This window comes from Podarcis melisellensis, assembly GCF_964234715.1.
Source record: "Podarcis melisellensis genome assembly, chromosome: 10".
NCBI classification, from domain to species: Eukaryota; Metazoa; Chordata; class Lepidosauria; order Squamata; family Lacertidae; genus Podarcis; species Podarcis melisellensis.
Genome location: NC_138542.1, coordinates 37,553,992 through 38,130,707, shown reverse-complemented (window position 1 = coordinate 38,130,707; position 576,716 = coordinate 37,553,992). Strand labels below are relative to the sequence as shown.

The 576,716-nt window shown below is 41.4% G+C and overlaps 4 protein-coding genes and 1 long non-coding RNA gene across 11 annotated transcripts; 3 read left to right on the top strand and 2 right to left on the bottom strand.

The window, feature by feature from the left end:
* Positions 1 to 231,039: 231,039 nt before the first annotated feature.
* Positions 231,040 to 261,117, bottom strand: ALX1 (ALX homeobox 1). 2 transcript variants are annotated; one of them, XM_081928532.1, is made up of 5 exons: positions 260,815 to 261,117; positions 254,484 to 254,788; positions 244,805 to 244,933; positions 232,471 to 232,527; positions 231,040 to 231,690 (listed from the first exon to the last, which is right to left on the bottom strand). In XM_081928532.1, exons 1-5 carry the CDS (start codon positions 261,035 to 261,037, stop codon positions 231,370 to 231,372), a joined length of 1,035 nt encoding a protein of 344 aa, XP_081784658.1. In that variant the 5' UTR covers positions 261,038 to 261,117; the 3' UTR covers positions 231,040 to 231,369. The 2 variants fall into 2 exon arrangements, with proteins under 2 accessions (XP_081784658.1, XP_081784659.1); XM_081928533.1 differs by lacking the exon at positions 232,471 to 232,527.
* A 3,266-nt stretch (positions 261,118 to 264,383) lies between these two features.
* On the top strand, positions 264,384 to 267,209 carry LOC309378503. The gene is made up of 3 exons (XR_014172117.1): positions 264,384 to 265,123; positions 265,537 to 265,667; positions 267,176 to 267,209. It is a non-coding gene; the product is annotated as an uncharacterized lncRNA (long non-coding RNA).
* A 16,298-nt stretch (positions 267,210 to 283,507) lies between these two features.
* Positions 283,508 to 387,510, bottom strand: LRRIQ1 (leucine rich repeats and IQ motif containing 1). 4 transcript variants are annotated; one of them, XM_081926569.1, is made up of 27 exons: positions 387,413 to 387,508; positions 386,183 to 386,328; positions 385,549 to 385,660; positions 384,873 to 384,967; positions 383,281 to 383,407; positions 382,699 to 382,928; positions 381,357 to 381,431; positions 379,267 to 380,745; positions 378,519 to 378,671; positions 377,292 to 377,442; positions 371,459 to 371,652; positions 370,160 to 370,287; positions 365,461 to 365,534; positions 358,758 to 358,851; positions 351,430 to 351,612; positions 346,963 to 347,430; positions 343,034 to 343,235; positions 340,053 to 340,172; positions 330,791 to 330,880; positions 328,182 to 328,303; positions 327,527 to 327,622; positions 326,694 to 326,773; positions 321,947 to 322,048; positions 300,991 to 301,114; positions 297,815 to 297,875; positions 293,257 to 293,377; positions 283,508 to 283,823 (listed from the first exon to the last, which is right to left on the bottom strand). In XM_081926569.1, the coding sequence occupies exons 2-27, from the start codon at positions 386,318 to 386,320 to the stop codon at positions 283,690 to 283,692; spliced, it is 4,953 nt and encodes a 1,650-aa protein (XP_081782695.1). In that variant the 5' UTR covers positions 386,321 to 386,328; positions 387,413 to 387,508; the 3' UTR covers positions 283,508 to 283,689. The 4 variants fall into 4 exon arrangements, 3 of the variants coding, with proteins under 3 accessions (XP_081782695.1, XP_081782696.1, XP_081782697.1); XM_081926570.1 differs by lacking the exon at positions 387,413 to 387,508 and adding an exon at positions 386,541 to 386,635; XM_081926571.1 differs by lacking the exons at positions 383,281 to 383,407; positions 384,873 to 384,967; positions 385,549 to 385,660; positions 386,183 to 386,328; positions 387,413 to 387,508 and having other exon boundaries at positions 382,718 to 382,858.
* Positions 315,727 to 409,086, top strand: TSPAN19 (tetraspanin 19). The gene is made up of 9 exons (XM_081926611.1): positions 315,727 to 315,738; positions 390,922 to 391,010; positions 391,109 to 391,181; positions 393,921 to 394,051; positions 396,359 to 396,433; positions 406,273 to 406,383; positions 406,886 to 407,029; positions 407,888 to 407,971; positions 408,737 to 409,086. Exons 2-9 carry the CDS (start codon positions 390,933 to 390,935, stop codon positions 408,806 to 408,808), a joined length of 768 nt encoding a protein of 255 aa, XP_081782737.1. The 5' UTR covers positions 315,727 to 315,738; positions 390,922 to 390,932; the 3' UTR covers positions 408,809 to 409,086.
* A 25,547-nt stretch (positions 409,087 to 434,633) lies between these two features.
* SLC6A15 (solute carrier family 6 member 15) lies at positions 434,634 to 476,170 on the top strand. Of its 3 annotated transcripts, none has more exons than XM_081926585.1 (12): positions 434,634 to 434,922; positions 451,934 to 452,412; positions 456,594 to 456,751; positions 458,234 to 458,360; positions 463,335 to 463,516; positions 466,959 to 467,069; positions 471,011 to 471,252; positions 471,364 to 471,553; positions 471,808 to 472,000; positions 473,292 to 473,451; positions 473,583 to 473,745; positions 474,737 to 476,170. In XM_081926585.1, exons 2-12 carry the CDS (start codon positions 452,124 to 452,126, stop codon positions 475,106 to 475,108), a joined length of 2,187 nt encoding a protein of 728 aa, XP_081782711.1. In that variant the 5' UTR covers positions 434,634 to 434,922; positions 451,934 to 452,123; the 3' UTR covers positions 475,109 to 476,170. The 3 variants fall into 3 exon arrangements, with proteins under 3 accessions (XP_081782711.1, XP_081782712.1, XP_081782713.1); XM_081926586.1 differs by lacking the exon at positions 434,634 to 434,922 and adding an exon at positions 435,499 to 435,680; XM_081926587.1 differs by lacking the exon at positions 434,634 to 434,922 and adding an exon at positions 436,352 to 436,570.
* The last annotated feature ends 100,546 nt before the right edge of the window (positions 476,171 to 576,716 follow it).

Genomic DNA, 576,716 nt, shown 5'->3' with positions numbered 1-576,716 from the left:
AGATTTCGAGACTACCACTCTTAACCACTACACCACATTAGTCCCTTTCAAACAACATACAGTGGTACCTCGGGTTACATACACTTCAGGTTACATACGCTTCAGGTTACAGACTCCGCTAACCCAGAAATAGTGCTTCAGGTTAAGAACTTTGCTTCAGGATGAGGACATAAATCGTGCTCTGGTGGCGCGGCAGCAGCAGGAGGCCCCATTAGCTAAAGTCGTGCTTCAAGTTAAGAACAGTTTTAGGTTAAGTACAGACCTCTGGAACGAATTAAGTACTTAACCCGAGGTACCACTGTATAAAAAGGCCAGCTGACCTATGGTGAAAATGTGAGGGTTCAAGTTCAGTAACATGATGTCCATGTATCATGAGCGAAGTCTCACATATGTTAGGACTGCAATCCTAATCAATGAGACTTACGGTACTTCCAAGTAAGTATGTACTTGGTGAGGTTTACTTCTGAGCAGTCATGTACAGGAAATCATCATCATCATCATCATCATCATCCTGTCAACAGATTCAATTGTACACAAACATAGATAAAAACTTGCTTCTTGATCTGCAAGAATGTGGTTAAGATATCTTAAGAGCCTGTGGGATAGCTCAGTCAGTAGAATATGAGACTCTTAATCTCTGGGCCAGGGGTTCAAGCCCCACATTGGGCAAAAACGTTCTTGCATTGCAGAGGGCTGGACTAGATGACCCTTGGTTTCCTTCCAACTCCACAGTTATATGATTCTATGAAGAGGTGTCAAAATGTAAACAGAAATGTGGACTGGTTTTAAAAATGAACAAACAAACAGCTTTCCAGTTTCTATAGCTATATTGACACAGATCAGGAATAGGTGATCCAAACTGAGCTGTCAATTGGAAGAAAACAGAAGATGAATACATCACAGTTGGAATTTAGCATGAATAAACTACTGGTATTTGAGAGGGAAGGTGCATACAAACACACCAGAAACTCTCCTGCATTCATTTAAACAGCCTTGTTGTGTTTTTGTTAGATACTAAAATATTCAGACCAGGAAATTCCCTCTGCTCTCCTTTGTCACAAATAACTGCATACATGTGTTGTGCTATGTTGATCATGGACCAGATGCATGGAACACAACAGCAGATGGAAGGCTTCTATTTCATTTCTGTGCTTTTTAGGCATGAATATTGTATTACAGATAGTTGTTGCTGATTCACTCATAGTGGCAGCTCCTGCCCTGCCACTGAAGGCCATGCTATTAACCGCCAGAGCTCTTCCATTCTGATGCTATCTAGTGGTGTTTTGGCTTAGAACCTATTTTGGATTAAATGACCGCCTAGGGCATTTCAACAAACAAGATGATGTTAATTTAGCATGAGGCTAATGAAAAGTACATGAGATTAGTCTCCGTTTTTTAAGCATATATAGACATGTGGACTGGTTTGAAAAATGAACAAACAAGTGGATTGTGCTATTTGCCGTACTTCTTGGAAGCAATTTGAGAATAAATCCTTTCTGCCATTTTCAGTGCTGCTGTTACATAAACCTGTATCCTGAATGGTGTAGTGATGGTTGGATCCAGACTTTGCTCCTGCTCTCAGGGTTGCAGGCTTCCAAAATAATGTGAGAGGTAGCACTGGGGTCTACAAAGCATGGGGAGATTGAAAAACATTCCCTCCCCCAATCTGCTGGATCCAAAGCTTTGTATGGTGGAAAGAGCCTTTCTGCCCAGGGAAGGGGGAACCTGGCTTCAATCTACCACCAATATTCCCCTTTCCTTTTATTTGTATGAGTGTGATGCCAACCTCACACTGCCCAATAAATCTGAATATTCCATAAGACATTAACTTTACCAGAACCACATTTTGACCAATAACATTTTCCATTCCCCATTTGATCATCCATGTAGCTTTTAATCGTTGGACGAGTCAAAAGATTACACCTTGATCAAGTCCATGACAATGGATGTGGCACCAAATGCAGTAGTCACTGGTTGACACAACCTGCCTTCAACAAAGACAATATTTCTGCATTGGCAGGGCTTTAGACTAGATGGCCTTTGAGATACCAACAGACTCTGAGGGTCTTTGATTCTATTTCCAAAAGTAGCTCTTCTGATATCTGCGTCTCCTTTATGTTTACACTGCAGGACATACTACAGAGCAAAAACCTTATCTTTAAAAATATTATTTCTAAAATCACATATTGACTTCAAATGTATGAATATATTTTTTAAATATTTTAGTTAGAAATGCATTCAAGTTATATAAATAATGATAAACTCTTGATGATGTATTTATAAGAGATGCTTTACAAAACAGCCATATAGTTGGAGGTAGAATTGAACTGGAAAAGTGTTTCAGAAAAGACAGCAAGCAAAATAACTCAGGGTATGGCGTTAGAACATAATAAAGTTCCTTATGCATCCGACTAAAGGCTTATCCTAGTGCAGCATCCAGTGGCCAGCCAGATGCCTCTGGCTATACCACTAGCAGTACATGAATACAATAGTCCTCTCTTATGGTTGTCCCACATTAACTGGTTTACAAAGGTTGAAAGCAGCTGCCATGACAAGTGGCCAGTGGCAGATCCTTTTCAAGTGACCTAAGTAGTCATGACCTAAGTGACCTAGTAGCTATCACCACATTTTTTGCTGGTGAATTCTATAGTTTAGTTAAACTATAGGATGAACAGGATGCATGTGTGCTAAAGGCGTATGTATGGGCATCAGGTATCTTGCTGGTTTTCAAGGGGATGACTCTATACACTTTAGACAAGAATAAGAGTACATCGTTAAAGTGTACAGAGTCACCCCCTTGAAAACCTGCAAGATACCTGATGCCCATACATGCGCCTTTAGCACACATGCATCCTGCTCACCCTTTAATTTGTGGGAAGCAGTCAGTTTATTATTGCCTCGTATAGTTTTATTATTGTCTCATATAGTTTTAAAACTGCAAACTAAATTTAGACGGGGGGGGGGTGGTTCTGCTATGCAGAAACTACCAATTGAGAAGCTATGAGTACTTTTATTGCAATGATACTCAGGATCACATACAGCAGGGCCAGCTTCCCAGGCTTTCCAGAAAAATTTTTGAGCACAAAGATCATTCTTGTAGCACTATTTGCATCTAGCTGGAACATGCTGCCTTCATGGTACACTATGTGAGGGTAAGGAAGAAGTGGTAAAACAGTTGCTGTGCTCAGTTTGTGTCTAGGGAGTAAAACAAGCAGTAGTCCTGTTTTGCAACAGCTTATGCAAGGGTTTATACAATGTGGCAATAGGCAAGTTCAATAGCAGTGTTGATTTTTCCACCTGTGGAAGTGCAAGCAGAGAAACTGATCTCAATTCTGGGCCACTTTTTGCACACACATCACTTGATGCAGCACAATGTGTAAAGTGGTGAAACGACGATACAGAAATCCCCTTTGGATCCAACCCTTTGAGTCTCAGAGAGCCGTATCCTTTGAACTACTTGGTAGCTGCACAGAACACCCAAGATCGTAACCCTATCTGTTGCTAAATTACATGGAAATGGAACTTGGATATAAAAGTTAGGAGTTCAATAGAAAATAGCCCAGGGTCCCATATTCGTGAATGAAAATCAAACTCACGTACATGAGCCCTCCAGTGTGACATTATTCCCCTCTTTTCTTCCAAGCGATTTCAAAGCCGGATTGTAAACTGAACAAAAGAGCCCATTCTTTATTGAAGTAATCAGATGTCATCTCTGCATTACAGTGAATTACAATAATAGGGGCTTTATCATAAGCACCTCTAGTAGGGGATTTTAAATTTATAGTGCATCAGTATATCATGTTTCTCAAACTGAAGCATTACATTAGTTAGCTGATCATTAATAGGGCATAAAATGAATAAAAATTGGATCCAAATCAAAGGGATTACTTTTGTTTATTCACTAAAAGGTGTTTTATGATAACATCTCAACTCAGTAAGTTTTCAGACTCTGAGACAAACCTATATACCTTCAAGCAACTTTTTGTCGACCCCCCCTTTCATCTGATGTTAAATCTTTATTTATGTGTATTTGTGCTTTGTAATCATAAATTATTATAGGGCCCAAGTACAAGATAATGTATAGTCTGTTATAAAGATCAGGAAAACTCCTTTAAGCACATCCAGAACCCCCTAGCTGCAAAACACTTAACATAGATACAGACATAATTTTATTTGTAAACTGACTTCCCACAGCTCAAACCACGCTCAAGGCGGCTTACAACATGAATAAAATATATAACTACCTAACAAAAGTAGTCATGAACAATAAATAAAACATCAAAAATACACAACCGAACTGAACAATTTCCACATAAATCACCATAAGATCTTTAATAAAGATAGGAAAAACCAACAGCAACAACCCCTCCCCCAACAAAACACTCCAACCCAACAGCCTGTTCAGCAGCCCCTGCTTTTTTAGCTGGAGTCAGTCTGGGCCCTACCCTCCCAGGTCGGGTGGGGGAAAGCCTGCAAAACAGGGAGCAGGTCTTCCAGGACTCACAGTCAAAATAGCCTTAAGCATTTATTATTAATCATGTGTTCTAGTCTCAGTAATATCAGAAATACATTATTCATGGCACATGAGGATGAGTTTAAAGGTGTGGTTAAAGATGACAGAATCATTAACAAAATCAAGGCTTTATTTCAAATGCTGTTTGTTATAAACATGTGGGGCACTGTCCCTGCTGAACGAGCACACCAATCCATGAGTGCTTTACCGTTCAACATGAAATAATATGTGGGTTATCTATTCAGTATTTACACCTCACTAAATAGCCAGGATGACAGTATATTTTCTTCATTCTAAGAAAGCATATAATGTCTACTCAGGTGTAAGTCCTACTGAATCCAGTGGAGCTTACTTCCAGGTTGTAGCATGTTTTAGTAAATCATCTTTTGATTGGTAAGATACAGAATTTCATATTATCCACTCCATTTGGTTAATATTAACTAATTTAATCGAACATTTCATTTTGAGCAAATAACTAACTCATGCCAATACCAATATTAATATTTATTATTTGTTAAGCTTTTTGTGCATCACACACAAAAATACATGGTACTATTGTGATTCCAAAGCACAGACAAGGTTTCATCACAGAAATGGCTGTGAACATGCTTCTGTTCCTTTATATACTTTATTGGCATAATTTAAAAACCTTCAATTAGATGTAAACTTCCTTCAATCATTGCCTGAATCTCTGGCCCTATATCTTCAAGTCACTCAGATTTTTCAGATTCTAAACTTGTCTCTGGTACTTAATCTGTCCATCAAGTTTCAGCTTGAAAGTTTCTGCATATAAATTGCGATTTTTTATAATGGAAAGTGAAGAAACACACCTTAGCTATAGCTTGGGCATGCCCAATATAACTGCTACTTTATGACTAAGGTTTTATAGCACAAGTGTATTTTTGTGGTAGCAGTTTTGGGAACCAGTGGCCACCAGATGTTGCTGGACTCCAACTCCCATTGACCCAAGCCAGCTTGGCCAATAGTAAGAGAAATATCCAGCAATATCTGGAGGTCTCATGTTGCCCATAGCTGCTCTTTAAGTACTTTGTTGGTTTCAGACAACCATTCATTCCATGTTTAATCTCTGGAATGGTATACTGAAATCTTTACTGGTACAGGTATCACCGATAGCAATACAGGTGAAGTCTGTTGATGCAGTTGTCACATATAGTAATGCAGTTGAAGTTTGGAACTGGGAATTGAAACTAGCAATCTAATTACAAGCTGAGACCACATGTCTCTGAAGATTATGGTTGACTGATATTGCACTTTCAGCAGACCTTTTCTACTAAAGCATACCTGCCAAGGGTGATCAGGGCTGCACTTTTAGCTTTCATTAGGCCATGAAGCAGCTAGATATTATGGGTCCTTACAGATGCCAAGAACTTACTCAAGTGTTCTGGAATTTAACCAAGGCTGCTGCAGCAACCCTCATTATTCTGCTTTACTGAGGTCAGTCCTCTGTTTGAATGATTCCATTTCATATCTTGTTTGTGATGGAGAATAACGAGGGGATGGAGGTCAGTGCACAGGAACCAGACCAGCAGGACCCATCCCCAGAGCCAGAGGGGGCCCTGTCTCATAGAACACAGCAGGCTCTGAGGCATAGGGAGCAGTGGGAGGGGCACTCCACGAGGCTGAAGCAGACAAGGGCGCACAGCCCAGCTCACTAGCTGGCCAGGTGGGGTTGCTAGCTCTGGGAAGAGTTGTGTGGTTCTTCAGCTGAAGTAGGCTTGGGACAGGTGATGGTCCCATGTCTCATCAAGCCCAGATGCTGCAATCAGCATGCAAAGTACCAAAGGACAGCAGAGCAGAAGTGCTTTGTCTCCTCAACTGTTCATGTTGATGGTCCTTAGCTTGGATGTTGCAGGATCTCTGTGGCACTGTGCTTCAGTTTGGATTTTGGACTTGTGGATTGGCCCTGGACTGGGGACCTGACATACTGACTTGCTGCCAGGAAGCCAAGAGTTCAGGACATACTATTTCCCATAATATCATGCATTTGTGCATTCTGTTTTCATTATGTCAGCACTCAAATGCAACCTTTACCATAGTATGTGCATTTTGGTACACATTACCTGGCTGGAGAATTGCATTACAAATTTCGGAGAAGTACAAATATCAAAGGTTGGTTCTGTTTCAGTTCGTATATTGTTTCAGAAAGTGCAAATTAAGTAGGTTTGAATTTCTCTCCCAATCCCTTGCTGCTATCAGGTAACTTTTAAACAAAGGAAAGGGAGCAACAGAATGATGAGCTTGGAAGGGGTGTATTGGCATGAGAATGTTGGAATGAGGATTTCATATTCCTGATGACATCTTTGGGAGCTCGATGAGACCTTAGATTTTGAATTGGCCTGTGTGTAAAACAACTTAATTTGGGCTTAATTAAGATTCACTTGTTTTAGGTGAGCCCATTCCTAATTTGCTATAGAGAGTTAACTTAATCTTGTCAAAGAGAGTTAAGCTAAAAATATGTTTGCATTAATTCTGAATGATCTAAGCAACATAAGTCCCCTGCTACCTGCAACCTTTCATATGTTCAGCTTGAAAATTTGCTTTGAATTTTATATATTCCTTTTGATCAGTTGCAAACTATTGGCACATGGTGACTTCATGTTTTCAGAAATCCTAACTTACCACATAATAACTGTGATTAGTTTTGTGTGAAACAATTCAAACTCCTTCCAGGGCGTTAATTGGTACAACCTTATGATAGATTTGCCCATCCAAACTTTTGTCATAGTTAGTCATTACCTTGTCATTTTCTCACTAAGTATGTGCACATTTCTGAGGCTGCTTTGTGATTGCTGACAATCTGACAGGAGTCTGAACTTCAGTGATTTACACTGTCAAAACTGAAACAAAGTAAAGTAAACTTGGTTACTGCAGTCAAAGAAAGCTCAAGGGGAAATGCTTGTTTTCTTCTTCTGGCCTTCAGACTTTCTTCACAGGGACCTTCCAAACTAAACTTTCAACTGGTGGTTTCCAGGTCCAAGAATTGGGTATACAGCCTCTTCTTGGAGTTGCACTCCCCTGAAGGAGCAGGTTCAGACTGGGGATACTCCTGGATCCAAGACCAACACTTTAGGCTTGTGTAGCAAAGAATAGCTACTAGTTCAGGCTGGTGTGTCGGCTCCAGCTGCTCCTGTATCTGAATAGCCATGCCATTATGCTGCATGCTGTTGTAACCACACATCTAGATTACTGTGATGCACTCTCTATAGGACTTCCCTTGAAAACAGTCTAGGTGAGGTGAGAGGATTGAAGATGCTTCCCTCTCTCCTGGATCTAAGCACAATGGCAATGGCATTTATTATTATGTTTGGCTCATGTCAGAACAGAGACCCACACAATGTCTTCCTCTTCTGACATCTACTTTAGGAATTTATTCAATACAGACAGCTCAGCTGAGTTTCTCCCCTGATGCTCATGAAAGAAAGTTCAAAGCTTAGGCCTAGACATTGCTGCTGACGTATGGACTACTGCAGAAGCTAAGGGGGGGCAGGATCCTCTTCCGTACAAATGCACTTTGTGATGGTGGCTATGACATTTGAAAGCCATTTATATCTGAAAGCTACTCTTTGCACAGATAATCTCAAAGCTAGCACCAGCTGCCCCAAGGCACTATGCTATGCTGCCATTGAGAATGTCAGTGTTATGTGAAGGGAAAGAGCTTTCAAACATGACCATGTAAAGTCACTGCAATGAATTAGAAATATTTTCTATCAGACACATGTGACCGTTGATGCCTTATATGCCTCCTGATATCTATTTTATATTGCTGTTTTATTGGTTTTAGGCAGTATGCTTAAAAAAGAGAGCACTGTACACTGCTTAAAGTTTTTTAAAACATCAAACAGTTTATAATTTTTTTTAAGTAAATGAATAGAAATAAATAAAACTGAATCTGGCCTAACAGCGCAATCCTTAGTGTGACTTAGAAGTAAGTGGTGCTTTTTCTCTGGTGGTAATTAACGGTACACAGTACCGGCACTTTTTACTCCTCAAATCATGCACACAAAGTCTCTCTCTCACTCTTCCTCTCTCTCTCTCTCTCTCTCTCTCTCTCTCTCTCTCTCTGTGTGTGTGTGTGTCTGTGTCAGTGTCAGTATCAGTGTCTGTGTGTGTCAGCCCCAACTCCACAGCTGCACTAATTTCCTGTGTCTAGCAATAGCCAATGACCCTGCTCTGAAGAGTGACCATCAAGGTGAAAGAAGAGCAGGTTAGGGTGTGTGAAATAAGGAGTGAGAGGCACAGAGACAGCAAGCCATCTAGGGCAGTGAGGGGATGTTTAGAAACACTTTGGCATTCTTATGTTTGGGGAGAGAAAGGGCTGGAGGGAGTTGAGAAAGGAAGTGGCGAGGCTGGGGAACGAGAAGGAGGTTTAGAACTGGGAGAGAGAAAGAGGGTGTTTGCTTTTTAAGCCAACTGAGGGAAAGAGTAGGTGAGGAGGAGAAATACTGGCATTTAAATTAGTGTTGAGAAAAGGTGAGTACCAGAACTGGTTTTTTCCCTAGAAAAAAAGCTCTGGGAGTAAGATGCCTGAGAGTTCAATTGGGCTTACTGGGTAAGTGAATAAATGGTTATTTTGCTAGTTGAGTGGGCACAGTTTGCCATCCAAATTCCCCTCTAAACAAAGCAAGGCATCCTGGGAAATTGAAAAATGCCTTCACTAGAGTGCTAAGAATTTGAGGAGCTCTAGTAAGATGTGCCTTTATACACTGGAGATCATAAACGCATTACCATTGCCTAGGAGTAGTGTGTATATTCCAATTTATGAGGTATCCCTAAAAATGGCCAACCCAGGGCTAATTAAATCTGGGAGAACAAGATTGGATTGAGCTATACCCCTACCATTTGTGGTTCCTGCATCACACTTGCAAGCCCCACTGTCCCCGCCCCAATAACTACAAACATGTGACCAAATAGAAACATTGGACAGCTATTTCTTTTGACACACTTACTCATTTTCCCAACCACTATGGTTGAGAACTGGTGTAGCTCAGTGGCAAAGAGTCTGAGTTCTGAATCAGCAAGCCCCTGACTTTCCTAGGTGGCCCTAGGAAAACCACATTTGCAGTATGGAGGACAATGACTTGTGAGTTACATTAGAGCAGTTAATTTGTGGTCCTCCAGATATTATTGGACTCCGGCTCCCAACAGCCTCCTCCAGCATGGCCTATAGTCTGTGATGACGTGATTTTTAGTCCAACAACATCTGGAGGGCCACAAGTTCACCACCCCTGCCTTAGAGAGTGGTTGTAAGGATTACAGCTAAGTAATGCATGTGAAGTTTTTTTGACAGCTGAATATGCTGGTCAGATATAAAGTAATTTTTTTATCCCAATATTCTCTGTGTCTGTGTCTATCTATTGCTTCATTAGCCCTGATGTTTCTCCGTGTGGTTCTGTTAACTAAACACATGACCATGGTGTGTGGGGGGGTATTAGAAAATCCCAAACCTTACATTATCCAGGTGAAAGAAAGGAAAAACTATTAGAAAGAATTAAAACTTTTCTTGCTGTAACTTAAATGAAGACTGCGCTTTTTATGTCAGCAGGATTACCTGCACATCTTCAGGATAACTATCACTGTGGCCAAATGATCTTGGGGGCCATTTCCAGGGGAATATAAATGGTTTTATGTAAAATAACCAGTGGGTGTATTGCTGTGTGGCTGCCTTCATCCTGGCTTAAAAGAATTAGACATGCTGAGTAATTGGTGTAGTTCAGCATGATTTCCATGTTCTAGGCTGGTAGACTACTGACATAATCAGGGCATATTTTAACGGCTGGAAATCTATCTGAGCTAGAGGAGCCATCTTCAAAATACGTAAGCTAGTTTTCTGTAGCTGGCAGAATGACTTAAGTGTGTGTAGCAAGGAATGATTACAGGGTTTCATCTTTTAAACAGGAAAAGAAAAGTTGTACTCTATCTGCAAAACAAACTTTTTAAAGGAGCTTATGAGCAACTTAGTAGTGTTGTTCAGGGGTGACTGTAATAAATTAGTGCAAACTCTCAACAGGATCCGGCATGACTCATCCCATAAACATAAAATTTCTCTTTTTAATATATTGCAATTCATTAGTCACTGGGAAAACTTAAATAACTAGCTGAGATTTCATAAAGATTTACAACCTAGGTGTCAGAGTCATATTGCTCCCACAGAAGGCAAGACGGAAAAGAGAATGGGTGCCAACAGGGAAGTTCTATCTCCCTGTTTGTTTCATAAAAATGGTTAGTGTCACGTGAATGCAGATATCACCATTCATTTAAGTGTGATTCATAAGCTTTGTTGAAAGCATAGCACAAACCAGGTAGTCATTGGGTAGCTTACCAATCATGAAGTGTGTAAATGGTCTGACAGATTGCATTTAAAGTACAATTGCTTCAGATGACCAGTTTGACCTGGTAAAAGAAATGATGGAGCTATTGAAAAATGATTTTTCACTCCATTTTAGCAAATTTTGATGAAAGGACAGATGAGAGTGAATTACAGTTCTCCTTTTCCTTTTTAGTGTGTCCTTCCCCAAGGATGGATTTGTACAAGGGACATGGGCAAATTCCACATGTCAGTATAAACAGGGTACAGCAGCCACAAAAGCCACATATTCATAGTGATTAGAAGCAGCCCATCTGTTTCAGATGTGTTCTGAGTTGTTCAAATTCAATTTGGGGTGTGTGTATCTAAATCTGATCTGTTAAATTAGAAGCACTGTTTTGCCTCAGATGATGGTGATAATAATAATAATTGATGGTGATGGTGCATCTTTTTTCCTTTTCACATAAATAGTTTACATTTTTAAGCAATGGAGCCTCTCCAGAGACGATTAAGCATAGCAAATTTCAATCGGATTCATCCAAGTATTTTCATGAAGGGAACAACAACAACAAAAGAATAGAAGTTGCTAACTTGTTTTCTGGCAGAAATGGATGCAAATTACAGTCCTGACCACCTCTTCTGACCAGTGGTGGCTTGTGCCTATTGTGGCTGGTAGGCCAGAAATCAGGGAGGCCAACAGTAGGTGGAGCCAGACCCAATGACAGGCAGAGCCAAACAATTCTGGTGTCATCAGCTGGACAATGTGTATGAAATATACTCAGAGTCGCAAAGTGATTTCATGCTCTTTATTCAGCTCATAGTGGTGAGGAGGAATGGAAGTCCACTCAAAGTATCTGCTTTATATACATTATTTACACAATGGGCTGCACGTGATTGGCTAATTCCGGACTTCTCCTGTAGGCCAATCAGGTTGTGGATTCACTTCTATCTGGAGCTGGATTGGGTGGCTCCTGCCGACCAATCATACTGCTGCATTGTTCTAGGACCAATCAGACTGCTGCATTCTGAAACCTATTGTTCTAGGACCAATCAGACTGCTGCAGTTTGGATCCTATTCAACTCAGTACATAACAGGTAAGTAATAGAATGGGGGGGGGGGCTGCCTTCCTGCCAGCAAGCTAAGACTAGCAGGGAAGTGCCCCATTCACCCTGATGGACCAGCCTCCACTACATCTGAGGGCATGAATTGTGCCATATTACAGAAATATAGATATTTCTGGAGATCTCCTACAAAGGCAGCCTTTACCATTTGCAGGTGAGAAAACAGAAGCCACTTTTCCCTCAAGGTTTCCTTTTGGGGGACGGGCATGTAGTTGGAAAACTGAGCAGATGAGGGAAGGTAAGAAAACTTCCAAAATTTCTTAGGGCTATTATATTTTGTGAAATATACATTCCTGGTCCTGCTTCCTGGAAGTACCGGTACCCTATGTGAAGAAGAAAGAGGCTATAGTTTTAACTGTTTGGCAAAAGAATGAATGGGAAGAAGCCACCCTTGTCTAACTTAGTGGCTTGTGCCCTGCTTGCACAGCCAAAACTCAATATTTTTTTACTTCAACTTCTTTTCTAGAGATCATTGTGTAGGAAATATAATTCACTCTGATTAAAAGCTAGAGCACCTCATCAAAATGAGAGATCCATCTCCCCCACTTCTTCTCTACACCCCTCACCTTTCCATAGCTTGCTTTCATTTCTCCAGAAAAGAGAAAGGGAAAGCTGTGCATTTAACTTTTGGCAGGGAGTGGGGGGTTGACTAGAGGCAGCAGAGATACTTACAAGGTTGAAAACTGATCTGCCTTGACATGCCTTGTTAATATCGCAATCCAAGTCATGCGTGAGGTCATGACATGAATCAGCCCCATTTGCCTCATTATGTGGAGTACAGGCTCATAATATAAATTATATAAGGAATGTGTGCAAGGCTAGATCTTCATTCTGACCTGGCATCTTTTATCTCTGTGTCTTTTTCAGAATCACTCATCCACATAAGTACTTTCTGTTATATACAAAGCTGATCCTAACTTTCTCTACAACTCCACAAATTCTTCCCGGACAACTCTGAGTAGTAATTTTCAGTTCACAGAGGCTATCAACTCTTTAAATTCTGAATGCTACTAAATAAGGGGATTAGAGTGGATATCACCACTATAGGGATTAGGAGTGATATTTACACTATTTTCTAATTTTAGGACAGAGTGGGCCAATCCACTGGTTTAATTGTGTATTATTCATGTCCTAAAAGTGTCTCTCCAAGCTTTCAGGCAGGGCTATTCTCCTGAGGTATTTTTCACTGCAAAAGATTGAGTTTAGGATATGGTACATGCAAAGCATATGCTGCACCCTAAGTATATCTTCTCACCTTGTGAGACTGCCTGAAGTACCTGGCTAGTGGCATTGTTGGAAAGCAGCATGCTGAGCCAAGTGGATCACTTGTCTTGCGGCACTATGGGCATTCCTATGCTAGTTATGGGAAACATGTGGCCCTTCAGCTGTTGTTGGACTGACCATTGGCTGAAGCTCATGAGAGTTGGAATCCAACTATATATGAAAGGCCACAAGTTTCCCATCACTGTCGTATGTTTATGTTCCGTGTGTGTGTGTGTGTGTGTGTGTGTGTGTGTGATATATAAGTAGTGGTTGTGCCATGTCTAAGCTGTGTCTCTCAAAACCCACCTGGGGCCTTCCACATGCTGCATTACTCACAGCCAACCAAACCTGTACAAGAACTTTTCAACCCTGACACTCCAGAAAGAAACGCCAACACAACACAGCATGGGGCGGATCCGACATTAAAAACAGAGCGTAAGAGAGGCAGGTCCACAGGAAGGTAGGGGTGGATACTAATTATTAAGTGCCAGCTCTTCCAGGAGCACAGGAGCTGAGCTGCAAGCACAATATAGGCTGGTGGGAACAAACAGTGGAGGTGGCAGAGCAACGGACCACTTACAACCAGGACACCTTCACAACACTAGTTGATCCTCAGGGTCCTTTCCAATTCTACAGTTCTATGATTCTATGGACATCTATCTGAAGATACACCAACAGCTGTAGAAGCCGATGGGAAGGGACTTCTCTGTGAACCAGTCCTTACAGTCCCAATCTAGGAAGCTGTGTGTGTGCGTGTGAGAGAGAGAGGGGGGGTTTGATCTCTAAAGTTAGGACTTCAAAAGAATGGCAAAAACCCAAGGCTTCTTGCCCCATGTTCTTTCTCTTTCATTCAATTAGATATCCTAATGCCTCATAAATGCAGCAGAGAACACAGGGGAAGGCAAACATCACTGATACATGACTGAATCTGTTATTCCCACAATGAGCTGGCAGGGGAATACCACTGGGCTCTTTCCCATTTATGTGGCTCAAGCTATGGATACCATGTTTTGTTTTGGAATAAATTATTTGTAGGATTTTGCCATATTTGCTCATGTTTTTATTTACCAAATTTAAACGATATCATTAAGATGATGAATGAGTATCTAAAATACTCAAGAGTTGATGACAATGGTGGTGATGATTAAAAGGAGTGCTTTGTTGTGTTGCTGTAAAATAGGACTGGGGAATCTGAGGCCCCTCAGATGTTATTGGACTCCAGCTCCCATCATCTGTGATCATTGGCCATCGAAACTGGGGCTGATGGGAGTTGGAATCCAACAATACCTAGAAGTCTATAGGATCCCATTCCCTGTGGTAAATATATTAATATTGATTATTTATCATGCAGTTACCTAATGGGTCTAAGGGATAGACTAGATGAAATGTTGAAGATTCATGGTAAGCTATGCATTTCTCCAAATTTCCTTTAAACACAGCTGCAGAAGGGTGGGCAAATTGCATCAAGACTATAACACTCAGGGAGGGGTATAACCCATTTTCCCTGAACCATTCCCCCAAAGTAAATCTCACTTAAGCAGATGACTGTAGGCATCTGGAAGAAGAGTGTGAATTGAGATAAAAGCTACCGTACTTGAAAAGAAAACACAAAATCTGGTCGATACAGCACACAGAAGAATTCCCAACTGTATTGTTTCCTTGCTCAGCATGTAATAATTATAAGTTTCCTGCAAAAGACAGGTGTCCAATTATATGTCACAATTCAGAAACAAGCTATTAATTAGACAAAATGCCCCGCAAACCAGACACATCATGAGCAATTGAGATACAGCTTTCACAATGCAAGACATAGGCCACTGTCTAAAAGTGCTGGGATGTTTGGGTTTTCAATGCATTGTTCTCTTTTCAGGTGAGCTAGAGTCTAAATCTCCATCTGCGTGTTCTTCTTTTGATCTCATAGAATAAAGAGAGCTGCTTCAGGGGATCGTGTTGTAAGAACAAAGGGAAGTGAAGGACAAAGACTGTCTTAGGTACACAGTGGACAATACTGATGTGATGTACTTTATATCAAACAGTGACATCAGTTCAGAAGTACTGCCTGATGTGGCTACAAAGATGAATCGGGTCAGGAGTATAAGAAATATTGCTTACTCTTTCCCTATAATTCTTGCCAAGAAGTTCAGATTTTGTTTTAGGGACTTTTCTTAGTTTCCTGCAAATTAGACATGGTCAAAATGCTATCTTCGATGAATCTGTTACATAAAATTCAATCCATTAAGTCCTGCTCCAAGAGCACCCTGTTTTTGTTTCTTTTCTCTTTTGGGGGTGGGGTGGGGAGGTCTTTCTCTTATGTTCCACTGCCAACATATTCTTTGTTCATACTTTCTTCAAATCTCAGATTTTTGCCAAGTATTGTGGGTGATACAACAGTAGTGAATAAGCCTTAGCACTCGTGCCTTAACATAATAGATGAATGATGGGGTGAACTTAGATATGATTAATAACAGATGGTTCTTATTTGATAGATGGACTAGAGACCTAAGGTAGGAAATGTCATATATATGAGCTCAATGCTGTCTACACTAATTAAAATAAACTCTCCAAAGTTTTGGACCTGAATTTTTCCCAGCTCTATGTGGATTTCCCAGAGATAGAACCTTTTTCTTCTTCTTCAATGCTATGTGCACTCTCATATCACTGAATTGCAGCCCATAGTTAGATGAGGAAGAGTAAGAAACCAATACATAGTCAGATTGCTCAGTGATGTCAAACTACTGGATCCTATCCATATAGGGGAAATATTGTATTCTTTCCAGAAAATATATTCAGAACCAGGATGTAAAAGCAACTCTTGGTGAGAAGGCATTGTCTTGTTATGGTGGACAACTTCCTAGTATGTGTCATTCACACTTTCATCAGCTAGAATCTGCTCATTTGGGCACAAAGCCATTGGAGTGAAGGAAATTCCAGTTAGGTCAGAGTTTGATAGTTCATATCTGCAGCATAATCAACAGTCATAAAATGTGTGTGTCAGACCTGTTCTGGGTTCCCTAAATAGGATTCCCACGTTAAAGTGCATTATGACAGTTATGCTGTGCCAAATGTCAAAGAAAGAAACAAATTAGTTAGTTAATTAGTTAGTTAGTTCTGTTTGCTTGTTTGTTTGTTTGATTCATATATTGCCTTTCATCCAAAGATCATAGGGTGGTTTACAAAATAAGAACACAAAATGCATAATATAATGATAAATAATGATAACCCCCCCCCCCTGCACTTTTTTGAGATTTAGCCCTCGCACAAGACATTTAGGAAGCGGAACCACACACGACTGAATGTTAGTTGCAGTGGGAATATGCTCATTACCAGGTCGGATGGATTCTAGATACAGTGGAAAATTTGAAGCCATATTCATTCCAGCAAGTGTTCAGGTTAAAAGTGCTTCAACTTTGACTGAATTGTGGCCCTTTTTAATTGTCCTTGTTTGTACTTTAACTATCATTAAAAACCAGGGATTTTTTTCCCCAGCCAGAATTCATTGGAACTCTGCTTCGGTATCTCTTAGGTGGGCACAATTGCCATTTTAAGAGAACGAGGGAGGTGTTCATGGTGAGTTCTGGTGCCTCTTTTATAGAAAAATAGCACTGATAAAAACAATCCAGAATACCTTCTTATTCCAGTACTAAGTGTCAAGCAGCAGTTGCAGAGGAGAACGGACCAAGAGTCTGGAAAACAAACCATATCAAGAACAGTTGAAGTTTAGCCTGGAAAAAAGGAGATATGATAGCCATCTTCCAATATCTTAAGGGCTGCCACATGGAGGATGGAGCAAGCTTGTTTTCTTCTGCTCTGGGGGGTGGGATCCATATCAATGGCTTCAAGTTACAAGAAAGGAGATTCCCACTAAACATTAGGAAGAACTTTCTGACAGTAAGAGCTGTTAGACAGTGGAACAGACTCCCTCGGGTTGTGGTGGAGACTTCTTCTTTGGAGATTTTAAAGCAGAGGTTGGATGGCCATGGATGCTTTAGTTTTAATTTCCAACACTTCAGTTCTACAATTCCATAAGCAGACAAGGTAATGAATAATAATCATATTTATTTATTACTTGTGCCCTGCTCATCTGACTGGGTTGCCCTCAGTGCAAATAAATGTTGATTATGGAATTTATATATATCCTGGATGTTTGAAAAATGTGAAATATGTTTTGGTTACCCCACCAGCCATTTTGTTAACTGACACATTTATAGATATCATAAAAAATACATACATTCATGGAAAGATGAGACATAATTGTGGTAGATGTCAAAAAGTGCTATAATAGTATTTGTATCAGATTGCAGAAGTAATGGAATTACAATATTTGGTTTAAATTTTGTCTGAATTTCAGTAGCTGTTCTCAGTTTCCATTCCTCAGTTCAAATAAGGCAGATGAAATTTATCAGACATCTGAAAAGTTAGTAAATTTGCATCTTGCAAAGATAGCATAAATTCTGCCAAGTGTTTTGACACAAAAGGGAGGTTGCTCCAGTTCTAATTGTATTTAATTGGTACTCCCACAAAGTCAGGCCTTATCTAAGATCCCTTGATGAAAAGGACAACGATAGTTGCTATTATAGCTGTAATTAGTCTGTGTGAATTTAAAATTTCATGCAAACTAATAGTGAATATATGAAGCCAGACAGAAAATAAGATTTATATGGCAAAGATTCTGAGTGCCCAAACCAATTGATCCATCAAACAATACAAATTATACATCTCATGGGTGCTTTCTTTGCAGATTTGGCAGATAATATTTTTTCAATAAATGATTCATATGTTTTAGATCCCTCCCCCATGATAACATTGCTATCAATTAAAACTTAAAACAAGGTGGGAATAGTCTAGGGAATTCCAACAGGCTTCACATAGCAACATGTTGAAAGAGAAACATGATTTCTCCCTCCCTCCCCCATACACACAGACACACACGCACTCTTAAGGTTATTCAGTTAAATTGACTGACAGGCAATCCAGGGCAGACAAAAGAAAATAATTCTTCCTGCAATGTGACATTGATTTCTGGGATTTTCTACCAGAGGGTGGTGATGGCCACAAGCTTAGAAAACTTTAGACAAATTCATGGAAAACAGGTCTATTGCTAGGTGTTAGCCAATATATCTAAATTAATGGAAGCAATTACGTTCCTGAATATCTGTTGCTGTGGGTTAATAGCAGGAGAGGGCTATTGTGTTCTGCCTTCACTGTCTAGCTCCAAGGTTGGAAGAGTGATGCTTCTGAATGCCAGTTGCTGGAAACCATTGGAGGGCAAAGCACTCTTGTCCTTGAGTTTCTCACAAGCATCTGGATGTCCACTGTGAGAACAGGATGCAAACCAGGTAGGCAATTGGCCTGATCCATCAGACTCTTCTTAAGTTATTATATGCCTATGCCCTGTTTATTAGCATCCCATAGGTATCTGGTTGGCCACTATGGGGAAAAGGATGCTGTAGTAAATGGACTTTTGGAGTGGTCCAGCAGAACACCTCTTATCCTAAGTGAGAATCGTGGGAAACAGCATTATGATCATTTTAGAAAAGTTTACTTTTCTAAAATATCCCATTTTTTTGTTTTAAATGGTTGCAGAAATCTCTAAAGCATATGTAGTGGTAGCAGAAAGAGAGCTGGTATACCACTCATTTGGCAGCAGGTGATCTTTATGGTCTATGCTTCCTATCAAGCATGAACTAGCACAATAACCTGTCAGGTCAATGGTGGAAGATTTGACGTCAGTTTGTGGATTACTATGCTTGGTTACTAAGCATCTATCTTTTCATGGCAGACAGGTGCTTCCTGTGCTTCCTCATTTCTCTTTATGTATTTGTTAACATATTTAATAGGGGGAAATGTTTTTTATATATATATTTTAAGAGGTACCATCAAGACATCAGGAACAGGAACGTTTTGGACACTTTTACATTCCAGTCTTTATAAAGTAGGGTTGATCACATTGACTGATTAATTGGTGTGTGATTGAGCTCAGCTCCTAAATGATTGACCATTAAAATGGTTGGTTTTTAGACTTCAAACAGAGCTTATATTGTTCACCTCATGGAGGGATTGACCTGGAGGCAAAGTCTACTCCAGCTTTGCCATCACCCAGAATTCATCACTGTTGTTGTTTGTTAAATTTCTACACTGCCCTTCCAGGTCACAAACACACAAAAATACATAATATAATAATAAACAAAAACAATAACCCCACCTCAGTTTTGTTTGTTTAATTAGTCAAAGACCTGAGAGAAGAGGGATGTTTTTGTCAGACCCTTACAAATATGTATGAAGGTACGGGGGGAGCATTCCACAAGCAGGAGACCACTGCAGAAAAGGTCCATTTCCTGCAAGAGTGTCTAGATCTGGTCTGCAACCACCCTCTCAAGAACCTTGTCCAGGAAAGGGACACTGCCAACTGGTTGGTAATTACTTAGGGGGTTTTTCTTGAGGATTGGTTTTACCACTGCCACCTTCAAGCAGATCTCCCAGAAACAGTAGGCCTGTTATCTGGTCTACTTAGTTTTCTTTGGACCATTAACTTTGCAACCCTCCTTAAGAAATATTCATGGCTTCCCATGGTCCTTAGATGTTTATCGAAATAAACATGTGTATCCCTCAAACTACAAGCATAGAATGTACTCTTTTTATGCTGCTTGTGTGTGTGTGTGTGTGTGTGTGTGTGTGTGTGTGATTTGAAGTTTAGCTTGAAACTTTAGGTATGGGGAATTATGATTGCATAGGAAATGTTTTAAAATTTAATTTCATAATTAAGAGTAATTTCTCTGAAGCAAGAACACAGTCCAGTCCATGACCGGTATCATGTGATTGTACAGGTTAGCATCTGCTGAGGGCCCACAGCCCAAGGTGCTCCTCCTTTTCTCTGTTGCAATCTGCTTGTCCATCCACCAGTCCCTCTGACTCAGAAAATGGTGGTGGTGGGAAAGAGAAGCAGCAGATGTCACTGCCTGCTTGCTCATTGACTCTTTGCCTGGCAAGCAAGCAAATGGTGGTGGTGATACGTAAAAGGAACAGCAGAAGCTGATTAAAATGATGATGAAGCAATACAGGCTCATTGAAGGGAAGGGCACCCAGGGAGGCTGTCGTGCCCAAGGACCATCCAAAACAGCACACCCAGCCAAGTACAAATGTTTGTACATCTCACTCATTTCACTTGGGACAGATTGCAGCACCTGCCAAAGATTTTCAATAGATTCTATTTTTTTCAGCATGGAGATGTCGTGCGCCAATATACTCCAGCAGCTAGAATCTCTGTTGACCATAGCCATCATATTATGTATGTACATAATGCAATTTAATCTCTGAATGTACCTGGCTTTCTTTATCCTCCTATACCTTGTTATAAAGCATGCCAGCTACAACAAACACAGTAAAGTAATCCAGGAGCCAGTCCTAATGTGCCACTGGAAAAAATCCGTCAGTAGTTGTCAATATCCATAATGAGAGGATTAGGGAGTAATGCCGAGATAATTGGAGAATCATGTCTGGGAAATTCAATTGGGGTAAATATAAAAGAGATGGGCAAGAGATGAAAAACGGTTGTGGAACCGCAAATATTAATTAGCCCTTGTGCAGGAGATATCCTAAGAACTATGAGTCAGGCATCTGGTAATAAAAGAAATTACTCTGAGCAAGGCTAAGTATTTGCACTAATATTTTTCTCAGCAGCATTGAGGCACTGCTCTCAAGTCATAACATGAAAGGGTGTGTATCAATTCTAGAGAAATGAAGGCAGAAGGGGGGGAGCAATGCATCCATCTTAACCCACCACCATCACTGACCAAAACTTTGTAGGGCTTGCTCTCAGTGGGTTTGTTAAAGGCCACACACACACACACACACACACACACACTGAGTGCTTGAATTTCTAGCTATAGAGATTTGTGGTTCTTGGAGCTTCTGCTAATATGTCCGGTGTGACTAGCTGGTTACAGAGTGGCATGGCCCTTGTGAAAGGCACTGGAAAAGATGTCATTGAACTGTGTCTGTCACTGATGGTTGGCTTGGAAGGAAGTCAATATGCAGAACAGCAACTGAGGGTTATTGTTGGGCACAACCAATTATTCATTTGGATTATTTTATCCTCAGAGTGACTTACCAAAAAACAAGCAAACAGATAAAACCTGGATGGTTGCTGCTTTCTTCAGCCGCCAACAGGGAGGAGAGGATGGTCCTAGCTATGTCAATAGCTGGTCTGGGTATCTTGCCTCTTCCTCTGTTGAAGCCAAGTGAATATACATTCTGCTATGCAGAGGAGGAGTAATGTGGAATTTCTGTCAAACCCGTTCTTAGAGAGGCTAGTGTCACATACGCAAGACCCCAAAACTGGTACAAATCAATTAAAGAGGAACCTAAAGGCTGAATGTTAAAGCGAAAAACAACTCCATATAAGGAGAGCTATGATGCATATAGTGATAATGGGCTGAGTAAATTGAATTTCAAGGCCGTGGTTGAATGAGAGGTGGTGAGGTGCAGGAATAGTGTTGGAATAGTGTTTGTGTGCTCTCGCAGACTCTTTGAACTTTGTCCTGCAATGTATTACTGAATAAAGTTTGACTGATTGGGACTTTGTGGTGAGCCTCTGTTCTTGAACCTTCAAGGGGAATTTCTGCTACAGGGGGAAACCTCCACCTAGTATTAGACACCAATTCCCACCAGTTTCAGCCAGTATAGGCAATGGTTACAGGTTATGGGAGCTGAAGACCGGCAATTTCCAGTGGCTCGCATATTCCCTCTCTCTTTTGTTCACTTGTTCTACCTTCTCAACCCATCTTTAGCCTTTGCTCACTACTCTCCCTCCCATTTGTTGTGATCTTCACATACACAGCCATAAAGCCTCCATGTACTTTATACCTTTGCAAGATAAAGCATTTCACCTGAGAATGGATTTGGTCTCCTTTCTTCTTGTGTGATTTTTCTCTCTGCCACTTTTGTTTAGGAACTTGCCTTCCAGAAGAAAAGATTCTCCCTTCCATCTATCTATATTTAGCATGCCATCTCTCTGCTCCCCACTACATGTAACTATACCAAAAGTAGCCATTAAGATGGGTTAGAAAGGTGTTCAGAACCTGCTTTAAGGTCACAAAGGGGTGAACACCTTTTCTCTCTTCATGCTGGGAACTTGAATCAAGATAGTGAAAATTTAGTGTCTCATCAGAGAAAACTATTTCACTTCCCACTTTCCCTTGAGACAACTTGAGAATTACTTGAAAAGCGACATGAGAAACATCTATCTATCACCATTCGCCAATGTAATATTAATTTCTGTTGCATGAGTCACAATCCTTTGGGCATTATCCTAAATGCGCAAAGCACTGCAATAAATTTTCCCGGCTTAGCCAGAGATATGCAGATGGTGTTTTTCCTCACAGAAAGACATAATTTGACTCATTTATGTGCAAAGCAAATATGGAGTCTAAAGCCTAATTGTAAGTTACATTTGGGTACATAGGAGGATTGATTTTGGAGAAAGCTACATCTCCCAGTTTTTAATTGTACTAAACTTCTGTCCTACTATTTATCTTCTTTGGTTCTGTATGTTTTAAACCACAAGTATGATTTTCTGCTTTTTACTCTTCAAGTATAAAACTTTTAAAGAAGGCTCCTCTTATGTGTTTTAAACCCTTTAAAGCCCTTTTTAATTGACACCTTCAAAAGTCCTTTGCAAGAACTCAAGTATCTTCTCTCTTCCTGTTTAAAGTGCTGCTATTTTTTACGGCACTCCTACAAGCTCCAATTCTTTTCCTGCAACATTCATTATATTGATCTGTCAAAGATGCTAAAGATGCTACCATTTCAGGAGCCACATGAGGGCAATGGCACTTCCCACTATTTGATAATTGGCCGGGATAAAGTGCTTTATCACTCTCAGCTTCCTTTTTGACTGGGGGAAAGTTTGCTGGAGTCTTGGATGTCTGGTAACCTTACAAGGATATTCTACATAGTGCTGCCAACTTTTTCTCCATACATTTCTACAGGAATGGACTTGATGTTATGAAATACGGTCACCTCCTGGGAGTAGGGAAGGGTGAATATTTCAATTTTCCCTATTTTTCAAATGTTAAGTTCAGTTCCCCATTTTTCCACGTCAGATTGTTGCCTTTTTAAAATGTCCTTGTGCAAATTCATAAGGATTTTGTGTCAATATCTTCTAATATTTACATTATAATTTTGCAATTTTGCCTCATATGCACATTTTTGCCATGCAATCTTAACTTCTAATGCAGGGGTCAGCAATTTTTTTCAGCAGGGGGCCGGACCACTGTCCCTCAGACCTTGTTGGGGGCCGGATTATATTTTGGAGAGAGAAAAATGAACAAATTCCTATGCCCCACAAATAACCCAGAGATGTATTTGAAATAAAAGCACACATTCTACTCATGTGAAAACACGCTGATTCCTGGACCAACCGCAAGCTGGATTGAGAAGGCAATTTTGCCGGCTCCGGCTCCTGGGCCTTAGGTTGCCTACCCATGTTCTAATGCATTTATAGGCACACGTCCCGTTACTATATGAATTTTCATTGATTAGACAACTGCATTTCAAAATTCAGGGAAGTGAAAATTTTGATAGATGACTGTGTTTTGTTACATTGTTTTGGAACTTGCAAGTTATTTTTTTTTTTATAAATATTTATTGGAGTTTTTAATAAAAGAAATACAAAAATAATAAACAGCGTTACTTTGTTTTTGCAAAATTTCATAACATCTTTAGACTTCCTCACATCCCCCGCTCCCACTTACATCATTAATAAGTTTTTGTCAAGCAAATTATCATCTTATTTTCAATTTTATAACCACTTATTTAAATACAATAAAATAATTCTCCTACAAATTTTGTTTCTCTTAATCTCTCTTATCATCAAATTCTGATCCATTTTAGTGATGGCCAATTATTTATAACCAAGCATCCTTCTTAACATTCCACTAAATCACAATGTTTCTGTAGATAAATCTTGAATTTCTTCCAATCTTCTTCGATCCTTTCTTCTCCCAGGTCTCGGATTCTGCCAGTCATCTCCGCCAGTTGCATATAGTCCATCAGTTGCATCTGCCATTCTTCCAGTGTGGGTAGATCTTGAGTTTTCCAGTTCTTAGCGAGTAGTATCCTTGCTGCTGTTGTTGCATACATGAAAAATGTTCTATCCTTCTTTAGCACCTTCTGGTCGACAATGCCCAGAAGAAAGGCCTCTGGTTTCTTGGTGAAGGTATACTTAAATACCTTTTTCAACTCATTATATATCATTTCTCAGAAGGCCTTCACTTTAGGGCAGGTCCACCAGAGGTGAAAGAATGTTCCTTCATTTTCTTTACATTTCCAACATTTATTATCAGACAAATGGTATATCTTGGCAAGTTTAACTGGGGTCATGTACCATCTGTATATCATTTTCATTACATTTTCTTTCAAAGCATTACATGCAGTAAAGTTCAACCCAGTGGTCCACAACCTTTCCCAGTCTTCAAACATAATGTTATGCCCAATATCCTGTGCCCATTTTATCATAGCCGACTTAACCATTTCGTCTTGTGTATTCCATTTCAACAGCAAGTTATACATTCTTGAAAGTACCTTAGTCTTAGGTTCTAACAATTCTGTTTCCAACTTCGATTTCTCCACCTGGAACCCTAGCTTTTTATCACTTTTAAAAATTTCTTTAATCTGAGCGTAGTGTAACCAGTCTCGCACTTTATCCTTCATTTTCTCCATACTCTGCAATTTCCAGTTATCTCCGTCTTTTTCTAACAGTTCCCAATATTTTGGCCAATAGGCTTCCATATTGGGTCTTTTTCGGGCCTTAGCTTCCAAAGGTGAGAGCCACCTTGGAGTTTTATTCTCCAATAAGTCTTTATATTTTGTCCAGACATTAAACACTGCTTTTCTGACAATATGGTTCTTAAAGGCCTTATTGATCTTAACCTTATCATACCACAAGTATGCATGCCAACCAAAAGCATTGTTATAACCTTCCAGATCTAACACGTCAGTGTCTTCGAGAAGTAGCCAATCTTTTAGCCAGCAGAAAGCTGCGGCTTCATAGTACAACCTTAAGTCTGGCAGGGCGAAGCCCCCTCTTTCTTTCGCATCTGTTAATATCTTAAACTTAATTCTGGGCTTTTTGCCCTGCCAGACAAATTTGGAAATATCTCTCTGCCACCTCCGGAAACACTCCGTTTTGTCCACAATTTGCAATGTTTGGAACAGAAACAACATCTTTGGCAATACATTCATCTTAATAGCAGCAATTCGGCCCAACAAAGAAAGCTTCAATTTTGCCCAACTATCCAAGTCTCTCTTAATTTCAGACCAGCATTTTTCATAATTGTCCTTAAATAGACTCAGATTTTTGGCTGTTATGTTGACCCCTAGGTACTTTACCTTTTTCACCAATGATAATTCTGTTTCTCTCTGAAACCGTTCTGACTCTGTATCTGTCATATTTTTCCCTAACACCTTCGTTTTTTGTTTATTTAGCTTAAATCCCGCCACCTGACCAAAATCATGTATCAGTTGTAATACTCTTTTCGTACTAGATTCTGGCTCCTGCAGTGTCAAAACTAGGTCATCTGCAAAAGCTTTAAGTTTATATTGTTTCGCTCCGACCTGAATCCCCTGCACCAACCAGTCACCTCTGATCAAGTTCAGGAGCACCTCCAAAACTGAAATAAATAACAGAGGGGAAATCGGGCAGCCTTGTCGTGTTCCTTTTTCGATTTTAAATTCTTCCGTTACCACATTGCTGACTATCAATTTAGCTTTTTGTTCTGAATATATTGCATCAATCCCATTTTCAAAACCCCGCCCCGCTCCCATTTCTTTTAAATTTCCCTTCATGAATTTCCAAGAGATGTTGTCGAAGGCCTTCTCCGCGTCTATAAAAATCAGCACTGCTTTAGTGTTTATGTCTGTTTGCAAAAGTTCCAAAATGTCAATAATGTTCCTTGTGTTTGCAAACATGTGTCTACCTGGGAGAAAGCCGGCCTGGTCTTTATGAATTACTTCATTTAAAACTCTTTTAAGTCTGCCTGCTAAAACATCAGCAAATATTTTGTAATCCACATTTAAAAGGGAGATGGGGCGATAGTTCTTAAGTTGTGTTTTTTCAGTTTCTAATTTTGGTATCAACGTGATAAAAGCTTCCTTCCACGATTCCGGCGCCTTCTTTCCCTCCAGGATTTCATTGCTGACCTCCATCAAAGGTTGAATCAAATAGTCACTCATTGTCTTATAGTACTTGGAGGTCAAGCCATCTGGCCCTGGAGATTTGCCCAGTTTCATGTTCTGAATGGCATGTTCAATTTCTTGTCGTGTGGAACTTGCAAGTTAGATACATTTGCCTTTCAATGTGGATGGAATCAATTTTTCCCCCAGGTGCAGTAGGTTTGGTGAGTTTCCCAGAAGGTCCATCAGAATCAGAAAAGAACACCCCTCCACTCAGTTATTTCTCCAACCTCTGCCCCTTTTCCTCCAGCTGGATACACCTTCCGAGTTCATACCCAAGGCTCACCTAGGAAGGAGGGAGTTCTTTCATCACCACCTTTCACTGGGAAGCTACAGCAGAAGGTTCCCTTGCATGCTTTACATGCTGGAGGGATCCTTTCCTACATGAGTTAGAAAATCCTCACCTGCCATACTTCTGTTTTGGTTCATTAGTTTGTTGTTGGTTGCAGTTGTTATATTTTAATGAACAACAATTGTAACATTCCCGTTTGGACTCTTGGGTTGTCTTTGGGGTGTGGGGGAACAATAAAACCTGCATGCTTTCCAGATTCTGTGAGTCATGTCTGTATTTTAATAAGCATTCAAATTGGGATTGCGAAATTGCAGTGAATTGATTACGCCTTGGCTCTTGCAAGGCACTCTAATCTTAATACAAAGGGGGTTCTCCTTTCCCCACCCTGTTGTATCTTCTTGCTCTCTTCTCATTGTGTCCTTCCAGACAGCAGCCTCTTTCCTCCAGGGCCAGCTCCAGCAACGACCATCATTAACGTCTACAAGTGTGATGCTTCCGTCAATAGGAATATCAGTCTTCATTTTGTGTTCAGCAATGACAAGCACTTCCAATGAAAGAGCCTGAGGTGAGGAACAGCAACACCCCCCAAAAAAGCACATGAATAATTTAAAACCCAAATGCTAGACTGTCTGCCAAAGCCTACACATCTGCCAAAAACCTATGGTTCAACCTTAAGCACTTAGCACTTCCTTATCAAGATAAAATTTAAAAATATCTTCTGCATGGCTGTCAAGTGTGTTCCTGTACCTTATCCAAAACTCTTCCAAAAACAACACCTCAGAACTGCTTTGTTCACATGTAACAAGTTTCCAAAGGTGCAAAATAGACTTACATTCCCCCACATAATATAGCTTCAGTTCTTAATATATTATTTGTTAATTTATCAAAATAGATAGCCCCAAAGGGCCAGACTGAAATTGCAGAGAGTACATAAGGATTACATCCCATTCATTTACCCAGTTCTGTTTAGGGGCAGAAAGGAGATTCCATCTAAACATCAGTAAGAACTTTCTGACAATAAGAGCTGTTTGGCCGTGGAATGGACCCCCTCAGGAGGCTGTGGACTCTCACTTCAGTGGAAGTTTTAAGATGACCAGCTTGGAGGGCTGCTTGATCTGGTGTCCTTGGAGCCTGGCATTAGCCCCTGCTGAATGCTGAACAATTATGGTGGGCTGCACTGGTCGGGTGATAAACATCCAAGATTCCTTTTGAAGGGAGATTGGAATATATATATATATTTACAGGGGACTGGTCTCTAGCAGATAAATCAGAAGGTTAGAAATATTCTGTAGGTATGGTGGCAGTGTGAAGTGGCTCTCCCAGTCCTTCAATTTCATCAGTTCTTTGTTCAGAAGGCTCTGTTGATTCAAGGTAGTTTCACTGTTGATTGAAGCGCTATTTGGTTAAATGACTGGATTGATTCATGGCATGGGACAATCGACTGCAAGACCTTAGTGATGGCACCAGGCAGTTCATTAGGCTTTGTGACACTGACTGGATATTCACTGCTGTGGTTTCTGCAAGTAGTACTTGCAGAAGCCAAATTCATAGGTGAAGTGTAAACTGATCCAGGTTTCAGGAAATCCATTTTAGTATGAGATTATAGTTTAAGGGTGCAATCCACACCCTGTTGACACATGTATCAACTTAACAGTGTTCAGTAAATTAGTTCTTGTTCTATTTATGTTCAGGATAGGAATACGACAATAAAATTAAAAACATAACAAATTAATAGCTGGCCACCAGAGCTTTTCCATGTAATAATAATACTGTTAACATCAGGACTCCCAGGGTTGGAACTGTAGGAGGCCTCCTGTGACAAGTTTACCAGGCAACCTGAGGATCAAAGACAGAAACTGTCTCTTCCAGAGTCTAGATCACCATATGGACTTCACATCACAGTTTAGAAGAATTGGTGTAGGCTAAAGAGAGTACTGTTTTCTAAAAAAATGAAGCAAAAGAGGCAAAACTCTGTTGTCCATCCGATTTCCATTTTGCTAGTACCTAAGTACCTAAGATAGTGGGACGCGGGTGGCACTGTGGGTTAAACCACAGAGCCTAGGACTTGCTGATCAGAAGGTTGGTGGTTCGAATCCCCATGAAGGGATGAGCTCCTGTTGCTTAGTCCCTGCTCCTGCCAACCTAGCAGTTCGAAAGCATGTCAAAGTGCAAGTAGATAAATAGGTACCGCTCTGGCGGGAAGGTAAACGGTGTTTCCGTGCGCTGCTCTGGTTTGCCAGAAGCGGCTTAATCATGCTGGCCACAAGACCTGGAAGCTGAACGCCGGCTCCCTCGGCCAATAAAGCAAGATGAGCGCCGCAACCCCAGAGTCGGTCACGACTAGACCTAATGGTCCCTTTACCTTTAAGTACCTAAGAAGGGATTGTGTGGAACTTTGTGTAAGCAAGCTTAGCCATTCTGTTTTGGTAATTCCTTGGCATTGTTCCAAAAACAGCCTGACATTACTGGGTCTTTTTTAAAAAATGCCCTATGTTTGCCCTCTATTCCTTCTTCGAAGTGAAATATTAATCGATCAGCAAACATAACAATAATAGTGCCCATGAAAGCTGAGATAGAGGCAATGAAGCCTCAATCTCCACTTGTACACAGCTGCAAAGCCGGAAGATAACACAAAAGAAACCTGAATAGGCAGGTGATACGATACCATACACTGCTCAGAAACCCATGAAACTCACCATCGGAAGGATTTAAAGAAAGCAATCATAACTGCATGCAAAGAGTCGTGCATGGTTTGTAAGGCTCTTGATTAACCAAACCATTTTCAAAAGAGTGGTTTGCAGGCACATGTATCTTGAGTTTGTTTTCAATGCACTTCTAAGTAACCCTTCACAAGTAGATTTTCCAAAATGTTGCCTTCAATTGAAATGCTTTTCAAGTAAACCATTTCTTTCTCCAACATAGCTCAGTAGTGGTCTACTTATTCTGCTCAATTTCCATTCCATCGTTAGGCAGAAGACTGGGAGACTGGGTTTCCTCAGCTGAAGGATTGTGTTTCGGTCTAGTTAACTCAGTTGTGGCAAGTTGGAACTATGAAAGATTGTTTTTTATGTATTAACACAACAGGAGACAGACTTCAGGGGTGTCTTCACACCACTGCCAAAGTGATTTCTGAAATGCATATTGTACTTCCCACAACACAGCCCTCAAATCTCCAACAAACAAACAAAAACATGACTTTTGTGTGGGGCATGATAATATATATATCAAATTAGATGTGATCGTGACCTTAGGGGTTTTCTCCCTCCCAAATAAAAGGATGTGTGTTTCCTTTGTCCGCCAGCCCTGTTGCTCAGTTGGTAAGAGACTGGGAAAAGCCCAAATTCCACTTTTTTCTTATTTATTATGATAATAAATAGATTGGTTGCATTTACATCCTACCCTTTTCTCCAAGGAGCTCGAGGTGGCATACATAGACCTCTCCCTTCTCATTTAATTCACACAACAACCCTGTGAGGTAGGTTAGGCTGAGGGGTGGTGACTGTTCCACGGTCACCCAGTGAGCTTCATGGCCAACTGAGGATTTGAACTCCATTCTCCCTGGTCCTAGTCTGACACTGGATAACACTGGCTCTGAACAACATTCCAGCACAGAACATTGTGTAAGGGAAACAACAATTATGGAAGGGTGAGGATCATTTCTACCCTCCATAGTTGGAGAGCTCTGCACACACAATCTTTGAACCCAACCCATAGTCAATATGATCATGATGCCATTATGAAAATGTTAGAAAAACAGAGGGGTCTATGTTAGGTTAAGGCTGTGCACCAGATTCTAACAAATCTCATACCAAACCAGACTGATTGGGGATTCTGCTTTGGCCAAATTAGGTGGAAACAGCCCCAGATTACCTTAGGTCAGGCCGGGCCACCTGGAGTCATCCAGGACTGCCAGACGGCAGGGTATTGGATTGGAGGGAGGAGAGGCAGTCAGACAGTGTCAGTGCACCCTAGGGAAGTAGCAGCAAGCAGGGTCAAACCCTCCTGCCCACAGGTTGGTTGAGGAGGGACACATTGCCTCTTTCTTCCCACACCTGAGTCATATGTTTTGTTGTTGTTTAGTCGTGTCTGACTCTTCATGACCCCATGGACCAGAGCACGCCAGGCACTCCTCCTGTCTTCCACTGCCTCCCACAGTTTGGTCAGACTCATGCTGGTAGCTTCGAGAACACTGTCCAACCATCTCGTCCTCTGTCGTCCCCTTCTCCTTGTGCTCTCCATCTTTCCCAGCATCAGGGTCTTTTCCAGGGAGTCTTCTCTTCTCATGAGGTGGCCAAAGTATTGGAGCCTCAGCTTCACGATCTGTCCTTCCAGTGAGCACTCAGGGCTGATTTCCTTAAGAATGGAGAGGTTTGATCTTACAGTCCATGGGACTCTCAAGAGTCTCCTCCAGCACCATATGTTTAGTTAACCCTAAATAAACATTAGCCCCTCCCCAAAAATTGATTCAGGGGTGTATCCAATTCCCATATTAAAGCTGATCTCAGACCCTAGATCGGGGGGGGGGGGTCATGCACAGCCCTATATTGGGTATTGAATACCTACCATTCCAAGTCACACTGAATTTGCCTCTTTGCCTCGCCTGCACTTTGAAGAATCACAAACTCTGTACAACCCTGCAAGAAAGAACCTGAGCAATTGTGCAATACCACCTACCGGGATCTTTGTGAAAAGGAAATAAATATTACTTTTCGAGCGTTCCAGTCCACACCTGTCTGGGCCTGAACACACGCCAAGAAAGCCTCGGTTGTCAATGGGATAAAAGACTGCTGATGGCAACACAAAGAAATCGGATGCTGTCCAAGCCTGTGAGTGACAGAACGAAGTGAGGAAGTATCGGGAAAGGTGTTAATTCTCCAGTTTCTTTTTCAGGAGTAAGATTTATTCTGTTCTACAGTTTCCCCCTCCATCTTCAATAATTAGTAGCCTTGACTGTTGGCACACATACTTTGGTGTTTTGCTTTTTTCAAGAATGTGTATTTATGATGGGATTGTTAAAGTTCATTGGCTCCTATAATGAATGAAACAGGAAAGAGGTTATATATGAAAACCACACAGCTGAACTGTTTAAGATGAAAAAGCATTTCCTTAATATTTTAAGAAGTTCTTCCAGATATGTGCCATTACAAGTTTATTGTGTAGCTGGAAAATAATTACTGTAACCTGAATAGGTATGCAATACCTCTCACCATAGTGGGGGGAGATTGAGACTTAGGTGGTCTGTGTGCCTACTCACTTTGTAGTCCAGGTGGGCATCAATTGATATCACCCAGTTGCTTTTCCTTCTTGTAATTCTTTCTCTTTAAACTGAACATACACTGGACAGCCCTTCACACAGTGGACTCCTTCAAACAGAAAGCTCTCATCTGAAACCCTTCAAATACAAGACTGCCCTTCATATAGTAGGACACTTGACTACCCTAGCAAGCAGTATAAAAGCAGTATGTGGGAAAACCGACCTCATATAACCAACATGCTTAAGTTTAATTAACACATTAAGAGGTTAAAACCATACTGTAGGTTGACCTGCCAGGCTTTGCTATGTCCACTTCCCTTCACCTTGGGAGGGACCGGGCAATCAAGCCTACCTGAAAGCTCAATGTGTAAAGAGGTTTGAGCTGGACAGAGGTTTTTCTTTCTTCCTTTCTCTTCACACTAGAACTCATTGATATCTAATGAAGCTGACTGCTGGAAGATTAAGGACAGATAAAAGAAAGTGCTTCTTCACACAGCAGTTAGTCTACAGGAGCGCCTGCCCTGGTATGCCCTGCAGAGGACCTTAAGGACCTAAACAACCATAGTTTAGAGGTCCTGGGCCCTAAAGAAGTCAGACTATCCTCCACCAAGGCCAGAGCCTTTTCAGTGATGGCTCTTACCTGGTGGAATGCTCTGTCCCATGAGACTAGGGCCCTTCAGGATTTAACCTCCTTCTGTCGGACCTGTAAGACAGAGCTATTCTGCCTGGCTTTTAATTTGAATTCAGCCTGATCTTTTATTTCCCTCCCCTCCCCTCCCCTCCCCTTTTATGAAGATCACCCGCTCTGAGACCCCACAGCTAATTCTCCTCTGGCCTCCTCGCTGGCCCAAGTAGGGCCAGCTAGCCCTGGGAACTATCTAACGCTTATTTCCCCTGAATTTATTTTTGAATTTTATTGTTATTCATGTTTTTATACTGTATTTTATGCTGCTTTATAAATGTTTTAAATTTGTTGTTAGCTGGTTTTTGAAATGGGAAGGGTGGGGTATTATTATTATTATTATTATTATTATTATTATAGTTAAACTATGGAACTTGCTCCTACAGGAAGAAGTGATGGCCACCAACCTAGATAGCTTTAAAAGAGGATTACTGAAATCCATGGAGAGGGCAATTGATGGCTACTAGCCAGGATATATATATGCTGCCTCTACAGCCATGTGGATAATAGATCAACATGTCACTGTACAATCAAAGGGTATCTTTGGAGTCCAGAAAAGACAATGGTGATTAGCAGAAACTTCTGAATGCACGTTGGTAACTGAAATGTATGTTCTTAAAGAATTATGAGAACAGTGACATAAACTGAAAAGGCAAATACTTTCTTCCGATCAAGGCTGTGTGTTAGAAGGAGAAATAGGGAGCTGGTGATGTCAGAAAACCACACCATGGAATTTATTCAAAACCCAAGCTTTTATTTCAACTGTTGTTTGTTTTGAATACCAGTCTTTTCTCCTCTCATGGCTAAAAATGGCATCAATTGCATGGTTTGCTAGAGTTCATTTAAACAGTTTTGAAAGTTCACTGTAACCTTTCAAACTAATGCTCTCTGCTGCCAAATGTAAACGTCTCTGCCAGAAAGTATGTATGCAACACAATCTGTAAATTCACTTTCTGAAATCTGCAAAATTACTTTTGAAAGCCTATAGTTCTCTATCAGAATGGAAAAGTGCCTAATTGTGCCATAGTCTTGTCAGTGTCCGTGCCAGAATAATAGTCTTATCACAAAGTGTATTTGAATTGGCGAATGGTGAGATATTTCAAATGGAGAGGTGCTCAAATTGCAAACTTGCCTGCTCAAAAAGTATGGGCACCATCCAACCAACTTATTCCATCAATACAAGGAGTTTTGCTTGTGCAGTGGAACTCCCTCTTCCCCCTGCACACCCACTAAATTTGTTCTGGAAGTTTCCCCAACCCTCCAAAGCAGATCTGAGGGGGGGGGGAGGGTGTGCACAGGAAGATGAGAGGAAGAAGCTCCAAATTAGTTGGATATCACCCTAAGGTCGCATTCAAGTTAGGTCCAGACCATTTCAAGCTGAGCCAGACTCAGCATTTGGTGTATACCCTGCCCATTACTACATAGCTATACAAACCCCCAGCCACATTCCTTTTATTATTTATTATTCCTTTTATTAAAAGGAATGGGTAGTAGGCTACAGGAAGAGCTCATGAACAGAGAACAGTTCCCACAAGGCCTTTCCTTAGCTATCCTTGTCCATCTAGTCCAGCTCTGCACAAGAAATCCAGAGCGTGAGCATCCTCAAATAGATCTTCTGCTTGAAGACTTTCAGCAAGGGGATCCCAACACCTCTCTAATAATCGGGTCAATTGTTGAATGGCTTTACAAGCAATAATTCTGTCCTAATGTTCAGCTGAAATCGCCCCTCCTGATTCTTCATTAAAATCCTTGCAGACCAGTTGGATACAAAACAATGAAGGAAAGTGATCGTCAATGCTACATAGTTAACTTTTCTGCAAAGAATACACTTCACAATTGTGTCTCTTAGCATATTTCATTTCAGTTTATCTTCTCTAATTCTGGCATAAAATTTTGTGCATTTCATCCTTTTGGAATTATACCGGTTGTTGTTGGTTGGCTAGATTTATGCATTCTGCTTGAACCAAAGATTGCAGGAGTTGGGAGTCATTGCATGCTTTTACACACACACACACACACACACACACACACACACACACCATTAACTACAGCTGTTACTTCTCTATGTCACAGGTAATCATTGCCGAAAAAGCCCTCGAAGAGATCATGTAGTTCTTATAACTGAATCAAGATAATCCATTTTCTTATAGCTGCTGTGCAGGGTGACCACTTACGCGTTGCCCAAAAATAAGTTAATCGAGGGGGGGGGAGGAGACAAAAGTGGAAATGGAAAAAAATGTGCATATGGTAATTTCTATATATAGATGTGAATTTAGAAATAATTATAGTGATTTAAACAGGAAAAAAATCTCACCAGTAATACTGTGACCACGTAACTTGTGTGCCTATTCTGTGTGCTGCACAGGTGCTAAGTGTTGGTGGGCAAACTTCAAGGCCGCTGCTAACTTTCCCTCCTTATGGTTCTTTTTCTTTAAACCGGGCAGTCCTTCAAATACAGCCTTGTCCTCTGCCAAGTAGGCCACCTTCCTGCAGGAGACTGGCTAATGCATAATGGATTGGCAATATCTGAGCTCTCTGTTGTCTTCTGAAACAAAAGGCAATTGATAGTACATAATGAGATCAGTGTGTGGTTTGTCTGCACATTATTTCTTTTTCGCACTTTGGGGTTGAAAAATGGTTCATTTATATAAATACACATATGGTAGCATATAATAATGTCAGTATGAATGCATTTTGCTTTTGCAAACCAGCATGGGGGCCTCTTGGTGCTGGGAATTAGTTGTAGCTTGGGAAATGTCCCCCTGGAAGGAAGCATGTGAAGTGAAGAAATAGCATATTATCTTGAGTGTATAATTTCAGAATTAATCTGATTTTGTTGCATTTGGGGCTTTTTGGAGTGCATTCTAGTAGGTTGCTATGGAAATAAAATGCTAAACTTGCAAATCAAAATGTGCATACATTAAAACAATGTGGAGAAGCAAGTTTAAATTGGGCCTCTTTTATTGATACTGCATAATGTGCTTTTAAAAGTTACTGAAGAAACAAAGTAATTCCTCTCTAACTCTTTTTACAAGTTTTATATTCAGAAGAAGAAACTCAGAATTTTTATTCTTACAATATAGTACAAAACCTTTTTATATAGGATTAATCTTTACCATGCAGCTGTCATATATAGACACAGACCTACCATGATTGACCAGACCAAAGCCAGGGTGTCTCCTCCTCAAAGTCCCAAGGATATAAGGTCCACAAACCTTATGGGCCCTCCATAAGGTCTCAGAGCTAGAAATATAAATCCTTAGATTTACTTGGAAAGTAGTCTCACTGATTACAGTCACAGTCACAGTCACAGTCACACACACACACACACACATTTCGCTGCAAGAAGATGTTCACATATTTCATGGAGTCTGTGCTATAAAGCAGAAATCATCTCTTTGGGGAAAAGAGACATTTGCAATATAATGATGAACAAAAATTGAAACTGATATGGCACTTAACATGTTGCACAACAGTTATTTTTACAGTGTTACATAAGGCATAAGAAATATACGGTATTTTATGCATTTTTACAACTTATATATACAATATTCATTATTATCTCTTATCCTCGGACTTCCAGTCCATCTCTCCATGGCATTCTGGGTAGTCTTTTGCCAGCTGCATAATCTATTCTTCCACCCATTTTCATCTCACATCTTCCTTTATTTAATGTTATCTGCTGCTCATATGTTCATTCCTACTTGTAGATTAAACTGGCTATTATACCCTCTGATATACTCTTCAAAGCACTTCCACTCATATATTTCCCATGACTCATCCTTATTTCTTAGTTTCGCTGTCATAGTTAATAATTCGGTGTATTATATCAATTTATTCTGCCATATTACTTTCATGGGTATCTCCTTTTCTTTCCATTATTTTGCATATACCACTCTAGCTGTGGTAGTTGCGAATACAAAGGGGTTGAGTTCCTTTTTCGGAATATCATCACTTGTTATCCCTAATAGAAAGGCCTCAGGTCTTTTGGGAAATGTGATCCTAAGAATCTTTTTTAATTCTGTATGAATCATTTCCCAGGATCCTCTAGCATATTTATATGACCACCACATATAGGTTAGGGTTCCCTCTACCTAGTGGCACTTCCAGCATAGATTTGACCCCTTTCTGTACATTTTTGCCAGTTTTCTGGGTGTTAAGTACCACTGGTACATCATCTTTGGTAAATTTTCCTTGATAAGGTAGCACGCAGAGAAGTTCATAGATTTCCCCCATAGTTTCCCCCACGCTGACATTTCTATATTATAACCAATATCTATAGCCCATTTAATCATTGTCGCATTTACCATTTCGTCTTTAGTCTCCCACTCCAGTAATAGTTTATAAATCTTTGAAATTAGTTTTTCATCCTTTCCTATTACAATTTTTTCAAATTCTGAACTCGTTTCCCCAAATCCCTTTTCTTTATCTTTTAAATAACTCATTCACCTGAAAGTACTGAAACCAATCTATAGTATAATCTGATACCTCCTTTATAGAGTTTAAAGAGAGAAGGATCCATCTGAAAAAGAGAGAGAAGGTGTAAGAAAGACAATTCAGAAGAGATTTTCCCTTCCTCTCCCCTCCACATCACCAGTCGTGTTCTGTTTCTTAAAAAAAAATGAGGAAGTTTAGCTTCCTCGCTTGACCTTTCAATCAAATCTTCTTTTTGCTGAAAAGTCTTGTGAGGCAAATATGATCCGATGTCATCCTTTATGTGTCAATACTGGATTCCGTAAAGCCTCTAAGATGTCAAAGCAACCACTCTACTTCTCTCCTACCAGTAAATAACAGCCAATAAACCTAAAACATTGGAAAAGCACTGACTAAAATAAAGCAAACATACAAAGATGAATATATTCTATTTTATGCCTTTTGCTGCAAGAGCACAAACTGTCTGAAATATTTTTATAAGCCACTGGAAGGGAACAGAATACATACATAAGTGGGACAGCTTTGGCGAGTTCACCTCAAAACCTTGCCCAGTGGAAATTATATTTGTGCAAATGCAACAGATATACCAAAATCATAAAGAAATCTTAAAACATCTCAGAATGGGCTCCATCTTGTTTTCATTTTAGTAAATTGATGCCATCTGTCTGTCTCGATAGACAATGGAGTGTGCTTCTGGGGATGAAGTCAAACCGCTGTGATCTTCCTGGGGCACAAGCCTGGGCAATGTGTATGGAGGTCCTGGGCTATCCAGACGACAAGGCCCCTCTCTCAGCCTCATTGATGGGGTCCAAAGGAAAACAGAGCTTTCTACATTTTGTCAGAACAAGATGCTACTGTCATGAATGTCCAGTTTCAATCTGGCTAGAGGATGTCTTAGCGAGGGTGCAATCTGCACATGACTCTATTCCACTTCTGCTTCAATTCTTTTGTACAATGCAAAAATGAAAAAGGCAGAAATCACCCTTGTTTCAACATCACATCTTCAGTCATGGGGACAACACGGTCTGTGCTAGCTAGCAATGTAGGAGAAAGTGATTCTTCCAAATTCACTGTTCCAGATCAAGGACCAAAAACACAGCTCTGCTTTGATAGTCACACTTCTCTGAATGTTGCAATAAGTTCTCCAATGAAGGAATGCCTACAAAAATGTATGTATTAGTGAAAATGTGCCACTCACAGATGTGTATATTAGTGAAAATAACCTACCCAGACCCTAAGATCATCTTCTGAGGCCTTCTTTTGTGTGTTGCTTCCTTGACAGGTCCGGACGGTGGCAATACAAGAACAGGCCTTCTCTGCAGTGGCTCCCTGTCTGTGGATGGGGTTTAGTAGCCACTGATAGTTTTATTGGGGGAGGGATTGATTGAAATAATAAGAGTGGCAAAAGAGTGAACATAAATGTGCATATTGGTAGAAATGCCGATGAATATTCATGCAAATTCCAAGTCATTGTCAATAGGAACTAAGAAAGTAGAGCAAACAGTTTCTTGTGCTTTGTGTACTTTTGGGTGGGTAGTGTAATGGTTCTAGGGGTTGCTCGTGCGTAAATCGTCGCCACACCTGGCTGGGCTACCTGGGTGAACCCTTTCTGTCTGGACAGCCACTCACCTGTGGCTGTCTCAATCGCTGGCAGAATCCGTCAGTGGGCGTTTCTTGAACTTCTTCCAGCAAAGAAGTTCTTTGACGCCAAGTCTCTTCCTACTCTCCCTGAACGGAAGTCTTCTGCGAAAGGAGGGTGTGGGCAGCGGAGGCACCGTGCTCTCTCCGCTGGTCTCCGGTGAAGAGTCCTGGAGCCTCCTCTCTGATTCCCCCATCTGCCCCCCTTCTCCACTGGTGCTACGCTGATTTCCTTCCCCAGCAGATGGGCTGCCTCTCTCCCTACTGGGACCCTCTCTGGCATCCCTCTGGAGCCTTCCCTCCGCCTCTGGCTCTGATGGCAGTTCCCTGACAGGTAGTTACTGGAACCTTTCACAGGTGCAATAGGAGGCAGAGGTGGGCACATTGGTGACAACTGAGATAAGGCCAGCTTAATGACTTACAAATGATCTTCTGGCTGACTGCATGAGTCATCCAAAGCAATTCCTAAAAGAGAGTGACAGAAGCTTTGAGAGGAATCTACTCTTATCCCCAAAGGGCTAGAGGATGAAGGGGAGTCAAGCTCTACTTGGGACATCACGACAGAGGAATCAGACATTAGCATCTGCCAATGATGCAGCAAGGTGGCTCAGCCCAGAGGTGTAAATGGGAGCATTGATTTTCTGCCAAGCTGGATTTACTAAGAGAGATACATCCCCTAGCATAATGGGGGGAAAGGGCACTTCTGATATGACTACTTTGTTTTGCTGTTATGGTCTCCTTGGACACAGCATTCTTAAAGAGAAAGGAAGCTTGAAGTTTTGGCTTCTTCCACATTCGGCCACTCCACAATGCCATGGGCTCCCATCCCCAAGCTAATCAACATTAGGCCAAGTAGGTTGCAGGCAGGAACAGGGAAAGAGCCAGTGGGGTGTAGTTGTTACAGCATGAGTAGCTGATGTGGGGCCCTTCCAATGGTTCTAGACTACAATTTCCATCATCTCTGATGAATGGTGAGACTATCTGCAAGGCTCTGAGGAATTTTTATCAGGGGGTACAAAGTTTCTTTGGAGTAAATATTCATGGGCAAGCCCCACATGGGGGGCATGTTGGTGACATCCAAGCAGGTAGGAGGGCATTCTCCACAATATTGGCCCTATTGACCACATCTTCCTATCTCCCAAGACACCTCCTCAGTGCAGTCTGGGACACTATCAGTAGATTGATTGTCAGACATAATGGGATCACTTGCTCATTATAAACTCCCTCACCCTGGCAGTTGTATTCATGCCATCAAGCCACGGTCTGTTTTAACTCTGTCACAGAAAAAATAGAAAGTCAGCTTACACTGCGTGAGACTCATTCGTTCATCTAGCCCTGTTATGTCAACAAAGATTGGCAGTGGCCTTCCAGGGTTTCAGGCAGTTATCTTTCCCTGATCTCCCTGGAGATGCTAGGGCTTGAACCTAGGACATTTTGCATGCAAAGCATGTGTCCTACCACTGAGCTACAGCTTTCCCCCATGTGTTGTTTCTTGTCCTTCCCCTCCTCAACCCTTTCTATTATTTGATACAAGCACCAACCATGAAAGTTGTAAAGCAACATCCCCAGGAAGCTGCAATTGAAGATTGGCCAGATATTGCAAGACTGACTTAAGATCAGGCATAAAGCTTTGGTTCACACAAAATATGTGCAAATATACTTGGTGGGGAAGCATCTTGGATAGCCTGGATGGCTAATCAAGGGGAAGGTAGGACAGTGCAATTGATTACTTTTGTGCTCCTTTGTCAGCTAATGTAGAAAAGCAGCAAATCCAAAGTAGAACTCTCTTTCAAGCTCCACTTGCAACTCAGTCCGTGGTCCTATGCGAGTTTACTTGGAAGTAAACTTCACCAATCATACCAAGGACTGCAGTCTTAGTTCCAGAGTCTAAACACATTTTCTCAGAATCAAGAACCAGTAATTGCAAACTCAACTGGATTTACATCATTGGTTAGGGATCTACATACTTTCCCAGGAGTAAGCCTTACTGCATGCAGTGGTACGTCTAAATAGGCAAATATAGAATTGCACTGTGGATCACTGAGTACCGGTAACTAATCTGAGACTAAAAGTTTATAGTAGATGCATGAGATGACTGCCATGCGATAGTCTCTGTATTTTTGCTTGATTTTAAATCTTAGTATAAAATGAGGAGCAGAAGGTGGCTGTTTTATCCAGATGGAAGACATTTCAGTGACAAGTGGGAGTATTTATATCAGCCTGAAATCAGTCTGTCTCTTCCTTTTCGGGTTAGTGATTCTCTTCCTTTGGTTTATATAATAATGTTTCTTTTAAAAACAATTCTACAAAGGAGAGCCTGGAAACCAACTGAGAAAACTAAATTTTAACTCATGTCCACCGATACCAAATGTTCATTCTGTTACTTAAATGCTTGATGGTCCTTTTTTCATCAGCAGAAACAAAAGTACAAATGAAAAAGACCCCAGGTAATGAGAATTGAAGCGTATGTCAAAGGTGTAGAAAATCAAATTAAATGTCAAACGAAAAGCAACTGGGTTTGGATGAAAAGAGATGATGAACCTGAACTAAACAGATGACCCTAAAATGTGGAATTTTTTTAACCTTAGAAAGGAGAAGGATTTTCTGAAAAATTGGATCAATCAGGTCTATATTTCAAATATATAGTGGGGTCTTTTCAAGCATAGTGGAATAGGAATCTATAAGAACCCCAATAATTAATTTATGCACAGTTAGGTTGGCCATGAGACTGGGGGCTTCATGCTTTTCTCCCAGAGTGCATAAAATCAAGTGTGTGGGGAGCCTCTTTATGCTGGCACAATGTAGCAGCAGATGTTGTGCCATCCCAAGGTCCATTTTAAGTGCCAGCCTGTCACTTGGGTCTTTCCTCTGCCTCAACACAGCATTCCCATGTGGTGGCATTTATATTGGGGTGTGTGGGTCAAGGGTAGGACATCCTTTACTGAGCATTGGTACAATGCACAACCTCTTTTACTTAAGAGAAAATGTTTAGGAAATTGTTCTAGCTCTTTTAGTAAGGATATATTGTGGGGGGAAGTTTAGCTCTCTTAATGCTCACTGGAAGGACATTTCCTGAAGCTGAGGCTCCAATACTTTGGCCACGTCATGAGAAGAGAAGACTCCCTGGAAAAGACCCTGATGTTGGGAAAGATGGAGGGCACAAGGAGAAGGGGACGACAGAGGACGAGATGGTTTGACAGTGTTCTCGAAGCCACTAACATGAGTTTGATCAAACTGCAGGAGGCAGTGGAAGACAGGAGTGCCTGGTGTGCTCTGGTCCATGGAGTCACGAAGAGTCGGACATGACTAAACAACAAAACAACAACAACAACAAAGTGCCTTTGAGCAATTCACAGGGATGCAGGTGGTGCTGTGGTCTAAACCACTGAACCTCTTCGGCTTGCTGATCGGAAGGTCAGTGGTTCGAATCCACATGACGGGGTGAACTCTGTCCCAGCTCCTGGCAACCTAACAGTTTGAAAGTATGTCAGTGCAAGAAAATAAATAGGTACCGCTCCGGGGGGAAGGTAAACGGCATTTCTGTGCGCTCTGGTTTCCGTCATGGTGTTCCGTTGTACCAGAAGCGGTTTAGTCATGCTGGCCACATGACCCAGAAAGCTGTTTGCGGACAAACACTGGCTCCCTCGTCATGAATGCGAGATGAGAACTGCAACCCCATAGTTGCCTTTGACTGGACATAACCACCCAGGGGTCCTTTTTACCTTGGAACATCCTAGTGTCTAAAGAATGCTCCATGTGATAGCTCCCCTTTACCAGAACCCTTTGAAAATGTCTCATGTGGAAGGATGCAGAATATGACAATGCCGAGGGTCAGGTGAAACTATTTCCCCTTGCCCTGGTTACTGAAGAAAACTCTCCAGCCAGTCCTGCTTTGCTCCATTAGCAACGACAGCAGGGATTAGGAACCTGTGGACCTTCATATGTCACTGAACTCCAGCTCCCACCATCCCTGACCATAGACCATGCTGGCTGGGGTTGATGGGAATTGAAGTCCGGGAACAGCTGGAAGATCATCTTGGATCTACAGGCATATTTTTAGTAGAAAAACACATAGAAGCTTTGGAGTACACCCTCCCTCCCCAACACACTGGGATGGTACAAGGGAAAGGGATTAAACTCCCTCGCCTCTTCCACACTGTGGCCCCAATCAGCATATCTACTTTCCTCCTGCAGCTACTCTTTGCAAAAACTTTAAAGTGATGGAGAAGTATTCAAGCACCTCTGTGAAAGCATTAAGTTTGGCTCTAAGGGAATATGTACAAACCTGACAGCATAAAATCTGCATCTAAGGTCTTGTGGAATGGATGTCCCTATTTTCATCAGAGGAATGCTGGAGGGTATGATACAGAGTGCTTCCAGACACCTGATTATTATGGGATTGGTGCTGCGTATGCATGGAATTTTTTGCAAAGTTGGGTTGCTTGGTTTTTTTGATAGTTTTCGCATCACATCATCAGCATCAAAACGCCTGCCTGCAATTTTCTCTGTTTAATCAGGAATTCGCCTTTTTGTGGAAAATGTGATGCTAAGAACAAGAAAAACTGCTTCCATGTACTTGTTTGTGATGTCTGAATTATCTGTTTGCTGTATTAAGACCCCATCTGGAAGCATCCCTATGCTAATTTCTTCTCAGTAAATTAGGTATATTAGGAACAGCAGGATGCATTCTGACTATTCAGTGGAAATGAAAGCTTCCACAGATGATTTTTAGACATACAACAGTGTCACTTATTTGTGCCAGTTGTCAGATTCCAACTGACCTGCTGACTTCAATTAGTCAATTGAATCTGATTAGTTTTGCATAGCTACGCTCCTTTTCCACTTTGTGCACACACTTCAGCTGATGCAAGCAAAGCCAGAGATCATTTAAATGAAATATTCACTTTGTTTTAAGTACAGTATATGGTTCTGGATCATTCTGTTCTATGAGAACTGGGCTTATTATTTAAATACTAGTATGGGAAACTTGACATGATTTCTTAGGTTTGTTCAATGAAATTGCCATAAACCTCAGCTCCAAAGAGAGCTTGGATAAACCGAGGCAATTGTATTTAAGATTATGTATATAGGCATCAAGGTACCCTTTGCAGCAAAAGAAGAAAATAAAGTCGTGGCTTTACAACTTCAAGCAGTTATACATATCCACATGCGCATCCATACACATATGTGTTGAAATAAGCTAAGAATCATTTGTTAATATATTGATTGTGTGATTTCACTATAGTGGACTAAGAATGAATTTGTTTATTCTTCAGGAAATGAAGAAATGTCTTGGGGAGAAATAGATTGGTTAACTGGGCATAATGCTAAATCAAACTGGAGAAAGCCTGCTGTCATATAGTCTGGAGTCATTTTAAAGCAGTGGTTGGAGGGCCACCTGTCCTGGATGCTTTAGTTGAGATTCCTGCATTGCAGGGGGTTGGACTAGATGCCTTGGGGTCCCTTAAAACCAAGCAATATATAAATTTTATGAAATCAATAAATACAGAGAACATCTGAGTCATCCTCAATTGGGAATAAAATACTAGCTATCCAGCCAACCAGCAGCATTCCTGTTGAGTTTATTGTTATAAACAAAGTGGCCAAGACCGGAGCCCACTAGAATGGGTCAAAATGGGCGGGGGGGGGGGGAATCAAGCAACGAAACATGTCCCTCCCTGGGACTTTGCCTGGAGAAAGAATCTTCACAAGGGATTTTACTTCTGTTTCAGTAACAGGTGGCTAATTCTGGTAACATATCAAAAATCAGGGGTGCCAAATTGAATAAAATATTGTGGGGACCCAGGTAAGCCCCTCCCCACATAATCGATCACATGATGCAGTGCACACACACTATTTGAATGGGAATGCCCATCAACTTTGTGGGGGCCTAGCCCCCTCAAATATTTTATTTGGGTGGACGAAGCCCCCATGGCCCCTAGGAATTGGCACCTATGTCAAAAGTTGTCCCTTTTACTGTTCCATGTAACACAACAGGCACTGTTTGGACCTTCTGAAGAGTACCACAGAATATATTTGAAAACATTCCATTCAACAGGGCCAGCCTAAGAAACTTTGGCACCTGAGTCAAACCACAAAACGGCACCACCATCTCTGCCAGGGAAGCAAGGGTGAGTGAAGCTGCACATCAGAAACAAAGGGGGTGGATAAAGATCTACATCAGTATTGCTACCCCTGTGGACTCTGCTGCCAGAGGCTGTTGCCTCACCTTGTCTCCTGAATGGGCTGGTCCTGGAATTTGCCAATGTTAAAGGTTCCGGAACTATTTTTTAATTTTCATTAACTAAAATATCTCTCCATAATTTATTATAATCTTTTCTTTTTCTTCCTTAATAGGATATTGTACATACTTCTTTGGGCCAAAAACCCTTAGTTTGCTCATCTGATTTTTATTTCTCTTTAAGGATCTAGCTGCTTTTACAGGGGCTGTTTACTTCTCCTACATTTTATTATCAAATAATGATCGAGAAATATATTCAAATTTCTGGTGGTGATGTTTTAGCAAAAGCACATAAATTTTTCAGTAAAAATTACTAAGAAGATTAGCCTCATCATTTAAACATTTACCTTTTAACTGGCTCCTGCTGAAGGAATTTTTTTAATCTAAATGATTTTGGAAACTTTATCAAAGCTGTAGTGCTTAAAATGGATATGTTTTAACTTACACTTTCATTGCTGTGGCTCCATGGTAGAGCATCTTTTTTTTTGCATGCAGAAGGTCCCAGATTCAAATTCTGGCTGGGCAAGTGTCCTGGTATGAAACATTGGTTAGCCACTGTCAGTCAGTGTAATACTGAGCTATGTGGACCAATGGTCTGACTCCATATAAGGCAACTTCCTGCATTCCTAATGCTTGTTTTGTGATTTATATTGTAACAGCCATTGACTGCAAACAATGCAAATCTGACTAAACTGTATTTAGTACAGCATATTTGGGGAACACTTAAATTTCTTCCCAAGAGCGGGATGGGGGGTGGGGGGAGCTTAGAAAACCCAGGCCCATTCCTATTTGTGATGGTAGCCAAGTGTGGTAGCCAAACCTCCATAATTCAATACCTGGCTTTTAATCTCTTAGAAGATCTTGTCTTCTCATTTCCTGAATAGACTAGCAAACCTTTCAAGTTTGCATAATCATTAAGAACATTTCAAGCCTCATAAGCGAAAGGAAACACTAAAAGCAGCTGGTGTTTTCAGAAGTAGTTTAGCGTCTATTTTTCTGAGCCATACAGGCTTTTCCTGGGACATCATTTCCAGAAGGTTAACCTACAGTAAAATGTATTGATTCTGTTTTATTTTCCTCATTACCATGTGTGAACTGTGTGCTTGTGCAGCATTTTGCAAAGTGCATCCATATCCTTCTCTCTCTTCCTTATTTGTCCCTGAGGTCCACTTCCCTTCTTCCCCTTTATATAATAACTGCAATGCATCAGCTTTATTTATTTATTTCTAAAAAAATATTTATATACCACTGTATCATAAAAAATATATCACAGAGACTTACAACACTATAAAAACAAAAAACAAAAAGAACAATAAAATCATAAGTTAAGAACATGTTAAAGGCAAACACAAAGGCGGCTGAGCTGAGCACAGACCTGTTGGTCTTCCTGCCTTACAAATCTGAATGTTCTTCAGAATAAGATACAAATAAACCCTCTTTCTTCCCCAAGCCTTCTTGAGATTTTATATTTCTGAGAGCCTCTGCATTCAAATGCTACAAATCTGTCCTCTGTGCATAGTTGTCAACTTACAGATTTGAAAATAAGGGACCAGCAGCCTCGAAAATAAGGGATCAGCAGCCAAAATAAGGGATTTTCCGGGCACAGGTATGTTCAACTTCTGAGCCTATCTGAGCCAAAGGCAGAAAGCCCAGCCAGCAGCCAAACGAAGTTTCATCAATAAGGGAGAGCAGCGGGACATGGCACTGGGATAAGGGACTGTCCCGCCAAATAAGGGACGTTTGACAGCTATGCCTCTGTGATGGATGGACCATCCTCCATAAATTTCAAAGCCCCTTTTTAAAGCCATCCAAGTTTATGGCCACCAAAACATATTCAGATATAAATTACATAGTGTGCAATGTGAAGAAGTACCTCCTTTTCTCTAATCTGAATCAATACCGACTCCTCTTTCTATAAGGTGAAAATAGAATCTTGTTCTTGCTGCAGCTACAGGTCCTTCACCTAATGGTCTTTTTGACAAGGACTTGCTGTCATTATTTTCTGTGGGTTTGTGCCAAATGGAAACGACTTACGGTAATTAAAGCTTTCCCTTACAGCAACCACCCAGTCAGAACATGCTGTGTGCATGCCTTTTCACAGATTGTTCTCCGTGTCCCTTTATCATGACGCCAGACAACCTCTCCAGCCTCCTTAGTCTCATGGTGTTGTGTTCCAGGATGATGGTCATAATTCTTATTTACTCAGCCTGAATGATAGCAAGATAGCATACACCGAAACCTCTGCTACAGAAAGGTGGAATGCTATCTGTCTGCCCTTGAGACTCCTGAGATCCACATCCTTTGGAGGAATATCTCTTACTTAACCATGCTTTGAACCCTCCTTTAGTCATTTTGGAATGTGCCATCCAACACTGATGAAGAGTTTTGCTGGCCTGGACTGAGCATAAAGAAGCATGTGCGAATGTGAAGAAGCTACTCCATTAAATAAAATGTAAAAATTACATTATTATTTTTTGCCTAACCCTCTTTTGCCTCTGAACTTACTCAAATTGACACGTGACTCCTAGAAGGTTGCCCAGAAGAAAATGTGGCACTTCAGGTAAAAATGTTTCCCTTTCTTTTTTTTTATAATAATTTTTATTAATTTTCCAATTTTTACATCAAAACCACACCAAACAAAACACACAACAACAGACACAAACAAAACATAAATTTTGCTTTCTTAACCTCATTTTCATAAGCCTCTTTTCTCGGACTTCCCCATACCTTCCCCTTTTTGCATCCTAGTTTTCCAGTTTTTCAGCAACCCTTTTAATCAATCAAAATTTAACTTATTCTCATTTCAATTTCACTTTAAATCAAAAAAGAAAAAAGAAGATAAATATAGCTGTAATTATACATCCTCCTCTCCCTTAACACTTTAACACTCCTCAAATTTGTAGCAATTCTTAAGATATGCTTTAAATTTCTTCCAGTCCTCCTCCACAGTCTCGTTCTCTTGGTCGCGGATTCTGCCGGTCATTTCTGCCAGTCCCATGTAGTCAATCACTTTCGCCTGCCACTCTTCCAGCGTGGGTAGCTCTTGTGTCTTCCAATGCCCCTTCCGATGATCAGGAGGAGGGGGGGTTGCGGGCTCCCGACCCCGCCTACACCCCCGCGGGGCTGGCTCCAGCCTCGCGGGACGCGGGGATTCCCTTAATTAGCATAGCCCCGGAGCACCAGCCAATCGGCTGGTGACGGGGGCGGGCCTTCAAGAGGCCACTTAAGGTTGGGGGCAGCCCTTGGCTCGCCCCTTTTCTTCTTTGCAGCCAGCGAGGTTTCGTCGCTCCTCCGCTCGCTGCCGTACTTTGCTTGCTGATCATCGCGTCAGGGATTTCCATCCCCCACAGCCGTCTGAGAGCCGTCTGAGCGCCCGGTTCAGCGATCACGAGCGGGCGCTTCGGCAGACGCCTCCCGGCATCTCCGCTTTCTAGCCTCCCTGTAGGATCGTCGTGCGTGAGCTGCTGCAGCGCTCACGGAAGGTTTTATCAGCGATTTGAGCCAAAGAGGGGGAGGGAGCAGGGGGAGCCCCGGGAGCTCTAGCGGCCCCTGAGTGGGAGGGCCTACGGGTGCGGGAAGTTTGCTCCTTCGCCCCCACTGTTCTTGCCGCCTCTGTAACCTGCTTCCTTGCCTTACCATTGTGATCAGAGCTCTCTGTACTTCGGCTTCCTCGTCTTCTCTTCCCTTCACTTAGTATCGCATCCTGTGGGGGGTCTTTACCTCAGCTTATTCTGAGCAGCCCAATTTTAGCGGCATTTAAACCCGCGCGTGCGCTGTGGTAGATACTTCGTTAGCGTTTCCGGCGTCCTGGTTGCCGTGGTAATCGGTTGTGCCGGCCGCCATTTTGTGAGCACCACGTGGCCATCCCAGCGGCCATTTTAGGTGGGGCAATCCTAGTTGGGAATACACTGAGCTTCAGTGCACCTTCCTTTGCTATTTTGCCTGGAAGTTTTGAATTATCTGCTGGGCTTAATTGATTTGTTTCCTTTTATTGCTTCCTTTTTTATTTCCTTTTGATCCTTTTACTTTTCAGTACCAGCTCTGTACTTTAGCCTTGTTCAGTCTCTCAGATCCGGTTCATATTGCCCTTTAAATTTGGTGGATCTTAGCATTTGCTGCTGTTCGTTCTGAGGCTTTTCAGCCTGCCAATTTTCACGGCTATTTACAGTTTTTTATTTGATTCTCTTACGCATTTCTTGTGCCAGTCTATTGTTGCTTAGCTCTCAGCTGCCCAGCGTTTACTGAATTTAGCATTGCTTGCAGCTGGGGATTGACATTTCTGTTATTTTATTAGATTTATTCAGATCTTTTGTGCCAGTCAGTGCATTTGTTGGCTCTCAGCGACTCAGCATTTACTGCATTTAGCATAGCTTGCAGTTGGGGATTGTGACTTCTTTCTATAGTAACTGTAAACCTTACGCCTTTTAGCTTTTTATAACAGCATCATTATACGTTATACCTTATAATAGTAGCTATTTTGATAAAATAAAAAACAATAAGAGTAAAAAATAAAAATAAAAAATAAAAATAAAAAAAATAAAATAAAATAAAATAAAATAAAATATATTAAAAATAAATAAATAAATAAATAAATAGATAAATAAATAAATACTAAATAAAGGGATCAAGCTTACATTTGATTAAATAAATAAAATTTTAGCAATAAGAATATATTCGTGAGTTTGTTGGATCAAGACAAGGCGAGCAGGGTTATAGGTTAGCAGGTTGGTTAATTAAAGCAAGTTTCTTGTCAAAAGTGGAAGCTCAGCGACGGTAGATTTGGGTGCGCTGAACCACGTGTCAGCAGTTGGCACGCCTGTATAAATTAGCATCCCTTCGGCAATCTAGTCGGCTACCTTGTCATGGAGGGCAACGCCAATCCCCTTGCACCTCCGCCTGGTAACATTTTGGTGCCAACGGGTCCTTGTAATCCACAGGCCGTAGCCCAGCTCTTTACTGCTCTACAATATTTCTATTCCCAGTGCAGGAATCCTATAACTCCTTCGCCAAACATTGTAGAGGTGTCACAGGATTGCATACCTGATACCCCTCCTAGTCTACAGGGTCAGGATGGCCCCTCCACTAGTGCTGCTAGCTCCAATCAGCAGGCTGCTAGCGCCAATCAGCAGGCGGCCAGTAGGCCCTGGACACGTTTGCAAACTGCGCGTGCACAAAGATCAAAATCAGGTACGCAGAAGGGCAAGGCACCCGCGCAAAAGGCAAGGGCCAATTCACAGAAGGCCAGGCCTCCTGCGGCCTCTAACGCTGCACCACGGCAGGAGGTAATCGATGTTCCTAGCCTTTTTCAGGACAACCCGGGGCCACAAAGCTCCTCGGAGGGGACGTCATCTGATGAGGAGCTGCCTGCGCAGCAGGCAGCCACGGCTGTCGATGACCCGGCTCCAGGTGTCGGTGCCTCACGGGGCGGTAAGCGAAAGGCGAAGAAGAAGCATCGCTCCAAGAAGAACAAGAAGAAGGACACTTCTGACTCCGAGGATGAGACAGGTACGTCTTCTTCTGACGGGGACAGTGATGCTCCGATGGAGACCTACTGGGGGGAAGGCGAGGACACGGGAGCCCCCCTGTGGATCCATGAAAGGAGGGCCAATTCACACCGGAAGGCCTTCAATGGCACTCTGGATTGGAAGGATGGGGCTCTAGTCCAGGACGTTAAAGTTGCAACCCACTGTGCCACTGACTTTATTCTGGGTAATCACCTCTCTAAGAGGAAGAGGAACAAGATATTGAATGGCGATTACGTTGACATGTTTTCGCTGGTTCCTCCGGCTCAGGTCAAGGGAAAAGGGGAGAAAAGAAAATACTACGGGAAAAAGAGGTATAGAACCCCCAGGGTTGAGCGATCTTTTGAGAACTGGCTTAACGGGTATCAAGTTTTTATGGCAGTAGTTTCGGGATGTTATCCCAAACGAGGTATGCACCTCGCATCTTACCTGGCGCACATCAGGAGAGCGCGGGAGCTGGCTGGAGACGAGGCCGCCTTCGCGTATGATGAGGAATTTCGGAGGAATGCCTCGCAATTGTCTTCAACGCGTTGGGATCAAAAGGACAATAACTGTTGGTTAGAGCATGTGGGGCCTAATATCGAGAAGAAGACCTCTGAGCAGGCTAAAACTGGTAAGGTGGAACCTCAACGCCGTAGACAGTGCTGGGACTTCAACAGGGGTACCTGTCAGCGCGCCGCCTGTAAGTACCTGCACGAATGCGATAAGTGCCTAGGCGGCCACCCCGCCATTAACTGCTACAAAGGGAAGCAGCAGCCCTTTCGTGGAGGCAGGGGTCACCTCACCCGGGGTAATCGAGGTCCCCCTGCCGGACCTACAGGTTCCGCCCAAGGGCAAACTGGAGCTCGGTACTAACGCTTCCCTCAGTCTGGCCTACTCCCCGGTTAAATTACAGCCCCTCAGATCACTCTTGAAGTTGTACCCAAATAGACAAGCTGCCCATCTTTTGGAGGAGGGGTTTTCACAAGGTTTCAGAATCCCTGTTGCTTTTGCCCCCAATGCCGGTTGTCCACCTAACCAAAAATCAGTCCTGGAAAGACCCGATATTGCTTCAAAGAAAATTCAAAAGGAGATTGCCGCCGGGAGGGTCGCCGGCCCATTCGTGATACCCCCCATTGATAAATTACATATTTCCCCTCTCGGTATCGTCCCAAAGAAGGCCCCCGGGGAGTTTCGAATGATTCATAACTTGTCCTATCCCAAGGGAGCCTCGGTCAACGACGCCATTCCTCAGGAAATGTGCACGGTAAAGTACGCTTCTTTCGACCAGGCTGTCAGGATGGTAAGGAGTTTTGGTAGGGGTGCCTTTATGGCAAAGTGCGACATTGAGTCAGCATTTCGCCTACTGCCTGTTCACCCAGATGACTATCGTTGGTTGGGTTTCCAATTCCAAGGAGCTTATTTTATAGATAAAGCGATGCCCATGGGGTGTTCTATCGCCTGTGCTGCTTTTGAGACCTTTAGCACGTTCCTGGAATGGGCTCTAAAATTCAGGACGGGCACCGAGGGGGTGAGTCACTATCTCGATGATTTTATTTTGGCCGCGGGGAGCGCGGAAGAGTGCAAAACCCTGCTCCGGGCTTTCGAGTCCTTAGCTGGAGACCTGGGGGTCCCTTTGGCCAACGAGAAGACCGAGGGCCCAGTCACGACCATGACTTACCTGGGTATCGAGCTTGACACTCTTGCCCAAACTTCGCGCCTTCCAGCCGGAAAGTTGGCGGCCTTAAGGGAGGTTATTGGCCAAATGCTGCCTTTAAAGAAGGTCACCCTGAGGCAGATCCAATCCCTCCTGGGCCACCTTAACTTCGCATGCCGAGTAGTTTCCCCTGGCCGCCCCTTTTGCGGCCGTCTGGCTAAATTGTCTGCGGGTTTACGTTCACCACACCATAGGGTACGCCTTTCTAAGGCTGTGAAAGCGGACCTTCAGGTCTGGTTGCAATTTTTAGATGGTTTCAACGGAGTATCATTGTGGCAGGATTTCCTGGCCCTGCAGTCTGATTTCCAGGTTCATTCGGACGCAGCTGGGTCCTTAGGTTTCGGCGTATTCTTCAGGGGTCAGTGGTGTGCCCAGAGATGGCCTGCCGCATGGCAAGGTAAACCAATCCTGCGCGATTTGACATTTCTGGAGTTCTTCCCTATCGTAGTCGCTATCCACTTATGGGAGGCCCAGTTCAGAAACCGCAGGGTGTGCTTCTGGACGGATAACTTAGCAGTTGTTTCGGTATTGAATAAGCAGTCGGCTCACTCTCCTAGAGTGGCGTCCCTGTTGCGTTACTTCGTCCTTACTTGCCTGCGCTTGAACCTCCACGCTTCAGCTAAGTTTGTCCCGGGGATAGATAATAACATCGCGGATGCTTTATCTCGTTTCCAGATGGAACGCTTTCGCTTATTAGCGCCGGATGCGCAGCTGCAGCCGCAACCGTTTCCGGAGCACCTCTGGAGTATTGGCAACGAGAAGCAATAAAGGGAGTATTATCCGCGCTGGCACCTTCTACTCTAAGGTCATATAATAAAGCCTGGCTAGATTTTACATCCTTCCGCAGAAAAAAGGAGCGCTTCAAGCCGGGCAGGCCGCCATCCAAATCGGAAGTCATAGAATACATGGTTCACCTACGCGATTTAGGCCGGGCCCCCAAAACCCTTAATATCCATTCGGCAGCAATATCCTTCTTTTCGAAAGCATTGTTTTCCGTTGACCCCTGCTCTCACTTCGTTGTACGTAAAATGCTCGAAGGTTGGCGGAGGTCTACGCCTTGCAACCTAGACACCCGGAGGCCCATTACCCTGGACATACTCGCACGTATCCGCATTAAGCTGAGGACCCTTTGTTGGTCTAGATATGAAGCCAGATTATTCTCGGCAGCATTCTCCTTCGCATTCTTCGGTGCCCTGCGCATAGGCGAGGTGGTCTGTGTGGGCCGCGCGTCCAATAGGGGTTTGCTGTTGGAAGATGTAACGGTGGCCAGCTCGCACGTAATATTAAAGATCCGTAGTTCCAAGACTGATCAGCTCGGCAAGGGAGCTCTGGTCCGCCTCCAGGCAACTCAGATGGACGGCCCTTGCCCGGTTAAGGATGCCAGGAAATATCTGTGTGTAAGACCGAAGTCGAGTGGCCCCTTTTTCTTACACGCTGACGGTTCCCCTCTGTCAAAGCATCAGTTCACGAGGGTTATGCGCAAAGCGATCACAGCTATTGGGCTACCGCATGAGGAGTATGCCGCCCACTCCTTTCGCATTGGGGCCGCTACCACCGCCGCCCATATGGGCTTACCGGCGGAGAGGATTATGGATCTGGGTCGGTGGAAATCCAACGCCTATAAGGGTTACATCCGGAAGCATTGTTAATACCCCTTTCGTTTACTCCCCTGCCTACCCTCCCCTCCTGACCCTTCCTTCTCTTATTCTCTCTTTCTAGGAACAAATGTGGTTAGTCTGTGGATTATCGGCCACAGCATCGTGCATTGGGCGAAGCGACGCGCGGACCGTAGGCGTGGGGATGCTGACCTCCAACTGCCGGGCAATGTCAAAGTGTCATGGATCTCTAGGCGTGGCATGCGCTGGGTGGAATTCTTCCCAGCCATATCCAGGAGAATTGCAATGGAGGGGTCCCCTGACGCCTTGGTCATTCAACTGGGCGAGAATGACCTTGTTCACAGGAAAGGGGTTGATTTATTGTGGAGCATTGTCAATGACCTGGAGTCATTGAGGGCCGCCCACGGGGAAATCACAATAATTTGGTCATCATTGCTGGAAAGGCGGGTTTGGCGGGATGCGAAAAAGCCCGCGGCCGTGGACAAGGCCAGGAGGATCGTGGAGCGTACGGTCGCGCGCAGAGTGAATTCTTGGGGTGGTCGGGTCATCACGCACCCCGAAATTCAGCATAACAGGGATATGCTTTACCGTTGGGATGGCGTGCATCTATCCGATGCTGGCAATGACATTTGGTTGGCGGATATATTTCAGGGAATTAGGGATTGGTTACAGGTCTGAGGGTATTGGCGGCGAGCCGGGTTATCCGGCTCCTGTGGCGGTAGGCATTGGCCGGGGTATTGTTATGCAAATGAGGTTGGGGGGGAGGAACGCCATCACCTCCCCCAAAGCTTGAAGGGTAGTTCGTTAAAGGACTCCGAGGGGCGACGCCTCGTCCGAAACCTACGGAGGCTAGGGCCTAAAGCGCGCCCCCGAGCGGTAACCCCTCGGGGAGCGCCTAGGGATATGCATCTCAGGATAGCTCCCCCTGTGGTGTTTAACCCTTCCCGGTTAGACCGGATAGTCGGTTAGGGGCCAATGCCTAAATGCCAATACCTCTCTTACCTGTAATCAATAAAGTTGTGGCCATTTTTCGCCCATTAACCCAAATATTCGTGTCCCGTGTCTTTATTTGTCTCACCTGTGGGGGGGGAGGGTATAGCCGCGCAATGCCCCTTCCGATGATCAGGAGGAGGGGGGGTTGCGGGCTCCCGACCCCGCCTACACCCCCGCGGGGCTGGCTCCAGCCTCGCGGGACGCGGGGATTCCCTTAATTAGCATAGCCCCGGAGCACCAGCCAATCGGCTGGTGACGGGGGCGGGCCTTCAAGAGGCCACTTAAGGTTGGGGGCAGCCCTTGGCTCGCCCCTTTTCTTCTTTGCAGCCAGCGAGGTTTCCCGCCCACCCACCCTTAGGTTTCACCATCGACTTTGCTATGGGCTTCGGCTGGTCGCCGCAAGGGGCCTGGTAGGAGTTTTTCCATTTGGCTAATTGGCTGGTATGGAAGCCACTTGGTTTTTTCGCCTACCTCGTAGCAAATCGTCACAACTCCCTAGGTTTGGCGGTAGGCATTGGCCGGGGTATTGTTATGCAAATGAGGTTGGGGGGGAGGAACGCCATCACCTCCCCCAAAGCTTGAAGGGTAGTTCGTTAAAGGACTCCGAGGGGCGACGCCTCGTCCGAAACCTACGGAGGCTAGGGCCTAAAGCGCGCCCCCGAGCGGTAACCCCTCGGGGAGCGCCTAGGGATATGCATCTCAGGATAGCTCCCCCTGTGGTGTTTAACCCTTCCCGGTTAGACCGGATAGTCGGTTAGGGGCCAATGCCTAAATGCCAATACCTCTCTTACCTGTAATCAATAAAGTTGTGGCCATTTTTCGCCCATTAACCCAAATATTCGTGTCCCGTGTCTTTATTTGTCTCACCTGTGGGGGGGGAGGGTATAGCCGCGCAATACTTTGCTAGGAGAATCCTTGCTGCCGTTGTGGCGTACATAAAAAAGATCTTATCCCTCCTTGACACCAATTGGCCGACCATGCCCAAGAGAAAAGCCTCTGGTTTCTTATGAAAAGTACATTTGAGTACTTTCTTAATTTCATTATAGATCATTTCCCAGAAGGTCTTAATCTTTGGGCAGGTCCACCAGAGGTGAAAGAAGGTACCTTCGGTCTCATTACATTTCCAGCATTTGTTATTGGGCAAATGATAAATCTTCGCAAGCTTGACTGGGGTCATGTACCATCTGTAAATCATTTTCATAATGTTTTCTCTTAAGGCATTACAAGCCGTAAATTTAATACCTGTGGTCCACAACTGTTCCCAGTCAGCAAACATAATATCATGGCCTAAATCCTGTGCCCATCTAATCATAGCTGATTTAACTGTCTCATCAATTGTATTCCACTTCAACAGCAAGTTATACATTCTTGATAAATTCTTAGTATTGGGTTCTAACAGTTCAGTTTCTAATTTCGATTTTTCCACCTGGAATCCGAGTTTCCTGTCTTGTTTAAAAGTCTCCATTATTTGAAAATAATGGAGCCAATCTTGTACCTTGGACTTTATTTTCTCAAAACTCTGTAATTTAAATTCACCACTTTCAAATTCTAAAATCTCGGAATATTTTGGCCAATTGGTTGTCATATTAAGTTTCTTCACCTCTTTGTCCTCCATTGGTGATAGCCACCTGGGGGTTTTATTTTCCAACAGATCTTTGTACCGAGTCCAAACATTATATAGTGCTTTCTGAAGAAGTGTGCATGCACACGAAAGCTCATACCAAGAACTAACTTAGTTGGTCTTTAAGGTGCTACTGGAAGGAATTTTTTTTTTGTTTTGTACTGAAAAAATTGTTCAAAGTGTCTTGGCAGCTTGCTGTCAAAGATTTAGAGGATCTATTTTTGTGCAAACACATTTCTATTATATGGACCCTGAGCAATGAAAACACAATTTTGATTAGATTGTCCCATCATCTTTTATGTAACTCTTCCATATCTTTTTCTTAGTGGGAGTGCTGTGAAAAACCTGCAGCCAACCTTCAGGATTTCAGCTTATCTTGTAACACTTCTTCCAGGATATTGTCCATATTCTGAAGTAAATTCCACAATGTTGGTCAGACCCCACCCAGAGTCCTGTGTACAGTTCTGAGCACCACAGTTTAAGAAGGCTATTGATAAGCTGGAACATGCGTGGAGGAAAGTGACCAAGATGATAAAGGGTTTGGAAACCAAGCCTTGCGATGAATGGTTGAGGGAGCTGGGTGTGTTTAGCTGGGGGAAAGGCAGACTTGGGAGATAAGATGGTGGTCATCTTCAAATATCTGAAGGGCTGTCATATAGGAAATGGATCAAGCTTGTTTCTGTTGCTCCAGAGGGTAGGACCCAATTTGAATTGATTCAAATTAAAAGAAAGGAGATTCCGGGGAAAAAAGTTTCTTGTGGTAAGAGCTGTTTGGATGTGGAACGGACTACCACAGAAGTTGGCAGAATCTCCCTGACTGAAGGTATGACCCCTGGGATCCCTTACAACCCAACATTACTGTGATTATGCATTCAACAGGATTTGCTCTCTAATAGGTATTTTTAGGTTTGCCATTCAAGTTTCTTTTGTCTTTGGTCACTCAGTGAGTGAAGATTTGAACCCTGGTCTCTGAGGTCCAACACTCTACCCACTACATCACATGAACACACAACAAAACACCTGTGTACACAACACATGCACCATTTACATGATATCAGCTATCAAAACAGCCACTGGACAAACACTTAGGGCTTAATGTGATGTAGCAACACGGAAGAATCAACTAAGTCAATGTTTTCCTCTAGAAAACTAGCTTTTGTGTCATTTCTCCAGCAAAGTCGTGTGGGGTTTAAGTGGCTACATCTTTAGCAGCAGAACTATTTTCTCTTGATTAATGGCATACGTTTTCAATGGCATCTGCCTGCTTTAATCCCAGGAGATCCACTACAGTTCAGCATCACTGACTACTGACATTTACAGTTCCTTGGAGACTGATATTTCTAATAAAATCAAAATCAAGGCAAAATAGGTAATTATAATGTTTACACATCCAGAGTGTTTGACCTCAATAACACACTAAACAGAAAACTGGCAGTTTCAGATAAAATTAGCAAACGTATATTGGGAAACAAATGATGCCCCCATTAATCTACCTTGGTAACAAAGTGTCCTTACTTACCAACCATGCAGACTTTTATTTGTATCTTTTAAAATTACAATTGAAACTTATAGTCATTAAAAAAGCTTAATTCTTTATAGCTGCTTTCTGAAACACTAACACTTCAAGAGAGGACTGTCTGGTTCTGCAAACTGGACTTTGAATTGATGTGGAATGCCCTCCCATCAGATGTCAAGGAAATAAACAACTATCTGACTTTTATAAGACATCTAAAGTTTTTAATGTTTGATGTTTTATCCTGTTTTTAATATTTTGGGGGGAGCTGCTGAGAGCGGCTAGGGAAACCCAGCCAGATGGGCAGGGTATAAATGATAAAATGTTGTTGTTGTTGTTGGGCTTAATTCAAATCTCAGGTCTACAATGGCACTCGAGTTTCAGCTACTGAGATGTCAACATCACACCAAATTATTATGTCTATCCTACTTTCAAGACAAAACACAACACTGATGAAATATTGGCAATATTATATATATATATATATATATATATATATATATATATATATATATATATATATATATATATGCTTTCGTAGATTTTCACGGGTACAGGAATGCAGGTTTTGGTGTCCTCGGGTGTCTTCCCGTGTAAAAGTTGGGGTGTCTAGGCGACGTTTTGACGAGGTCTCACTCGTCATCTTCAGGCTGGTGCTTTCGGCTTCTTGTTACTGGAACAGAGCAGGATCTCAGTGTTTGAGTTCCTATAAATACTGTTGAGGGGGTGTGGTGTATAGCCTCCAATGTTCTGGGCAGAGAGGAAGTTCCCAGGCTAGTGTGCCTTTTCTTCTTTTGTTCCTTAATTACTTGAGGGATATCTTGAGTGATTTCTTGAGTGATATCCTGAGTACCACTTAGGTGGGTCATTAGGTGTGGATTAGTTGCTAAAGTCTTTGTGTCTTGACCTCTTGAACTTTGTGAAGAGTTTTTCTGAGAAGATGGCTGTACTGCACTTAGTTGTGCTCTGGCTTGGCTTCGTGTATAGGGGCGAGCTGTGGTTTTGTGGCCTGTGTCAGCCAGATCTGTGTAGGGATTGCAGGGGGGTGCAGCATCCGGAGGTGCCACCATGGTTTGGCTACTGGATGGTGTCTGTAATTTATCTGTGGAGAGGGTCTGGGTTTGGGTCTGGTGTGGTTGGTTGGTGATGGCGTTCTGTGTGCCTCTGGATCTGGTGTCAGTTTTTGTGGGGAGGGCTAATTTCCAGATGTCTGGCAAGCGGGATGTGTCGTCACGCTTGTTCATGTTGTGAGGGTGTTTCTCTATCTCGATGGCTTCCATGATTATTCTCTTGTGGTGATGTTCCATGTTAAAGAGCAATTTGGAATCTGCAAAATTAATTTCGTGTCCTGTTTCTTTCATGTGTTGGAAAAGAGAGGAAGTTTTTTCTTCTTTTTTGACGGCATTCTTGTGTTCTGCGATACGTGCATTTATTCGTCTGTTTGTTTGTCCAATGTACGTGGCTGGGCAGACTTTGCAGGGTATTTCATAGACCCCTTGGTTTTCCAACTGGATTTTATCCTTGGGGTTTCTGAGGATATTGGCTATTTTTTGGTTGGTGCAAAAGGCTGTTTTGATATTGTGTTTATGGAGGATTTTGCTAATTTTATCTGTAGTGCCCTTGATATAAGGAAGGAGGGCCATGCCATTGTTTTCTTCTGTGTCTTGGTTTTTGGGGGGTGTTTCTTTTTGGATTAGCTTCGTAACCCTGTTTTGCTGGTATCCATTGGCAATTAACACATTTGAGAGATTCTGTAACTCAGTTGTCAAGTGGTCTTTGTCAGCCAGGCGTTTGGTTCTGGAGATGAGAGTCTTGGCTACGGAGTTTATTTGTGCAGGGTGGTGGTGTGATTGTGCATGTAAGTAGCGGTTGGTGTGTGTTTTTTTCCGGTAGATAGTGTGTCCTAGGGAGCCATCAGGTTTTTTGTAGATTAGGACGTCAAGGAAGGGAAGTTGGTTGTTGGCTTCTATTTCCATAGTGAATTGTATTTTGGGGTGTAGGCTGTTGAGATGTGTGAGGAAGCTATCCAGTTTTTCCTTCCCGTGTGGCCAAATTACAAAGGTGTCGTCAACATATCTGAGCCAAAGTTTGGGTTTGTGTTCTGACTTGTCTAAAGCATTGGTTTCAAAGTGTTCCATGTACAGGTTTGCGATGACCGGTGCAATCCCTACACAGATCTGGCTGACACAGGCCACAAAACCACAGCTCGCCCCTATACACGAAGCCAAGCCAGAGCACAACTAAGTGCAGTACAGCCATCTTCTCAGAAAAACTCTTCACAAAGTTCAAGAGGTCAAGACACAAAGACTTTAGCAACTAATCCACACCTAATGACCCACCTAAGTGGTACTCAGGATATCACTCAAGAAATCACTCAAGATATCCCTCAAGTAATTAAGGAACAAAAGAAGAAAAGGCACACTAGCCTGGGAACTTCCTCTCTGCCCAGAACATTGGAGGCTATACACCACACCCCCTCAACAGTATTTATAGGAACTCAAACACTGAGATCCTGCTCTGTTCCAGTAACAAGAAGCCGAAAGCACCAGCCTGAAGATGACGAGTGAGACCTCGTCGAAACGTCGCCTAGACACCCCAACTTTTACACGGGAAGACACCCGAGGACACCAAAACCTGCATATATATATATATATATATATATATATATATATATATATATATATATATATAGTTTCTAGCCTTATGCATTTTGCAGTAATATCGTCGGCCAGGTTTATTCACCCTAAGGTATGCTATTGTTAAAGATAACCGTGGTCTTTTTAAGACCAAGACCTTTCATTTCAAGGTTCTGCAAAAAATAAATAAATAAATAAATAAATAAAATAATTATAGGAATGCTCTAAGCAGGATAAATGATCATGTCTCACTTTTAAGAAGGATAATGCATTGTACTTTGCTTCAACAAGAACTACATGTGGTGCTATGGACTTTGTCAACACTACTCCTTTTCGTCATTGGTGTCTTTCAACACTCCGTGCTTAAATGAAGGAGGGAGATCTGACATTGCTCAGCTAAAATATACACAGCTGTTCCTTTTACTCTTTGAAGAACTGTCCTTTCTGGGTTCAACCAATAATGCAAACTGTGCCCAACAACTAACTACCCTGCTGTAATGGAAGGTGTAGTGATAGGGGAAAATGGAAGTAGGAACCCATTTCTGTACTTACTGTTGCACACAGAGAAGCAATTAAAGGTAACACAGCCAGGGAAAAATGTGTATAGTGGTAGGGATCTTTGATATGTAACTTTTCTGATTTTTTAAGAATTGCCTTAGATTGGGACGCTAACCCCACCTGTAAATCTGTTTAACATTACACAAAGCAAGTGTTTCAGAAAGGATAGGCTCTAAGCTCATTTTAAACCCTTATAGGTATACTGACAATGCCACCTTTTCATGGCTCTGTGTACTTGCTGCCATGCCTACGGTGGTCATATTTTTTCATGCCACATCTACTGCATCTTTAACAGTTTGTTAATATCTATCTACGTGGCAGGGCAAAATGTATATGCAGGACGATGCAAAAAGCTACTGTTGCTTGATTCTAATTAGGATGCTACTGATAAAAGCAAAGCAGTCTTACCACCTGGCAGCTTAAACTCTTGTGTACCAAAGCTAATAGAAAGATTCTATCTATCAATCCATTCATCAGAGTTGGATTTAGGAGACCACGATCAGTTTACCCACACTGGGCACTGTGTTGAGATGGTGCTGCAGGGGGCCACAATAATGGCAAACAATGGCACTGCACAGTGCACTGCTGAAACTGAAAGTCCAAAGTCTGACACTGTATTCATTCATAGCTTTGGGACCCAACACAACTTCACAGCAACCCGCTTAAAACACCATCAAAGCCACAACATTCTTGCAAAACAAAGTTCTGAAGTGGTCAACTCCACCAAAACATTAAAAGGAAAATAACAAAGCACAGTGGTCATCCAATGGCCTGCTGGGCAGTGCTAATATAAGGTCTTAGAGCTCTAGTTTCGCTAGGGATTACTCCTCCTCACTGTAAAGTGAACAAGTCTGAGAAAGTAGTGTGTCAAAGACAACAAAGGTGGAGCCAAGCGGAATTCCTTGTCTCCTGTCTCTGCTCTTCCTCCTCCTCCTTAATATAGTCAAAGTTAAGTCTCATCCTATTCTTCTGGAAACATTCCCAGCAGCAGTGATATCATGTCAGGGATTGGCAGGGCAGGTCTCTGAAGAGTGTGTTGTGGAGGCAGGGGACAAGAAAGTGACCCAGGAGAGAGGACCAGTGATTATGGGGTGTGACATCACCTGCAAGGTAGGAGCCGGGAGGAGGAGGGCAGTCCAAGGTGGAGGAAGGTGAGCAGAATGTGGTCCTTAGCATCTTCAAACAGGGCTAGGACAGACTCTGAAACTCTGGGAAGCCAGTGCTTTTCAGGGTAGACAATACTGAGCAAGATGTGCAATGGTCTGTCTCAGTATAAGGAAACTTCCTATGTGCCTATGGATAACATACAGTGCCATCCTACACATCTATGAAAGTAAGTACTATTGAATTAAGTAGGGGTTGTTCCCAGGTAAGTGTTTATAGGATTGTAGCCTTAAGGAGTATTTTCTTAAAAGAGGACAAAAGTCAGAAGAGCTTTTTTAACGGTTGAAATGAGGTAATGAAAAGAAACTTTAATTTTGGGTCTCGCTGTCGCCGTCTACTTTGACATATGCTTTGAAAAAGGCAATACCTGCAATTCATTCTGCCTTCCCTGCCCCTTGTGATAAACAAACTGTACTTTATTCCATGTGTGCCTGGAAACCTTCCCAGTCTGCAAATTCTACAGTGGAATATTTTAATTTGAACAAGACAGCCACATGGCACCACTCGCTCAATCAAACTGTGATAAGGAGATTACACATAAAGCAAATTTAAGGCAGAACCCTTCAAGTGTAACCAAGCAAGAAAAATTCTGGGGGTAATGCCATTTTTATACCTTTTGGATGAAAATGCATTTGAAAAAGAAAACACTATAGTTAATTATTCATTCCCCCACCACACCTCCAGACAAATGTTTGGTATTCATTGACTTAAAAAGTAGCACAAAGCCAGAAGACAGCCTTGGTTTTCTAAGGAGATCTATTTGCCAAATGAATGGCTCAGGCTGTCTTTGTGCCTGGCAGGCAGGCAGGCAGGCAAGCAGGCAGGCAAGCAGGCAGACAGGCAGGACAGACTAAAAAAACAACAAAATCGTGTAATGTAATCATGTATCATACCAAAGGGATTGTATGTAGCAGTTCTGGGCAATTACCAGAGACACTTAGATTTGTGGCAATTTCCTGAGGCAGTTGTGTTAGTCTCTTGCTTCAAAAATAACAAGAAATCTTGCGGCACTTTAAAGGTGAACAAAAGTATTACTAGGGCTGTACACCAGATTTGCCCAAAGCACAGATCAATAAGACCAATTAGGGGGAGGATTTGGGTTTGGGCTAACTCTGGTCAAGCCCTGGATTGGGTCAGGCCACCTGGAGCAAGCCAAAGTGTCAGAGGGTAGAGTGTCAGAAGGGAAGAATGCAGTTGTCTGCTTTGACACTGTGTTCCCTTCAGGGAAAGCATTGGGGAAGCAGATGACAGCAGGACTGAATCCTATAGGAATCCTGCAGGTGCTTGTGAAACAGCACGCAGCAGGACTGGATCCAGCAGATCCCATTAGGATTGAATCCTCTCTCTAGAACAGCAGATGATTTAATCTTGCTGGCTGCAGAATTCACAAATGTCTTCTCCACAGAGAAAGCTTTGGGAAGCAAACTAGCAGGCAGAGGAGTCAGTCCTGTGGGCTGTAGGGTGGTCCCTGGGAAGCAGCACCCAGCAGGATCGAACCCTTCTGCTCTCAGTTGGTGGGGTGAAGTGGGGTGGGATAGAAGGGAGATGAAGCATCTCCTTCTTTACCCACCCCATTCCAACCATATGCTTTGTTAGGCTTTAAAAACCCAAAATAACCATCAGCCCTGCCCCTGAATTGATTCCAGACAGATTGGCCTTAGTGGGTTGGAGCTGATCTGGGCTCCCACATTGGGTTGGGGAAAGATGTGCTCAGCCCTCTTTATTATGGCCTAGTCTTTCATGTTCCCTCTGACTATATCAACATGAAATCCAGATCTATTAAGCACCAGAGACTGTTTTAATGCTTACTTCTGCAGGTAGCAGACTGTGCCTATGTTTTAGTACTGGGCCCTAGGCAACCATGACTGACAGAGTTATTTTCAGGACAAATCCCTGACCCCATCTTCCAGCTTTGGTGGAGCTATTGGCTCACTAGGTGGGTGAGGTCATGCCTTGGAATGCTTCACAACTCAGGGACACACTGCCTACAATATTGGTGGGTTACCACCCGGTACAACACCTTGAAGGTTCTAGACTTGACCGTTCTTAGCATAGGGCTGCACTCAATGTTACTCTTACTCAAAGCAAATCCATTTAAATCAATGTACTGAAGTTGGCCATATGCATCATTTTCAATCGATCTACACGGAGTAAGACTAGCATTGGATACAACCCACATTAACCTTTATCTATCATATTTCATTACCTGAAGAGGAGTAAAGAAGGATTGAACTTGATGATGACCTTTTATTGCACTAGTGTAATGTTGTTTGGGGAAGATAAGCAAGCAGGGAGGCTCCCAGGCAGCGGAGTAGCATGAGGAGGGCTACAGGGGTGGTTGCCCCGGGTGTAAAATTCTTAGGGACACAAAATTTCATCACCTGGTGCTGCCTCAATACAGCTGTGCACTTCCATTGCTGGGCTCTGTTGAAAACAGCTTCTCCATGCAAACCAGGAAGTGACCTCTCCAGATAATGGAATGACTCTTCTCAAGGGCAGAGCAAGGTGAGTGTGGTGGGGGTTGTGCGCCCTGGGTATCATCTCCTGGGGGGTGACATTTGGCATGCCACCCACCCGTGACTCCCACATAACCCAAGCTGTCAGGTGATGGGGGGGAGCTGTGCCACTTTGCTGGCTGCCTTCCCCCCTTCCCACTTCGTTTTGACAGCCCCCAGCTCCTGGGCTGCTGGAGGAGTCAGGCAGGAGGGAGAGGACAGGAAGGAGGCAGGCGAGCAAACAAGCAGAGGGTGTAGGGAAGGAGAGAAGCTCCCTAAAAACAGGACCCAAACCCTGTAACCCCCCCCCAAAAAAAAAACCCTCATCAACTTTGGCCAACCTTCCCCTGGCAATGACAATGGATAGATCACAGCCAGTCTTTTTATACTATGAATAGATCGCAGTCTCTTGGGAGTCCAACTAAATTTCAATGTGGGGGGGAGGGGTTGACAATACATTTTCTGCACCGGGTACCACCTGACCTTGCTACGCCACTGACTCTTCTTTTCTTATATCTGCTGCTGTAATCACCTGGGTGACACAGACGCCATTAGGCAGTTGAATGCACATGTGTACTCCATCCATTTCCCTCCCATCCAACCCCTCTGTGCAGCCCGGGGCACTGGCAACCCACACTATGCCACTGCTCCCAGGGTGGTTGTAGCAAAGGTAAGTGGTGAGTTTTCTCTACAGTTCTAATGTGTCATAATGTAAAGTTGCTGCTTTATTTTGTCTCAATGACCAGACTTTCTCTGTGGCTAGAATGGGGAACCTTTCCCCCTCTAGATGCTGTAGGACCACAACCCCTATATGACCATTGTTCATGATGGATAGGGTTGGTGGGGATCGAAGTCCAATAATACCCACATAGGTTATTCATCCTTGCTGTATGAAATCTGCAGGATCTGATCTGTGTATTAATCCATTTCCTATCATGCTGGACCATACAATGGCAAAGAGTAGTAATTGAACAGGTTTAATTACAATGTAGATATTGTAAGTCTTCTGATGCTGAAATTTCACAATGTCCAATTCTATCAGATTTATTTTCCATGGGGGGAAGAAACACAATGCTTGGCCGGATGCACAAACCTTGCATGAGTTAAGCAAGGAACAGGAGAAACAGAATCTTAAGGCACACCTGAATGTGCATCCAAGTGTAGATTTCTGTCAATGTTGCATTACTCTCAGTGTGATATACATTCCACTGAGCACATTTAAAATCATTAAGCTTGAACAGAGCTGGATGTGGGGATGTGAGCAAAGACCTATGTGCTCCATGAACATTAGAACAGCAATATTTTTGAAACTGTGGCTGGCCCTGGCTGTGCCAGCAGATTCAGTTTTGTGGTTGTCCCCTTCTCAAATTGCACACATCAAAGGAAGCTATAAAACTGGGGTTGACATTTTGGTTTAACCAGCAAAGATCTGCATGCATTTGTGCTAGTCCACTGCTATGATGTGTATAAGTTTGTGAAACTGCTTTTTCAGGTGGAAAAAAGCATCTCCACAAGCACAGAGGTTGTTTGGAAAAAGAAAGTATATCCAAGACATTGCACACTCTCTCTGTGGATCTGAGAGCATGGGGAAGCAAAGCAGAAGGGGGGGGCATTTTCTTAAATATCCTCTGGGGGGAGTGAAATTATTCAATAGATGGGGAAGTATGGAAAATAAAATGCTCAGAATATGGTCTGGTAGTCACAGTAACCATTCCCTATTCTCTATTACCAATGTTGGATCACACAGTGACTTGGGTGCTACACATTATACAGAAGTGGCATATTTTGTGGACATGACTAGGTTTAAAAATAAAGAGTTGCAGAGGAAGCAAGACAGAAGAGATTTTGACATGCTGATAGTGGAAATAAGGTGAGGAATTTGAAGTCTCTTTGTTTGCAGATGGGTGGAGAAATGACTAGATAAATACCTAGATAGAGTTCATGGATTGATAGCTATATTTTCCATTGTTCAGTGCTATTTGTGAGAAGGGGTGGTGGTACTCAACATGAAGTTGTTACAGTAAGTGCCACAATTTTATATGTTACTGCATATGTTACTCATAATTATACAGAGGCAAACTCTGGTAAAATGGCACCCTGTGTGAGACCAAAATTTAATGCCCCAACGCAGTGGCATAGCGTGGGTTGTCAGCACCCGGGGCAAGGCAAGTAATTTGTGCTCCCTAACCCGTGGATTTGTGCCCCCAACCCGTGGATTTGTGCCCCCTAATCCTAACCTCCAGATGTTGCGCCCGGTGCGGCCGGCCCCCCCTGCATCCCCCACGCTACGCCACTGCCCCAACCCCTGCCTTCCCAAAGCTGGGTAAGCAAGGTGCTGGGCTTTGGGAAGGTTGTGTGAGGGTTCTGGCAGGGTCCTAGAGCCCTCCCATCTCCTTCCCAAAGCTGAGCAGGTGCTTACTAGGCTTTCGGAAAGAGCAGGGCCATCTTAAGCATATCCGACACCGTGGTGCAAAAATCCCTCCAGTGACACCCCCCCCCAGCAACTCCAAAACAAGGAAGGGGGGTGGAAAATGTCCTCTGCCTCCCCCACCACCCCAATCCCTGGTGTGGTGGCGGTGATCAAGCAGGAAAACGTGCTGGAGGACATGCTCTTTGGCATCGGGGCGCCTGAGAAGGCAGCCTGGGAAGGCTGCATGCCGCCTTTCGCCAGGAAGCAGGAGGAGGACAACGACCGGGAGCAGGGCCATCTTTAGCAGATGCAGAGACTTGGGAGGGAAGCTGCGTGCAGCTTCTATCCTAAGCCTCTACGGGGATCTCTCTCCTCCTGCGGAGTCTTGCAAAGGAAGCTGCACGCCCGCATGCCATATAGTTGGCAGGGCGCAGCTGGCTGGTGTGCTGGGAAACGGGAGGCTGCCGGCAAAGCCGTGCAACTCCCCCACTCACTAGGGCGCCCCTGAGAGGCTGGCACCCTGGTGCAACGAACCACTAACACCAATGGGGAAAACGGCTCTGGGAAAGAAGCAGGAAGCCACCCCCTTAGTGTGGCGCCCTGTGCTGGGGAACCAGTCATAGTGCCCTGAATCCACATCTGTATTTATGAAATATTACTATTGAGCTAAATATTAACAGAATGATTGTACTGGGTCTATTTTATTTGTGGCAATTCTTCTCTCCGCACCTTTCCCCCTGCCTGCCACCCAATCTTCGATTTAATAAAATTTCTGTTCTCTCTTCTGTCTTTTTACTATAAAGCACTGACTCTGAATTGTTTTGTGGATTCCAGCCCCTACCCCCCCACACACACACCACCTTTCAGTTACTGTAGTGCCTGCTTAAGCCTCCTTTGTTCTTTGTTTTTCTCCAGCCAGTCTCTTTAAGGGTTGTTATTTTGTGTGGGTTCAATTTAATGAATACAAATGCTGCCTGCCTCCGCTTCGGCAGCAGTACGAGGATGAGTGCAGTCATAAAGGGTAATAAGTGAGTTTTTCCACAAAGCGAAAAGAAAATGTAAGTGGCTTCTGGCATAATGAAGAAAGTTATACCGTTTGAAGTGGATATTGCAGCACTGGAAACAGTGTCAAAGGAGTGTGACTGAAGTGCATTTGCCAGATGAAGTCTGCTTCATAGACTTGAGACAGAAAAATACCCTCGCTTATAATCTGCTTAGACTCAGATTTTGAAAAGGTTGTTTTAGAAATGGAGTTCATGTAAGGTGATGCGTTTGTGCTGATAGCCTAGTTGCCTGACATATGTGGTTGTTTGAACTCATAAGAAGAAAAGAGACTGCTTGAGCTAAACCAGGAAATGTCCATAGTGGAAATCATAACAGCAACCATAATGAAGGTGGGTGGGTGAGGGGGGACACAAAATGTTAAGGACGTGGACAGCATTATAATCAATGTAAATTGGCAGACCAAAAGTCAAAATAGGCTCAGGTGAGACACTGTTCTTGAATTTCAGTCTGAACATGATAGTAGGAATGGATAGATTATGTCTATTTCCAGTTCATGTTAGCTTCTTTTGTGTTCACAGGTGTGTCCTATTTCCACATCAATCTGAATTAGCTATTTAAACAGCATGATTCTGTACATCCATGCATTTAGTATGCATTTTAACCTAAAACACATATTTTGAAACATATTTTGGTATTTGTCAAGACAAGAACTGTCTCACAAAAATTTGAGAAGTGTGAAATCAAAGGTCAATTTCATTTCAATTCATATGTTAAACTATGAAGGTCTGGATTAGGTCTGTTTGTTAAAAATGCAGACTGAATGAAATCCTAAGGCATCCCTATGTGTTACATTAAGAAATGAAATCTCCTGCAAGAGTTTATCCAGTTTCAATTCCTCTAAGTTTCTTAGGTGTATGAATGGAAGAGGGCTGCTGTGCTCACCTCCTGTTTGTGGCCTTCACATTGACTTGTGGTCCATCACAGTGAGGAGAGGCTGCTGTTCTACAAAAGGCCCATGACCTGTCTCACTTATCTGCCAGACTTACAAACCACTACTATACATAGTAAAACGTTTTGATAAAACACCGCTAAAAATCTACAAAACTGTTTTAAAAACACAAATTAAAAATTAGCAATAAAACACACATTTTAAAAGTTTGAATGAAAATGCAGATCACTAAATTATATATCTGGGTTGGCTTCCTGAAACATGTTGTGGATCAGCCCTGATTAAGCAAACAGCTGCAAAGAAGATTGCTGTATTTTTTAATCAGAGATCTCTTCTTCACAAATGGTACTGGAATGCAAAAAAGCAGCAGAGCACTCTGTGCAGCATCTGAACCTTAAGCATGTGCCATTTACAGTTGCAGGTCAGATCATTAGCAGCTTGGCTTTCAGCAATAGAAGCTACCTCCAGATGGACCATATCACCTGCTCCTCTTCAGAAAGGGAATGGCATACTGTTTCAGTCTGAATTACAGATGCCGGTTTTTCACAAGGCTGTCTCTCTATTTGCCTAAAAGAACAACGTAACAAGGCTAACAAAGCTTTCTTTGTATCTGGTGTTATATTTCCCTGGGAAAAGAAACTGAATCTAAAAATAATGCTTTCCACTTTGAATTGGCTCTCAGCTCACACAGGAGTCAGAACTAAAGCTGGAAAAAAACCAACTTGAGGTGATGGGGGAAGAGGACCAAAAAATAAATCTAAAAAATGCACTAATATGAGGGATAGTTTTGCTTTATTAACATTGACCAGAAGGAAAGCACTGTTGATTCCCTGATGGATGAAAAATGTTTTTCTGTATACAGAAAGCTTTTTTGTTTTAATGGTTGCTCTTTGAATCTTGACAATAATGAAAATTTGTTCGGGGAAATGAGCGTATTTGATATGCTAATTTAATCTATTAGTATTCAGGTTTATAACTTATAATGAGATAACTGGGCATTTTTAACCTTGATAAGTGTTTGGTTGCTGCAAGCTCCTTTTTTTTTTGGATAAATGATGATGTGTTGATGTTGAAGCCTGTGAATTTATTTAAATTACTGAGGCTTTTCATTGAAAACTCAGGTGGAGGCTTTGAGCCAGCATTTGAGGACTGACAACAGCAGATGTAGGAAGCTTTTACTGTGGGAATGTATGTCAGCAGAATGTTTAGTTGAACTTGGCTGGATTTTTTTTTAAAAAAATGCTCCAGTGATAAAAGGGAATTGGCTGACCCACAGCCAAATAAACATTGATTAGGCTTATGATATCAACAGGGGTGTCAACTTGAATGAAATATTGCAGGGGCCCAGGTAAGCCCTGCCCCACATAATCACATGACATGTGCACAAACATCATTTGAATGGAAATGCCCATCAACTTTGTGGGGGCCCAGCTGCCTCAAATATTTAATTACAAGGGCCAGAGTTGGTTCCTATGGATATCAATGAGTTTCAAGACATTTAGATGTCAAGACAATCACTGAATACTGAGGGATGACTCAATATTTGGCACAGATGTTTACTTCTATTAACAACAGTCAGGAAAATGCCCACCTGATTAGGAATTCTTGGTTTATGTCCTATTAGTAATGAGATCCCCAAATACCTGTTCTGTGTTTCTAAAAAAATGGTCTCTATTCCTTGCTGAATAGAATCACTTTGAAGTGGAAGCAGAGCAGCTAGTAACATTTATATTATGTATTTAAGAAGTAAAGGACTTCTACATGGTTAAGTCCAGTCACGGACGACTCTGGGGTTGCAGCGCTCATCTCGCTTTACTGGCCAAGGGAGCTGACATTTGTCCACAAAAAGCTTCTGGATCACATGGCCAGCATGACTAAGCCACTTGTGGCGAACCAGAGCAGCGCATGGAAATGTTGTTTACCTTCCCGCTGGAGTGGTACCTATTTATCTACTTGCACTTTGATGTGCTTTTGAACTGCTAGGTTGACAGGAGCAGGGACCGAGCAACGGGAGCTCACTCCGTCGTGGGGATTCAAACCACCAACCTTCTGGACTTCCGGAGGCGGCGCAAAACGGCAATGGCGGTCCTCTTTACCCAGTGAAGAGGGGCTCCGCGAAAAAGGGTCGTCCGCTACGGCAAAGCGGAGACCCATTAAGATAAACTGCAGGCAGAGCGAGCCTGCGGCCGTGGGACTCGGCGGGTGCCAGAAGCCCCCCCAGAAGCGAGGAAGGGACCTCGTAAGAGGCTCCGGAACGTGAAAGGGGGAGCGGCGCTGTGAGTTCATCGCTCTTTTCGCGGAAGTGAAGCCGCGCTGCTGCTGCTGATGAGCGTCGACCTTTCTTCTTGAAAAGTATCGGAATTGGCTGCAATTTACCCGTGAGTAAGGGGAACTAAAGAATGACTTAAATTTATTTAATTCGGCTGAAAACGGGAGGCGAGTAACAGGAAGTCCGTCTCCCGACCCTGCTAATCAGAGCAAAGCAAAGAATTTGATGTGGGCTGAAGCGCTTAAAAAGAGATTTTGAAAATAGTATGAAGGGGCATCAATAGACTGTGTTTTTAGAAATTAAAAGGAATGAAGGATTAAATCATTTGGTTTATTTTGCTACGGAACCTTCCCCCTACTGCGGAGTGACGTGGAGTTAAAGGGGACAACCGAGCTGTCGGGCTGCCAGTGTTGCAAAGGAGAACTGTCAGGCTGCTGAAACTTCTTCTGAAGTATAAATTGTTGCATGGATGGATACATTATCGCTTTAATATTGATACTGGAACCTTTCTGTCACCTTGTGGCACTATTTTGAAACAGAACTATCTGGAAACCTCCTTTTTGAACTTGGGGATTATAAAAGTTGATAGGAACTTTGATGGCGGAAAAGAAACTTTCCTTCTCATGAAACACCCCCCCTGGTGGATTTGCAGAGATATAGAGGCCTGGGAACTGTATTATATCGAGATTCTTTGTGGTTTAATTGTTTACATTCTGGACTTGCCTTTCTCATGGACTGAAAGACTACTTGACCTTGAACAGAGGCAGCTGGGGAATGAGCGGCCCAGGGAAAACAAGAGCAGCCAAAGCTAAGGAAGCTAAGGAAGCTAAAGAAAAAGATAAGAGACCTGGGCAGCTTGTTCAAACAACGTTAACACATCAACGTAGATCCTCTGTACCAACTGTGCTGACGGCACAGGAGGGAGAAGTTGAAACGCTTGCTACAGAAGAAATGGCAACTGGAGGAACTGATCCAGTCTTGAAACAAATCTTGGAACAATTGGCACTTTTGAATAAGAAGGTGGACGATCAGTCATCTAAAATTGATAGAGCTACATCGACTATCAGTAAGTTATCAGATCAGGTTTCCCAGCATACTCAGGCCATTGAGAAATTGCAAGGAGCTACGGCTGAGAACTATAAATTAGCTGCGGAAGCCAATCAAAAAGCTGAGCAAGCGTGCAAAAAGGTTGAGGAGATCAAAGGGGAAGTAAGACCTCTGAAAAGACAGGTAGGAGAACAGCAAGCCTACCTGTCAATGGTGGAACTGAAAAGTAAGGAATGCAATCTTAGGCTGAGGGCCGTCCCAGAACTGGAGCAGGGCAACCTAGAGGAATTTTTGACGCAGTTATTTTCTAAATTTTGGGGGGTTGAGGAAGACAAAGACTTCAAAATTGTGACGGCCTTCAGATTGGGAAGATCGGCTAAGAAAGACAAGTCCAGAGACTGTTTGGTTTGCTTGAGAACAAGAGAGGAAAGAGACAAGATACTAGGCCAACATTTTAAAAAATCTCTGGAAGTTGAAGGCAAAAGAGCAGAAATTTATAGAGACATTCCCAAATATCTGTTAGACCTTAGAGCCTCATATACAGACTTGGCCAAACTGTTAAGGTACAACGCAATTCCTTACAGGTGGGAATTCCCTCAAGGTTTATCATTCACCTATAAAGGAAAGAAGGTAAGAATTAAAACACTAGAGGACCAGCAGAAGTTCCTGTACGACAACGAGGAGGACCTCCAAAAGAGAGCCGCAGATTCTTGGCCTCCACCACCGGGATTACCACCAGGACACGTACCATCTGGAGGCGGACCGGCACCACATCCTTCGGGAACGGAGGATAACATAGATACCCAACTGTGATACTCAAGTACTAGACCAGGATGTCTCTACAGCTTCTTAGTTGGAACATAAATGGCGGGAACTCTCCAGAAAAAAGGAGAAAAGTATTTCATATTTTGAAAAAAGAACAATTGGACATTATCTGCTTGCAAGAAACACATGTGACAAGACTCCACAGAAAAGTGTTAATTAATAAAAGGTTAGGCCAAGAATTTATTTCATCGGACAAAGTTAAGAAAAGAGGAGTGGTGATATATGCAAAGGAGAACTTGTCACCAAAATTTGTATTTAAAGATGAACAGGGCAGAATTTTGGCGGTTGAAATTCAGACACAAGGAGAAAAGTTTTTAATTTTAGGAATCTACGCCCCAAATGAAGGGAAATCGGAATTTTTCAAGAGGCTGCATGAGACTATGCTGGACTATTTGGATTACAACAACATTATCATGTTGGGAGATATGAACGGAGTCGTCTCAGTGAATATGGATAAGTCGCAAAGTGCTAACATAACGAAAGACGGCAGACTACCAAAAACTTTTTTTGAAATGACTGACAATTTGGACTTGACTGATATATGGAGGATCAAGAACCCTCTAGGGAAAGAAGGAACTTTCTTTTCTGAGGCCCATATGACATGGACGCGAATCGACCAAATATGGATAACTAGAGGACTGGCACCCAAGACTAGAAAAGTGGAAATCTGCCCAAAAACCTGCTCCGACCACAATGCTTTGAGAATGGAACTGAGATTAAACACAACCGGATCTTTCAGATGGAAAATGAATGACGCTTTGTTAAGAGATCAGGGGATTGTTAAGAAGGCCCAAAAAGTTTTAAAGGATTATTTTGAAATAAATTTAAAGACAACTGTGGAAAAAAGAACAATCTGGGACGCAAGTAAAGCAGTTATGAGAGGGTTTCTAATACAGCAGAACACGATCAAAAAAAGGCTCTGGAATGAAAAGAAGGAGAAGATTTTGGAGAAAATAAGAGAAGGAGAGAAAAAACTGAGATCCAGGCCTAAATCGAAGGAAGTGTTGAGAGAAGTGAAGTTTTTCCAGGCACAATATTCGAAATTGATAAATCAAGAGGTGGAATGGAAAATTAAACAAATGAAACAAAGATCCTTTGAATCAGCTAATAAGTGTGGGAAGCTGTTGGCTTGGCAGTTGAAAAAGAGACAAAAGCTTAATACAGTTACAAATCTAGAGATTGAAGGGAGAATGGTTCAGAAACCTGAGGAAATTAGAAAGTGTTTCCAGAGATATTTCAGAGAACTTTATTCACAAAGGCCACAAAAAGATTCGGAGGTGGATCAATTTCTTATAACTAATGGATTACAAAGAATACCTCAGGAAATGAGAGCAACCCTGAACTGTAACATTACGCTCCAAGAAATTGAATGCGCCATTCAGAATCTTCAACTAGGCAAGTCTCCAGGACCAGATGGACTCACTTCCAAATACTATAAGGTATTGAAGGACTCTTTGATACAACCACTGTTGGAAGTTTGCAACCAGATTATGGAGGGGAGGAAGGCACCGGAAACGTGGAAAGAAGCTTTCATCACGTTGATACCAAAATTAGAAACTGAAAAAACTCAACTTAAAAACTACCGTCCTATCTCACTCCTAAATGTGGATTACAAAATCTTTGCAGACATTTTGGCAAGTAGGTTTAAGAAAGTATTAAATGAAGTGATTCATAAGGACCAAGCAGGCTTTCTCCCTGGTAGGCATTTATTTGACAACACAAGAAACATCATTGATATTCTGGAATTTTTACAGACAAATTCAAATACAAGAGCGGTGTTGATCTTTATTGATGCGGAGAAAGCCTTTGACAACATTTCTTGGATGTTTATGAAGAAAAATTTGGAAAGGATGGGAGTAGGGCGGGGGTTTGAAAATGGAATAGAAGCAATTTATTCAGAACAAAAAGCTAAACTGATAGTGAACAACGTGGTGACAGAGGAGTTCAAAATTGAAAAAGGGACACGACAGGGGTGCCCTCTGTCTCCTCTGTTGTTTATCTCAGTCCTGGAGGTGCTATTGAACAAGATTAGAAATGACCGGTTGGCACAGGGAATTGTGGTCGGAGAGAAACAATATAAACTGAAAGCATTTGCAGATGACTTGGTATTAACACTACAGGAGCCAGCCTCTAGCACTAAAAGAGCGTTAGAATTAATTTCTGACTTTGGTCGGGTGGCGGGATTTAAGCTGAATAAACAAAAAACTAAAGTTCTAGCAAAAAATTTGACAACTATTGAAATAGAGGAGTTCAGAAAAGAAACGGAACTAAATGTGGTTAAAAAAGTAAAGTATTTAGGGGTGCACTTGACCTCCAAAAATTTGAATTTGTTTAAGGACAATTATGAGAAATGTTGGTCAGAGATCAAAAGAGATTTGGAAACATGGTCAAGACTGAAACTTTCCTTGTTGGGTAGAATAGCTGCTATTAAGATGAATGTATTGCCGAAAATGCTATTTCTGTTTCAGGCCCTCCAGATCGTGGACAAGGTGGAATGTTTTGGAAAATGGCAGAGGGATATTTCTAAATTTGTCTGGCAGGGCAAAAAGCCCCGAATTAAGTTTAAAATACTAACGGATGCGAAAGAAAGAGGGGGGTTTGCCCTGCCGGACTTGAGGTTATATTATGAATCTGCAGCCCTCTGCTGGTTGAAAGATTGGATTTTATTGGAGAACACCGATGTCCTCGACCTGGAAGGATTTGATAATGCTTTTGGGTGGCATGCATATTTGTGGTATGACAAGGTTAAAGTTCATAGATCATTCAAAAACCATATTGTCAGAAGGGCAATTTTTATGGTCTGGTCAAAATATAAAGACTTATTGGAGAGTAAAACTCCGAGGTGGCTCTCACCGATGGAGGCCAAAGCACGGAAAAGACTCAATATGGAGGCCCACTGGCCTAAATATTGGGAAATAATTGAAAAAATTGGAGATAATTGGAGGTTGCAGAGTATGGAAAAGTTAAAAAACAAGGTGCGAGATTGGTTACATTATGCTCAAATTCAGGAAGTTTTTAAAGCGGACAAAAAAGTGGGTTTCCAGGAGGAAAAGTCGAAATTAGAGACAGAGCTGCTTGAGCCAAAATCTAAGTTAATTTCGAGAATGTACAACTTGTTGCTCAAATGGAATACACAGGATGAGATTGTTAAATCCTCCATGATAAAGTGGGCACAGGATTTGGGGCACAACATTATGTTTGAAGACTGGGAAAGGTTATGGAACACCGGAATGAAATTTACGGCATGTAGTGCCCTGAAGGAAAATATTATGAAAATGACATACCGGTGGTACATGACCCCAGTCAAGCTTGCAAAGATATATCACCTGTCTGACAACAAATGTTGGAAATGTAAAGAGGAGGAAGGGACATTCTTACACCTCTGGTGGATCTGCCCAAAGGTGAAGGCCTTCTGGGAGATGATACATAATGAACTAAAAAAGGTGCTTAGATTTACCTTACCCAAGAAACCGGAGGCCTTCCTCCTGGGCATGGTGGACCAGAGGGTGGTAAAGAAAGATAGAATTTTCTTTATGTACGCTACTACAGCAGCAAGGATCTTGATGGCAAAGCACTGGAAGACACAAAATCTACCCACATTGGAAGAATGGCAGACGCAGCTGATGGACTATATGGAACTGGCTGAAATGACTGGCAGAATCCGAGACTCGGGAGAAGAAGAAACGGAGGACGTTTGGGAAAAGTTCAAGGATTATTTGAAAAAGCATTATAAGTTGTATGAATGTTAAAAAATGCTCCTTTTTAGGAAATTACAGCTTCAGCATCGGTTAATTTTTTGAACTGGAAAATAAGGAACAACAAGACAGAAGTGGTGTAATGAAATAATTTTATTGTGTTGAAACTAAAATAATGGATTTGGACTGAAATGTTTAGAGACCAGATATCACGATAAAATGGAAGATATATTATTATGTTTAAAATAAGTTAACAATTTGCTGAGGTTTTAAATTTACAGAGAATGCAGTGTTCGGAAGATGGGGGGAGTCCACTAGATTTATGGAAATAAGTGTTTGGAAGTTGGATTTTGTATACTATAAACTTAATAAAAATTATATTAAAAAAAAAAACAAACCACCAACCTTCTGATTGGCAAGCGCTAGGCTCTGTGGTTTGGACCACAGCGCCACCCATGTCCCTTATATTGTGTACAATGGTACCTCGGGTTACCTCTGGGTGCAGCCTCTTATCTCTGAAATGAATACAGTGGTACCTCAGGTTAAGAACTTAATTCGTTCTGGAGGTCTGTTCTTAACCTGAAACTGTTCTTAACCTGTAGCACCACTTTAGCTAATGGGGCCTCCTGCTGCCGCTGTACCGCCAGAGCACAATTTCTATTCTCATCCTGAAGCAAAGTTCTTAGCCCGAGGTACTATTTCTGGGTTAGCGGAGTCTGTAACCTGAAGCGTATGTAACCTGAAGCGTATGTAACCCGAGGTACCACTGTATTCATAAAGTTTTAAAGTGGTAAACCACCTTGTGACTGTTTACAAAAGGGCAGTATAGAAATCCCTGAAGACATAAATAAATTTGCAAGTTTTAAAATTAGGAGGTGTTCCTTTTTAAAAAGGAAGATGAAACGACTGTAATAGGGTCCCCTCCCTCTATGTGTTAAAATACACATACACTAGTCTTGACTAAAATACACTAGTCTTGACTTTTTTCATGGCTTATGTCTATGGATCATGGCATTAGAACAGCTGGAATGAATTTAATATAAAATATACCTTTCCTTAAGTTAAGGTTATGTCTTCTTTATTTGAAAACCGATCTCCCAAGTCACCATAATAAACCAGAAGTAACAAACAACAGTTCAGAGGATTTGGAGAGGTATTGTTCACTCGTTAAGCATGAAGTTAGAGTCAAAGTATGCTTAAACCCTAGGTTTGCAATGGTTAGCTCACAGCTCCAATGGGACTCGCTTTTCTCCTCAAAGATCTCAAGGATAAACCATACACTTCACTGGACCATGATCAATAGAGTGAGTGAGAGATTCTGTTGCCTGAGTGACATTAGGATTTTGAAGGGGAGAGCTTAATTCTTGCAGAAGCCACGGGTCTCAAATCCCTGACTTCGTGTTCTGCTTGCTCCAAGATCAAGTATACCCCTCCTCTCCCTTGTTTTGTTTCTTTTCGTTTGTGTTCTGTGGCACATCGCTCTGCTCACTCTAAGCTTCTGGGAAGTGAGAGTATCTTTTCCTCTATAGGATTAAGGTTTGTGTATGTACTGAATGATTATTTGCTGCCAATATGCAACTTTGCTATCCAAAGTAGCGCCCACATAATCTGACTCTCCCATTTCTGTGTAACAAAGCAATCTTTTTCTACTTCTTGGTGTGACATGTTATTTATGTCTTGACTCCATGCAAAAGCTTCCATGCCTTTTGGTGGTGTACGTTGAGACCCAACAAGGTGAACATGTATGTGGGTTCAGACATTTCACTACTCTAGGACTGCATGTGATGTGAGGTTTTGTTGCTGTTGTTAGAACTCCTGGTGTCTTTTTCTACTATGAGAAGCTGCTGTGGGGAACCAGTGTGCTGTAGTGGTTTCAGCATTAGACTAGGATCTGGGAGACCAGGGTTCAAATCCCCACTTGGCCATGAAGCTCACTGGGAGACTGTGGATCAGCAATTACCTCTCTGCCTAACCTACCTCACAATAAAACATTGCAGGGATAAAATGTGAAAGGGGGAAATGTGTGCACAACCTTGAGTTTCTTGAATATAGATGCAATAATGAATGGGATATAAATATCAAAATAATAACAAAGAAATGGAGCACATGCAGCCATTTGGATCAGGGGTGAAGTGGAAGGAGTGGCGGGTTCTCATCCTCAGCTCCAAACCACAACCCTGAACCAAATCACCATCCCAAGCCCCTTTTGTTTTTGCTATAGAAAAAAAAATTAAGGCTGTCAGTCATTCCAAAAGCAGAACTTTCATATCACATGTTCTTTGGCTTTATGTGATCATGACTCAAGTCTTGGAATTTACTTTGTGGAGTGAATAAACCCTGACTATTTATTCCATGTCCCCTGGTTTATGAAACTGACTGTAACTGCCTTGAGAAAGCCCCCAGGAAGATGGTTCATCTGGCAGAACCTTCTCTTCTCAGTCATCTGAGGGAAGGAAGGACAAATGAAAAAAAGCTTTGGAGCTATGTGATTTTCCTCTGTCAGTTGTCTGAGTTGAAAACATGAGAGAAGCAACAAGGGTTGTGGAAAACCAAGCATTGCGTTGTTAAGCCACTATTAAGAAACAATAAAAGGATGGGGGCATCTCTCCTGATAGTTCAATCCCTGATTGACAGAGCCTTGTAGTTATTGAAGCCGAAGGGGTTAGTCTTGTGTTGTTGCAAACTTCAGCCTAACAGAATGAGCAACCCCCATCTCTGCAATAAAGTTCATAGTTCAGCTGGGAAAACCAAACAATTTTTCTCCCTTGCAAAGTAGCTCATTTTATTCCAAGATCAATTAGAAGCCATTTTCCCCCTCCCCCAACAAATAGTTCTCATTTTACTAGGAATCATCACTAAGAGAATCCAAATAAAGAAAGTTGGAAAAGTGGCTGGAATTGTACAACCCAGTTTGTTGTGCACTTCTTAGAAACTGTGTTTCCTTTGCTGACAATCCAGACTTAATTAGGTGGCATTTTAACCTGGGTAGGGGGTTAACTCGTGAGTTAAAAGGAAAAGAGAATTTTTGAGAACCTGCTCTAATAGGGGGTTATAAATCCATCCAGTGGTTAGAACGTCAAACTATGCTTCCAATTGAAGATCCCTTGATTTCTAAATATCGGCAATGAAAGGCTTCTCTTTGGAAGCCTGCACAGGTTATTTTAATATAGTCACTCTTATGTAAACACAGAACATTTATCCTTTCAGCAGATACTTCTTCTGAGTATAACATGGTAGTATCCAAACTCCAAGGAAACATAACCGGTTTCAATATTTATCACCTTTCAAGCCTTTCTCAAAATGTGTTCTTGGCTGCACAGGGAGAGTTTTGTTGTTGTTTATACAATCCTGAGGATTTTTCTACATTCCTGTTCAATGCTCATCATGAGACTTGAATAAGAGAGTAATTCCAAGAGGCAGGACTGCCCCAAGACATATTGTTATCTGAGGGGGAAAGGAAAAATAAAACCCATTGCACATACAGAAGCCAATTGGGCTGCAACATTGTTGTTAACATAGGAGCCTGAAGGGTCAGGCCAGTGGCCCATCTATGCACTGAGAGCCAGTGTGGTGTAGTGGTTAAGAGCAGTAGTCTCGTAATCTGGGGAACCGGGTTCGCGTCTCCGCTCCTCCACATGCAGCTGCTGGGTGACCTTGGGCTAGTCACACTTCTTTGAAGTCTCTCAGCCCCACTCACCTCACAGAGTGTTTGTTGTGGGGGAGGAAGGGAAAGGAGAATGTTAGCTGCTTCACTCCTGAAGGGGAGTGAAAGGCGGGATATCAAATCCAAACTCTTCTTCTTCTTCTATGCTAACATCACAGTTCTTACACTGGCCAACCAGATGCCCATGGAAAGCCTGCAAGCAGGACCTGATCCCAGCAGCACTCCCCCCTCCTGCAGTTTCTAGCAAGTGGAGTTCAGAATTCAAAAGCTTTACTGCCTTTGACAATAGAATAACCTTATCCTTTGAATTCAGCCTGATCTTTTATTTCCCTTCTCTTCCTTCCCCCTCCCCTATTATGAAGATCACTCGCTCTGAGACCCCACAGCTAATTCTCCCCTGGCCTCCTCACTGGCCCAAGTAGGACCAATTCAGCCAGCTAGGCCTGGGGATTATCCAATTGATTTTTGAACAAAAGAAGAAAAGGCACACTAGCCTGGGAACTTCCTCTCTGCCCAGAACATTGGAGGCTATACACCACACCCCCTCAACAGTATTTATAGGAACTCAAACACTGAGATCCTGCTCTGTTCCAGTAACAAGAAGCCGAAAGCACCAGCCTGAAGATGACGAGTGAGACCTCGTCGAAACGTCGCCTAGACACCCCAACTTTTACACGGGAAGACACCCGAGGACACCAAAACCTGCATATATATATATATATATATATATATATATATATATATATATATATTCTCATTTTCCTGCTCATATTGAAATACTGCCCCTCAATGAGGCCAAACTTAGATTCACAATATGTTTAGGTTATTATGATATTTATTTCCCACCTTTCCTCCAAGGAGCTCAAGGAGGTTACATGACTTCCCCTCTCCCCATTTTATCCTCACAACAACTTTGTGGGGAAAGTTAGACTGTGAGACTGGCTGGTCCAAGGTCTTGTCAGCTTCATGGCTGTGTAGGGATTTGAACCCTGGCCTCCCGGGTCCTTGCCTGACATGCTAATGACAGGAAAGCATCCTCCACCATACCTGGCAGCAGCAGGCTAGCTTAAGAGGTTCAAAGGAGGGCAAATCCTCCAAGCACTTGTCACCATGCCCTGCTTCCACCACCTGAGGCAAATGCCTCACCTTGATTAATAGTAGGGCCGGCTATGCCAAGACAGGATTAAGTCCAGGGTATTGTCAGGAATGCTCTCCTTTTCAACTGTGTAATTTGCCACCTTAATAAATAGTTATCAACCTAGTCAAAAGACAATAATAACCTTGTTTACTTTTTTTAAGGGTTATTAACATTGGCAGTACATCTGAGATTTATATTTTACAGACAATTTCTTCCTTTGTTTCCATCTTCCTCAAGAGAGAAAGCTGTCCTGGCCAGCTCTTTTGTTTTGCTTGACAAATAGAGGTGGTAGTTGTGTGGTTGCATAATAAGGATGTTGGAAGGAATGTTGCAGAGGAAACAATGTACCTTGGCTTATCTAATTGTGTAGATCAACATTTTCCCCTGAAGTGTTTCACTTTAGGCTATTGTTAGGCTCATCCAAGGAACTGGTATTTCTGCTCAACTTCTAAGAGCACCCAATGCTTGCTTTTGCCACACCTTAATGGTAACATTTCTTAACTAAAGTTTACTAGTAATCACTTAGCATTCTTTGGTCTCTAGGGAATCAAATACATCCTTCTCACTGCCCTATTCTTTTTTGAGCTTTCTTTTTCCTTGGGATACATTAGAAGGTTCTGATTTGTAGCACTGTTTCAATGTCCATAACCATCAGTTGGTGTGGGAGCTGAAGTCAGAGCTGGAGATGAGCAAGTATCTACATGAGCTAGATGCTAAGAAACTCAGTAGGAAACTGTTAGCCCACCAAGAGATCAAAGCACACTGAGAGACTTATACTCTTGCCCCCAACTCCTCCTGTATCTGGTCACCTGCTGGGCCCATTGCTTGAAGTCAATGAGACACATAGGTATAGATCAAATGGGCACTCCTATGCTAGCTAAGGGGTTCTGAGCAGGTCTTCTGCCACCTTTGCCTTTTGAGGCCCAGGTGATGAAGAGAGAGAATCAGCAACCAAGAGGAAGAGGTCAGATGAGTCCATGAGTTGAGGCACTTCAGACAGCCTTGAGACTTTTATTGGTCCTTCCAGGTCCTAAGCTAGAGTTCTCTGCAGGGTCCAGTACCTCAAATGAGGGTTCCTCAGGGTCTGGGTCAGGTGGGGTCCTGACATTCAGCACTTCCACTCTTTGTGAGTTTTCTGTCAGGCCAACAAGCAGAGGTTGTATAATTCAATGTTAGCTTTGAACTGTAACTATGCCCCCATCATGAGAAAATGTTCTGTTCCAACAACTGAAAATGTGTTTGCATATTTTGGAGATTTCAAACAATGGCATAAGTAACTATGTAATTTCTAGGTGATTGATGTTACCTTTGTGGTGCTGATTAATGAGAAACTTAAAACAACTTTATCTGTGTGAAGGACCATGTCTTTATTTGCTTTATGATAAGAACAGAGGAAGACTCCAGCTGGGTCATATGTAAGGTCTATCTGGTCCATCATTCTTTGGGAAGTCCACATAATAGCTCTCCCTAGCAAATGATATGAATGGCACATTGCCTCTGATTAATTAGCTATCATAACTCACAACCACTGATAGACTTGTCCTCCATGAATTAGTCTTAATGCACTTTTGAAAATATGTTAGTGGTGATAACCACATCCTGAGGCAGGGCACCCCACAGATTAAAAAGTACTTTCTTTTGAATCTACTGTCCATAAGTTTTACGCATTGGCCCATAGCCCTAGTGTTTTCTGTCCTGTTCTATATTTGTGTAATTAGTTTAATGCTTCTACTAAAAAACAGAGCTTTTATTGTGTCTTCATAGAAATGGGTTCTATTTTGTTTGGCATCGCTTTTTATAGGCAGATGTTTTTTGCCTTCTTTTGAGGTGGATATTTTGGGGGGGAAATAATTTAAATATACAATAAGTTAAATATCCATAATATCAAATTCTTTTAATGTGTTGCTCCTATCAGTGTTCTACAGAGGACACCTTTCTCAAGATAAATATAGCACTGTGTGTTAGAAGTATGACATTGCTTGTTTATTGCCTAGTATTCTAATGAATGGTTCCTAAGCTTTGCAGGAAAGGTGTGGCTAAACCATCTTTTTCAGTAACGAGAGCAATTTTTATTTTTAATGGATGGCAATTTTCACAAATGTGCTTATTCCTTCCTTGTTAAAGAGCCAGAACACAGTTCCAAACAGTAAACATCCTTTTATTATGTATCTTCATGGAATGCATTTCACTGAGATTGAGTATTATTTTCACACTTTGTAAATGTCATATTTTAAGTCCTCAGAAGTGAACCTAATGCTGCTAATTATGGGAATCATTTAAATTAATAATATTACTTGCCTGCTACTTGAAAAGAATTTTGTGCTTTGTATTAGTCATGATCCCACTTGAAAAAAGTGCTCCCTCGTTCCAACTTTAAGAGTTTGTTTACCATTTTTTCAAGGAGTTGCTCATTAATGAGTTGTTATAACTGCATTTAAACTGCAGGCTTAGATGCCATTTTAAAAATCCTTGCAATCTTATGGTTTTCTTCACAGGTGGTCCCCTTTGATCACTACTCAATTACAAGTGTTTTGCTAAGGGTGAGGTTTACACTGAAATAGGAATAATTCAAAGAATAAGCACCCGTAACACTGTGTGAAAGCTCGGGATGAAAGTATATGTGTCCCTACTCAAAAGAGATTGATCTGCAGACAATGAGTACAGTATAACCTTAAAAGAACAATTTTATGAGGATGAGGGAGGGATATTTTGCAGCAGATAGACCACCAGATCCAAATTCTGTTGGGTTGGACTCACAACAGAAGGGAGAAAGATGCATGTGTAGGGAATTTCCCTTTTTCCTCCCATTCTGCAGCAGCTGTTTATTTTAAATTATGTTGCAAGGGCACGGTTACACAAAATTTGTGGTGGTGTCATTCTCCCTTGCCCCTTTTTGCTGTGTGTCAGGAGAATAGAGGGCTTGAGAGTCAGTCATGTACGTCAACACAACAATGCAGTTAGCCACCTCTCTGTGCATGCTGGTGGGCAGGGCACTAATTGTTTGACAGTGTGGAGGCACTGGGGATGTGGGATGAGGTGTCTGTGGATTTCTGGCCAACTCTTGTTAGATCCTGCAGGATCTTAAAGAGCCTTAAATAGGCTGCAAGAGGGTGTTGGCTCTCACAAGAGCCCTGACAGGGCCATTTTGCCCCACAAACTTCCCACTCACCTGCCCTCAAAGCAAGTGTTTCATTGGTCTCTTGGGTCACTGTGGGTTGACAGGACCAGAAAGGAATTTTACTTTGAATCTCAGTTGGCCCATTTTGTGGTTTGTTTTTTTTTTGTTTTGTTTTGTTTTGCCTTTCACTCAGGGAATTGGGTCATTCTCTGTTAGGCATCCCTGGACAAATTTGTCATGACTTGGTGCAGAATGGCGTGTGCAGGATTAAATATAGAGAGGAACACTTATAAGAGGCCTGGGAAGAGAATGCACAAGGCACATCCCTAGCTTGTGAAGGGTTTGGCATTGTATCAGCCAACCAGAATTTCTGTGGGAAGCCTACAAACAGGACTGGAGTGCAATAGCCCTCTCTCACTATTGTTCCATAACAAATGGTATTCAGAGGCATGGTGTGTCCAGTCCTATTCCATGACTAGCAGCCACTGACGGTCTTATCCTTCTCAAATTTGTCCAGTCTCATTTAAGAGGATTGCCATCTCTACCTGAGGTCATAAATCCCACAGACTATACACTGTGTAGAGAAATACTACCTATTGCTTGTCCTGAAACTCATTGAATGGCATTATGAGAATAAGATCTGATCAAATCCAAGGAAGTTACATTTCTTTTCTTTCAGTTATAACTGTAGTTTCAGCATAATAATATGTGCTAATGATAACTATTTGTTTGTTTATTTGTTTGTTATTCTTATTATGATCATGCTGCACCAAGAGGCAGAAGGTGCTATGCAACATCTTTTAAAAAATATCTTATTTGTATCCATGTTCTAGGGGTAAGGTAAAGGTAAAGGGACCCCTGACCATTAGATCCAGTCGTGGCCGACTCTGGGGTTGCGGTGCTCATCTCGCTTTATTGGCCAAGGGAGCTGGTCATGTGGCCAGCGTGACTAAGCTGCTTTTGGCAAACCAGAGCAGCACACGGAAATGCCATTTACCTTCCCGCTGGAGCGGTACCTATTTATCTACTTGCACTTTGATGTGCTTTCGAACTGCTAGGTTGGCAGAAGCAGGGACCGAGCAATGGGAGCTCACCCTGTCGCAGGGATTCGAACCGCCGACCTTCTGATGGGCAAGTCCTAGGCCCTGTGGTTTAACCCACAGCGCCACCCGCATCCCCATGTTCTAGGGGTAGTCTGGACCAAATCCATTAGTTCTGTAAATTTTAAAACCAGGACTTTGAATTAGGCCCAGAAATGGCCAAAGTGAGCTGGAGGGGAGATGTTTCCTGTGCTTTACTGGTGCAGTTCATTCAGAGGTCAGAGCATCAGCTCTGCTTGGCTGTTGTTATGGGTCCTTCTGATTGTGCTTTGCACCTGTCTAGCAGGGATTCTCCTCTTTGTTTTTCATGCTGTGCTAGGTGGAAGATCTGTACTCCTCTATAATTACAGGATCATATCTTGGCCACACCTTAGGGTTACAGAGAGCTACACAAGGATATGGGAGCATTGCTGACTATGCAATGGCCTTGCCAGGACCTGTATTAGAGAGCTAAATTATTACATACTGAAAATGCTTCACAGTTCTAATACTGAAAACAGCAAAGTAACTTTTCCAACACCCCCAGCTTAACTCAGTGGTTTAGCTGAGTGAGGGATGCTAACATGTTAACTATAATCTCAAAAGTTATATGGACATTTCCTAATACCTGTAGGCAAGTTTCATCACACACCATTCATATTTTCTAGTTTCCTGATGTACTTGCAATAAATGTGCTTATTCTCTGAGGAATCTGTTCATGGTAACAGCTGCCTCCGGGATTCAGACTAATGCTTCTTTCCTGCATAACAATTTGATTTTCATCAAATACTGAAGGCAAGCCTATCATCATCACTCTTACGTAGTTGAATTTTGATTGAGAGATACTATCCTACACATGTTCAGATTCAAATTCCCCTTTCAAAATTTGTCCTAGTAGATTCTGAGAATGTTACAAAATATCAGGGGGTGGGGAGAACACCCACATTCAATACCTAGGCTACCCATCTGTGCCATACTTTTAATTTTACCCCCCTTTTTGAATATACAGCATTTGTGAACAGCAGCAAGGATTGGTTGAATCGCAGTCTAAGTCAGCTTTAGAGGTTTGTTCAAGAAAATGAATGAGAGACTTGAATCAGCCTAGATCAGACTTATTCAAATATAATCTGGAACTGTTCATGACCCTGCCATAGGCAAAATACTGAGTTTTTCCTATGAATATTGATCAGGGCACAGGTTTAACAAACATCTTTTTAAAAAATCCACAAAGAAGCCAAACATTTAAAAACCCTTTGAATGTGATAGTTTATTACCATATCCAAATTAAATCTGGGACAAAAAAAGTCTGTCTAGACGTCATGAAGTATTTATCTCAAAATGTTTTGCAGTGGAGCTAATATGGTTAAATTATGGGATAGGTACATATTTTAAAGGTACTATTTGTGGTGGTTCCCTAAATCAACATCAGGTCTCCTGGTGTTCAGAGAATCACGTCTCCATCAGTGCTGATTGGTTGGTGAGGCCCACCCCTTGGGCAGGGACCCACCCAGTGCCAACGGCACGGGAATGCAATAGTGGCGAGTGCGCCTGTCTCCAACCCTTGGCCAGGTCGTGCAGGGCCCAGGGCCCGGCCACAACGCCACCCACCAGAAAACGTAACCGGACTTCACATAGCCTACTGCTGATTTTGCATGCATAGGTCTGTGTCCATCCCATTTGGTTTGATCTTTATTTTGACACGCTCCCCTATTACATAGCATGCTACTTTTTCATTGATTGACTTGTTGCAACTTCACTTAAATGGCTGCACTGAATGCTTCTGTTCTAAGATCACAATGCTCCAAAACAACCCTTGTGAAATTCAATGCAGTTGTATAATAAAGATTAAAGAGATCTGAATAAATTAAGCTTTGGGAGGAAAAGCTGTAATTTGGTAGGGTTGTAAATATATCTTCTGCAATGCACAGGGATTTAATTAGATATGTGTCTGTTTGTGTAAACATTGTGTTCAGGGCTTCACTTAAAGGAAAGAGACAGAGTTAATTTGGCTTTCATCTTCCTTTCGTATGTATGATTTATGTGTCTGTGTCTAATTAGGTGCTATTGCTCTGTAGTATTTTTAACATGGAATAACAGTATGATTTTTATGAAGGGGAGAAATAAATATTCCCAAAGTTATAGGTTTCAAAAACCCCATTGTTGTCTTCTGGATCACAGTAACTGGATCGTAAAAGCCATTCGTAATTGAGGTCATGGAATGTGTCAGCCTGCAAGGCATTTTATAGGTGTAACTCACAACTAGAAGCATGGGCGTGTGATATTGGATGCATAAACTGTTTAGGCCTAGCAAATATGTCACTGGCTTTTATTATCACTTTCTTTTCATGCAAAATGAGAGTTTTGTTCTTAAAGAGTGAGGAATTTATTTAATCAGAGGCTAATGATACTCCTGATCTTGACATCACAAGTCTCTTATTTCTTAGAGTTGATGTCATCATTGATTTAAAATTCTATTTCTGCATTTTACTTCATTCCCTTTTAACTTTGAGTTCTGGGGTTATTCTTCTGCCTCGCTGTGCACAGTTTCTGAAGTCTTTATATTTCTGCCATCACAAACTTATTCTTCCAAAGGTTCAGTGTCACTCTGCACAGGTGTTTGTGGTGGTTTGTGAGGATGTGAAAGGCAAAGTTCCACCTTCCATCTTGATACTCTTCCCCTCCCCCCATCCCTCTCTTAGTATCTGTGTCACCCACTCACAGCCTGCCCATGCATAGCGTGTGAGAGCCTTTTTCACCAAGAGGGTTTCCATTAAAAAATCATATGTAGTAGTGTTCTGGTCTCTAATATGGTGCCCACTGACACTACAGGGACCTCAGATGGTTGCATCAGCACCTACTAGGGTCCCACACCCTTTCCCAGTCATTGTTTTTTAATTGGGGGCATGGTTTTGAGGAGGGTACCTGTTTTGTTGCTTTTTTTGTCTGTGTGTTTTTTTGGGGGTTGTGGTACATGTTTTGTCTGTGTGGTATTTTTTTTTTAAGGACATTCTAAGAACGTAAGGCAAGCCTGCTGGATCTAGCTGAAGGCCCATCTATGCCAGCTTAATTCTCTCACGGTGGTCAATCAGATGTCTATGGGAATCTCATAATCAGGGCCTGAGTTCAATAGAAATCCCCACACTTGTGATTTCCAGCAACTGGCATTCAGAGGCATACTATCTCCAAAAGTTGACCATCTCAACATCACCAACTTTTCTTCTTCTTTTCTGGTATTCACCATGCTTCCTTGGTATCCAAATGTTCTCCCAGATTCAAAAAGGTTGAGGACCCTTGCAGTACTGTAACGCATTTGCGAGACCTTTCAACAATTCAACTTTGGCCTAACTGAACCTTAATTAATATTAGATGAAGTTACAAAACAACAATAATTCTTTATGGTATACATCTTTCTCATATATCCTCCTTAATGATTAGTGTTGATAAACTGGAAAGGAAGCCCCTGGGGAGGAAGAGTTAAAGGTTTAATGTTTTATTATGTTTTTATATATTTTGGAAGCTGCCCAGAGCAGCTGGGGCAACCTAGTTAGATGGATGGGGTATAATTAATTAATTAATTAATTAGTTTGTTTGTTTGGATGTCCCTATTTTCATCAGAAATATATGAAGGGTATAACATTGTTCCAAGTCTGACCACTGGTCCATCTAGCCTATACTGACTGGCAGTGGCTTTCCAGGTTTTCAGCAAGAAGTCTTTCCAGGTCATACCTGGGGATTCCAGAAACAACCTGAAACCTTTTGTATGCACTCAGCTCCTCCTTCTAATTTAGATCTTTTCCAAGTGCAACAATTGTTTGCAGGTAACAAACTTTGATCAAATTTGTGTCTTCCGTAATCAAGAGCTTTCTGCTTCCCTGGTATTTCAGAAACTAGAGCAAGGGTGGAGAACCTATGGATCTGCAGGTGTTGCTGAACAATAATTCCTAACACCCCTGACTATTGGCCATGCAGGCAAGAGATGATGAGAGCTGTAGTCCAGCAACACATTCCAGGAGGCCAGAAGTTTATCACTTTCCCACTTTGCAAATTTTGAAATGTGATTCTCCTGCCAAGTAATGTGTACAAAAATGCATATACGAGGGTAGTGCCTGTATATAAATGCATATACTACTGAAAATAACATACATAAAATGCATTATATCTGGACAATTGCTTTGCAAAAATGCACCTGTTAAGCATTTGCACTAAAATGCAGGTGAATTTTCATGAGCATTCCTTTAAAGAAAAATCATCATGACAAACTGCCATAGAAATGTAGAGAACAGAAGTTAAGGTTGGAAAACTGAGAACCTAAGAGAAACCAACGCTGACAGATTGGCCCCTCTCTACAGATTATGCACCATCCTTTCCATTTGGTTTTCATGTAGCTTGTCAGGAAGTAGAAAGGTGCTGCATGTAGCAATAAATTGCTTGCTACATTCTGTGTATCTGTTTTCCAGGTTTACATTTTCTGTCTTGTTCAATGAAACATTGCACACTTTAATATAATCACGTTGTGTTTGGGAAGCTTTACTTAGGCCTCCAAATACTTTTTTTTAAAAAAGCAATCTATTTTAAAAGTATATTATGATGCACTTCACGCCTCTCTATGAAGTGAGAAATTCGAGGAACAGCACTGCTGGGTTTAGTGTCATTTGAATAAGACAGAACTGGAACATTTAGAACGTTGTTTTAAAAAATAGGTGCGTTAGTCGCAAACTAGAATATAAGTGGAGACAAAGAGTGGCTTCTGCAAGGCAGCAAATCTGATATCATATGCAGAAGTGGTCAACATGGTCAGGGATTATGTGAATTATTGTCCAGCAACATTTGCAGGGCACAGCACTAGCTAGCCTGGTCATATCTGATCGTGCACCCCACGTTGCTTCAGATAACTCACGGTTTTCTTTCTATTTCTTCCCCTTCTCCTTCTGCTTCAACTGCTGTGTCTCATGAAGACACAGTGGTACCTTGGGTTACAAATGCTTCGGGTTACAAACTCCACTAACCCAGAAGTAGTTGCTCCGGTTTGCGACCCTTGCCCAGGATGAGAACAGAAATTGTGTGCCAGCGGCACAGTGGCAGTGGGAGGCCCCATTAGCAAAAGCATGCCTCAGGTTAAGAACAGTTTCGGGTTAAGAACAGACCTCTGGAATGAATTAAGTTTGTAACCCAAGGTACTACTGTACTCTATAATACTATTATTCTAATTCTGTTGAGAGCTGCATTGCTATGCACAATTACATGGTAGAATAGTCTAAAGAACACAATAGGACTTACTTCTAAGTAAACATCCGTAGGACTGAACTGTAAAGTCTGTACAGCAGAGATCACCAACCCTTTGCCCTCAGGTGCCAGTGTACTCACCAGAAGTTCTGTGGTGGTGGTCTCAGTAATTATCCCCACAAAAATCCACAATGCATGAAATGTGAGGAGGGATGTCCACACCAACATGTGGTCCGGTCTCTTTTTCCTACTCTTTTAGATTTGGAAGCCATTTTGTGTTATGCCACACCTCCACACAGCTGCCATTCTGCATTATGCCACACACATCACAGTAGCCAATTTGTGTCTGGCACCCATGGCACTTTTTTAAAATTCCACATGTATTGATAGACGTGCATGTGCATAATGAATGCAAGCAGGAATCAGATTATATCCTACAGAAACATCTTTCATTAGGTTAAAACAATCAAAAGATTAGTTCTACCTACTTGTTATACTGTAGCACCGAGAGATATGTGTGATGGCTTTGTTTTTAATGGTCTAATGGTCTTGTGAAAAATTTAAAGCATTTAAAACTTTCCAGAAATGGAAAGTTAACTGAAGAAGAAAGAAATCAGCCTCACTGGCTGTCAGCTAACAAAATATATAGCTTGGGGGTTATAAGGCCAAGAGCTGAGGTATGTATTTTAATTATCACTTCTTATAAAAAGGACCAGTCTTTGCTAGTAAAATATGCAAACTAAATGCATAAACAATATCCATAAATTATTATGGTTTGGAATTTAATTATCAGCTCTTTACTTGGCATGTGTAATAGCTTAGTCATAGACACTTGAAACACTTGATCATTTGAAATTTGCTGGAACAGCTTCCTACCTAATTTAGACAGCAATTCCTTCATGGCATTGACTGGAATTAACAAATGCATAATCAGCTCTTGGTGACATACAAATTTCACCCAGTATAATAGATGTTTGATTATGCAATTTCACTGAGATTGCTTTTAAGGGATAAGGTCCTGAAGGCTAAGATGAGGCAAGTGCAGACATGTCCCTTCACTTATAACTAGGCACATCTGCCATGTTGTCAGCCTGGTCATGCCCTGATTGTTCAAGACGTTCCTCACCGCTGAGAAAGAGAAGAGAAAGTTAAACACGATGAGGCCTTGCATGACTCGTATTGAACTTTGACTCCCGGTAATGTTTTGTTTGCTTTGCAGGGGGGGGGGGGAGAGATGGAGACAATGTTTCATTTCAAATGAGGCAACAGATTATTAAAACATTAGCACATTGGTCCAACAAGTGGATGCACACATGCATAAAGGGGTTACATGAACAAAGCTTTCTTCAAAGAAAAGAAAAGTGATCACTCCCAGAGGTTTGCTTAGTTTGCACTACAAACCAGGTTGTAGTTCCAGCTCTCTGGATCAAGCAGCAGCTGAAATTAAACAGGTGTCTAATGTCATTATAAAGTACCTGTTGAAGACATTTTTTGTTCATCAAGGTTTTTCTTGCTGGGTGACACCATTATTTATGGAATCTGGATTGCATGTTTGAAGACATAGTATGATTGTTTTCAAGAATTTCTACAATATGGTTTAGTTTGTTTAGCTTTTTAGAAAATAGGTTTTGGGCTTTATCCTGCTTCTATCTTTTTCACTGATTCAACGGCCTTGGTTGTGAAGTTTGATGTCTCCCCACAAGGATACAGTAGATATGCCAGGACCTTCTGTGATTCTTTCAAAAAAACAGGGCTCTAAGACCAACTGCTTCATGAGAAGATTTCCAGGGGCAAAAAAGGAGGCAGGTGAAACCACCTCAACACCTACCCCAGCTGAACTGTCTGCTCACCACCCACCACTACTACTACTACTACTACTTCTTCTTCTTCTTCTTCTTCTTCTTCTTCTTCTTCTTCGTACGCTGCCCATCTGACTTACAGCATGCATTCAGTTCTCTTTTTCCATTCTGCCAGAGGCATGGCCTTTAGAAAATATACCAGTGTTTTTTAAAAGGAGGAACACTTTGGTTAAATTACTAAATTTGCACCGAAGTGGAGAAGAAGAAACATCTAAAAGAACATTTATTCCCTCTGCGCATCATCTTCCCTGTGCTTTATACATTTAAAGAACAGAACAGCCAAGAGATTTTCTTTTCTGCAGACACAAAAATCAGCTCTGAGGGTTTAAAAAATGTCCCCTCCTCCTCTTATTTTCATGCTTTCTGGCAAGAGATTGCCTTTCAGGGAGAGCAGGAAATGCGGTCATTGCTTTTTTGCTATTGTGTCCTTAGCTTGGAATGTTCTGAACAGCTGCCTCCCGGAGTCAGTGCAAAGTGACCTATGGTTCCCTTGCCCTTGAAACAATGGGCAGAGAAAACAGACCTTTGCCAAAATGTAGCAGATAACACAGAAGGGAAAATGGCAAGGAACTGCCTTTGGCCAGGATGATTTCCCTCCCTAGATTCATCAGACAAGAGGTGGCTGACATTTCCCATTAGATTTGCCATAAAGTTTATGGAAAATGACATCAGAGAATCTGGGCACAGGTTTAGAGCATCCAGATGTGATTGATACCAATCAAGGAAGCTTCACATATATCCAGGCGCAATTATTACAACAGTCTCAGGAAAGCAGCATGCAGAGGGTGAATTAAATGTCACGTTCAAAAACAAGGAGAGGATTTTTCTCATTCCGATGAGTTGGTGCATTATAGAACAGGAATGTTCCTTAGCAACAATGAGTAATATCTAACAACTGGGCTGATCTATTTAAGTTTTAAAGGCAGTGCCATGATTTTATATGCCAAAGCAGTTTGATGACATTGCTAAAGATGCCAGAGAAGTTTGTCCAGCTCAAGCTTCACCCTAGGAACAAGCTTGGGAGGGGGAGAGGATCAGTAGCGCCCAATTCAAAGGAGAGAGATGTATTATGTGTATGTTTCTGGGCACAATTCAAAGTGTTAGTGCTGACCTTTAAAGCCCTAAACGGCCCAGTATACCTGAAGGAGCGTCTCCACCCCCATCGTTCAGCATGGACACTGAAGTCCAGTGCCAAGGGCCTTCTGGCGGTTCCCTCACTGTGAGAAGTGAAGTTACAGGGAACCAGGCAGAGGGCCTTCTCGGTAGTGGCACCTGCCCTGTGGAACACTCTCCCATCAGATGTCAAAGAAATAAACAACTATCTGACTTTCAGAAGACATCTGAAGGCAGCCCTGTTTAGGGAAGTTTTTAATATTTGATGAATTATTGTATTTTAATATTTTGCTAGAAGCTGCCCAGAGTGGCTGGGGAAAACCAACCAGATAGGCAGGGTATAAATATATTATTATTATTATTATTATTATTATTATTATTAACCTCAGACTTCTTCTCCAGCTCAAATCTAAGGTAGAATATATTGCTAGACTTACCAGTGAAAACTGGGACTGGGTGACCAGTCTCTTGTACCTCAACCATCTCCCAGATTTCCTGCAACAACTCTTCAAAACAGCCAGTCCCCTAGCAAATCAACATATATTTTTCCCCAGTAGGAGGTGCTTAACCTAGGAGGTTATTTGCCTAAGACTGCAACTGCCTACCATAGTGTTAGCCACTAACAATACAGCTATTATTGAGTGTGGTAAATCTAGGAGGGTGGATTTGCTCTAAATGGTTAAGAACTTATAACATGTCAGATATTATGTGGATTTATTTCAAACTTTAATGGAGAGGGAATTGATAGTTTGTTGTTGAATCTCATTGCAATTCAGTAAGAAATTATGAGTGTGCACTCTGCTTTTGAATTATGGTGCTGGAGGAGACTCTTGAGAGTCCCATGGACTGCAAGAAGATCAAACCTCTCCATACTGAAGGAAATCAAACCTGAGTGCTCACTGGAAGGACAGATTGTGAAGCTGAGGCTCCAGTACTTTGGCCACCTCATGAGAAGAGAAGACTCCCTGGAGAAGACCCTGATGTTGGGAAAGATGGAGGGCACAAGGAGAAGGGGGCGACAGAGGACGAGATGGTTGGATAGTGTTTTCGAGGCTACCAGCATGAGTTTGACCAAACTGCGGGAGGCAGTAGAGGACAGAGGTGCCTGGCGTTCTCTGGTCCATGGGGTCACGAAGAGTCGGACACGACTAAACGACTAAACAACAACAACAACTCTGAGCATCTGTTGAGTGGAGAGTTTGCCCATTTGAGTGTGACATCCCTGTTCCGATTACAAAATTCTTGTAAATATCTACTGTCTTTTTATACTTTCATTATTCTTTAATAATATAATGCTGCTCCTCTGAGCTGTTTGTACTGCACCATCTGCCTCACCATGCAATTCTCTGGAAATTTGCAAAAATGATTAATAAGGAATGGAATTAAAAAGAACAGCAGTATTTTATTTAGACAGATCCCATGAGACCACAGGAAACCTCGCAGCTCTTTGTCAACACATCTGCTTAATTATTTCATCATTCGTTACTATGACTTCAATATATGCAGACTACCCTGTCATCAATGATTATAACAAACCAGATGAATCAGCCATGAATTGGAAATATTCTGGGTTCTGCTAGGACCCATGGGCCCAGATCTATAGCCACTTTAGTCCTTTCTCTTCAACACTAAATGTATTTGTTTTATAAAGAATAGTGACAATTCCTGTTATATTTGACAGTCTTCATCTTATTATAGTCATTAGAAGATCAATTAGCTATTTCTTCACACATAATGAAAACCCATTTGAAGCTAATTGCAAATGATATACTGTATACAACAACTTTCCTAGACATGCATCATAACGAAATGTGTTCTATAAAACTTTAGAAGTATGCTGACCACAATCTCAAAAAATGAACTTTGATTGTGTTTCTTTGTGTTGAAAACTGACCAAAAACAGCCTTAGTTTTATCTTAAAACTAACAAGCCACTTAATAAAGAAACATCTTTTTTGAGAGCACATTGTCCCTTTCTGATGTTAGCCTGACAATCTAATAAAGTATTATTTATTTGTTTGCCGTATTTATAAACTGGCATTCATCATAAGGAGCTCAGTACAACAAACATACAGACATCATAACACAAACAGTGTAGTTCCCTTTCTTGAATGGCTCAAACCCACATAATTTACATTTTGTCTTTGCACCACTGCATATAGCCCCTCACTGTATCCCTGGTGTCCTCCCATTCTCTTACATGGAAAGGACATTTCCCTTTCCTCTCTGCTTCTTTGTAGAACTAATCAATCATGCTGTTAGTCCAGGTTAGTTGGCACCTTTGCTTATGTGGCTATATCCAAATATTTTTCTTGCAAAGTGGAGTCTCTGTTCTCTTGCTTCCCCCCCCCCCTCGCCCTCTCCTTTTATCAGTATGCAAAGCATTGTCCACATGTAATCACGTGGCATAACTATGGGCCCAAGATCTTGGAAAGTGGTTTCTTTTCCCCTGTCCTGTGTGACACATGCAGACTTATGTGAATGGATACAAGTGTTGACAGAATATTTGGTTCCTGGCCCTTGCTTAGCAATTTGATAATTTACTTTTAAGTCTCTCTCTTTCTAACTTCCCTTGCGACTTTATAAAGTCACGAACCCTTCCTGCTTTTTCTGGAGTTTAATTTTAGAGATATCTGATGTGCGACCGGTCAACTGCCTTCCTTTCATGATGCCCTCTCTGGCTCTTTCTCTGCACTTTAGACTCCATTTCATGTTACTTCTCTCTCTGTTCCTGCACATCACTGAGCTAACAAAATGGCTATAGCTCACAACTTGATTCTCTCCTAAAAATCTTTTACTTTTAGCCTTGACAGAGGCCTGCCTCAGGTCCTGGCGAGAGCTTGCAGAGGCCTTGTTTCCTCGCTCGCTCTTTTCCATTCCCCTGCTGCAATACTCCTAATTGGGGCTCAGTTGTTGGTTTTCTTCTGTCACCTCTCTTCTTCTGTCAACACTTCTCTCCCCACACCACTTTTGCTTCTCTTTTCTTCATGCCATGCCCCTTTGCTTGTTTTCACCAGTTTACCTCTGAATAGCAGTTGAAAGGTTGATCCTCCTAAATCTTCACCTGGCTTGCTCCCATCCTTTCTGTCTGACGCTGATCCTTGGGCTCACTTATTTTCTTGAAAGCTCTCTTCCAGCATGTACAGTTAATGAATTCAGTATCCATGCTGATATGGCCTCTGACTCACCTGCTATATCCTTTCTCCACTTTTCTTTTAGAGTTATTTGGTTCAGTTTGGTTATTGATTCCACACTATCCCTTTTCTCTGGAATCCTTATCTTTTGTTCACACACTGTTTATAGGGAGTCTACAAGACATGGTTGTGAAATCAGTGTATTAGAGGGCTCCTTGTGTTGTCTTCATGTGTGTGTTTTTTCAGATCTGGCTTGTGACAACAACAGCAACAGTAAAAGGTAAAGGACCCCTGGACGGTTAAGCCCAGTCAAGGCAACTATGGGGTTGTGGCACTCATCTCACTTTTACGCTGAGGGAGCTACCGTTTGTCCACAAACAGATTTCCAGGTCATGTGGCCAACATGACTAAACCGCTTCTGGTGCAATGGAACACTGTGACAGAAACCAGAACTCACAGAACTGCCGTTTACCTTCCCACCACAGTGGTACCTATTTATCTACTTGCACTGGGGTGCTTTTAAAATGCTAGGTTGACAGGAGCAGGAACAGAGAAATGGGAGCTCACCACCTCACAGTGATTCAAACAACTGACCTTCTAATCAGCAAGCCCAAGAGGTTTAGACCACAGCGCTACCCGCGTCCCACAGCTATAACATGCTACTGTAACAATAGCCAATTGCTATTAGGGCTTTCAATGTAGACTGAATGTAAAGATTCCTATTTGCATATTCAGTCCATTTCATTGATTCACCAATCAGGGAAGCTACTTATGGAGTCAGCTTTTGTTGCCCATGCTTTGATACAGAACAATCTTAGCTGAGATTAAGGTTTCAATTTTATACAAATTTACCTGGGAGGAAGCCCATTTGTACACTGTGGGAATTACCTCCAAGTAAACATGCATCAGTTTGCCTAGCCCAGTTGCAGTGTGCATGCAAGAGCAATGTGGCAGCACATCACAGGGGGAAGATAGTGTTGTCCCGGAACCCCATGACAGTGACTTCATACCCTGCTCTCACTGTCTACAGAATGCAGGATGGCAGCCTTTGCCTTTGCCTAGATATATTTTTTTCAATTCTAACCTTCCCATACAAATGATATGTCACTTGGGCTCTTTCCCATTTGCAAGCTATCATGACTCTGTTTGCTGAACTGCTGCATGTGCCAATCTTATAAAAGACATTTAATGCCTGTGGCTTTTTCTATGCAGATGTTCATACTTCTTTAAGGAGAGGCTTTTGTTCTCCTCTATATAAAAGATCAGCAATTACTCCACCCTAATTTTGCTTTTTATTAATCAGTGTGTGTGTGTGTGTGTGTTTTCTTTTTGCCTTTTGTGTCAATGTTTTGAAGGAATAAATTTAGATATTTGAGTGTAAATTTTATGAATTGCTGTGACACAGAGAGCTGGCACACATGATTGCGCTGTTTGTGGTGGCTGTTTCTTGGTTGTGCTTCAGTCATCTGCCCTCTCTGGGTAAACAGGGCACTTGACTCATTTGTCTCATGCAGAAGATGAGATTGTACATGCCGCAGCTCAGCCCACACAGAGGAGATTTGCTGTGGTATGCAAAATCTCAGGCTTCTGCTCATGACAAACAAGTTAGACACCCACTTGGCACGAACAGGCAGTTGCTACAGGTGCAGAATAGGATTGCCACCCATTCATGACTTTTATGGATTGTTTGTAGTTCAGAAACTGTGCCTTTAATAAGTAGAACAAGTGTTTCCCACAAACATTTGTTTATTTTATTTTGAAAAATACCTATAGGCGTGCAAGGAAAATGTAACTATCAAAATGCACTGTACAATTTGTTTATGATTTTTGATCCATAATTGATTATCCACAGCTGATTATGTGTCCATTGAAAACAACTGTATTTGAGGTGGGGCAAGGCAACTGAGAAGTTCTAACGGCTGTGTGGATCCAGAATGCCTCACCCAGATACAAAATTGTTCATTTGATTAGATATGCATGTGCAAACCCATTCTAGATGCCTTAGTAATTAATATCTCATTTACAGAGAGTGTCAGTGCTTTTTTTCTAAAAAAAAAATTAAATGTTTAGGGGTACTCTCATTTTCCTACTTATATTGAAATACTGCCCCTCAATGGGGCAGACTTAGATTCATAAAGTTTTAGGGGTATGTGTCCCTCTGCGTCCCCCCAGAAAAAAAGCACTAGAGAGTGTGAATGATCAAAGGGTTTCTAACATCTTTTGTTACCACTGGGAACAGGAAGTGACAATAAGAGAACAACCGACTAAAGGAGGGATTTCCTGATGGAGATAAGATTTTTATTTTTTACTTTTTACTGGGTACAGGCACTTATCAAATACCTTCATGAAACAAGGTTTTCTGGTTTGTTTTTTAATTTATGGTTTTGGCAGGGGCCCCCTTTAAAAAGTTATTTATTATAGATGAACTTGCTGAATTTTCTTGCCTCGCAAAATACACAGCTCTGCCCATCATTAATTATTGTGGTTAGCCTGACTCTGAACTCATTTGGTGCATTTCCTTATTGTAAGTGATTAATTGATTTGACAATATATTCCTCTTCATCTGAGTAATACCAGGGCAGTTCACAAACCACAGCAGGAGAAAATACAAAGTAAAACATGAAAACCATCATAAAATTGCACCCACCATAGCCAGCAATAAAAATTGCTTCAAACTGCGATAAGCAAGGTGGGCCTTACATAAGCATTAAAAACTCATCACAGTTGCTGACTCCCTTATTTCAAACAGCGGCATAATGAAGGGAGTCTCCACTGATGATCTAAAATTTAACAAATGAGTTGTTTTTCATATGCTCAGAAATTGTAGTTATAAGAGCCTTAAACTTTTACATCCCTCCTTTTAAGCCTGGGACTCATCTACGTTGGCAAAGAAAAAGCGCTTCATATGTGTTGTTTATGCATTCTACTACTGTGACACCAGGTGGCACTGTGGAGTTCTGTTTTTGCTAACCCGATTTCTCATACAAAGATTGCAACGCATTTAACTGAAATACTTCTTTGGTGTGTCGAGATCCAGCCCTGGATTGAAGTTGGTGAGAACCTGACCTGTACCAGGAGAGTCAGATTCCTCTTTATCAGGAAGGAAAGGACACTTCAGAGATGCTGCCAGCAGCTTAAGCAGGCGGGGGGAGGCCCTAACCCAAGGAAGTGGTACTGCTGTTTTCTGGCTCTGAGAATTCCCCTCTATAAAATCCTGGGAGACCTGAACATCACAGGCGTAGTGTGGGCAGGGCTGGGGAGGCCATCACCCCAGATGAAGTTTTTTTGAGGGTGCATTCCTCATGACGTCCTGCCAGCCCTGCATTATGAGCTGTTGCATCCTTCTTACATCATCCTCTGGCTGGAGGGCAGCTTGAGAAGGACGCAACCGTCATGCGTCAGCCCTGTGCCGCTTTTGCAAGTCTCACAAAGCATCACAGGGCTTGCAGGGCACCCTGAGTGCAGTGGGAATGTTCAGGGAGGCAGGATGGGATATATTGTTTAATAATATCCTTCTTCACTTGCGTTAGCAAGTCCCTTTACTTAGCAGAGTGCACTCCCCTTTTAAACACACAGCGGTTAGCTTGTTGCAAGCTTGTTTAAGCTTCTCAATATAGGATTCCTGGTATTCCCTTTTTCTCCCCCTTAAAAGGAATAGACACAACCTTGTGTAAAATATATAAAAGAAGTTTACTCACACATTCAGTTCACAGGCGGATCCCTGAAGGCAGACTTATGTTACAAAGTATATACACATGGAACTACACCATATAGGGGTTAGTCCCAGTGACTGCAGACTGGCAGTCACTGCTGCTCACACAGCGAAAGCAAGATGGAGAAGAGAGGGGTGTGCTGCCTGCCTTGCCCTTTTGTCACCTGGGCAGGTAAGGTCACGCCCACCTCTAGTCACATGCAGAGGAAGTTTGTCCCAGCCCAGGAGGAAACAGGAAGTTCCGACTGGCTGGATCAAACATCCTCCTTCATGTTGTTACGGAAAAATCTAGGTGTGAGGCTGCTCAGTCACCCAGCTCGTCGGGCAGAGCCTGCGGGTCCCTGCGGAATAAAGGAAGGAGTCCAGCCACCAACCGGAGCAAACAGCTGTAGACCAAAGTTTATTGTGCAACAGGTTCAAAGAGGAATTTTGAACCCTGAGGATGGGGTGACATGGACTTTTAAAAGTTTCTATCTTATTCCAGCATACAGTTCATTAAGCATTATCACTACATCATTGTTACATCATTGCTACATCAGAAAAGGGGAGGGTTATACATGATTAACATAGGAGGAATGTGTTGGAGCAACAGGCGGATACAGGATATGTATTGGGAAGTACATTCTAAGCACCTAAACCAAAGAGACAATAGAACTTTAGTTTGCATAGTCTGCCACCTGGGCAAGTCTGGAGGAGTGCCTTTGCCCAGCGATTGACACCTATGAGTACCTTCCTTTGAGTATGTGACTTCCCGCTTGAGAGATTATGGCGGGTACCAAGTGGTTTCCAAGTCCTTGGCCAATGAAGCAAATTGGCGGTGGAATGAAGGAAACTGGCAAAGGAGTTGATTTTATATGATTTTTAAAGCTAGGTAACTTCATTGAGCTGTCAAGTCGAAAGGATATCTTTATGCATAATATCTGTAACATTTAGCAACTTTAAAGATGTGCCCCCCCTGTAATTTCCATAACAATGTCCGGTCTAGAAATGTTGTACTTGACTGCTATCTATGTGTCACACCCCACAAGTCCACACTTCAAATGGCTGGGCTCCCAACTGGCATGGCTGGGCAGGCGATGCAGTGCAGCCCCGCTTAGCTCCACTGGGCAGGGTCCAGCAGCACGCCCCACTCCCAAGCAGCTCCCATGACGAGCCCCCACATGTGCCTGCCCTGGGTGCCATCAAGAAATGTTCTGCTGCTGCTGAACATCCCTTCTTTTGTTGCAGTGTGGGGTTACTTGAGAAAGCTGGGTTCATTTTAATAGATCAGTACTTTGTTGCAAAAGTGGTATTAATGAGTGCCTGGAACTACTGCTATAAAAGGGCTCGGTTTACTCCTTGCTGGAGCCACTCTATTTCCCAGTGCCTTGAGGCCAGCCCTAGCCTTGTTCCACCTTGCCTTGTTTCAAGCCTGAACTGAACCACCCCACACCCTTGGTGAGCCTTGCCCCACCACAGAGCACGACAGAGTCATGTGAACTATTTTTCAAGCAAAACTGTTACAGAAAACCTGACCAAAATGGTGCCACTCTTATCAACAGGAACCTTTAAAATCTTGTATCCGTCATGCGTTTCCCTGTTAATCGACCAATGCCATCCAGTGCAACAGTGTTTTGCAGTGGCTTGAAACTGCTTGTGTTTACTCACTTTTGCTTCCACTCCAGTAACTTTGTAGCTTTAGTGGAGTGAGTTTATTGCTTGTTTAAAGGCTATAGCATGGAAACATAACCTCAGTAATGAGGGCTCTTATCCTGCGTCCTCTTTACAAGAAGGCTTTTTATAACCTGATAAAAATGCAGATGCCACCTGATGATATTTACCCAACGTCTCCCTTTGCTGGAAAGTTGGCCTAGGCCTTTGAATGGTCAGGAAAACAAGCATTCAGGTAAACACAAACGGTGAGTGCTGTGGTTAAACTCCCATTTTAAGTGACATTTAAGAATGTTTGCTTGAGGTAACTGAGGGGGAAATAATGTGATAGGATAGAAGGCATTTGATTTAGTATTTACTCACCAGAGCTTTTAAGAAGCAATGCTATATATAATGTGATAGCAACCAGTGAGCAGGTGTAAGATTGTTTTCATTAAGTTTATCAGCTGTCCAGACCACTGACTGGACTTAATACATAGAGATCCCTGGTCTTCTTGCTATCATATGCAAAATTGGCCCTGTAAGAATTGAAACAACAACAACAATTTATTATTTATACCCCACCCATTTGGCTGGGTTTCCCTAGTCACTCTGGGCGGCTTCCAACAAAAGATTAAAAATACATTAAAAACTTCCCTAAACAGGGCTGCCTTCAGATATCTCCTAAACATCAGATAGTTGTTTATTTCTTTGACATCTGATGGGAGGGCGTTCCACAGGGTGGGGGCCCCTACCGAGAAGACCCTCTGCCTGGTTCCCTGTAACTTGGCTTCTTGTAGTGAGGGAGCTGCCAGAAGTCCCTCAGCGCTGGACCTGTGTCTGGAAGAACGATGGGGATGAAGACACTCCTTCAGGTATACTGGGCCGAGGCCATTTAGGGCTTTAAAGGTCAGCACCAACACTTTGAATGGTGCTCAGAAAAAATACTGGGAGCCAATGAAGGTCTTTCAAGACTGGTGTTATGTGGTCTTGACGGCCACTCCCATATGCCACATGGATCTCCTGAAGAGAAAACACAAATCTGCCTATGTGGTCCCTCTGGTCCCTCTACATATTTACAATAAGCTTCAACAAAGGGAGCTTTATATATCTGTGGAGACGCCATGTGTTATGACAAGATCTGTTGATCTAGAATTCCCATCCCAGTGTGGGGAGCCTTTACAGATTTGCTGTAAACATTGCAAGGTGCCAGAAAAATCATACAGCTTTGTGTGGCAAAGCTAAATGCTTACCCCCATTCTACCCATGTTTTCTCTTCAGGTAGTAAGGTGGTCTGGAAAGGCCTACTGTCTACTTAGGTCACGGGTGGTGTCAGAATGTGCTGTCCTGTGCTACAACCTTCTCATTCTCAGAACCTGCCAGAATGTGGCCAGCTCTGGTTTCACTTAGGAAATGCCCCAGTCAAAAGCCAGGGTTTTTAAATTAAATTAAAATAGGGGCCACTATTCAGCCCTTCATAAATTCCTCAAGAAGGCCCATAAATGTCAGTTGACCTATGAAATGCAATACATTCTGGATTCTGGTTGGGACAGAGCTTTGTCTCATCGCTGTTAGAAACTAACTGGAATTTTAAAATATATTTTTAAAAAGATTCTCATTAGTAGAATTAGCTTTTCACCAATTTATTCATACAGCAAAATTTTATTTTAAAGTATTTGTATCTTGCTTCAAATTATTCATACCTCAATTTTGAATGGCCATGTTTCATTGGCATTCAGATTTGTTATTTGCCTTACCTTAATTAGGTTAGTACACGTACTGAAATGTGTGAAGTCTTTTATTATAGTCTGAATATATTTGAAGGTGAAGCAATTCAACTTGCATATGGCACAAAATTTATACTAAAACACCTTTCCCTTTAATTTTTAAAATGTTTCTAAGCTTGTAACTGACAATGTGCCGCAGGGAGCAAAAGACTTACGCTGGTATTTGTAAGGTGATGTCAGAAAGAAGGCTTGAAAATGAGCCTTTGCTCTGATGGGGTTTGCTTTTCATGTGGTGCGTGAATTTTCTGGAGGCAGTTTCAAACAAACTCAACAAGTTAAAACTGAGGTGGTGCAGGTTCTTCTATATGGGGCCTGGACCACAATACTGAATATCAGATCTGACACCTAAAATACAACCAAAGAGTGTAGATGTTTGCACCAAGCGGGAGTTCTCAAAAGAAAATTCTACCAAATGTCACAGAACAGAGTTGTTGAGGCATATGTAAAGGTTTTGTGTTAAGAATACTCAGTCTGCATTTCTGATTTTCTAGCATGTGAGGGGCATATCTACCTTCCCCTTCACTAATAATTATAATGACATTGAAGTTAAGAATTTAGGCCTACTATGGGGCCCTCCACTGTGAAACTTGGAGTGCACATGCACTCACAGAGGCCTTCCTTGGTGCCAGCAGAAGGTCTCTTCCCCTGCTGAAACTAGCTTGGAAAGAATGAGAGTTCTTGTCCAAAAAGATTTGGAGGGCACTAGGATAGGGATCGTGTTCTCGAAGCCACAAACATGAGTCTGACCAAACTGCGGGAGGCAGTGGAAGACAGAAGTGCCTGGCGTGCTCTAGTCCATGGGGTCACGAAGAGTCGGACACGACTAAACGACTAAACAGCAACAAAGGATAGGGATCAGGGGCGAACAAAGGCTAATCAACACCTGGGGGGGCAAGCTGCCAGCTGCACATGTGCTGCGCCGCTACGTGCAACGCATGCATGGCATCGCTATGTAGGGGGCATGTGCGGCATCACTATGTACAGCACATGCATGTGACACCGCGCATGCATGTAGCAGTTTGCTGGCAGCGCCACCCGAGCGCCGTGTGGATGGTAGCGGGATCCTCTGCTCACAGCTGCAGCCGCAAATGGAGGATCCTCCACATGCGGCGGTGGCGGTGCAATGGCTGCTCATGCCGCAGTGCCCGGGGGCAGTGGGGTGAGCACTCCACGGGGTGCCTTCTTGTCACCCACCCCAGACATTGCACCCAGAGCGCACCGCACCCCCCCCCCACTTGAGACACCACTGATAGGGATGGCTAGATGTGAGGCAAGGTCCTCCCTTTAAGATTGCAATGAGAATCCTGAGCTTGAGAAAAGAAGATACACCACATATGTGTGATAGTACACAGCAGTGATTTTATTTATTTATTTATTTATACATACATACAGTACATACATACAGGCCCGGTTGCTTGTCTTAGAGAAATGCTATCTCTGGGCGCAGCCTCTTATCTCTGAAATGAATACAGTGGTACCTCGGGTTAAGAACTTAATTCGTTCTGGAGGTCTGTTCTTAACCTGAAACTGTTCTTAACCTGAAGCACCACTTTAGCTAATGGGGCCTCCTGCCGCTGCTGTGCCGCCGCCGCACAATTTCTGTTCTCATCCTGAAGCAAAGTTCTTAACCCAAGGTACTATTTCTAGTTAGCGGAGTCTGTAACCTGAAGCATCTGTAACCCGAGGTACCACTGTACTTAACTTCTCTGTCTACAGATTCACTGAAGCAATGAATAATTTTTTTTACACCATACGGGATGAGGAGATTTTTGTAGGCTACATAATCATAAAAAAACCTTAAAAAAATGCCTTCTTTACCTTTTCGTCATTTGCAGAGAAAACTAAACTCCACGAGCAAAGCAATTGTGTGTTTCTTCCCTTCCACCGACTAAATTAAACCATGACTTTCTCCATACGAAAGATACACTGGCTGTTTTAGCGCAGCAATTACAGTTGTCGTCACCTGTGTCACAGGGGTCACAGAGATAACTGAGGACAAAACACAAACTTACTGACTTATCCAGGCCCATGTATTCATGAAAAGAAATAAAATGCATGGCTAGTATGTTAAATAAATCTGATGAGGCAATGTATGCATACGCCTTCCTTTTATTTTAAAGTCTTACTGGCATAAGGTCTTGAGAATGTGAAGAGCATATGATCCATACTGGTAACATGTCACAATGGCTCAGGTTTTTTTTAAAAAAATTGAGCCCTCTTTCATTATGGCCTTCTTTACTCTCTTTTCCATCTTAATCAGTCCGCATATTTGTTAACAGAATCTTGCATTGTTTACTGGGAGCTGTTGCTGTTGTTAACTGGACTTTGGCTGGATCTAGACACATCAGGAAAATGTGTTGCAATCCTCATAATGGGAAATCAGGTTGTTGAAAGACTGAACTCTACAGCGCCATCTGGTGTCACAGTGTTATAACACATTTAAAACACTTTTTTTCTTTTTACTAATGTAGCTGAATGCCCTTCCTGAATGCCGTAAGACTTCCTTACGTTGCTTATCAGTGCCTTGTGTCTCTCAACAATCAGCAGCATGAAAAACTGTGCATGTGCACAACACAAATTTCTCTGTGGCCCCTACCGCATAGCCACTGCCACCCAATGTCTGCTTTCAGGTAATAATCACTACTCACTCCAACATGAAGATCTAGAAAAATAGAATTGTAGAGTTGTAGAGTTGGAAGGGACCCTGAGGGCCATCTAATTTAATCAGAGGCAATAGCAAATCAAGAAGTAATCTGACATATTTTTTCTGAATCTGATAAAAAAAAATTAATTTCAGCTCGTGGGAAAACAAAAGCAATATGCAGGAACACATGCAGCTGTGCAAACCTCAAGCTAAAGTTTGTGTTCAAACATTGTTTAGTTTTTTAAAGATATGAATATGAATTAATATGCAGCCTGACAGGTGTCTGATCACAGGATTGCGGCTCCCTGTAAATATGATCAAACATAACCACTATGGCAAAGCCAACTCAGAGACCTGGAGATTCCAGGTCTGTGATACCTAGATCAATTGAAACAGAGCCTGTTTGTTTTCTCAGTCCATGTTTGCTCCATGGGGGAAGCAGCTGAATAGATCAGATAGCCCACTTTGTCTGGACATTTAGATTTACTGTCCTTCTGAAGATTACATGTTTGCTTGCTTTAGTAAACTATGAATGTCTATCTCATGTTCATCACACACAAAAAATTCACTCTCAGTTCTAACAGTGTTGATTTTACTGCAATCCTTTATTCACTGGATTTCAATAAGCCTTTGAAGCAGGAGTTGCCAAACGATGGTGCTTTTCAGATTTTCTTGGACTATAATTGCCATCATTCCTGACCATTGTGCATGCTGGCTGGGGCTGATGGGAGCTGGAGTCCAACAACATCAGGAGGGTCACCGCTTCCTCACCACTTGGCTAAGTTGGGGAAAGGAAGTTGGAAATTGCTTGTTTCTCCTTATGCAACAAAGTCCCTGGCAGAAGGGATCACGCCTATGTGTTGTCTTCTACTGCTGTAGATTTTAACCAAGAGTGGTTCATATGCATGGTTTTTCTGAAAGAGTCAGAGTTCTCTAGCACAGATAGAGAGCCTCTCCTACCCACCTCCCCAGATTTTTGATTTTGATATTTGTAGAAAAGCATTGGAAGTTTCAAATGCTGGGCAAGTGTGAATCACCATGCTCCCAGCTCCCAATTGTCTGAGCTATCAAAAACACAGGAATCAAAAGTGGGAAAATGGGGGGGGGGGTAATTATAGTGGGATGTGCATATGACTTTCAATAAGAACTATAGCAGCTTTATCATGCACCTTTCAGTCTCTAGTGCTCAAACATACACCCAAAAAGTTTGGAGCTCAGCTGCCTCTACCTTATAAAAGGCCTGTTCAGGAATGTGGAATATGTTGTTGTTGTTGTTGTTGTTGTTGTTGTTGTTTTATTGATATTCTGCCCATCTGGCTGGTTTCCCCAGCTACTCTGGGTAGCTTTCAGCAGACTATTAAAATATAATAAAACATCAAACATTAATGTCTTCTAAAAGTGGTGTGGTTTTTTTTATCTCCTTGACATCTGATGGGAGGGCGCCACAGCAGAGAAGGCCCTTTGGACAGGGACCCCAATTTCTGGGCATCCCTGTCCAATCAACAACTTAATCACAACCACCACTGAGTCAGCTTGGTTTGCATGAGTCTGTAATAAAGGCTGGCGCTCTCTCTCTCTCTCTCTCTCTCTCTCTCTCTCTCTCTCTCTGTGTGTGTGTGTGTGTGTGTGATATTCTACCTATCATCTCATGCAGCCTCCATTCCAGTATGTATGGGGAATACATACATTCCAGTATGCATTAGCTCAGTGACAGAGCATCTTCATTGCACACAGAAAGTTCCAGGTTTGATCCTCAGCATCTCCAGCCAGGCAGGGCTGGGAGACATGCCTGCCTGAAGCCCTATTCAGTGTTGACTATGTTCAGTGGTTTGACGTATATAAAGCAGCTTCCTCTGCTTTTAAGCTTTCACCGAAGCACTTCAAAGCACTATGCAGTTGCCTGCCTTCTTCCTTCTGTATTCTGTTTTCCTCGGATGATGTGCAAGTGGCCCCTTTTATGCTTGTACTTTGTTTCTTTTTGCCATTCTTCACTATGACTAATATCCTTTATGGTACCTTTATAGTGTTCATGTTTGGGCTGTGCTTTCCCACTGTAGTGTATATTGTCTACAGCTGTGTCATGACTGGCTGCTAGCAATACTCCAAGCTGCATGAGCAATGGGAGTGGAATGGCTCTCCCAGGCTGCTGCGGCACTTTTACTCTGGTGAAAAGAGATATTGGCTAGAGCACGACTTAATTCTCTTTCATAAACTGATTCATTGAGGCAGAAATGTATATAATGGTTCGTAGAAACAAAAGTTTTGCAGCTGAATAGCACCACTTTTGGGTAAGAGTGAATAACATCCTCATTCCAGCCAAGGAGGAGTGAGACATCTGCCTTGGGCAGCAGAGCCAGAGGGCAGAAGGTTTGAGGGAAGATGCTATCCCCAGTAGCAAAGTAAGATTCAAATGACATTTCAGTTAGCTTCTATATATGTGATTTGGGGTGGGGTGGGGAGGTAAATGTCATTTACCTCAGGCACCAAAATGTATTTGGCTTGCTCTGTTTCCACCTGCTCCAGATGTTCTTAAGGCAGCTTTCGAGTGATGGATATGCAGCTGTTCATTGACTCATCTATACAGAAAAAATATAACGTTTTAAATGTGTTACAAAGTGCAATATACAAATGTGACACAAGATGGCGGCAGTGAGCTATGCAAAATTCAATGTATTTTTTTCAAAACTTTTTTTTAAAGCATTTTCACAACGTTTTTTATACGTGTGTAGATTCTACCCATGTTGCCATGCAGGAAAGGTTTTTGCCTACCTAAATCCCCATATCTTCCTAAATATCGAAGGCATAAAAGCCCTCACTATACCAAAAGGCTGGCCACAACATTACAGCAACCAAACAGATTTCTGGTTGCTCATTGAAATGTGTGATGTGTCTTCTTATCCAAGCAAAACTTTCTGTGTTCAGTTGATGACAGGAAGATAGGCATTTTCCTCCCCACATGGCTTGAATTTGGTAAAAGACTGATCCACTTGTGCATGCCGACTTCCAATTATTAACCGCCCACTTAGGCTGTTTTTCATGACTTCCAGTGTTTCGTAACTGAATATTTTTTTCTGTCTCATTGCTTCTGTAAGTTGATGGTGGGTAGCTGCATTTGGAAGGATGAGAAATGTAACAGTAGCTCTAGGAATTAGTTTATTTTCCAGGAAAGGGATATGCTTCAAAAACATTTTGATATTCTGTTTTATGTTTTCACCACCTCCATTTCTGGGTCATTGTGCACAGGAACTGGAAATGTTGGCTCTCTTCACCCACAAACTTTAATTAGTTACTAAACAAATTCATTGCATGCTTCTTGCACTGCCAGATACTTATGATGAAAAGTAGAGCCACTTTAGGTAGGGAATTCGTATCAATCTGCCTTCTAATGAAGGTGATGGAGAAGAAAGAGAATATTGAATGCCTATTGCTCTTTGATATTTTGTAAGGAGGAAAGAAATTATTAGCGATCTCTTGGGTCTTTGGAAAAGCTTAAAACTCAGTGTCACCTTGAGGTTTGGAACAAATGCAGGATCACAATTTGAATAACAACAAGTCAGAAAGCTAGTAGACGACACTAGCTTTCTGCAGTTGCCTGCTAGCTCTTTCATAACCTCGTGGAACTGCAGTGATGGTTGACCCCGAGGGCCAAACTAAACCTATTTAATTGCTTTTGGGTATGGGGGGGCGGCATTCATAAATGCATTCATAACACCACAGTGTTGCTAGTCTGAAATGAAATAGTTGGGGGTGGAAAAAAATAGAGGATGTATGTATTTGCTCCCAATTATCTGACGGGTTTTACAATCATGATTTTGAGGGATGAATTGGCAACCATTGCAAATGTAAGCTGGCCACATGGCTGGGTAAATTTAATAAATCTCCTTTCAGCCAACATGCAAAAGAGAATGAAGAGACTCAGCTGTTTCCTTTCATTCTGGTTTTGAGCTCTTCTCAACCACCATTGAAACTACAGTGGTACCTCGCGTTAAGTACTTAATTCGTTCCGGAAGTCTGTTCTTAACCTGAAACTGTTCTTAACCTGAAGCACCACTTTAGCCAATGGGGCCTCCTGCTGTCACTGCGCCGCCGAAGCACGATTTCTGTTCTTATCCTGAAGCAAAGTTCTTAACCTGAAGCACTATTTCTGAGTTAGCAGCGTCTGTAACCTGAAGCGTATGTAACCTGAAGCGTATGTAACCCGAGGTACCACTGCATTCAGAAACCAACTGGATTCACTGAACTCAAATTCAACTCAGTTCTGAGTAGATTAGCATAGGATTGTTATTACTGGAGGATTCTCATTTGATGTGACAATAAATATTGCAATTGAGTTATTGCGTAACATAATGACAAGTGGGGGCTTGATTAAAATCAGTGTGGTTTGATTGATTTAAAATATGAGTGAAGCACATGGAATAACCTTCAAATTAATACTGAGGAGTATCTGAAGTTGTATCTTGGGTGTTGACATAAATACAGGTATCAGCATTACATGTGAAGGATTGTCATTTACATAGTTACCTAACCTAGTCTATTTTTATAGTTCTTTTTTAAATACTTATTTAACACTTTACATTTCTGCCACAATTAAGTGGATGATGAAAAATGTTTTAGTAACTTCGGTGACTGCTTGATGTGTCAAGACTAATATAAATAAAAAGATGTTACCTAAAAGCTACCAACTACTGAGAAAAATCAGAGAGCATTTGGTAATTGCGTTGTTAAAATGGTGTTGTTAAATTAGTGACCTGTTTCTGTGTAGGCTGCTCTATCTGCTTGAATCCATGATTCCTCTCTTGAGCAGCTCTGTATAAAACAAAGTGCTGTGTTCCCAAATTAATTATAACGAGGAATGTCAAAATGGCTGGAATATTTTCCCCTGTTCGCCAAAGTGAATGGAATTTTAAGACACAAGTCCCTACAGAGTGGATTAAGCCTACCTGATCGTGAATAAAATAGTTGGGGTGGAAGGCGTTGGAGGGGGAGATAAAAGCAATTCATGTTTTAGCTCTTGCTTTTTCTTACCTTAAGTAAGAGGTGACTTGGCTTTGGTTTTCTTAAAGCAAGGCAATTCAGGTGTTTGTTTTTTTAAAAAAACTTAAATTAAGGTTTTAACTTAAAAATATATATCCTGGTTTAGCACATAATAAAACAAAAAACAATCCAAAGATCAGCTGTGGTCCACAGACAACATTTTAGACTGCTTCATTTTCTGCAAATGGACCTAGAGATATACAGTCATACCTTGGAAGCCAAACATTTTGGCTCCTGAACATCGCAAACCTGGAAGTGAATGTTCTGGTATGCAAATGTTCTTTGGAACCCAAACGTCTGGCACAGCTTCCACAGCTTCTGATTGGAGCTTCCTGCAGCCAACCAGAAGCTGTCCCTTGGTTTCCAAATGTTTTGGAAGTCAAACGGACTTCCGGAACGGATTTCTGAGGTACGACTGTATAGGGTTATAGGAACACATGGATAGATCAAGAAGGTGACCTGGATCTAACCCAGGAGGATATTGGAATTGCACTTTGACTTAGGAGAGAAAGATTTCTGAATCACCCCAAATCACCTCATTATTCACCCCCTACATAAAGCTAATATGCACCTCTAACAACTGCAGAAGCATATTAAATTGTGTTTTGTAACACAGTGGCACCTCAGGTTACAGATGCTTCAGGTTACAGACTCTGTTAACCCAGAAATAGTACCTCGAGTTAAGAATTTTGCTTCAGGATGAGAACAGAAATCGCACAGCGGCAGCACGGCAGCAGTGGGAGGCCCCACTAGCTAAAGTGGTACCTCAGGTTAAGAACAGTTTCAGGTTAAGAACGGACCTCCAGAACGAATTAAGTTCTTAACCAGAGGTACCACTGTATAGCTCCTTCCAATAGCAAATTCAGGCAGTTATTGTTGCCAAACTAGAGCCACTGTATTAACATGCTTGGGGGAACCTGAGGTTTGCAGAACTACAATCAACTTTAAAAAGGAAAAGGAAGCTAAGGGACACCCTGCTCCCCAAATGAATCTTGACCATTCTTAGTAGCCATAGGGCATTGTATATTCAGTTGGAAAAGTAAACAGGAAGCCAGGACCAGGGTTGAAATGCTGACTGTACCTAACAGTCAGGGGTCCCTTTACCTTTATACCTTTATACCAAAAGGAATTACTGTGAAAATAAGAAATGGGGGGGGGGGATTTTGTCTTCACTTAAGGCACCATATTACCAAAAAATAAATAAATACTAGGGAGTTATCAAAGAGGCCTCGAATATCTGAATGTCTCTGTTGGTTGGGATGGGGAAATGGGATGGAATAATCAACCCATTGGGATAATATTGCAGGTCTGAGTAAGGGAATCTGTGGCCTACAATACTCATCATCCCTAGACATTGACCATGCTTGTTGGAGTTGATGGAGATTGGAGCCCAATACTATATTAAGACCACATGCCATCTTTGTTGTAGACTGTGTGCCTCATTCCTTTTGTTAAGTATGGGTGTGTGGGATACTCATCTTCTCTCTTTCACTTTAAAAAAATCTCAAAGATGCTGACAGAGACCCTGGAGAGCTGCTTCCAGTTAGAATATGCATTACTGGCCTTGATGGACAAATGCTTTGATCTGGGATAATGCAGGTTTCTGTATTCCACATGGAGTTGAAGGTTTGCTATTTTGAAGTACTCTTGACCCTAGCTAGGCTAGGGTCACAGCCAGCTAAGTAATTCATTTGTTGCACTCAGATATTGGATCCTGCCTTGGAGAAGCTCCTTACAGTAAAATCCAATAATGCCAGCTTTAACGGACCACTTCTAAATGACCTACCATTGTGCAAGGACTACCAATAATGTAGCTAAGCATTAAATTAAGAATGCAGTTGTACTTCCAATGAAGTAATGAAGATGAACAGCTATATGTTACATACTATTTTCACCCAAGCACCATGAAGGGCACCACACTTCCCTCCAGTTCTAGCCAATGTAGTAAGAGTAGTAAGTGTTTTAAATTGAGACCTGGATGATCAAATCCCCACTCAGCCACAAAACTCACTGAATGACCTTGGGTCAGCCATGGTCTTCTGCCCAGCTTACCTCATAGGAGTTTGGTGAGGAAAAGAATGGGGAAGAGGGACTGTGTGCATTGTGTTGAGCACCTTGGAAGAAAAACTGAATTCGTATACTTGCAACAGATAAATATCAAATATCCTGTAGAACTTCTCAGCCTCTTCTATGAAAGGGAGGGGATGAAAGAATTTGTACAGATGACCCTTAGCTATTCCATATGCATCTGATACAGTTAGTAGTTTCCTTCAGTGTAACTCCTCATTAGGCACATCAGCCTGTCTGTAAATGAAGTTTAAGGACTTGTGCATGTATTACAGCTGTCCATGTTTATTCATAAGTGTTCAGAGGTCTGATGAGCTAGTAGTAAGGCAATGAAAGAGGTTTTTTTTGGGGGGAAGGGATAACGTCAGGAAATCTGTCCATGTTTTATGTGTGTTCCAATTCACCAAGGTCTAGAGTAGTTCCATTCCAGATCTTACACAAAGCTCTGGAGAGCAGGCAGCTAAGGACAGCTAAGGACAGTGTTCCCACCCACCCCACCACTAATGTTTGTTTTAGAACAAACTCAATGAAATGCTTTAGTCACCATCATTCATGCAAAAACTATGCCTTACAACCATCCACAGGCAAATCGAATGAGTGCAAGAACCACAGTGAATTAAGGACTAGTGGCAGCTGTTGTATAACAGCACCTTGTAGAGGATTGTAAAACTGGACTCCACAGGGTAGTTCTTATATTGTGATGGCCCTAATATAGCCGTGCTTTTGAAAATTGTTCCGTATCATTAATTTTACATTGGGAAGATTCACCTGATGGGAACATTCTTTCCTATATCCCCAAATCAAGGATAATCTTCTTTGATGTCTTCTACCATAAAAGCAGAGTTTTATCATTGCTAAGGACTCTATTAACTGATAGAATAAATGTTACCTGCAGTCTAAACCTAAGCATGCTTACTAATGTGTCAGTTTCACTGAGTAATTCTGATTCCTGAGTAAATGTGCTTAGGGCTACATACTTGTAGAGAGAATAAATGTATTTGAAAAGTGCTCTGTGGGTTTCAGGCTGTATTTCTGTTTAATTACCTGCATTTCTCCAAACTTTCTTACGTCTTGCAGGCTTATTCCTGATACCATGCTGTGCTTTTGTCTGGAGAACAATCATGGGGAAAATATGTTAGGAAACTTCTACAATCCTTAACAGTAGACATGGCTGTAAATGGACCAGGGGAAAGGCCCACAGAACCAATACTTTGATAGACTTTTTTTTCTAACAAAGCTGTTCTGCACAAACACAGCTTCTGAGAAATGTTTGATGATTATAAAGAAACATCACTGAACAATGTAGTAAGTTAACACAGTATTGCTTAAAGGCCTGAAACCTTACACTTCTTAACTATCAGACAAGAGAGAAAGGGAGAAGTTCAAATACTCCTTCTTCTAACAAAAACATGGATTCTTTCCTAAAGGTTTCCCCCCTGCCAACAGAGTTAGAACTGTGTGATATCTTTTAGAATCTGCAGAAGAAACATAAGTATAAAGCTGAGTTACATTGAAATTGGGACTTTTTAGGGCTATGGCATCTTAAAGGAACTTTAGTCTTCGTTTCCTATGTGGCTTGGCTATTTGTTGCACATTTATCTTGCCTTTCTCTGAGGAGTTCAAGGTAATGTGCATAATTATGTCATTTTTTTAAGGGTGTATGAGTTGTTAGGGGAGGGGTAGTACCTCTGATAGGGGACATGTCATGCTCCTTTGGGGTAGTTTTTCATGAGTCTGCTAATTGGTAGATTCTGTTGTTGAGAATTACAGCATCTACTCATGTCTGCTTATGGATCACCTCCTGTGAGCTCTTTGGCATCTCCTAAATTGTTGGAGGGATCGTTGCAACTTTCAGAAAGCTAAACCCACAGCTGCTGTTTAAAAATGGTTATTGAGTGTTGTTTTGTTGTTTTAATAGATGCTCAGAATTTAGAGAGATCTGGAATGAGGAATTGGAATTTGAATCAACCCAAACAATGGAAAATTGCTTTAGAATCTATATAGAATGTTTCTCTAGATTTCAGATTGAGACTGATCCAGCAAAAAAGAAGAAGAAAAGAAATATATTTTGGATGTATCAGACTCCACTGTGCCTTTAGAGGAAGACACTGCCTGATACAGACAAATGCTGGAGGTGTACAACTCAAAATGCATCCTAGAGATATAATATATGATGTGGGCATTTCTGAAGTTTTTTGGTCTGAAGTTGCCATCTCTATTGGTTTTGTACATTTAAATTACATTCCTGTTTTATGAGAATTAATGGAAGGAAAACAAAAGTGGATTTTTGTGACCCTTATGATGACTAAGAGACTTATACTTCAAGCCTGGAAGGATAAACACTCGCTGTCTACAATTGTCTAGGGACCTTACCATGCTTGCTACATTTGAACATACTTTCCGTAAATGTCAATCTTGTGTGGATACCTAATTGGACATCTGGAGGGCCTATATTGGCTTACGTGTTTCATTTCAGATGGAAGTACTAGTGTTTATTGTATTCTTACAATGAGCTGATAAGTGTCTGTTGTCACTGTGGGCTGTTTATTTCCTTTTTTAAAAAAAAATCGTTCTTTGCTTGTTGTCTCCCCCCCCCCCTCCTTTTTGTTGAATTTGATATTTTTCTTAAAAGGAATGAAAAATGCATTGCAATGACCGCTCCCCACTTAAAACGGGCGGCACCCTTTGCGTGGACGCGTGCAGCCCCTAGATCTGGAGCGGCTCCAACAGCATAGGCTTGGCTTTGCCTTCCCTCAGGTGGGATACCTGGAGGTCTCCGCCTACCTCAGTCAGTTGTCCAATCCCACCTGGGGGAAGAGTTGCCAAGGACACCAGGCCAGGTAGGGGAGGGATTACCTGCCCACACAAAGGAGGGAGGAGCATATTAAGTGAAATTGTATATTAGGAAAAATATGCAATAAAAAGCTGGTTAATTTTCATGAGTATTAAAAGAAATCTCAAACCTATGTGCTAAATGGAACTTAAGAGTGTAAAAATGAGAAACTGAGAGAAACTAAAAATGGCAAATTTGTCTGTCTCTACCCAAAACATTCTATGTCAGGAACAGCCAACATGATACCTTCTAGTTGTTGTTGGAATACAACTCTAATCATTCCTGCCCCTTGCCCATGTGCTAACTGGGGCTGACAGAAGTCGTAGTCAGAGGCAGATTTATGGAAGCACGACTGATTCAGTCACACTGGGCATGGAGACTCAAGGACACTGCAACTATGATATAGAATAGAAGGCAAAAAGTGAGGGGTATTAACTTCATCGCCACTGAAATTTGAGACCCCAAATCTGCCACTGTTGTAGTGGGAGAGTCATGACCCCTCCATCTTCTGTCTTGAAGTGCCTGCAATTCTAAAACAGATAGTGATTGACATTCTACCAAGTGAAAAGAAAGGTTCTTCCTCAATGGAGGGAAATCTGAGCTGTGCAGACCAAAATATGCTAAGATCGCAACCACATTTCAAGTTGCACCAAAGCTTTAATGAAAACTCATTTGGCTCTGCCACAAGGGCAACCAAGAATCATAGACTTGTAGAGTTGGAAGAGACCCCAAGGGTCAAGTTGGTATATGGAATATGGAATAAAACTAAACTAGAAATGTAAATAAACGCACAAAGACCATTCAGCTGTTTGGCTAAAGATGATTAAGCTCATGGGGATAAAGAAGGCCAGGTGCTGAATGGAATGCTTGGAATTTAAGCTCATGAATAAATCAGTGTTCCCTTGATACCAATTCAAGATAGCCAGCGGTTTAAGGCTGATAATATTCAAACACATGCTGGCATTTTCCTACGGTGCTTCCAAAGACAAATTGCTTGTGTTTAGTCACTGTGTTAAATGCCAGGTCTTGACAAAGGAACTTAAAAGGGGCAACATCAAACGAGGCATTATAATAATCATTCTAATGCTATTTGTTCATGGTGAGACTGTCATGTGACTGTCATTGTTTCTGCAGGTACAACAAGGTCCTAAGCAGGATTGGGCTATATCTGGTTTTCAACATCATAATATATCGTCAGCTAAACATTGCAATATATTGATATATCCCAATGTCTGAAATAAGGATGGAACTATGTAGAGGTGAATAGTAGGGCTGGGTGATACCTATTTTTCAACATTGTGATATATCACCAGCTAAACATTATGGTATGCCAATATATCACAATGTCAGAAAAAAGGATGGAGCTATACAGAGGCATTGGCCGGCTTTCCCACGTTGTGATTTTTGCATAGCGCACGCACGCGCGCGCACACACACACACACACCATGATTTGTGATATATTGCCAGGCCAAAATTTATGAAACTTATATCATGATATGGACTTCAAACCAGTTTGGGATGATATATCGTCCCACCCTACTCTTAAGCAAACTGGATCAGGATCCTACTGGAAGACAGGAGATGTGTAGCCCTCCCCCTTCAACACTCATACTGAAATGGCTGGGCTGGGGGTGGAGCGCATGCAGTCATCCCCACTGCCCTCCCCCCTTCTTTCATTACTTGTACCAGGATTATAGTGCATGAATAGGGCTTATATTTTGCGTAGTTAAATATCACTTCATACTTAAGCAATAAAATGGTTAGTTCATAGGATCACAGGAAACGATTTTATACCAAGTCAGACCCGTTGATCTTGCTCAATATTGGTGATACTGGCTGGCAGCAATGTACTAGGATCTTAGATGGGAGTTTTTTAGCTTTGCCCAGAAACACCAGGGTTGATACTTTTGCATTCAAAGCATGTGCTCTACCATTGAGCCCTTCTCTCTCTCTCTCTCTCTCTCTCTCTCTCTCTGCGCGCACACACACACACACACACACGGGAAAAACTTGAAAACTGAAAGGGCTGTGCAACTCTGGCTGTCCAGGAGATGCCTTCATATAGAAGGTTGGGCACTCCCCAAACTCTGACCTCTGTTACTACTGAAAATCCTTGCATCTTTCACCTTTCCACCCCTACACATTTCACTTTTGGCCAAATGTAACCACAGCTTCAATTAGGTGTGACAACAGGCACAGATAGCTTGGATCATAGCTGTCAACTTTTCCATTTTCTTGCGAGGAATCTTATTCGGAATAAGGGAATTTACCTTAAAAAAAGGGAAACGTTGATGGCTATGGCTTGGAGTGTGTTGAAAAGCAACACACACACATACATCCCACAACCACACACAAAAGATAAGTATGCTATTGAAACAAGCCACTGACTCCAACCCCGGCGCCTATGAAAAGAAAGGGGCTTATTATGAGTGATAATAAAAGTGCATAAAGGGTATTAATGGCAGCAACAGTTTCCTAATCTTCACTGAATTTCCCTAGCAACCTATAAAGTGGCTGCTAAATATTGTGCTTCATGTTTGTTTTTTCCTTAGGCAAATTATTCACAGAGCTATTTTGTGGGGTTATCAAGTAAGAGCAAGCAGAGAGGTAATCTAAATGTGGAAACAATAAGTGTCCACACCCCACAACTGCTGGCTGAAGCATACGCGAGCAAAGGCTGCATTTCTATAAGTAGGCCTGGTATTTAACCCTGACAGCATAATCTTAAATAAGTTTCCATATGTACAATGAAGCTTGCTCCCCCAAAAAATGTCCAGAGGAAAGCCCCCAGCCTTAGTATTGGTTTTGCCACTTGTTCTGTATAATATACAATAGGTAGGGATTCTCAGAACAGATATCCTATTTTTCATGTTATATCCCCATTACATATTGAACCCATAGAAATGGATCCAGTTATTTCTCGCCACCTGTGAAATGCTCCAGTGAAGCATTTCACCTGTAACCCCCTGTAACCATCATTAGCTTTCTTTCACCTCCAGGTAAAAACCTATCTCGTTCCCAGGCATTTGATAGATTATGATGCTTTTGCTTTGCATTGCTTTTGCTTCTATTTTGCTGGCTCTGTTTTATGTATTATTGTGCGGCTTCTATGTGCTATTCTTATAATATATTGTGCTTTTTATGTTATGGCTTACGTAAATTGCTTGGAAATTTCTTATGTGGCAAGTGGCCTGTAAATTGACATCATCATCATCATCTCAAGCTGCAACCTGTGGGAATAGCTGCAGTTCTGAAACTGCTGCGGAAGTTCACAAAGTGCAGTTCATTTGTTTATCTATTGGGTTTCTTACCCACCCTTCACCATAAGGTCCCAGGGCATCTTACAACAATACATACAATTATAAAAACAAGCAAATCATAAGCACGCATGTTTTTGGAGATGTATTAAGTACCTTATTTATATGAGCCAGAAGTGATGCAAGACTTTTATATCTGGACTGGCTTTTGGTATCAGGGTTTAAACCACTGCTCAGAGAGTAGGTTTGCCATGAAACTGATGGGGTTTCTTTGCATGTTACATATCTAGGCTGTTCAGATTAAACTGGCCAAATGTGCCCCAAATCCCATTCCCATTTTATAGGGCTGAAAGATGGCGACACACCTAGGGCAGGGCAATTCATCTCTGGCTGAGTTAGTATTCTACAACAGTCAGTGAAATATATATTTAAAGTGCCTGTCACAAACTCTTCTTATTCACCATGCAACTAACGGCTTTCAGATAGCTGGCTTGAAAGCCTAATGGGGATTAAATCTGTATTATTCTCCTCTGGGTGTCTATGCATTGTGTTAAGAGGAGGAAATGATTTCCATTTGATGCAAATTATTTCTGAATTTCAGTTCCTTGAATAGTAACTTAAAAGAGCCAGAGAAACTATTGCAAAAAGCAGATATCTAACATTTTTCAAGCTTAATGAGCTCAGAAACCATTCTGTTCCTTCAAATGTATTACGTGAATAGTTACACCTGATAGAACGAAATGCTGCTAGATTTACAGTTCTCATGGCGATGCTTTTACCTTGTTATTTTAAAGAAGTGAACATTTTTAAAAGATGCATTTTCTTTCCCATTACAGTTCTAAGCAGACATTGTAACATTATCCTCAAGAACATCAATGCTATTTCACTTGGCAGGGACGGCTCTATTTATAAACCTTCTGTCTTCATGTTCACTGGCAAGTCTACCTACTGATCTAGTCAGTCAAAAGTGCCTTGTTTGTTGTGACAAATACCATAGGCATGTCACGCTGTGTGATCTTGCCAGAACTTGCAAGTTATGTAAGAAGAATCCATATATGAAGGGACATTTTTTTTATAAAAAAGGTACACCAGGTGTTACAGTATATATCTGTGCCACAAGCCAAGACAGATTTATGTACACTTAAAATCAATGGGATTAGATCTGTATTGAGATTCTGGCTGCTGGCCAGTGTATTGAAAGAGGATAAGTATTTGAATTGGAGTCGTTCAAAAGGCAGGATCCCCTATTCAAATCAATCAATCACATTCCCATCCAGTATTGGATATGTGATAAGGCTCACTCTGTGCACCACTGACCAAGCAAAGGCCAGGACATGGCAAAAGTTGTTGAGCTTGTTTTAGGAAGACCCCAAAATTGTTGAGCCACGATTTTTCAGTTGACTTCCTAAGATCCAGGACAAAGCACCCCCAATGTCAATACCAGATGTATGGCAGCCCTACAAAGGGGATACAACCAGTAACAGGTTGGTTTACAAGTAGTTGGGTGAGCCATCTTGCTTGCTTCTTTATCTTCAGAAGCTGAAATAATTTCTCTTTTTAAAATTAAAAAGAAAAGGGGGAACCCCCATGCTTTAGCAAACAACAACAACAGCCTTCACCCATCACATACAAGGTTTCACATACAAGGTCTGAATTACAAAAATATAGTTTCAAAATCTGTAAGCAAAATCTCATGGAAAAGGATTGGTTACAAATTGTATCCAGAAACAAATAAAATAGAATAAGCCAAGTATAAACATAAGACTATATCTGCAAATTAATATATTGGAATTAGACCAAACAGGCAAATTTTGAAGGTTTTTTAAGGTCTTCTAGTACAACCAGGGCAAGTAAGGTAAGTCAAAAAGGATTCAAATGAATCAGACCTGATTAAGCACCTACTATTTTTTCTTTCTTGCGTTAGATTTTCTTGCAGTGCAGGATTCCAAGTTTATACCATCATTCATCCAGTATAAAACAGAACTATAGTTCCAGTGCTGGGGTATTTCTGTTTTGGCTGCTGCAGAAAGGAGCAGGATCAAAAGCTTATTTGATATACAATATAACTCCTGTGGGAAGATAGAAAGTAAGGACTTGGTGGAATTATTTGGCATACTATTGAATAGACTTCATATATGGGAGGCAGGGGTGGGATTATCAAAAAGGCGTGTACTAAAAAGCAAGACCACCACATACGGTAAAAGGTGCCTACCCCTCTGACCATCCATCCAACATACATTAGAAAGATCAGCAGTCATTCTAGTAAGTTTGACAAGGGTAAAATGCCAGCATTTCATCATGGAGTCTTTAACTCTAGCAGACAACTCTAATTGGAGGCTTTTGCCACAACACTTGTCAAGGTTCATGTTTTATTGTCATACCAATATCGGCTTCCCACACTGCTTTCAAACTCACATTATAAGCCATTACCCAAGATAGGAGGCCTCTATAAATAATAGAAGACACCTCTTCTGAGCGTGCCTAAAACCCACAATTTCTGTTACGATCAAGCAAAATGTAATTTCAGCTGAAAGTCACCCCTAAGCTGCTTTTCTCCCAAAGGGGGAAAAAATGCACAGTTACCCACAGAGGTTCTCAGGCAGGTAGGAAAGCAGACTGGGTTAAAGTGATGGAAGGGAAGGGGATAAGCAGACCTCTCCCTACTTTAAGTTCACTATTACTAACAATGTTCTTCCTGCTGTTGCTATTGTTATTGTTTTGGTTTGGTATGGGGGAACTGTTTTCGGTTTTGCATATGTTAATAGTTTGTGACTTGTTTTGTTTGCATAAATCATCTGGAACTATTGTTCTTGTGTAGTATGCCCTCTTTCCAATTATGGCACAATACTGTCAAAATTGCCTAGACTGATCTGTAGGAAGGGCGGAGAGAGCTGACAGATAAATTATTTTCCTTTTTGGCACAGGATTGGATTAGTCTTTTTTCAGCTCTGTGACTCTGCTAGTTTATATATCCTTTAGGACCAACAATGGGGTAAACTGACTCAGTTGCTACCGAAACTCTGCACGCCACAAGAACTAAGCACTGGTATTCTAGAAATCATAAAAAGGCATTTAAAACATTATGTTATAAATAATAAAAATTGGATTTTCAGCATGCATTACCATCTTAATTGCAGAGTTGTACCCAACACCTAATAAGAAGCAGGAGGAGGAATTCCATAATACTCTCAAAGCAATACTGCAAGTCGCTTTTATACCATATGGAAAACAAAAGCAAATATAGTTTGCATTCATAATGAGATAAATTTCTATCTAGGGTGCATTTCAAGACATACCATTAAAGACTATTTTCCTTCAGAGCTCAGAATCATACATATTTCACCATTTTTTGTATTTTTGTATAGAATTTTTGTATCTCATATTAGCCACCACACATTAAAGAAAGTGTGGGATGTGCTTGTGGCAGCAGCGGCTGCCACCCATGCCTTCGCTGTACCTGGGCCCACGATGCCTTGCTTTCAAATAGCACAGGCAAAGAAAGAGTCTTGTGACGTTGTTTTGACACCAGGTGACTGACAGGTCTGCAGCCCCATCCTCATGTCGAACTTTGTCTGTGGGTTGTTAAGGAAGATAAAGATCTAGCCTACTGGCCAGATCCAGATTTGAGGTAGGGATAGCGAAGGAAATCATAAGTGGTTGATTGAGTTAGGTGAAACATTTAATCTTTTCCACACCTTGGAGGATAAAATAAGTTTGAAGAGTTGTGGGTTCAGATGATTATCTTTTGCCCAGTGCAATAAATAAATGAGCAGTTGATTTGTTACTTGTGCGTTGAACTGGATTCAGAACTTTGGTGGTATTTTATTTTCCCAGCCATAGGAAACATATGTTTCATCACTGAGAAAATGCAATGCTAACCTCAGCTAGCATTCCTCTTCTGAAAGTTGTATTCCTCCTGTGACTTCTGGTTATAGTCACTGCTCTTCTCCTCTTTTGTTTTGATCATGCTTGAGGTTTGATCATGAACTAGAAATAAGATTGGAAGAGAACTTCCTGCATGGCCCTTCTGCGTATAGCTTGGGTTCCTGATTCTTGTGGAGTTGTTTTCAGCCACTTAACCATTTCTAGCATACCCAGGATGCATTGTGTCAGTTACCTTGAAGGAAGGGCCTAATCAGTGTGAGATCCTAGCTTGGAGCATGGCCTTTGGTCCCTTTCTGATTCCATGAGGTTATGACCCAGCTGAAATATGAGAAACATGAAAATTGGGTGGGGGGGGGGAGAGACAAAGAATGCCACAGATATTGCCACAATTGAATCCAATTTCCCAGTTACCATAATCATATTAAAGGCTATGTCTGCCTAAAAGGTACACACTCACATAAGGACATAAAAAGAGTCAGGCCAAAGGCTCATTTATCCCAGCATCCTCTTCTTACAGTGGCCAACCTGCTAGTTATGGGAAGCTTGCAAGCAAGACCTGAGTGCAACAACACTTGTGATTCACAGCAACTTATTCAGAGATATGGTGCCTCTGGCAATGGAGGCAGAACCTGGCCATCATAGCTACTAGGTACTGATAGGCGTATCCTGTATGAATTTATTTAACCCACCTAAGTCGGTGGCCATCACTCCTTCACCTCACTCACCAGTCAATGTTACCTGTCAGTCATAAATGCACATGCATAACAATGTGGAGAGAAATTTGTATACTGCAAAATAAACGTATTGTCTGTTTCTAGGTGTAGCTGAAGTGAGGCTACAAAAGCCATAAACACAACAAATGTGGGAAAGCATTTGCTTTTATTAATGCAGCCATGATTATTTTGTTTGTGAACCTAAAGGGCAAATACATTTCCTCAAAGTAATTTATCTCCGGTGAGGCATCAATAGGTATACATATGCATGAGACCCCATTGAGAGAAGGGCATTTATGAAAGCAAATGTTTATGTAGTAAGGCTTTCCACCGGCATGCACCTGAAATTAGGAGGAAAACTGGCTCACATTTAATATTTCTCCTGTTATCATTATCCTATTGACAAATTTATCCCAAAGCTTTACTAATAGCATGTGATATATATATATATATATATATATATATATATATATATATGCTTTCGTAGATTTTCACGGGTACAGGAATGCAGGTTTTGGTGTCCTCGGGTGTCTTCCCGTGTAAAAGTTGGGGTGTCTAGGCGACGTTTCGACGAGGTCTCACTCGTCATCTTCAGGCTGGTGCTTTCGGCTTCTTGTTACTGGAACAGAGCAGGATCTCAGTGTTTGAGTTCCTATAAATACTGTTGAGGGGGTGTGGTGTATAGCCTCCAATGTTCTGGGCAGAGAGGAAGTTCCCAGGCTAGTGTGCCTTTTCTTCTTTTGTTCCTTAATTACTTGAGGGATATCTTGAGTGATTTCTTGAGTGATATCCTGAGTACCACTTAGGTGGGTCATTAGGTGTGGATTAGTTGCTAAAGTCTTTGTGTCTTGACCTCTTGAACTTTGTGAAGAGTTTTTCTGAGAAGATGGCTGTACTGCACTTAGTTGTGCTCTGGCTTGGCTTCGTGTATAGGGGCGAGCTGTGGTTTTGTGGCCTGTGTCAGCCAGATCTGTGTAGGGATTGCAGGGGGGTGCAGCATCCGGAGGTGCCACCATGGTTTGGCTACTGGATGGTGTCTGTAATTTATCTGTGGAGAGGGTCTGGGTTTGGGTCTGGTGTGGTTGATTGGTGATGGCGTTCTGTGTGCCTCTGGATCTGGTGTCAGTTTTTGTGGGGAGGGCTAATTTCCAGATGTCTGGCAAGCGGGATGTGTCGTCACGCTTGTTCATGTTGTGAGGGTGTTTCTCTATCTCGATGGCTTCCATGATTATTCTCTTGTGGTGATGTTCCATGTTAAAGAGCAATTTGGAATCTGCAAAATTAATTTCGTGTCCTGTTTCTTTCATGTGTTGGAAAAGAGAGGAAGTTTTTTCTTCTTTTTTGACGGCATTCTTGTGTTCTGCGATACGTGCATTTATTCGTCTGTTTGTTTGTCCAATGTACGTGGCTGGGCAGACTTTGCAGGGTATTTCATAGACCCCTTGGTTTTCCAACTGGATTTTATCCTTGGGGTTTCTGAGGATATTGGCTATTTTTTGGTTGGTGCAAAAGGCTGTTTTGATATTGTGTTTATGGAGGATTTTGCTAATTTTATCTGTAGTGCCCTTGATATAAGGAAGGAGGGCCATGCCATTGTTTTCTTCTGTGTCTTGGTTTTTGGGGGGTGTTTCTTTTTGGATTAGCTTCGTAACCCTGTTTTGCTGGTATCCATTGGCAATTAACACATTTGAGAGATTCTGTAACTCAGTTGTCAAGTGGTCTTTGTCAGCCAGACGTTTGGTTCTGGAGATGAGAGTCTTGGCTACGGAGTTTATTTGTGCAGGGTGGTGGTGTGATTGTGCATGTAAGTAGCGGTTGGTGTGTGTTTTTTTCCGGTAGATAGTGTGTCCTAGGGAGCCATCAGGTTTTTTGTAGATTAGGACGTCAAGGAAGGGAAGTTGGTTGTTGGCTTCTATTTCCATAGTGAATTGTATTTTGGGGTGTAGGCTGTTGAGATGTGTGAGGAAGCTATCCAGTTTTTCCTTCCCGTGTGGCCAAATTACAAAGGTGTCGTCAACATATCTGAGCCAAAGTTTGGGTTTGTGTTCTGACTTGTCTAAAGCATTGGTTTCAAAGTGTTCCATGTACAGGTTTGCGATGACCGGTGAGAAAAATCATCCAGATGCCCCAAACTCTACGGCCTCCCCAAGATACACAAAGAAGGAACACCACTCAGACCAATAGTCAGCTCCATAGGCTCACCTCTACAAAATCTCGCTAAATTTCTCGCCAAGCAACTTCAGCCCTATGCAGAATCCATCTCTTCACACGTTCCAAACTCCTTCCAGTTCATAGAAACAATAAAGAAGCAAAACCTACATCCTAATGACCTACTTGTGAGCTTCGATGTTGTATCTCTCTTCACACAAGTGCCCATTAATGAAGCCTTGACAGCCATTCAAAACAAATACAATCCCCCCGAATACATCTTGGACCTGACCAACCACTGCCTAACCAACACGTACTTCATCCACAATGGACAAAGATACAAACAGATAGAAGGAGCACCTATGGGATCACCCCTCTCACCGGTCATCGCAAACCTGTACATGGAACACTTTGAAACCAATGCTTTAGACAAGTCAGAACACAAACCCAAACTTTGGCTCAGATATGTTGACGACACCTTTGTAATTTGGCCACACGGGAAGGAAAAACTGGATAGCTTCCTCACACATCTCAACAGCCTACACCCCAAAATACAATTCACTATGGAAATAGAAGCCAACAACCAACTTCCCTTCCTTGACGTCCTAATCTACAAAAAACCTGATGGCTCCCTAGGACACACTATCTACCGGAAAAAAACACACACCAACCGCTACTTACATGCACAATCACACCACCACCCTGCACAAATAAACTCCGTAGCCAAGACTCTCATCTCCAGAACCAAACGTCTGGCTGACAAAGACCACTTGACAACTGAGTTACAGAATCTCTCAAATGTGTTAATTGCCAATGGATACCAGCAAAACAGGGTTACGAAGCTAATCCAAAAAGAAACACCCCCCAAAAACCAAGACACAGAAGAAAACAATGGCATGGCCCTCCTTCCTTATATCAAGGGCACTACAGATAAAATTAGCAAAATCCTCCATAAACACAATATCAAAACAGCCTTTTGCACCAACCAAAAAATAGCCAATATCCTCAGAAACCCCAAGGATAAAATCCAGTTGGAAAACCAAGGGGTCTATGAAATACCCTGCAAAGTCTGCCCAGCCACGTACATTGGACAAACAAACAGACGAATAAATGCACGTATCGCAGAACACAAGAATGCCGTCAAAAAAGAAGAAAAAACTTCCTCTCTTTTCCAACACATGAAAGAAACAGGACACGAAATTAATTTTGCAGATTCCAAATTGCTCTTTAACATGGAACATCACCACAAGAGAATAATCATGGAAGCCATCGAGATAGAGAAACACCCTCACAACATGAACAAGCGTGACGACACATCCCGCTTGCCAGACATCTGGAAATTAGCCCTCCCCACAAAAACTGACACCAGATCCAGAGGCACACAGAACGCCATCACCAATCAACCACACCAGACCCAAACCCAGACCCTCTCCACAGATAAATTACAGACACCATCCAGTAGCCAAACCATGGTGGCACCTCCGGATGCTGCACCCCCCTGCAATCCCTACACAGATCTGGCTGACACAGGCCACAAAACCACAGCTCGCCCCTATACACGAAGCCAAGCCAGAGCACAACTAAGTGCAGTACAGCCATCTTCTCAGAAAAACTCTTCACAAAGTTCAAGAGGTCAAGACACAAAGACTTTAGCAACTAATCCACACCTAATGACCCACCTAAGTGGTACTCAGGATATCACTCAAGAAATCACTCAAGATATCCCTCAAGTAATTAAGGAACAAAAGAAGAAAAGGCACACTAGCCTGGGAACTTCCTCTCTGCCCAGAACATTGGAGGCTATACACCACACCCCCTCAACAGTATTTATAGGAACTCAAACACTGAGATCCTGCTCTGTTCCAGTAACAAGAAGCCGAAAGCACCAGCCTGAAGATGACGAGTGAGACCTCGTCGAAACGTCGCCTAGACACCCCAACTTTTACACGGGAAGACACCCGAGGACACCAAAACCTGCATATATATATATATATATATATATATATATATATATATATATATATATATAATAATAATAATAATAATAATAATAATTTATTATTTGTACCCCACCCATCTGGTTGGGTTTCCCCAGCCACTCTGGGCGGCTTCCAACAAAGATAAAAGATACACACACACACACACATACATACATATATATATATATATATATATATATATATATATTCATACAATGACATAGCTTCTAAAGAGCTGTCATGTCCTCCCTAGGAAGCTGAATATTATAATGAAGAAGACAGGGAGACAGGGAAATAATTCTGTTTATATGAAGAACTTCAATTATATGGCTGCAGTTATTACACTGAATTTAATCTCTCAAAGAGGAAAAGAAAATGGTTCGACATGCACCAGAGGAGAAATTCAGCAATATAGCCAAAGACATTCCTCAGAAAGAAGACAGTTTCAAAAGCTTTCTAGATCCCACTTTGTGGTGCTTTTAGTTTTCCCTCCACACTGTAACTCAGTCCATACATCTGTGGATGCAATATGTTCGCTTTTGAGAATGTGCACACAGGACACTGGAAGACTCATCTGGGGCAGTGATTTACCTGAACCAGTATGCTTACACAGAAACGGTTGTATGCAGCCACTGAAATGGTGTGGGGGGTTTTAAAACCCCAAAGCAGCATATATTTAATTCATTATTAATTTTCTTATTTACTAGATCAGCCAGCCAGCAAGTAATTAATGTTTTCTGGGTAATATACAGGATATAATAAAACCATAACACTATAAAATACAAACACTCAATATGAAACAGAGAGAAAACCTAGTGAGAGCATATAATCACAGCCTTAAAAACATTCCAGGAATAAAACAGGGGCAAGTAGAAGTAAACTTATAAATCAATAAACTGTAGCAATTCCAAAAAGCTGGGATTTGGCATTGTTATAATGAGGTTTTTATTGGATTATTGTAATTGAAAACTAATAAAAAAAATTCAAAAAGTTGTACTAGTCCCTCAGGTCCTAGTCAAACACTCTAACCACAATTCCACACTTGCGTATAAAACCTCTGACAGCATAATATCAGGGTCACAGTGGGAAGTTATCTGAGCACATCTTTGAGCTAAAATTCCCCCAATCATTCATGCTCCAGAAGGGCTTATTCCCCAAACATGGAAAAATAGTATTCAGGTGTGTTTAGAGACATGCCATGAGCAAGCATACTAACGTAATCCTTGGACTGTGACCTCCCCTAGAGAGGAACAGGAATTGTCTTAACGTGGTTGGGAAGGTTCACATCACTATATGAAAATGAAAACTCTAGCTAATTGAAACTGCTAATATTAATTTTATGCACCATCCATAGCCAGAAATGTAAGAAGGGGAACAGATTTCCCAGAAATGCTAAAGCTTTATTAATTTACCAATAACATTACAGGATTATCTGGAGTAAAATTTAATTTAGTCTTCAGTAATGGTATATTTTTTCGTCAGGGGGTTGAAATTAGATGAGTTGACTACATCTGTTCTCTAAAGCTAGAATAAACAAATATTGGTCTGGACATTAGCATAAATGTACCTCCCTTAACTGAAACAAATGGCTTCCTCCATTCTCATTGGATTAGTTCAGCTGCAAGAGCTAACTACACTAATAGTAGGGATTGAATCTGTTAATTTCAGTTTTTCTCAGTTTCATAATATTAGAAGACTACTCATGAAATGCAAAACGCTCATGATCATGTTATCCACGCTTTACTTGTCAGATCAGCTAAAAATAGAATTCCTTAACCATGAATGGGCCTTAGCCCATCTGAGGTAAAGAGGTTGCTATTCTGTTATTCTGTTCTTCCTTACCAGTGTCTGACTGACTTGCTTTCTGTCTTTTTAAAATTGAAATTGAAAGTTACTTTGAAAGTTAATCCAGAATATAGCCCATTGTGTGTGAAAAATTGTCATCAAAATCAAGGAAATGGGGAGGTGTGCTTTATATTACAGTTTTAGGTATGCAACTAAGATGTATGTAGTGAAGCACCAATCCAGGTCAGAAGGGTAAGGCAATGGTTTGTGTGCCAGCATCCAAAAAAATCCATGTCTGTCACCAGGAGACTGATCTGCATGGTGTCTGGGTTTGAGTGATTATTTATGGTGTTGGGCCAGAGAGACAGAACAAGGGTATTGCTAGTGTACCATCCATGTCATAGCTCTCCAACCTCCATAACTGAGTTTATCCCCAGAATTCCCTGCTCCTGCTCACTCTTGCTGCCAGCTCGCCAGCTCTTTTTCAGTCATGCAAGGAGCAAAGTTGCACCTTCTGACCAGTGGTGTATATTGGCCACAGGACAAGTGAATAGGCAGTTGTGACAGTTATATTGAGGTTGCCACACCCGAGGGGACCTTGACAAGGCAATCTAAAATCTGCTTTGGCCAAATGCAGGTATTCTTTTGCTGCTATTCTCCTGTCTCCTACAGCTGCCTGAAATTTAAATGATTATTTCCATGGCGTCTTCAGGATGGCATTCAATGTTCACTACAACCAATTCTGAGAGGTGGGAAATGTGTTTTTTCCAAGTTTTTAATGGCAACAGTTATGACTAACAGTGTCATCCTAATTTGTGATTGGGCACGGTTCTCGCAGACAGATGGACATTGGGATAATGAATGCCACCACTCTCATCGAGAAGGGCTAAATGATTTTCTGTGGTATTATATCAGAGAAAGCCCATTTTTAATTCACTGATCAAATGGATCAGATGTGGCATGTTTTGCAGCCGATTCTTTTCAGTGCATGATTTGCAAGTAACAAAAATATCGCACTGCTCACTTTTTGAGTTTGCACAGGAGGAAACTGGGGTGGTAAAGGGGAAAGATATGGTGGACATGGATAGGGGTAAAAATCCTGGTACAACAGTCATATAAATGGCAAGCAATAAAAAGGCATCCACGTAGTTCAAAGAGTGGACGGCAGAAGAAAATGTTTAGTGGAGGGCTTTTCCATTGGGGTGAATGGGGCACTGCCCTACCAAGCTCAGTCTGCCCTCAGCCAGCCGACACCTGCCTGCCATCTTAATAACAACCAGCCAGAGAGTGGCTCTGCCTGCCCTTGGTTCTTCTGACTCCATCTCTGACTGGTTTCCCAGGTGTCTACTCTATCAGTCTCGACAGGCACCAGGCACTACTCTGCTTTGTACAGAAAATCTAAACATACTTTTAATAAGATATGTTGGGTTTTTGAAGTGATATACACACAGAGTGTAATTTTTAAGTATCACATCTGGTGCCTTTGGGTAGAGGGTTCTATTTATAAGCGCTGCAAATAGTTTTCTATACAGGTCAAAACATAGGCTGAAAACATTAAGGAAGGAAGACTATGCATGATTTACCTGGTTGTTGTTGTTTTCCACAAACGCCAACTGTTTCTCATCAGGCACATGCTATGCATATGCTCCCCGTTGCATTTTACTGAGGCACAAGATGGTCAGCGTCCAAAATATAAAGCACAGAACTTCTGTGAGTACAGTCAGCTGTGGCACTGAGTTGATCTCTGGAAGGGTGTTAGTTAAGTTGTTTCTGGAGGGAGCTGCATACATGGCTCCCCCCTAGTGAGATGCTCTCCCCAGGGAAGCTCACCTGGAACCTTTGTTACATATCTTTTAAGTGTCAGGCGAAAACATCCCTTTTCTCCCAGGCCTTTGGCTAATTAAACAATCCATGGCCTTTAAAACTGAGAGTGGGGTATTATCTTTGTTTCTTACTATGGTGTGCATTCTTGTATTGTAAACTTCCTTTTGATCCTCGGATGAAAGGCAGTATTGAAATTTAATTAATTAATATTTATAACACCCCAAGTTTTCCCATCACAGAGCTACAATTCCCATCACCCTAAAAACCTGCAGACCCCAGGATTATTTGAGAGCAAAGGACTGTACTTCAGGTGTGTGGTGTGTATAAAGCCTGGGGCTATGCAGCGCAAAAATCCCTACTTCCACCCAGTTGCCAGGCATCTATGCTGTGTGGCTCCATCCAATACTCTGTCTCTGCCACTAGTCCAGTAAGATATCCATTTCCTTTCCTTTCCCATAGTCACTCCTCAGTGGTTGCACTTCATGTCTATGGCTTTCTTCCCTTGAGTCTACCTATAGTTTGTAAATTCACATTGGCTTAGATCTATGGAAGGGCCAATCTCCTCCTTCCCACTGCACTCCCCTGTATCTCCTGAAAAGGCACTTGAGAAGCCAATGAGATTGGGGCAGGGAAACTGGTAGAAGGACCCTGAATGAACAGACAGGTCCCATTCAACATGTCTTTGTCCAGTTTCAGCCAATTTCACATACCACACTAGTTTTGCATTGGAGGGGGGGTTGATTCATGTGGCAGAGGAAGTTTTCTTGCATAAGCATATTTCTTCCGATGGTTCTCAGCATCTGAGCCATTATAAACAGTTTTGAAACTGGAGCAAACAGTTCAGCCAATTACTTAAAAACCTCTGCTTCATAATTCATAGGTTATTCATAGCATATTAAACCAAGCATTAAACAAGGCCAGTCTCTGAATAATGATACAGCCACACAATTTAACACAGGTCATTTTATATTATTTTCAGCTACATTCATAAATATATCCATATGCTTCTGTAAAAATCAGTGGCAGGAAGAATTTCAGAATTTTCTTTAAAAAATGTAAACATGGAATAATTGCTAGACTTGTGAATTCTTGTCATAACTGTAGTATATATAAATTGCATAAATATTTTAGTGTCAAAGTGGTTTTGGAAGCAAGGAAGAACTGCAAATCTAAGTTAGGACATCTGGTCCTGTGGGATGTGTTAAAAGACAGATGAAACAAAAATCTGAATTAATTAACAGAACATTTTTGCTTCTTCAACTTGAGTCTCTTGACTAAATTAGAAGCAATCATTCTGGAGGGAAAGAGATAATTCTCATTTGATGTTTCTTCATCAATTTTCTTCCTTTCTGTGGAAGAAATTAAAGCACTAGATACAAAATCCATTAACCTACTATATAAAGAGTTTGCCCTTAAGACATGTATGAATTCTTATGTATGGGGCACACTCAGTAGATACAACCGAACTTCTGACATTTTGAAAGATGGCCATAGGGCTGAATTTGCCAAAACTAATAAGGAAATGAAAAGATGTAATTAACTAAGAATGACTAAATTCTACCAGGTCTTTTGAACATACTGGTCATCAAAAGATAACTGAGATGGTTTGTGGGATATAAGATGTAAATGTCCTTCAAGAAGAACAGGACGTTTGCTTCACCACCACCAATGATGACAAAAAACAAGGCTGCGGTCCAAGTCTCCCTTATCCCAGGCTTTGAGAGGGAGGGTTGGACTGAGTGCAGCTGGCCACCTGCTCACTTCAGTCAACCTCCTGTCGGCTGCCAAATGGCTGGCTGGGTGGAAGCACTCTCACTGCTAGTGCTTCCTTCACTGCCACCATGAGTGGATAGGCTGAAGATGTGACAGTGGATGTGCAGAAACTCAATCAAGGAAGCTGTGTGCTTTGACTTGTTCTGTAGTTCAAACTGGTACCCAAAACCCCTCAGGATGCTGCTAGCATTAGCGTCACCTATTGCTTCTAAAGGGTTAATGGAAAAGCTATTTCGCTTTGAGGGAATCAGTGTGATGCCAAACTTGCTAATTTAATTTTTCTCACCCATCCAGGGAGAAGGCAACACTGCAAAGAGTGCGTAATCACCTGAATGTAAGTGTTAATCCTATTAGCCTACTTCAAATGAAAGTAGCTTAATAAGCTACTATAATGTCAGTGATATATATATATATTTAATAATAAAAAAATCTTTCTACATTAGCATAAATGTATTTAGCAGATGTCTCCAGACAATACAGCTCATTTGAAAAAGATAACATCATTTTCCTCCTCTTTTAATTTAATCTTATCCCAAAATGTGGCCTGCATATTATTTCTAGCATAGGCTAACCTACCCCAAAAAAGTACAGACTATGAAGTGAAAATTGTTGCCCACTCAGAAGAAAATACTGCATTCTGGACAAGAAGGGTATTTTGCTCATAAATAATATTTGAATTATTTTCTGTACCCCTCTTCCCACTTTAACCTCCTTGAATTCAAGATCTATTGACTTAGTAGTTTAGAACTAGGAGATACAGTACTGTTGATTATATGGAGCTGTTAGATTATAGCAAATTTATTAATGGTGAACTATCATTTCATTAACAATTATATATAGAACAAATTTCAGATACTTAATCCTACTCTCTGCCTTTGGAAGTCTTATAAGACCGTAAGCAACATAATGACAGAGGAGTTTCTAGCACCCCCCTTCATGGATCACTGCCTTGCCGTGGCGAAGGGGCTTGAAGAACTCAGAGAAGCTATGAACTATGCCGAGCAGGGCACCCAAGATGAACAGGTCATAGTGGAGAGTTTTGACCAAACGTGATCCACCTGGAGGAGGAACCGGCAAGCCACTCCAGTATCCCTGCCAAGAAAACTCCATGGACAAAGACAACAGGCATATAAAAGTTATGACGCTGGAAGATGAGCCCCTCAGGTCGGAAGGCGTCCAACATGCTACTGGGGAAGAGCGGAGGGCAAGTACAAGTAGATCCAGAGCTGATGAAGCGGCTGGGCCAAAGCCGAAAGGACGCTCAGTTGCGGATATGCCTGGAAGCGAAAGGAAAGTCCAATGCTGTAAAGAAAAATATTGCATAGGAACCTGGAATGTAAGAACCATGAACCTGGGTAAGTTGGAGGTGGTCAAAAATGAGATGGCAAGAATAAATATTGACATCCTGGGCATCAGTGAACTAAAATGGACGGGAATGGGTGAATTCAGTTCGGATGACCATCATATCTACTACTGTGGGCAAGAAACCCGTAAAAGAAATGGAGTGGCCCTCATAGTCAACAAAAGAGTGGCGAAGGCTGTACTGGGATGCAATCTCAAAAATGATAGAATGATCTCGATACGAATCCAAGGCAGACCTTTTAACATCACAGTAATCCAAGTTTATGCACCAACTACTGGTGCTGAAGAAACTGAAATTGACCAATTCTATGAAGACTTACAACACCTTATAGAAGTGACACCAAAGAAGGATGTTCTTCTCATCATAGGGGATTGGAATGCTAAAGTAGGGAGTCAAGAGATAAAAGGAACAACTGGCAAGTTTGGCCTTGGAGATCAAAACGAAGCAGGGCAAAGGCTAATAGAGTTCTGTCAAGAGAACAAGCTGGTCATCACAAACACGCTTTTCCAACAACACAAGAGACGACTCTACACATGGACATCACCAGATGGGCAGCATCGAAATCAGATTGATTATATTCTCTGCAGCCAAAGATGGAGAAGCTCTATACAGTCAGCAAAAACAAGACCTGGAGCTGACTGTGGCTCAGATCATCAGCTTCTTATAGCAAAATTCAAGCTTAAACTGAAGAAAGTAGGAAAAATCACTGGGCCGGTAAGATACAATCTAAGTCAAATCCCTTATGAATACACAGTGGAAGTGAGGAACAGGTTTAAGGATTTAGATTTGGTGGACAGAGTGCCTGAAGAACTATGGATGGAGGCTCGTAACATTATACAGGAGGCAGCAACGAAAACCATCCCAATGAAAAGGAAATGCAAGAAAGCAAAGTGGCTGTCCAATGAGGCCTTACAAATAGCGGGGGAGAGAAGGCAAGCAAAATGTGAGGGAGATGGTGAAAGATACAGGAAATTGAATGCAGATTTCCAAAGAATAGCAAGGAGAGACAAGAAGACCTTCTTAAACGAGCAATGCAAAGAAATAGAGGAAAGCAATAGAATGGGAAGAACCAGAGATCTGTTCAAGAAAATTGGAGGTATGAAAGGAACATTTCGTACAAAGATTTCCATAATAAAGGACAAAAGTGGAAAGGACCTAACAGAAGCAGAAGACATCAAGAAGAGGTGGCAAGAATACACAGAGGAATTATACCAGAAAGAAATGGATGTCCCGTATACCCCAGGTAGTGTGGTTGCTGACCTTGAGCCAGACATCCTGGAGAGTGAAGTCAAATGGGCCTTAGAAAGCACTGCAAATAACAAGGCCAGTGGAAGTGACGGTATTCCAGCTGAACTATTTAAAATTTTAAAAGATGATGCTGTTAAGGTGCTACACTCAATATGCCAGCAAGTTTGGAAAACTCAGCAGTGGCCAGAAGATTGGAGAAGATCAGTCTACATCCCAATCCCAAAGAAGGGCAGTGCCAAAGAATGCTCCAACTACCGTACAATTGCACTCATTTCACACGCTGGCAAGGTTATGCTTAAAATTCTACAAGGAAGGCTCAAGCAGTATGTGGACCGAGAACTCCCAGAAGTGCAAGCTGGATTTAGAAGAGGCAGAGGAACCAGAGACCAAATTGCAAACATGCGCTGGATTATGGAGAAAGCTAGAGAGTTCCAGAAAGACATCTACTTCTGCTTCATTGACTATGCAAAAGCCTTTGACTGTGTCGACCACGGCAAACTATGGCAAGTTCTTAAAGAAATGGGAGTGCCAGATCACCTCATCTGTCTCCTGAGAAATCTCTATGTGGGACAAGAAGCTACAGTTAGAACTGGATATGGAACAACTGATTGGTTCAAAATTGGGAAAGGAGTACGACAAGGCTGTATTTTGTCTCCCTGCTTATTTAACTTATATGCAGAATTCATCATGCGAAAGGCTGGGCTGGATGAATCCCTAGCCGGAATTAAGATTGCCGGAAGAAATATCAACAACCTCAGATATGCAGATGACACAACCTTGATGGCAGAAAGTGAGGAGGAATTAAAGAACCTTTTAATGAGGGTGAAAGAGGAGAGCGCAAAATATGGTCTGAAGCTCAACATCAAAAAAACGAAGATCATGGCCACTGGTCCCATCACCTCCTGGCAAATAGAAGGGGAAGAAATGGAGGTAGTGAGAGATTTTACTTTCTTGGGCTCAATGATCACTGCAGATGGTGACAGCAGCCACGAAATTAAAAGACGCCTGCTTCTTGGGAGAAGGGCAATGACAGGCCTAGACAGCATCTTGAGAAGTAGAGACATCACCTTGCCAACAAAGGTTCGTATAGTTAAAGCTATGGTTTTCCCAGTAGTGATGTATGGAAGTGAGAGCTGGACCATAAAGAAGGCTGATCGCCGAAGAATTGATGCTTTTGAATTATGGTGCTGGAGGAGACTCTTGAGAGTCCCATGGACTGCAAGAAGATCAAACCTCTCCATACTGAAGGAAATCAACCCTGAGTGCTCACTGGAAGGACAGATTGTGAAGCTGAGGCTCCAGTACTTTGGCCACCTCATGAGAAGAGAAGACTCCCTGGAGAAGACCCTGATGTTGGGAAAGATGGAGGGCACAAGGAGAAGGGGGCGACAGAGGACGAGATGGTTGGATAGTGTTTTCGAGGCTACCAGCATGAGTTTGACCAAACTGCGGGAGGCAGTAGAGGACAGAGGTGCCTGGCGTTCTCTGGTCCATGGGGTCACGAAGAGTCGGACACGACTAAACGACTAAACAACAACAACAAGTTTCTAGCACCAAAGTGAAACTGTCAAGCTCTTTTGTTACTTTTTGCTGTTGGGTGTCACTAATGTAATCATGTTATATTTATAGTTGTTGTAGCCCCGTCCCAAGTCCCATTGCTGAGCAACAGAGTGAAGAGCTGGGTGGAATGTGAGGCCAAACAGACAGGAAACAAGAGTCTCTGAGATACGCTTGCCTCAAAGCCGAATCCACATGCAAAGTCAAGTCCATTCCAAGGATTGGACAAACAGCAATCCACATAGTCAGGCAATCCAGGGATCACAGGAACCAAGCAGACACAAAGCTAAAGATCCAGACAGGTAGCAGGAAGTAGCACAGTAAGACCAGGAACCACAAGTATTGTTTCCAGTGTCTAACTGCTGCCAAAAGCCCTGTTTAAGAAGGCTGGAGCCTGCTTGAACACTAACCAGCTGCAGGTGGAGTTACCAGCTGCAGGTGGAAGCTGACTCCTGACCCAGGACACTGGCACTGAAATTATGATTTTTGTATGCTATACTTGCTATTGTGCTGTTTTATTATGTTATCATGTTATTGTTTTTGCACTGTTTTATTTTGAAATGTGTTCCTATTTTCTTTCTGGAAGCCACTTTGAGCATTTTTTTGATGGAAAAGTAGCATACAAATACAATGAGGAAGGAAGGAAGGAAGGAAGGAAGGAAGGAAGGAAGGAAGGAAGGAAGGAAGGAAGGAAGGAAGGAAGGTAAAAGTGAGAAGGTGGGGAGGTCAGCACACTGGTAAGACACTGGAGAAATCCATCTGGTGCTCTCATCCATATTGGACTCCCTTCTCTTGTTTCTGACCATGAGATCTCAGTAGTTCCTTAAACTTTTTAAAATCAGCCTTCTTAAAGTCCAGAGTGCATGTCTGACAACACTCAGCTTTCCTTTGCCTCTGTATCATGAAACTGAAGATGACATGATCGCTTCCCCCCAATGTTGCCAGTACTTCCACTTTGTCAATCAGTTCCCCCCTGTTGGTGAGGACCAGGTCCAAGATAGATGGTCCCCTTGTTGCTTCTTCCATCTTCTGGGAAATGAAATTGTCAGCGAAACAATTTAGGAATTTGTTGGACCTTACATTTTTGGCAGAGTTTGGGCTCCAACAAATATTGCCGTAGCTGAAGGATCTCATGACTACTATACCTCTCCTTTTTGAATGTTTGTTAATATGTTGTAGGAAGACATCATCTAATTCTTCAGTATGGCTTGGGGATCTACCAGACCCCTATAGAAGGTCACTATTGTTTCCCTCTCTTAAAAATTATACCCTCAATCTGCTTTCCATGCTCCAGGTCATAGATCTCTTCACAAGTGTTAACATCCTTTACATACAGTATAATGCTACTCCTCCCTTCCTGTTTAGTCTTTTTGAATAGGTTATACCTCTCAGTTTCTATATCCTAATCATGAGTCTTACCCCACCAGGTTTCAGTAATGACCTATCAGGTCATATTTACCATCTTGTATTAAGAGCACAAATTCATTCTCAGCCATTCCCCCTGAACCCCAGGATTGTTTAATGGAAATCATCATGTGATGTGATGTCATGTTGTGAGTTCCTCTGTCCTCTCTAGTACTGTCCCAAAACTTGTCTTCCAGTTTCTAGGAAGTTTTATTGGCAAGTTACACTGAATCCCGCAGGTGGAGAGAGGATAAGAAAAAAGCCACTTCTGATTCTGTTAAGTCTTGGGATTTTCAGACCTCAGCTGTGACAGGGAGATTTGCAAGTTTGGCACCTTATGTTGCAACAGGAGTGGGAAAAGAAGGACAAGTCACTCACCCTTCTTCTGTTCTGTCAGCTGTGTCATGTATAAACTGCCCATTAGAAGAACCGTGAGAAGAAAATATAGCCACCTCAATCATTAGCCATTGACACTTCTTTGAGTGAGACAGCTGTCTGTTTGAGCACATTCTAATAATTTTTCCTTCCAGCAGTAGAATATTTTTATCTTTGCAAAAATAAGGGAAAGGAAATGAAAAGCTGCCAAGGAAGGAATAAAGGGAGACCTTTCCGTAAGAACATAAGAAGAGCCTGCTGGATTAGGCCAATGATCCATCTAGTCCAACATTCCTGTTCTCATAGTAGTCAACCAGATGCTTGTGTGAAATTCACAAGCAGGATTCAACCACAAGAGCACTTTCGCTTCCTGTGGTTTATAGCAATTGGTATTATGAAGGAACACTAGCATTGTTGGGTCATTTTGTAAGAGACTTGAAAATGCTCACAAAACAAAAGAAGAAGAAGAAGAAGAAGAAGAAGAAGAAGAAGAAGAAGAAGAAGAAGAAGAAGAAGATTAAAGCTAGCATCTTACCATAAGTTAAGTTTCTATATTAACATGCTGGGGTACATCAGTAGAACATTTGATAATGATTAGCATCATCAGCATCTCAGCAATACCTTTCTGACATTTTTTCTAGGCCAAGCCAGACTTTCTCCATGAAAGGAAATAAATGAACATAAATAAATGAACATAGGGGAGCATCCCAGTCTCCCTGGATATTCAGCAACATGCTTGGAAGTTGTCGTATATTAGTTTAAAAAAAAATCAAAGGGAGACCTCTGTGGCGATCACACAGGGTCCCTAGACGTTTCACCGTCTATTGATCCCTGTGCCACCACTTTATTTTCTTGCTGCCACCACCCAGGCCCTACCTGGTACAATACTGAGTCCAGTCAGGGTTAAATTGGAACATAAACTTTTGTTTATTTATTGCAGTTTAACAAGCGTGTGGTTTCATAAACAGTATCGGTCCATTACAATCATGGGGTGCCTATCCAGACCTATAACCTCCGCTACCTGCTCTCACTCATTAAACCACCTCTCAGATATTTACTTGTCTTCCTGGTTCCTAACTGTTCCTGACTCAGCTTATTTCGCTACACTAACTCAACCTACCCACAGACTCTATCCCAATTTACTCCCACTCCAGCCAACCACCCAACTTCCAACGAACTCCCCCCTTCGCCCCTCCCTCCCTTTGATTCCACCCCCCTGGGTTCTGATTGGGTAACCTGTTTAACTATTTCACCTCCAGCACTCTCATATGTTAACATCACAGACTCCAATGTTGTTGAAACTGGAGTTGGTGACAGAAAGCAACTGTCTCACTTTTAATTGTTTGTGGTTAATTTTGCTGTGCAATTGACAGAGATTCTCACCAATTCTGAATAGATCTTTTATTATATTTTATTATATCTCCTTTGCATTTGTACTTTTTAAAGTAAGAGGACATGCCAATCTCTTGCATTGCTGCTATGGCCTCACTATAATAAAACCTTACACCAATCGCAGACTTGGGGCTCTCAAATTTCAGTGGTGCCCTGCGCAACACTAAAATTTGGCATTCCCCACCTCTCACACTCCATTCTTGGTTGTGGTGCCCCCTGCAGCTGAACTGCTCATACTACCATAAAACCACCTCTGCATTACACCTACCAGCTTACCTGCAGTGGTGTCCAAACTTTTTTCAAAGAGGGCCAGATTTGATGAAGTGAAGGGTCATAAGGGCCGACCAATGTTGTTGACCTTTTTTTTGGAATGAAGTTGCTGAGATTTATTTTTTTTTAGGATTTTCGCCCAGGAAATAAACTGCCACAGGGGCCAGATTAGGCTCCTGAAATGGACTTTGGACATGCCTATGCATATACAACTCAGGGAACTTCAAGTAATCTGAAAAAAATGAGCTATGGATCAGAAGAAACTTAGTCCTTACAGTGCCATCAGAGTAACTAACATACCCACAATTTCTCAGGGACCCATAAATGGCCATGTCATCCAAATATATCTACTAGATAGTCTCAGAACTTGAGTTACCCATTGAAAATGTAATGTGCCATTTCCTGGCATCAAGACATTCCGGCACTCCCTAAACCATATTCAGGAACATGGATATTTCCTCAGAGCACATCATGCTGAGTGAAGCCTTTTGATATCTTTCCTGGCTTTCATCCATACACTAGCCGGAGGGAAAACATTCCTTGATGTTCCATGGAACTGCACTGTTGTGGTTACAGGCACTAATTTTTTCTAGTGATGACTTGTTGACTTCTATAGCAACAAAGCACCTTCCTAGGACTTGGAGAAGGCAGAAATAGGAGGCTGCCACCAAACCAATGTCCATGTTTGTTTACTTAAGCATTTCCAGTCTCTGATGCACATGGCACCCAAGGCAACATACAAAGGAAAACAGGAATACTATATTAAGAGACAAAACAGAATGGGGAGAAGTGAGTGGAAGGAAACACTCTCTAAGTTAAATTAACTTCAGGCTTTACAGGACAGTATTGGTGTAAGGGAGCCATGTTGATGGCAGCAGTAAGTTGTATCTGACTTGTCCCTGTGAAGAGAATGAAGTGATCTGCACTGATTGCAGATGCTGAGCTCTCTTCAAAGACAGCATTGTATTGCACATTGCAACAGTCTCAATGGAAGGTTCTATAGTAGTCTTCCCCATTCAATACAACTCCCATCATCCTTGACCATTAGCTATGTTGGCTTTGGGATCTGGACTCCAACATCTGATGGAATGTTTTAAAACAGTGTTTCCCAACCTTTGGTCTCCAGCTGTTTTTCGACTACAACTCCCATCATCCCTAGCTAGCAAGACCAAAGGTTAGGAATGTTTGGAATTGTAGTCCAAAAACAGCTGGAGACCAAAGGTTGGGAAACACTGCATAGCTGACTGAGTCCAATCCCTATCTCAGATGAACAGATGAAACTGGTTTACCAGCTGAGATAGTAAAGGGCACTCCATATTGTATTCAGTATAATTTAATTATGAAGGCTGTTGGGATTTTCATCGAGACTTAGGATTTTACATGTAGTCATCTAGTATGAAATGATATCCTCATATAGTTTAATTAGGAAATCAGGTCTCTGTGGTGTAAGTAACAGTAGACACCAAGACACTCACTGCCTGTAGAAATTTTTTTTTATCTGCTTTCAAATAAGAATTCTGCTTCTCAAAATTCTTCACTTAACTCCCCAGTGAATCAGCAAGATGCATACTTGTCCCATTATGTTTGCAAGCAATTCAGTTGCCTGTAAGAACTACCACTGTGGGGGGTTGGGTGTGGCAGTGAGTCTATAAAAATGCATATGAATCTATAGAGTGCAAATAATCGACAGTGTCTCTACTGTAATGTAAATGACTGCAATGCAATGGGCACTACTTCATTTTGTCTCACTTACATCACTGTCAAACTTCTGAAAAATACAGTTTAGGAAAGAACTAGACAGAGTGGACGACTTTCAAAGAGTTAGCTCCATCTAGCGGTATCATGGCACATATTTTTTAGTTATGCTTTCTGTTTATTGATAGGGTTAGGAAATATTCTCTGGGAAACCTTAAAGGAAGAAGAGAGGATTAGTTGATTTTTATAGAAATGGTAAAAGTCTAGAACAACGCTCCAGTTCAAAGCTTTGTCATTAGCCAATTGTATCAGCTGCATCTCCTGTACCTTCTGTAAGCTTCTGAAACAATGAGACCAATATTAGCCAATGTTTTGGCTAATTTTAAGACTTCCTTTGCAAAATTAGCTTTCGCAATGGGGAAGATAATTCTGCTGACATCTATTGTATGGGTTACTCAGTATATAATCAGAGGTTTTTAAAGATTAGATGGCCATCTGTCAAGGATTCTTTAGTTGTTATTCCAGAATTGTAGGAGGTTGGACTAGATAAGCCTTGGAGTACTTTCCAACACTGTGATTCTATGATTCTAATGCCAGCTTGATAAATATAATTGTGGATTAAAAAATAATAATGCCACAACAACATTAAAACAGGGTTGGGGAAGTTTTTGAGCCTGGGGGCCACATTTAGCCTTCTGAGGAGGGCCACTTGTCATTGGTGGGTGTGGCCAGAGACACAAAGTGGGCAGAGCAACATACACAGCTCTTACCTTTGTACAGTAAGCTACATTCCAGCCATGCAAAAATCAAAGTTTTCTTTATGCATGTGTCCTCATCCTCTATCCAGACAAGCAAGAGGCGTCATGACTGTTCAAGAGAAAGGCATCATGTCAGGAACAGCATCCAGACAAAAGCACTTGAGGAGGGTGTGAAGCAAGACCAAGAAGTGGTACAGCCTGGGAAGAGTCCAGAGGGACAGGTGGAGAAGCCTGGAAGGCTACAAATGGCCCCCAGGCCTTCAAGGTCACTTCAGCAGCCTCTCATTTTTATTGGAGCAGCAGTGATGATGCTTTCTAGCCCTTTCCTTCAGGGTTGGTTAACCAATGTAAATTACTCTCTGATGCTACTATTAGATCTGTTACAGGTTGTCAGGCTTCGAAGAATCGGATCCCTCCCCCGGTGGCAGTAATAAGCAGATCAAACAAAAGGATTGTTCTTACCAGGTAAGTTCTTTAATAATCACAGCAAGGGACAAAGGAATGCATATCTCTCTAAAAAATGGTGTTGCTCCCAGTAAAGGTTCAGCCCCACTTTCCCCATTAATCTACATCACTCCTATGCCAGGTAATCTGAGCGTGTTGCCATTGCACTTCCTGTTCTATCACTTTCCAAGCCCTTCTAGTCTTTGGCGAAGGGAAGTCAGGGAAGCTGTCCAAGGAGACTGACTCTGCCAGCTGTCTCTCTCCTGGTGTTTTCTCTTCTAGCTGTTCCTCACCCTGTATTTCCCAGCTTTCCCCCTATTGGCTATGCCCCTCTGCAAACCACTGTTCTAAATCAATACTGTCCTCCTGCCCTTGGGAAGGTTCAGAAAAAAGTCCAGTCCCTGACACAGGTATAAACACATGCATGTTACCAGTGCCTTTATTCCACTGCAAGTCTATTCAAATCAGGCTTAAACACCCCACTTTCTAGTGTTTTAGCCCAATTATGTCACATCTGTGCTAGCCAGTATTTCTCAAGAGATGTATTCCACTGAGAGTCATCAAGTGATAAGAGATCATGCAGCAGACATCTGACCCCTCATTTACTCAGACCAAGCAAATAACTGTTAATGAAGTCTGTTTGCAGAATGTGTCTGCTTTCTTCAGCAATGTCAATTTTAAAGATTACTCTTTTCTAGCCAATTACTGCTTTATTGTTCAGTATTGCTTTTGCCCTAAAATAATTAACAATAGAGTAAATCAGTTTATCCCATACTATTTGTTTATCCCATCGAACACTAAGCCATTATTTCTTAGAATATTACAAGTCCGAGTAATTGCTTCTCATTCTATTTGCACATAAAGTTTATAAGGTAGAGTAAACATTAGCTAATGGGTTGTGTTCAGGAGGCAATCATATAGAAGGGAATAGGAAAGGAAATATCTAATAAAGTTGAATCGCTTAAAACCCAATCTAATTAATGTCCCCATTAATTATCTGAAAGGGCAAATAAATGGAATATCAATTAGACGTGCAAAATCTGAAAGGGCAAATAAATGGAATATCAATTAGACGTGCAAAAGATGCTAGATTAGAGGTGGAGAAAGAACAATTAAGAGCAAACTGTCACAAGTGACAAACAAAAGAACAGAAAGAAGCATAATTAATGCTTGCAATTAAGTCAACAGAAAATTATCTTAGATTTAACGGAGAACAAATTTGGTGAAGAGCAATATTGGAAGATTAGGAATATCACATTACAATCACATTAGCGAGAACAAATTCAAAAATAAGAAACTGCATGTAGAGCACATATTTTGTAAGAAGTTAGCATGCTACAGGCAGCAGGCTGTCCAGTGATAGGCCAGTGGCAGTGGGGGTTAACTTTACGGTGGGGGAGACACTCTATTCCTTCTGGGATGCCATTAGGGGACAAGGACTGCACCTCCATGAAAGTGGCAGATAGGTGGTGGAAAGGACCTGAGTGAGATCTTTCAGAGTGCGGGAAGCGAAAAGGAAATCTCCCAGGTGAAAGCTGGGAGGGTCTGTCATTTATGTGAAGATAGGGGTTAACAGCTAGTTTTGCACAGAGAAAAGTATATGCATTTGTTACACTGTTTCTGAACCTTAGCTATGCTGCTGCTGAACTCCCTCTCCCTTTTTTGCAGGAGGTTGTTATGAGATAATAATAATAATAATTTATTATTTGTACCTCGCCCATCTGGCTGGGTTTCCCCAGCCACTCTGGGCGGCTTCCACAAAGACCAAAAATACACTAAGATGTCACACATTAAAAACTTCCCTGAACAGGACTGCCTTAAGATGTCTTCTGAATGTCAGGTAGTTGTTTATAATATATAATTGCACCTGTGATAAATAGGTAATAATTTATGTTATGGGGCTATATTTTACAGGGGTTGTAGAATTTATCTCTTCTGCTTCTTTCTCTCCTAGATTTCTCCGCTAGCGGGAAGGCGGCGCGAGGTGGGGGGTGAGGAGAGAAGGCTGAAAGATTCTCTGGATCCAAAGGTCCGGCTAGGATCACAAGCTCTGTTCTCTCCCCCGCCTCTTCCTCCCCAAGAGACAGTCAGTTCTACGCATTCATTATTATTTACAATTTTTATTATTTCTAAAAACCAGCCATCCAGCATAGCCACCCCAAATATTCCCAGTAAAAAAACAGAACATCACTGACGGTCTTTGAGCTGGTGTAGAAAGGTGATGCTTGGGTAGGGAGCTCACTCTCAGGCAGGTGTGCAGAGGCTTTGCAGCCCTGGGTTGGCGGTGGACGGGCTCCCTAAATAAAGACCGGCCATGAAAATGTGATTACCTTCTTGGCAGTGCCCAGTTTGCTTTTTAATTATTTCCAAGAAGGGAGGCAGCTCCTGGGCATCCCCATCTTCACAAACACTACCCACCCATCAGGGGTGCCAATTGCAGGGGGATGGGGGCTCCGGCGGCACTTGCCAATGTGGGGAGTCACAGGGGCCCAGGGGGGGCGCGTCAAATGTCGCCCCCTCTCCAGGATGGTGCCCAGGACGGCCCGCTCCCTCTGCCCCTCCCTTCCTCTGCCACTGGCCATAGCTTCCTATAGAGCACTGTTTGGAGAAGGAGACCCAGCAAAGGCCACATTCACACCATACATTTTAAGCACCATGATACCACTTTAAGCAGACACAGTTTCCCCCAAAGAATCCAGGGAACTGTAGTTTGTTACAGGTGCTGAGAGTTGTTAAGAGACCCCTATTCTTCTCACAAAGTATTAAAAAAATCCCAGAGTGGTTTAACAATCAATCCTTCCTCTGGGAATTGTAACTCTGAAAGGAAAGTAGGAGTCTTCTACAAACTCTAAGCACCCTTAATAATTTACAGTTCCCAAAATTATTTAAGGAAGCCATGACTGGTAAAAGTGATATTATAGTGTTTTTAATATATGCTATGAATGTGGCTGAAGACTCATCTTTTTTCTTCTTTGGCCATTGTGAACACTTCCATAGGCGAAAATACCTGCCACCCAGATTTAGAGTAATTATTTTGTTGTTTAGTCGTTTAGTTGTCTCCGACTCTTCGTGACCCCATGGACCAGAGCACGCCAGGCACTCCTGTCTTCCACTGCCTCCCTCAGTTTGGTCAGACTCATGTTTGTAGCTTCGAGAACACTGTCCAACCATCTCGTCCTCTGTTGTCCCCTTCTCCTTGTGCCCTCCATATTTCCCAACATTAGGGTCTTTTCCAGGGAGTCTTCTCTTCTCATGAGGTGGCCAAAGTATTGGAGCCTCAGCTTCACGATCTGTCCTTCCAGTGAGCAGAGTAATTATATTAAGAGCCTTATGGTATATACATTTTAATGGGCATTGCTAATTACACCTAAAATGATACTTTGGGGAAAGCTCACTTTTAATATAATAGCTATGTATGAAGCCCATAGAGCAGCCTTGATCAAACTGGTACCCCTTAGACATTATGCACATCTGGAGGGCACCGGGTTTTGCTGTGGCTGTCAGGAGCTGCAGTCTGGAGAATGCTGGATTGGCAAAGGGTGCCACAAAGGGTGTATGTATTCCACTTAAATCGGTGTGAGGTACTTTTGTGAATGAAATGTGCAAACAACCCTAGTACAGAATGGAATCCTAATGAACTGAGAGGCTATGCTTTATTGAGCAGACTGCTCCTGGTTACAGTTCAAAGTTTCTTTTCAAATGGCAATTGCCAAGATGAAAGGCTCATAATTAACTCTATTTTACCTCCCTCTCCCCCCCCCAAACAAAACCCCCAACCCTCAGTTAGTTTCTTTTATAGGTTTATGATTTAATTAATGCCTAAGACAACAACTTACTTGATGCATGACTTGCCTTCATAAGCAAGTTTAGATTATTAACTTCTTCTTTTTCCCCAGAGGGACAACCCTGTTGGTGAAAGGGCGATTCACTACACGATATCCTTCTGTCCAAACCTGCTCCTCAATGTCGTGTTCTGTGATCCAGCCGTGTGGTTTTCCTTATAACAACAGCTGAGTTTCCCCCAGCCCATTGGTTCAGTCTCTTTCTCTAATTGTAGCTCCTTGCAACTGTGCTCCCTCCAGTCAGATTTACTTAGCTCAGATAAGCTCAGAGTTTCTCATATTTGCGGATCAGGGGTAATTTTATGCAACATGCTCTTTTTAAAAAATATTGTCAAGTACCTTCATATAATTCTGCATTCCCCTCCCCCTTATGAGGCAGGGATGCTATTTTAGAAGGAAACTGGTGGGATCTACAACTAAATGTCCCTGTGTTACGTGCACCTGTTCAGGATCCCATCCACCCTGTCATACCCTTTTCCAGGACATTCCATTCCATTAGGCCTCTTGCCATGTTTTGCCCTCCCTGCAACATGCAGTAAGCATTCTGTTAAGTTGTGGGTGAACATATCAGACGACACAGCGATTCTTCAAACAGCTCTTGTTTATTCACAGGCCAGAACAGAACTGAACTGAAGGGCTCAGCCAGCCTGCTTATATAGAGCTCCAGTACAACGTAACTGTAACAACTTTCTGTAACTATCCAATCACCGAAAGTCACTTTTGATCCCTTATTTGCATATGTGGACATGAGTAAAAACTATCTACAGTATCCCCCTGCTGGCCCAGGGTGAGAACTTCAGTATATAACACATTCCATGACTACTGAGCATGCTCAGCCCTTATCATGCTATTAAGTGGGGGAATGGAGTCCTTCAGTAGTGTTTTTTCTCCTATATATATCCCTCCTTCTGAAACATTGGGTATCCCTCCCCATATGACTCTGGAGTTATTACTTAAATTGAATGCAGATTCTCCACCCCCAAGCCTATTATAGGGCTTTAGCTTCTTTTGAATGTATTTAAATTACTGCAGAAAGCATCACCCTAGTCAACTTATGTAGAAGAAAGTGGGTTTTCTAAAAGGAAAAAAACTAGCATTTTTATTTCTTACTCGGGATGGGTTCTGTGAAGAAAATGCTGAATTTGGTGCATGTGGTTCCCCCCCCCCCCCACGAAGAAGAGAAATAATCACTTCTTCATTTCTTGTTGTTGAAAGAAAATTCTCATTCGTATGTGACAGGTAAAGGTGAAAAACTCAGTGCCTTTTTTCATGCAAAAATCTGCATTATGAACACTGGTGCTACATTGTCTGTAATGTGAACAGTACATAATGAGCCATCACTAATAATTTCACTGGAGACAGAGACTGCTGAGGAATGCCAGACTTGATGAAAACCACTCACTTTAATTGCCACAGTGGCTCAGGGACATGGAATAAATTGAGTATTCTTTATATAACCCAGTATCTCCTTTATTTAGAGGCATATTCTAAACAGATTGTGACCCATTAATATTAGCTAACAAGGATGTTCATAGGTTATAAAATAAACATCTTTATTTCTCCAGTAACTACCTGCCTATAAATTAAATTTGTATTCTTAATTGAAAAAATATTTCATTCTCAAACTCATCAAATAAAGAGAGGACTCCTTCGTTTGCATGCTGTACCTTGTATTGAGGCTATTTTCTTGGATGCCTCTTTCCTACAGCCACAGAATTAGAAACTAAATTGTTTCCAGAAATTGCTGGTGAATGGAAACTCATTGGCGTGTAATAAATAAATCACTATCATTATTCCAGTTGGTTACCTGAGGGCAAAAGATCTAAGAGCTAAAAGTTGATAACAGAAGTATGCTTCTGTTTAGGAGAGATAGAAAAGTCTGGATCTGTCTCTTCAGGAAAAAAACAAACCATGGTGTGGTACAATTTTGCAACTATCTTTTAAGAATGCCACATCTATTGGAGTAGCTCGCTAATAGCCTAAGATTGTAATCCTGTATTCATTGAACTTAGTGGGGCACTGAGCAGGTATGCATAAGATTGTTTATATATAGGAATACCAGGAAGTAAGCCTCAGTGAACTCAACGTGGGTTACTTCAGAGAAAGGATTGCTGGGGGTGGTAGAATACAGTCTTACCTCTCTGCATTGGAAATTATGTGTGGTTTCACCACCAGCTTTTATGTGCACCCTTGCTCTGCTGCTCTTAAGAGCAGCTTGCTGTCCAGCAATTAATAGGTGATCGTGCTTATTTCCATGCCAGCGAAAGCTTCAGCAGCTAATTTGTGAGTACTGAATTTCTGTTAAAAAGAGCAGACAATGCCAGGTCTTTTATTCTACTCACTTGCCACCCTACAGCAAACATTGTTGATTGATTGCTTTACTGAGTCTATATATCCTGTATCTTCAACTCTAAGAGTTCTTAGGGAGACCAACAATAAAGTAAAATCAAATACAATATGAATGTATTTTTTAAAATGTAAGCAATAATGAAATAAACAGCAGCAGCTGAACTGCTCAAAAGTTGCAAAACCTGAGTGATCAGAAAGGGTCACTAAAAAGATTGTGGCAATATTATACAAATGTGCACCCATTTTATTCAATCCCTCATTTCTTTCTATCCCTTTTGGAGCTGCGAAAATCTTCAACTGTTTCTTCTTTAGTTTAGAAAAGTAAAGGGGGACGACGACAAAATAGACGAGCATAAAATTGGGCACAGTGTGGCTATAGGTCCCCCCCCCACTCTCATGATATTAGAAGCTGGGACCATCCAATGAAGCTGAATATTGGAAGGTTCAAGACAGACAGAAGAAAATACGTTGTCACACAGCACATAGTTAAACTATGGAAGTCTTTCCCACAAAATATAGTGATTGCCACCAACTTGGATGGTTTTAAAAGAGGGTTGGACAAATTCATGGAGTCTAAGGCTACCAATGGCTGCTGGCCACGATGGCGATGAGAACTCTGCTCAACTGCTGGAAAAGTGTGCATCTGAGGACTAATTTCTTAGAATCACAAGTGGGGATTCACTCAAGTCCTTCTTACAGGCTTTACATAGGCACCTGGTTGGCCACTGTGAACAGAATCCTGAACTAGATGGGCCACTGGCCTGATCTAGCAGGGCTGTTGTGTTTCGGACGGGATGCATGAAGAGCCTTGAGGGACCCACACTCAAGTCTTACTAAGAATAGGTCTCATTACTAAGGTTGTAGGAGAAACTGAACTGAGTTTTTCATTTAAAAGCAAACCTACCAGATTTCTACTTTCTGAAATGCGAGGAGAAACACAGACATGCTTCGAAAGTTTCATTTCTCCGAATTTTGCAAGAAATGTGTACAAAAATTCAGACTGGAGCATAGTATGCATAGAAATGCATATGGTAATGAAAAAAAACATGCAAAGATGCATTATATGAGAGGGAAATACCTTGCAAAAAAATGTGTATATTGGGCAAAATTGCAGACAACGGGGGGGGGGGGAGAGAGAGATTTGTACTAAAATGTTTTTTAAAAAAAAAAATTGCAAATGGATGTGGAAATGCAGAGACCTGAACTTAAGATAGGAAATAAAAGAAACTATGAGAAATTAAAATTGACTGATTGCACCATCCCTATTCATCACACAGTTATCAACATCTTTAGCAGCTGTATGCATTTAGCATTTGTTAAACCAGCTAGCAAACTATCAGATTACTGCACAATTTACTGAAGCTGTGGTGTTTATTTTTTTAAAAAACCAACAACTCTCTATTGAAAATGTAGTGATAAACTTATTGTAGCAAAGTACATACTGAAATGAAAAGGGGAAAAACCCATAAGTGAATGGAAGCTTCTGACATTACTTGCTTTCAGAACGTGAGTGTACATGCCTGCCTCTTAAGCAGCGTTCAAGCACCACATAAGAAAGATCATGGTTTCTGGTCATTTTGCCAAAAAAAAAACCCTAAAACCCCAATCTCCACTGGCAGATAAATGCAGGAATGCTGTAAAACACACGTGATATATTTTAATTAGACTAGAATGTTTATATTCTTATTTCAATTAGTCTGCAATGTTTACATTTTTCCTTTATCCCGCTCTGTGTTAAAATGATTTAATGACATGTCAACATTATTATTTTTTAAAGCTGGATAAGAGACAGTATTATTGCATACACTAGTTAGGCTGAAGCAGTTGAGTTTAAGAGTATTTTCTGCACTGGGGCTGATTTGGCTTAAATCCACAGAGTCAACTTTGACTGGTTGGTGGACCAGGCTGTTAGGAACCTGTATTATTAAGGAAGGCAAGCAAAAGGCATTTTGGTTTTGCTGAAAGCTTGGAAAACCTTTATCATTTCATTACTCCCTTCAGCTCTACAACATGAAGGAACAAAAATCTCCTTTGATTTTGGCAAGATTTAAGGCCACCTCCTGGTTCCCAACCAAAGTACATCTGTGTATTATTAAGACTGTGCCCAGTAATTTAGTTCTGGCACTGCTTATGTAGGTATGTTTGAATCTCAAAGCATATACAGTGGCTGGAGATTACGTTGGAGACAAAGTTTCTTTCCAAATCATTATTTGTATATATTAGTCATTTTTTCCTTTATAGGTCAGGAGACTACAATAGCGTCTCATATTTATGTGTTTGTAGTTTCTATTGGAATCACTTATTTATGACTGGCCAACTGTTTGAAATAATCAAACAGGCTGCGCTGAAGGTGTTTCCTCAAATATATTACCAGCACTTCCTTTTTAATTAAACCTTCTGCAGATCTTTCTGCCATTTTTGAGCATTCCTCATGAAAGGAATATCCATATTTCCAAATTTAATGTAATATATTCTTTCAGTAATTTAAGATCAATAACACACACACACATTGTGTGTATTATTTGTGTTCATGGTGTTGTCATGGTGGTTATATATACAATCATGCTTCCAGTACCATATGCACCTGCAAAGGTTTTGAGATGGCTGTGCATCTACACTTGAAATACCTGCATGTCCTGTAGTCTCTTGCTAAAATCCTACAACTTTTCACCTACAAATGTTCCAGTGAAATGCTGTCTGGGTTGTGCAATATAACTCCAACACTAATGCACTATTATTGCATCAATGGCATGGTGCAGAATACAAGACCCTCGGCCTCATGTTCACCCTTCCTTCCTTCCTTCCTTCCTTCCTTCCTTCCTTCCTTCCTTCCTTCCTTCCTATTCTAAGATTCTTAAGAGAGAAAATGTGTGGGAGTGGTGATCTTAAGAGAGAAGTAGAAAGTGAGACAGTGATTCTACCGCTCCTCACTATCTTCATGCAACCCTGAGAATTCCCCCCAACCCTGTTGTAGTTCAAGGATTTGGCCTCTTTCAGCCTATCCTCTCCTTGTCCTGTAGTCTTTCTCTAAGTTAAATTTAATTGTAAGCTTATTGTGGGAGGGATCTGCTTTTTTCCTTATGTGACTAGACAAAGCATCATACACATTGCTAGCAGAATATAAACAGCCATTATCAATTGGTAGTTTGGTAACTGGCAAATATATCAGAACAAAATGCAGGCAAGGTGCTTGGAATCACAAGTGGGGAGAGCCCTGTTGCACTCAGGTTCTGCTTGTGGGCTTCCCAGAGGTAAACATTGGCCACTGTGAGAAAAGAATACTGGACTAGACAGGCCAGGGCTCTTCTTATGTTCTTTTGATGGGTCACGTAAGGTTTCCATATGTCCTCTTTTTCGAGGACACATCCTCTTTTTCATGGGCATGTAAAAGGAGAGTCGTCATAGTGATCCATAGTTAAAAGTAGAAGTAGGCAAATGTGTCCTTTTTTGCTCTTCAAAATATAGTAACCATAGGTGGGTGGGTGGAGAATTAAAATCTCAGTTACAATGAGAAGATTGGAATAATCTGTGATAAAAAAATAACAGATGAATCCTGAAAATTAATCATCATTGAGCTAGTTCAAACATGCATGCCTATCACTTGCTAACTGCAGTGTTGCATTTCTTTAAAAAATAACTTTTTTAGTCTTTATTAGACTCTTTCCCTTGTGCTTCCAGCAATGTCCCCCTTCCCTTCAGCACAGTCTCTGCCATTTCAAATCCACCATAGAAATTCCTCTCATTAAAAAAAACCCTGTATTTTTTAAAAAATGAGCCTTATAAACTTCCAGCTGCAGGACACACAACAAAGAAATAAATAAGCAGGGAAATCCAACTGGGGGGGGGGGAGGTGAAATGAAAGAAAAATGGAGCGGGGAGACAGAATAAAGAGGGAAAAGAGGAAAAGAGAAAACAGATGATCCTCAATAAAGCTTCATTTCTATTCTGCCAAGATTTGCACAAAGCTTCCATATATTTCCTTATACTTTACCTCCCTAGGACAGTCCTCTCTTTTATGGTCCAAATCTGGCATAAAGAGACAGAGCCATATGAAGGGAAAGAAGCAGGGACCTCAGATGTGTCCATCAACAGTTAACAACTGCTAACAGACACACAGGTTACTTGGTCATAGTCTTCCCTATTATGGTGAGATGTGTTACATTTCTATTTAAATTATAGTAATTATTTCTAAATCTGCAACTATACCTGCGAATTGGCACATGCAAATGTAATGGCAACCTGCAACCTCTTTGGTGATGCGCGTCTCCCTTTTGGGCAATGCATATGTGGCCATCCAGCCTTAATTTGTAAGCAGTGAGGCAGTCGACCTGTCATGGAAACTTAGGCTGCAGTCATTTGCTCTCTTGCTTAGAACTCAATTGCACTGGAGCACTTTCAAACAGGTCTCCCTGCTTCAACAATGCTCTCCAGGTGTGTGAATTCTGATGAGGACTCAAAGCTCATTTGGCAAAATGTTGCAGCATCAAGGGCTCCAACCAGCCAGACATGTCCTTTTTTAGGACACTCCTTTCCATTTGTCCTACCCTTAGTTTTCATTTTTCCTCCTAGCTGACACTTACAGAGTGGAGAAAATAAATATTGTTATGTGCAGTGCTTTTTTTCTGGGGGGACGCAGGGGGACGCATACCCCTAAACATTTTGTGAATCTTTGTACTTTTGTCCATTTACTGTATTTATTTTTCTCGATTTGAACTATAAAATGGTGATTTTCTTGAGTCAAAATGAGAGCAGCCCTAAACATTTTTTTTGGGGGGGGAGCACTGCTTATGTTTATCTTATCTTGTTTTATATAAATTGGAGAGAGAGAGAATAAATAAAGAAATGTTAACCAAAAATGACTTAAATGTGCATAGCCCTTTTACTTTCATTTTATGTGGCAAGTCAGAAGCACAGAATACTAGCATGCTTAGTGGTTACACAGTATGCAGATTACCCACCCCAAGTTGCCTGGACCATAGATTTCTAGTGCAAACCTATGCATTCATATTCAGAAGTAAGCATCACTGAATTCAGTGGGACTTACTACAAGGTATATATATAGGACTGCAACCTTAGTTACTATTTTGGAAATGTGATGAGTCTAGAGGCAGAGAATCGCTAAAGACCCAGCTTGTCTATGCAGAGAATGTCAAAAACCAGGAAGGGGCAAGTTCATTTGCCAAACACTAGATATCCCAATCTTTCAACAGCAAAATGTAGGTTAGGTTGGGCGGGGGGGAATACTAAATGTAGAAAGATGTGAAAGAGCTTAAACATGGGAATCACCTTTCCTGAGAAAGGATAAGCACGGAGAAGTGGAAAGCTAGCTGTTCACCCTAACATACTTGTACATCTTCATGAACAAGCTAGAGTCTGCATGAGACAACCAATCTCAATTCTCTTGGACTGTCAGGAGAAACCAAGACCAGAGTCCCCCTTACCTAAATACCACCTGTTGTTGCTCTTCAACTATGGGATGTCCTCATTCACCACAACCTTTGAGATGTTCAGCTTGCTTCCCCACCCTTTTGAAATTTTTCTTTTTAAAAAAGTTTTGTTGAACTGTCCCAATCTAACCGAAAAAAACAATGACAAATGATTCCTCTTAGAAATACACTAGCCTCACCTCAGAGAATACATGATTACTTCTGAAGAAAAGGAGAAACGTGGTACAGATAAATGATTGTATTGCTGTTTTACCTGCTCTCTCATTTTATTGTATTGGGAATATTGTGTTTTCAGCTGTAGGTTATTGTACCCTGCTGTGAATGAAAGAATTGAATGAATGATACATCTTTACAAGGTTTGGGGAGCCCTGGAGAGGATGCCATTCTAGCCCCCTTCATCCCATATGGGTGGATCTCCTTGGCAGTTATGGTTCTGATGGGCATCTTTACTTTCCTAAAACACAATGCTCCAGAAATTCATTGTTCCAGCTCTATATGGGTGAAAATTATAGCTTCTGACTGAGGTGCCCTCTGGTGGCCATTTTTGCATGTGGCACAAGTCATGTTTCCTTTATTCACAATGTATCAGAACTCCAGGCATATTGCATTTGAGAGAAATACTGTAACGAAGCTGTTAAGCACACTGAGGGGATCAGAACAAGGGAACATTTACCTGACCATGTCTTGCAGTGACACTAGACCTGACTTTCATTACAGAGTCATTGGAAGGGATGATAAATATAGAAAGCTCTTTGAAAACTTTAGTACAGAGGTAGCTAACATGGTTCCCGCCATATGTTGATGACTTTTTTTCAGTTAGAACTTGCCGGAACTCATTTCTGGCCCCTCTCAGGTGGGTGCCATTGCCATTCTAAGAGAATAAGGGAGGTGTTCCTGGTGAATTCCAGCACCTCTTTTTCTAGAAAAATAGCACTGTTGGGTTACATTGATCATCATCCCTGATCATTTGCTATATTGGCTGAAGCTGACAGGAGTTCTTGTCCAATAACATCTGGAGGGCCACATGTTGGTGCCCCTACTCAAGTGCTAGAACTTGTTGTTGTTGCTGTTGTTGTCGTTGTTGTTGTCATCCCAATGGCGAGAAGCACATAAACATTGTCACCTCACCAGAGTGAGGGACATAATTTGGAGCTGGATGTAAGTGGACTGCAAGGCTCACTATAAGTGCATCTGATCCCTACAGAATTCTGACATGCCCCATTCATTCTATGGTTTATAGTTTATGTTCTTTTTTAAAAAAAATAGTTTAATGCATTGGACAAGTTTTCATGTATCACTCAGCTTTCTGCCAAGTGTGGTCCTGGGTTTATCCTGTTTGTTGCTCCCTCCATTTTTAGAGACCATTAAGTCATTTGGGAGAGCTACCTTTGGCAAGGCAAGGAGCTGAGGTCTTATCCAAACAGCCAACAATCATAGCTGGCTCGCCACTTACCTATTAATGCTCCACGTTTCATCATCCTGATAGGCAGCGAAGGAGCTGTACTCAGAATGGAGTTTCCATAGCAAAAGCCCAAACAGCAATGTCACCACAGGACGCATTATTACCAAACGCTCAAGGAACACTCCATCAGATATGACATGGTGAACATTTACGAATGCCCCTGTAGGAAAAAAGGGCTGCATTTAAAATAAAAGTGACCACTTCAAGGCTAAAGGAAAGCCAACCCTTCTATCTTCAGATCTTGCATACTGATCACCTTCATTTCTGGCCTATTTATTTATTTGTCATGGGCAAACCTTTCTGATGTGGAGGGTTCAGTCTTTCACTGGCGCTTTGCCATAACCAAGTTGGAGCCATAAAGCTTCAGCCATATACGTGGCTCCTTGGCCTGTTATTCTTTTATTTTATTTTTGCAGAGAAACAAGAGCGAATTCAATTTTAACAACAGTAACCCTTACATTAACTTTCAGCTACTTTTGTTGATCTTTTCCCCTCTTGTTTATCTCTTGCTCTCTTTTTTTTTACAATGCCATTCCACAATGCAGCCTCTGTTATGGTTGGGTGGAAACTATGAGAGACCTGGTGAATGCGCTGATGCCAAGAAAGTAGTTTCCTTGACAACCGAAATGAAGCAACAAATAACAAGAATGCAGCCCTCAACTTGGTTCACTGATCTGTCTAACTCTTGGTGCCTACTGAGAGCTCAGAAATGACTTTGCAATGTGTCCCTACAAGGATAAGTTGGCCAGTGCTTCCCATCAGAAAAGAACAGTGAGGAGCTACTGAGGCCCAGACATAATAGTTCTTATTTTACAAGGAAGTACAGTGGTACCTTGGTTCTCAAACTCAAGCCATCCTGGAAGTCCCTTCGACTTCCAAAACATTTGAAAACCAAGGCACATCTTCTGATTGGCTAATTGGCCCTGGAAACAATGCCAACAGCCGAAACGGACATTTACACTTGCTTCTGGGTTTGCAGTGTTTGGGAGCCAATTTGTTCATCAGCTAAGCCATTCAGGAACCAAGGTACCACTGTACGTTGTGAATGGGAAGAAATATGCTGCCGTACAATGGTGCATCCATGTATTCAAACTGACTGTGTGAGATGGAAAGGCAATCATCCTGGCATAAATATGGAGCAAGTATGTATGTGGAAAAATGTGAAGGTTTGTTTCAAAAGAAAATTGATCTGTCATCCATATCACATATACAGTGGTACCTCTGGATGCGATCGCAACCAGCGTGCGCGGGTCACGATTTGCTGCTTCTGCACATGCGCATGACATCATTTCGACTATCTGCATATGCATGAGCAGTGAAACCCAGAAGTAACATGCTCCATTACTTCTGGGTCACCACAGCGCGCAACCCGCAAATACTTATCCCGAAGCTACTTCAACCCAAGGTATGACTGGTATAGTACAAGATCACCATTATATATCATCATACAATCACATATACAGTGGTACCTTGGGTTACATACACTTCAGGTTACATACGCTTCAGGTTACAGACTCTGCTAACCCAGAAATCGTACCTCAGGTTAAGAACTTTGCTTCAGGATAAGAACAGAAATCATGCTCTGGCGGCATGGCAGCAGCAAGAGGCCCCATTAGCTAAAGTGGTGCTTCAGGTTAAGAACAGTTTCAGGTTAAGAACAGACCTCCAGAACGAATTAACCTGAGGTACCACTGTATAGTGATGAAGTGTGAGGAGAGGTCAGTCTGAGGGGTCATCTCTGGTGTGTTGGCAGTCCAGCTGGAAGGTGAGCTACTTGGAAGGTGAGCAACACTGTTCAACTTGGCAGAGCATAACAGGAGGGCAAGTGATGTACTGAATGTGGTACCCAGCCACCAAGAAAGGGAAGGGAACAGGTTCTTGTGAGTGAGCATGAAATGATGGAGGAGGAGGAGGAGGAAAGAGGAGAGACCCAGGTAGTAAACAGGAAGAAACAGAAAGTAACGAGATGAGAAAAAGACACAGAGCAACACAGGGGAAAGGGGGAGGGGGCATTATCACTTGTGATGAATTAAGAGAGGAGAAATTACAACTGAATAAAGGGGGATAGCAAGCATTACTAAAGAACAAGGAAAAAGAGAAAGGAAGTCTGTAAAGTCTGGGGCAGCCTACACCAGCTATTCATTCAACTGTGTCTTGTTTTGGTCATTTTATTTGCAATTCCCCACCAGATGGTGCTCTTCTCACACATGCAAAATAAAAATAAGGAATGGAAATTAGACTGGGGGGAATCAATGAAGCTAACATGTTATAATTTACATATTGGAGCTTAGCCAGATACAAGGAAGCATTAAACCATTTAAAGATGCTTAGTTTTGCAGAATTTATCCTAATCAGAAACCAAATTTTTTTTATCCGGGACCTCGGCTTATGCATTATAGCAGCAAATAGTGGTCAAGATTTATATAAGATTTGCTGTGGATTGGCCAGTATATTACCAGTTGGATAGTAGATGGGGCTGATTCATAAGCTTCTTCGATAACACCGGAATTGAAGGAACCATTCTCTCTCCCTCCCCCTTTCCCGCCAGCTTTTTGCTATTGGAGACTGTGTTAATCTTTGGGGTGAAGCAGAACTTGCAGTGTTTAGTCCCAAAGCTTCTCATTGCTCTCATTAAATGTACTTTTCCACCGTTAAGTATACAAAGCTGTCATTTCCCCATTAGCCAAGGTAAGATAGGGATCTGAACAACATGAGCCAAAAACAACTTGACTTTCTTTGAGTACCAGAGTCAACAGAATTTGAAAAATGACTCCATTCTATACAGATGGGACTTTGAGGGGAGGAGATTGTGTTCAGGGCATCACAGATGTGGTGCAGTCTACAGAACTGCAAGAGGACCAGGGGGGACTCAGACTTATTAGGCATCAAAAGGGCCTCTTTAAATGTTACATTCCAGTACTCATGTTTTGAAAATTTCAGCTGCTGATTAAATTGGTTTCCATTCTATAAGTGTGTGGGAGAATGAACTCAGAGTATATAAATGACACCATGTCAGTCCAATGAACTATCCAAAGAATGTATGTTTGTATATACATGCAAATATATCTATGTTCAAATAAATAAACTATGTGTGCAAGTGTGCACATATATAACACACCTAGGGCTGCATTCTACATAAGTCCAACTCAGGGTGTGGGACCCAAAGAAATTAAGAAACATTACTAAATTAATTTCAATGGGTCTATTCTGAGTAAAATTTAGTTGAATACAACACATAATAATTGTGTTGTGATTTTATGTTTATCACTGTTCACTATTATTGAGGGGCCTTTATATTTGTTAGCTAAAGTAGTGCAACATTCATTGTGGTTTAGGGGATGCAAGTCTTGGATAAGGTTCTGGGAGACCAGGGTTCAAATATTCATTCAGACAGTCACTGTCTTTGAGCCTAACCAACCTCACAGGATTGTTGTGAGGATAAAATAAGATGAAATTGTGTATGCCACCTTGAGCTCCTTGGAGGAAAGGTAGGAAATAAGTGAAAATATTGGTGAGTTTTAATTTTGCAAGGAACTGCAAACCAGAAATGTGCCTGGCAAAATTGCAAAAAGCAACATGCCTACACAGTATTTTTATTTATCTGCTGTGGGCTGTATAAAATTATGAATCAATCTGTGCTCTTCTCTCTCTCTCTCTCTCTCTCTCTCTCTCTCTCTCTGTGTGTGTGTGTGTGTGTGTTTCTTTCTCTGAATCACTTAGAATGCAATTGCTGTTCACATTGATATAGAGGACTTTGAGTAGCCTGTCAGTGAAGTCTTCTGCTGCCCTCCAGTGGTACCATTCCTAATATATTCTTGCTCACCTGTTTTGATAATGAAAGACAGTAGATCACACCATATATTGGCAATTGTCTGAATTTCAAAATGCCTGCAATCAGGATCAAGGGTATGTATACTGTGAAAAGATTTACAAGTCCCGTGCTGACTTCCATTTAAACCAAGACAATTTAAAGTCCTAATTTGTGTCTGCCAGCTTGCACATTGATCTCCTTAGTCACTCTTTCTCAGATGTGGGGAATGGATGCTGCTGAACTACAACTCCCATCATCCTTGATAATTGGCTGTGCTGGTTGGGACTGATAGGAGGTAGAATCCAACAACATCTGAATGGCCACAGGTTCCCCACTCCTGCTCTAGTTCATCCTGTTTTATTTTTGTCTTAAAGTCAACACAGGACTTATTCAGGTGCAAACCATCATTAGTGCATAGTAACAAGACAGTTCCTTCGCTGAGCACCTGTACATGACATTGATTTAAGAGGCTTTGCAGCAAGCCTACCCAACCTTTCAGCATTGCCTATTGAGCATCAATGGTTCAAAATATGTTGTTGGCTACCTGCAATAGATGACATCACCTTGGAGGGTTTGCACCAAAGACCCCAGAGTTTTTTCTACTGCTGTAATAGTAAAGGTTAGTGGGACACGGGTAGCGCTGTGGGTAAAACCTCAGCGCCTAGGACTTGCCGATAGTATGGTCGGTGGTTCGAATCCCCGCAGTGGGGTGAGCTCCCGTCCTTCAGTCCCAGCCCCTGCTCACCTAGCAGTTCGAAAGCACTCTTAAGTGCAAGTAGATAAAAAGGTACCGCTTTATAGCAGGAAGGTAAACAGCGTTTCCGTGTGCTGCGCTGGTGCTGGCTTGCCAGAGCAGCTTCATCACGCTGGCCACGTGACCCGGAAGTGTCTCCAGACAGCGTTGGCCCCCGGCCTCTTAAGTGAGATGGGTGCACAACCCTAGAGTTGGGCACGACTGGCCCGTATGGGCAGGGGTACCTTTACCTTTTTACCTTTAATAGTAAAGGTAAAGGGACCCCCGACCATTAGGTCCAGTCACCGTACAGCTTCCGGGTCATGTGGCCAAAATGACTAAGCCACTTCTGGCAAACCAGTGCAGTGCACAGAAACGCCATTTACCTTCACACTGGAGTGATACCTATTTATCTACTTGCACTTTGACGTGCTTTGGAACTGCTAGGTTGGCAGGAGCAGGGACCGAGCAACGGGAGGTCATGTCATCACGGGGATTCAAACTGCCGACCTTCTGATCATCAAGCCCTGGGCTCTGTGGTTTTGCTATTTTATTTCCTATTTTAATGGTGTATTTCCTAAGACATATCACTGTGTTGTAATCTTTCATTAGTATTAAATGTTACAAAGTCACAAGTAGTCTTTTGAGGTCTTTGAGAATTCACTATCCGGCTGGATTTGAGACAAAACAGTGGGCAGCAAGTTAGAAAGGGTTGTGCAAACCCAGTTGGTGCAAGACACTTGGTGCAAGACAGATTGCAAGGTGTACCAGGGGCTACCATGATGAAAAGACATTTTTGAAACTCTAATACCTAGTAGCTGCACAGTTCTATCTCTAGCCTTGATTGAAACACCCAAGTCCATTGTAAAGCGAGGCCCACCAATGCAGCAAAGTCTGGTAGTATTGCTAGATATGGCCAAAGATTAACTCTATGTGGTACACTAGTAGCAAAGTCCAGCATCTTAAAAAGCAGAGACATCACCTTGCCAGCAAAGGTACGTATAGTAAAAGCTATGGTTTTCCCAGTAGTGATGTATGGAAGTGAGAGCTGGACCATAAAGAAGGCTGATCGCCGAAGAATTGATGCTTTAGATTTATGGTGCTGGAGGAGACTCTTGAGAGTCCCATGGACTGCAAAAAGATCAAACCTATCCATTCTTAAGGAAATCAGCCCTGAGTGCTCACTGGAAGGACAGATCCTGAAGCTGAGGCTCCAATACTTTGGCCCCCTCATGAGAAGTGAAGACTCCCCGGAAAAGACCCTGATGGTGGGAAAGATGGAGGGCACAAGGAGAAGGGGACGACAGAGGATGAGATGGCTGGACAGTGTTCTCGAAGCTACCAGCATGAGTTTGACCAAACTGCAGGAGGCAGTGGAAGACAGGCGTGCCTGGTGTGCTCTGGTCCATGGGGTCACGAAGCGTCAGACACGACTAAATGACGAAACAACAACAACAAAGCAGCAAAGTCAATGGCCAAATTGAGAAGTGCAGACTAGTGGCTAGAGTGCATTGTAACCTCCCTTCAGTTAAGTCCCTTCTTGTCCTAAAAGACAGGCATTCTTCATGCCACCACAAGCATTAGCAGGATGGGGTCAGTACAGGTATGAGGTCAGCATGCTTGTTGACCAGCCTCTGCCAATATCCATGCTGGTTGGGGCTGGAGGCAGTTGCAGACCAAAACATCTGGAAAGCCCTGGGTAAATGCTGACTGGAAATGCTGACATAGTGTGAGGCAAGAGGTTAGTCAGCACAAGAGACAAGACCACCTAAATCTTCTGCAGGCTGTAGCTGCTTTCCTAGAAAATACATTCAGCGTACAAATATGGAGAAATTGTAAGATTTAAGAGACGAGGGGCCAGGGTCAAGTTGAAGACCTTTGGTGCAAGGATTAGATTTCTCCGAGCATTTTGTCTGTGCAGCTATGCAGATGTTAAAGCAAAGCAGCTGAGGCCAGTTCTCTGTCAGTCCTCCTGAATGGACCTTGGGGGATAAGATTATGTTACCTTCATAATGTGAACCTTACAAAGTTCATTCACCTCAAGTACGAATGGCAGCCAATTATAGGGTTATAATTGCTGCAGAGGGGATTTGGAATTAGCCTTGGATGAACTGGCTCAAATGATGTATAAAATGTATATGGGAGCATGTGACTCTGAGCAGGGGCTAAATGGAGATGTATTAAGCCTCTGAATATACATAGTTTTAACCAGACTGCTAATTGAATGGAGATAAAATTGCCTGGAAATTCAGCCAGTTTTCAGAGCTGTGAGGAGTGTTTTGGGGATTTCTTTCTTTTCAAGAAGCAGCAGGAATCTGCTCATAGTTTGACCAGGAAGACCAGAGCTGGCTATGATACTGCTATGACAACTCTGATGAAGTGACTATAATTTAGCCTCAACTTTCAACATGAAAGGTTAGAGTCATAATCCTTAAACTGCTAGATTGCTGTAAGGATCGGGGAGACAGAATTGTAAAGTATCTTTCCCACTGAAAGATCTGAAAGGTGTATTCCAGTTTTTAAAAAGCAACCAAAATAAACCGTTTCCCTTCTTTGTAAAATTATTTGATGGTATACCTGTATCTGACATCACTCGTTTCCTCACTCTCCCAAATACCACAATATTTTGATGTTTCACATTCCTGTGCACTTCTGTGCTTCCTGACTCCTGCTTTTCTGGAGATCTGTCTAGTGCAGATATATTTATTTGCAGATATATTTTATTAGAGAGCTGCTGAAAGGGGCTGTATATCTAGGCTGCGTCTATCATCCACAGCTGCTTTGTAAGACACTACTGGGTCAAAGACAAATAACCAAGTCAGATTAATGGACTGAACGACAAGAGTAATGCTGTGCATATTATAGCATCTTGCAGTGTGTGAATTGGCCCTAAAAAACGCATGTAGATTTTTCAATCTTTTGGGGGTAAAAATATACCCTATTCAGATGTCTGGAGTTGTAACAATAAGTGGGAAGCAAAGGTAGGTGTATCAAAGATGGCGAAATAGTTATGATCAAATAAAAGAATATGTTTATGATTGGCTCCACCACCAACAGGTAAACCAGATGCTTAGCAAGGATATTAAAGAAAGAGGCTATGCAGACAAAGATTCTAAATTTCAGACGGAGGTAATAAACAATAAAGTGAAAAATATATCTAAGATGTATAGAATGCTGTTAGACTGGAATTTAGCCGATGAGGAAGTCAAATCAGTGATGATCCGCTGGACAAAAGATATAGGCCATAGTATACAATTTGAGGACTGGGAAAAGTTATGGAAGGACGGGTTGAACTTTACAGCGTGTACGGTGATAAAAGAAAACGTTATGAAGATGTTCTATAGGTGGCATCTGACACCTATGAAACTTTCAAAAATGTACAAGGTGGATAACAAGTGTTGGAGGTGCAGAGAGGCAGAGGGCTCCTTCTACCATATGTGGTGGGAATGCCGAAAAATAAAACAGTTTTGGGAGAAGGTATATACGGAATCGAAAAAGATATTAAAGTACACGTTTATAAAGAAACCGGAAACCTTCCTATTAGGGATACTACGACAAGAGATAAAAAAGGAAGATTGTAGATTGGTATACTATGCGCTTGCGGCAGCAAGGGTTGTAATAGCTCAGAGGTGGAAACAGCAGGAAACCCCAACAGTGGAGGAGTGGAGAGCTAAACTATCGGAATATGCAGAGCTCGATAAACTAACGGGGAAAATTAGATATATAAAAGACCAAGTGTTCACTAAGGATTGGGGAAAGTACGTGGATTATCTGGAATGTATAAGTGAAGGGCAAATAACGCTAAAGGGATTTAAAGAGGTACTGTGATAGATTATAGGATATTGTGTAAGGAAAATAGAGAACAAAATTAGGTACAATGGCAATATAAACGATGAAACGTGTAACCTTATCTATTGCTTCGAACGATTTGCGGCCAAGCTGAAGGAAGTCCTGAAAGACATAGCCACGAATAGGAGAGTTAAGAAAATAATAAGAAAATAATAATTTTGTGTATTTTTGTATTTTTGTATTTTTTATTTATTTTTACTGTATGATGTTTTTCTTTTATTCTTTTTTGTGTATCTTTTTCTTTACCTGTGTGTTAACCTTTGTTTTTCTTTACGGAATAACAATAAAAATCCAAATTGAAAAAAAAAAAGATGGCGAAATAGTTTCACTATTAGGACAGCTATTAACTTTGAATCAAACGAAATGTATTGACAGAACAGGCTGTCCTATAGATATGTTTCATTTTACTGACAGATAGTGGTGATGATGGCACCAATAAATATATTATTATTTTCTTTCATTTAAGAATCAGTTCCCATAATGCACCCTGAAGAAATTTACAGTATAAGAACATATATTTTAAAATTGCATACACAAAAACATTTTTTGAAAAAAAATATAAATATAAAAACAATTTAGTCACATATGCATAAAATCACATCAAACAAAAAAAAAACAGGTAATAACAGGGAAACAAGTTTCAGAAGAATACTTGAAATAATAGTAACAATATATCAATTATAATTAAAGGGATAAAGCACTTAATGTCAAATACAAGCTTCTAAGTGGTTCACGTTGTATAAAAATCAGTTACACAAGCATGTAAATATATAAATACCCATAGAATAGAAATGATGACAGCACACATTAAAACAATAATTAAAACAATGCATGTATTAAAACAAGAGCCTCAAGATAAAAGCAATGAAATTCCTTGAAAATAGGTGCTGTTGCCTAGTTATGTGCACCTAAAGGGCTTCTGCTGTTGTCATATAGCAAAAGTAACCCCTTTGTGTCTTATGGCAAAAAAACAGCATGTGATATGGCATGGGCTTCTGCTTTTCAGAGAAATTTAGTGACAACTCCCTTGGATGTGTCTAACATTGTAGTTTTTTTAACACTAGGCAAAATATATTGTTTCATACCACCCCAGTCTCTGAGATTCCAAGGGTTCCATGTGTTTACCCATGGTTTGATTTTATTGGAATCAGGCACAGTGATGTCTTTATCATATATGGTTTACCTACACATATATACAACCTGAGCCTACAATGATGGGGCTCAGAGCAGTAAGACCCCAGAAGATCTTGCTTCTCCCATAGTCAAAGACTTGGAGTCCAGCAGAACTCAAGCTGGGCTCTATATCTCCAGTTGCTGCTGCTGCTGCTTCCAGCTTACACACACACATGCACACACACACACACACACACACACACACACACAGCTGCACCCATTGTCTTTCTCACTACCACCCGGGGGGGGCACCCATCTGCTTTCTGGCACAGAGCAGCTTCCTTTGTTATACTAATGACCATGCTTAGGAGGTAACTAAGGCCCTTGCCATTAGATTTTTAACCTTGCTGGACCCAGGACCCAGGCATCATACAGGCTAACCCCCAAACTCACAATATTATGCATGGAAATCTCTGTGTTGAGCTGGTGTGAGACATACACAAGTTTTTGATTCAGTGTTTCTCTTTCTCAGCTACCTGACCAGCTTCTCCCTTCTGTGTTCCAATGGTGGAACATCGGCTTTTGCATCCAGAAGTTTCCAGTTTCAATCCCCAGCATCTCCTGGTAGGAAAATCTGAAGACCTGCTTCCGGTCCATGGAGAACATACTGAGCTAACTAGACCAATAGTCTGATAAGGCAGGTTCTGGCAATCCTTTTCGTCAAGTCAGTTATTTCCATTGTAGATCTGCAGGCAGGCATTGTTGTTGATCTTTGTTAGTGGTAGAGGACAACATGGCTGTGCTGCTCACCCAGACACCCTCCAGATGAGTTGCAGCTGCATACTGGGGATAGAGAGGAGAATGGAAGTAGGAAGCAATGAGGACAGAGGTCAGGTGAGTGGTGCAGGCCTGCCATGCCTTCTGCCACTGTTTCTTGGCAGAGACTGCCTGCTGATTCAGAAGTTGCAAAAGCTGCTGGAAAAGTTTCCATGTGGCAGCAGGGTGGATAATTTTAGAAAGACTCGCCAATATCAGCTTGCTGGTGTAGATATTCTTCTCCGATAAGGGCAATCCAGGTTGCAAATGGGTTTTGATAAATATGCACCTTTTGGAAAGAATCTTCTTCTTTAAATACCATTCACAGGATTTTATTAATGGTTGGGTTGCGTTTTAGTGGCCTAATGACACATTTCCATTAGATAGCCTGACCTTTCTTAAGGTGCAGTATTTAGATCTTGAATCACTACAGTCATTCACAAAAGTTTTACATTTTTTTATTTCCAGCATCTAAATCAAATGAAAAGGCTACACTGGCCAGGCTGTAAATTTTCTCACACAAACAAATGTCTCCCTTTCATTTTTGATCTTGTATGAACATCATTCTCAATATACATACCCCAGGCTAAAAGATGTTCCTGATTACGGATTGTAAAAAAATGCCTGTAACATCTTTCAGAACGATAATGTGTTCCACTGGATTTCTGACTCAGTTTTTGCATTCTTTAGGATCCATCAGAGGGCATATTATCACTTATTAATTATTCCCTGTTGTTTTCCTTAACTGAATTAAAGCATCCCTGTTTCTCTTGCAAAAAGTCATGATCATTACTTTATGCTGACACCTAGTGGGGGAGGAGGGAGAGACACTGGCGTGTAAATATTTCACCATTATAAATCTGAAATGTAACATACTAAAGCTATGCAAGGCTTTTATTACAAAACATGAAGCTGCCTAGTATCAAGTTTCATTACTAACCCCAAATGTAAGACAGGTTCACTGAATGGCTTGCAAAAAGTTCACTAATCCTCGAAATAAGCTGGGGTCACACTTCAAATAAGCTACTTCCTGTCCCAAACCATTCAGAAATAAAGGTTATGTTTGAAACAATGTTACCTTAGCATTGACCTAAGGGAAAAACTGGTATTATTATTATTATTATTATTATTATTATTATTATTATTATTATTAATTGTTTCTTGAATTTGTATACTGCCCTATACCCATAGATCTCAGGGCAGCTCACAACACAAAATGACAATATAAAAAACCCCCACAAAATACATAATAAAAATAAAAGCAAAGGCAACTCAATAATCTCCTCCTCCGCGACACATTTTAAAAGGGCATTTGATGTCAATCGGCCAAAAGCCTTGTTAAAGGGGAACATTTTCATTTGGCACCTAAAGGTTTATAATGAAGGCGCCAGCCAAACCTCCCTGGGGAGAGCATTCATTCCACAAATGGGAAGCCACTGCAGAAAAGGTAGGTTTTTCTGAGTTCCTTTGTGAAGATTTGTCAATATCAGAAGACCATATTTGTCATGAAGGTGTCTCTTTTCTTCCACACACTGAACTTAAGAACTAAGAAGCTAAAACTACATCTGTACTCCTAGAGGACCATTTTTAATATAATGGTTCACAGATAGGTTTGTGTCACAGAGAAATTTCCAATATTCCTTCCTACTGCAACCGCAATGCAAAGAGTTGTGCTACTGCTGGGAACCAAAAGGCCCCGTAATGGGTGCCTGTAGTCTAACCTTTCCTAAGAGGGCCCCCTTACTACACATACACAATATATGGCATATATGGGAATATCTAGTCCCTCGAGTGGAGTGCTAACATTAGTTGGGACTGCATCAGCCAGAAGTCTTAGCTTCAACTCATAAGAACCCCAATCTAAGAGTAGATATTCAAGATTTTGGCTGTTGTTGTTGCATATCCATGACATCTCTGTCAAAAGACAAACATGCATTTCCTCCTGGAGAGAAGGGAGTCTGCTCCAGATGTGCCAACAGCACAGGTATCTCTTTGTGGGGGAAAGAGGCAAGGGAGCACAATTCAATCTGGTTTCCTCTCCGAGATTTGTTTCACGTTTCTAAAAGACATACATGGTTCTCCTTGTAACATGACTCCAGACATAGGGCAGTGAAGCTTTGGACCAGAATCCTGGTCAATCTTCTTGGATAATGGTGGGCAGAGCAATCCAAACAAGAGGAAGCCTGTAAATTATGACAGGGAAAATTATGCCAGTGCAATTTGTTGTTGTTGTTTAGTTGTTTAGTCGTGTCCGACTCTTCATGGCCTCATGGACCAGAGCACACCAGGCACTCCTGTCTTCCACTGCCTCCCGCAGTTTGGTCAAACTCATGCTGGTAGCTTCCAGAACACTATCCAACCATCTCGCCCTCTGTCGTCCCCTTCTCCTTGTGCCCTCAATCTTTTCCAGGGTCTTTTCCAGGGAGTCTTCTCTTCTCATGAGGTGGCCAAAGTATTGGAGTCTCAGCTTCAGGATCTGTCCTTCCAGTGGGCACTCAGGGCTGATTTCCTTAAGAATGGATAGGTTTGATCTTCTTGCAGTCCATGGGACTCTCAAGAGTCTCCTCCAGCACCATAATTCAAAAGCATCAGTTCTTCGGCGATCAGCCTTCTTTATGGTCCAGCTCTCACTTCCATACATCACTACTGGGAAAACCATAGCTTTTACTATACGGACCTTTGCTGGCAAGGTGATGTCTCTGCTTTTTAAGATGCTGTCTAGGTTTGTCATTGCTTTTCTCCCAATTTACCCCATTCCAAATCCTGTTCAGGAGCAGGGCTACTGCCAACTGAGCTGGCCCAAGCCTGACAGAGGGAAAACAAATCTTGAAAATAGAGTTGAACTTACTATATCCTTTTTGCTGTGTGACTTCCTTGGGATGCACAGTCATGTGACCAAGCTGAATTGAGTTTGGAATGCAATTAAGTCTCCCCTTGCTCCATCCCACCCACACCTCTTCCCCAGAATGCCCCTTCTTCAGAAACTTCCCTGGGATGCACTGCAGCTGAGCTAGAATGGAGGACTTACACTGGTATATCACCAACTGAGCCAGGATGCTATTCCAAACTGCACTCCCAAGCAGCTCTGAGAGACAGACTCACAACAATGGGAGGAAATCACAGCCATTCATTCTCATTCATTTTATCAGCCTTCAGTAGAGGTGCTGGTCCATTCCAGACCAACTTGGGCAAAAGGTGATGCTCTTGAAAGTCAAACTTCCTGGACACTGAACAGGAAGCAGAAGATTTCATGGAAAGGCATTCCCAAGCTCTCCTAATTTCCACTATAATTTCAAGATTTTTAAAAGGCAAACCAGATAGCATGAATATATATATACCTGCATTTTCATATTTAATATTGCAACATAAAATTGAATCCCTCCCATTTTTTTCTTCTTTTACAGCAGTAGCATCTAAACCATGAGTAGCTAACATGGTGCCCTCCAGATTTTTTGGACCACAATTCCCATCATACTTAATGAGCATGGCAAATGATGAGGGAGGATGGGAACAGTAGTCTGAAAATCTGGGAGGCACCATATTGGCTACCCCTTATATAAAGGATAACACTCAATTTGGGCTTTCCTGAATGCTGTTAATAGGATTTCAGATCTCCATGCCTTTTGACATTATTCTTTGGCATCACCCCTCCCCCGCTCCCTAGCCTTGCGTTATTTCTCACAATGCAGAGGACTCAAGTATTTTAAGTCACTGGCGGCTCACTCCTCACTTCCATCACCAAAATAAACGCACATAAAATAATAGACTGGTGGTTGAAGGTTTAACAATTATGACAAGCAACCAGGATACAATACTTATCATCTCACTCAACCTCAGACGTTATCAGTCGGCAGGAGAAATTTAATCCTGAACATAAATTGCATTTCCTAAAAAAACATAATCTTGCCTTAAGACACCAAACTCACTGATTAGAGGGAATGTCTGTGTTTACACATTTGTAGAACGCATGCTGACTGTATTAGTGTCCTAGGAAACAAATCGGGCACAGCACACAGGCCGGCTGGAAGCACAAAGCTAAAGGAGAGAAAGAATTCTCTCTTTTTTTACTTTTCTTTTTTTGAAATCAGACCCTCCGATCTCTAAATCCTTTCAAATTCCTGAAGCACATTAGCTTTACTACTGCACGATTTTCGCGGTAGTATTTCCCCTAATGAAATCTGACTAGAAGTTTAAATGAGTTTAATGCATGAAATGTATAAATAAAATGTGGCCTTGATTAAATTTAGACTTGATACATAACTTAAATGGGTAGCACAAGAGCAGCTTCGGTATCATGTATCCGGCTTATTTTTGACCATGCTCTGTTAAAAGGAGCGCAAGCTTTTACATTCCACATACCTTCCAACAGGAAGACAATATAACGGAGAAGGTTCCCTCAGACACAAAGTGCTATCACTCTGCTCACAATCAGGTAGATGCTCTCTGTTATTTTCTAATGCTAGGGGAAAGAATATCGGATTCTAAATACATATATCAAACCTTTTTTAAAACCGTGGCTGGAGATACTTGATGCTTGGTCTCACCAACACCATCATTCAGGTACTAAGAGAGCAAGGGTGGTTTCACTGCAACTTTCCTGATATTACCTCACTAATGTATCAGACCCCTGACCTAGAGAGACCATTTCTAGGTTTGCAGGCATCTCAGTTTCCATGTCCATTAAATTATTGGCCTCATTCCAAATGTGGCAACTTGGAAAGAAGGATTTGTGATCCTGACAATGAGGAGTACCAAAAGGAAAGATATTTTGTTCCCCATATTATCTCAAGATGATGAAACAGATCGCCCATGCTTGAGAACAGTTCTTGAAACCAAACATAAAATCCATCGCCACCAGAATGAAGATGCGAAAGAGATGTTCATTTGTTTGTGATTTAAAATTGCCTGTGTATTTGTTGGGATGTATTTGTGGAAGGGAAATACCTAACTGTCGGCCATCTTTAGTCTTGTAGAAGTCGACATGGGAACGAGTATCTGGTGACCTTTATTGTTCTACAGTTAGTGGCCCTCCTTAAAAAAAAAAAATCAAACTCCTGAGCAAAATAGCAATGGCACTCAGACATAGTTATAACTTTCAAATATATATCCTGAATGTTTTGTCTGAAATGGAACTCCAGGTCATTTGCAAGTTCTCATTTACTGAAGTACCACAGAAGGCAGCTCATGCATTAGAAAAAAAAAAGCTGTCCCTTTCATGGGGAAAAAAAGAGAGAGAAGCAACCACTTTATTCATTATAGTGGGGCATTTAAACTGGTTCTTTTCATTGTTCGGTGAGGTTCAGCCAAAATCAGTGAGTCAGTAAAGGTAAAGGTAAAGGTACCCCTGCCCGTACGGGCCAGTCTTGCCAGACTCTGGGGTTGTGCGCCCATCTCACTCAAGAGGCCAGGGGCCAGCGCTGTCCGAAGACACTTCCGGGTCACGTGGCCAGCGTGACATCGCTGCTCTGGCGAGCCAGAGCTGCACACGGAAACGCCGTTTACCTTCCCGCTAGAAAGCGGTCCCTATTTATCTACTTGCACCCGAGGGTGCTTTCGAACTGCTAGGTTGGCAGGCGCTGGGACCGAGCAGCGGGAGCGCACCCCGCCGCGGGGATTCGAACCACCGACCTTTCGATCGGCAAGCCCTAGGCGCTGAGGCTTTAACCCACAGCGCTACCCGCGTCCCCAGTGAGTCAGTGCACATGGTCATATTCATCATTTGGTAGCTACATCACATATTGACCCTTTCAGGGATCTGCAATGGTCGCCAACTTCAAGGTGTTACTATTGAAATGTAAAGCCCTTAACCAACTTGGGACCAGCTTTCTGCAAGATCACCTTGCTCATCTATGTGCACCTGATAGGGTGCAACCTCAACAGGGTCAGTTCTGTAGACTGAAGCAAACTGACCCTGTTGAGGTTGCCACATAATATATGTTATGCAGTTGTAACAAATTGATCTTTAGTGTGGCAGCACTTACACTATGGGTCTCCCTGCCTATTGACATCAGGAAGTCACCTTTGCTGCATTATGTTTGGTGCCTTCTTAAAAGAAGAAGAAGAAGAAGAGTTTGGATTTGATATCCCGCTTTATCACTACCCTAAGGAGTCTCAAAGCAGCTCACAATCTCCTTTCCCTTCCTCCCCCACAACAAACACTCTGTGAGGTGAGTGAGGCTGAGAGACTTCAGAGAAGTGTGACTAGCCCAAGGTCACCCAGCAGCTGCATGTGGAGGAGCGGAGACGCGAACCCGGTTCACCAGATTACAAGCCTACCGCTCTTACCCACTACACCACATTGGCTCTCCAAATTTTTGTTCAGGCAAGCCTATCCAAACATGCAGATGTTGATGCATTTTAATCTCTCTTTTTTTACTGTTCATCTGAATTATTATAAAACATTTAAATTGTTTTTAACTGTTTTTACTGATAGCTTTCGATAATTTCAATATTTCTTATCAACCACTTAGAAGTTTTATTACAATTAAGTGGTACAGTGGTACCTCAGGTTAAGTACTTAATTTGTTTCAGAGGTCCGTTCTTAACCTGAAACTGTTCTTAACCTGAAGCACTACTTTAGCTAATGGGGCCTCCTGCTGCCGCTCCACCGCCAGAGCACGATTTCTGTTCTCATCCTGAAACAAAGTTCTTAACCTGAGGTACTATTTCTGGGTTAGCGGAGTCTGTAACCTGAAGCATATGTAACCTGAAGTGTATGTAATCTGAGGTACCACTGTATATCATTTTTGTTAAATAAATTTTGAAAATTGTATTTCATTTTAATATCTGCTCCGCCTTTCCTTCAAGGAGCTCAAAGTAGCACTTATGGGTCTCCTTTTCCCCATGTTATCTTCACAAAAAGCCCATGAATTAAGTTGGCAGAGAGACAGTGACTAGCCTAATGGCACACAATGAGTTTCATGGTTGTTTGGTAATTTTAACTCTGGTCTCTTAGGTCCTGCATAAGATCACTAAATTTTATTCCACATTCTGGGGGGCGGGCAGATGTAGAAATGAACAATATTTTCCCACAGGTCTAGAAAAATTCCCTTGTTAACAACCCTTTGTGGTACCTTTAAGACTAACCAATTTAGGTATGAGAGGACAGAGTTTTGCTGTGATGTGACCTAGAAGAAAAGGCGGCAGGCTAGAAAGACAGAGAGATAGAAGGCCAGGGCTGATTTTTTGAATCCAGGGCTGTGACCATGGAGTCTTAGTGCTGTAAACCCCTCCATCATAGGCTCAGGTTATATATGTGTGTAAATAAACCATATATCCTAAGGACGCTACAGTCTCCACTCACTCTGACCCATTCTCAAAAGGAAACATGAAGCCTGCATAAGAACCTCAAATCTTGGAATCTCCCACTGCTCAGAGACTAGGGTGGTGTGCAACATTATGGTTATTATGGCATGAATCCACACTAGACATTGTGATAGCAGGGACTCATTCTCAACCAAGATAAGACACTTGGGTCCTAAGTAGTAATAAAGCTACAGGGTTTAAGTGTACACACTTCCTTTGCAAAAGAGGAGGATAGGGAGGGAACCAGAACAGGTGGGAAAGACACAACTTTTCTCCCAGAGGAGAAGCAATAAAAAAGGGAATTGACAGTGATAGATCAGTCAGTAGAGCATGAGATTCTACATCTCAGGCTCATATATTTGAGCCCCAAACTGAGCAAAAGATTCCTGCATCTCAGTGGGTTGGAGTGGGTGATCATTGTGGTCCCTTCCAACTCTATAAGTCTATTATTCTACTTAGCCCTTGCATGGCCCGTAGACATGATATCCCTTTAAAATCTTCCATATTTCCCATCAGCAATCAAAGCTCTTCCTATGGTGATTTATATGACACCAGGCTGTGGAAGTAGCTGTTTAATGATGTTCAACCATGTCAGTGATCTCTAAGGTTCTCCACCTTTTAAAAAAATCATACCAAAATTCTGCCACTTCTAAAACACTGAAGACTGTAAAATTGGATTTGAAAATGCAACATTAAATCCCCTAAAATCTGATCCTTCTGTCAGGACCTGGAATAAATTAAAGTGATGTACGTTATTTTTAAAGAAAGAGGGGGAAAATATGGGAAGCGGTTTTCAAAGCCTGAAGGCAGAGGACAAAACAAGTTAAGCAGGTGATACAAACCATCTTATTTTCATTCCTATAATGATTTTGCTGCTTCCATATGGGGGCTTGGGCTGGAAATAATTCATAGAATGCAAACTGAAACAAAAAAAGTAAAACAGCTTGAATCATACCCTTCTGAAAATATCAGCTAAGTTTTAATAACCAAAATACTGCTAAGAATTTCCTGGAATTCGGAGCAGATTGAAACCTGCCGCAGCACAGTGGCAGGGCATTTGCCTTTCATGAAGAAGGTCCCAGCATCAATCCATGGTGTCTCCATGGAGACTTCTGCCTCAGACCCCAGAAAGCCACTGTCAATCATTGTAGACAACACTGAGCTGGATGGACCCATGGTCTGACTGAATCGGACAAGTAATGGATGGTAGGGTGGAAATGTGCTACCCACCAGATCTCCAGTTGGTCACAATACACAGTTACATATAAACATGTTAAAAGGTAAAGGTAAAGGACCCTTGACAGTTAAGTCCAATCACAGATGACTCTGGGGTTGCAGCGCTCATCTCGCTTTACAGGCCGAGGGAGCTGGTGTTTGTCCACAGACAGTTTTTCCAGGTCATGTGGCCAGCATGACTAAGCCACTTCTGGCGCAACAGAACACCGAAACCAGAGCAGCACATGGAAGCGCTGTTTACCTTCCCACCAGAGAGGTACCTTTTTATCTACTTGCACTTTTGGGCGTGCTTTCGAACTGCTAGGTTGGCAGGAGCTGGGACCTAGCAATGGGAGCTCACCCCGTCACGGGGATTCGAACCGCCGACCTGATCTGCAAGCCCAAGAGGCTCATTGGTTTTGACCACAGTGCCACCCGTGTACCTAAAACATGTTACAGTAATGCAAAGTTACACACACAAACATATCTGCACTAATATATATAGTTTAGATAGAAACTTTATTTGTATTAGCCACTAGCCATAACAATAAGATAAAATATACCACTTCATGAGAAGAGAAGATTCCCTGGAAAATACCCTGGTGTTGGGAAAGATGGAGGGCACAAGGAGAAGGGGATGACAGAGGACGAGATGGTTGGACAGTGTTCTCGAAGCTACCAGCATGAGTTTGACTAAACTGTGGGAGGCAGTAGAAGACAGAAGTGCCTGGCGTACTCTGGTTCATGGGGTCACAAAGAATCGGACACGACTAAATGACTAAACAACAACAAGACATAAATAGTTAGCTATATGAAATACATTCTGGAGGTTTGCATTTCCCAGAGGGTCCACAGGATGGGATCCAGGCCCGTTGCCCCAGAACTCACAGATATTTCTTCACTTTCTGTCATCGCCTCCTCCTCTAGCTGCTTTCTCATTCAGTCCAGCTTTCTAAGCCTAAACTGACTGCTATGTTTTAGAGTGCTCCGTCTCCACGCCGGGTTTACATGCTTGCTGTCATCAAGGTATATCTGGGCATCTGCATAGAATCGTGAATGGGCTTTTTGTGCCTGCTTGGCCTGTCAAATTCTCAACCAGGACCTTCTGTTGTACATCCCTTCCTTCCATGGAAAGTACAATGCCAAAGTACAGGCTTGATCGGAGTTCAATGCATCTTTCTTCTCAATGGCTTTGCATAATTTTGTCATCTGGAAGGAACCAAAACCTAGACCCCAAATGGGCATGGAAGCTGCTTTCTACCATTGCCTGAACCCCACCCCTCCCAAATTTCTAAACCAGCACAGCACAGAACTCTGGTTAACAGCTAATAGTTGTAGCAGGGAATGGTTACTGCAGTAAACACTGTAGAAATATGCCTACATTTCATATACATTCCAGGAGAAACTTCCCAGACTGATTTGCCATGCTGTCATGTGTCACATCCCATTACCTTTGTGACTTCGTGTTATGATACATCAAGGATGTGACTAACATTAACCACATGTAATGTTGCACAGTACCATCTTGTCTGCCAAGGAAATTTAGAGCAGCATGTCTTTCAAAAAGCAGGGTTTCCATTAGAATTATTGGTTTCCGTGCTCGTGTGTGAGCGAGAGATTAACTCATCAGTTAAACTCAGTTTTCAAGTCACGTGCTTGAATACAAAACCCGCAGCCCTTACCCTACTAATTAACAGAGCACAAAGGAAAATCTGGGAGCCAGCCTTCTTTCTGTTCCATATAGTATAGTACAAAATTGGGTGGTTGGGTTTTTGTTTTTCTTTTGTTTCAAACAGGGCTGCATAGACCTTGGCACCCAACCACTGCACTCTCAATGTTTGGAAATGCTTTCCAGGGACAAAGAATGCACTAATTAGAAATCAGGATCCCAGGTAGATGAAATGCAGAACCATACAGTAATTTGTGTTTGTGATCAATTTAATAGCTGCACTCTGGAGAAGATTGGTGATCTGGGGAGCAGCCACTGGGGTACAGGAAAGGGCTCTGAATTTACGGTACAACAGTTCCTGCTCCTCACCTACACGGAGGGTGGCAGTGTTGACCAATTGTAATTGGATTTTTAAATTCTAACTTTTTTAAACAGTTGTAGCCTGGCCTGAGTGACCTTAGGGTGAAGGGTAGATGGTTAATAATCATAATCATCATGATCATAATAACTGTGGGTATATTTTGATAAACTTTTTAAATTGTAAATGACTTAGAAGTCATTTTGGGGAATAAGCAGCATATAATAATATAATGATGGTGATAAAATCTTGAGATAGTTGCATATGAATGCATGTAGAGAATGAAGCATTGTTTGCCATCATTTTATCCTGAAGTTATGATCATCTTGTACTGATGGATTCATGTGAGTAGGAGTGTTGCATAGAAGCTGGAGAAGGCTTTAAAAGGCAATCTGACCACACTTAGCGAGGGGCCAACTTGGCTCCATTGCATGCCATTGAGGGGTCATGTTGTCCATCTCAGTCAGCAAAATGTTTTGGGGTGTCCGTGACTCAATGTGAGACAAAACTACAATAACTTGTTCAAAGGGGGGGGGGTTCATATAATCTTGTTTGCATTGGGTATGCATATTCCTGCTCCTCTATTTTGCACCCTGAACTCAGGAAGTGTTCCAGTAAGCGAGACAAAAGGGTTTGTTGTGAGCTATCTTTTTACTAGATCTTTCCAGTGAGATAAATTGCTAATCTCAGCAATATTATTATTAGCAGTCTGGATTGAGGCTCTGTGTTCCATTTAATATGTTCCTGATGCAACGTAGCATCCTGAATTGTCGCTTTCCCTTTGAAAAATAATAATTAGCAAACAATTGCTGTTATTTGGGTGCATAAATTTATGGCAGAAGTTTGCCTCTGAAGTGCATGGAAAGTCTTTTCTGATTAAAACTTCATAAGGTTCCATGCTGTGCACTATTGTTTTGCCTTTTGTGCTTAAGGTGTCAAAAGGGATGGAATAACAGAGGAGCAGAACTACAATTTTGTAAAATCATATGCTCCACATTAGAGTTTTAAGGTGTGGAAAGAATTAAGAATAGGGCTGAATAAGTTAGGAAGCACAATGGCACCACACACACAAACACACACCAAGTTCTTAACTGTGCAATCACTGAAATGTTTATAATACATCGGATGAGCTTCCATGTGCAGCTCTAACCACTTAGTGATGGCAGTGTCAAGTGATGATTTGCATGTGTAGAACAGCATCACAGATAACAAGCAACAGGCAGGACCTTCTGATCACAACACCTTCTCCACTTTTGTTTCCAGTAACGGAGACAGTTCACACATTCAACTGCAGCATAATATGAGTGATGAGATGTCAGGTATCACTGTATCATTGAGTGATGCACATGTAATATTTTTTTCAACAGATAGTTCCCACCTACATGTTGATCACTTGATAAAGGCCATGTCAAGTGTTATCCTACATGAAAATAGCTGTTTACTTGGCTGTTTTCCTATGTCGTGAAGGCTGAAATTTCAATTCAGTGGAGCAGGGTCAATATATTAACTGATATGCATGAAATTTAAGATATAGCTATATAATCCCTGGGGACGCGGGTGGCGCTGTGGGTTAAAGCCTCAGCGCCTAGGGCTTGCCGATCGAAAGGTCGGCGGTTCGAATCCCCGCGGCGGGGTGCGCTCCCGCTGCTCGGTCCCAGCGCCTGCCAACCTAGCAGTTCGAAAGCACCCCCGGGTGCAAGTAGATAAATAGGGACCGCTTTCTAGCGGGAAGGTAAACGGCGTTTCCGTGTGCAGCTCTGGCTCGCCAGAGCAGCGATGTCACGCTGGCCACGTGACCCGGAAGTGTCTCCGGACAGCGCTGGCCCCTGGCCTCTTAAGTGAGATGGGTGCACAACCCCAGAGTCTGTCAAGACTGGCCCGTACGGGCAGGGGTACCTTTACCTTTACCTTATATAATCCCTAGTGTAGTAAGTGTAGTAAGATAAGACCTTCGGAGCAGGCTTTTTTTAAAAAAAGTTTTTTATGAACCACCCTATTGGATATATGATCATGTATGATTTAGCTGAGATTCCTGCTTTGCAGAAGATTGGAGTAGATAACCATCAGTGTCCCTTCCAACTATACAATTCTATTCTTCTAAGATTCTAGGTAACCCATCTTTCCATGGAAAATGAAATCACAACACAAATTCATTCTTTTGATAAATGCCAGCATTATTCTTAGCCGTGAATGTGTATTTCATCCTGCCACTCATATTATTGCATTTCTAGGGAATTTACAAGAGAAATTCATCATGACAGAGATTATTTATGGCACAGTTGGTGACAGTGTTTTGTAAGTAGGTCCCATTGTGACCAATGCAGCTTACTCACACTTATTGGTCACTTTTTCCCCTATTTTACAAAAGGCAAGCTCAAAACTACATAACCACTGGCTGAATTTAATAGGCCTTCAGAGTGAATTAGGTGTTATAACCAAAACAGTCCTGATACAGAAGAAATACAAAGCAAACGTTATGAATATCAAATAAAGCCATATTTTATCATTTTATCATATTTATTGGCCTATCGTATTAGTAACAAATGGCTGCCGCAAATGGAGGCAAAATCTGTAGGTTTATGTGCACACCATGATTTATAAGTCAATTTCTTAGAAATGAGAGTAACATTACTTTGTTGAAGAAAATATTTAAAGAAATTCCCAAGGACTCCTGTGATAAGCCCTGTGATATGGTCAAACGAGCAGCTCCTAATAGAAATATTATAAATGGTTTATGTGTTAAGGTCTATATTTGATCATAAAAAGTTGATAGAAGACACAGTTGGGGCTTAAAGTAATCAGTATACCTATTTTTTCCCCCAGAAATTTCATTCCTGACCTCTTCTCAAAATTTGTACACAATGTAGTCTCTTGTAAATGTACTTTATTTTCCAATGTAATGGCTGTGAACCCTTTTATTTTTGGTACAGTTTTTTGTACAGTTTTTTCCATCTCCCTTTTTATTTATTTTATTTCATATTTATGACTGGATTGTTATTTTAACTTCATATTAAAGGCTTGGAAATGTTTTCTTAAAACAAAAGCAAAATGAATTCAGTTAGGATTGCTCTGTTAATCATCCCCTCCCCCTTATTACCTTTGTCTTCTTCATCTTTTAAAGGAGGGGAAAATTTTCCCCAAACCTTAGTAATTGAAAGCAGGAACTATTTCTAACCAAGAAGGGACAAATTAAGAAGTCAAATGAAGTGAGGGAAAAACCACACACACACAAAATAAGTCTATGGCTTGTGCCTTCTATTGACACAATAAACGTTCTTGCAGATACAAAACTGACACCTTTGGTGTTATATTTCACAAGTTATCAGTTAAAGACAAATAAAGGATTTGTAACACTGGGAAGCCCTGTCAGTCAGCTGTAATTAGCTCATTGCATAGCAAAAAATAATCCCTCTTTTTAAAAAAAACAAAAAAACTATTTTTGTACCTCCCTTCACTGCAGTGTACAGTGAAACAAAGTACAATACAGCACAATACATAATATTTCCTATAGAAATAAAGAGATGTCTTTTTGTCAAGGGTTTTCACCAGTACTAGAACATCCCAAGAGTCATGCAATGCAATGAATGTATTTCCCTTATCTCACATATGAGTTAAGCATATATGGCTGCTCAAACTGAACAATCAAAACAACTTGACTGTGGTTAGTAGTTCAAAGTTCAGCATCTTCTGGGTTATTCTGCCACCAGGTGTAACCTTTTCTAGAAAGAGTCAGGCAGCAAAAGAAAATACCTGCATTTCGTCATCAGATGATGGGTAGGGTAGATTGCAAAGTAAGGAAAAGAAATCCAGAAGACTCAAGATGCCCATTTCAGTCTCCTTTTTCATGGAGACTCTGTAATGTGAGTGCAGGGTGGCCATTTAGGCATCACCAAAATGACAGGAAATGGAAGAGGACACAAATTTGATCCTGTTAAAGTTACCCTGATACCTTGCTGCATACTAGCAAAAGTAGTGAGGATCAGAAATAGAGACCTTAGGAAGAAATCTTCCAGGCTGTTTTTCTTTGTCTCCTTCCTTCTGAGGGCCCTGCTTTCCAGCTTCTTCTTAGCAAGAAAGAGTAATGATCCCAAGTGCACATTTGCAGACTCCTTAAGGCATGAGCCTAAGTATAATATTTTGTGTCAGTCCTGCCTCCATTTTTATGTTAAGTTGAAAGTGTGTCTGGTATACATTTGTAATGAATATTATCACTGCCTGCAGTATTAATCTCCTCTGTATATCCTGCATAAAGACCTTTCCTGAATTGCCTTTTTTTTAAAATTCTGCTGAAAAAATAAGCAGTAATTTGAAGTCTAATAAAACGGCAACCGTAATCCACACACATAGGTCCCCCCACCCCCAATGTGGAACATGATTCTGCTCTGGCATCACTTATTTGTGCCTCATTAAGATGCACACCAACAGCAAGCAAAAATATGAGTTTGAAATTTGTTTCTCTCCCAGATTTCCCAGTGGTGGTGAATATTCTTTCCTCGCTTGCATTGTAACGGCTTTGAGTATTACTCAGCCTCCTTGGAAAGTAGAGCTTGCATATGACTTTTCACACCAGGAAAAAAATAACCCAAACCAACTCATAGTTGAATATTTGTTTTTAATCCAAGCCATATTTCATCTGCTGCCCTATTCTCCAGAATTTCATAATATCCATATGGTCCATTGCAGTGTTCACATTTATTAAAATGTGGAGCTGAGTTGTGGTTTTATATTCTGTTCTCTCTTAATTGTCAATATTTTACTGGCTGTGACAATAGATGGATAAAAGCCTGTTTGCCCTGCATGAGGGCCTGAAGTGACAATGTAAACTAGGGCATAGAAGAACGTGGCATATCTAAGGAAGGGTTCGTACAAACTTGAATGCCCATTGCCAAACAGTGTTCAGCTTGTGATTCGATAAAATACACTAGGAACAAATGGGCATTGTCTGTATTAGGTTTTGGAAGGGCCTTGGGCAAGACGCCTCCTGCAGTGTGGGGCCCCCTTCCTCCTTGCTGCCATTGGCTGCTCCCCATCCCTGTGGCTTGCTTGCCTGCCAAAGAGAAAGCTGGCTAGCAAGAGAGTGTTCAGGCAGTAGCTGCCACCATTGTTCATCCTCTCTGGAGCAGAAGGGAAGGGTGTGCAAGTGGCAATAACAAGAAGCACCAGGAGCCAGAGGATTTCAGCAATGAGCCTCCAATATGCCCAGCCGTGTCAACCTCTGACAAACCTAAAAAAAGATCAAGCTTCCTTTTCCTAGTGTTTATGAGATGATGCTTTGGAGAAATTCCTCCCGTGGGAGGAGGACATTCTGTGTATGCTCTTTGAGCTCAGTCTTCTACATTTGTGGTGCTGTGGTTGGAGTGTTGGACTAGGCCCTGAGGAAGCAGGGTTCAAATCCCCACTCAGCCATGGTGATTTTGGGCCTGTCACTGTCTCTCAGTAACAACACTTGTACACATGTCAATATTTGGCGGGAAGCTCTAGGTGCATCCGATATCAACAGAAAGTTTACCAGATTGAATGATAAAGGGTGTTCCATAAATGATGCTTGGTGAATTGACTTTACTTTGTGTGGGTTTTTTATTATTACAGTTGGTGTTTTCTTCTTTTTTAAAAACTCACTGTAATCATATAAACGAGTAGTTCCCAAATAGCTAATTGCTGAGAATCCCATTTTCCAAAGCCAAACCACAGACCCCCTATTTTTGAAAAGTTTGATAACTCTATGGTAATTACCTCTGCAAAGCAATTTTTTCAACAACATGTGGGGTAGCCTCTAATAAGCAAAGGATTTTAGGTATACAGTGGTACCTCGGGTTACATATGCTTCAGGTTACATACGTTTCAGGTTACAGACTCCGCTAACCCAGAAATAGTACCTTGGGTTAAGAACTTTGCTTCAGGATGAGAACAGAAATCGTGCTCCGGCGGCGTGGCAGCAGGAGGCCCCATTAGCTAAAGTGGTGCTTCAGGTTAAGAACAGTTTCAGGTTAAGAAAGGACCCCTGGAACGAATTAAGTACTTAACAAGAGGTACCACTGTACTAAAAAAACAAACAAAGGCTGAGTGATATTTTCAACATTGGGATATACCCAGTGCTTTTTTTCTTTAAAAAAATGTTTAAGGGTACTCTCGTTTTCCTACTCATATTGAAATACTGCCCCTCAATGAGGCCAAACTTAGATTCACAAAATGTTTAGGGGTATGTGCACCCCTGTGTCCCTGTCACCCCCCCAAAAAAAAACAACACTGGGTATATCAGCAGGTAAACATTGTGATATTCCTATATATCACAATGTCTGAAATTCGAAATCAGGTGTGGGGATGAGGGAAAGGAGAGGAAGCAGAGTCACCTTCACCACATGGTTTGAGTGGGAGGGGACGGGGATAGGGGTTGCATCAAGCCACTGTCAGCAGCACAGCCAGTGGTGGCAGCCAGTGAAGAAGCACATATACTATGGCTGCTGCTGCTTTCCTGCTGACTGAGAAAAGCTGCTCTGCTTCAGTGCCTGGGGAAGATAGTCCCATGTTGCCTTGAAGTGAGGGCGATCAGCTGCCCTGTTTTCCCTCAGCGTGAGGCAATGCTGCAACATTATTGGCTGCCTTGGTCTCTCTCAGCAGCGTTATCGGCTGGGCTCATTGTGCGATATCAACGGTGCCTTGAAATTGTCTGCGCTGCTCTCCCTCGCATGAGGAGCCATATATTGCTGTGTATTGCTCAGTCAAAATCGTTATTGCGGTGTGATTTCAAAACCAATTTTGGCCAAATCGCACAGCGCTAAAACAGACCATAAAATGTGTGATATTACCATGCAAAAATGACAAAAAAATTAGTTGGAGAGGATGCAAGGGAGGGGGCTGTGGACCCCCCTGGGTCCGTTCCCCAGGGATCCCCAGACCCCTAATTGGGAACCACTGACATAAACATTTTCCACACAGTTTTAAGCCTCTCCCTCCTCCATTCCTCCCACTTACCTGGGAATTGTTTCTGCACAGCCATGCATACAATAGCATTGCAATTATTTTATAACCAATCAGCTTTGCTGAGCATGTTAGGAGCATGCTTCCCCCACTTAGGTACATGTATCCCATTTTTTTTAACCCTCTGCATTTACTCATTTAGGTGGTAGACTTTTCATTTCGCCTCTACCATTCTCTATTAAGAACATTGCCCCAGAAAGAAGCTCCTTGTTTGCATATATAAACTTGCTGTCAAGTGACCTAGTTTATTTTTATCCCAAGTTGAGATTTTGTTCCAACTCAGAAGATAGATTTCCAAGGACTTTTAATTAGAACTGGAGTGGGGGTGGGGGGGATATGCTGATGGTGTAATTGATTTTGTAGTTAGGCTCTGTTTAATTTAACTTCCTGGCTTTGTCACATCATTTTACTTCTTTTGAAGCAACGAAGGCAATGTAGTTTTTCTTCCGTAACAGGGTGATTCGTAGTAATAGAGTGAGTGAGATGGGTCTTGGACTGTTCTTTCCTCAGTCCTGTCTGTCTTCACATCATCACATTTCCTGGAAGAAGAATTGGCTGAAAAATGGCTCTAAGCCCAGCTTACGCTATTTCAGTGAAGAACTTGAAAGTGACATTATAGTATCAGGCAGCTGCACTCCCCTCCTTTTTTTTTCTTTCAGCCAGATGCAAAAGGCAATGATATGAAACTGAAAGAAACCACAACTCAGTCGTCTGCCTTCCACTTAATTTTTCATACAAATTTAAGGTCAGGTTGTGGCCCAGCAACCCATGAGGTGTGTGTAACATTAGAAGGCCTGTAGCAGGTCTTGGGAAGGGTGGGGGGAAAGGAGAGAGAGAGAGAGAGAGAGAGAGAGAGAGAGAGAGAGAGAGAGAGAGAGAGAGAGAGAGAGAACACTAAGTGTGACTTTTCATTAATTTAGTAGCATCCAGAGTTGCATCACTAAAATCTGTCCAATTTATCTAGACTCATTAATGACTTGCTTAAGGGGTTAAAAGCACAGCACTTGATCTTGTTGTCTTCAGGACAACATTACCAGCACTTAGAAATGGGAGACTCTGACAATTTTAGTTCTCTCAGTTTCTCATGTGTTTTTTTTCCAGCCTTTAATTCTATTCTCCACATTTTTGCAGCAATCTGTGGATTGTTGTGGGGTTTTTTTTAAAAAGGGGGGGTCCATGAAAATCCTCCAGCATGTCAGTGCACATTTCTCTTAATATACATATTTTTGCCTGCAATTTCCCCTAAAATAAATAATTTTGTGTGTTATTTTCATGTATATCTGCAGTTTTATGGGTGCATTATTTGGTTGGAGTATATGCAATATGCTTTTGTAGATGTTACTTGACTGGAGAAAGGCATTGCAAAATTCGGAGAAGTGCAAATTTCAAAGGTGTGTGCATTTTGGCTTGTGTATTGTTTTGGAAATGGTCAGTTAGGCAAATTCACTTTAAAATGCTTACTGAATTGAAATTCTCCTCCATCCCCACCTGCAACCCAATTAAGAATTTTAGAAAATTCACATTTCCTTTTTTATTATTATCAATCATTGTCATTCAGGAAGGACAATAAGAAAAGTCCCCCCAAACACAGTCAAATATAAGGCGTGTGCATGTGATAATTAAGACTCCTCAATACCGGAATGTTTTCTTGGTGACTATACAGTATCTGTTCTTTTTACTAGTCATATTGTAGAAAAGAGGTGAAGTTTCATTGAAAGGAACATATTGAAAACGTGTGCGTCCCACTTTGTCACATCTGTGTCAAGCCCCCCAAAAGGCAATTGTTTTTACTTTCCTTTTAATCTTGCAAAGAAATTTAAAAGTAGAAGAACTGACCCCATGTTCAAAGTCATTGTCAGAGACAATGAAGTCATAGGCTTCTGGTTTTAATAATGTCTTGCAAAACACTCAACATCATTAATCATATTCAGAGAATAAATGACACACAGATTTTCTAGCTTCAAGTCCTTGTGAACAGCATTTCAGAGTCTTGAACATTCATGGAGACACCTTCCCTGCAATGCTGCTCAGAAGGAAAGCTGTGAAGGAAAGTTTTTTTAAAAATATATACGGTAATCATTCATTTCCATTAAAAACCTGCATATTCTGAGTGAAAGACTTTAAACCTCCAGAATCCTATCAGTATTTTCTACACTGAAACTGCAATATATTTCCTTCAGAACAGCTCAGAAAAGAGGAGCACTCAAAAAAGTATGATGTGGATTGTGAAATGTTGCAGTAATTTTGCTTGATTTAATGACCACTTTCATTCATCAAATTAAAATAAACTGCTGATCCATCAGGTGAGCAAGTAGAATGCAGACAGTCATGTCTGTGGTCATATCTCTCTGATGTATATATGAGCGGCGATAGCTGGTGATTTGCCTCATTCCCACAAAGCTCAGCAATTTCCTGTAGACACAGGGGCATCGATTGACAAAATCTATGGTTTGCCCTGAAAATTTCCACTGAGGGAGTGTTTCTGTACAGGAAAAGCACCTCTGAAATCAAAATGATTGTGGCAACCTGGCTCCCCATGCAAATATAAACTCATTGTATCACACATATCTCTTTAAATGTGTGTCTTTAATTTATTGATTTTATGCAAAACAGTGCAATAAACATTAAGATACTACTAGCTAAAGCAGAACAAAACTGGCCTCGCATTAATCATTGTACATCAATATAATTTAGGAATAAATGCAAGTGGTTGGGCTAGCACAGTGGCGTAGCGTGGGTTGTCAGCACCCGGGGCAAGGCAAGTAATTTGTGCCCCCTAACCCATGGATTTGCGCCCCCTAACCCTAACCCCCAGATGTTGCGCCCAGTGCGGCCGGGCCCCCCTGCACCCCCCCCCACGCTACGCCACTGGGCTAGCAACATTTGCAGAAAGAGTATCATCTTATGTCTCCTCCACAGGACCCAAGTTTAATACTGGACAATTGCACATCCTCAATAGAAGTGTTAATAAAAGATAAAAATGTGGCCATGCTGTATCAAACACAACAGATTTGGCTTGATCCACAGCCCTGCACAAATAATGAATTAGCCTTTCCATCTGAGCTCAGTGCCAAGTACACCTATACCAATTCCCAGCTTCCTGCTATGGTTGACTAAGCTGCCACTGAGGGGGGGGGGATTGAGGTCTTTATGGAGCAATTTAGGCCATGTGAAAAGAGATGGAAGAGCTAGAGAACCAAATTTTGGCACTGTTTGGTTGTTAGTTTGAGAAATTTTACAGTTTTACAAACTTTGTGCGGGATTTTGACTTAGTAATTTTTGAATTTGGCCTGGCATTTGGTGCTGTTTAGATATAAGTTTGAGTATAATTAAGTTTTTAATAAATCAGTGCTCATCTTCTAAGCAGAGCTTACAAAGTCCAGGAAGCTTTGATGCTGGGGTGTTGAGATTTTGTGCTCGACCACAAATCTCATTCTCTCTCATGTTTTAAACCTCTCTGCTCACGTTGTGTATTTGGCAAAGCACAGTCCGAGTGTCACCATCTTTATTTGCCCAGAGACTTAAATTGTCATTGGCATATGCCTTCTTGGGCTGCTTTGGAAGGGCAGGATATAAATTTAATAAATAAATATGCAAGTTTGTGTCATAGGCCTATGTCCTGAGTCTTTTTGTCCCTGTTGGACACTTCTTTAAAACTTAGGGTTAGGTTTAGGCTTGCAAGACCTATTTTAGGGTTTTTTTAAATTCATATACTGGGATCTAACAATCTGAGCCAGGCGCAGAAAACATATATGGAGAATGAGAGAATTCTTGAGCCCAGGAATTCATTCTAAGTACCAGAAATGAACTGAGCTCACAGTCCTTTCACATAAAAATATATTTCTGATTACCATCTCCCCCATCCCAGATTCTTCATTTCAGCAATATAATGATTGTGGGTGTAAGGAGTCATTTTGTTGCTTCCCTTGCTAAAAAAAAAAATGGGAGTCAGAAATCCTTGCAAATCACTTGAACTACCAGTCGTTCCTGATTTACCTTCTGCCTATCCCTGCTTTAACCAACCATAAAAGCAAGTCACATTATGTGCTTTTTTTATTGCGATCCCTGGTGGAAATTATGCTGTGGTATCCCATAGCACATCTGGAACAGGGAAGCTTTTCCCCCTCATTTCAAGGGGCAAGCTCCACAATCATATTTCAAACAGTACTGCTTAAGAAGATCAGGTCATTTTTCATCCAATACCAAATGCAAGATACTTTCCATAATTGTCATGATCATCCCCAAGAATACCTTAGAACAGCCTTTGCCAACCTGGCACCTTGCAATACAGCTGGGGCTGATGAGATCTGTAGCCTGAAACATCTGGAAGTTGCCAGATGTTGAAGGTTGCTTTAGAAAATATACAAGGGGAAGCCTAGCTCAGCAATCGAGCAGAATATATATGCTTTGCCTGTAGGAAAGTCTAGGTTCCATCTACCACATTTGCAGTGGGAAAGATCAGGTAGTAAGAAAAAGCCTCTGAGAACTGCTGTCAGTCAGTGAAGACCGGGACTGGTCAATGTGGTGCAGTTCACAGGCTGTTGGACTACAACATTCATCACCCTTGAACATTAGCCATAATAACAATGGATGCTAGGAATCCAGCTGTTGGACCAACAACATCTGACTACCCCTGATGAAGACAACACTGGGATGAATGGACTGTTGACCCTTGTATAAGGCTGATTTCTATATGTAAACTTGTATATAAGCTTAGAGACCAAGCTCTCATTGCTAGAATACAGTCTGTGACAATTTTATAATAAACACAAACTTCCCATCTAGTAAACAATAACGTGTATAAGGAAGGTGTTAGGCAAATGTACAGGAAAGTGTTGTGATGTCATCTAACCTCCCCATGAACAAATCAGAATTAATGCTCAATAAACAGGTCATCTGGAAGTTGAAGACCCAGTGAAATCAATGGTCACAACTAACTTGTCCATTGATTTCAACAGGTCTGCTCTGAGTATGTCTCAATCACACACCCTCCAAGAATTCTGGAAACTGTAGTTTGCCTCTCAGAGAGCTCCAGTTCCCAGCACCCTTAACAAACTATCATTCCTAGGATTCATGTGGGGGCTGCTTTTAATGTATGGTGTGTATGCAGCCTCAGAAGGATATAATCCGCTCTCCAAAAGCACAATTCTCTCATTTTGAGATTTTGAAAAATCCTAAATTATTTTCAAAAATATATAAATAAATAGTCTCCTTCAATTTGCTGTGTGAGCAAATCTGGGCTTAGGTGTCAGTCTAGCGCTGGTTGCCTCAGTACGGCACGGCAAGATGTGAGGTTTGCCATGATGTTGCCTTCAAAAGCATTCATGCAACTGTTTGAAATTTAAGTGGCAGTAATATTCATCACATATGTAATGAATAAGTTAATATACATCAAACCTCGTTCTTTCCTTAAAACATGTGGGCCCTTTAAATACACCCCCACTTATCTGAAGACAGGACTGAATCAAGATTAAATTTTATTTGCCAATTATGCCCATACTTCAAGCCAAAAAGAAGGGGGGGGTGCTTGAGTTGGACTCAACAATAAAATTAGAAGTCAAAATTCCTTTAAATACCCTCAGTGCTTAACTTTATTTATAGCAGACGACAAGAGTATATGTTTTCAATGTTACAGTGGTGTTTGCTGCCTTTTTGAGGTTAGTTGCATTTCCACATTTTCACAGATAAAGGAAACCATGATTTTTAAACAACCTGCAGCTTTGTTTATTGGATTCAAATATGGCTTGGTTAATTTTCTTCTTCTTCCATTGCTGCTTTCACTATAAACATTTTAACACCAGTTACTGATTTCTCTGTTACCTGCACCATATAAATTGGCAAATCCTATTTGAGAGCTGAAGCATTTAGCAATGCAGAGCAAAACATCTGTCTTTAGAAAAACTGTAAATTAGTTTTATAAAGAGGCAATTCAGCAGAACTAATACAAATGATTTCACGCTTTTTCCGTGAGCAGCTGGCTTTTCATTCCTGTGCACAATGAATTAGCAACCTCTGGAATCTGTTTCACGAGAATAATTCTGCAAATCTAAAAGAGATGGCGGTGGAATATGAAGGTGTTTGGTGCATAAGATGGCATGCCCATATCAGCGGAGAGTGTTTATTATTATAACTCAGTTGAACTATGTAAAGCAATAGGATGTCTGCACTCATGGAAAATATTTCCAACAGCTGGATCCTAAGACTTACTGTACAAGGAACACAATGCTTAGGGAATAATGGCTACCCTTGGGCAAAATGTCACAACCAGAGCCAGGGCTGTGTTTTCCCCTGCAAAGGGCATAGAATATGATATTAGCTATAGAATTCAGCATCCCAGGAATTTGACTTTCTTTTTAAAATGAAATGAAAAAAGTTTGTAATCCCTATGGTTTTGAAGATATCCTTAAAACCTCTGAAATCAGAGGTTCCATGGAATTAAATTTCCATGCTTAGAAACAGAGCCAGCTCAAGACATTTCACTGCCTGAGGCAAAGAAAAAATAATCCCTGCTCCTTTTCATATTTAGGAGCTAAATCTTACTTCAGCACTGGTGTAATGGCAGCATTCTCCACTGCACCTGATGCCAGCAAGCTGGTTTAGGGGGTGGCAGGAAAGGCAGTGGGGCACTTATATTAGGGTTACCAGACATCCCCGTTTCCCGGGGACAGTCCCCGGATTTGTGAATAATTCCCCGGACAAATTACATCCCCGGAATTTCCCCAGATTTCATCTAATGTTCCCGGGAAATGCAGCAGTGGCAGTCTCAGCAGCCCAGAGCAGTTGGCTATGGCTGGCTTCAGGAGCTGCTCGGAAGTACCCATATGATGGTGGTGCAGAGGCTCTAAGATGCAGCTTCCGGGCTGCCTCCACCTTCCCTGACCCCAGCAACTAAGCTGTGAAGAGAGGCTTCATGCTGCCTATTGGAGCAGCCTCCCAACTCCTACTTGCATGCAAGGGATCTCTCAGTTAGGCAATGGGAAGCCTCCCTTCCCAGCTGAGGGATTGGGATTGGGGCTGTTCCGATGGGAAAGGAGGCATCGTGCTGCCCAAACCTCACTGCCACCGCCACTCTCAGCCCTCCTTCTCCGCCTTCCATGCCTGACCCACCGCGCACCGCTTCTCCACCACCACCAAAGAACCAACAACTCAGGGGCTGCCCAGGCTCATAGAGAAAGGATATAGAAGCCTCAGAGGAAGGGGAAACATGGCAGTTGAGGACAAGGCAGCTGCCGCCCCTCTGCCAGTGCCATCGCTGCAGCATCAACATCCCGAACGTGTAGTGATTAATTAATTAATTAATGTGTCCCCGGATTCATTGAAAAAAGTCTGGTAACCTTAACTTATATGCCCCTCGAGCATCTGCCATCTGAGGAGGCAATGCCACTTTGCCTAATGGTAGGGCCAGTCCTGGTTAGACAGCAGACCTGTGCTGCCTTAGTGCCAACAAAGTATGATGTGTGGATGCATGTTACGTATCTCTTTTTAAATTGGTTGGCCACTGTGAGAAGAGGATGCTAGACTAGATGGGCCACTGGCCTGATCCAGCAGACTCTTCTTATGTTCTTAATTGCTAATTGAGAAAAATCTGCAAACATTTAACATCGGCAGGTTTTCTAAATTAGCCATTCAGATTAAGCCTTTCCAATAGCTCTGTTTGGTCCCTAGCTTTGCAGTGCAGAAGTTGACTGGTGTTGCTGCGGGTCTCTGTTTTTCCAAGAGATCAGCTGCCAATTAGATGTATGCTAATGAGAATTTCAAAACTGGATTAAAGGCATTAGCACGTCCTTTCACAAGTGGGAAGCCGTGCTGAGTGCTCAGTGGCAATCCTGGAATGAAAGGAGGTGTCAAAATATTTGTCGGGTGACTACCTGGGCTCAGCAGGCCATCATATTCTTCCTGGCTTTCCATTAAGATTAGTTGCAATTACAGGAGGAAACTATCATTGCCCTTAATTCACTAAGAAAACACTAAGGAGTGTCTTCTAATTCATTTCAGGCAAAAGTTAAACACCACCTGGGAGGGATCTAATATACCACCTCCAGGCCTGGATAGACTTCATGCTCCTGTGGGATGTGGTTCAAGCATTCTCAAGGGACCACTAATGTGAAATATCTTATTACACATATTAGCAGCCTCTACTACCAGAGAAAACAGGATACAGTGTTTGTAAAAGAAAGAACAGTTTAAAAAATCAGTTCAAGAGTAGGGAGGCCTAGTTGGCTGAATCCAGGACATTAAAAAATCTCCCTTCGTTAGATCACATCTCAAAATCAATTCATTTGGTATCCTACTGTGTTCTAGTCTTCTTGCTTATCAACCTCATGCAGTGGGATCCTTTGGGAAAGGTTCTAACACAGGCTTCCTCAATCTTGGCCCTCCAGGTATTTTTGGCATACAACTCCCATGATCCCTAGCTAGCAGGACCAGTGGTCAAGGATGATGGGAATTGTTGTCTCAAAACATCTGGAGGGGTGAGGCTGAGGAACAGATGATGGGCTCTATGGTCACCATGCATTCAAAATATTGGTTGGCCAATGTGGAACAGCTACTGAGTTAATAGTGTCTGGAGGGGTAGCCATGGATGCAGTGGTAGACCTTGGAGTCTCAAATTTCAGTGGCACCCAGTGTGACACCAAAATTCTGTGCCCCACCTCTCCCCTGCCATTCTACCTACAACTTGTAGAGCCCCCTGAGGCACCCCAAGATTCCACTGGTTTCCCAGTGCGACCAAACCAGTCACACTCCCCTAAATCCGCCTTTGATAGAAGCCTGTTGCAGCAAAACCAACAAGGTGTCTTAGGCTGCAATTCTATACATTTATCTGCTTGAGCACCACATTCCCACACAGGCAATCTTCCAGGGGCCGCATGGTGAACAGGGGCTCGAGGCAAAACTGACAGGGTCAGAACCCAAAAAGTGGGCAGGGTGAGGATACAGCTCTTACTGTTTTGTACAGTAGGCTATATTACGGCCTTGAGAAAATCTGAGATTTCTACTCATCTCTCTATCTTCCATCCAGGCAACGGAGATCAATAGGACTTATTCCTAGATCCATGTCTGTAGCAGAGGTGGGGCACATAGAGGCAGAACATGCCCCTCCAGGGTTCACTATCTGGCCCTAAGGGTTCTCACCAGGCCATGACCCTCACTGATCCTGATCCACACCCTCTTGACGCTAACTCCCATTGGCCTCAGTGAGGCTGACTTCTGATTAGACATGCACAGGATTGCCCTGACATTCCACACCGTTACAAGAAATTAAGCAGACTTCCTCAGAAGGTGGTAGACTCTCCTTCATTGGAGGTTTTAAGGAGAGGTTAGAATCATAGAGGTGAAAGGAACCGGGTTCGCACTTCCGCTCCTCCACATGCAGCTGCTGGGTGACCTTGGGCCAGTCACACTTCTCTGAAGTCTCTCAGCCCCACTCACCTCACAGAGTGTTTGTTGTGGGGGAGGAAGGGAAAAGAGAATGTTAGCCGCTTTGAGACTCCTTAAAGGGAGTGAAAGGCGGGGTATCAAATCCAAACTCCTCTTCTTCTTCTTCTCACGGGTCATCTGGTTCAACCTCCTGCAATGGAGGAATTTTTTGCCCAACATGAGGCTCAAACCCAGGACCCTGACATTAAGAGTCTCATGTTCTACTGACTGAGCTATCCTCACATGGATCCTGTCATGGATGCTTTAGTTGAGATTCCTGCATTGCAGAATTTTGGACTAGATGATTCTATGGTTCTATTAGTCCTGTTGAACACCGTGTGGTTTCTTTCTGAGTGAACATGCATAGCACTGCCCCGCACTGAGAAATGCATTATAGCATAAACATAGAGTTCACTTCGTCACATGATGATGATAACATTTCAGGCATCTCTAATTCATGAAAGTAAATAATAATAATAATAATAATAATAATAATAATAATAATAATAATAATAATAATAAATTTTATTTATATCCCACCCTCCCCAGCCGAAACTGGGCTCAGAGCGGCTAACATCAAATGTATAACACATTAACATAAAATCAGACAATCAATTAAAATACATCCTCAAATCAGATCAGGATCAGAATAAAATCCAATCAGATGGCAACCCGCAGATGAGGGTTGGGGACCTTAAATGCTCACCAGGCCCAACTGTTTGTGTTGAACTTATATGGGCCTGTGAGAAAAATTGGGAGGCCACTTTCATGCAAGTTCTTATGAAAGGGGAGAGGGAGTCAGACTGAACCCCAAATACATGCCAAAATAAATTTGTCAGTTTTTACCCGCCACAATTGTTGTTTATTAGTTTGTTTTTGAGTTAATTGTGCATTGGACTTTCTGCACAAAACCAGATCCCAGTGGCGACTGCAAACATTATACTTTTGCCATTTTAAAAGGTGCCAGCCCTCTAAAAAAACAGACCTTTAAATTCCAAGGCTGCAGCTCATTATGCAGATATCTTTTCCTGCAAAGAACTGGCATTTGTTATAGCAATAGTTCTCCCATTATGTTTGCATGTATTTTCAAATGCAAGTGTAATTCAAGAGAGTGCTCTTCAATCACTATGAAATCTCAAGGACATCAAATAAATCTTTATGAAATCAACAGAATTTAAATGCATGGTGAAGTGCATAAATCCCCTCAGTTTTTGCAGCAGGATGAGAGCATGCCGAAATCTGTCTGGAGAGCATCCAGAGCTTTTTGCCTGACTAGGCCTGGATGAGCTATTTATGATGCATACTTTATTTACTTTCGATAATATAAATCATGGTGTGTTGCCATCCAACACATTCCAAGTACATTGAATTTTTCCCTTCTCGAGGATTGACAAAATTAAACTAATTTTTCAAAAAGGACAGTGTAACCAACATTTGCCTGCATAGTAAGCTGCCCATATGGTCCTCTCTTACAGTACGAAGAGATTTATTTATTTTTAAGCAACAAATTATAGACCAATATCAACTGGACAGTGTTGTAGTTGTTGTCCTCATATTGAACTCAGTATTCTCCTGAAAATAATTCCAATGGTAGCTGTGGTTTCCTTTTCACAGCTGAATTGGTTGTACTGCAGATTTGAACTGATGGTTTATTGAAATAATATCCATGGACACATCGGATTGTATCCAATACTGCAGCTCTGCTGGCACAACAGAATTTCTTCTTCCTCTCATGTCACACCCCCCACCCACCCACCCACCCACCCACCAGCGCCAAATGGTTGAGGAGACCCCTAGAGCAGAAGTTTAAGAAACTGAAGTCCTATTATGTGAGTAGAACTCTGCTTGCAAAGAGATGCTAGGTGTACAGTCTACCCAGTTCAACCTCTGCTGATATGAGCCTTCTGACTTGCTAGTATCACATGATGCCTTATATTGGGTACAAGAAAACTGTGTCACTAGAGAACAGGCTAATGTATATGGACTAAATACCAGCAGGCCTATGCAGGCTATTAAGAGAACATCCCCCACAGTGGTCTACTGATGTTTGTTTTTAATTTCTTTTTGCATCTAAACTATTTGTGGTGTGACATCTCTTTCGCTTGTTTTTATTTTTGATTCAGATTTGTCACAGTCAACAGCTAATACAGTAAAGTTATTTGAATTGGATTGGATATTTTTTTTTTTACTTTTAATGTTTCTCACTGTTTTTATGATTATATTATTTGGTTTTATTTTTTTATATTGCTGTAAATGACTGTGATTTATATTTTTATGATATACCAGCATGTAAATATTTCATTTAATAAAAAAAAATTCAACCCATAGACTAGAAGGAGAAAATATGGGTCCAAAAAAAAATGTATGGAGGATGCACAACTCACATTCTTTTCAATTAAATATGTACAGGAGACACACCCTTTGGGTTGTGCTGTACTGGGGAAATGGTTCAGATGAAAACAATGATGAAAGATCTAAATCAATGGAAAGAGAAGACATCTCCAAGTTGCTTTCTTGCTCAGCAAAGCATAGGAACATGCTTCGTACCAAGTCAGATCATTGGACAATGTCACTCAGCATTGTCTACACCAGGAATAGGAAAGCTGCGATTCAGGAATGATGGAGGTTGTAGTCTAGCAACATCTGTAGTCCAGTCACCTCTGGTTTACACAAACCTTCCCCAACTGACCTGGCCCCCTCTGGTTGTTTTGGATTACAACATCCATCATTCCTGACCATGCTGACTTGGAGCTGGAGTCCAACAATATGAGGAGTAGACCATCTCATTGGTCTGCAGTAGGAGTGGCCAATGTGGTGTTTTCTAGATGTTGTGAGCCACAACTCTCAGAAGCCCTTACCAGCAATGGTCAGGAAAGATGGGAGCTGTGGTTCACAACATCTGGAGAGCACCATCATGGCTATCCCAGGTCTACACTGATGGACAGTGGAATCCAAGATTTCAGAGTGGGGTCTTTCACAGAGATTCCATGAAAATTGAACTTGTAGCTTTCTCCATCCAAAACATATACTCAACCACTGAGCTCTTCTCTCTCTCTCTCTCTCTCTCTCTCTCTCTCTCTTACACACACACACACTTCAGCAAGACAGAATAAAGAATCTAAAACACTTATTTCAAAAACCCAAGAGAAACTCAGAAAAGCCAGATCCATCAGCATGTACCTAATGAAATGCTCAAATGAAACATGTAGGTTTCCACAGATGGAAATTCCATTCCCAAAGGAACCGGAAATAAAGAATTCTGCAGTCTGAATGAAGGCATAAAGCTGACCCTTTCCCCCCTGTTTTCATTCTTCTCTCAAATTTTAGAAACCATTTGAAACTTTGCCCAGCAGTCTAATTTGACCCCTGGTAAAGCAGAGTTGGGATACGCTATCGAATAACAAATACAGAAAAATGTTTTCATATTGTTCCTTTTCATTCGGCTGTGGGCACAAAGCCATATACTGATGTTAACTCCCAGCCTCCAGAATGAGACAGAGAGAGAGAGAGATTTTATCTTTATTTTTATTCTAACCAATACCTGCACACCGCTATTTGTCTTCAAACCTTTACTCATACAGTAGCGCTCTGTGGTCCTTGGCACCATCTTTTCCTTCTAATGACTTTGGCAGGTGCAAAATGCTGACTTTGTCTACCCAAATAGATAAATAAATAAACTAGCCAGGAAACATATGGTAGACTTTCTATTTATAAATTTAAAAAATCCCCTAAATAACCCAAAAATATGTTTCCACCATTTCAGCCAAAGATGAGTCTACCACAGTCACAATATCATCTGCAGCCATTTTGAATTACATAAAAGTTCCAAGACATTAACAGGCTTGTCATCTTGATAATATTTGTTTCATTTAGATTTGCCAATTGATTATTAAACCAAGCAAATTTGTTCCATTTGGTTCATCTCTCAAGGAGTGAATATCATATGAAAATATGTTCTGTGCCTTAATATATGGTATATAATAATGTTTAGAAATGAAATGGTTGAGGAGTTTAAATTACATTGGAAAAGTGCAGATCGATATATAAAATAATTTGCTAACAGATGAATCGCTGGGGGTGAGGGAAGATCTTCCCTGAAAGTGAGCATCAGAGCATCTCATTGCTCTGCTTGGTGCCCAGAATTGCTATCATTTGAGGCCCCTAAAAAGTGCTCTAAAGACTTGCCTAACCCAGAGTCCAGAGGGAGAAAATACACTCAATCTTGCAGCTCTTGGCTGGGTCATGGGGCATCCTGCAGCCCTAGGATTTGGATCTGCCACTGGCAGGGTTGCCACCAAAGGGGAAACAGTCAAAGGGAGTCATCTCTTCGGGTGTCCCTTGGGGAATGCCAAAACTCAGGGCATTACCCTCCTATTCCCACCATCACCAACTTGGATGAGGTTGGATAGTGGGGAGTGCCTACAGGGGTCAACTTCTCAAAAACTTTGCTGGGGCCCGACACAAGGTCCAGATGTCATGTGCACAACACCGCACAACGTCCTCATGTCACACAGAGCCAGGGGGTGGAGGCAGAGGCAGCACAGCCCCAGTGGCCGGCGGCCCCCATCCTTCCTTCCTCCCTGCCACGCAAGGAAAAGATGGGGGAAGCTTCCCCCAGCAGTGGCAACAGCAGCAGGAGCCACCAACCACTGAGCCATGCTACACCCAGCTGTGTGTTCGCCCTCTGAACAATGGGGGCCACAGACCACCTCAAAAACATTGAGGGGTCAAAATGCCTTGGCCCCTAGGAGTCGGTTGTACTCCCCCTAAAATAGTAAGTTCATAGTCTGGGGGTTCTCCTGAATCCATCTTTATCACTAGAGGCTCCGGTGACCTCAGTAACTAGGTGTGTCAGCTTAGGGTGGTGGAACAGCTACAGATGTTTCTGGACTGGGATAGCCTAACCACTTTCACCAATGTGCTAGCAACCTCTTGTCCTGATTACTGTGTGGTGCTACTTTTGAAGTTGGTCCAGAAGCTGCAGCTGTTGCAAACTGCCGTAGCTTGACTGCTCACTGGGGCAGATTTTCATCCCCAGTGGGTCACTCCTAATGGAACTCAAAGCAGATAGGCTTTGTTCCTATTTTATATGTTGACTCATACACAAGAAGCATGCTTTAGGTCACAACCACACCACACACTTAAAGCACAATTACCACACATCTAAAGCATATGGCTTCCTTCAAAGAATCCTGGGAACTATGCCAAATAAGCCTGGGAGCTGTACTTTACAACCTCACAGAGCTATGGTTCCCAACACCCTTAACAAACTATAGTTTCCAGGATATTCTGGGGGCAGCCATGTGTGTTAAATGTGCTCTGAATGTATGGTGTGCATGTGACCTTTGTTTCTGCAGTTCTGCTTGGTGTAGGAAAGGGTGAAGAGAAAAACAGATTTTGTCTGTGTCCTTCAATCTCACTGCAATTTTTTAAAGGAAAAAGCACAGCTCTTGACTCAAGTCCTGCATGGAGGAAAAGCTTCTGCTTTGTTGGGAAATGCTGGATCTCAAGTGTTGCGGTCTTGGCTCATCTCCGAAGACTGGAGCTTTTCAATGGAAGCAGCATGAAATCATTGCACAGCTGAAACGTTATCTGTGGCAGGAAAGGAAGGACGGTGTCCAGACCAATGGATCACACTGTTTCTATAATTCACAGCCTGTTTTTTATATAAGCAGGATAATTAGAATCAAACGAATCACTATCAACTGTAATTCTGATGCAAAGAGGAAATTTGGCACAAGAACAAGTCGAGTAGAATCGTCAATTAGGTAAAGACATAATATCCCGACCACAGGATTTGGAAATTATGTGCTTCTAACCAGTTTTCATTCTCCTTTTTATTGGCAATGGTTTATAATCCTATTGCCGCAGTCAGCAAATATCAAAAAGTGATGTTGTATTTTGGAAGTTTGCTTGAATGCCAGGGATTCAAATTATTATTTCCTGGCAACAACTAACCTACCATATATGCAATGTGGCATGTGGAACTATGTCCAATAGAAGATGCAGGAAACCAAAAGGAGAAGTTATGGGGGAAAGCAAACTGGGTACTGATTTAAGTAGAACAAGATGTAGTTTTATGACCTGTTTTCCAGCTAACATATTCTGTTTAGGCAACAGGGCATGTTTTACCCATTATCACTTGCACAGAAAATTTAAAATATCCTGCCACAAGCTGAAAATTAATATGCAAAAAAATGCATTCACTATTATGTTGAAACCAATAGTTCTGAGTTTTGAAGAAGAGCTCTTGAGAGTATTTAATGGTGTGAAGTTCACTGTACTGTATAGCCTTTCTTTGGACCAATTCCAAAATTATATTATGCAATTTCAAGGTAAAACTGAAATTTTGAGGAAATTTTTAAATTGATCCAAAAAATTAAATTTGGATTATTTATTTTTAAAAAACATTTTTTCCAAAATACGAAAATAAACAACAACAAAATACAAAATAGACAGAGTTTCATCTGGTGACTGCTAACAGAAGGTAATGCATTTAACATATTGTTCCTCTGATCCAACTTTGAGATTTTCTGTATAATTCATCACAATTTTACAGCTCGTAAAATTATCTGAGGAAAGACTTTGACAAATGTCACTGCATTCATCCCTGATTTGTATATAAGATAAAATCATACCACTGTATACAATTTGAAATCTGACCTCAAAAGTTTGACTTTTTAAAAATAAACTGGAAAAGGGGAAGTAGCCTCTTGACTGCTTGGCTTTTCTCAGCTCTCAAATACAAAATATTGTTCAATGTTATGTATCAAAAACTGTTAGAATCAAACACCATTGCATTATGCCTACCTAAATCTTAAATAGTTGAGAAACAGCTTTCTCTGCTTCTGGTACAATATTGTGTCAGGTGTTATAATCACATGACCTCTCTGAAAAAGACTACTCCCCAGACGAAAAACGGGAGTTGAACAGCAACAGAACAAGATTACACAACTGTGAGTCATCTCTTATGAGTGCAATGTATATTTTCATCTAGCAGTGGCTCCCTCTAGGAGCTGTAGGGTTTGAAACACACCCACACCATGCTGGTCATCCCTACCATATAGAGAGTCCCAATCAGTGCTGTCCTGAAAACCAGAAGTTACCAGTGATGTGGTTCATTAGGTGAAAGTACCAAGGCAACAGAAGGGGAGAGGAAATCCTGCCCTTACCTGTCAGTATTGCAGTGTTTCATTCTCTCAGTGCTTAGTGTGACAAGGTTCCTTTAATTGCCTAATTACCTAATGTATTGTTGTGTGAGAATGGGAGCTATTTAAGTGTCTCCTCCCTCTTAATGTTTCCCGGCCCTGCCTGCCTTCTTCCCTTTTGGAGATTGGCTTTACGGGTGCATGAATTATTGTTGTTGTTGTTTAGTTGTTTAGTCATGTCCGACTCTTCGTGATCCCATGGACCAGAGCACGCCAGGCACTCCTGTTTTCCACTGCCTCCTGCAGTTTGGTCGAACTCCTGTTGGTAGCTTTGAGAACACTGTCCAACCATCTCATCCTCTGTCGTTCCCTTCTCCTTGTGCCCTCAATTTTTCCCAACCTCAGGGTCTTTTCCAGGGAGTCTGTCACTATGTTGATTTACTATTATCCTTTGTAAATAAACCTTGATGCTGCATTTCAACCACAGTCTGCTTCTGCTATACTCTGCTACTAAGGGCTAAGTCCCTGAATTCCAGAATAGAAGGGGAGTGTCTCAGCCCACATGACCTTCTGTGTCAGGGCGTGTGCCACCATGAGCACTATGAAAGTGTGTGGTTGTTGAATGAACAGTATAGTCACCTTACTGGTGTCAGCAGTACCAGGTCAACCACCTACTTGCATGGTATTCACTGCAGCATCTGCCCCGCAACTCCACCGCTGCCTGCCAGTGCCGAAAAGTGAGCCCTAATTCCCTCTTCCTCACTGTTGTGATGCAGCAGGTGCTGGTGGCATCACCTTGTGAGCTGCCTCACCAACCACTGCTGAAGAAAGTTCATAAGAACATAGCCTAGTAGGAGAGTAACTGCTTTGCATGCACAAGGTTCAATCTATGGCCTCTCCAGATATAGCTGGGAGGAGAGACTCCTATTTTAAACCCTGGAGAGCCTCCACCAGTCAGTGTAGACTGTACTGAGTTAGATGGACCAATGGTCTGTCTCAGTAGAAGGCAGCTTCCTATGTTCCCTTGAGTGTATGTTTTGAGAAATTTTAAGTCTCTTGGGGCACCTACATAATAAAAATAATGATCATCATATCTAATAGTAAGAACAACTCACATTCTCTGAGCTGGGAGGAATTTTAGAGGCCCTCGGCAAAATAGGTTGAAACACTCAATTTGAACCAGGTCTTACTCTATAAAGTTCATCATACGCTTAACCTAAAAGCCCTGAATGTATACAATTGATGTATTGCCAGGAAATATTTTCTCTATTAGGGTAAGAAGCTGCACTGGGGAAGTTATCTTTCATCAGTCTATTCAATGCGTCAGAGGAACAATACTGGAATTATACTGAAAAAGAAGTTACCATATTAACTGCTGAGAATATGGATGATAGGCAAAACAAATGGTCACTTGCAATCACTACCAGCAGATGGTGACGTGACTACTGTGGTTATTAGAACTGAACTTTCTAGGGAAGTATAAGTTTGGGGGGGTTTAATTAAAGAAGATAAGGCTTCTGACATTGTAAGGGATGTATTTCAGGATGTGGTTTAGAGAGTGTGATCACCCCAAAATGCATGCAAAGATCACCCCTGTGTTTTCACACCATGCATGATCATTCCAGGGAAGAACCAATATTTCTCACCAACTCACTGGTTTTCACACACTGAGCAACTCTTAATATAAGTAGTGAAGGGTGTCCAGGGGTCATAAGACATAATCCTCTCTCAGGGTTTTTTCTTATAATGATGCTCACTGGTACAGAGTACCACCATCTTTTTTCGCTGCTCATGGCAGCCATTTTGTGCTGCACCCATGACACCCTTATGAATATCAGCACTTCATTTTTTTATTAAAAATAAAAGCACTGTTCTCTCCAATGGTATCAGAGACAGAACTTCTGTTTTGCACTGCCGCTCCTTATTACTGCTTGAAGCCACTGATGGCCTGTTCCAACTGATTTTGGAGCTGTAATGTCAGTAGGGCCAAAAGTGGTTTGCCCCTTTTGCAACATTTTTAGAAGAGGACCAGCAAGTGGTTGAGGCCCTAAGGTTTCCCCTACATGCCTGGAAACTGTGGAGAGATATACATAGAACTGGGCAGCACAGATATTCAAGAACTGGGCACCACAGTTCAAGAAGGACACTGACAAACTGGAACGTGTCCAGAGGAGGGCAACCAAAATGGTCAAAGGCCTGGAAACGATGCCTTATGAGGAACGGCTAAGGGAGCTGGGCATGTTTAGCCTGGAGAAGAGGAGGTTAAGGGGTGATATGATAGCCATGTTCAAATATATAAAAGGATGTCACATAGAGGAGGGAGAAAGGTTGTTTTCTGCTGCTCCAGAGAAGTGGACACGGAGCAATGGATCCAAACTACAAGAAAGAAGATTCCACCTAAACATTAGGAAGAACTTCCTGACAGTAAGAGCTGTTCGACAGTGGAATTTGCTGCCAAGGAGTGTGGTGGAGTCTCCTTCTTTGGAGGTCTTTAAGCAGAGGCTTGACAACCATATGTCAGGAGTGCTCTGATGGTGTTTCCTGCTTGGCAGGGGGTTGGACTCGATGGCCCTTGTGGTCTCTTCCAACTCTATGATTCTATGATTCTATATGCTTCTGAGTGAGTCTTAAATCTCCACTTCAGCTTCCTTGGGTAATGTTATAACAGAGGGAGAAATCCAATTCTCTATTGACTTTCTCTATACCATGCATAGTTTTTTTAAAACTTCTAGCATGTCACAAAAATCCCAAACCCTGCAACCGTTCTTCAGAGAGGAATTGCTCCATCCCCTTCATCATTTTGGTTGCCCTTTTCTGAACCTCCCACTGGCTTACACAAGTGAAATATAAAATGTCAAGCCTTTGAGTAGTTTTTGTCAAGGATTTTTTTTTAAAAAAAACAAACCACTCCCTCATATGCTATGGAACCATCCACCCTTCTCCAGGAAGATGATTTGTTTTGTTCAAAGGAGCAGCCTTTGTAACATTTCCCTAAAGAAAGAATTAAAGAAGAGGGAGAGATGACAATCTCCTAACTCTGGAGTTTCACATGAACAACCTTGCAGCACCAAACATGTGCTTTACTTCTGCACTGAGATGACAAACACAAGTCAGATGAAATGGGCACCCTATGGCCAACAGATGGCTTTAGGCAAGATTCATTCTTCTATCACGTGCCTTTCAGAGCAATATGCAGCACAGCACTTCCAGAATTCTTCAGAATCTAGACATGTCTTTTAGCCCAGGACCGGACCCCATGGAAAGGACACAACCATAACTAATGGACACATTCTTCTTAAAATACATTCAGATCTATCAGCAATTTTGAGATATTGAAAACTCTAGCTACAGGGAAACCCTCTTGCATTAATATCAAAAGCATGTATCCTGATATCATGTGATTGATTAAGAAAATGGGAAAAAAATATTTCTGTAAGATAGTGACAAGGACAAAACTGTGATTATTCTGACTGGCCAAAGAACTGATATTACAGAGGCGGCATGTGGATAAAACAGAATGTAATTTTTCAGTAATAGCTTCTCTATGAAGAAAAATGGTGCATGCCATTCCATTGACATCATGCTACCCTAATATCAGCAGGACTGTCTTTAAAACATCATTCCAGTGGGTAAGGCTTACATGCTTCATTTTTATTCCACCCTTTGTCCAAGGTGTCCATGATGGTGAACACATCTCCACATACGCTGCCATAACCCCTTTACCCCCAGAACAACCTTGGAATGCAGGTTGAGGTGTTGTGGCTGCTTCATGTATGGAATACCCTTCCCTCTGCCACACAGAAAGAAGTATCCATCATTTGCTTCAGATGTCTAATTAGGACTAGATATCTGTACAGGCTTTCCCTGATCCATAAGACTGTATCCTGTGCCACTGTAATTTTGGGTGGCATTTTAATCTTTGGTGTGTTTTTTACAGTATTATCATAGTGTCTTGATATTGATTTAGGACCCCTACAGATTTCCTGTTTATTGGATAGTCATCTGGATTTGCTTGCACAAAGTTTATGCAGAGGTTGAAGTATATCTGGTCTCCAGTGATTTGTTTGCAGGGCAAACATTGGGCATTCATCTTTCATGAATCCTGATTTGCTTGCCATATGTTTGTACATCTTCCCACTGGTAATTCCTTCATCCCACACTTTTCACTGCATTTCTCCATCGCTTTCCAAACTGCAAAGAAGTCTTATTCTTTTTTTAAAAGATTATTTGCTGCATTCGGGCAACAAAGTGCTTTAATCCACCTTAATTGCTCACACTGAAATTTCCCAGTATGCACTTGAGTCGCTCCTACAAAATAGTGACATCCTTACACTGAAGTACACCACTTCAACAATTTAAAAATATCAAGCAGGTTAGGAATACTATAAATTGAATAAAATAAATGTCAGCTCACGAGCTTCAAGACTGAATATGCATGCCAACTGAGTCTTCCTGGTCCAATGCTCAACCCAGTGTACAATGCTTAGGAGGCATGCATCCCATGAGTGAGGAATACTGGTCATGTATTCTTTACACAAAGTTACGCACTACATGGTGCAATACTAATATAAACATATATCAGGACTCAGAGATTTATCTCCTTCGCTGGAGTCTGTAAAGCTCTGGGAGACCCACTGTTCTAGCAAACAATGAAATCATCACCTTAATGATGAACAGGGAACAGGTTTTCCCCTTGTAAAGCTGGCTACATAGGAGATGGTGGTTTCAACCCTTCAAATGGCTGGATCGAAGCCCTTGGTGACAAAGAATGCCATGATTAAGTATTTGCAAAACATAAAGCAGACGTATCAAGGAGAGTCATTAAAAGCAAAGACAATTAGTCAGACTAGAAAAACAATATGCAGAGATATATATGTCTAGCCTAGATACACACAGTAGCTACAGTCTGGAATCATTTACTCGTGGATTACTTTTTATCTATTAATAACATTTGAAAAATGACTCCCCGCCCTAAGCCTTGTTTCATGAGACAAGTATAATGTACAATGCGGAATGCAATCTTGACTATTCTTAATCGCCTTCCCATGATCATAGTCCTTTAAAGCCTCTCTAAGCCTCTCTGTTTCAATGGGTGCTTTGCAGGACGGGGGTTCCCATCGAGTTTCAAAAAGGAAAATATAAAACGTAGCCCTTTTTTTGACAGGAAAGTACCTGCAAAAGCAAAATTGCTGGGCTTTTGCTTTTGGTCTTTATGCTCTGGGATACAAGAGCCAGGTTGATCAATCACACTTCAGAAACTTCCTTCATATGCTTTTATAGAAGAAAACGATAGCCACAGTGAATCGATAACAGGTGTGGGAAACATGCAGCATAATGTCTATCTGGTCTGAGGCTTACTTTCTCTGAATGGAGTGGTTTCTGCCTGCCCTGATTACATCTTTTGCAGCCTCCGATAATGCTGGGTCAGCTCAATATATTTTGCTGCCTGAAGCAGATAAGAATCCTCCTTCCCCACAATTCTACATGCAGAAATTGACTGGGCTGGGAGCACTGCTAAAGGTAAGGATGAAGTAGCTAACAGGCTATCCAGTTCCACAAGTCACATGCATTTAAAAAAAAAAAAACCAAGACCAAAGGAGAGTGCATAAATCAAAGGGCCCTCCCAATTTGTGCCCCAGACATTAACGTGGGTTTTATTGCAACCCTGCTTTGTGGTGTTCCATAAAAACAGCATCTGCTGAACTAGCACCAGCATGTGAGCCATAAGCCATCTCCTAGGGCAGCACACTTTCGGAAAGAAATGTGCTCACTATCAGGCAGCCTGAACCATTGAACTTGCTTTACCACATTTTAGAAGGGCAGGGGAAAATATGTTCTCTGTAATCCAATCATTCCCCAGCCCCTCTTTTTTAAATCAAAAACAGGGCCAGTGCATTAGAAAGGGAAGTGAGAGGAAAATATGAGAGCAGAGACAGTAGCCAAAGCCAGGCTCCATAATATTTACATTAATCGGCCAATTATAGCCTACGAGGGCCCGATCCTACCAAGCTCTCCTTTCACTGAATAAGCCTTTCTCACAAATTTATTTGCATGGACTTTGCTTGTAGCGAGGTAAGGATACTGGTAGGTGGCCTTTGGAAGATTACATGGCTGGAGTATTCGTGTGCTAGGGACCTGGGTTGCTGAGAAGCAAGCTTATATAGGAGACACACCCAAGCCTTACCTGGGAAATAATGTATGGCACATGGCAAAGCAGTTGTGATCAAGGACCAGCAAGGCAAAGGGCTCAAATGAGCCCTAATATGATTCTTTCCTGTGCCCACAGCTTGTCCTGGGCACTCAGCATGCTTCATTTTTATACACTGGATTTTTAGCAGGGATGCAGTGTTTAACTGGCTGGTTAGGTTGAACAATAGAGGATGGAAGCATGGAAGAAAGCCTTATTGACCTCAATGGGATTTACTTCTGAACAGACATCTACAGGATTGCACTGTACGTTTTGCATGCCTATATGTGTTTACTCAGAAGTAAGTTGGGCAGAATATAAATAATAAATTATTAAATTATTATTATTATTGCACTCAGCAGCACTTACTTCCAGGTAAGGGTGTATAGGATCCCAGACTTAATTTGACTAAAACAGTGCTCTGATTATTTGGGTAGAACATTTAATAAACAAGCAGCATTTTCAAAGAGACATTTTTCCTCTTCTGTCTTTCTGGTGTGGTTGCTGAGAGGTCTTTTTCAACACCTGTAATCAAATAAGTGTGTTTCTAGCTACAGTAAAACAATTTTATCCAAACAATTTTATGCAAACTTATTCAATTTTATGCAAACTTGAAAAAACATTAATTGGGTTGCACCCCTGATTTTTAGATGAAGATTACAATTTGATGTTGAATTCATCTCGAGTTTTGCATACTTTTACTTGAACTTAAGCCCTGAATGTTTGTAGTCGGACTTCAACAAAAATGCATGGTTCACGATCAAAATTTATATGGTTCTGTTGTATCTCATGACAATTGTTTGCTAGAGAGATTCTGCTTTTCTCGTCTAATGAGGTGCATTAGTCAAGAGCCAAAGGACCTCTGACCCTAAGATCAAGTGTCTACTCTGGAGGGAGAACACTTAGTATATGAGAGTATGATTTGACAGCAGGCAGCTGGAAGGAATCACTGAAAATTCACAGAGAGTAATCCTTAAAAATCTGACTGAGAGTATGTGGAAGTAACAACCACGTCATCTACTGAAAAGTCTTACAGAGTTTGCTGGAAGCAGGAAAGAGCTCTGGTTTCACTGCTCAGTCTACTTATGTTATAAGTACTCCCGTCAACAGGGAGCGAGTAAAAGGCTTAATCGATGGTCAAGGGACACAATCCACCACCTGGAAGTTCTTCTTCACATTCCCTGTTATAATGAATGGAACAGTGCAAAATAATTCCTGTGGGTAATAAACCCAGCAGAACTCTGCAGAAAATGTCACGTTCTATGCCCTAATACCAGTCAGGCAAATACAATTTTATGCACAAAAAAGAACACACACCAAGACTTTGCTGGGGATGACAGTTCTGTGATTGAGAGATGGATTGCAGGAGGAAACAGCTCTCAAATCAATTACAGTATTTTTTTACAGCAACTCATGATAATAAAATGATACATTGTATATGTATAATAATAATAATTCTGTGTTTTTATTTGCAAGGTAACTTAGATCATCTGGAGAAATTGTACTTGTGGTCCCACACTCTACAGAACAGGGTAGTGATCCAGAAATGAGGCTTTTCTTCTATTTGATTCTGCACCCTGGGATGCCCTTCCCTGTGCCATATAGGAAGCACCATATCCATCATCTCCTTCAGGTGTCTCATAAAGACATAGTTTTTTGTCCAGGCCTTCCCTGAGCTATAAGATTGGGCCTTTTTATTACTAGATTTCTGTTTTTATCACACTGTTTCACTGTTTTTATAGATGCAGTTTTGTACACTGCTTATCTGTTTTCAATATTAAGTGATCTGGAAATGCTTTTAAATAAATAGGACAATGCACACAAATGCATTTCCTATTTATGTAATAGCAGAAATGCATATATAATAATATACCCTGAAAACAGAATAAATGAACACTTATCTTATTGTACTTAACTTACTTCATTGACCAACAATTTACCACCAAACGTCTGCAATGCACTCTGATCGCCTTATATCAGAACATAGCAGAGTCGGAAGAAGAAGAATTATATCGGAATCAAATCATATTCTATCAATTGAAGAGAATTATCTGGAAATTATCACTAATAAATTTGAAGTGGAGCACAGTCGTCAGATCTGCGATTGAATCCGGAATGACCCTATTAAAGTTGGTGAGTCTATCCCCCTGTTCATGCGTTTAGTCACATGTAAGCAGCAGGAACACAGAGATCTGAGAAGGGAATCCCTCAAAACTGTACATTGCTGGTATTTGACCTTTGGGAGGGGGTCAGCAGGTTGCTAGAAAGAAAAATGGCTCTCAGGGTCTCCTAATTTGAAAACAGAGAGGCTGACTGACATAGAAGGTGCATAAGGTGGATCTCTGAAAGCAGGGAAACAGAAAGATAGCAGAGAAAAACCTAAATGGACAATCTCTATCATCCAGCAAGAAGTCAGCGAAGGTAAAATGGGAATGGCTGTACAGAGCAAAACTGTTGAACGCACCAAGCAATACTTCTCTTCAACATGATCCCTGTGAACTGGCAGGAAATGGCTACTTTCTCATGCACGAGAATTTCATCATCCCAACTCTCTCATCCAATCCCCAAATTTCAAGTATTTTCAAAACACAATCGGGTTTTTGTCTGGAATGATAAATGGCCATCCAAAGCAAAGCAAACTTGTTTTGTGATAATCCTTAGAGATCAACGGCTGCCTTGTTGTCTAGCTTACATTGGCTGAAGAAACCGAAATGCAAACATTCACTCCCCCCATCATTTATAATTGCGGCAGTGAAACAGATCCTGCCTCCCTTCTGGAGGAATAAAATAAAGCTTTACCTGGGACCCATATTTTATTTACAAATACAACAATCACATGATCTGCAACGAAATAAATCTTACATGCAGTGCAATGATTCTGTTTATTATAAACTGGAGATTGCCTTTAAAATGCACTCCAGGGAAAAATTCCTGGACATCTGGCTTGATGAATGATTTTACCCATGAAATTTGGGCTTTTACTTTTGAAGAATGGGCATCAGGCAGCTCACATAGCCAACTCCGGGGGCAGTGATGGTGCAAATGAAATGTGGAATTTCAAATAAAATAATTGTTTGTAAACAAATGGCTTGCACTGACCATACAAGGGGCTATTGCAGATATTAATATTGTGCCATGTGAAGTGACTGGATGCATAAAAACTGGCTCCTTTTGGAAATAAAACATTGTCATGTGAGGTTTTAGGTTTTGATTTCACCTATTTTATTCTGCATTGGGACAATGGAATCAGGTTGACTTTTTAGACAGGTGGTGTTGGCTACTTGGGCTTGTGTTCCATAAGACAAATGTGCCTTTACTGCTGCTGCTGCTGCTGCTGCTGTTGTTGATGATGATGATGATGATTATGTATACCTTGCCCATCTGATTGGGTTGCAACAACAGCTACAACAAAGATATTGATAGTGAACCTGAGATCATATGCAGACCTATCATATGCTTTTCAACAAAGCAATGAGTCTCCCTATGAGTTGACATCTATTGGCACCCAAATCCCTGATACGTATTTTTCATGAACATCATGTTTAGGACATTAGACTTCCCCAGCCACTCTAGGCGGCTTCCAACAAAAGAGTAAAAATACATTAAAATCCAGAAGAGGCTGCTCTTTGCTAGGACATTCAATCTGTGTTTTTAAATATTTTCCTTTCCTCAATTGTTTCATTTATTTCCTCTGCTAAATATAAATTTCTCTGGTGTGCGGGGATTGGGCTTCCTTCATAATCTCTCCTGTTTTTATATGCTTTTCCTTTGGTTTAACTTATCGGGCTCTGATGTCAGGGCAGCTGCAGTTTTCAAAGAGGAGCTCATGCCACTTCTTGCTCACAGTTCATCCATCATGCTCAGCTGGAACATGATGAGGATTAAAAATGCAACATGATAGTGGACCGATCTTTCGCCTTCCCAGCCATAACTGTGCGGACGCTGGCACACAAATTGAGGCTGACGAGGAATGATATATTTCTACGAAAACCCTCGAGAAATGTGTGAACTGGCTTTCCTGCTGATTTGGATTATGTCACAGGAGATGAAGTGCCAATTTTTGCATGTCCTGACGAAACCAGAAACCTGCGCACAAACCAGAGGACTCGTGGCTCTGTGGTTCCAACATGTCATACCAACAAGGTCTGGTAGATTCCTTACACCAATGTTTTAAGAGTGGTATTTATAAGGCAGTTTCTCAAATAATCAAAAGTCCTTTCTTTAGCATGAATACATTCCTATTGTGGGCTGGATCAATGGTTTTGAAATTGTTTCCTTGGGAATCTTGAAGTAAAAAGGGAGCTTTTTATGTGTTCTTTCCTTTGTTTATATTTACATTATTATATGGCTCCTACAGTGGTGCTCATATTTAAGTGGGATCAGTACAACTTGTCATTAGATGAACATTTTAGGCATTTTGTATTATACATTGTTAAATGTTGTAGTTTTAATTGTTTTTAACTATGTTTTATTTTGATGATAACCAGAATGCAATGGGAATTTTATATTTGATTTTTTTAAAAAAATAAAATTTATTTTAAAGATTGTTTTATCATACATCATGAGCCATGATTCCACATCCCTTGCCTTCTCCACAACCATCATGCCAAATCATCCCTACGCCATCCTCAGCCCAAATCCATTTCTATTATCTGCTGAAGGCAAATCTGGGAAGCCTTGGCCCTCCAGATATTGTTGAGCTACAACCCCAGTCAGCTTCAACTAGCATAGGCAATGGCCAGGGATGCTGGGAGTTGTAGTTCAGTGCACCTGGTGGACCAAAGGATCCCCACACCTGGCTTAGGAATTACCACGTAACCAGCTTTTCTGGAGAAAATTAGTAAAAGCAGTTTAACTTATTTTAAGGTGGATTTTCCACCACTTTATAGCCATTGCCATGTCATCTTGCTAACTGTAATTGGGATTGGTTTTGTTTAAATATCTACCATTTTTAGCCTGGTTTGAATGCATTTGTGCTTGGTTTGGTTTTGCCATTGTCAGCCTCTAGCTGTACTGGCTGGAAGCATACAAATTTTGAGTACGGATTACTGTGTTATATAAACTTTATAGAAGGGGGCAGCTGCCAAACCCAGTTTTCAAATATGTGCGAGGTTTTCTCCACTCCCACAAGGTAAATCCTAACCTCTGGTTTCGCTAATGGAAAACATGTCTATAAAGTAGAGATGGGGAAAATCAACCCGAGAAAGGAACTAACCTCTTTCTTTTTCTTTAATATCCAAGCCTAACAATAAGTCTCTCTGTGTGTCAGGCCTTTCGAAGTCCTTGTGTCTCCCTGCCTCTGTTAATGACTGCAGCACATTGTGAAGTGTCTAAGAGCTTCATATGAGACACAACCCAGAATCTACATCCAGGAGGTAACCATTTGCACACATGCTTCCATTCTCAGAGTTCATTGCTTTAGTGAGCCATATTGCACCCTTTCCAATCACATGTCAGAGATTTGATAAGGTGAGAAATCTTTCTCCTCTGCCTTCTGCAGCAGCACCAGCCAGGAGGAGATGAGGAACCGGGAAGGCAGAGTGCTTGATCATCCTGAGGAACAAGGCAGGCAACAGTATCCAAAGATTATCACGGCAATGTGGCGTTAGTTGTTACAGGAGTTAGAGCTCAGGATCAAAGGCTCAGAAGAAAGCAAAATTTGACCAGGGGGGAAAAATCAATCCATTGGGAGTGAGGGTCATTGAGCTCAGGATGAACAAAAGAATAAAGAGCCCATTAAAACATCTGCAAACTGCTCTGGAGAGGGGGGAGAATAAAGGAGGGAAAGGAAGGAAGCCTCCTCCCCCACATGCTAAATGACCTGTATGCAGAAAGCTACATTTATATGTGTGCCGTTCCCTCTTTGATTCTTGTCCACTGAAAGAGAGATAACCAAATTCCAGCAGAAATCTCCCCCCCCCCTTTCTCTGTAACATTTTCAAAATGATGTGTTTCAAACTCTGGTTCCTGGATTTGATTGCAGGGGGGTCAGAGGTACCAAAGATCTAACACTCTGCACTCCAAATAATTTCACGTGTCAACATTTGCTGCTTATTTTTTAGAGCTTTCTCCACCTTGCTTTACTGTTACTCCAGTGTCTTCCCTGTTCCACTCGACTTGCTCACACGCAAAAAAAGTTTCTGCCGTTGGAGACATATAGATATATATGTGTCTTTATCTGGAGATTTTCTTGGACACATGTTTCATTCAGATGTGCCACCAATTTTTGTGTGCTTGGAACCGAATCTACACTGGTCCTCTACATCACAGCAGTGGTTGAGAACTTCCAGCCTGCAGACCTATATTGGCCTACTAAAGGGTCCAAGTTAGCTCTCAAGGCCATTTCTCCAAAACCACAGTCATCTGTTCATCAACTGGCATCATTGGATGATATCAGCTGATGGTGAGGACAGTGGGTTTCAGTCCTCCTGGTGTCTACTTCCCCAATGCAGTCCATCTTGTTAGGAGAGAGCAGCATAGGCTGTGCAGTCCACACAGTCTAGCTTACCATCTCATCCACCATTTTGATCAAGCCTTTATCTTAACCCTTTAGTTCTTATTCTCCACTGAAACTAAAACTTATACAACTGCACCTGTGATAGGGTTTTTGAATGCAGGCCTCACCTAGAGAGGGTGGGTGGACGTGGATTCCATCAGCTGCAGATTTAAATGCCAATTAACTCAGTTTGCACATTCTGAAACAATGCCTGAACTGAAAACAGCATCCAGTTGAAATGTAGATTGTAGTCTCACAGATGCAAAGAGCTTCCTTGCCTCTGTTACCTGTAAAGTACCATTTGCAGGGTTGCTGCTGGAAAAATCAATTCATCATTGCCATCCTAGTGGTTTCCTGTGCCACAGCATGCCTTTTTAATGAAGGAACTCCTCTAGAATTGCACAGTGCTCAATGGGGAACAAGAAAAACTTCCACAGAAACCATGTGTGCCTCTCGATAGAAGCTTAAAAGTGCAAACCAGACCTTGAGAGATCACAAAACGGTAATTGGCAATTTTGTTTTTAACTTACAAGATTTACTGAGGTGGGGATACAGGATGGTATCTTGATGCTGTGTGGCTTATGTTTAAAAAATGGGGAAGCACCCAAGGTCTTTGTAGCATAGATTCAGTTTGTAATGTATAGAGCTTGAACAATATTACACCATCTTCATTCATCCTTATTCCCCCACCCTTTTCTCTCTCACAGTTGTAAGGTTGTAGCTACACTTCAGCATTTGAAGTGCTGTGGTTATTATCTTTCTAAAAGCTTCTTTGCAGACATCACTTTGCAAGTGTCCATACCTGCACCCTAAGCAGACAGCATGAGCAGCTGTTGAATCATTGTCATCTGCACACACAGAGGGTGTGTCCTCTGTGGTTAATGTGCATTCCCCTGCTCCTTCCCCTGTCGACACCCATCATGTTCCTTTTAATAACATTTTTTAAATCCTGCAAAGTTATTGATACACTGGCAGTCTGGTAGGACGTGCTGTACAGCCTCAGTTAGTTATATTGCATTCAGGCTTCCTACCACGCAAGCAACTTCAAGTTTACATTTCTCCAGAGGGCAGGCACTCTGCATTGTATACGTCTAACACCTACTCAGAATAGGCCCTTTAAAATTAATATCCCTGAGTTAGCTATGTGTGCTTATAAAGGAACACCAATACACATGGGTCAGGATGGCTTTTTCCTCCTGCTTTATAAAGCAGAAAGAATGCAACAATCAGTGCAGTTGCTTACTTTATTCACAGTTGCTCCAGTCCTGTAAGGGAGATCTGCCCAAGGAAGCAGTCTTTCTTCTGTTTGCACAGCTGCTGCAGATGCAGATACACATCTAGAGGCAAATCCCCATCCTTATCACAATACTCACCCAGGCCCCACTGGATTAATTACATAAGGGTAAAGATGAGCATCTTTCAAGAGAACGGCTCACCTGTAAGATTTGAAGTGTCGCACAGGCACACGGATACAAGGTCTCCAAGCAACTTGCAACATAAGTAAGAGCATAATCAAAACATATTATGCAGGACCCACTTGCGCAAGAGACAAGCAATTCCTAAAAGATACACAGAAACAACTCCCAGCCTTATTATTCTTAACATAGAAAAAATGAAATGGGGGCAGGGCAGGGTTGGTGTGGTGCAAACATGCCAGCAGAGCCAATCCAGCTCCCATAGCAGTGCACTTGCACCATGCTGACTTTTCCACCACCTTGTCCCTCCCGCTCCTCATCCTTGTGTAGAGCAGCAAGTCCCCCAGGGGGAGGTCAGGGGAGGGGTGCAGCCCTGCCATGCCATCCACTACTTAGAGTATGTTAACTCCCATAAAGCCAATTTGAAGTGGAGTTAAGCCCCAGGGTAAAATTTACTTCTGGAGTCTTTGTAATGTGGTTTGGCTTGTGGGTTTGGTTCATAATAGAGGGTGTACTGTGGTGGGCAGGGGTAATGCAAGAATGGAACAAAAATCTACTCCAGCATTTTTGAAGTGGTATAACCACCAAAAACAATTGGAATTTACTAAATTGTTTTCTCGGTCAGTTGCTGGGGACTGAATGGAGTCCAGTTGGCTTATGTTTCTGATAGTTTCACTTTCCCATCCATTTGGGGTAAATTGGGACCCCGATAAATTTGCATATAACTTACAAACCTCCCCCACACACACACACACACAAAGGGAGCACTATAGAACAACTGAGGAATACATAGAATAATAAATGGCTCAGGTTTGGCTAAAAAAAAAAGAGTTCTACAAATATTTTAACAGCAGCTGGGGTCCACAACAACCCCACTGGTTTAGGAGGGTTAAATTGCCTATCATAGCTTGAGAGTGCATGATTCATAAGAGCAGGGAAGAGTCACCGGAGATCTTTCGCTGTTCTTTTTCCCCTAGCTTGACTGCACTTGACAATCTGACCCATTAATGAATTGAAACATAAATCTGCTAAAGAGCTATGAACAGTTTCCGTGTGGTCCTGTGTATCTGCTTGGGAAACTTTCTTTTGGTAGTGCTCCAGTCCCAACCGATGATATGGGGAGTAAATAGTGTCATCTTCTGGTCACAGTGCAGAGTTTAGATCCTATCTCTCCTACACACTTTACAGATGGTCTACCATATTAAAAAAATTAAAAATAGTTTCTCATAGCATACCAGTGGCAGAGAATAGAGGTCACCTCTTCTCTCATACCCTCTTTGATGAGTCCTTCTAAGATAACAAGCTGTGCATCTGAAACATTCCCATGGGATAACTGCAGGTCACATCCCTTTATCTATGTAGCAATGAACTCCTTGTTAATCACAAAGTAGTCAAAAGTACCATATTTCCCCTGCTAATAGTTTCATTGTAGTTTAGGGTCTATATATAGGATTTTCATCTAGGGCTCCAGAGTAAGGATTGTTTATTTATTTTGTTTCTTTGTTTAATTTCAGTACTATTCCTAAGCCACCATTCAGGGATTCGTCCTCCCATGGAGGCTCTCAACATATTAAAAACAAAAGATTACACAAGTCATAAAATGCATTCTATAATATGTTGAAGCAGGGGTGGTCAGTGGGGTACACTTCCAAATGTTGTTACAATTCCCCTCAGCCCTGACCCTCGGCCATGCTGGCTGGAGCTGATGGAAGATGAAGGCTAGCAACATCTGGATGACACCATGTTGACTACCCCTGCACTAAAACACCCATAAAAAATGTTATAATAGCAGCAGATGGACAATGTCAGCGGAGAAGCAGTATGAATACAAAAACAAGCAACAGGGCATAAAGCATTTGAAACAGCAGCCGTTAAAGGCAGAACTTAAAATATCAAGTAAAAGCATTTTAGAACATCAACAACAAAAGTCTTCAGGGCCCATTTAAAAGTCATCAGTGTAGGACTCATCCATACCTATTTAGGAAGGTGAGTCCATTTGGTGAGGCCTCCTTCAGCTTACCTGGACAGGGGTGGAGTGGAATGGAGTGGAGTGGCAGCAAAATGGGGTTGTGCAAGTAAGCCAGTGGACTCAATCCAGCACCCTGGTTGGTGAGCCCACTTAGCCTTGTCACTGCCACCACCCTGCCCCTTCCAGAAATGCTACAGCAATGCAAGGGGCAGGAGGACAGCTCCGTGGCTCCAGCCCACCATATGGGCTGCTGTTGGTCACCCCTGAAAAAGCCATTTACTAGACTATTTAATGGTGGCCCTGTGAGACAAAATGGTAGGCCCAAGGAGGTTCGTTGGGATGTAGACAGCCTATCAAATTCCTTAGGTCCCAAACCATTTAGGACTTTAAAGGCTTTGAAGGTAACTACCAGTTTACAGAGAGGAGACCCATGACTCATTCCCTGCCCAATCATAGGTGGAACTAGAGCCAGTGATAGGCAGAACCAGCCAATTATACTTCCAACCTCCTTCCTACAAGACAATTTGAGGACTAAGGTGGAGGAAGGTGACAGGCAGTGCCTCTCTTTGGAATGGTCATACGTAAGAAAGAGGGCAAATGGGGGCTGTCTCAGGGCAGAGTGAGGCTCATGCCCTATTTGCCCTCCACTGCCTGTGGATTCTCTAGTACTGAGATAGGTCCAAAGTAAGAGGAAGAACAAGCAAGTGGTGGGTCCTCTGCATGGAGAACACAGAGAAATGCTATTGGGTGACAGAGAAAAGGTGGAACTACTCAACACCTACTTTGACTCTGTCTTCACCCAAAAGGAAAGTGATGCCCAATCTGGTGATAACAGAATAAATGATGTAAGGAGGGAGCTGCAGCCTAAGACAGTAAGGGAACACCTAGCTACTTTAAATGAATTCAAATCTCCAGGGCCTGATGAGTTGCATCCAAGGGTACTAAAGGAGCTTGCAGATGTAATTTCAGAGCTTTTATCTATTATCTTTGAGAATTCTTGGAGAACAGGTGAGGTCCCTACAGACTGGAGGCGAGCAAATGTTGTCCCAATCTTCAAAAGGGGCATAGAGGAAGGCCCAGCAGTGGAACAGGCTCCCACAAGAAGTGGTGGACTCTTCTTCCTTGGAGGTTTCTAAGCAGAAGTTGGGTGGCCATCGGTCATGGATGCTTTAGCTGAGATTCCTGAATTGCAGGGGCTGGATGACCCTTGGGGTCCCTTCCAACTCTGAGATTCTATGATTCTATGAAATGAAATGCCTACTTTCAAAGCTCCTTGTGGATTTTCATCCTGAGAGTCTCTTTGGGAATGCAATCAAAGGCACCACTGAGCAGCAGCAGCACATATTTTCACAGGGAACTTATTTTGCTGTTACAGTTATTGTTCAGCTAGCCACGGGCCCAGCTCAAACCCTGCTAGCTCAGGATGTGGCTGAAAGTAGCCTCCTCCAGAGGCGTTGTTTATAAATTACTTTGGTCCACTTGACAAGGTCAAATCCATTCTCTTAATGATGAATCTCATCTGCTCTGGCGCAGAAAGAAATGTTTTCTTTCACTTCGACGTGTTGTAAGAGCTCATTCATCTCTGTATGTCCTATAAGAGAATCCCGCTACATCAGAGGGAAAAGGAGCAAGCAGAGTGCAACCGATGGCCAGGAAGATATATGGGATTCACTTTCCTGGGACAGACAGTCGAGTGGTAACAAGTGATAGAAAACAGCTCTATATTTCAGCGGGATGTGTGTTCACTCCCTGGGGATTTAAACCCCGCTGTGCGCCATCTGCATTGAACGGATCCGAACTACTTTGTAGCTGTAGGTTTTTATTTCACTTTTATTTTTTTGTTTCTCTATTTATTTGAGTGGAGGCCAATTGCCACCCCTGTAGAAACTGTTGCCAAAAGGAATTGAAAAGGAGGAAAGCTAACGCAGAAGCCGAGCCAGTGTTGTTTTAAACATTTAGCAGTATAAATAGGCAGTGTCGATAAACGTGAGGATTTTAAGTAGCTCTCTGTCTATCTCTGCTCCATCGTTTGCCTAAAGTCCAGGGGAGAATTAAGTCAATTAATGGATTTAATGGTTCAGGTCAGCTTCTAGTCCAAGAACAGAGGGAATATGCTGGAAACGGTAAAGGAAACGGGAGTCAATATTATTTCCTAGAGCTGGCCTTCCTTAAAAGCTTAGGCAAATCCCTTGTCCAAGCCACACTGTAAATCCACGTTGGTGGATCTTACCAGCTACAACTGGGAACAAGACTGGGAACTGCTGCAAGTAATTAGCTGGGAGGAGGGGGACAGCTAATTAAATAAGCTATTGAATTTTATTGTTGAAACTGTATGAGGAGAAAGAAGGGGTATAAATAGCCTTAAATATATATATAAATAAATAGTGTGCTTCAGAAACAATGGAGAGAACTATTTTAGCACAACACCTCTTGTATGTGTGTTTTTGTTTGCCAAGCTCATTTGGCAAAAGCAAAACACATTATTTATGTAAAGCAACACAACATTCTGAAACAGTTGATAGTTATGGAAAGGCTGAGTATCGTAGAATCATAGAATTGTAGAGCTGAAAGGTACTGCAAGGGTCATCTAGTTCAATCTCCTGCAATGTAGGATCACAGTTAAAGAATCCCTGATTCTGACACACCTTTACATTTGCTTCCTAACTGGGATATGACAACAGGATCCCCCTCTTTTTTCTGGATCTCCCCCCTCCCCCATTCTTTTGCCTCCTCTACTTTTTTTTGCACAGTCTGAGCTTTGCTTGCTGCAGTCAGTGGGGTAGAAAGAGAAGGCACTGTGTCCTCACCCTCAGGCAGGGATGCGGACTTATAAAAAATATTGGGGGGGCCCGGGAAAGCTCATGAATAATAAATAAGCTCATGAATATGCAAATAAAGTGGCGCCGCCTCCTCGTGAGCGAATAGGGGAGAGCGTGCTGCGCCTATTAATCAGCTCCAAAGGAAATTGGGTGGAGCTTTTGCTCGGGAGGGAGGGCAGGAGGCATGCAGCCCGCCCCTCCCTGTGCATTTTGGGCTGGGGGAGGGGCGGCGATGGCGCTCTGCTGGAGGGGCGCCGGAGATTATTGGGGGGGCGGAGCCCCCCCAAACGAATTTTTGAGGGGGCTCGGGCCCCCTCAAGCCCCATGGAGTCGGCGCCTATGCCCTCAGGGTTTTCTGCAGGAATTGAAATTAAGGGGCCTTTGAGCTGAGGGGATCATCCCCTTTGCCAAGGACAAAAGTGAGCTCAAGGAGTATAGCACCATGGAGGCAGGAATGAGAAATGCTTCACTTCATGACGTTAGAAGGGTTAACTTACACGTAACTTTAGCATTTTATTTTAACTAAACCAAGTTTTTTGTTTCTAATGTTTGGATTCTTTGCTATTTTTAATAACTAATTTAGATTGTGTGCTTTCAAGGTAGAAAAAACACACAATCTCAATGTGCAGTGAATGTAGTCTGCAGTGTTGTGTGTACACAGCCTAAGTTACAGTCTGATAATTCTTGTTAATTCCCATTCCTTTCAGTTGAAGGAAGGACCTTTAACAGCAAAGAAAACATGTTCCTAAGCCTGTATAATCAATAGTTTATATTCCAGTAAGTGTTTTTGTTTTTGTTTGTTTGGTTGGTTTGGTCTTTGTAGATTTCTTGCATTGGCCCAGATTGTTAAATCTGTTGCAACGGGCTTCCCTGCAACTCTCCTCTCCATAATGTTTATACCTCATAAAGTGCTGGAATTGTTATTTGTAATTATATTACTTACCCAGCTACCCAAACCAGCACCTCAAGCATATGCATTTCATTGGTTTATTTAAATTCTTATTAAAACTAGTGGGGAAATATCTCATTTATTCATTGATACCCTGTTTAGATTGTGAATTGCTCCGTAAATGCCTTGAGTTTCTGAGTTGAAAATAACAGCCATTTCCCATTATATCCATAATTTAACAGGCAGTAATTGTAGCTGCTGAACCTCTGAGCAGACAGATACTAAAACATTAATGTAATTGGTTACAGGACAAAACAATTCTTTCAATGAATTTTACAATGGAAACAACAAAAATAACATGGCTCATAGAATTAGCCTATGTGTGCTGCTGCACTAGCTGACTGCCAATCCTCCAACTGAGGAATTCTTGGTAGCGCAGCAAAAATCTGAGCATGTGTCTCACAATTTTTACTATTTGTATACCTTCTGATATGCCTCCTTTAGCACTGTGCAAAAATCTGTCCTCCGATTTCTTTGAGGTTTTCTGACAATGAGAGAGAGATTCTCATTCTGATGGTACTACAGTTTGATTGTTTTTAATAATTTTAACAGGTGAAGGGTTTAGGGCAGGGGTCAGCAACCTAAGGCCCATGGGCCAGAAGCAGCCCACGGAGGTCGTTTGACAGGTCCCTGAGCCGCCTTCGAACCAAGCCGCCCGCCCACGCACTGCACTGCACTAAAACAGTGCAGTGCAGCACGAGGACTCGCTTCCACAGTGCTGAAAATCGCATCTGCACATGCACAGAGGCCGAAAATCACATGGGTGCATGCGATCTGGCCCACAGAGGGATCTCCATGGGACCGATCTGGCCCAGGCAAGATATACCTTGTGGACCCCAGTTTAGGGCTTACTTTTTCAGTGTGATGTGGTTGAGGGTGGTGGATGTGCCTTTCTTTCCTAGAAACATTTACCCAGCACTCTGCAGCCTCCCCAGCTACCTGTGCTTTCTGATCTGGAAAAGGAACCCTGGGAGGAGCTTTCACTTATTGCTTTCTACTAGCCTTTGACTGAATCCTGGGCAGCTGAGAAGGCTGAAGACTGCAGACCACTATAGAGATGAAAGAAAGGACACACATACTAGCTTCTTTGCTGCATCGAAAAAAAGGCAAGTGCAGCAAAAGCCCTGCACCCCATTCATGAAAAGATCTACATTGGCTCCCAGTACATTTCCGAACACAATTCAAAGTGTTGGTGTTGACCTTTAAAGCCCTACACAACTTCTGCCCTAAAGCATCTCCACCAGATATTAAGATCCAGCTCCGAAGGCCTTCTGGCAGTTTCCTTACTTCAAGAAGTGAACTTACAGGGAACCAGGCAGAGGACCTTCTCAGTAGTTGTGCCCACCCTGTGGAATGTCCAGCAGATATCAAACAGATAAACAATTATGTGGCTTTCCATAGACATCTGAAGGCAGCCCTGTATTGAAAAGCTTTTAATATTTGAAGTTTTGTTGTGTTCTTTTATATTCTGTTGGAACACACCCAGAGTGGCTGGAGCAACCCAGTCAAATGGATGGGGTACAATATTCATTCATTCATTACCCATGCTCATTGATCTGTCATCTATGGACAGGGGCAACTGAGTATTGCCTATTTACCTGTGGAAAACAATACTTCCCCAAACAAAAATGTATTTTACATTTAGCTTTAAACATTTACACGGATTCATTTTAGAAGAGAGGGCCCAGTCATAAAATAATTCTTGATGAAACTTTCCAGCAATGTTTCACCACAGCCATTTTCAGTAAGATAAGAGAGCACTTGCCTCACTCCCATAAATTTCCATCTCATTTCAAGATTATCTGATAGCACAGAAAGTAGTGAAAGGGTTACGGAGAGAATGTACATGTACTTACTCCCTTCTTTGTAGAGTATACTGTTTAACCTGTCTAGATAAGGAAAGGCAATAGTGGTTCTGGGATATGGGTAACAATTCTGTGCTGAAGAATAATCTACAGGTGGATGCATCTGTTGTAAACTAAAAGTAACATCAAATGAAAACCTGAATGTATGTCTGGGTAAAAAGAGAGATGTTTTGGACCTGTGTTGAATGAGAGATTGAAGGCTTACACCAGGGATCTCCAAACTCTGCCCTCCAGATGTTTTGGGACTACAGTTCCCATCATCCCTGACCACTGGTCCTGTTAGCTAGAGATGATGGGAGTTGTAGTCCCAAAACATCTGGAGGGCCAAGTTTGGGGATGCCTGGTATTGAATAAGTAACAGAACCTAGGTCAATTGAGAGATTCCGGAAGTAAGAATAACCCTGGGCTTACAGTGCAGTCCAATACAGCAGTAAACCCCACAGAGTTCATGGGACTTGTTCCCAGGGAGGGATAAATAAATCATTGGTTTTTCAGGACAGGACTGGAAGCAACCAGTTGAAGTCACTGAAATGGAGATTAAACATGAGCCATGAGTAAAGCTTTGGTTAGGAATGAACTAAGGCAAGTTCAATCAATATTGCAGCAATCTGTTGCCCTGGGATTGTCTTCCATGGAGGTTTTCAAGAAAAAAATTAAACTGTGAGCAAAAGGGGCTCTGGAAGGGAAAGGTGTGGAGTGTATGTATTTAGTGAAAATACCATCATTGCCCAGTGCACTGTAAACCTTAATATTTTCAGAGGAGAGAGAAGGGAAGTTATATCTCTTTCTGTACCTGATGGAAACAGATGTGCATTGTATGAGTGGGCTGCACTATATTCACAGTCATCTTCTAGCATATGGTAGACAAATGGTTAGGGCACTCTGCTTGGGGGAAGGCGGAGGTTTACTACAGCTGAGACCCTTTTCACATTTGCAATCTGTGTCCTGATAGGCAAGCAACCCAAATATAACCACAGGGTGATGGCTTCACCTGGCAAATCAGGCAGGAGGCGTACACCTGATTTCTCTGGAAATGTTCATCCTTGAGAGAAGGGTGGCAGCAGTTTTCATTAAATTGCTGGAAGCAGACAGTGGTGTTTACATGCCACACAAATTATGCCCATGTGCCACAAACCTACATGCAGTTGCATTCCAAGTGGCTACTATGCCACTTTGTGCAAGTCAGAATTGACCTCCTTTAAGACTGAAATAAGCTTCAGCATTAAGGACCCCTGCTCACTAAGATGCTATTCATTTCACTGCATTGCCATAAGGATGAGTGAATCTATCTGTGTTGCTTTATCAATTTTCCAATCTTATATTCAGTTCACCTCCTTCCCGCAGGACTCGGAGATTGTTTTTTTTTCAACAACAAAAAATCCTCATTAAAAAATGTCAGCATTTTAGAGTATATGCACATGCGAAATATGCACATTTTTAATGCAGCTTTGCCTAATCCGCACATTTTTGCAAGCAATTTCCCTGAATACAATGCATGCTGTTTTCACTGATAGATAACCTTTTCCACGCACATGTATCAATATATGCATTTTTGTACTCACAGTTTTGGTTGGAGAACTGTATTGCAGAATTTGGGAGGTTCGACATTTGGAAGGTGAGTTGCATTTAGTTTGTGCATTGTTTCACAACATATTGAAATAAAATCAAACTAAATTTGAATTCCCCACCATTCTGTTGGCTATGTCCCCCACCTCCTCCACCCTCCACTGTTGGAGGCAGTTTGTGTTTGGATACCAGTTTCTGGAAACCCCAAGAAGGATGAGTGCTGTTGTGCTCAGGTTCTCCTTGTGAGCTTCCTCTAGGCATCTGATTCACCACTGTGAGATCAAGATGTGGACTACATGGGCTACTGGCCTGATCCATCAGGATCTTCTCATGTTCTTGCATGATCCCTAGCTGTGGCTTAGTTTGCCTGTCACTAGTGACCTGAACCAAAGCTGTGGTTCTAGTTTCACAGTGTCTTTAGGCCATTGAAACTAACAGAGCTAAGCAACAGAGGCAGCGCTTCACATGATGAATGGGGAACCAGATAACCCAAGTCAGTTTGGAGCCATTAGCCCAGGGTAGCTCAGTTATCCTTCATCACACAGAGCACTGCTTCTAAAGACTCTCATTCATTGCAAGTCCAAAGCTGGGCGCAAAGGCATGACAAGTTTAATACGGTGTCTGTATCTCGTCACACCTCTCCTTCAAGAAGGTTGTGAATACCTGTTTGTCTAAGTGTATCGAGGGATGCCTGCAGTGTGTAATGGGAATAATTTCCACTGTAAATGCAGGGAGGAAAAGTTTAATTTAAGCACAGTCTTTCCAATTATGTGTAAATGGCAGGAAATCTGCTTCCATGCCCTCTTCGCTCCAGCTGAAATGACTTTATAGTGTGTGTTCTCAACATAAAGGTTTATTGGGCTGCAAACTGTCCACTGCTGCCGTCCGCTGGCGGGGATTGTGCTGTTCAGTTCCAGCATAAAATGCCTTGGTGCTGATGATGAACAACGCCAAAAACAGCACGATGCGGAATTTCATGGGATGACCAGAGGAATTTCTGCTATTGCAATATATGCGAAAATGGAAGCGGAAGCCACATCAAAAGGACTTGAGATTGCCAAGTGAAGCCTGAGCTACTTCCCTACTGATGAATCCCTAATAAAAATTATCTGGAAATTGACTTGGCGTATACCACATGCTACACCTTGAACATGAGTATGGGGAAACTTTTTTCCAAAAGATTAAAAACACATTTTTCAATAAGAGAGTTTCACTGTCTTAAATTTATAACTCTAGTGTTTTCCTTTCCTCTTCCATGTCTTATAAGGAAGTCTGGAAAACTGCTGTATTTACACATACGAACACCAGTACTTTCTATTATGCTTGCATGTAGGTACAATAGCCCTCTTTAATGTACAAAATGATGGCTTTACAGCCATTCTCTCTTAATCATGGTTTCAAAACAACATCTTCCACATGACTCAGCTCACAAATTTTATATTAAAAAAAAAAACAACCAACTAAAGCATTTTACAAGCTACTATTCTTCAGGCTCCTTTTCCTTTCTCTCCACCCCCTCCCATGTGCAAACATTCCCAGTTTTCCAAAGTAACTGTGGACACATTTTTGGCAGAAGTGAGGTGCAATTAGTAAATGGTTTGCAAAGGCATATCAGTGTTGAGTTTATGGTTGCAAGCAGTGACAAAGACTCTCACCTTATAAGCAAATGATGCTTTATAAAAATCCATTTGCAATAGTTTTGTTGTTGTTTTTTAAGCCATTCTGACTTACCGGGTTGTCTTAAAAAATGGCAAGAGCTCGAAGCCTGAAGTTAGGGAGGCTGGTGAAGGATTGCTAAATCCATAGTTCCCTGGGTGCATGGCAGACATTTATGGATTGCCAGTCTTATAAAGCTAGAGTGACCATTTGAAATTCAGCAGGTACTAGTGTGCAGGTGGGGGCCACAACTTGGAAATGATACAAGTTCTTACTGAAAACACTCAGAACTCATGTCTCTCTCTTTTTAGCCAATCTGGGGAGTCAGAGGGGGAAATACCCCCCCCCGGCTCTGTCACATCCCTTAAGCTGTTGCCACTCAACCCAAACTCTAAAGTATACAGTGGTACCTCAGGTTAAGTACTTAATTCGTTCCGGAGGTCTGTACTTAACCTGAAACTGTTCTTAACCTGAAGCACCCCTTTAGCTAATGGGGCCTCCTGCTGCTGCCGCATGATTTCTGTTCTTATCCTGAAGCAAAGTTCTTAATCTGAGGTAATATTTCTGGGTTAGCGAAGTCTGTAACCTGAAGCATATGTAACCTGAAGCATATGTAACCCGAGGTACCACTGTACACTCTGAAAGATGGCAAAAGGAAAAGAAGGGTGTTTTTCCCACCTCCATCGCCCTGATAAACTGGGCAACCAGGGCTAGTCCAATACATTTTAGCACCTGAGCCAGACTCCAAAATGGTGCCTCCCTCCCAACCATGGAAGAAAGGGTGAGGGAAAATCTACATCAGGAACAAGGGAAAGAAAGATTGACATCAAGATCAGCTACCCCTGTGGATCCAGCCACTTTGCCTCATGGGTGGGACAGCCCTGTGGGTAACAGTGGACTGTGGGAGATGTAGTTCTCCCAAGGTTTCATGGACTGGCTAGACACAGAGGAGTGGTGGGAGGCACTAGCTGGGGAACCCCCAAAGGAAACCCCAGAGGAGGAAGACACGGAGCCAGTGGATTGGTTGTGGGACTACAATGAGCGGTCAGAGGGAGCAGACTGGGAAGAAGATGTGTTGAAGCTGAAGAGGTAACAGGGTTTAGTGAGCAGGGAGAAGCTGTAGCAGAGAGCAGTCAGAGGCAGGAATGGAGATTGGAGAGGAGGGTGCCAAGAGAAAGAGATCCAGCAGGCTGCTGAGGAAGCCAGGGAGTCTTCCCCTCCTGTATGGCCAGCTCCTCACCCTCCTGGTCTCCCAGAAGATGAAGAGGAATGAATAGGGTGGAAGAAAGGGAGACAAGATGTAGGAGCCTCAGGTTGCTGGGGAGGAGAAGACTTAGGAAACTGTGGGAAAGCAAGGAACTGCCTCAATGGGGCAAGATCTACTGGTAAGAGTGGCCATGCTCACTCAGGCTGAGCTGGTTTTTGTTTCTTGGAATGAAGGGTTAACTTCCCTGACATCTCATGAGTTATTACTCACCTGACCCCAACCCCCGTCCTGACCCAAGGGCTGCTATGATTTTTAACAAATCTGAACAGGAAAATGATTCTGAGATTTCAAAGCTCAGCTGAGGTGAGCTTTTACCATGAGCAGGGGGCAAACCATGTATACCACCTTGAAGTTATTGGAGAAAGAGCAGGATATAAATGCCATAAAATAAAATAACAAATCTGTGGGCCTTGTTTGTGGTGGTGCTGGTATTGGTAGATTGTGAATGCTTGGTGTTATTGTTTTCATTCAGGGCACTTCCAGGAGGGGGCCTAGTTTGCAAATGGATCCTTGAGATACCACAAACAGGTGACTGACAACAAAGGATGTTAATTTATTTATTTTTAATTTAATGTCGGAATGCCTTTCACACTGAGGGCCCCTCCAGACATCTTTTTTACTATATAGTCGTACCTCAGAAGTCGAACAGAATCCGTTCTGGAAGTCTGTTCAATTGCCGAAACGTTCGACTTCCAAAGCATGGCTTCTGATTGGCTGCAGGAAGCCCTTGCAGCCAATCGGAAGCTGCGGAAGCCCCATAGACCCCAAAAGAACATTTGAAAACCGGAACAATCACTTCCAATTTTCATGGGAGCTGGAACGTTCGACCCCCAAGGAGTTTGGGAGCTGAGGTACAACTGTACATTTATGATGATGGGTTCATGGTAGATTTGGAGCAGTTACACCTGGTCCTGCCTTCAATTCTGTTGATGCCTGAAAAAGTTTTGAGGTGGACATAATGTTTCATTTCCAATAAGTGCATGTCTCATAACTTCCTGCTGAAATCCTGCAACTTTTCATACCACAAATGTTCCATGTTTGGGGAGGAGGGTGTCCCACTTTTGATGCACAATGTGATGGCACTGGGGAAGCATCGCAAAACAACTAATAAAGTGCAAGGATGGAAGGATGGCCCAGTATAAATCCACTACCAATTATGCCCCTGACACATTGCAAAATATACCATATGAAACAAGAGAAAACATATCAGTCTAGAGGGTCCTAAACAATAAGAGAAACACCCATTGGATCCAGGTGGTAGTTTTATTGCACATGAACTCCTCTCACTTCCTGTCTCAAGTTTGGGGTTGTGAGGAAAATGCCAGCAGGAGCAGGCCTGACTGAATCTTGTCCGACTCAGTCTCAGTCTCAAGCCTTCCTTTATTTCAATTAAGTTTGAGTTTGCCTTTATGAACTTGGGAGCATGAGTGCTTCTTTCAAAGAGGCTAACATTTCGTTCATCCAAAGGAGCTTGGAATGTGGCAGGGGAAAGGGAGGAGAAATAAATCAAAGCAGATAGCAATTTGCCAGATGTAAAGTATTTTTCTTCATTCCTCCTCCCCACCTCCCTTCATCACCAACACACACATACTCTCTTTTTCTTTTCTTTTTTTCTATCAGAAATTTCAGAATGTTTGCTGACATTTTAATTCTTCCTTCATCTTTCAGAGGCACTGACATGTCATCCAGAAACAGAAGTTTCTCTCTCTCTCTCTCTTGCTCTCCATCTCTCTCTCCTGCTGAAAAAAATCAGTGGGAGTTTTCCTTTGAGTCCTTGCAGCCATCACTGAAACTCAAAACACACACACCAATGTGTACTGCTGTCAGTTTAAAATTGTAACTCGGCTTTAACCGCAGCAGATAGGCTTCAGACTTCCCCAAACATTTTCCAGTTCAGCTCAGGCTGAAATCGGCTGAATCCTCCACCTTTGCCTTGGGGCACAGATTAAGGTTGCGCAATCCTTTTACCTACTTTTCTGAGACATAAACAGGATTGAATTTAGCAGGACATCATTCTGGATAGATACATATGGGTTTCACTCAAAGAAAGATGCCCAATAATTAAGGACAACTTCATAGAGGTATCTTTAATACTGGTGAAGGTACAAAACAAGTAAGAAAGGTATCATTCCTATATAAATTATGGGTTGAATTCTGAGATCCCATGGGATTCACAGAACACTCCTGCTCATGGATGAAAGGAAAGGTGATTTTTCTGGAGTCTATCTATCCCTGGCACCCCCCATATACCCCAAAAGTGGTTGGACTCCCTACACAGCTTGCTGAAATGTTTCCCTTGCAGCACTGTCATAACAAATGCATTTTATACCAAAGACTTCCTGCTATACTGTGAATAAGGAACTCTGCATTGACACAGCATTGACACCAAGCAACGTATAGCAGATGTGCTTCTTTAATAGGTTTTATTCTTTTTTGCAGGTTTTAAAATCATATTTCATCAACCAGTACAGTACAACATATTTGGCTATTTTTTAAGAGGGCTTCTGGAGACTGGCACATGGTGGTTCTATTTTGAGTCCTCCTACATGTTTATACTTAAAAATGTGATTGTTAAATAGCATATCAGGCATTTGGCTTAAGCGGGCTCCTTTCTATCTCCTGATCGGTAGCAATTCTTCACACAGCAGCTTATGATTGGGTCCTTTAAATATGGGAAATAAGAAACGATGGTGGGTGGGTGTTTTTCTTCTTCTACCTTTTGCCTGAACTCTGAAAAAGAAGGACCTTTTCTTACATTACATGGCCCAGGAGATGTTAGCAGTATGTTCTTTGGCTTTCATTCGTAGAACTGCAATACTGGAAGACCTCCGTTCAAATTCTGGCTTGGTTTCAAATGCATGTCCATTGGTGGTTCCAGAAAGTAAAGAGTCAGTGAAGAAATTGTTGAGGGGAACATGGCTGAATTGGCTCTGGTGGTTTGAAAAACCCGAGTACCCAGAATCTGTCCGAGGCGAATGAGAGTAAGGGGTCATACAAGAGGAGGTCTCCCGTGGAAGCATGCAGGAAGTCACCACCGAACCGCTCGCTGCATTTCCTGCCCACAAATTATTCTGAATCTGGAACATATGAAACAAAGAAGATTAAATGTGCACAATCGCCGCCACCCCCCTCCTTAACATAGCTTTCTGCTTTGTTTGGTCCATTTTCTCGCCAAACGGGTGACACATCTGCCATTCACGTAACTGTAGAACGTTTATTTCTGTGGAAATGACAAACCTGGTGCCAACAGGGATCCAAAGGTTTGCTTGTTTAGGAGCACCTTGCACGGCCTGTACAAAAATGTTCAAAATCAAAACGGGATAGGTTTCCAGGGAAAGGGTTTTTGTGGTTGTAATCACAAGACTGTGTGACAACCAACTTTTCACCTGACTCCAGTGAGAGCAATGTGTCCATGGAAGCTGATTTATGGGCATCAGATTGTCTTCTAGGAATAAGCCTTGTGTGCTCAAAGGTCAGCTGAATTAGAGAACCCCTGCATCCAACATCCCAAACTGTTCTTACAGTTCCCTTTCAGTTCCAAATGTACAGGGAGTTGAAGTTCATTGTGCATCTTTCAGTGTGAAAGAGATGCATAATTCTGCCCTTTGCACCTAAAAGAGCCATCAAGAGCCATCTAGCTGAGCATCTTGTTTTTCAAATAGTCTCCAACAGATCCTCTGGACTTTTGCATCGGGGCACCTGATATTCAGAGGTTCGTGGAGGTACTATAGACATCAACCAGTAAGAAGTATGCTCCATGAATTTCCTTAATTTTTTAAAGCTGCCTAACCTAGTGGCCATCAACACATCTTGTGGTGGTGAGTTCCACAAGCTACTTATGCAGTGTGAAGAAGTACCTCCTTCTGTCTGTCCTGAACCTGCTGCCAGTCAACTTCTTTGGGTGACTCCGAGTTCTAGAATTATGAGAGAGAAAAAGTTCCGTCTGTGCTCTCCTCCCCATTTGTCATCTTATAAACCTCTATCACGTCAAATTGTGGGACACAGATGTCAGTCCTGCACCTTCTGCCAGTCATCGTTATTGACTAAATTGTGCATGACACTGTAAGCATGCAGAGATGTCACAAGAATTACTCATGTATCCTCTCTGCTGCTGCTACTGCTTTTTGACATGCAGAACAAAAATAAAACAATTTTGCAATGTTGCTCTCAAACATGATATTGATGCTCCTGAGTTAAATGGCTTTCCTCATCCAATTGAACTAGTGCTGTGATTCTGTTTAGACTTAATGCTCTGCTTCCTGGAATGCCAGTCACTCCTACGGGCACAGCTCCTGGGGAACCAATTCATCCCCATACCAAAATTCAAGTTTCACATTTCTATCCTGTCTTGCACCTGGCCACATGCCACTCCTGTTACTATTGCTTAATGGTGTTTCTATCTGACCTTTCCTCAAATGAACACAAGATGCATGCATTCCCACTACCCACCCTGCTTTATCTCACAACAACCTTATAAAGTAGGCTAGACTGAGATATAGTAACTGTGCCCAAGATGACCCCCATGGACTTCAGGGCTGGGTGAGGGTTTGAACCCTTGTTGTTTTCTAAATAAAATTAGGCTGATGAGAATGTGGGTACATGCATATGCACCAACATTCACACATACTCCCCAAACTGAAAACACCATGAGCTGTAATTTTGTGGGAATTATTTGCCAGGCAGGCTGTGAAACCAGTGCGGAGGATTTCTGTTCATCGCATAAAGAAAGCAAGTGTAAAGTGAAATATATTCTGAGAGTCCATGGGAATTTTACTTCATCAATCTGATTTGCTTTTAATAGAAAGTAAAAGGAAAAATTTAAGAGCCCTTCCTCGTTTTTTTAAAGGATATATGAAAGAGAAATAGTGTGTACTTTACTGCTGTGTCAAATCTTCTCCAAGTTAAATTTTTGCTTTATGAGGAGCTAAATGCCGCCTACCATTTTTTCCCTGATGGATGTTTGCAACTGTTGTTACCCGTTATTTTCCTAGTGAGTGTGCCTATGAAAGGGGCCTCATTCCTTAGCTCAAAAAGTTAGGTATGTGTGCAGCTGCAACCTTATATTCTGATCTCTGCATGGAGGTGCAAGCTGTAAAAGTCCAAGCAGAGCTGCGAAAGTACAGCTTATCTCTCTGATCTGGCCTCAGACCCAGGCCTGGACCAAAGAGTGAATGGGGACGGAGGGGTGGGAGGAATGCCAAGTCATTTTGTCTAAAAGCAAAACAACGCAGATTCATTACAGTTGTGGCAGGACAAATATGCCCTCAAGCCTTTGTTTTTGCAGATTGTCTGGAGGGGGGACAAAATTCCAAGCCAGGGTCACCTTACCGCTATTTCAACCTGTGGGTCCCCAGATGTTGTTGGACTACAACTGCCATCATCCCTGAGCTCTGGCCTTGCTAGCTAGGGGTGATGGAGTTGTGGTTCAACAACATCTGGGGACCCACAGGTTGAGAAAGGCTGCCCTCCTAGTCTCCCACACAAAGGAGGAGTGCCCCCCCACACACAACATATTTAGCTAAAGGTGAGATGGCCTCTGCAAACATACCACTGCCCATTCATAGGGGCTTTCGGGGCATTAGGGCAGTGTGACCAGCTCCACTACATTGGGCGCTGAACTGAGGGGTCTCTGTAGGGCATTGCAACTATGACATAGTGAATTAAGCAGAACAGAAGGCAAGAGCCCCAGATCACCACTGGAATTTGAAAAACCAAAATCTGAATCTTCTGGCATGATTGGGATTCCAAAGCACAGGTGCAGAGCCTACAAATCCTGTTTCAGAAAGCTTTTGACGTTGGATATTTGCAGTCTCATATGAACAGCCCACAGGCCCATCTAGCATTATTTAACCTGGTACTTTTTTCCCCATCCTGACCAGCAGTGGCTCTAAGGATTTCAGACTGGGGTGGGGACAACAACAACATCCCCAGCCCTGCCTGGAGATGTCAGTCAGTGTAGTCAACACTGAACTAATTGGACCATTGGACCAATGTGGTGTGAAAGCAGCTTTCCTAGGTTCATATGACGCGATACCTCCAGCAATGTTTCATCCCAAGTTTTTGTCAAGTGGGATACTTGGAGTGCAAAGGAACAATGGGAAGATGTTGGAAGCATGTGAGGGGAGAATTAAAAGGGAAGAAAATGGATCAGTGGACCAAATTATTTTCATGCCAAAGTAAAAGGGGACTAAATCCTTAGCCAAAAGTTCCTGTAGCAATGTGTGCTTTAAGTGCAGCCAGGCGAATGTTTTCCCGTGTTTCATCATCTGCCTATCCATTTAATTTGTCTTGAAATGCTAGAATTTAACCACAAAAGTCATGTCAAGCAAATAATACTGAAAATTTATAAAGTTAGCAAGTAGGTTGTTTAGCTTTTCTTTACTTGAGGGAAACGCAATCATAAATTTGATAACAAAAGGGTATCCAGCAGAACTCTCATTGCTTGGTTTGCAAACGTGATGTAACTTTAAAAGTTGTGATCCTGTCTGTTTCACAGCACTACTTAAAAGCCTAATTCTCTGTTCCTCAAATTAGCAATTCTTTATTTTAAGTGGATAGGTAAAGATTTGCAGCAGGTTGACTGTTTAACAAGATATATGCTGTTAGGTTTCACTAAATAAATTCCTAAGTGTAAAATATATATTGGAATTTTAAAAATAAATACAGCCCTGTTTTACAATACGTAGAAAACATCAGTGCCTCTCCTGGAATGTAGGGCAGAAAGGAGACAGTACTTGAATTTAAAGAAAATATTTTTCCTGTGATCTGTGTAATATATAAAAGGCAATTCAGGGCGATTCTGAATAAGCCTATACATAGATCTCATCTCTGGTTTCTGTTAACATCACAAACATCTTGAGTTTTGCTCTTGTGGTTACTGTGAAATCACTAAAGAGCCCTTCAATATTTTTCCTTACTATAGTACATGTGTGTGAGTGGCAGTGGGGATGGGGGTGGGGTGGAAGCGCTGTAAAATTTAATCAGATTAGCAAACACATTAATCAACTACAATTTTAGTTGATTAATAGAAAGAGGAAACTTTAATCTGTGAGGGCACATATTAATTTGTGAAGCTGTTTCGACTCCTATGTGTTACAATAACAGGAATGAAACAGAAAATATTAAAGATGTTGTTTTTTCTTTTGACAAGGCGGTCATTTTTCTTATTAGCTAGTAAATTATCACCTCCTTCAGTATCTCAGATGGCCACCTACGTTGTGGTAACTTGCACATTTATTTAGATGCATTTGATCAGAGCAATCTTATACATGGCAACCCAGAAGCAAGCCCCACTGAATTCAACTGGGCTTACTCCAGGTAAGTGGATATAAAGATTGCAGCCTTATTTGATTAAATCAACTACAATATAAAGGTAAAGGTACCCCTGCCCACACAGGCCAGTCGTGTCCGACTCTGGGGTTGCGTGCTCATCTCACTTAAGAGGCCGGGGGCCAGCGCTGTCCGAAGACACTTCTGGGTCATGTGGCCAGCATGACGAAGCTGCTCTGGTGAGCCAGCACCAGCGCAGTGCACGGAAACGCCGTTTACCTTCCCACTATAAAGCGGTACCTATTTATCTACTTGCACTTGGGGGTGCTTTCGAACTGCTAGGTGGGCAGGAGCTGGGACCAAACGACGGGAGCTCACCTTGCTGCAGGGATTCGAACCGTCGACCATGTGATCGGCAAGTCCTAGGCACTGAGGTTTTACCCACCGCGCCCCCTGCGCTAATTGATATATTTGCTAGTGGACAATATAAACAGGCAAACACTAGCATAACTATACCAGTTAGGCTTCTGAATTTGGCCTATCAGGTGCAGAGATCTGTTATCTCCAGCCCTTGGAAAGGATTAGTTCAGTTGAACAAAGTTTACTTCCAACAGCTTGCAACAAAAAGCACAAGTATAGGAACAAAGCAAATGAACAGGAACAAAGCTTTTAACAGCTGCCTGACAGACAGAAATTAAACAGGATAAGTCTTTTCTAGTATGAAAATACAATGATGGGGAAAGCTTCATCTGTTGCCATTCTGTTGGTCAGACTTCTTTTTACTTGTATTTGGTTTAGATTTACTTTTGAACCCTGAACTTCAGCACATTGCTTTGTAACATTCAGAATGCGGGGGGGGGGAGGGCGATACTAATTTTTTATGAACTGTAAAATGTTATAAATTTGGATGGACATAAACTATTTGTTTTGTAAAAGGATGGGCCTTTTAAAAACAAACTTTCCAAGCCCTGGTTATCTCTGATCTAAGCACTAAGGATCTCTTAGCTCCAGTCTTAGCACTAAGCCCCATAGTACTAAGATCAGAGATCTTATTTTCAGAGTTTATTTTCTCTCTTTGCACTTTGGTACCTAGCAGGAAGCATTTTCCTTTGCAGGTAACATTTTCCATCTCTTACCTTACCACTGTAGGAACACAGGAAAAAAAAACTTCTGCCTATTCCTCAAAAGCCAGCAGATACAAAAAGCCTTTCTCTGCTCTTTAAAAAGCTTATCTCCAGTCCAATTTAGCTGCTACTCTTTTAACATCAAAGAGGCTTATCTCTATTCTTAGCGCTGCAGATTTAACAGTATTGTTGAGCTATGGCCCTTTAAAAATGTCGCTGATACAATAACCACTTTTTGTTGTTATTACTGCAGACTCTCAGCCGAAGCTATGTACACACTACACATTTAAAGCACATTTCCTTCCCCAAAGAAACCTTGAAACTGTCGTTTCCAAAGGGTGTGAGAAACATAGCTGTGTGATGGGTAGACTACAGTTCCCAGGATTCGGGGAAAGGGGTTAATGTGCTTTAAACGTATGATGTGTACACAGTCCTGACTTGCCCTTGAACTGTGCAGTGCTTTCAGTTTCTCCTCTTTTAAATAGTTAGCATTCTCTGCCTTTTTCTTGAAGTGCCTTAAACATGGATGGACAGCTCTTTCAAGCAGAGTATAACTATGATATGTGCAAAATGCATTCCAAAGCAGACACTTAACCCCCAATGGTATTCTGACTGCCAACTTCTCCTGCTTATGTCACTTTTACTGCAGCCTCCTGAAAATGTTGACGGTGATACGACTATGGCGATTTTGAAGATCTTGAACATCCCTTCTCTCTGCAGAATTTAGCAATGCAGGGTAACTGGAGTTGCAAGCAAGGCATCAATCAACCAAGGGGAAACTGAAACAGGGACCCATAACCAACTGAGAGATGATCAGAAAATCTACATAAATGAAGGAATATCCACTCCAGTTCTTAGCATGGTAGGTTGCTTCTTTGTTGTTGTTCTGGGTTTTTCTTCCCAAAGCCTAATTGTTAAATATAAATCAGATCCTAGTTCTCTCTGCTTCTCCCAGGCTGCTTCAAGTGGAGGAGGGAGAGACCCCGTCAAGAAAAGGGTTGGGGGGAGAGAACGCAGGAGGAGCATAAGGTGAGGCTGCAGTTGCTCAGTGGTGAAGGGAAAACAATCTGCATATCTTTTCTTAAAGAATTCTCTAATGTGGATTCACTATTGGAACTTAGAATGGTTGCATATTGCTGTACCTCAGTGTTTTCTCATCTGTGAATTAGGAGCAACAAGGTCAATGTTGTTTAAATACGATGTATTTTTAGTTCAAAATTTTACTTCAATACGATGTATTGTTTGTTCAAAATTTTAACTACCCTCCAGTTATTCTGCACATGTGTGTGCTATATGTATTTGCTTTGCTAGACTGCTTTTGCCACCTAAACCATCGGCTGCCATGCCTTTCTAATTCTTCCTTTCTGCTTGCTGAACATCAGAATCTGGATTCTGTTGGCTCTGCCACTGTTTACAAAGCTGTGCCCCTGAGCACCTGGGCTCTGCCCCACTCATCCAAAGGAGTCTTTAAGTTAGAGGTTAGATGTATGACCCCTTCCCATGTATCTATGTTATCTCCTGAAAGGTCCTTTCAGTACGACACAGGCTGAGGATTCTGCCATTCTTCTGACCAGGAATCAGGACGAGTCAGGCTTGATGTTAAACACACACATTTAATGTACACATTTCTTTAAAATAAAATAAAAATGCAAATAGCATCTGCTGTTGGAGGCGTAGGACAAATAATGAGCAGGATCACAGCAGGAATGGAGGGAAATTAAACCCTTTCCTCCCCTGAGGCTGTTCTGAAGAAAATCCCTGCTGGGTGCATTAGGGGAGAAATCTCTGATAGGCAGCAATAGGGGGCGGAGGGGTTGGTAGGGTCTTAAGAGCTACAACAGGGGTGGGGAAACTTTTCTGGCTGATGGTCCAGATGTTCATCTCCCTACCACCACCTGTCAAACCCCTGATGTCACTATGACATCAGATCGCACTGGGATTTGATGCCCAGGTTGTCAGGACTTCAAAACACAGCGCAGGGCTGTATGAAAGCCCTGTTGCAAAGAGCCCAATATTGCTCTTTAAACCTCTGAACCCCATCATGTATGATGTCGGATGTATAGCAAATGGCTGTGACTTGCCCAAAATGGCTTCATGGGCCACTTGGAGATGCCTGGAAGGTCATATTTCTCAGACAAACAGGAGGTTCCCCACCCCTAAGCTACAAGATAGACCAATGGTCTGACTGTATAAAGTGCTTCCTATGCTCAATGTATAGACAAGTCTCCTAACAAAACTAGCAAGGGGGGTTAATGATGCAAAGGCACATTATACAGTACATACTTGGGAGTTAAAATGACAATAGTAGCCTGTGTGTCTTGCAGAGTCAAGTGTTATGCAATATGAGTAGTCTTGGGGGACGGGTGCTGTGCAAAATATTCACTATATGACCCTACCCAGACTAAAGGGCTGTGGTCAGCACAAATCAGAATGGTTGGTTCTAAGAAGGATGGGGTGCCTCTGTGGTTGTTTGTCAGCTTTGTGCAGAACAAAAACATATTTTAGTCAAATGCCATGTGGTGTGTAATATGCACCATATGGAGTATTTAATTTGAGCATGTAACTCTGATTATTGCTAATGGAAGTCCCCCATGTGTGCTCTGGTCATAAAGGGCCCCTATGTGGAATTAAGATGCAAGGTTTAACAAATAGCACATGCAGATTTATATAGTTCCTCGCACCCTTGCTTTGTGAATCAGGAGCCCCCAAAGTTGCCCCACTGTTGGGAATTTGCCATTGGCTAAATACATCAAATACAAGAAAATGCCTTCTACCAAGTCAGACCATCTAGCTCAATATTGTTGACACTGATGGGCAGCTACTCTCAAGGGCTTCAGTCAGAAGCCTTTTCCTGCCATACCAGGAGACACCAAGAACTCATCCTCAGTCCTTTTACTTCAAAGCATGTGCTCTTTTGCTGAGCTGCAGCCGTTCCTCCAGTGCACATAAACTAGATGAGCATGTTCCCCAGTCCCTGATGACACAAAGCCAGCTATTCTGTTTTGTTTGCCCTTTTCAGGGGAGATGCCATCTTCTTGCTTTAGCCACTTTGAACAGGAGTGAGGAGTAAGAGCAGCAGCTCAATTTCTACCTTCCTCCAGTCACTTGCTAATGCCCATTTCATCACAACGCCTTTGCCTCTGGGGTCAGTAGATGGTATCTCTCAGTGAGGGAGATTTAGCCCAGGTTCCTCCAGCTGCTGACACCTACCTTCCTCAGTGCATTTTTCTTTAAGATCTACTTATCATTATTTTTTCCATCCAGCTTTTCCTCCAAATAGCTCAAGGTAGTACAAATGGTTCTCTCCCCACCCCATCACTACTTAGTTCAATACCCTTACCATGAAGTCACATCATACAACTAAACACTGGAGAGGTTGCAGCAATTCAACACCATGTTCCTAATGGGGCTCTGCCACCCTTCGGACAAGTCAAAATGGCGTTCTTATCAGCATCCACTACTAAGAAACTCATGCCCTGTGACATCCATGTGTGTGACACAAGAACTGTTCTGGCTTACTGGAAGGTAGAGCTGACAGCTGGGGCAACAGGGTTGCAGGACCATGGATCTAGCCTCACATCCCAGGTTGCACATTCCTCCCAGTCTCTTTGGCAGTGGGCAGCCTTTAGTATCCATGGAGACTGCATGTATACTTGAGGACCTGGGAAGATCAGGATACCAGGAAATAGGGAAGGGCCATAGCACAGTCGTAAGCATCTTCCTTGCAAGCAGAAGGTCCAGGTTCAATCCCAGGGGTCTCCAAGTAGGGTTGGAAGAGACATTTGCCTGAAATCCTGGAAAGCCACTACCAGGCAGTGTAGGCAATATTAGGTGAAAGGTAAAGGACCCCTAGATGGTTAAGGCCAGTCAAATTTGACTATGGGATGCAGCATTCATCTCCGCTTTCAATGTGAGGGAGCCGCCGTTTGTCTGCAGAAAGCTTTCCAGGTCATGTGGCCAGCATAACCAAATTGCTTCTGGTGCATAGAACATCATGATGAGTGCCAGAGGACACGGAAACGCCATTTACATTCCCATCGCAGCAGTTCCTATTTATCTACTCATGTTGGTATGCTTTCAAACTGCTAGGTTGGCAGGAGCTGGGACAAAGCAATGGGAGCTAACCCTATTGCATGGATTCAAACTGCTGACCTTCTGATCGGCAAGCTCAAGAGGTTCAGTGGTTTAGACCACAGTGCCACCTGCGTCCCTTCAGACAATATTGAGCTAGACTAATGGCACCTTGAAGACCCCATTTAGGCCAGGGCACTGCAGGATCTAAATATTTTTTAGAAATAGCTAAATACAAAGGCATGTCATGATGAGGATCAGCAAACCACTGATTTTGCAGGCTTTGGTGATCTAAGTGAAATATGCTGCTGTTGACTGTGCTATTTTGAGAACTCTGCTTAGATGGCTCTAGAGCTCCCACTGCCACAACCCCTTGCTAAACTCAGGGATTTGGGACTCGGCTTCTCCTCCCCCACTTTTGATTCCCTGCAACTACCCATGTTTCCTAGACACAAGCAAAGATTCCCTGAGAACACAGGAAACTGCCTCTGACCATTGGTCCATCCAGCTCCATACTGTCTACATTGCCTGGCAGTGGCTCTCCAGGGTTTCAGACAGGAGTCTCTCCCAGCCCTACCTGGAGATGCTGGGAATTGAATCTGGCACCTTCTACATGCAAAGCAGTTGCTCTACCATAGAGCTATGGCTCCCTTCCAGTTCCTTCAGCCATTCCTGAGAGGAGCTCTGGATTCCAATCTCTCCTATGCCACAACATTTACCAGGTCGCCATTGGCATGCCCTTTTCTCCATCTGACTTGTTGCTTGGCTACTTGGAGGAAAGATGGACACACAGGCATAAACAGATAAAATAACAAAAATTGTTCCTGAACATCTTCACTTAAGAGCACATTCTCACAGGGCCCTTAATTATATGTTTTTAGTGTACTTAGATCTTGCTTTGCATTTGCTATTATATTACCGTTATTCACTCATGCTGGTTTTGGTGTTCTTTAATGCTGTGTTATTTGTGCTGAGATTGTTTTTGCACATCTTTTTGGTTTTGTAAGCCACCCACAGAAAATGAGATAATAGTAAGTGAAATTCAACTAAGATTTATTCTGAGTAGACTCACTGAAATGAATTAATGATGACTAAGTTAGGCCCGTTAATTTAAATAGATCCGCTGTGATCACAAGTGTTTAAATGCTTGACAGCAGTCACAGCAACAACTCTGAATTCTGTGGCCCCATTCAATGTCTATTATTGTGTGTGTGTGTGTGTGTGTGTGTGTGTGTGTGTGTGTGTCTTGAGATGGATGCCAACAACACAGAGAGAAGGAAACACACAGAGACAGAGTGCAACTGAGAGACTGAGAGATCCAGAACTTTAAGCAGCTCATGTTTTGACATCTATAAGCTGTTTTTATTTTTTTTGTATAGCTCCTAAGAATGTTAAGCATGTTATAATAATTGTTTTTTAAATTAGATGATTATTATAATTATTATGAAAAACAGTATCATACATACTAGAGATCATGGGAAATGTAGTTTTTGAGTGTCCAAGTGTTTGAGAGACCAAGTGTTCTGGAAATTATTTGTCCCACAACTCCTTATACCTGGGACACCTCTGAGCAGGCTGATGGCAATGTCCCAGGTGCCCAGAACCTTGGGACCTAGTTTACAGGGCCCCTGCTCTTCCTACTGAGTACTCAACAGATGGTGAATGAATGAATGAATGAACGAATGAATTGGATCCCAATGGCTGCCTGGACGCCTGGAGAAGAATGGGGAACCTGTGACCCTCCAGATGTTGCGACGTTCCCAAGCCCCAGCTCCTATCAGCCTCAGCCAGCAAGGGCAGGCATTGATCAGCGATGATGGGAGCTGTAGTACAACAACATCTCTCAAGGACCACAGGCTCTTTGTCCCTGTTCTTGGACTTGGAGCCTGTTGAATAGCCCCAGGCCGGTCACTCAAATAACCACTTTGCATTTAAATACATGGGGAGCTATTCCGTGCATTGCCCAGTTGCAGAAATGTAACCTAAAGTTCACTTGGGTTCCTTAAAGGTGGTGCATTTGGAGAGTTGCTCACCCTGACAATCTGCTATGTTGGCTGCTGCTAATTCAGGCTGTGATTTATATAACATACAAAATGGATGCATAAGCATGCTTGCTCTGCCACATGTTCACTGATGGCAGAGGGTGTGATATTGCAGATGCAGGTCTTCTATCCCAGTGTTAAGCATTAGTGTGCATACAGCAGGGATCCTGATTATGTACACACAGTTGTAGACATGTAGGTCTCTTTCACACTAACACTGAGCATCCAGATTTTAGGGACAGTGGAGCCTGTAGGAATTTCCCTACTCTCTCCCCCCCCCCCCCAGGCATATCTAGTATACACATGTGGCAGGGGGAATATACATACACCTAGAAATTTCAGGAAATCAAGCTACCGGTAACTGTGCAATTCTATGCATGCCTACTCAGAAGTAAGGTGGATATACATATGTAAGGGGCCATAGGATTGCAGGCTAAATTTCAAAGCTCAGACTGAGATCACAAAGTCACCTGCTGTTTGGCAAGTGCCACCCAGTTGCCACCAATTATGCTGCCATTTTCCCCACTGGTCTTCCCAGACTAAATACTTCTACTTGGAAGTAAATCTCATGTATTTCAGACTTTAAAAAACAATAATAAAGCCACAACATTAGCTTTATGATTACAGCAAAGTTAAATTCTGTTTTAGTGTGAGGTAGAGGTAGCTAACTTTTGGTTAATTTTATGACATGTGAGAGGGCCTAAATCACCTTAAAGAATTGGCCAAATTGGCCAAAGAGAAAAATGGTTCAAATGCCAGACAAATAGCAAGTGCCTGACATTTTACTAGCTATCCAACTTTGTGACTTTGGAAAGAGTTTAATGAATTTCCTCCAAATTGTCTTTTTTTTTAATAGGAATACATTCCCACAATATCCCAACAGCTATTTGTTTATCTTTGTGAACACTTCAGCTGCTCTGATTACTATGCCTTGTGACATTTACGAAGGGGGGGAATAAAAAATGTGTGTTAAGGAAAATAAAATTATACAATTAACGGTCAGGCACAGAACGGGATAAAAAGAAAACAGATGGTTGGCTGCAATTACTGTTTTTATAGAATTCTTAGTCAAGCAGAGTATAAGTTGCCAAAAAAAAAAAAAAACACAACTAGAAATGCTGTCTTATCATACTACAGGAGGTTAGATTTCTTCTAATAGTTAACAAATGCATTGAATCTAAAGAGCAAAATTGTACAATGGTTTGATCATAAGTGTAACACATTTACCATCTGGTTGCCTTTCAAGAATTTGTACTCATCTAGAAATTCTATTAAAATGCTTAATATATATTATAATTAAATCATACCTACAAATTAGGAAGCAATCATCCTAGTCACTGAAACTCCTTACAGCTGGAGAAACTCCAGTGAACACATGGAGCTCAGCTCCCCTGACATGCGGGGATCTCCCATTCATTTTAGTGCATGTAGGGCTGTTTCTTGGCCTCAGATCAGGAAGGAAGATTGGAGTTCCTCTCAAACTAAAAAGTACCATCTTGAGCTTACTCTCTCTCTCTCCCCAGTGGATGTGACAGATTTCCATGCAAGAACCCCATGGTACATGCCAAAGTGCCCAGTGTGGCTCTGGCTTGGGTGCCAACGATGGCCAAAATATGAGTCGATTTCAGAAGTGTCAACACAGAGAGCTTGCAGTTAAAGAACCAGAGCTTTGCTATATTAAATACCTGTGGGTAGCTATCAGTCCTCGGTAGAACAGATATGTCATAGGTGGCAGCAAAATGACTTTTGGCTTGTTGGATTTGCCCATACCGTTCCCTCTTTCTCCACTTTGCCCTTCGGTTTTGGAACCAGACCTACATCAGAGAAGACAACAATGGTTAGACTACTCAGGGGGACGACCTGAGGCAAAGGGCAAGATAAGATACCCCTCCGCAACTGGCAGCTGAATCTTACTTCAAGGCTTGCTTTTTAAGTTTAGAGAAAAGGTGAGTAAGAGGCAACATGATGTAAGTTTCTTAAAATATGCACGGAAAGGAGAACGTGGCTAGAGAAAAGGGTTTTTTCCACTCATAGAATCCTAGAATTGTAGAGTTAGAAGAGAGCCAGAGGGTGTCCTAGTAAGGTAATAGGTAAAGGACCCCTGGACAGTTAAGTCCAGTTGAAGGCGACTATGGGATTGGGGTACTCATCTCGCTTTCAAGGCAAGGGCACTGGTGTTTGTCCACAGACAGCTTTCCAGGTCATGTGGCCAACATGACTAAACCGCTCCTGGTGCAACAAAGCATTGTGACGGAAGCCAGAGTACATGGAAACACCATTTATCTTCCTGTTGCAGTGGTACCTATTTATCTACTTGCTCTGGTATGCTTTCAAACTGCTAGGTTGGCAGGAGCTGGGACAGAGTAACGGGAGTTCACCCCATCGTGGGGATTTGAACCACCAACCTTCTTATTGGCAAGCCCAAGAGACTCAGTGGTTTAGACCGCAGCACCACCCGTGTCCAACCCCCTGCAATGCAGGAATCTAAACTAAATCATACATGACAGGTGGCCAGCCAACCTCTGCTCATAACACTAGAATTTGTGGGCATCCAATGAAGTTGAACATTGGAAGATTTAGGACAGATAAACAAAAGGATTTCTGCACTTAGCACATAGTCAAACTGTTGGACACACTCCCCCAGGAGGCAGTGATGGCCACCAATTTGGAAGTCTTTAAAACAGGATTAGACAAACTCATTGAGAAGAGGGCTATCAGTGGCTACAGGCCATGATGACTATGCCCTACCTCCACAGTTAGAGGTAGCAATGCTTTTGAATGCCTGTTGCTGAAAACCATGGGAGGGGACTGTGCTCTTGTACTCATGTTATGCTCACTGGTTTCCCGCAGGCATTTGGTTGGCCACTGCGATAATAGTGTCTTGGACTAGATGGGCCATTAGCTCAATCCAGCAGGCTATTCTTACATTCTTATCACCAGTGACAGTACCATGTCCCTCTGCCACAACTGAGGAAAGCAAGTTGGCTAAGGAGGTGCTGTTTTGGCTGCATGGCTCACACAGCTCTGTCCTCCAGCATCTAACCTCCACAGCCTGTCCCTTAGCTCCTGCTGCCTGAGGAGGCCGCCTCACACTGCCTAATGGTGGAGTTGGCCCAAGTCAATTATACAATATTGACGCTGGGAAACGCTTAGAATCTGCTACCAGACACAATAAGAGATCAATTAATTGGTGCCAATTACTCCAAGGGTGTCAACCTGAATAAAATATGGGGGGGGCAAGCTAAGCCCCACTCCACATTCAATCACAAGACACGGTGCACACAAACACCATTTGAATGGCAATGCCTATCAACTTAGGGCGGAGGCTCAAATATTTTATTGGGGTGGCCAAAGGGACCTCGGCCCCTAGGAGTTGGCTCCTATGATTGGTTGGATGGATTGTCTAACTCTGAATAAAACAGCTCATTCAATCCTAATGTAACAAACGTCTTATTTTTATTGTCTTGTGGTGTTTGGCTAGAGGAGAACTCTGGGACTGTGGCTGATTCAGTAAAAGCAGCAGCAGATTACTGTCTTGTGTAGGACTCAGTTATCTGAATGCTCTGGCAGAAGCTGAGATGGCAGGCCCACTGTCTCCTGGCTTCGTTCAGATTTCATATTCTGAGTCTCCCTGTTCTGAGTTCCAGCCCTCCCATATGTTCATGATGGAGCAGGTTAACCTATCACCACCACACTTTAAAAAGGGCATTCCTTAGTTACTTCCAAAATCCCTTCAGGAGAGTTGACTGAATGGCTTCCTAAACAATGCTATTGGTGGAAGGGGATGAGCTAGTTTAAAAAATGTAGAGCAAGCAATCTAAGGACCAAGCATACTTTATAGTGATATCTCTAGTCTAGGTCTGTGACTTACATATTTTTTATATTTATTGGTTTTCAGGTATTGTCCATTTCTAAAGAAGAAAAATGCTTGAAATGGTACACAAAATGGATAAAGTTACAGATTAAAATATCATCATAGCAGTAACATTTACAAAATGTGAATATACCCCTCAGCATGATGTCATTTCACACATAACACATTCGGGAGGGGGGTAGCATACTGGAATAAACATTATTTCATAGTCCACCAAAGACAATCAAAGATGGAGCCAGGTGGATCTCTTTTAAAAAATTAGACACAACCTTAATTTTGCTACCATAATGGTAAATGATGGGAAAGCTCCTGCCCCTCATATCTCATAAAGTAGGGGAGGAATTAGGAACCTGTAATGTTGTTGGATTAGGAACCCAGATGTTGTTGGATTCCAGCTCCAGCCAGCATGGACAACAGTCAAGGATCATGGGTGTTGGAGTTCAGCAATGGGCCACAGGTTCCCCACCTCTGATGCATACAAAGGATGCTTTCACTCCATCAAATAGTGAACTCAGCTAGTAAGTGCCACCAGGATCAGGGAAGTCCCTAGGTACTTAAAGAACTTGGGGCACGGGTCCATGGCATAATATCTGCATATGCTAATTTTGATGTAAATATGTGTATGGGGAATTAAGGTGGTGGAACTCTAGAGTCTCATCAGCAAGGCACTTTGCAGTGCTCTGAGCCTTTAAAAAAAGATTGAGTGGGGCAACCTAAAAGGGAGGACTATGCATGCTGAGCACAGTGACCATTGAAAATGAAAAACAGAAGAGTGGAGTGCTTTCTTAAAAGGAATGACAAGTTTCCAAACTATCGCCAAAGGCAGCACCATGCCTAATATGTTACAATAGTCCACAGTAATGATGTGGAGCTCCTGTACTTGTGCTTTGCCCTTGTTCACTTCTGGAGAGAGGAAGCTCCACACATATCAAAGAATACTTACATTCTGTTGAAGTGAAAGGGGAAGCATTTGTGATCAGAGGAGCTCCAGACAGACAGACAGACAGACAGACACACACACACACACACACACACACACACAGCTCCTGCACCCAGACAAATGTGTTTGAAACTTTAAATCGTATCACTAGTCACATATTTATATAAATCATTACCAAAAGGTTGTTCATGTGAGTTGCACGTTATTACCATAGCATTTGTTGCCAAAGCTATTCCCTCCTCTCACTCACCCTATTTCAAAGCCCCTGAATAAATAAATGGATCCTGTTTCTTTCAGCAGCAACAAAACGCAACTTGAAACAAATATCAAAATAGCATTGTGGTGTCAAATGGCAGGGAGGTTGTTCTCCTCTGTGCCACAACATTTCTGGTCAAATTACACAGCGTTAAACTCAGCTCAAAAATAGTGCTGTTCCCCCTGGTTCATGTTTAAAGATCAGCAAAAGAGGAAAGAACCAAAGCCTTTAATGCATTTCAAATCTAATATCGGAGCAGGAACTTTAAACAGAAATGTTTCTGAAACTGATTTGAGTGTTAATCATTTGTGGAGGTTATTTATTGCTTTTAGCCCTTCAGGATACCCAAACACACATGTACCCGCCCCTTCCTAATATTGCCCAAAGCAGCAGGGACGGCCTTTTAATTTCCATAGACCCGTTGCGAATTTAATGCGTCAGTTTTGAAAAATGCCCCCCCAAAAAAACAATCAAAGCACAACCCCGGCTTAAACCTGTTAAGCATTTCTTTTCTTTTTATGAACCTAGGCTGCCGGTGCAATCCTGCCCTCAGCGATTCGTGCAGAAATTCCACTGAAGTCAATGGGGCTATTCCAGTCCTTAACCAATTGCAGGATTGCACCTCTTGTGGGCAAATTTGTATTATCTATTGTGCCGAAGGCTATAAGAAACCATTCCCTCCCCCCTTGCTGTCTCCGCAGGAGGCAGAGAGAACATATTATGGGAATTTAGTAATGAGGCCCTTTCATTGAAAAAGTCCTTGACAATCTCCTTAAGCTGGGTGCCAATTAATCCACTGACATGCGGCAGGAAAGAGAACAACTCCGATAAATTAGGTTCAGGCTGACTTTCTCGGCATGGATGCAGGACGAAACTTAAATTGGATCTTGATGAAATGCCGCGGAAGGGAGACGTACGGAGCATATCCAGCCAGTCATTTGGCTAAACTAAATAAAACAATTTGCTTGAATTTAAAGAAACTGACGGGGAAGAAACCCACATTTTTTAATGCTGACACTCCCCCAAAATGTTTCTGTTTACATCGATTTACTCAAAGCCAGCTCTTGGCAAAGATAAAGTAACCATTTGCCTATACAAAACAAGGCAACAATCTGCTGCTTGTTATCCCTGCCTAGCCAGATGCAGGTCTCTAATGATGTCAGGCCTTTGAAAATTGCTTAATATTGTGATGGAAGACTCGGAGGAAGAAAGATCCCCAGTTTCTTGCATTGGCCTTTTTCAGTAGGCTGATCAGAAATGCAAAAATCCAGGGCATTTAGTTCAATAAGCACGGAAATCTCTGTGTACACAAAGCATAAAATAAACATTCTCAAGGGGGGAAACTGAAACCAGCAATTTTGTTCCAAGGAGAACACATAATATATACAGACTGTAAATCCATGCTCTCTTTATCGTGCTCCACACAAAACTAGGCAGATCTGATTCTGGCACCTTTACCCATCTTGGACAACAATGTGGCATGAGAGAGCCCAAACTTATTGCAACCCAGAAGATAAAACTGAGCCAAGCTCCATCCCACTTACGGCCAGATCTCTTGACTCTACTCAAAGAGTGTAAAATGATGTTGAGCATGGGCAGAAATTGCAGTTATGTCAACATCAAGGTACAAATGAAGGGGGGGGGGTAATCTCAAAGCATGATATCTGGATTCTGTGAATTTACTCTCAGAAACACACTTAATAATAACCTCCAATTTGTTTATTTTTGGCACCAAGACTTTCAAAGAGAATCCAGAGTCGAAAGAGTTGCTGAACATTCTGGATTTAAGGGAAGGAATGCAATTGGAGGGATGTCATTTTAGAATTCTAAGAATAGCCATATCTTTTGTTTGTTTGTTTTGTTGTGTGCAGATCTGCTAGTGAAAGAGCATATCTTGTCAAACTGGCTTTTTATAAGTGCCAGTGCCCTGGAAAGTTTAGAAACAGACACCTTTGTTCAGTTCCTCATGCTTCAATATCTGTCTCCTTTATTTCTTAGCAAGGCCTTTTCAAATTACAAAATTGTATTCAGTCTGAAGAGTAAACCTCACATTGTCAGTTATTCTGTTCGGATTTTTTTTTTTAAAAAAATCCAGCTTCTGTAGCTGTTCTCCTGATTTAGCACTGTACAAAATTTCCTAAAGGCAGGCATCCATTGAGGAGACTGTAAAAATCTATTACCTCCTAATGAAAAAATATTTCACTGAATTTGACGGTTCGTTTGGTTTGCAAATTATCACGATCTGCAGCATTTTTTGCATGTGCAAACTGTTTTCCCATTTTTATCTTGTGGTGTTCAATGGGACATGATTCGGCTCAGTGGGCAGGATCCAAAGAACGGAGAGGCTGGTTGTGAAAGCTTTGCAGTGCAATCTTACCCATGTCAACTTGGAAGCTCCCTTTAGACATTGGTTGCCTCCACATTGCGAAACACGGGTGCAAAAAGTTTTAGGGGGTGTGGCTCTGCAGCTGCTGCCCTGACAAGAGGTGCTCGCCATCCCACCTGCTCATCAAACCTGAGCAGCATGCCAGGCAGGAGCTGAGAGAGGATGGCTGGCAAGACTCATGGCAGGGGTGTTGCCCCAGCCTGAGCAGGTGCAATACTTGCCTTAGAAGACACAGTACTTGCTCTGGGTGCTGGCAACCCATGCTACACCACTGGGTGGCACTTACTTTACAAAGGTCTTCAGTGAAGAGAGTTTTGTGCATAGCTGTGCACCCAAAGCTTTCAATGGAATCTGGAAGCATTCCGGTTCCATGGCACCCTCTCTACAGATGTTGGTGCTGTTAGTGTAGACATCAGAGGAAGGGCAGGCTGAACAGCACGGTGTTGCAGGTGAGACTGCTCAGCACAACCCCCACTCCTTGCCCCTGTTAACAGCAATGGAAGAGCTCACCATGCCTGAAAGGAACATGATATGGAACATTGAGAGTTGCCTTATGCCAAGTCAGAGACCATTTGTCCATCTGGCTCAGCACTGCTTGCTCTGACTGGCAGCTGCTCAACAAGATTTCAAGCAAGAGCTTTTCCTCGCCCTTCCTGGAGACAGCAGGGATTGAAACTGGGACCTTCTAGGTCAAAGGCAGATGCTCCATCTCTGAACTACAGCCCTTGCCCATGAATTCAAAGGGGCTTCTTCCCAGGTACATTGGTCTAGGACTGCAGCCTCAAACTTGCTATATTCTCCCCTGGCACATGGCAAACTAGGAGAAGTTTCAAGAGTGGCTTGCGATATGGCCATGGGGGAGTCAGCTGTTTGACAGAAAAGCCAAAAATTCCACTGGGAAACAAGCAAATCCCTTTCCTGAGTCTAAGCAGTTCTTTGGACCCAGGCCAATAGGTACTAGGCAGTGATCCAGACAGCCAAAGCCTAGAGGAAGGGTGGTGCTTCCCCCATCAAAAAATGAAAAGAAAGACCCACATACATACATATGCAACAGTAAAAAGACATAATCCAGATTTCCGTCCTTCATGTTTTTGCATGCATCTTTTACACCCACACAGTCCTCGGGATTGAGGACTGGACTGAGACAAAGGATTTTAGCACGTTATGCATGTTAATTGGCTGACCAATGCCAGGATCTCTGTGTCATCAACAATTGTTTTGTGAATTACTATTGCTAATTAGGTATTTATCACTGTCTGTACTTCTCTGCATTCAATTTCCCTCTGACCTCATGGCTAACACCCCCACATACAAAACCCCATGGTATTTATACATACCTGCAACTCAGGATAACACTCCATACATCGGATGAAGTGACATGACCTATAGTCCATGAAAGCTTATGCCATAATAAATCTGTTAGTCTTTAATGTGCCACAAGACTCTTTGTGGTCTTAGCTACGGTATTCGGGATGTTTTTCTAGATGCAAATGCTTTTAAAATGACCTTCCCCAACCCAGTGTCTGCTAGATGCTATGGACTCCAACTTTGTAGAAATGATATTTGAGGGTTGGAATCCAAAACATATAGAAGATGCCAGTTCAAGGAAGACTGCTTTAAATGGACAGCAGTTATTTCTAAAAACTTCCATGGATTAATCTTTTTTGGGGGGTGGGAGTATGAGGGGGGTAGGAAACCAATACTTTTATTTTTAAGTTACAAAAGTTAGCCAAAGCATGCATGTTTAGTAAGTTCCACTGGAATCAATGTAATGTACTGCAGAACAAATTTTGGTCTCTGAATTTTCAGTTTCTTTATTGACTTCGTCTCATTCTTTGATTCAGAGAATGTTCTCCCATCTTGTCTCCACCAATACACCCACAGTAGGTGCAAGAGTTTATTGGACAGCATGTATTTTTTAAAAAAACTTCTACTTTGAACTGTTTTATGTTTATGACCCCAGTGATGTAGCCATGCAAACTGCACACCCATTTCTCCTTTAAGCATCAGTGTGTATTATGTTTTCAAGCTTCTGAACATGCCTCCGCTGACTTCTGTGGGATTTGCTTCCGAGAACGTACACTGAACAGCATAGTTATAACTAATGTGAAGCCTTTTCATACATTACATAATGGTTTGGCCACTGAGTACCGTATATGCTTCACAGGTCACAGGCTGCCAGTCCTAGCTGTGTGGATGGTTGCATGTACATGGCTCATAATTTGCATTTTTAAGTGTACCATTTAAATAGCTTAGATGTGTGGAGCTTAAAATGAGGGGGTGGGGGTAATGTGTTAAACAGCCCTAATTAGTCACCAATGTTCACATTCAAAGATGTACAAGGATATTTAAGCCAACAATTAGCATGGCATTGTTCATTAAGCATGGGGGATTAACAACAAAGCATAGAAGCCTGTCAAGTTAATGCAATAGACCATAGGATACAAGATTCCATCCTTTTTAAAACACCTCATTGATACTGAGATGATGAAAGGGAGAAACGTGCTAAGCTTGGCAAACCCTCACCATGCTCAACTCCCACCCGGAAACCAAAGTCCCCACTTTGGAAGGAGGTGTGGATCCAGAATTGGCCTCCACAGTCACTTACGGACTCATTGTTAAAACCGTGTTTATGCAAGACAATCTTACTCAGCTACGAGTGATCGCCAAAGAAGAAGTAAATTAGCAGTAAAATACTGCTAATGCCACACAGCAGTGTCAGCTCACTGTCCAGAATGGTTCGGAGACATAGAAACTGTAATTATAACACTTTAGAGACTGTGGATAGTTCTTGTGCAACACTGTATAACCATTCTGCAGATGCAAATCCTTGTCATGTGTGATTGCTTACACTGGCTTTTGCATTTCCAGAGCCCATAATGTTAATGTATTGCATGAACTATGTGTTCCTCTCTTCCGCTCTCTTTCCCTCATTAACATCACCCACATCCAGAATGCAAACAGTGCAGCAAAGGCACAAAGGCACTTTTGGCATCATGCAAAAATAAAGACCTGAATATATGAAATATGGCTAGTCTGGCTCCGTTCAAAACCCACAAATTTGGTAGATGTCCCTAACTAAGCAAGCCGTTGTGCTTTAGTCTCAGCCCGTTGACCCTGGTCCACCTTACAGGACTGTTGTGAGAGTTGCTGAAACAACAGCTGCTAGTGCTGATGGCTATGACTTATCAAATTTATTTGTCACCTAATACCTCGGCCTCTAGGTGACACACAACAAAATATTAAAAACAAGCCGGGGTAACAGTTACAAATATTACTTAATAAACAATGGCTATTACTCAACAGATGGCAATGCACTGAACTGCTAACCCTCTTTCCCCAATACCAGAAGAGGAACTGACATATAATATTCTGTAAGATTGCCGATATTAGATTAAAAAAAAACTACTTGTTGTTTTAAATAGGCCTAGGAGAATATGAAAACCTTCATCTCGTACCACAATGACATTAATATTGCTGCAAGGTTAGTCTCTTTGTGGAGAGCATTCCACAGAAATGAGGAGCCACCACTGAGAAGACTCCTCTCCATTTCATGCCTCAAAAGGAGACCATACTCAGAGGATAAAAGCCACTTTGGAAGATCTTAAGACCCAGCTAGGCACCTATAGAAAGAGGCATCCAGTCAGGTACCTAAAGCTGTGTGGGACTTGAAATGATGTGAAGCCCTTGAAACAATCTGTTCAGTATTACGACTGCTGACATGCCTTACTGGTTGAGTAGCAAAGCTACCAAAATAGACGTGCAGTCAGCTGGCCCAGCCTCAGATCGAAACACAACATCCTCCTCTGTCTGAGGGATAATTCAGACAAGGCTCTTGCTCAGCCTAATGAGCTTTTTTAGCCTCCAGAATGAGCGGCTTTGTTTTTGGATGGAACTGCAGCTCCTACCTGAACTCTGGCCTCGGTGAGTTCTGTTCTCAGAGCCAGCTGCTCCCGTACATAAACATCGGGGTAGTGTGTCTTCTGGAACACTTTCTCCAGCTCTTCCAGCTGCAAACTGGTAAATGTGGTCCGGTGCCTCCTCTTCTTGCTGCTGGAAACGTTGCTGTCGCACTTATCTCCCAGTTCGTCCATCTCGCCTTTCTCCTGCATCCCTTTGGCGGGGGACATGCGGAGGCTGTTGCAGTTGTCCAGAGGTCTCCCCAGCTCGGTGTGAAGCGGCTGACCTTCCACTTTGGTAATTCCATAGTTCACTGTACAGCAAAGGGGAAACAAGCTTGGGTTGCGGTTCCTTTCGTTTTTAAATTTGGAAGCATTTTGCGGGGAAGTGGGGATGGAATTATTATTGAAATGGCTACAGCTGAAGAGGAAGAGTCCATGCCAGAATCACAGACTGCTTATATTAACAACTGCCTTTAGCCATGCCTTTCTTGAACCTTAGCATGCCTACTGGAGTTCAATGTGACTTACTCCCAGGGAAAGTGCCCACCAAGTGTGGTGCCCTCCAGATCTTGTTGAACTACAACTCCCATCACTGCCAGCCAGTTTGGGGAATGGGCAGGGATGGTGGCAACTGCAGTCCACCCCATTGGCTAGCCCCGATCTACAGGGTTGCTGTCTAAGTCATGCTATTGGAATACATTCTTGCAAAGTGCCGGCTACCACATTTACCTGGAAGTCAGCCCCATGGAGATTCAAAGAGAATTTGCTTTGAGACGCCTATATTTCAAATCACAACTATGCATTTTGCAGTGCAAGCAAACCAAATAATAGACACTGTAAACCTGAAGGAGCGTCTCCGCCACCATGGTTTAGCCTGGACACTGACATCCAGCTCCGAGGGCCTTCTGGCGGTTCCCTCACTGTGAGAAGCGAAGTTACAGGGAACCAGGCAGAGGGCCTTCTCAGTAGTCGTGCCTGCACTGTGGAATGCCCTCCCATCAGAAGTCAAGGAAATAAACCACTATCTAACGTTTAGAAAACATCTGAAGGCAGCCCTGTATAAGGAAGTTTCTAATGTTTGATGTTTTACTGTGCTTAATGTTTCAATTTGTTGGAAGCCACCCAGAGTGGCTGGGGCAGCATATACATCATCATCATTATTATTATTATTCTCATTAGTAGTAGTATTAAACATCAGATAAAAATAGACTTGCAAAGGCACATTGCAGTCCTATGCATTTGTTCTTAGAAGTGTGCTTAGGATCATTTCTGTCCCTTCCAAACCTATTTCAGCTTTCACCCTCAAGTACTTCAGCAATAGCCCTTTGCATGCTTACCTGGGAGTAAGAGAATTCCATCTGATTAAATATGCAGAGCCCCAAGAGAATATGAAAACTTTCTATAAAGTGCTTTGTTTGGATGAATTTCCAGACTATTTCATTTTTAAGCCATTATAGTAGCTTTAAACTGTTAAGGGAGGGAAGTGTGTAAGAAAGGTATGTGGAAAAGAAGCGCACTTGTGAATCAAGAATAATGAAGGGAGTGGAAAAAAATTAAAACGCCCCACTTTTTTTATGCTCTTGGTTTTGTATAGCGGCTTTGCTTTTAATTAAGGAGTATTTTTACAAAGTGGCGGGGGTTCTCTTCAAAATCATAACTCAGTCAAAGAGATTATTTCCTATATTTTTGCACTCGTCCTACAAGAACCATTTATCTTTGAAAAAACACTTGCTGCCCAAGATAAGGATTAAAGTATTTTCCCCCTTTAGCTTCTGAACTAATTCCCAGCCTTTTTTGCTAAATATTTCTGAGATAACTGATGCAGCCTGTTACAAGATTTGAATGATCTCCACCTCCCCCCCTTTCTTTTGACAGGTGGGGAGTAGAGAAATTCCAGTCCTTCAGGGCAGTAAAACATTACAAAGGATGGCACCCAAGCTGCCCTTTCAAGATTGTTTTAACGCTCTCTGCCACTCCCTGTAATTTCTTTACACCCTCCTGTTCATTTTCTGTAATTTTAACCAGACACAGACTGTGACCCATAACAGCACACTTACTTAGAAGTAAGCACCTTTGAAATCAGTGAAGCTAGCACCCAAGTAAGGCTGCAAACACATTTCCTATTGACTTTAATAGGGCTCTACTTCTGAGTAAATGTAGTTTGGGGCTATAAAACAGAACAGGAGTTCACAGTAGGTCAAGTCTTCTCAGCAATAAGTTCTTAAAAATATAGAGTTAAGGTACCCAATTTAAGGAAGCTAACCGGCCACAATTTACACCCTACAACTAGTATTACTTTCTGTTAAATGCTCCAGTACTGTCCTCCAGCATTGACCCAAATTGAAATAAGAACCAAACCTATACAAATTATGGCAAACCTATCACAAACATACAATGTTAGATTCCCCAGGGATAATTTCACTTTTTCTATACCTAAGGATCTAGTGGGTCTTTTCTCCCACTTTTGTCCTACACACTTAAAATAATTGCCTTTGGAAGTTATGTGAACTTGCTGTCAAACAATATTAAAATGGGAGTATTTTTATTTTATTTTTTTAAAAAAAAACAGATTCCATTATTATAAGCACCAAGGAAAATATTGCATTTTGATTTCAAAAAACCTGATTCTTAAGGCTGTGATCTAAAAACTTACCTAGAAGAATATTCTGCCCCATAGGTTTGTGCTGTGCTTGTGCTTCCTATTGTATTGATTCTCTTTTTTATTTTAGGTTTACTATTCCAAAATGTTCAAAGCAGCATTCCAATAATTCAGAATAAGAATTGTATTTACAGACCTCTTGCAGCAGGATAATAAATGTGTCGTTTGTTACTATTTAGACATTTTTAGACAGATTGACGCATGGAATTACAAAAATTTCCTTATGCTTCCCTCATTTTTATATTCTTCATTACTGTTCCAAATATTGAACTATAAACAGAGCTGATCGTTTTTAGATTTCACAGTCACGGCAAAGGGCAGGCAAATGTTGAGTCTAACGTTAAAGCAAACAGAATCAAAATTATGCTGTGAAATCTTTGGCCCGGGGAACATTTGCTGGCAAGAAAATCCATCCCACTTTACAAGACATAAAAAAAAAGTTTCAGACAGGCTTCTTTTATCGTTTGGCTTAATTTCCTTTTTTAATCGCCTTGCTTTAACATACGCTATATATAATGGGAAAGATCTCCAACCTCGTTAAACTCAACGAGGTTGCAATAAACATTTCACATCGCATTGGTTTGTCGGCTTGAAAGCACACACGGCAGCGAGCAGGTTAAGAAGGAAGAGAACGTCGCGCTGCATTCCGAGATGAAAAACTGGGTGTTTGAAAGCAGGTTTTTGTTGTTGTGCCTTTTGCGACAGTTTTTATAGATTTTGCTACATAATGTACCACGCGCAGCACAGTCTTCTCCCCCCCCCCCCCTGGAACATTTAACGAGCCCCATTCCAACCAATGCTAATGGAAATCTGTGGGGGTTTATTTGCAAGTCACGATTGCCTCGAGGGTCAGGAAGGTGTAAGAAAGCATACAGAAGATGCCCATAGGCAAGTGATTTCATCAAGAGCCGGAAGTATAAATGGCATCTATAAATAAGGGGCGGAAGTATAATTGTCACTGACATGACCCGCTGCAGCAACTAAACGGGCACACTTACCGACGAGTAAGCCCCATTGAAGTCCACGAGATTTACTTCCGAGTAGACACGAGATTTTTCATTTTACTCGACGTGTCCCTTGGTTTTAACACCAAGTGGTATAGGTCAACCGGTGGAGCATGAGACTCTTAATATCAGGGTCGTGGAAGTTGGACAAAATATTTCTGCACTGAAAGGGGTTGGACTAAAGGATTCTGGCCGGTTCCTTCCAATTCTATGATTCTATGGTATTACCAAATGTAATGGCTTGCATATTTTGTAGTACTGTTGTCATCATTTCAGACGGTGAGGAAGAGGAGGAAACTGACCAAGAACGATCTGAAAATTTGTGTGCTTTTGAAGACGGTTTGGATTGGCATTTTGGTTTGTGAACTCACGTTTTTCTGGAGCTCTGGCAGACTGGAGGGTTTCTACAGACACGACCAGATGTTCCAGCAAACTTAGCCAGCACTTCCGGTGAGTAGAAAAGTAAGCGAAAGGGTAAAATGAGCCGACGGAATTTTGGGAGAAAGCAGCCCCTACTTGCTCCTTCCGTAGTAGTCTTTGTTTGTTTATTCGTTTCTTTTGTTTTCAGTCAAGAAAAGTCTAAAGTAAAGAAAGTAGCAGCGGACAAAGATGGGGAGGGCGGGCGACTGATCTCCAAAAAGCAGATATAATATTTGAATTTAAAATCATTGGAGTCAGATTATTGTCGCTATAAAGTAGTGTGAGAGAAGATCAGAAAAATGGTGCTGCATTCAAATACACTCCGGATCCTGGACGAATGCAGCCGATCAGGGGAAAATATGTATATTAATATTTGGCTGGGGGGGGTGTAAGTCGGGCAGTTAAACATTTCGGTTTCCAATTTCCTCAGTAATAGCATAAAGATATAAAATGCTCTGATATACCTAATAGCATTCATAATGAACATACACACTCATTAGAGCTCTCTCGCTGCTTTGGGACATTTTAGCCGCTCCCGAAGGATCATTTTGGCTTATTCGCGACTCCCTGCAATACTTGGCTGTTACTTTTTCTGTTGCTGACAGTTAAATGTCTTCCTTGTTTCCTTCTGTTGTGTAATTAAACTGCACGCCGCCGTTTTGCCTGCCGTTATAATTTAGTCTATATGGTGAGATTATTAATTTATCCGTTTAAGTTTGTGTTGCCAACTTTTATTATTACATATGCTTAAAACCCATAGATGACAGACGGATTTAGAAGACGATCAAGATAATACGTGAGTAAACGCATTCGCACACTAGATAGGTAAAGGCATTATTGTAGTGTAATGTTTTATTGTGTTTTAAATATCCTGGAAGCCGCCCAGAGTGTCTGGGGCAACCCAGATAGAAGGGCGGGGTACTATTAATAGTAGTAGGAGTAATAACAGTAGTAGCCAAAGCCTTTGCAACCTCTCTCTCTTTCTATATATATATAAGCACATACACGCGCAAAGTTAAAGGCCCATCTATAGCAGGGCAAATGTGCGTCCTTCCGCGGTTCCTCTCTCTGTTTTGCGTTATGGTCCCTCCTTCTGCTCCCAGACTCCGGCTGTAAATCCTCCCACAGATTTGGCTTTCAGGGAAGAGACGGAGAAGGAAAGGAGTCGGGGGAGTGTTTTCTTTTTGAAATGCTGACTTTGGGGGCTACCTTCTTTCTCATATCCCTAAGGACAGGGGTGAGCAGGGAAGCGGATCTGAGGTCCTGCGGGACGCAGCTTCAGAGCTCACGAGTAAAAAGCCCTTGGCAAAAAAATAAATTAAAAAACAAATAGAAAAGCAAGGGCAGCTGAACGCCTCCAAGCTGCGTGACACCCGAAGGAGGACTTTAAAAGGGGAAGAAGAAAAGCCCGAGGCCGTCGGAAGGTAAAATCCTCTTTGCGAATCAGCCGGCTGCTGGTGGGATGAATTGACGTTGGATCTTGGCGTCTGCCGCAACTTCCGATGGAGGCACGGGCGTCAGTTAAAGTCAAATCGGAATGCAACAGAAGAGGAGCATCACCTTCACATTGTCAACTTTTATCTTGTTATCATCATTTAATGAGCGGCCCGTCTAAAAACACTCTCCTCCCCGAAGGAAACCGGTTATAGCTATCCGGTTTTTGCGGGCTTCCAAGTCCTCGGATCGGGATGTTTCTAGCTGGCCAGGGCTGTTGGGATTGCGGAGAAGCTAATCTAAATTCTATAACTAAGGTGGCGACCGTCTTCGGCGAAGCCTCTCCACAAAGGGAGAAGCGTCCCCGCTCGAGGTGCCTCCAAGGCGCCATCACCGTTTAGGAAACCGCGTTTGCTCCCCAGATTCTTCTGAGATCAAAAAGAGGGGGGTGTTCTCCCGAGAAGAACACTCCAAATCTGCGGTGGATTGGGCCACAATCTTGTCTGGCCTGCTGTGCGTGCTTGTGGGGGGGGGGGGAGCTTTGCTGGAGAGGAGAGAACTGCCCACCCCCCCAAAAAAAAATTCCAAAAACATTCTGCATGCAGACGCCCAAAAGAACCCGCTTCGCTTCGCCGACCCGGATCCCGTTTACACAGAAGGCCAAGCCACCCCTTTCCGGAGGAGAGCCTCTCCAAGCAGCGGATCTCGGACGGCTTTTCGGACACCACCTCCCCACCCCGCACCTCACACCCTTGCCCCAGATCCTGGGCCGCAGTGCGGGCGGACTGCCTGTCGAGGTGTCGGCCAGCCCTTCACTCACCGGAGCCGTCCCTGCCCGGGGACGCCCTGTCCAGCCTGGCGTGCGGGTTATAGGCGGCCTGGGCAACGCATTTGCCTCCGCCTTTGCCGTAGAAGGCCTCTCCGCCGTCCAGCGCTTCCATTACGTGCTCGAGGGGGCCCCCGGAGCCCAGGTAGAAGTCGCCTCCTTTGCCCGCCGCCGCCGGGGGGCTCTTGAGGCCGAATTTGTCGCTCAGGAACTCCATAATCCTCGACGGAGCCGCGGTAGCGCCTGGCCAGTCGTCGTCGCTGCTGCTGTTGCTGCTGCTGCTCTTGCAGTTGCTGGTGCTGCGGCGGAGGCGCCTCGACGGCGCTTTTATATCTTGAAGCGCAGCGGGGGCTTCTTGCGCAACCTTTCCAAACTGCGGCCTCCGCTGGCTCCACCCCGTCTCTGGCCCCCTCGCTCTCCACTCCCCGCCGCAACCTCGGCGGCCCACAGCGGATGGGTAGACAAGCGAATGATGGAGGGAGGGGGGTCGGAGAAGAGTCCCTGGCCAACCGCAGCCAACTCACATTTCGCCCTGACTTCTGCAAGTCGAGAGGCGTCTTCCCCCACCCCCCTGCCTTCTTCCTGCCTTCTCCCCCTCCCTCGCCCGCGACGCCGCCGCGATCCGGAGGGACTCTGGTCTGCTTTCGGCCCGTATGAACGGGCAGCAGGAAACGGGCCGGCGATCTGGAGCGCAGGGAAGGCAGAGGAGCGTTGCGGAGGAGGCGGGATGGGAGGGTGTCCCGCCGCGGTCTCTGGACTTCGCGGTAAACGAAAAGAGCAAGAAAAAAGGGGGGGTCCCGCGACGCGGTGCCAAACTGCAGCGCCAGCTCCGGGAAGTTACACTTCGGGGCGGGGGACCTGTGTGGGAATCGCCAAGAGAACCGAAAGGGGTCCTGGCTGGGTGCGAGAAAGGTGAAGAAGGGTAATAATTGCCAACAGCGTCTGGAAAGCCCGGGTTTCAAGGATGCGGAGAAATAAAGTCGGAAAGTCGGAGCGAAGCGCCTTTAACTCGGAAGTAAGTCGCCCTTGGTCTCATTACATCCGCAATTGCAACTCCGGGTCCGATAGGCGTTTGCTTGTGGGGCATCGATCCCCTCAACAGGTCTGATTTCCATAAAAGGCTGCAATATATTCTCTACTTCCGAGGAAACGTTTTTAGGGCCCGGCCTACAGCTGGAAGCAGATGTGTAAGCCTGCAGGAGAAGAATCCTTGGCGTTTGCTTCCTCGCGAGGAAACACGTTGAGGACTGCAGTGGGCTGCTACGCGTTCTCAAGTCACTGACTCCAGAGGAGCCCCGTTGGCTTCAAAGGGAATATTTCAAAGTAAGCAATAGAAAGCAACAGTTTGATCCGGATAGTTTGAGGAGGAGGGGAAGGAGCACCCACAAAGTTTAAATACTGTTCTTTATTAATAATATAGCAGGGCTCCGTCAACCAAAAGGCGGAGGCGTTTTTCTTATATTAAATATATATTTTTTAAATCGGCTCACATGTGTGTTTCAAGTTGAGATATGATATATTTCAAGCATGCGTGTGCATCAGGGCTTTCAGCAGGAACTGCAGATAAGGGAGCTACAAATTGTTAACCACTTTATATACCGATTTTTAAATTACTATTAATTCTTATTAGCTGTTTTATTGCGTTGCAGCCAAGACATTGAAGAGTCCTGTGGTACCTTAAAGGTTAACCGATTGATTTAAGATATGGGCAAGTAGGAAAGCTCATTCCCCCCCCCAATCACACACACAAAACGCCTCCAAAGTGTTTTATTATTTATTGCTAGGAAATGCACATAATTCTGACAATCGTTCATCTATAAAACAACCTTGTCCAATATTAACCCTTGTTCTTTCTTTTCAGAAGTGTCTGCTAGGAGGGGGTTGACATTCCAATGCTGCCCCCTTCCCTTTTCTCCATTCCTTCCCTACCCAACCCGCCCCGTCAATAATTAATCTGCCAGCAGCGATCTTTTGCGTGTCAAATGATCGTCGGAATCGTGTGACGCTTCGTCTCCCTGCGGGCTTTCTTAGCAGCCTGGACTCCTATCTGGAACGCTTCTTGCAGCGCAGAATCGATGGGTTTGACCTGCCTAGATCTCTCCCTATGTCTCTGCCTTTCTCCCTCGCCCTCTTTCATAGGGACTGGGGTTAAATAAATAACCGAGGCTGCTTTCCTCATTGGAAGTCGCTGGAGTACTGTATTTTGTTTGGTTCGTTTTAAGCGGGTATCAGAAATGCCTGCGGGTCGGTACTACTGATTACGTCCATCACAAGCTTCCTCGCACTTTGCGACGAAGTCGAGATGTATAGGAGAGGCTTTTGGGAACAGCTGTTGTGTGGACTTCAGAAGGGATTTTGCTGGGGGGGGGGAGCCCCTGGCCCCTGGCCTGCCTGAGGCACAAATCGCCAATCATTTTGTTCGTCGTTTCAAAACCTAGCCTTCATCTAACACCTTTCTTCTTCTTTATATAACCATCACCATCATTTGTATTCAACTAAGTTTTACTCACAAAAGACCCTTTTCATTAATTCATTAATTCTCAGCCAGATGGGCGGGGTATAAATTATTATTATTATTATTATTATTATTATTATTATTATTATTATTATTATTAGCTAAGATTTTTACTCGGAGTAGACTTATTTAAGTTAATGGACCTAACTTACTTGTGTTCATTAAATAAGCCCTATTAATTTCAATCGGCCTAGCAACGTGACAGACAATTCAAAGAAGGGGGCGGGATTTCCTAGGTCGGGGTGTCCCCTGGGCTAAAAGAGACTGAGAATAGAAATCCAAGGCAATGCACTTAAAATTGGGGGGGGTCAATATTGTAAAGTCGTCAGGGCTGGTTTCCTTGTGTTTTGCTTTGCTTTTGTTTACACCATTCTAATGAAATGACCAATACAAACCAATATAATGAGACCCACGTTAGGGGATCATTATGATCCACCAGCAGAAATGGCCACAATCAGCCTATAAATAGTTCTTCCTTCATAGCCCCCTTTCGCATCCATCACTGCAGTGGATTTCGCGCAGGAGGTGGATTGTAGAACAGGTTTGCGTGCGTTGTGTTCAATAATAATAATAATAATAATAATAATAATAATAATAATAATAATAATTCAGTCTTTTATGAAACTATAAACAATTGCCATTTTCTGGAGATTCTTACAGGATTTCGAGGTCTATTCCAGCACATGGTAACGTTGCCATTGGCTCAAGATGCGAGGCGCCCTGAGCATTAGCCGGTTGGCTCCTGCTAGTGTCGGTACTGGATATTCTCCAACGGAGGTTTTCATTGGGTGGTGGTGTGTGTGTGTGTGTGTGTGTGTGAGCGCGCGCGCAAACACACACACCATTTTACCCCACCACTTTGAATGGTGTGCAGATCGATATCTGTATCCCAGCCGCTGGCAACGCTTGACTTCCCAAAGCCCAACCCTTTCTACACACCTAGTCCGGCTTACGACCAGAAGCTAGCTGCTTCCGTGTGCAGGAGAGAAATAATTGCAACCGGGGAAGGGGGGCGGGCTTCATTCCAAGTCGGCGTGTTTAGGAGAGGTGAGGTTGAAGAATGCCTTCTTCCACTGTGAAAAGTCCTGATCGAGAAAGGAAGGAAAAAAAAAGAATCAGATATGAAAGAGATCTAGCAGTTGGGACTGCAGCAAGAAAGCCACACACGGCGCACAAAATAATGGTGTGGGTGTTTTTTTGTTTTGTTTTGGAGGCGTTTATCTTACGCCGAGTCAGGAGCTCCAATCGGCCTTTGCTGAACTCCTCCTCCTCTTTCTCCCGGCTTGAAGATCCCCGGCCCTTCGGCCATCCTTGGGGCCCCTCGGCCTCGCCTTGCCAGGGAGCTAGGAGAAGGTATCCGAGAGAAAGCGCGCTCGGCGCGGCGAGTTGCTGGCTTGCTCGGTGTCTCCTAAATGAAAGCCACGTGCGGGTCTGCTGCAGTCGCGGCGCGCCCCTTCTCCCAATACAAGCCAAGGCAGTCAGCTAGCAAAAACTGCAGGGGAGGAAGGAAAGGGGATTGCGCAGGGCGGGGGGCGGTGGAGAGAGAGAGAGAGAATCGGCCTTCAGCCGCAGCTTTCAGCGCCACCACACAAGATAGGCTCCCCGGGACCGCCGGGACGAGCGAGAGGACGTGGTTCAAACGGGGCCTCCTAAGGATACCCCTGCCTGCGCCCAGGGGCGGCCTCGGGGCTCTTCTTCGGCTCTCCAAGGCCTGAGCTCTGCTTCCCGGATGGGATTTCCCTTTCGCGTCCCCCAGTCAAAAACAGAACGGATACAAGGCTCCCTCTGGTCAGTTTCACTTGGCTGGTCGCCCCTTTCCGCCCTCCTGCGCGCGTGTGCGCGCGTGTTTGAGCCCCCACCCCGCCCTATCCTTCCCAGTTTGTGCTTCGCCCTGGATCTGATGCTGGAAAGCGCCCCCACCATCGCCAGACGAGCTCCCCTGATTTATAGGCCTCGGTTCTTGATAAGATCGGGCCACGCGGGTGTACAGCCGGGGAGGGAGACTTTGCAGCGCAGAAACAAGATCCTCTACACCAGGGAGAGGGGGAGTTACGAAGGAAAGGGGGGAAATATCCTCTGGCTGTATTGGGGTGGACGGATCAGCCCGGGACCTAAGCTGCTTGCCCCCCACCCTCCAAAAAAACCCCACCCCACATTTATTTTCTTTTTTCTCTGGCTTTGCTCCATCTATGTCCCCAAAGGGTCCCAGCAGGCAAGCGGAGGCCACTGATGTCCATTTCTCGCAGCCTGGAGATGCGCAAAGCGGGATCAGAAGATCTCTTGCAAAGAGAGGCAAGCCGGGGCCGCTTCCTTTTCCAAGAGGAGGCTGGAGGTGAGATCGCTCTGAAAAGCTTCTTTTTTCAGGACGGATTCCCGCGGCTACGACAGGCAACCAGCCAGACCCCCACCCAACTCAACCCAACCCCGCGCGCTTTTTTTTTTTTTATAATACGGGCCGGGCTGCAGATGTCTCGCTGTGTTTCGCGAGATGGTGCCGTCCCTGAACCGGCTGCGAGAGGGTGTCGGCTCGATCGCAAGACGGCTCTTGGCCAGGGGGAGCGTGTGCGCGAGGGGAGAGAGACAGTCCCCTGAGATAACACCGAGAGAGAGAGAGAGAGAGAGAGAGAGAGAGAGAGAGAGAGAGAGAGAGAGAGAGAGAGAGAGAGAGAGAGAGAGAGAGAGAGAGAGACTTCCCGGGCAAACGGCCTCCCCTGCTCCGGAGGCCGGCGGAGGGCTCGGGGCGCGGATCTGAGTGCGCTGAAAAGCGCAGCTGCTGCGCTGCATCGTCAGCCCTTTAGCTCGCAGGTCCGCCACGATTAGGCGCCCTTGGAGATGGCCATCGACAGAGCTAATGCTCTGAGGGAAAAGAAAGGACCCTCGCGCCGGGGGAGCGGGGGCAAGTGGAGAAGGGAAGGCGGAGGACTCCTGCAGGCGACAAACGGGCTCGAGAAAAGGTTGCTTGAAAGAAAGGGCGAAAGATCCGCACTGCGCGTGAGAGGGAAACGGAACAGGAAGCAAGGAGGAGAGAGGGAGGGCAAGGCAGCCGGGCAGCCTAGGGGGAACCGTAGGGGGCTTGCGTCCCATAGGGACCTCTTTTCCAGGTGAGCAAAAGTTGTTGTTCTCAGAAGGAAGTCACTGCCTCTCTCTGTAGCATATGCTCCCTACGAGCCTTCTTCTCAACAGCTGAGCTTCCCGGGGAGAATCGTCTGATCAGCAACGTAGCTCTCGATATTATTATTATTATTATTATTATTATTATTATTATTATTGCACCGAATTTCCTCCCACCACGAGATGTAGTTGAAAAGTTAACTGTACTTTCAAGGGCAAGTCCTCTTGATCAGAGCAGAACATATGGGGAGGATCATACCGGTTTTTTAGGGTCAACCGTTAAGCGCCCCTCCTCCATATTCGTGCAGCCTCGCTATCTGAGAACATTCTCCTGCCTTTAGGAGCAATTCCTTGCAAGCTTGCAGCTTTAAAGAAAAGTCTATAGTTTCTAGCTGTTAGGGTGTTCTGTGGCTATGCTTTGTATGAAACTGACAAGGTGCCTTTCCCAGGCACTCTTTGGTGTCAATTTCCTAAAATGCGTTCCCAGCCGGCGCCCTCCTCCCTTTTCTCTTTCAACGACTCTTTTCTTGAGTAGTAAGGTTAGCATCCTGGTTAGCATTCTGGCTATCGTTTTGGCCCTGCCTGCTTAGCATCTCCTTCCCCTCGACTTACCGTATTCCTTACAGACAAGGAACTGATTTTATTGCCTTGCCTTTCCAGGGTGGCGCGAGTATTTATGGAACTGAAAATGCGCGCGTACAGCTCTCCTCTTTTCTTGTTTCATTGAAGGCGAACTCCGGGGAAAGAGCGCATTTCTCGGTACGTAAGCCTGCGATTATCCGCGGAGAAGGGATTGAGCCTGACCAAGGAAGACGGGTGGATATTTTTAAATGCTCCTTTTCCAAACGGGTCCCAAAATAAACCAGCGAATTAGACGTGGAAGTCAGCAGCCAATCTGCCGTTGAACTTGATCGACTTGTCCAAACAATGACAAAAACGCTCCTACAATTAAACAGCACCAGTTTCAGGTGGGTTAGCACCTTCTCCGCTTGTTTAGGTTCCACCACAGAGCTTGCTCCTTTTATTACAATATTAAAATGGATTTAAACAACAACAACAACAAAAAAAAACCCCTACTATTCAAACAATACAGGATTCTTCAAACCCAAAGGACATTTTGGGAACAAGGGCAAGGAGGCCTGAGGAACAAACGGGACTTTCATGGATTAAGCCGAAATATTTGGATGTTTAGAGTTCAAAACTGACTGAACTGGGTTGTGTATGAATCTGTGGTCGCGAAATGTACGGAGAGGATAATTTAGGCTGCAACCTTAAATACATTTGCTTATTGAACCCAGTGGCGGCGGGGGGGGGGTGTGTCTCTGTGATCAAGTTCGCTTGGTGAGAAAAAGTTCTTCCTGAAATACTAAATTCCAATGAATTGTAAGTTATTAAATTTTGTTGGTGGTATATAATATATTTGGACGCATTTATTGATTTGTTCATCGGGTGTGTGTATATATATATATGGCTATATATGGCGCATCTAACTGGATTTGTCTGTCTGCTTTGCCAGAATAGCCCTTGTTTTGATGCTAAACTCAAACGAGTAAAGAGGCGCATGATCCCGTTGCCAAAAACGGCAAAGGCCGCTGCGATCCACTTTTCCCGATTTCTTCCATAGCACAGTTAAACTGTTAAATCTCCAGGGATTTAAAAAGAGTCTCTACCCTCGACTTCAGTGGACATATATCTAACCATGCGCAGGTTTACTTTTAAGTAAGCTCAGCTGCTTTGAAAAGATCTTACGCGTCCGACTGCCTTATTTTCTAGAATTTCTAGGCACAAATCTAATTCCTGGAAGACGTTGATTGCAAACACAGAGGTTTATTTCGGGTGTTAATTTGTTGTGCGTAAATAGCACTGTGGGGCTCCGTAGCCAAAGCCCTTAAGGCGGATTGGAATCCGCATCCCGCCCCTTTGCCACGCATTGGCGACGTCTAGAAAAACCCAGTAGTTGCGAGCATGGACGGCTGCTTAAAACGTGTTACGGGATAGCTAATGGGCATGAAGTGTTCCTGTCTTGGATATGCAACAGGAACACCCCGATCGGAAATAACAACACGGACTTGGAAATAAATTCCATTGAAATCAGCTTGGAGCTTGTTCCCAAGCCAGCGGTTTAGGATCTCCGCCAGCAGAGCCAGGGCGGCGCTCCTCATTGGTCCGAGTCGCGTTGGAGGAATGTGGGAGCTCCTCGCAGCCTCTTGGGAGGCGAGCACAACATTCTCCCTCTGGGCCAAGATCCTGAAATGTCACGGTTCCCTAACAAAGCTCCTTTTCAGGACGGCCAATTTCACGATGCCTCCTTTTTGTTAATTTACTACAACAACAAACGACCAAAAAATACATTTAAAAAATCACCTGGAGCCCGGATGCGACTTCACCGAGTCGTCTTTGGAAGTGCAGCAGTCAGAGGATCTCAAGAGATCGAGGCTCCCCAGGTGGCTTGCCCAACCTGGCAAAAGTCCAAGTCTTGATGGACCCAGGTTTTCTAGGTGGCTCGCCGAGTAACCTTCCCGGGACTAATCCTGCTACGCTGTTGTTCAGGTGCAGAGAACGGGACTAGCTCTGGGAAAGGGTGACCAAAGCCTCCGCCTTTGCCCGGCTGGGGGAAATCGGCCTCTGCAGTCTAGTCTCCAAGCCAAGGTCGCTTTCCCAGGTCGGGAGGAGGGAAACGGGCTGAGGAAGGCCAGCTCAGCAAAGCTTGGACGCTCTCCAGCCGTGCAAAAGACGCCGAGAGTAAGCGCGTTACTTGGGGCCGACTGCTTCACCAGTCCAAAAGGCTCCTGCCGTTTTCTCGACAGCCTCTGCCCAGCACGAACCGTTTCTCTCTCTCTCTCTGTCTCTCTCCCTCCCACCCCCTCCCACCCCCGTGCATCGGATCTGTAATAAAGTCAAAAGGGACCTATCATCATGGTTCCAGTCTTCAGCCACTGCCTGAGTCCGGATTGTGAGTCTGAAAAGATGAGAGTGTCAAATGAAGAAAAGGTGGAACTGTCCACTGCAGGACCAGACCGAAGGTCCACCTGCAGGCCAACCCTGTGGCCAATTCGCCCAGGAACAAGACTCCCAGTGGGGTTCAATGGGACTTACTCCGAGGGAAGCGTGCGTAGGATTGGAGACCTCCTCCAGCACTCGGGTTCAAACAGCAGTCCTCCAGATGCGCCGCGAAGGTCACAGGAAGGGCACGAACCCCTCCCGATTGCCCACCTCCAATCGGGTATACTGCGGCTGTACATGGATGCTCCATTGTGTAGGTGTTGGTGGACTTTGCAATCACTTGTCTAATAGCTGATTGCAACTATCGCCCGATCTCTTTGATCATCGAAGACGTGGAAGGAACCGAGAGGGCATCCCAGAAAAGCCGCTGAAGTCCCAGCGAATTCAGTGGGACTTACTCCTTGACAAGCGGGCAAAACTTGGCAGCCGAAAAGTCGTTTGCTCTGCCTCCACTGCGCTGCCGCCACCACTGGATTTGGAAGCGTTGCATACACGACGTTAGCAACAATTCCTACCCAGCCTATACCTATTCTGTGGTTTCTTAGGAAATAGTGAGTCTTCATGCGTTTTTCCCCAAACCAGCTTCGATCCTAATTGACCTAGCTGCGTATTCCTTTCACCCTGCACCCTTTAAGCTGCTAATATACTATTTTCATTTTCGTGGAAAACCTCTGAGCACTCGAGGTGAGGATAATCCACGTTACCAGTGGGAAGCTAGATTTTAAATATTTGAGGCACGACCCAGCCCAAGCTGGACCACGTGCACCCCGATCATGTTTACACAGCAGCAAAAAGCAGGTCGCCTTGACTTATTGCCAGCTATAGGTCGCCAGCATTGCAACATTGCGCTCTTACGCATCTGAGCCAGAGAAAACGAAGGCCGCCTCTCAGCACCTTTGCGCATGATACGGGGGTGCCAGATTTGGAGAGAGGAATGCGAGACCATGGCTGAGGCTCCCAGCCTGCCTTGGCTCTCAAGCCTGGTGTCAACAATCGCTTTATTTCCTCGACTGACTCGCCCAGCCGTAATCATAGGGGCTGCTTGGCTCAGCTGCCATTCATGACACATGCCTAGAAAACAGAGAATGTTTCTTTTTAAAACCATGGCAAAGGCTTCTCTAGACGAGCCGTTGATTACCAGGGCGATTACGCGCCGCTCTGTGCGCTTTTCGGCGCACAAAGCGGTTCGAGGCCGACTTTAATGCGGAGCGCCATAAACCTGTCAATGTCGCGTCCAGGAGAGAGATTACGAGGGGAAATCGGGAGTGTGCCTGGCAGCGGTCGCTTTCCTGCTTTCGCCTCCTGCAAAAAGCCCAGTTGATTTCAAAGCACGTTCGGCTTTTTGATGACTTCCTCCCCGGGATGCGGATTTGCGCGAGGATCTAAGGTCTCTCTCCAAACAGAGAGAGATGAGCTAATATTCCTCGTGTGGATTCAATCTTTGCTCCCCGGGAGATCTGCGCTTATTTTGATGAAACGGACATAAGAAGGAACGACTTTCGCGCATATTTTCAAAAGGAAGAGCAAACTAAGGCAGCGACCCCAAAATCCCTTTCCTGGAAGTTGGGGGGGGGGGCTTGGGGCTTCACCTTTCAATCCCGCTTCACACCTGAGGCTTCAACCTGGCCTGTGTCTACATTGCAGAGATGGGGAGTCTGTGGCCCTCTAGATACTGATGAACTACGAATCCCGTCAACCCTCAGAAGTTGAAGGTCAACATCAGGCATAGGTAAACTCGGTCCTCCAGATGTTTTGGGACTACAACTCCCATCATCCCTGACCACTGGTCCTGTTAGCTAGGGATGGCGGGAATTGTAGTCCCAAAACATCTGGAGGGCGAGTTTGCCTATGCCTGGTCAACATCATCAGGCCCCCCGCTTTGCAACCAACGCGATTACAATGGCAGCCCCGGAAAGAAAGCCCACTCGATTTGATTTATCCCCCATCAAGAGCCTTCACACGTGGTACCAAAAAAATAAGCGCTAAGGGCGCAATCTCCCTTTACGCAGCAGGAGCTTACCCAAAATAAAGTTCCCCGGAGTGCAATGGGAATTACTCTTCAGTAAGTATGCATGCAGCCTATGCAGGTTTACTCCAAGAAAGCCTTGCCTTCAGTTTGTCTTGCTCCCAAATAATCGTACATGCGGTCAAACTCATTACGCACAAGCTTATTTGGAAGTAAGTTCGGATTTCTTTAACCTTCCAATAAAATGCAAGTGGGGGTCAGGACACTGCAAAACTGTGCAGGTGAATTCGGAAATCTCACTGAATTCAATGGGCTTGTTTCCACGATTGCTGTTTTAGTATGGAAAACAGTGGGACAGGGCTGGGAAGAAGCAGCTTCCTGAATAGAAACTTACCTCGGAGTGGAATTGGATTCTAGCTCCACTGGACTCTGGACCCATCCTAAGCTGCCCCATGATGGCTGAAGGAATATTTCCTAGAGGAATCATAGCCCTGGGGCTTCCCATCTGGTCCTGTCTAATGTTCGCCCTACTCAGAGTAGACCCACTGAAATTAACGGGCGAGCGAATTTAGACCCTTTGATTTCAATAGCTCTACTCTGAGTTTAGCATAGTTGGATACAACCCATTCTCTCAAAAGTCGATCTATTCAAACGTGGCGCAGGATTGGTTGAGCTAACCGCGCTTAGTTTGTAGGTCATCCTCCCCCGGCCCATTTGCCCTTTCCATGTCCGGTTCCTCTTCTCTTTGATGATATGCATCCCATCTTGAGCATACTGAAGCTCATTTGCTAGGTCTGATGGTGCTGCGCAGCCTGATCCTATTCAGGTGTTACGTCTCTCCAAAGTAAAACCCACAGAACGACTGATTAGAGTGTGGTGCTGATAACGTCAAGGTGCGATCCCTGGACTGCGTATTCCTGTATTGCAGGGGGTTGGACTAGATGATCCCCAGGGTCCCTTCCCTATGATTCTATGACTGCAACGCTAAAACAGTGGGAGTTACTTCCGATTGAAACTGCATGGGACTGGATTTGAGCCCAGAATGTTGATACTACAATACCTTAGATCGATTCTCAGTGCTAAACCCAAAGGACTGATAACATCCAGTTCAGCATTTGTAAGTTCTCTTCATTTCACTGGAAGAAAAGCACACGATTCACTTTCCCACTGAAATATCCAGTATCATTAAAATTGCCTTGGAATACTGCTCATAGGATTGCCCCAAACAGCACTGATTTTTAAAAGCTCGGTTTTAACATTCTTTTCTCAAATATTGTTACAATGGGTAAGAGGGGGAGACACCCAAAGAAATTGCCTTTGAGTTTAAGTGCTTCGATATGCTGTGTGCAGCGAAGTTCACTGTCAACCAGACGGAAGGTCGTGCTGCAAAAGGGTTTTTTTTGCCTAGTTTTTCCATCATGTTTAGGATTAAGGTACAACGATCGTCCAACTTATGCTAAGTTTCTACAGCAAGAGAAAGGCAAACGGGAGAGAGAGAAAGAGGGGAAGAGTGAGAAGGGGAGAGAGAAAGAAAGAGAGAACTTTATTGAGTTGAAATTCTGGCTGGCTCTTGCTAAAAATGAGAGAAATATTTGCTCTTTTACACACACACACGTAAACCGCCTAACCTTTGGTTTTAAGAAAATGATGCAATGTAGTAGGGGCAGGTCTGTTGGCTGTGAGCCTAAGTGCCTTGACTCGCGAGTAAACCAGTCTCAGTCTGAGGGGAAAGTGATACTATTCCTGTTGCTAAAAGCGTCTGGCGCAGTTCTGCCGGGCGTGCGCGCCGTGGTGCGCTTGGGGTGGGCTTCTGTACCTGCGGTGTGGGGCGCGTGTGTTCCAGCGGAGGGATCCTGGTCAGTTTCAAGCCGTCGGTTTCGTGCCTATTCTTGGCTCTCTCTCTCTCCCTCCGCCCCCTTGAAGGGGAGCCTGCCCTTTGAAAATACACCCTAAGCGTGGAGGTGAATGCTGGAAAGGGACTTTGCGGTCACCAGGTCTGCTCATAATATTTGAGCAAGCGTGCCTCCTTTCGCTTTCCGCCGAGTCGAACATATTTTTCAAACCCTTCGTTTAAATACTGACGTTTTCACGTGGACAGTCGGGTAGCTATTGCTCATTTTGTCTGGGAAGCGCCATGAATGCTTGACGTTACAGGCTGCCTTCGAGGTACCAGCAAAAGCCTCTGGGCTTCTTCTGCGGCAGAGCGCACACTGATCGTTGTTGTTGCTAGGAAAGCGACGCGAGCCTTTTTCAAGACACCCCCTCCCCCCCCCCATTTTATAAGCGAATTGAGAAGAGGCCCCAAGGGAATGGGACTCAGCCTGGTGACCTCTTCCATCCAGATCCTGCTGAAATCCAAGAAACTGTGCAACAAAGATGCTAAAAAGTGCAAGCGGTATATCTGATGTGTTCTTAACCAGGTTTACTTCGGTGCCAGTTGAATGGGATTGACTTCCGTATCAGCATGGATTGCGGCCTCTGGCAAACTTCGTGTAAAGCGAAGTACCACTGAGGCAAACATGTTTCTGGACCGTCCCACTGCACAATGCTTGGGGGCGGCAGGGTATGTGTGTGGGGTGAAATCTCTCCACCTAACATCATGACCAAAAGCAGGGCTCTAACATAGACTTACCCTAGAGATGTAGTCCACCTTTCCACCCCAAGTGTGGAGGAATTTATTTTATTTTATTTAAAAATGTATGCAATGAATGGTCTTTCAGACGTGTGAGCCCCTACCTGCGGTCTGTTGTGGAGCATGCCAGACACAGACCAGTAGTACAGTGACAACCAGGTCTCAGTGGGATTAGTCCTTGACGCGTCCATTAGACTGCCTGGCTGCGTTTCTAAGCACACTGCTTAGGATGGCGTTAAGACTGCTGCATGATCGGGTCCCGTAGTTCATCCATACAGTGAACCCTGTCTCTCTCACACATCCACACGAAGGAGTCGATGGATGAGAACTGGAGGATTAAGCAAGCGAAGTGAAACCCAGTATCAGCATAAGACTGCATTCATATGCCTACTTTTCTGGGAGTAAGATCCATTAAAGTAATTGGGCTTAACTCGTGAGTTTTGTTTTAGTTTTACATTTGTAGCGCGTCTTTTCTCCAAGGAGCTCAAGGCGGCGTACATAGTTCCCCGCCTCCCCAGTTTATCCTCAGAACAATCCTATGAGGTAGGTTGAGTGACTGGCCCAAAGTCACCCGCTGAGTTTCGTAGCTGAGTGGGGATTTGAAGTCCGGTCTCCCAGGTCCCAGTTCAACACTCTGCACTCACGTGGTGCATTATTCCATTTTCATTAAGTTCCGCATTATACTTGAGCTCTCACACGAGGTGAAAGCTACTTCCAGAGCAGTAGTGGAATGTAGCGCTAGTTTAGCGCTCATTTCCATTTTATTTGAAAACGCGTTTCGACCCTGGAAGCAAATAACACGGAAACGAGCGCTAAAGTCGCACTGTGTTCCACTATAGTTCCAGAAGGGGCTTTTACATAGCGGGAAAGCTCAAATATAGTGCAGAACTTAACAGTTAGGGGAAAGGGACGGAAACGGAATGAACTGTCGTGTGAATGCAGCCTCGCTCTGTAAAGTGTGTCTTTCACGAGGACTGCTCCAGAGCTCGCCCTCCTCGCTTCCTGCAATGTTTCCTCGTTAAACAGCACAGAGGAACAAAACCTGCTCTGGGAGGAGGAACAGGGGACTCAGCTGGACTAGTAGACATGCATTGTATAGGAAACAATGGTGTTTTCTTTTCTTTTTCTGTAAGAGACCCGCACCCATTACGGTCTGTGTCCAAACCCTGAGTGATGCAGTGCAAAACGTTGGTTAGTTCAAAGGCCGGGGTGTGTATTTGGTGAGTTCCCTGTTTTTTTACGAGGAAGCTCCTTAGATTTCAGCCGAGTAAGTTGGGTCACAGCACGACTGACCCAACCTTTGTTGGGTCCGGAAAGTTCCGTGTTAGTGTTTCGGGGAGGAACTCTGCATACCTAGAGATGGGGGTGGGGTGGGAGAGGTCAGAGGAGATGTTGACATGCCAATGAAGAGCATAGAAGCTGATCAGATCGCCATTGCCCAGCCTGGACTCGCCTTAGACATCCACGCGCCCTCGGTTGCGATTCTAATTCCGCAATCAATTTGGATTGACGCGAAGCTTTGGAGTGCCCTGCGCACGCAGTTTCAAAGCCCGCTTCGCTGCATTTGAAATGCTCGGGCCAAAGCCCAGCAACGCGGAATCGGGGGTTTTCTGCTTCAAAAGAACCTGAACGAATTCATCTCAGCCTGTCCCCAGCCCAACAAGAGCTGCCTTTGTGCTCTGCAGCCGCCGCAGTTTGGAAAGGGTTTCGGCCGCGCCACTGGCTGTAATGGAATCACACGTCTCCGAGGGGAGACCCCGAAATTAGCGCTCTGTTGAGGTAGCAACAAAGCGGCCTCTTTAGCACTGAAGGCGAGCGTGCTGTTTTATCCTAAAATAAAAACTGCCCAGGGACAGAATCCAGTTCGGTGAGGTAGGACCCTAGAAGCAGGAGAGAGGATAGTTAACACTATCCCAAGATTTTGCAGGGAACGTAAGTTTTGAAAGGGCATTAAAATCTGCAAGGCAGTCGTGTGTTTCCTTCAAGGTTGCGATCCTGTTTACACTTGCTAGAAAGTGACAACTTGTTGAACCCCCTTAAGTTTGTTGCTGTGGCGCGGAGAAGACTTAACAGGTTTTATGGGGTTTGTGCGGTAGCGCCGGCCCTGTCATTAGCAACAGTAAAGCGACTGCTTCTGATTTTGAGCGTCATAAAAGCGCAGCAAATTGTTAGTTATTTAATGTGTTGCATTTGTACTGGTAGAGAGGGGACCCGGCGCTGCTTCCTGTTTCAGGGGCCAACTGATTTCGACGGGACCTACTCCAAAGTAAGTGTGCATAGGACTGTAGCTTTAGCCCTTAATCACAATACAATAGAATGCAACTCCACATAACGCAGTGCAGTGCAATACATCCTTTTCAACTTGGTGAAACTTGTTTCAGATGAAATATGCCCAGGATCGGACTGACCTGCTGCAAGTATGTCCCTCCCTATACTACTAGAGTTGTTTATTATAGATTGTGAGCCTGTAGAACAGTGAATGCCAATAATGATGACATACAGTACAATATACGTAGTTTAATATAAAATGCATTAGGCGCGGCGCAAAATTTAAAGGAACAGGTTCTTCTTGTCATGCCCACGATCTTCCTGGAACTTATTTCTGAATAAATCCACACAGTCTGCGCAGGTCTGGCCGTTCAGTTCTAACCGTAATTGACAGGAAAGTTGAATCACATGGGAAACGTGTTAGGAATAAGGTGGGGTACCAGATGCGATCATATTTTCGTTTGTCTGGCGAGGTCGTTTTTTCTTCGCTGTAGATCCCCTCCAGTGCGGAAAAGGGCGAGCTCAGTAGGAGAGAATTTTTTCCTCTCTGCTCGTTTATACTGTCATTGCTTCGAGCCCTTGATCAAAAGCAAAGCTCCCCCCTCCCTCCAGGGAGTCAGGTGTCCGAAAGGTACACCCAGATCCTAAACAGGCTCCCTCGAACGCCAGTTCCATTGCGATCAAAGTCGGCTGGGCTGGCTAGCAGTGGCGCACTGGCTCCCGCTCTCAGCTTCACCCAATAAAGCCGAATACTTTGCTGTCACCCATCCCACATCCACGCCGCCCCTGGTTTCAATGGAACTGATTCCCCAGTTTCCAAACAGCGTTTCGACTGGGCCATTAGCATATTCTCAGCCAGGCACCAAATGTTCCGACCGCTTTCTAAGCGCAAGAGAAACAAATGACGCCCCGTTTTGAAATCGGGTCAGTGTGTTGTTGTTTTCCCCCAACTGCGGAAGAGCCAGAGAATTCTAACGACGGAAGTAGATGCTCTATCTCCCTAAAAATAAATCCGAGATAAACTCTTTGACCATTGGCGCTTCCCGGATTCCATTGTTGACTCGAGACTTCATATGTCGAGCTGGCTTTTATTGCAAAGGGTCTGACTTGTCACCATGCACATTATTAAAACTTAATTAAAAGGGGCACACACATACGCTGCAATCCTATACATGTTTACCTGGGATTCCTTTTCCTAAGTAAACATTGCACTGCGTAGGTCCAATCCTATGAAAGTTTTTTTTCCTGTGCAAGCCCGATGGACTTGAATGAGAGCTGCGCAAGGTTGATCAGCCTCAGGCTTCAAGTATAAGGTACTTATACACGTATTAAAAAAGATCGTCCTATTTGCTTCCAAATAAAGATGTGTACAGGAAAACTGAGGTGGAGTGGCCGGATGTTTAGGATCCGTGTTTTCTTTATCCTTTTAAAAATATGGCTTGCTTGGAGTTTTTGTTATTCAGGTTGAAAAGCCATCCCATTCTGCTATGTCTCTCTGTTTTGTTTCAGCTCTCATTCAAGTCGGCGAAGCTCCCGCAGGGGAAAGAAACCTCGTTGGAGATTGTGTTCTATAAGCTTATGCATACTTACTTGGGAGCAAGTCCTATTGAGCGCATTGGAATTTACCGAATAGTAGAATGATGCTCAGAAGATAGGGCTCTAAGTGCAAGGGGGGGGGGGGTGTATGAAAAAACAAAACAAAACAAAAGCTTCCACTGACATGAACAGGCGGTTCCCCCTCCCCGTGATGGGAAATCATAACCCACAACCATTCAGTTCAATGGGACAAGAAGATATCCACGCCAGAGTGCACCGCGCGCTGTTCTCGCTCTTCCGCGCACGGCAGACTGCCAGAGGGATACAGCCACGTTGATTTTTGGGCAGCAAATCCCAACAAGCAATCCTGTGGCTCCCCAAACTCTCAGATTTGTTGTGGTATCAAAAGGCCTGTTCGTCAGCAGGCAGGCACTGCTCCTCGACGGTCCGTTTCAAAGCAGCCGTGGTCTCACTCGTGTCGGTTTCAGCTCTCCAAAGCGGGGGAGGGAAAGTTACTGGGTCAGTTTCCACGCAAGGCGTGGAAAGCAGACCGGGGCGGTTTCGAAGCTCCCCGACCCTACGACTGAGGTTTGACCTGTTAGGGTAAAGGATTTCTCACTGACAAGCTCCTCCACAGTATCCGGCTTGCGGTAGATCGGAGCCCCGATTTCAATGCACAGGGAGAATATTGCGCTTAAGACCCAGTGCGCTTAAGATCTGGGGCGCGATCCTCTCTTCTGCCCTGATTTGATGGTAATTTTACTTGGCTTTCATTGTTATTGTTTTTGGACATCTGGGCTGTATTTTGGGCATAGTCGTATCTGTGCTATATGTTTGGCATAGTTCTCTGTGCTTCGGCAGGCGGGCCAGATAAGTAAACCATAAATAAATAAAACAAATACTCCCAATATTAGACCCCCCCCCTCAGACGGTGAAGGAACTATCTCTTTTTGATGTCTTCAGGTCAAGATATACTACATGTAATTGGAAGCGGCGTGATCCGAAACATGTGCCCTTAGAAATCAGAGCTGGAGAGTCCTTCGCTTCCAGAGGCGCCTCTGTCGTGGAACTGAAAGGGGCACTTGCTGCGGGACAGAGGTTTGCAACGGATTTCAAGCAGCCCAGATTTAGTTTATTAGCCCCAGGGAGTGGGACGGGGTGGGGGCTGGAGGGCTCTTTCAGTTTCCGATCTCCAAGCCCATTTCCTTGGGAAGAAGGCCCAGTCATTTCAGCCGGACGCTTCGGGATCAGGCTCCTGGGAAGGCGCCCATAGTCATAGTTCACAATGTAGCGTTATTGGTTTTGGATGTGGATCTTTGTCATTCGAGGTTTTATCATGATGATGATAATGTTGAAAAACAAATCGGGAAGGATGCATTCAGTATGATTAGAGGAGTCACAAAACAAGCAGCTTTGTCTTACAAAGCTACAATTCCCAGTAGCCTTAAAAACTACAGTTCCCGGGATTCTTTGGGAGGAGGTCATGCTTTAAATGTGCTTTGAATGTATTGGGTGGGCCTATATCACTTTGCATAATCCCCAAACCTTATTATTTGTAAGTTCTCCTGGTTTGAGATGCTAAAGGAAATTCCCACTATAATGGTGAGTCTTGAAAACTCATGTCTCCTAAGTTACAAACTGCACCTATCAATTGAAATTGACAGCCACATAGATTCATCAATGAATGAATCCCAATCATTTAAACGAACAAAGTTTATAGCGCTGCCTAGATTTGCTTTCACAGAACAACACAGAGGAGGACCTATTTTGGTATCTCTATCCTCTTTAAAATGGACTCGGCCGGATCCTGTTCAAGAGACCGTATTGTTCGTTAATATTCACACGAGGTACAAATAACGTGTGTGTGTGAGAGGGAGGGAGGAAGCCTTAGAAACACGAATACGCAGCTACTGGACGAAGCTGACCCACCTGGGGCCAAATCGGAGCCCAGCCAGGCCCATAAAACAGCACCCCAAATGAAGAGAGACTGGATCTGGGATCAGCAATCCTGATTTGCAGAGAATATTAAGAACTTAACCGGAACGGCAATTCAGCCACCTCCAGCGTTGTAGCCTCTGGAAAGGTGTTAGGGTACTTGGAGTCTGAATCTTTGTACTAAGGCTAGTTTTGCAGGTCAAAGAAAACAACGCCTTTCGCCATGAGTGGAATGCATTTAAAAAGGATTATTGTGTGCGTGTCTACACTGTATCCTGCCACTACTGAGGTCAGTGGCAACTTCCTCACACGATTTCCAGACCTTCTCCACCCAGAGATGTAGTGAACTAATAGATTTTATAACTAGAAAATAGCCAAGTGTCCAGAATTGTGTTGGATTGGGAAATAAATTGCAATGGAAGGTAACGGACAAGCTCATTTGGATCACTTTCACGTGAATGAGCAGCTGCTTTTAGCACTATTTAAAATGTGTTCTGGGTGACAAGTCTGTGATTATTATTATTAATTAAATTTCTATATTGCCCTTCATATGAGGATCACAGGGTGGTTTAAATATAAAAACACACAAAATGCATAGCATAGTAACAAACAAAACACTTTGTTTTATATGCAAGGATATTGATGGCTCATCTCACCTACCAGTAGCAGAGTCAGGGCAAAACTTGAAGCCAGCATCTGCCTCTCCCTACCCCACAGTGCATATGCTGAAGATCCCAGTCTAGGATGTTTCTGCAACAGATATTGGACTTCTTGTGCAATTCTGGTAGCAAGATATTTCCATTCAGTTGTTTTCTCTGATGTAAGTCCTACCAAGTTCTTGTACTTTAACATCTCAGCATTATTTCATTAGGAGTTAAAGCACATATATATATATATATATATATATATATATATATATATATATATATGCTTTCGTAGATTTTCACGGGTACAGGAATGCAGGTTTTGGTGTCCTCGGGTGTCTTCCCGTGTAAAAGTTGGGGTGTCTAGGCGACGTTTCGACGAGGTCTCACTCGTCATCTTCAGGCTGGTGCTTTCGGCTTCTTGTTACTGGAACAGAGCCCAGTAACAAGAAGAGGTATATATATATATATATACCGGTGGTATATTCCTGTTCCAGTCTGCTAAATAGGGAATGATTGATGAAGGCAAAAGGAGGCAAAGACTAGTAAGCATAGTGAAAAGGGAAATAATTTCTTGGCTGTGATTTGCTTTCTGTGGTTCACAATTCGTATAGGTTTCTTGAGAATTTTGCTTATGAGGACTAGAAACCTGCTTTGCCACAAACATGGTCTGAAGTCCAGGGATTTGAAGTTCCACAACACAGGGCGCTAGCATGACTACACAAATGCCTGTGCATCATGCAATCACTCCCATATGGGAAGTGCTTGCCTGCCACTGTTATCCCCCTTCCCATGGCTGTCGTTTTGTTTGGATTGCACTGGGAATCAAGGCCATTGCCATAAATAGGCTGCAGAGGAGCAAACATGTCAAACTGTAATCACTCATGAAACAGGCACACAATATGCAATTAACAACCTATTGGAAGTAACTTTACCTGGAGTCAAAGACACTGACTTTCAATGTCCCAGCCTACATGAAGCTCAGTTTTCATACTTAGAAACATAATTAGGCTTATAGCCAAAATGGGGTTCAGCTCAAGGTATGGCAATAATGCATTGCAATCCTAAACATGGTCTAAAGGTAAAGGGACCCCTGACCGTTAGGTCCAGTCGTGGATGACTCTGGGGTTGCGGCACTCATCTCGCTTTATTGGCTGAGGGAGCCAGCGTACAGCTTCTGGGTCATGTGGCCAGCATGACTAAGCCACTTTCTGGTGAACCAGAGCAGAGCACGGAAACACCATTTACCTTCCCGCCGGAGCGGTACCTATTTATCTACTTGCACTTTGATATGCTTTTGAACTACTAGGTTGGCAGGAGAAGGGACCGAGCAATGGGAGCTCACTCCGTCACGGGGATTCGAACCGCCGACCTTCCGATCGGCAAGCCCTAGGCTCTGTGGTTTAGACCACAGTGCCACCCACGTCCCTAACATGGTCTACTCAGCAGTAAATCCCACTGAATTCAGTGGGCCTTACTCTCAGTTAAGTGTGTCTACGATTGCAGCTTCACTGAAGCTCTCTTCAGGCGTTACTCGTGTGAGAAGCATGTTGAATGGGGTTAAACATTGTTAAAGTGGTATAAGACTGCTTTAAACATATGGTGTGGATGTGACAAGTCACACACCGTTAATGGGAAACTTTTCAGAGTAGAAATGGCATTCTTCCTGAACAGAATTCCACTGCTGAGATTTTAACCTGGACAGCTCAATTCTGAAATGTCTTAAAATGAGAATACTTGGATATCAGTGAATTTACAGCTAGCAACTTTGCACTTTATTTCCAAGTGAGTGTGCTTAGGGTTTTGGACTGCATCTTCTTAAATCCAAGTGTTGGGCAGGTAAGTCTGAAAGCTGAAACCATCTGTTTAGCAGCATTTTCATTAAAAAAAATGAATTATGACATGAGACATTAAAATACAGATTGTAATTCAATACCCAAATCTTTGTGTGCAGTAAATAGCTGGCAAGACGAATGTGCAATTTTCTATTTATCGCAAACCCAGCCATAAAATATATTAGAGGTCCATACTGCTTTGGTTTTCCCTACAGTGGTCTTAGACAAAGAGAAACATTTCCAACTCATATTAACTTGAAGACATTAATGAAAACAGACAACATGATAGGAACTTTACTGTGACAGGGAATGTATAATATATTCTAAACACAGCCACAACATACTAATACATCTTTATTATTATTATTATTGACTGAAGCCTTGAGTTCTGCCTTAGCTTTTCTACTTCAACAGTATTTCTGAGTGGGTCAAGGCTCCAGTGGGATATAATGACACCAAAGTAAATAGAAGAGTTTAAAACCAAAGAATTGTTTCTCCAGATTCTGTCAGCAATTTGTACCACGCTAACTGAAACATTGCTTCAGTAAGAAAAGCATACATGCATTGAAGTAATGCAAACAACATTAGTATCAGTGGCATGGAAGGGACATGAGGCTACAAAAGGGTAGATTCTGATGGATACTGAAGTAATAGGCTAGGACAAAATTGTTGTGTGATGTTAAAAGTCATACGGTACTTTAATTCTGGAAAATAGGGTAGCAGACCTGAAAAGTAAGAAGACTGCCAACGTACCACAAAATAATAAACATAATTTGGAATTATGAAACGGATCTTAATAGCACATTACTGAATTTTAATGTGCTGTGGATGTGCATTCATTCACCCCACCAGGGTGTGCAACTCTTGGGAAGGAACTGATGCATTTTTACACAAAACATATTTACATTATTAATATATTTGGAATAAGATGGACATTCCACATTTTACTTTTTAACAGATACATATTCCAATCTACAAAGCAGAGAGGCAAAATACCTAGATTTGGGCCAATTTGATTTTGATTTGTGTTGCTTGATTGAGAGGTACAGGAAACGAGTTTAAACACATGTACTTAAATCCAACTGTGGATCAGGCTATCTCAGTCACATACCACTGCACAATCACAAACCATTATTGTACGTATACATCCATTTCTTCACCGGATCACACCAGCCACTTTATAATAATTCCATACATGCTTTTAAACCATACTGCAAAAATAAATTTCAGATACAAATACTGTAATTTCTCTGGTATTTATAAAAGAACTTAGCCAAAGAAGAAGAAGAAGAAAAGGTGGGAAATCATGCAGCGTAAAATAAAACACAGCATACATGGAGCTGAGGAACTTTCCAGCTGCAGAATCCAAAAAGAACGGCAATGCACAGGCTCACCATATGTTTTAAATGCTGAAGGTCCAATGACTATTTCAAAGCTTTTGCCTTCTTTTTGCCACTTCCCCATCCACCGCTGAGCTGAACTGGATGGTCTCGAAATGATATCCGCTCTTTATGCGAGGGCCCCAAAGGTGATCTTTCAGGCACAGGTGCCTCCTTTTCTACACAAGAAGAAATTGCTATTAAAATGCTGTTGCTCAAGTCATCTTTAATAATAATAATAATAATAATAACAAAACAGCAGCCTCTCATCATGCCTAATTTTGTTACTTAGTTCCTAATTCAAAAAGTTTTAGCAGAAAATCTAAGCTACTTTAAAGCCATTAACTGATTAAAAACTTTGATCTCAATGGCAATTTGTGGATATTTAATATGTGTGTGCTCTCACACACATGTGTTTCTTTTGAATAAATGCAGATAAAACATTCATTGGCCGGGAAATCACACTAACCACATTGGCGGCAATAAGAGATGTGCAGAGTGACAACAATGTGATCAGCACTGAATACTATTTCACAAGGGAATGCCTCTGATTAAGCATATACATTTTAAACACATAGTTAACACATTCACAAATTGCATTGATAATTCATTCACATTTACATGCTATCTCGCAACTGAGATTTGTAAAAAGAATGGGCAGGAACAGTATTTTAGGAATATTAGAATCAAAATGAAAAAATCCAGACATATAATTTACATATTCATTGCTTCCTTTTTGTGTCCAATTATTTCTTCGTCATTTGCACATACCGTATTTCATGAACACATAAGTGGCACAGAGATATCATTTTTATGGATTCTGGCATTTTTTAACCACATGAAGTAAATTCCAGATGATTTATAGGGCCAACGGGTTACTATTTTAATTTCTCAGCCCAACATACGCTAGCCAGACTTCCACCAAGGGAAAGACAGAGGAAGTCTCCATTTACTCCACTGAATAAGAAATGGGGAAAGCTGACCTAAATATTGAATTTTTATTCAAATCTTGTCTTCAATGGTAACTATGTAGCTGTCAATAACACCTTCAGAAATTTCTGAGTACTACGTAGGGCTCCAATCAGCCTCAAACAGGAGCCATATAGCACTCTCTGGGGCTTGTCAGATGTAGTTTTATCACTTCCCTCCACTATACAATATAGTGATCATGGTAATGGGTTCAGGATGAGGGCTGGCTGCCCATCCTGAATCTGAGTGCTTCATTGCTCTATAACTGCTACTGTCGGTGGTTGAATATAGCACTGCATGTGTGTGTGTCGCTTGCCACAAAATGTTCCTGGCCTCCAGGGTAACCTTAGCTTAATTTGACTAATTCCTCCAGCCTCTTCTTCCATTTTCATCTGCTTCAACTGATACCTTCGTCATTCCACAGTACATCTGCCCACAATCACACTGTGATAATATGCATTCTGTGCGGGATGCAGGTACATTTTTGGGGTGCTGCACACACATATCATTCCTGTCTTGCACCATTCATATATATAAGGCTCATCCTGCTGGAATGGTTATAATCCATTTTGTACCGAGAATGAACTTCTCAAGTGCTTTCTGTCTCCCTGTGTACACAGAGAGTGCTTTTTCATGTCATCTTCTATTGGGGTGGACTTTCTGACATTGCAAGGCCTGTGCCAATTCACATTTTCCAGTCTAGCTACATGCACTAGGAAAAGCAGGGAACAGACCATGGGTATAACCTCAGATTTGTATTGATTTAGATTGATGGGGCAGGGTAGCTGCCCCCTTGCCCTCCCTTGGCTACACCCATGGAACAGACTGTATATTGATAAATCAGTACATCAGTTTCTGTAGTCTCTTTTTAGGGACAGCTAGCATTTTGAATGACCAAAAATAATTTCAAAAAAGTACTATGGAACAACATGTGCTCAGCTGCAGTGTGGCATTACATCATTTCTGCCCACAGCCAGGAGGCATGGGAACACAAATTTAGGGGAGTGGATAACAGCAATGTGTTGGTGTACATGTATTGGTTGGTATACATACCCACCTGTGTGTACAGGCAACATGGACAGTGGTGGCTGCTTTGCCTAGTATTATAATGATGTGAAGAGGTGTACAATTACCGGTAAAAAGCACTATCTACAAAAGTGCTTCACACTGTAAACATAGCCTAATTGTGCATTTCACACAGCGTCCCCAGTTTCTGCTTCGTGCAGACATTCAGCACTTCCCAAAATGGAAATGAGAGTGCACATTGAAAACAATGCAGAAATGAGTCATTATAGTTGTGATTAAGCTGTACTGCGCCCTGCCCCCAAAAGCAAAAGACAGGAATTTCTGTCTTTCATTTTTAATGTGAACCCAAAATTCCCTCTCCAGGCAATTAGAAGTATTGCTCATATTTTTCTCATCACTATTCTTTCGACATTCTACAGGTCATGGAAGCTCATAGGCTCCCCCCCTTTTTTATACAAAAAACCTTTCACATAAACTTTTGCATACCTAATTAACAAGTATGTGAAAACCAGAATCATGGGTTGTATCCAAGTAAGTCCAACTCAGAGTAGAGCCATAAAAATTAATGTCTGGTCATGCCCATCATTCTTAGTGAGTCTATGTTGGATATAGCCACTTGCTTTTAGGTGGTCTCATTATGCTTTCAAACAGACAATTGCCTGCTTAGGTTCACTATTAGAAGGAATGTGTAATTTTAATGTAATTCCACATATTAAATTAGGAAAATATGCATCTTTCCTTTTGAGTACACACCAACTGGTGCCAACTTCAGTTCCTTGAGATGCATAAGTCTTTTGCAAGTATATTTCACAGTATGAGTTTTGTTTATACATTTGCAGTGTATACAACACGGCTACTAAACGTGGATATGGCCTCTAGATGGATGTGTTTATAGTCAAAATCAGCCAAAACCTCTGATATGGCTTCGTCTGATAAATGAAGGTAATTCAATGACTTTAAAAATATTAAGAAGAGCTGTTTGGATCAGTCCAGAGGTTTTCAACCGGTGTGCCATGGCACCCTGGGGTGCTTTGAATGATGGTCAGGGGTGCTGTGGGCAACACTGGTCTCTGTCCTTCTTTCCTTCCCTCCCTCCTCTGATGCCCTCTCACATCTCTGCCTCCCAAAGGCTTGCATGGATGTTTGTTATAGCAGCCCTGGCAACAAGCTTCCCAGGTGAATGGTGTCTCTGGGGCTGGCCAGGGGGTGCTTCCCAGGCCCCTGTGGGGCAGCGTGAGAAGGAATTGGTTCATTCCCCCCCCAATATAGTCTGGCTGCCCTCAAGGTCTGAGGGACAGTGGACCGGCCCCCTGCTGAGAAAGTTTGCTGACCCCTGGTGTAAACCCTGCTTCTTTAACAGCTTTCACAAGAACTTATACCAATTACAAGAAGTTGCACTTAAGATTAGAACAGAAGTATTAAGGAAAAAAATAAATGTGGTTCATCTTATGTGACTGAGTTGCATCTAGACATTTCCCTATGTGAATGGAAGGATTCATAGAATCATAGAATCATAGAGTTGGAAGAGACCACAAGGGCCATCGAGTCCAACCCCCTGCCAAGCAGGAAACACCATCAGAGCACTCCTGACATATGGTTGTCAAGCCTCTGCTTAAAGACCTCCAAAGAAGGAGACTCCACCACACTCCTTGGCAGCAAATTCCACTGTTGAACAGCTCTTACTGTCAGGAAGTTCTTCCTAATGTTTAGGTGGAATCTTCTTTCTTGTAGTTTGGATCCATTGCTCTGTGTCTGCTTCTCTGGAGCAGCAGAAAGGATTCCTTCTTGTACAAACAGTACTCTAATCCAATGGATGCTTCCACTCACTGGATGCTCCTGCAGGAGCCAATTTTTGCTGATCTCTTCCTTGCTGCAGCCTCCTGTGCCACTGCCTACACTGTTCCGGAGTCCCCCCCCCCTATGGAGCAGAGGGCTGAAGAAGTAAGAAGGAATTGCTGAAAACTGTCTCCTCCCCTTTCACCCTCGGAAGCCCCCAATTAGTGAGACTCTTCTTCAGGCAAGCCTGGATTCAACCCATGCTGTTTGGTTAATCAGAAATAACTCTGGACTTATAGTGAACTTTCCCCATTAAAATTATAAGAACCAGATAAGGAACTCTAGTCTAAGAGCAACACTGATGTTAATCCAGTTATGCCTTTGGTGAGGTTTCTAATTAAGCCAAGTGAGAAAGCAACATTATTGAGTTTGTCTGCTTCCTTAACTGGAGGCGTATCTTTAAGGTTGGAAAATTGTGGTGAGGAAAAGGTAGGTGGGAGGAACAGCATTAGAGTTTTTGAAACTGTAATTTTCTTGTGAAAGAGTCAGTCCCTCATTTTGTGTTTAGACTGAAGAAAGTGCTCAGGGCTATTGTTTTGGTATGACATCCTTGATCCAATAATTGTCATTATAAGTTGTTGCCTCTTATAAATTTTATGAGGGTATGAACTATTTCTTTGTCTATCTTTATGAAATCTATTTTCTTATCTTCCTTACTTCCTACCCAGCCTTTGTATCTCTGAGTCTGTTTTCATTTATAAAAATATTGTTCTGAAGTGGTTTGGCACTTTGAGAGATTTGGTGAAAAGTGTTACAAGACTACTACTTAAATAGCAATAGGATGCAATCTATCCTGAGCATCTCTTTCAAAAAGATCATGGAAATGAATGCGAATTGTGCAAGAGTGCAACTGTGCTCTAAGCTTCCTTTCATTCTAATATGGCTTGGGTAAGAACAACAACAACAAAAGGAATCCTGCTGGGCTGTATCTAAAACTTTGTATTAGGGACCTGAGCTTCAAAATGTGATTTTCATTTGATAATTAAATAAAATGTTTACTTTTATTTAATAATGTTATGAGCATTATCTTTCCTAAAAGATACCCACCAATCTGCTTATTTATTTCATAAACTGTATCCTCAGTAAAGGAACCTGTATTATTAAATTTGATGTTAACAGCCACAGTGTATCCTGTAGCTTCAAAATCCCACACAGAACTACATGGGGAAGTGCAAGTGTGACTTGTAACATAATGTTGCAGCCTGGGATGCTCCTGTTCAGGTTTCAGACAGACATTCCTCCATTCCCCCTATACCCTGGTTTTCTGTGCTCTTACTCCACCCATCAGCTAGCGCTGTGTGCCCACTAAACACCAGTAGTCACTGGGCTTCATTTTGCCATCTTTTAAGGATTTTGCTCCCCTCCCTATGGTGTTATTTTGGCTACATAAGTTCCAGCATTTGAAAAACAGATTTCACTGTATGTATATATGATGTGGCATTGCCTCTCATAACTTCAGCAGTGTTATTCAGGTGCTGGATAATTTCTTATTGCATTGCTTTTATAAATATATTTTTGATGGAGAAGAAAGAGGACATTCTTAAGTGGACAGTTATGGCTTCTGGAATCATTGCCTTATTCCTTTCTGCCATTTAGAAAATGTATGTTGTGTACCAAGCATAATATGGGTGTAAGTAGGTATAGCAAGAGAATAATGATTTCTAGTGATCCTTATCTTCCTATCTGATACATCATTGTTAACAGAAAGTCGAGGAACTCTGGGAAAAACCAATCTGTAAATTCTCCTGTGTGAACTCCATAGAAACACACAATAATTTTGCAGCAGCAGAGCCATATCACTACTTCATCAAACAGCAATCTTAAGTGCCGATGTCTATGTAGCTTAACTGGGCCACTGGGAAACAAAGAGAGATACCAACATTCTTGGTGTAGCACTGAGGTTTGCAGGGATGAAAAATAGAAGAAAAAACCCTCTGTGGAAAAAAACTCCAAAGTAGCCTAATAATATATAAGATTCACAATTGATGGGGTGGGAAAAAGGAAAGTGGAATATAGTACCCAGGAATAAGGAAAGACTGGCTGGCTTGGACTCTGAACACTTCACACTATAACATTCTGTTACAAATCTCAACTTGCTGCATGGCTCCTAGCTAAGTTTACAGTACCAAACATATTGGTACTGCCCTCAACCTTCCCATCTCTAGTTTTTCTTGAGAGTTCTTCATGTAGGATAACCCTTAATTTCAAAGTCAACAAATGTGTTAGGAGGAGATAAAAGGAAACAAAAAAGAACAGAGTTCTCTGCTTATGATTGTTACGAAAAGGCCGATATTTCATTGTAATGTTTCTGAGATCACAAGCCCTGTTCTTGTCAAACTAATGCCACAACAACCACACATTCATACACAAAAGCTACTCTTTATAAAACCACAATTACAATAACAGATAAATACAGAATTGTTTTTTTTTCCAGTTCAACCTAGTACTACATCATGTTTTGTGCATATAAACCATTACTGCCTTGATATGTTTTCACAGGAGCAGCAAGCCATAACCCTGGAAGCTGAATTCCTGGAACAGAAGCACCATGTTCTTGAAGCACCATTCCAGAAATTGCATACATGGTGGACCTAGCAAAGGTTCTGAGGCTTCTGGTGCCACATGAGGTCAATGATATTATTATCCCTTTAGCAGATCAGAAGCTTCAGGCATGGAATGTGGGAGCCTTGCATGCTCCAAGGACTCTGTTGCAGTAAGAGCAGTCAGATGCCACAGCAGAGGCCTTACAGTATAGAAAAGGGTGTCCTCAAAATGTACCCAGGCTGCTCTACATCTGTGTCATATGCATTGCCTAGAGCTGGCATGAAATAACCTGAGTCTGCTCTTGGAATACTTCTGCCTGAATTGGGAAGTCCAAGGTACAGTATTTGGGTTGGGATGGAAGCATCCTTTATAATCTATAGCACTTGGCAAACTGCATGTGTGTTTAGTATTACAATGTAAAATTTTGTGACCGTTACAATGAAAAAAGCGTTTGCTAGACACTCAGGTGATTTAAATTATTTTTACCCAGCTATTCAAAATTTCAATAATATTTTGAGACAGATTTTTAAGGTGCTTGAATGTACAAAAAACCTGCAGAATTAAATGCGTGCTGAAAAGACTTCTTAAATCTGAATAAATGCTCATTTCCCCCAGGCATTAAGTTCTCTTCTCTTTAATCTATTTTCTTTGCTAATGATTTGTTCTGTGCGCTCTCTCTCTCTCTCTCTCTCTCTCTCTCTCTCTCTGCCCCCCCCCCCCCGACTAAATCTTCTATTCTTTAACAGATGTCAAAGTTGACATACAACTCTGTTTTGATAAGTAATGCAGTATAGGAAATATTTGGAACTTTTATTGGAGGGGGCAGGAAGAAAGAAAAATAGAGACTTTGCAAATCAGTGTATCGGCATACCATAAAGTCTGCTAAGACGTCATAGAATTTTCACCAGTCTATCTAGAACTGTGTGACGTATTTTATAATTTATCCAAATCCTTTACCATATTGTATTACTTAGCAGCAAATACAGCATGGTTGTGTGTGAGAGGAAATCAGCTATTTAACAACAGTGACCAGAACAAATCTTTTGCTGCAAAATGTTTACATCAGTTTGAAGTTATATGAAATAAGTAGAATTTAGCAGGTTGGAGTTGAAGTAACTGTTTTGTTATTTTTATTCTTTAAACAATGTTTCTTGGGTCTGTACTGAAATCATTTATTTAAATATTTAAATCATATGTGCATACAATGATAATTGTTGAAAGCTTTTTTAAAGATAATGTATGATCAACAGCTGTAAGCCTGTTAACACGACATGTACACACACACACACAGAAATAATCACAGGAGAGGATTAGGCTGAAGGGAAGCATAGGCCTCACAATCTTTCAGTGAATGAAAAACTGAAGGATGCATCATTTATCTTTTAAAAAAGCAAATAATGGAACTCATTGAATTTCTAATCTATGCATTTCTTTCAATTCAGTTTGCAGAGTGTGCCTTTCTCCAGGTCCAAGTCAATGAATGATATTTTCAAATAGATTTACTTATTATTGTAATTATTTATTTTACCATGGTAGGAAAAATGTAAAAGTGTTGTAGTCATTTATATTATTATGAAAAAGTGTTTCAGAGCATGACTGTTGCATGTGTTGCAATCTTACTCATGTTCATTCAGAAGCAAGCCCCACTTTGGGCTTTCCCAGAGAGTATGCAGAGGATTGCAGTCTTAGACTTTTTAGAATGTGAAATAGCTCAGACCAAAAACAAAAACAAAGGAAGTGTAGAGTTGCCATGCAAGAATTCTCTTTTGAAACCAAGAGCATTCATCTTTGGAATCAAATTAAAAATATTAGCAAAAATCACTGGGGCATACAAACTCTTCAGTGCCAAAAGCAGCTAATTGACTCTCTAAGCCAAAATTACACTAAGCTTGAAAATTGATTCTCCAGATTTATTAGAAAAATTAGAATATAAATGGACACAGTAATGCAACAGACCTCAGCTTTATTCACTAATAAGTACCTTTGAAATATTATTATATCTCAATCTTATTTTTCTTATAGTTTTTAAATACTAAAACATTTCTGATTACTTTTTCTGGTAAACCACGTATTTATAGCTGTCCACCAATTCTTTATAAAAGTGCTATTTAAATATATGTTTCTGAATAAAGGCTGCCTGGTTCTTGTATTCAACATACACTTTCATCCTAAGCATTTGTGCCAACTCCACCAGACATTTTCTATGAAGGAATCATAACATCAAGTAGTGTGATGCTATACTGGTATAGTTTTGGTATGGCCAAACTTTGCAACTTGTATGGTAGCAAAGCAAATCTTAGTGTTAGACTTATTGCAGTATGTGCTTAACTGCTGTTTGTGGATTAATTGCATACTATACTCTTTTTTTGCCTTCACCTTCTGTAAAAAGAAGTACAGTAAACTGTTCATGTCAAATTACTGATTTAATACTTATGGATTAAACAATTTAAAAGACAAAAGACTCTCATTTTAAATCAAAGCTGCACTACTAAAGTGAATGAAACCATGCCATTTGTCTCACTGAAAGCTACCAATGAGCAAGTGATTTCAGGATTAGGCCTTAAGCGGCAGACAAATACCCATCTTCAGGAAACATCAAAGGGTTTGGTAGGGCCTAGAGGAATAAGGAACTAAATTATAGGTTTTAGTTAAACAAAATCTCTGATGATTCTAATTTTCCACATGGTTTTATGCACACACATTATCATACACACTCTCTTTAAATCAATTTGTCAATCACTCTCCCATTAATACACATCTAGATATATATATATGCAGTGATATCCCCCCAAAATGTTTAGGGGTACTCTCATTTTCCTACTCATATTGAAATACTGCCCCTCAATGAGGCCAAACTTAGATTCACAAAATGTTTAGGGGTATGCATACCTGTGTACCCCCAGAAAAAGCACTGTATGTATGTATATGTCTATACATATACACATGTATATACATATACATATACATACATACATACATACATACATACATATTTCTCGCTCTGGATATGCCAGATACACACACACATTTAAGTAGTTCTATGGTATCTATATGCATACACTAACATTTCAATATATCTACAGGCATACATTTTATATTCACATAAAATTTCAAAATAAGGGCAGAAGTAGAGACTAAACCACCACTGTCCTGCTAAGATTGTGTCATTTGATGCTAAGCTCTGTCAGGTGATTCAAGCTTTATCTAGCTGATTATTAAAAGGAAAGCACAACTTACTTGAAGGTCCTGCAGAGTGTCTGTGTGGCTGATTATTTTTTTCTTTGTTCTGAGTCAAAGTACTTCCACTGGTCATGGAAACAAGCTCTAAATCCGTGTCTTCTCTCCTTACAGGGCTTGTCTGGAAGCAGTGAAAGAGAATGTACACAATCAAGAAACAAAATATGACATTTTCTGAATGCAGCTCACATTACTCTCAAATAAACAAGCCGGCTCTGTCAAACAATCTTCTTCAGAATGATCCCACAATCCTTTATTGCTGCCCAGTCTGAACAAATGCACTATGTCAAAGCATTTTTGTAAATAGGAGGCGATCTTAAAATTGTGGTTTGTGATCAGAATCAGTGCAGCAACAAAAGACAACATTTTAGTACAGTAATTTTGAAGAAAATAAATCTTGCAGACAACTGATGAAACCTTAAACAGCTTAAGATCATTTACTGAGCAGTCTATAATTTAAAGTCAGAGTTGAAAGCCAGAAATGTTATATTTGATTATTTTTTTGCCATATTTGTGCTTAATCCAGAGCAAGTATCAGTTCTATCAATCAAACACTGAGTGAGTAATTTCATCTTTGCTACCTAACTAAACCTTCAGAAGAGTTTTTATGTACAGCTTGCATAAGATAATTATATTAAAATGTAACATATTGATGGATTTAAAAGAATAGAACAGAAAAAAGTTCTTTCATGTCAGTATGTTTTTAGATTTAGAATGGAGATTGAATAGAGAAATTAATTCAATGGTTTCAGCAATGCACATATCTGTACATTACAAATACTGGTCTTTCAACCATAAATCCTTGTAAGTAAGACTATTTATGTTTAGATTTATTTCCATGTAAGGATCACAGCCTATGAAACTGAAATGTACATACGAATTTAATTTTGCCGAGTTAAAAAATGTGTTATTTGTGAACGCAATGCTGTATTTAAGGTTTAAAACATAAATAAAATTACAATTCATGAATGTAATAACATTTTTAGTGAAATTAGTTGGTGCATATGCAAGAAAGTTAAAATACACTTACATCTCATTGAGGGAGGACCTAAGAATACAGTACAGTCTTTATTTCTCAATTATTTCAATGGACTAAGTGCTCTCAGCTTCTGAAGTGTATCTGTAATGACGGTGCTGATTCCAAGATCTTGGCAGAACAAATTAATGCAGTCATTCAGTGTTTGTCCACTCTTATAGACTGGAGTAGACTTCAGGTTTCTTGGATCTAGTTTGGTTTTGGTTTTTAATAGAACCCCAAGACCTACAAACTGGAACCATGTGCAGAAGACAGTTGGAATTAAAGAACAGGGAGCCTCTGAGCACACTCTGAGCCTATGAACTTGTGGACACATTTCAGCAGCCTAATTTAGCTAGAAAAAAGTAATTATGTTGCTGTTGTTCCTAACAAAAATAGGAGACCCTTGCTGATCAACTATTAATTGCCAGAAATCTAACTGCCAGTTGACCCTGATCTAAGTTTTCCCAATCTGTTAGACAAACATCTGTTTTATCCACTTCATCTGCGATAGTCTTGCCCCCTTTTGGAGAAGAGAGGTTTTGCCATGCTGATCCATGCTTTTGTAATCTCTAAAATGTATTGCTGAAGTGTGCTTCATTGAAGGCTGTCCATGAACATAGACCAGAAGCTTCAACTAGTGCAGAATTCTGTTGCCCATCTCTTGGAAGAAGCTTACATTTGGGAATATATTCATCCTACTTTGCAAAGAGTAGACACCTTCTGGACTTAATTTAAGGTGGCCCTTTTAAAATCCCTTTATAGTCTGGGACCTACAGGTTTCTTAAAGGGATTAGCTAGATTAGCTGAGTTACTGCCCTAGCTATGCAAGGCTGTTCCTACTCCATGTGCACACATGTGAGGTGAAGACATACTTTTATCTTAATGATTTTGAGGCTGTAGAACAGGAGTCACCAACCTTTTTGAACCAGTGGGAAAATCTGGAATTTTGAGAAAGTGCCGTGGGCACCACTCACAAAATGGCTGCTATGAGGGTGTATAGGAGAGGTCAAGACAGTGCAGACAGGGACTGAGCAGAAAGAGAAAATACTTTCTCAATTATTGCGGACTTTTGAGGAAATATTTCATTGTACCACATGAGGTACTGGTGGGCATATTGTTGGCCATGGATGCCATGCTGATGAACCCAAGAACAACCTATCTGATGAGATACTTTGGCCTTGTGTCCTATTTATTTATTTTATTTGCAACATTTACATCCTGCCTTTCTTCCATGGACCTCAAAGTAGGATACTTTAGTCTTCATCACAACTATGTGGACAGAGTTTGCATGACCTGCCCAAGGTCATTAAGCGAGGTTTATGGCATAATAGGGTTTGAAATCTGAGTTCTCCCAGTCCTAGCACTAAAACATACCTGTGGCAGAATGCTTATGGCCACAAAGTGGACACTGTGGTGCTGCGTTCCTGCTGCTGCAGAGTCTACTGTACTGATTGTTATTTAAAACACTTATTGCTGGTTTTTATTCTTCTATTCTGCTGGGACTCATCTCAAGTTTTCAATAAATGTTTTGAAATTAATATATCCATGAGGCAGAAGCTACCAATTAACATGCCTGGCTGTATCAAACAGGTCTTGATCTCTTTGTGGGCTTATACAAAAAAGTAATCTGGGTTACTAGTCATTCAGACTGGGGGTAAAATTCATTCCTCAAACATAATTCAGAGATAAATCTGTATTATACTGTGAACAAAGCCCACCCACATATTTTGTTAGTGTATTATGTTGTTCGTCAGAGGGGATGTAGCATACATCTGAGTAAAGTCAGTTTGCTATTCATACACAAGTAATTATTTTTGAGTGGTACTCTGCTGTTCACACAACTGGATTCAGCACCCACCTTAATACAGTGGTACCTCAAGTTAAGTACTTAATTCGTCCCGGAGGTCCGTTCTTAACCTGAAAGTGTTCTTATCCTGAAGCACCACTTTAGCTGCTGCTGTGCTGCTGAAGCCCGATTTCTGTTCACATCCTGAAGCAAAGTTCTTAACCTGAAGCACTATTTCTGGGTTAGCGGAGTGTGTAACCTGAAGCGTATCTAACCTGAAGCGTATGTAACCCGAGGTACCACTGTACATTGTCTATTCTCCCTGCACCTCGAAATCTGAGGTACTGCTGAAAGTCAATGTGCAATTGAACAAGTGGAACAAGGGCTCACAACTCACGTTTATTTCTAAACAGCCCTTTACCTATATAGATCACAGGCTGGTTTACAAAGCAATCACGTAAAATATAATAAAAAACTAAAACCGCAGCTAAAACATTTTCCCCAATAGAATACTTCCAGTAATTTAGTAAGAACCTGAATGTTCATGCCAGTCAGACACTCTCCCTTATCTTCAAAAAGTCTTAATGAATAAATTAAGCTGGTGCCAAAAAATAGTTACTGAGGGGGTTCATTGTAATTTTCCACAGTTGGGGTGCCATCACAGAGAAGGCCTTGCTTTGTGTCACCACACAACAGTGGGACTAAAAGTAAGGCCTCCCTGTTGATCCCTGCTGAGCATTGCAGTGGTGCTCATTTAAGTATTTGTGTTCCTGGTCATTCTGGGCTTTTGAAATCAACACCTTACGTTGCACTCGGCAGCTTATCAAATGCCAGTGCAGCTCCTGGCAGACTGGTAATGACACATGCAAGGGGATAACCCACAATTGAGGGACAGATGGCAAATGCAAAGGGCTTATGAATTATGTATATATGCAGATTTGATTTTACACAGCTGTAGCATTCAAAGAAAGGTCTCACCCTGATCTCAGAAGCATTTATAGGCCAATCATATGCATACCGTATTTTTCGCACCATAGGACGCACTTTTTCCCCTCCAAAAATGAAGGGGAAATGTGTGTGCGTCCTATGGTGCGAATGCAGGCTTTCGCTGAAGCCTGGAGAGTGAGAGCCCCCAAACAGGCAGCTCTCCGCAAGCAGCGGGAGCGCTCCCGCTGCTTGCGGAGAGGTGCCTGCATGCCGAAGCCTGGGCGTGCTGAGCTCAGCGCGTCCAGGCTTCGCGGACCTCTCCGCAAGCAGCGGGAACGCTCCCGCTGCTTGCGGAGAGGTGCCTGCATGCCGAAGCCTGGGCGCGCTGAGCTCAGCGCGTCCAGGCTTCGCGGACCTCTCCGCAAGCAGCGGGAGCGCTCCCGCTGCTTGCGGAGAGCTGCCTGTTTGGGGGCTGGGGGGGGGGGAATAATTTTTTCCCCTTTATTTCCCCCCCCAAAAAACTGGGTGCGCCCTATGGTCCGGTGCGCCCTATGGTGCGAAAAATACGGTATTTACCCATAAGTAAGTCACATTGCGTTCAGTGGGGCTCACTGCCAGTTAAGAATGCACAGGATTGCAATTGTTATCATTTTTTAATGTTGTACACTGAGTTAATGTTGTGCCCTGAGATCTTTTGATAAAGGGTGGCATATAAATTTAATAATAATAATAATAATAATAATAATAATAATAATAATAATAATAATGTCCATATTCTTTAAAAACCAGTTACCATGGTAAAAACAAAGCAAAACAAAATATCTTACCACATGTTGAACTCTTCCTCCCTTGATAACTTCTGGATCTATCTCAGGTAAGAAATGTTTGCTATAGAGTGAATGGAAAATGACAAATATGTCAGTAACAGAATAAAATGTATCAGAATACTAAAGCTAGTATCCAATGAACTATTTCAATTGCTCTAAGGGCTTTGGTATACCAAGTGAGCTGTTTGCCTTCTCTTTGAGCAACAAATTTAAACCACACAAACACTACGTCCTCCCAGTCTTCTCCCTATTTCAAAAGTGATTTCCTAGGCATGTCAAGTGGGGTCTTGCATGACAAACCTAAAGCTTGCTTGGGCACACATAAATATCACTATTAAACAATTTATGGAGAGCATTTTACAATTGTCTCATGGCAATGTATGAATACCATAAACACAGCTAAACGTATTTTAATAGTATAACCCCCCCAACTAAATATCGGTTTGAGAACAATACAAAACAAACGCTTAAGGCAATTACTGTCCTTAAGTGTACATATTTACCTGTTGGCAAGTTTCACTGTAATCAATAGGACTTCTGGATAAACATATCTTTCCAACTCTACAATTCCATGATTCTATGATAGTTAGCATTGGGCTGTATGACACCTACTGCTTAGAAACTGCAGGTCATCAAATGTTTAGCTAAATATCATTAAGAATTTTGGCTCTTATTTTCAGTGGGTTTAAGGAATATTATTTTTAACAATCTGGCTCAAACAGATAAGGAAGTCATTCATTGCCAGAAAGTTTAAGATAAAATTCTCAAAATGCAAGTTCTTTAATAGCTAGAAATTTATCGAATTTACTAGTGTATTGAAGGAGTATAAATTACACCTATCATTATTCAATCTTATTCAAGCAGTCTATTATATAGCAGTAATCTTGGTTTTGGTTAGATAAGTCTATCAGTTATTTGACCACATGGCTTCTGATTCCTTTCCAGTTGATGTTTTGCCATCAAGTTGAGGGTAAGTAGGATCAGTCATAATACCTAAATTATCCTAACAAATGCTATTACCATTAATGTGCCACACACATTTACAGAAGTGATTTAATATGATTTAGACTGCAACAGTATACCTACTTATCTGGAAACAAGCCCAATTGAACTCTATGGCTTACTTCTGAGTAGGCATATATAGGAGTGTGTTGTTAGAAACAACTGAGATTGCATAAATGACATTTGACCTTAATTCTAAAAAACTATTGTATCTATCTTCTCTAAATGCTTTTATGAAAATTAAAACCAGGGAATAAAATAAAAACTAAATTGTAATATCTGGGCCCCTCTGCTAACTTACAGAGCTCAAGATTAAAAATACTATAGTTTATGGTTTTATCTTTTCACCTGGTTTTTTAAAAAACACATATTTTTCAAGGGTAAGTATGGTACTCCTGTATATATAAAAAAACCCTCATCATTATATAAAATATTGTTTAAAAGGTTAAACTATGAATTGAACATCTATCTATCTTTTTCTGAAGAATATCATGAGAGCCTGGATAGTTCCACTGGTTGGAGAGTGGTGCTGATAACACCAAGGTTGCAGGTTTGATTCCTGTTTGGGACAGCGGCATATTCCTGCATTGCAGGGGGTTGGACTAGATGATCCTCAGTGTCCCTTCCAACTCTACAATTCTGTGATTCTATGATTACTTGAGGATTGTTGCTTTAAATAATATTCAATATAAGTGAAATTCATTTCTAAGGTGTTCTAACGTTGTCTGGCATCTCAGTCCTAAACATAATTAATTTATAAAAATAAGGGAAGGGAGGGATCTGTTTAGAGCTATTATTACAAGTAAGTAGGATATAAATGATGTTAAGTAACAATAAACCAAAATTGGGAGGTACAGAGAACCTTGGACTGCCAAGCTGCCTATGGACAGCATGTTGCGTGACAGTAAGGTTGAGGGACCCCTGACCATTAGGTCCAGTCGTGGCCGACTCTGGCGTTGCAGCACTCATCTTGCTTTACTGACCGAGGGAGCCCGCGTACAGCTTCCGAGTCATGTGGCCAGCATGACTAAGCCACTTCTGGCGAACCAGAGCAGCACACGGAAACGCCGTTTACCTTCCTGCCGGAGTGGTACCTATTTATCTACTTGCACTTTGGCGTGCTTTTGAACTGCTAGGTTGGCAGGAGCAGGGACTGAGCAACGGGCGCTCACCCCGTCGCGGGGATTCAAACAGCTGACCTTCTGATCAGCAAGTCCTAGGTTCTGTGGTTTAACTCACAGCGCCACCCGCGTCCCAGTAGAGTTGCATCATAGTGCACACCTGCTTCCTGGGGCAGAATTTGTGCTATGGCCTGATGCCAATTATGTGTACTAGTTCCTCTGATATTCCACTAATTGGATCCTGTCTCTTGCACTTTAGCATCTTTATTAATCATGACAACATTTTTAAAAAGTCCACCTGTATGCTTTTTGTCATTCAGCTGTCCCCCCACTGACAAGAAAACTCTGAGGAGTGTTGTTTTTTTCCTGATCTGAGGGCAGAATTGCCTCGCATCTGTAGGTATCATCTGCCTGACAGCCTTGATAACTAGCCTCAGAGAAACTCTCTTTTGACTTCTGAAGAACCACCACTTACACAAAGATAAATCATTGAAGTTTAAAGGGAAGCATTTCCTCAAATGTGCAGACCTGAAATTTTGTTATTTTTTTAAAATAACAATCAAAAGCTTCGTATTATTTTTGCTCCCTTTTTCCTTGTGTATTTCTGTAAAATATATTGCCCACTCTAGCCCATGCCTAGTTCAAAATACCATCTGCCATGTCTCCACATATTGGTGCACTATTTAGTGTACCTGGTTAGCTATTAAATTACAATGATTTTGAATGCATTCTGTAACTTGAAGAATACAAGAAAAATATATGTTTTCCTGCATTTTTCATAAATGCAACTATTTGGGTTTCTGACAGAAAAAATATTCATGGATATTATGAAGTGATATTTCATGCTGGCATGTCATAGCAATTCACTAAGGTTTGTGGCAGAATGAGATGCAGAATTTATTAAATTAATTCTCAACGGGAGTGTGTTTGAAACTTGGCAATCTGGCCTTTGGCAAAAAAAAGCATATTTGTTTTAGGACAATTAAGATGGGTTTCATGTTACATGATGTGTTATTACAATCCAAAAATCTAATTTAAAGGCAATGATCTCACCATTTTTCATTTCTGGGGCTAGTTGCTTCAAAATCCCAAACCTGTGTATGAAGCCACTGGTATGTACGTTCTTTGTTCCTTTCCATCTTATCTGTGGAACAATAAGCAAATGCTTCTTCCTTACCTGTGGATGAGAGATATTTTCAAGTTCTAACCTTTTGTTGTAACAAATGCCAAACAAACAGCACTGATTTGCAGCAGAATGCTATGCAGGTTTATGTGGCAGTGAGACAAAATGGCCTCAACAAGACTTCTTAATAAATAATATAGGATTGGGCAGATAAGGTGGGAAGTAAAAACAGAAAAAAAAGACAGAGCCCGTATTTTCTCCCTTACTTCCTTTCTCTGTACGTTGTAGCACACAGAATATTTGCAAAATAAGGCTCCATATAGAAACAGAAAGTACAAAATGTGTCTGTGGAAGGTTAGTAGGGCTATTAGAAAAGACTAATTAAGTAAACAGGTATGTAAACAAGCTTCTATAATTGCCTTCCCTTTGATTATATCCACACAAGATTTCCTCAAAAAACATTCCAAAGGGCAGGTCCCCTCCTAGTGGGGGCACTAAATAGCTGGGGTTTAACTGTGTCTTCTGCCTAGAGGATTGCCACAACTCTCATGCTTGCCTGAAGTCCGAAATGGAAATGAAGCAAGCAAATATGAGTGGCATTACTTTTCTGCTGCTTTCTTTTTTAATCCACAAACATTACACAAATTATCACATTATTTTCTGAATAGTTTTTGTGTTTCCTTTTCACTGAAATGCCCTGAAGTTAATTGCACAATTAATTGCACGTAATTATATTTGTTTCAGGCTTTCAGCCATAGTGGGTAGGAAGACAAATAACCCAGGTTTTAATAGAAGCCTAACTGTAACAGAACAGAAAGCTCTGGTTGTGATGAACACTGGATGGGACAGGAATTGCTGCCTCCTTATATGCCCACTGTGACATTTCTGAGTTTTTACTGGTGGTCAGCTTTATTCTAGGAGCCTTAGCTGGTTCCAAGGTGTGGTTAGCACTCAGACCTGGCCCTCTCCCTCTTCTTTCCAGTCGCCTTTGACTGGATCTAATTATCCAGGGGTCATTTACCTTTAACTTTTTACCCACCAACCTTACTACTGATGAGCTTCTATCTCCTGATCCTGCGCTATTCTCAAGGGATCCAGGACCTTACTATATTCTGTTTATTCCTATTTTATGTTTGTGCCCTTGAGTGACATAATTTCTACTTTCAATGTGCACCTGGGCCATGGCTAAATAAGATGGACTCTGCATTGGGGTGACTTGGGATGTAGAATGTACATGATGGACTGCGGTGACAGAGCTTATTTAGAAGGTGTTGTAATTGCAGTTCTACGAAGAAGTAAAAGAAAAAAAAGTGGAGGGAGATGGGGATAGCTTCTGATATCAGAAACTAAATCCTGGTCAAACTCAGTACATGTACAAAAAAAAGAGATGAATCTGCAATATAGAAGGAACAGAAAGAAAAGAGCATCACATCCAAACATGTGTGAACCAAATACAGTACCAGACAGAAGTGAGGTAATCTCCTGTGCAGACATTGCTTCAGAAATGCAGCAGACACTCAAAAAGTTACTTTACCAACTCACAGCAGCTGGTAGAAGTCAACTTAGAAAGAAGAAATTCACATTGGAATATGTGATATTATATGTTAAAGATCTCTATACGTAGTACAGACCTCTTGTTTCTGGCCTTTTCAGACCAGAAAAGCCTGAGGCTTCTGGCTGATTTTGTGATGTGTAGAAACACTCAGTGTAAGGTGGTGGAATGAACTTCCAAATTCATTCCCGATTTTTCATACTGTGAACTTAGAGCACTGAATGTAATCAAGTCATATCTCCAGCACCTGTTTCCTAAAATCTATGTATTATCAGGATGATCTGTTGGAGCATTTAATCCCTTGGGATGATTATGTGCCATGGGAAAGTACCCTTTGTGATCACTTTGATTCTCTAGAGCAAAAAGAAACCATATTCTCTGTACTTTAGCCTGCTCTTAATTTTTCTCTCTTGCCACCAGCAATAACATTTTCATAGCAATGCTTGTTCTGTCTCAAGACATTTTGGGAATGTTCCCAGTCATTTTGTTAACAGAGTAACAAAATACACGGACATTTAAGGCAGCAATCACATGCACTCTTACTTGGAATGAAGCTCTAGAATGACTTACTTCTGAGGAAACATACACAGGATTGTATTGTATTGACTAAAGAAGAAAAGCTAGCAAGCTTAGAAGTATAATATACCCCATGTGCAGGCTTACATATTAGTCATCTTGTATTGTGTTCCCCACTTCCCCAGTGGTGAAAAGTTGCATAGGCAATGCTAAATGGGCTTGGTTTACTTTGGATGAGAGTGCCAAGACTTATTGTATCATTTTAATGTTGGCTTTATTTACAAATAATTATTTACAAATATAAAAATAAACCCTAAGTAGAGGCAAAACTGATCTGGTAACCCACATCAGATTTGCAGAGATGCCAACTCACAGCCTGCTTTCCCCTTCTGTCTCAAGTTCACACCCCCCCTCTGCCCCCTTCTCTTAGTTGGTATCCCAATCAAATGTATTCCCAACTATCTCATAACCATTTGCTCCGATCAGCTGAATATTCTGGGGTATTAACCAGCAAATCTATCTAACTAAAGAATTGTTATTCAGGTAGGTAGCTGTGTTGGTCTGACACAGTCGAAATACATTAAAAAAGAAAGTCCACTAGCCCCTTAGAGACCAACTAAGTTTGTTCTTGGTATAAGCTTTCATGTGCATGCACACTTCTTCAGAATCGTTAGTCAATAGCTGTCACAATATCAATTATTTAACAATATAGCTTCCTGTCATGCTGTATTTTAAACAGCTCAATGGTGATGACAGCCCTAAATGAATTTTATCTAAACAGACAAACCCTTGGAACATTTGCTTCAATTTAGTATTTTAAGATGTGACCGTGACCACACTGTACAACTGTTCATCTAGATTTCAAACCAAATTGTAATAGTCTTTCTATTTGATTTTACATCTCAAAAACTAAATGATCAAATGCCGTTCTTACAGTGACTCACCAGGAGACCTCTCCATCTGGCAGCTGGCCTTTGGAGCTTTTACCTGGTGCCAGACCAAAAGAGATTGACTGTACTGCTTCTGTTCTGCACAGCCAGCTGACCAGTAGTCTCCCTGACTGAACTGGCAGAGGCAGTCTCTGGTATGGTGATGGAGAACTCTAGGACTATTGCCCATGCCTTTGCAAGGCTACTTTCCCCCAATCCAGCTTGAGACTTCATTATTTATATATTCTATTTAAATATGTACAAACTGCACTTTCACAGAAAAATGCAGTGATGTCTCATGTGGTCATTGGCCTGACCCACAGGACAGGACATTCCCTGGATTTGGTGGTCTGGAATTGGAGTGGTGGTGGCTCTACAACTCCAATGTCATGGTCAGACCACTTCCTGTTGAACTTTAGGGCAACTCTATCCATTTTCCCCTGCAAGGGGTGGGAGACCAATTAAGATGGACTCTCCTAAGAGTCTTATGGATTTCAATGGATTATTTAATTTTCTGGAAATTTTCCAGTGGAGAGCCGGCGATCCTGTCAAGGCCCCTGTCTCACTGTATGGTGCTGAAATGCAGAGGGTTAGCAACACAATTGCACCATAGCATCCCCTCTGATGCTACGAAGCACATTCAGCCCCCTGGCATACTGGGGAACTGTGCGTGGAAAAATAGACCAGTTCACAAATAAAAGTGCAGCTGATTTAGCACACGTATGCCTACTTATGATCGCTGAAGAATTGATGCTTTTGAATTATGGTGCTGGAGAAGACTCTTGAGAGTCCCATGGACTGCAAGTAGATCAAACCTATCCATTCTTAAGGAAATCAGCCCTGAGTGCTCACTGGAAGCACAGATCCTGAAGCTGAGGCTCCAATACTTTGGCCACCTCATGAGAAGAGAAGACTCCCTGGAAAAGACCCTGATGTTGGGAAAGATGAAGGGCACAAGAAGAAGAAGAAGAAGAGTTTGGATTTGATATCCCGCCTTTCACTCCCTTTAAGGAGTCTCAAAGCGGCTAACATTCTCCTTTCCCTTCCTCCCCCACAACAAACACTCTGTGAGGTGAGTGGGGCTGAGAGACTTCAAAGAAGTGTGACTGGCCCAAGGTCACCCAGCAGCTGCATGTGGAGGAGCGGAGACTCGAACCCGGTTCCCCAGATTACGTGTCTATCACTCTTAACCACTACACCACACTGGCTCTCACAAGGAGAAGGGGACGGCAGAGGATGAGATGGTTGGATAGTGTTCTCGAAGCTACCAGCATGAGTTTGACCAAACTGCGGGAGGCAGTGGAAGACAGGAGTGCCCGGCGTGTTCTGGTCCATGGGGTCATGAAGAGTTGGACACGACTAAACGACTAAACAACAACAACAACAACAAATGCCTACTTATGGTGGCAGTGAAGAGAGCCTGCTTTGCTGCCTCTCTCATGAAATTAACTCTTCTAGCATATAGGTTAAAAAACATTGTTCAACACCATTCTAACTACAGTGGTACCTCTGCTTACAAACTTAATTCGTTCCAGAGGTCCGTTCTTAACCTGAAACCGTTCTTAACCTGAGGTACCACTTTAGCTAATGGGACCTTCTGCTGCCACCGTGCCGTTGGCACGAAATTTCTGTTCTCATCCTGAGGTAAAGTTCTTAACCCGAGATACTACTTCTGGGTTAGAGGGGTTTGTAACTCAAAGTGTTTGTAACCCGAGGTATTTGTAACCAGAGGTACCACTGTACTGGTATTTTGTGACATAGGACAAACAGTTAAATATGAACCTATAGTAGTAAAAATATTTTCTGGAACTTAAGTAGTTAATAAAATGACCAAATAATGTGACTGTGGAAAAAGGGGTTGAGTAAAATGGGCATATATGCTAGAGACTGAACAAATGATAAAAATTCAACTACTGTTTAACTTTTCTGATTTATAAGTATAATTCACCTCCCACACAAAGCATCAGTACTACTGCTGCCAGGGTAAGATTAATAAAGAAAGTAGTCATTCAGTCCATGCATCCTGGATGAATTTCAGATCTCTCTAACACTGTGCCAGCATTCAGATCTAATGTTCAAGGTTTGTTTTTTTGTTTTTTTGTTTAAACTGGCTTGAGGTTGCATTAAGAAAAATGGAAGACAGGTATCATGGCAATCTTATTTGTGGTCTGAAAGCAATGCATAGTAATTTGGATTTTTACTTAAAAAGGTAAGTGGCTTATACTTTGATCATAGTGATTTGCACCAGGCTGAAGTCTTAGAAAACAAAGCATACATTAAGGAAAGTGCTTATATAAAAAGGAAAATCAGATTGACTCAGTGTATTTCTTCTATTGTACCTTTACTTTCTAAATTACCCTATTTTTCTGTGTATAAAACTAGTTTCCCCCCTAAAAAATAACTTTAAAATTTTGGACGTGTCTTATACATAGATACATCTCCCCCCATTTTCTTAAATCGGAGTCCCCCAAAATAGGGGACGTCTTATACATGAGGACGTCTTATAGACAGAAAAATACAGTAATTTTTCAGGGTCATTACGGCATGCTGTGAAATAGGGACAATTACAATAAGGTATATACATGCACATCATTTATGCTTATTACAAACAGCTACTCCCCTTAGTCCAATATATGTTAATGTATAATTAAACCAGGAATAGTTAACCTGTGACCATCCCTGATCAATTCTAGGAGCTAGAATTCAAAGCATCTGAAGGGCCACGTGTTAGCCATTCACAAGTTAAAACAACAATTGTGGATACTTCATGTACAAAGCATGTAGTGCAAATGATTTTGCAACAGTACACATTTTTGCACTTTCAGGAATCACTCCTGTGCCTAAGTAAACAAGAAACATGCAGTGTGCTTGTAAGGGCACTTTTGAATACTACCTGTGGATAGATTCCTGATCATGAATATTCATGCTGAAATTTCAGAGATCATGGGTCTCATTAAAGCAGAAAAATATGGGAGCTGCTTCTTTACACATAAGAATGCCCATGTTGTAGTGTACCCAACCCAAAGGCTCAGAAAGACTCCTGTACCTGGAGGAACAGCTAAAATATAACTGTTTATTAAATATAATTTCTTTGATAAAGAAAGCATTCATGCCAAACTGACCGCAGTGCAGCTTGATAAATCAGGACCTAGAAAGTTGTGAGTAATCACCAGAAACATGGGCTCCCCCCTCATTCTCCCCTCACTGGCATGCCAATTCTGGTTGGTTTAAACTACAGTTTTCCTTTATGTAAGAGGGAACTGTGGTTTAGTGTCACTTCACGATGGTTTGAATAGATTTATGGTTCTGGTTAGGGAACAGACATTAGACCACAGGAGGCAAAGGGAGGGGATATGCTATGGTCTAGCAAGAAGGGAATGAATCTCTGAACTGGCCCAATGACACTTACATGCCAGTTTTATGATTTGCAACAACACCAGAGCATCCATATTTGCATTGTTTATGCCTTGCATTCTTTGGCTGTTGTGGTGGAAGAGCCAGTGTGAAACTGGAGCACGTATGGTGGAAGCAGGAGTCATGATGAGAAAAATTTGCAGAAAATCATAATGGAACCATTTTCATTATGCAAAAAGAAGCAGTTTATGATACAAGGTTAAACAATGAATGAGTGGCAGTGTAGCTAAAACATTGTAATTTGCTACTTAGGCAATGTGGTTAGCTATACTATACTCAAAGATTTACTACGGACAGTGGAGTGAGTTGGATAATTTGTATGGCACCAGAGGAGATGGATGCAAAAAAAAGATGCATTTAGCAACATTTGAACTATAATACTTGGATGACTGCTGTTAAAGGTACAGGTAATGCATTCTATGCAGTATTTGAGGAAAAAGTAAAAACAAACAAACACACACATTGAAATCTTAATATGCATTTTGCAATGGATACCTAACAAGAAAGTTGTTTATATATTACATGACTATGATATATTCCCATTTGCAAAATGCAGATTTTAAAACCTCCTCAATTTCAAAGAGCGCACCGGTTACAGAGCACCGTGACAGCTCAAGTAAATTGTAGCATATATAGCCTGGACTACTAGGAAAGTCTGACAAAAATCTAAGAAAGCAGACCTGGCTAAGAGTCAGGAGTCATGCTTATTATATAGAAGTCCCAGGGGTATCTTTCAATCAGAGGTCACAATCGAGGCAACAGAAGCAGTGTCACGATATCAGAGAAAGGGCCAATTCAGACCTGCTCCCTGACAGTCACTGAGGTCAGGGCTTGCGGCAAATCATTGTATTACAAGAGAATATTCCCTGTACACTTTTAGAGCTGTCATCTGAACAAACAAGGCCAGGTCATCTGTAGGTTAAACAAGAAACCTTTGCTGACAGCATAAACCATATATTCTCTTTAATTCCTTTTTAATTTTCTTACCTGTATCATACATTTTAAAATGAATATTCTTTGTTTCTACTTTGACACAAGCTAACAATTCAAAATATATGAATTTGTGATTAATTTATTCACTTCAGTAAGAAATATCTCCTTACTATAGTGGACTGTTCACCATCTGCACAATTGTTAGGCAACTATTTAAAAAGAAATGTGTATCTGCAGTTAAGGACTTAGTGATATGGAGGAAAAAGGACAATAAACATGGCTGATATATTCAATATATTTTGTGATGGACCTCATTGACAGTTGGCCTGATGTAGCACAAACAATCCACATATGGAAGCAGGGTTCTGCACACAGAACTGGATCTGATACTCTGCATCTTGGGTCAGATACCCTCAAATTTGGAAAGCTGTGCTAGACAGGTTAAAACCTGCCATAAGATGATTCATGTTGGACCAGGGTCCATGTGTGCATCTCCCAACACAGGGATGGGAAACCTGTGGCCTTCTGTACCCATTGGCCATGCTGGCTATGGATGAGGAGACGGATTCCAAAAACATCTAGGAGGGCCACAAGTTCCCCACCCCTGCCGTAATAAATGGATAGTACACACTAAGGGTTGAAAGTGCTTATCACCAGATTGGAGAGGCAAAGTCAGTTCAGGTCTTCCTTATCCTCCCCACCCTTAAACATGCGATGGAAGTCAAAATTGACCTTGCTAGTGCCCTGGTTTGTTATTTATCTATTTATCTTAAAGGTAAAGGTAAAGGTGAAGGGACCCCTGACCATTAGGTTCAGTCGTGGCTGACTCTGGGGTTGCAGTGTTCATCTCGCTTTATTGGCCGAGGGAGTCGGCGTTTGTCTGCAGACAGCTTCCGGGTCATGTGGCCAGTATGACAAAGCCACTTCTGGTGAACCAGAGCAGCACATGGAAACGGTGTTTACCTTCCTGCCAGAGTGGTACCTATTTATCTACTTGCACTTTGATGTGCTTTTGAACTGCTACGTTGGCAGGAGCTGGGACCAAGCAACGGGAGTTCACCCCTTTGCGGGGATTCGAACCGCCGACCTTCTGATCGGCAAGTCCTAGGCTCTATGGTTTAACCCACATTGCCACCCGCATCCCTATCTGATCTAAGGACCTTAGATCAGTATAAAAATTACAACAACAATTATGATAAACCACAATTAAAATATAACAGCCAATCAATGAAAAGGGTTCAGCAGCAGAAGTTACACCTTTTATGTGCATATTTATATTGAAGATCTGTAGATAGTGAACATAAAGGCTGTTCAGGTCCAAATGAACTAGTTGATTTGGCATGACTTGCTAGTAGTTTGCAGACTGCACATGTTAATAGTTTCCAATGTGAAGAATTTTAATTTGGGAAGTGTGCGTTAGATATAATACATGCACTAGCACTTATTAGAGAAATGTCAAGGGGTTATACTGCTGTACAATCCCATTATGAAATATCTGAATCATTTGTAACCATGCCTACAATTTCTCATAAAAGTGTCTAAATCTAGTGTACTTACTTTCTATTTGTGCAGATTAACTGAAAAGTGTAAAAGGTATATGACTTTGTTCCTTTTATTTAACAGCACCACATTTTCAATATCTAGGCTTCAATTTTGCAGTCTTCTCACAGTGTTTTGTTTAAAATAACATTTCACATCATCAAAAGGAATTGTAATATGTGGGTGTTCCACAACTTTATTAGTTAGAAAAAGAAAGAGCATTAGCTTGTGTTCAATATTAAAAACTATGTCAAAAGGAAACAACCTTTTGGGAATGCTGTAGCTCTCTGACCTCATTAGGACAATCAGTCCTTCATAATGCTATAGTTACCATCCAGGGGATAGAAAAATCAGATCCGCCCCCCCCCCCCATAAAACTTGCAGTCAATTACATTATGATATCCCCATATAAGGACTGTCCATGTCCTAATCCATTCACTTAACATTATTGTAGGTACAAAGCATATTAAGAGGTAAGGTAGGAGGACTACATAGGAGGATTGTTCTAGCAAAAGAGATCAGGATTGGGTCATGTAAAGACACAGCATCTAGTACCCAAACATGAGCCACACTGGATGCATTCCCTGACAGATGGTCAGCTGACTATTTGCTGTACATATGTGTTTGAACAGATGATTAGCACTACGAAAATAGACAATGCTGATGATGTTTGAGCACTGCTGAATACAAAGATGTTCCAGTTTATGCAAAATGCAAGGATGTGTCAATTTAAGCATGTTGGAGGAAGTTAAGTGTTCTTAAGTGGAAGGCAGACATTTCTTTCTGTGCTGCATGGTCACAGGGTAAGTGTATCTAAAACAGACCACAGACCAAGTCAGTGGGATGATAAATGACACAACCTCAGCAGCAGCAACATGTCAATGGCAGCAATAAGATCTCAATAATATATGAACTGTTTGAGAATTTGTACACACCAACATGTGTTTGCGAAATATATTTTCACCATTTATATCCTGTCCATCTGCCAACACTTTCTATGTGAAATAATTAAGGTTTACACACAAGAATATAGCTTTCCATTCCAGATTGATTTAGTGCAGCATCCACATCATAGTTCTATATCCACAATCTCCAATGCAGATTAAAATTCTCATTCCACACAACCATGCTTCACACAGTGCAGATTAAAAGAGTGTGGGAAGTTCCACTTTTAAACTACTGTTTAGCTACCTTCTTTATAAATGCCAAATGATAGTTAATATGAATGCTAGGGTTACCAATCTACTATTGGGAACCATATGTCTTTCTTAAATATGAATGTATATTTGGGGCCAAACTTGACAAGACACCATTCACATAATTAGCAACTGGGTGTGAATAGTTTTAAAAAGTAAATGGCAGACATGACCTCACCCCCATGTGCTGGTGTGGGTGGTAATGAGAATTTAACCCATTGCTCCTGCTACAGTCCCATCCATGGGCCCTACATGTCTGCTACCAACATGAGTTTGACCAAACTGCAGGAGGCAGTGGAAGACAGGAGTGCCTGGCGTGCTCTGGGTCACAAAGAGTCAGACACAACTAAATGACTAAGCAACAACAGTTACCACAAACAGGAGCTTTTCTTCCAATACAAATAGCAGGCACAGGTTTCTAATCCAGACTAGATCAGAGTAAGGCAAAGGAGTTAAGCACCTTCATTCCATGCAGTAGGATGATGGTCTGGATTAGGACCTGTGCCTCACCATTCAAAGAATTGCTAACTGCATGAATGATGTCCCATCTACTTTGGCCCTCAGTTTTCTAGCTGGAGTTTCCATAACTGACCTTTATGTGCGAAAAAGGGACTTAAAATAACTAATCAAAGCATTTCTTCATTCACTGAGACTGTGCAGGGTGTAGGAAGAAAGACAATGAATGAGCTGAGGAAAAATACAGTGACATTTGTATTTGTATTTAAGAAAAACTTAAGTATTTGTATTTAAGAAGTCCAAGCCTTATAACACTTTATTCAATCTTTCTTGCCAAACATCCTATCCTTCCTCATCTGTCCCCTGCACATTCTCCCCTGAGCCAAACCTATTTGAATTTAAGTTGTTACTAAAATTATCTGTCTTTTGCACTCTAAGACCTAGGTCACAACCTTATTTAGGGGCAGGAAATAGTTATCAGGTCACCGACTGGTCAGATGAAAAGGATTCGAAATGCTTCAGCACTCAGCGATTTATTTCTCCAAATGACTGCCTTATGGAGTATAAAATATTTTAACATTCTTCCTTCCCTTCCATCTATTCTTTGTGTGGGGGTATGGAAAAATCACTGAACTTCATACCATGAGGAACAAATTGGTGAAAAAGGAAGTACATTCAAAACAATCAAAATCAAATCTTCTGTATTGCCTGATCTATAATGTTTAAATTTTAAAATTGTGATCTGTAGTGGCAGGAAAAACCACATACACTCCTACCAATGAACATAGCAGCTTGTTTACTGAAAAATAAAAAAGCATGATTCATTTTTTAAAATGCAACTTCTGGCTTAAGTATACTTAGGATTGCAGGCGACTGATTAAGAGAGTAAGTTCCACTGGACCTAGTGGGTGACATCAAATGCTGCCATTCTGTTTGATCCAGGAGACCTCTACTAGTATATGAGAAGAGTAGACAGAAAGCTTTCTGCTACACTCGCCTCCCCACACTTGAAAATAAGCTCCAGACAATTGGGAAACTGTCTGGAACACCATAGAACAGTATAGAGGGCTGCACTAGAAATTGACAAAAAGTGCCTACCCTTGTAGGCACTTCTGCAGGATCAAAAAACATTCTGCAAGTGGAATGGCAACACTGGATTTACTTCTGAGTAAGCATGCCCAATCTTGCATTTGATGGTGGAGCCATTGCAAAATGCAGAAGTATGCATGCTGGGCTTTCAGTGCTGATAGAAGTGCTCACTCAGTGGACATTACTACACCTGAAAACAGTCTTTGTCTTAGCTTGACTGATATGCTACTATAATTAAGATAGATAATCTGATTTAACTAATCTTATGAATCCTGCCAGACACAATTTTGCAAGTCAATCCTGGGACAATGAGAGGTACCATCTTTATACTGCTCATGCACCTGAAAACCAAGTACCACATTATAAAATAAGAGGTATGGGAGCATTCCCCAAGTCTGATATCTGAAAATGTAATATAGAAAGGTACATGTAAACAATACTGTGACTTCTCTGAGACTGCTGAGAGAATAAGACCTACTAAATTTATATATTCCTGTAAATATGAAAACAATTAGGCTGCATGTGCCATCCCTTATTCTCAAACATGGAAGTACTTCTGTGTCACTAGCCAGTAACATATGAAAGAACTATAGCAGGCAAATTTATTTTGGTTTTGAATTTAAAAGCTAAATATCATAATACTAACAAGGAAGAACCAACCAATTCATCGTCTAACTACAGTCTCTATCTATCTATCTATCTATCATCTATCTATCTATCTATCTATCTATCTATCTATCTATCTATCTAATCTTTCTGCATAGGAAGACATTCCATTTCCAACAAGACTTTTAAGCAGATATTTTCCCCGGTCTACATCTGTATTAGCATTGTTTTTTGCAGGCTCAGTGCAGTCAAACTGCAACTTCTACTTCCTATATTTGTTGCAGTCACCCTTTCTTCTTGGTCTTCCATTAGCCTCTATGGTACTTTGAGAGTCTTGGGTCAGCCCTTTCTCTCCCCCATATTTACCTTTTGCCCAAGTTTCACCCCGACACACTGTAACAGACTTTTTATGACTTATGGCTTCATTTCTCTTATGGGCCGGTTGGAGGTGCTGCACAGCCTAAGACATTTAGTTGTCCTCCCCTCTTTGAGGAAAGTGGATCCTGCCCATGAGAGCAACGAAGTGCAAAGGTCATTGAGGTCTGCAAGCACCTAACAACACACAGGAGTCTATAAGCTTCACTGACCAGATCAGAGCGGGGGTGGGGGGGGAGTGTTTAAGAATGAAAATGCTTTTGCAAGAAACCTAGTAATCCTAAAACTGCAGTACTAAGATCACTAACTGCATCACCGATAAAGATAATAAATGGTCCCATAAAATTTTAAACAACCAGGCACAACTACCTGTTTTATAGACAAATGTGTGAGACTCCAAAACAGAGAGCCCTAATTACAAGAATTAGTATGTAGGGCTCCACAAACATTTTTGAGGTTAAAAAGGGGTCCTCATACACCTAAAGGTTGGGAACCATTGTATTAGAGCACTGATTAAAATAACTTTTTCCTCAAATCACAATACAGTTTTATACTATTACCTCTAGCATACCATGATGATATTTCATCCCTTCACTTTGAACTTGGTGCTTAAACTACACTTCTATTCTCTAATAATAGCTATCTGAATATATATTTATTATTCACGGCCAGATTAGAAAATCAGGCACAGATTTTATTTTTAAATTTTGTTTTAAACAATGAGAAAGCAGACAACTTCAACTATGTAACTGAAGCTCCAGTGTGTGCACTGTATGGACCCTGCTGTCTTACAACTTTTGAGAGCACTGCTGTTGTGAACTGGGTTTGCACTCTGCCAGCAAGGCAGCTCTGACCCATGGAGAGCACTCCTTCAGATCAACACTGCCTCAGGCTTTGCTGCGTTCTCCAAGAAGTCTTACATTTCAGGCATCAAGTTGAATTTCTTCTGGAGATGATTAACCCAAACCCATGACAGATTTTTTCCAAGATATCTAACTCCTTATGTTTATTTTATCCTGGCTCTTTTTGGATGTACTGGACACAAGTAGCCTACTCATTTTACATGTTAAAGGGCTGGTGGAGAGCCATTAATTCCTTAAAATGAGAAAATATTTCAATGTGCAGGGCTCTGTTGTGTGAGCTCACACTAGATAATAAGAAACAAAGCTACAGGACTGTGATTCTTGAGTAAAAGATTCCCTTCTGTCTTGGAAGGTTTCTTTAAAAACACTTTTCATCACATTCCATGGCACAGATCTTAAACCTTATAGAAATGCTGCCACTGCAATATTATAAATGGCCAGTTTCATGCAATTTGGCACACAGATCTGGAATCAACAAAGAATGCATTTCTTGCAGTTTCCAGTAGCTAATTGTATGTTATAGATTTTGTGAACCATCTCTAAGTAAAATTAGATTTTGAAGATTCAAAAACAAGTTCTGCTTTTGGAGGAGATAAAATAATAGTTTAGGAAGTCTAGTTATTAATGTCTGAAAACAATAGCTGAAAGGAGCCATAATGTGTAATATCCAATGCCAGACACACTTGAAGCTAACAGACATAACTAACATGATTTCAATGGGTCTTCCCTGAGTATAACTTAGTTGGATACAACCTAATATCTTTATTTGCTCTTTGAAGTGATACCAATGATACTTTTATAAAATGATGCTTATTGATTTATAAAAGACACAAAACCAATATGGCTATATATTACTTTCAAATCACACGAATAAATGTCACTGGGGTCATCTCATACATTCTCTAAAAATACAAAATGAAACAAAAAACTAACATCCAAAGATAACGTAAAATCTAGACTAGTGATACTTTTTGTCTTTCCATATTTTAAAAAATCAACCATAGCATTCTTTGAAAAAGTCCAGAGATACTGATATTTATATTGTAAATCCAACAAGAGTGCTTAGAATTCTAGCCTCAGCCAATGTTATTAGAAAGAGAGAAGGTAGATTGGAGCCATAAATTCAAGAGAAACTCAAACTGTTTCATGAAAAGAAAGGGTGAACCGCACTAATCTCAGACATGTGGGGGTTGGTTTTGCTTCCTTAGAGGTATAAGATAGTTTATCTGAGCTTTTGCATGTTGCAGGGCTGACCTTTGGCACTAACACAGGCCCAGAAAGCTTTAGCTCAAATAAATAGCACAGAAAAAAATGCTAAAAACAGTGGCCTAGCTCCTTTAAGATGTTACAAAATATCCAAGAATATTTTAAAGGGCACAAGTTCCTTTCATCTGATTTAGAGATTCAGCAAAACATGAGAATGGTCTCATTCCAATGGTCTACATTTAGAAGATGCCATCATATATACATTCATCAGGCAGAAGGTTCAGGCAAAACAAAAAGTCAAGACTTTGGGCAGTATTCTTATCTTGCCAGTCCAATGCAGGGGTTCCCAAATGGTGGTCTGCAAACCACCAAGAGATTCATTCAGCTAGTCTGAGTCCACATTAAATATTCATATTGATTTTTTATTGTATTGTTATTGCTTCTTTTATTGCTTATATTGATTTTAAATTATATTCTATGGAATTCAAATTGTAATACTATAAAATACAATATAGAAAATAAAAGAAGCAATAAAAATAACATTTAGCACACATATTACAATTGCTACAACAGTTTATACTCATTAGAACAATCATACTACCTATATATCCATATATTGTACTGTACCACAGTTTCAAGCACTTTTCTCTTTCATTTTGTTTTAACTTCTCTCCACCCGTTTCACTTTATTTCTCTCCCAAAAATTTTCAATAAAATATAAACATTTTAAAAAGCAATTGCTACAACAGTAAGTAAGTAAATAAGTAAATAGTCTTCCGAAAACCTCAGCAATCTTCAAGTAGTCCACGTGGGGGGAAAGTTCTGGAACCACTGCTCTAATGCCTTCATTTTCTGGAGAAAGTTCTAGGATGGGCTTCCTCAACCTCGGCCTTCCAGTTGTTTTGAGACTACAATTCCCATCATCTCTGACCACTGGTCCTGCTAGCTAGGGATCATGGGAGTTGTAGGCCAAAAACATCTGGAGGCCGAGGTTGAGGAAGCCTGTTCTAGGATCTACATGCCCACTGTCCTGGGTAGATCACTATAAGAAATCCTAAGCTCAGATCTGCTTCAAGTCTTCAATCCGTATCTTGTTGTACTTAAGATCACTGGGTACAAATGTACTAAAGATTCCACTCTTTTTTTAATTTTTAAGTAACTTCTCACTGGCAATATGGGCAGTTGTTGGTATTTCTGTCTAAAGAGCAAGACTCATGTCTTGCCAAGGAGTTATCATACACTGGTAGGATTTTGGAGTTGGAATGGTTCCCAAGGGTCATCGTGTCCAACCCCCTGCAGCGCTGGAATCACAGCTAAAGAATGCCTGGCAGATGGTCATCCAAGCTCTATTGAAAAACCTCTAAAGATGGAGTGCTCACCACCTTCTGAGGGAATCTGTTTCACTGTCAAACTGCAAACAAAGCAAATGGGTTTCTTGCTCTTGATTTTGTTCTGTTGTATCTTGAACCTAAGGCACTGTGATTGTCTTAACAAGAAAGTGCAGTATAAGCCATCCTTTGCCAACCAGGTGCTCTCTAGATGCCAGGGGCTGATAGGAGCTGCAGGCCAAAAGATCTGGAGGGTGCCAGTTGGCAGGAGGCTAGTATAAGTAAATAAACTAAATCCAAGGTCAGCTAAATGTTTGGGAATGGACACGTAGCCTATCCTTTGGTCTGATCCAGCAGGACAGATCTGTTGTTCTTAAAAGCTCAAATGTGAAAAACAAACAAGCAAAAACTTTGTTAGAGCAATGCAGTGCTGCTGCAGATGTAATCCTAAAAACCACATGTAAGCAGAAGTCTGCCTGTGGAAGACAGTGCAGTCATTAACAGGTTAGATGTTTTGAAAATACGAATGTTGAAATTCTTAGAATACCAAGCAAACTGTGGTCCCCCAGGAAAATGATTATATTTTCTGATCAGGAGGCTAAATATTTGCATAGTTCAACTTAAAAGCAAGAGAGATTAAAATATCTGCATAGCATACAACTACCAAAACATTGACTTGTTTATTTATTACCATTTTATCCTTCCTTTCTTCAACGGAGCTCAGAGTATAAAGCATGGTTTTTCATCTGAAGCCAGGTTTGATTTCCTCAAGAACTGGCACAGCTGGTATATCAGCCTAAGCTGAGTAAAGGCTCTTCTTGCCCACCTACCAACCGGTAATTCAGATATAAAGCTGAATCCAGGAGTTTGCTCGAGCAAAAAACCTGATTTTTCAAGCCATCTAAGGCAGGTTGAATCCCTACTCCAGGGTAGCTCTCTCCTGACCAGAAGCACATCCATTATTCGAAGTGAGCTTCAATTTGTTAGTCTTCATCCAGCCCAATACCACCCCATCATGGGTTCAGAACCATAACAGCCTGGTTCATATTAGATGAAAGGAGAAATAGAACTGTGTGTCATTTACATATTGATGACAATATACTCCAAATCTTTGGAATACCTCTCCCAGTGGTTCCATGTAGACAATGAACAACATGGGGGACAGAACTAATCCTTGAGGGACACCATACAGCACACTGAACAGGAATCCTCCAACAGTACCTTCTGGGGGAAAAGACCAGAATCACTGCAAAACATCTCTGCCAGTCAGTCCAGAAGGATATCATGGTCAGTGGTCTTGAATGAGAGCAAGAGAACCTACCAGGACTTATTCCCCCTCTTAAGTTCCCAGCTTAGATTGTCTACAAAGGCAACCAAAGCTGTTTCAGTTCAAAACCAGGCCAGAAGTGGAATTCAAAAATAGATTGTTTTCCCTCCATGTGTGTCTGTGAACTTGAATCACCCAAATTCCCATTTTTTGTTGGTTTTGCATGCTTTTATACTGCTACTTTATTTATTTTAGATTGTACATTTATTTGTATGATATTGTTTGTTTTTATATTGTACATCACTTAGAGAGATATAAAATATCCAGTGGCTTTTATATCTTTAAAGGTACTGTATATTTGTGCCACGTGTCAATGATACCAAGTTTAGCTGTGGGTCTTGTACTGGCAATGAATGGAGTTAAATATCAGATGGGGCAGTAACAGTGCTGGTGAAATTGTAAACTGCGATGTTCCATCATATGAGATCAGTATGAACCTGGTATTATGGTAAAAGCATGCCGTTCCCATAATTAATATTATCTGTACAACGTTTTGCACTACACCCCATATGGCAGTTTTGCTGGCTTACCATACACATTGAAACAGCTTTAGCTGAATCAATGTGAGGTCAAGACTGTGAAAGTATGACTTGGCATCTATCTCTAGCTGTTAGTGAGCCACTGGTGCATTGTTTCAAGTACTATCTGTGCTGTTACAGTAGACGGCTGGGATTTGTCAGAAATTCTTTGTGTAGATCTTCACAGAAAATTCATTTCTATAACTGTTGGTTGCAATGTGCTTCTCATTACAATGATTATCCTCCCCTATTCTAACAAATGTAAAAAAGATGCAGTACATGACATAGTTGCGGTGCATTTTCATATCCAGCAACATCAAAGTCTGATTACGTATATAATGCATATGTATACACATAGTTATTAGTTAAACAGTAGGATCTCATACATGTAATTGACATTATATACTGAATAAGTATTCCCCCCAAAATTAGCCCTCTTTGCTGACCCCAAAGGACTATACAAAAGTTGTAAAACCTTTTCTCTTCACTTCTGCTACTTTATACTCCATATATTCTCCAACAATAAAGGAGGTGATCCTTCCATTGTGTTTCAATCTTGCCTATCCAGAATAAGCTTTTTTATTTTTAAAACATAATTACGTTTATTTTAAATACTTATATCCAGCTTCTAAAAAAACAGTACAACCAGTGGTCTCCATACAAGTTAAAGGAATAAAATAAAAAAATTAAGATAGATCACTGATCAAGAATGCCTAGGTGAATAAAAAAGTCTTCATCTGCCACCAACAATATATAGATGCAGCTCCAGGGATTCCAAAGAGAGACAATGGAAAAGGCCTCATCTCTGGTTACCACCACTGACCTCACATTTGAAAGAAAAGGAGGAGGAAGAGAAGTACTTTGGAAATGAAAATTCTATTTCTTTGCATAAAGGATACAATGGGCCAGTTTACACTTAAACGTAGGCCAAATTATAGTGAATTGTGAACGAATGAACAGTGGAAAAATTGCTGCTACTTCTGCTGCTGCCATGCTTCCTGGAATGCAGCTATAGTTCACCTTAGTGACAAGCAAACCTAGGCTCATCATTTGTCTCCCTCAGGCTAAATACGAATAATAACCAAGAATGGCAACTTGTGGTTTGATGTGGTTTGACAAACCACAAGCCTACGTTCAGACGTAATGCTAAGCCAAACCATGGTTTAGCTCCAGGCAGCATGACAGCAGCAGGACTTGGGGAGGAGTGAAGGAGTAATGTTTTTGAATCTTTTAAACTGAAGTTTAAAATTTCCTCACTCTTTCATAATAAGCCATGGTTTGGCTTAGTGTAAATCAGACCAGTATCTAAACAATACAGACTATTATTAAAGTAGGATCTCATTGACCCAATAAATTGGGTTACAAGCATCCTTTCTATCTATTATAAAAATGTTTCATAATTCACTAATTGGACAATACATTAAAAACAAACAAACACCAGAGATGTCTTTCCCCCCATCATTAAAGAACAATGCATTTCATGTGTATGATGCTTGCTTACCATAAGAAGCTGTATATGCTGAACTAAACTGCATAACAATGTGAAAAAAATGGCCATGGTAAGAGCATCTCCCAGACAAAAGGAGGTTGCTGCATTGACTTCTATAGCTATTTCTGCATACTCAAAAGTCTGCACGTGCACAGGAACTATATGGATTTAAAGCCATTGATACCACCTGCATCACTTTCTTTCTTATGTCCTTGTCAGAGAAAGATACCTACGGAAATAATTTGTTTCTATACTTCCCTGTTGTGTCAATTCCCCAGTTAGAAGTTTGTGTACTATACTATTTTCTAGAATATAAAAAACAAGCATTGTCTTAAAGAAACAAAGCAATTAATTCATGCTTTCTTGCTTTGCAACAGGGCCTAAACGTGTACAGAATCTGAAAAATAAGGGTAAATATGTGGAAAACAATAATAAAGAGTTTTTCATGAAGTTTTGAGTAGGCTTTTAAGGAAACAATTTTTCAATTACTTCTTTGGAAATTTATTTCAGCTTAAAGTGAGAAAAATGCAATATTTATGTAAGACAAAAATAAATGTATCACACACTGTTTAAACTCTTCAGGATAAATATGCCTGTCCAGCTATCTCTATTCTCCTGCTGAGTTTTGCTGCTATCATCCTACAAAACCTAAAGTATGAAAAATTTGAAGCAAGGCAAGAACTGGATGTCAGCTCAAAATAATTATTTTGGCATATTATAAATCTAAGTTAAAATTAGTTTTAGTCTGATCCATTCATTGGACTTTTTAGTACAGGTACTAAATGTCCCCCACGACAATTTCTATCTATTACTAGAAGAATATTTAAATCCTAAAAATATGAAACACAAATGTGTGCAATATGAAAATAAAAAACAAGTTAGCCACATTTGATTATGAATACTGTAAAAAACCCTTGCATATCTAGTAGCCAGATACAATTTTGTATATATTATTTCTCTTCCTTATTGTGTCAGGATTTATTTTAACACTGATAATTGAGTCAAAATGAGAAGAAGCAGTCAAGAAACATACTATGTATTTGGTAGTCTCATTCCTTATACTTTTTCACTACTGATATATTCCAGTTTAACAAAAATGAAAAAGTGTTCTAATTGTTTCACTTCCTAGGGCATCCCCTTTCAAAACTAGCAACCCTTTTAACAGATAACATATGTGTACTTGCTGCTGATGTTAAATTCCACCCTGCCTCCTGCGATTCCAAACATTCAAGAAATAAAGGAAATATATTTTCTATGAAGATATCATTTTGTTAGGCTCTCTGATAAACTGAAGTTTAAAATTTCCACCTGGGTACACTCTCTCTCTCTCTCTCTCTCTCTCTCTCTCTCTCTGTGTGTGTGTGTGTGTGTGTGTGTGTTCAAGGGGGTGGGGGTGGACAGCAGATCTGCATTATCTGAATTAAACTGTTTGTCATTGTCAACCTAAAAAGAAGTATTTTAAGGAAATTGATCCACACATCTGAATGACTTTCATAATTTCGAAAGATCTGAGAAAAAAGTCAAACATAAAACGAAACTCCTTTGCATACCTTCAAAGTAACCAGTTTTTGCAGTCTGTGCCTTCTTTGGTGGTTTCACAGGGGGATGTTTATTTTCATTGTTTTTGAACAACGCCAGGCGCACAGCTGGGTCTAGACGACATGAACAAGTTAAAATCAAAAGGTCAGATCTTGCTCACTCATTCCCTAAAAGAAGTATTCGCCTTTTAGCCATTTATTAAGGGGGGGGGGGGGGAGATCTATGTAGGTTTTACATTATCAAGGGAAAATATACTATTTCTAACATTAAAGAGTTAAAAAGAAAGAAGAAAGGAAATCACTTTGATTTGTGTGACATATCTTAAACAATTATTCCATGGCCCAATTATTCTCTGGGCCAGTTTCCATGGTAAAGCAAAATGCCAATTAAAATCTGTATATTTAAAATAATATTTGAATCTTCTAGCTGGAAGCTGCACTTTCTGTTGTGTAGGCCCAGCCTACATATTCTATAACTAGACCGACCTGTTGAGACTGCCGAGGATGTTGAATAATGGTGTCTCTTTCAAAATTGGAAATTATAAGCATCCTATAATCTGGTGCTAACTTTAAAGACCTATAATAAATATTTTCAAATAATGTGTTGCATAAAGTGTGTTACTTGTCAAATCCACCCGATGAAAACAGGCTTCCCTAAATTGATCGTAATTCTACATCCCCTTGCCCGTACAAAAAGGTGCTACGATGGCAACATCTCTCATTTTGGGGAGGGAAAAAAAACCTTCCACTACATCCAGTACCTGAAGTGTGGGAAGTATCAACAGATGGTCAGTGCTATCTGCTGCTTGTGGGCTACTCAGGGGGAAGGTGGCTGATTCCACTTACTGCCTCCCATCTCAATAGGTGATCAGTGCTATCAAATATATCATAGAATCGTAGAGTTGGAAGGGACCCAAGGGTCATCTAGTTCAACCCCCAGCAATGCAGAAATCTCAGTTAACGCATCCGTGACAGATACTTCAATCATCTGCCAGCATTAATCATCTGGAAATGGGAGATTTTCATATACTGTACATGTAGCACACTCCTATGGACAAGGACACCTGGATGATGCCCATGGTGCGTCTCCATTTAAACATATTAAGCTCCCTTCACACACAAAAAAAACCGATGGTGTGGAAAAGTCTCCATCATTGTTCAGAACTACATGTTTGTGAACAATAGTTACGTGTGTGGGGCCAACTGTATGGACCTTTCCCACTCGATCAATACCTGTAGAGAATTGAAATCAGCAGAACAGTACCTTTATTCCTATGGTTTACTCTTACGGAGCAAATGTGTATTTTATTATATTATGCACTGGTAACAGAAACTGGAATTGCATATGATGTAGACTAGAATGTTAAACCCTATCATTTGGATGATGTGCCATTAAAGATAAGTTGGCTTGGCTCTAGAAAAAGTGCTTAGCACTGTAATGTAAAATGAGACACAAGCCCTTGATAAAATTTATATATTGTTTGATTTTAGTGAAAGCTTTAAGTGGTTAAACTTTGTTTAAATGGGGAGGGGGTTGTGTGGGAGAAGAACTATGACAGAGTATTTGTGAATTACAGACCAATCCAATCTGTGAATTGCTGTGCTGGCGGGCATTTGGATAGAGAGGAAGTGTTCCTCTGCCCAGCCCAGCCTTGCTTCACCACCCTCCACTGACAGTGGCCAGTGGAAAACCCTGAAATGCAGCAGGGTAACACACATGATCCTGTAGTTATGAAGTATGCCTTGTTACAGTCATATGATAGCACTGGGCTCCAACTAGGCGTCTTTGCAGCACCAGTCTGAGTGCTGGTGCAGGAAAGCGGCTTTTTAAAATCCCCATGTTCCACTCTGAGTGGCGTGAGTGGTGGGGTTGTGGATGCAGTGATTACTGTGCTACTCCATCATGCCCAGCCACTGCCAGCCAGGGATTAGGATTACAGGTTTAAGAGGATAAATACTGCATCTTCAAGAATCAAAGTCTAATGAGGAACACAGTTCCTATCTTGTCAAGACATGGCAAATAACACTTTGTGACCATGGGTGTTTAAAACCAAAGTGATACATTGTGGACTACTGCTTAATTAAGACTGTGCATTCTCCACACTTGGAAATCTTTTGACGTTCTGCCAGTTCTCCCTGGCTGCAAAGTGTTCCAGTATCATGCCCACACTTTTCCGATTATCTCATATTAGAGAAAAGTAGTTGGTGTGGACACAGTAGATGAATAAATCACAGCACACATTTGGTATGGTTAAACTGTGGCCACAACTTATTTAACTGCTTGAATAAACATTCATAACTGTAATGGATTAAAGCAGAACAGCCCTCTGATCCATTACCTGACAGCACTGGTCCAGCAAAGTACTCAGACACCAGTTGTCTACAGCACAGCATATATCGAAAGCTAATCCCGAGTCCTTCCTTTTGATAAAAGCCACAAGACTTGGGTACTTGCCAGAACCTAATTTCCCTTCATGCAAACTTTCAGACATCAACACAGACAGACTTTGTAAAAGAATACAAACATGCAAATAGCCTGGATCGCCTTCTTTCTAATCTGAGGTCAGGATAGTGCTCACTATGTACCTAGACAACGACTCCATATTGTGCTTGAAATGGAGAAATGCTTTTCAAAGAGAATATATAGCAGATGTCAGCAAACTTGGGGTATGATTCAGTTATAATTTGGGTCTGTGGGGCTTTAAACTGGCAGGCAAATTTGGTGGACTTCAGAAAATGGGGAATTTAGCAGTCCCTTCAAACCCAAACATTATAATTTGCATAAGAATCTGAATGAATCCAAAGACCCATTAAGTTCAGCATTCCGTTTTCTACAGATGCCCCAGGAAAGCTCACAATCAGAGTAGTAAGATGACAATAGTCATCACCTGCTCTTTCCTTTCTCTCTGATTGTGCTGCTTTGAGCCATAGAGTATGGACAGCAGAGTTACTGAGCAGCCTATCAATACATAGTCTATGGTCCAGGGCAACGGGCAGAGAGAAACATGGGGGAAGTCAATATAGCAATACAGCCAGAGCTGCCAGAGGCCACACTAGGAGGGCTGTTGGATGCCATCCCCTCCTGGTACAAAGGCTACAGACACTGAAGCAGTGTGCAACACACATGCCTGGTAAGAAGGTGGATGCGAAGTAGCTTAAAAGGCTTCTTACCGAAGAAGCTAAGAGAAGGCTTCCTGCCACTATCCACCCTCTGATTCCAAAATAGTCAGCCAGAATATGGGGAGGGAAGGAGAGGAGACAACAGAAGGGAGAGGAAATGGCTTTTTATTTTTTATTTTTCTTTCTTTCTTTTAATAGAAAGAACAGAGTAAACAGGAAAAGAAAACAGGTGGGAAAATTTCCAATAAGGAAAAGGGTGGTGGTGGACTGGAGAGAGCTGAGGGGGGAAAAGGACTGCAAAGCTGCACTAAGGAAGAAATAGGGTCACTAAAAGGCAAAGTGAAAAATTACCAGAGCAATCAGAGACAGAGAGGGGGGAAATGGAGGGGAAAACAGGCAAAAAGCTAGCCTGAGGAGAAAAAGAGAAGGAGCTGACTTCTTTGAAGAAGGCAGGAGCAAACTGAATTGTGGGAGCTGCCTAATTCCCTCAATTTCACCCAGCCTTTGACCACCTGGTGGAGCTGTTACTCAACCCTTTACTAGCAATGGGAAAACTCTGTGTAATATATGTATTGCACATGCATTTATCTTAATGCACATGCATCTCTTGGGAACTTGGCATCTGTCCGGAATGCTGTTGCTCTTAACCATTATACCAGATCAGCCCTCTGTTTATATACTGATTATATTCTCAGTTAGTTGTGAAATTAACACTTTTTAGAAAGCAAATGTACAAACACTCATTTCCCCAACCTTGTTAATATTAGAACATCAAGAAGTCCTTTATATACAACAAAAGACAGGACAGCAGACTTTGATATGCTTTAAGAAACAACCATTTAGGAATGGATTAATCATAAGTAACATAAAGCAGACCACATATGGAGAAAAGATGATACACTCTAATGGGTTCCATTAATTACAAATGATACGTAGGCCACCAAGATGTATGTATGTGAAAAATTCAGCTGGACACCAGATATTCTGGATATTTTGATAGAACAGGGTGGGAGGCCATGAGAATCCCTGGACTTGCATGTACTCTTTGGGGGCTCTCTCCATTTTCTTTTCCTTTGTCACAGGCACATGCTTAAGATTTTAAATTGCATTTCTTAAAGGCATACTTGATTTTGCCACACAAAATTCAACACTGATGATACATCAAAACATCTGCAAGGGAGTTTCAAATAGCATTCAAAATATCAAAGTGGCATCATTGATAACTTGAAATTAGAAGTCAACATTACTGGCATATCAATGTTTTCAAATTGTTTTCTAAAAAATTCACAAAATTGAGAATTGTCTTATTAAATAAAACAATCTAGAGCAACCATTGTCCACATACATTTCCAGATGATATGAAATGAATATGTCTACATTATAAACAAAATTAAGGCTGATAAAATCAAAATAATTCTGTTACCTGACACATAAGTGCATAGAAGTGCAAGCTATTTTGAAATCAATGATACTTAAGTAGCAATCCCATGAACATCAATCAGTTTTGGGTGTGTCAACCTTTCAATACACTTCAATGCTTTTAAGAGGTGAGGGCCTCTTTCCAGATGTAGCTCAATAGACCAGATTTATTTATGACATGTAACTTCTATCACATAGTTCATCAGGAATGTTTACTTACCAAGCTTATTAGATTTCTTTGCTTTCATTTTATGTGCTCTCTTTAGCATCAACTGTGCAGTAGAAATGTCTTTAAAACCCCTAAAAGAGAGGTGATTTTTAGTCACCAGGCAACAAGAAATATGCATTTACTGAATATACAGGAAGGTACACGGAAAGCCACTCCTGTGCATACCCAGAAGAGTTGTCAGTTTTCCTCACATCACAGTGCAGACCTCACATCACATTGAATATTGGTCTTTGAGGCCATTTTGACACTGAGGAGTGAATTCAGGGACAGCAAAGGACATGTGAGAAAGGGATGGACCTAAAATGTTGAATTACATGTGTATACCACATGCAGGGCTGTTTGGATTCTCTATAATACAATAGCAAAGCACATATTACAAATAAAGTATATGTGGAGACCTTGGCATGGGCTGTAGACCGCTATATGGTTCCAATAACGTTAGCCCACTAAAATTAAGAAAAGTGCGTGCATAATTGCTCAAGATTACATTCAACACTGGCTGCTGAACGGGCAACTGATCTCGGGGATACACAAACCATATTTCATAAATGTATTACTATGGACAAACTTGATTCAATAAAACCATTCTCATTGCCAACAACTGCACATTATGTTCTTATTACCATCACTTATGCTGATTCAGTCTCAGAAAATCTAACATGGTGTCCATCATGATCCAAGGATGGTGTACAAAGTTACTGGACACACCAGCACAAATGTTTCAGATTAGCTGTGACAGCCACTAACACAGCTTTCACCTAAATGAGCAAGTCCTGATAAATACAGTTGCCATTAAAAGTGGAAGTATGATAAACTGAACATACCATTCTTCTGAAATTTTTTCTTCTTTTTCTGATCTTTGTGATGACCTTTGGGGGAGTTTCAGGTCAGAAAGCTGTGAGAGAGTGCTCTTCTCTGTCCTGAGGAAGACAAGCAAAAGTTCTTGAAAGCTAGCCCAGTAACAGAAGTAAGTCCCCACAGTTTTTTATAGTGCTACCAAGCACCTAAGCCTTCTGAAACCCAGAAATAAAATCTATTTTAATATACCAGGAACTTTATCTTGGAGAGTAATAAAAGTCAGACTTCCACATGAAATGTTTACACTCCAATTACTCAAAGCGCATTTCAAGATTTTTCTACAAAGGAATGCAGAGCTGTAAGAAATCCTTCTGCCCTTATCTAGCAGATATCTGCATTTTAATGTCTACTTCATACTTTACTTTTTTATTTTATGACTTCGGTTTATAGCACTTTAATTTTATGCTTTTTTAAAAAAATTAATGAGCAAATACTGGCTCATTAAAGAGCTACTGTTTGCATTTGATTTGCATTATTTTAGTGCCAAGCACATGTGCTGAATACTTAAATCACATGAATTAAAAATAGCAAAACAGCAACAAGAAATTCTAATTGCTCTTCCAGTGATTATTAAATTGTTTAGTTACAGAAAGCAACATTAAAAGCTATTTATTTACTTACCTGTTACTAATCTGACTGTTTTCTGACAAGAATGATTTGGGTCTTTCCTTAAGCTGCCGAGTTTTATGTGGAAGCCACTTTAAATGATGTGAATTGTCCCCACATCCTGTAGGTTCATTATACTTTTAAGGAGAGGAATAAAAATGTTTAAACAAATAGTTCTCTTGGACAATAACATAACACATTACACATTTATAAAGCAATGGTATACATGCCTACTCAGAAGTAAGGCATGTGCTATATAATCAGAGCCATCAACATTTATAGGAGAGTTTTCCTTAGCCTCAATGCAGTCTACAAGAAAATTAATAAATGCTCAATGCATAATAAAACATTAAGATTGTTTTCTAACGACCTGCTCATTGAACATTTATCCTGATTTGTTTGCACAAAATTTGCAGGGAAGTTATACAGCATCCACATTCATTCTGGTAGCTTGTGGGGAGGTTATATGATGTCGCATCAAGCAATGGTTCTATCACTTGCGAGTGCAACTTCCTATCACTTTCCATAGTGCAAAAATTCTCACTTTTTTGATGGTGGTGGTTGGGGGGTGCTGTGCAAGAGCAGGACCTCTTGCCCCTGCTGCCGCCACAAGAGAAGTGAGGAGACGGGAAGTGAGGCAACGACAGCTTCTGGCAAAATCTCATGGGATCTCGTGGAGCTCTCACAAGTTCTTGCCGCTGCTTCTTCTCCTCACTTCTCTCATGGTGGCATGGAGGTGGGGGCCTGGTTGGCCCCCCACTGCTGCCACCAGACAAACAAGGAGAAGCAGTTGCAACTTCTGGATTCCGGTGAGATCTCACTGGAATCCAGAAGTCGCAGCTAAGCAAGCCTTCAGCATGGGTGGGAGTGAGGACTTCTCCATTTGACCTCAGATGGTGAAATGGGACAGGAGTCTACTTTAATTTACTTTAATTGTGCAACCTAAATTTGCTAGCATGCAATTGGATCCAATCTACATAACAGCAACAGTCTAGAAGTGGCCTAAAACAAAGAAAAACATGACTGAAGAAAACAACTTCTATTTGCTTTCAGAATTTGACAGATGCAAGTCATAAAATCTGGCAACCAAAATAAGAGCCTTGATGCTTTTTCTGAGACAACACAGATTTTTGAACAATTGTTGTAAAGTCTTTGCTTCAAGCACAGTTTCTTACTCCCCACAGAAAAAAATTACAATGCAGGGGCTGATCTGAGAAATATAATTGGCATGAGTGCAGCTATAGGGAGAGATGACTTCTGAAATATATGGCTCTCACGTCATGAAGTGCTTTCAAAAGATAAATCCAGCACCTTTGATTTGTCCTAGAAGTACACTGGATTGCAAAATATGGAGAAATAGAAAATACGGAGAAATAGAAAAATTTCACATAAAAGATTTCTCAGTGAATGAGTGATGCTTTCATGAATATCTAGCACTGGTGAATGAAACTCTACATGGTATGATAGACCTATGTGACAAGGCACGTTGATTTATAACCGGACAAGGAAAATTAGCAAACAAAAGTATCATTCCATGAGAATAGCAACATGCAGACCATCCTTCTTTTATTTTACACAGACTGCATTCATAGGCTGTGCCCAAGTAAGCTATGTGCACAGGAAAGAACCCTGTGAGGTCGGAGGTTTGTTTGAGGTTTCAACCACAGCTGCATCTTGCAAAAGGAAGATGCATTTTAAACCAAAAAGCTGGTCTTTGTTGCAGCATAAGCATCCTTGGTGGAAACTTCAAAGAAACAGCCGTCTGTGTGCACAGCTCTCCCCCATGCACACATTTTGTTTAGTTGGATCACAGCCACAGACTTTAACAAGATCCAGTCATTTTGCAATAATCTGGAATGCACTTAACCACCTCAATGTACCTAAGACGTGAGCAGGTTATGATCTGGAAGCAGTTTGAAATTCAAATTAAAACTACATTCCTGAAAGCATGGTTGGCACCCTGAACTTAAACACATTTAATTGGAGAGGAATCCTACTTGAAATCAGTGAAATCACTCTGAAGGAAGCATGCTTAGGACTAGAGTGTAAGGCTTGCATTTAATTACTCCAATGAGTGAAAAATTAACATGCTTAAGCACTACTGTCTGCCATATATGACCATTCTCTATCTTATTGCTAGTACAAATATTGTTGAAAACACATTGCATATAACAAAGAGAATTAAACATAACATAAAGAAAGCTGAAACTTCAAAGATTATCAAATAGCTAACAGACATTACAGTTCAATGATCTTTAGCTGCTCTGAAAATCTTCAGCTGTTGCCATATATTGCAGGCTTCAGTGTTTTTGAAAGCGCTGTGTCAACTAGCAATTTTTAATCCACTGCCAAATGTGCAGCTGAGGCACATCATCATATATATATATTTTGCTACTGTGAAGTAAAGTGTTGAAAGAAATCCAAAAATAAAGGGGGGGAATTAAGCAAATGAAAGAAAAGCAACATGAAAAATTACATCTGGGGATGAGGAGGAAGTCAGAGGCTTCTTAAAGTAATTATGTTTTTTCAGTCAATAAATTGCAATATTAATCACACCAAGTGTAGTGAGATCCTTAAGGAATGAACAAAGGCCAAATACGAAGAAAGTTTCCGTGACATGTTACCTTTGGCGAGGGCAATTGGTCTGAGAATAGCAGTGTTTGTGAAAGGAAGCGGGTGGAATCCAAAGCTGGCCATTCTTTCTCTATGACAGCCTGGTTTAAAACAACAACAAACCAATGAAGTCAATAGTGCAGGGATAATATCAGTTTCGTTTTGATAACTTCTATAAAGCACCATTTTGACCGCGTTGCATGCTGCTTTCAGTGATTCTGAGCCATTCTATTCTAATATAATAGTCACCTGTAGGACAGTAATGATGAAGCTAAAAAGAAGTTTTGGATTAATTTATATCATTTGATTTCCCCCATAATAATTCCAATGGGAATAATCTAGACTAAATTGTTTCAAAGTGCTATTCAGCAGAGTCAGAATTAAACACAGAAAGCTGCCTTCTGCAGAAATTTTAAATGCAAATGGAATTTTTGCAACATCTGGAATTGCAGAGCTAATCTTTCCAACTGGCATCCAAACTCTGCCTGTAAAAGGTTGCTGTTGCACCACCAAACACACTATTGAAGCATACAGAACGTCCTCTCACTCTCTGTAATTGCCATTACAGTATAGGAACATGCCAGACAAATGCTGAAAATTTGTACAGAAATGTACATTTGCCCAACCACCCTTTTCCTTGACCATTGCTTCCTTCTTAGCTCCCTTGCCCCTGTCTGTAGTTTTCTCTGTCTCATTTCTTCAAGTCCCTGCTGCCTCCATACCACTTTCCTTCTCCTAGGTCTCCTAAGTAATCCAGCTCACCTCTCTTCCCCTGCCTCCTTGCCTCTTCTCTTCACCATACCTTTTCTCTTCCCTTAAGTATCTTCTGCTTCCAAATCATATTCACCAAGTCCCCAAGGAGGTGGTCCAAGGACCAACTTCTACATGGAGGAGGAAGGCAATGGGGCCAAATCATGGTGTAAACACATTTAATCTGGGGGATTCTGAGGCTGAAAGGACTTGTAGCATCCTAGCAATGTGCTGCTTCTCTCAAGCAGTAACCTTTTAGTGAGGCAGCTCAGAGTAGGATGCCCAGTACAGGCACATGGGGAGAAAGGGAAGAACGGAGATTGTCTTTTTTTTCCCCAACATAATTTTTATTGATTTACATGGATCAAAATACAGAACAAAACTATAATATTCCACTTAATGTTTACATAGTTTACAAAGTGGCTTCCTTCAACCTTTCCACAAATCATCCGTGTTAATAAAAGCCAATAATTCCGCATTTCTTCTTTTGTAGTGCCGTTGATCATTCTGGTTCCTCTGTTTTCCTTTAGGCAGTACCCTTTGCTTCTTACAGAGCTCCCTTAAAACCCACTAGTGTTATCTGACCATCGCTTAGATTTTCCAGATATTCCGTAAAACTTTCCCAATCTTTTATAAACCTCTGGTCTTTTATATATCTGATTTTCCCTGTCATCTTATCCATCTCCACGTAGTCTAATAATTTTGATTTTTGATTGTCATTCTCCTCCCTGTAACCCATTTCTCCTCTGCTTGAATAACTACAGGCATTCACTGCATCAAAAAGTATTTTAAAACTAGAAGCAATTATAAAATCAATTACAAAGATCACCTGAAAAAAGGAGAGAGAAAGCACAGGTAGTCTATCACTGCACGGAATTAACTGTGCTTTGTTCATTGAAAGTTTCAGAGAATTTTCTATTTTGAATTTTCCTTTTCCTATAATATTAAGATGATGGTTATCATTATCACCATTATTTTTCCCTCTTTTGTTTTTTTGTTGTTGCTGTGGACCCACTTCCTTTTTTGGGGGTAGCAAGACATGTGAGATGGGTGGGTTTGAGAAGGAGCACACATATGGAAAGATTAGCAGCAACTGTATCAAAAAGCCAAAACAACATGTTGTTACTTCTTTCACGGGGGGGGGGGGGAGGGACGGGGAGAGACAGTTTTGAAATTTTAAACACTTTAGGCATATGCTGTGGGAAACACCAGTGTATCTACAAAAATTGGGTGTGCTGCATAGAGTGTATGTACCTGCCCTTAGGGGCTGAGGCTGTTTCTATGTCAGCAAATTTTTGATGTTTCATTTTGATTCAACACCTTTCCCTCCCACATAAAAAGTCTCTAAATGGCGTTGCTACAACATCTTTCACCCATTTATGCATTACTGCTAGGTTGCATTTATTTCTCTGAGATGATTATCCGAGCTTTTGGATACCAGAAGATAGGATTACCGAAATTCTATATTGACCTATTTAAGAACAACCCATGTTGGTGAAAAGGGGGACTACTAGGTTACTTCCCCCTTAATGAAAAGTAAAGGGACAGAGTTATATTTCACCTATTTTAAAAGACATTACATTTTGGATGCTGGTCAAAAATTAAACTGATTTTTAGAACTGCTCATATTTTAATAAAGGCTACATGATTTTGGGATCATCAGTCTTAGCTATACGGTTCCAAGTTATTCTGAAGCCACTAGTATTTTTTAAAATTTGGATTTTTCAAGCCTTACTACTTGAGATTTACAATTGTGAATATCACAAAGATTAGTTCTGGAAGTGGGGAAAGATTTGGATTTGACTGGATTTTTAAAAAAACTAGACAAAAATGGTTCAACTTTCCCTAAAGTACTATGTGTCCTTTTTTCTTTTTCTTCATTCTCAGTTTCACAGCATGAACAATATTTCCCTTGTTGAACACAATTCAGAAAGAAAAATGTGCTGAGACACCAGAATATATTGTTGTTGTTATTTTGCAGTTTGACATGCTTCCTTCTTTATGCAGTAGGATATTTGACTTCAGGAGAACAGTGGAGATGTATGTAACAATGTTGGGCTACAATATACAGATGGATTAAGTATTATGAAAACACAGAAGCAAGCATATCAAGTCAGGTAATACATAGTAGATTAAAACAGCCCTCTTAATTATTCTCTACTCCCACATTAGCCTCTCAGTTCAGAAACCTCTTAGCTTTTTAGTCAGTCAGTGTGTTTAATGCATCCTGAAAAACACGGCTCCCAGTGACTAGGAGCCAGTCTGGAAATAGCACGATGGAGGAGCAGTACAAGTCCTTCTCTTCTGTATGTGTGTGTGTGTGTGTGCCTCTACATGAGGGCTTCTACATGAATACTGATTGCACAGAGTCCCTTTCCATGCAATTTTGGAGAACGGAATCACATATTGCCTGCAGGATAGTTGATAAAGATTTCCTTCAACAAAATATGGGTTTTCTCTAGTTCAGTTCATGATGCAAGCTAGGCAACAGCAAAGATAAAGAGATTTAAGCTTTAAATAGGAAACTGAGAGGGGTTGCTAATACCTCAGAATATAGATGCATGATTCAAGATGATGTTAACAGATTGAAGAACTGGACCAAAACTATCAAAAGTAATTTGTGATCTATGGGTCTTAGTAGACCATAAGCTTAACACGAGTCAGCAGTGTGATGTACCAGCAAAAGAAAAAAGCTAATGCAATTGTAGGCTGCATCAACAGAAGTGCAGTGTCCAGATCAAGGGAAGTAATTGTACTAGTCTATTCTGTGTTGGTCAGACCCTACCTGGAATACTCAATCCAGTTCTAGGTGCCACAGTTTAAGAAGGATATTGATAAGCTGGAACATGTGCAGAGGAGGGCAACCAAGATGATAAAAGGTCTTGAAACCACATTTTATGAGGAATGGTTGAGGGAGCTGAGTATGTTTAGCCTGGAGAAGAGAGGGCCAAGCCTTAAATATCTGAAGGCCTGTCAAATGGATAATGGAGCGAGCTGGTTTTCTGCTGCTGCAGGGTAGGACCTGAACCAATGGATTCCAAGTGCAAGAAGGGAGATTCTGACTAAATATTAGGAAGAACTTTCTGACTGTAAGTGTTGTTTGACAGTGGAATGGATTACATTTGAATATGGTAGACTCTCTTTCATTGGAGGTTTTTAAACAGAAGTTTGACGGCCATCTCTTAGGGGTTATTTTACTGTGGTTCCTGCATCAAAGGGAGTTAGACTAGATGATCCTTAGGGAACTATGACATGTTCTTGCTTAGCTAGCCATATCTCCATGTGTTCATGTACACACACATATATACACACATTTCCATAGGCACCCTCCCAACATATATACCTTTTCTATTTGGGTACGAAAACACCAAACCTGAAACTTGCAAATGTCAGGCACATATAGTACAGCTCTGTTCTTCACAATTAGACGTTCACAAACTCTAAACCTCAAAGCCAGTGTTGCGTGTGGCTAGAATAAGTTGGATGAGGATGTAAGATGTCTAAAGTCCAATCCCTGCTTTTATGGCTATAAAACTCACTGGGTGGTCTTAGACAAATAATATCCCCTATATGCTTCTCTGAGCTCTATGGAGGAGAGAGGAATATTGTGTGTAATATAAATTGCATTCTTTCTTGAATACACCTATCCAGCCAAGGAGCTCTGCCACTGTACTCCCTTCATTCTTAAATGCATTTTTGATCTGGTTCATAATCTTACTTCATCATCTTCATGCTACTCTTGAGCTAAGCTACCCAAACTGTGGACAAATCTATTTCTTGTGGGATGAAAAGCCGAGTTAGCTACTTCATGAAGACAATTCTCCTTCAGATACTCATGATCAACAGAGAAAAGGTGAGAATGCAAGTGTAGGGAACTTGCTGCTCAGGTAAAGGCTTCTTATAAACATGAAGAGAAGAACCAATTCCTCATTTTCCTGATGACAGGAGTGGGGAAAACCTCACCAGTTTGCTGACACTATCTTTACATTTATTTATTTAGTTGTACATCACCCTAGACTCCTTCCAGTGGAGGGTGATTTATATCAAAAATAAGAAAACAATATGGTACACAGAGCTGAAAACATACATACACTAAAAATGTAGAAGAAAATAATCAAATTATGATTATTATTATGGTACTGTATTTATTTATATCCCACTTTTTCCCTGATAGGGACTCAAGGTGGCTCACAGTTAAAATAGAAACGGCTAAAACATAGAAAAAGCAATAATTAAAACAGAATGAAACATTCTTAAAATCTATAGAATCAGAAGTACACACAATACTAATGAGGAGTTCACCCCTTATTTGAACATAAGAATAGACTTGATGGATCATGAAATGGCTCCTCTAGTCCAGCATCCTGTTCTCATAGTGTTCAGCCAAATGCCTACAAGAAGCTCAGAAGCAGCAGGGCTGAATTAACCATTAAGCCAAATAAGCATGTGCTTAGGGCATCAAGGGAAGAGGGGCATCACGGAAATTTTCCATTGCTGGATTTACCATAAACCATATGGTGCAGCTGAACAAAAATAAACACTATTTATGTAAATATACAAAAATAAACATTATTTTCCATCTTACTGTAGCTTTTGTTTCATTTTGGAAAATAAAAAAATATATATTTTACAGTTCATTATTGTCTCTATTTTGAATTAGATATATATGGGGGCACCAAAATGCTTTAAGTCCTTAGAGTCTCTTAATCTGGGCCTGAGAAGCAGTGTAACACTCTTCCCACTAGTAATTCTGAGCAACTGGAATTCAGAGGCATATTGATTGCCTTGTCAAACTGCAGGAACCTGGGTAAATAGGCCTTCCCCCCTCTTAGCATGGAGAAGGCAGTTCCTGCCTGCAAAAAGAAATATAGTCTCTGGTTCAAACAAGCAGGAGCTTCACGTATCCCATGTTCAAGGACAATTGAGTTGTCCCTATGTGATCTCAAGTCTCTCCTCTAATTTAAAGCTATGAAGTGATCTGATGACTGCGGTCTATAGGCAGTGTATGTAGAGTTGTTGGAAACTCATAGAAGTTCCCTTCTTGCTCATCAAGAAGCAGGGGAATGTCTATATTCATCTGCCTATGTGGGCAGGGTATTTCATTTAATAAAAAAGAACTGAAAGCACAACCAACAGTGTTTTGTATGCTTTACAGTATATATTTGGGAAAATTGCAGCATCCCAGTCTCCCCAACAAGACCTATTAGATCTTACATATTCTTTCATTAACCAGATGCAAAAATAAACAAATAAAAATCGGGTAACATTTACAACACAATTCTAACAATGCCTATTCAGACAGTGGGGTTATGATTACAGCCTTAAATGACATTCAATATGCTTCTGAATTTTTTTGGAGGTCAGAAGGCACAAAGATGAAATTGGTGGGAAACATGCATTTGCCATTCTTCTGCTTTTTACTACAAAAAACCCCTAGTTTATTTTTAGTACTGCTTTTCTGAATTTTAATATTAAAACAGAATAAAATACCCAGATCTATTTCAAATAACATTTCTCCTACACAAGAAGGAAAGTGAAAAATCAACACATCACTCCTTGCACTGGTCCCTTTAAAGGGACTGATAGATGTGTCAAGTATGATCTCAGCTGCACTGATGGCTCCTATTCACAAAGAAAGCACTTTGGAAGTCAATGCTGACAGAATTAACGCATTCTTGGCACATGGCTGTCCAAGCACTTTAGTGAGAAAATGACTCTCCAAGTTCCTGATTTTTTGGAAGTGGCTAAAATAAAGCCTGAAGGCTGTGTGCTGTAAAAGATTAACTAGGTCCCAGTTTACCTCATATTGTGTATAAAGACATCATAAATGTCATGGGTTTTTTTAAAAGGGTATACGTTATGATGGATTTACAATAGGGTTAAATGCTCTGTAATTGATGGCAGACAACAGGATGGAGAAACTTAAGAAGAGCACATTTTGCTGGCCCTTTCTCAGAGGCTGAAATCATGAGGTACGAAAAGGAAATAAAACTGAAGCACAAGTCATCACAGACTCTTAGCAGGGATTATAATAAATTAGTTAATATCTTAGGCACCCTTTAGATATTACAGAAATGGTTTGGGAGCTGCTTCCTGAGGATTAATCTCAAAGCACCTCTGCAATGTATAAAATATATCCTACCATGTGCATAAGGTGAGCCGAACAGGTTCTGATAATTTCCCCTTATTCCAACCAGGGAACCATTGTATGGTAAAAACATGCCAAATGGTTAAACCCAGTGGGTTTCAAGCATCCAACAGACACTTCCCTAGCTGTTATTGTAAGGTCTAAAGGGCACCAATGATATAGTGTGAAAAAAGGAAAGGCACCAGAGATACCCAAATAACCACTGATATTGCAACAAATGGGTAGAAAACGTGCCTGAATCTTGCAAGTAAAATTCACATGAATTAAAATGGAAAGGGGTTTAAAATTTAGGGACCAATATAGAAATAACTTGGATATATCTGGGCACCTAACTATCCCACTTATTTCACAGTATGAGAAAGAAGGCTGATAACCCCAATGAAAGAGTTGGTTTAAAAATGGCTCTAAGGAATAGATAATTAGTATGAAATGTAGTCACAGCATAAAAAAGTAATTCAGCCAGAGGTGGGGAACTTGTGGTCCTTCAGATGTTGCTGGACTACAGCAGCCATTGTCCCTGAGCATTGGCCGTGCTAGTTGAGGTTGATGTGAGTTAGAGTCCATCTAAAGGGACAGAGATCCCACCCTCCTAAATTAGACATGAGTAAAGCCCTCAAATTCTAGTTATAGGTGTACAACTTCTTTCCCATCCAAATACAAAAAAACCCAAAAACCTGTCTTTGAAGGGTCTTTTAAATCAATGTCTAGAAAAGGAATTCAGGACAGTTAATTCTGTAGAGAGCCTCTTGGGTATTAATATCTGCAGAGGAGGTCCTTTTGCTTGTTCTGCCTCCCTCAGAAGTTTGGGTGGCAGTGACCAGGAATTCTACACAGAGGTTTGACTGCCACCTTTACTTTATAGTTTTAGGGGAATGATGTTTACTGTGACCTTTGACACCTGATATGTGTGTTTTAAGGCCCCATCATATTCCTGTGACTGTCTTTTCTTTTACATTTTTTTAGTACTGAATTTTCAGTTTTTACAACCCACCATGGAACCTGCTGGTGAAGGGCAGGAAATAGCGTACATGATCAGTAGCCAGATTTTTGAGATTGTTATCATCGTATTATCTTTGTACAATGTTTTTTACATGAACAGGCAATCCAACCAAACATTTGTTTGCTACCTCTAGTCAGGCTCCATCACTGTGAATTAGCTGTGAGTTTTGAATGCCACTCTTATCATTGACTATACAATTAACACCAGTGGGAAAAGAATCCCATATTAAGAGTGCTTTGTTGCTGGGAAAGGTTGTCACTTAGGGAAGGGGCGAGACCTGGCAGTAGTTTTGAATTTTTGATTTATACTCAATTGTAGCTACTAGCTATAATTCTAGTTATACTAGAAAAATATTATCAATGTTGCATAAATATTCTGTTTATATTAAAACTGAAATATTAGTGTGTTGATCATTATTGTATTAATAAGCAATTCCCTAAACAGTTTTTTTGGGGGGGCATGTTTTTTATTTATCCTTCATCATCAGAAATAATTTATAGCAATTTTAATCTATTCCATCTGAAACTCTCATATTACTGTTTGATCACATAAATATTCTGACTTTGCAGGATTCCACTTTCTTTTCACCTTAAACTTTTTAAATTTAGAAGGCAATTATACTCATTCATGTCTAAAGAGACAGCAGAGTTAAATTACTCAGAATTCAATTACCTCTTTGTTTTAGTCTGTTTAGTAGAATTTGTTAATTTTATCATTGTTGCTTGTAAAACAACTATCAGACCTGTTATCCACCATAGTTCAATATATCCTTTCTTGTAAATAAGACTAAATAATTATATGCTAAAAATGGAATAATAAATAAAAGGGGCTGTATCAGAGCCACCCATCTACAGAAGCACTCCTTACCCCAAATATTAAAATTTCAAAACTGCAGTGAATATATACATGCAAAACTGAAGTATTGAGATGCTAGAAAATATTTTTATGATAAAAATAGCAGCTTTCCATATGTACCTATTTACACATGGGTATTTTGCTGTACTGCTCAGCATTCCATGAAAAGAGTCACAATATTAGCATGACTGGCAATAGAACAGTTTATAGGGCAAGAAACTAATAAAGCTCAAAAATTACCAACAGGTTTGTATTTTAAAAGAATGTAAACCACTTTTTGAAGGATTTTGTCAAAAAGCCGAGTCTACATTTTGCAAATAAAAATAAAGAAAATTAAAAGTAAATTAAAAGCAAATAGATGAAATAAATAGATTTGTTCTCCAGTTATTTGCCAGGAGACAAAACTTTAAAACCAATTCATTTCTTCTTACATTTAAATCATATTTTTAGCACCTGCACCAATTTAGCACCAATTAAATAACTTAGAATTATAAATTAAATATTAAACAACTCTACTTACTTCATCAAACATAAAGTCATGCACATCTATTTCGCTATAGTCATCATCAGCTTCATCAGTTTTAACAGCTGCCAAAGCACTGGCCAGTTTCTTTCGCAGACGGAAACCTTTCCAGAGTGCCTAAACAAAAATGTAAAGCATGTTATATGAGGCCATAGATCAAATCCAAATCCAGATTCTCTGTTATCCCATTAGGAAGATAAAACATTGTAGTTCTTTTTCTGTAATAGCTCAATGATCTGTTTTTTGAACTTTATGTGACATTTAAAACTACAAGACAAATTAAATATCAGCATATGTCTAGAGCTCAGAATACTCTGGAGGTTTGGCTCGAGTAAGCAGAATGGAATCCTAAAACCCTCTCAACTACAAACCAAGGTCAACTAATTAATTATTTGACAATCCCTTCAGGACCTACTATAAGCTTAGGGGAAGAAGATACACGAAAAAGAATTAAGTGTTAACTTTCACAAAAATAAAAACACACTTAAATAAAAATTTCCACTGATTACACCTGACAACGTATACAGACGTATCAGCAATTAACTTAGGCCAATCATTTTCACCTTCACTAGCAATCTCTAGACTATTTTTTTAAAAGGAAGAATTTAATTTACGGGAGAAAGTTGTGAGAAGGGGAAAGGAGAAAGAACAAAACAAACCCACAAAAAAATGAAAGGGAGGAAAGGCATCAAGAGAACCACTAATAAGAGAACAAATAATGGCTTGTAATAAAGGAGATAACATAAAACCACATTATGTGGCTCTGAATTTGAGAACATTCTAGTTGCATAACTGAAAATAGGCACTACCGTTGCATCCTCCCTAAATCTGTATAAAAATAGCATATAAATAATGATACTTTGGGCATATTAATTGTAGCATGACATATTGTTTAATAGTACTAACAATGAAACTCTTAAGTAGAAATTCTGTTGTCCTGCTTAGCTGTAGTGCTTTGCTAAGTTTGGGGCTGTGCATTTGATTTTGGTCCTTCTGAAAGTTCACATTCAGAATCCAGGGGGAAATATGAAAAAAGGACTCAAATCTATCTTTCACTTTTAGAACCCAGGTGAATTTCCATCACACACATTCTGGGTTTTAGATATTTTGAAGTTCTGGTTTCAACATTAATTTATCTCCCCCCCCCCCCAAAAAAAAAGATTAAAAGAAGTCTTAGCATACTCAAAAGGTTGTTTTAAGGCTAGAAGGCAGGATGACATTTTTATTTGCACCATAAGGTAATGATTCACAAAACTCTTAACACTAGTGAAATGTCACGGAAATTCAGTGGAACTAAATCAGTGCAAGTAGCCCTTTTAATCATATAGTGCCAGTAACCAGTAATGCAAACTTGATTGACTAAAGCAGGGATGGATAATAAGTGACCTTCCAGATGCTGTTGGACTTCAGCTCCCACTATCTTTGAGTTATAGGGCTTCTGGAAATTGGAGTCCAACAACAGCTTAACAAAGCATGATTTGATCTCCCAATTGCAAACTTAAAAAGAAACTGCCTTGTACCAAGTCAGACACATTGGCCCATCTAGCTGTCTTGTCCATACTGACTGGTATCAGTTCTCCAGTGTTTTATACTGGAATAGAATCATAGAATCATAGAGTTGGAAGAGACCACAAGGGCCATCGAGTCCAACCCCCTGCCAAGCAGGAAACACCATCAGAGCACTCCTGACATATGGTTGTCAAGCCTCTGCTTAAAGACCTCCAAAGAAGGAAACTCCACCACACTCTTTGGCAGCAAATTCCACTGTCGAACAGCTCTTACTGTCAGGAAGTTCTTCCTAATGTTTAGGTGGAATCTTCTTTCTTGTAGTTTGGATCCATTGCTCCGTGTCCGCTTCTCTGGAGCAGCAGAAAACAACCTTTCTCTCTCCTCTATGTGACATCCTTTTATATATTTGAACATGGCTATCATATCACCCCTTAACCTCCTCTTCTCCAGGCTAAACATGCCCAGCTCCCTTAGCCGTTCCTCATAAGGAACGTTTCCTGTTCCTAACTGGAGATGCTTGAGGGCTGAACATGAGACCTTTTGTTTCTCCCCAGCATGTAGCACTGAATATGAAGTCACCATTTAGTTATCAGGCATGTGGCTCCCAGCCACTACTTTGAGTCCCACCACCCTTCACATAATGGAAACAACTTTTCAAAAGCAAGCCCTAAAGAAGGAATGGGCAACTCATGGGTCTGTCTCTCCAGATTCTACAGGGCTCCGTTTCCCAGCAGTCCTAGCCAGCATAACAAATCATCAGGGATAACGGAGTTCTTATATTAGCCCTATTGGAGGAAAACAAGATAGGTATAATATGCCTGAATATGGCTTTACTCGTTAAAGGACTACAAGACTTCCTTCTGTTTTTGTGTTTCTCTATGTGAGTGATGTCTAGTCTTAGATCAGGTTGCCCCCATGGAGAACTACCGAGGAGCACCCAACCTGGGCTATACTGATCCATTATATAAGCCCCTAATAGGCAATAGGAGAGGGCTCCCCCACCCACTGATGTGAACATATATATTGAAATTGTAGAGTGGTACATCTGGTTAAGAACTTAATTCGTTCTGGAGGTCCATTCTTAACTTGAAACTGTTTTTAACCTGAGGTACCACTTTAACTAATGGGGCCTCCAGCTGCTGCCGCGCCACCGGAGCACGATTTATGTTCTCATCCTGAAGCAAAGTTCTTAACCCAAGGGACTATTTCTGGGTTAGTGGAGTCTGTAATTTGAAGTATCTGTAACCTGAATCCTCTGTAACCTGAGGTACCACTGTATTTTATAGTATCTTTTAGTTTTATTGCATCTTTTAGTTGCATCCGTTTTAGAACCAAAGAACGTTTGCTTGGTGGATTGATTCTGTGAGGTAATGTCCAGTGCTTGATTCTATTTGCCTTTATGTTTTTTCAGGTTGTGTGGTGGTCCAAGCTTATGTAAGAGAGTTAGGCATCCATTCTCAAAGACTGACCTGAAGCTTAGTAGCAGCTTTATGCTTGACCATGGAATCATGGTGATCTTCCTTCTTTAGGTTGACAATCTTTTTCCTGGTATAGTAGCTTCGCCAGTAAGACTGGATCACAGTTGCAGCCAGATGTTGCCACGTATAAAAATTTATCTTTTTACGAGCACAGTAGCTTCGCCAGTGTGATTGGATAACTGTGGCTGCCAAGCTAGAAATATCAGAAAAATAACAGACTGTACTCAGCAGTTGTAACCAGTGCCAATGACAGCAAATTATTTTGGAAGTTAAAAAAATTGTTTTACCACCCACCACCCACGATTTACATGCAACACAGAATGCAGAGGAAGACTGATGCTTAAACCACTACAATATGGAGAATGATGGTTGTTTATTATTGTTGTTATGGTTATTATTATTAGGAAAACAACAATAAAGAACAACAGCTGAAGATGATACAATGATTGACAAAATAACTAAGGAATAACATCAAGAAGGAAATATTTAGCCCAGTTCTATGCACTTCCTGCTGTGAGCAAAACTATTTCTAAATTGGGAGTGGGATGGGGATGAAAAGGAAATTTGGTGGCTGAGGATTTCTTCATGTAGAACAGCAGGAGCAAAAAGGGAGGATGAGGCAAAATGGCCAGATTATTCCAAAGGCATTCTATTTTACCATTATTTTGTTCAGAGCCATAATATGATCCACACTTATTTCATGAGGTTTCTATTTAATTTTTTATAATAAGAGTGGAAATCTACGTTATGTCAGATATTCTAAATGAAAATTATTTCACAGTTAAGAATATATACCCACAGTCATTTGGCTGCAACAGCAGATTTGCACATGGAAAACTGGACTTTCTGTGCACATAGCATTTTGTTTCTACCAGAAATAGCCACATTTAAATCCCTTGGGCCATGTGCCTGTCAGCATGCTGGATATTATGTCTGATTTGGCACATGAAATTCTGTTCTATTATATTTCACATGCACATACTGAATTACTCACACAAAATTTCAGGGTAGTGGAAAGGGAGGGAATTATATCATGTATGGTGGTTTTGTTTTGTTGGAGACACATTATCACAATGGGGGGGGGCGTGTTGAATGATGTTTTTCTATGGCACTTTTCGGTCCTAACAACAACAACATATTATTCATATATCACTTAATGCAAATATGTCAATGTTCAGTTAGATGGAAAACGGAAGCACAATGACATGACTTCTCTTTGCCCAGGAATGAAATTTCACCAGCCAGCTCAAGTCTGGTAGTTTTGTATTAGCAAGCATATAGAGATTACTGATACAGTAAGACCATATAGCTTACCATAATGGTATGAGGTGTGACTAGAAAAGCAACAAAGAAAGCAGTCATGAAGACAAGCAGAGCCCTTCAGGTTGAGAAGGAGAATGACTAATAGCATGATACTACAGAACTCTTATTATGTTATACATCTTAAACCTGCTCAAAAATAACTGCTTTTAAGAAAAATTGGCAGGATTTGTGGCATCTGCACAAATTTACCATACACACACCACCTATAAAGGTTATAGTACAGCCTGAGAATACATATTTTTGTTTTGGACAAAAAATCCAATGCAAGGTAGAAACTACTGACAAAATATTAACAGAATCATAGAAACGGAAGTGCCTGATTTGGTTTTTATTTGATTTGCTCTTGTAAGCTTATCAGATATTTTAACTGTAGTATGTTTTTATTATTAGCGATATGGCAATAAAACTGCTAGCACATTTGCAAAGCTAAGCAGAGCCCAGTAAGGTTTCAAAGTGGGTGGGGGACCATGTGGTGAAATTCCTGCATTGCAGGGGGTTAGACTAGATGACCTTTGAGACAACTTCCAACTCTGCAGTTCTATGATTCAATGATTCTACTATATTTTATACTTATTTATTTTGTAAAAGTGCCTAAATAATTTATTATAAGAGGCAACTCATAAAAACAAATAATAAACATCATCAAGGCATTGCCCATGTAGGAAATCTAAGTGTACAGTGCAGAATCACAGAATTAGACAAGCTTTAATTTTTTTTTTGTATTTTTTCCAATAATAATTTTTAAAGCAATAAATTACAATTAAGCACAAGTGACTGAGAGTTCATGCCATCAGTTGCATGAAATTAGTTTTGAAATATAGGGTATAGGTTGTGCTTTTGTTAGGAAGACCACAAAACTGTTCAGCTTTTTTTGGGAATAGACCCAAATTGTTGAGCTTTCTTGGGGAAACCTCCACCCAAAACAGCTTTTTGAGCTGTTTTCACTGCTTTTCTCATCTCACTGGCATACACTTGGGTTTTCCTGGCATTTTGCCAATTCCCCGCTGATGCTATTCTTGCATCCAAAAACCAGGACATGTCAGGAATTTTCCTGATGTATGGCAAGCCTAATCAAATATGAAATTTTTTATATCACTAGCCATTCTATCCTTCTGGGTGTTTAAGTTTAATGTTTTAGTCTTAAAAACTAGACTTTAACAAGTTAGTTCAAAAAATGATATTTTATTATAGGTAAAATAATAAAAAAACACTCTAAACTGTGTGTATGGCAGATCTAATTGCATGCATGGACATTTGTCTGCACTGTCTAGCCGCAGGGTGTCCCAAGCAGACCCACACATCTTTCTCTCTAAATTTGCAAGTTCTTATGGGACATGACAATTGTCTGTTCATCATGTGTTCACATCTATATATGGTGGTAGCCACAGGATGGGGAACTTTAAAGCAGCCATAACATGGTAAGTGGGTCTGTAATTTTACCCTACATAAAGGAACCAAGGCTCCCTGCTTTCCCTCCCACACAAAAAATCGTTTATAGATGAGTTACCACATGGCAACAACACAGGTCTGTGTAAACTCAGAGAAAAGCCTTGGGAAGGTTTATTGCAACCATAGTACTGCCTATCCCTAACCCATTTCAAAGTCCACTGATTTCAAAATTGGACAGGTTTTATTATGGTAAACACACAAGAAGTGAGACTGTCTGACAACTGAATCAATGCATTAGATTACTATTTGGGTATGCTTTCAATAATGGAATGTTTGAGGCTTGGAATATGTTGTTCATATATCTGTAAAATACTTACTTTGCTTAGTTTAACACTATTTAACACTATCATTTAAAATGATACTTCGCTTCACCCATTTCACATAAAATAGCATATAACTTTTGACAGTTCTAAAGATAACCTGTGAGAGAATAAGTCTAGGCTGATTTAAGGTGAACTGATTATCAGATAAGCAACCTACAAACTAGAATGAAGAGAATGTTAAACAAGATTCTGAAAGGAAATCCAACTTGATTTACAGGCAACCAGATTCTATAGATATGAATATATGTTATTTAATGTAAGTCATAGATAATCACACAGCAATGTAGTTATGAAGGTGTTCTTAGCTGAGCAAGTACATCCTATTATTCTGAAACTTTGAGGAGACCATACTGAAACAGCTTATTATCATCTCTCAGGTGCATCAGTTTTCCATACAAAACTAGCCCCATATTTCTGCAAAATCTTTAGCACAGCATTTGAAGGAGACACTACCAGCAGTGACACATGCACACATACCCACCTTTGGGATTTTCAGTGATTTTCTGAAATGACTATCTACAGCAAAAAATAGATGGCTGTGTCCTATGCAGAAGCAAGGACCCTGAAGTTGTGCTGGTAAAATAGACATAACAATCCTTCCTAATTATTTACTGAGTACTGGAGCAAAAGTATTTTTTATTATCTATTAAGGGGAAAATATATAAACTGAGGGGGAAATAAGTTTTGACAGTCACTTTTTAGAATTATGATTATTTCTGAAAGATCATCTGGTACATGGAATCAGTCATGCTCTTATCCACATTAAGATTACACAGTGCTATGGTTATGTTTCCATAATAAAGTGTTTTGACCTTTGAATCTTACTTTTGTGAACTGTCAAAATGTTGAAGAGAATTTCCTTCATTGCTTTCCATGATTTGCTTGCTGAACGTGTTTCTCTGTAGACTGATTAATACATTATCTTTGCTTTCCTCATTGTGATTACGGGAATATTGAAAAATGTCCTCTTGTCTGTGTTCTCCATTCTTCCCCATTCCAGACACTTTCACGAAAGAGTTAACGGACATAGCCTGAGTGTGGCCAAGAGCACTCTGTCTTTCAGCCATAATGAATGAGTCCTGCTTATTTTGTTTTACACCACTTATACCGAAGTTATTTTGCTCTGTGATGTTAATGGCTTCTTGGTTCAAAGGATCTGTCCGTTTTCCTGGTTCCTCTCCTTCAGTAGCGTTTAGAACTCCATATTCATGTGCGTAACGGTGCTCGCTACTTAGCTTCATCAGCTTCTTAAGATACCAACACTGGAGCTGTACAGCATCTGCAGAGAATTCACTTTGGGAGGGAGAAATGTTAAAAAGCATCTATTGGTTCTAAAATAATGACTCATCAAACTTTCCCCCATTTTAGTTATGCTGCCCCATAAGAAACAAAAATAATAACTTCCCTGCAGTTTCAAAGACCAGAGATTGTCTAATTAGCCAAAGGTAAGGGAAAAAGCCTCCCTGGGGAGAGCAAAAGCCCCCAAAGTTTCAACAATATCAGGCGCAAATGCCAGTTTGGAACAATTTCTGTCCAAGCTGGACATATGACCAGCTGAGACCCTCAATGGGGCCAATAGATATAAATTGTCCTTTAGTTAGAGATTAAAGCCATAAACAGAAACATCTGAATACCTGAGAAAATTCACAGAATTAAGCTTCCTGATAGAAATATGTGAAATATTCTAATACACAGGGGAGCATTTATTCTATAAAAATTTAAAACATATACTTTGATTTTGAAATTGTAGGTTTTAAATGTGCATATAGCACTATTTCACCAAAGTGGCTAGAATATTGCTCTTTGCATTTGTACATGTCAAATTAATGACATGTAATCTTGGGTTGGTCTTAATAAGGTATAATGTGTCACTGTGCCTGTTTATCCCTCCCCTCAAAAAACACCATACCTGTTAATTAGTTATTTATGTACCTTTCACTTTTTGTCTGAAGGAGCCAATGTGGTGGCTTACAAATAAGAAACACAAATATTAAAAACTAAAATAACCAGGAAAAGACACTTGAGAATCACATAAATTATATAAAATCAGCAGACAAGAATAAACTAAAAGCATTTTATATCTCCTTCCTGTGCAAAGCAAAATCAGTAGCAACTTTGGATTTGCAAAGCTAGCTTCCAAATGTCTGCCAAACAGTGATAAAAGATTGGGCCAGTCAGGCTACCTTTAGGAGAGAATTCCATAAAGGCTGCGGCACAACCAAAAAGAATCTGCCTTTGGAAAACACAGAGCAGTGATTTATTCTTTATTTTATCAAGATCAAGCATTAACCGAAACAATTCGGTATTATTATTTTTGGAACACTGTTGCAAAAAATGTCTGTGGTAGTATACAGATTTTCATAAACAGTTAATAGGATATGGTTAATAGGTTCCACTTATCTCTGCCTTTTAAGACTAGAGATGGAAAATGGAGTAGGTTTATCTGTCAAACAGAAGAACTCTATAAGGGGCCAGACGTGGGATGTTACTTTGAAATTAAAGTCAGTTTGCATTACAGTTGTAAAATTCACTAGAATGTAAATTAGACATTCTAATATTAAGTGATGCAATTTCAACTGAAAACATCCCAAATGTGGCAGAAGATGCTTTAACACAGAATATTTCATCAGTCAATCTTTTCTTATCTAGGAAGCACTTCTGCTGCCTTCTCTACTTTTCAATGTATTGCAGAACACATTACTGAGTGATACAGTAATGTAGCGACTGTAAAGCTGGTTTCACTCAAGTGAATCTCTAGAATTACAAGCCTAGTTTTAGTTATTTCTAATGTAAAGTACCCCAAGTTCAATTTTTGTAATGTTCTAGGATTGCAAAGAACCAAAGCTCTTGAGGGCTGGATATAGCTTTCAGGTAATTTTGCAATACAAAATAGTTCTGAGAGAATGATTCGCATCACCATTCAAGAATAAGACAAGAGGTGATGCTGAATTCTAACATTTCAGCTTGATATACATATTATTCAACATTAATTATATTATTATGTAACGAAGCAATATTACTTTAAGTGAACTTGATATTTTTTATTATACCTATGGAAATTCTGACAAACTTTAAAGTTGAATATTGTTTACTATGTTGTGCTTTTTTACTTGAAAGATGGTGAGATATTATCTTGCTTCACAAACAAAAGCATTTTGGATTTGTTTGTTTTTTAAAAAAAGATAATATGTATTGTATAAAGAAAAGTAAAAGATGTGACAAGTACATATTCAAAGAAGCATCATGTAATGCTATATAAATTGACATATACTTTAATATCATTATTGTTCCAGTCTAGTTTGCAAAAGGGCTTTAACTCCATAATGAGTTTTAATGTTTATATTTCTTCAGTTATATTTCCTTTTATAAGCTTTTATGCCATTTTCATCTGTTTAAACTAGTAACTGTTTAAAAGGGTTTCAACTTCCATTAGTGTCTTTTATTTCCAGGCATCTGTACAAGAGCCTGTTGAAAGCCAAAACACTGAAACGGAAGTGCATTTTAGCATAGCTACTTACAACTAAGTGTGAAAAGATTAACTGACAGACAGAGTAATTAATTTTTTTTAAGCACATAATTCTTAAACATGGGTAGGCTAGGCATAGTGAATTTGAAAGCAGGAACAACACAATTTAATTGAGCAGCTCTAGTGTATGAAACATGGATTAGGAAACCTAGCAATGATTACCTTTGGCAGTTTACATACTTGAGGTCATACCTACAGGGCCTCATAACTTAGTGAGATGTCAAACAGACAAGAAGCTTGCTTAGTTTTTATGCTGTTCGTTAGGCATGTTGCATTAAGGCTGCAATCTTAGGCACTCTTATCTGGGAACAAGCCCTGCAGCACAACCTGAGGGCTTATTTCAATTAAACATAGGATCATGCTACATGACACTTAATTTACATGAAACTGAGATCGGTTTAGGCACACATAGAAGGGAGGGGGTCATGTGTGATTTTATTATATGAATTTTGTTTTCCATATTTAGAAAAAATATACCACACCAGCAGGAAATTAGAGAAAGATGAGAACTCAGTAGCAAAGCACATGTTTTTCATGTAAAGTGTTCCAAGTTCAATTCTTGGAATCTGCAGGTAGAGGTGAGGAAGAATGCTGTTTCAAACTCTAGAAAGTCACAGGTCATCAATACTGAGCTACATGGTCAAGTAGTCTAACTCATTATGATGGCAGCTTTCTATGGATTCCATTTTCTTTGTGGAATGGCACTATTTTTATTACGGTTCTCATTATTGTTGTTTTGATTGTTTTACAGTGCAGTCCGATGCATGTCTATTCAGTTTTGTTGTTAGTCTCTGTGGATTCTTTTCAGAAGCACACATATGAAAATTAAATAAATAATGCTGGCCCATTTCAGAAATTAAAATATGTCTCAGCATTTTTCATAATGTAAAAGAAGAACAGCTAACTGATAGATAAGACACAAGTGGTCTATCTTAACCAGACAGCTTCCCCCTTTCCATTATAAATCACACCCATTTCTTTTCAGTCAGAATTTTACCTCATCACTTCAGAATTGCATGCTATTCTCCTATGACCAGGTTACCATTGCCGACAACATCACACAACTGAAATTCTGCCTATTACCTTTTCTTTACAATAAGGAACAGTCTAGTGCAGGAAAGATTTAGCAAATGTGTCTCAAGTCTTCTAAGCAAACACTTTCCCACTTTGTTTTACAGAGCTTCAAATAAGAACTCATGTGCTTCTCCTGAGTGAGGTGAACACTTTAGGCTCTGTTCAGACACTTAATCCATGTGGTGAGGCATGCAAGGAAAGGAGTTACACTGCACACATGGTAAGAGCACATGGGCACTTCACACCTACAGAAGACTACTTAAGTAGACACGGTCTTTGACAATACAGTACTAATTTCCTCATGCATATATGTCTACAATAGTAGATAGCATCCTTGCAATGCAAAGTAATGTCATGAAACAACTGATAAAGTCTTAAACACAGTGAGTGCAATCTAGCCACAATTGAGCTGTTTTTAGGCCCATTAGTTTAATGGGAGAGTAAAGCATCTGGTTAGTTTAAAAACCTTACTAGTGGCTTTGTTTTATGAAGCCTTGAGGAAGAGCTAAATCCATCTGGTACATTTTGAGACTGTTGTTTTTTAAAAGGTGTCACAAGGCATGAATTAATTAAGTAAAAGAAAAACTGAAATAGATATTTTAGCAACTTTTCACCTTAATGTGATTCTGATGTATTCATATTCTCATATTTAGGAGCAGAGAAAGGCATATCAAAATACTGAATATACTTACATTAACCTAGTTGTGGCTTTTTTGCTGACTAAATCAATTTTTTGAATCTGAGCTTGACAAAATGCTGCAAAGCTTCCTGGCTGTGCTTTTTTCATCATTCTTTCATCTGCATTTTCTGCATCAGATTTTATGTTTCCATCATTAAGCACATTCAAACTGGGAAGAACTTTAAGTAAAGAGTGCCTTTTAAGATGAAAGAAAGCTATGTTAGTGCTAGAATAAACACAGTTTATTATCATCTCTGCTGTAAGGATGATGGTTAGGAAGATGCTTTTTCTTGTTTAACTACATAACTATTTACTTGAAAGACAATAAAACATTTTGTGATTCTTTAAAGATGAAACAATGCACTTCATTTGATTATTGGACCATATATATAAAGTTCTGAGCCAAACCAGGCAGCAGCTCAATACAAGGGATTACAAGGGGGAAGTTTGGGTCTCCTGACATTTAAAACAAAAACAACCAGAAAAGTAGTTATGGGGTTGCCCAAGTTGGATTAGGTGATGATACTGGGGAAAGGGAGTGTTAAACTCTCCTACTTCCCCCTTGCTGCTTCCTCAGTTGAAATTTCACCCTTGAAGCTTCAAAAAATCTAACTGAGGGGAGAAAAATATATGTGAATCGCTATCTTTTTCTTTCTCTTGTGGGCTGCTTCCCTGCTATGATACTTCCCTAATTGAAATTGCCCCTCTGTAGTTTCAAGAAGGTCAACTGAGAGGAACAGACAACAGGTACATGCCTCCCTTTTTTCTTATATATGGGCTGGAATTTTAAATTTGTTTTATGGGAGAGCATGGTGGTCATTTTGGGCACTGCAATTTCACCCCGAAAAAGCACTTTTTTTGGGGGGGGGGCCCGCAATCTCATGCAGGTCACTTGACTCATGCAGGAGCATGGCCCTGGAATACAGTGTACCAGTTTTTCACCTCAACATGTTGGATGGTATGCTCATGATGACCTAAGGCAAATAAAGAAGCCCTTGCTTGTTTGGGAGCTCCTTATATGTACTGGGGATTCCAAATCAGGAATTCTGGAAGCACAGTCATTTTATGGTTGTTGTTTAGTCGTTTAGTCATGTCCGACTCTTCGTGACCCCATGGACCAGAGCACGCCAGGCACTCCTGTCTTCTACTGCCTCCCGCAGTTTGGTCAGACTCATGTTTGTAGCTTCGAGAACACTGTCCAATCATCTCGTCCTCTGTCGTCCCCTTCTCCTTGTGCCCTCCATCTTTCCCAACATCAGGGTCTTTTCCAGGGAGTCTTCTCTTCTCATGAGGTGGCCAAAGTACTGGAGCCTCAGCTTCACGATCTGTCCTTCCAGTGAGCACTCAGGGCTGATTTCCTTAAGAATGGATGTGTTTGATCTTCTTGCAGTCCATGGGACTCTCAAGAGTCTCCTCCAGCACCATAATTCAAAAGCATCAATTCTTCGGCGATCAGCCTTCTTTATGGTCCAGCTCTCACTTCCATACATCACTACTGGGAAAACCATGGCTTTAACTATACGGACCTTTGCTGGCAAGGTGATGTCTCTGCTTTTTAGGATGCTGTCTAGGTTTGCCATCGCCTTTCTCCCAAGGAGCAGGCGTCTTTTAATTTCGTGACTGCTGTCACCATCTGCAGTTATCAGGGAGCCCAAGAAAGTAAAATCTCTCACTGCCTCCATTTCTTCCTCTTCTATTTGCCAGGAGGTGATGGGACCAGTGGCCATGATCTTCGTTTTTTTGATGTTGAGCTTCAGACCATATTTTGCGCTCTCCTCTTTCACCCTCAATAAAAGGTTCTTTAATTCTTCCTCACTTTCTGCCATCAAGGTTGTGTCATCTGCATATCTGAGGTTGTTGATATTTATTCCAGCAATCTTAATTCCGGCTTGGGATTCATCCAGCCCAGCCTTTTGCATGATGAATTCTGCATATAAGTTGAATAGGCAGGGAGACAATATACAGCCTTGCCATACTCCTTTCCCAATTTTGAACCAATCAGTTGTTCCATATCCAGTTCTAACTGTAGCTTCTTGTCCGACATAGAGATTTCTCAGGAGACAGATGAGGTGATCAGGCACTCCCATTTCTTTAAGAACTTGCCATAGTTTGCTGTGGTCAACACAATCAAAGGCTTTTGTATAGTCAATGAAGCAGAAGTAGATGTCTTTCTGGAACTCTCTAGCTTTCTCCACAATCCAGCGCATGTTTGCAATTTGGTCTCTGGTTCCTCTGCCTCTTTGAAATCCAGCTTGCACTTCTGGGAGTTCTCGGTCCACATACTGCTTAAGCCTGCCTTGTAGAATTTTAAGCATAACCTTGCTAGCGTGTGAAATGAGTGCAGTTGTGCGGTAGTTGGAGCATTCTTTGGCACTGCCCTTCTTTGGGATTGGGATGTAGACTGATCTCCAATCCTCTGGCCACTGCTGAGTTTTCCAAATTTGCTGGTATATTGAGTGCAGCACCTTAACAGCAGCATCATTTAAATTTTTTAATAGTTCAGCTGGAATACCATCACTTCCACTGGCCTTGTTATTAGCAATGCTTTCTAAGGCCCATTTGACTTCATTCTCCAGGATGTCTGGCTCAAGGTCAGCAACCACACTACCTGGGGTGTACGAGACATCCATATCTTTCTGGTATAATTCCTCTGTGTATTCTTGCCACCTCTTCTTCATGTCTTCTGCTTCTGTTAGGTCCTTTCCACTTTTGTCTTTTATTATGGTAATCTTTGTACAAAATGTTCCTTTCATAACTCCAATTTTCTTGAACAGATCTCTGGTTTTTCCCATTCTATTGTTTTCTTCTATTTCTTTGCATTGCTCGTTTAAGAAGGCCTTCTTGTCTCTCCTTGCTATTTTTTGGAAATCTGCATTCAATTTCCTGTATCTTTCACTATCTCCCTCACATTTTGCTTGCCTTCTCTCCCCCACTATTTGTAAGGCCTCGTTGGACAGCCACTTTGCTTTCTTGCATTTCCTTTTCATTGAGATGGTTTTAGTTGCTGCCTCCTGTATAATGTTACAAGCCTCCATCCATAGTTCTTCAGGTACTCTGTCCACCAAATCTAAATCCTTAAACCTGTTCCTCACTTCCACTCTGTATTCATAAGGGATTTGACTTAGATTGTATCTTACGGGCCCAGTGGTTTTTCCTACTTCCTTCAGTTTAAGCTTGAATTTTGCTATAAGAAGCTGATGATCTGAGCCACAGTCAGCTCCAGGTCTTGTTTTTGCTGACTGTATAGAGCTTCTCCATCTTTGGCTGCAGAGAATATAGTCAATCTGATTTTGATGCTACCCATCTGGTGATGTCCATGTGTAGAGTCGTCTCTTGTGTTGTTGGAAAAGAGTGTTCGTGATGACCAGCTTGTTCTCTTGGCAGAACTCTATTAGTCTTTGCCCTGCTTCATTTTGAACTCCAAGGCCAAACTTGCCAGTTGTTCCTTTTATCTCTTGACTCCCTACTTTAGCATTCCAATCCCCTATAATGAGAAGAACATCCTTCTTTGGTGTCACTTCTATAAGGTGTTGTGAGGCTTCATAGAATTGGTCAATTTCAGTTTCTTCAGCACCAGTGGTTGGTGCATAAACGTGGATTACTGTGATGTTAAAAGGTCTGCCTTGGATTCGTATCGAGATCATTCTATCATTTTTGAGATTGCATCCCAGTACAGCATTCGCCACTCTTTTGTTGACTATGAGGGCCACTCCATTTCTTTTACAGGATTCTTGCCCACAGTAGTAGATATGATGGTAATCCGAACTGAATTCACGCATTCCTGTCCATTTTAGTTCACTGATGCCCAGAATGTCAATATTTATTCTTGCCATCTCATTTTTGACCACATCCAACTTACCCAGGTTCATGGTTCTTACATTCCAGGTTCCTATGCAATATTTTTCTTTACAGCATTGGACTTTCCTTTCGCTTCCAGGCATATCCGCAACTGAGCGTCCTTTCGGCTTTGGCCCAGCCGCTTCATCAGCTCTGAATCTACTTGTACTTGTCCTCCGCTCTTCCTCAGTAGCATGTTGGACGCCTTCCGACCTGAGGGGCTCATCTTCCAGCGTCATAACTTTTATATGCCTGTTGTCTTTGTCCATGGAGTTTTCTTGGCAGGGATACTGGAGTGGCTTGCCGGTTCCTGCTCCAGGTGGATCACGTTTGGTCAAAACTCTCCACTATGACCTGTCCATCTTGGGTGGCCCTGCATGACATAACTCATAGCTTCTCTGAGTTATTCAAGCCCCTTCGCCACGGCAAGGCAGTGATCCATGAAGGGGAATTTTATGGCAGGGACAAACTTATAGGATCCCCCAGGCCAGCATAAAAGTAACTACAAATAATAGCTATTCAAGCCATATTCTTTATAAACAATTACAATATCACCAAATTTAGACTCAATCTAGCCAAGGTTAAACACTTTTAAGTTCCATGGATTTCAATGGAAAAGTTAAGTATATGTTGAACACTTTCTTAACTGAAATATACCATCAACCTGATGGACAGATTCCCAAGGAAAAACAATGAACTAAAACCACTTAATTTTGGCTGGCTCATATTCCTTGCTTCTATAAATAACAGCACAGATACAACAACAGCAAAACGTTTCTTGTTTTCTTGTTGTGCAATAGTATTAGGTGATAGCACTAAACTGATAAGTCCACACTGCATGTGCAGGTCTATTAGAAACAATGTTGAATAATGATATATTGAAAAGATGCCATATCAAGTTGATTAATGTTGGAAAGTAAGGTTTCTTAGAGCCATGGGATCTTAACACTAGTTTTTCCAGCTGGGTTTCTCCTAGTGGCGGCTGAATCAATATTTCATTTAGTGAAAACTTCCTGGTGAATATTCTGTCACTTAAGAGGTTCTATTAATCATTACTGCAATGAAGCACTTTCCCCCTAGGAGTGCTCAAACTGATCCCAGGGTTTAATTTCTAAAAAGTGATTTCTTAGTACTTCAGCTTCCTCAGTGTTATCACTGGCTGGACATGAAAGTAGGAAACCTATTGGGAAATTTTACAACTAATTCCTTTGTTGGTATCAAGGGGTTATGTAAAGTTCACTGAAACATATTGCCTGAAGTTATAGTGAATGCTGAATTCAACAAATCCATACTTTATAGTATCCTGTTAGATAAATTAATCTCTTGTCCAATTATGAAAGCTCAGTTGGTCAAATAACGTCAGAGGACCTTGATGGCTCAGGAATTTCAAGGATTTTTAAAACTGAGCTTGCATGGAGCAGCAATTAATTATATGTAATATCAACCATTAAAAACAATATGCAAATGGTAAGACAGTTATGTTGTCATATAACATGCACTACTTTAGTAAAATTACTTTGTCTTTTACAATTACAGTACCAGTTATCTTCATCATGCAAGAATATAAATACATATTCACAAGTAATGCTGTGCTAGTCAATTTCTACATTTTTCTGCATATATGTTGCCTCATCTGCACCTGTCATATAAAACATGTTTAGAACAAGGGTCTGCTCAATTGGTATGACTCTTTAGAATCAGTACTCATGGTGAGATCAGGAATGGATCTCGGGCTCATGGTACCCTCCTTGCCTGTTCCCTAATTACATACAACAGTTAATAGCTGACCGATATATTGTGTTTATTCAAAAGTTGGATCTCCCTGATCCTCTGATCTAAACACTTCTAGCATGATCCAAATTTTTGTGGGTTTCCAACACTGTAGGGAATGAAGTTCATCTCTCTGTGTGTGTGTTTGCATATATGTGTAATATGACTTTCAGCTGAGCTGATCCATTTTTAGAAAAATGGGTTTTCCAAAGTGAGTCAGCCAAGTTCCATGCGGAAAAGAGATGATTGAAAAGAATCTGAAAGCATAACCAAAACAAGCATAGAAAGGAATGTGGGAAAAGGAAGGAGACCATTCTAGCTTTAGAGATATCTTACAATTATTTGAAAACCAAAAGAAAATTTTATACAAGGTAGAATGACATACAAATCATTAGTAAGAATGGAAATGAACAGTATAGCTTGGTTATCATTGTCTGCTTCCACATGAACCCAATTTGATAGGTATTTTAAATTAGACTGGAAATCACCTAGCAATTGCTAGTCTACATAAAACAAGTATCAGTATTGGAGAAAGAGCTACCATCATATACAATAGCAATTGTACTTCCAAGAAACAGGAAATACCCTTTTACAGATCTATTTGTTGAGCCACTTGAAGTCCAACATGAACATGACTTTTTTTTTTTGGTAAGGACACCAGGGAGAAGCAAATAAATAAAATAAAATGGATGTTTGAAGTGGATATAGTTTTAATAGCATTGATTTTGAGGAGATGGGATACTGTATTTATGAAAGTCTGATGTTTCACTAGGTTCCTGGATTAGATGCTATGAATCTGACCCTGGGTTGCTGAGAGAGCTCCAAAGAGCAACCCTCAGATGCCATCTCATTAATCCAATGTTCTGAGCAAAGCTCAGAAGATGCTTCCTAATGAGATGCTGATCTACCCTGTCAGTGCTGTTATTATGTGCAGGGTTTGTTGTTGTTAGTTTTGCCTCTTGATGAACTACAGCAGAGGTAGTTTTAGGGTAGTGTGAGCAGTTTGGCAGCACTGGATGCAGAGCTGTATTGGGTGCTGCAACAACAATGTAGAACCAAGTTTGAGAGGCAGGGGGTACCAAATTTTAGGCAGTGTTGCATAGGGAAACACTGAAATTTGAGAGCCCAAGTCCCCCACCGACTGGAGAAAGAGGAGACCACCAACTTGGATGGCTACAAAATTGGCTTAGGCAAATTCATAGAGGATAAGACTAATAGCCATCCTCACTATGCAATACCTCCAGTTTCAGAGGCAGTATACCTCTTGGCACTGAAGGATCCAGACTAACGGAGTTCAATGAGATTAACTCCTGCGTAAAAGTCTGCACAGGCTTGCAGCCTAAGTGAGTTGAACTTAGGTCCTGTTGAAATCAGTGGAACAAGTTAGTCAAGAACCACAGAAAGCACTAGGAATTAATTGTAATTAACTTGACTTCTTTTCTGTGCAAATAATGATTGTAATCATAAGTATTGGCAAATCTTTTTTTCAGAACAAGAGACAATCATGGTTTCGATTTCACATTCCCTTTCATCTGTGATGTATGTTGCTTCTATAAAACCTTGGGAAGAAGGGAGAAAAGGAGAGAGGAAGTGAAACAGCTCCCCAAAAGTACATTTCACTATTATTTGGTTAAAGGCATAGCTGGCCACCCTAGAGGAAGAAAAAAGAACAAAATCTCAGCCACCATATTGATACTCAGCACTTGTCACAATCTCTTACTCTCATCTGGTTACCTCCAGTTCTCTTCTTGAAGAAGTGGATTTCCTTGCAAGGATAATTCTCTTAGGCTATCACAACAAGCAAGCCACTGAATGACACTGTTAAGATCTGCATTTGTTAAGAAAAGTACAAATAAAATAAATGGAATAATTCTTTTATTGCTGTTGGGATCACAACAAATTATTTTCAAATAATTGTCAAATTCAAAGGAAATTAATTAAATCAAGTTCATCGTTCCAGAGATGATTAAATGTCATCACTAAATGCCAACCCATTTCACCCCTCCTAATCATTGCAACACAGATTGTGTTCACCATATTGGATTGTTATAGGGTCCTAATTTGGACAAATTTCATTTATTCATTTAGTCACTCTGTGAAATTTATTGCTCTTTTTTCTTTTGATTTACATGAACACTGGATTTGCATGAATGCTATTTGGTATGCTGTTTATCTTTGTTATATTGGTAGATGCCCGACTAGTCTTTTTTCTTGGCTAAGGACAGTTGTCACTCACCAAATTCAAAATCCCTTGGCTACTACATGAAGGCATAGAAACTAAACCAACCAAGGCTTAATATAAAGTAAAAATATATAATTACAGCAATATAAGGATACTGTCAGGGAACTGACATCTAAAGCGCCGCAGGTGCAAAGGCTCCCTGAGGTTGAGAGAGCAGTAGCAGCGGAAGAGGGAACCAGTAGAGGGCGAGCAAGAACTCCAAGGGAAAGTGAGTCGGAGGGATGGCTCAGAGACGCTTCAAGCGAAACCAGTGGGGAGGTCTCAGGACCTCCTATAGGGACACCCACACCTCGACGGAAACTGTCACGCCGAGAGGCCAGACGACGTGTTTCCGTTAAGGAGCTTTTATGTTGGAAACGTTTCCGAAAGCAGCCACTTTCGGATTCTACTAGTGATTGACGCAGCCATGCTGGAGGGGCTCCGTCACAGGCAGAGGTTTGAAAACCTGATCAAACTCTGAGGGACTTGCATTTTACGCACAAGCAGCTCATCGTCCCATCACAGCAATCCGAAAGTCACCGAAAGCCAGCTTGTGCAGAGAGAAGCATCATGAGCAACCCAGCCGGAACCGGGGGTGCAGGAGCAGCTGGAGGGGGTCCAAGCCTGGAAGAAAGGTACAGAGCGTTGGAGATCCAGTTGGCGCTGCAAACGGCGAGGCTTGAGGAGAGGAGGGCTCAGGATGCAGAAAAGGGAAAGGAGAAAACCACCCCGCTCGCCAGAAAGGTACCAGGATTGGTGCAGAAATTCGGGGGGGGATCCCAGGAACTATCATGCCTTTAGAACAGAGATGCAATACGCTCTAAACTTGCAGTTTGATGACTTCCCCGACGAGGAATCGCGAGTGGCGTATGTGATTGGCCATCTCGAATCCGGGGCGAAAGATTGGGTTAGACCCCTGATGGCAGCGAATAATGAGATCTTAAAGGACACGAGGAAGTTTTTTCGTGCCATGGACCTGATGTTTTCCAGCGATATTGAGCAGGGGGTGGTGCGAAGGCAGTTAATGGCTTGCCAGCAAGGAAGCAGATCTGTCCGTGAGTACTGGACTGAATTTACTATGCTGATTCATAAATTGGGGTGGGACCTATCGGCGGAGCCCATCCAAATGCTTTTCGAAGAGGGGCTTTCTTCAACCGTCAAAGATGAGCTTTCCCGGGGGCCCAGGGCGGAGTCTATGGACCAATTAACCAAATCTGCGCTGGCCATAGGAGCGCGCCAGGAGGCGAGGGCTTTGGAAAGGCGGGAAGGGAAAGGAGACCGTTGGAGGGAGTTCCGCATTCCAGACATTCCAGAGCCATCTTTCCCGCCGGCAGAGCCGATGGAAGTTGGAACAGCGCGGGCGCGCGCAGTTTCAAATCCCAGTGAAGGGCGGAAGAAGGAGGGAAAGAGCGCCAAGAGATGTTATCTCTGCCAACAGCCAGGGCACTTTGCCAGAGTCTGCCCACAAAGAAAGGAATGGCAAGGGATGGCAGGAGCTGTTGGGGGAAAGGAAGAGGAAAGCAAGGAGCAAGTAAAAGCCAACGCCTGGCTGCCACCGTCGGGGCACAGCAGCCAGGCCAAAGAGCAATGAAAGTGCCCATGCCAGAACCTCCCAGACCTGCTTTAGTGATAGAGGTGTTACTAGAACTGCCAAACGGACACCCACTAAAGGTCAAGGCGCTTTTGGATTCAGGCAGCTCCTGTAATTTCATGAGTAAGGAGTTTGCAGCTGAGCACCAGATACAGACCATCCCTTTAAGTAACCCCTTGCAGGTGACTACGATTGACGGCAGAGAGCTGTTGGGGGGAGAAGTTAGCCAACAGACTGTCCCGATGATAATGAGAGTGGCAAGGCACACCGAACAGATAGCGTTTAATGTGGCCATCCTGGGAGGAGCGCCCATCATTTTGGGGATGAGCTGGCTGGCGCTACACGATCCGCTAGTGGGCTGGCATCAGAGGGTGGTCTCCTTTGGGTCAGCGCATTGCCTAGAACACTGCAAGGAGGGGAAGGTCTCGGGAGGAGACAGAGTCACCCTAGCGGGGATGGAAGTGATGGGCAAAGGGAAGGTGCCCCCGCAATACGCAGATCTGAGCAACGTATTCAGCGAAAGGGAAGCAGACAAACTGCCACCGCATAGACCCTTTGACTGTCAAATCAACCTACTCCCAGGGGCCCAACTCCCAGTAGGCAAGCTGTACGCCATGTCAGACAGGGAGATGCAGGAGCTGAGGGAGTTCATTGACAAAAACTTGAAGCGAGGTTTCATCAGAGAGTCCCGAGCGGTGGGGGGCAGCCCAGTGTTTTTTGTGGACAAAAAGAACACAGACAAACCGAGACTGGTGTGTGACTTCAGGGCCCTCAATGCAGTGTCGGAGCCCCTGGCTTTCCCTATGCCCCGAATTGACGACATTTTGACCAGAGTAAGGAAGGGAAAGATTTTTACAAAACTGGACCTGCGGGGGGCGTACAATCTGATACGCATAAGGAAGGGAGATGAATGGAAGACCACCATGTTTACCCCTTTGGGAGCCTTTGAATACCTCGTTATGCCCTTCGGTCTACAAGGGGGCTCCGCCTGTTTTCAAGCTTTTATAAACCACGTTCTGGGACCTTTGCTCTACAAGAACTGTGTGGCCTTTTTAGACGACGTGTTGGTGTATTCGGAAGATGAGGAACAGCATGTGAGGGACGTTCGAGAAGTGTTGGGCAGGCTGCAAGCCAACCAGCTGTGGGTGAAACTGGAGAAGTGCCAGTTTCATACCAAGGAGGTGGAATTCCTGGGGTACCGCTTGTCAGACAAGGGATTGGCCATGGATCCAGGCAAGGTTCAAGCGGTACTGGAATGGAAGACACCGAAGACCAAGAAGGACGTGCAAAGATTCTTGGGGTTTGGGAACTTTTATCGGAAGTTCATCAAGAACTTTGCCCACTTGACGGCGCCCATCACCGACTGCCTCAGCAGCAAGAAGAAATTTGTTTGGACGGTGGAGGCGGATCGAGCCTTTGAAGAACTGAAAAGGGCTTTCGCCTCGGAAGAACAACTTCTGCATGTGGATTTACAAAAACCCATGAGAGTGGAAACAGATGCATCCGACCGGGCTATAGGGGCGGTCCTTCTTCAACCGGGGAGGAGTGCGTCGGAGTGGAGACCGTGTGCATTCTTCTCGCGGAAACTGAATAAGTCCGAGAGGAATTACACGGTGTATGACAGGGAACTACTTGCCATTCACGAAGCATTCCGGAGGTGGAGACATTTATTAATTGGGGCACAACACAAGGTGCAAGTGTGCACCGACCACAAAAATTTAGAGTATTGGAGAACAGCTCGAGTGCTCAACCAACGACAAGTGAGATGGGCACAGGAATTCTCCAAATTTAACTTTGAGATTTGTTATGTGCCAGGCCCAGAAAACGTCAGGGCGGATGCGCTCTCACGCAAACCAGAATATTGGGAAGGGGAGGAGGTGATCGAAGAGAGACATGTCATCCCGGAGGACCGCTGGGTGTGTGGGGCGGCGCTGGTGGGGCAACGGGAACTGGTGGAGGAAACGGAAAATGATGAATATGCCCAGGATAAGCTCAGAGGTCTCAGGGGGGAGGGCGAGAGCCCCGGAGGTTTTGAGGAAAGAAATGGGGCATTGTATTACAAAGGGGCACTGTATATACCCGAAGGTGAATTGAGGGGGAGAGTACTCAAGCAGTTGCATGATAGCCCCACGGCGGGACATTTTGGGCAACACAAAACCATGTGGTTGGTTACCAGGGAATTTTGGTGGCCTAAGGTGAGGGAAGATGTAAGGGAGTATGTAAGAGGGTGTGACCAATGTCAGCGAGCCAAAGGGGAAAGAAGGGCGCCGGCAGGGTTATTAGAACCTTTACCCACACCAGAACGGCCTTGGGAAGCGATATCAATAGATTTTATGACGGATCTGCCAAGGTCCAAGGGGAAAACAGCCATCATGGTAGTAGTAGACCTGTTAACTAAGATGTGCCATTTTGTAGCATGCTCACATGCAGTCACAGCGGAAGAAACGGCGAAGTTGTTTGTGGAACATATCTTTAGGTTGCACGGGGCTCCCTCGAGGGTGATCTCAGATCGAGGCAAACAATTTACTTCCAGGTTCTGGAGGAAGCTCATGAGCTTGCTACACGTGGAAGTTAATTTTTCAACTGCCCGGCACCCTGAAACCAACGGGCAGGCGGAAAGGGCAAATGGCATTCTTCAACAATATCTTAGGTGTTATGTCAATGACAGAGAGAACGATTGGGTCGAAAAGTTGGCGTTGGCAGAATTTGCCTACAATAATGCGGAGAATGTGTCCACAGGGATGAGTCCCTTTTTGGCTAATTACGGGTGTCACCCCAGGGCATTTCCAGGGGAAGGAGGGGAGAGATGGAGCGTTCCAGCGGCTGAACATTTTGTAGAAGAGATGGAAGCCATCCATCAGCAGCTCCAGCTCAACTTAGAAAGGGCCAAGGCACAATATAAGAAGCAGGCAGACAAGAACAGAAGGGAAGGTGAAACCATAAGGGTGGGGGATCAAGTGTGGTTGTCAACCCAAGGGTTGCCGTTCAAAGGGGGTTGTAAGAAACTGAGGCCCAGAAGATTGGGACCCTTTGAGGTGATTCAGCAGGTCAACCCGGTAGCTTTCAAACTCCGATTACCCAACCACATGAAATTGCACCCAGTGTTCCACAGGTCGTTACTGTCACCATACAGGGGGGGACGTGAAGGGGAGCACGTCAGGGGACCAGCCTTGGAAGAGAGGGAACGCCGCAACCATGTAGCGGAAATCCTCGATTCCAGGTGGAAGGGTAATCAGGTGGAGTATTTGGTGGCGTGGGAAGGGGAACCGGAGTCAGAAAACACCTGGGTAAGTGCAGAGGAAGTCAATGACGAGGTTTTAACAGAAACGTTCCACCAAAGGTTCCCGAGGAAACCTCAGCCTATAGCAAGGTTTAGGAGGGAGTATTTCGGCACCACCGATGAGGAAGAGGAAATGGAAGGGTTCGCGGAGTCGGAGTTGGAAGATGGAGTGGACTCTGATGACGAAGAGTACCTAGAGAGTAGGAACAGCAACAAGTGGAAGGAAGTGTTCGCGACGTCGGAAGATGAGGGAGGTTCTTTCAGGGGTTTTACCTCCTCACCGCCAGTAGGAGAGGAGACGGGAGGGGGTGAAGGGGGCCCTGGAGGGGAGGTGGATGTCAGGGAACTGACATCTAAAGCGCCGCAGGTGCAAAGGCTCCCTGAGGTTGAGAGAGCAGTAGCAGCGGAAGAGGGAACCAGTAGAGGGCGAGCAAGAACTCCAAGGGAAAGTGAGTCGGAGGGATGGCTCAGAGACGCTTCAAGCGAAACCAGTGGGGAGGTCTCAGGACCTCCTATAGGGACACCCACACCTCGACGGAAACTGTCACGCCGAGAGGCCAGACGACGTGTTTCCGTTAAGGAGCTTTTATGTTGGAAACGTTTCCGAAAGCAGCCACTTTCGGATTCTACTAGTGATTGACGCAGCCATGCTGGAGGGGCTCCGTCACAGGCAGAGGTTTGAAAACCTGATCAAACTCTGAGGGACTTGCATTTTACGCACAAGCAGCTCATCGTCCCATCACAGATACAAAGTAATTTTGATTGCCTTATCAAAGTAAGACTCTAAATCAGAATGAACACACAGAAGTTGTAGATGCTATTAAAAAACAACAACCAATGGTGTTTTAATTTGAACTGTTGTCAATTATGTAGTAATACGTATTTAAGTATTACTTAGATAAACTATCTATGATTAATGGTTGAGGAGAAGACCTTGGAATTGCCCACTTGCTCTCTACTTTTCCATTGTCATTAACCATATAAAAGCTTCTGTCAGCACCACCATTAAGTATTATTCAAGCCAAGCAGGATTTACTCTTAACCAGGGTTATATCTGGGTTTCAATCCTGCACAAGAGCAAACTCTCAGCACTACTCAGCACCTCAGCCTCAGCCATGGTTAAGCATTGCAAAGATTTGTGTTGGTGAAGAGATAATGTGATTCTGGGAGTACAGAAAATTTGTATACCAGCTCTAAACATGCTTAAGAGCAGTGCAACAAAGAATATAGGCATTTTATAGCTCCCTCTGTATATGTGTCAACAATCGGGCTCACTTATATTTTACAATGCAGCATCTGAAACTCATGATAACAAATGTCCCTCCCATTTATCTTTTAAACTCACCTAATAAGCAGTTGTTACTGATATCTAGCTTTTCCAAAGACACACACGAAAAAAGAGGTGCAAGTTCAGTCAAACTGAAAGGAAAAAAACCAACATTTTAATAGAAAGTCAATGCAAAACTATCTTAACCATGGGAGTGAAAAAGATGGAACAGATATTACAGAACTATACCTTCAAAACCCAAATATTTTTGTATCATTTGGTAGCAAACTGCCTGTTAGCTATCCAAGGTGCTAGAAGGTAATTGTAACAGTTTTCCATGTAATAACAGATAACATTTATCAGGCTTCAGGAAATACCATAAGAACTATGGTTTTCAAAAGTAATGAAATGAACTTCCTTAGAGAAGAACAAGCAGTTCTGTGGAAGGTTTAGTTTCCACATAATCCCCTTTAGTGGATGCTGCTCTTGGGACAGAACTAGGTGATCTCTTCCAATCAGTGCAGTGGAGATACTGCACTCTTATCTTAATTATTAGGATGAGAAATAAATGATGCATACATTGATTATATGCAATCTATTTGGCACACTTATTCCTACTTTTTTCTTAAGATTCCTCCCCCCGCCCCACAGCTAAATATAAAAGCAAGAACACCCACCCTTGTAGCTTAGAGACACTCTGAACCTCCTCATACAGATATTTACTGCTTTAAGGAAAGCTTGGTATTAAAAAGAAAGAACCCTACCCAAAGAGATTTGTAATTGTAGACATATTGCGCCTTGCACCATCTGCTTGTTTTATAGTATATTTAACTCAAGCAGCACCTGAAGTTCTCAGAAACTGCTTCCCATGCAAAAGGTTCTTAAATGCATGACAACACAACCTTGCAGCCATTAAATTTCCAAGATGTTATTCCATTAAAAAATATATGTATTGCCTTTCTTTTATTTGTCTCATTACTGCATGAGAGAAAGGCTTTCTTGTTATACTAACAGAAGGAGGATTATTGACCATAGTATTTAGAGTTGAAGGCTGCAAGCCAGCAGCTTTGCAATTTTTGGTGGAAGTTTCACAGTAATGGGTCAAAGCAACAGCTAAACATTTTCCGGAACACAGAGTTGACAAACATTTTGATCACTAAAAGCTCAAATTGTGGCCATCCTGGGTTACAGAAGTTAGTCTGTTTGAAATACTTTGGCAATAGAAAAGTTAGACTGTAGTTTAATGGTGTCTCCTGTTCTTATCAGCTAAGTCTTACTCAGAGTAGACCAGTTGGAATTAATGAAGCTAAGATAGTCATGTCCTTTAACTTCAATGAATCTACCCTGAGCTGGAAACCCCACCAAATCTCGGGGCAGTATACTGCTAACTTTTAAAATGCTCTAACGGAATGAGAACAGAGCACACAGTAAAATCATAGATATAGAAGAACTCTGTATGCAATACATCTTATGTTGCTTGTTAATAATGGCATTTAGGGTGTCATAATTTAGAGAACTGGATGTCTTACTTGCCATTCAGATCTAAAATTCTTGTCCTGTACTATACAAGGCAAATCCTTTTTTTCAGTCTGTCATTCTAGAGCTTCCTTTTCACTGGCGGTCTTTGTCTTTTTTTTTTCTTTTTCTTTTTAGAAAATTCAAACCAGAAAGACAAAGGACATTACAGAAAACTTAATACCACTTGACCTTGTCCCACTAGCCCTGGGCATTAAAAGGATATAAATTACAAAGACGACACAGAAGTAAAAGATATTTTTTTAAAGTCCAATAGCTTCCTTTTTCTGGTATCATTTAAAGCCAAACAGTCGCAAAGGCAGGACAAAGACAGTCTGGGAGACTTATATGAAGAAAGCAAAACTGAAACAAACTTGAAAGTTAAATGCATGTGGTAGTGGGGGTCGGGGAGGAGAAGCAGCAAAGTGCTGAAGTGTATACTCCAAAATATACACACTAAATAAACACACATTTTGTCAAAATCTATTTAGTGCACTTCTCTGCAATGCAGATAGTTTTTTTAATGGATGCTCACATACTTTTTTCTGTGTTATGCAATTGACTTATCTTGTTTATTATTCAAAATAAAATAGCCACTTTTGCTGACTTAAAGATGCACAAGTGTTAAAAGAAAAAGGCAGCATTTCATATTGATAAAAAGTAATAAAATAAAATGATACTTGATCATTACATAGTGCATCGTGTAAAATATTTGCTTGGGTCATGATTCAGACAAAGCAAAGGCATTTTAAGTAAAAATTCAAGGAGAAGTTTAAACATATGTTTGAGGCTGTGATCCCATGCCCACTTACTTGGGAATACTGTAAGTCCCATTAAACTCAATGGGTCTTCCTTTTGAGTAAACATATATAAGACTCCACTGTATATTTCTTAAACAATCAATGGTACTTAAAAGAGGCAAGTCTTAGGAGTGATCCAGAGGTTGCAGCTGGTGCAGAGTGTAGCAGCTAGGTTGCTTATGGGGGCAAACTACCACCAGTTTATAACACCCTGCTTGGGGGATTTGCACTAGCTGCCAATCTGTTATCAGGCCAAGTTCAAGGTGTGGGTACTAAAATATAAGGCCCTATGAAGCTCAGGCCAGGTTACTTGAGAGACCATCTTATCCCTTATACAACCAATAGATTGATGTGGTCTGCAGGGGCCTTTTTTTTTTTTTGCAACTTCCAAAGATCTCAGAAGTCAACTCCACAGTAACTCGGAGAAGGAATTTTACTATGGTTTCCCCTGTTTTGTGAAATAGCCTTACTGTCACTATATGACAGGTGCCCACTATCTGTACTTTCTGGAAACAACTGGAGACATTTTTGTACCGTCAGACTTTCCCAGCTGGATAAATGGGTCTTTCACATGTATGTCTAATTTGTTAGGGTTTAGTCTTGTTTTAAATGCATTTGCTATAGCTTGTCCCCGCTGTGGAAGGACATGTGGATCCAGAATTGGCCTCCACAGTCACTTACGGACTCACTGTTAAAACTGTGTTCATGGAAGACCATCTTACTCGACTACGAGTGATCACCAAAGAAGAAGAATGCTCCCCAATCTCTTAACAATGGTTTAGAGATCTGGAGAACTCCTCAGACTTGCACACTTCCTTCCCTTCTCAACCTTATATGCTCCTCGGTCCCCCTTCTTTTCTAATTATTCCTTCTCTTTTCAGCATTAGCCAAAACAGAGTTTGAAATCACAGTTAGAATCAGGTTTCAAATGCTTAATTTGAAGCTCCCTCTCCTGAGCTAACCATGGTTGGTGCTGAAATAGAAGGGTAGGGAAGAGTATTGAAAGCCCGAGAGGGAAGGAACAGGAGAGGGGTGCTCTTGCTCTCTTAACCACGGAAATTCCTACATGATACAACTTATAAAACTTGACGGACAACTACTTTGAAAAGGGGGGAAGGTATTCTGCTTAATAAATATATGGTACACATGGAAATATTATTATTGTTATTATATATTTTTATCCCACCTTTTCCCCTGATAGGGACTTGAGGCACAGATAAATAAGGACAGCTTTGAAATATGAAAATATGTTCTTCTCACATCATGCAGATATAATGTACTTCATTCTTTTAACAGGGGCAGTCATCCAGATAAACATACTGTTCTAATTTTTAATATGTGCAATGCTTTAAAAAAATATTATGAGTCACCTATCAGTATTTTGTCTCCTAAAACTTTATTAGGCATCCATGTTTACCTTTAAAAATCAATTATTCCTATTATAAACTAAAGACCTGTTATCATCTATTAGTTGCAAATTAGACTTTCCTACTGGAGCTTTATTCTTAAGGAATATATGGATTCACAATCCTAACATTCATAGGGGCTTCCAGCAGTCAACAAAAAGGAAATGACACTCACTGCACACTCTTAAGAAGAAATCATACAACTGCATCAGCTGCAGGATAAAAGCAAAGGAACAGCTTTTCTTTCAACAGCTTACTTCATTACATTCAATCCTTCTGTACGGAACAGCCAATCACTTATGCCGTAGCAAAAGCATATGGAGCTGCTTAGAACACGGCCACATTGGTAAAGAAACTACAAATATCAACTACTGAACTACTACATTTTTTACTGCTTTAATCATCCATTCTGCTGATATTGTCATCCATTCCAGCTATATTTATAGTCATGCCTATCCACTTCATCCTCATTCTCACTTTTGCCCAAACGATTTATGTTAAAGATGTTGACACATACAGCAGAGGTACGGGAAGCTTTTCCTGCTAGAAATGTCAGCCAAATATCCACTCAGCTATTATGACAGAGTGCTTCCTTCCACACAACAGGAAGCACTTCACCAGCTGTCGACTGCAATATACAGCAGCAAAGGGAGGGGAAAGAGAGAAGTCACACAACAGGGTTCAATATGTATGAAAGGCCCATGGCTGTATGCTTTGTATGTAGAAGGACCCAGACTTGATTCCTTGTCTTTCCAGTTTTAAAAGGGTCTGAACTTTATACAGTGGTACCTCGGGTTACAGACGCTTCAGTTTACAGACGCTTCAGCTTACAGACTCTGCTAACCCAGAAATAGTACCTCAGGTTAAGAACTTTGCTTCAGGATGAGAACAGAAATCGCGCGGCAGCAGCGCAGCAGGAGGCCCCATTAGCTAAAGTGGTGCTTCAGGTTAAGAACAGTTTCAGGTTAAGAGCAGACCTCCAGAACGAATTAAGTTCTTAACCCAAGGTACCACTGTAATCCACCTCCCCCCAAAATATAATGTTATTAGTTTTACCTGTTTTGTGAGATAAAAAGTATCTGTAGCAAAGGCAGCCAATATGTAGAAAGCTTTTCCATTGTTGAGATGCTGTTGTCTTCCAAGTATAATTCTCTTAGCAAAACATGATTTTCCAGGCTGGGGAACTAAACAGAAATCAATAGCATATTAACATATTACTACAGCACATTGGCTATTATACTAAAATGACTAAGGCTGCAATCCTATTTGCAGTTACTGCAGCATAAGTTCTTAATAGGTTTTTGAAATATTATTGTTCATTTAATATGCTGTGAGTCACTTTGAGCACAATTTTGTGGGGAAATGGCATGCAAATAAACAGTTGATGATGTTACAAACACACACAGGTAGAGAATATATATATAAATGGGACCAAAATTAAATAAAGGTGCTTCAGTCTCTGATGTTCCTTTGAAAAACTGAAATGTATACTCACTAATGTATATAGTGACCATTCAACAGCAGCAATGGGGGGATATGATTCTGTGTACCATACATGTGCATACAGGTGTGTGTGTGCATGGATCTGACCAACACTCCTTTCCCAACACATTATTTCAGAAATAAGATGAAATTTGAAGTCTTATAAAACAGGTAAAGGGGTGACGCTATGTGATTCCCTCTCAGGATGATCAAACATTGATAAGAATGGGGCACTCCAAGTGTCATCTTAGAAGAGGCAATGCACCTTCTCTATTGAACATGAAGGAATATATTATGTAAAATAATGTATGCTGAGGCACATAAATACATCTTTAGAAACCCAAAAGTGTGCTTTTTATTCAGAACTACTGGTTTTTCTCATCTGCAAATATAATCAACTGATAGTGTTGGATGCTTCAGACATTCCACCAAGTGGATAGAGCAATCCATGGGTGGAGGAGATCTGCTACCAGAGATGTCTTGGGAACAGTGCACAGGATATTTAGAGGTGACTGCTATAACAGAGAAAGCTCACTGTTGCATTGCTACCAAGTAACAATCCAGCAGATTCTCCTCAGAAGAACATGTAGTCATCTGGTTGGCCACTGTAAGAATACAACTGTGTCTTTGGTCTGATCCCTGAATGGGTCTTCTTAAGTTTTTTTTTTTTTTTTAACTATACCAAGCTTAAAACTGGCAGTTATTTTTCTTCTCATTTAAAGCAACGGAAAGAGAAAAATGAAAAAGCAGAAAAGAGAAAATCGGGGTGCCTGGCATGAGCCTAGAAAACAACAATTCCTCTACCACAGACTTTCCCCCATGCCTAGAGACTTCTTTAATTGGATAACAGCCAAGGTGTTGTAGTTTTTTTACCTCATTGAAGTTATTCCCTTGTAACTTCAGAATTTGAAGAAGGCCACAATTTTCAATGCCATCAATATGAGTAAGATGATTAAAGGAACAATCTATATACACTAGAGTAGGAGTATGAGATAGTCCTTTGGTGCTGATCAATTGATTGTGATCAATAACAAGTCGCTGAAGATTTTTCAATGACTCCAATCCACCTAAAACATAAAGTTACAATATTTCAAAGCATTGAAATAAAAAGATACATTGGTTTTGACTTAAGGAATCAGAAGTACAACAGGCTTATATTATATACATAAAAAACAAGTATGTTGCCTCTGTTTCCATCATCATACTAAATAGTTACTAAGCATGAGAAGGCATTAACATATCTAGTCCATAGTATGATTGTTTATCGAAATCTTACTTATTTTTGAAATCAGTAACAAGTCATAATAGCTTCCGATCAGCACATTTTGTATTTTATTCTCCATTTGTTAAAACCATGTAGCATTCATAAACCATTCATAAACACCCCGTATTCTTTGTTTGAAGGGAAGTGGATTTATTTCTTTGCTGAATATTTATGTTGTATTTCCATTCAACAAATTCTCAAGGAAGCTTGCATGATCAAAAATACAGAACGCTTAAATTACATCTAAAATACATAAAATTAAAAGACATATTAACAATAAACTATATAAGAGCAACATACAATCACATGACAAAAAAAATGAAAATAAAATCAGGACTGATAAAATGGCCTTTGCCTAGTGCTGGAGTGACATTAAGAAAGGTGCTAAGCCAAATATTGATATGCAGTTGTAATTATTTTTATTGGGACCCATGGAAGGGATGGGGGGAAGTCAGGAGATTCAGAGTAATCTCAGTATTTGGATTCTGAATTGATGTTCATTGTGTGTTTATATTTTTAAAAATCAAATGTAAAAAGATTTTTTTTTTAAAAAAAAAAGAAAGGTGCTAAGTCAGGTTGCAAAAGAATTGTCCAGGTCAGGACACTACCAAAGAAAAGGCACTTTCTCTAGTAACTACCTGCAGCATCTCACCTGGTGGGTCCAATTAGAGAAGGACATTCAGTTAAGTTAGCTATGTGCATGTTGTTTGTGCACCCTTACATCATAGAAATATGACGTGAAAACATAATAAGAGACTGCTGGATCCATTTGAATGCCCCTCTAGCTCAGGGTTCTGCTTTCACAGTTGCCCACTGGATGCTTACAGGAAGCCCATAAGCAAGACCTCAGTGCACATAGCTATTGTTGTTAGCAATCCTTTCATAAAATCATCTCATCTTTTAAAGGCATTCAAGTTGGTGGCCATCACTACATCTTGTGGGAGTGAATTTCAACTTTAATTAGACAAAAAGCAGAGTGGGAAAAGCACAGAACAGTGAATAACAGATACTGTTAAGAAATCTGTAGGGTGGAGGCAGGGAAGATATTTATTTTCTGATGATTCTTTTGTGCCAGAAACATTGGTTGCCATACATCCAGATTTTCCCGGACGTTTCAGCAATTTCCACCTGGGCACCGTTTCCGATGACCGAATCCTGTCTATGTCTGGGAAATTCCGGATGTATGGCAAACCTAGCTATAACATACAAAGTGGTGTGTGATGTTGAGTGATGCTTTCCCAGTTTTTTTGTTTTGAAATGAAAACAATTTTTTGTGACATGGCATATGTGCTCGCTGCTTGCTTTTTGTCTGCAAAACACTGATGGAGACAGAGAAAGAAACTAAAGTCAGTACGCTAACCTTTCTATTTGAAGTCCGACTGTTTTATGGACTGAAAAATCCATAGTGCATGCCTGCAATATGCACTAATACAAATGTTGCCACATATGGTTCCATATAACACTTTGATTATCCATTATTCAAAATGATTTTTTTGTTAGAATTAGGGACATGATCTAACGAAGAAATTTGCATGTGTAGCAGAGAACTATGTGTGCCGTGGAGACATCTTGCTTTTACTATAGCTGTTCCTACTGCCAAGTCACAAGATGTTCTTAAACTTGAACTACAAATAGGCTCATCAGCTCTGGGAATTGCGAGGCTGAAAAGTTTACTGAAAGCTTATTTGGACTGAGGTCCAAGTTTCAAACCGAGAACTATGCCTTGAATTTCAGTTTAAAATACTGACAAATATTTCTGCTGACATGAAAAAATAGATCCAATATTAATATAGCAATCAGAAGCAAATATCCTACTATCTATAACCAAATGCCTCTGCACTGAGTACCAATCCTGCATTTACCCACTTGAAAGTAAATTGCAGTGAATTTAACAGATACCCATTAGACTGTACTGTTAAAATGTCACAAGTTCTGCATTAAATGAACTAACTTTTCTCAGATTTTTTAAAACTAAGAATCAGACTAGACTACTGGTTTAAATATGATTTCCACTAGGACGGATTTGGGTACCATTCCTCAATTACTAAAAAATAATTTTAAATATACTTCTAAAATTAAACGCAACATTGCAAGACAGCGGTTTGGAATCTGCTGTTAAATAATCTGGAAAGCTAACCTGCACCACCTAGTGGATTAATGGAATATAAAAGAGTTATTTAGACTTGTCACTTTGGATTCATTTTTTTCCTTAGGAAAGTCCAGTTATCATCCCCTCCTGCTGGCATAAAGCAGCGGACCGATAATAACAGTATATCTAATAACAGTTTGAACTCTTCCTTGGTGCATTATCTGTTAATTTTTAAAATAAATCTTAGGATCACTCAAATCACATATTATGGGGTTAAACTAAATGTTTCATCAGGAGTGGCTGTTGTGGTTGTGCTCTGCTACCATCCTAATATTGGGGTTGTTGCTAATTATTGAAATGGTGTCATGTGATGCAGGGGGGTGGAAAGCGTTAGAATTGTGTGGGCACACCAGAGGAAATACTGGATTAGTTCTGACTGTGTGCCAGTGCAGTCCTGGATTCACCTGCTTACCTGGTAAGTGGTAGCAATGCTTCCCCGCCCACTCCTGTGTTCCATTAGTAATCACATCACAGTGTTTTATTAAAAATGAAAACAGGAATTTCTTTTCCTGGGGCTAATAATTGGTGTATGCGTGTCAGAAGTAACAGTAGGGAGGGAAGGGTTAAGCATTTCCTTCCCACAGGCTCCTTGCCTGCTACTAATTTAAAAAAGAGCATGTGCACACACTACCTGACAAGTTTTCCAATTATATATTTTGTATCATGTGTAGTTTGGCCCGGTCTTTTTGGGGGGCGTGGGGAGGTGCATGGTTGGCAGGTACTGAAGAAGATGTGGAATTACTAACGCTTCCAAAAAATAAAATAGCATACTTTTCTGTTTCTGATCCCCTGTAGGGTTGGAAAGTACCAAGAGGATCATCTACCCCATGCAATGCAGGAATCCTTTGGTCAATGTGGGGATTGAACCAATGACCCTGAGATTATCTTTGTACTATCTTTGAATTGTTAAGATGTTATTAAATCTATTAAATCCCACAGCTTCTTTAATAGCTTAGTCTCTATTGGTGTAATAATAAGTGATGCTTTGTTTTAAGGGTTCTGCGTAACTCGGAAGGTAACAAAGTTTTTATATTTACTAACTAAAGCTGGTTCCAAAAGAAATATGTTTCTGATTTCAAAATTATCAGTAAACTAGACTTTCTTTCTTTTTAGTTTATTTTTATTAGTTTTCAAATTATTATAAAACCATGGAGACAGAGGAAGAGTAAAAAAAATTCAGAAAATATCCAACTTAAGGTATATTTGTAAATCCAGAACTAGTTTAAATTATTCTGATAATGAGCAGTCAGTATTCATAGAATGCAGTACAATTTTTTAAAAATTAAAAAAAACCCTTATTTTATCAACTGAGTTTAAACTATGTACTCTCTCTGCATTTAGTTTTACATGATGTGGAAAACAAAAGAGACACTAAGGACTAAACTGTTATATACCGACAGTGCAAAAGGAAGTCCTACTATACTCAAGGGACTTACTGCCAGGTAAGTGACAGCAATTTAAGCCTCATTTTAAAGAAACAGCCACAGAATCATTTGAACGGAATGAAATAAGGACTGGGGTGGGGTTGTTGCACTGCAACTTCCAAATCTACCTAGGGAAACTCTGCAGGACTCAGAGATGGAAAGGGAGGGGGAAATCTTTAAAAACACAAGTCTATCTTTGTGTAATTCCATAAGGTGTTTTTTTTAAAAAAAACTATCAATATGTGATTGTGTAACATGAAATGCAGCTTACAAACCAGACCTCCCCCAAGCAGTTGATGAGGACAGAAAAGCAGGCTCCAAGTGGTTTTCTTGAACATCTACTTTCTCATTCAAACTCATCTCATTTACGGGTAAGCACAGTGCTTTCATTGTATATACAGACAGGACAGGAGGCTTTTGCCTCATTGGCCCTGTAGTCTTCATATCCAAGACTCATCAATTCATATTATGTCACTCTCACATTAATCTTTCTGATATTCTACCTCAGGAAATCCATCTGAAACAAGTAATCCTTTACAGTACTACTGGCACCGAAGACAGATTGAACACAGATTCCAGCATTTCTGCTACCAATCAGTCCACCTTGTTGGTTTACCTTGGATTACTGATCTTTGAGATTTAATGAACACCAACAGTCACTATTCCAAGCAGAAGCTTGTGCCTAAGAAATCTGTCACTTTAATATAGAAAATTTAGCAATCTAAAACATAACCAACTGGATTGGGTGCATTGACATTATAAATATTCACATTTAAATTAATATTTATACACAAGATTTATATACTAGAAGTAAAATAGCTTCTTAACCTTTCATTTTCAATGTTGTAACCTTTTGGGGGGAATGCAAAAACTTTGGTATGACATCATATAAAGAGGCTTTACTGGAAAGAAGCATTCATTCAGCTACCTTGACACTATTTTGCATAACATGGAGACTAATAGCAAGTTTTGGAAATATAAAATATATTATAATGTCGTTCTTTGGTTCATACTCCCCTTTGTTTATTATGTGCAGACATCATATTTGCTCATGGGGATTTTTTTGGCTACTTTTATTTTTTAGCACAGTAAGATAGCCAAGGCAGCTTTTGCTTTTATTCAGCCAAGTGCATGTTTCATTGCTGATTCATCAGTTGAATCCTCAGGTTTTGAAATCCAGTTTCCTAATATGTTACTTCATTAAATGAACCACAAATCAGATATGTACCTTATTTTACTAACCATACTCAAGTACACTACAGCCTGGATTTTGTTTCTTTGTCTAGCATGATCAACAAAAGGAACCCTGGTTGAAACTATGAAAACAAGAGCAAAATCTTCTCCAATGCTCCACTTGAAATCTATGAGACAACCAAGCAGATTGCAGCATGAGATGCACTGAGAAGGAAGGAGGAGAGCAGACATTGGGATCAACAGTGTGCCAAACGGAAGACAGTGTGCCAAACGGAAGACAGGTCTTCCTTCAACTATGTCCGCAAATTTCTGTGAGCTTTCTTGTTTACTTTACCTTGAAACAAGTTAATCAGCAAGACTGGCCATTTATATAAAATCTGAGTGCACCAGGGAATATGCAGATGGACACCTATTTACTTTCCCTGGTAAATGAAAGTTGTTTACTTGTACTGAAGTGTAGCTAGGAACCACAAGACTGCCCACCTATGACCTGACTCTCGGTGCTGAGACAACCACCATATTTTTAAAAAGAGCAGACCACAGAGGCTACTAACCCAAACCAATTAACAGAGGCGTTTATTGTTAATCACATAAAAATAACTCATTAAGAACATTTATTTACCTACTAATGGTTGCAGTTCTACTATTTATCAATGGAAATAGTCAGTCCCTTACCAATTCGAGTGATTTTATTGTAGGAAAGTTCAAGATTCCAAAGATTAGTGCAGCCATATAAACCATGAAGGGATGAAATGTCATTTTTGTTCAGAATTAGAATGCAGAGATTTTCAAGATTCTCACAATTAATCCCTTTAATATTGTTTTCCTGTAAACAAACCAAACAAATATTAAGTTTTCTTACATTTTTTTGAATGAACTAAAAATAATTAACAGTACAATCCTATTCATGTCTACTCAGAATGCTCAATAAATTGAATAAGATTTGTTGCCAGGTAAGTGTTTAGGATTGCAGCTATTGCCTCCGATCCTGATTAAAACTGATGCAAAAATCAGTTCAAGCCAGGCTGAATTGGGAGGGAAGTTGGTTTTCGTAGGTTCCCCTGGGTGAGAGGCAAAGGAGTGTACTTATGAGATTACTATATTCTGTCTACCACATGGGATACACTTACTTGTGAGCTTTAGTTTATCATCTGTGCCCCTAAACTTTGTGCTGTGCACAGGGTTATTGGGTGAAAGTGTTAAGATGTGTCTGGATGAGCCTTTGGCAGGCAGTTACAGTAAACCTGCTTCAATTCCATTCATTGTAGGCAAGAGAATATTTGAGTGGAGGAACTGATTACCACCTGGGATGGAGGTCTAGATGTTTGGCCCTTTTCAGCTCATCCAGCAGTTTTTGATGGGGCTAGCCACTTAGTCCTCTATTTGCCAGGTCAGTCTGTAACTAAATTATGTTCATCCCTGATTTGACCTAGAAGGGGATGACCTGACATGTATTACTGCAACTCACATGCATAAACTGGGTGGGCATGGGGTAATTTAGCTGTACACATCTGGGTTCTTGGTACAGCACCAGATCAGTCTAGATGGTCAAAGGTGTCGGTGTTGGCATTGTCCATAGAAATATAATATTTTACTAGAAAACCTATTGATTTGGGGATGAGCTTAGAGGCACTGCATCTGTGTTAGACTAGAAAGACAGATCTGGGATGCTGTCAGTGTATTCACCACCCTGCTGATAAGCAGCCTCCCTGACCAGGCTGGTTACACTAAGGTGAAAGATATCCATATGAAGGTTGCTATTTGAAAATATTATGCTGGACTAGCTAGACCTTTGATTCGATCCACTAGGACTCTTATGTTCTTATTGTATGTGGAGTGGATGTGTAACAGCACCTTTTGAAATAATTTCCACTTCAACTTAGACTAAAAAATACATAGTACCTCTGCATCTATGTATTTTAGATCTTTGCAGTTGCTGAGTCCTTCCAAAGAAAGCAATCCACAACGTCTGAGACTCAAAAATTGTAGCTTTGAACACTGTGACAACGTGGAGAGGCTGCAGCCCGGCAAATCTTGAAAGGTAACTGTGGTCACCTATACACATTCAATAAGAAAAAGTTTATACTCTTGCAACATTTGAAATATATTTGCAATGCATTATATAAACTGTGATTTCAAACCATCCAAAATATTGTTTCTAGCTCAAAACAAAAAAGTTTGGAAAAATCCAAAATCATATCAGGGGTGGGGGTAGAAAACAATTCATGACATCCAACACACCACAATGGAAAGATATACTTCGTTGTGCCAACATTTCAACAATTGTTCTATGCTACTGTAATTCTCGTCTTGCTCATCCACTACTCTGCAGGCTGTATAAGAGGTGTAAAGTCTCTTGGAAGGTTGTGATCAGGTTGCCTAACTGCACAATACTGCCATGGTCCCCACCCAACCCTTTGCATCAACAGAACTAGAGCACACAGTGAACAAGGAATGTGGGAAAGAGTTTCTATAAAAGTCAGTAAATTATTCAAGCATTTTTGGCAAACTTTATGATTCCGCTTCTTACTTCCTCTGAGGGGAATGTTATGTCAGCACTAAGAAACTACGAATAGCTCGCGATACATAAGCAGTAAAAGGATTCACAAGACACTTGCATGACAGTTTTGAACTTGCACCTTTTACTCACCTGTCGCAGAGAATTCCAAGGGCCAGACTGCATTATCATGGCAGCACTCAGAGGAGGCATCAGACCAGAGGAGCATTTCCGTGGCCTGCTTCTTTCAACTATTTTCTTCCCCTGGTGTTCTCTATAAATTCTAGACCAGGATTTACATCCTTTCATCCACGCTAACCTCTTCTTTTCAATAGAATCTGAAAGCATGAGCGGTTGCTCAAAAGAATTGACTGAATTCTCACATCTGGCCCAACGACTAGTGACTTCCTCATGAATTTCTTTTAAAGCAGGCTCTATTTTAAAATTTTCAGATGCATAAGACCCGTCTATCTGTCCAGTGCCTCCAGAATCTAGCTGAACATCCATGCTGATGCAACTGCTATGCCTGCTGTCTTCCTGATTAACTATTGTAATAGTTTCACTACTGAGAGCATTTGTATTACCATTTTCCTGAAATTCCACAGTTGTCAAAAAACGGTATCTGTCATCATTTTCTACATGTATCATTTCATGTATTTCATCTTGTTTCTTTTTCTCATACTCTTTTTCCTGTGTTTCAACTTTCTGTTGCTTTTCCTCAATTAGTTTCATTTTTCCATATTTAGCTTCCTCCTGTTCTTTTACCTTTTTGATTTCTTCCTCCTTATTTGCTATTTCTAAAGTCTTCTCTGTATTTGAGGGGCCCATTCGCCTTTTCATTTTGGCAGTTTCTTCTTCCTTTTGTTCTTCTACCTGTTTTTCCTCCTCTTCTTTTACCTCTTTGATTTCTTCCTCCTTATTTGCTATTTCTAAAGCCTTCTCTGTATTTGGGGGGCCCATTCCCCTTTTTATTTTGGCAGTTTCTTCTTCCTTTCTTTCTTCTACCTGTTCTTTTGCTTTTAATTTCTTTGTTATTTTTGTAACATTATCAATATTGTCCAGTTTCATTTGCCTTTCTGATTTTTCAGTTTCATCATCTTCTTTGACTTCTTTAATTATTTTTCTGTTTTTAGCCAACAGTTTTTCTTTATCCACATTTTCAGACTCCATTTTCTTTTCTATCACAAATTCTAGGTGGCCTTTTTCTGTCCTTTTCAGTTCTTCCAATATTAGTTGTTCTCGCTGAAGTCTCAAAATTTCTTTCTTCTTTTCATATTCTTCATGTCTCTTCATCTTTTCCTCAAGTTCTTGCCTCTCTTTTTCTTCCCATCTCTTTCTTTCTTTCTCCTCTTGTTCCTTCTTCTCTAGGGCCCTCTTCATCAATCTTTTCTGCTTTTCTTTTCTTTCCCTTTGCATCGCTTCTTGCAATTTTCTTTGTTTTTCTAGTTCTTTTTTCCTTTCTTTCAAGACAGGGGAATATTTTTTGTACACCAAGAAGGCTCTAAAGGTAGCTTGGATTTTTACAGCAGCCATATTCTGCAGTTCTGACAAGTGTTGTCTTTCCATAGCTTGTTGTTCTTCAAATGCCTTCTTTTCTTCTTCTATTTGTATCTGTAAGTTATTTATCAATTCCTAAGCCCAAACAAAAAAGTAAGCATTTGTAAGAAATACCAAAATTATGACGTACAAATCATATAAAATAGAAAGTGATATTAATGGCTCTATATTAAATAGGTTGCATATTAAATAGGCATATTAAAACAGGCAGGTCAGAGGTAGGTGATGTCAATCTATTTGTAACATATGTGTTTCATTTATTGTTCAGTGCATTGCTATTATATTGGCTCTGTTATAATAATAATATGAAATGAACTATTTGTAATTGTCCCAGCAGGTGTAGAAAAAGCATGTTGCTATCCTGAAAGAATAAACTTGGGGTGATATTCAATGATAGTATCATAGGTGCCAACTCCCTGGGTTGCCCAAGCACCCACAAAATTCCCAGTGAGGGGGCCAGGCACCCTCAAATTTCAATGCCAGGGCCATTCAAGCTACATGGCACCCATGGCCCCAGGCACCCATGGTTACGGGGCCAAGAATCAAAGTAGACTTATTAAAGTTAATAGACATGACTATCTTAGATGCATTAATTTCAATAAGTCTACCCTATGATGGTTTGGGGATGACATGTGGGCTGAGGATTATTTTCCTATACATTGTCAACATTCTTGTATGTAAATTACCTCATGCTGTCTCATTTGTTCTTTCCAAGACTTCTCCTCTTTCATCAGCTCCTTTTCCATCACTGCCTGTTGTTGCTGTACATAATATAGATCATCAATTACAGATAGGTAGCCATGTTGGTCTGCCATAGTCAAAACAAAACAAAAATTTCCTTCCAGTAGCACCTTAAAGACCAACTAAGTTAGTTCTTGGTATGAGCTTTCGTGTGCATGCACACTTCTTCAGATACGAAGTATCTGAAGAAGTATCTGAAGAAGTGTGCATGCACACGAAAGCTCATACCAAGAACTAACTTAGTTGGTCTTTAAGGTGCTACTGGAAGGAGAAAAAAAATTGTTTTGACTATAGATCATCAATGTTAGCACCAATGTAATTTATTAATGCTCGATATAAGAATGTAAAAAAGTAACAGAAAAGGCTGGAAAATTATAAAAACCAAATGACAAAAGCTGAAACATTTACTAAACTCTGTTCTTCTAGAAAATCATACTGGTCTTTTGATTGTTGGTATTCTTATAATAAACAATAAAGCAATGTTTCTGAACACACTCTTAGCATCATGTTTAGCACCAAAGAGAAATAAGGCCCTCTTTGTACCCTAAAGGAGCTGATTGCTACAATATAATTCTTTTCCTGTAACATTCGAAGTATAATATATATATATATCAATGTCAGTGAAAAGCATGTCAGAACTTATCAATGACTAGCATATTATGAAGAATCAGTTCTTTTATTGAAGCTGTATCTACAGGGATGCGGGTAGCACGGTGGGTTAAACCACTGAGCCTAGGACTTGCCGATCAGAAGGTTGGCGGTTCGAATCCCCACGACGGGGTGAGCTCCTGTTGCTCGGTCCCTGCTCCTGCCAACCAAGCAGTTCGAAAGCACCTTAAAGTGCAAGTAGATAAACAGGTACCACTCCGGTGGGAAGGTAAACAGCATTTCCATGTGCTGCTCTGATTTGCCAGAAGCAGCTTAGTCATGCTGGCCACATGACCCGGAAGCTGTACGCCGGCTCCCTCGGCCAATAAAGCGAGATGAGCGCCACAACCCCAGAATGGGTCACGACTGGACCTAATGCTCAGGGGTCCCTTCACCTTTACCTTTAGGTTAGGTACACAGGGCACATATATGTTTAAATTATTATGCCATATTTGCATGATTTAATGTATTAAATTTAATGTATTTCATTAATGTATGTTTTATATTTTATTTTTTCTGATGTTTATTGTTTTTTAATGGATTCAAATTCATTTCAGTCTAAAAACAAGATATACTAAATAAATAAAAGATACGACCCACAGGTTTTAAATATGCCTATTATCTACATTAAAATATTACCGCATGGAACATTTCTAACTTCATTCTTTCAGCCTCCAGTTCCTCCTGCCGTAGTTGCCTCCTTTTTTCCTCTTCTTCATTTTGCGTTTCTTCCATGCACTTCTTAATTTTCAATTGTTTTATTCTTTCATTTTCAAGTTCATTTTGCTTTTGTTCCCAGAGCTCATATTCTCGCTTGCATCTTTCTTCAACTTCTTGGAAAGTAAAGCTAAGGTCTGTGCCACCATCATCTAGAAGAATGCAGGCATGAGAACTTGGAATCATTGATACTATTGCCCCCCCCCCCCATAAATTGTGTTGCCAGCTCCTGTGGTTTTAAGAATTTGCACTATACCATAAAAACAAGGTGTATGATTTTTTTCTGCCTGTGATAATCTATTTTAACATTCTGCACTGGAGGAGTTTGCTTCATCTTCAACATCACCAACAATATAGCTCACATTATGCAGATGTAGAACATACCATGTATGGAAAATAACTGGCTAAACAATCTTTGGCTAAACAATATTGATCTGAGAGACCTGGGCTAAGTCATGAAGATGAGTGATTCTCTGTGAGTCACTATCTTACAAGATTGTTTACCTGTCAAAGAACATCTATCAGAAATTTCACCGGAAGCAATGTTTCCATTATCATTGGCCTCTATTGTATTATCAGAAGTCACATTGATCTGTTGTTCTTCATCTTCATCTTCTATTTCAGACAATACCTAAACAGCAACAAATATTTTCATGATAGTGTAGTAGAGCTTGGAATTATCAAACTATACACAGAAGCAGTTATGTTCTATGCTAGTCATCGTTCAAAATTGCAAGAGATATAATAGGAGAACGATGGGTAATGAACAGATGTTATTTGTTATGGATGAAAAGTTTAGGAGCACTTGTATTGGCCACAATCCAACTTGGTGTGTGCAGAGTCTTGTTGTAAGAGCAGCAATCTTACTATTCAGTTGTTTAATGAGGAGAACTGAATTAAAATATCTTTACTTTCCCTCCTAAGCTGCTAATCAGAAATATCACTGATTTTCGAATGGGGGTTTGTGTTTACAACCACAGCTAGATTGGTGAAAGGAAATGTGAATGCAATACAGCACTAGCTTGCATTTAAGACTTCTTATTGAATTAGGGATGTCTGCATAGAAGTCTACTTCAACATGCATATTGCCACAAGCAAAATATGAGACAAGCCTCCTACCCAACAGTAGGTTTGTATTTGTATTACAGTTTGTATTTTAGCAGAGATATATTCAAAATATAATTTTAAAGGAAGTTTAGAGGAACCACCAAGCTTATCAAATTATTTCTGTTACGACAATCAATGTAAGCTTATCTCTACATGTGTCACATTTTCTGCTATATTGTTATTGCAGAGTGCATTGGGGTACTGCCAAAATCTAATCAGATCCTGAATTTTTTTCTACATATGAAATTGTATTTTTGTCATAACTAGCCAGTTTCTAAAAAGAATGTCACTAGGAACAGTTTTTCTGGAAACATATATTTGAACTACGTATTAGTGCAAGGGGGAAAAAGAAATAAGAATACACACAAACACACATACACGGTGGATTTTAAAAAAACTATTTAAAACTATTTCCTTATATTTGAACTGGATTTTTTTTTAAAAAAAGAGAATGGTAAATACGAAGGTTTTTTCAAATCAGGTGTGGGGAACCTTTGGCTCTCAGATGTTGCTGGCCTACAAGTCGCCTGACCCTTGGCCATGCTTGCTGGGACTGGTGGGAGCTGTAGTTCAGCAACACGTTCCAAAGGTTCCCCATACCTATCTTAGATAATGACCAGATTATTATTAAATAACATGTATATAAGCATGTTAGCCAAAGTTGAACAGGAAATTCATGCAGGTGAGTGAGAGGGCTGACATCCATTTTCTGTACCCAGTACAGAAGCCAGTTTGGTGGATTCACTAAGGCACATTTTGCAGCCTGCATTGCACCCCCTAGCAGCTGGCCAGTGGAGCTATTTCACATGGTCCGGAAGTTGCTGACTCCCATTCTGAAGGAACATCTTGTCCACATCATCTGGCTGCATAAACTGAAGCCAAGCCCACAGCACACCACTGATCCCACAACATATCACAGATTGTAGGAATGTTTGGCAAGTGGAATGAGCAGTAGCAGTAGTCCTAGTAGATATATATAGAGAGAATACCCTTTTCTTTAATTCTTCTGGATCTTCATTATATTCAGAAGCCAACTCAGCCAAGCATTCTGAAGCATTATTAGGAACTACCTTGTATATATCACCTGCAAATAAAGAAATTATAATTTAGACACTGCAGAAGAAGTTACTGTTTAAAGCTTCAACTAACTCATTTCAGTGAGGCATCCTACTAGCACATATATAAATAAGATAGTACTTCTTTCCAAATTGGCAGGATTTTTTTTTTTAGGTTGGATCATTACACATCTGACACTAAAAATAAGTTCCATACAAGTTCAGGCTTGCTTATTGTACCTTTAAAAGACTCATTAAAATTCCAATGAAAGGAATAGGAAAGTGTTTTATACAAATCATGCTTAGGATATCTTAATAATCAAAGCATAATTTGTGGCAGGCCCAATGTTAAACAAGGGTTTCTATCAATCTCCTAAATTTGCACTCCCAGGTATTTTCCTGTTAATATTTACAAAAAATCTCCATAACAGTGATAAACAGCCACTGCTACCCAAAATGAGTATTAACATTTGTCTATTTAAATATTTTGAATACTGCTAACTTACTTTTCAGTTACAAATAATTCTAAAAATGTTTGAGTGCTGTAGTGCTAAAACATAAGCATCTTACTTGTACACCAGTAGCAGAACAAACTGACTAACTCACTTACTTGATATTTCATCATTTTCCAAATCTTGCAAAATGAGCTTTTCTGCATTGTGGCTACTCCTCTTCACAAAATTCAAATATTGGATAACTGATTCTGGTAGCTCATCTGAAATCTAATATACATTTTAAATTAAATTCTATGTTATTTTCACATTAGGCTTGTTTGCAGCTAAGTTATAACCCTAGGTGGAACTATGTAAGGTAGAAGTATTGGAATACAAGTGCTGCAGTCTCAAATCCTATTTATTTATTACATATTACCTTTCTGCTAATTCACTTAAAAGCAGTTATTTGTACATGGTTTAAGTAAGTTTATTAAAAAAATTAGATGAATTCATAGGGCAGCAGTGGAAAACCTTTAGCCCTCTGATGGAGTCCCTCCGAGAATTAGATGCTGGTTACAAAGAGGGGGACTACATTTATGTTATAATATGTTACTGTAGAACTTATATGCAAGTTTCTTTAGGGTCTAGGATACTAAGAAACAGGCCATCCACATGGTACCCTCCATGGCATATATTATATATTAACTAGTAAATATATCAGTCTGCCAGAACTCTGTATACTGTATATGCCAAGTTTGTCAAGTATGCAGAAAGATCACTGTATGCCACCAAGTCCTGTGGAATACTTACTGGTTCGCTGTCACTTGAAGCTTCTGCTGATAAATCAGGATCAAGATCAGGATCATCTATTTCAGAGGATGAAAAACTGATTTTGCTTAATTCAAGTTCTATTTCTTCTTCAATTTGTCGATCATCATCTTCCTCCATTCCTTTTACTGTAACATGGAAAAGGCAAAAAGAAAAGAAATGCATGTGCTGCTGAACTGTTAGTTCTATGGTTAACATTATGTTGTTGTTTAAGACCATTCTAAAATAATATGGCATGCTATCCATCTCAAGTAAAGGTGGAGGTGATCTTGACAGTATGAGGAAAGGGCCAGGTACGCAGTTGCTGAGGTTTAAGTTGTGGAGACATTACACTGCCTACCTTTGTCTAGTTGTTGTCCCTGTCATTAACTGTGCTGCCTCCTAACTGGTTCATTTCCTTGTCCCATGCATAAAGACCATTGTGGCTTGATAACAATTGTAGCTAATGTATTTCTGTTGGCCAACCACTTTTCAAAAGCAACACTTTGCAAGGGTAATAAAAATGGGGATACAATGTGCCTGCTTTTACTTATTTATATACACTCAGGGATTGGTAGATGGTTTAAAAACAAAACAAAACCACAACCCACTTGTGGGTTAACTGTCCTTAATCTTTTACCAGGGACAATTTACTAATACAGTAATGGCAATTATTAGTTGTTTATCTACATGGCCCTAATGAAGTAACGTGGCATTTTGCAGAGAAATGAAAGAGAAATGACAGGTTACTCCCTTAAAAAATCAGAACGTTATACCCACCAACAAATAATAAATCTACCCAATACACACAACTCTCAGGATATATCCAAGTTTGAGGCACACTCGCTGAGCACTAATGCAACGGAGTGACACCTGGCATGTCTTGGCTCCAAAGAGAAGCAACTTAAGTCGTTAAAAAGAAAGAAATAGACGGCAGCCAGAGCCTCAAGCCTTCAAGCGACACGTGCCCGCCAAGCCCTCAGAGCACTTGGACTACACGTCCCAAAGTGCATTGGGGTAAGCAAAGCATTAAGCCTTGAGCGGGCAGCGCCCCGTTGCACGCTGGGAGTTGTAGTTCTAGGCATCGCCCTCGCTCAACGGCCGCCCCGCTCTATCTTAGCGATCGAAACGGGTTCCTCCCCGGCTGTCTTGTCAGGAGAGGGGATCCGTCCCTGCTCTCGGCGCCGAAGACCGCTTCATCCCTCCCGCTTCCCCCCGCCGCTGAGCACTGACCTGCTTCAGAACCCGAGAGCTTAGAGCGGCTAACCTCAATGTTACAGGAAGTGTAGCCATGGCAACCGCGAACGGCACGCAGGAGGACGTCCTAACTACGGAAGCCGAGAAAGTTCGAAAATAATTGACTTGCAATCGGAGCCCCAGGAGGGAACAATGGGTTTTTGAATGCCCTGGGAGGAGGGCGCTGAGATGCAGAGGAGCCCGCTGCACTTAGAGTGCGTGGAAATGCAAGACGCTGGCTTTTATTATAGAAGGACGCTTTTATTCATCGCTGTGGCTTGTTTTTCTTCGTGGCACAGCTCCTAGAAAAAAATAAAAATGCTAGGCAGCCTCGTTGGTCCTTTAGGAACCTCCTCCCTCCAAACATGCAACAGTGGTGCAATACAGGGCTATGAAACCTATTTATTTGTTTTAACAAATGTGTAAAATATTTGCAGCCCGAAGCCCATAGAAGCGGTACAAAAAGGTAACAATGAATCAGAGTACGAAAAGTGTACTTTGAAATCCTGAAAAATCAATCAATTTCTACAGAGTCTAACAACAAAACAAAAAACTTTCCCACAAAGTCTGAAAACAAAACCCTTTCAACGGGCGTACAATGAATATTTTACAAGTTACTCAGTCACACCTCAGGGAAAGCCCCAAACCAAAACAGAAAAGCTGGACATGGGCAGAGGATGACCAAGATGCTCAAGAGGAGTGGTCAGCAAACTTTTTCAGCAGGGAGCCGCCAGTCCACTGTCCCTCAGACCTTGGGGGGGGGGCTGGACTATATTTTGGGGGAGAAATATGAACAAATTCCTATGCCCCACAAATAATTCAGAGATGCATTTTAAATAAAAGCACACATTCTATTCATGTAAAAACACCAGGCAGGCCCCACAAATAACCCAGAGATGCATTTTAAATAAAAGGACACGTTCTACTCATGTAAAAACATGCTGATTCCCGGACCGTCCACAGGCCGGATTTAGAAGGCGATTGGGCCAGATCCAGCCCCCCGGCCTTAGTTTACCTCAAGGGTCTGGAAACAAAGCCATATGAGGAACAGTTGAGGGTGTTAGGTATGTTTAGCCTGGATAAGGGGAGATGGAGAGGGGCTACGATGGCCATCTTTAAATATCTAACATGGAAGGTTGAGCAAACTTGTTTTCTTCTGCTCCGGAGAGTAGGACCCGAACCTATGGCTTCAAATAACAATAAAGGAGATTCCAACTAAATATCAGAAGAATGTAGCTGTGATTCCTGCATTGGATTCCTGCACAGCCATTTGGCCCTTCCAATTCTACAATTCTATGATTCTACATTTTAGTAGGCATGTAAACATCATGATGCTAAACACTTCTCTAATTTTAGCTAAAAGCTCTGTTTCTAGACATGGGACACCTCTGGGAGCATGCGGTACTCTCAGCCACATGAGAGTACCTATGTGAGTTAGGAAAGGAGCCAAATCAGGAAGGGTGTTAAATCATGAAAAATCCAAGTCTCCTCACTTCAGAAATTCTCCTTATAGGCTATGTGAGAGCAAAATCATCTGCCCTCATTAAGAAACTACGTAAAATGGCACTGAAGGCTTTGTCACCAACAAAGCAATATCACTCACACAGAGGTGAATACAGTACTAACTTCGATAAAATTGCAATAATTTATTTTGAGGTTTTATGTGATTTTCATGGCCAAGAGTTCAAATGGCAAAGAATGGCAGGCCTTTTTGTTCCTTTCATTAGGTTATTCTAGTGTGTCATTACTGAATGCTATTGCTTCATATTTCTTAAGTAATATCACCCATGGGTTAATAAGTTTTTTTCCTAAATTATATTTCAGCAAAGTATCAATTTCAAAACATTCCGAAGACTAGGATAACATTTACAGATTGTACAATAATAAAACATTTTGATTTTTGATTTTTTTTTAAAGCTCTCTTAAGAGGCCTTGGAGAATATGTGTGAAGTTATGTATATGAGAACTGAACTGAATCCAATAAACATTTTTTTTTCTTACCTTCCCCCCTATATGGGAGTCTCGCTAGTGTTTTTTTGAGGTTGGGCTTCATGTGCAAGGTAAGTTGTAAGTGAGTGCACTATGGGAGACTCTCGATTTTATATATTTATGAGAAGTAGAAATTAAGCCCAAGTGACTAAACTTGCCATTTCTATGGTTTGGGCACATCATTGGATTTGTAAGCACCTTAACTCATCTCTAAGTTGTTGTTTTTTAAATTGTAGAAAGGAGAGAAAGAAAGAGAATGGTTCTTGAAAGCAAATTAAGTGTAATGGAAGTGTCAAACAAACTAAACATCATTTACAAAGACATGTAAATAGTAACCTCAGTAACAAGGAAGTAAATCCTTATCAACACAGCATACTGTGTGGCAAATCTAAACAGTGGAATTTGGAATTAACATTAAAATTGGAGTATCTGTGAAGAACTATATTGTGGGTTTGCTTCTTTAGAGGTGAGAGGAAAATAATATTGTGCTGTGTGTATTATCAGATAAGTGGTGCCATAGGTTTCTTATTTGTTTTACTTATTACTAATATCTGTCAGATGTCTTATAGAACAAGCTCTCAGGGTGTCATACAAAAGGATACCATTTTTAAAATCCACAATTATTAATGCATCCACTTAGTTTGATTTGCTTAAAACATTTTTGTTAAGCCAATCCTATCCAGACATGCAGAAATAACGTGTGCTTTATCCATTTCTAGCTACTGTTGAATTTCAATCTTTTCAATATTTTAAATACCTATTGGGTGTTGGGTTTTTTAAAAAATATATTTTGATATTTATTTTATATTTTGTAAACCACTTACAATCCAGCAGCATGTAACATTAAATAAATAAAGCTATTAAGATCCTCACTGGAAGAATCTGTTATTCCAAATATATTCTTACACCAAGTTTCTCCTCTCTTCCCACTCTCTAAAATGTTGCAAGAACTTACACAAAGAGTTAATCCTAGGACTGATTTGCTCCTAGAACATGCTTTCTAGGCACAGGTGCGGGATTTCTAGGTCAGTGTCCAAGCAGAGTTCCCCCCACCCACCCCTGCCCCATGCTTTCCCTGGGAAAGCCCACATTTTACTCCTAATTTGGAACAAAGGACAATAACCGGAAAACCTGGTTGCCATTTGCTCTGATTTTGTGGTAAAATGTGGTTTTTCCCAGGGAAAGTGGTGGAAGAAGGAAAAACCCTGGAAATCCTAGACCTGTGCCTAGATTTTCAGTTGAGGTTTAGGTCTTGTTCTGGCACAGAAACTGCTTTGATCACCCTGTATGGTGGCCTTTGTCGGGAGAGTGACACAGGGGAAATGTGTATCTGTTAATTCTGCTTGACCTGTCAGTAAGAAAGACAGAAAAGTGGACTGCAGAAGACTTTATGTCCTTAAATATTTTCTGTGTTAGAAAACATGGATACATTTTACTGGCAATATACATTTAAAACTAATGTGAAATATGCATTTCAGTTTTATATGAATATCACAATGTGCAACCATTGTTTCCAGGTGCCATTGAAATGAAGAGCAAAATGAGAAGAAGTGAAAAACTCTTCATACTAAAATACTTCTTAAACATCCTCAATGGGATTTTCTTGGTAAGAAGTTTTCATGTACTGTTAGACAGGAATTAAACATTAACTGTAAGTTCTGTAGCATAATTCAGATACAAACAGCCATTATGTATTGCTTTCAGGTGTTAGGTCTTCTGCTTGTGACTTTTGGTCTTTGGATGTCGCTAGACAGAAACAGGTTTTTCAGACTTTTGCGTGAGTATAAGCACCTGCCCAGAACTTTCTCTAACCTTTAAAGGAAAGCATATTCTATTTAACCATTAAAATGTTGACTTCCCACAAGATGGCAGCATTGCCTTAGAACATTTACTGTAGAAAGCCAGAAATCAAAATATCAGTCTTGTTGTCATGTTATGATGCCCTTCATTATACAAACTTGAAAGAAAGCAGATGGCTTGAACTAGAAAATTGTAAAGTTGTAATACTTGGATTTATACTAACTTAGCCCCATTGGCTTCAATATACTAACCATCCAACATTGTGAATGGTTTGCTTTTCCAGCATTTAGGTAGAAATCAATTCAGTCATTCTGAAAAGAAAGAAAAAATCATTCAAACTGGTGCACATGTTACAGCCACTGTGTGGAGGCTGTTTTATATCACTTCATATTGCAAGCTCAACTCATCACAAGTACCAGATAATTTTCTCAGTGCCACTGCAGCAATTGAGAAGAGTGTTATTTATGGTGCCCCACACAAAGCAGCAATAGTGTGTACACTGACTCTTACTGCAGGGTCAGTATTATCTAGAACACAGTTATATGGGCTATAATAAATAGTAGTAATGGGCTGATAGTAGGGAGTTCTGCCAAAGACAAAGTCTGGCTATTTGATAGCCAGTTATATTATAGCTAATATACACAGGACAGGGCAGAGGTATCAAACTCAAGTGGACTGGAATAGCACATCCCCAACGCAATAGATGCCCAGATGGCACATTCATTTGTGTGTGTGTGTGTGTGTTCCACCACAATTCATAACTTCTAAAATGCACTTCACTCTTTTACACCTGGCTTCTAATTTAGAGTGATGGTGTGATATTGTAAGTTAATTGCAACAACTGGTGGTTGATTGCACTTTGCCCTATAGCGAGATGGAATAAAAACTTTGCTTTTACAAAATTAGATAATTGCGATTACACAATATGCAGTATAATCAGCTTTTCTCGGTAGGTATCATGGTTGTCCTCTAACAGATTCCTTATCATGGCTCCATCTTAATAGATTCTGTTTAGGCTTGTTTTAGAGACCACAACTTTGCTTACTTTATTGATGTTTTCAAACCCTTTAAAAATGATGGTTTTGATGTAGCAATGAGTCACGACTTCAAATACACTTTTATTATATGAACTGGCTGCTGACACACTACTCTGCTGCACAGTATAGGGTACATTTATGTTATCATCATAGGATAACTACCATTGAATTGTCCAACCTCGGTGCTTTTTTGTTTTGTTTTTCCCAGCTTCAAAGAATGAATTGGGTCACTGAGAGTTCAGTTCCGAAGCCTGGCAAGATGACATAGTCTTGATTTACTTCTCTTTCATCTTAGGATAAGTGATCATGTAACTAATAGCAGGGTGGAGTTGACAGCTTCGCAGAGAAATAGTTACCTCTCAGGGCTTTGGCAGTTGAATTTTGAACTAGTTGGAGTTTGGACCATCTTTAAAGGCAGTCCTACATAAAGTGCTACTCTGAATGCAATTAGAGAATGAAACACTGTGGCTGTAGTTGGTATACCAACCAAAGCTGAAAAAACACATACCTGGTGTTGATTATACCTGGCTTCCCCAACCAGAACCAATGCAAGAGCATTCCCAAACTGCAGATATTGAATTTTAGGGGGGGGGCACTGTGGCAATCACACAGGGTCCCCGGACTTTTCACTGTCTATTGATCCCTGTGCCACCACTTGATTTCTCGCTGCCACCACCCAGGCTCTACCTGGTACAATACTGAGTTCAGTCAGGTTTAAATTGGGACATAAACTTCTGTTTATTTATTGCAGTTTAACAAGCGTGTGGTTTCATAAACGGTATCGGTCAATTACAATCATAGGGTGCCTATCCAGACCTATAACTTCCACTACCTGCTCTCACTCACTAAACCACCTCTCAGATATTTACTTGTCTTCCTAGCTCTTAACTGTTCCTGACTCAACTTACTTCGCTACACTAACTCAACCTACCCACAGACTCTATCCCAATTCACTCCCACACCAGCCAACCACCCAACTCCCGACGAACTCCTCCCAGAGCTGGTTTTATAGTCCCTCTGACTCCACCCACCTGGGTTCTGATTGGGTAACTTGTTTAACTAATTCACCTCCAGCACTCTCATATGTTAATGTCATAGGCACTATCTAGAAACAGCGGTAATCCTTCTTGAGCTGGAATCTCCCAACCCACAGCAATATCTTGCCTGGAGTTAACTTCAGCTTGTTTGCCCTCATCTATACAAAAATTGCCTCCAGGTAGGCTTAGTAGTGTGACTACTAGTGGTTGGACAGGGTTCTCGAAGCTACTAACATGAGTTTGACCAAACTGCGGGAGGCAGTGGAAGACAGGAGTGCCTGGCGTGCTCTGGTTCATGGGGTCACAAAGAGTCGGACACTACTAAACGACTAAACAACAACAGCAAGTGTGACTACTATTAGTAAACATGTGTAGGCTTTAAAAAATATATATCCAGGAATTCATGAAAGTAAGATTTATTTTTTCAGAGACAGCAAACTAGGATAGATATCTCTAGAATGGATAGCATAATACAGTATTAGGAAAGGATGTTCTTGCACAGGTCAATCTATGTAAGCAATTCCCCATTTCAGAGTCTCGTGTAAGCAATTTCACATATTCACTTATGGCTATAGACATCTTGTTTTAAGTGTCACATATTAAGCATTTAAAAATACAAAATACATTTTTACAATTTTTTAGTATCCACAGGAGGACATTCAGTGGCAGATTCTGTTTCTCATATGCTGCTTGCCGTTGGATCCATCATTGTTTTTATTGGACTCTTGGGATACTTAGGAAGCGTTCGAGGAAACAGGTGTTTAGTAGCTGTGGTAAGTATAACTTATGAAAATCCTTAGCACAAAGTTGTTGCTTGCAACACACACTTAGCTTTCCCCACAACAATCCTCGATGTGGTTTAACCTTTGAGATTGTTCTGCATCCCAAAGCTGATAGAGTGATACAAAATGCACAATAATTGATGGGCTCTTACTGCATGTACACAGGGATATATCCTTAATAGAATACTGTATTTCAAGTGTTCCAGCACAGAGAGGTTGAGTGCTTAGCCTGCAGAGGAGTACTGTACAGAAAAGGAGCAAATACTGATTAGACTCAGGTCAAAGTCTAGAGTTGCCGCTTGCCAATTTCCCTTTGGCAATAGCTCCCACTGAAGTCTCAAGGCAAAGTCAGAAGTCTTACTACAGGGGGCAGTAAAACTGTTCAGAGTCTTTTTCCACTTTGTCTTGGAACTGGTCAGATATTCATCTACAATGCAAGTCCCTTCTTCACCAGGTAAATTCTGGACTTGTTGGGAGGGAAGTCAGATGCTAAGATCAGTACTAAAATCTCATCAAATATCTCATCAAGTCTGTTAAGTGGAGCTTTTGATTCCAGTCTATCTTGGATTTAAAATCATTTTTACATTATGAAACTGTTCTTAATCTTTTGTATATATGATTCCCCCCCCCCCCGTTGATTAGGATGGTGTGTGTGTGTGTGTGTGTGTGTGTGTGTGTGTGTGTAAAATCAGAAGTGATTCAGAATCCTAATCAAATAATTAAATAAATATTTAAAACGTGGAGAAGATAAAAATGTCTTTGGCATTAAAAAAGAGAGTAACAAAGAAGCCCAATGAGCCTTCAAAGGAAGAGAGTTTCAAAAATGGGGTGCCACCACAGAGAAGGCCCTTACGTTTGCTTCTTTCCTTAACTAAGTGGGCAGGTTCACCCAGAGGAGGGCTTTTAAAGAGTATTGCAGCAAATGAGTGTGTTGGTAAGGGGCTATGCACAGTGGCAAACATTGGGGTCTCAAATTTCAGTGGTGCCCTGTGCGATGCCAAAATTCTCCCCCTGCTTCTTGTACTCCCTTCTAAATAATAGCTGAGGCATCCCCTGGCACCCCTGAAGCTCAGCACCCAGTGCAGCTGAACTGCTAAAACACTCCCCTAAATCTGTCTCTGCTATGTAGCCTTTAAAGGTAACAAAAAAGTTATATTGCTTGTCATCTGTGATTTAATGGGATATATTCAGTGGGTGTCCATAATATTCATGCAACCAGGTTACAGCATTCTAAATCACAATGACTTCCTCAGTTTATTACATTTTCTACACAATATTGTCATTTGAGCATTAGAGAAATGTGATTTCTCTGAAGCAGATGTGAGAAAAAACACCTGGAACCTGTGCAACAAATGAGTAGCAACTGTACAATTGTTGCATTATAAACATTTAGCAAAAGAGCAACTTATTGTTTCAATCTATCTGGCCATACCTTGGTCTCTACAAAACAACAACATGTCTAACAATGACACAAGAAACTATGTATGTCCAAAAGGGTGTTCAGTGGAGGTAAACTTCATTCAAGACCTTTAAACAGCTTGGTTAGAAAACAAAGGCTCTGCCCAGATTTCTAGCTGGAAGGGCAGATTGTTTCTATGTGGAAGCATTTCTAATACTTTACAAAATCTCTGTAAAGAAACGAATGTATGTACCAAGGTGCTAGGATATCTTATGGAGATGCTCATATTACTGTTTTGCTTTTCACTACACAACATTTACTCAGTCAAGAATAAGGTTCTCTTTCTTTGCTGCCAGGCTAAGATTTGGGTTCAGAACACACTCATTGACAAATGAAGTCATTGCATTGCATTGTAAATATATACATGCTTGGGGAAAGGCAAAATGCATCCCTCAGCATGTACACAGGATATGGTATCTTGAAATCTGAATTTCCAATTGGAATGCGATAGCTTAGTGGTAGAGCATGTGGAAAGTTTCAGCTCCATTTCGCAGCATCTCCATGTTGAACTGGGAAAGTTCTCAGGAGATGCACTACCAGTCGATGTAGATAATTCTGAGCTAGATGGGCCAAGGGGTTGACTCACTACAGTATAAGGCAGCTTCCTATATTCTTTCTACATTCCTAACATGATAGCGCAATTCATCACTCAGCAGCTGGTGCTCAGCTATAAAGCTAGTATGTTTTACAATGATGACTCATTCCTATAATACACATAAATTCTTCTTGCAGGTACCAACATTTCTAGTAACTGAAATTCCTCTCTATATTAATCACACAGGGCTTATTAATGCCATTTTGTGCCGCTTTCCTAGTAATACGTCTATTTTTATTTTCAGTATATGGGTCTTCTTGTCCTTGTCCTTGTTATCCAAATGGCAATACTTGGGGTTCTATATACAGGAAAGGAAATGGTATGTACCTATTATTTACCCAAAAGTACTGTATACTGTGGCCAAGTGCACAGTGCCCTGGAACCATCCTACACATGATCATGCAGAGGGATTCCAAGCATTCCACATCATTTACTTGTCTCAAGAGCATGCATCTATCTGAAAAAGAAACCTTAACATAGAGAAAGATTACTTATTTATTTATTTGCACCATTTATACCATGTATATGTATATACCTATGGGGGTATAATGGGAGAGATAGTATCTCTTTGGGGGACACACCATGCTGCTTTTGGAGTAGTTTGTCCACCTTTGGGTAGTTTGTCCACCCTACACTCAGCTCTCACCTGTGGCTGCTGGAAGCTGTCAGCATTTGACAGTGGCCACACCCCAGGAATGGCTTTGACTGACTGGCTGAACCAAGTGAGGATAGCCAATGGGCCTCAAATCCTTAGTGATTTTGTGGTTTCCCCTGCATGCAAAAACAGGCTCCAGCAGATTGAATGGATGCAACTAAGAGCAGTGGTGGAGGAAGGGGGTTGCGGTGGGGGCGGTCCGACCCAGGTATAATCCATGAGGGGGGTGACAAAATCGCTGTGCCGATTGCCCCTAGGACGTTCACCTCTTGCCGCATGCGGTGCCCCCCTGGGATGCTTGCCCTGTCCCTGGGTGCACACCATGTGTGCCGCTCTGGGTGCCAGAGCAGCTAGCTCCACTTCTGACTAAGAGTGGTCAAGATGGTGGTTTCTGCATGTCCTGTAGAGGGAAGTGAGGGGCAGATGCAGACCTTCCAAGTGTCCCTATTTTTCAGGGACATCCATGATTTAGAGAAACTGTCTCAGTTTCTGATTTGATCCTGGAATGTCCCGCTATTCCTTAGGACATTCTCCTGTTTTCATTGGAGAAATGTCGGAGGGTATGGAGCTTCTGAAGGCAATCCTGTATGGGGATTTCCCCCCCTAATGTTTATTGTTTTATTATGTTTTTGTATATGTTGGAAGCTGCCCAGAGAGGCTGGGGCAAGATGTGTGGGGCATAAATAGTAAAAATTTTCATTATGGAATGGAACGTCCCTGTTTTCATTAGAGAAATGTTGGAAGGTATGCAGATGGGGCTCACCAACCTAGGAAGGTACCCTATCTAAGAGAAGGAAAACTCTGATCCTAAACCTCCATGGCCTTTTGGGATATCTTCAGGAGAAGAAAAGGCTAAGGAATAAACCCTACACAAATCTGAAGTGGAGTCCCTAAGCCGGTTGGATGGTCCTTGCACACCTTCTTCTGGCAACTCCTGCAGCCGTGCTGGTGCCAAACATATTGCTCTGCTTTCCTTTGGGCCACATCAGGGAGGTGGTGGAGGAGGTCTTCTGATCTGGGCAGCCCAGGACCTCCATAACACTACCCAGGCTTGTGCCATTTCAGTGCTGCTAACACATCAGTTTGACTCACCCCTGGAGGCACACTCCATTGTATCTCAAGACAGATGGTTGGCAACAAATTATACAGTGACCCAGAATAACAACTCATACAGAATGCAACAGACCAGCTGCTGATGGGGTTTCTTATCAGCAATGTATTACACCTTTTTTCTGGCTTCCTATATACTACCGAGTCAAAGTCAAGGTCTTGCTGTAAGAAAATAATACCCTGAATAGCTTGGGACCAGCTTCCTTGAGGGATCACTTTGTCTCATATATGCCAGGCTAAGCTTTACATTCAGCTGGAGAGGTACTAATTAAAGATACCACATGATATTTGCCTGGCTTCTACATGACAGTGGACCTTTGGGGGTGTCCACACCTAGGTTTTGGAACTCCTTGCACAATAATATTAAGCAAGCAGAAGGTACCCAAAGTTTACTGAGCATTTGCTGTCAAATGTACACACAGAGAAGGCTGGCGACATGAGCAAAGCTCTTTAATGGGACAGTAACCCAAAAGGGGCTTGGCTCTAGCTGGATTGTACCTATCACTTGTGAATGCTTGTTGTTAAGATATAAAGACGGAGATGTGCAATAGCTTAGCCCTTCTGTTATGGTGTATGCACTTAGGGTATATACACAAACTGTGGCTTACAGAAAGCTGTGTCATCTGTTTCTATTTTTAAATAGGTATTTTAACAGCCCTCAAGTTTGGGCCTTTCAACATGCACATTGTTGATTCTGTTTCCCTTGCCTGGTGGCTACTTTGAGACTGGGTCACTTTATTTTAACCCCCCACCCTTTTTTGCTTTCTTCTTTTCAGTAGTCTCCTTGCTGGCAGGAAGAGTGTCGGCAGCCTAGACACAGCCTGCCCTTGGGGGAAGCAGACTAGCGGCTAAAAAGGGGATGTGAAAAATATACAGACATTAGACAACAAGATGAAAGCAGAGGGAGGGTTTTCCGAAATGTGAAAGCTCTGGAACTCTCATTCTAGAACAGCTGCATGCAGGGCTGCGCTCTTCGATTCGTGTTTATTTTCATTTCCCTTGAGAACTGTAGGATACAATGAGCATGAGTAGAACTGAAAGTCTGTCTGCATACAAAAACTTCTTTGTCTAGATATTCATTGACTTATACCATCATGAGGGCAAGTGGTGGCTGCTTGAGCTCTGTGTATATTTGCTTCCTGTCTCTGATGAGCCAGTCATGAGCACTGGCATCACTGCGCAGGGTTCAGCTCTTTGACCACAACGGAAAACCACCTGATTTTTTTGTGTGGTTCCGGCATGTGACAAACATATTCCTTCTGTGTGCTGAGAGCTGTGCGCAGTTGGCTTTCCATCAGCAGGAGTCCATGCATCTTGTAGGCTCAGTGTTGTCGCTTGAGGAGCTTCCATGTGGTGAACTTTCCTTGGAGAGGCTGCAAACTGACTTTCTTTTTTTTTTATAAAAAAAACTTTATTGAGCACAACTTTTTCTAAAAATGACAACATTCAACAAAAAAAAAATAAACCACAAAATAGATACACACTTATAGATACAAAGTATCGAAATATCTGACATACAAAATATAAAATATACTGTGTGAAACACACAAATTATACAAAAAAAATATAGTCTACATAATGGTAAAACCTCCAGCCCACTCAGCTTAGGGTTACATAATCATGTATAGTTTCTGCAGTTGTTAAAAAATTATTTATAATGCCGTAAGTATTAACCATTATCTACTGTAATAATGTTAATTCCCAAGTTGCTCTTAATATAATTTAGAAATTTATTCCAATCATTTTTTAATTTAGCCATTTTATGATTCCTAATTCTTTGTGTTAAATTTGCTAATTCTATGTACTGGGACAGTTTCACTTGCCAATCTCCAACCGAGGGTATTTCGGGGGATTTCCACTTCTGTGCAATTAAAATCCTCGCCGCTGTGGTGGCATATTGAAAGAAGGTTTGGTCTACGTGATTTATTTCATCCTCTATCATACCCAGCAAGAACACCTCAGGGACTTTGGGGAAATTATATTTCAAAATCTTTTTCAACTCCTCATAAATTTGTCCCCAGAATCCTTTAATGACGTCACAAGACCACCAGATGTGGAAAAAGGTTCCCACCTTATCCTTACATCTCCAACAACGATTATCGACATTCCTATACATCTTGCCTAACCTAGCCGGGGTCAAATACCAACGATGTATCATTTTTTCTAAGTTTTCTCGGAGGGTTACACAAGCCGTGAACCTCACGCCCTTTTTCCACAATGTTTGCCATTTAGTATAATCCACCTTATGCCCAAGATCCTTATCCCATTTTACCATCGCACCCTTCACCACCTCCCCCTTGGTGTCCCACTCCAGTAGCTGTTTGTACATTTTAGAGAGGAGTTTGTTATTGCTTTCCAGAATTTCCACTTGGTACTTTGATTTTTTATCGCTCATCCCTGATTTTTTATGGTCTCTCCACAGCGCATTGATCTGGTGAAAGTGTAACCACTCCTTAATTTTATCCTTCAGCTCCTCGTAGGGCCTAATTTTCCACTCATCTTCCGTTTTAACTAATAAGTCTTCATATGTCCACCTTTTGCCTGTCATATTCAATTTTTTAATTTTAACAATATCAATCGGGGAGAGCCACCAAGGTGTACCCTTTTCAATCATCTGCTTGTATCTATTCCAAACTTCAAGTAATGGACCTCTGATAATGTGATTAGAGAAACCCCGGTGCACCTTCCCTTTCTCCTGCCACAAATAGGCGTGCCATCCGAATCTTATATCAAAGCCCTCTAAGTCCAACATGTCTGTGTTCTTTAAGATGGCCCATTCTTTTATCCAACAGAGACAGGCGGCCTCATAATAAAGCTTTATATTCGGAACGGCAAAGCCTCCCCTATCTCTCGAGTCCGTAAGGTATTTGAACTTCACTCTGGCTCTTTTTCCCTGCCATATGAACTTAGCCAGGATTTTTTGCCAGTTCCTGAAACAAGTGGTGCCTTTAATTATTGGAATATTCTGAAATAAAAACAGTAACTTCGGGAGGACACACATCTTTATCACAGCCATCCTTCCTGTCCAAGATAGTTTTAATCTGTGCCAGGTATCTAAATCCTTCTTAATTCCCTGCCATGTCTTATTGTAATTATCTTCTATTAGGTTTATATTTTTCGGTGATAGCCAAATTCCCAAATATTTTATCTTATTCACAACCTGTATTCCAGTCCTTTGCTCTAGGGTAATTTTTGCCTGTGGATCCAAATTTTTTACTAAGATTTTAGTTTTTTTCTTATTAAGTTTAAATCCTGATAACTTACCAAAATCCTCTAACAGGTTTATTGCACAGCTAGCGCTCTCCAAGGGGTTCTCCAACGACAGGACCAGGTCATCGGCATACGCCTTTAATTTGAATTCCTTTTGTCCTATTTTTATCCCACTTACGGTTGCCGTTTCCCTCAGTTTATTTGTTATAACCTCCAAAACCATAATGAAAAGCAGGGGTGACAAGGGACAGCCCTGTCTTGTCCCCTTCATGATCGGGAAGGATTTAGATAAGTTATTGTTAATAATCAACCTGGCCCGTTGTTCAGAGTATATAGTCTTAATGCCATCCAAGTAGGGTCCTTCTATTCCTGCTGTTTTCATACATTGTAATAAAAACTCCCACGAAACATTATCGAAGGCCTTCTCGGCGTCGATAAACATCAGGGCTGCCGGGATATCTGTCCTCATATCTAAATATTCAATGATATTCAAAATGTGACGGACATTATCTTTCTGCTGCCTGTTTGGTAAAAAACCAGCTTGATCTTTATGAATATATTTCTTTAAATGTTTCTTTAATCTATTAGCCATGATGTCCGCAAAGATCTTATAATCGCTATTGAGTAGCGAGATTGGCCTGAAATTTCTTATGTCTGTTTTATCTTTTTCCGTTTTTGGTATTAAAGTAATAAATGCCTCCCTCCAGGAGTCGGGAGCCCTTCCTCCTTGAAGGATGTTGTTAATAACATCTGTAAGCACCGGTGCTAGATACTCCCCTAACGTTTTATAATACTTTGATGACAAACCATCCGGCCCAGGCGCCTTGCCAGGTTTCATCCTATTAATGGCCTCCTTCACCTCCTCTATAGTGATTTTTTTATTGAGTTGCAGATTGTCGTCTTCTGTTAGGTATTTCCCCCCATTTCTGTCCAAATAGTTTCTTATTTCTGTATTATTTTCCTCTCCTTTTTCATATAATTTTTCAAAAAACTGGATGAACCTTCTTTCTATCTCAGCTGCGTCTTCAGTCGTATTATCCTCCGTTGTAAGTTTATTAATCACATTTTGTTTATTCCTTTTTCTTAACTGCCACGCCAATAACCTCCCCATCTTATTTGCAGACTCAAAATATTTCTGCCTCATAATTTTAATTTTCCATTCTACCTCCTGGTTTAATAGGGCCGAGTATTGGGACTGTAATACTTTGGACACTTGAATACTCTCTTTATCTGCTGGATTTATAGTTAGTTTCCTCTCACATTCTCTTAATTGGGTGATAATATGTTCTTTCTTTTGTTCCCTAATTTTCCTTCTATAGCTGTTTTGTTGTATTAGGAAACCCCTGAGAACCGCCTTCCCAGCATCCCAGGTTATATCTATAGGGGTATCTCCATTTAAATTTAAATCAAAATAATCTTTCAGAGTACTTCTAGCCCTTTCTACTACCTCATCAATTTCTAATAAATAATCATTCATCCTCCATCTGTACTGTCCTTTTGCTACATTTTTTATTTCCAAGGCTAAGGGGCAATGGTCTGAAAGTGTCCTAGGTTGAATTTCGCATTTTATTACACTCAACGGAATTGTACTTGATACCCAAATCTGATCGATTCTGCCCCAGCTCTGGTGGGGCTCTGAGTAATAAGTGAACTGTTTTTCATACGGGTTTTTATACCTCCATATATCAATTAATGCTAAGTTCTCAACCATGTCCTTAAAGGATTTCGGGAGTTTCCCTCTGTCTACCCTCCCCTTCTTTTCGCTTCTATCAATCTCTGGTGCCGGTACTCCATTCATATCACCCAAGAGAATCAATTTGTGATCTTCCAATTCCAGTAAGATACGTTCTAACTTCTCAAAAAACTCCATTCTATTTGTATTCGGTGCATAGACTGTTACGACATTGATTTTTTCTCCCCGATAGTTTAGTTGTATTCCCAATATTCTCCCTTCATCATCTTTACAGGTCAATACAGGGGCCCACTTTTCTTTGACATATATCACCACCCCCTTTTTCTTATTTGTCTCCGAGTTGACAAACTCTACTCCCAGTCTTTTATTCACAAGAATATGCTTATGTTTCTTAGCAATATGGGTCTCCTGAAAACAAATCACATCATATTTCTTATTTTTCAAAACTTTCTCAATTTTATTCCTCTTAACCTTTTCGTTCAACCCATTCACGTTCCAAGACAAAAGTTTTAATGTATCGGCTATTATTTAAAAGTAAAAAACTCTCTAATCAGGCTCTTAAATTATAAGCTTGCGCCTTTGCTTCCCGAGGGCTCCTCCTCTTCTACCGCCTCTCTCCCCACTGCGGCCTCATCTTCTTCATCTCCTGATTCCACCACCTTCTCCTCTTTCCTCAACCCTCTCTCCTGCCCTCTCTCTCTCTCTTCCTCCTCTCCCATCTCTCTAGTTCTCACTCTAGTCTCTACCTTCCCAAGATCCTTTTCATACCTTCTCATAAACTTCTCCACCTCCTGCAGGTCCGACAGTCTGAATTTTTTGTCTTTATAGAAGAAGGTAATCCCCTCTGGAAATTCCCATCTAAATTGGATGCCATTCCTCTTCAGGACTGCCACCAAATGTTTGTACCCTTCTCTTTTGCGCAGTAACCTAACTGGTATTTCTTTGTAAATCACAATAGGCCTGCCGTCAATTCTTAATTTATTGTGGTAGCTCGTCCTTAAGATCAAATTTCTCATCTCCAAAGAGTTAAGAATCACTAAACAATCCCCCAAGAATCTATTTACTTTTAGATGTGGGGGTTTTGTCAATCTAAATATATTCTCCACTGTCATGGCCACCTCTTCCTCCTTTATGCCCAGCCACCTGGAAAGTTCATTAATCATTTTCCCTTTAATGTCTTCATTTTTTTCCTCAGCTACCCCCCTAAATTTGAGGTGAAGCTGTTTTTGTCGCATTTCTGCCATGGCCAGATTGTCCCAGATCTTATCTTGTGATATATTTATTTCTCTTAATTCCTCTTTCATTCTAACTGATTCCTTTTTCTGTTCTCTCATCTCTTTCTGCAGTTTTTTATTAGATTCCTCGATTATTTTGGACTTAGCAGATAACTCTTGGATCTTAGTTGTAAGTTCTCCAACCGCACCCTCAATCCTCTTATCAATCATCTCCTGTACTTCTCCCAATTTGTTTTCCATATATAACTCATTTTGCTTAAATTCCTCCTTTATTCTTGCCCATAAATTATCTAGGTCTTTAATTTCTTCCTGGCGAGATGATTTCCTATCCCCAGGGGTACCACCCCCTCTTTTCACTTCTTTCCCATCCTTCCACATCTTTATTAACTCTCTTCTTCCGCAAACCCACAACTATCACAAATTTCCCCCCCCTTCCCCTTCCCTAGACCCCAAATCTTAAAAAAGGAGAAACACAAGGGAGTATATCGGGAGAAAGTAGCCCCCAGATAGGCCCCAAAAGAAAACCGGGAGGAGGGGCACCAATAAACTTTATCCTGGGCCCCGTTTGCGGTACGGTGGTGGGACTGGCTAATGACCTCTATAGATCAAGTCAGGTTATTCTGAGTCCGATGACCCAATAAACTCTCCGGTGGCCTCGTCGATTAACTCCGTTCAATAGATCAAAAACTGGCCCAGAGGTTCACCCTCAGAGGGTCATAAAGGCATGCCACCCCCACTATGTCTCTTCGTCCTAAATCTGGCCTTAGGGTCCTTTAGGTCCTTAAAATCCTTATGGTCTTTCAGGTACTTATAGCATGGGGTCTCCGCGCCAGTCTCCTCCTCTCCTCCTCTCCTCTTTTTGCTGTTCAGCCACTCCAGTTAGTCCACTCCAATGATCCCAGGTAAGTATGTAGAGGGGGAGCTGCATACACCTCAAAACGTCCCAGGCAGGTTGAGCGAAAGTCCCGATAAAATGGGTTAGGTAGCGCAGGCACGCAAGCGTGGGCGTCTAAAGTCCTGCAGGCAGAGTCCGCCTTAACCTTATTAAAGTCCACTTTAGCCTGATTAAGCGATAATGGCAATAGTAACAGTAATAGAAAAAAATCCTTACTAATAACCTTCTTCTTAACTATGGCTAAAATAAAGTCCTTAAAGTCTCCCCCAGTTCAAATTCAGTCCTACTCACTCAGTCAGATTAGTTACGATGAGCTTCCTCATTCTTACGGCTTCGCATCTGCGCCATCTTAACTCCTCCACTGAGTGGACTCCGTCATATAATCCTTAAACCACCAGGTAGCCCACAGCTTTAAATCAAAATTCTCGTTAAAATGGCACTGTTTCCGGCGCCAAACAAGCCGCTAAACACTGGGGTTTCCATTCACTCTTCAAGGGAGTTCGTCGCGTCCCCAGCAGAAGCTCGAGGCATCGCGCTGTAGAGTCGGTGTCTCCTCGTTTGCGCTCGCGGTTGCTTCGCCCTCACGTCCTTACAGTCCGGAGGAAACAAAGCAGCCGCTCCCACGCTGCCGAGACCTTATCCTCCAAGGGTCCCCCCCTTGGGGTTTTCGGGGGTCGCTGAGCCTTCGCGCATTTCCCCAGACCTCTACAACACTCAGAAAGCCGAGACCGGGCTCTCTGCGCTTCCTCGCTGTCCGCGACCGGAACCGGAAGTCAAACTGACTTTCAACCTACCTTCGTTGAGTCAGAAAGTGTTGCAGCCTGAAGCTCATACCAAAGAGACCAAGCAGATAGATCACAGCGGCACTCCCACTTTGGAGTATAGGTATTATGGATCTATATTCCCATACAACTCTGTTCCTCTGTAAGTGAGGGATAAAATGGAGTCCTGTGCAGATGCACTCTTATGCACTCATTCTCTAAACAGCAGGTGAACTTCCTATGGAAGAAAGATGATTTTTTTTTTGTCCCTTCCACTCTCAGTATTCAGTGTGTGATCACCTTTTGTTGAGAGCAAAGGATATCAAGGGGACTGCATTGGAAGTGCTAGTTGCTCAGCTCATCCTTCTGAACATAGCCTTAGTATGCATGTATATACTTCTAAGGAGCTAGAAACATTGAAATCAATGGCAGTCTAGCTCCATCCCAGGCTCTTTTAAACTGTATGTAATGAACAATGGACTCCACTTTTAATGTTCTAGAATGCCACTGATTGACCATAGCAGATGACTGCAATTTTCTTAAAAGTGAAGAAAAAATGATGACACACTAATGGAATTATTAACACTATTTGTAAACAGGCCAATGACTTGTGGAGAGTTCAGATGGATGAGCTTATTTCTAACTATGGCAATAAACATCTATCTGCAAAGGAACATCAGTGGACTATTTTGAATAATATTCAGCGTATGGTAAGTCATAGTGGTAGAAGGCCAAACAAGCACATTGTTTTCTGTATCAGATGAAGTGCCTAAATCCTGCAGTGCTTCCCTTCAAAGGTCATTTAGCATATGTTACTGAATGGAATTTTTAGCTGAAGCTGGCTAAGAAATCTGAAGCATTACTGTGGTGCAATTCTTTGGGAATCTAAAGTTAGATTAGCCGTTACGCTTCCTGCTTATAGGAAGCTGCTTTCTTCCAATCAGCTGTTTGTAAAAATTAAAAAGACATAGATTACACAGGAAGTGCAAATTCTCTGGTTCGTGCATGACCTTTCTCTGTTTCTTCCTTTCCTTCCTCATATCTATATGAAATTAAACCCCATAGCAGTGCTCTGATTTTTTCATCACTTGGGGAAGTAAGAAGAAACTCCTGTTTTAACAACAGGGCTTCATTGTTGATTTTACTTTACTACTTTATCATGCAACTTGACATGACTTACTCATAACACTGAGGACTTTTCTCCTTCTCCAGCTCCACTGTTGTGGGCGATACAACTCCACAGACTGGAAATGGAATAAGAATAAAGAACATGCAAATCAAGTACCATGTTCTTGCACAACATCTAACATGAAGAGGTGGTTTTGTGATGCAGTGAAAAATGCAACATATACTAGGGTAAGGGTACAGTGTAATGTAAGGCGTGCTTCTGTACTCTCAGTAGAATTTGAAAAATTTCTTATGTATCTCAGTGTGCTTGGAATGCTATCTGCTGCTTCAGATGAAAGCAAACACTACTTGCAGTAGGGGCTGGCTGTATTTGGAATCTTCTGTAATAATATGGATTGTTCCTTTACAGCTGCAGCTGTACATGCCCAAAGCTGATGTCTTTATGCTGTCAAGTGTAGGGCAGGCCAAATTGGAACCCCTGGCCAAACTGGGACTCCTGGTGGACCTAATTAGGCCCACAGGCTGGAGCTTTCCCATCCATGCTCTGTATCTGGGAAGGCTCATATTTGAAAGCTGTTAACCAAGAATAAAAAGCAGATTACCTAATTCTAGCCAGCATCCTGTTTCCTATGACAGCCTAAAAGATGCCTATGAAAAGTCCACAAGCAGGACACACACATTCTCGCCCTATACATGAGCATTCTCCATTCCTCTAGTAAGTGATGGAATACATTTGCTCTTTGGCATTTCCCCCACCCCCAAAAAATTGTAAATTAGATAATAATTGAGTGTATCTTCAGAAATAAACAGTTACAGTCGTAGCTCGGAAGTTGAATGGAACCCATTCCAGAAGTCCGTTCGACTTCCAAAACGTTCGGAAACCAAGACGCGGCTTCTGATTGGTTGCAGGAAGCTCCTGTAGCCAATCGGAAGCTGTGTCGGATGTTCGGATTCCAAAGAGCGTTCACAAAATGGAACACACACTTCCGGGTTTGCAGTGTTCGGGAGCCAAAACGTTCGACTCACAAGGCATTCGACTTCTGAGGTACGTCTATACTTTCATTTAAATATCACTTTTTCCCTCAGGGTTGCGAAGAAGATATTAAGACGTGGTATGAAAAAAATACATGGCTTTTACTTTCAATCAATACTGGACTGCTAACAGTAGAAGTAAGTGTGTTTTTTGTTAAATGACAGTGACTCATTTTTTACAGGACACTTAAGAAAGGTGTGTGTCACACATTACCTTCACAATAGATGGTGGCTATTTTATTTCATTTTTCACATGTGGGTGCAAAATTGTATTACACCACACGTGGACAAAAATTCCAGTCATGTGTATGAAATAGGTGCATATTACAGAGAGTTGGGACTCCATACTGAGTCTAAAACAAGCTGATGGTGAAGAGACCGGCAGTGGTTTATTCTCAACATAGGGCTTAAATGACCCGGAAGCTTCAGCTGGTCCAAAATACAACAACTGCATTAACTGCCAGTTTGTTTCCAGGTCCAAATCAAGGTGCTCATGCTAACATTTAAAGTCTTAAATGACTTAGGCCCCAAATATCTGAGGGATGGCCTCCTTCCCTACAGACCTCAGAGGGGCCTCTTTTGGTAGTTCCACCACCCTCAGCATTGGGCATTCTCTGTGGCAGCCTCTGAGTTGTGGAATTCACTCCCCACAGAAGTACATTTGGTTTCTTCACTATATAGCTTTTGGCAGATGCTGAATACACACCTCTTTAACCTGGCCTTTGACACCTGAGATGTATGTTTTCAGGACCCACCCTATTCCTGTGAATGTAATCTCTTTTGTGTGTTCTTAATTCTGACTTTTCAATTGTTGTAACCTGCCCTGGGACCTGCTGTTACAGAGTGCATTACAAATATTAATAACACCATGGGCATTTTCTCCAACCTTTGCTACCTTTTTAGGTGCTTCAGGTCGTAGCCGCAGGCTGGCTCTTCAGAACAATGAGGAAGAATATGGTTTTGCCCAGGAATTAGCAAAAGGCCTGCGTCATCATTGCACATTGGCATTTAGCACTAAGCACCTTGTACTCTACTACACAGTTTTCAGCTTCATGTGTCCACACATTAATTACAATCTTGTAAAATTATTTATCTTTCATATTAAATGAAGTAAGGTTTGTGGTGTATCTGTGTTTGTATCATGTCTCACACTTAAAATGACTATTTCTTTCTCTCTAGTTTTGCTAAAATAATTTAGCTAACTGCAATAGGTAGAAATTATTGGCTAATTAAACAATCTATGGCCTTTTGAACTGTGTGGGGTGTGTGTTATTTTTGTTGTTACTATGGTACATATTTTTGTGTTTTTATATTGCAAATCGCCCTGTGAACCTCATACAGGACGCGGGTGGTGCTGTGGGTAAAATCTCAGCGCCTAGGACTTGCTGATCGCATGGTCGGCTGTTTGAATCCCCGCGGCGGAGTGAGCTCCCGTCTTCCAGTCCCAGCTCCTACCCACCTAGCAGTTCGAAAGCCCTCTTAAGTGCAAGTAGATAAATAGGTACTGCTTTATAGCGGGAAGGTAAACGGTGTTTCCATGTGCTGCTCTGGTGCTGGTTCACCGGAGCAGCTTCGTCACGCTGGCCACGTGACCCAGAAGTGTCTACGGACAGCGCTGGCTCCCGGCCTCTAGAGTGAGATGAGTGCACAACCCTAGAGTCTGTCAAGACTGGCCCGTACGGGCAGGGGGGTACCTTACCTGTGAACCTCAGATGAAGGGTAGTATAGAAAATAAGTTAGTTAGTTAGATAGTAAGTGAGTAAGTAAGTAAATATTTGTGTATCCCTGTGAACATGAAGTACATCTCTCTTAGTTCATCCCCAGTCAGAATGCTGACTTCCTCATCTGGCCAGACATTGTATGCATACAGCTGAAGGCATGCCTGTGTTGTAAGCACTGCAGTTTTCAGAAAGTGAACTGCATGGCAATAAGCAGATTAAGTATAGCGATGGCTGCTCTCAGGCTGAGTCCACAATCCTAGGCATCCTTACCTGGAATTAAGCCACACTGAGGATACTGCGTCTGCTTTCTCAACAGACATGAGTGCGCCTTCAAATGCTCATCGCTGAGTTAAAACCCATCCCTATTCAAGTGTTTTGGGGTCTTTCCCAGCCTCTTGGGAATAATGTAGTGATGGGATTTGCAAGAGACTGCTTGCCTATAGTGCCTATCAACATTAACTCCCAACCCGTCAAGAATGATCTTGAACCAGAGAGTTCCACCAAGGTGCAAACATTACTAGGCAGAGCAGACAAAATCAGTTTCTCAGTTGATATAGCAGCACTGGAGTACAGAATCTTAGCAAGCAGAAGCATATTCGAGAAGCCAGAAAGTATTGTTGCAATTCCCAGCAGAATTAAGCAGCTTTGCAGTATCTATTCCATAGCTGCACAGGGGATCAGATAACATCACACATCAGTAGATGAAAACTTGCCCAATTAAGTGATAATTCACAATTTTTTCCAGTTTCCTCCACAGCATTCTGGGTAGCTATAAAAGCAAGGCTTTACAGCAGCCCTGCGTGGCTGAAAGGTATATTTTTTGAAACTTTCTGTTGACCTACGCTTACCACATTCCTTACCACTAGGTTTACATGCCAATGCCCCGTTCTCTCCCTCCTGTGATGGATCCTAGTATTGCCATCCAAAAATGAGGGATTCTATCCATCAAAAGCCATAATTCAAAAGGTTGAACGTGAGAAACAATTCAAATTGCTTCAAAATAATACAAATGCAACCCACTTGTTCTAAGGAATAAGTTACTTAAGGAAGACCACCCACCCCCATCATTTTTGGTCTACTGCCACAATGTTCGCCCAATGTGAATTTTGCCTTTCAATTTTCATACAGAGCATGTATTTATCTTCCATTATTATCTGCAGCTTCACTTTTAAGGTTATGGCTCTGAGTAATAGCTTTAGGTTTTTGTCCCAGTTGCTGCCCTCTGCCTCTGCAAAAGTTGGAAGCACAATGGGGTGATCCATCTCCAGCTTGGCCTCAAAGTGTCCAAAGTAATTGTGTTGATAAGGAAGAGAGACTTTGCTGATGAAGCAGACAGTCTCAAAGAGATTAGCCCCTTTCCCTTTCTTGCTGCTAAATGGAAAAGACCATAAGAACAGAGGAAACTGTCTTATACCGAATCAGGCCATTGGCCTGTCAGTACACTGGCTGGCAATGGCTTTCCAGGGTTTCAGACAGGGGCATCTCCCAGCCCTACCTGAAGATGCCGGGGATTGAACCTAGGACTTTCTGCATACAAAGCAGATGCTCTACCACTGAGCTCCAGCCCTTCTTTATAATATTATAGTCTATGCAGATGAGATCCTGAAGACACATAAACAGTTCTCCATGCTTCACAGTGGATGCCAAGGCTGATATACATGGAAGGAAATAGGTTTTTCCCCTTTCCAAATTCCACCTGTCATGCTTTTACAGTTTTAAAGACCTAATTGTAATTCCCAATGTTAAAACACTGATCTCTTGACTGCATATTCATTCTTTTTGATGTGTTGGAGAATAGTATGGGGCTTGTAACTCAGGAATAGGCAATGTGATGCCTTCCTAATGGTGCTGCAATACAGCTTTTGTCTTCCCTGGCTATGGTCATGCTGTAGAGTTTGCTAAAAGGGTGGAGAGTGTCCGTTGTTGTTGCTGCTGCTGTTTCATTCCACACTGCTTTCTAGTTGCCTGGTGCAAAGCATAAAAATGAAACAATCAATTCTGATATTTACTAGGAGACCAGATTCGAAAAGATACCTATTTTAGGCCAGTCTTGATCATCAGCTACTCAGGATAAAATAACATAATTCAAAGGGACTGGGTTTTAGGAATAATGATAAACTTTTTAAAAAGGAAAATTACAATTTTTATAGGAAATTGATGGTGTCTCTTTTAGTGCACTTAGGAGCTGATTTTAATATTGCAGAGCTCAATTGATATGTGGCACCAGTAACATCAAGAGCTGCTGGTTCCATTTGATCAGTCATCAAAGTCCCGCTTTTCTCAGGCAGATGATAGCCCATGTTTACTCTTAACAATACAAACCTAAAGAGGCACTGCGGGAAAATACCTTGGTAATGTACACAGAGATGCTATCCAAACTTGGTTCTTTCTAAACTGGATTTACTACTGAGGGTCTAATCTTTGTATAGATCTGCTGGCTGAAGCTGTCTGGTTTTTGTCTGGGTGTTTCAACAAAAGACCCACACACAAACTCATTTCTCTCCACTGGAAGGCAGAAGCATCAGCTATTGCTAATTGGAGTGGACACCACATGCTGATGGTTGGGTTTTAAGCAATTGCACTTTAATCATTTCTGATGGGGGTATTACTGTGATCATGATATGTGAACTGTAACACTGATATATATATTTTTGAAAAAAGACTAACCGGATAGGCTAGTATAACTTTCTATCACTAGGCTAAGAATGGGGGAAAAATTGGTTCCATTCACATTTCTATGTGAACCTAATGGGAATTCGCGTTTCCCAAAACCACATGTGAACCAAAATGCAACTATCCTTTGAAATTTGCACTTCTCCGAATTTTGCAATGCAATTCTCCGGGCAACAAAAATGAATGTATTAAGGGGAAGTACACCTAAAGATTCATAAATTAGGGGAAATGATGTTAGGAAAATAACAGAAAAGGGGGAAAATGTATGCCGACATGTGTACATTAGGCAAAATTGCATACAAAAATTTGTATATTTCACGAGGACTTTTTTTATCTTTTATTTTTAAAAGCAAACTGATGTGAAATTGTTGCAAGCTGAACTTAAGTCTGGAAAGCTGAACTTAAGTCAGGGAAGAATGAGAAAGATACAGACACTGAAACCAAGTTGTATTCATTTCTAACCTCAGCTACCGTCTGAACCAGGAGGGTCGTCATATGCATATCTCACCAAGGATAATTTGTCTAAATAGATGATTTCTCCAAATGGTTACAACCCCATCAGCCATTTTTATCTAGTAGAACAGGCCAATGAATAAAACCCTTGTCTCAAAATGAAGGTGAAAGAAGAGCATATTTAAGTGTTTTGGGCTAACTGGTTTCACTGGCAACATATATACATGAACACCTTTCCTGAGAAGTCACGATACACTCCACCTGCTCTTTTAAAGGTGGGGTCCTGTGTGGAGTCTCATTAACATTGAGTTTGCTTTCTGCTATGCTGAATAGCGCTGTGCTAAAATCTGTCCTACAGTTTCTTGAAAGTTTTTTTTCCTTGGAGAAACAGGCTTAATTTTTGTAAAAATTTTTTTAGTGAATTCCTAGGCTACTTTAGAACTTCTGTGGGTGTGAGGTTTTAAGCTCGCCTTATTGTTGTGTGGTGGCTGAGGATTATGTGTATTTCATTTTGTTCCCAGTAAATCTTTCCCCAGCACTTGCAGCCTTCCTGGCTGCCTGCACTCTGTGATCTGAAAAATCTCAATGTGAGGAGTTACCTAGTGATAACTTCCCCTGGGCTTTGATTGAAGCATGGACACCTGGGAAGGCTGCAGTGAAGACCACAGATGAGCTGTTTTGTGGAATGAAGGGTACCCACAAACACCCCTCAGCCACCTCAAAGGTAAGGTAAGTAAAACACATGCACACACCACACCCATAAGAAGTTTGTCAAAATGTTCCCTTTGATCATTTTCAAATGCCATTTCTCTTCTTCTTAATTGATGGAGAATGATCAAGAAGAAGGAGAAGAAACACACAGGAGAAAATCTCAGGAGAGACACTAAAAATAATGCTTGGAAGCCCTCCTCACTGGCAAAGCCTCTTGTGGAACAAGGGAAGGCTATGGCAATCAGTTTCTTCTTCAGCTCCATAAGCAACGTATTTCTTATTCTCCATTCCCCTGATCAAAGATTGGATCTGGTTTATTGGAACTTCCTTCCCCAAAGAGAAAGGAATGTTGTCCGTCCCCCCATCCCCCGCCCACTGACATGATTCCACATGGCCCCCATCCTCACTGAGATTTCTGAGAGTGGGTGAATTGACATGTACAAACAAAGTAATATACACAATAGATCAGTGCTAGAACAAACTTCACAGTAGTTGAGCAAATGGAATGAAATGCATAGGATTTAGAGTGACTGAATGTGGGCCTCCTTTCCCCACTGCCTCACAGCACAGCAGGTGTTCATCACTGTCAAGATTGACAATGAAAACAGTCTGATTGGCAGAGAGATGCATGGAAATGCAGGCAAGAATCTGCATAGGGGTGTGTAATTTCCTTGCTAGATATATTGAAGGGGACCCAGTGGATTGATTGAGTGCACCTAAGGCTGCAGTATTACCAGGTGTGAGCATGGATAGGAAACTTCTGATGTAGAAGCAGAAAATTAGGTAGGTAGGTAGGTAGGTAGGTAGGTAGGCAGGTAGATAAATAAGACAAGAGGGGTTGAATAAGACTAAGTTTGTGCATATTTGTTGAAATGTAAACCTATGAGATATTGCCACTTCTAGATAATCCTTCAAATCCCATCTAACACTGTAAATCTACAGAGAGTGAGTATTGGCAGAAGAAATTATATAACAAGGCTGATTTTCCTGGTTTGGAAGCTATTGAGGTTCATTTAATTTCCACCCAGCATCTTGATCATCAGTGAGTAGCAGGATTTTGTTAATCCTAAACACTATGCTAGTACTTCAGTTTTTAATACATCTGGCAGAGTAGGGATCCAAAATACACACTGCTGTATGAAAATTGGTGACCCAGTTAAAAGTTCTCAAGGTTTAAACCTACACAAGAGGCAGTTATTGCTTTCTATGAAAGTGTCTAGATGCCAACCACTCTGATATTTTATCCTAATAGGATTTCATTTGATACCCTCCCAATTTTTAAAACTAGATTAACCATGCAAAAATAAGTGTATATTCTCTGTGTTTGGCCTTCTTTGTATTCACTAATTAGGTGAACAGGCATGACTGATTAATTATGCTGTCACTTGTTTCAAGTCTGTCTAAATCTTATAATGGAGAAATATGTGAGTCATTATAGCCTGGGAATCTCTTTCTCTGGACCTCATATTCTTTTCCTCCTTTCCACCCTTTTAAAATTGATTTTTAATTTCAAGTAGCAAAGCATACCCATGCATGGAAAACAGAGTTTAATGGTTGTACAGAAAATAAAGAAAAATAGCAGCTGATGGTTGTGGTTTCAGACATTCCAAGAAGGGCAGTCAAATGAAAGTGCTTCTCCATAAGGTCCTATGAGTCGATGAAGGCTGAAATCATGTTTGATGAAGAGTGAAAATCACGTTCAGTTGTCTTAACAAAGTCAATAAAAAGGATACCAGATTGTATAGAAGGTGTGAGCCTTCCCCCTTCCCTGATCAATATTCCTTTTGTGAATTGGTTAATCTGTCCATAAATATGATGTTTCTCTATAAACACATAATTGGGAAATCCAGGCTTCAAAAAGATTTGCATTTGAAGTTTTCCAATTTTTTGCAATCTCTAATCCAGTTGCAACTAATAAATGGAGGATGAGGTCTTTACAGGTTATGTTCTTAATCTGAGGAGTAAAATAAGAGAGTAGGGCTATTTTTGGTTTTGGTTTTAGTGACTGTGCCATCATTTGATTACAGTGGTACCTTGGGTTAAGTACTTAATTCATTCCAGAGGTCTGTTCTTAACCTGAAACTGTTCTTAACCAGAAGACCACTTTAACTAATGGGGCCTCCTGCTGCTGCCACGCCGCCAGAGCACAATTCTGTTCTCATCCTGAAGCAACGTTCTTAACCTGAAGTACTATTTCTGGGTTAGCGGAGTCTGTAACTTGAAGTGTATGTAACCTGAAGCGTATGTAACCCGAGGTACCACTGTAACTGATTGAAACACTTTTTTTCCCAAAAGGGGGGAAAACACACCACTTGTTTACCAGAGAGTCAGGTAAAGTGCATTCCTGCCAGCAAAGGTTGGATGTGTTGTGATTAATTGGTTTAAAACTGTACAAAACTATAACAGAAATGACTGGTTAGTCAAAGAAGAAGAAGCTTCAAATAGCTTCATAGGCTGGCATGCATAAAAAAAAGTCTTCAAGAGACACCTGAATGTCAAAATTGAAGATTTCAGATGAATTTCTGCTGTGGGTAGTGGGGCAAAAATAATCCCTGTATTGGCCAATAGAGGACAGTCAACATTTCTCCATGTAGCATCATTCCCAGGGCCGGATTTAGGTTTGAAGAAGAAGGAGAGTTTGGATTTGATATCCCCCTTTATCACTACCCGAAGGAGTCTCAAATTGGCTAACATTCTCCTTTCCCTTCCTCCCCCACAACAAACACAACAAACACAAACACAAACAAACACTCTGTGAGGTGAGTGGGGCTGAGAGACTTCAGAGAAGTTTCCTGCTTGGCAGGGGGTTGGACTCGATGGCCCTTGTGGTCTCTTCCAACTCTATGATTCTAGCCCAAGGTCACCCAGCAGCTGCATGTGGAGGAGCGGAGATGCGAACCTGGTTTACCAGATTACGAGTCTACCACTCTTAACCACTATACCACGCTGGCTCTCTGATGAGGTCCTAAGCTACTGAAGCTACTGTTGCTGTTTTTTTGTGTTGAATATATGCTATTAAGCAGGTGGGGCCCATTACTTACATCATAGGAGCCGACACAACACAATACAAAATACTGTTGTTGTGTGTAGGTTATATTTTATTTGTTTTTTATCTTATATTTTGGAAATGTACATCCAGGGTTTTTTTCTTTATTTTTTGGTGGGGCCCCCAAGAGAGTGAGACCCTGAGCTATAGCTTGTTTAGCTTGTTTAATTTATATGTAAATCCAGCACTGATCATTCTCTTGAGGGATTATGCCCTAGGACCACAACTAAGCTGCTGGTCAAAACAGCAGCAATGTTGTTGTTGTTGTAAAAAGGAAGAAAAGAACACTTCAAATTTAAAGGTCTGACACCCTAATTCTTACAATTCAATTCCACACCAAAGTTGCCCACATTCATCAGGATGAATCATCACACAAAAATGTTTTGGAGTATTTGGCCCATTAGTTTCTGCAGTTTTCGTAGTTGATTTCTCCATACCCCTCCAGAACAAAGACATTTCAGTTGCACATCCTTCTAAAATTGGTTCAAGTGCTCATCTATGGTGTTTCCTACATCAAATGTTGGGTGGTATGGTGAGAGATTTTAATGAGAAATTTTAATAAGGATTGGGAAGTACATTTGCCCATATTCAAGCAGTTTTCACCACCGTCAAACCCTTAAAACTGACTTACCATTTGCACACATGGATTATGAATTGGCAAGTTCTGACCTGAAATGTTTATTATGTTTCTCCTGTGGATTTATTACCCATAGGACTATGACTTTTATTTAACCACATCGTGATCTCTTTCACTTGGAGATTTCTTTCCCAGCCATTTGTCTCCGGACTCACTTATGATGGAATAACTGTCAGGCACAACTTCATGTGAAGTATAACTTCCTGATGAAATTCTGAACTAAATCTATGTCATTTGCTCTGGAACTGATACCAGGTTGTCAAAATGCACTTATAAACCTATCTATATATCATTCACTATTTTTTTGGATTTTTTTTCCCTCTCTGAGAGGCTTACAACAAATAGTAAAATATTGATTTCTGTTTCAGTGCATATGAAGAAGTGTGCATGCACATGAAAGCTTATACCAAGAACAAACTTATTTGGTCTCTAAGGTGCTACTGGACAATTTTTTATTTTAATTTTTTATATATATATTGACTGTCAGAACAATACGGCTACCTACCTGAATCTAGTAAAATAATAACACAACAGTAAAATAATAATGATATTAAAGTAAAAGAAATCACAGGTTGCACCCAACATTCTCCATCTACGAAAGCAAGCCTCCTTGCAATGGTGGAATTCTATTTTACAATGCTCAGTTTTATTTGTGTTATACTGTTGTGTTTTGTTTTCATGCAACTTTTAGGAAATTTTGTTGGATGTTGTTACTTTTCTTTTTCTTTTTATGTAGATAAAAAGCTCTACACACAGCTCCACTTCTCCATAACACCTGAATCATGAGAGGCTGGGAAAACTCTGGACTGATGTTGAACACAAGGATTGATGTTCTAATGCAGGGGTGCACTGGTTGAGGGCTAGGCTAGCAAACTGCACTTGAATTCTGGAAAGATAAGAGGTTCTGTGGATGGGAGGTTCCAATGTCTAGGAGATCAGTAAGGCCCAAGTTAACAGAAAAGTGCAAACAGAGCACAAAGATGGCAATAGGTAAGCCTCCTCAGGAGGGCTATTCATTGGAAGGTGATTTACACCCAGTCAGACCACTGCTCTAAGCAGGTCAGTATTGTCTATAGTGACTGGCAGTAACTCTCTGGGGTTTCAGACAGGACATGCCTGAAGATGCTGAGGATTGATTCTGGGGCCTTGACATGCAAAGCAGGTGCTCTACCACCAGGTTACTTTGCCCTTCCCCGTAACCAGGGTGCTACAACTGAAAAGGATCTCCTCTCCCTGGTGGTTCAAACATAATATGAAATTACATGACTTCTTAATCCAAAAGGTTTTTCTTGCAGAACATCCCTCTGCTGAATCTCTGGCATAATATTATGCCCCAACAGCAATATCCTTGGCTAGTGGAGTGGTATATTCAACAGGCAGCCCTGTTTAGGGAAGTTTTTAATGACTGATATTTTAATGTATTTTTAACCTTCTGTTGGAAGCCATCCAGAGTGGCTGGGGTAGAAATAAATTATTATTATTATAGCCAGTGTGGTGTAGTGGTTAAGAGTGGTAGACTTGTAATCTGGTGAACCGGGTTCACGTCTCCGCTCCTCCACATGCAGCTGCTGGGTGACCTTGGGCCAGTCACACTTCTCTGAAGTCTCTCAGCCTCACTCACCTCACAGAGTGTTTGTTGTGGGGGAGGAAGGGAAAGGAGAATGTTAGCTGCTTTGATACTCCTTCAGGTAGTGATAAAGCAGGATATCAAATCCAAACTCTTCATTATTATTATTATTATTATTATTATTATTATTATTATTATTATTAGTTCTGCTCATAGTAGACCCAGAGCCACTGCAATTTGCTAAATGAGCTGTCACATTTTCAGGCTGCAATGATTTGTTCCTCTCTACATGTGCTTTGCGAAACGGAAGCATGACATGCATTTTTAGAGGTCAAAGGGCAAAACATTAAGGCAGGTACCAGGCCTGAGGTGCCCAAGTTGCAATGATACCGTTAGTTGTGTTGAAAATCAGAGAGAAGGAAGACTGAATGGCATGTCTGGCAGATCAGAAGTCCCTTTCCCTCTACTGATGGCTTCTGAGCCCAGTCTCTGAGCTTAGTGACTCTTTGGAACCAGGGCCTCAGAAAGTATACAAAGTTATGAGGAAGATGTGAGAGGCTGTAGCTTGCTCAGGATGTATTAAAAAAGCAAGCTCTTTGTGCTTACTTTTTTTAAAAAAATAAAAATAAAAAGCTGTTCTTAAAATAATTCCAGGCACATTTCAAATAATCCAACTCAACAAGCTTTCAATTTGCCATTTCCTGATTCCCCTCCCCCTGCCCATGTTTTGAAATAGAGTTTAATAAATAATCTATTTAAATGTGTGTGTCTCTTTCCCAAGGGGATGAAAAGTCTCTTTGAAGTTTAAGTAGATACTTTCAGTAGTAATTAGTAACATTTTCCCAGCAATTATCTTCTCCTTCTCTTACAGTAGTACTGTTAATTGAAATCTGTGGGACTCCACGCAGACTGAAGTACCACTTCCTGGGAGTTACGGCAGCACATTCTGACTCTGGGGAAATAGGAACTCACTGTGTTCTCCTGCACTTTGTGGCAGAGGTTTCATGCTTCTGCTTTGTCGCTTAGATTTAACGTGAGGAAGCATGACACATACTACTTGGCACTGTACATTCAAGCAGAGAAAGTCTGCACCAAGGAAACCCAAATTCTTTGAAATTATGCATGGCAGCACAGCAAGCCCCTTTCAGATAATCAATTTGGGTTTAGCAAATGCACGTTGTGTGGTCAGGGATCGAGGGAGGAGGTTCTGTTACACGTGCCCATTAGAATGTGTGGGGAAAAACCTGTGTGTTTATGTCTTGTACATACATAGGCCCTGTAGGCAGCTGTAAAGCCTGCAAAAGACACCAGTTCACCACAAAATCAGATTTGCTTCTTCCTGGCTTAGCTGAATGGGTTGATCCCAGCCAATTAGGGATCATTCCATGAATAGAACCAGATGGCTATGCTATGTAGCCAATCAGTTTTAACTGTGTGGTGACTCCACTGAGGGCAAAATTAATTAGAGTGGTACCTCAGGTTACATATGCTTCAGGTTACATACGCTTCAGGTTACACACTCTATTAAACCAGAAATAGTGCTTCAGGTTAAGAACTTTGCTTCAGGATAAGAACAGAAATCGGTCTCTGGCGGCAAAGTGGCAGCAGGAGGCCCCATTAGCTGAAGTAGTGCTTCAGGTTAAGAACAGTTTCAGGTTAAGAACAGACCTCAGGAACAAATTAAATACTTAACCCGAGGTTAAAATTGAGCAGGTCCTTATTTATTTATTTATTTATTTATTGCAGAAATTGTCTAACCACAACAACAATGTTGATAAAGTAAAGTGTTGTTGGTTTTTTTTTCTGCCTTCCCAGAAGTGTTTCCAAAAACAGTGACTAGGTTTATGCCTAAATAAATTGACAGTGTTAATGTAATGTGTAATTAGGCCCAGGACCAGTTCTAGACATTTTGTTGCCTGAGATGAAGGCTCAGAATGTGTTTTCCCCACCCCATTCCCCATGCATGGAGTCTGGCTTGAGTAGCAGTTGGCTCTTACTTCAACACTGGTGATGGGACAACATCTCCATCATACCTGAGGCTTAGGAGACTCTGGCGGGATGGTTGGTACCTCCTTCCATCTCCACCACCTGTTAGATGTGTGGCTTTAAAGGAGATAGGGCAAATAAAGGTTTCGGTTTCAGAGGCACTATGCCTCTCTGCATACCAGCCACCGAGAAACGATAGCAGAATAGTTCTACTGCCTTCCTATTCTATGGGTGGACTTTGTAGGAGCAGTTGGCTGGCACTGTGAGAACAGCATTCTGGAGTAGATGGACTGTTGATCTGGTCCAACGGAGCCCTCTTATCTTCTTAAGTTGTCACACTGAATTTAACAGGCGTTAAGTGCAACTAACTTTCTTTGGATTATGGCTTTTTACTAAGGAAAATCACCAAGGATATTTGATCTTTCTTCAAGAAACTGACAATATAAATTGGTCAGTTTAAGTCCTTTGTGCCATACGATTTCCTTTACTGTCTTGTTCCATACAAGAAAGGATAAGTTATAAAGTAGCCACAGGATTAAACTTGTAAAATTGTACCTTTGCTGGGAACATAAATTAGAGGCCTGAATTTACTAGATCATGGTATTCTTTTTAAACATACAGTTTGCAGTTTGTTTCACTCCTCCTTCTGTTGCCTAGAAGCCTTTGGCAATAACATAAAAATAATAATAACTTACATGTCTAATTATTATCATCTGCAACTATCCAGAATTACAGTTGCCCCCACAAATAAAAATTACTGTAGGACTTAATCATTTTGGCCAGAATGTTAAGATTCCTATGTTATGAGAAATATAAACAAATTTTATATTTTATGTCTGGGCATGCCGAGCTAACAGTAAGTCTTTTCATTATGATTATTCTTTCACAACAATAAAACTCAACATGTGGACTTTTAATAATAACTTTAGTTCCACTTTCAACAATCTGAGGTGTTGTTTCTTTGTTTGTGACTTATTTGAGCTGCTTCTCAGTAATATATATATTTATTTGGGCAACTAGCTGAATAACTATGAACAAAAGGTGGTTCTGGACTGACACCGTTTAGGGTGGGATTCAGTCACACATCAGCAAACTCAGGCTGTGCAACTAAAGTAGTTTGCCACTTTTGTGCACCAAACCTGTCCTCCCAATTGACTTTTCATGATAAGGAGAGTGTAGCAAAAATGCACTAGAAACTGTAGGATGACAATTAATTCAACATCAAAGAACTTCTCCACAAACAAATCAAAATGAATTCTGAATAAAGAACCAACATCATCTAACTTTCCAGCAAAGTTTTGGGCAAACAAATCAGAATGAGTGCCCAATAAACAGATTGGCTGGGAGTGACCAAATCCCCATGTTATTTTAAATTTATGCTTATCTGGAGAATTTATGTTTCTCACTCACCTGGCATTTGTGGGCAGGGGATTTCATTGCTTTATGTAATTACTGCATGCCCAAACCTCTGACAGCTGTTTCCCCCCTAAATAATAATAATAATAATAATAATAATAATAATAATAATAATAATTTATTTATACCCCACCCATCTGGCTGAGTTTCCCCAGCCTCTCTGGGTGGCTCCCAGTCGAGTGTTAAAAACAATACAGCATTAAATATTTAAAAACTTCCCCAAACATTCCCTAAATGGAAATGGAAGGCACATTTCACTCTTTTAGGGTGTTCAAGAATAAGAACTACTCACCCCCAGAGAAGCCCATCAGTTCTATTTCTGTGTGAATCGGTGATCTGATTAAAACGAAGCAAGATCTGAGCATTGGCTCTTGAAGACGCACAAGAGGCAGCCCCCCCCCCAGTTGTAGGGGAAGGGGGCATTACCACCAAGCTATGCTTTGGATGAAGAAGATCACTTGTTCATTTCTCAGTGTCTCCAGTTGGAAGCTTCAAGGGGTAGGTGATGAGAAAGCCACTGCTAAACTAGATCAGGGTGGGGAACTTTTTCAGACTCAGGGTCTCATCCCCTTCTGTGGAACCATCTGAGGACCAGGGCTGGGCAGAGGCCAAAGTGGGCAGGCCAATGAGTGCAAAATTTACCTTTGTATAGCGGCCTAGTTTTACACATGTTCACATGCTCTGTGACCCATTCAGGCAAGTAAGAAGGATTATCAGAATTAAATGGCACATTCTAGTCAGGCCAAGATGCTCAAGGGGAGTCCCAAAGGCCAGGGGAAAATGTGCACAATTCAACTCCCATAAACAGAATATGTATGCATTCTCCATGAGGTCTGGTGAATGTGCAGTAGCTGGTTGTTATGCACATGAAACCTTCAGCACAAATCATGTAATATAGCAGAATGTGTGTAAGTATGTCACCTATTATGCATGCTATCTCTTCTCTTTGTTAAGTTGTGAAATGATATGCCTAGACTATGTTTCTGACACTACTTGAATGTGTGGAAGCACTCAGTTTGCTACCTCTCTAGGCACCTCACACTTTCCTAGTCAGCTGTTTCACGGGGAAATGCTTCTTACTGCAAAAGTGATAATAATTCATTCTTTTTTAAAAAAACAACACCAAAAACACTGAATCAGTTAAACAAAACTTAGAAACACCCAAATTGCAGGTGCAGGGTTAAAGCTCAAAGCTAGGATTCTGTTCTGGGTTATATGTCTCCGCCCCTCTACACTGGTATGTGGTTTTTTGGAGGGTGGGCAGCTTGCATTTAAGTGCAACCTGTTTGTTGAGCATTCATCCTGATTTGTTTGCTCCACATTTGTAGGGAGGATATACACCATCCAGTGTTGATGGAACATCTATTTTGATTTGCTTAAAGTGTCACATCAATCAATCATTATCCCACCCTTTCCAAAGCATTACCCCCCCCCCCACTCACATTTCCTTGCTGCAAGATGTCTAGGTTTTTGTTTTGGGGAATTCCTTAAAAAACATAAACAAGGACAAGGACATAAAATCCACTTCCATTACACAACTTAAATGTGTTGTACCTAACCAAATCCCAATTGCAAAATAGTGACTGTTTTGAAGTGGCCTGCATGATAAATAAACAAATAAAAAGGTAAATGACCCCTGGATGGTTAGGTCCAGTCAAAGGCAACTATGGAGTGTGGTGCTCGTCTCGCTTCAGGCTGAGGGAGCTAGTGTTGTCCACAGGGTCATGTGGCCAGCATGACTAAACCACTTCTGGTGCAACAGAACACCGTGATGGAAGCCAGAGCACACGGAAATGCCATTTACCTTCCTGCCGCAGCAGTACCTATTTATCTATTTGCACTGGTATTCTTTTGAACCGCATGATAAATATCACATGTAATTTAGGCTCAAAAATGAGGCTGCGTTGGGCTGCAAATTTCATTGGAGCAGCAGGTGTGTGTGTGTGTAAGTGTGTGTAAAAGTGTAAGTATTTTCCCCAGATTGAAATAACCTCTCACGTCCTATACTACCCTCAAGGGGAAAAATATAGACAATGTCTCATCAGACTGGTTGAAACTGAATGAAGATACAGTATTCTTCTCCACTGACATTATTCCTTCCTTCTGAAAACAAAGTAGCATTTCAGTTAGCTATACCACTTGGCATGGATCCCATCTCAACAGAAACATACTGCTTGCTACATTATTGCCAGACTTATTTCCAACTGTAATGGAACTTGGAGCTGTCTTGGGTGAGTGGGGGGGTTAAGAAATGCTACATCACAATCTGAACCGATGGTATGGCATAAATAAACCAACCTTCTCCAACCTGATGTCCTCCAGATATTTGGAATTATGATCCCCATCAGCCCCAGACAACACAGACAGCGGTCAGGGACTATGGGAGTTGTAGTCCCAAACATATGATTGGCATCAGCTTAGAGCTTCTATCCTCCAACCCAAAGTTCATGTCTTCCATGATACGGACATGTTCTGCTACTGTATATACTAATTTTAAGGACTTCACTTTACCACAAATGCAAGTTTCATCAGTCAGCGCTGTTGCATTCCCAATTTGTGCTTTTTTGCTAAGGCTGTGTGCACCCTAAATTGTTTGTGGCACAAAAATGTTGAGGTTGGTTGTTGGTTTTTTTCAATCTGGGATGATTCATACTCATCCTAAACATGTAGCTTTCAATCTAGATTGATTCTAGAAGCTGCCATCCACAAGTGTGGGTGTGGTTACTTGATAAGTGTTTGAAAACTATCCACTTGGTTAGGTTACGCATGCCTTTTCCTCCCTCCTCTAGATGAATAAAGAAGGAAGTGGTGATTGTGATCCTGGTATACACCCACCCGCAGCATCGTTGGGCAGGTGTGTCTTCTCCCCCCTCCCTCAACACACACATTTGCTGGGACTGCTTGTATCTGTTTTCAAATGGACACATTGTGGGGTAATGCAGAATTGCAATGGGCTTTTATATTTTTGGAATAAAACCAGTTTCTCCAGAAGCACTTTTCACCAGCAGAAAATATGCAACACATCTAGACTGTGTGTTAGCTATATAGGAAAAAGCAGCTGCCACCTCTCCTTTGATTCTAGAATGAAATGTTTTGTGTATGCAGTCTAAGTCACAAGTGTGCAGTTTTCATGATGCGGTGAATTGATGACATGATACCTCTTTGTTGCTTAATGCATGCTGCCATGAACCACTAACAGAAGCAGGCTACTCTCAACCCATCCTATGTAGTCATTTACTTCTCTCTTGAACTCTCAAGCTGCATTATTTCTTATTGCAGAGTCTCATCTTTTGTCCATACATTGGCACAGAAGCCATATTCCCCTGGCAATATGGGCAACTATTTTCTAATTTTTATTTTTGTCTTGGAAGGATAATTAAGGACCTGAATCACCCATGTACTGCACAGGGAAATTCCAAGAACTCTGATCAATATTTCTCTCCATTTCATTGTGCTTAAAGCTTTGCGCTGCCAATCGCATGGCACCTAGACCACATAAGGAGCATCACATGCTTTTCTGTTGCTAGGGGTAACTGAGAAGAGAGTGAGAACTGGCTACCGCCTGTCACATGACATCCTGCAAAATGTAATGCTTTCGGGCAGCTTGTCCTTAGATTGTTTAAGCCTAGTTATGATCACATGATTACATCACTCAAGTAATATATGACTGCCAGTTAGAAATAAAGTGATTTACTCCATGTTACTGGAACCAAACTGACTAACGTTGTTGCAAATGTAACCATGCCTGAATGCCCATCTCTATTAAACAGAATTGCCAAAGTCAAGGAATTGTCTCCATACTATTTATTCCTAATAGATTCAACACCTGCTTTATTTTGTAGATTTTTTTAGAAGCAGGATTTTTTTCAAATAAATAAATAAATAAATAAATAAATAAGAAAGATCCACCAGCTTGAATACAAAGCCAGGACATATTAGGATTTAGGCAAGCTAGCAAGTCATTATCACTTTCTTCTCAGCCACCTTCTTCAGAGAACAAGTGGAAATGACACTGTTAACCTTATTCTAGCTTCTGATAAATTTGAGTCCCCATTTCTGTCATTCAGTTTGTGTCTCTGCATGTGCATGACAGAGTTTGCTTAAAAGAGGCTTAGGGGCTAATATAGCAGGGCCATTGCAGGTCAAGCTTCACAGGCATTGGCAGAAATACAGAATACCTCTGGCCTCAAATGAACTTGGGAAGCTCCTATTGAAGTAATGGGATCAGGGGGGAAATGAATTTAATGAGACTTTAAGAACACAGGAATTGCCATGCTACAGAAGTCCTTGGTGGTTCTTATCTAGTCTCCCCCAACCCAGTTCCCTGCAGATAGTTTTGGGCTATGATTCCCATCAGTCTCCACAAGCATGGCTAATGGTCAGGTTTCATGGTCCAAGAACATCTTGGGGACATTAGGTGGTGGTGGTGGTGGTTGTTATAAGTTGTATACTGCCTATCCCTTCTACACATCCCTGCAGCTATTCATACACCTCCCTCCCCATATGTTGAAGGCTGAACTTAAAGTGGACTCTGCACATGATTTAGACCCTGGAAGATCAGGATTCTAAATTGCAGAGGGAACTTGAATACAACAGTTCAGAAGCCCAGTCCACAATATATGGAGTGTGGTGGAAATGATATTAGTTATGTGCAGGGGGATGAAGACAACAGGCCACCCCTACCTCCTCTGTTGCGTGGTGGCAATTGTGTGTGTGTGTGTGTGAGAGAGAGAGAGAGAGAGAGAGAGAGAGAGAGAGAGAGAGAGAGAAAGAGAGAGAGAGAGAGGGTGAGAGAGAAGACAGAGAGAGACAGAGATGAGGACACAAATGAGCAATACAAGTGCATATAGAAGATCCTAGGTTTGATCCTTGGTGTCTTCAGGTAGGGTTGGGAAAGATTGTCTGCTTGAAACCCTGGAAAGCCACTGCTGGCCAGTGTGGAGTACTGAGCTAGGTGGGCTAACTGCACCTAGGCAGTTTCCCGTGTTTCTGTAGTTCCCAAGTTTGGAAACTACTCAGATATGTGGATTAATTGCTAAAGGAACCGGCGGTAGACCTTATACCCCCTCTTATGTGAATAAATTAAAGGGGCAGCTCTGTTATAAGAATGGCCTAGAGTGTCTAAGTGTGACACTGCTAGCCCATCTGCACTTCTAAAAATTTCACCTTGCCAGGCTTATGAACATCCATTAAAAAGAGTTGATGAAGATAGACGTAATTATGGTTCATGCTCTCAGAAGCCTGAGCTAATGAGATCATGGGGAAATGTGGCCAAGGTCCAGTTGGCAATGCTGCCAGTGCCAAGGGCAGGGCTGTAGATCAAAAGAAACAGGCTCGGTTTCTAGTCTCAGCATCAAAGGATCATGAAATGTGAGCATACTGGCAGTTTCTGCTTAGATGTATCATTTATTTTAGTTAGGCTCCTGATGCCTGCTGAAATATACAAATTGATAGATGCACAATTTCAGAGCAGACTATGGATTTCAGCAACTAGAAATGAGTTTTTATATGAAGACAATTGGCTATAATACATGCAGAAGATCTTCAGGTAGCACTGGGAATGAACCCTGCCTGAAGCCCTGGAGAGCTGCTGCCAGTAAGTATAGACCAGGGTTTCCCAAACTTGGGTCTCCAACTATTTTTGGACTACAGTTCCCATTATCCCTGACCAGTGGTCCTGTGAGCTCAGGATGGTGGGAGTTGTAGTCCAAAAACAGCTGAAGACCTAAGTTTGGGAAACCCTGGTGTAGACAATACTGAGTTAGATGAACCAACGATCTCAGTATAAGATTGCTCACTATGTTCCTAATGGAATTTATTGGTTTAGTTTTACATTTTAAAAAAATCACGGTTGTTGTGATGAGCCATTTTGACACTGAACAGGCACACCAGGGAAAGCACAATCCTAACAGAAGGACAGGTTCTCCAACTACAAATTCTCTTTTCAAGGCTGAGAAGGAGCCTCTATGGCAGGCATAGGCAAACTCCGGCCCTCCAGATGTTTGGGACTACAATTCCCATCATCCCTGACCACTGATCCCGTTAGCTAGGGATGATGGGAATTGTAGCCCCAAACATCTGGAGGGCCAGAGTTTGCCTATGCCTGCACTATGGCTACATTTGCCTACATAACACCACTATCACAGCAGGCACTAGCTCCATTGCAGATTCTAGGCACATTCAGCTGAACATGGTGAGACTCTTCCAACTTTTGCACCCAATGCAGGAAGGACAGAAGTGGAGCTAAAACTATGCATTAATTCTGGGATGGAGGCATGGCACTTCCATGTGCTTCTTTGCCCACCCCACCCCCCACATGTTCCCCTGAATGCACAGACAAGGCTTTACGATGTATTTTTATTTATTTTTTGCATTTATATCCCACCTTTCCCCCCCAAGGAGTTCAAGGTGGTGGACATGTTTCTCCCTCTCCTCAGTTAATCCCCACAACAACTCCATGAGGTAGGTTAAGTTGGGGAGCAGTGGCTGGCCCCGGAGTCATCCCATGAACTTTATAGTTGGGTGGGGATTTGAACCCTGGTCTCTCAGGTCCTAGTCCAGCACTCTAACCACTGCACCACAAGGGCTTTCATTATTACAGTCATCAGATGAGGGGCATAAATATATATATGTACCAGCCTATGGTCAAGTAGCAAAGATGTGACAGTGACAAATAAGATTAAATTCTAATAGAAAATAATAAAATAAGAATTTATCAGGACATACCTGTAACTACAGAAAGCATGCTAACTGTGTATCATAGACTAGACATCAGAGCTATTAATAAGTAAGAAGACTGCACATTTTAAAGATGGATAATGCTGGCCTATTGACAAGCAAGCATAAATGGAAAAAAAGTATTTTAGCATAGTAGTAAAGCAAGTGAAAGTACTAATATAAAGGAATAGTTATGGAGCACTGCCTCTGTCTTCAGGGACTGTTCCTGAATCAAAGTTCAAAGCATCCACAGCAATTGGGAACACACCAGAGCATCATTATGACAAAGACACTGAGAGTTCTAAGCATGCCATTTCCCCCTTCTCAGTTAGCAGTAGCAAGCCAAAGAAAGAAAGACTGCCCATTAACTGAAGCACCTGCTTTGTCTAGCTGCTTCATAATCCTTGATTAATAATGCAAGAACAGAAAGGCAATGAATGGGTCCAACCCAAAGATGCTTATGTACATCCTCTCCTATCACTGCACACTTGAATCAGCTCTCACCATGCCGATGATCTGTTTGGGGAGTGGGGGAAGAAAGGGATGCACTCATATTCCATCCACTGATCAATGGTACTAGTGTCAAATGTACTAGTGCCAGTGTCAAATTCTTCTATGCAGTGAAGAAGATTGTATTGCTTCCTGCTGTCCCCTACTTCAGGCAGCTGATTTTGAATGCTGTGCAAGGGCAGCAAATTATTAGTTATTTACAGTGCAATCCTATGCATGTCTACTCAGAGATGAACCCCAGATAAGTGTGTAAGGGGATCCAGCTTTCATTTATTATGAAGATAATAAGAATCTATATTGTAGTTCTAAGGTCAATGTGATCACAGCACATCTGAATTAGTGGTATTCCTGTGCAGTGTCTGGATACAATGTTGTGATTAGTGGAGAAGTTGTGGTCTCTGCATGCAAAATTTGTGTTCTGTATCCCTAAGATTACACTGGCTGTGCACTGGATTTTACTACTTTGTACAAGAGGGCAAGGGTGGCTGTCATAGGGGGACCTACATACAGGGCTACCTGGTGAGTAATAAAGCAATACATTTCCCCTTCCTCCAACAATTTCGCTTAATCCTTTCTTTGTGTGCCGCCTTGATTACAGCTTTGCGCATTTGTAAAAATTTACCTGGCAAGCCAACCTTCCATTATAAGAAAAAAGAAATCCCACTGTGCACTAGATGCCTAAGCTCAAGGCAGAACTTAATTAAAGTTCAAACGAGCATGTAAGGTGTTTAAAATGTGTGGCATATTTTTTTTAAAAAAAAAATGCATAAAGAAAATGTTGCTCATTCATCCCCTTGCATAATTTCTCTTCAGTCAAATGATGTCCCTCCACTTCTAGGTAGTTTCCCCCCAATATGCTCCAAGTAGATTAGCACCGGCACACATAATTACATTTAATTTTTGCACTTATTGTGCAGTTTTCTTTGCATGTGACAATTATGCTTGCTGATTAGGAAATTAATTCATGATTAACTTGCATGTTGTTTCAAATAGTGTTTGCAGCTGCTAAAGAATCTGGCAGGAGGTACATAAAACAAGCTCCTTTATTTTTATTTTTTTAAAAAAAGTGCCTATGCTAAACTCCTCACATTTTGTGTCACTTCAGCTATGTCTTTTTGCTGCTTGCTGAGTTAATTCATGATACAGTAGTTGCCCACTCAACCTGTGCCTTCCATCTGGGTTACTAGGTTACTTTCTCTGCCTGCTGCTACCCCATCTCTGCTGCCTAGTTCCTACACTGATACAGTGGTACCTCGGGTTACATATGCTTCAGGTTACAGACGCTTCATGTTACAGAATCTGCTAACCCAGAAATAGTACCTCGCGTTAAGAACTTTGCTTCAGGATGAGAACAGAAATCATGCAGTGGCGACGCAGTGGCAGCAGGAGGCCCCATTAGCTAAAGTGGTGCTTCAGGTTAAGAACAGTTTCAGGTTAAGAACGGACCTCCAGAACAATTAACTTCTTAACCTGAGGTAGCACTGTACAACTTTCCTTTAACAACTTTAACAAAGAGTGCTATTTTAAAACTGGCAACATGGGGACCAGACCCACATATACTTAAAAGAGTTTAGACATAGAGAACACCCATTTAAATCAAGTCCACTGGTTTCAGTTGGTTTCTACATGGAGTATGATTTAGTCGGCTATCACTCGTAGTCTTACAGATGATGGGATTTCTACAATCAAGCTACCCATGTGTTAATCTGTTTTGTGGCAGATTATCTCCTGGTGATAGATGGCACCTGTGGAATCTAAAGGAGGCCGAGATTTGCTGGGAGTCTCTTGTGTGAGACAGTGTGAGAGCCAGTGTGGTGTAGTGGTTAAGAGCGGTAGTCTCGTAATCTGGGGAACCGGGTTCACGTCTCCGCTCCTCCACCTGCAGCTGCTGGGTGACCAGTTCATGGGTATAGCCAGGGAACAGAGAGGGGCTGCTGCTCTCCCAAATCAAGTGGATCAATACAAAATACTTAACTAACTGAGGTTCTGTCCCCCTAACACAAAGCCTGCCCCCCACATAAATCCTAGCTACATCCGTGCTCCAGTCTGAGGATGAGCTATGGCATCTTCTCTCTCCTGAAGTTGGCTCCCTGCAGCTGATTTTCCTGAGTGTGCAATGGAAGGCTGCTGCTGCACAGGTTCCTTTGATTCTTTCTCATGCCTTGTTCTCTCCTTGGATCAGTGTATCTTCACATGGCTTTGGACGTCAGCTTTCCTCTACTCTTTATTCTGTAATTCTCTTTGCTGTATCCAAACTTGCTCACCCATATCCCACTTAGTTTGGGTAGGTGCCTTAATTTGTGTTCTGCTATAAATTCAACTTATCTGTTGTGTCCTTGTTGGCTGTTGAAAGTTGACTCACGTGGGCACCAAAGTGTTGACCCATCAGTCCCTGTGCTTGACTACAAACTTTGCGAAGGTGCATCCAGGATGGCTAGATATAGATCAGGTGTGTCCATGATATGCTGGTTCATGAGATGACTTAGATATGAACCACTCCTTGCTCTCCTGGCTTTCTTCAAAATTTTCTTAGCCATATATTGTTGCACATATGTGAAGATGTTTCTGTGTCAGAGTGTGCTGCATGTTCATTACAGTTTTCTAATTCATATAACAACAATTGTGTAGTAGATCAAGCTGGAGGAGCGAATCAGAATGAAAAACGTACTCATCCATGAAACTCACTGGACAGTCTAAATACTGTAAGACTATAAAGCCTTGTTGGATCAGATCAAAGGCATGTCTAGTTCAGAATCTTGTTTTCACAGTGGCCAACCAGATGCACATGGGAAGCCTGCAAGTAGGACTTGAGTGCAATAGCGCTCTCCCTACTTGTGATTCCCAACTGGTATATAAAGACATACTGTACTGCCTTCAATATAAAGACATACTGTACTGCCTTCCATTTTAGAACCATCCAACTTCGTGGTTCTGGGAAAACATTCTACAATTTAACCATGTGGTGTGTGAAGAAGTATTTCCTTTCATCTTTCGACATTCAGGATGGCCTTGAGTTCTAATAGTATGAGAACTATGGTTATCCCCACAACTATTATTTGAGGAAAACAATGTAAGCCCCTTGCTTTGCCAGGACGCCCCGTCTAACTTAGAGAAAATCTGATGAAGCTTCTAAATTGGCCAAGTCATGTATATAAATACCAGGAAACTGGTTTCATCTCTTGCCTGATCAATAGCACAGTATCCTCTACCTGTTGCACTTCAGTTCTGAGTTTGAGTTATAGCTTGTAGAAATAACCTGGACAGAAAATACCCATCCCATATTCGGATCAGGATATGATTGTCTTCCAAATCCCAAACCTGGCCCCAACACTACTAAACAAATCTGCACTGATTTTAAAATATTGATTCACACACACTGAGAGGTGTAATAGCAGGGTTATTCAATGGATGATAAGTCCATATAGCAACCAGTGGTCAAATCCACAGTGTTTTCCATCTGTAAGATTTTCTGAAATATATTCACACATTTGCCTATGACTAATTGATTTACTTGTGCTGGTGAAAAAGGGCCGGTAAATTATTTCAAATAATTTTCAATTAGGAAGCCTTGTGAAATCTAAACAATATTTTTGACCATCAGTTTGTTTTGCTACAACAAACCCTCTTCCTTTCATTAAGCCTGCCCTTTAAAACCAAGTGTACACTTATGAAGCAGATAAGGTTTTATGATGGCAATTTACCATATCCACATAGAGGGTTGCATTTGGTAGATAAGGTGCCAGAAAATCAACAGATGTTCACACTAATTGAACTGCCTTCCTGCTGGTGCTCTCAGTCGAATCCCATACTAATTATCTCTTTATACATATTCTAAATAGGATCTATTCTTCTGCATGTTAAATGGCTTCAGAACACAATAGGGATTTGCAGTCTAGTGTTGCCTGGTTTCTCAGTTTTTGCCTTGCTAAGTGATAAGACTGGTTCTGCCAGAAGGGGATGGGAGGCCACTAGCCTCTAGGTAGGGATGGATCCTCCACAAATCAGCCTCTCCAGACCAATGTCTTATTGATATCATTCCTATATGCTGTATACTTCCCTGACATATTTGCATGGAAGTGTGGATTACAGTGGTACCTCGGGTTAAGTACTTAATTTGTTCCGGAGGTCCATTCTTAACCTGAAACTGTTCTTAATCTGAAGCACCACTTTAGCTAATGGGGCCTCCAGCTGCTGCTGTGCCGCTGGAGCACAATTTCTGTTATCATCCTGAATCAAATTTCTTGACCCAAGGTACTATTTCTGGGTTAGCGGAGTCTGTAACCTGAAGTGTATGTAACCCGAGGTACCACTGTATATACTACTTGGAATGAAGGACAAGATGGCAACCTCACCATGTCCTAAAGCCAACAGAACTAGTAGTTGACTCATACACACCAACACCTTCCACCACCCTTGAGCAGCAGTTCAGACCGGAGGCTACAGAGCAGGCTGAGCAGCACACACAGTGTGTTCTCCAACAGCTCACCACCACTGCCTCAGTCATCAGCTGCCTCAGTCTCCCCAGTGGAAGAGCTGGTCCTGACCTAGCTCAAGGAAAGTTCTCAAAGGTGATAGCTGCACAAGAGCAAATTCATTCATGCATATGCAGCACTTTTCAGTGACTCCCTACAAATTTGCTACACTTTCTTGCTACTAATTCCACAGCGCCCCTTAATCCCCGCTCTGGTTTGTTGTGTTCATTTCTCCCCCATCAAGAAACAGGCATTCGAGAACTGACCAACGATGACCTGCCATTATCAGATCTATTGTTCCTGAATATTAAGGGATGAAACACATTCCGGTACACACACTCCACTTGGGAGAATCGGGAAACGAAGAAGCGCCAGCAATGGGCCGATATGCGTAAAAGGCCCTTCCGAGGAAACCCTGAATGTCAACCTTCCGTTTATCTTCCTCGGTTCCTATCCCCTTTGCGCACAGGGCTGCCTTCACACACACACGTCTCTCCAGTCTCTCTCTCGTCCAAAGCCCGAGAGCCGGCCTGGGCGCGCATGCGCACTGCGAGGGAGCCGCGGCCGCCGCATCTCCTCCACGAGCACATGGCCCGCTTGGAGAGGCGGAATGTGCCGCAACGTCCCGCTGGAAGAACTACCTACGAGGGTGGGGTGCGGCTGAGGGAACCGGCGGCCGGGAAGTCGCGGCGCTTTGTTCTCGAACAAAAGCCTCCGGGCTGGGTTGCGCGCTACCGGGGGGTGGGGGGCACCTCCGAGCGGCGGCGGAGAGCCTCCCTCCGGCGGGAGAGAAGGCGCGCGCTCCGCACAGGCTGAGGGAAGAGCGGGAGGGGGAGGAGATGCCCGCCGCGCTCTGGCGTGCTGCTGCTGCTGCTGCTGCTGCAGACTGCGCTGCGCCAAGGGAGGGGCGGCTCTTCTCGCCCTGCCTTTCCCGCGCCCGCCCCCTCCCCCCTCCGAGTCTTTAAACGCCCCTGCATAGGAAGAGCCGCGCACATGTCCGTTCTCCCTCGCGCAGAAATATATATTTAAATAGCTCTATACACACAAGCGCGCGCGCGCGCGTCCGACCGCCTGCCGGCTCAGCCAGTCGCTGAATCCACTCGCCGACCTCCGCCACATTGCAGGGGCTGCCGCTTGTCGAGTCGCCGGAGCAGGCGGGGCACCCCGGGCGCGGAAGGAGGTAAGGCGAGGCGGGGGTGCAGCTAGGGGAGCCCCCGGCCCTGGGTGAGAGGGGCAAAGGGGGGGGCAGAAATGGCTGGGCTGGAGAGCCTCGTGGTCGCCGAGGACAAGGCTGAGCCGCGCGCGCATAGCGCCACAGACAGGTTTCTTTGATGGGAAGGAGGAGGGATCTTTGCCATCCGTGGACTCTGGATCGAGCGAGTGGGGAATAATAATCTTCACCCCCCCCCAAGGAAATCTCGTTGGATTCTGAAGAATGGGCATGGTGTATATTGAGCTGGAGAGATTCGTGGTTTGACTCGGTCGATGGCAGTGGGTAGTGGCCGGTGCCACGCGCCATCATATGCAGAAGAAGCCCCCGTGTGTCTGTCTGCAAGGCCGGGCTAAGTAAGGCAACAGGGATGGCGGGATGAATCCCTGACCAGGCAATAGTCTGGATCCATGGTGGGCACTGCCTGTCGCCCTCGCTTCTTCCAGCACCGTCTCGTACAAGGGAGTCTAGGCATGAGATTGCCCCCCCCCCCTTGTCTCGATCCCTAGTGGCATAGAAAGGCGCAATGATGGACGCTATGGGGAAGTAGACGCGCAGGCTACGTAGCTGGACCCTGGGACCATCACCAGCAGACAGAAAGATGAGCAGCGCATCCTGGGCTCCGGGTACCAGGCATGAACTGAGCATCCTTCTTGGGCGAGGCGTGGCGAGGCAGCGGGCTGGCTGGAGGCTGGCCAGAGGGAAAGAGGAAAAGAAGAGCCATGTAGGTTAGTAGGATTTTGAGGTAGCGCTGCTGTGTTGTGCCCCCCCCCCCGCCCTCAATATATCCATCTGCCCGATGCAAATCGATTTCGTTCCTATCTGGCGATCCTGCTGTAAGAAAGTAGCATCTCCATATCCTCTCACCCTCTTGGCAGTCTTGCCAAGCGTGGCCCGAAAATCCTCGTGCTCCTTTATTTTCCTTTTGTGGGAGGAGGGGAAGGTGTGTGTTTGGTTCGCCCGTAGAAGGAATCCGGCATTTTACGCAATGACGCGTGGCGGGCATTTTACTTCCTTTCATTGCCATCGGGTGGGAAAGCGGGCCATTTCAGGCCCCCCCCCCCAATCGGGCTGAACTTAATGCCTGATGAACTTGCGCCCCACCCCACCCCCAATCCACACCGCCTGTGGATCTGTGATGGTTAAGGAGAGGTGCACCCCCGCGCTTCGCTCGCTCGGAGGAACGGACTCGCACGCAGAGCTATTTGGGTGTCTCCGGGGCTTATGACGAGGAAACGGGTGTGAATTGGGCAGGCGATCCTTGTCGATCCGAGAGGATGAGGCACGCCTCTCCAAGGACGCCTGCATCGCTTCCCAGAGCTTTCATTTAATAGCAGGTGGAAAGTGGGAGAGAGAGGATAACTAGGCACAAAGGGACGGGGTTTGCTTTGTCTTTTTCTGGAATCGGGAAGAGGAAGAGGAATAAAGACCAACCCTTTCCGAGGTGTCTGAAGGGGAAGAGCTCCAGTGGCTGATGCTCTGCTCTCCATGACATGTAACCGGTGACAATTCGCTACAAGGACACGCTCTGCTTTCCTAGTGCATCCCTAATCCCAGCCTGCTTGGAGTAATAGTGGGCGGGCGCAAGCCTGGCACGGGGTGACGTCACCATGTTTGGGTGGGTATGTTAATGAGGAGCCCTGCTCGCTGTCTACAGAGCTTGCTTTTTCCTTTTTGGCGGTATTGTGAACCTCACCCCTTTTATAGTTCCCAAATAAAGGGGATATTTTTTTCTTTCTTTCTGCAATTACCATGTTGCTATAGACCCCGTTTCTTTACAGTGATGCCTGTTGTCTACATAGGGGTATTCCAAAACAGGCTTGTGTTGCTATTGTTTGGCATGACTTGTAAGCCTTCAGAACGACCCAGTATGTATTTGCTACGAGCTGTGCCTGTCTAGGAATTTTATATATATAATTTTTATATATTTATTACTGAAGGAAATTTACAATACAAATCCAAACACATATGCATTATCTTATCTTAGAATGCAATTATATAAATCAATTTAATATATAATCACACAATATATATTATTTCTCGCTTTCTCTTTCTCTCTCTCTCTGTGCATACATATTTGCCACCAATAAGATGAGAAAGACTTGACTTGAATCCTTACTGTGCAGTCCTGTGAATGTTAGAAGTTCCATTGTGCTCAATGAACCTTACTTCCTAGTGAATACATTTACCTGTAAGTCTCAATAAGGTCAGCTGGGCTTACTGTTGAGTAGAGGTGTGCAGGACTGTGTTGTTAGTTGTTTCTCCATTCACACAAGGAAGGGGGCAATTTCTGCTCAGCAGCTGCACGATATCATACACCATTCCGAAGGGCTCCCCAGTCTGCAGGAGCAGATTTTCAGGGAACACAGGTTGCTCCAGGGGGGATGTGGGCAATAAGAAAGCCATATCCTGTGGTGGTGAACTGTGTACCATTCACAGAAGGGAGGCTACAATTGAAGCTGTTATAAACAGACCCACCTCTCACTGATAAGTTGTAAAATGGTTCAGTTTATTAAAGAGTTTTGATTTTCCTGGGCAACATTAATGTCTTGTTTTTAAGTTATTGCATTCAGTGGCAGTCAGTGAGGGACAAATGAGCCATTTTAGATAGTATTTAGCATTGACAAATACTTATCATAGTGGGTATATTTAGATGGGGTTATAAAATGTATATGTTGAAGAAAATTGACTTGAAAATAAGAAGGTACTTGCTATGTCCATCTGAAGACACGACAGTTAAATTTTGCCTCTCTTGTGATGTGTTTAAAGTAGAAAATTGATGACATAAGTCTAAGATATTTCATCAGATCTTATGCTATGCTGTGACAATGCACTAAGGTTTGTTGGGGATTTCCCTTACTGTGTAATGGAAGGAAATTGAAAGAGAAAGATTTTACTTCCTATGAAAAAGCAGATTATTCTGCAAACATAGCATGAAATTGCATCAGCAGTTTGCTTTCATCAGCTTATATACTTGCTTTTGCAGATCTGTTCACTAGAATTATAGCATCAATATTCTTGGTATCAGCAAGAATATATGGTTACTAATTGTTAAGCGTGATCCTGCCAAAATCTGTCACTTTGCTCTTCCCTTGTAATTACAGGTAATTCAGATAATAGTTGTTAGGCACTATTATTATCTGGAATACCGGGAAGCGTTGTGTTGGTTTTTTTTTTTAAATACACACCCACATTCCTTTGAGCCTGAACAGTTGCAAATTCAGGAAGCAATTTCAACTGATTTTAACCTAGGAGACAAAACTGCAAGCTACTGTATGCATGAACTAGTGAGCAACTGATGCAACATCACATCTCCTCTCCACCCCAAAGTTACCATATTTTTCGTTCTATAAAGCGCACCAGACCACAAGATGCACCTAGTTTTTGGAGGAGGAAAACAAGAAAAAAAATATTCTGGATCTCAGAAGCCAGAACAGCAAGAGGGATCGCTGCGCAGTGAGAGCAGCAATCCATCTTGCTGTTCTGGCTTCTGGCATAGCTGCGCAGCCTGCATTCGCTCCATAAGACACACACATTTCCACTTACTTTTTAGGAGGGGAAAAGTGAGTCTTATAGAGCAAAAAATACGGTATCTGTCTTCTTTTCTTATACAGAATCTAAACTGTTCATTTCAGATTTCTTTTCCCCCAAACTTTTAAAAGTTAGAAACATACCAAGAAAGATGAATATGGCCTGGTATAAGTAGTGATTTGAGTTGGACCCTTCTACAATGCTTTTGCAAATGTTAGTTTTATTAAAATACAGTGGCTCAATAATTCCCTCTCCCCCTGCAAAAAGGAAGAGAAGAACAGAAGCTAACAGGATCTAGGGGAGACTTGACCCTTGTGATAGGAGTGTTCTCCATCCTATTGGATCACTGAACCACTGCCTCTCTGGCAGAAGCCAAGTCACCTAAACTGATTCTTTTCTAACTCCATCATCAAATTGATATGATGGAGTATCTCAAATTACTATCATGCGCTTCCAGGCACCTTTCTCAGCAGGCTTTCTGGAACAGGTGCAGGGAACCATTTTCAACCTGATGGCTGTGTTACCTATTGGGCAACCTTCAGGGCATGGGTGAGGCAAACCACGACAGTGGGAGGCTCCAGATGCAGAAAATGGGTGGTGACATCGGTTAAATGTGGGCAGGACCAGAAGCAAAAAGTGGGTGGAGCAACAGATATAACTCTTAACTATGTGTTGTAAGCTACATTCCAGCCATGCAGAAGTCATACATTTCTACACACACCACCACCACCCATCCAAGCAAGAAGCATTATCCTAGTTCAAGGATGCATTCCACCCAGGCCAAAGCTGTTGAGTGTTGACCAGTGCCTTTAAGGGGCATGGCTTGGGAAGAGTTTGGAGGGCATTTGACCTCTGAGCCTGGGAATCCCTTCCTCTTCCCTAGAGTATAGGCATGAATATCAACTTTTTAAAAGAACTAAAAATGGGCACTTTTAATCAGGCAAATAGGTTTTTTTATCCTGTAAAAATACAGCAATGCTGTGGTAATAATTTTATTCTTATTCTCAAATAATGTCAGTTATGGGTTGTTGTTTTTTTTAAGTTTAGGCATTACTTGTCTCCTTTTTCATTGATTGCTTCTTTCTTTTGTTTCATTCTCTAATGATTGGATTCTAATTGTCATGGGAACTGTGTTTTGTCCACATTTTGATTAGGTCTTCTTTGCTTTGTTGGTGTTGTACTTCTCGCCCCAATTTTATAATACCTGAATTCTTTCCCCTGAAACAGCAGGTATAGCAACAGTATGCTTGGGGGAGAGGCACAACATGCTTCTTAATTTAATATATTTTGCAGCAGTGTCTTTATGCTCCAATTTTAGAATTTGGCATTGTGTGCACCACTCACATGAGCTGCTTTGCTGCAGACTTGATATCTTGACTCAGATTTAAAGCTGGCCTCTGACTCTACCCTATGCCTTCCCACCTCTCACATGCAGCAAAAGCGGGCATAGAGTGGCTTGCTTGCACTCTGATTGGCTCTTCCAAGTTCTTCTGTATTGGACTTCGAGTTACCAGTGTATTCCAGGATATGGGGCAAGACCAACTTGTGGAGGGAGGGGAGTTATGTACATATCGGACCACTCCATAATCTGTAGACTAGGAGGAAAGGGGTATTGGTAAATGGTGCAATATATTAGCATCCCTATAGTAGATGAAAACATGCAGACTCCCTCTTTTCCACTTGACCTCCAAGATAACATCTATAAATAATGTACAGTCATACCTTGGTTTTCAAATGCCTTGTGTGTTGAACGTTTTGGCTCCCGAACGCCACAAACCCGGAAGTGACTGTTCCAGTTTGCGAACTATTTTTGGAAGCTGAATGTCTGATGGTGCTTCTGTGGTTTCTGGTTGGCTGCAGGAGCTTCCGCTTTGGTTTTCAAACTTTTTGGAAGTCGAACGGACTTCCGGAACGGATTCCATTCAACTTCCAAAGTACGACTGTATCACAGAAGAAATCTTCAGCAAGGCACCCTGTAGCACCAGGGTAGAAAAGCCTGATTGCCTGAGGGAATTGGGGAGCCATTTAGCTGCTGCCATCCCAGACTCTTTTCTGTCCACTTCCTAGTCTAAGATAGTTATTCAAGTAGGCAGTTTGCATCGCATCTAGTTCCCATCACATCTAGCGTTCAAGAATCAAGACAGGGCAAAGGAGCAAAGGGGCCTTGCTCAGAACTAGGAAAGATGCGATGGAAACTAGAACAGCAGCTTAATTTCTATCCATCTCCCCAGTTATCATGGCCTTTGGAGGAGACAGAGTTAGAGTTCCCTGAGAAAAGGCACTGGATGGGACCCAGATGATGGGCAGGGGACCCATGTTCTCAAAGGCACTTTGCTGCTGGGGAATTCCGATTATGGATGTGGATGATGGGATGGAATTTCCTTATTATTTTATATGTGCTTTTTAAAATGCCTTCACAGAATTGGCTGCATTTGCTTTACTCTGCATAGATTGTGGGTATGGAGACCCTTCTTGGCTGCTGTGCTGCTGCCATGCTTTTGAAAGGAGGAGGGGTCAGTTTAGACTGGGCTGAGGCAATAGCTCCTAACGGTGCTGGCAGCAGTTTTGTGGAGCTGTTGTTGGCTGTGGTATCCAAGTTCTTCATTGTCCTTCAGGGAAAAAAAAAAAAACTACTTCAGAAGTCTCCATAGAACCTCAAGCTGCATTCAAAGCTAAATTACAGAACCACAACCCATGATGCTGAAATCAACATATGTGTGCCTTTTTGCATGCAAATGTTGTGGGCATCTGTCAGAACTGTTACATTCACACAGCTCAGTGCCAGAGGCAGTTTTGAAACTAGACTTACTACACTTACTGAAATTATTAACTATGTGATAGCTACCTATGTACTCATAGAAGTGTTCACAAAGCATGTAAGAAGAAAACAAAACGGTATGAGACTTCTTTTCTCCCTCACCGTTCAAGAAAAGATTTCTTTCTTCATTTCTCCTAGAACTGAAACTGACATAGATTAGAAGCTGTGTATGGGATTAGTCACTAGGGGGGCTGGCAACCTTTTTAGGGCCCTGTGGTACATTTGCAAACCAGCAAATCTTTCATGTGCAGCCTGCGCACACCACCACACCACACACATGCATGTGCAGATAACACCACACTCACTCTCCCCACCATAAATGAAGCTTGAAAAATGTGTTTTCACTTTTTTCAAAGCATCATGGGGCCAAACTTTCTGGAGGCTGCTGCAGCAGTTAACCTTCTCTTCCCAGCTGTAATCTTCAGGAAGTTTGCCCCACACTGCAACAAATAGGCTCACTGGAAAGCTTTCTCTTGGGATGAATAGAAGGCTTTTCCAAGTCTCATTAAAGCAGGGGAGGGGTGATTTGGTCACAGCTGGGGATATAAGGGCTCCCTGTCCCCTCCCATGCCACAATTGGGTCTGAAGGCCTCTTTCAGTCCCCATTTCAGCAGGTGGTGGGCTGGGAGCAGGATCCTGCAGGCACTAGGGCAGGCTGATGTGAAAGCTGATGCAAGAGAGTCACCAAGTTTCTTCGCAGTTGTGAGGCAGCTATGACCGGTGCTCTTAGGAGAGGAATCAGTAGCATGAGCAATGGGGATTATTCTTAGCCAAGGTTGTCTCACTTCCCCTTGCGTTAGACCAAAAGAAAAAAAACCGTTCGTCCTGGACCTAAAGAATCGTGCCCACACACTGAGAGAAACGTGGGAAGCAGCAGATCCAGCAATTTCATCCAAGTGCTGGATGAAGTGAATGAGTGCTGATGATAGAAGGAACTCTGCTCTTCCAAACTGGAATGATGGGCATGGAATTTGTATGTTTGCTGTCTCATTCCCAAGGAAAACCCTTGTAAGTGGAGATCCTGCAGCCTCTTAAGAAACCAGCTTGACTTGCTTCCTGTCTTGACAGTTTCTTTTTTTTCAAAAAAATATTTTTTTATTAACAGGCCAATCAAATCACATTATTTCCAAATCACATTAGTTCCAAATTATACAGCCAGATTTTAATTTTTTTGTTGGGGGTACCCATACTTCAAGCTCCGAACAGGGGTCCAAACATCACTTATATTGCTGCTTTAATTAGACAGTTCTATCCAGTTCTGTCCAGATAGTCTCTTTGTTACTTTCCTCATCTTCTTGTTGTTATCATACATTCCTTTCTTTGCGATCTCTGATAATCTTCACAAGCGGGTTGAAAACAAACATCCTCAGTGTGGGTTTCACACTCTCCAAAAATCATATCACATAAGGACAGACGCCATTTCCACACCTCCGTAAAGAACTTTCCCTCAGCCCGTCCGTTAATTTTCCCAGGCTTGCCAAGCATATCTCAGAGGGCTCTGCCAGGTCTAGGTCACATTCTGATTACCATTCACATTCTGATGACCCTGGTTCTCCTCCCCCCGTCCTTCTTAGGCAAGCCTGTCTTGGCGAGACGCCATTTAAAACTGCGTCATAAAACTTTCCTCCGTTCTCCGATGTTTACCAATCCTCTCTTTGATCAATAATTCACTCCACACAGTTCTTGAATTCCTGCTTGTGATTAATAAATTGCAACGATTCTTCTCTCTGGGGTGGGTGGAGGGTTATTAATACTCACATAAGGCAAAAAAGAAAAGAAAAGTTTTTTCCTCCACCCCCTTTCTGTTCCATCCAAACATACCAGTCTTTTAATGGTGATTCATCACTTGATTTATTTGTCCCACCCGTCGCTCCGCTCACAGAGATCCATTAATCAGCAGTCTTAACTCCCAATCTTCGCTTGATGTATGCGCTTTAGCTTCTTTCCAATTATATATTTCCAATTATATATTTCGAGCTAAAGCGAACCAGTGCGCTGATTGGAGACAGCGTCAGGAAGAGCTGACTTCACCTGAGGGCTTGTGCCAAGTGTCCGCACCCCCTTCTTTCGAATCCGGGGGTGAATTATGGACACCGCTGGCAAGGCAGTCCCCCCATCTCCTTGGGGGGGGCAGGAAGGCTGCATACTTCCCATAGCAGCCTCTTAATTACCTTGTGTGGGTCGGAGAGATGTTATTGTCGGCCATCTTCCAATGTGCCACCTGGTGGCCCCTCTGTCTTGACAGTTTCATGGGTTTATGCTCTTGTCTGAGTGTCCTAACCTGGTTCTGACAAGGGTCCATGATCTATGATGGAATAACCCTGGTGGTTTCAGCACCACAGAGAGCTCTGAGTGAGCAACTTGCTTTGGCAGTGGCTGGAGCTAGAGTGAGGTCTTGAGCCTGTTTCCCAGCTTATTACCCAAAGGTTTGCTGTCCTTGCAGAAACACTGGAGACTCTTAAAGGGTCAAATGTTTGACCTGGAGAAGTGTGCTGCTTTTGTGCTCTCAGGCCTGCTACCTGCACCACTACCTGCACAACTGTCAAGTGCAGGCATTTGGTTTCTCAGGCTAAGAGAAGGATGTTTGGTGACTTCGATTCAGTGGGCTCTGGTTCAGTAGGCTGAGGTTCAATGTCAGGAGCTTGGGCTAGCTCTTCAGCCAGTGGCACTGCAGCCATAGACTTGGCTGGCTCTTTCTCTCTGACTCTGAGGACAGAACCATGATACCCAAAGGCTTGACAGGGTTGATGGAGACCATTGTTGTTCAAGCTGCAAATGCAATGGCTGGTATTCCTCAAACCATACCAAACCCCTGATTGCTTTTGAGAGATCTGAGACTGGGGCCACGGTCTGGCTGAGTAGGATCCCTCACATAAGTCTCCAGTGATGCAATTCTGTTATATATGGAAACATCAAAATTCTGTGTGGAGCAGAAAGGAACAGCTGCAGTTTAAACAAATAATTAGTGCGCCCACACACTGTGGTTTTCGATTTCTGATTAAAAGTTTTGATACTTTGATTTTTTTTTTGCCATAAAAGTATTGGGATAAAATTACTATTAGTAGGAGCAGGTTTCTTTTCTTTTCTTTTCTTTTCTTTTCTTTTCTTTTCTTTTCTGGCAAATGCACTAGCAGTTATGTAGCTCCCTGGAGGTCTTTCATGTGGCTAAACTATTTATGGTTATTAATGTAGAGTGATTTGACTTTGCCTACTGCATTTTCCATTTTAATCTCTTTTAAAGTATGAGAACATAAACTGTTCCTTTAAAAAAATAGAATAGTTGATTCTGTACATTTATAAAAACCTTGAGTATTAATGTGTATGAAAGTTACTAGGAAATTGGCTACATGTGAGACTATTAAGATGACTGTCAACAGAAGCACATCAGCCTTCCATTGATGATAGCAGGCTATTTTTTTTAAAAAAGGGGTCTATTTAATATATTTTGATCTTTCCTCCCACCTAACAAAATCTGTTATACTTTATTAAAATTTTCATATGATCTTTGTAAGGTCTTGACACACTTGTAAGGTGATTGGGGGGAAAGAAGAAACCCTTCTGAATTATCATGGCAGTAAAGTAGGAAACTTGATTCAAAACCATTTCACATTCATCAATACTTCTTAATATCTGGTTCAGTTACTAACTTTTAAAAGCGTCTGAGAACACATGAAACAATAAATGAGATGGTTCAGACTTGTTTCAGATGAATGTCATGATGTGTCCAGGTTCTTGATAGAAATATTTTCAGAAAATTCCCATTTCTTAAAAATGCATTGCTTAATAAAAATCATATTCACAAATGAGTAAAACAAACAGGGTTTTCAAATAATTCCATTCACATTCACACGAGGCAGGTAATTTAAACAAGCAGGCCAATTAAATTAAAACAAAATAACATATTCAGACATGCTAAACCACATTTAAACTAATTTAGGACCTTTCCAAAGTTTTCCAGAAAACTCACATTGAAAGGGTTTGATGGTTTAGTTTAATTGTATTTATGATAACAGTTTTGATGCACTAATATAAAGGGGTTAATTTTGCTTCAAAGTAGAAGCATGTCAGAGTGAGGTTATATAAGAAATAGACTTTTATCTGGATCATTTGCCATCTTTCATTAGTGAAAGTTCACATCACATGCAGCTTGAGTCTTCATCTGTTTCTAGCAGGTTGGGGGACAATATGTTTTGGAGCGTAGCCTTGGAGACAGTATGATACGACTATATCAGGTTTCCATAGCAGATTTTAGATAGTAGTGTAAGTGGAAATTTTAATACAATGAAGAAAAGGTCTACAACATTCTGTGCTTCAGAAAAAGAATATTCTAGAGCAGTCGCACTCCAGAGCTACATTAAAGTTTGTTTGAGGTATCCGCATACAAACATAATTCAGAAGACAAACTGAAAGTTTGGAGCTGACATAAGTGGACTATGTATTATTCCTTAACAGTGTGAACATATCCAGAAGAAATACTCATTGCCTAGGTAATAATTTCTCCTAAATCCTCTAGCACTGGTAGAACACGATTCTACATTGGTGGAAATACTGACAGCCAGTGAAGTGTAGTGGCTAAGGTCTTGGGCAAGGACCAGGGAGACTAAGATGCAAACCTTCCCTCAACCATAAAGCTCATTGGGTGACCTTGGGCCAGTCGTTGGTAGGAGGCTATCTCCTGTGTAGCCTTGATGCTGGAGGAACAACACTGGTATTGGTGGTGGTGGGGAAGGACTTGGTAGATTCTTGTATTTCTGCAGGACATTATTTCAACCACCAATGATGGCTAAAAATTTCACTCTCTATGGAGTTATTGGAGAGCCCAAGATGACAGTCACAACAGAAGATAAGATTCTGACTAACACTGCAGCCATTTCCTGTACATGGCCAGGACAATATAAGACCCCCCCCCCACAGAAAACAAAGATCTCATATATCAGGGCCTACATTATTCTGCTTGCACGCCTAAAGAATTATGTGTTCATGCGTAAGGTGATGGGGCACTTTCCCCAAAGAGCACATTGACCAAAAACAAACACTCAGCAGACACTGTCAGACAGATAAAAAAGAAATGAACGGCAGTTGGATAACATGTGTCATCTAAGAAACTTAACAGGTACCTTGGCTCTGGGAGCAAACACACATTGGGAAACTTAACTGCTACAGCTGAGTTGCAAAGACAAAGTATACTACACAGGTAAGCCATATAGGAGGGCTCAATCCAGAAAGGGATATTCAATACTGCAAGGCAGGAACTTTCCCTAGTTGTCACTACTGCTGGAGAAACACCATAATTATTTCCTTACAGAACGTTAGCCAGGATGCAGGGGGCAAACAGTGCAATTCCTTACAGTGGGTGGGTGGTTGCATTGATCAATGCTTTCCATTGTTATTGCAATGACAAGATTGTCCTCTCCAAGAGGTGAACCTCCAGATGTAGACACCAGGAGAACTAATGGTGGAGGAATTGTAAGCTAGATTGAGGCATGTTTAATGAAAGAGCTTCCAGGCGATAGTACCCTTTTCCTCACACTTTCTCATGAAGACTGAAACCACTAGTGACTGTTGCAGCTTCTACCAATTACTAATCACCAGCCCCATATTTCTGTCGTCTTTTCACAGGCAGCTAGTCAGCCATTCAGTATGCACAGAGGAGACAATGTTCACTCACCACCATGCATACCATAAGTGAAGCTCACAGCAGCACCAGCAGTGATCAACAGAAAGCCAACTATTCCTATCTGGAGCATGAATCTTTTCACTCTATCACAGTTTTTTTGTTTTTCCATAATAGACAGTAGCATAGCTCTGAGAGAGGCAGTGATGGGAACAGCTATACCTGTTGTTGTTGTTGTTGTTGTTGTTCTACCTGCAATGCATTTTTGGAATGGCTCAGAGCCTTTCTGAAACAAAATAAAACAAAAAATTTGGCAAGCCCATTCTTTTGTGATGCTGTCAAAATTTACTCAAAATGCTCTTAAATAACAAGCTGTGAGTGTTCCACTCTTCTGATTGTTAGCAGGTAGGGAATGTCTATACTGCAGAACTCAGCTCAGCTGCCTCTGTGATGTGGCACACCCACAGAGAAAGTGTCAGATTGTGGGTTCTCCATCACAGACTGCAAAATTCTGTTGGCTAGACTATTGAAGCAGACAGATGCATGGCTTGTAACTTCTCAAAGTTGTACATTCAGTCTCATGGGCTCAAGTCTGTGGAATTCATTCCCGGCCGAGGTTAGTCATATACCTTCCTGCTAAATTTCGGGTGCATGACCAATACTTTCTTGCTCCAGCAGGTATATACAAGTAGTTTTAAGTCTTATAATAAATATTTATTATTTTATTGTTCCCTTTTCTGTGGATCGTTTTTATGTACACTGCTTAGAAATGCAAATGATTAAGCAGGATACACATGTCTTAAATAAATAAACAAACCATCATGTTGTAATAAGTAGCTTATTTTATTGTAAAGTAGCTTATTTAATGGATGTCCGCTGCATTAAAATATCAGAACTAGATCTTGGGATAGGGATATTCAAGTGGGAGGGGGCCTGATTCTCACTGCCCAGTGTCATGGGGTAGAAAGGAGGTTTAGCTTCCATGCTAACAATATCCTTTACTTTCTTCCATAGCTGAATGATTGCCATTGCCTTTTACAGGGAAAAAGTAAAGAGCTCCAACTGGAGATGCTGCAGCGATAAAGAAAAACAAATAAACCCACCCCTACAACCCTGACGCGGGGAGGACACACTTTAAAAAACATATCACCAGCATCAAATAGCAGGTTTCTATAGAAACACAGAACACTGCCTTATTCTGAGTCAAACCATTGGCCTATTTAGTTTAGTATTGTTTACACTGACTGGCAGCAGCTCTCCAAATTTTTCCCCCAGGTCCTACATGGAGATGATGTGAACTGAACCTGGGACCTGTTGCAATCAAAGCAGGTGCTTTACCAGTGATCTACAGCTTCTCCCCTAAATTATTAGCATACCAATTGACATTAAATAATTTATATTTATATAATTTATATTTAATTGACATTAAATAATTTATATTAAAATGGTACTTTCTGTGCTTTTATTTATTTATTTATTTTCATGATTATTTTACACTTGTGTTGTTATAATTACTCCTTGTGTAATGTGTGTTTTTACAATCCTGAGTCATTGGAGAAGGTAGTGTTCGGTTTTCACTTTCTTTTTCTTTTCTTTTGAATAGATGGGCAAATTGCCGGAGGAAACTATTTTACCGTTCCTATAGTGAGGCATGCTAATTCTGTTTTGGCAGCAGAGTGCAAATCAGCTCTGTTCCAAGTGTGGGCAACTGGGATTAGCATGCCTTTGACTTGCCTGTGTGAGAGAAAAAAATAGTTGATCCCCTGTATTAATATTTATTTAAATAAGCTACTTCTGTTTCCTTGCCATATAGTAAATTGTGAAATATCTATGCTCTTCTAATATTTCATCATGCACATGACATGCCTTTACCTCCCATCTCAGAACAGACATTTTAAAAAGAAAAGGTATGCATATTCAGCTTGGGGAGGGGGAGGAAGGGAAAGGAGATGGTTAGCCGCTTTGAGACTCCTTAGGGTAGTGATAAAGTGGGATATCAAATCCAAAATTCTTATTCCCTTCTCTTGGCAAAGCTGCTCTATAGAAGTTGGCTGGTAAATAGCTCTACTTTCTATTATTTTTCCATTATTAGGCTTTATTGCCAGCTTTTAGTTGGTTCATCCAAGTTATCTTGAGACCACATTGATCTAAATGTACCAGGATCTAGCATTTATCGGTGTTTCTGAAATGAGATCTTGTTTTCATCCTTGTTTTTGATGATCTCCCGTGTTATGAAAATGCCCGATTGGTTTGGTACATTTGGTACATTTCCCATTTATATTAATCAGGCAGGTTTTATTCATTCTCCCTTGGCTGATGTAATTCAGACTAAAAACTACTTTATCTATTATAGAGATTTATTACTTGAAATAGTCAAATAATGGAATCAGGATTTTCATTTTAGAGGGGCAGGTGCTGGTGAAATGTTGTTGCTAACCGCTTCTGAAACTTGCCAGACTTTTCAGTTATTATTAAGGTCTGGAAGCCAGAAGATAAATGGAATGACCTTGGAACAGCCTAATTTGCTTTTTCCTGTCATTATAGTAGAAATGATGAAGAAGCCTGAAAACATTCAGCTCTTCAGAAATCCAAGGAGCTAAAATTCCAAAGCCAAGATTGGGTGAATCTTATAGTGCAAAACACTTGCAAAACCATTCCTGTAGATCACATCATACGAAATAACTTCCATCGTTTCAGGACTGTATCTTGAAGGGCACAACACCTGCTTAGTAAAACTGCAAAGTTACCCTGGGAAATCTGACTACCCATATGCATTATCTTGTTCTTAATGCAAGGCAGACCTGCATTAAGAATTTAAATGAGGCAGAGTCAATAATCTTAGGACCAATTCACATGATCAAACTGATAATAGAATTGGAGAGTTGGCAGGGACCATGTGGCTTATCTAGTACAGCTCCCTGCATTGCAGGAATCTTTTGCCCAAGATGGGGCTTGACCCCACGGGCCTGAGATTAACAGTCTCATGCTCTAGTGACTGAGCTGTTATAATGTTGTCAGCATGTAAGTTGGATTCAGCTGAGCGGATTCAGGTAGCTTTCTTCCTCAGTCCCTTTGCAAGCTGACCCACATTCTCTACAATACACTCTGTGAACTACTTCAAATCTACTCAAAGTGGGTTAAACTATGCCATTATTCATTTGGACTGTATTGATTTCTTTGTAGCACATGCTGAAGCAGTTATTTGAGTATACCTCTTCTTGCCAAACACAGACCTCTGAATCTACTCGGGCCACTGGTGGAGGAAGGGGTGTGTGTGGCTTGCCCGGGTGTTATCCCTGAGGGGGGTGACATTGCCGCCCTGACCCCCGGGATGCTTGCCATGGGTGGCGCCCCCTGGAATGCTTGCCACAGGTGGCTCCCCCCCGGGATGCTCTCCATGGGTGGCTTGCCCCTGGGACGCTTGCTGCGGGCAGTGCTCCTGGGATACTTGCTCTGTCCCCATAGGCAGCTAGCTCCACCCCCAGGTGTACGGCATGTGTGCCGCTCCGCCTCTGACTCGGACAACATATAAACATTGCCAATTTGGTTTTTTGCAAAGTACCATTTCTGAACAGTGAAAGATAATAATAAAAAACAAGTCAGATTTAAAAGCATACATCTACTCATAAAGGATGGGATGTGGGTGGCGCTGTGGGTTAAGCCACAGAGCCTAGCACTTGCAGATCAGAAGGCTGATGGTTCGAATCCCTGCGACGGGGTGAGCTGCTGTTGCTTGGTCCCTGCTCCTGCCAACCTAGCAATTCGAAAGCACGTCCAAGTGCAAGTAGATAAATAGGTACTGCTCCGGCGGGAAGGTAAACAGCATTTCCGTGCACTGTTCTGGTTTGCCAGAAGTGGCTTAGTCACACTGGCCACATGAACCGGAAGCTGTATGCCGGCTCCCTCAGCCAGTAAAGCGAGATGAGCGCCGCAACCCCAGAGTCGTCGGCGACTGGACCTAACAGGGGTCTCTTTACCTTTACTCATGAAGGGTGATAAAGCTATAACCAGTCAATTCTACCATGGGTTTTGAATGCTTCTATGCCTGCAGGAATATACTTGTAGTAAAGATGCAGCTTCTCACGACATGACATATAGTAAATAATTTTGCTAAAGCACATTACATATACGACCTCCTATCTAAAAAATGGGGCATTCGCACAATTGACATCAAATATTCACACATTTCCCATTCTGTCACAGAAATGTAAATCTTACATTGTCTTGTGATTTAAAATTATTCATGTACACGTTAATAATATTCACACATGGTACAAATGCCAGGAGAGATACATTAAAGGTATACCAAATATGGTCTTGCTTCTGACACATTTCAATTAACATTCATATAGGAATCACCATATGGCTTTCTAGAAGTTGAAAGCAATATGTTTCAACTTTAAATGACATTTCCACTGTTAAGAATGCTCCATTAAGATGCATTTATCCTAACATGCAAGGCCCCACCACAAGCCCCCTTACATGCAAGAGCTCTTCTTGCACACATCGTAGGACAATTATGTGATCACACAATCTTGGGTCATTTGTTTCTCAGATTTATCACAGAATGTTTTATTTTTTAAAATATATTTTTATTAAATTTTTGTGATGAGTAGCAATAGATTATATATATATATATATATATATATAGAGAGAGAGAGAGAGAGAGAGAGAGAGAGAGAGAGAGAGAGAGAGAGAGTGAGTCAATGTTTTAATCATAGAACCATTCAAACAAATCAGTCATATTCAGAGTGAGACATTACTGTTGTAGGAAATATGGAGTTGAGGGGAAGAAAGAGGGAAGGAACTGGGGAACAATGAAATTTCATTCTTTTACATGTTTTGTTTTGCAATCTTGGGAGATTTTCATGGAATAATGCTGCCAAGAAATATTAGCAATGGATATTTTAGCCATCATTTGGGTAAAGAAAAGGACTCAAAAGAGAACTATCATTTTTTTAAATAGAATGAGATAAGTACCCTTTTCTACTCTCATCTGATTACTTGTTTTTTCACAGGTATTTATGTTAACAACAAGCAATTGCAAACATCTTGATTACATTGCACAAGGGACATTGTTGACACTTCCTTCACTTAACCAGTTCAAGCAAACATTCAGATATTTTTGACTTGGCAGAACAGAGATAGCAACTGAGGCTGGATAGCCTGTCTGAAGAGAACGTGATCTGACATTATTCCTTATTGCAAATGCCTAAGAACAGCAAAGTGGTTAAACGAGAAATAGATGATGATGTCATCGAGTCAGTTAAGGATCTCCTATCAAACGAAGACTCTGTGGAAGACGCTTTCAAGAAAAGCGAGCTGTCGGTTAATGACTCGGACGAAAAAGATGTAGATGTGGAAGAGGGATCTGACGTGGAAGATGAGAGACCAGCTTGGAACAGCAAACTTCAGTATATTCTGGCACAAGTTGGATTTTCTGTAGGTTTGGGGAATGTGTGGCGATTTCCTTATCTGTGCCAAAAAAATGGCGGAGGTAAGGCTCTATATTTGCTCGTTGACTTTGGTTATGTAAAGATTGTGACTGTTGGTCCCTGTAGTCTGTGAATCCCATTTTTACTGTTATAGTAATCTATGCTGTCTCCCAGACACAAACCAGATGTAACATCAGCAGAACAATCCTTCTGGACATATATGGTGGGGGTAAAGTTCCTACCACCACTGTTGCCCTACAGGTTTGCTATGGGCAGGGCAGGAATGGGGGAGCTTATTCCTTTCCATTGGCTATAATTGGAGGGCATTAACTATGCCAGCGCCAGATAGAGGGTTGGGCTATTTCTGTGGGCCAAGGGACTTACCCATTGGCATACATACTTTTTTTGCTGGTGGGGAACCACTAATTTCACTTCCTCTGGCTCCTCAATGGGTTTTCTAGTGGAACTTGGATTGTATGCTAACCTTATATTTGAAGTTTTTTTTTTTTAATCTGCACTCTAAATATTTGCATTTAGGGCACACTTAAAAAAAAATGCAAATAGCAGCAATGGGGGGCTGATAAGTATCAGAATCACAGCAGGTATCATGTAAGTATCAGGATCTCTTTCTAGACACTGGATACATCTCTTTCAAGGAAAAATATTTTCTGTTCTTGTTTAAATCATTCCTAAAAATAACTTATCATTTGATAAGTTTTTTTCTAGACCACAGATTGGCACTGTTAACATGCTTTTTGCTTCAATTAAGTAAATTAATCAATTCATCAGCTGAAGGCAAAGGATTGATCACAGGTTGAGCCTTCCAAGTTTCTTGAATTAAGTGATTTTATACCGGAGCACACAAATCTATCATTCTGGATTAAAAGGTGTCCCCAATGCCATGTGGGATCTGGAGTAAAACAGCTAACAGCAACTGCTACTAATCCATAGCACAAGTAAAGAACGGACATAAAGTTACTTAATGAACAAATTCAACACTAATCAGATTTACATTTATTCAGAAACAAGCTGCAATGCAGGATTGTAGCCTTAATTTTAGTGCTGCTGCCATGGATATGCTACAATTGATTCTAAATCTGCACACTGTCCACAGCAGTTTTTGGCACCAAAGAACAAATTGGGGTTGCCCCCAGCCCTGAATTAGCTCCCAGAGTTGTAGGGTGGAGAGAGAAAGTTAAAAAAAAAACACGTTAGGATATGCTGCTAAAATTATTTCTATAATTGATTCCCCCCCCCCCCCCCGTGCATTTTCAAAGCTTTACAATTGATTTGGCATTTCTTTTCTTTGCCAATATATGAACTTCAGTTTGTCTTGCAAATTACTGGCAATTATTCTTCCTGTAGCTGCAAAACAGCCTCCTAAACTTCCTGTTGCTCTTCAGAGTTATTGGATTTCTCATAATTACTGGCTTGCCCTGTCATTTCTTCAAATGGGGACATTTGCAGATCATGTTGCTTGGTTTGCAATGTGAATATGTGGAAAAAAAATATGTGCCTGGATATCGGAGCAATGCATGCAGGCATGTAGAAAGAAAGCACATTTATTTTTACATTACAAATACTGGAATATAGCAACTAAATATCTAATCCATGGGAAGTATTGTGTCAATTCCAGCTTTAGAGTAGACCCATTGAAATTAATCAACATGACTAACTTAGGTCCATTAATTTTAGTGAGTAGGGCTAGGATTGGGTACAACCAACCACGTTATTATTAGAGAGTTGATCCTAGAACGTTTTGATCATTCTCTCTTCATGTTTGAAGCAGTCCATTTTCAGCAGAAGAAGAAAGGACAAACTCTCTTGAGTTTGGCCCTGCTTACCCCAGCGAACACTTCTGTTACTCTGGCACATGCTGTAGTTCAGCAGCACAGGAATTGTAATGAAACAGCACAGGAATTGCGAGCCAATGCGTCACAGGGTTACTTACTCACAAGAAGATCCAGGAAGGGCCATCCTGCTGCTTGAGTTAACAAACTGCAATGATTCCTCAGTATAACACTAATATGGGAGTCTGAAAATCGAAAGCAAAAGCTTCAAATTAGTGTTTTTTACCCCATGGTGGTAGGGAAGGTGGCAGACTACTACAATCAGCCTTCCACTGAAGAAGCATCACAGCTTTTTATGTAATGCAACATGAAGGCCTCTACTGCCAAAGTGATTTCCCCTACATTATCTCAGCAAGCAGGTTGGCACCATTATTTCCATATGATGCAGTTGTCAAAGGGTGAGTGCATGTGCATGCACAAGACAGTAACTTGTCAAAACATCCACAGCTAAGCTTGTCTCCCCACAATATTATTTCCAGCAGTGATTGCTTTGAATAGTTAGCGGTGAACAGCTGCTAAAACTACATAAAAAGCAAGATCCATTGAAACAACAGTGATCAAGAGATCCATATGAAAAGCAGTGTCTGAAAATAACAGCTGAAATAGATAATAATAATAATAATAATAATAATAATAATAATAATAATAATAGTAGTAATTTATTATTTGTACCCCACCCATCTGGCTGGGTTTCCCCAGCCACTCTGGGCGGCTTCCAACAAAGATGAAAGATACACTAAAATGTCACATATTAAAAACTTCCCTGAACAGGGCTGCCTTCAGATGTCTTCTGAATGTCAGGTAGATGTTTATCACTTTGACATCTGATGGGAGGGCGTTCCACAGGGCGGGCGCCACTACCAAGAAGGCCCTCTGCCTGGTTCCCTGTAACTTGGCCTCTCGCAGTGAGGGAACTGCCAGAAGGCCCTTGGAGCTGGACCTCCGTGTCCGGGCAGAACGATGGGGGAGGAGACACTCCTTCAGATATACTGGACCGAGGCCATTTAGGGCTTTAAAGGTCAGCACCAACACTTTGAATTGTGCTCGGAAACGTACTGGGAGCCAATGTAGGTCTTTCAAGACCGGTGTTATATGGTCTCAGCGGCCGCTCCCAGTCACCAGTCTAGCTGTCGGCTACCTACCAAAGGAAGCAGTGATGGTGCCTGGTGCATTTCTATTTAGCAGGGCATCCCATAAAATTAACACCATGACAAAAATAGCTGTGTGCCCTGTACTCAACATATTTGGGATCAACCTTCCCTAATTTAGTGCCCTGCAGATGTTGGAATCCCAACTTCCATCAGATGCAGCCACCATGACCATTGGTCAGGGATGATGGAAGGTGTAGACCAGTGATGGCCAAACTTGGCCCTCCATCTGTTTTGGGACTACAGTTCCCATCATCCCTGACCACTCGTCCTGTTAGCTAGGGATGATGGGAGTTGCAGTCCCCAAATAGCTGGAGGGCCAAGTTTGGCCGTGACTGGTGTAGACCAACAACCTCTAGAGGGCACCAGGGTTGCAGATGTTTGCTTTAGGTAGTCAGGGCATTCAAAGAAGCAGGGCATTCAAAGAAGATATAGAATGTTGGGAGAGCTGATTAAATAATCACCTCCCTTTCAGATCCTGAATTCACATGGAAAATGTAGCACCATCAGGCTTTCTTTGGCAAAATTTAGACAAAGGTCACATGCACGCACAACAGAGTGCTTTAAAATGTATGAATTTGTTGCTTAATTTCCAAACATCTGGTTGTTAATGAAAAATGAATATTGAGTCTTTGAGAGGAAATAAAATCTTGAAAGAGTAAGATATAGATTGACATGAAAAGAGTTGCTTTCCCATATAAAAAATGGGTAAATAATGGGTAAGGTGGCATCTTCTTGTCCTTCAGACCCAGAGCAGTAGCTATTCCTGATCAGAGTCCCTACAGCCAATATTATAGCCAGGCATGTCTCTGGAGTGCTGATTGGTCACCTGGACAAGGAAGGATACACACCGGTCTGCTTTGAGGAACTCAAGATGAAGATTATACTGCAGGGCCTTGTTTACAAGCCCTTTCCACCAGTAATTTGTCCACATACCTCACTCATTAATTATATGTTCTTCTTTCAATGCCAAGTCCACCACACTACAATGTTCTACACATTTCCTCGATATCACTGAGCTACACTGACTCCTAAAGTGATTTTGATTTTCAGGCCTTGATACTGGAGATAGCTTATTGCATCCACCTATTAGTTTGTACAGCCTTTGTTCCAGCCTTTGCAACTCTGCTTGATGGTTATATGCAAACACCACCATAACAGATATTTATGCAAATTGTTCTGCACTCCTTTCTGAAATACATTTCTGTAATCTCAATATTTCTCAACATCTTCTTGGTTTGACAGGTGCCTATCTTGTGCCATATTTAATTTTGCTGCTGGTCATTGGCATACCTCTTTTCTTCTTGGAGCTTTCAGTGGGTCAGAGAATTCGGCGTGGAAGCATTGGAGTATGGAATTATATCAGCCCCAAGCTTGGTGGAATTGGATTTGCAAGCTGTGTAGTAAGTACTGCTTGCGTAGTAGGTAATGTGACCTGTTTCCCAAGCCTTCGTGCATACCGTGAGTTTTCCAAATACCTTTTTATTTTAAAAAGGAGCTAATATGCTGAAGGATTAGCTCTGTGATTTGCAGAGTACCTAAGATTTATATATTAAAACTAAGGAAGGGATCTGTCTCAGTGCCCACATAACTATGAAACTAATTAGCTGGTATGCCACTTGTTTAGACTACAGAAGCCTCCCTGAATTTGTGCCCTTCAGATGTTTTAGGCTATGACTCTCATAATTCTTGGACACTGTCAAAGTTGCATGTGGTTGGTGGGAACGGTAGTCCAAAACAAATGGAAGTAACAGGTTGGAGAAGGCTGGGTTAAGCAGGTAAGGTGCTAAAAAAGATCATTTATCTATTTCTATACTGCTTACATGCCCAAATGGCTTCTAAAGTGGTTTACAAGTATAACATCAATGATAAATTCCATACATAACTAAAATACACAGTAAAACAAGCCAGTTAAAAAGAATAACCATTAAAGCAGTTTTAAAAATACTAAAACAATTAGATCAGGAAACTCAAGTTCAGGGGAAGGCTTGCCTAAACAAGTGTGTTTTCAGGAGCTGGTGGAATGCCAGTGCTGATGGCACCTCTTAGCAAGAAGGGAATAGAACTTTAAAACAGAGGAAATGCACATAAAATGTTTGGAATCTGCAGATGCCGCCTATCTTTTAAAGTGTATTTATCTGGTCATGCAATCGTTATAATAGATTGAAAATCTCTTTTAGCTCCTTGGTTTGTGCTGAGGCAAAAAGCCAGTGGCAGAGCGGAGACAAAGGCAGAGTAACAACTGTAATTTTACTTTTGTATCATAGGCTAGTATGTATACATTGCCATGTACCCCTTCCTGTCCTCTATCTAGAAAAGCAAGGATATCCAGCTAGGAAGGGGGGGGGGAACGCTTAGGGTTTGAAGCAGGGCCAGTGAAGTTCAATGGTTGGAAAGAGTTTGTTTTGTCATGAGGAGAGTTCTGACTGCCAGACAGAGTGGTTTGGAGGCTACATTTAGCTCCTGGGCCTGAGGCTTCCCACCCTTATGGCACACTGTAAGCTCATGACTTAGGCCTGGTCCTACCACAAGATGTGATGAAGCAACTTGCTTCAGGCAGCCCCATGGCAGAAGAGTGTGTCTAAATCAGGCAACCCCAAACTCAGCCCTCCAGATGTTTTGGGCCTACAACTCCCATCATCCCTAGCTAACAGGACCAGTGGTCAGGGATGATGGGAATTGTAGTCCCAAAACAGATGAAGGGCCGAGTTTGGGGATGCCTGGTATAAATGATGCATCGAGACTTCAACATGTTCTTTCCAAAGTTGGTGTTTGTTCCTGCATCAGATAATAGAACTTGGCAATTAGAGAGCCATGTTAAAAATGTTATTTTCTATGCCAATACTAGGAAAATTGCTTCTGAAAAGATTTTACTTTTCCCACAGGTATGCTTTTTTGTGGCCCTATACTACAATGTCATCATTGGATGGAGTTTGTTTTACTTTTCTCAGTCCTTTCAGCACCCGTTGCCATGGGACCAATGTCCTTTGGTGAAAAATTCTTCACATACTTGTAAGCATCCAGTGTATTAACCTTCCTTCCTTCCTTCCTTCCTTCCTTCCTTCCTTCCTTCCTTCCTTCCTTCCTTCCTTCCTTCCTTCCTTCCTTCCTTCCCCTCCCTTCTACCCTCTATTAGAAAACATTTTAGAAGTTTTAAAAATGCTACAGAGTACAAAAACCAAGCAAACTAAAGAGGAAATCACTGAAAGCAAATATTTTGGTCCAAAACCCAGTGAATTGTTTGCTGACTCTCTAGCATTTAGATTAAGAATATTTGAGCACCGTAGCACTTATGTTTTGTATAACCATGCTGAACTGGAATGTTTCATATTGTTAAATTAAGTTATTGATCCTTCCCCAAAATACTGCTTTTCCAGTATGATTCTTAGCAATAACACTTGATAGCTAGAATAAACAATGTTCTAATTTAGAAAGGGGAAAAATCCATAATATTACCAGAGGTTTTTTTAGTTGGTGGTCTAACTCTTTATTTTGACATATAGGCACTTTAATTGATTTCCTTGTGCATTTAGTTGCTCCTTGATTCAATTTCCCCTTATTGGGAGTTTTAAAACTCAAAGTACTGGAAATGAAACATTTCCATTTGTTTAGTTTGGCAGAGATACTTATGGTAGATTTTGTATGTTATTGTAACAAAGTATTGTACCTTTATATATATATATATAGAGAGAGAGAGAGAGAGAGAGTAAGTATTTGGCATGCCAGAAAAGCAAAATCAAAGAATTATGATATGGTAGAGTTTGTCTTAAGGATGACACTTTCTGAACATCCACAATGGTCTATTTTGACTTGGCCTGACACCATAGAATCATAGAATCATAGAGTTGGAATAGACCACAAGGGCCATCGAGTCCAACCCCCTGCCAAGCAGGAAACACCATCAGAGCACTCCTGACATATGGTTGTCAAGCCTCTGCTTAAAGACCTCCAAAGAAGCATCTTGACTGCCCATACTTGGGAACCACCTTCAAATGCCACTTTGAACTAAATAAAGGGAATGTTATCACACATTTATGAATGTTGTAAGAACATGACAGTTTTGATCTGAGAAAAGTTCTTGAAGGTGACAGTCCCAGATCTTGCCTCTGGCAGGTTACATCAACCAATTAGGTTGACAGGAATCAAATGACATGGAAATATTTAAATTTTTCTTAGTATTATACAGTCATACTTGGGTTCTCGAACGGAATCCATTCCAGAAGTCTGTTTGACTTCCGAAAACATTTGAAAACCAAAGCACAGCTTCCGATTGGTTGCAGGAGCTTCCTGCACTCAATCGGAAGCCACAGAAGCTGTGTTGGACGTTCAGCTTCTAAACCGGAACACTCACTTCCGGGTTTGCGGTGCTCGGGAGCCAAAACGTTCAAGTCACAAGGCATTCGAGAACCAAGGTACGACTGTACTCGTGATTATGTTTTTCATATTTTAAACATTCTTAAAATTGTTTTAAATATGGAGAGATGCTATGGATTTTGAATTGTGGCTAAAAGGGAGGATTCTAGGAACTAGTGAATTCCATTAGTGGAAGCCCTGTGCAAGAGCTTCTGCTTTTGCAATGGGGCTTCCACTGCACCCCCAAAATCGGCTCAGGGGGCAGGGGAACCCCAAAACATAATGTGAGTGGGAAAGAGCAGGATCATTCCATCTGACAAGCCAAAACGCTTGCCCTGACAGAATGATCACCTTATTGTGACATTGAATTCCAGCCAATGATTTTATTAAGTCAGTAAATAAATAAAAATATGGATCTGACTCAGAAATACAGTACATGTTTTGCAAAACATGATTTTAACCTAGGGGTCACTTGGTAGCCCACCACTGATCAGGGGATGACCCAAATGCCACATGTCCCAGTTACATAGACCTGCATCATTGGTTTACAGAATGATGAGCCTGAAATAGCTGTCAGTCTCAGCTACATTATCCCAGCATATAGGCTGGGATTTTGATCTCAGGCTTCCTGAGGACTGGTTTCTTTTACCTATATTACACCAAATGTTAAGAGCTGTAACATTCAAGCATCTCTTCTCGGCTATTGGTCATCTGCTGCATCAGCATTTATTGCTCACTCTAATGGTTTGTTTGTTTTTAAGGTTTTAGTTCAGTAAACAGGAATAGAGATAGTCACATCTGTTCAGAAAAGTCTCTACATAAATCCACTATGAATGTAAGCCCATGCTTACATTACAGGAATTTCCAAGCTGGAGTCAAAGTCCTTAAAAGTTCAAAATTCTGAAAGCAGAAACAGATGAATTGATTAACGTTTTATTTAAAGTTTCTCCAGGGGCAGGGTTAAAAGATACATTCTAATTTTACTTAGCTAATTTTAATAGTAGCATTTGCATTGTTTTTGCTCGAAACAGAAAGGTGCAGGTTCTGAAACGTTTTTGTGTAATGTGCTACACATTTCCTGTTGCTCTATCAACATTTACACTAAGCACATAAATAAGGGTAATTGAATGTCACACTAATTATTTCCTTATTCTATTTTTTCAATTTCCCTAAACATTAAGCAAAAAACAAAACACACAAAAACACACACAAAAACCCCAAGAGGACAATTGAAATACCTGTGAATAATCAGACTATATTATGTCTACTTTTATATCTATGGGAATTAGGCAATAACTCATGGCCATAATGAAATAATTCCATTCTGGCATATCATGAAGCATAATAGAATGCAATCTATCTCTAGGCTTTAATTATCTCCTGGTGACCACATGCCTTGATCTCCAAATAATAAGAGAAACAAATCTTAATTGCATTTCTAATAATATTTTTTCCTTTGCCTGAAGCCAGTATACCAGCAACCTTGAAAGTTGCCTTGACAGTTTGTTGCACAAATTTTCGTTATGAGATACATGATACTTGCTAGCTTGGTGTTACGTCTCAGTACTCAAATGTTCCCAGCGCAAACAGAGATTATGGTTACTGTAAAGTAACAGACTTTCCTTCTCTAAATAACTTGACATTAAATACATAGTTTCAGGAAGAGGTTTTAAAAATTGGCTGCACTCTACCCTGTGCTTAATTCAGTGGCAAAGCTCACATTTACGTGATCATAGCAGGATCACAGCCCTTGGCTAAGTTCCTTATTCCAGAGGATCTCAACTGAGGTCTCGCTGAATGGGAATTCCCTGCAGGAACAGAGTTCAAGAATATAGTACTAACAGAATAAATACATTTTAAGAACCATTTGCATTTATATAAACACTGTATCAAGTTTCCGATGTACAGGATTCTCATTTTCTGGACAAAAGTTGCATTGTGGAATTTTTAAGTCTGCAGTACCTATGCACAGTTGCTTGGGACACAGTCTCATTGAACCCAATTGAACTTATTCCTAAATAAACATTTATAGGGTTGGACTTTGACAAAGTCTGATATAGTTCTTGTTCTAGTTCATGCATCATTTGGAAAGCACTATATATATGGATGATGCTACATTGCTGTTAAGGGACGCGGGTGGCGCTGTGGGTAAAACCTCAGCGCCTAGGGCTTGCCGATCGCATGGTTGGTGGTTCGAATCCCCGCAGCGGGGTGAGCTCCCGTCTTTCGGTCCCAGCTCCTGCCTACCTAGCAGTTCGAAAGCACCCCTAAGTGCAAGTAGATAAATAAGTACTGCTTTATAGCGGGAAGGTAAACGGCATTTCTGTGTGCTGCGCTGGTGCTGGTGCTGGCTTGCCAGAGCAGCTTCGTCACGCTGGCCACGTGACCCGGAAGTGTCTCCGGACAGCGCTGGCCCCCGGCCTCTTAAGTGAGATGGGCGCACAACCCTAGAGTCAGACACGACTGGCCCGTACGGGCAGGGGTACCTTTACCTTTACCTTACATTGCTGTTGCTAATAGTTGTAGTGGTGGTGTAATTGAAAGTCCAATGGAGTGTACATGTCTTGCTGTTCAACAAGTAAATGAATGTAGAAACTCTTCTCAAGGTCTTGTTTTAGTAGCAAGGTTTTAAAAAAGCACTTATTAGAGAATTACAGTTATACCTGTTTGTCATGATCACAGTCCCATAGTAGGAAGACTTATTGCTTTGGAGACCAGGGCTCTTGGATTGATTGATTGATTGATTGATGGATGGATGGATGGATGGATTGATTGCATTTCAATCTAGCCCTTCCCCTCAACTAAGGGTAGCAAACAGCAGAATAGAAAAGGAATGCAATTTTCCCCAAAAAACCTTCTAAAAATTAAATTATTTAAAAACATTAAGAACTTCTAGAACTATTTCAAAAGTTCTGCAGAAGAGGGAATTATAGCAGCTGCAGCTTTCCTCATTCCTACATTACAAATTGTATGTGCTAATCTCATTTTTTATAGATCCCTTAAAAGTACTAATTCCAGATATGAGGCAGGGCCCAGTCAAACTATCCTCTCGTAGGCTCCCTTCCTCTGTCAATGGGCCCTCACAAGTTTGTCTGCACAACACTGAGCAGTTGACTGACGACACCATTTTCATTTCCCCCAATTCTTCAGAATAATGCCTTGCCAGATTCAACATGGAAACTTACAAGTGTCTAGATCCTTTTAATCAGCACTGCTCAGGTTTGGACCAAGAAAAAATAGATAAAGGGGAGGTGGCAGAGCAGGCATTGGGGGTGGGCCCTGGCAGCTCCCCTGAAAACTCTAGGTGCTGATATTGGTCCTGGGCACCAGTGATATCTTCTTGTGTGCGCCTTGTCAGTTTACAATATGGACATATTCCATGAAGGCTAAAAATTAAAAAGACCCCAGCCAAGATAGCATACCTGCAGATGTGGTGCTGTACTGATTCAAAAGAATGGAAAAAACCAAAGCACTTGACCAGCACTTTCCAATGTGTGTGCCTGGATAAGCCACAAGTGGCAGTACCATGATAACAAATTATAGGGATTAGAATGCTTTGTAGAACTGTCTACATGTTGCTTTCTATTTAGGATCCAATTAATATTTTAGATTGCCTTTTCCTTTTCTGATCAGTTGTGGAGCCAGAGTGTGAAAAAAGCTCTGCAACAACGTATTACTGGTACAGAGAAGCACTCAATATTTCCAACTCTATCTCAGAGAGTGGAGGTCTAAACTGGAAAATGACGATCTGCTTGCTGGCTGCTTGGGTTATGGTGTGCCTAGCAATGATTAAAGGGATCCAGTCTTCAGGCAAAGTGAGTAATTCCTTTTTTGTTTTCTTTAAAACTGATTTAAGTCTTCTTCACATTTGCCACCTGAATTCTTCTCCACCACACCCCTTTGTCTATCCTCCCATAAAGTTTGCATGGAAAGGCTGGCAGCATGACTCACCATGCTTTTCTGTAATCTCTCCAGTGGAGAAATGTTGGCACATCAACATTAAGATCGTAGTCTATTAAATACAGAAACCATACTTGGATAAAAAGAGAGGGAGTGTTGCGGTATGAGAACCTTTGTTTTGTTTTCATTTGCCATAGATAATTCTTATAATTGCATCTTGGTGTGTAATTAAAAAAGAAAAAGGAAGAAAACACAACAAAGAAATGGGATTTGTAGTTGGCTTTCTCAGGATGGATTTCTGTTTCTGGATCTGGACTGCGTCCATGAAACAAAATGCCAGGCCAAGTGTCAAAGATTAAGTGTTCAGGATGTCAATGCCCAAAGGAGACACCTAAAAGGAAGACAGGGAGCCACATGCTAGACTGTGATTCTTCATGTGGTCTGCAAGTGGAGAAATGGACATTAAAAAGCATTTGATCATACCAATTGTGTATGGGAGGCTTGTGAGAAATGAGAGCCCAGAGCAGCAGAGGCATTGGATGAGGCAAGGATAGAGGCCTGGTTTTCAGAGGCATGGTTGCTCTGGAAGAAAAGCAGAAGCAGTGGAGATGTGAGTTCAGCATTGGAGCCAGAGCTAACCACATAGGGCATAAGGGGAAGCAGAGGGTCAAGATGAGTAGAATCCCCAGCAGCATTTGCACACAAAAATGTCCAGCCCTATTGCACCTTTCTCATTGCACATTCCATGCAACCATAATTTTCTGGGGATCAAGGTAAGAATGATAAAATTGATCTGAAGATAATTTCATACAGAGTGAGCCTCCACAGTCTCTGCACCTACTTTTCATTTGCCATTTGCCAGTTTCTAAATTGCTAATACACATGCCTGATGTTTGATCCATCTAACGACTGTTTTGGACCATGTGACAGTTTACTTAAAGCTTAGGATTGGCTTTTTTGTTTGTTTGTTTCTATTGCAATAGGAGATGCAGAGGGAGGGGTTGCTCTTTATGGAATGTGCAGATACTATACTTTCTTTGATGTACTTTTGCTGTGACATGTCCCAGATTGAAGATAGGAGTTTGCCAGGGAAGTCATACATACCCTGCCCTGATTCTTCTTTCTGCAAATGGTCCTGACTCACCAGTCAAATGAGTGATGTCTTCACAGAATGAGTTGGGCGAAAATACTCACATGGGAACTCTTGTCATGGCCACCTTCCCTTAGGGCTAGAGGACTGAGTCCTGCCAGAATGTGGTATAATAAAACTAGTGGCAAATAAAAGCAGATTTTTTTCCCACATGGTGCTTCAGATAAGCACAATTCACTGGGAAATTTTCTTTCACAAGCTTCATTTTTAGTGTAGCTTACACATTATGTGTCCCTTCCATTAGATCCAAGACTCGTGACTGTACAATGCAACCTTACTTTCATGGAACTAAATCCCCATGTGGGGATGTATACTACAGTGGTGCCTCGCAAGACGAAAAAAATCTGTTCCGCGATTCTCTTCGTCTAGCGGGTTTTTCGTCTTGCGAAGCAAGCCCATTGACAGCTTAGCGGATTAGCGCTATTAGCGGCTTTTAGCGATCAGCTGTTAAGTGGCTTATCAGCGGATCAGCTGTTAAGCGACTTAGCGGCTTAGGAAAAGGGGGGGGAAAGCGGAAAAAACCCGTAGGAACTCGCAAGATTTTTTTGTCTTGCGAAGCAACCCCATAGGGAAATTCGTTTTGCGAAGCGCCTCCAAAACGGAAAACCCTTTTGTCTAGCGGGTTTTCCGTCTTGCGGGGCACCACTGTATTGCACATCCCTACAAATTCAGCTTCTCAATTTCATCTTCCCAGATTATTAGTTTATATAAGAGATTGTGGTGGAACAGTTGCTAAACTCTTATAATATAACTTCTGGTACAGAAATGGTTTCTTATTATTACTGTTATTATTTTATTTTCTTAACTAAAATATAGCCAGTACAAAATTGTTGTTGTTGTTTTATGATGATGATAAGACTCAAAAGGCAGACTTTTTAAATATCTTTTTTACCAGGTGGTGATTATAATATCAAGTTTCTTCCCACGCCTTCCATCCTCAGAGTCACAAGAGCCTTAACTCTGAAATTCCCTGTTTGTAACACAAAGCAGAGTTAAAGGATTTCAGCTCAGAACAAAATACTTAGCCACAGTCTTGGATCCAAAGCTTCCTTCCCCTGACAGAAGGCATCCTACTGTTGGAACAAGATTCCCTCCATTAAACAAAGGGAAATTGGGGCCACATCTGCAGCATATATTTAAAGCACCATGATATCACAGCTCCCCCCACCTCAGCCCTGGGAAGTGCTGCTTGTTAAGAGTCGCTAGGAAACCCTCTATTCCCCTCTCAAAACTATAATTTCCAAAGTGGTTCATTAAACGCTTTCTACAGGGAACTCTGGGAATTGTAGCTCTGAGGGAAATAGGGGTCTCCTTACAATTATCAGCATCCTTAACAAGCTACTGTTCCCAGGATTCTTAGGGGGAACCCATTACCGTTAAAATGTTATAATAGTGTTTTAAATGTATGGTGTGGATGTGGCCTTAGATTTAACCCAGAGGCTCCTGTGTGCCACTCTTTGGATGCATATTGCTTTCCCATCTCAGCAACAATTTCCTTTCCCTTCCTTGTATTAACTGTCACTACAATTTACATGTTCACTGAAGCAAGCCATAGTAAAATGCAAACATTATTCCCTCATAACTACAATGTCCCACTTTGAACCATGATTCCAACTCCTCAGGGAGCGGTGGTTTATTTTAGCCCTGGTTGTTATCCATCTTGCATGAAACAACTCTAGAAAGGTAGGAATGGGAAGGGAAAGGGGTCAAGGGACACATTCCTGGTGTTCACTCCCAATGTGCAAATTGTGCTTTACATGTATGTTGATGTGCTGAATACAACGCAAGGATCCTCCTTTTCCTGTTGAGTATTTGAATAAAGTTGGAGCCTTGGTCAGAAAACAAGGAGGAGTTGTTGCAAATAATGCATTGGTCAAATACATGGCCAAATCACTAAAATGCACTCATATCCTTTCATGGTGAAGTCCCTTTCTTAACAGCACCACAAGTGGCATGGTATACTTCAAAGTGTTTCAAAATATTTCTTACTTCACATGATTTGTTTATTCTGATAAACAAGAGCAATGGCTCCACAAGCTATAATTCTGCAATTCTTCAGATCTCTGAAGCAAGCACACAGTACCCATGCCAGGCTTTGGGAATGTCAGATGACCTTAGGTTTCTGAATGCACTACGGATGTGGTTAGACTGTGGAAGACAAGGGCCATTAATGGGTTTTATTTTAACATTCCTTTCGTATTTTTCAGATAATGTACTTTAGCTCCCTTTTCCCTTATGTGGTACTTATATGCTTTCTAATCAGAGGGCTGCTCTTAAATGGATCACTGGATGGCATTCGTCACATGTTTACACCTAAGGTATGTACTTGGTTTCTGCCTATTATGTTTGATTGCTTTTGACATTTGTTTCATGCCTGAATAGTTTGCATGAACTCTTGTTTCAAGATCAGATTATATTGCAGTTAGGTGGAACAAGTCAACTGAGTTGGTGTGTATCTGCTGTACAACATAAGCTCCATTAACAAAAAAGTAAATAAAAATCTCATCCTTTTTACACCATTCAAACCAAGGCTGTGTACATACTACCATTTACGCTGCATCAAATACACTCCCATAACTGGTTTGGGAAGCAGTGTACACAGGTTGTTAGCCACATTCTATATCTATCCAGTTATATGTCCTTTTTTAAAAAAATGAGGTACTGCATTTTGATGCATTTCCCACTTAAGAGTTTAGATCTGAATTGAGAAAAGGAACAGCCTAGTTATGCTTTAAGCTGGTAATGTCTACACTGCCGAAGTCTCAGCCCACAGGGAATAGGGACTTTTCTACCCAGTTAGCACTGTCTGCACAGCGACTTTATTCACACCCATTCCAGTGGTGCGGGATCACACAACAGGAAAGCTGCTTCGTGTGTGTGTGTGTGTGTGTGTTTGTAGGAAACCTACTTCAGATTACAACCCCCACTTCTTCCATAAACATATCCAGTCAATCTGATTGGGATTACATAGTAGGGTAGCATGGGGTAACTAATTCAACAGTCTGGAATATGGTTCTACAGACAGTTGCTTATGCCAGGCATAGTCATTCACCTCTGGTGCTAAGTGCTTCCTGTGCTAGTGCTGGACAAAGATTCTAAGAGGGGCATATCAAAAGTGACCCACAGCATGACTCATAAAACACAAAGCCTCTGCCTCCGTGCAGTACCCTCTTGGAAAATTCCTATCCAACAATTCTTCCTTTTCTCAGCATTCATCTCATAATTTCACTCTCCACAATGGCTGCCCCACCTCATCTTGGCCAAAAAGGATGTGATGTTTTATTTATTATATTTCAATACCCAAGAAGTTCAAGGTAGTTTTCATGGATCTGCTCCCCATACCATTTTATCCTCATAACAATCTGTGAGGTAGGCTGAAAGGTAGTGACTTGGCCATGTTCACCTCGTGACCAATGACTGATTGAACTCCCCTGACCATAGCGTGAGTGGCTTCATATTTAGTTTAGAATATGGAGGCTTCCTGCATCGTTCATGAAACAGGTTTAGCATGTCAAAATCCACTCAAACAACAATCTCATTGACTTTGCCAAAGGGGAAGGGTCAAGTTATGCTCCCACATTACATACATTCTAGAAACATTTTCTCTTAATTTACAGCATTTATTGAAGAAATCAGGATTTTCAGTTGCACTGTTTAGAAGCCACATGTGCCTCACAACTCAGTTTCGTGCTTATTCACCTACGTGCACACACTCCTGCATACGCAAAGGCTTATGTGTTCTCTGTCCTGTAACAAAATGGGTTAATGTGAAAGCATCAGGTAGGATCATAGAATTGGAAGGGACCCCAAGGATTATCTGTTCCAACCCTCTGTAATGCAGGAATCTCAACTAAAGTATCCCTGGCAGATGGCCATCCAACCTCTGCTTAAAAACCTCCAAGGAAGGAGAGTCCACAACCTCTCTAGGGAGACCATTCCACTTCCACAGTCCAGAAGAGGACAGCACGATAAAATGATGGCAAGACTCTAGAGCAGGGAACCTGTAGCCCTCCAGATGTTGCTGGCCTACAGTCCTCCTCATTCCTGAGCATTGGTCATACTGGCTGGGGCTAATATGTGCCCAAAAAACTCTTGAGGGTCACAGGTTCCCCACTTGTAATCTGGGAATAAGGCCCATTGAACACAGTGGAGCTTACTTTGAGCAGACATGAATGAGGCTGCACTGGAAATCTTGTTCTGTTGGGAAGTTATAAAATCTACTTGTGTGTTCAAATGGTTGGTTTTACTCACTAACTTCTAGTTTCTGTTGTGGAAAACTCACAAGTCCTTAGTCAAGATCATTCATACAAAGTAGCCACAAGTGTCTGTTAAAAAGACACTCCCTTCCCTGTAGACAAATACATGGTAGAAGACTGGGAGCATTACTCATGTCTTAATGATGAAAAACTAAGCCAGAGAATGATTAAGAGATTTAGGAAAAGTCACACGGGAAGTCTCAAGCCGCAGCTGGATTGAACTGAGATCTTGCTAATCCCTCTGTAGATGGGAACCCCTGACAGTATGTAAGAATTTTTTTCTTTCACATTTTCTATGCACACCTTAAACAAGTAGTTTTGTGTGGACAGGTTTACAGAGAAGTAATGGTCTTTTGGCAGACAGAGCTGATCGCAAAATCCATTGGGTAAACTGCTTCCTTGACAAAATGCTGCTTTTCCTTCTAGTTACTTATGATTACATTTAGATCCCACCTTTCCACCAAGGAGTTCAAAGTAGCTCCTTCTCCCTCTCCATTGTCTTCAAGAAGGAGAGAAACAAAGAATGTTTCTGACCTTTTGCTGCTTGCCCCTGAAAGGGTCAAGCAAACAAAAAAAAATTGGTAAGAATTTGCAAAGCAACCTCTATCAACACCCCTTCCATTCCTCTGCCCCAGGGCCCAGAAACCTGGGGCCTAACTACATGTGACATTAAAGATGTGATTAGTGGTAATAACACCAAGAAGCATGGTGTATCAAGATTGCCTATAGTGATAATGGGCACCCCTCCCTAATTTTAATTGCATAGGAAGGCAGGAAGATTTCATGAGGACTCTAGATATGGAGGGAAGGTTTAAACCATTCCTCTAAACTTCTCATTTAGGGCAAAATTGCTAGGGAGAGCTTTTCCAATTACATGTATAATTCCCCAAGCCTTAGTTAGATTTCTTCAAAGCAGTGGGCATATAGAAGGATGACATCCCAGTTAACCTCCAGTGGAAATTCAAACAGAATGAAGTATGTATATTTAGCACCATCTAGTGAGCAAACTTTGCTATAACTGTACGGTGATGATTTGCCTCATCTGTGGCACTGTGTAGTGTTTCAGTGGAGAAAGTTTCCTGTCTAAATGTTTTTAATTATACTTTATAGTACAGAAAAATCTCGTTTTAACTGTGGAAAAGATTTAGGAGATTATTTAGAAAGTTTTGTAAAGCTGAAACATTTGCTTTTAATAGAAATCATAATGCCTAATAGAGATGTAAATAATGGAACAATGGTTTGTTTTGTTACTCTCTATTTACTATTAGAAGGCTTATCTAGAAGGAAAACCTATTATACTCAGTAAGACTTTCTTCCAAGTAGGAGTGCATAGTACTGCATTATAGTAATACTAATGACATCTAAAATATATCTAAAAATTCACCTTAATCCTTTATCTTGCTAAAAATTTGTTCAGTTGCTTTGACCTTCATAGAAGAAATCTCACATACTCACATCAACATTAGCTGTCCTAGTTTCATTATTTATTTATTGTATTTTCATGTGCAATTTCTAAACCATCCTTCATCAGTTATGATCACATGGCAATTTACAAACACCAGTACAGTACATTAAAACAATAACATTCCTATAATGCTTGGAAAACAGAATGATAGTTTGCCTGTTGTTTTGGCAGCGATGATAATTTGCACACTATTCAATTAACAACATAGAATTAATAATAATGCATTAGTGTCTAAATATTTTTTTGCTGCTTATAAACACAGCTGCACAAAACCCTTGTTGACTGACATTGATGAAAGCTGTTTTTAAAGTGTGTGTGATTAGCAAATCTATTGATTTTTGATTGATGTATTTTTTGACCAACCTGCAATGCAAAAGAATGAGACAATGTACAGAATGCAAATTCAGCTTGTGGATTGAACATTTGAGTGTAAAATTTAGGGTGCTGGGGGTTTTCTTCCTGGATTATTTGTTGCCTCTCCATTTAGGAGAAATGCTGTATTTTGTAGCTGACATGTATTGTGTCTAATTTCAAACAGCTTGAAATAATGCTGGAGCCCAAGGTCTGGAGAGAAGCTGCTACTCAGGTGTTCTTTGCCTTAGGGCTTGGATTTGGTGGAGTCATTGCCTTTTCAAGCTACAACAAGAGAGACAACAACTGCCATTTCGATGCTGTTCTGGTGTCCTTCATCAATTTTTTCACTTCTGTGCTGGCAACTTTGGTGGTGTTTGCTGTTCTGGGCTTCAAAGCAAATATCATAAATGAGAAATGCATTATCCAGTATGAATATTCATTTCCTTATCCATTTTTATAGTATATTTCACTTAGGAATTCCCACAGCAATTCTTTGGATTGATGGTGTGTATGCCTATATTCCCTTGTGTTTTGCAGAAATTCCGAGAAGATTGTCAATCTTCTGAATGTCGGCAATCTGAGCAAGGCTATTATACCTCATCATATTAATTTATCGAGCATCACAGCAGAAGATTATAATTTGGTTTATGATATAATCCGGAAGGTCAAAGAAGAAGAGTTTCCCCTTGGTCTAAAACCTTGCCAGATTGAAGATGAACTTGACAAGGTGAGAGTAACACTTCCATCTTTGATGCAAAGATTACAGAATGTTTTAATAATCCTTATTGACTGCAGGACAATTTTGATATTTATATATATTTTCCACTTCCTAATAGCTTTTCTGACTCCATTGTTCTGCTCCCTCTTTCCTCCTCCTTCTCTCTTCATTGATTTTGCCCACCTTATACACCTTATATATTTTGACTTGCTTTGCCCCTGTTTTGCCACCCAAGTTTAATCCTTTGGCTTTCTCCTTGACAGGCTGTTCAAGGAACTGGTCTAGCTTTCATTGCCTTTACAGAAGCCATGACCCACTTTCCTGCTTCTCCTTTCTGGTCAGTGATGTTCTTCCTTATGCTGGTTAATTTGGGGCTTGGAAGCATGTTTGGAACCATTGAAGGCATTACGACACCAATAGTTGATACTTTCAAAGTGAGAAAAGAAATTCTGACTGGTGAGTTGTTACGGATTTCTTTTCTTCAGTTCTACTTCATTCTAGGAAATGTTAACAATAAAAATGATCCGCTTGGAGACATGGTGGCATAAAATTCCATTTCTACCAACACGAAACAAGTTGCCAAAATTTTGCACCCATAATTCTTCACAAATAAAAATAAACGAGACCTAATTATATTAGGGGTTCCTATATTAAAAAGAGTGACAAGTGAGCCACATATTCTGAACTCACATATTTGACAGTGGTTTGTTCAGAAACATGGTAAAGGGTAAAGGAAACATGGATATATCATTCAAGGACATAATTTAGTACAGAAGCCTGAAATCTTTCTTTTTCAAAGCAGAGTGCTATTTTCTCCTGTTCTGATTACCATTCATCCATTCCTGAACTATTTAGTTGAAGGGTCATATTTCAATAGTAGGGCAGTTGTTTTGCATTGCATAAAGCCTTGGGTTCAAACCCCAGCACCTCCAGGGAGGGCTAGGCATGCCCCTGGTCTGGAACCCTGTAGAGTCACTGCCAACCTGTGTACACAATATTGGGCTGGATGGACCAATGGTCTGACTTGGCAGCTAGGAGATATAGTAGTACCCCTCTGCAAGAGTACCCCTCTTCACAATTCTGGATACCGAAACCACTATCTCTACATTTGTTTGCTTGTTTGTTGTACTTATTTATACAGGGTAGGTCCTTTAAAAGAGGCCCAGTGGATACGGAGTACACATGTTCCACAGGGCCTCTTTTAAAAGACTCACCCTGTAGTTACAGTATTTGTGTCTCTTCATACAACATGAAACCAAGCATAAGAGCAAGAATATAATAGGAACATAAAATGCTCATCCATATATATATATATATATATATATATATATATATATATATATATATATGTAACGGCAGATCCAAATCCAACCCAACCCATGGTCAAGTTGAGCATGATCATTTTTACAGTTAGAGGAGGTACTACATTCACTTAATCATGAAATCTCCCGTGTCAGGTGTTCACTTCTAGCATTTTGAGGGGTGTGAGGGTCAGAGTGGGGAAAGGCTCAAGTACATTCTCAGTCTCACCACATCTGGAGGTGAAGAGTAGGGAAGAAATGAGAGAACAATCCTCTTGTAGACCCTTTCTTTACAATAGCCACTTCCATGCAAGAAGAAAAGATACTGTATCCACTAACCCAAGAAAATAATAATAATCAGAGAAGCACTGTATCTAGAATATATCAAGAATATGAATGGATGTTTGATATCTCTCCCCTTAACTTACTTATGTGCTTTATTGCAGTTGTCTGCTGTCTTCTGGCCTTTTGCATTGGCTTAATATTTGTACAGCGGTCTGGTAATTACTTTGTAACTATGTTTGATGACTATTCAGCCACATTGCCTTTGCTTATTGTCGTCATTTTGGAGAATATTGCCATGTCTTATGTTTACGGGATAGACAAGTAAGTGCACATCTTGAGTTATTCATATAGCTAACATTGTTGGCAATTAGGAGCATCACAAAACCATACATTAGCAGCAGCCCACTGGAGCTAATTATGTTCTTTCTTCTCCACTGCCTCTCCCACTCCAGATTCATGGAAGACCTAAAGGATATGCTTGGCTTTTCACCAAATCCGTACTATTACTATACATGGAAATATATCTCCCCAATTGTTTTGTTATCTTTGCTGGTAGCTAGCATTGTCCAAATGATATTAAGTCCCCCTGGTTACAATGCATGGATTGAAGATAAGGTGAGTGATTATTTTTAAAAAGGAACATGCATCATCAATGACTGTAAGTTTTAGGCATATAGAGTGCGTATATGACCACATAGATTCTTTTTGCATTGTATTTTATAAATGCACACAAAGTGCTCAGTGCTGCTGGATCACTGCAGCAACCTTGTAAATAACCCTACAAAAATAAAATAAACTCTGCAGAGAGATTAATAGCCTGTATTTTTATAGTAGCTGTTGAGAAGGGGACATTTCTCCTCCTCTGTAGCCAGCATGGAAACATAGAATAGGACATCTTAACAGTCTAGAAAACAGACTTGTGTGAGAGAGAGATGGAGTGATCCATTCTTCCTCCACTAGCTTACTGTGTTTTAATGCTTGTTGTGAAGGAAGAGACTTATCTTCCTCCGCTACTGGCATAGAAACCAAGAGGACTTGCAAAAGAATGACAGAATGATCTAGAAGGGGGCATCCACCTGCTCTATCAGCTTCCTCACTTGCCTGCATGAATCCCTTGTTGCCAATGGCGGTCAGATGAATTCTTACATACAAGGCTATATGGCACCAAAAGGGACTTGATCTAATCATCCTACAATTGCATGAAGGTTGTCTTTTAACAGTGTTTCATTAATGCACATATATGTGCATTGGTGATGTGGAGGATGTAAAAGGCCTGTATTAATGGAAGGAACTGTGTGGCAGACTGTGGGCACATAGTTCACAACTACACACAGTTTGCAACATAAAAAAGAAGAAGAACAGAAGATTCTTAATGCATTGATTGTACTTCGGGGGGGGGACAGGGGAATTTTGGAATTACAAAAACCAGGGAGAAATTTGGATAAGGAGAATTTTGGAAACACCTCTATTTCTGCACTTACAATTTGGGGAGGAATTAATGAAACAACTTAAAAAAGAAAGGTTTCTGAGAGAGCAGTACAAGGCTAGGCTTAAGGAAGGCAGATGTGCGAATGATCTTTCTGAATTTTTTTCTTGGTCTATGCAGGCGACTGAGGAATTTCAAAACTACCCAACCTGGGGGCTGATAGTCTGTGTGTCCTTGATTGTTTTTGCAATGCTCCCTGTCCCGGTAGTCTACCTGATTCGCCGCTGCAACCTTATCGACGATAGCTCTGGCAGCTTGGCAGCGGTTTCCTACAAAAGGGGGCGTATTATAAAGGAGCCTGTGAATCTCGAGGGAGATGACACCAGCCTGATCCACGGCAAGAGTCCAAGCGAGGTGCCGTCTCCAAATTTTGGGAAAAACATATACCGGAAACAGACTGGTTCTCCAACTGTGGACACTGCCCCCAATGGCCGCTATGGTATCGGTTACATAATGGCAAACATGTCAGATATGCCAGAGTCTGACTTGTAGCTGCAATGCAGTGTTGATGCCTCTGTTCTTGGAACATTTGTTTCTCTTAAGAGAAGTGGTCAGCCTCACTTACCAGAGTGCAATCTCAGGTGCCCCATGACTCTGTGCTTAAAAACATCCTGACATGTGGTACAAACAAACAGCTTGACAATTCCCTTTGGCTTGATTTTTTCTGGTTTCCATTTGTACTGAAGGGAATGCACATAAAAATATCAGTCAGTGATGGCATAGCCTTGCCAGGATTGCCAATTTTTTAAAGAATTATTTTTGCATTTAATTTGAAAGTTTTCTATCTTTAAAGTACAGGTGTTACCTCAGTTTGTAACAATTTTTTAAGTGAATTCATATTTCTCTACTGCTGTAACTGGAATTTCCTTCTTTGTTCCTGCAAGTTAACTCCCCCAGTATTGGAAGAAAAAATTAGCTCCAAAGAGTTCGCCAATCTTGTATTGACTGCACTTATTTGTACATACGTTTTGTAGATATCCTGTACTTTTTTTAAGCACTCGCAATTCCTTAGGCTATTAGCTGAGTAAAAAAAAGCAAAACAAACAAATTTTAAACCCTGCAGATTATTTTCTTACATGTAATAGCTGTATAGAGCAATAGTATTAGAAAACCAAGTATAATGATGCTGGAAACACAAAATTCCTCACACTCTGGGGAACTGCATATGACGTGGCTGTATTTTACATACTATATTTGGTTTTTTCAGTGTGAAAATTATGTAAGACTGAGTCGCTCCAAGACTCTTAAAAGATTGTGCAGATTCTGCATTTTTCTAAGCTGTGTGCCTAAAATAAAAATAAAAACCCTTCCTAATATTTATTGTGGTTACAAGATTATATATATTATATTTATATATAATATACTTGTAATGTACATATGTATAGTAATGTTGTATGTAACAGCTTCAAACCCTGAAGCAAGATGGCTTTAAACCTGTTTTATTTTTTCTGTTTTGCTTGTTTTATGCAAAAAAGAAATCCCCTCCTAAGTCGGTGATAATTAAAAATTGTATACCATTACATTTAATCTAGGAATAAAGAGTGTGGAAAGGTGTTTTCTTTGTACTTTCTGGAAATTTGGGGCTGGATTTGGGGCAGGTGGTCCCTAGCTGGCCCAGGTTGGTGGAGCTAAGTATTCCTATTTAAACATCCATAATTAAAATGTACAACAAACAAGCCCATTAAACCAGCACATAAATTAAAACAGCAACGAAAACAATTAGAACAAGAGGTTAAAGTTTGGAGATCAGGGAACTGCTTGTCTATACATGCATTGTCTTCAAGAGCCAGCAGAATGCCAATACTGATAGGGCCTTTCATACTTACTACATCTACTAGGCAGTGTAGGGGATGTACCAATGTCGCTGCAGGACAGCCAGGCTGAACAAAGAAGCTGCATATTTGAAAACAGACTCAGACGAATGGAACCATCAATGTCTCTGTGTTCTTGATTGCTGGAAAAGAGGCCTGCTGAATTCTGGGCCTGTCTCCAAATAGCCAGGCTTTTGTGTAGCTGTGCAAATCCTGCTCTGATATTTAGAGGTAGAGTGAAGCTGCTTTCAGCAGAAAAGGGCCTGTGAAGGAAAGCAAACTGTGTCTGACTTCACATCAGAAGACTGCAAGATTGGATCCCGCCTGGCCTAAACTCCAGGCCACTGGCTTTTGCACAGAGGCTGTGCACAGTTTGTGGCCCTCTTTTCTGCTGGTCTCTCAGTGGAAAGTCTTTAGGCAGCGGGAAGCATGGAGTATCTGCTGGGCTTGATCAGTGGCTATTGTGCTCTGTGTAGCAATAGAGGGTTGCCACTGTGCACAGCAAGGCTCAAACAAGCTTTCATCATTACACCTCCCCCCTATTAAATGGTGGCCAGCTCTAACCCTAATCAGCCTGAGCTATGGAAGTCGTCTTCTTGTTGTTGTTTATTAAAATTGTATAAGGCCCTATACCTGTAGATCTCAGGGCAGTTCACAACATAAAATCACAATATAAAAAACAGAAAATACATAATAAAAACAAAAACAACCACCACCCAATAATTCCCCTTCCACAGCACATTTTAAAATGGCATCAGATGGCAAGCACCCAAAGGCCTGGTTAAAGAGGAATGTGCCAGCCAAACCTCCTTGGGGAGAGCATTCCACCAATGGGGAACCACTGCAGAAAAGGCAGTGGCTTGTTATGCCAAGCCCAAATCCCCCACCACCTTGGTTCCAGTGCAAAACATATTAGACAGATGCTCTTACTTCATTCCGGCAAGTAACAAGACAGACTCTGCAGCAGGCACAGGACTTAGGAGACAAAATACAGTTGAGGAGTAGCCAAGAAGCTTGGAACTGGATGGAAGTGACAAAGATTTCCCAATATCCCCCTCCATCCTCCTGCTAAGCTTGTGTGGTGTGCTCATGTGCAATGCTCTCTCACCTTGTGGGAATGTTAAGATTTTGAGAGTCTGTTCCCATCTGTGAAAGCAGTGCCTTGTTCTAGGTGAAAAGGCTGCAACCTTCTGTTCAGCTGCTGTCCAGTTGCTTCTGTCTCCTGTTTTGGCTTCCCCCTCTGCTGATCAAAGCCCATCCCAGCCTCCATTGAGACTCTGCATTGCAAGAAGGTCACAGGGGATAGCTAGCACTCCTGCTTCCTGTCCAAAGTACAGGCACCATCTCTGAGGAGCCCTGGGTGCCCCAACATGGTGCACACATGATATCACACAGTGTGCTGAGACCTGATGGAGCCCGTTGTGCCCTCTGAAAGACCTGGGCCTTTTGGAGGGCACAACAAGCCCCATTGGGCCCATCACGTGGTGTGACATCATGTGCACACCACGGTGCACTATGTGGCGTCATGCATACAATGTGTGTGACAGCACATGCGCACACCGGGCACCCACAACATGGGGTGGAATATGGCATGCCTGCTCCAAAGTGATTGAAGTTGGGGTGGAAAGGGAAGGCCCAACCCAGGTTTTCTCAATTCACCCTCCCTCTATTTCTTCTTCCCCTTCCTCCTGCATCAGAGCTTGCCTATCCAAGTATGATCCCAACATCACTTCAAAGCTCAGGAGACCCACGTTCTAATTCAATCAGGGCAACACTTTCCCATTCACTAGAGGTTCCATTGCAGCTGCAGCTATTCTGTTTCATTCTGTTTCAGGCCAATTAAAGTTCTAAAATCAGGTTGATGCACATGAACCAACTGGTTCAGTTCTGCTTCACTTAAGAAAACGTAAAGATAAAGCACATTATTATGATTATTTGTGCAATGGAGCAGGGTGAGTTAATAGATCTCAAACTGTTACTGCTGTCAGCAGTAAGAACTACTAAGCATGCTTGAAATGAAACAAATTTTAAGAACTACAATGCATTTGACATTCTTCTATATTCTCATAGTTTAACAATACAGAAACATTTACACAGGTGACAAAGCAACCAACTTGGTTAGTAAAACAATCACAGAACTGTCACCATGAACAACATTACATGCTTCAACTGATTTAACAGAACTGATGTAATAATCTGATACCAGCTCCCTTCAGCCATTCAGCATCTGTGGGTACCAAATGCATGGAAGGCCTGTTTAGCGTGGATTGAGTAGCCTTGCACCCTAGATGCCAATATACATGCCAGTCACTTGCCTGGCTAATACATGCAATTAGTGCTAAAATGAAAGGGACCTTGTGTGCACCAAATGCATGCATGCAAGTGGAAGAGTTTAGTCTAGCCAACACCTAGAAGTAAGGAACTTCACAGAGGAGAGCAGAGGAACCAGTAACCAGAGCTGGCCCACCAATGAGACAAAGTGAAGCACCCCCAGTGGTTTAGGGTTGGCTCCAATTTTGTTGGCATTCCATCACCTGAGTTCTGGAGATGATGGTAATTGGCATATATCCCACACGTCCTGAAAAAAGGCCCATACATTTGCCTAATGTAGTACTTCTGTACCAGTTCAGAAGGCAGCACTGTGAGCTTCACAATAGATTAAGCAATGAAGGCTGCACTATGCTGCATTTGTGACCTGAACTGGAGGCAGCAGAATACAAACATTCAGGATATCTGGGGAATCTGGGAAGGTTGCTCCACAATCTCATCAGTGACATTCACCATGCTGGTAGGATCCTGTTCTGATTTTATCATCATGCTATAATACCCTTAGGGTTGCCATATTTCAAAAAGTAAACCCCAAAGTTGTTGAGCCTTAGAATGGCTCAAAATAGGGACAGTGGTTCATGGGAGACCATCTGCTTCCAAGCCAAATCTCAGGCATTTCCAGGAAGGTGGGGAAAATGCTGAGCTTGATGGATGAATGGCTCAAAATAAGGCAACTTTTCCCATTCCTAAAATGCTGCTGTTGCCATGGGAAGTTTCTTAATGTTTAAACAACTTTGCATGCTATACTCCAGTCACTAAACAAGTTTAATAATATGCTCTGTCACAGAATCCTTTCACAGTTGTATCTATTATACATTTTAACCAGCTGCTCCTCTTCTATGTGTGAATCGTTTTTACAGTGCTAAATATTATTAAAACATTAACCTTGTAGCAGCAAAGTGCTTCCCCATCATTTAATAATTAAAAACTGGAGTTAGGTTTCCCCCAGCCATGGACCACCTCTTCTTGTTAAATATTTTACAAAAGTAATTGCTTTGCCTTCACTCCATTTTTAACATCCACTGAACTGCTTTAAAACCTCAATCTTTTTCACATGACCCCAATGTGCTTTTTGCCAAAGAGCATGTTAAAAATTTACCCAAATCTCTTGCTCTCCATTCAATCTAAATTTGAACCATTTTGGTATTTAAATTTTTTATATCTCCAGAAAAGGCTGCCTTTTCCAGCTCTCAGTTTTCTCCTAAATGTGCTCTCCAGATCTTATGTGCTCTGTAGTACATTTTACTGATGTCAAAATGTTTATGAGCAGTAACATCTAGCATGGGGTGGGCGCTTGTCAGGTCTAAGCCACTGCAGTCCATTTCTGTGCTTCTTATTGTGACTGTAATTTGCTCTGACCTGTCAGGCACATGGTTTTGTTGAATTCGTTCTTTGAGTGTAGATCTGTATGTAGCCAAAATGCCACCACCCACACATAAGAGGGAGGTATCTATAGGTTTGGGAAAGAACAATTTTGGAGAAAATGCCAAGGGGCAAACACCTCCCATAACTGCTCACTGAGAACACTCCACACTGCAGTGTGTCAATTTAGTTCAACCATAGAGCTTAGGACTTGCCGATCAGAAGGTCGGCGGTTTGAATCCCCGTGACGGGATGAGCTCCCGTTGCTCGGTCCCTGCTCCTGCCAACCTAGCAGTTCAAAAGCACGTCAAAGTGCAAATAGATAAATAGGTACCACTCCAGTGGGAAGGTAAACGCCATTTCTGTGCACTGCTCTGGTTCGCCAGAAGCGGCTTAGTCATGCTGGCCACATGACCCAGAAGTTGTATGCCGGCTCCCTTGACCAATAAAGCGAGATGAGTGCCACAACCCCAGAGTCAGTCATGACTAGACCTAATTGTCAGGGGTCCCTTTACCTTTACTTATCAGCCCCAGTTTGAGTTCACCAGTCATCTCTTTTTCTGAAGTCCAGCAGATTCCAAATTTGGTAGGATTCATGGGTAGGTGGGAGAAATGGCCAGACAGCTGATAGAGCTGAGAGGAAGAAAAAAAGAAAATGGGGAAAAAAATCAGAGGGGGTGGGTGGGAGGGAGGAATGGCACCCTGGTAGAAAAGTGGCATTGTTTGGGTCATGAAACTCATGCCACATTATGTTGGCAGGCACTCCCATGCATACCTTATTCTATTACATAGCACTTTCAAAACAAAACAGTGTTTTGCTGACAAGATCCTGAGTATATGATTTATGGAAAATAAGATCACATTTGTGGGGTGGGAGAAAAGAAGGCGGGAACACGTGTTATAAAATGTGTAATGCAAAGAATAAGTCTATGCAGTGGAATGAATGAGAATAGAAAAGCATCACTGGACAGCATGAAGTCAGGGGAAATAAAAACAAAATGAAATGGAAGAGATTATTCAGGTGAGTGCCAGGTTGAAAACTGCTGTTAATGAATTGGGATGCTTTTGCAAACGTTGATGGAATTAGTTTCCTGCCCTTAAAGCTGATGTTGCAAAGTAAAGCTTTAGTTAATTTATTAATCAAATCAATCTGTATTATATAGAAAAAAAAATTGCTTTACAATGCACTGGAAATGTTAGTTAATTTCACTGTATTGCACATCAACAGCATGATTCTGGGTGCGTAATATCTTATCGCTCAGTTGGTGGCAGTAGTAAGCCATGCATTTATTGTACAGAACAGTTTAAAGTTTGAATGCGTACAGATTATCTGTTTTCTACCTTCATTGGTACCCACAAAATCACCTGAGTAGTGTCTTTGGTCAGGACGGCTGCATGTAACTGAACTCCACCTGTCCCATGCCATCATATCCAGCTGTGCACCACCCTTTTCTACCTCCCAGCAATCCATAATATCGACTCAATTCTCTTTGCCATTCCAGGAACTCCCCCCCTACCTCCTCACCCAGCACCTCTCTGTTATAATACTGTTTTATCAAATAGATATGTCATGGCCAAAGATTTTCACTCAAGGCTGTGAAACTCAGCTATTACGAGTGAGCAATGCCTGCCCAATAGCTTGGCAGAGAGGTAGTCTGCAGATTGTACATCCTTTGTTCTTCCCTCACCCTTTAACACTACTTATTTTCTACGTGCAGTTAGTGCTTCCGGGACTGAAAACTAATCAGAAATTATTGCCTTTGGGGGTATGCATATGTTGCAAATATTCTTTATTTCATGGTAGAAAAAACATGAATTTGTGTGTAATACTCGAAGAATCCTGTGGCAGAGCCACACCTTACTATCATCTCTATCTATCATCTATCTATCTATCTATCTATCTATCTATCTATCTATCTATCTATCTATCATCTATCTATCTATCTATCTATCTATCTATCTATCATCTATTTATCATCTATCTATCTATCATCTATCATCTATCTATCTATCATCTATCTATCTATCATCTATCATCTATCTATCTATCTATCTATCTATCTATCTATCTATCTATCTATCTATCATCTATCTATCTATCTATCTATCTATCTATCTATCTATCTATCTATCTATCTCTATCATCTATCTATCTATCTATCTATCTATCTATCTATCTATCTATCATCTATCATCTATCTCTATCTATCATCTATCTATCTATCTATCTGTCTATCTATCTATCTATCTATCATCTATCTATCTATCTATCTATCTATCATCTATCTATCTATCATCTATCTATCTATCTATCATCTATTTATCATCTATCTATCTATCATCTATCATCTATCTATCATCTATCTATCTATCATCTATCTATCTATCTATCTATCTATCTATCTATCTATCTATCTATCTATCTATCTATCTATCTATCTCTATCATCTATCTATCTATCTATCTATCTATCTATCTATCTATCTATCATCTATCATCTATCTCTATCTATCATCTATCTATCTATCTATCTATCTATCTATCTATCTATCTATCTATCATCTATCTATCATCTATCTATCTATCATCTATCTATCTATCATCTATCTATCTATCTATCTATCTATCTATCTATCTATCTATCTACCTATCATCTATCTATCATCTATCTATCTATCTATCTATCTATCTATCTATCTATCTATCTATCTATCTATCTATCTATCATCTATCTATCATCTATCTATCTATATCTATCTATCTATCTATCTATCTATCTATCTATCTATCTATCTATCTATCATCTATCTATCTATCTATCTATCTATCTATCTATCTATCTATCATCATCTATCTATCTATCTATCTATCTATCTATCTATCTATCTATCTATCATCTATCATCTATCTATCTATCTATCTATCTATCATCTATCTATCATCTATCTATCTATCATCTATCTATATCTGCTGTTTTTATTTGTTTTCATGGTACAGAAGATAAAGTCTGAGAAAACAATTATTACAACAGGAAACAACAAGTAACCTTTCCTGATAAAATTACAGACTTAAGCACATCATGGGAACTGTAGTTTGTTAAGGTGCTGGAAGCTGAAGATCTGAAAAGCCCTAGAAAAATATGAATAGAGAATGGAGTGAAGGAATCATTCCGCTTAGCACACTAACCCTAATTCATAAATACAAAGGATGGGATACACTTACACACACAGAACAAGGACCCAGTCTAGGGAGGCTCTAACAAGCAAACATAGCAGGAAAGATGAATGCTGCTGACATGATGTATGTCCTTGGATTTCTGCTGTTTAAGTCTTCTCTGATTTGCAATCTTTTTTGTGAACTGTAATCCACTTCCCCGTTAATCTTGGGGGGGGGGATACATAGAAGTCACCCCCTAGGAGCTGGCGTCCCTTTGGCTACAGCAGTAATCACACTTGTTAGTGACTTGTTGCACAAAGGGTATGTAAGTGATCTACAGCATAGCAAAAGCATAACCATAAATTGTAGTTTCTTATACTATAAACACATTTGCACAATATCACATACTGTTCATTAAAATAAAATACATAAAGCTCCCGCCCAAATTGCTACCCATCCAGGGCTGGTTAGAACAATTTAAAGCAGAACATTAAAAATAAAGCAAAGCAACTTAAAAATCACAGAAATAGCTGGGTTATAGAAATATACACCTGAAGTGTCAAAGGCCATAGTAAAGATGTTCATCTAGTCTATGGTATGTGGCTACTCTCTTGATGAAAGATGACTCTTCTAGTGGATGCTTGCCTGCCTCCAGACAATGGTAGAAGTAAGGCAGCAAAAGGAATTGAGCTGTTATCATTGTGTACATGTAGTTCTGTGCATTAATTGATAACAATTGCACCAAAGGAGGATTAATACATGATAATTTTGTCACATGCCACTTTCCTCCCTATAAATGATGCATTCTCCCCATCCCAATGTGAGGTATATATAACATATGCTAAGGCATGATAGCCACAATTATACTGTAAGAAATATAGCTTAATGAATATGCTCTTAATAAGTATCTAAATACCTGCTAGCTACCCCTCTGAAGCTTTAATTCAATATTAACATCCTCTCCCCTGCCTCCCGCCCCCAGTTCTTTGTCTTCCAGTCCAATAGGAGGGATTCTATCATTGCCACTTCAGAGAATATGGAGAGTAAGATTCAATGAGACACTATATCAAAGGGCTTACTGAAATGGTTAGCATGTGTCACACTTGGCTAGGGCTCCAGCCTTATGTGTTATTTGCACTTCATTTCTTCTGTCTAGTAGAAATTGATCGTTTAAAGGATCTGGGCATTTAATGTGTCACATTTGCAAAGATGATAGCAGCCACAGTCAGAAGGACAAGCTCCAGGGGAAAGAGAGCTGAAACATTTGGGTGCTTAGTAGCATTTCATTGCTATCGGCTAAAGCTTGAAATATGTCTCAGCAACCAACGAAGCTGGGGTAAATGCCTCGACACCTTCCATACATCATAAACAACAACAGACAGAGGAGAAGTGGTGCATCCTTTGATAGAACACACTCCTCCGGTCACAAGGCGAGTTCAAGCATACAAACACTGCTCATTTTTCTCCATGCAATCCTGTAATTAAGGATGGGCCGATCTGTCTGCTTCTGGCCTGTGTCACACTCACATGCTTTTAACCCTAATCCCATTCTGTCTCTGCATCTAAATTCAAATGTAGGATTTTTCAAGAAAACACCTCATCAGAAAAATGTTGGAGATAAGCAGTGTCCCGTGCACAGCGGAATGATGAAAAGTACGTGCCAACATACTCTATATTGCTTTATTTACATTTCAAAGCTGGTAAGTTACAGAAAAACATCTTCCCTCTGCCGGAGCAGAGAAAGGCAAACTCTCTCCTCTAAAGCACGGAGAGAGAATCACAAAGTGAAACTGCAAAGAACAGTGAAAAACAGGAAACCAGTGTACGTCACATCCAGTCTCCTTTTCCCGTGGGAAACCCAACAGTGCATTTACTGTGGAATGTAAACAACCTGTCTCGTGACAAGCACTTCGCTGCACAGAGAAGAAAGCAGAAACCAACATCCTCCCCCTTTCTGTGAACATCTCTGGGCAGCGTGTTCGTACAATATCAGTACAAACCCAACTTCTGCACATAGGTACAGTGTTGATCCCTTGATACAATCTTGGACAATACATCAGCAGGAATTTCATTACCTGGCATATAGGACACCGTTACGAGTCCCTTCTGAATACGTTCCCTAGCATGTTGCAACTTCAATTGCAAGTGCTTCGTGCTTTGCTTACAACCTTCAGAATTCAGCAAAGCCAAACATGCTTTGTTGTCCTGGTAAACCTGGATTGGACATTTGACAGGAATTTTCATGTCTTTGCACAATTGTAACAACCATTCACAATCTTTAAGTGAATAAGACAGTGCATTCAGTTCAGCTTCACAAGTACTTAAGCTAACTGTTGTTTGCTTCTTGCATGACCAATCAAATAGACCCTGATTGTACTTATAGCAAACTCCAGACGTACTTTTCCTGTCTGTAGTGTCACTTCCAAAACTTGCATCTGCAAATATCTCAAGACCACCAGACTTCTGATTGTTAAATCTCAGTCTGTAATGCATAGTGCCTTTCAAATACCGCGCTATGCGTTTCAGAGCTTTCCAATCCTTAACAGTAGGATTGTTGACTTGTCTGCTTAGCAAATTACAGCTAACAGCAATGTCTGGTCTTGAACATCTGGCAATGAAGTTTAGCTTGCCTAGCATACTTCTGTACAGTGTAGTGTCAGAAAATGCTTCTTCAGTGTCATCTACCTGATAACCTGTTGTCATCGGTGTGTCTACAGGGTTAGCATCCATCAGGTTTAGTTTGCTTAACACATCAGCAATTTTCCGTGACTGGTGTACTAGAATGTTACCATCTTGATCTCTCTCTATTTCCAGAGATAGGTAGTTGTTTACCTCACCAAGATCTTTCATGTCAAAGTGCTCTTTCAGTTGAGCTAGGGCGTTATTGTACATTGTGACATCTTTCCAAAAGAATAAAAGATCATCAACATAAAACAAACAATACAGTTTCTTTTGCCCCTCCTCTTTGACAAATACACATGGATCAGCTTTCCCTTGCTTAAAACCTAGAGAAAACAATACTTCAGTGAGTTTTGTGTGCCAACACCGTGCACTTTGTTTGAGACCATAAATTGACTTTTTCAGAGCACAAACAAATCCCTGTTTTACCTGTACGCCATCAGGTGGAAGCATATAAAGTGATTCATCTAGAGATCCGTACAGAAAAGCTGTATTCACATCATGGTGACTAATGTGTAGATTTTCTTCTGCAGCTAGCTTGAGCATAAGCCTAATGCTCTCATACCTCACTGTGGGTGAGTAGGTCTCGTGATAGTCTTCACCTGGTACCTGTGCAAAACCTCTGGCTACCAATCTGGCTTTGTGTCTGACTATCTTGCCATTTTGATCAGTCTTCGCTTTGAAGACCCATTTGCTTCCAAGCAGTTTCATTCCTGGAACTACTGGAACAAGGTCCCATGTTTTGTTCCTTTCCAAGGAATCAAGCTCAGCCTTCATGGCATTTAACCATGGCTCAGCTTCCTTTGAATCCAAATCCTGGATTTCTTGGAAACTTGAAGGTTCAAATACCTTCTTGGAGCTTTTAACAGCTGTTACTGCAATCTTAGCAAACTCATCAGCAAATCTCTTTGGAGGTCTGCCTTTTGTGGCTCTCTGTGACCTGCGAATTAGCCTTAAGTCTTCAACACTCTCCTCTTCCTTTTTAGGAGAAAAGTGACCTATTGTGAACAATGGTTCCTCCAATTCTTGATCAGAGCTTTCAGAGGGTCGCATAGAGGCTTTCGCACTCTTGAAATCCTCTGAATCACCCGATTCAGTTTCAGACTCAGAATCAGAACCTTCATCAGTGGGTGTGGGTTGTTGCGGGTGCTTTTGACTATCCTCAGTCTCATCACTGTCATCAGGATAACATTGGAAAATTCCCACATTCTCCCCCCACTTGGCATTGTACTCAACACTTCTTGTGAGCTTAATTTCCTTAGAGTCAGTCATCATTATTCTGTAAGACCCTTTCTGATAACCTAGAAAGATACCATGCAATCCACGCTTGTCTAACTTGGAATTTTGTGGTGAGTGAACCCACATGTCAGAACCAAAAATTTTCATGTGTTTGATGTATGGCTTCTTGCCAAACATCTTCTCATAGGGGGTACAACCAATCGCTGAAGATAACCTGCGATTGTAACTGTAAACAAAACACGAGAGAGATTCGGCCCAATAACTCTCTGGAAGATTTGCATCATGCAGCAAGGTTTTTAACCCTTGAAGCAATGTCTGATTTGCCCGTTCCGCAAGTCCATTCTGCCATGGCGAGCGAGGACTAGACAAATCGTGTTGAATTCCTTTCTCAGTCAGAAAAGCTTCAAACTGCTGAGAAGTGAATTCTCCCCCCCGGTCAGTGAAAAGAATCTTTATTTTCTTACCATGCACATTTCCCAACCAAGCACAGAATTCCTTGAACCTAGGAAAAGCCTCTGATTTCTGCTTGAGATTGTACACATAAATATACCTGGAAAATGCATCAATGAGAACCATGAAGTACCTATTTCCACCCAAAGAGGGCACTAGTGGTCCAACCAAATCAGCATGAACAACCTGGTATGGTTCTGTAGCTTGCCTACTAGACACCTTACCTTTCGCAGCCATTTTCACCTTGTTTGCTGCGCATGCCTTGCACTTCATGTGGTACCTGCAGGGTTTAATAGTCATACCTTCAACCAAGGCAGGCATTTTAGATACTGCCTCAAAATGCAAATGACCAAATTTTCGATGAAAATCGTGAATACATTCTGCATGCAAACTTTTGTTAGAACCTGCAATGCAACAAGTGTCATCCTGCACAACATCATCATAATACAAAACAAACAAGCGATCAACATATTCAGCATACAACACATAATCGTTTTTCGTTGTGATGATGCACTTTTTGTTCTTAAAGGAAACGTCAATGTTCCGCTCATTCAGCTGTCCAACGCTGAGCAGATTATGTTTGGCATCCGGCACATAAAGCACATTCTGTATCGATAAGTCCAAACTGTGAAGAACAACAGTTCCGTAGCCTCGACTGGGGATCGTGTGGCCATCCGCCTGGTGAATCGCACCTTCCTGCGGTGTAAAAGACACGAACAGTCGCTTATCGTTGCACATGTGGTGGGTTGCCACTGAATTAACAACGAAGAAAGATCTAGACATCTTCTGGACCTCTGCAACTTTTGGAGTGAAGCGTGAGACCATTGCCTTGTGCTGCGTTGTCCTGGACACCGGACCTTTGCCTTTGCTTCGGCCTTTTCCACGCGATGAGCTTCCGCTGCGCTGCTCTGTTTTGGCCTTGGGATTTCTGCATTCCCTCTTCATATGGCCTAGACGTCCACACGAGTAGCATTTCACTGCCTTCAAAGCTTTGGCGCCATCTGGTGGTTCCACTGCACTATGGAATGACGTCTGTGAAGACTCCCCCTTTCCCATGCAGCCAGCACCCCGGCGATCTGCTTCATTCTGAATCATGGCAGTATCACAGGCTACTGTGAGTTGAGCATTTGGCTGATCAGTGGTATCAAATTCCCCACCTGCCTCATCCAGCCTTCTGCAGCTAGCCATCATGACTCTGGCATTAGCCTCCTGCATCATCTCTGCTGCTGTAAATCAAGCTGCTTTAATCCAAAGGCAAATTCAAAACAGCCTCTGCTTGTGAGCCTGAGCCACTTGCTTATCTGCAGCTGCTTGAAACCTCATTCCAAAGGCAAGTTCATAAGCGAAAGTTCTCAAGTGCTTTGTCTATGCTGTCTTAATTCCGCTGCGTCACTACTCTCTGCAGCTGCTTTACTCCAATAGCATTTCTAAAAGTTACTTTCGATTTCCCCCAGCATAGGAAAGTATTGCTTTTAGCCATTTGCCTGTGCCTCGGCAAAACCGGCTATAAAAGTTCAAAGTCCAGCCATAAAGCCATTAATTAGAAGCTGGCAGGCTGCCCGGAGCAGTAGCACATACCTCATATCAATCATTTTGACGCGCAGAGCAGATACCGTGCGATCCGTCCCTCTGCCGCTGTTCCGATCCTCTGCCGGCTCCACGTTTCTTTGCTCCTTTGTTCCTTTGCCAGGAGCCCGACTTCTGGAGTCCATTCTCAAAACACTGCGTTTTTCTGGGCCCATAACCAAATGTTGGAGATAAGCAGTGTCCCGTGCACAGCGGAATGATGAAAAGTACGTGCCAACATACTCTATATTGCTTTATTTACATTTCAAAGCTGGTAAGTTACAGAAAAACATCTTCCCTCTGCCGGAGCAGAGAAAGGCATCCTCTCTCCTCTAAAGCACGGAGAGAGAATCACAAAGTGAAACTGCAAAGAACAGTGAAAAACAGGAAACCAGTGTACGTCACATCCAGTCTCCTTTTCCCGTGGGAAACCCAACAGTGCATTTACTGTGGAATGTAAACAACCTGTCTCGTGACAAGCACTTCGCTGCACAGAGAAGAAAGCAGAAACCAACAAAAAATGCATATTTGAAATGTATTAAAATGTGTGTTTTCTCTCAAAATAACTACTGGAGGGGTAAGATGCACGATATGGGCTGAACATCCCTATTTTCACCACAGGAACGTTGGAGGGTATGGTTAGTGAGCTGTGAGAGTCCGTGGTGGAGATAAGTCCATACTCAGAGGCAGAAGCTGAAGCAGGAGAATGGGGTGAGAGAGGCCAAGAGACAGAGATGAGTCAGAGTGGTGAAGAGTCACGGGTGTTGCCCCATCCTTTTGTGACAAGTTCATCTCTCTCTTCATCTCCCAGAACCAGAAGAGGCATGAAAAGGGTGAGGGAGAGGTTGGTTTCATGCAGGCATAGTTTCCTATTGCTTGGGGAAAGCCCTGGGGAGGAGGGGGCTTTGATGGCTGTGGGGAGGCAGGGATTTTGGTCTCACCAACTCATCCATGGGACAAGACTTACTAGGGATGAACTGCTGCGACACTTTGCCAAGTCTGTGCAGATTGTGTTCTTGCTAATAAAGAGTTAACTCCAGATTGAACAGTGTGATTTACTGCCGGCTGGCTCCTGACATATAGAATCATAAAGCTGGAAGGCAGCAAGAGTCCAATCCCCTGCAATGCAGGAAACGTTTGCCCAACATGGGGCTCAAACCTTTGGCCCTGAGATTAAGAGTCTCATGCTCTACCAATTTGGCTATCCCAGTGGACATTCCTAACCCTACACCAGTGTACGCAAGTGCGTGCATGCACTCAATATCAAAAGGTGCCAGTATCCTTGCTGCCCTCCCTGGCAACCACATTGGCTGCAGAAGGAATCGTAGGTCTATTAAACAAGAACATTCCCCATAATCTTACCCTTGGATTAAACTTCTGCAGTCACTGCTTTGAAGCCATTTAGATTTTATCGTGGGCTAAACACATAATTCCAACCAATTAAGTGAAAAAGCTATGGAGGCGTTTGAACAGCTTTCAGGCAAAACACTTCAAACAGGGTGTGTGTGTGTGTGAAGAAACTACATGTCAGGGTTCCATAATATATTTTTGTCTTGTAAAGTGATGTAAAGGGCTATAGCCTAGAAGCTTGACACTGTTTTGGACTCTGCCTTGTTCCCAAATTTTCCATTCCCCTATCTGCCAGACAGAAAACAAAGTTTAAATCCCTTCTGTCTCTGCAAAGTATTTGAAAATTGAACAATCCTCAGAACCTTTTCCAGCATTTAGAAGTCTCTTATGTGACGCTGAATGTATACTTCTTTGACAGATAAGTTATACATCCTGTCAACTCATTGAATTAAAAGGCAAACTTACTTTAAAAACAATTGCAAAGGGGAGAGAGAGGAAGGGTTTAAAGGTCTTGTGTCAAAATATTTCAAGCTTCTCAGCTAGCTGTCTGTCAAAATGAAATGCTGCCAAGTGCAAATAAATTAAAATAAATTTACTTATATCGACAAAAAAGGTAAGCACGCAGTAAGACTTCTGTAATTTTGCACACAGGATCCTTTTAAAAAATAGAGGGTTATTTTAGGCTGTGATTCCCTACAACTTTACCTGGAAGCAAATCTCATTGACTTCAGTGGAACTTAACTTCTGAATTGACATGCATAGACCTGTTAGTTGTTTGCACATGAGCCATTCTAAATCATTCTTGAACTATACAATCATGTGCAACACAATGGGAAAATGAGATTCTTACTATAGTGGTTTCTGTCTCATGTGCAAACCTGATACTACTCATGTTCCTAATTAGCAAAAATCTCCTTCAAAGTGACCATTAATTAAAAAGCATTCCTGGATCATACGTACCAATATCCATATTCAACAAATGGCTTGGGAATTTAGTTTTGCTGGGTAGCGTTGCAAGAAAAATGTATGCCCAACCTGTTTTGAATTTGCTTACAAAATACACACATATGTCCACCGCATTTAAGGAAAAATCATTTCCAGTCCAAGCTTTTCATTTTGGTATGCAAAACTAGACATACTTTAACTGTTGTTAGTAAACTAGTGACTATTAATTTTCCTCTTGGTCCATATCTGATGGCATATTTTTCTTTCCCCTCCCTCTCCAAGCCTCAGTTTTGCTTAGCATTTCATGCACAAGCTCACAAGCAAGACCTGAGTACAGCAGGGCTCACCCCATTTGGGATTCCCATCAACTCGAGCTGAGCTGAGTCTTCCATGTTCAGAGTCTGCTCATAAAATACACTCTCATGCTCTTCGGATTTATAGCACTGTTTTGGTGAGCAAAAGGGACATTTTCCAGTTCTGGAAATTCCACATTTGTTTGCTTATTTATTAAATTTCCATGCCGTCCTTCATCTGAGGATCACAGGGCAGTTTACAGTATAAAAAAATCTCATTGGTGGATCTCTGTATTAGCAATTTACCTTTATGCTAAGAAAACGATCACATAATAATAAGCTTGACTCTGTCACACTTAAATTGGTATTCTCTATTTTTCTAAGGAGTAACTCTTTTTTTTAACCTAGATTTTTTTTGTTGCTACACTTCTCTCTCTCTCTCTCTCTCTCTCTCTCTCTCTCTCTCTCTCTCTCTCTCTCTCTCTCCGACCCCCTTTATGCCATTTTTCATCTTCTATTTCTCGATTACTAGATCTGACTGCTTGTTCAAACAGCCTACAAAATTTTGTATCGGTTGGTGGGTGGTTGTAGATTGCAGTAGGTGAATTATGTGGGTCACCTCTATTCATATGTGCTTGTTTACATTATTAATAAAAGAAAACAAATATATTTTTAAATACGGAACATCTACCAGTGTGCAGTGTTGATATGCCACGAATATGCAACCCTTCAGTAAATCACAATGTCATGGACAATTAACTTTTAAAAACCAGCAAATATCCACTCATTTGGAATTAAAACATCTTTGATCATGGTAAAACATTTGCTCAGTCATAGAAAATACTCTCAAAATTCCTCTTCTAAGAACTGAGCTGCTGAACTGCAGAAAGTAGGTTATGCTGGCTAAAAAATTCTTTTATTATTCATGCAGACTCTGTGCCATGTCCAAGACATTTCTGTAGTATGGGATTGCATGACTGAACAAACTGATTATTTTTATGCTGTGGATTGATGTGATGTCCTTGTATGGGAAAGATTTCTCAAGAGGTCTCAGTTTATAGCTGAGCCCTGGAGAGAGAGAAGAGAGAAAATGTGGCCGGGTGTTGGGGGGGGGGGGAGGAAAGAAAAAGCAATAAAGAGAAAGAGAATAGATGGCAAAATGGAATTTTCTGACTTGTCTCTAAGAAAAATTGTGCATCCTTGCTAATTCTTCAAAAAGGACTTATTCCTGATGTGCCACCATTCTCGATATCTGCTCTGGTCTATTTCTGAACTCAATTTAAAGTGCTGTTTTTCATCTTCAGAAATCCTACATAGCCTGAGGCCAAATGAAAGGAGGTGGGTCTTTGAGGAGAGGGCCTTTGAGATAGTGCTATTCTATTGATGCTGGACCCTTAGGGCAAATGGGACTTCCCTCATCTCGCTCCCACCTCCTTTGATTCTTAGTTGGAACCAGTCCAAGGGATGATGCTTGTTATATTGACCTTGAAGATGTCATCAGGAAGGTGGAACAAAACCAGAATGAATTGGCTGTGCCCCTCATTGGCTTTGCAGTCTACCTGCCTTCTTCCCCACCAGCTGCAAAGGGGCACCAGTCCCCACTAGTAGCAACCTAGTTATGCAGCAGTCTTTCCATGAAGGCTCACCTGGCACCATCTTTGTGGTCTTCTCAGTAGCACGTGAGGACCTTTCTAGTCACCCAACCCTTGTAAATAACCGAGGAATTTATCAGTCACTTATTAAATGTGTGCTTTAGCTTTTGGAATGAAGTGAGTTTTATTTTTGTTGTATTTATGTCTTTTTTTTAATTTGATGTCAAATTTTGTATTTATATAGTTCTTCAGTTATTTACCGTAAGCCATCCAGAAAATGCTATGTGGTTGGACGACATACAAGTGATGTTAATAAATATAAGAACTATTTTTAATCTTTCCTTTTTCTTCAGAAATGTCTTTATTGGGTGATACCCAACATTTATTTATTTAATCCCGGCAACAACCTTGTGAGGCAGGTTGAGCTGAGAGGCAGTGACTAGTCACCCAGTGAATTTCATGGCTGAGTGGGGATTCGAACGCTGGTCTCTCAGGTCCTGGTACAACACTCTAACCGCTACACCACACTAGCTCTCAAATTCTTAGTCATACTCTAAGCTCTTACTCATACTCTGCTCTGTGTACAACCATAGAAATCAATTAGCCTAAGGAACTGAAGTCTGTTGATTCCTCAGGGTCCCTTTCAACTCTTACGATCTTATACTCTGTGACTTAGTTGGATATCACCAATAGTGCAAATGTTGAATGCAAGGTGATTGTGAATGTAACCTTGAATATGGGCACTTGTCTTTCTGTGGAATGCATGCTTGGTTATTAAAACCTCCAGATGGCTAATCTAAAAACATAAAACAAAAACAAAGCTTGATAATATATTTTATACAAAGTGCAATGAGTAAAAATGATATGCTGATGAAGAAGATGGTGCTAGCGTAATTAGCAGGCTGTTTGAGCAAAATGAATATTATGTAACAGAGGAAGTAGCATTAAAATGGTACCAGAAGAGCAAAGATTAATTATAATTGCACACCAGTATGATACAAATGAAAGACAAATTAAAAACACCACACCACCATTTCCCCAAGTTTATTCTCTTTGCAATTAGAAATATTTTTATAAAAACAAACCAACCCTACATCGCCCATCACTCTGACAGAGCACCCCAACCAACTAGACAGATGAATGCAGTTGCTTGGCTTCACAGCATGCCACACAACTACTAATCCAGAGTGTTTCTGGATCAGTATAATTGACTTCAGTGGCAATATTCCAGAATAAGAAAATACATTGCAGCCAAAATGACACACCACACCACACCATAGCGTATTGTTAGTTTGTAGCATTATTCATGGGTCAAGGCTATTTTCCAATGGTACAATAGTAATGAAAAATACTGCCCAAAGCATTTCAGTATGTTCAGCGGCAGCTTCAAGCTAAAAAAATAAACAAAGGTTGACCAATCAATTATATAAGGGATTTATTTGAATTTAGGGAGAAGCCTAGACTGATAGACTGGAATGCCAGAACATTATTGTATTAGAAGAAAGAAAGAAAAAGTCACCATTTGCCTCTTCGTGTCTCAGTCAAGCAAATAAGATTAAGGCTTTTCATACCTGTATCCTATTTCCACTCTTGGCATGTGGTCAAGTAAGTACAAATGGAAACCAGGGTAGGGGGAAGTCTGGCAAGACTTGCTGAATGGGTGTGGGGAATCAAAGTAGCATCAGAGCAGCCAGAGAGTGACACTTGCCCAGTTCCCTCATGCCACTAGGGAACATATCTAGGAGCAAAGGATAATAGCTATGGCCTTTCCAGCAAGCAGTTGACTTGTCTGGAGGAAAGCGAACTGCAAAACATATGCTCAATATAAGTCCTTTGCCTGGAATCACAAGCCATGGAATCTCCCAAGGGGTTGTAGTCAGAGTAGACATGACTGACTCCAGCTACAGAAGCTGAGGCTGCTGAAGAGGCCAGAGATTATCTTGGCTGTCTCTTAGTGCAGATCCGGGTAATTGAGCCTGAGCTTCCACAGTTTCCATGTTCTTACCCATGTATATTAATGCTCCTGCCATGCAGTTCTGCAGATGATTCATATTTGTGAGGGGACAATACTCTTACACCTAGAAAGGTCCCATTGGCCTCTAAAGAAGACCCCACATTCTGAAGAGTGCCGGTGTGCGACTGAAATGAGAGTGAGGGGAAGGGCAGGATTTTCTTGGTGCCATTTCTGAAGCTAGAGGTCCATCATGACTTCTCAGGATCCCAGACCCTTATGAGGAAGAAGATTGGGACCTTATGCAGTAATTCACTCTCACTGAGGACATGGAGGGGCCTGCCCAAAATGAAGACGTAAAAGGCCCATCTCAGAGATACTTCACTTGAGCTCCCCATGACCAATCCTGAGGGCAGCCTAGATCCATAATTCTTTCCCATTGTCCCCAAGCCCTGGGAGCAATAGCAGCAGCAGACCAGAGGGGAAGGCCATGGTTGCAGGACTTAGGAAACCACTTATTTGGTTACCAGGCAGCTCTGTTGACAGGGTTCTACTCAGGAAGAAGGGTTTGCTTGGGAGGAAGGATCTATTCAGGAGGGCGACAACCCTGCTGCAATTTATTACCCAGCTGCAGGCAGTGGTCCAGCAGAAATGTCTTGCTGCTGTGATTCCTTCTATTCTGATAAGCTGCCTTTATTTTTCTTAATTGTTGCAATTTGCCTTGATTTTTTTTTTATGTGAAAGATGGCTTTCTTTTTATGTGAAAACAACCTGTGATTCACATCCCATTATACTGGAGAACAATGTACATTGACTCTGTCATAATGAGCACTGTTAGATTCTACTTCATATCCAGGTTTAACGCTACGGTGAAAGAGCTGACAATGGGAGCAGAACTAGACATTATGTAACGTTCTTCCTTATATTCCTGCCTTTAAGCTCAACCACATTTCAAAATTACATGTCATGCTGTTTGTATTGATTTCTAAAAAGAGATGTAGAAATTATGGATTCCATACTCTAAGGTTAATGTGAGGGCCTTGGACATTTGGAGTGAGAACTGGTAGATCAGAGTGGGTGTTCAATCAATCCTCTGCACATTGATTCCCCGCTGAAAATTCCCCCTGGATGTTTCTAAAGGTTCCCCAGCTCTAAAACTAGAAAAAATCCTGTGAGGGGTGCAACACAGGTGTAGAGAGTGCTATTGCACTCAGGTTCTGCTTGTGGGTTTCCCATGAAACATCTGGCTGGTCTTTGAGAGAGCAATAGGCTGGACTAAATAGTCCATTGGCCTGAGCCACCAGGACTCCTTTGTTAAAGCAGCCACATGGTATCTGATGGTGAGTGCAGAAAGAGTTAAGTGACTTTGCTTGAGACCCAGTCTCTTGCATTATCTCAGAAAAATAACAGCACTGCATTAGCCGCCCTTCCTTATTTGTATGGCAACAAATTTTTAATATGCCATTGCAAGGCCACACTCTGCCACCAAATTATAATGCAGAGTTTAATCTGACAATTCTGACATGGATTCAAATTTCTTCCCAAGATGTTAGGACATTCTGAAAAGAAAAAAAAAGTTGTTCCTTTGGGTTTTTCTCCTGCTCGCTAGAAGAACAAGTCAGCAAAAACTAGACTAGGATTGTACCGTTTCATCGTTGTGTCATCATTATTTCTGTCTCTGCCCCCGACCTCCCACTTTCCTGCAATACTACTATTAGATTCCCCAAACTCTCATTTGCTTTTAAATGAGCACACCTAGATTGCTTTGCACCTTCTTATAAGCGCAATGCGGTGCTCTCTGTCTTTCTTTCTTCCTACTGAAAAACCCACCTTTTCTAACAAACCTAATTCAACCCTTTAGTCCTTGTTCCCAACTAAAATAAAACCTATACACATGTAATTCCGTTGGCTCATACTTGGAACTAGGCCTGCTTTATTTTCTCCCCTACAAATGAAATGGGAATTGTAAGGTCATCTGGGCAGCGACCTGCCATGAACTTCATAAAATGACACAAATGTTGATGGTGGCAATTAAAGGATAGGAACAAAACCAGCACCAAGAATGGGTCCCTTGATGGGGTGTGGTCCCTCAGAAGATGCCCATCAATGCCAACCTTTGACCCTTGCCCTGAAGGTGGTATTGCGGGTACATTAATTTTGCAATTGATGTTATGAACGCATAGGTTGGAAAGAACATTTTGCACTTACATACTCTTTTTAGAGTGATATCCCAGAAGGCATTAGGAGCTAGTATGGTGTGCCAGTTAGATTGTTGGACTAGGTCTTGGGAAACCAGGCTTCAAATCCCCACTCAGTCATGAGGTTCCCTGGGTGAACCTTGTGTCTGTCACCATCCCTAAACTATCCTGTCTCACAGAGTTGTTGTGAGAATGCAAACGAGGGAAGAAAGAATCACATACACCATCTTGAGTTCCGTAGAAGAAAGGTGAGTTATACATGTAACAATAAATACATATTGTGGAACAAAAGATAAGATACAACAAACTGGTACCCTGAAAAAGTGGAGGGAATGCAAGAAGGTGGGTATTTGTGTCTGACTGATGCAGATTGCTGGCCTTAGGGAGTCCAGTGGATGGGGGCAGATACGGGCTATGACAGCAAAGTGTTTGGGAACAGCACTGCATGACAAAAAAATAAATTTTCCGTAGGAAGCAAGGTAAAATGATCAGGGCAGGGTGGATTTTCCCATACAAATACAACACTTACCTCACTGCTGCATTCCCATCACTCTCTGTTTCTAAGTCTCAGCCCCAGCCATATAACAGGGCTAACTGAGTTCTCCCAGTTCTCGACATTCTTTGCAGCAGGGAAGGTAGAAAAATACATTTAGAGATTGATTTTTCAGACTAAGATGAGGTGTGTGAAAACAGTAATTCACCTCATCATGCACTGAAAAATCAATCTCACCATGCAATGAAGCAATCAGATTATCAGTTAGCCACACGGCCAATTGAAATGTACATTGAACTCACTACATAGACTGGGCAAATTTTCAGGTGGGTGAATTGGCCCACAATCATTTCATTAGAGGTATGATTAGCTAGGATTTGAGTTATATGAAGCGAGTGAACAGAGAGACGAATAGAACAGCACCGAAGCCAATTCATGCCATCGGTACACAATTAAAAACCCAATATGTGCATGCATGTTTATCTGTTGATGGCTGCACTATCAAGTGATGACTTGTCGGTGTGAATAAAGTTTCTATTGACAAAATATGGCAGACAGAAATTTAATACTGACTCACATTACCTCAAAGCTTTTACATAGCTCACACATTCCAACCATAGTCCTGTTCAGGAATCTAGTAGCTGCTGTTAGCAAACACATGATGGGGCTCTCAAGAATGCACAGGGTTAGTCCCACCCCTAAACACAAACATCTCAGACATGACCCTTGGCTTACATGAGTCTATTGGGGACCAACAGACACACAAATGTCAGTTTGTGTGGCTCTCTCCCAGGTCAATCAGGGTCTCTGTCCCCATGAAGTGTATCCACCCATAGATGCATAGGGCCGCTTTCAGGCTGATAGCAATTCCACACAGGATGTGTATGTGTGGATATAGAATACATTGGATATTGGATATTGAATACATTGCCATTTGTGGGGTTAAGGCTAGTCCACTCTTTAATGAGAGCCCTTTCATGTGTCCATACTGATGAGTCAAAGAAGGACAAGTTATTGATTGAGCTGAATGTTGGAAGATTAAAGACAAATGCACCTGCCTGAAGAACTAATGCTAGGTTTGATAGGAGAGGATATTAAGAAGACGGACCAAAGACTATATATGTATATACGGACTGTAAAGGAATGGCAGACAAAGTTGGTCGAGTACGCGAAACTAGCAAAATTGACACATAGGATTCGCAGTCAGGAGGAAACAAAGTACCAAAAAGAATGGAGTAAATTTATGGTCCGTATAAGTGAGAACTGTAGAAATTTGAAGACGTTAGCAGGACTGAAATAAATCTTATGTCATGGTTTAGTCTTTTACTAATGAAACTGTGAATTAAAGATTGGGATAAGAAAACCTGCGGAAAGGAAGGAGGGAAGTCAATGGCTCTATGGAGCATAAAGTAAGATAGATGTAAAAAGACCTGATATATTTGTTTGTTGGTGTTGGTGTACCTAAAATGAAAACTTAATAAAAAGCATACACACACACACACACATACAAATGCACACACTCCTTTGTGCAGCACATAAACTATGGAACTCGCTCCCACAGAAATCAGGGATCATCTTGTATGGCTTTAAAAGACAATTAGATAAATTCACGGATGGCTATGGATAGCTACTGGCCACGATGGCTGTCTCCACGGTTTTTGACACCAATGCTCTCCAATACCAGCTGCTGGCAACCACAGAAGGGAGAGTGCTCAGATCTTGCTTATGAGTTTCACACAGGGATCTGATCAACTGCGAGAACAGGATGCTGGACTAGATGGGCCTGATCCACCAGGATTTTCTTATGCAACCATGAAGTTAACAATTCCTTTCTAGTCCTTTATATTTATCATGAATGGGGAGCCTCAGGCCCAGGGCCTATATGCTGCTTACCAAGTCTCCCTATTGGGCTCTCAGGACTCTCCCAAGGTCACCTGTTCCTGCCCCTTCTTTGCACACTCCTTGAGTATTTTTGCCTGGCTGCAGTGTTATCGAACTCCCATAATGCCTGTTGTCAGCTTGGATGGAGGATAGGGAGGGGTGTGTAGAAACTAGCCTGCTGTAAAAAGTTTATATTCATTGTTCCATTCTGGATATACGCACTGATGACATGTGGCCCCTGGTATGTTGCTCCAAAGGGAATGTGGCCCTCAGATTGAAAAACATTTCCCACTCCAAAGCCAAATGTCTCTCAAGTTCCTCAAGTCTAGCTCATAAAAAATCTGAATTAAATGAAATTAAGCTGCTTTGCATTGCTTCCAAAGGTTTTAGATTCACAGCAAAAGCATTTGAAGTATCTCTCTGAAGCTTGCATTCAGAGACATACTGCCATCCCTAACAGCCTCATAGGAGCATCTGTCAAGCTCTCTTAGTGGGATCTATAAGGAAAACTCTATGAAGAGATCCAGCTTAATCCAGGCATGATATCTACAATAGCTGCAAAGGAAAGATAACAAGCAACTTATAGGAAAACAAAAAGGCAATAAAGTAAACCTAGGCAAAGATGGGGGGTGGGGGTGGGAAGCAAAAATAATATGTGGGAACTCTTAAGAGAAACATTCATTTGTAATCCCTGAGTGAGTTTTAAATTAGCTGATTCATTACTCTAAACTTAAAAGACTGCTATATATTAGCATTTCAGCTGGAGGGAATCTTAAACTCAGAATAATTTCTCAGTTATTCTAGATCTTGAAGAGAGAGCTGGTGGTGATGGTTTTAAGCAAGGGTACAATCCAGTATTTGTTTTAAAAAGCATCTCATGGAATCAAACGAATATTGCACCAAGGAGACATAAGGAAAATTACTGCTATATACCACAATGTTCCCGCTTGAAGAAATATGTTTGCATAATATATCAAAGGAAGCATGAGTATTTCTCATTCCAAGAGGAAATTAATATTTCATTTTGAATTGAATTTTTGCCATGAAATGGGAGGAAGGAATATTTGTTTTTACCTCTACTGTAACATCCTTTATATCATAATGTCAGTGGAAATGATATCAGGCACTTTGGGAATGAAGAACAATTCCAGCCATGAAAACATCCTTCGAAAAAATATGCCTCCTGTTTAGTAAAGTTTTCTGCTTTGCTGTTGAAGTAAAATGCTCACTTCAGTGACTGCAATACATACAACTGATACATTAAAACAATATGTGAATTTGTGATGTTTCTCCATACTATGACACTATGAAAAGTCTCCTAGAATGTTAGCTGTGCGTTATCATTCTGTCAGAATCTTCATTATTCTGTGATATGCTTTGTGTATTCATGCTTACGATGGGAGGATTTGCATATAATGTTGAACTACGGTTTAAACCTTAAACCATGATTAAGCATTATGAGGATGAGTTGCAGTGAAGTTGGGCTTACAGAGTCCCCTCTGCTCTGCTCCTCCAGGGTGGTCATGAGGAGTACCTATTTTATTTATCTATAGTTTAGCATTGGCTCCAGGCCCCAACTATGGTTCAGATGACATGTCAAGCTGTGATTAATCTAAAATGGAATCAAGAACTTCCAAACTCCTCCTTGTGGCCATTCCTGAGAAAATGTGCGGTAAGTCTGTGGGTTCCCTAGGGTCATTTCTCATAACACTTAAGCGTGTGCCGAAACTTTGCCCCCCCCCCCCAATGTTGCCATACAACATTTCACATCAGCCTTGGCAAGCCTGGGCAATGATCAGGAACGATGGGAGTTCTAGTTCAGCAAAAGAGGAAAACCTAAAGGCAATTTATTTGTAAGAAATGGTCATAGAATTCATCACCCCTAGGGTTGCCACCTTTGGTCAGGCAAAATAAAGGACAGTTTGGGAAAAATACAGGACAGGTTGGGGGGGATAAGGGGGCTAAAATTACTTTACATGGTGCAGAAATGACTTCAAAGCAATTCCAGTCTTGCTCTTCAGCTGTCCACCCTTCCTCCTCACTGCCTGCACAAACTCTACACTGGATAAACCAGGCCCATGCAAAATGGAATTTTAAAAAGTATGACTCTAGAGGTGAAAGAATGGCTCATTAGGTGCTATTAAATTGAAGTGCTTGTCTAAAGAAAGCAGCAGGTTTGTTTTGTTTCAAAGGGTCTTGCCAAGAAACTCCTGAGAAATAAAGCACAGCTTATTGTCATTGCAACAGACTGTTCTTAAGTGTTTGCTGCTCTTTCAGAATGAGATATTTTCCAAAAGGCAATGCACAAGCTCAAAAATAACATAAGGTGTTAGATTCTGATACTAATTGAAGGAGAATTTACATAAGGTGCCCTTCATGGTAGCTCTGTTGTGCTATTAATTCATGCAGTTCTATAAAACTGCTTGTATGCAACTCCACTTAAAAACCCACAAGTAACTGACTGGATCAAACCAGGATGCAAACAGTTTCGTGAGAGAATTTTATATCAAAAATCAAGCTTGGAGTACTTCAAACCACCCACCCTTCCAGAACGTTGTTCTGAAATCTTGCAGGTTGTAATAATTCAGGAGACACACAGGGGAAGCTGTGGCCGTAACCATTAGAATAATCTAGGTCATAATTAATTCAGCATTTCACTTAAATATTTATATAGTGAAAGGAAGACTTGCTAACAAAATCTCTACAGACCCTAAGAGAAGATGGGCCAGTGATAAAACTGTTGAAAGCTGCCATTTTAACAGCACCAGATTAGTTCAAATCCTGGCAGTAATTTGTCTGGTGGGATTTGCAACACACAGCCTTTCATGATGAATTTACTCTGTTTAATGTACTCTTTAAATTTTCATTTAATAATGGAAACTAGAGTTAGGCCTCTGTTGAATTCAGTCCCCTTTATTTAAAAAAAGGTAGTATTTGCATAAGATAAATAAAACAACCCCATGATATTTGAAGTTGGATGCCATTTGCCCATCAACTTTGGAATCACCTTTCCCACCAGGGCCTCCAAAGTTTGAATGCTTATTTTCCAGTAGTTATATAAGTTTCTGACTTCACCACTGCAGGACAGAGCAGTGTTGCTTTTTGCTGGAAGCTGCCTTCTGTTACATCCTCAGCTCAGCTAGGCCAGCAGGTTGGTTGGAAGGAAGCACTGAAAAGAGCCATATCTCAGTGGTAGAACATATATTTTATTGCAAGATGGGCAATTTATGACCCTCCTGATGGTCCATCAACCCAACTAGCATGATTATGGGAATTGGAAGTAATAGGAAGCTAAGAAAAGCTTGCTGTATCAGGCCAAAGGTTCATCTAACCCAGCAACATCATGCATATGAGAAGAAGCCTCCAAGCAGGGCCAACAACATCTGGAGGGCCGCAGGTTGCACAACCTTACTTTGTTTATGCATCATTTCTCCTAAAATATCCCAAAGCAATTTCACAGTGAGAACATCAGCAATAAAAACAATGAAAAATAATTCCCCTTGACAAAAACAATTTTAGATTTCAAATTCAATACATCCAGAAACTGGTGCAGCAAGAAGCGTTTTTCTTTTTTGAGAGGGTGGGTACCAATTTGTGAATGGGTAAAAATTTGTTTGCAAGGGAATCAGTGACAATTCTTCCTCACGTTGGGCTGTCCACCCGAGAATACATCCCATTGAAAGCAATGCCGAGCAGTGGTATGACATCCCGTCTCAGAAATATAGATGTTGTTTTTCTGCACTGCACAACAGGGGAAGAATTATAGTTCAGTTGTAGAGCACCTGCTATGTATGCAGAAGATCCGAGGTTCAACCCCAGCATCTTCAGGCATGGATGGAGAGCAACCACTGCCTGAAACCTTGCAAAGTCATTGCCACTCAATGTAGACATTACTGAGCTTGATGGGCCAATGGTCTAAAACAGTTTCCTACATTCCTTTGGATAAGCACCCTGATGTGGAGACTTCCTGTGGTGAAGCTCTGCTCCTTCTTAAAAAGCAGCAGTGTCAGGGAACAATATCTATGAACATTCACGAAACAGTGTGAAAGAGTGCAAGGTAAGTTATTTTTCCTGCAGAGATCTTCACATATCCTGAAGCTGCAATTTTCGCAGCAAAATTGAATCTCATGAAAGATTCAGCTCAGAACGTCTTGACAGTCCTCTGTAATTCACCTGTGCATAGGCTATAACATCATGCATTAAACATTGCTCTTTTTCTTGACCTATGGCCAGCCAGCATAATGCAAATACTTGATACAGGTTGGAGACGTCAGAGGTTCATTAAGGAGCAGGGCTAGTGACTTGATATCATGGGCTCCATATCGATAACAACGATTTTACAGACAGAAATTGCTTTTAATGGTTTCTGGTATCCAAAATGGAAGCTAATTGAGTTGAAAAAGTTCCAAAATATTTTGAACATCTGTTTAGAAATGTACCCGCAGGATATGACTCATGTTGCAATAAATGGGGATACTTCAGTTAAGAAAATTATAGCTTTTAAGTGGCAGCAAATGTCATCCTCTCCCATTGCAACTCATACATTTCCCAAAGAGTGAAGAACAGATGCAGACAATTTATAAGGCTTTTAATGAAAATTCTAGCGCAGATCACTGGAGTGATACTGTGCTCATCAGTCATTACTAAGGCTTACTAGGAATTTTATTTATTTGTATCTTCTCATAAACATGGCAAATGCAGTAATTAATTGGGGTAGCTTTTAGGCATCACAAAATTTGCATGCTTCCTGTCTTTTAAAAAAAGATGGTTGAATTGTGCTTCATAAAAGTTTGAGACACAGCCCAGCTCAAACCAACCTTATGCTTCCCTTGATTTCAATGGGATGTACTGAGGTATATGCCTAACGCTTTAAAATAGTAGGTATTGGCTTTGCCCACATTTAGCTGAATTCTGACACAGAGTAGTTACTGCATGAGTGCTGAGTTGTTCCACATATTTTCTTAGGGGTTAGCTATGGCTGATAGAGTAGCCAAGGTCCATTCATCAGGTCCTCCTCAGTCATTATAAAACTCTCAACATGTAGATTTGCTGTAACATTCTCCAATTGTGACCACTGGAAGGGGTGGTTACCTCCCTGTTCTTAAAAAGCTTCCTGTGGTCAAAACCCCACTTTCAAGCCCCCTTCAGACACTTGTTGCATAATCCTGAAACATTGGGGTGGAGGGAACAGGACTAGCACATTTTGTCTCACATCTCCAAATGCTGAAAAAAAGAAGTGGTGCCTGAACAGGGCTAACGTCTACCTAGAATAGATGAATGACTAACTTGGGCTGGTTTTGTAATACATGGATTGACTAGCTCAAGGTCACCAAGTGAGCTTCATGGACGAGTGGGGATTTGAACCCTGGTCTTCTAGGTTCTAGCCGGCATTTGAACTACTTTTCCAATTCACCACGATAATTTGCCAGTGTAGCACGAATGGGCCTCATAACAAGAATGCAATGTGTCTCAGTGTCTGTTATGAAAGTCCTTAGTTCTTGTCCATGTACAGTGGTACCTTGGGTTACAGATGCTTCGTGTTACAGACGCTTCAGTTTACAGACTCTGCTAACCCAGAAATAGTACCTCAGGTTAAGAATTTTGCTTCAGGGTGAGAACAGAAATCATGCAGCTGTGGTGCGGTGGCAGCGGGAGGCTCCATTAGCTAAAGTGGTGCTTCAGGTTAAGAACAGTTTCAGGTTAAGAACGGACCTCCGGAACGAATTAAGTTCTTAACCCAAGGTACCACTGTACAAGGATTCTCATACGTCAGGCAACACTGACTGGCAAGAAACCAGTCCAGCGTTCTCTTAGCTTCGGTTGGAACCCCTTTCGTATGGTAACCTAAGTTGTCTTTTTGAATAGGGCAGTTTTCTTTCCTCAACATGTACCACAAATAGGTCAGTGATGACTATTTGAATGCTAGCAGCAAAATTAAAAGAAGTCTCTGACCTGAAGAGCTTTTGCCCTATAAATGGTAAGGAAATTGGCTGGGAAAGCTTCTACAAAGATGTTAGCTACTGTAGGGGAGAACTGGCCAAGTGAGTGTTAACACTTGCATGCATCCTAATCTTTTTCTATCTCAGAAGAAAAACTCTCTTAAATTAATTATTTTCAATTAAATTTCAACATGTTGCTTCCCTAACGTAACAATAAAATCTTATTTAGATCCAGTCCTTGCATCTACTAACTAATGTCAACTCTGCCCTTGTTCTAAACTGCAGACTTGTCATTCTGACATGTTTCTTTTTTGTTTATATGTGCTCTCTCTCTTTTGGTAAGTTTCTTCTGAATCTACTCCCCATGGTGGCAAAAAAGGAGGTCTCGATATGGACAATTCATTAGTAAATAGCAAAAAGAGAAAGTAACATGGATAGTTCACGACTTCCTGTCAAAACACATGCTATGTATAAATAAGATGACAGGTTTGATCCCAAGGAGAAATAAAAAGGGACTGTTTAATCACAAACCAGACATGGACAAAGACAGCTGGCTGCCCTGTTGCCAGGCTGGGTGCACTAGACTGGACCACTGCTCTGATTCAGTATAAAACATCACCAAAATATGCCTGGAAATCAACAGGTGAATCTCTGCTGAATCTCTGCTGAAAGAGTATTTCACCACATGGGACTGGTAGTTCTAAATGCTAAACTTTTAGCCAACAGGCATCTGTGATGCAGGGGACAGCAAATTAATTTGAATTTTAATTAAGGGATTTCCAACCTATTTCCCATAAGTTGAGCACTGCCTAAACTGTTATAATGATAGCCATTTAACAGGTAGGCTGTCCACTATTTTTAGGAAGGTGTTGAGTAACGAGATGTTTGCTGGAATTTTTTTCAAAAGGGAGAAGCAGATTTTTTTAAAGCAATCAGTTTATGAATATGTATATGAATACTGTATGTATTATTTTTTAGTTATTGTCCCATCTAGCTCAGTACTCTGACTAAGTTCCACAAGGTCATGGGAAGGGGTCTTTATAAGTCCCATTACCCAAATTTCTTATTAACTTAAGACACCCAAGATTGAATTTGTAGCCTGTTTGGTTTGTTACTGAGGTTTGCCCCCTGCTCCGCAAATCTCTGTCAGACTTCAGACTCCCAAACAAACAATGCAAAGAACCAGGCTGCTGAAAGAAGCAATATGAAAACATAAAACATGCGTTGGCAGCTGAAAATAAATAATCTGGAAAATGAGCTGGAGTCCATTGAGCTGAAGGAGAAGCATACTTTGAATTCAGTGAAAACTGAAGAGAGAAAAGGTTTTCATTAGTACCAGCTAGATGAATTCTCAAAAGAAATGGCAGTTTGGACTCTCTTTTCTTTATGAGACATATTCATGTTGACCCCACCCAAGTAAAAATAGTTTCCTTTCTCTGCTGATGTGTGTTCCTGCATATTCACCAGGATCTCTTTTTGCTACCATCATTCATTGTGTCCTTCCTGTGTAGATTGGGGCCCTGCTTAGCAGTAGTTCCACTCCTACTTTGTGCAATGGTTGCTTTAGGGAAAGTGTCACATGGAGTCCTGTAGCAATCTATCTTGTCTCCCATACTTTTAAACATCTACATGATTCTATGATTTTGGTAGCACCATTTGACTGATAATACATTTCTTCATTTGCTCTATAACAAGTATCAAGTCCTTCTCAATGTGAATGCCTGCTAGAAGTCTATAATGTATTGGTTGGCTGGTAAACAGAAACTGAATCCAGACAAGACAAAAATGAAAATGTGTGAGCGAGTATAGATATAGGAGATACCTGTTTTCAGTCAAGCATTCTGGAAGTGCTCCAGATATGGTATTGCAACTATCCAGGGGATGGTTATGACTAAGAATGTTTTCTTTCAGCTTAGACTGATTGCCTACTTCATCCATTTCTGGAGGCAAAGAATTTATCTTCTTCTGTGCATTCTGTGGTAACTTCCTGGATCCACAGTTGTAACGTGGCTTACGTGAACCTGACATTCAAGAAAATTTGAAAACTCAGTCTGGTCCAGAATGCAACAGCCCAACTCTTAGTTGGAAATAGTTGCCCAGTACATATAACAACAATTTTTAATGGTCTTCACTTTTTTACCTGGGATAAAATCAAGGTATGCTTAAAAATACAATTTTTAATTTTAATTTTTAATTTGAGAATGCCTTATGGAATTATTTCCTTTGTGGGAAATGCCTTTTCACTAGGGAATTAAGACATTCTGGAGAGTCACTTATTCAGCTACTACTGCAACCAACTTTAATATTTCTATTGACAGGAAGAGGTCCTTTTCAGTTATCTCAGTGGTGTTCTAGACTTTCTCTCCAATATGGGATTCAGCAGGCCTGTTCATGTGACCTTTTCAAAACACTGCGGAAAGCCTTTCTTTGTTCCCAAACTTTTTGTCACAATGAGAAGAATTGCCTTTAACACATCGCCATTTTAGTAATAATGAAGAAACTGTTTGATTAATGAACATTTAAGAAATTTTAGGAACGCCAATTGCAGCCACTAATTTGCATTTGTCTGGTCTTGTTATATTCTCTATCATGCCATAAACTGTGATTCTTTGTACCAACATCCAAACCATAGTGTGGGGAGCACTTAAAAACAACTGCTGTGGTTATGACTAGACATCCATACAGTTCCTCATTTAAATTACTCATTTAAATGTGGACTGACATGAGGGGAATGTAGTTCGCCATTTGCCTACAAGTCATGTGAATGGTCCATCATCTTTAAAGTCACACCTGGTCTCAGAAAGATGTGTGCGCAAAAGAATTAACAGACACAGGCCATGAAAACTAGACTATTGTTATAAAGTGATTTCCTTCTTTGATGTTATCTTTACTGATATCTTACTTTTCTCCCTCTGAGGTTACCTCCTGTGATTTTTTTCTGTTTGAAATGTTCAAATTCTTTTATTCCAGAGCAAGGCACATGGAAGTTCAAGTATGGATACTATTGTTTGGGGAAAGACAGAACAGTATCTCAGCCCAGTCAGTTGCAACAACTGACAAGACTGCAGCGATGTATCGGTTTAGACAGTAAGGCAGACAATGTAGCCTAATTTAAACAGCCTGTCTGGTCAAACTGGAAATGAAGCACTGACGAAGCTCAAACTGTAAAGTTACCCAACTGTCTGTTCCAGCTTTAGCTACATAGTATGTGACAGACCAGATCAATGCAACAGTCCATCAAACCTGCTATTCTGCATCTTTCCTATGGTGCGGTAAGTTACAGGAAAAGAGATGAAAAATCCATAATGTACCCTGCTTACATATCTTGCATTGGCTTCTTCTCAAGCTCCACCTAATTATAAATAGCATATATAGGATAAAGTTGGTTTCAGTGAAATTCACGTACTATGTCAAAGATAAATTTTCAGCACTGTATGAAAAATGTAGGGACAGCTGTATTCTCTCTGTGCCTTGGCTGCACCATGTGGGGTCACTCTGTTGGACATTTCATTCATTCTGAATTTGGTTTAACTAGCAGAATTGCTAAAATTAATTAGGAAACTGAAGCTTCTCTGGTTTGCTGTGGTTTGAATCGTTTTCCTCCTACAGTGTACACACGAACAACACTGCAAGCAAGCAAGCAAGCAAAGTTTTCATGAGACGATTGTATATGTGGCTGTGTCAAGATTCTTTTGGTGCAGTGTTTTTTATAAAGACCCATATTATGGAACACACACCTTCACCTCAATACTTCCAATGTAGCACTGAAGGTAGTTCTTATCTATATGCTTCAAACAATAATACTAGGCTGTGTACGTACCAAACATTTATTTTTTTTTAAATAATATTTTTTATTGCTTTTTTCCAAGGTCAGATACATCGTCAATGGTCCAACAAAAGCGGTTTTACAAAAGAAAAAAAAGGAAAAATTATTAGACAAGAGAGAAATCATACTTTACAAACGATTTTTCATAAACCACTGGACTTCCCCACATCTTCCCTCCCCTGCATCTTTTTCAATAAAGAAAGTTAACAGCAAATTAATACCTTGTTTCCTGTGTTTTTATACTTTCATCAATTGTATTTTGGATTTAGGGTAAATATTATTGGTTCACATTTCCAACAGTCCTAAGGATAGAAACCTTACCCTAGACTTTAGTCATTTCACGATCATAACTTAGATTCCAACAAAATCAAAGTTTGGCATCTGAAGCTTGTTATCTAAAGACTTAACAAATTCTCAACATTCATATAACTTATAATGTCTTTGTAAATAGTCCTTAAATTTTTTCCAGTCCTCTTCCACTGCCTCTTCTCCCAGGTCTCGGATTCTGCCAGTCATTTCGGCCAGTTCCATATAGTCCATCAGTTGCGTATGCCACTCTTCCAGCGTGGGTAGCTCCTGTGCCTTCCAATATTTAGCTAAAAGAATTCTTGCTGCTGTAGTTGCATATAAAAAGAAAGTTCTATCCTTCTTTGTCACTCCCTGGCCCACAATGCCCAGGAGGAAGGCCTCTGGTTTCTTGTGAAAGGTATACTTAAATACCTTTTTCAACTCATTATAAACCATTTCCCAGAATGCCTTCACTCTCGGGCATGTCCACCAGAGGTGAAAGAATGTTCCTTCAGCTTCCTTACATTTCCAACACCTTTTATCAGACAAATGATAGATCTTTGCGAGTTTGACTGGGGTCATGTACCACCTATATATCATTTTCATAATGTTTTCTTTCAAGGCATTACATGCGGTGAATTTCATACCGGTGTTCCATAACTTTTCCCAGTCTTCAAACATGATGTTGTATCCAATATCTTGTGCCCATTTTATCATAGCTGATTTAACTAACTCGTCTTGTGTGTTCCATTTAAGCAGCAGGTTATACATTCTTGAAAGCACTTTCGTCTTAGGTTCAAGTAATTCTGTCTCTAATTTTGATTTTTCCACCTGGAAACCAATCTTTTTATCTTTTTTAAAAATCTCTTGAATTTGGGCATAATGAAACCAATCTCGCACCTTGTCCTTTATTTTTTCTAAACTCTGCAGCCTCCAATTGTCTCCAACTTTTTCTATTATCTCACAATATTTTGCCCAGCCACTCTCCATATTAAGTATTTTGGGGGCCTTAGCCTCCGTTGGTGATAGCCACCTCGGCGTCTTATTCTCAAGTAAGTCCTTATATTTAGTCCAGACCATAAACAAAGCTTTCCTGACAATATGGCTCTTGAACAATTTATGGACCTTTGCCTTGTCGTACCATAAGTATGCATGCCATCCAAAAGCGTTGTTAAACCCTTCCAGATCTAGGACATCAGTGTTTTCTAGCAGAAACCAATCCTTCAGCCAGCAGAAGGATGCTGCCTCATAGTATAACCTTAAGTCCGGCAGGGCAAACCCCCCTCTTTCTTTTGCATCTGTTAATATTTTAAGTTTTATCCGGGGCCTTTTGCCCTGCCAGACAAATTTCGTGATGTCCTTCTGCCACTTTCCAAAACACTCCACTCTGTCCACGACCTGCAGGGCTTGAAACAAAAATAACATCTTTGGCAATACATTCATCTTTACAGCTGCAATTCTTCCCAACAAGGAAAGTTTTAATCTTGACCAAATTTCTAAATCTTTTTTAATTTCTGTCCAACATTTTTCGTAGTTGTCTTTAAATAAATTCAAATTTTTCCCAGACAAATTAACCCCCAGGTATTTCACCTTTTTAGCCACCATTAAGTCCGTTTCCTTCTGAAACCCATCTATTTCTAAAGAAGTCAGGTTTTTCGCCAAGACCTTTGTTTTTTGTTTATTCAGCCTGAATCCCGCCACCCGACCAAACTCATGAATTAATTCTAAAGCTCTTTTTGTACTAGACTCTGGCTCCTGTAATGTTAAAACTAGATCATCTGCAAAAGCTTTCAGCTTGTATTGTTTACCTCCGACCTGTATTCCTTCCACCAACTGGTCCTTCCTAATCAAGTTCAACAATACCTCCAGGACCGAAATAAATAGCAGAGGTGATAGGGGGCACCCCTGTCGTGTTCCTTTTTCAATTCTAAACTCTTCTGTCACCACATTGTTTACTATTAATTTAGCTTTTTGCTCTGAATAGATTGCTTCTATACCATTTTGAAACGCCCTTCCCACTCCCATCCCTTCCAAATTTCTCTTCATAAATTTCCAAGATATATTGTCAAAGGCCTTCTCTGCATCTATAAAAATTAATACAGCTTTCGTGTTCATATTTGTCTGCAATAGCTCCAAAACGTCTATAATATTCCTAGTGTTGTCAGACAAATGTCTACCAGGGAGAAAGCCTGCTTGGTCTTTATGAATTACTTCATTCAAAACTTTTTTAAATCTACTTGCCAAAATATCAGCAAAAATTTTGTAATCCACATTCAGGAGCGAAATAGGACGGTAATTCTTGAGTTGAGTCTTTTCAGATTCCAGTTTTGGTATCAAGGTGATGAATGCTTCTTTCCACGATTCCGGCGCCCCCTTCCCCTCCATAATTTGATTGCAAACCTCCATTAATGGCTGAGTCAGGTAGTCTTTTAAAACCTTATAATATTTGGAGGTGAGTCCATCTGGGCCTGGAGATTTCCCCAATTGCATATTCTGAATGGCACTTTCAACGTACCAAACATTTAAAGCACATTGGAGCATAGAATCCTGGGAACTTTAGTTTACATCTCACAGAACTATGGTTCTCAGGACTTTTAACAAACTATAGTTCCCAGTATTCTTTGGGGAGGAGAGCGTGGTTTAAGTGTGCTTTAAATGTATGGTGCGCACGCAGCCCTAAAACTCCAGTCACAGAAAAAAAATTATGTGAAGGCTGCAAATCTGGAATCTTATTAGGGTCCGAAATAAGTCACGCAAGACTTAGATTCTCATGCACCCTTCCCCTTTCGCAAGAGGCTGTGAGGAAAGCTTTTCACTTTCAGTTTAGATTAACTATAGATTGCTGTGTTACTGAAACCAACAAACTATGGTTTATCTGAACTGCATTTTATTTGAAACAAGCAAATATCAAACTTTAATTAATGAAGCTGGTTTTTTTTGTTTTTGTTTAAACATGGTTAACTTTGCCACAGTTTAAGATCTGGACAATATTGGGAATTGTGTTTAATAGACATTTAAGCAAAACCTAGTTGCCACCTCCTTGTAGTCAGACCAGAGAAAGAGATCACAAGAGCATAATTATTGTTGCAACTTGTTCTTGTTATGGTTCATCTTGACCTACAAATGTAGCCACTATCTTTTACATAAAAAGTTAAACAACTCAAAAGCAGTTTCTGATCATCCCGACTTATTTTTGAGTAGATACATAGAGAATCCCACCTTGAATAATATAACCAACTTCCAAATGTCTGGAAGAGGACTTCCTCATAGGCCTGACTTTCAAAATTTATTTTAGAAATGAAGCTCTGCATTGATGACATTTAAAATGACATCATTAGTTCAAGGCAGCTCTGACCTGTTGTGTGAAAGTAATCTTAGAAAAAGTTGCAGGCCAGAATATTTCTGAACTGAAATTTTGCCTAAACCACAAGGCAACATACAGTAAATCCTATTTGAAATGCTCCCAATATTGAATAGTACACGCTTTGCAGAACATCTAAAGGCTTATTTCAGATTTATTGAGTAAAATGTCAAACCACCCATAGACTTGGACAGGGCTGAAATGTCAGATGTGTTCTTATTACAAAGTGGATGATTTATTATGAATCATTTATCATTTATTATGATGTATATGAATAGAGATTCAAAATATGGGTATTCTTAAAAGCATAATTAAACTGGTAGCATTGGTAAATACATATCGACAATTTCTATTTTAAGAATGAGTTGCTTATGTGCAGCACATCCAAGATTAGTTAATAATCCTATTTTGTCCCTGGTAGTAACCATGTCGTTTTCCATTTCCATTTAAATATTTGGAATGAGTTGTGGGTTTGGAATGAAGCTGGAAAGTTCCAGATGGGCCCTTATTTACAGACACAAACTCTTGTTAATTGAAAAGTCAATCTTCTTTGGTCCTAATCCAGTGAAGTGTGATCTGCATGCACAATCAGGGGTTTCTGTGAGGGTGTGGAATGAGGTAATGTAGGGCTGAAAAAGTCCTCTGAAACTAGTAATGGTGTGTAGGGGACCCAGATCACATTTCTCTATTCATGTGCATCTATTGCCCCTACAGGGGAAGGAATGTGTTGATTCTTGCCAAGTCTGATTCAGCATGGGCAAAGGGATGTTTATGGTTCCCATTTATCACAGGTGTGGTTTTTATTATTTTATTATACACTAACACACACGCACATGGCTTTTAAACTGAGTATTAATCACCCGCCAGAATTTTTGTTGTAGCTACTGAGGCACCTCGCCTGGCTACAGCATACGGATACAGGCCAGAGACAGTAGTGAAGATGGGGAGATGTTCACGTTAGAACCTGCAAGTGCACAGTTGTTGACCAGATGGCCACCCCAGTGTGGATATGGGCTGTTGGCATCATCAGGGGCAACGATCCAGTCCATGCCATGAAGATGCTGAGAGTGACTGTGTAAATACCCTGGTGGTCAGGCTGCAGGGAATCCGATCCCTCCCATGGTGGGCAGCCAATAATTAGATAAACAAGAAGAGTTCTTACCAAGTCTTTTATTCACTATTCACAGAGAGAGGCTTAGAAAAGTTGCCCCTATTGCAGTAATGGCGTTACTCCGAGTAAAGCCCCCTCCCCTTTGTCTTTCCTATTATACATAATCCCTGTGTTGGCTGATCTGTGCTTTCTGCTTCTGAACTTTCTGTTCTCCTACTTTCAATGCCCAATGAGTTCTGAAAGGGGGGAGGGGTCTGGAAAGTTTTCTAAAGACACTTAGTCTGTCAGCTGTCTCTCCCCTGGTGCTTCTTCTTCCTGCTCCTCTCCCAATATTTCCCAGCTTCTCACCTCTGCAGCCTCTGAGTTGTGATGTTCCACAAACCCCTGTTGTAAATCTATACTGTCTCCCTCCTCTCTGACAGGTTCAGGCTGAGGAGGTGGTATCCATCATTCCTCCCCCTCCTCTGCCCAGTCCCTGACACACTGTGCAGATTCTCCTTCTTCTTCTTCTTCTTCTTCTTCTTCTTCTTCTTCTTCTTCTTCTTCTTCTTCTTCTTCTTCTTCTTCTTCTTCTTCTCCTCCTCCTCCTCCTCCTCCTCCTCCTCCTCCTCCTCCTCCTCCTCCTCCTCCTCCTCCTCCTCCTTCTTCTTCTTCTTCTTCTTCTTCTTCTTCTTCTTCTTCTTCTTCTTCTTCTTCTTCTTCTTCTTCTTCTTCTTCTCTATATACTACCCTATACCTGTAGATCTCAGGGCAGTACACAACATAAATCGCAATCTAAAAAACCAGAGCTGTCTTTAGCAGATGGCCCTTGCACACTGCCAGCCATGGGGGGTGGTGGTTTGCAACTCTCCCCCATGCCACTGCAGGAGAGCGATCCTCACAGAGTCTTGAGAAGGAAGCTGCATGCCCGCCAGCCATGTAGTTGGCGGGGCGCAGCTTCCACCCTTAGCCTCTGCAGGGATCACTCTCCTCCCACAGAGGCTTGGGAAGGAAGATGCATGCCCACCAGCCATATGGTTGGCAGGGCGCAGCTGGCAGGCGTGCAGGGAAAGGGGAGGCTGCCGGCCAAGCCACGCAGTTCCCACACTCGCTGAGGCGCCCCTGAGAGACCGCTAAGCCCTATGGGAAAGACAGCTCTGTAGAAAAACACAAAATACATAATAAAAACAAAAACAAAGACAACCCAATAATTCCCCCTGCTGGCATCAGTCCAGTCAGTAACAGGCAAGCATCAGGATGACCATCTGATTAGAAACTATGCACATGGCTTCAGTTTTTACCTCCACTAATGCATCCAAGCACAGAAAGGTGAAGACATGAAGGCCTCTGCTCCTCTTTTCACCCCTCTCTAACCACCATGGACTTCACCCCTCTCTAACCACCATGGACTAACCTCTGCAGCCACCACTGACAAGAACTCCATTGTATTTGACTAATAGGGAAGTTTTTAATGTTTGAAGGTTCATTCTGTTTTTAGACCTTTGTTGGGAACCACCCAGAGTGGCTGTGGTTAAAAGGCATATAACATGACACATAAATATCCCTCCACCAAATAGCATAGGAAACCTGTTTTATGCTGAATCAAACTATTGGTCAAACAAGGAGTAAATCCCATGGCAATTCACTGACATTTACTAAGCCAGGCACCCCCAAACTTGGCCCTCCAGCTTTTTTGGGACTACAATTCACATCATCCATGACTACTGGTCCTGTTAGCTAGGGATGGTGGGAACAGCTGGAGGGCCATGTTTGGGGATGCCTGTACTAAGCTACTGTATATAACCACTTTCTTAAAAATGTTTTCAGTACAGACACCCCAAACTCCTTCCTTCCCTTTCCCTTTCTTTCACCTCTTTAATTCCCTCCAAACAATGGTCCTTTCCAAGTCTGCAATTCTATGATTCTATGAAAAAGGAGATAAATATCAAAAGCTCCATCAAAGAAGGAATCACATGCCTCACATCCAAAGTATCTCTGAGGGATCAATTAGTGTGGCCCCAAACAGGAAGCACAAAGGAAGGATCTCATTGGTAGAAGCACTTTCTGTTGCCAGAACTTTATGTCAGGAATTGAATATTTTCAGCAACTATTTGTCACAAAGTAGCCTAAAGGCACAGTGAAAGCTGAAACCCTATGGTCCTTGTCCCAGGGCTCACAGAATGCACTGGATCTCCCTCTCTGAGGATAGAGATCCACCCTTGGAGAGGAGGATCCAAAGTGAAATATATCATCTACAAGGTTGTGGAAAGGTCCACAGAAGGTTATTTTCTGATGTTAGAACTCCAGAGAGAGTAAAGAAGATGCATTGATTTCAGTGGGAGGTGAATTGTTTTAAGAAAGGAAACCAAAAGAAAAACATACCCAACACACCATCCATTCTATTAGCATGAGCCTGGCAAGGCATAGGAAAAGATGACTCAAATGCCTTTGCTTCTCCCTTGCCTGCCATTTTGGATTGCTCTGTAACGGTGTTAGTTGCCACAGAGTGTTAAGTAATATTATCACAATTATCCTGTGAACCGCCCTGAGACCTGCGGATATAGGGTGATATGCACATGTAATTGAAGACAAGAGTGCCTGCAGTCCTCTGGTCCATGGGGTCACGGAGAGTCGGACATGACTAACAACAACACACATGTAATTAATATAATAATAATAATAATAATAATAATAATAATAATAATAATTCAGGATGTAAACTCACAGGGACTGGTTATATGTGTAACTTAAAGAAGAAAAGTTAAATGCTGCTGGGAAACAAAACAGTATTCTGACCTAAACTGTATTTTACTTTGCTATGAAAAGTTAGCATGCTAATTCTGCAAAATTTAGAGTTATTATCCCAAATATCATACTATTTCTCAGATATGCAGGAAGGATCCTACTATTTGGAAGAAACGAAAATTGAACCGTTTACTTTTCATTTGTAGCATTAACATTTATATTGAAATGAACAAGCAATATACAGTTATTTGGAAAGAATTGGAATTTTTTATGTTGTTCAGAATTATTCTGGTTCCTATTTGCTAAAAGATTATTTGTCCTGATTTCATTAAAATGGAAATATTTTATAGCACTAAGAAGAAGATTAAATTTCAGAGCTGTCCACACACCCATAAAATATTAATAGAAAGGTATTGCTGAATATGCAAACACACAAGAATATAGATATATTTATTTTTAACAATAGTTTGTCAAATCTCACTTCTGTCATGGGTTATTGGATGGCTGCTCACACACCAGTGTTTTGGCTTAGTGGTCTGATGACAGCTCATGTGGTGATGAACACTGCAATTCTATCTGCTGTGCCTATTTGCAATGTTCATATTGCTTTGTTTTATATTTCTGTTTCATTATTGGAATGTTGCATTTTGCGTCTTCTAAAGTTGTTTTGAGTAGTGTGGAAACACTAAAAGGGTGGGATACAAATGTCTTGATGAATGAAGGGATTCTCTTCTGTCTGAGCTTTCTATCAATAAAGTGGGGGATCATGCAATTATCATTATTTGTTAATTGTTTGCTAAAAATATTATAAACTACTGAACATCCAAACGCCACCCCCTCTCAAAGCAGTGTATACGAAAGCAGACTAAGAGCCATACAGTGCCAAAACCCAAAATAAAATAGCATAAAATGCAGATCAAATTTTGCAGTGACCAGTAAGATAGAACAAAATGCAAGAGTAATCCCAGGGATCCTTGGGTGAAAAGTGTTTTGCATGTGCTGAAAATACAAGATTGTTGAGGCATGGCTTGTTTAGGAGCAATAGGGTCCCACATGGCAGTGGTAGTCTATTTTAGATACATAAGTGGCAGAGTGTCTATTTTATATACATAAGGTTCCAGATTCAATTCCCAGCCTCTCCATCTGGGGTTGGGAGGGAATCCATATCTTAAATACTGGACAGTTGATGCCAGTCAGTGTCAGCGATACTGAGGTAGATGATCTACTGGTCTGACTCATCAGCATCCCAAGTTCCTGCACTTTCCCACTTTACCCTGGATATTTATGACCTGAAATTTCTCTTCCTCTGGTGTACAGCCATGACCGGGAGTAAATTTACACTTTGTACGGCACTGAGTCCATGTATAGTCTTCAGAGCATTGCTTATTCCGGGAGCTGATGGGTTTGTGTTTCTGTTTTATGACTGCAGATTGAGCTAGAGGATTTTGGTCCCTTCAACTCATTGAACCTTCTCTCTTTGTGTCTTGCATGCTCCTGAGTCCAAATTGTTCAGATTGCTGTCTGCAAAAGTTCCTCTTTTCTCCCTTGAAATATTATTTCATAAAATTGTACGGCAAGGGACGTTATGTGACTGACACCTATTCAAGGCAGCTTGCAAGGTGTCACATAAAAAAAGTCTAAACTTCCTGTTCCATTACTAGGCAACTCATCATTCTTACCTGGCTTATTTATTATCTTGGTTTTCCACTGCTTTTCTCAAATCTCTACTGAGGGCAACAGAAGATGCTATTGAACCATGCAGTCAAACAAATTCAGACAAAAGCATCAGCTTTAATGAATTAAGAATTGTAAATATTCTTTGGGTGTCCCAACACAACAGTGATGTTTAATGCATGCCATTTACTAAGTGCATCTTTGTTCTAGTGAAGACAGATGTGAGTCTGTTATTAACTGTTTATCGCAGTCTCTTTTTCCCTCATGCTTATTAGGACCACCCCCTGATTTCATTTTTTGCATGTATTTTTAAAAAGCCACTCACTATATCAGCCATTGTCCTCAGCTTTTAAACTGAAGTGCTTGTTCCCTGATTTAATTGTTTTATCCCAGATGCCAGAGCCACATTAAGGAGTGTAGAATGCCTTTTTGCCCTTAGACACAAAGCCATTTCTGCTAGAGATGAACAAGAGGAAAAAAGACTGCTCAGCAGGGGATGCTGAAATATATCGCATCTCCAATAAGCATTCAGAATTAGTTTGGTCTCCAATGTTTCATACCCATGCAATAAAGATAGGCAGCACTGTATATAGAGCAGGGTTGGGGAACCTCAGGTCCAGGGGTCAAAGCAGTCCTCTAGGCATCTCTACCAGGCCACAGCCACTCTTCCCAGGCCTCACTCTGCACCAGCCTCCTTAAGTGCTTTTGCCTGGAGGAATTGTGTCCTTGAAATGTGATGCTTGCCTGGATGTGGAGATGTGTGTGTGTGTGTGTGTGTACCTCCTATATCTGCTTGGCTAGTATATAAAGGTAAAGGGACCCCTGACCATTAGGTCCAGTCGTGACCGACTCTGGGATTGCGGCGCTCATCTCACTTTATTGACCGAGAGAGCCGGCGTACAGCTTCTGGGTCATGTGGCCAGCATGACTATGCTGCTTCTGGCGAACCAGAGCAGCGCATGGAAACACCATTTACCTTCCTGCTGGAGCAGTACCTATTTAGCTACTTGCACTTTGACGTGCTTTCAAACTTCTAGGTTGGCAGGAGCAGGGACCAAGCAACGGGAGCTCACCCCGTCGCGGGGATTCGAACCACTGACCTTCTGATCAGCAAGTTTAACCCTATGGTTTAACCCTGTGGCTCTGTGGTTTAACCCACAGTGCCACCCACGTCCCTTGATATCAGAAAACACCTGCCATAAGCATCTGTAAAAACAAGATGCTGGTCTGAATGTGGTCTTGACCTAGTAGGCCAAGTAGGGCGAACCAGAGCAGAGCAAGGAAATGCCATTTACTTTCCGGCTGGAGCGATACCTATTTATCTACTTGCACTTTGACGTGCTCTCAAACTGCTAGGTTGGCAGGAGCAGGGACCGAGTAATGGGAGCTCACCCTGTCGCGGGGATCTGAACCATCGACCTTCTGATCGACAAGTCCTAGGCTCTGTGGTTTAACCCACAGCGCCACCCGCGTCCCTCTTGGCTAGTATGTACCTACTATCAATGGAAATAATAAGAGTCATTTCCATTATCCTCCCCTCTTTTGTCTCCGCTACTAGTATGTGACACCCCTGGAAGCTTGTTTGAGAGGGAGGCTCTCAGGCTAAAAAGGTTTCTCCACCCTACTATGGAATTTCCTATGGCAAACGTTATTCACATGAACAAATGGTATTCTGTTTTGGGGTTCACTCCTCTGAAGTGAAAGGCAAAATATGTCATTTTTACATCTTCTTTCAATCAAAAGAAAAAGTGTCATAATTTCGAAGAGCAAGTGTGAAAATTTGTGAAAAGTGACAGACATCTTGTTGAAATGTAGAAAGGGGAGCTTGGAGCTTCTGGAGGGGCTCAAAGTTAGCCCCTCACAGAAAGGCCTATCAGTAAGAAAGTCTTGAGGTTACCAATGCATGAATCAACATTGCCAGGGTTCATGCTCACTTTATTGTTCCTCATCTAGGACACACCCAGTCTCTCTGGACTCAGATGTTATGGAGAAATAGAGCTTTAAATTAATCATGACCACCTCCAATGGCATCTCTAGATTTAATGGGTCCTCTCTGTTTCCCTCTCTTTGGCCTATGATGCCATTTTGTTCAGACAACACCCACCTGCCCTACAGATGACAACATGTTTGATGTCAGGTGTGGTGCAGGTAAGGGCGGGGCTTGGACAAAAGTGTCCTTGCACACATGGCCAATCAACTCATTCACAGTGCCTACAAAGCCCCTTTCAAAGCACAGTGGACCCTCTCAACATGCTATTTCCCACAATGTTTTGACCCAGCAGCAAGGACCCAAAAACCTAAAAGATGCTACAGTAACAAGTCCAACCAGTGAGGACTCACAGAAGCAGGATAAATTTCAAAAGTTATAAAAGAACTCTCCTCACAGTCCTTTCTTCCTTATGGCAGCTGGCAGCATACCTGAATACAGATATATGAATGTCTTGCTGCTGGAAACTCAGAGCTGAACAAAGAGAATTCACACAGGGAAAAGGTAAGGTGAATTAGAAGACAAGTGTTGAATTTGTGAAAGTGAGCCTTGTAAAGGAAAGAGAACTAGCCCCCCCCAAGGAAAACCCCCAGTTGTTACAGAACAGAACTCTCATCTAGAAATGGGTGGAGCTGTCAGTTTTGGTTCTCTAAGTTTCTAATTTTTTCAATGTTAAATCCAGTTTTTCCATAGCAATTTGTGATGACCCCCCCCACCAAAAAGTCCTCATGAAAATTTGTCAATTTCTATCCTAATAACCACATTCTTTGTGTGCAGTTTTGACTAATGTACACATTTCTTGCAATCAATTCCCCTAACATATGCATTTTTGTACATATGGTTCAGTAGGAGGACAGCATTACGAAAATTTGGAAATTTAAAAGGATAGCTGTGTTTTCGTTTCCATATCATTTGGAGAAGTGTGGATTTAGTAGTGTCTCATGAAATGCAAACAAATTCCAATTTCTCCTTTATCCCTACTCTCATAAGCCCCAGCCAACATGGTCAGTGATCAGGTGTAAAGGAGATGTGGTTTGGTAACTTCCAAAGGGCACCAGGTTAGGGAAAAGCAGTGCTATTTTTCTAGAAAAAGAGGTGCCGGAACTAATCATGTTCTCTTATATTGGCAATGGTGCCCACCTGAAAGGTGTCGGAACTGAGTTCCAGGAAGTTCTGGCTGAAAAAAGCCCTGGGGAAAACTGTGTTAAAGTAATACAGTATATGTATTGTCACATATTAGTTTTACAGTTTCCAACCAACCAACCAAGTTTTATTGCGGCAAAAGCCAGTGACACTAAACACCACAAGATCAAACAAAAAGAAATCAACAGTTTTACAGTTTCACAAACTAGAAATATCACAAGACAGATGGTTTGGTGTAAAAGCTTAAAATTCCAGAAGAAAGCCAATATTGTGAGAATACCCAGCAATGGATGATTCCTAAGTGAATTTGCTGAAAGCATGGAATGTTAATCAAAATTCTTGGATTAGGAGTAAAACAATATACAACTCAAATTCTAGGTTTTTTGCAATTTTGGCAGCAACTCATGGCATATTGGTTTTATTTTCCATTGGAAATGCTCCTCTGTACCCCATTGGGTTTTTCAGGATATTATTCAGGAGATCCAGTCAAGTAGCCCCAACTCAGAATTTGATAATACAAGCACTTCAGTAATATAATGAAAGAAGCAACTCTTTGGTTGCTATCTTATACACAGTTACAATGCCATATCTTCCTTCTAAGTACACACTTGCCCAGGCAGGTGCATTATGTGACCCACTAGAGCAGCAAAATAACCAGACCGTACAATGGTGATGGGATAAAATCAGGCCAATTCTTTCTTGGCATGGCATTGGGTCCCAGGATGAGTTCATCATTCCACAAGCCCCATGTTGATGGAATGGATCTGCTGGATCACTCCAGCCTGTATGATGGGAGTCAGCCAGTGTTGAACCTTGCCATGGTGCAAGCCAAGCAAGCAAGTTCTCACTGGGGGACCAGGGTGCAGTTTCCAACCAGGCAGATACCAAACCCACACTTGGATTTGCCATGGTCAATCCTCCCCTCAGGCCCCTTATGGGGGGCCCCCCTATACTATGTTGATCCTGACCAATGCCATTTCCACCCTCATACAAACAATGTTCTTCTGCCTAACAAAGGAAAGCCATAATTTCACTGAGGGAAAGGTGAAAAAACCCCAATCAAGTGCCAGTCAGGCAGAAAACAAATTCCTTTCTGACCCTGTCAATCAATGACCTAAAAAGGCTCTAACCCAAGGGTGGGCGGGCAGAAAGCTCTCAAAGCAGAATGGCTCTGAGTTCCAGTGGAAGTAGCCTTATATGAGCTTCCCCTGCCCTCTTCCATAAGGGCTCATGGGACAGCTTTTTTCCATGACCCCTCACCCAGAGAGGATACTGGGCAAAACCTTGGGCAAAAATCTATGGGCTACAATGCTGCTGGGCAAAGGTGTCCTGTGCTTATTGGGCACGGAACAGGGCACACTGGATTTTGCTGGTAATTTTTGATTACAAGTAAGGGTCCCATTAAATACTGTACTGTTAAACCAGACACAATGAAAACATGAGCAGATCAGGTAAAATAATATATTTGAGAGAGCATACGCCTCCAGAAACTGTACTTCACCCACGCTTACACGACGCAACACAGTCATCTGTAAGGAACCATAATTGATCTGGTTTTTAAAAGAAAGCAAATGTCTAACTGTTGATATTCTGATTTCTTGAGCCTTAGTACTGGACCTGGATCATTACTGGTTAGTTCAGTTTGTCCATAACTAAAATGCCTACAAATCAATGAAACTTCCCTTCACTCTAGTTGAACTAGCATGTCAGTTTTCATTCACTGTGTCATCTGGAAAAGTCGTATTACAGACATGCTTTCCTTACCTCCTATCAATCTGCAGAACAGGAGGATATAAGCACAGTCACCCTGAACATAACACTATCAATCAGAAAAGCAAAAAAGCAAGTTACAAATAAGATGTCTTTGAAGAATGGTAGAAACTGAAGAGGACTGTCAGAAGGACTGCATGATTTTTACTGAATGAGGATTGTTTCCTGGGTGAGCTCTCGTCTTTCTTTCTCTCATTGCAGAGTGATAAACCGCTTGGAGAGGATATATGTGCCAAGAGGGGCATGCGCCTACATAGGTACTATTTAAGTAATAGACTTCCTGGTAAAGTGCCATGAAAAAGAAAAAGAAAAGGTCCCAGAGCTATTTTTCACTAGCATTTTATATGCAGGAAGTTATTATCCACATGGGAAGAAGTCTATACATTAATTGGGAACCTGAAGAGTGGTAAGGCCCCGGGAAACGACTTTATCTCAGCTGAATTGATCGTATCAAATCAGCATTGCTGGGCACCTCTTCTGATGGCACTTTTTACTATAGTAAATAACTCAGGCAAAGTACCGTCTAGCTGGAAACATGCAATAGCAGTCCCAATCTTCAAGAGAGGCCAGCCTAATGTGCCTTCTAATTATAGACCAATCAGTCTGCTTTCAATTATAGGAAAGCTGTATGCCCGCTTTCTCTGTAATAAACTGACAACTTTTCTAAATGACTATAATATACTATCTGAAGCTCAGGCAGATTTCTATGAGAACCATTCAACATCAGACCACTGTCTAATGTTGTCCTTTGTAGCCAAGAAGTACACCTGACCTCTACAGCAAAAACTCTTTGTGGCCTTTATGGACCTGAAATCTGCCTTTGATTCCATCCCCAGACTCCGACTATGGTCCAAATTACATCTAGTACTGAAGGATAAACATCTCGGGTTACAGACACTTCAGGTTACAAACGCTTCAGGTTACAGACTCCACTAACCCAGAAATAGTACCTCGGGTTAAGAACTTTGCTTCAGGATGAGAACAGAAATTGGGCAGTGGTGGCGCGGCGACAGCAGGAGGCCCCATTAGCTAAACTGTTCAGGTTAAGAACAGTTTCAGGTTAAGAATGGACCTCTGGAACAAAATAAGTTCTTAACCCGAGGTACCACTGTACTGTGGAAGCAATTTGCAGGTTAGGTGTCGGTTGCAGGGCCAGCTCTCGGACTGTATTGAGATGGACAGGGGAGTGAGACAGGGATGTATTTTAGCCCCTGCTTTGTTCAGTTTGTTTCTGAATGACTTAGAGGCAAGTTTAATGGACCCTGATGGCCATCTTCCAAAAATAGGGACGAGAAAGACCCCTCTCTTGTTGTATGCGGATGACGTAGCCATCCTCTCCTGAACCAGACCTGGCCTGAACTACCAACTAAGGAAATTCTCAGACTATTGCTCTAGTAATGGATCCATAAATTATGAAACGTCAAAAGTCCGGGTGTTTGAGAAGAGATTATCCATGAGTAAATGGGTACTGGACTGTCACAAACTAGAGCAGACCAAATTCTTCTGGTACCTAGGGCTTCAATTCCATCATTCCAAGTCTTGGAAACATCATTGGCAGACCGCCTATCAAAAGGCGGAGGTAAGCAAACTGGCTATACTTCAATTCTTTTATACAAGTGGAGGCCCTTATGTTCCACCAGCCATTAAGGTATTTAATGCAAAATCTGTCTCTCAACTCCTCTAACCTCAAAAGTCTGGTTGGTTCAATGGCTCATTCTCCAGGTTCAATGGCTTCCAGGCAAAGTTTCTCCGGTCCCTCATTCTAGTTCCAAATTGTGTTCCAAATGCAATACTATTTTTAGAAACAGGTGAATGTCCTTTATTAACTAAAGCATGGTGGGCCATCCTGAGATACTGGCTCAAGATCTCAGTCTTTGGCCTAGGGAAGGGGTTACTTCCATACCTAAACAACAAGGAGTTTACCAGCTCATGGATGAAAATTATGGTTAGAAAAGCCACTTCGATTGGTATGCCACCTTCTCTCCTGTACCATCTGGGCTATGATACCACCCTTGAATCTCTGAGGGAAAGGCTCTTTGACATATCACATAGTGATCTCCAATCCCAATGTCATGTTATCTGTGGCCCATTAGCAGTAGGAATCCACTATGGGTTCGATTTCCAAACACCTGCATATCTTAGAAATTTGTCTGTACCAACATACCGGTGTCTTTTCACCAAAGCCAGAATAAATGTATTTCCATCAGAAGTGTTAAACGGCAAACAGAGAGGTATCCCTTATCAAAACAGGATCTGCGTGTGTTCTCAGGATGTCGACTGCATGAGGCATATTTTATTGCATTGCGGACAATATGATCAAGTGAGGGAACTATTGATTTTAAACCACTACTGGCAAATCGGCCGGGTCAGTCCGAAGCCTACTATATCAAATATATTCTGGACGACAAGTCCAATGATATCACAGTGGCTGTGGCAAAGTTTCTTTCAGCAGTCATACGAATCAAAGATCAACATACCCATGACTAAACAAACAACGCTTCAGTCTCCCTTCCCTGAGGGGTTGTCTATACGTATGTTATGGGTTGTTGGACCGTAATAAATATTCTATATATATTATCCACATGTGCACCCAGTATCTAAGAGTGTGTTCAGGATGTGGACAGTGTAGAAGTCAGAACAAAGTCAACCAGGTTCCAGTTGGAAGTATGATTTTCAAGTTAAGTCCAAGGCAGTGCTCCAATATGATATAGACCCCAACCAAGCCTTTGTATCGATAAACATTGCAATTCTAGTCTTGATGATTGCCTAAACTTGCCTTTAAGGGGAGAATGCAATGAATATCCTGCAAGCAGCAGAGATTTAGAATCAGATTTTCCCTTCTCTTATGGGCTACTTTCCCATGTTGATGAATCCTATCTGCCCCTAATGCCATAGCCTTCCAAATTTCAGGAAGTCTTGCTTTTGGAAGCCAAGCAGTGCCGGATTTATGTATAGGCTAAGTAGGCTGAAGCCTTGGGCCTCTAAATCTAGGGGGCTTCACCAGCCTGGCCAGGCCTTCGGAGAAATTATGAATTGCAGAATTTTAAATACCCGTCATCCTTGGCTTCACTCAATTTTGTTTATAACACCCTTCCATTTTCTTCTAGCTGTGAGGGTGGGAGATGGGGAGGGGCCTCACAAGTGGAGTAGCCTAGGGCCTCTCATCTAAATCCAGCCTTGAAGCCAAGTTTATATTCCTTCCTATCTTAATCAGGTTTTTGTTTGTTGTTAAATGTATTTTATAGCATGTGCAGTGCTTGGCACAATGACTCTCCTAAGATGTAGTCATTCTACTCTCCTTCCCAAATACAGAAGAAATAACAAGAAGCAGCAGCAAACACACATTCACAACTCCCAAAGCTAGGCTTTAAAATCTGAAAATTTTAAGCCAGCTTTGGGGAACTTTTGCACACTCACCTTGAAATTGCTGAATGGCAGCTCCGATAATGCCTGACCATTCACTCTGCTTGCTGCGGTTGATGGGAGTTTTAGTTCAGCAACATCTAGAGGGCCAAAGGTTCCCCACATCTGTTTTAAGCATTCAAAAATACACATATGAAAAGTTCTCACACCCCCATCCAAAGGCCAGCATTTAGATTTTCTTCTGTTTGTTTGTTTTTTAAATGAAGGCCATATTTATATTTGGGAAAGAGCAATGACAAATGATTAATCCCACCCTGCATTCAAAAGGAGATTAAATATAGGCGAAAAAATTAGTCAAGTGTGCCCTTTACTGCTGAGAGAAAAACAAAGAATTTGAAAGTAATGCATAATTTTTCAGATTTTCAACATGTGTGAGGTTGACATGAATTAATCCTATGGACACCACTGCTCCTTTTTTGTCCCTTAGTTAGATTGCTGAATGATAAAAAGCAGAGTTTTAAAAGGTTTTACTGCACATTTTGAAGCATGCACCTAACAGGCACATATAGATTTTCAGCCTGATAATCTTAGGCTGATTTAAAAATACAGTATGCATAAATATAGCTCTCACACTGATTGGTCATACAGATGCCCCTGGATTATGTGGCATTATATTTGCATGTCTGTTGCAGGCTCTGTATACCGGATGTAGATTTTACTGGTCTCATTCTTGAGATTCGTTTGAAAATGCAAAGCTTTTGAATTTCCAAGCCATCTAAGAATACACTGTTCTCGCTGCAGAATGCGTCTTTTCAGCAGCTGTGTACCTGAGTAGTTTTATATTTGGAAAGGCATCTGAGAAGTGAGAAGGGGATGCTATTTATAAGGCTAATTATAAGGTTCACAAACTGAGGGGCTTCTGCTCTATAATCATTTGACACAGCTTTAATCTACAGTAACAAAGCAGAGCTGTCAATTGATTGACTTCACTTCCAGATGGTTGAACCAGGTTTATTTCACTGTCGCGTGTGTCAGCATTAACAAATATACATCAAACATAGCTGGAAGAGGCAGAGAGTTTTACCATTGTGAACTAAATTATAAATACTAGGGCAGCAACCCCAAGATACGCCTTACATCTGTCTCATTTGGTGGCAGCCAAATCCGATTCAATTTGATATTTGGGACTGAATTAATCCTCCTTGATTCACTGTGTTTACTGACTTGGAAACCTGAGACTGTTCTACATCACCCTTGTTATTTGGAGTACCCACATTCATTCGTTAAGAAATAAATAATAAAACAACAACAGCCATATATTTAAAAAAATAGTTCCCCGTTGATGACTCTGAGTTTAATTTTTTTTCTAGTAGGATCAGTAATGTTCAATCTGACTGAAATTTATCAAATAGCCCATACCTCATTTTGTCTATTACATTTTTATCTCTTGCATGCAGTGAGAGAGATATGTGAGAATGACAAAATGAAGTGGGGCATGACAGCCTTGGACTATATTGCACATATTAAGGCTAAGTGTGGAGTGGGGAAATGGGTGATAAAAATGCCAATGTGTAAATAAGAAAAAGATGCCCCACAGAATTATCTGCCCACCGATATGCCCAGCAAGGAGTACAGTCCAGCCCATATGAAATGCAGCTGCACGGTCACTGATGACATGCATTACTGTAGAGCAGTAACTGGTTAAATGGGCAAGAAAACAAAACCAATTAAAGGTAACTGCAATGAAGAAGAATTAGAGAGATTAATCTCTTTAAAGCTCTTGTCGGCTTAAAATAAGTGTTGAACTTCCCCTTCAGCAAAATTGGTGTGTTTTAGTAAAGAGGCACAGAGAAAGTGGGTTGTGTGAGAGAGAAAACATTTATTGTAATCCCAAACCTACCGTACATGCATAGAAATGAGCCCTCAGACTCAATGGGACTTAATTCTGAATAGATGTGCCCAGTGCTTTTTTTCTGGGGAGGGGGGAACATTTTGTGAATCTAAGTTTGGCCTCATTGAGGGGCAGTATTTCAATATGAATAGGAAAATGAGAGTACCCCTAAACATTTTTTTTAGAAAATAATCACTGGATGTGTCTAAGGTTGCCAAAAGAAACTGTGTTAAGGAAATCTCTTTCTCTCTCCTTTTCCACCTCTGTGTTGTGTTGTGCTGCAACACAGTGTTCTTCATGACAATTAAATAAAGATGACTATAATTTCTTTAGAGGTAATTCTGTCATGCTGTGTTACAGTTTTAGCCAAGCACATTTCTTCAGCAATGACCCAGCATATTGTGGAAAATATAGCAGTTCTGCAAGAATAAACCATTTAAAGACGAGCACTTCTGAAATGGAAAACAACTGATTTCAAAGACAATGAAGTCATCCTAACCTACTGGCTTTGACTCCCTATATATACCCTTAAAGAAGGAGAACAAAGCAGTACACTTCAAGCCTCCATTATATTCAGAGGTTCTTAATAATCTAACAATATTAAAGTTACACAGTCTAGTATCTGAGACAGCTGACATACAAGATTTGACATTTGATGTTTGGCAGCCTTTGTTATCCAATGTTTGATAGCTGATCATTGACACCTGATATTTGTCAGCTGAACTTATTTGACAAGACCTGACCTTTGATGTCCAGATTTATTTCATATTTTTGACTTTCAGTATTTAATTGTTTCTATGATCAGGAGTATTTGTGAAGTTCTATACAAAATGTGTTAAATAAAAAACTCAAGACTATTGTGCTCGAATGAACTAAGGGCTATAGTTTGTTGCGCTAACCTGAGCTCCTTGTCCCACCTGCTGTCTTTATGTCATCTTACCCTACACCAGGCTCCTTCTCCTAGGTAGGCTACTATAATGATTTATGGCAGCCTAATAAGCAGTCAGGGACATAGGGGGCACTGTGGGTTAAACCACAGAGCCTAGGACTTGCCAATCAGAAGGTTCGAGGTTCGAATCCCTGCAACGGGGTGAGCTCCCGTTGCTCGGTCCCAGCTCCTACCAACCTAGCAGTTTGAAAGCACGTCAAAGTGCAAGTAGATAAATAGGTGCCACTCCGGCGGGAAGGTAAGTGGCGTTTCCGTGCACTGCTCTTGTTAGTCATGCTGGCCACATGACCCGGAAGCTGTATGCTGGCTCCCTCGGCCAATAAAGCGAGATGAGCGCCACAACCCCAGAGTCGGCCACGACTGGACCTAATGGTCAGGGGTCCCTTTACCTTTATCTTTAATAAGCAGTCTAATAAGCAGCAAGGACTCTCCGTCAGTTTTGTGTAAGTTTATTTACAAGAAAAACACATCCAAAGCCTGGCGTTCTGCCTGCTTTCATTAACCTTAACCTGCTCAGTCTGACTAATCATCCTTCCTCCAACAGGAAGGACACCAAAATCCCGCCTTTCTTCTCCTTCTCTTCCATTGCTCTCTGAGCTTGTCTAACCTCCTTGTCTAGGGACTGCACAGCTGGTCTGTCTTTTTCCCAGAAGACACAGCTTTTGATTTTGGCTTATCTGCTGGTTGCCTGGCAATGCTTTGGCTAACTTCCTGCTCTTCCTCTCCTTGGGAGCTAACAGTGTCTTACCTGGGAAGGAGGGGGGCTGGGCTGTCTTCTCTAAACTCAGACAGATAGCTCCCAGCTGCAGAGTCGGCTGCTTTCTTGCTTTGCTCAATTTCTGAGGCCAGTTCTTCTGCTGTGCTCTGGGGTGTGGGGTGGGCGGCACATTCCTGACAGCTACCTTCCTTGGTTCATGAGCCCCATCTTCCTGTCACTTCTCTCTGCAAGCATGTGCAGAAACCACATTCTTGACCACTGGACTCACTATGGGCCTTGTCTGCTCAATCTGCCAGAGCCTGTCTTTGCATGCAGGGGAAGTCCCTAATTCACTGAGCGTTTCTTACCCATTGGGTACCCTCATTTAGTTCAGCTGGCCAGTTTAAGCCATTTCTGGGGTGTGGGCGCTATCGCATGCTGACAGCTTCTATGAGCCATAAGTGTGAGATGAGTTCATAGTGGGTACCAAGGGTAGACAAACTACCCCAGAAGGAGCACAATGTGTCCCCCACCAGAGGTACTCCCCTTCTCTAATATGTAAAAGGTAATTCATAAATATAACTACAGTAACTTCAATAATAATGGGTTGCTCCTATTTTTATCTTCACAATGACCCTAGCCCAAGGTCACCTAATAAGCTTCATAGCTGAACTGGGATTTCAGTTGTGTTTTCCCAAGTCCTAGCCCATCATTTTAGCCAGCCCACTGCACTAGCTCTCCCCTAAGGCTCCTTTCCCTTCTTTGACATTTTCTCTGATTCTGCCTCCAATTATACTTGCATATTTCTTCCTGAAATTTGCTTTCAGTTTTTCCCTTTTCTCTCAGGACACCATGAGTAACACACATAAGCTGTGTTTACAAAAAGCTTTTACAAGCAAGAGGGATGATTAATGCCTTTAAATTTGCATTGAAATCAGGGCCTTCTCTCTTTTCCTGTTGTTGCCTTCCACCCCCAGATTTGTCAGAATCTCAGATGTGAACAGCTGCAACAAAACATTGATTCCTTACTATATTACATTTACATTAAAACAATACTGTAAAAAAAATGAAATGAAAGTATATAATTCTGCTGTTTACAGTACACTCACCCCTAGTGGCTTACAGGCCTAAGATAAATCCTTTTAGGAATCAAAATCATGTGCTGATGGACTGGGTTGGGCATTATTAGGGCAATCCTTTGTCTTGGATGGAGGGGAGGTCGTAGTTTCTGCCTGCCCCTCCAAACACTGGGGCATCCCCTTAAATGGATCTAGGGGGAGTGGTCAGGTCCGGGGGCCAAGGCTGGGCCAGGACTGAGAACTCTCCCCCAGATGGCAGTCCCGGGGGGGTCACCCTATTTGCTGTAAGTCTTAGGGACACCCCTGTCTGGTGGGTGGGCCAGAAATATTTTGATTGCTCCATGCCCAAGCCAAACATCTTTCATCTGTATTCAATAAAGTTGTGACCTGTTTTGATCTAAATCAGTCTATGTGGTCCTTTATTTGTCTGCAGGTTGGGGTCTGGGGAGCACGATGCCTGGACCCGCAAGTAGGATTTATGCATTGGTACAACAAGCAATAATCAGACTAGATTAAGACTGGTGCTGTGCTATGTTTCAGGGTTGGCATACCAAGAAAAACGTAGACTTTTATGGTACAGAGTTCCATCAGTCTGGTTAAAGCTATTTTTGTTTGCTGGTTTAATGAGGTAGCTTGTTTTAATTTTGCCAAGAGTTATTAAACTGCACATGCTCACTGTATTCTTTGTAGTCAATGATAGTTTATGTATTCTTACATGTGTCAGTCTTGAAGATACTTCCAGGCATATTTTCTGATAGCTTATTTTAAGCCACCTTAATCTGCCTTTGCTGATGTCATACCTACAGAAGGAAACCTAGTTATGTCTTCTATTAGAACAGTTAGGACCCCTCCCATCATTCCCAGTTTTAAGTTCAATGGCATCTTAAATTAAGGAGTCTTTCATTCTGTATTTTAAGAGGGTTTTATCAATGTGGTGAAAGTAAAGATTGCTCGGTGAGCCACCTGAGATACCTTTATTTAGCATTCTTAATTTTTAAAGTGTGCATCTCATTGTCCACCTTGGCCTTTGAAGATGGTTCATCTCCCTCACTGATCCCCTGCCAGCCACAAGTTTAAATAGCACCTGTAACCTCCAGGCAAACGAAGGCACAAACCAGCTGGCAGGCTTATTTGCACAGTAATGAGTCCTGTCTACTAGCCTGCAGTGGACTGATTGAGGGAAAGAGATTTCCTTCCAGTACTGCTGGTTAAATGTGATTGACAAAGCAGTGTGATACATGCTTCAGTTTCCAAGCCTCTCCACCACTCCCATAACTCCAGAAGATCTATATTCTAAAAAAAGAAGGGGGAAAGATATTTTTCTGAGAATAGGTGACATTTATAGAACAAGTGGGAAATCAGCTGTTGTGCATGGTTTTTGCATGACTTCTACTGCAAAATATAAAAGATTGATGTTAGGCAATTGCCTTCACTGTATGGTTTTCAGTACCTGCCAAAAACTGTTTTTGTTTAAGCAAGTCGATCCAGACATGCACATTTGACACACATTTTAATATGCTATTTTATTTTGTAATGTATATTTGTAGAATGGCTGGTTTTATTTTGAAAAAGAATTAAGCTAACTTGTTCTTAATATCGAATCTTAATAGCAGTTTTTCTGCATACATTTTATGTAAATTACATCGAGGTTTTGATGATTAAGCCCGTCTATCACTTGGTATCCAGAGGTAGAAGGAGTCTTTTTTTCAGAGACAGTGGTGAAAAGGATACCACATCTGACTTCAGACTGGCTGGCTTGAGCCTTTAGCTCCTCTATTTCTCTCTGATTCAAGGCTTCACAGCCACCTATGAGTCTACATCTCAACCTGGAAAGGGGACAGAAAAAGTCAGAATGCTGACCCTGGTGTGATTTGAACACACAACCTTCTGATCTGGAGTCAGACGCGCTGCCATTGCGCCACAAGGTCATTGACAGTTTTAGACTCTGGAGGAAGATACTCATAGGACTGTTTGCTACCATCAGTTGCAGGGCCAGAAAAGACACTGCCTTGAGTGGGTTGGCAGCAGGGGACCGTGAGGTGCAGTGGAGATTGAACTCGATTTCTAGGCTGCGAGGCATTGAATAACTGCAAGTCTGAGTTCTGCTAGGGTAACATATCCTACTCCAAAATAGTCAAATTTCCCAAGTTTTTGTGTGCTTGCATGAGCTAGGCATGTCCTGCTTCTGGGGCATAGAGGTCAACACACAGGATGTAGGCTTCCAGTGAGAGGGGCACTAAAGTAGTGGCGGGCCTTGAAGTCTCAAATTTCAGTGGTGCCCTGTGCAATGCCAAAATTTGGCACTTCCTGCTTCTCATCTTTCATTCTACACCATAATTGTGACAGCCCCTGCTGTGCCCCTGAGGCTCTGTGCCCAGTGCGACCAAACCAGTTGCACTTCCTTAAATTTGCCTCTGACCAAAGGTTCTTCATCTGGCTTTGGAACAAAAAGTTGCATGTAAGTATGGACAGATGTGTCTATCTCAGTTCCCCTGTTTTCTCCCTTTTCCAATCTTAGTCCAATTGTCCCCATTTCTGCATTAGTTTGTGTTATATTTTTTTCAAGAGGATCTGCATGAAAACCCATATAATTTTTGAGAATCATTTTTCTATGCCATTTTACCTAAAACATGTATCTTTGCAAGCATGTTTCCATAATACTATGCAGTCTTACAAACTTAAAAACAAATAAACTTGGAGAGTTGCATCACAACATTCAGAGAAGTGCAAGTTTCAAATGATAGCTTTGTTATGGTTTTAATATTCATTTGGAAATTGCTAATTTTCAAAATGTGAATGGAATTATTATCTTTATCCCATCCCTATTTGCAAGTTTTGGTTCTACCTGGCCTGTAAGATGTGACATTGCTGTCCTTTGCAATATGCTAAAGCGCCCTTACCTGCATCTCATCTGAGACCTCACAGTGGGTGGGCAGAAAAAGTAAAAGTTCTGACCCCGGTGTGATTCAAACACACAACCTTCTGATCTGGAGTCAGACGTGCTACCACTGTGACACAAGGTCAGTTGTGCCAGTTTTAGACTGTTCCTTTGAGGCACCGGATGCCTCCAGTCAGAGGAAGTAAAAGCTTTCACATCTGGTTTTAGATCAGAAGGTTGTGGGTAAGGATAAACATACTTTTCAATTTCAGTGCCCTTGTTTTCTCATCTTAAGTTCAGTTGAACCACTTTCTGCAACAGATTGTGTATTCTCTCCATCATCTGCATTTCAACTAGCCCTGGATGGGTGGAGGAAGAAAAAGTAAGAATGCTTACCCGGTGTGATTCAAACATGCAGCCTTCTGATCTGGAGTCAGACACACTATTGTTGTGCCACAAGGTCACTGCTTATGCACCTAATGACAGTTGTAGACTGAATGCATGACGAGAGATAGTTGGGGGGCTGTCTTCTTGCAGGCGAGAAAAGACAGTGTTGTGGCGAGTTTGAGGCAGGGATCTGTAACGCAATCAAAAGCACTTTAGATCAATAGCTGGCAGCAGACAGAGTCTTAGAGTGGCTAAAAACAGCAAAAATAATATTAATTAAAAAGGCAGAAGCACAATTATACTCCATCCACTCACAAACAAACAAGCCCTAGCTCAGCAAATGGAGTCAAACACACATAGCCACAAAAGGTCCCTTTTTCCTGAAACAGGCAACAAATATCTGCTGAATTCTGCACCAATTGACCAGTCTTTGCTGTGCTTGAGCATACAATGCAAGGCTCATTTCCACTGTGCTGACGTCATGGCAGAGGGGTGACTCCTCTCGCAAGAGAGGCTGTAGTACAAAGGATCCTGCATCAGGAGGCTGTGGGTTTGAGTCCTGTTGTCTTTATGCACTGAGCCAAGAAATGGTGTGAGATAAATTTATTAAGTTTTCCTTTTAATGAGAACCTGTTTAATTTGGGCACCTCAGACTAGTATATGAAGTGAAACACAGCTATCATTGAAAATGCAGACTTTGAATTTTGTGACGCAGTTCTTTAACCTAAACACGTATACAAAAAAACCTTGTATTAAAGGAAAGTGTACACAAAAATATTGATGAAACTAATGAACATAAGTGCATTCAATAAGGGAAGATTGCTAGCAAAAATGCAAATCTGAGGGGAAATGCACACACAAAAATTGATACAGATTTTCACATTATTATTTTTTAAGTTCACAAACCAAGGGGGAAATGGAGTGACTTGAACTTAAGTTGAGGCAATAAAGCCCAAAGAGAAAACAAAATGGATAGATTCATCCTTTCCTAGAGCTGAGGCCACATGACTATTCCTTTGCCTTCCTCTTAACTGGCAATAGGGGAAGACAAGAACAAAAGTCAGAATCCTGACCCTGGTGTGATTTGAACACACAGCCTTCTGATCTGGAGTCAGATGCGCTACCATTGCGCCACAAGGTCGGAGACACTTTTAGGCTGTACCCTTGGTGGAAGGTACTTATGGGGATGTCCACAACCATTAATCATCAAGCCATAAAAGGCACTGGTTTGAGGGAATTAACAGTAGGGAAGGGTAGTGAGCTATTTAAATAATACAGGTTTGCATTCTGCTGGAGCTATCCCCCCCATTTTCCTTTTTGGTCGCTTGCAGGGCTGCTAACTTCAATAAAATATGGGGGGCAGGTAAGCCCCACCCTGCGAAATTGATCACATGACGTAGTGCATGCACACCATTTGAATGGCAATGCCCATTAACTTGGGAGGAGCCCAGCCCCTCAAATATTTTATTGGGTTGGCTCCTATGGTCTCTTGAGACTGAAAAAATGCCAAACCAGCAAAAAATCCCAAAGGGTATATCTCTGCATCATAAGAAGAACCCTACTTGGCCTACTAGGTCAAGACCACATTCAGACCAGCATCTTGTTTTTACAGATGCTTATGGCAGGAGTTTTCTGATATCGAGGGATACAGGTGGCGCTGTGGGTTAAACCACAGAGCCTAGGACTTGCCGATCAGAAGGTCGGCGGTTCAAATCCCTGCGACGGGAGGGGCTCCCGTTGCTCGGTCCCTGCTCCTGCTAACCTAGCAGTTTGAAAGCACGTCAAAGTGCAAGTAGATAAATAGGTATCGCTCCGGCGGGAAGGTAAACGGTGTTTCCATGCACTGCTCTGGTTCGCCATGCTGGCCACATGACCTGGAAGCTGTACGCTGGCTCCCTCAGCCAATAAAGTGAGATGAGCGCCGCAACCCGAGTCGGCCACGACTGGACCTAATGGTCAGGGGTCCCTTTACCTTTACCTATGGCAGGAGTAAGAACTGTTCCAACCCAGGTACTCCAAAAAAGGATTACTTGTTACTTGCTAGGCAACTGTCTTCTTCCTGACCAGCTATATTTGCTCATCAGTTTAAATGCCTTGTGAACACTATAAATACTTTAGTAGAATTTCCCAATTCCTATTGGAGATGTCACGATATCTTTCCTAAGTCCAGTTAATCACTTCATGCTTAACAGTGCCTCATTATTTAAATGACTGTATCTGTAGCTGCATGCCTAGTGGAGCACAGCTTGTCAGATAGGGATTGGTTCAGTTCTGGCAGGGAACATTGTCCAAATCATCTTCCTACCAGACTGCCTGGCTTGATTAAAGGGCAGAACCTGGGGAATCTGAAGGAGATTCCTGAGGGAGATTTTTGCAATAAAAAATAAGCCCTGTCATAGTGGCAGACATTCAGGCAAATTATGGGCAGTGCTCACTGATGTTCCCTCTCGATATCAGAAAATGAACCAGAGATGGTGTCCTGCGCTAAAGAGCATCTGTAAGCGGTGTGACAAAAAACAAAAACAATCAAGCAATCCTGGTCAGTGATACTCGGCTTTAGGAAAAACTGTCCTCCTCAGGCTCCATGAAGGTGAACAGTTTCTACAGAGTTTATTAAGGCTGTCCTTCTGTGACAGTCAGGTCAAATGCCAGTTTTAACTGGGGTGGTGACAATGTCAGGTTTAAGGAGTTCATGTGTGAGAAATTCGATTTGCAAGATAAAATCTACAGTTCTAATTGAAATTCTATTTTCAGTGAAGTGTGACACACTATTTTATATATAAAAAAGCTGGATGATTCAGTGACATTCCTGTTTTTAATGACTGAAGATACCAGCATGGCAAGGACAGATAACCTCTGAATTTTCATCCAATGTTTAAGGACAATTCATGGATTGCATAAGTAATAGGATTACCAAAAGACTAGCAATTAAAAAATGACTTACTGTGGAACTATTGCCACCCAGGGATAGCTAAAGTTGTGCCCTCCAGATGTTTTGAACTACATTTCCCACCAGGCCAAGACCGCATAGTCTGTGGTGGAAATTACTAGAGATACTCCTAACTAGTACTTTAGAACATTTTTTTCCTGCCATGAATAGAATCTCTCAGTGTCCTTTGTAGCTCAACTTCCTCAAGGAGCTAAAGGCAGCATATATTATCTCTACTCTCAGTTTTATCCCGAGAACAGATAAATGGTACAGGAACATAAGAAATTACCTTATACTGAACCAGACCATTAGTTCTATTCAGTATTGTCTGCACTGACGGGCAGTGGCTGTCCAGGGTTTCAGGCAGGACTCTCACTCCTACAAGGAGGCCCTGCATTGAACCTGGGACCTTTGGCATAGAAGGCTGATGGTCTGAGCCACAGCCCTTCCGTAAATCTGCGAGATAGTTTCAGCTCAGATATTGAAAAATTGAAAGCACCAACAAAGAAGAATGAACATTTTATAGAAAATGGGAAGGTATGAGCTGGCATAGGATGCTAAAACATAAGCCATCATATTTATTTACAACCAAGTATTTTATAAGTTTTGTTAAATAAAACTAAATATTACACACACAAATGGAGGGCTTGAATGACAAAAAAAAAGGCTCATTAGAAGAGTGAAAGAAATTGTTCAGTACTGGAAGCAAATTATACAAATAGGTACAAGGATGAATTAAAAGAGACGCAAGAAGTTGTACAACAAAAATGGACGGAAAAACTATGTTCTTCACAAAGTGCAGCAGCAGTTATTATTTGTTGTTGATTCATTTGTGACTGATAATTCCAGTTCAACCATGATTTGTTGTTTAGTCCTGTGGAACTAGATATCCTTCTTTTTTATTTTAATGGGAATATATTGTAGCAATAAAACATTACAAATAAAACATTAAAAATCTGTGATAGCTTGTGAGAGAATGACCAGCCCAAATTTGCTCAGGAACAAACAACACATTATGATAACCATGCAAGTGGCAGTTGATTTTTAAATTAAAGCTGCAGACATGTACAGTGGAACCTCAGGTTACAGACGCTTCAGGTTAAAGATGCTTCAGGTTACAGACTCCGCTAACCCAGAAATAGTATCTCGGGTTAAGAACTTTGCTTCAGGATGAGAATAGAAGTTGCGTAGCAGCAGGAGGCCCCATTAGCTAAAGTAGTATCTCAGGTTAAGAACAGTTTCAGATTAAGAAAGGACCTCCAGAACGAATTAAGTTCTTAACTCGAGGTACCACTGTATATAAAAAGCAATAATGTAGCAAAGGAAAGAGTGTAATAAAAGAAATTCTCTTACAGTTAAACATCTGCTAAGAAGGAATATACAATTACATAAGTAGTCAGCGTTCAAGACTTCCATTGTGTTCTAATGAAAATATGTTGGCCTTTGTAATAATCTGGTACATGTAACTCTATGAATGTCACACATGAAATTCAAGTGATTATCTCGCATTAAAAATCCTGGTTTTACTCTTTATTAAAATCCTTTATTATTTAAACCAAGATTTCCCTACTTTTCGGTCTCCTTAAATATCCACTCACAAAAGTGAATATTTCCCATGAAATTAAAAAAAAGGTAAAGGACCCCTAACAGTTAAGTCCAGTCATGAACCACTCTGGGGTTGCGGTGCTCATCTCGCTTTACTGGCCGAGGAAGCTGACGTTTGTCCACAGACAGTTTTTCTGGGTCATGTGGCCAGCATGACTAAGCCACTTCTGGCGAAACCAGAGCAGGGCACGGGAAATGCCATTCACCTTCCCGCCAGAACAGTACCTGTTTATCTACTTGCACTTTGACATACTTTTGAACTGCTAGGTTGGCAGGAGCTGGGACCCCGCAACGGGAGCTCACCCCATTGCGGGGATTCGAACGGCCAACCTTCTGATCAAACCTCCTCTCCCAAGATTAGAGAAATAGGCTTGTACTGGAAAAAGGCCAGCCTTGCCATCAGGCAAACTCAGCTTTTTGCCCATAGGTGCCGAGTCCCCATGGCAATGGGTGCCCTGGCTCCCAACACATTTTAAATGAGGGGGGCAAGACACCCACAAAGTGCAGTGTGGCCATGGGTACAAACTGCGGGGTGCACATGTGCTACTTCATCATGCCCCCGTGAATACGCACTTTTTCTGCCTTCCGCACCACATATGAGAGTGACATCAGCATGCCAGGGGGCCTGATAATGTAGCACGTGCACACGGGGGTCTTTTTGATTACATAGTGCACATGCCACATGGCATACACATGTGCCCCAGTGATGGCATGTGGCCCTGGGCACCAATGGTCACAGAGGTAAGCTGGTGCCACTGCTCTTGCCTCGGGTGGTGGATTGGGAGGGCAGTGAATTGATCAATAGTTTCCAGCTTGGACCTGCACTATAACAATGCTGAAATCTTCACTACATTGACAACCACTCATATCTCTGCCACCAACAGCTATATCTGGCTAGGCACTCCAGGTGTGTCCTTTTCATTTTTATTGGAAGCGTAGCAGTCACCACACTTGAAGCAAAAGAGAAAGATGAATGACAGCATTGTCCAAGCAGGCTCTCCATGCCCACATTTCCAGAAAAAACCCATGATGTCCTTAACTGGGCATTGCCATAAGCATGTGACTGCTTACTGTGTGACTGATGGCTATGCACTGTTACTTATTTATTTTAAATACTGATTTCTTTAAAAAGTAAAAGAATTGGCACATATTTCCTTTAAAGATAAAAGATAAAAGGAAGAACTTTCCTTAAAACTAAATCAGAAAGCACATCCATCTCATGCACTTGGCAACCAATGCCCCAGTTCAAGCACAAGGAAAGAGATCATGAGATAACTCCACCCTTGGAGCTTTTTCAGATCTGTGCAGGGAGGCTGCAGAGCACTGCAGAAATATGTAGAGGGAAGAAGAACAATGATAAGGAAAACCCAACCCTGTACCCACTGAAATTCTTATGAAATTCTAAAGTGTCTTGCAAATGAGGCAGAAAAATGGGAGCATCTTTTGAGGAAGAAAATGTTTAAGAAACCGAAGGACAGGTTTTAGCACATCACTAGCATAAGGTGCATGAAGAGCAAGCATAGACATATATGCTACCCTTACAATACATGAAGTAGACCCCAGCCTTGTTGGTACTGCTAGGGTCAATGTCTCCTAAAATAGGTTGAATCCCTTCAAGAGTAAAGTCTTCACTCATCAAGGACAAAATTAGCTGCAGAGGAAGCTGCAATCTGATGCTCACTCCAGGTATTCTAATTATGGCCATACTGAAGTCTGTCTTATCCAATTCTTGCCTAGAGACTGCAGGAGCTGTCCAGGGTGCTACACATGTTGCTTGTTGGCCCTTTGGACCTTGAACTCTGCTTTGCCTGACTTTGTTTATCTGGACTTCCCTCTGCTTTGTCTTACTTCCCCTACTGATATCCTTGAACTGACTTGGGCTATTGGATGCTGAAGAGAAGCTAGTGGTTTGTGACCTTGTGTCCCTGGAATCTATGAAGAGAGCATGACTGTCCTAGAGCTAGAACCATATTCTCCTACTGGGACCACTCCTTGGGACCAAAATGTTTTATGCTCTTTGTGTGCTGTTCCAGCTGTTAATGCCCTTTTATGCTGCCATTCCTTCTATGATTCTATATGGTGTTTCTATGATTCTATATGGTGTTTCCTGCTTGGCAGGGGGTTGGACTCGATGGCCCTTGTGGTCTCTTCCAACTCTATGATTCTATGAGTCTATGAGAGCTAAGATGAAAGCATTTCATTGTGATTTAAGCAGAACTTTCCTACCTGCACTAGGAATTCAAATCATTTAATTATGAAGTGGGGGTGTTCAATTCCCCATTATCAAAGTACTTATGGAAAACTGACATCAGATGTCCTCTGTAAGAATATATATACATGCACATCTCAGAGACTAAACATGTTTGCTTTCAAATGCTCTGTCTGGTGTTTGGCTAATAATAAGATTCACATCTAATTGGTGAGTTGTAATATCTTTGAAGATTTTTATACCTGAATAAGTAATTGCCATTTGAACTTCCTTTGAAACAGCACTCATAACAATCCTAATACAGTTGCATGAACTTCTACACACTGTGTTTAGACTAAGGCTTCCAGACAGTTGATTCTCTGTGTCCATCTTTTCTGTTTAGCAATACAGCTGACTTTGACTGAAAACGTTTCAGATGTTTGTTGATGAATGTTGCCAATCACAAAGTTATATTAATAGCTCTTATTAACGAATTGGGAACTTTGCAAGGTTGACTGCTTTGCTGATTAAATCAGAGGAGCTTTTCCCCTTTTGAAATGTAGCATTCCTAGCAAAGAGCCAAAAAGGTAATGAGAGTTCTGAAGTCCAACATCTGTTTTGTTGAAAGAGACGTGTCACATGTTTCTCCAGTTTAGTTGCCAAGGTGTTGATATTATTACTGACATCATACACTGCAGCGGTGTTCATGCTTCCTATCTCTCTGTCTCTCATCATTATCTGATAGTGCCGTTGGAAGGACAGCCAATTAATCCCAGACTTAGTGAAAACAGGAAATAGAAAGATGTCAGATTTGCCTTTTTGATGTATTTGATGCAAAGGTGAATGGCGAGAATGTACACTAGCCAGAGCTTGAATTGTTGTGTGTGTATGTGTGTGTTGGGAAAGTAGGGTGACCTTTTAATGAAACCCACCAGTTGCACCCCTGGCTACTCATGATTTTAAACAAATCATGCTGCTGTAGTCTTTACAAGGTCCTTTTATGGGGACTCCCACAAAGGGTAAGTGGACCGGCCTCCTCCTTTCCTCCCTTGAATTCACAGATTAGACATGAGTGGATCTGGATTAACATCCATAATAAACAAAACAGTGTAAAACTTGAGGCCAGAGTGCCTTCCGTAGCCAGGCACACAGCTACAGAGAGACCGTGGTTAGAGATCCAGGCAGGTGGGCCATGTAGAGACTCTTGAATAGAAAGGTGAACAAATCATTCCGAAAAGGAGCTCAGGAGGTCATCCAAAAAGATGGGAAGCATAACCTGCCCCTTCTGCAAACAGAGCACTGGACACTATGGTGAGATCAGTAACATCTTCCTTTAATTAATAAAATAATCTTTGCTTCTTTTTTGTTTGAAGTCAAGCAGCATATAAAGGCCTATTGATGTGTAGGGCACACATGGATTCAAGCCAAAGTGGGATCATGCTCCTCTCCTCATGCTTATTAAATTTTATATCCTTCCCTTCCTCCCAAAGGAGCTATGGGCAGCAAACACACAACTGATGAAGCAATGTAAACATCTAAATACATGTAAAAACAACCCCAGTACAGGGAAATACCACTATTTAAAAGGGTTATTGGAAAAGGAAGGTCTTTTTGGCATATCTCTGCATTGCAGCAAAAGATATGCCCAATGACAGCTACACAGTGAGTGTGGTTGTGGTTGCCTGCAAGGAAACTTCTAGGAGACAGCTGCTGCTCATGAGCAAGATTTGTCTTGCATACAACCACACTCAGTCATCAAAGGGTGGAGCTAGCACAGTGACATAGCATAGCTCAACTTGAGTTTCAAGCCATGAATGCTGCACACTTGAGTGAGACATAAACAGGGCTTATGTGTGTGCTGCATTTGATGCTTTTGTCTCCTAGTATGAACCACACTTCACTGCAGATGGTGACAACAGTCATGGTGACAGCAGTCACGAAATTAAAAAACGCCTGCTTCTTGGGAGAAAAGCAATGACAAACCTAGATAGCTTCTTAAAAAGCAGAGACATCACCTTGCCAACAAAGGTCTGTATAGTTAAAGCTATGGTTTTCCCAGTAGTGATGTATGGAAGTGAGAGCTGGACCATAAAGAAGGCTGATCGCTGAAGAATTGATGCTTTTGAATTATGGTGTTGGAGGAGACTGTTGAGAGTCCCATGGACTGCAAGAAGATCAAACCTCTCCATACTGAAGGAAATCAACCCTGAGTGCTCACTGGAAGGACAGATCCTGAAGCTGAGGCTCCAATAATTTGGCCACCTCATGAGAAGAGAAGCCTCCCTGGAAAAGACCCTAATGTTGGGAAAGATTGAGGGCACAAGGAGAAGGGGACGACAGAGGACGAGATGGTTGGACAGTGTTCTTGAAGCTACCAGCATGAGTCTGACCAAACTGCGGGAGGCAGTAGAAGACAGGAGTGCCTGGCGTGCTCTGGTCCATGGGGTCATGAAGAATTGGACACGACTAAACGACTAAACAACAACAACAACATGAACCACACTCTAATCAGTATGTCATTTAGCTGTATGTAACATAGCCTAAAATTTGAAGGTAGCTTATGGGTAGGGTACATAATGGATGGAACACATATTCAGCAGGCTCATGCCATTAATCTGCTGCTGGATCGTATCACCAAATGTGCTATGGCAGGTGGAATGCTGGATGTTTGTGCTTCCCTACATAAAAAGCTTCATGTGCATACCAATCTAGGGTGTTGGGGAGCAACCTCTAGCCTTGGTTTACCATTCCCTTGCTAACTAGGAATGATAACTTTACAGATTACTCAGTCCCTCCACACATAGTCTGAAGTGGCACAGTCCAACATCTGCACTGCCTGAGACTATTTATCATGTGAGCACTGGGAAGAGATAGAATGTGACACTCAGCCAACATTTGATGGATGGCGCGAGTCACTCTACTCAGTACTGCCTTGTTTCCAGTCACAATGTATAAATGGAGAGTGAAAGGAGAGAGAATGATTGAGAGAACGATCAGCTGAGTGAATAAGAGAGGCAAGTTTGCTTCCTGACTTCCAAGCCACCAAGCCCTGGGTTAGAATCCATCCCCCAGTATTGTTGGCATCTGTTTGTCTCAAGAGGTAATGGAGTGCACCTCCAGGGGTGAAGTCAAAGTGCTGGAGAATCGGGGGTAAACTTAACATCTAAGAATGTGAACTTATTTAAGGATAATTATGAAAAATGCTGGACAGAAGTAAAGAAAGATCTAGAAATATGGTCAAGGTTGAGACTTTCCTTGTTAGGCCGAATTGCTGTTATTAAGATGAATGTATTGCCTAGAATGTTATTTTTGTTTCAGACGTTACAGATTCTGGACAAGATGGACTGCTTCAAGAAGTGGCAGAAAGACATATCTAAATTTGTCTGGCAGGGCAAAAAGCCCAGAATAAAATTTAAGATTTTAACAGATGCAAAAGATAGAGGGGGCTTTGCCCTGCAGGACTTAAGACTCTATTATGAATCGGCAGCCTTCTGCTGGTTGAAACACTGGCTACTTCTTGAGAACACAGACATTTTGGATCTGGAAGGGTATGATAATAGCTTCGGTTGGCATGCATACTTATGGTACGACAAGGCAAAGGTGTATAAAGGTTTTAAAAACCATATTGTTAGGAAAGCATTATACAATGTTTGGATCCGATATAAAGATTTGTTGGAAAGTAAAACTCCCAGGTGGTTGTCACCAATGGAAGCTAAGGAGGTGAAAAAACTTAACATGGACTCTAAATGGCCGAAATATTGTGAAATTTTAGAACAAGATGGTGAAAAGGTTAAACTTCAGAGTTATGAGAAATTAAAGTCCAAAGTCCGAGACTGGTTGCATTACCATCAGATAAATGAGACATTTAAACAGGACAGGAAAATAGGATTTCAGAAGGAGAGGTCAAAATTAGAAACAGAATTGTTAGAACCCAATACTAAGAATTTGTCAAGAATGTATAACTTGCTGTTGAAATGGAATACACAGGATGAAACGGTGAAATCAGCTATGATTAAATGGGCACAAGATATCGGTCATGACATTATGTTTGCTGACTGGGAACAGTTATGGACCACTGGCGTTAAATTTACGGCATGTAATGCCTTAAAAGAAAACATAATGAAAATGATTTATAGGTGGTACATGACCCCAGTCAAGCTTGCAAAAATTTATCATCTGCCCAATAATAAATGTTGGAAATGTAATGAAACTGAAGGTACCTTTTACCACCTTTGGTGGACCTGCCCAAAGATTAAAGCCTTTTGGGAAATGATCTATAATGAAATTAAGAAAGTCCTTAAGTGGACTTTTCCTAAGAAACCTGAGGCTTTTCTCCTGGGCATGGTTGGCCAATTGGTGTCAAAGAAGGATAGGACCTTTTTTATGTACGCCACCACAGCAGCAAGAATTCTTCTGGCAAAGTATTGGAAGATGCAAGAACTACCTACTCTGGAAGAATGGCAGACAAAGGTGATTGACTTCATGGGACTGGCAGAGATGACCGGCAGAATCCGTGACCAGGGGAAAGAGACAGTGGAAGAGGATTGGAAGAAATTTAAAATATATTTTAAAAATTGTTGTAAAGTTGAGGAGTGTTAAGATGTCAAGGGGTAAGAAGCAGAGAATTACAGCTGTAACTAACAAATTAAAGAAAATTTAATGAAAGGGAATCAAATAGATAATTGACTAGAGGAGTTGCTAAAGAATTGTGAAATAAGGATGCAGAGAAAGGGAGGTATGGGGAAGTCAGGGGAAAGAAGGTGCACGAAAATAAGATTATGAAATTATACATGTTTAAATGTTTTGTATGTTTTTGTTTTGTATGTTTTGTATTTTGTTTGTTTTTTATTATGTGTTTGGAAAATGAATAAAAATTATTTTTTTAAAAAAACAAAGTGCTGGAGAATCACAGAGCCTGCTGGTGTTGTAAAAACCTGTAACTCGTATCTGCTGCCTACCACATTGTTTTTGCTGCATTAGCAGCACCAATTTGATCTCCCCAGGGGGCAAGCCTGGGCAGTGTGTATGGAGGTCCTGAGCTGCCCAGATGGCATGACCCCTCTCGTCCTTGCTGATGTGGTCTAAAGGAAAGCAGAGGAATACATTTTGGACCAGATGGGCTGCAGGAGTTGCCAGGAGGAGGCATATAAGATGCCATCCAACAGTCTTAGGGACTCCACTCTGGATTTGTGTAAGCTTTACTCCATAGCCTTTTCTTTTCCCAAAGATGTCCTGGGTATGGATATTTTTTCCTCAGGGTTTATTCCCGAAGCCTTTCTTATGCAGCAGAGGTTTAGGATCTGAGTTTTCCTTCTCCTAGATTGGCTACCTTCCCAATATTAGCTCATTTAATATAATGTTATATGCTTAGCAACATTGTTTCTGTGTGTGTATGTGTGTGGAGAGAGAGAGAGACAGACAGAGAGATCTGAAGCTGACTTAAATGGAGGCCATCAGTAGCTCTCCAGAGTTTCAGATAGGCATGTTTCTCATCTAGACTAGAAATGTTGCCAATATAATCCATAGGTCCTTCCTGAGACTTCTAAGGCTGTGATTTTATGCATGCTGGCAACAAGGTCCATTGAACATGGCGAGACCTATTTCAGAGTGGAAATGGTCAAAATGGTCTTCTTTCTTTCTTTCTTTCTTTCTTTCTTTCTTCTTTCTTTCTGCCTTAAGTTCAGTTTCCTCCACTTCTGCATCAGTTCACTTAAAATACAACAAAGATTTTGCATGAAAAATTGTATACCTTTTCAAGTGCTTTTCTTCTAATATATACATTGATGCATTTGTTTGCCTAATATACAAGCAATTTCCCCTAATATAATGCATTTTATGCATTATTTTCATATATATATTTGTGTGCACCTTTCCCTAATGGAACATTTTGGTATGCATGTTTGGATTGAATTCTGCATTACAAAATGTCAGTAAGTGCAGGTTTTGAAGGACAACTGCCTTCACAGGAAGTGTGAATTGGGGGTCTTCGCTTTAAAATGCAAATCACCAATTCCCCCTCCTCAATTGCTGCTTCTGAGTAAAGTGCATTAGATTACTGTAAAGATCTTTTTAATACACACAAAACTAGTTTGGCTCAGGTTACTGAGTTGCATTATAATGAATTCAGCTCAATATGAAAAATACATTTGTTGTTATTGTTATTTATTGTTGCTTCGGATGGTCCTATATCCACAAAGCTGACAGCTTCCAGGTTCCTTTCAAATTTCAGCAGAGGAGTGTTTGTTTAGCAGTTGGTAATAATGATAATAAAAATTTAGCAAGCAGATGCGATGGGAAAATTACAGAGAAACAATAAACATGGCACCCCTTGATGCCTTTTAAACATATAAAGTTACTATGCAGAAAAGATCCATGCTTTGAAGGCTTTTTATCATCATATTTGAACTTACCCTACTGACCCCACACAAGCAAATAAAACCCCCATAAAACAGACTTTGGACTTCCAAGGAAAATAAAAGTCCTTTCAAGTACACATCAAATAATACTTCAAAACTGGAAGTTGACTCTTTCTTTACCCCTTTCGCAGTGTATTTTTGGAGCTAAGCTCATGATTTTTTAAGTTGTAGGCAGTGCTAAAGAAAAGAAAAGAAAAGGAAAGAAAAAGGTGTTGCTACTCACCAAGATTTTATTACAGTAAGTTCCACATTTTTAACATGGGGGGGGGGGGAGAAAAGGTGCCGGTACTGCATACCCTTGAGTAACCCCAGGGAAAAAAGCACTGGTCATAGGTTTCTCTAAAGTGGAACCAGTTACACGTGGAATTCCAGTTCTACAGAGAGTGGGCTGTGCAGTACGATGTGGCAGAGAATTGCTGAGTGCCAGTGACACCCTGGGATGTGATGAAAGGATAAGTTTGCTATCCTCTGTAAACTTTAGATCATGAGTGCACACTGCAGTGCAGCTAATGTTCAGCCAGCCATAATGTACCCATCTTACCACCCATCACCATTATTGTACACACAGCCACATTCATATGTTTAATTAGTCCTAATGAACTGGACCTTTTAAATATAACAGTAGAGCTGTTCCTCTCTGATAATAATTTAAAAAGCTGAGGTTGTGGGAGCATTCCTTCATATGTGGTGGACTTGTAAAAGGGTAAAAGTGTATTGGGAAATGATCCATAATGAATTTAAAAAAAATGTTTAAAAGTACTTTCCAAACAAACCCAGAGTCCTTTCCGTTGGGGATAATTCAGACTGAAATTCCCAGGTGTCAAAAAAGGTTATTTATGCATGCCACAAAATGGAAAACAAGCAAGGTCCCAACCAAAGAAGAGTGGCAACTTCAGTTGACAGAATATGCGCAGCTTGCAGAGTTATCATACAGAATAAGAGAACAAGAAGGACATATGTTTAGAGAAGATTGGAAAACATTTATTGAATATATGGGAAATAACTGTGTACAACTGAAAATGCTGGCAGCATTCAACAGTGTAAATAAGTTATGATGGATATAATGATGGAATACTGAATGGTATAGTTTCTGTAAAATTTGCAGAGGTTTGTGATACATAAAATGAACCATGGAAATAGAAGAAGGGAAGTCATTCATGCCTTAAGGGTGTATAATGAGTACTTTAAATTGTAAAACAGAAAATTTAATAAAAATTATATACCGATAATAATTTAAAAAGCTATTTTGTGTGTTGGATATGGTGACTAGATGTTATTACTACCATCGTGACATTCTCAAACTATTCACTGTGTAGTAGTTCCTTTGATGTTACTAAAGCTTCTCTGGAGCTCATGGTTTGGGGCTGGGGCTGTGATGCATTTTGCAGTAGTTATTTGAATGAATTTTTATTGTTGATTTCAATTTTATTTATTTTTAATGAAAATATTTATATATATATATTAGGGGGGAGGGGAAACCCAATTGCAACAATTATACATGAAACCCTGCAACAATAATAATGTAAAAATGTAAAAATGTAAAAATGAGAAACTATCATGGAAAAATGTCTTCTTAATTGCCTGCATATGCCTGAAACTGAAGGCTTTTCTCTAACATGGTAGTTTTCCACTTAATTTTGTCTCTCTCTCTGTGTGTATGAAAATACAAATAAAAATGTGTAAGTATATGAAAGCAATAGTTACCTGTTGTTAAAATATAGAATTTGGTGTTTTAATGATCACCGGACTCCTGCTTCAATCTCCGACTGAAATAAATGGGAATGAAAGGGTTGTATCCAAGTCAGTTATACTTTGAGTAGATTCAATGAAATTAATGGTCCTTAGTTAGCTTATATCCAAAGACTTCAATGGGTCCACCCTGAGGCAAGCTAACATTGATGCAACCCAAACTCTGCCTGAGAATGTCATATCTTGTCTTGTAATTAGCTCCTCTTTACAATTGGCTTTGTATGCCATAAACATGATTTCAGTATAGTCCAACACAGCTGAATATACTGCAGTGAAATGCCATAAAGTATGAGATGGATATCTATGGAACATGCCAATTGCTTTGTGCAGATGCTGACACTCTGCCAACATACTGAATATGGAAGCCTGTTTTATGGAACAAAGAGGTCTTAAAAGGGGTCACTCTGCTTATCACATTACAATAATATGCTAAGTGGGGTTGTTAAAGCATTTGTGTTACATAAACAAACATTGCATATAAGCTGTTTATGGCCTAATGCAGTCTTTAATGGACTCCACTCAATAGGGGGAATATGTTTCACAACAAAACATATTCAGTGGTGAGCTTTCACTTTTGGCTTCAAGGCATGGTGCAGTTTTACTTGGTGCTGTAATTCAGGATTGCGTTTTGGCATTTTGCTCCCCAGCATCTGAAAAAGATCGAATTTAACCCTCGTCTCAAAGCCTAACATGTTGCTGGGAGTCTGCAGCTATGTGTTTTGAGTAGTCGCCTGCTTAGTGCCAGGAGACATGGCTGATAATATGGCACATATTAAGTAGTAGATGGTAATAGTAATACTGTACCAAAACCTGAGTGCTATTTTTTGCAAAAAAACACTTTCTCTGGGGTGTCTGGGGTGCCATAGGAACAAATGTAGCTGCATTATACCAAGACAGACCATGGTCCATCTAGCTCAATAAAGGCAGCAGGTCTCCAGGGTTTCAGACAAGAATCTCTTCCAGCTTTGTGAAGATGCTGCAGATTTAACCAGATTCTCTACAACTGAGCACTCCCTGCATTGACTATATAAGAAGTATGATGCAAATTCTGCATTAAAGACAAAACCATACTACTATTGCTAATAAGAAGAATTCTACTTTTTAATGAACATAACTGAATAAAAAACTCTAAACAATACACATAAGTAAGATAACTAAGAACCACAGTAACTAAATGCGTGCAAAACCTCAAAACAGATCAAGATAAACCAAAATGCAATATACAGTGGTACCTCGGGTTGCATACGCTTCAGGTCACATACACTTCAGGTTACACACTCCGCTAACCCAGAAATAGTGCTTCAGCTTAAGAACTTTGCTTCAGGATGAGAACAGAAATCGTGCTCCGGCGGTGTGGCAGCAGCAGGAGGCCCCATTAGCTAAAGAGTTAAGAACAGTTTCAGGTTAAGTACAGACCTCCGGAATGAATTAAATACTTAACCCGAGGTACCACTATAAATGGGCAATATATTTAAAATGTGTAAATATTATTAAAACACACACAAACCACGATCAGGCACCAAAACCATCTACTCACACATTTGTACTTCGTGAAACTATTCTAAACACACAACCCCCACATACACAATCATATACAAAATGAACAGTAAAATTCCAGTCACGGTAGACTGTTTCCATCATACTTTGGCTCTGTAAATATTCCTTCATGAAACAGCTCCAAATAAAGTTTACTCTGATTCAGACAGTGATATAGCAATGTAGCTGAGGTGCTGAGATGATCTTTTTTCCTAAGGGCACTGTGGAGCCATGTTGGCGGGATAGAAATCTCCAAATAAATTAAAAAATAAATAAAATCTGTTTCTTCCCTTGGCACAAAACTTCTGGTTGTAATACAGCTATTGGGAATATACACCTATGATTAACCCAGACCACACTGCCCTAAGTTCATATTACCCCAGCTGTAAAACATTTACTTGGCAAATCAAACTGAATACTGCAGGAGGGTCTTTATGTGAATCAATGTACTATATGTATTTCTTGACATTTCTTATTGGTATTGCTATCCATCTTTGCCAAAATCGCTCAGTGTGTATACTTTTGGAATCCTGAATGACCAATAAAATCAAAGCAATAGGCACACAAATAATATTTTTTTAGAAGGAAGCAAAGCAATGAAAAGTATATTCAAAGATGGAAGTGCTCCTATTTCTTCTCGAAGACTTGGCAATATTTTGCCAGCCTAGCTAGCATTACATTTCCTGACACTTTTCTGTTGCTGAAAAATTAGTATGGTTTCATACAATTTCTACTACACAGTCACTTGCAGGGTTCTTTCTTATGGCTCTGTAGACACCATACATTTAACCCCCCCCATAAAAAAACCTCAAGGAACTGTATTTTACTCACTACAAAGCTACAGTTCCCAGCACCCTTAAAAATGACAGTTCCCAGTATTCTTTGGGAGCGACCTGTAATTTTAATGTATGGTGTACACACAGCTTTCAAATTGATTCTCTGAGGATTGCTAATGGGAGAGCGGGGGGGGGGGGGAAGCCCTATTAATAAGGAAGCAAATTGCAAAAATTCCTCCACATGACAAGTGAATTAATATCTTGATGGACACATTCCTGTAGCCACAATAATGAACAAGGTCTCAGCTTATCAACCCCAAACAAAAGAAATGCCACAAAGCCTTCTTGAAGAAAGCCAGAAGAACCATTTGAAAGGGGGGGAAAACATCTCATGTAATTGAAAACATGTGAGACATACATTTCTGAAACTTTTCAGTACCTAATCTTTTGTGAATTAAATCCCCTCCCTCCCCTCACAAATATTTCTTTAGCCACACTGTTGCATCGAGCAAGACACAAATAATCCTGCTGGAAGTCGTTAGCATTCAGGACAAAATGCAACTCCCAAAATGTTGCAAAGAGGAGTGTTGCTTGAGAAAAACTTGGAAGAGATGATGTTGATACTGAACTCAACTGATTATTATTTTTTGCCCTTGATTGCTATTGCAGGAGAATTGCACCTATGTTTAAAAAAGAAAAGCGTGAGGAATGGGTTATTTGCAAATTCCAGTGTGAACTGACCCGGATCCTAACCTCTCAGATTGGAATGCAGGCATCCCTTGGATTTCACATTTTTCTCCAAATTTTGTGATATGATTCTCTGATCAACGAAATCTTTTTATTTAGGGAGGGAAATGTGTTTATAAATGCATTTATTTATTTATTTAAAAAATGAATTACATCAACAGAGCAATGCAGTATATGGAGGCTGGAAGGGTGTGTGTGAAAGGAGAATCCTAGAGGGAAGAAAAACCAAATGCAAAACTTTCCATCCGGTTCCTGCATTGTTTCTGTTGCGTTAGCAGCACTGAAGGGACCTCTCTGGGACACAGGCCTGGGCAGTGTGCATGGCAGTCTTGGGCTGCCCAGATGAGAAGACCCCACCTAGGAAAAGCAGAGCAATACATTTGGCACCAGCTTGGCTGCAGGAGTTGTCAGAAGGAGGCATATAAGACACCACCCAACTGTCTTAGGGACTCCACTCTGGATTTGTGTAGGGTTTACTGCTTAGCCTTTTCTTCTCCTGAAGATGTCCTGCAAGGCAGTGGGTATGGGTTTTTCCTTGGGATTTGCTCCCAAAGCTACAGGGCCCGGACCTTCTATTTGATGCCATTACTACCAAGCTCAACTGTTTTTGTTGGCAGCTGGGTCTCCACAGCCCTGGATTTGACCCACCATGCCAGGTACTGCTGCAGAGCCTGACTGGCACTGGCAGTCAACTAGAAATAAGAATAGCTTTCCCTGGTCATCCGAAAAGGCCCTCAAATCAATCAGTTTGTGACTCAATCTGTTTCCTTTGGTCATTTATTCACACAGGCCTGCTCTGTTCACTCCTATTGTTAGTTATAATTAGTTTAGTACATGAACCCTCCTTTATTGCTGTTCTCAAGTCCTGGTTTTCCCTATTACATTTGAATGAAAGTGTTTTCCTCAGGATGGATCTATCTCTGGTGAATCATCGGGAGCATTTTGCAAGGGAGCCGTTTTAAATGTGAGGCAATCTGTGTGGCTTTGGGAATCTTAATTGGGCTGCATCACCAATGTAATACCCTCACATCACGGTGGAGTAACAACTTTCAATTAGAAATTCCTGAATAAATTCTGGTCTTTGTAAACTCAGTGTACGGGTGGAATAATCCTACTTGATTCAGGGGAATTGATTCTCATTTGCATTCCAGCCAGAGGATCAGCAGCTTGTCTCCTTTTAGCATGTGCAAATGTAAATGGACAAAATGCCTAATGAGACAAATCACACAAGCCTAACACCACTTGAGAAGATGTACAGCATAGGAATACTCATGAGCAGGTGGTTTCTCAGTCCCTTTGCACCTTGCCAAAGAATTGTTAGGGCTTAATGTTGGGGAACAGCGGTAGCCCAGGGATAGAGCATCTACTTTGCATGCAATTCTGGGCACCTACAGGTATGAGCAATTATTATTATTATTATTATTATTATTATTATTAATACTCCACCCACCTGGCTGGGTTTTGCCAGCCACTCTGGGCGGCTCCCAACAGAATATTAAAAATACAATAAAACACCAAACATTAAAAACTTCCCAAAACAGGGCTGCCTTCAGATGTTTTCTAAAAGTCAGATAATTGTTTACTTCCTTGGGTGCCACTACCAAGAAGGCCCTCTGCCTGGTTCCATGTAACTTTGCTTCTTGCAGTGAGGGAACTGCCAGAAGTCCCTCGGAGCTGGACGATGGGGGTGGAGATGCTCCTTCAGGTATACTGGACCGAGGCCGTTTAGGGCTTTAAAGGTCAGCACCAACATTTTGAATTTTGCTTGGAAATGTACTAGGAGCCAACGTAGATCTTTCAGGATCAGTGTTATATGGTCTCGGCGGCCACTCCCAGTCACCAGTCTATTTGCCGCATTCTGGTAGAGTGCCATGTAGAGTGCATGGCAGTAGTCCATGCAGGAGATAACTATCCCCTTTCTGCCCTATAGCATGGACTTCTATTGATTTAGAACCCCATAGTTCTATTATTTGGATGATCTCCAGTAATTAGCACTGAAACCACCTTAGCTTATTTTCTTAGTAATGAAATAAGTTTTTTAAATTTACCCTAAATAGATACATAGGCAAAATGGAGGCGTGCCACTGAGTTATTGAACTATGCATATGGTTGTCATGTTTTGATATAATTAAAACAAAGTGCACCCAAGTTTGGTCCAGGGTGAGGCCTTGCTTGACGTCTGGCAGTAGAGGTTTACAGGAGCAATTCCAGGGAAAGAGCCCAAGAGTTTCTGATAGGTCTTGTGCAGAGCAAAAGCTTTCATTCACCTAAGAGGTACCATTCCAAAGCACACACAACAGATATAGCTTAACCCAAGTCTAGTCAACATAGACAGAGATGACAGAGGATGAGAGGACAACAGAGGACAGGGATGACAGAGGACGAGATGGTTGGATAGTGTTCTCGAAGCTACCAGCATGAGTTTGACCAAACTGCGGGAGGCAGTGGAAGACAGGAGTGCCTGGCATGCTCTGGTCCATGGGGTCACGAAGAGTCAGACACGACTAAACGACTAAACAACAACAACAAAGTCAACATGATACCTTCTGGATGTTTCTGGACAAAACATTCCCTGAGTATTTTACATGCTGCCCAGTATTCTTCTGAGAATTGTCACAAATTGGACACCAAATTCTTCCTGGCTTCCTCACGGAAAAAAGTCTAACCGAGCTATTGTTGCCCTCATTGGTTGGCAATGCTATCTATCTATATATATTACTTTGTGTTCATTTTGTACACTTACTTATTTTTTTGTATTGATATTCATTTGGATCATTTTGTCTATTTCCAAGTTGAAAGAGTGAAATATGGTGAAAAGCTTTTTTAAAAAAAGTATTCTTTCAGGAAAATACTAATCTATAGGTGAGTGGCCTGCCTGAAGGCATAGAATATTATCTTCTCACTGAATCTTAGCTGCATCCTAACCAATTTTTTTAAAAGTTGACCTTCCTTTTAAAAGACTGAGTTAGATCCATTTGCCATATCCAATTTCTCCTGTATGCTGTGAAAAGAGAGATAAGATGGCTTTGTGCTTATAAATATATATATATATATATCCCAGGGCACTGAAAAGACTGATTGGCCTCTTAACCGAATGGGGGAAAATCCTTATTAGTAATGGGTATGTCACACATGAGCAAGGGTTTGACTACAAGTTTAAGAATGAAATATATTGCACTGCAGCAATATATTAAATGTTTCTTTTTTCCACAGCACAACTCAAGAATTTATGCCGTAGGATATGAAGAGTAAAGGGAAGAAGATTTAATACTTAGGTGGTGCTGAAGGCCAGTTTACGCAATTACAAATTGCTTGGATTTTTGTTCATTTTTAAGTCTATGTTGACTTTTGGATCAGCCTAAATGAAATGTAGGCTGGGTGAAATGTTCATGCAAATCAGCTTTTATTCAGAGAAAAGACACTGGCATGTTCCACACACAATGCTAAACCATAGTTGAGCATAACAAAAGCAAGCATCAACAAGACTTGGTCAGAATCAGCTATGAGGACACTAGCTGCCCATTACGCAGCCAGGTCAGTTTAAACTATGATCCATTGCTAAAAAACTGACAGAAAAGAAGATGTCTGGCAAGTGGAGGAAAGACAAAGGGTGCATTTTCTCTTGTTTGGTTTGATTTTACGATGTTCACTAATCAAATTAATAGCATCCGTTAACCGTCTTCAATTTATGCTCAGATAGCATGGATAAACATTTTCTCGTGCAGTTATTTTTATGTGTCCTAGCATCTTTTCTCGTAGAAGCTGAATCTCATGAGGAATTCACCATGTAATCAGTCAATGCAGGAAGAGAAAAGCATCTGCTTGTATTCTTAAAAAAAAGAAAGAAAAGCAGCTGCAGTTACACAAATTTGCCACAAATTACTTTCGGCAGCATAGGAACTGCAGTGGGACCTTGTTTCTCAAATGGCTTTGTTGATGAACAAATCAGTTCCTGAACACCAAAAACCTGGAAGTAAGTGTTCCAGGTTTCAAACATTTTTTTGGAAGCCGAATGTCTGACGCCGCTTCCACTTTGAGTGCAGGAAGCTCCTGCAGCCAATCGGAAGCCGCGTCTTGGTTTTTGAATGGTTTTGGAAGTTGAACAGTCTTCTGGAATGGATTATGCTCAAGAACCAAGGTACCACTGTATTGTTATATGGCTATTCCCATGCCACCTTGTGAAAAAATAGGATATCAATGTAATAAAACTTGTCTTTTCATATAATTGCAATACTCCATCTAAAATTGGTTTTTAATATCAGATTTAGGTATCAAATCTAGAATGGCTTTTCCCATTACATAAAGTTTATGGCATGCCTATTTGTGCATGATTGACAGTGTGTTATGCACAAGAAAGGAAACATGTAGAGGTCTTCCCACACCTTTCTTTTGACTTGAGTTCATGCACATCATTTTGAAGAAAGCTTCTTCTTCTACATTTCAAGTCTTGCTTCATCCCTTCCTGTCATCATCCACTAATGTTTCCCTCACTGAGAAACACTTTGGTTGCCTGGAGGTAATGGGGAGGGGAAGGGGATTAAGTGTGCCTGGAATCTGGACCTAGGGAATTGGAACCACAAAATTCTACCCAGCTGTCATTAAGAGGAGCCACACTATTTCCAAAAGGACTGCAGAAAATAAAAATGACAGTGCATGTCAGACAGTGATAAAATTCGCTCTTTGTTTTTAACTTAATATTTTGATCTTCCCCTCAGACATTTGTGTCTGCATGCAATTTGAGGCCCATCCAAAAATATTGTAAATTTTTTTTTTATTTTAAATCTTCCTCTTCTGACATGCTGCGAGTGCTTATGGGTGCCCCCCACTGCTGCATTGGAATACAAAATAAATCCCCGCAAACTAGGAGGCTAGTATATGATTTAAAAAGACTGAAAATAGAAGCATTTCAGAAACTCCATCTAGCTGATGATTTCCAGCAAGACGAATGCATACAGAAATAAAATGCAGCCATCAGTTACGAAAACTGTTCAGAAATCAAAAGATGCTGTTTTATAAATACATACAGTCCCACACCTGGCCCATGGACTCAATCTGGGGGCATCTGAAGGCAGCCCTGTTTAGGGAAGTTTTTAATGTTTTAGGTTTTATTCTGTTTAGAATGTTCTGTTGAAAGCTGCCCAGAGTGGCTGGGGAAACCCAGCCAGATGGGTGGGGTAGAAATAAATAATAATAATAATAATAATAATAATAATAATAATAATAATAATAATTCCAAATCAGCCTGACCCACTCTGGGTTAGTTTGGGAACCACCTGCCCCACCCAGGATTTGGTCCTGAAGTAGTTTGTAGTTAGGGTTTACATTTAATTAGATTAAAAAGCACACCTTCTAATTAAACATACAGTTTGGGGGGAGGGGCAGGAGAAGGAGGTGTTGCATTCTTCCCCACCCACACTGAGAGCAGCAAGGTCAATTTTGCAGATGTTCTTTTACAGGCAGCTTCTCTGAGGGATGTATGTATTACATACTGTCGTACCATTTTCTATACATTTATTTAATACGTTCTAAGTTTGATTTTAGGTACCGTTTAAGGATATAGTATGATTTGAGGGGAAACGACTGAGCTCGTATCAGGCAAGGCCATTTATTTGATTTATGCTTTGTCCATTTCCTTTGGAAAAGGAGATGGTGGAGTAATAATGGGATAAAGTCCTGCCATTGTTCTTTTGAAAGCTTCCTTCTTTTCTTCAATAGTCAAGTGTAGAGTATCTGGAAAGCTGCTGCCTTCTCATTTTCCTTCTGTCTTCGATTCTGCTCAGACTTTATACATAGGAGAATTCAGTCAGGAAACCCCAAATGTCCCACATATAATAAGAATCAGTGACTATTCTCTTTTTTTGGGGGGGGGGGACAGATTGTGTATAATGGTTTTTCTTACGTTCCGTAACCTTTCTATAAAAGCTATGAACATTAAACTGAATCAGTTCAATAAATTGTACTGAATGTGATGTAGCTACAGGCACACAAACCCAACTACCTCTCCAAAAGAGTGAACAAAGTTGGCCACTCCACCGTTATCCTATTCTGAAGCCCAACTTAGGCTGAGAATTGTTCAGTTCCTGAGTTATTTAGGTGCTCCTTGGAGAGGAAAATGGGCCTGTACTAGAAAGCTTATGCCAAAAAAATACAAGAGAGACTTCATTGCTGCTTGGAAAAGCAGAGGCTCAAATGCCACGACAAATTGCTTTCTTGTCTTCAAGCCCAATGCAGCACTGAAAAGAACAGGAGACACAATTTTCAGAACAATAGCATGGATTTCTCACTGCCCCCCAATTCTGACATTAGAAAGACTTTCCTTTCCCACTCTGACTTTTTAGCATTTGTCATCTGGTGGAGTTTTCTGATTTTAGCGCTATTGTTACTAGTTGGTGTATCAAACTGAGGTATGAAGTCTCCAGAAAAAATACCTTCTTTCCAGTTTTCTGATCTTTCACAGGCTGGAAATCAATTAAATTGTTCTAAGGATGAGACCAGTATACATAATCTCCAGTTATACATAATCTAAAAGATTCATCTGGGAACAGCCTGTTTCATTGGGTGTGTGCATATGCACATATAATTTCCCTTTGTAATTTGAAATTTCTCTCTCAGCCAGTCACTTTCCAAGTCCTTCTCCATTTACGTTCTCTTGGTTACATGATATTAACAAGTGTAAATGGTTTAAGGAATGTCTGACATGCTGGTAGGCTACACTGAGACTGGGTGTGAATTCATCAGTGCTTTAAAAATGCCTAACTTTAGTTACCTGCAAAATCAAACTTTGATCTTTTTTGTGCAGGTATGCCTTCCTAGACATGCAATATTATTGTGGACACTTCTGTTTAAAATTTTTGTTTTGATAATTTGATTGCATTTTTTGTTTGTTTTTAAAGTCTGTTTATTGTTTTGCTACACTCTGCCCTATATCCTATGGTAGGTCTGACTAGTGTTGTGAGCTGGAGCCAAAACCACTGGGGCTGCATGTCCCAGTGAAGTAAATGGCCCAATGCAGTCCTTGGACAGAGGTTCTCATATCACATACCTCAGCCAAACCATACATGAACATCTGGTATATATTATGTCTTTGTATTTCTTTCCTGCCTGGTCTAGGTCAATGATTCCTAGATCAGAAGCATAATGGCAAGGTACAATATCCCCAACTAATTATAGTCCCAACAACCTGAGACTCAATGCACTGGGCCCATGCCTATTTGAGTGGCACCACCCATGTTGTTTAATTGATTAGTCATGTCCGACTATTCGTGACCACATGGACTGGAGCACACCAGGCACTCCTGTCTTCCACTGCCTCCCGCAGTTTGGTCAGATTCATGCTGGTAGCTTCGAGAACACTATCCAACGATCTTGTCCTCTGTTGTCTCCTTTCCCCTGTGCCCTCAATCTTTCCCAACATCAGAGTTTTTTCCAGAGAGTCTTCTCTTCTCATGAGGTGGCCAAAGTATTTGAGCCTTAGCTTCAGGATCAGTCCTTCCAGTGAGTACTCAGGGTTGATTTACTTCAGAATGGATATGTTGGATCATTTTGCAGTCCATGGGACACTCAAGAGACTCCTCCAGCAACATAATTCAAAAGCATCAATTCTCCTGTGACCAGCCTTCTTTGTGGTCCAGCTCTCAATTCCATGCATCACTACTTGTCGTGGCAAAGGGGCTTGAGCTATGCCCGGCAGAGCCACCCAAGATGGACAGGTTATAGCCAAGAGCTTAGACTAAATGTGATCTGCCTGGAGAAGGAACCGGCAAGCCATTCCAGTATCCCTGCCAAGAAAACTCCATGGACAATAACAACAGGCACCACCCATAGATACTGAAATTTAATAGCTACTATCTACCCAATCCTATACAATAGATCTGACTGGTGCCATTCACAGCAGCTGAAGCCACTCGTCCAAGCACAGTGAATGGTTCAGTGCAGCTCTTTAGCAGAAGGTCTCATTATATCTCATGCTGGCAAAGTACATGGGTGTGCTGTGTACAATATATAGTATTTATAATTCATCAGTTGTGGAGGTGCTACTTGGGCAGACATGCAACATCCATACCCACAATGTATGATAAAAGTAGACAATCCAGTAGGCTTAATGTCTAACCATTTGGTGGGTTTTTTAAAGCCTCTTCCCTCTTCTTCACCAGTGGTTCATACAACAGCAGGGCAAATAGATCTACCAACTCTCCCCTTCCTTCTCAGAGCACTCTCCAGGCTCAAAAGAGAGTAGGGTGGTACAATATCAGCCCTGTTTAGTGAGCTGAATGAAGTTTTTATATTGGTGAGGCCTGAAATAAGAATCAGAAGCATAACCTTCTGCCTTTCCAACAGAGTAAATTGCACCATAGGCTCCTGCCTTCCAGATCTACATTCCAATACAGCAGGTTCTAGCCTGACTCCCAGTATATTTGCTACATTTGGCAAGCATCATTTTCACTCATGTTAAACAAATTTAGGAGAAGGTTGTATAAAATGCAACTTGAATTTTGGACATGACAAATCTACCAGTGAGTGCATGTTTTTTTGGATGAAGGTCTTCTAAGTGCATAAAGCCAACATTAAACCACATGCTTAGTCGATGATTACCCCAGGTTAAATCTGCTTTGGTAAAAAATTCCACAGTAACATGTAATTTTGCAAAATGCAACATAGTTTTCATTAAATGTCATAGTGATGGACATTTTTTATGATAGCAATTTCTTCAAGGACCACACATACACTGCCACCAGAGTTTGATTGGAGACAAAAATGACCACCTTATTTGTGCCTTGTGTTCTTTGGAAGCTGCACAGCAATATTTCTTTAGGGGAAAATGCATGTTTGTCCTCTGCCAGTACAACCAGCAGGATATCATTGTCTATGCATTTACTGCTTGGGGTCACCATGGTCAGATTCTACACATCTGAACTTTGGAAGACATAATGAATTCCTGTTTTGGATTTGTGTCACGTGCTTCCTATAATTATAAGCATCTCTTCAAATAAAGTATAATCATTTAACTTATCAAATTTCTATATGACTGAGAGAATAGATTTGGAAAATATTAAAAGATTATTAATACACTAGAGGGCACTAGAACCCTCAAGATCCAAGTTTTCCAAAACTTTGAGAAACTTTCAGTTCTCTAATAACATTTCCCTTTTGTTTTTAACCGTTTAAATATGACAATCAAATAAACACACAGGGTGATAAATCCAGACCTAATTCAAATACGAATTATAAAAGCTGTGTGCATATGTGTAAAAAAAACACATGGCTAAAATAAAAAAATATACACTGTGGACCACAATAAAAGAACCAAGACAGCATCAATCAAAGTGAAACCTCTGCAACTTTCCCATTTTCAAAAATAAACTCTCATTCAAATTTAGTTCAGTGTGTGCAATTATCACACGGTCTCCATGTAAGCTTTATTCTGTTACAAGTCCATGGCATAATTGTACAAAGCAATTAGGAGAAAGACAAAAAAACCCCCCTGCTTCTTATGATGCGAATGGTGTGAAGATCTTCGTCAAATACACTTGTTCCTTGTTAGTCTTACAGACAAAGCCGTAAGTGGAATTATACTATGTAGGACTCAAAAGTGGCATATATGTGGTGTTTAGACTGCCCTTTAACACACTTCAAGACATATGAGTCTTTCTGGTCTGATTCTAGTCCAATTACCTATTTGCTGTCCTAAAGCCTGAGTGCTAGAGAGTGCAGGAGAGGAAGCCATACAGGTTGGTCCATTAGACAAATGGGGCACGGTCTCAGTCTGTCTTCAGCCACTCCCCACCTTCTTATTTACAACTAGTCTCAGTGTTGCATTTGTAGAACACAGTAGGGAGAAGGATGGGGATACAAGAAGAATGAGTCGCCTCTGGCAGTCATTGGCTCTGGCTGTGCCTACTGTTGGCTTCCTGCCTTCCACCCTACCAGTGCAAATGAACACTAGCCATGGCGGAGAAGAAGTCCAAGACAGTTTCCCGAGTGCTGGATCAGTTCTGCATGTTGTCTCGAACCTGGGAGAGACTAGGCATTCAAAAGGACATGCGAGTGCGAAGGCACCAACTGTCTCTGTAGGAAAATGCATCTGCTCCAGAAATTCACACATATGAAGGGAAAAAAGGACAGCTTCTTCTTCCTCATCTTATAAGGCTGGTGATGATAAATCAGCACCTGTTCTTTTGAGTTTTCAAACGGCTGAGCATATCCTGCTATATCCTTACAAAAACCTTGTAAGAGGTCATGACAGAGGTGAGATCTGTAATTCAGGCAAAATATTGCACCAGGAAGCTCTGCACTGGAATTGTGGAAAGAGGAAAATAACAACCAAAAAACCCTCATCTTTGTACACATGTGCATGTGTTTTTTGTGTGAAAGGGTGTACAGGTACACAGACTGTACACTCATTGAACATTAGATGTACATAACTGGATGAATGTACAGCTCAACAGTTTGTTACACTGAACAGCATTGAGTTATTCTCTGTTGAAGTGTACATATGGAAATTCTGGCCTCTGTTATCCAATCATGTATGCCCAATCACCAGGACAAGACAGTTTGTTCATATAAGACCAATCCTGGCCTTTATGTATTGTTTTTTGGTGTATGTATTGTGTATTTTTGTGTTTTTGTACCATTAACTACTCTGTGAATCTCAGATGAAGGGCAGTATATAAATTATTATTATTATTATTATTATTATTATTATTATTATTATTACCGGTAATCTTCTCAGGCCATCCAAACTTCTGTCCTACTTTTTTGAGCATCTTGTTAAGAGGTTGGCACTATACTTAATGACGATGGGATCCTTTGAGACACCATAGATAATATCTTCTTTGCACTCTGTTCACTCCCTAAAGCAAGTTATCCTCCCCTAGTTGGGTTGGGTTTATATTTCCACACACAATCCCTAATACATTCTATTAAAATGCCATTCATAAATAACCTGTGACACTCATTGAGGAAACATATATAAGTAACAAAGACAGGATGGAAGTGACAGTGCATAGCATTAGCATCAATTCTCATAAGATCAATTTAATTTTGGAAGGACTGGAAGCTAATATTAATGACAGACAGAAATGTGTTGGAATGCAGAAGGTGCTGCCAAGAAATCCGTATTTGCAATAATCATGCTCAGCAACATGAATGATTTACGATGGGAAGTAAACAGTATTAAATTTGCAAACGATAATATATTGGAAATGGTACAGAAACCAGAGAGCGAGCAGATAAATAATACAAAGGTGCACTGAGGGATGCAGGGGCAAGGTAGAAGATTCATCTATGAACAAGGAAAGGAAATAAATATTTTGAGGCGGGGAGGGGAATTGATAATATGGATTCTCAGCGGGAGAAATAGAGAGAAAGAGAGATCCAGAAAACAGCAATTGAAGGACCATTAAAGTGACATCACTCATGGATCACTATTTTGAGAACTATTACTTCATATTCAAACCATGTGGTACTGAAAAAGCAGCTCATAGAGCAGCCAGGCAAACACTGTTTGTCACAGACACAAATCTGCCAAACACTTAACCTCATGTGCCACTCAAGAACACGGACGTGACCCTTACTAAATCAGGTCATTAGCCCATTTAGTTTGGAATGTGCTTTCTGGAAATGACTGGTCATGAAGACTAATGAGAAATCAAACATCAGGGATGTATCTGTTAACACCTGAGACACCTTGCTAAGGAATCGTACCTTAGCTGCAATTCTCTGCCTAGGAAGAATTGGACCATATCTTTTTCATCTACACGATAACAGAATAGCTTTCTCACAACACCCTTGAAATTCTCACATAATTATCCATGAATGCATTGAAAAATAATAATCATGGAAAACCCTGATAACAGCCCCAAACAGCAGGAGGATTCTGGATAAATCCAGTTGTGTAGTGTCTTCCACCCATCACAATGTTCGCTATCCCCTGCAATCACTGCTGATCCCAATAAACCTTCTGTGGCCCAACCCCAAATGCCTTCTCTTTTTTCTTCTGTGCCAGGGTTCACAAAGTTTTCTGTATGAATAGAATGGCACAACATCACTGGAGAAATCTCAGACTGGTCATTATTCAGCTTCTAAGGCAGTAGTCACCAATTTGGAGCCCACCAGATGTTGTGCAATGCCAATCCTGCCAGCCCCAGCCAGCATGGCCAATAACCAGGGCTGATGGGAGCTATAGTCCAAAACAGCTGGAGAGCACCACATTAGCTCTTTTTGTGCTAAGGAAACACCACAATAAAGAGCCCAGTATTTTGCACTAGCTAGGCTTTCTTGGCTGAGAATAAACCATAACACAAGCATCGGAAATTATCTGTGCGCTGATTTTGTACTTTGGCTTTTGGGGGCCGGAAAGTAAGCAGCAAGTCTGTGTGTTCAGTGGCTCATGAAAAGCAGTTGTTTTGAACAGCGGTAGGAAGTAGGCCTCACCATGCAAAGGTAAATGTATCTACAAGAGTCCTATTACAGGGCTCAGAGGACCACGGCTGCCCCTGCCCTGGGAAGTTCTCCTCGCAGCTAATCAGCTGTTGTGTCCTTGGCAGGAGTTGTGTATTAACTGTTCCTGCCAGAACTGCTTGTATTGCAATGCCTGCTAACAAGTCGGCTCTCCTGGCTAGTTTGGGAACGCCATTAGCACCGTTTAGCTATTCCATCTGCCTCGGCAATTGATGCGTTTTGCTGCTGCTTTTGGATTTCTGCAACCCTTCGTGCTCAGTGTATAGCTGGAGAGAAGTGAGTGTTAAAAAAAAAAAAAAAATCTGACCACATCAGAATGGAAATGTTAACACACAGCTTACATGCCTGGAAATGATTGTGCAAGGTGCAAGGCAAGGCTGAATCATCCCACCTGAGTCCAATTAAAACTCCAGGTAGGAAAGTGGGTGTCAGAAACTGCACACAAAATAAATAAAAATAAATGGTAACCAAGTGTTTCTGAACGTTTTTTAAGCAACGTCCTCTATTTTCAGCAGAGATATATGTTGGGTGAAGGCGTTTGAACCTGTTTTCTATATCCCTCAGTGAGGTAAACTATCTGGTTAGACTAGGTACTTTCCCCCCCTCACACCTTTCTGGCTAAGGGGGACTCATGTGGTTTGCCTCCCTCCCCCTCCTGGTTGGAGAAACATCTGCACAATTCATGTCAAGCAATCACACACAAATATGTTAACCATCTGAAATAAATAGAATAAGAAGTCATTTCTAAGAAAATCCATAGTCAATTTGTGAGAGCAAACTTGTTGCCAAGGTAGTGTCAGCTGCAGCCAAGTTTCCACTACAGAGTACATTAATTTACCTTCTAATTAAATCAAAAGCCTACCCCTTCTAGTGTAACAGACATTCATCTTGGTTCCCCAGTGGAATCTAAATTTTCTACAGTTGTTGGTTAACTTGCAGTTTATTCCTTGGAGACACAGATGATTCTCAGTTGCAAGTGAAGGGAAGACTCCATGCTGGCTCAGTGGTCCGTTAAACATGGACTTGCTAACAATGCTTTCAGCTGGAGCAAATTTAGAATCAGCATGTCCAGAATCCATGGTACTCCATGTTGCTAGCCTGGTTACCAGGATTAGCATGGGTGGCATGGCAGGTCTATTGCTTAACCATCCACCAACATCCCAAACTTATGCAGGCTTTGAAGTAACACTTTCTAAGAAAAGAAGGAAATACTTAAAAATGAACCCCACTGAAAGATTCACACAGTAAGAGGAGAACAGGACTGCAGTGATCTGCTTGTGTTATTCCTCATGCAAATAAAACAAGTAGAATCAACACTATTGTAATATTCACACACAGTCTTCCTGCATTGCTGCACATTTACCTCCCTTAGCCTTTCTTTGTCTTACTATCTCATCTCCTCCATGAAGAAAAATAATACTCCATTTTTTTTTTACATCAGAAGGTGAACCATTTTAAAGGGCTTATTGTACAAATGAGTCTTGAATGTCCTTGGTTAAAGGGCACTATTCATGGAAAGTCAATGGCCGTTCCCTACAGGAGAATTTAGTTACAGATAGTGGGATAATAGTCTTAGCTAAAACCACTTTATCACCCAGGAATTCTTATCTTGCTTCTTTTGCTGTCTGAAAAAAGGATTGAGTTAGTGGAGGATGGATCTGGGCATAAACGTGAACTTTATTGCTTATCTTAGACCCTACGCAGAAAAAGACGACTGCCAGTTTGCCCTGTAATTTAAATTGCTATCTAGTATAGATTTATAATGTGAGCTTACTTTACATCATAATACCATCATTTAATTGCTGTTCACTCATTATATAATTTATTAGTTGCACATGAACTGCAAAATTGGTGGGATGGCTCAGGAGCCTTTGGCATTGTAGTTTTGTTGATGTCTGTGGCTAGAAGGCAGGTTTCCAAGAGTGTCATATTGTTCTGTTTAAGGCTGGGGGCAGATCCAGGCAACTGCTGGTTTTTATGTATTCAAGACTTAGGGGCCAACCATTGTTTCTCCCTTTACTCTCTTTCAGAGAAAGATGCTACAAAGACTTTCTCCCTCCCTATTTTCTTTCTTGTCCCTCAGGCAACTGGCTCTTTCAATCAATCTCTTCCGCTTTCAGCTTCACATTTTACCTGAGACAGCTCCTCTTCCATGGTTTATTACCCTAGGCTGAATTTTCAGATGGATGGGAAAAACTATGAGGAAATTGAGGCACATAACTGTACTCAGAAGCTGACAACTGGAGATTCCCTTCCTTGATAATTTTGCACTCATGCTAGATAGCTTTCTAATGTTTGTATTTACAAACAATATCCTTACTATAATGGGATGTGGGTGGCGCTGTAAGTTAAACTACAGAGCCTAGGACTTGCCGATCAGAAGGTTGTGTAAAGCAGCCTAGTTTCCAGGCACTAGGGCCTGGAAACTAGGCTGCTTTACACACTTCCGCTGCGGTTGGGAACTGTAGCAGGTTGGGAACTGTAGCAGGTTGGTGGTTCGAATCCCCACGACAGGGTGAGCTCCCGTTGCTCAGTCTCTGCTCCTGCCAACCTTGCAGTTTGAAAGCACGTCAAAGTGCAAGTAGATAAATGGGTACCGCTCTGGTGGGAAGGTAAACGGTGTTTCCGTGCACTGCTCTGCTTCCCCAGAAGCAGCTTAGTCATGCTGGCCACATGATGCGGAAGCTGTACGCTGGCTCCCTCGGCCCAAAAAGTGAGATGAGCACCGCCACCCCAGCGTCGGTCACGACTGGACCTAATGGTCAGGGGTCCCTTTACCTTTACCCTCACTATAAGTCATGGAGAAGGGCTGTAGTTTAATGATAGAGACCAGCTTCGCGTGTAGAGAGTCCCAGGTTCATTCCACAGCATCTCTGGATTGAGATGGGAATATTCCCAGTCTGAAACTCAAGGAAACCATTTCCACTCTGTGTAGACAATACTGTACTAGACTAAGCATAGGCAAACTCTGGCCCTCCAGATGTTTGGGACTACAATTCCCATCATCCCTAGCTAACAGGACCAGTTGTCAGGGATGATGGGAATTGTAGTCCCAAACATCTGGAGGGCCGGAGTTTGTCTATGCCTGTACTAGACAGACCAATGAACTGATTAATTCTAAGGCAGTTCACGAAGTGCCATGTTCGTGTCTCCTACAGAACTTACAGCTAACTTTTAACTATTCAGATGATTGCAACTGGCTTAAGTCTTGAGAGCATATGCTAGGGCCAAGTCTAAGCTTTTGAAATTGACTGGAAGAAAAAGCTCCCTTCTCCCCAAGTTGCTTAAATCAGTAAATAAAACTAAGATTGAATGGGATTCATGTTGTGGTCAAAGTGTATCCTTCACAAAGCTTTGTGACCAAAAATTTCCATGAACTAAATTAAGGAAGCTTAAACATGTATTTTGGATTTTGTGGCTGAGTAAATATATTAATCCACAATGGTAAACAGAGCAAAGTGTAGCTATTCTTTTAAATATAGTTTACAGTCTACAAGTGAAGCAGAAATAATACTGTAAAGTCTTGCCTCAGGGAAAGTGGTATTAAACATTGTAATAAAAACAACACATCCTACCAAATAAGCAATTATATTATCCTTATCTATAGAAATAATAATTCCCTGTTTACCTATACAAATAGAGCACAATATGCAATTTTTCTGATAATTGCATCTGATACTTGGATCTCATTTTGTGGTTTAATCAAACTATTTTGTGCATTATAAGCTGCAACTTTCTTTGGGAATAAATCTGCTGTTCAAATCCTGGATGATAATAAGTATAAGTCAATTTTTACTGTATTGTGTGTAACAATGATTAAATTTTTCTTTGCCTTTGCTGACACCTTCATCTCTTTGCTAGTTTTAACTGTTGCATCATTTTACTCACTTTGTGAACGAAGATACACAATGCTTTCCCCAGAAAAAAATAGCTCAGTATTTCCAAGGATTCAAGATTTCCATTGTCAATTAACAAATATCTTTTTTTGCATCTTAATTTGTTGCTGTTGTTAATTAAAAATACATAATAAGAACAAAAACAAACCAATAAACCCCCCCCCCCTTCTGCAACACATTTTAAAAGGCATTGGATACCAATCAGCCAAAGGCCTGGTCGAAGAGGAACGTTTTCGCCTGGCTCTTAAAGGTGTATAATGAAGTCAATAGTGGAACCTGCCTGGAGATAGTATTCCAGAAATGGGGAACCACTGCAGAAAAGGCCCATTCTCATGTTGCCATCCTCTGAACCTCTTGTGAAGGAGGCACACAAAGAAGGGTTTCTGAGGATGATCTCAGGGTCCACGTAGGTTCATATGGAATCAGTCCTTGAGGCAGTGTTAGGAACTGGGCAGAGGAGGAATGGTGGAGACCGCCTCCCCATGGAGGAAGAGGAAGACAGTATAGATTTACAGCAGTCATTTGTGGGGGGTCACAGCTCAGAGGAAAATGAGGGGAAAAGTTGGGAAATAATGGAAGAGGAGGAGGGGAGGCAGAAGCAGAACAGCAGCTGACAGACACAGAGTCACTAGAAAGCAATCCAGACCCTCCATCTCCCAGAACCCAGCGAGCCTTGAAAGTAGGAGAATAAAGAGCTCAAAGGCAGAGGGCACGTAGCAACACCCATAGAAGTGATGAATGAGGAAGTGGGAGAGACGGGAGGGCGGAGATTCACTTGAGACAACACCATTATCCAAGAGGTTGGGTACTACAGCCTCTCTCTGTAAATATTGAAATTAAAAAAGGATCTCTGCTGATTCCAGTGAAGTACATAGGCGAATGTGAGAATACGGGAGTGCCATGTATGCACAGGGTAGTAACCATGTAGGTCTGCAACTATTCTGTCCCTTCTAGGTTTGGAGCTCCCAGGAAAGTGAGCTGTGATTGTGATATTTCATATCTGGGTGGTGTAGCTTCAGACATGGTAGAGTCTTGACCATAAAAGGTAGATTGTGGTAAGCAAAGGAAAGTTTCAACAAGGTAAATTATTGGTCAGCAGGTCTAGACTTGGTTCATAGAGTAGAATCAGGCTAAAACTAAAAACAGCCAATCAGAACCTTGGACAGAGCACTCATCTATAATATGGGGAGTTGCTTCAGAGGGGTGCAAAGACTTCCTCGTATCTTATAAAGCAGAGATGTGGAACCTGTGTCCTTCAACATGTTCTACTCCATGACCAACCTGGTAGGCCTCACTTCCTGATGGGAAGGTACCTAGTATCTTAAAGAGCCATTGCTTTATTTAATAGTCTTTGGCACTTTGGCACTCCTCTGAATCTGATACCCTCCCAGCAGTCACAGGATCGAACTGTTAGAGTACAAAGCTATACACATTTACTTGAGAATAGGCTCTGCTGTACTCTGTGGGATAATAGCTGTATAGGAGCACATGTTTGGGATTTGTGCTGTTAATGCCAATGTAGAAATGTCTCTCCTGGGAGGTTGCCCAAAAAGAAATACAACCCTTGTGCTAAGATAGATTCTGTAGCCGGATAGAGAGGCTATGTCCCCATCTTCAAAGGAGAACTAAAGCTGTGATTTGGTATTGCAGGTTGTTGGGCTAGATGACACTCTGAATTCCTTCTAACTTGATAATATTATGATTCTATCTGAGCCCTTATGTAGTTCCTAAGTGCCTAAGCAGTCTTTGCAGTCTGTCTCCTTCTATCTGCTTCCTCCCCACCTTCCTCAAGCTGTCAAACTCTGTTAAATATTTTCATTCCATTAATATTTAGATTTTGCTTGTATATGCATGTTTGACAAAATCCAAACATCTTGTGGAATAAATAACTGCAATAGCATTTATCTATCAAAGCAAAGCACATAAGTAATGCACTTGAAGATTAGGTATATTTCACAGTTAAATCAAACAGTGACACAAATCTCACTTTGCCTTTTTAAAAAACATCTTTCCATTAAAGGAGATGTGGGATGTTGAGTTTACACAGAGAGGCTGCAAGCAGGATTTTGAGTCTCATCCACAAGTGTTCTTGCCCATATACAAACACTATTAAATGCAAAGGAAGGTGAGTCACTGCACAAGGCAAAAAGGCCCAATTAAATAATCACATGACCAATTAAGATAAAAGGGCTCAAGCCATCGAAAATGAGTCATTACTAACATGGTCTTTAATCAAAAGTATTTCTCAATAATTCAGTGATGATTAGCACAGAGTAAGAGTGCAAAGGATTGAAGAATATCCTGTCAAAATGATGGGTTGTTTTTTTTTAAATTAAACTGTCCGCCCAGTGCATTAGACCCAACTCCATAGTCCGTGCATGTCACATGTGACTTAGGGTGTAAATACATCTTTCTGGATGTGTGGGGAATTGTGGAGGTAGGGCAGTGTGCTGAGAGGAGAGAAATGGCAGGCATTTATAACAGTAATAATGGGAAGGGGTGCATATTGTCCAGTACAACCCACAGTTGTATGCAGTACATTCAACGGAACAGCAGCATACGCATAGTCCTGCACATGACAATTCCTGCATTTTGTAGATTGAGCAGATTTAAAATCCCTAATCTTTTCTAAGCACTAGCAACGACATCGAGATGACTTTTGGCCATCCTATTCCTTTTGTTTAGAGTAAAAACAAAACAAAACCACACACACACACCCTACAAAATCTACACAAGGATAACTTATGCAAAAAATTGGAAAGAAAGGATTGTTCTGACAAATGAACATTGGTTGCAGAAATTAATAGGGTTTGTTGAATTAGTGAACTTGATGGCCAAAATAAGAAATTAAAAGGAAAAGAAAACAAGAGACTTGTGGGAACTTTTGAAGAATGCTGTAAAAAGAGTGGCATCATGGTAGGATAAGCTTATGAGCAATAGTAGACAAGACAAAGGAAAAGAAAAGGGAGAAAATAAAGGGAGAAAAGAGATAATATAAGGAGTTGTAGCAAACCAAGGATTTGAAGTAGGATGTCAACGGAAGATAAGTCGGGAAGTCTATGTAAGATTCAGGTAAGAGTTGTATAGATGTAATGTGTAAATTGGAAAATTAATAAACAAATAAAAATCTGCACATCTTTTTAAGCTTTTAAAAAATACAATGCATGAGGTGGCCCATGGTATGAATGCTTAGAAATTGACCTGAGGGTTGTCTCTCTGTCTTCACTTAGTGCTTTTCAGAAAGCAATTTCAGTCCCTCATGAGCGGCCAGTTAGCACATGGGTCTTCTGCTATGCATTGAAAACAACGTAGTCACGGCAATATCTCCTGGGAATGACTGGTCTTGATGATATTCCTTTGCTCATATGTCTGTGAGGGATATGGCAACCACCATATTTATGAACTGTAAAACACTTTGGGGAAGTTGTCTCCTTTGATGATGAACCTACAGATACAAGCACTAAGGTCATTGCAAGTGACCGTTAACTGACAGCTGTGAGTGTTTGCTTCACCTTCCTCCTCAGAGGCAGTCTCCTGTTATTTTATAAGTGAGCACGCAGGGAAAGTTGAGCCAGTGTAGAGCAGTTGGGAGAAGAAAATTTCTTTCCACAAGACAATTTTGTCCTTCCCCTGAGGGCTTTTCTGAATCTGGCCTGATAACCAGCCGGAGCTGTTCTCTCTGAGCTGAAGCTCTCATTTTGATCTCAACACTCTGGTAGTTCGGACAGTGGAGAGAGAGAAGTTCTTTGGACTTGTCAGATTGTCTGATTGGAGCTGTAAGGCAGGGAGTGGTGAAGTGACAATGACAAAGACGCCCTTCAGGCGGGCTTAAAGATCTGCTAACTACTGTTCAGTTCTGTTCAGTACTGTTCAGGAATAGTGCATGAGTTGACACTAGTGGTCACGGTAAGAGAGAAATCTGCCCCAAAGGAGGGAATGGTGGTTTTGGAAAAGCTTTTTGGGTTCCCCTGGCATTAAATTGTTTGATGGTGCTAGCAGGAAAGCCAAGAGACTGGAGAAAGGGAGCTAACAACACAAGTAGCACCATTCTTCTCTCCTTCCATCCCTTCTTGTATTAAGGCATCAATGTTGTCTGGGAATTGGCTTAAATAGGCATAGTGAAAGGATACCATATTTTTTGCTCTATAAGATGCACCAGACCACAAGACGCACCTAGTTTTTGGAGGAGGAAAACAAGAAAAAATATATTCTGAATCTCAGAAGCCAGAACAGCAAGAGGGATCGCTGTGCAGTGAAAACAGCAATCCCTCTTGCTGTTCTGGCTTCTGGGATAGCTGTGCAGCCTGCATTCACTCCATAAGATGCACACACATTTCCCCTTACTTTTTAGGAGGGAAAAAGTGAGTCCTATAGAGCAAAAAATATGGTAACTGTGCAAAAGTCTGCAGCAAAGAACATTTCCCTTCTCTCTTTTTCCAAGACCTGTCATTTGTATTTTCTTCATCACGGCGGAACAATCCCAGTACACTGTCTCCATGGTCAGAAGCAGCAATGTTTCTCAATACCAGTTGCTGGAAACCACAGGAGGCGAGAGTGCTCTTGTGTTCAGACGTCTTGCTTGCTTGCTGGTTTCCCACAGGCATCTGGTTGGCCACTGTGAGAACTGGATAGTGGACTTGAGATGCCACTGGCCTTGTGTTCTAACACTGACCAACAAACTGCACCCCCAGAGTTTTGCTCTTTTGGGATATCTAGCAGCAGGAAAACCCTTTCCCTATTGATGGTTGTGTTCTCTTGCATGCAGTTTGCCAGGAGCGGCATGCCACAGTGCGGTCAGGTTGGGCCCAAGCAAAAAAAGCACCCAGGTCCCAACTTCTCTCTTTCACATACCCCTCTTTCTGCCACCTCCCTGCATTTTCTGCCACCCCCTTTAACCCCACATTATTATTTTTTTAATTAATTTGAACTATTACTGCTGTTGGATCACATTGTGTGTGTGTGTGTGTGTGATATCCCAATTGCGGTCTCAGGCTTTTAGGCAGCAGGCAGCACTGGATTGAGCCAGAATAGAGCAAAACAGAGGTATCTGAGGGTGTCCTCCAGATGCTATTAGACTATATTTCTGAATATCCCCGACTACTGGCTATGCTGACTGGGATTGATGGGAGCTGGCATTTAGCAACTTCTGGTGAGCACCATATTGGCTCCCCCTGCTGATACCCCCTCCTCACTTGAGCACAGGTATTGCCATTTGGGTTGGACTTAGGAGATGGGTTAAAGAAGCAAAGGATGTCCTGGAACCCTTGTTACTGAGTCCAAGGTTACATAAATATGCTGGATTCCCTTCTCTTCCACAGGATTCCAGACTTAGTATTAGCAATACATTACTGCTACTGCCAAGGTTCAGGGCCAAACCACGCATGATGCAATCTCCAGGAGATCAATGATAATTTCCTGGCTTTTCACCATCACCTTTCCACCCTTTTTATTATTACTCTAAACGGCTCATAGAGGATCCAATTTCAATCTGACCCATGATGGCACTCTGAAGAGGAGTGTTTAACCCCCTTTCTGACACTGTTGATCTCTCTGATCTCCCTGATCTAAGTCTTCCTTTAAGTTCCTGTTGGCCACCCCAGCAACAGAGTGAAAATCAGGCCTGATGCAGGCAGGCACAATTATAAATTTGACAATCTTCAGGGGGGAAATCCAGTTATAGCACTACAGCTAATTACTGTTCCATTTCGAGGTGTTAAATTGAAGGTCAAAGACCATGTTAAGTAAGACCACCCAATGAGGAAATCCATGTCTGAGCTCTGATTTGAATCCACGTGTTTCAGGTAAAGCCAACCCCTCTATCTGCTGAAACATCTGCACTGAAGTTAAATATTTTAAAGCAAAAGCCAAGAGGTTTGGCTCCAACACTTCTTTTATCGCCTACCATTCAATGAATCAAATTCCCAGGTTTTATTAAACTTTGTTGGAAAGATAAATAGTAGAAGTAAAAAAAAAGACAGAAATTAGCCCAAAAAGATGACTTCATGCTATCAAAGGTTTGAAATGAGCTACCATAGGGCTGCTTGATATGATATATGTATATATTTATTCCTAATAAACATGGCAACTTAATATATACTCACACCTAAGCTAAATAATTTATTCAGCCCCTTGTGGCCGATGACCTTTTTGTGTGATTTTATTTCTTTTAATACAAGGGTATGGATCCAGTAATAGCCAAATTCCCAGAGAAACAAGGTTCTGCTTAAAGATCTCCCCTACATGGCAATCCTACACATGTCTAATCAGAAGTAGGTTCCTTATTTTCTGTGAATATTACTCATAGGTATGTGTGTAGAGGATTGCGACCGTCACCTGGTTTATGGTGGGCAAGTTTGTCTGACATGGGTATTTATTTATTTAGTCATTTATCAATCTATTTTAGAAGATCCTTCAGGTGCCATTGAAAAACCCTGATTCACAGGGAAAACATGACTGGACGAGTAATGGCTGTGCAAACCTAAAGTTCTAGAATGCACTTGAATCCATCCCCACAAATCCTAACAGTCTGGAGGTGTCCTTAATGTTTTCACTGTTTTGAGCAGGCAACCACCCATTTATGCACATGCGCATCACGCTGAAAACATCACAAAGATGTCACAATGGGGGTGGAACGGGGCAGGGGCTGGGAGCAGCATGGGATGTTTTGCACTCTTGCAGTCCTCTTGGTATGAAAAGTTGGACCACTCTGATTATAAATGCTCCTAAGAGGTTCATCTAATATATCTCTATGTTTTCATGCAGGCAAACCATCCATTTGGTAGACTAGCTAGCTCATTCATCATTGTTCAGGATTGATTGATTTATACATTTACATTCTATCTTTCCATGGAAGCTCAGACACCTGAGTCCCCTTCCTATGTTCTTTGCGCCTTCTGTGCAGATGTATCAGGGGCAGAAATAATGCATGAAGTTGGCTGATACAGGTCATAAAAATTACACATGCACACAGGTATAAACAAATATGCAACAGCATCAAGTTTTGTGTGGGTGCAGAGAGAAATTTATTGAAATCATTTAAATACTTGTTTGGTCATGAATGGATTCCTGTAGCCTAACTTCTTCTTTTTCTGAAAGAAAATAACTGTCAATAAAATGTTAAAATGTGATGTCTTGGACAGAAAGAAAATGAAAATGGGCTAGGACAATACACTGGGGGCTAAAAAAAGGTTAGTGGCAAACGGGCATTCACCTAGCATTGCATAACGCTTTGAAAATGAGTTTTGCCTTTTACAAGAGCTGGTCTCCTAATACACATTGTTCAGCGGAGACTACAATGCATGGCTCCTAATGAGCTTTTAATGTTATCTCTGTCAGCTGAAGCCTTTCCTGTTTTATTCTGAAGGTACGGCAAAGCAATTTGCTTTGTGGAATAAAAAGGAATCAGGACGACCCAGACACAGAAATCCAATTTCTTCTG

Coding starts and splice junctions, on each gene's coding strand:
- TSPAN19 (XM_081926611.1), top strand. CDS start 390,933: ATGAAGAGCAAAATGAGAAGAAGTGAAAAACTCTTCATACTAAAATAC. Junction 391,011..391,108: donor TCCTCAATGGGATTTTCTTG/GTAAGAAGTTTT, acceptor TATTGCTTTCAG/GTGTTAGGTCTTCTGCTTGT. Junction 406,384..406,885: donor TGAATAATATTCAGCGTATG/GTAAGTCATAGT, acceptor CTCCTTCTCCAG/CTCCACTGTTGTGGGCGATA.
- ALX1 (XM_081928532.1), bottom strand. CDS start 261,037: ATGGAGTTCCTGAGCGACAAATTCGGCCTCAAGAGCCCCCCGGCGGCG. Junction 254,789..260,814: donor CCCGGGCAGGGACGGCTCCG/GTGAGTGAAGGG, acceptor TTTGCTGTACAG/TGAACTATGGAATTACCAAA. Junction 231,691..232,470: donor TTCAGGACAGACAGAAGGAG/GTACTTCTTCAC, acceptor CATATGTTCCAG/ATTCAGAATAATTTGTGGGC.
- SLC6A15 (XM_081926585.1), top strand. CDS start 452,124: ATGCCTAAGAACAGCAAAGTGGTTAAACGAGAAATAGATGATGATGTC. Junction 458,361..463,334: donor GAAAAATTCTTCACATACTT/GTAAGCATCCAG, acceptor TTTTCTGATCAG/TTGTGGAGCCAGAGTGTGAA. Junction 463,517..466,958: donor GGATCCAGTCTTCAGGCAAA/GTGAGTAATTCC, acceptor CGTATTTTTCAG/ATAATGTACTTTAGCTCCCT.
- LRRIQ1 (XM_081926569.1), bottom strand. CDS start 386,320: ATGGAGGAAGATGATGATCGACAAATTGAAGAAGAAATAGAACTTGAA. Junction 385,661..386,182: donor CTTCAAGTGACAGCGAACCA/GTAAGTATTCCA, acceptor AATGTATATTAG/ATTTCAGATGAGCTACCAGA. Junction 371,653..377,291: donor CAATAAAATCACTCGAATTG/GTAAGGGACTGA, acceptor TTTATGTTTTAG/GTGGATTGGAGTCATTGAAA.